The sequence below is a fragment of the Staurois parvus genome, unplaced genomic scaffold (assembly GCF_062004578.1).
Source record: "Staurois parvus isolate SC_StPar_1 unplaced genomic scaffold, SC_StPar_1.0 ptg000186l, whole genome shotgun sequence".
Taxonomy (NCBI): domain Eukaryota; kingdom Metazoa; phylum Chordata; class Amphibia; order Anura; family Ranidae; genus Staurois; species Staurois parvus.
The window spans coordinates 609,001-1,102,502 of NW_028317982.1; the positions used below are offsets into that span (position 1 = coordinate 609,001).

At 42.4% G+C, this 493,502-nt stretch overlaps 2 protein-coding genes across 4 annotated transcripts; one reads left to right on the plus strand and one right to left on the minus strand.

The window, feature by feature from the left end:
- Positions 1 to 17,465: 17,465 nt before the first annotated feature.
- On the minus strand, positions 17,466 to 211,592 carry EVC (EvC ciliary complex subunit 1). 2 transcript variants are annotated; one of them, XM_089677392.1, is made up of 20 exons: positions 210,944 to 211,592; positions 183,586 to 183,723; positions 174,472 to 174,555; positions 171,811 to 172,043; positions 147,398 to 147,482; positions 141,428 to 141,526; positions 138,557 to 138,694; positions 134,571 to 134,729; positions 131,636 to 131,852; positions 101,101 to 101,249; positions 100,922 to 101,020; positions 88,132 to 88,344; positions 58,414 to 58,523; positions 47,925 to 48,135; positions 46,595 to 46,801; positions 38,188 to 38,332; positions 35,029 to 35,122; positions 33,899 to 34,025; positions 21,868 to 21,961; positions 17,466 to 17,692 (listed from the first exon to the last, which is right to left on the minus strand). In XM_089677392.1, exons 1-20 carry the CDS (start codon positions 211,109 to 211,111, stop codon positions 17,652 to 17,654), a joined length of 2,811 nt encoding a protein of 936 aa, XP_089533518.1. In that variant the 5' UTR covers positions 211,112 to 211,592; the 3' UTR covers positions 17,466 to 17,651. The 2 variants fall into 2 exon arrangements, with proteins under 2 accessions (XP_089533518.1, XP_089533520.1); XM_089677394.1 differs by lacking the exon at positions 134,571 to 134,729.
- Positions 211,593 to 211,820: 228 nt separating this feature from the next.
- EVC2 (EvC ciliary complex subunit 2) lies at positions 211,821 to 423,900 on the plus strand. 2 transcript variants are annotated; one of them, XM_089677396.1, is made up of 23 exons: positions 211,821 to 213,144; positions 221,367 to 221,415; positions 240,279 to 240,424; positions 257,551 to 257,607; positions 270,943 to 271,129; positions 276,120 to 276,229; positions 280,150 to 280,212; positions 293,102 to 293,224; positions 308,023 to 308,171; positions 319,459 to 319,783; positions 331,388 to 331,618; positions 335,773 to 335,948; positions 340,015 to 340,174; positions 345,590 to 346,041; positions 348,384 to 348,588; positions 357,753 to 357,869; positions 364,984 to 365,211; positions 367,521 to 367,711; positions 373,996 to 374,083; positions 396,867 to 397,063; positions 398,190 to 398,280; positions 405,811 to 405,912; positions 421,842 to 421,977. In XM_089677396.1, exons 1-22 carry the CDS (start codon positions 211,855 to 211,857, stop codon positions 405,874 to 405,876), a joined length of 4,701 nt encoding a protein of 1,566 aa, XP_089533522.1. In that variant the 5' UTR covers positions 211,821 to 211,854; the 3' UTR covers positions 405,877 to 405,912; positions 421,842 to 421,977. The 2 variants fall into 2 exon arrangements, with proteins under 2 accessions (XP_089533522.1, XP_089533521.1); XM_089677395.1 differs by lacking the exon at positions 398,190 to 398,280 and having other exon boundaries at positions 421,842 to 423,900.
- The last annotated feature ends 69,602 nt before the right edge of the window (positions 423,901 to 493,502 follow it).

A 493,502-nucleotide genomic window follows, 5' to 3' on the forward strand; every position in this document is an offset into this window, starting at 1 on the left:
ACGGATTAATTGGTTTTCAATGCATTCCTATAGGAAACCGTGTTTTGGTTTAAAAAATTTTCGCAATACGAAAAGTCCCGCAGAACGCATTAAATATGTAAACCGAGGTACGCCTGTATTATCACTGATTGCTGTATTAGTGTCACTGGTGATGTCAGTTAGGTCTCTGTCAGGAATGGACTCACCATTAGTGGTGGGACTCATCTGCCGTGTGGGCTGCAGTACCAGGGCTGGCCAGCGGGTGCTCACAGCAACCAGAAGCTCACTCCTGCAATCAGCCATCACCTGAGGCTGATTGCAGGAGGTGTATTTAAGGAATGGCCAGACCTGCAGTCAGTGCCTTGCTGTATGTTTCCCATGAGCCCCTGTACCTGCATCCTGTCTGCTTCTTGCCTGATCCTGACTCTGCTTTGATCCTGACTCTGAACGAACTCCGCCTGTCCTGACCTCGGCTATTCCTGACCACTCTTCCGCTCTCTCCTGGTACCCTGTTTGGCCGTTTGCTATCGACCCGGCCTGCCCGACTACGTTTGATTTGTATATATGGTTATCTGTTGGAGTTTTGGTTGTTTGCACTGTGTTATGTTTACCTTGCACTGCATTTGTGTTGTCTTAATAAATTGTCTTATTTACACTATACCTGAAGCCTGCATTTCCCTGTGTCAGTCCACACACCTCTGGTCATACCCGGAGCCCTGACAGTCTCACCCAGTGTCAGTTAGTGTCAGATTGCCCACTGCACTATCACAGTCCCACTATAAGTCGCTGATCACCGCCATTAGTAGTATTAAAAAAAATACAGTATATATACACACCATAGTTTGTAGGCGCTATAACTTTCATGCAAACCAATCGATACACATTTTTTTGGATTTATTTATTTTTACCAAAGACAAGAAATGTAGTGAAATACATTTTGGCCTAAATTTATGAAGAAATTTGATCTTTTAAATTTTCTTTCATTGGCTATGTCTTATAGCAGAATGTAAAATAATTTTTTTTTTCTTTCAACATTTTTGTTTTTTTCCTTTATATAACAAAAATTAAAAAAAAACCCAGTGGTGATCACCTACCACCAAAAGAAATCTCTACTTGTGCGAAAACAATTACAGAACTTTTGTTTGGGTACAGCATTGCATGACTGCGCAATTACCAGCTAAAGTAGTGCAGTGCTAAATAGCAAGAAAATGACCTGGTCATGAAGGGGGTAAAAATCTTCTGGAGCTGAAGTGGTTAACCAAATGTTTGCTTAAGCATTGACTGTATCTACCCACCAGAGGGTGCTATAAGACCAGGAATTCCTATTGAGGTCTGGGAATACATTTGTTTTTTTTCAATTCAACTTTATATGGGATTATTGTTATCCTTGGGTTAAATCTAAATATGTTATCCTTATAACAGGATGTAGGACATCTTCATTTTGAATATTATGTATGATAGTAGCTTTGGCTGTACCTTCATTTTAATCATGTGGCATTTGTTAATCTAATTAATTTTAATAATCTAAATATTAAGGTGTTCATTATTACTCCTCAAAGGATATCATGATAAATCTCATATCAGAATTTTCCATCTCACTTCTGGATGATCATATTATAAAACATAAAAATTTCTGATTTTAAGTATCACACTAATACATATACATGATACTACGATAGTGAGCTTCTCACAGTGTGCATTAGAAGCTGCAGGAAGTCAGAGACAGCCCGCCTCATTTCCTGGCTGGAGGACATCCAGTATTATTGGACTTCTTCCTCCTGAACCTGACTGTCCCTGGCCCACGCCTTTAAGGTGTTAGATTTCATTTTTTTCAATCATAAAGGCTCAGTATCACATGTTGCCATTAGCTAGAGCAGTGTGCATGCAAATTCAGACTGTCCAGGAACACTCACTCCTCCAGACTGACATCTACCTATCAAGGCAATTTATATTTGAATGACCCCTCTGCTTGTATCCTGCCCGAGGGTTCTTGAGAAGTGTAAAGAGGAAGATTGTTGTGATGTTTTCAGGAGACTAAGTACAGCACTCTGCATCTGCTTCCACCAGCCATGCCTGCATTACATAGAGAAGCACAGAGTCCCAGTGATGACATCACCAGGTCTGAAATAAGGTAAAGAAAATGGAAAGGCTTTGTTTAAATATGTGATTAGCGTTAGTGGGGTTGGGAAAGAACAAGATAAGTCAAAATATAAGCAGATTAACCCCTTGGCGCAGGTGCCTCCCAGCCCTTTAAGGGGTTTGTGACGATGGGAGGCGGGGTTTAGATTCAGGTGATCGCCATGATTAGTGGTTACATGATCAGAAAGGTCCTGACCACAAGTAGCATTCGGTTTGGTAAATGTGCTGGAGCTCTCTCGACACGTGTGGTTTTTTTTTTCTTTTAGGTACACATGTATGCAGCCTCTCAGCATCAAGGCCCAGTCTCTGAGAAGCCACATATCTGCGTACAGTCTGCATCAACAGGTTGAACAGTTTTAAATATAATAGGATCTGTCAATGTTGTAAGTTCTATTTAAAAATAAACATTGTTTAGAGACCCTGACAATTTCTAGAAAATCCTGAAGTTCTATACAATAGAAGAGGTGTTATATGAAAACAGACCACACTGGGATGCATGTAATTTCATGCCTTGTGTGGTCAGTTTGAAATAGGAAAGCAGAAGAACTGCCAGGAACACCAGGTGTGGTACAGCAGGCACATATCAGGATAATGAAATGTTGGGTTAACATATTCTTCAATAGCCTGGCAATTTATTTTTCATTAAATATTTTCTTACTGTGTTTTTCTGCCTCCTTTTAATGTTTTCTGTGAGATCCTGAACTGCTCCTTTCCCCCCTCACTTCTGTTTGTTTGGAATGAACATCCCATAGTCCATCTCAGCAGCAAGCAAGATTGTGGCTAGGTACAGTGGGATCATGGAGAATGAACGTAGCCACCCTCTAACACACATGTCAAACACAAGGCCTGGGGGCTGAATCCAGCCCACCAGGCCATTTCATTTGGCCCTCGCAATCCTGATGCAGCTGCAGCACGCCCCTTGTCGCTGCCCCCATGTGTCTCAGCAGTGGGCAGCAGAGAGCACAGAACTCCTCCTACAGATCCTGCGCCTCTCTGTGCAGCCACAGCACCCTCTCGTGTCCTCTGACGACCAGCATTCAGCAGAATCTGGCAGCTGACTGTAGCCCACCTCTGGTCCTCCTCCAGACTCTGCACTTTCTGCTTCCCAGCTCTACCCCCCACTTCTTCCTGGCAGCAATGTAAAGGGGGTACTCTGTGATATAAGGGAGGGTGGGGGGCCCTTGACATGTGATATACAGGGGTACTCTGGACATCCAATCTTACAGATACAACTGGCCCTTTGAGGGCAACCATAATGCTGATGTGGCCCACAATAAAATGGAGTTTGCCACCCCTGCTCTAACAGGAAGTCAGATCACAGCAGGAAATAAAAAAAAAAAGTAATCTGGACACTTGGAGGAGGCTGGCAGCAAAAGAAGGGACTTTTTTGAGTTAAAGTATAAATAACTTTTTTTACATTTAGGATAGAATGAAGGGGGATTAAAACACCTGCCAGTTTATTATTGCTGTCTGTGGCCCTGATAGGGAGGTCCTGTTTATTGTTAACACCGAGAGTGAAAATGAATGAAAATCCCAAATTTTGAGTTGTCACCAGAACAGGAATAGAAGGGAGACCCTCCAATGAGGACACTAGCTTTGGGGGCCATGGTGACAACTAAGCATTCCCTCAAATTGGAGGGATTTCCTTCCACTTTCTGTTGTGGCTACTGGACAGAAAGTTATGGGAAATATCCCTATTTGGACAAAAGTGGCAAAAATCAAATCTGACCAGGGCAGCACAGTTTTTAAATGATTAGCACTTCTGCCTGGCAGTACTAGGGTCATTGGTTCAAATCCCAACCACAGCACCACCTGCCTAAAGTTTGCATGTTCTCCCTGTGGCTGTGTGGGTTTCCTCCCACACTCCAAAGACATGCTGATAGGTGAACTGGCTCCTGTCTAAATTAGCTCTAGTACAGTTGAGTTAAAAATAATAGCAGTCAGACATCACTAACCTGATCAATCACTGTTTTTGGTAGAAATGATATTTCTACATGGCAAATAATTTACTTACAGGTGTAGTAGAGTAATAGAAATCCAACAGACCCAACAGTCATGACATGCATGCTGCTGATTCTGTGTAATTGAATCACTAATTGAAAGGGGCATGTTCAAAATAATAGCAGAGTGGAGTTCTATTAGTGAGGTCATTCATTCTTTGAAAAACAGGTGGCAATTATTGCCCTTATTTAAGGAAGGAAGGCAGCAAATGTTGTACATGCTGGTTACAGTGCATTTCTCTCTGAAATTCTGAGGAAAATGGGTCGTTCCAGACATTGTTCAGAAGAACAGCGTACCTTGATTAAAAAGTTGATTGGAGAGGGGAAAACATGTAAAGAAATGCAGAAAATGATAGGTTGCTCAACTAAAATGATCGCAAATGCTTTAAAATGGCAACCAAAACCTGAAAGAAGTGGAAAAAAGTGAAAAACTACTATTCGAATGGATAGAAGAATAGCCAAAATGGCAAGGACTCAGCCAACAATCAGCTCCAGGAAGATCAAAGAAGGTCTAAAGTTACCTGTGAGTACTGTTACAATTAGAAGACGCCTATGTGAAGCCAAGCTATCTGCAAGAAGCCCCCGCAAAGTCCCACTGTTGAAAAAAAGACGTGCTGAAGAGGTTACAATTTGCCAAAGAGCACATTGACTGGCCTAAAGAGAAATGGAGCAACATTTTGTGGACTGATGAAAGTAAGATTGTTCTTTTTGGGTCTAGTGGCCGGAGACAGTTTGTCAGACGACCCCCAAACACTGAATTCAAGCCACAGTACACTGTGAAGACAATGAAGCATGGTTGTGCAAGCATCATGATATGGGGATGTTTCTCATACTACGGTGTTGGGCCTATTTATCGCATACCAGGGATCATGGATCAGTTTGAATACATCAGAATACTTGAAGAGGTCATGCTGCCTTATGCTGAAGAGGAAATGCCCTTGAAATGGGTGTTCCAACAAGACAACGACCCCAAACACACCAGTAAATGTGCAATATCTTGGTTCCAGACCAACAAGATTGACGTTATGGAGTGGCCAGCCCAATCCCCGGATCTTAATCCAATAGAAAACTTGTGGGGTGACATCAAAAATGCAGTTTCTGAGGCAAAACCAAGAAATAGAGAAGAACTGTGGAATGTAGTCCAATCATCCTGGGCTGGAATACCTGTTCACAGGTGCCAGAAGTTGGTTGACTCCATGCAACACAGATGTACAGCAGTTCTCAGAAACAGTGCTTATACAACAAAATATTCATTCAGTGATTCAAAGGAAAGCAAAATCTTCAAACATTTTTCAGTTTATATAGTGAATGTTTGAGTTTGTAAAGAAGAATACAAACACTGCTATTTTTTTGAACAGTCTAATATTCACTTTTCTTCAATTTTTTTAGAGGAACAACACAAATTTGATATATTTTTCTTCATGTTTTGATTTGGAATAGAATGTGTAGTGTTCCCAATGCATTTGTGTGGATGGAAATAAAAGCTATTAGAAGGATTTTGAGCTTTATTCACTTTTTTCAACACACTGCTATTATTTTGAACACAACTGTATGTGTATGAATGAATGTAAGCTAGGCACCTTAGATTGTACGCCCTTTGAGGGGTCAGGGGCTGATGTGAATGTATAATATATATGTAAAGCACTGTATAAATTGATAGTGCTCTAGAAGTACCTGTAATAAATAAATAAATAATAATACCTCCACCCTTACTCTATCTGAAATGAAAAGAAAAGTTGTCTTTAGTTCCGCCTTAAAGAATCCGTAAAGCCAACATTTTATATTCCTGATATGTGCCTGCTGTACTGTGTATGTAAAAGTCTCCTGTTCTCTTTGTATTGCTTCCTTTGAGTGAAATTCCTGATGTTCCTGCCAGTCCCTCTGCTTTCCTATTAAAAACTGACCATACTAAGCATGAGAGCACAACATAGTCAGTTTTCCAGCTGTGCTCGGAACTCAGCCTGCAGATTACTTATAATGTTTTTTTATACCTATACACAATGTGTTTCGCCTATGATTTCTAACATAAACAGAATTGGTTGTTTTACAAGGTGAGGGTTTACATATTCTTTATGAATACATACATGAATATATTTAGAACATTTTGATTATGCGCACAAATAAAATACAAATCTGAATTATTCACAAATTATCTGTCTGTCTGTCTATCTATTAAAAGCAGGACAGAATAAAGTGTAGATAATGGAGAAACCTCTGTTTACCATTCAACATATAGAAAACCATGACTGCGTTGCAATCTTCAGTGGACTTGGAAACTGACTTACTGTGTGATTCCATGATGAAATGGGAAATCTTCCTAGAAATGACTGGAGGGACCACTAGAGTGCAGTATGAGCCTGGGAATAAAATACAATACTGTACTGAACACAATCCAGACTATGCCCTCCAGGAAGGAATGTCCTCAGATCTACACTGTGCTGTATGATAATGAAGTCATATTATAGCTTGGAGGAAGAATCGAATAGTACTTAAAACTAAAAAAAGCTATTTTACTGCATTGTTACCCTGTAAGACAAATACATAAAGATGTAATAAAGGGATATTTACACTCCAAACTGAATTTGTATGAACAGAATATCTGACCGGGGTCAGAGGCAACGTTTATCCAATATTGGCATACAGCAAATCACTGTACAGAGTGTATCAAAGTGGATCTCTGTCTCAGTACACAATACCATAGGTCCTGTGGGTGGGAATCAGAGTGTTCGGAGGAAACCCAGGGTCACACGACTATGGGGAGTTCTTACATACTCAATGCAGATATTATTCCGATAGTGGTTGAACCTTGAACTCCAATGACAGTTTTAACCACTTTAGGACTGCCTGCCCGCATTGTACTGTCCTACAGGCACAGTGACGTACCCTTTTCTGGGTTCAGGGACACAACAGGATTTTGTCAGCAGGTCCAAGACAAGGATTCATGGCAGGGATCTGCTGTGTCGAATCACAGCCCAGAGCGCTATGTTGACAAACAACACAGTGCTCTGTACAGAGGGATCGATCTCTTTATTTCAGTAAAAAGCAGCACACATTATACATGTTCTGTATTCACATCATTGTGTTGAGTAGGGAGTTATCTATTGGGAATTCACTGCAATTGCACCCTTTCTGTATTTTTATCAGTAAAGAACAGGAAGTGTCTTGTTTTTGTTAATAAAGATTTTCCATCCACCACTGCACTTCCACTTTATCCTCCTTTTGATACACATATGCCAGTAAGTTCAACAATTGCGTTTATTAAAGTCACGTATACATTTAGATAGCATTCACATGTATTAATGTGATTTGTATGTAGCTGTTTGCAAGAAATGTATTCATTGTATGCATTTGTGAGAGACATGTCTACAAGCATATTGTAACTTCAGTTTATGTGATTGTATTGCAGGTTTACAGAACTATTCACAGAAGTAAATTCAGCTTTGAAATGAAAGACAATGCTGCATTTGTCAATTTTGTTAGCTAGCTGTCAGCTAACCATTAGTAGGACAGAATAACACACATTAACACTTGTTAGGCACATACTTAACTTGATTACCCTGAGATGTTAACCACTTCCTAGCCAGTGTCATTAGCACAATGACAAAGTATAGTATTATCACTGATCACTGTATTAGTGTCACTGGTGATGTCAGTGTCAATTAGTCAGTTCCCACCCAGTGTCAGATGTGCCTGCCGTACTCTTACAGTTCCACTATAAGTTGCAGATCACCACCATTACTAGTACAAAATGAATAAAGAAATAAAAATTACAGTATATATACCATAGATTGTAGACATTATAACTTTCACACAAACCAATTAAAATACACGTATTGGGGATTTTCTTTTACCAAAGACATGTAGCAGAATACGTTTTGGCCAACAATTATGAAGAAATTTGATTTAATTTTTTTTTAATTGGATAAGTTTTAGAGCAGAACTAAAAAATATATTTTTTTTTAATTTATATTTATTGTTTTTTTCAGTTATATAATAAAAAATAAAAAACCCAGTAGTGATCAAATACCACTAAAAGAAATTTCTATTTGTGTGAAAAAAAGACAAAATTTCATTTGGTTACAATGTTGCATGTCGGCGCAATTACCAGTTAAAGTAGCACAGTGCTAAATAGCAAAAAATTGGGCTGGTCATTAAGGGGGTAAAACCTTCCAGAATTCTAGTGGTTAAATATTGCCTAACAATGCTACAACTGCTGCCAAGGCTTGGGTATTGATGCCACTTTGGCTGTATTCCTGATCCAGGTATTTCTCTCCCATTTGAAAAAAACAAAACAAAAGAAGGTTATTGATCTACAAGAAAGGTGTATTTTCTACACAGTGAAACAGAAAAACAAATTGCCGCTTTGGAATGGTGCAAATTGATTTCCAGCAGGAAAAAAGCAAGGAAACGTGAGACAAAAAATCCAAGAACAAACACTGTCCATTGTGGACTCTATACATGTGATGTCATAAACCCGAAGGCCTTGCACCAATCAGAAGTTTGCTCACATAACCCAATCTGCACTCATTTGGCACACCTGGAAAACAATTTGACTGAGCGCTGCTCAGCCATTTACAGGGAGCTTTGTGTTTTCTGAATAAATGCAATGCTTCCTCTGATTGGTCAGGCAGATGATGTCACGACCTCAACCAATCAGGGAAAGCCTGTTATTCATTAACTTCTTGCCGACCGCGCATAGCCGAATGACGGCTTCACTGCGGCCGGCCAGTTCTGAGTGGACGTCATATGACGTCCTTCCAGAACGCGCTCTCCTGCGCGCCCCAGGGGGCGCGCACCCGGCGATCTCAATGATCGCTGTGTCCTACGGACACAGCTGATCACGTGATGTGGTGAAAGGCCGATCCCACCGGCCTTTTACCACGTGATCAGCGGTGTCCAATGACACGCTGATCACAGGGAAATGCAAGTGCCGGTTCTCGGCTGCACTTTCCTCACGCTGTCAGATCGTGAGGAAAGTACTGCCGAGAACCGGCAGTTGTCAGAGCGGGGATCGGCACCGATCATCAGGGCACTGATGATCAGTGCCCTGATGATCGGTGCCCAGCAGTGACACCCGCAAGTTCTGCCCAGCAGTGCGCCCACTAGCCCCGCCCACCCGTTCCCAGCAGTGCCCCCACCTGTGCCCAGCAGTGCCCCCACCTGTGCCCAGCAGTGCCCCACCTGTGCCACTCTGCAGTGCCACCTACCTGTGCCCAGAAGTGCCACCTACATGTGCCCAGCAGTGCCACCCACCTGTGCCCACCCACCAGTGCCACCCACCTGTGCCCACCAGTGCCACCCACCTGTGCCCACCCACCAGTGCTGCCCACCAGTGCCACCCACCAGTGCAGCCCAGCAGTGCTGCCAGTCAGTGCCACCAGTCAGTGCCCAGGGGTTGTGCCAGTCAGTGCCGCCAGTCAGTGCCCAGAAGTGATGCCAGTCAGTGCCGTCCATCAGTACCCATCATCAGTGTCACCTATCAGTGCCGCCTATCAGTGCTGCATATCAGTGCCGCCTATCCGTGACCCCTAATTAGTGCTGTCTATCAGTGCCGCCTATCCGTGCCACCTCATTAGTACTGCCTATCAGTGCCCTTTAGTGCTGCCTATCAGTGCCCATCAGTGCCGCCTATCAGTGCCCATCAGTGCCGCCTCATCAACGCAAATCAGTGAAGGAGAAAAAATACCTGTTTGAAAAATTTTATAAAAGAAACAAATAAACTTTCTTTTTTTTTCAAATTTTTTGCACTTTTTTTAATTTATAGCGCAAAAAGTAAAGCGCCCAGTGGCGATTAAATACCACCAAAAGAAAGCTCTATTTGTGAGAAAAAAATGATCAAAATTTCATATGAGTACAATGTTGCATGACCGCGCAATTGTCAATCAAAGTGCGGCAGCGCTGAAAGCTGAAAATTGGCCTGGTAAGGAAGGGGGTATAAGTGCCTGGTAGGCAAGTGGTTAATAAAATGCAAGCTCCCTGTGAATGGCTGAGCAGCGCTCAGTCCAGCTCTATTTAGTTCCAGGTGTAGGATGGGAAGTTCTGATCCTACTGCAAGGACACAGCTCTATATACGGTATGTAGCTGAGGCTAAAAACCGTTCAAACAGTGCTGAGGGCCACTGCATTCCTTAGTCAAGTAAATCATTTGTTTGGACCAGTTTGGCCAAATAAACTATTTCAACTTCTCTAAAAGCTGAAAATCCCATTTAAAGAATAAGTTCAACTTTATACAAAAAAATAATAAATTAACTTTTTTGCAGGTAAACAAATATGCATTTATTATTTTTTGTTGGATCCTCTAAAGCATTATACCAGCGATCAGCAGATCACTGGTGCCATGCAGGTCTCCTGCAGATCTGTCAGTATATCTGCTTGCCCATACGGGCTGTACGGACAAGCAGATATATCACCTCCTCCCATGCTCGCCTCCAGGACTTTTCCAGAGCTTCTCCCATCCTAAGGAACTCCCTACCCCAATCTGTCCGGCTGTCTCCTAATCCAGGGCTTAAAATTTCAAGTCCTGAGCTACTAGCCAGGCCTTAAGAGTTACTCGCCACCAACAAACACACACAAACAGAGACACCTGTACACACACACACACACACACACACATACACACACAGAAACATGTACACACATGCACAGAGACACATGTTCACACACACAGACATGCATACACACAGATACATGTACATACACAGAAATACACACGCACAGACACATGTACATACACACAGACACATGTACATACATACACAGACACATGTACATAAATACACAGACACATGTACACAGAGACACATGTACATAGATACACACAAACACACACACATGTACGTACACACACACACATACATGTACATACACACACACACCCCTATAAAAAGTTGCAGTACTCCGTTGTTCACTGACAGAGCTGGGTACTGCACTCTAGGGGGAGGCAGAGAGCACAGCACACACTCCTTCCTTAGCTTTCACTGCACTCAGCTATTGAGCAGCCTGCTGGCTCCAAATGCCAGTGACAGATCCAGCCTGAGCTCTGAGTCTGCTCAGCAAGACAGCCCTGGGGGACACTCGCCCCCACCATAATTTCCACTTGCCACTGGCGAGCAGGCGAGTGAAAATTTCAAGGCCTGTCCCTAATCTATCCAGTTTTAGACGATCAATGAAAACCTCTCTCTTCAAAGAAGCTTATCCTGCTTCTAACTAGTAAAGTGCCATTTATTTCCTCCATCAGCTCATCCCCCCACAGCTATTACCTTTTGTATCACTCAACCCTTCCTCCTAGATTGTAAGCTTGTAAGCTCTAACACGCAGAGCCCTCTGTTTCCTCTTGTACCAAATTGTATTGTAACTGTAATGTCTACCTTCATTTTGTAAAGCTCTGCGCAAACTGTTGGTGCTATATAGATCCTGGATAATAATAATAATAACTTCCACGGCACTCCACAGCACCATGACAGTTCATTGGGAACTACAAGGTGACAGCCGCTAAGGCCGTTGTGACTTGTAGTTCATTCATTTTTTTTTTTAATTTGACAGCTAGCAAGTGGGGAGAAGATCCCCCGCTAGCTGTCAAAATGGGGTTGCGGGGGCTGGTGCATTCATAACATGGTACACCCTGAATATGGGTGTAACACATAACATGTTATTATTATTATTTCAGGTACTTATACAGTGCTGTCAATTTACGCAGCGCTTTACATCAGTCCCTAACCCTCAAGGGGTGTACAGTCTAAGGTCCCTAACTCACATTCATACATACACATACTAGGGCCAATTTAGACAGGATCCAATTAACTTAACAGCATGTCTTTGGAGTGTAGGAGGAAACCAGAGTACCCGGAGGAAACCCATGCAGGCACAGGGAGAACATGCAAACTCCAGGCAGGTGGTTCCGTGGTTGGGATTCAAACCAACGACCCTAGTACTGCCAGGTGGAAGTGCTAACCATTTAGCCACTGTGCTGTGATTCATGTTATGAAAGGTGAACTTATCCTTTAAGGTTTTGAAACACAGGAAAAACTGGTGACGTTGTGCTAGCCTGCCTGGCATATAGCTCCATTATCGCCCCCCCAAACGTTGTTTTCTACAAAGCAGGGCTTGCTGATATTGGCTTCATTGGCATTACCTCCCTAAATGTCTTCAGCTGTTTAGTCTGTTTGAAAAAGCTGTCATAGAAAACACACAGTTTAAATGTAGACCACTGAGCACTCATATTAATGCAACCATTCAGTCTAATCATTTTAATCAATCTGGTTTCTGAAAGGTTTATTCAATGCAACACAATGGTAAATTTTACTGCATCATTCCCCTTTCAGTACCAACAGGGTATTTAAAAAATTAAACAAAAACAATCAAGCGCTCTACAGTGAAGGAAATAAGTATTTGATCCCCTGCTGATTTTGAATGTTTGCCTCTCACAAAGAAATTACACTGTTCAACAGGTAAAAAGTTTTGGGCATAAAATTAGCTAATCTTACATAATTTTGGGGTGCTGAAAACGAAAATGACCCTAAAAAATGTTGATTGGCTCTAGTTTCCATGATATATTCACCCATCTAATGACGTAAGCCATTCAAAATTATGATGCAACTTCAGCTGCATATTGCGCAATTGATACTGGTGACCAATAGAAAATTGCATGTATACTGAGATGATGCAATATTAGCCTTTAATTGCATCACTTCACTGCATAAAAGCTGCAGTATCTGTAGCTGATTGTAGTTCGACAGCGTCTTTACATTTCGTTTTATGCTTATATAGGCTACTCAGTAATGCCTCGAACTTGTGTGAATAAAGCAGATAATTTCTGCTATATCTGCGGTGAAATAACTTTTATCTCACAAAAAAGGAGGATAACAGGAATGATTAAGAAAGCCTACAACTTGAATTTTGGCTGCAAGATAGGAGACCAGGACAAGAGCTGGGCACCACATATATGCTGCAATTCTTGTGGGACGGCACTGGAGCAATGGTTGAATGGAAAAAAGGCATCTATGCCTTTCGCTGTGCCAATGATTTGGAGAGAGCCAACAGATCATGTTAGTAATTGTTACTTTTGTATGGTGCCTCCAATTGTAAAAGCGCTAAATAAGAAGAAAAAGTTATCTGTGCACTATCCAAATATTCCATCGGCAATACGTCCAGTTCCTCATGGAGAGGGGCTACCAATTCCTAAAGCACCAGAATCCTTCGTGGTTGAGTCAAGTGAGGAAGAACCTGAAGCGTGTAGTCACGTGCAGTTGTAAGAGATAGCCCTTTCCTTGAATACAAGAGAAAAGCCAAGAGAAGCAAAACCGACACAAACTGAAGACAAAACTAGTGAGAATCCTAAGTGTTAAAATGATTCAACTTAGCTTATGGCTATAATTTTTCTTGGTAATCCTATGCAATATATTATGCCATTTAGGCTTTGTTATGTAGTCAATATCACTTGCTTTATATTTGTGGAAAGACATCTATCTATATAATTATTGTGCATTATGTAGTCATTACGCCTATAGTAGAAAACTTTCCGTTTACAGAAAAACTAGAGCCAATTGACAAATTTCATTGTTATATTTGAACTCAGAATGTGAAATTCATTAAGAAATGGATCCTTTTGTTTCCAAAACTGGCAAAAAATTAAAATTTGTTGAACAGTGTTATCAGTCTAAAAATCGAATGGTAGAGACAGAACAGCAACAAACAAATTCAAAAGAAATCCATGTCTAACAAATGATGCACTGATTTGCATGTTCATGGGGGAAATAAGTATTTGATCCCCTTCACAAAACATGACTTAGTACTTGTTGGCAATCACAGCGGTCAGACATTTCCTGTAGTTGGCCACCAGATTTGCACACATCTCAGGAGGGATTTTGGCCCACTCCTCTTGGCAGATCCTCTCCAAGTTATTAAGGTTTGGTGGCTGACGTTTGGCAACTCAAACTTTCAGCTCCTTCCACATATTTTCAATCAGATCATGGTCTGGAGACTGGCTAGGCCACACCAGGACCTTAATGTGCTTCTTCTTGAGCCTCTCCTTTGTTGCCTTGACCGTGTGTTTTGGGTCATTGTCATGCTGGAACACCCATCCACGACCCATTTTCAATGCCCTGGCTGAGGGAACAAGGCTCTCACCCAAGATTTGATGGTACATTGCCCCATCTATCGTCCCTTTGATGTGGTGCAGTTGTCCTGTCCCCTTAGCAGAAAAACACCCACAAAGCAGAATGGTTTCCACCACATTTGACAGTTGGGATGGTGTTCTTGGGGGTATAGGTAGCATTCCTCCTCCTCAAAACACGGCAAGTTGAGTTGATGCCAAAGAGCTAGATTTTGGTCTCATCTGACCACAGTACTTTCAACCAGTCCTCCTCTGCATCATTCAGATGTTCAGTGGCAAACTTCAGTCGGACCTGGACATGTGCTTTCTTGAGCAGAGGGACCTTGCGGGCACTGCAGGATTTCAATCCTTGTCTGCGTAGTGTGTTACCAATTGTTTTCTTGGTGACTGTGGTCCCAGCTGCCTGGAGATCATTGACAAGATCCTCACGTGTAGTTCTGGGATGATTCCTCACTGTTCTCATGATTATTGACACTCCACAAGGTGAGATCTTGCATGGTGCACCAGACCCAGGGAGACTGACAGTTGTTTTGTGTTTCTTCCATTTGCGAATTATTGCACCAACTGTTGTCACCTTCTCACCAAGCTGCTTGGTGATAGTTTGGTAACCCAGTCCAGTCTTGTGTAGGTCTACAATCTTGTCCCTGACATCCTTGGACAGCTCTTTGGTCTTTGCCATGGTGAAGAGTTTGGAATCTGATTGTTTGATTGCTACGGTGGACATGTGTCTTTTATACAGGTAACAAAATGAGATTGACAGCACTCCCTTTAAGAGACTGCTTCTAATCTCAGCTTGTTACCTGTATGAAAGACACCTGGTAGCCAGAAATCCTGCTGAATGATAGGGGATCAAATACTTAATTCCCCCATGAACATGCAAATCCATGCATAATTTGTTAGACATGCATTTCTTTTGAATTTTGTGTTGCTATTCTGTCTCTCAGTGTTACAATACACCTACCATTCAATTTTTAGACTGCTCATTTCTTTGTGAGTGGGCAAACATTCAATATTAGCAGGGGATCAAATACTTATTTCCTTCACTGTATATACCATCCTACTACAGATACATTGATTGGATTTTCCAACCCATCTTATTCTCTTTGATAGGACATAGTTAGCAATGCAACAAATGATGCTGACAAGTCTGCATTCTCCTCTATTACGTGGACCAATCTAGGTACATATTTGCTAGCTCCCCATTGTTTGGCTGAAGATCTAATATATCTTACCATAAAGTCAGCCATAGGCGGTTTGAATCTCGGCCGGTTCAGCAGGAACTGGGCAAGATTCAAACCATGTATGGGCAGGCTGAATGCATTGATTGATCAACCTAGGTACAACCAGCCTGCGGGATCTTACAAGCGATTATCGTTACCGGCTGTTAAAGCCGCTAGCAATAATCACTGTGTTTTCCTAGTGGGGACAGCTTCCCCTGTCGGGAGAACACAATGGTTCAGTGGGAGGAATTCTCCCGCCAACACTTTCTGTATTGATGGGGGATTCGTGCGTATTACATGCATGGTTGCAAGAAAGAGATTCGCTCCTTCTATGACCTCTATAAGGATACTGGGTAGAGGTTGATGGTTGTGGAGCAGCTGTTTGTGAATATATAGTGTGTAAACACATACACACACAGATAACATACATGCTCATAAATAATTTGACACTGTACATGGACTAATAAAGGTCAATGTGTTTGAAAGAAGATCAAAAAATAAATGAATTAAATTAATTATTCACCGTATATATATATATATATATATATATATATATATATATATATATATATGAATATTTATGAATATAAATAAAACATACATATAATACAAAATACTGTATATAAAATGTACCATAGAAAAAAATACTGTGAATTGTCAAATTCACAAATTGTGTATCTGTCGAACATATTAGTCTGTACCGTACATGTAAGCTACTTTCTTTGTTCCTTGTCTCAGTTTTGTAGTCTTATTTGATATCTGATGTGTTTAAAAGGATCAATTCACTAAGTGAAATGATTTCCTGAAACTTAAAAAGCGACCCGAACCAGAACATATTTTATATTTTAATGGCTGGGTTTATATGATGAATTCACTAGGTCAGTGGGCCTTAAACTATGGCCTTCTGGTTCCCACAGATGGGCCCCTCCGATAAGAAAACCCTGCATGCACCTGGAACACAGAGCTGACAAAGGAGCACCGTTTGTCCCACTGACAGAGGCATTTATTACTCCTACTGACCACCAATGCAGGGCATGTTTTACTGACCACTGACACCGAGCTATTTTAACTCTTACTGACCTGGAGGAATATTGTACTTCCACAGGAGTTTTTACTTCTACTGACCACTGACGCCGTGGCATTTTGTACTCCACTGATGCAGGGGTAGGGTCATTTTGTATTCCACTTAACATTGATGTGGGGGCATTTTGTTACTCCTGCTGTCCACTGATGCTGTGGCATTTTATTGCTCCACTAATACAAGGGTGTTTTTTACTCCTACAAACCAATGACATAGGGGTGTTTTTACGCCACTGACCAGTGGCACAGGGACATTTTTTACTCGCCATGAATACCGATGTAGGGGCATCCTTTTTTTTTTTACTCTCGCTGACTCCAGTGCAGCCCATGAGTGTGACAGTGAGTTGACTGTTTGTTTGAAAGGTTTGGGGACCCCTGCAGTAGATGGTGCAAGGAGCAGTTTTTATCTAACCTGCAATCTAGTGGATCCTCTGCATGGACAGTAAAATTAGAATCAAGTCCTGACTTTAGTTCACATCCTATCACTGTTGTGCCATAGGTAGGGAAGATCCCCCTGCTGAAATTTCCCGCAATTAATGAAATATCTGGGATTGTACTCTATACTCCTGTACCTTTTCTTACACAGCAATCTGCCTATACATATACAGAGTTTAGAGTGTGTTGTTTGCTGTCAGTCTCTTAAAAAGCACTGAATACTGAACCTTTAGGCCACATTCACACCTGTGCATTCTGGGAATGCACACAGAAACACACATTTCTAGAAATGTGCAAAAAACATGCCAAAATGTGCATTGCACTTGTGGTTCTAGAACCCTCCATGTGGCAAAAAAACAAAAGTAAAAAAACGCACTAAAAAACGCAAGAGGCTCACTGCCAAAAAAAGGGTAAAGGAGCTACTTTGGTATATTTATCAAGTGAATGGGCTGCCCTATGCTTTCATGTGACTAACGCATGGAAAAAACACATCACGTTGCACTGAGCCTTATCACTTTTATGAGAGCAACTCACACCAACCAATCAGAACTGATCTTCTTTGGGTTAATGCACTTTTCACTGCTCTATGGGAAAATTCACTGTGAGATCACTTTGAGTCTATCAATGAAAGTTCACATGTGAATCATATATGTTGTGATTGATTGTTTTCATAATTCCTGGAATATCGTCACTTCATCTTCTTCACAGGGAGAGCTTTACTAGCAAGTTCTAGACACAGAAAGAGACAATAAGAGAAATTATTTTAACACTTAAATAGCATTTCCAGACAACATGCAGTGAATGTCTGTTCACTGGCGAACTAAGAAAAAACATTCATTGCATATTTTTTTCTGAGTTGATATAAATTAAAGGGGAATTGCGATAATATAACAATACAAACACAGATACTTACCTACCTGCTGCAGCATCGGTCTGATCCTGCCGCTGTCCCCTGTCGGCTCTATACCCAAGAACTGAGCAATCACGTGACTGCTGAGCACACAGTTCTCAGGTCTGCACTGTCAGTCACCGCTCTCTGCTCTATCACTCTGGCTCTCACTGGAGTGCTGGGCTGTGGAGAAGGAGGGAATGGCTGGCTTGAGCTCTCCGTGGCATCTGTGTGAAATAGCACTAACAGTGCTGTAATTTTCTTAAATCTCTGGCCATTTTGGACAGCCCACACTGCTTCCTCCCTTCTAGACAATCAGGGTGTCCGGCTGCTGCCTGTGAAGCCTCCAATGCTCTGTGACAGTGGAGAATAGGTTGCGTCTTTTTCTGAACTGACTGCAGCCTCCAATCATGTGCATGTAGTCTCCCAGACACAGTTTCCATGTCAGAGATTGAATAATCAAATACTGAGGCTAGTACTGTCAAAAGTCAAACAACAAAAAAAAAAATTTCCAGCTCACACTTGCCAGCCAGCCTGCAAAACAAACCAAATTAACCTGTCTAGCAGTATGCGTTCAAAATAGGGGTTTACAGTGAGGAACAGAAGTATTTGAACACCCTGCAATTTTGCAAGTTCTCCCACTTAGAAATCATGGAGGGGTCTGAAATTCACATTGTAGGTGCATTCCCACTCTGAGAGACAGAATTAAAAAAAAAATCAGGAAATCACATTGTATGATTTTTAAAGAATTTATTTGTCTTGCACTGCTGAACATAAGTATTTGAACACCTAAGAAACAGCAAGAATTCTGGCTCTCAAAGACCTGTTAATGTGCCTTTAAAAAGTCTACCTCTACACCATTCATTAATCTAACTTAATAGCACCTGTCTGAGCTCTTTAAAGACACCTGTCCACCCCACAGTCAGTCAGACGCCAACTACTACCATGGGCAAGACCAAAGAACTGTCAAAAGACACCAGAGACAAAATTGTGGACCTCCACAAGGCTGGAAAGGGCTACAGGGCAATTGCCAAGCAACTTGGTGAAAATAGATCAACTGTTGGAGCAATTGTTAGAAAATGGAAGAGGCTAAAGACGACTGTCAGTCTTCCTCAAACTGGGGCTCCATGCAAGACCTCACCTCGTGGGGTATCACTGATGATAAGAAAGGTGAGGAATCAGCCCAGAACTACAAGGGAGGAGATGGTCAATGACATGAAGAGAGCTGGGACCACAGTTTCAAAGGTCACTGTCGGTAGAACACTACGCCGTCATGGTTTCAAATCATGCATTGCACGGAAGGTTCCCCTGCTCAAGTCATCACATGTCCAGGCCCGTCTGAATTCAGATGGCCAATGACCATCTGAATGATCCAGAGGAGGCATGGGAGAAAGTCATATGGTCAGATGAGACCAAAGTAGAACTTTTTGGTCTAAACTTCACTCGTCGTGTTTAGAGGAAAAAGAAGGATGAGTTGCATCCCAAGAACACCATCCCTACTGAAGCATGGGGGTGGTAACATCATGCTTTGGTGGTGCTTTTCTGCGAAGGGGACAGGAGGACTGCACTGTATTAAGGAGAGGATGAATGGGGCCATTTATTGTGAGATTTTGAGCAACAACCTCCTTCCCTCAGGAAGAGCATTGAAGATGGGTCGTGGCTGGGTCTTCCAACATGACAACGACCCGAAGCACACAGCCAGGATAACCAAGGAGTGGCTCCATAAGAAGCATATCAAGGTTCTGGAGTGGCCTAGCAAGTCTCCAGACCTAAATCCAATAGAACATCTTTGGAGGGAGCTGAAACTCCGTATTGCTCAGCCACAGCCCTGACACCTGACAGATCTAGAGGAGATCTGTGTGGAGGAGTGGGACAAAATCCCTGTTACAGTGTGTGCAAACCTGGTCAAGAACTACAGGAAATGTTTGACCTCTGTAATTGCAAACAAATGCTTCTGTACCAAATATTAACACTGATTTTCTCAGGTGTTCAAATACTTATGTTCAGCAGTGCAAGACAAATAAATTCTTTAAAAATCATACAATGTGATTTCCTGAATTTTTTTTTAAATTCTGTCTCTCAGAGTGGGAATGCACCTGCAATGTGAATTTCAGACCCCTCCATGATTTCTAAGTGGGAGAACTTGCAAAATCGCAGGGTGTTCAAATACATCTGTTCCTCACTCTAGTTAGTACACATTTGCAAATACATGTATAAGCTACAGAGCCTCCTCATGGCACCCCAGTATTTTGTAGTTCCTAACTCTTCAAATTTTAAGAGCCCCCATAGTAGAGGCACATGTATTTAATGGATAGACCAAAGGCAGATGGACCTGAGGAAGCCCACCCCTCCTTAAAGGTACAGGCACTGGACACCCAGCATGTAGCACAATGGCAGCTAAGGTGTCCAGTGAGCCCCCTCACCAACAATTTTACAGTACAAAAAATGGCCACTGCCCCAGTCTATAACTGGCCTTCACAGCAAGGAGCACATGGACGGACAACGCATGTCAAACAACAAAAAAGAAACATTCCAAACTCAACTTGCCAACCAGCCTGCAAAACAAACAGAATTACCTGTCTAGCAGTATGCGTTAAAAACAGGGTTTTAGTTAACACACATTTGCAAATACATGCGTATTGTTGTTTGACATGTGTCGCTCATCTATGTGCTCCTTGCTTTGAAGGCCAGTTATAGACTGGGGCAGTGGCCATTTTTCGTACTGTTGAATTGTTGGTGAGGGGGCTCACTGGACACCTTAGCTGCCATTGTGCTACATGCTGGGTGTCCAGTGCGCTCCTGTACCTTTAAGGAGGGGTGGACTCCCTCAGGTCCATCTGCCCTTGGTCTGTCAATTAAATACATGTGCCTCTACTATGGGGGCTCTTAAAATGTGAAGAGTTAGGAACTACAGAATATCGGGGTGCCGTAACGAGGCTAACTAAACTCCTGTTTTTAACGCATACTGCTAGACAGGTAATTCGGTTTGTTTGCAGGCTGGCTGGCAAGTTAGAGCTGGGAATTTTTCTCTTTTGTTGTTTGACATGCATCGCCCGTCCATGTGCTCCTTGCTGTGAAGGCCAGTTATAGACTGGGGCAGTGGCCATATTTGTACTAGTACTGTCAAATGGCATAATGAATTGCTACTTTATTTATGTGAGCAGTGTTAAAAAGTGGTACCTGATGATCATGTCTCTTTATCAGATCTAAACACCCTGAGCTTGAGGTCATCCCTGGCATTCAAGAGCATAAAGTGAAGGTAGCTGTAAGTATCCAATTTTAATGGATTATATGAGCTTGGGTACACTAAGGAAGTGACAGGTTTTCTTTAGTAACACATTTCTAGCAGCAATGTTGTGCAGATCATAGGGACTATTCATATTTTTGTTTTTTTCCAATATGTTGTGGATAGACCAAAAACTGCTAATCAGCCAAGCAAAAGGAATGGAGCCATTTACCTTGACATTGACTTTAATGTTTTACAGGATTCACTAGACTGGATCTCTGTAACACTGGGAGAGCTGTTAACTAGCAGAAAAATACAACTTCTGCTGCTAGCCTGAAAGGACTTATATTTCTTTGAGGTCTGTTGATGCTAGGAACAGGTCAGATGGGGTAATGGTCAGTGTCTGCCAGGAACAGTTCCAAGGCTGCAAAAGGAGGTATAATACAACTAAACCATACTACTTTGTAATCAACATATACAATGTTGTCATCCTGACGTGTGTATTAGTGGAAATGAATATGGTATAGAATTCTCTTTATTATACCTGGTAGTACTAAAAGTACTTTCAGTTATTAAAATAACTAAAATGCACTTTTTCATATAGTAATAAACATATTGTGATATGATGGCTGTAGTACTTTTGCACTACTTGAAAACCAAATCCCATAATTTCCTTGTAATGTGGCAGTGCAATGGAGAGACTTTACTTATGCTGCAGATTACAGGTTACATCAAAGAAAAAAATCAGCTTCCTCTAGTATGGAAACACTTATATGGATTGTAACTCACCAGGATGTCCAACTCTGTTGGTTACAGGACTATTGTCCGAAAGACGGATCTTTGCCATTGTAGCCAGCTCAGCAATGAAATCTTGTTCTGCTTCCTAAAAACACCAAGAATCAAACAAACAAAATAATATTAGTATTTACAGCTGAATGATATACTGTAAGTGATGAACATAGGTACACTTCCATTTGTAACCAGTTCCATCACAGGTATAGATGGAATGATGTTTGTTGCACACCTCCAGATGAAGCTGGCCATAGATGGTACTTTTTTTTTTGTACCATGTTGAACAAAAAAAGATTCCTCCATCCACACAAGCAAGGTAGATGGCGGAATCCCCCTGCCAGAACTATTCTGACAGTGGGACTCTTTGCTATCAGAATACAACTTATCAGTGTCTGTAGCTGCCGATCACCAAATGTTTACCAGCTTCTCAGTTCGACTTCTGTCAAACGCTGATGGGCACACATGCATCAAAATTCATTCAGCCCTTGCTAAACTGACTGAATTTCCATCTGTTTGTTGCCAGCTTTACAATACAAACTGAAGCAAGGCAAGAAGGTAGGATCGGCAAATATGCAAAAGTGCTGTAAATAGAAGTTTAAAGTGATCAAATCAAAGAGTAGAATTAAAGTGCGTGTCTTTTTTTTAAGCTTTGGATAGCATAGGGAAGGGGTACAACCCCAAATCTCCTTTAAAGAGATTTCTTTAACTTCCTGTCCTACTGACATTTTATCAGACCTGACCTGAGGGGGAACTCTTCATCAGCACCATAGACAGAAATAATATATAGTATGTGTATGTATAATTGTGAGTTAGGGACCTTAGATTGTACGCCCCTTGAGGGTTAGGGACTGATGTGAATGTACAATATATATGGCGCTATATAAGTACATGAAATAAATAATATTACGAGATAAGTGTTCCCCTTTTTTTCATTTGATGCCTGTGTGCTTTATAAGGTGCTCTGCAAATCCAATAAAACATGGAGACTTAAGAGACTCTACTATCTCTTTAATGCGAAAGCAGTTTTTTGATCGATTCAGAACAGACTACTGCGATTGTTGGTTCCCTATTTTAGCCTGAGCTTGATAAGTATTTATGGAATAGTCAGCAGAGGCAGTAAAATTCATCAATATACACCCACATTTGAAATATCACTTTTCAAGAATTTTGAACCCTGCTTTTCAAACCTGGCTTTTCATGTGCACAAAAATGTATAAAAAAAAAGAGGCTGATCTCTTATCTTTTTGTGAAAATGATCAGAAAATGGATTGCATCGTGCAGGATTAAAAAATTAAGGCAACCAAAGAGGCTGGAGATGATGAATGTAACATATCAGCATTCCTGGTTTATCACTATGTGCAGCATTCCCCGCATGGGATATTTGTTTGCTGTGTCTCTACACTGCAGTGAAGGATGAAGAGGATGGAAACTTTAAAGAAAATATCAACCAATCACTATCTTCATCTAAACTGCCCATATAACATAATCCCAATGCAATTTTATCACAGTGAAAAACACTTACTGCATTCCAACAGGAGTGTAAGGATATATAAAATAGAAGTTAACACTCTGTGTTTTCATTAAACTAGAGGGAACAGGTTAGAAAATAAAATAAAAAGATTTTTTTATTTTTAATTTACTATAAAGTAAATTCTCTGATTCCATTGAGACACACAGGGATTTTGACACAGTGAGGTTATGCTCTTAATTCCAGAGGATTAGACACTGGCAAGCAAAAAAACAAAAACAAAAAACCATACACCAGCCTCTGTATAGTCCATCCTCTCCCCAGCATGCCTCCATGTGGTACCAAAGGCAAGACCAAAAAGATAGAGGAGTGGGACTCACGTCCCTCCAACAGACTCCAAGGAAAAGATTTTTGTATTTCTCAATAAGGGACAGATGATCAGATTGAAATCAGAGACAAGTGCTGCCTTAATAAGGAATACAGATACAGTTGGAGCAGTCCAAATGAAGAGTAGCCAACAGCCACTAACAGACCAATGAATACTGTATATTGAACCCATCTGTAACTCAGACATATTGGAAGAACCAATGTTTTAATCTGAGCCAGACCAGGGGAAGCCCTATCAAAACAGCAGAACTGCTATAACTAAGGGGAGTAACTAAGGGGAGGCAACAGAGGAGCAATCTAATGCTCCAGCCCAGGAGAAAAATATCACTGCTGAAAAGGAGGTAATTCTATCTGCAAGAACACTGGGCCTGAGTCAGTGAGATGCTGTGAAAACTAACCAACAATCCACCAAAAGAAGTGGAACAAGCATTAACCTGAGGAGAAGGAACCTAGACCTACAATGAGATGTGGTCAACAGAATAAAACCTCTCACGTTAACAGGTTTCCCGAAGGAATCCAGGACCATCAAAGACGACCCAGAAAAGAAGACCAGTCAGTTAACCTTGGAAGGCCCAACACTAATTTTGGTTGCATAATCATTAATGTGGAGTGTGTGTTGTAACGACTGTGCGCAACAGAGACATTGAACCTATACATGACAGCCAGACAGCCCTTTTTCTTTTTCATGAGCAATGATCTTCCTCCCCTCCTCCCTCCTGAAAACTGGAATTTGTAGCTGTAACTTTTAACAAACTTCAAAAGAATGTCTTATCTTAATTAAAACACAGACCTGTCCAGGGCTGTAAACAGCTAATTAGTCTTGGCAGTATGTCTGTTTCCACTAACCATGGAAAACACTTTCCTCTGCCCTATCGTAAAATAATAATAACTCAGTCAAATAGTCACACATGACCTGTAAGGCCACTAAGGCTCTATGAATGCAGAGCGTGCCAAAAAACGCCTATTCTACATGTAACAATTAAACATACAATTCATAGAATTACACAGGAACAGGGCACATTAATATTAGGTATATATTTGAATAGGGAATATCATAATGAACAAATCAAGGTCATATATGACTAGATATGAGCGAATTATTCAAAAATTCGATTCGGCTGATTCGCCGAATTCGCGGAATAAATTCGATTCGAGGCGAATATATTCGCTGCGAATTTAACGTGTAAAAAGGGTGTTTCTAGGCTTCAGAGAGCCTTTATATTAGTGCAGAACACTGTACCTTTAATTTAAATGCCCTTGGAGTCTGCTGGGGAAGAGAAATAATACTGTCAGTCAGTATGACATGCAGATGAGTGCCGTCGATCTTAGAATCACCGCACACTTCACTCATTTGGGCAGTCACGGGGCCAAAACCAGAGTGTGGAGCCACAGTGTGGCGGTGGAGGCAGCAGCAATGGGAGGCCATACAGCACCCTATGACAAAATGGAACCCACCAGCAGTGTGAGGAGACCTGAAAGTGGCACATGGCAGAGTGTGGCGATGGAGACAGCAGCAATGGGAGGCCGTACAGGGACCCATGACACACTCTGGACCTGGCAGCAGCATGAGGAGGTGGTACAGGGGCCCATGACAGATTACGGGCCTGGCAGCAGCATGAGGAGTCGGTACGGGGGCCCATGGCAGATTACGGGCCTGGCAGCAGCAATGGGAGGCCATACAGCACCCTATGACAAAATGGAACCCACCAGCAGTGTGAGGAGACTTGAAAGTGGCACATGGCAGAGTGTGGCGATGGAGACAGCAGCAATGGGAGCCCGTACAGGGACCCATGACACACTCTGGACCTGGCAGCAGCATGAGGAGGCGGTACAGGGGCCCATGACAGATTACAGGCCTGGCAGCAGCATGAGGAGTCGGTACGGGGGCCCATGGCAGATTACGGGCCTGGCAGCAGCAATGGGAGGCCATACAGCACCCTATGACAAAATGGAACCCACCAGCAGTGTGAGGAAACCTGAAAGTGGCACATGGCAGAGTGTGGCGATGGAGACAGCAGCAATGGGAGGCCGTACAGGGACCCATGACACACTCTGGACCTGGCAGCAGCATGAGGAGACGGTACAGGGGCCCATGACAGATTACGGGCCTGGCAGCAGCATGAGGAGTCGGTACGGGGGCCCATGGCAGATTACGGGCCTGGCAGCAGCATGAGGAGGCGGTACAGGGGCCCATGGCAGAGTGGCGGAGCGTAAGCAGCTAAAATTGAAGGCCATACAGAGGCCTATGTTAAAAAGTCCCCCCAGCAGCAGCGTGGGGAGACGACTATCAAGAGTCCAATGGCAGAGTGGCGGAGCAGAAGCAGCTTCAATTGAAGGCCATACACAGGCCTAGGTTTAAAAGTCCCTCACAGTTAATTCCAATAACGAACTCTACTCCTCCGTGCAATCTACTTACGAGACCCTGGGCAGGTCTGGGTCCAATTTGTGGTAGAGACTGGTTTTGTTCAGCCATGCTTGAGCGAGTAATAACAGGTCTGTGCTGCCCTTTGGTGTCTGGCTTAATGCGCACAACACTGAACGTCCCAGCGTTTGTCAACGATTTGCCGTTAAGTGATGCAAACCCGCTGAACCACGTTCATGAGGAGCCGGTACAGGGGGCCATGAATCAGTATGGACCTGGCAGCAGCGTGAGCAGACGACAGAGGCACATGGCGCAGGGTGGCGGTGTAGGCAGCATTATTCTGAAGCCATACACAGGCCTAGGTTAAAAAGCGGAAGCCGTCAGCAGCGTGAGCAGACGACAGAGGCACATGGCGCAGGGTGGCGGTGGAGGCATCAGCAATGGAAGGCCATACAGCACCCTATCACAAAATGGAACCCACCAACAGTGTAAGGAGACCTGAAAGTGGCACATGGCAGAGTCTGGCGATGAAGTCAGCAGCAATGGGAGGCCGTACAGGGACCCATGACACACTCTGGACCTGGCAGCAGCAAGAGGAGGCGGTACAGGGGCCCATGGCAGAGTGGCGAAGCATAAGCAGCTTAAATTGAAGGCCATACAGAGGCCTATGTTAAAAATAATAACATGTTTGGGGCATGATTCATGGTGGATTTAGTCAGTTGTGTCAGGAAATGGTGGTTTGAAATCCAGACTAATCCACGCCTGATTCATTTTCACAAACGTGAGTCTCTCCACACTTTGGGTGGACAGTCGTGTCCTCTGCGGAGTTACAATACCTCCTGCCGCACTAAACACGCGCTCCGATGCCACGCTACTGGCCGGGCTTGACAGCCTTTCAAGGGCAAATTCAGCTAGTTGGGGCCAAAGGTCAAGTTTCGTTGCCCAGTAGTCAAGGGGATTGTCTACCTCGGTTGGCAGGGTGCTGTCCAAGTAGGCCCGAGCCTGTTGTTTGAGGTCCTGCTCCAGGTCCACCTGATGCTGCGGCTGGTTAGTAGTTTCCTCACTGCGCTGGTGAAGAAAGCTACTCATCATCGACTGCAGACTGAGGCAGCCGCTGCTGGTGGAGCTGCCACTGCTCCTACCACCCCACCCATCCCCTGCTGCCATGGCAGCGGAATGCGAGCGCACAGGGCCCACAGTGTCTGAGGATGGACGTTGGCGCAGAAAGGCAGAGACCAACTGACTACATAGGTGGTTTTTATAGTACTTTATTTTGGCCTCCCTCTCAGCAGGTGTGAAAAAGGCCACCATTTTTGAACGGTAGCGAGGGTCCAACAAGGTGGACAGCCAAAAGTCATCCCTCTGTCTGATGGTTATTATTCGGCTGTCGCTACGCAAGCAACCGAGCATGCTATGGGCCATTTGTGCCAAGGAATGCGAGGGACTCCCTGCCTCCATCTCCACAGCATACTGCCACGGTGCGTCTGGGTCCTCTGTCTCCTCCTCCTCCTCCTCTACCAGATGCTCCTGCTCCTCCACTCCTGTCCGCTGAGTGGAAAAACCACCCATTTCACTCAATAATTCCTGAGCACCAATGTCCTCCTCTACCTCCTCCTCTTCTTCCTGTCCTGCCCCCACAGGGGTCATGTGGCGTTGAGATCTGTGCGCCACGTCTACCGCACCCTGACCAGCCATTGTTAACAGCATTTGTTCCAGGACATGCAACAGAGGAATGACGTCGTTCATCCCATAGTCCTGCCGACTCACGAATAGCGTGGCCTCCTCAAAGGGCCTGAGCAAGCGGCAGGTGTCACGCATGAGCTGCCAATGGCTGACATCTAAGTTACACAGGGGAGTACCTTTATCCGCTTGTAACATCAGGAAATCGGTGATGGCCTTTCGCTGTTCGTAAAGGCGGTCTAACATATGTAGGGTTGAATTCCACCTTGTTGCAACGTCGCAGATCAGGCGATGCTGTGGAATTCCGTTCTGCCGCTGCAGCTCAAGGAGGGTGTGCTTTGCGGTGTAGGAATGGCTGAAATGCATGCAAAGTTTACGTGACATTTTAAGGATGTCTTGCAGTGGGATGGTGGATTTTAGGAACCGCTTGACAACCAGATTGAACACGTGAGCCATGCATGGCGCATGGCACAACCTTCCTTGACGCAGAGCAGACACCATGTTCTTTCCGTTGTCGGTCAACATGGTTCCGATTTTCAGTTTGCGCGGAGACAGCCATCTGTCGATTTCTCTGTTCATTACACTCAGAAGTTCCTCCCCTGTGTGACTACGTTCGCCAAGGCATACCAGGTGCAGCACAGTGTGACACCGTTGCGCCCTGCACATGTGATATGCCGGTCGGGTAATGGGACTTGGCACGGGGGTGGCGGCTGAGGACACGGCGGAAGAAGAGGTGGTAGAGGCGGACATCTTTGCTGGACCAAGGACGTGCAAACGTGGAGGCAAAAGCGGCGTGACCTGTCCAAGTTGCTGGTGCGGCTGTGCCGGCACCACGTTCACCCAGTGGGCCGTAAATGACATGTACTGTCCCTGACCGTAGTTACAGCTCCACACGTCGGCGCTGCCGTGCACGTTGGCAGAGACCGACATGCTCAAAGACTGGCCCACCATCTCTTCTACATGTGAATGCAGGGCTGGCACTGCCTTTTTGGCGAAGAAATGCCGGCTTGGCACTCTCCACCGCGGCTCGGCACAAGCCATCATTTCTCGGAAAGGTGCTGAGTCCACCACTTGGAAAGGGAGGGACTGCAGCACCAGCAACTTGGACAGGAGGACGTTCAGCTTCTGCACCGTCGGGTGCGTGCTCGCAAACTGTTGTCTCTTGGAAACGGATTCCAAGAAAGACTGATGACGGAATCCGTGAAGAGGAGTAGCAGGAGAAGGAGCATCTGAACGAGCGGAAGATGCCAACGAGCGACAACTCCCCTCAGAAGAGGTGTTGGAGCCTTGACTGGCTGATAGAGGGCGATTGACGTCGGGTGACGGAGCAAGTAACGGAGAGGGTGATGGAGCGGGGGCTGGGGCAGGCAGAACCGCCGTATCTTTATCACGGTTTTCCCAGGCCACCGAATGGCAACGCTGCATATGCTGACGCAACGCTGTAGTCCCAACATGGGCCCCCTGGCCACGCTTGACTTTCTGGCCACATAGTCGACATACGGCTACGTTTACTTCCTCGGGCGGCTTGACGAAAAATTGCCACACCGCCGAGTAGGAAACTTTGCCCCCGCTACTCCTCACTGGCTGACTGCTACTTCCTCCGTGCACACCGGCACCACTACTGGCCGTGGTGGTAGGCTGCAGTGGAGCTGGTGCTCTACTCCGTGGCCGTTTGCCTCCACTGACACTGCTGCGACCCTGCTGCCTCCTGGGCAACCCACCGACTGTTTTGCTCGCTGGCAAGCTGGCACCCTCTTCTCCTGATGATGCGGAAGCAATAGCCTGATGACGACAAGGCTGCCAAGTGCGATCAGCCTCATCATCATCAATTAGGGTCTCCGCGTCACTACTAGCCCCCTCGGCTGCGTGTGGGTCAGGAGACAGACCTGTCTCTAGACCGGCTACCGAGCCACTCTCCTCGCCAGTACTTCTTCGCCTGGCTGCTGAAGAGGCTGATGTCTCCCCCCGTTCCTGACCGCCCTCTGTTAGCTCTTCCTCACTGTACAGTGGGGCTGAGCCCACAGCATGCAATACTTCGCTTGGTGAGGGAACACCAAAGGACAGGGGCAGGTAGAGGACACGTGATTTCAGTGGGCTTGCTCCCGGGCCATGCCAACTAATGGTTGTGTCTGACGTACCCACCGACCGTTGGCTGTAGGTGTCAGAGGTGACCTGGGAAGAGGAAGACGACCGAGTCAACCAATCGATGACGGCAGGGTTGTCGGTGGAGACACGACCGCTGGATGACACCGGGAGCACTGGCGTCTGGCTGCGACTAGTGCTGCCTCGACCCCTTCCTCTGCTGCCACGTCTGCTCGCTCCTGAAACATTGCCTCCTCTGCCACTCCTGTGCGTGTTGTCTGACATACTCTTTAATTCAATAGTGGTTGTGAAGCAGAAAGTAACAATTCTGTGTCCCTGAGTAACAATTCTGTGTCCCCGAGTAACGATTCTGTGTCCCTGAGTAACAATTCTGTGTCCCCGAGTAACGATTCTGTGTCCCCGAGTAACAATTCTGTGTCCCCGAGTAACGATTCTGTGTCCCCGAGTAACGATTCTGTGTCCATGAGTAACGATTCTGTGTCCCTGAGTAACGAGTAACGATTCTGTGTCCCTGAGTAACGATTCTGTGTCCCTGAGTAACGATTCTGTGTCCCTGAGTAACGATTCTGTGTCCCCGAGTAACAATTCTGTGTCCCCGAGTAACGATTCTGTGTCCCCGAGTAACGATTCTGTGTCCATGAGTAACGATTCTGTGTCCCTGAGTAACGAGTAACGATTCTGTGTCCCTGAGTAACGATTCTGTGTCCCTGAGTAACGATTCTGTGTCCCTGAGTAACGATTCTGTGTCCCTGAGTAACGATTCTGTGTCCCTCAGTAACGATTCTGTGTCCCTGAGTAACGATTCTGTGTCCCTCAGTAACGATTCTGTGTCCCTCAGTAACGATTCTGTGTCCATGAGTAACGATTCTGTGTCCCTGAGTAACGATTCTGTGTCCCTGAGTAACGATTCTGTGTCCCTCAGTAACGATTCTGTGTCCCTGAGTAACGATTCTGTGTCCCTGAGTAACGATTCTGTGTCCCTCAGTAACGATTCTGTGTCCCTGAGTAACGATTCTGTGTCCCTCAGTAACGATTCTGTGTCCCTCAGTAACGATTCTGTGTCCATGAGTAACGATTCTGTGTCCCTGAGTAACGATTCTGTGTCCCTGAGTAACGATTCTGTGTCCCTCAGTAACGATTCTGTGTCCCTGAGTAACGATTCTGTGTCCCTGAGTAACGATTCTGTGTCCCTCAGTAACGATTCTGTGTCCCTCAGTAACGATTCTGTGTCCCTGAGTAACGATTCTGTGTCCCCGAGTAACAATTCTGTGTCCCCGAGTAACGATTCTGTGTCCCTCAGTAACAATTCTGTGTCCCTGAGTAACGATTCTGTGTCCCTGAGTAACGATTCTGTGTCCCTGAGTAACAATTCTGTGTCCCTGAGTAACGATTCTGTGTCCCTGAGTAACGATTCTGTGTCCCTGAGTAACGATTCTGTGGCCCTAAAGTCTCTGTGGCCCTAACTCTGTCCCTAATACAGACAGGTCTGTCTCTCTTGAATGACCGGAGGCTAATGGAGTATTCTAAGATGGCCGCAATTTATAGCTCCACCATTACACAGTGCTGGCTGGCTGGCTGCTGATTGGCTAATGCGATCACATGTCATGAATGAATGCATTATGGGTCAGCGCGCCTTGTCTGCGCGCCTTCCCAGAGATCCCCGCTCCGTCGCCACACATGTCGCCGCCATTTTTGGGAAAATTCGATTCGTGCATCCGAAGTTTGCTAATTTTCGGATTCGGCGCGAATCGAATTTTTCCTGATCTTCGAAACGAATTCCACTTCGCCATGTTCGATTCGCTCATCTCTATATATGACTATGTTAGTACATAGGAAAGGGGAGATAGCAGCCTCTTCCCTCCTGTGTGACAAAAGTACACTGTGTTTGCTATCCCTGGGTTCGAAATTTAATTCTGAATAATAATCTGCCAGTTGCTAGAATACCACCTGCATGTTTTGGAAGTTGTTAATATTAGTATGAAACAGTAGTTGGGTCATAAATTTGGTGACATCCTAGTACCCATCCTCTAAACTGGATGATTGGCCAGTTGTTCTCGGGCGACACCCATTTGATATCATAGAAAAGGACTGACCGGATCTAGTATTGAGCTCTCGTTTACCATCAACCAAAGAACATCTTAACGGACTTGAGAGCCAAGGCAACATTTTTGCTCGGACAATTGGACTCTAAACCAGGACTTTGCAAATATTCTGCTATCTTAACTCCTTTCTTTTATTTCTCTGTTGCATTATTATTCTCTTTATGTCTTTGTAACATCCCTTTCTGTAAATATTTTAATTGCACCATTTGACCTTTTTAGTAATAAACCCTATTTTGAAAAGTGTTGAAACGGTCTCTAAAGCTTTTAATGCAAACAAAAGAATCCCTGTCTCTTGAAGAGTGCTACTGTATGCAATAATCCTCTGAATATACCTGTCTGTGGCAACAGTGTGTGTTGCAGACATTTATTGTTCACATTTGTTCTTGCTAACATTGTGAATGGAAGATAGTTTTGGGACTATCTGGTGACAGTTTGGAGTTTGAAAAGTTATTTGCATAATTAACCTAACCCAGTGACAATCGCTCTCAGGCTGCTGGCACATGGATTGTGGTCCTGCGAGCTGGAAAATCTTTATGCAGGGTGCAGCTGAGAGTGGCATTGTTATGCAAGTAACAGAGCTGTGTGAGATTGGCTGGTCCTTTGTCGCAAGTTGGTGAGAAGGGCAGGGGTCGGGAACCACATTCATCACATATGTTCCTTGCTAAAGAACATTGTTTTGTGTCAAATTGTTATGGGTAAAGTTCCAGAGTTGACAGAGGGGTCCCCGCTGTCAGAATAGAATAGAACAGTGGGGAGGATTCCTCCATTCACCTCACTTGTGTGAATGGAGGAATCTGTTGTTTTTTTTCCTGATCAGTCCATTTTATGTATTAAAAAAACCCTTCATTCACAGCCTGTGAGGAGAGAGCAAGGCGGGGGGCAGGGCTGAGCTGAGTGTGTCAATAGACACACATAGCACAGCTCAGGAGTGAGCCTTCATGAGTGCCCCCAAAGCAAGAGACTTGATATGGGGGCATTCATAAGAGGGAACACGAGAAGAGGAGGATCAGGAAAGTATATATTTTTTTTAATTCCGTTTACAATCACTTTAATGAGCTGTAATAATTTTTGCCTTTTATTTCGTCCTGGAGTGTAGCTTTATGTAAAATATAATTGTTATTGTATCTCTTCCTACTCCACCCAAAAGTTGAACTGTCTTAAAAATTTTAGTGATGAAGAAAGCAGTCTCCTTGTTATTCTCAGAGAGGGTATAGTGAGAGCGCACACACCACTGAAGACATGCATGCGCACAAAACGCGTCAGTTGGAGCCGCACTTGCTAACGTCACGCCGTCATTGCCGAAGGTCGGAATGGCGGCCATCTTAGTACTCCATTTTACCTTCATTCTTACTTGCTTCCACATGGATCGTCTTTTATTCATTATTTCATAAAATACTACACTATATAGTACTTATGGCTCCTGTGGTGAGCTATTCCTTATAGGAGAGGGTCCACCTGCGTTTTTTGCCCTTGGCTGAGCATCCCTTGCAGAGGCTTCATTGCTGTAACCTGTACCCAGATGAGATGTGCTTACATGCTGTTTACCAGTAAATGTCTGGTGAGTGTACATCTGACAGAGGTGGTGGATTCCCTATTGGATAACTTCACAATATTTCACCGTGATTGCCGTACTTCTATCCTTACGGACAATTTATAGCTCTTACTCCACTGATATTTTATCGACTTTATATATTCTTACTTTTGTGCTGCACTTTACTGTTTCACATTTATTGAATGATTTATTGGGCATTTTTTATATTTGATTTTTATATGCTGCACTTGCCTGTTCCGCTGATCAATTTTTTTTTTCCCGCTATATGTCAGATTGACTTTGCACTTTATTTTCACTATAATATCATTCACTTATTTTAGCGCTGCACTTTCTATATATAGTGAGAGATTGCTATGAGCACTACATTGAATTACCTTCAGAGTGTTTTCCAGCTGCCCTTCCAGGAGATGTAGAAGAGATTTCTTCTGTCTCAGGGAGTCCAGGCGGCCCTGTTCATACAGTCTGAGCTTCTCCAGTAATTGCTTTTGTAGAGAAATCAGCCTGAAACATAATAGCAAGGATAAGAAGACCCTGCTCAAAGAATTGCTAGCACATCTTTATATTGGAAGAAAAATGAAGGCAGGCACAACTCACTAGATTTATAAGACAAACAATTATTTTTCTTTTTTCTTTACACTGTTGTTCCAGTATATTTAGATGCTCGGTGAGAAGAGCTAAAGAGTCAGCCGCTATGAAGGACAACAGCTAATAGAACAATCCTTTGTCCCTACAATGCAGAGGAACCTGAACAGAGCAGATACAAGAATGCAAGCTTTCATGTTCATGTAGAACTTGGGGCATTTAACCCCCCGCCCCCCTACAGTCCCACCCCTGTACTTTTTCATTGAAAAAACCTAAACATATCTTTTTCCTTCAGTCTTCTAACCAGTCCGGTGACAATCACGGCACCTTCCTCTTATTCTGATGATGGCAGGCATTCTTCCTGGACTGAGCAGCACTTGTGTACTAATGTGTACCGCAGCAGTCATCAAATCAACAGCCATCAGGAAGGTATCTCTGACATGAGGAAGCAAATCCCTGCACTTCTACTAAGATGGTCGCCTCCACACATAGACACAGTGCAGAACAAGGCATGGTAAGTCAGTCATGAGGAAAAGATCAGTCGCAGGTAGCTTACTGACAGTTCTTATGGCAGTACTAGGGTCGCTGGTTCGAATCTCAACCATGGCACCACCTGCCTGGAGTTTACATGTTCTCCCTGTGCCTGCGTGGGTTTCCTCCGGGTGCTCCGGTTTCTCCCACACTCCAAAGACATGCTGGTAGGTTAATTGGCTCCTGTCTAAATTGGCCCTAGTATGTGTATGTATGAATGTGAGCTAGGGACCTTAGACTGTACACCCCTTGAGGGTTAGGGACTGATGAGAATGTACAATATATGTATGTAAAGCGCTGCGTAAATTGACGGTGCTATAGAAGTGCCTGAAATAAAAATAAATAAATCGCAGGGAACAAAATGCATTTGAATTAACTCTTTGCCACAAACCTTTTCTGGAGAGTATGACCTGACTCTTGTTGTGAAGTCTTTTCTTTGAGCCCACTGTTGGTCAGTTTCTGGTTATTGTGTAATTTAGTATTATCTGAAAAGACAAAAAACTGCTAAATATTACCGTAATCAATAAATTGTAGCTCTATATAATATTACATTGGATGCGGTGAGGATGAGCAGTGAAATAAATAGCATTCATAGATAATTAAGTTCTGCACTCTGCAAGTGTTACCACGAATGAGTACAGAGGTCCCAATATTTCTCACTTCTTGGGCAACATTCAATGATAATAAAAGTATAACAAAAGATATGGTTCACAGAAAGCTATAAAACACATTCTATAAACATTGAGTCAAACAATTAAAAAAATGTAAAGGGTCTCTGTCATGACAGAATAATGGAGGCTGCTGTTCCTGAACTCATTTTGAGAATGCTAGTTTCCTGGCCGTCATGCCGATATATGTTTGAGACTTTTCTGATACTCATTTACAGAACACTTGTTTTGTGTCTTCAACTTAAAGAGGATATTGAACCTAGGAAGCAAAAATCAAAAGTCTGCAGCTGCAAATACTATATCTGGTGACTTTTAATAAAAGGACACTTATCTGTCCATGGATCCAGCACCGTCCTCACCCGGGCCAGTTCTTTGCCGGTCTTTGGGTCCCCGGTATTGGCATGTTTACTAAGGGAAGCCACCTGTGACTCCTTGCGGCTTCACAGCTGGCTCCCCACTGAGCATGTGCGAGCCAAGCTGCGGTTTGTGAATGGTCCCTCAGCCTTCTGGGACCAATAACATGTCCTAGAAGGCTGCGGACAAAGAGAGGGGGGGGTCTGAACTTCTGCTCAGATCGCAAGAAAAACTAGGTACCCACTTAAAAAAAGAAAAAAAAGTGGAAGAGGAGGGGAGAAGGACATAAAGCGTAACTTCCCTTTTAGGCTGTGTAGTTCTGCCTCACGTCAGACACATTCGGCCAAAATTTCATTTCAAAAGCTCTGCTGCTGCAGGTGTTCCAACTTACGTAGATGAAACAGCAGCTTAACAGCTGGGCACTTGTTCAGCACTTATACAGAAGTCATTTCAAGCAATATCGAGGGATGTTGAGAGCGCCACACAGCGCAAACTGTGCAAGGGAAGCTGTTTAATGCTATAAATGCAAATGAAACAAACAACCATACACACACAAGCCGACTCGTATTCTCTACAAGTAGTCAAAGAACTAATGGAGCATTGGCCAAAATAAAAATGACATATATTTCATGCAGTCTATTACTGGCATTACCATGGTAGATTTTGCTCTGCAATGTAGTTTGAAAACCTATTGATTTTGCCTGCAGACCTGTTTATTTTTCCACTTCTTGTTATGACAATGATGTTCATTCTGCATGCCAGTGCTGTCACCCCAAGGATAGGGTACTGTCACCCCATGGACAGGTTTTGTCACCCCATGGACAGGGTATTGTCACCCCATGGACAGGGTATTGTCACCCCATGGACAGGATATTGTCACCCCATGGATAGGGTATTGTCACCCCATGGACAGGGTATTGTCACCCCATGGACAGGGTATTGTCACCCCATGGACAGGATATTGTCACCCTATGGATAGGGTATTGTCACCCCATGGATAGGGTATTGTCACCCCATGGACAGGATATTGTCACCCCATGGATAGGGTATTGTCACCCCATGGACAGGATATTGTCACCCCATGGACAGGATATTGTCACCCCATGGATAGGGTATTGTCACCCCATGGATAGGGTATTGTCACCCCATGGACAGGATATTGTCACCCCATGGATAGGGTATTGTCACCCCATGGACAGGGTATTGTCACCCCATGGACAGGGTATCCTTAGATAAAGTTTTAAACAGACTTCAAGTAAGAAGCAAAAAATTAAAGTGAAACTCCAGTTAACAATGAAGTCACAGAAACAGCATTTTTTCTTTTGAAATAAAATGTTTAAACCAGATAAATAAAAGCCAGTTGTTGTGGGCACCCCATGCAGTGTTTAGGCTGGTAAAAGAAGTGGAAACATAATGCATTGATAATAAACAAAAAACAGAGGGCGCCGCCATCTAAGTGTAACCATTTATTGGTATGGATAAAACATAAAAACATGTATGCACTCACTGCATTAATACAGGGGTAGGCATATTGATCATAGTCTCCATGCAGATTATGATCAATATGTCTACCCCTGTATTAGGTGTAGAGTCAATAGAATGGAGAGGGATTAGAACGCTTGTCAGTTTTTATTTCAGTCTGTAGCCCCTGCTAGGGAGATTCAACCTCTCTTTTGTCCTGTTTACCATTATCATTGAAAGTGAAAGTAAAAGAAAATCTCACATTTTGAGTTGTCCCCAAAAAAAGTAACAGAGGGGAAATCTTCCACTGGATTGCCTCTCACTTCTTGTTTGGCTATGGGGCAGGAAGTGAAATCTCCGCAATGGGACACAGATGGTGAAAAAAAAAATCTGACAGGGGTTATAACCCTCCCTTACTCTATCTAAAATGAAAAAAAAAAGTTTTGCCTATAGGTCTACTTTAAGTGGCTTAATTTTCATCCATCCACAAGGCTTTTATGTTTAACCCTTAGGTCAATCCTTTTTTCCCATTACCAATTGCACCCCATTCTAAAATGTGAAAAAAACTATTCTAGTAGTTTTATATAACGCAGCAACATCCACACATGTAGGACACCCAACATTAGAGGTGATTTATTCTTCCAAAGCAAATACACTTTTGCACACTGGTACTGACTAGTATTCCCATGTTTCTCTTCTCCCTCAGTTTTTCTCCATCACTGAGCTAAGGTGACCCCAGCACTGATGAAGAGGGGCAGCGGAGGGTCAAACTAGGATGCTGTGCAGGCAACTGACATCCTCCTTATCCACTGATGATGTCATTGGTTGTCAGGACCCTGGTGGCTAGAAGGTCGTAATGGTGCACAATGAAAACCTGTGGCTTTGTGTAACTAAAAGACAGGCTTTTTCCACCCGATGGCTTGTATACAAGTTTTGGGCAATTTTTAGAAATTTTGCCAAGGCACCCCTGAAGAAACCTCAAGGCACCCCAGTGTGCCCGGGGACCCTGGTTAAGAAAGGCTGTCTTAGAGCATAGTTATACATGTGATCTTCCACTAATAAATTACCTTTCATGGCCTTTAACTGTTTACTCTTTTCCTTTTCATAATCCCTTAAGATTTGCTCTGTGTTTTGATAGTAGCTTTGAACCAGATTGCTCACATTACTGCTTGTGATGTACACGCTCTCCACCGCAGCCTCCAGCAGACGCTCCTGTTATCCAAAGTCGGAAACATTAAATACAGAAAACAAGCTGCATTTAGTAACAGATAGTTAGGCAGAAAATTCCCTTCAAAATTCTGTCCGAAAGGAAGAAACCTTGATTCCATTTTGTCCGAGTACAAAAACACCATCTGGACTGCATTCAATTATTTATTTCCAGCATCCAGAGTGGGTTCCGAGCCGAAAATAGAACACCACAAGCCTTTTGACATCTGGAGCGATGTGTTAGATGTTTACATGCATGTCAAGGTGATTCATGTTAACCTTCATCATTACAGTATTAATCTGTCAAAAAGAGGCAGTGGCTAGAGAAATCACAGGGAAGTGAGGAATAGAATCCATTTAACTCATCTCTTTATATGCAGGAGTGTCCAGGGACTAAATCGGTGTCCCAATCTACTTGTCCCTCATGACAATCTACTTGTCCAGATAAAAATAAATACACTTTAACCAAAACCGTATTTAAATCTGCTTTAACTACTTCCCGCCCAGCCTATAGTAAAATGACAGCTGGGCGAACCTCTCGTCCCTCCATGAGGGCGTCATATGACGTCCTTCCCGAATCGTGCATTGCGCGTGCCCGCAGGGCCAAGCTGTGGCAAGATCTGTCACTGGTCATGTACCTCGGACACGGTTGATGACAGATCTGTGTATTGGCCCCGTTGCCAGTACTATGTGACCTGCTGTGACCAATCACAGAAGGTCACATGACAGTTGTATACAATGGATGGCTTCCTTTCATGCCATCCATTGTATACAAGTGTGTCTAGCTGTGAATGATCACAGTGATCACATACACAGGCTGGGCCAGTCACAACCCATCTGTGTCATGTGAGTAGCCATGGCTAATCACAACACCATAAGGTGAATTAATCAATTTCATTCAGTTAAATGCTTGCTTATAGCAAATAAATTCTTTGCTATAAGCAATCAGACTGTGTAAAAAAAAAAATACTGATCACTTCCCCAAAGTAGTACAATGTTACTATGGTAACATTATACTACTTTGGTCATAGTGTAATGTGAAAAAAATCTTAAAAAGAGAGAGAAATTTAATAAAAAAATAAAAAAAATTAATAATTTTTTAAAAAATTTTACTGTCACCACTCAGTGTCTCTGATCACCGCCACACCAGTTATATGATCACACTGTACTACACTGGTGACAGTATGTAAAAATAAAATTCTGAAAATAATTTTTTAATGTCTTAATTTTCCGAAAAATTATGACAAATAAATTACAACTTATGGCGGACTGTCTACTTTGCAAAAAGGGTCATTTGGGGGATATCTATACTGTTCTGACATTTTTGGGCATCAAGAAATGAGATCAGCTGTCAGTATTTCAGGATTGATCAATTTTCAGATATATCCCATAGTTTGTGAACTCTATAACTTTCCTACAGACTAAATAATAAACATTGATTTGGGTTATTTTCACCAAAGACATGTAGCAGAATACATTTTGGTCTAAATTTATGAAGAACAATTATTTATTTGCAAACTTTTATAACAGAAACAAAAAAATGTGTTTTTTTTGTTAATTTAGCAAAAAATTAAAACCCCAGTAGTGATTAAATACCACCAAAAGAAAGCTCTAGTTGTGTGAACAAAATGATAAACGTTTAGTTTGGGTAGTGTTGCATGATCACGCAATTGTCATTCAAAGTGTGAGAGTGCTGAAACCTGAAAACTGGCCTGGGTAGAAAGGGGGTATACAGTGGGGATCGAAAGTTTGGGCACCCCAGCTAAAAATTTGTATTAATGTGCATAAAGAAGCCAAGGAAAGATGGAAAAATCTCCAAAAGGCATCAAATTACAAATTAGACATTCTTATAATATGTCAACAAAAGTTAGATTTTATTTCCATCATTTACACTTTCAAAATAACAGAAAACAAAAAAATGGCGTCTGCAAAAGTTTGGGCACCCTGCAGAGTTAATATCTTGTAGGCTTATCCTTTATCCTTTTGCTGCCAGAGCCGTTTTTGCGTTTTTTTTTGCACACATTTAAAAAATCATTTGAGGCCTGAAGATCACACAAAACCCCCAAACATTATATATTTTTTGAAAGCAGAGTCCCTAGAGAATAAAATAGCAGTAGTTCAAATTTTTTATTTCACACAATATTATCACAAAGGTCTAAGAAATGCAAAATTTCAGTAAAAAATATACTTAAGTTAATTTTAGGGCACAAAAAGAAATAAATTATCCATTTTTTTTTGTAAAATATAAAAGACAAGGTTGCATCGAGTAAATAGATATCCAACATGTCAAACCTTAAATTTGCACATGCTCATGAAATGGTAACAAACTTTAGTACCCTATATTTTCTAAAGGTGATGTATTTAAAGCCCCTAATAGGTCATCGGTTTAGCGTTACGGAGGAGGTCTGGTGCTAGAATTATTGCTCTCATTATGACGTGCTCTGCAATATGTAACATGTGTATCGCAATCATCGTTGTCATGTGTAGACGCCCCAGCACATGCTTTTACATTTGTGCGTGCATGCGTACATATCTGAGGGTGGGGGGCCTTAAAAAATTTGGGAAGGGAGTTATTTGCTTGGGTGTAACTTACATTTTTTTATCACATAGGGGACAAAAAGTCCCCTATATGATGATTTTTGGTGACAGGTTCTCTTTTTTGAGACATCCAGGGTCTAAAAGACCCTGCATATCTTCCCTGTACTACACTGAATGTAATGTAGTGCACATCGCACTGCGTTACAATCTTTCCCGGCCTCGATGTCACATCACTTCCGGGCCAGGATACCCGCATCCTGACATACCACTGGCATCCGCTGACTGGTCTTGGGCCCGCAGATGGGCAAGTGGTGCCTGGGACATATAGCGGGCAGGGGGGCGGCGCCGGGCACTGTGGGCTGTGTGGAAGCAATCAGGCGGCTGCATTGACGATGAGCCCTGCTGCTTGCTGGCAGCCAGGCTAAAGGCAAAAAAAAATTAGCTGCCCGGCACTAGATGTCCCGGGCGTCAGGCGATATGAATTGCACATCCCTGATATGCATGAACAATGGGATTTTTTAAATTACCAAATGCAGTTAAAGTGGTTGTAAAGGCTCAAGGTTTTTACATTCATGCATTCTATGCATGAAGGTAAAATACCTGTGTGCAGCAGCCCCCCCCCCAGTCCCCTAATACTTACCTGAGCCCCATCGCGATCCAGCGATGTGCACGATGGTCTTGGCTCAATATGGACTCTCATTGGATGAGACACCAGTGGGAGCCATTAGCTCCTGCTGCTGTCAATCACAGCCAGTGAGCCAATGAGGAGAGAGGGGGACAGGGTAGAGCCACAGCTCTGTATGTGAATGGACAGCCTACTTGGGTGCCCCCATAGCAAGCTGCTTGCTCTTGGGGCATTCAGCAGGAGGGAGGGCCAGGAGCACCAGTGGGGAAACCAAGAAGAGGAGGATTGGGGCTGCTCTGTGCAAAACCACATGCATGTATGATATGTTTTTTTAATTGCCTTTAATATCACTTTAAATTACCATATCACCACCACTCTGATGTCTACTAATATCTTTTAGGGCAATGAAAGAATAAACTTTGTAAACAGATTTAAAGCAGAATGGAAGGCATTTTACAGAGGCTGTGAGCAGGCAGGGTATTATTGCAAAAGAGACACGAAGAGACATCTCTTTTGCAATAAAATACATCTACCTGCCTGCTGGCAGTCTTCTGCCTCATACAAACTGTGCTGTGAATGCGCATGAGTTACGTCATCCTGCACCAGCCATTGGAGATGCCGGAAGACTGACATCTGGGTAGAAGAGTTCTGGTGAGGGACCCGGACTGTTAGAGAGGAGGTAAGTAGAGTGACTTTTGTTCTGCTTTAAATTCAGAAGCAGCACAAAAGCACCATCACCCCATCACAGGAAGCTTCATTAGTTGGACTTCTCTGGCATTGATCTTTTAGATATCTGTAAGGGGGTAATTATCCCCAATGACTACAAATATAAGGAACATTCTTCCTACTGACCATCACACTAATGTAACATGAGTTGTAGATATAGTAATTATTAGCAGGGGTTCCCAGAGACTAGAACATTATTTCAAGGGTTCCTCTGTGTTGAAGAGGTTGAGAAAGGCTGACCTAGATGTTACAGAGCTGTCTGGGTAGTTCATGGACAGCTTTGCTAACATCTGTCTATGTAGCTGCTGCAAAAACTGTTACACAGCTTCATGAGCATTTTGAGTCCCAATACTGCTGACATTGTGCAAACCTTATTTACTTGAACGATAAATACATCTATAAATGATAAATGATCTATCACAAGTGTGGATTCTTCACAATTAGGCCCCATGTACACAGGACACTTCTGAACGATGAAAACTGACTGCTGGAAAACGTAGGTTAAAAAATGTCTGTTTAGCCGCGTTTGCATAACGTAGAAACGTTTTTTAAAGATAAGCACAGGAGAACCTCCCAAATGCCCAGAATGCACTGAAACGTGGTAAATTATTAACTATTTCAGACTGTTTCAGAGAAATACAGATAGTAGAAGCAGGGACAGCAGTATGTGTTGAGATAACTAGGTGTGAGTTGCTCATTAACATATCTTTTGTTTCCAAGGGTGGGAGAGGTCTGAGGTGTGAATTGGTCATTACAATGTGTGACAAGCTTGGTAGGAACATCCTGTGTTCAGTGTTTTGTCCATCTGAGTACCTTTGAAAACACTTTGCATGCATTTTTCATGATGAAAAAAGGCTCTGGACAGCATCGGGAACTGGAATAGTTAAAAAAAAAATTGCAAACGCAAACGCTTATAAACGCAATTTGCATTTACAAGCATTTTGCATTTGAAACGCTGAGAAAATCGACTGCTGAACGCAAGTTTTCTGCATTCAAAAAAACACCTGTAAACGACTCTGTGTACATGGACACATAGGAAAACATTAGGGTGAGTTCAGGGGATGCTGAAAAAAACGCTGAACAGCTCCTAAATGTGAGTTTTTCAGCTGCAGTGTACATGAGCACTTAGGAATACATCTCCTTATGCGTGGCTCCTAAATGGGGAGCGGGGGGGGGCAGAGCAGATACCTGGTTTTGACAGGTACCCACTTCCACTGAGATCGCCTAGGCCAGGGGTCTGCAACCTTTAAGACATAAAGAGCCACTTGGACCCGTTTCCGAGAGGGAAAAAAAGACTGGGAGCCGCAAAACCATTGCAACATTTAAAACAAATCCGACACTGCATATATTGCAAAAAGCGCTCTGGTCATGAAGGGGGTTTAAGGGCCCAGTAAGCAAAGGGTTAATCAGGGCCACAGTGTATCATCATAATCACAATCATAGCCTTAGGTCAGTGGTGGGCAACCTTTTTTTTCAACTGAGCCAAATCTCGCCAAAACCACGATTAAAATTTATTTTGAGAGCCACATTTTTAAAACTGAAAATACATCCCCCATATAGTAATTCATCCCCCATAGTAATTCATCCCCCCTATAGTAATTCATCCCCCCTATAGTAATTCATCCCCCCTATAGTAATTCATTCCCATATTGTGTCAATTCACTTACCTGTACTCCGCGCGTTCCTCTCGCCGTGTTCCCGCGCAGTTCTGGTCTTCAGGGCGGACTGTGAGAGGAGAGGAGTTCGTCACGCTGTGCCGCCTACATCCTGACAGCCAATGTTTGCCACGCTCCGCGGGCCGGATTATAAGGTCCGCCGGGCCGTAGTTTGCCCATTGCTAGGCTAGCTGCAGAGTCCTGACTTTTGGGGCGGCCGCCCGAGAGGAGGGAGGGGAGCGGGCGCCCGGCACACAGAAGAGCTGCATTAACCTCCCTGGCGGTATGATTCCTTCCGATTTTTTGTGCTGAAAGCGGTACCATTTTTTCGCATGGAAATAGTTTTTTATTGTAGGCTGTAATTTTTAGGAAAATTTCCCCACAAATCATTATCACTCAATTCTGCAAGTGGTTCTGATTTACTATCGCTGTTCTCTAGCCGGTCTAACACCGCTTTTGACCTAAAGGGACGCTTTTTGGACGCCATGGACTTTTCTAAGTTTCCAGGCAGAAAGAACAGACAAAATGCAGGCAGGGCACAGGACAAAGCACTAGGGACAATATGTATGTGAAATGGGATGAAACAGCAATGTTTTACTATTGAAAATTGAAAAAAAAAAAAAAAAGACATTTTTTAAATTTAGTAATTTTTTAAAAAGAGTACTTGGGGGGTGTTTATTTAGTGATGTGTACCTGCTTGGGGGATCTCTGTCAGCTGTGGAGGGGGGGGGGGGGTTGCAGGTTCAGCTACCCACACACTGGTCCCCTTTTCGCACTCTCCTTGTCAGTAACCCTTTTGATATCCCTGTAAAAAACCCTGAGTCCTGACATGAGACACTTCCAGCTTACCTCCCCACACTTTCCACAGACCATCAGCTCAGATCACCTATTCCCGTATTCCCTGCACAGTTTCAGTAGCAGCGGAGCCGGCAGTAGCTGTACCCCACCTCCGTGTTCTCTCTGCACACCGCACTGGAGATCGGGGGGGAATTGGAGTGAAGGAGGACTGATAGTGAGAGTGCAGGAGACTGCTGGGGGGAGACAGAAAGGACATTGAGAGCTTCTAAATGCATACTCCACCTCGGGCAGTGTATATATTTAGGAGCAACAACACTTATGCTGTCCTCACAGCCCAGATTCCAGGACAATGCCTGGGACTGAGCTGTAATGGGACAGGCTGACTGGGCTTGTATAAGGTACGGGCCTGGAGCTGCAGATCCAATAGCCCCTATGATAATCCATCCCTGCTAAAGACAATGGGATTGCTTTTAAAAGCAAATAGCCTGTTCACTTTGCAAGGGAAATTGCATTTTGCATACAAAATTTCCCCAGAGCTTAATGAATGTGGTGAAATTTCCCTTTGCAAAGAATATCCAATCACATGCAAGGGAAATTTTACAAAAATGCATTTTTACTTGCACATGAGTACATGATTGAAGTCAGTAGAGTTCCAGCTCATTGTGCTTTATCAAATATAAGTTGCGGTTCTATTAAGAAAATTCAAGTACAAGGCAGCCAATTGTTAGGATGGGAACTTATTAGGGTACGTACACTCAGGTGTGACAACACTATCCCATACAAAGACCTTTGTGGCACGATGGATAAAGTTTAGTGTACTAAATGGTGGCAGCATGTAGTCAACCATAATATGCCAACACACCAGAATGCAACATCTTTTTTCACTACTTTATTGAGTACATGTAAAAAAAACACACCATTATCATTTTCTTTTTCAGCGCAATAATAAAAAAACCCATACACAGGGCCACCATTAGAAATCTGGGGGCCCCACATTGCTTGCCTGTTAGGGGATTCCCCATGACTGGCATTCCTTGTCCTAATACCTTACTGCACTCGCACAGTAATCCTGCCAGCTGAGGCTCGGCTTTGGCCCTCTGTTTCCTCTTGTACCAAATTGTATTGTAACTGTATTGTCTCCCGTTATATTGTAAAGCACTGAGCAAACTGTTGGCGCTATATAAATCCTGTATAATAATAATAAGAGCATTCCGGGATTTCACTTACTAACCTTATAACTGCTCCCACTCCCCTTCTAACACCTATACTATCTACCCTGTAAAAGAAAGATGCTTAGAATTGCATATTTTCAGGGCGCTCCAGTCTGATCTCCTGATCCGCTCTCCTCTGTCAGATAGCGGCGGCTTCAGGAGAAAGGAGGAAGTGCTGACAACGGATGGCCAATGATAAGTCTATGGGTGATGTCACCACTCAGGCATTACAGCTATTGTCAACCTCTTTCTTCTCTCCCTTATAGTTGGCGCTGGCTGACACATGGGAGATCATGTGACCAGACTGAAATGTGACCTGTGCTGAAACTCCCAACAATTTAATGAATATTCTGGTCTGCCCCAGCAGATTGATAAAGAAGGTGAGGGTTGAACTTTCATTCTTGGGAGCCCTAGCATGGAGGATTGCTTCATTTGATCGTGAAAATGAGTAAAGAGTCTCCTCTCTATCCCTGATCCCTGCTGCTCAACTGATGGGGGCTGAGGAACATTTATTTAACGACTGAGAGTCACGGCCTTTGGGATGACTGTACGTTGTATTTAAAGAGTCTCTTTTCTGCCCCCAAGCCCCCTGCAGAACTTCTGAGGCCAAGGCCTGTTACAGGCCCTGCCAACATACCCAACCAGTTAGAAAAGTGTTCTCAGCCTGCCAAAACCCCTGTACAGGACCTATGGAAAGTAAGAAGTAAGCCATCACCTTAAATTCACCGTTCTCCTCTATCATGCTCTTTGCAGCCTCTTGTTGTGCATGGTGTATCAGGCTCTGCCCTATGGCACGCTCCATGTGCTGGCGAATCCCATGATTGGCTTCTGTCAGGTCTAAAAGAAGCTGCTGCTGGAAGTCACTGCGTGCCTGCCAGGTTTCCTCCTCCAGCTTGCTTTCCTCTTCGGAGATATGAGCTTCCTGTTCAAGGGAAAAAGAGATATATATTTTAACAAAAAGCTGCCATTTACGGAGAGCAGCTCTGTCCTATCCTTCTGCTCCATTCTTTTCTCCTATATCAGCCAGTGACCAAGATAACCTGTTACACTGTTTTTACCCATTTTATCTTTTCTTAGTGCTCTATGCCATTTTCTGATTTGTCCGAACATTGGAATCTATTACCTCCTCTTTACCATCCTATTTTCTTGTCGTGTACAATGTCATTCTATTCAACATCAGGTTAAACCTGAAACACGTCCCTAGCAACCTGCCCCATAAGGAGGAGGAGCAGACCCTGAAAGTAGTCAGTGGGATGATGCAGGAGCGCAATTGAAGAAACAGAAGAGACCGCTCCAAAGCATCCATACTATTACTCCCATGCAGGTAAGAGTTGCCTATAGATAAAAACAAACTGTGCAGCTTTGAGCAAAGTTAAAAAAAGCCCTTCCTATAGGTGTAGGCCATTTATGTACCTCCCAAAGCCTGGACAAAAAACTCTTGGAAATTACAGTTTCCATTTTGCTTTGTTCCCAGCCAACTCAAACCCCCTCTAATATGCTCTCTCTCCCCTGTCGCAGTATCTCTGAGCTGAGTGATGCTCCTACGCAGGATATAGTTGACAACATGCGCAGGGGTTTGCTCCTGTGATGGTGGGAGTGGGCAGTAACAGCTGGGAGTATCTTAGCAATGTCCTAACAACAAAGCAGGGCAGGATGCTGCCATTTCTGGGAGTTTTTCAGCCAGGCATCACTAGATAAGTAAATGGCCTACACCTACAGTAAGGGCATTCTCCAACTTTAGTCAAAGCCGCATAGTTTGTTTTTTTCTACAGGCACCGCTTACCTGCATAGGCAGTTTTTTGATAAAGGTGAATTAATCCTTGAGGGCAAACACTTCAATAGTAACTCAAACTGTAGAATGAATTCTCTTTAAGACTGGTCAGCTCACTCTGTGAAGTTAGCTGTCAGATATGTGGGCATTAATTAGGGACAAATCCAAAAGGGTTAAACTGACTGAGAAGGATCTTTCCTCATCTAGAACTGTCTTAAGTGCAACAACTGATGTCATAGTGCTGTAATTACAGGATGCAGCCATGCATGCTTACCATCTCATTCTGGGTTTGCCACTGCTCCTCATTCTGTAAGTGCCACTTGCCCTTTTCTAAGGCATGTTGTTCCTTCAGCTCTTGAACAATGACTATCTTTCTGGACATCCTCATCTGTGTGAGAGTTGCCATAGTAATATTTCGAAGAGACAGTGTGCGCATGACAGATCTCAGTAAAAACTTGTGTCTCTGTATGGCAAGTCTGTGGGACCTGGAGAAAGGTAAGATGAAGTTACAAAACAATTTAAATTTAGTTAAATAACAAGAAAGCATTTTCACGCTTAATGGCTACATACACTTGTGTTTAAAATAATAGCAGTCAGACATCACTAACCTGATCAATCACTGTTTTTGGTAGAAATGATATTTCTACATGGCAAATAATTTACTAGCAGGTGTAGTAGAGTAATAGAAATCCAACAGACCCAACAGTCATGACATGCATGCTGCTGATTCTGTGTAATTGAATCACTAATTGAAAGGGGCATGTTCAAAATAATAGCAGTGTGGAGTTCTATTAGTGAGGTCATTCATTCTTTGAAAAACAGGTGGCAATTATTGCCCTTATTTAAGGAAGGAAGGAAGGCAGCAAATGTTGTACATGCTGGTTACAGTGCATTTCTCTCTGAAATTCTGAGGAAAATGGGTCGTTCCAGATATTGTTCAGAAGAACAGCGTACCTTGATTAAAAAGTTGATTGGAGTGGGGAAAACATATTAAGAAGTGCAGAAAATGATAGGCTGCTCAGCTAAAATGATCGCAAATGCTTTAAAATGGCAACCAAAACCTGAAAGACGTGGAAGAAAGCGAAAAACTACCATTTGAATGGATAGAAGACTAGCCAAAATGGCAAGGACTCAGCCAACAATCAGCTCCAGGAAGATCAAAGAAGGTCTAAAGTTACCTGTGAGTACTGTTACAATTAGAAGATGCCTATGTGAAGCCAAGCTATCTGCAAGAAGTCCCCGCAAAGTCCCACTGTTGAAAAAAAGACATGTGCTGAAGAGGCTACAATTTGCCAAAGAGCACATTGACTGGCCTAAAGAGAAATGGCGCAACATTTTGTGGACTGATGAAAGTAAGATTGTTCTTTTTGGGTCTAGTGGCCAGAGACAGTTTGCCAGACGACCCCCAAACACTGAATTCAAGCCACAGTACACTGTGAAGACAATGAAGCATGGTTGTGCAAGCATCATGATATGGGGATGCTTCTCATACTACGGTGTTGGGCCTATTTATCGCATACCAGGGATCATGGATCAGTTTGAATACATCAGAATACTTGAAGAGGTCATGCTGCCTTATGCTGAAGAGGAAATGCCCTTGAAATGGGTGTTCCAACAAGACAACGACCACAAACACACCAGTAAACGTGCAACATCTTGGTTCCAGACCAACAAAATTGACGTTATGGAGTGGCCAGGCCAATCCCTGGATCTTAATCTAATAGAAAACTTGTGGGGTGACATCAAAAATGCAGTTTCTGAGGCAAAACCAAGAAATAGAGAAGAACTGTGGAATGTAGTCCAATCATCCTGGGCTGGAATACCTGTTCACAGGTGCCAGAAGTTGGTTGACTCCATGCAACACAGATGTACAGCAGTTCTCAGAAACAGTGCTTATACAACTAAATATTAATTTAGGGATTCAAAGGAAAGCAAAATCTTCAAACATTTTTCAGTTTATATAGTGAATGTTTGAGTTTGTAAAGAAGAATACAAACACTGCTATTTTTTTTGAAGAGTCTAATATTGACTTTTCTTCAATTTTGTTTAGAGGAACAACACAAATGTGATATATTTTTCTTCATGTTTTGATTAGTAATAGAATGTGTAGTGTTCCCAATGCATTTGTATGGAAATAAAAGCTATTAGAAGGATTTTGAGCTTTTTTCACTTTTTTCAACACACTGCTATTATTTTGAACACAATTGTAGATACAGTCAGGGCGAAAAATATTGGCACCCCTGCATTTCTGTCAGGTAATTCACCACTTCACCCAGAAAATTGTTGCAATTACAAATGTTTAGACATTCTCATGTTTATTTCTTTTGTTTGTATTGGTATGACACAAAAAAGTGGAGAAACAAAAAGCCAAATCTGACACATTCCACACAAAACCACAAAAATGGACTGGACAAAATTATTGTCACCCTCAAATTTAATAACTGGTAGCACACCCCTTGGAAAATATAGCTGAAATCAATTGCTTTTTGTAACCATCAAGGAGTTTCTTACACCTCTCTACTGGAATTTTTGACCACTCTTCTTTTGCCAACTGCTCCAGGTCTCTCAGATTGGAAGGGTTCCTTTTCTCAACTGCTGTTTTGAGATCTCTCCACAGGCGTTCAATGGGATTATGATCTGGACTCATTGCTGGCCAGTTCAGTACTCTCCAGTGATTTGTCTGAAACCAATTCTGGGTGCTTTTTGATGTGTGCTTTGGGTCATTGTCCTGCAATAAGACCCATGATCTCTGACAGAAACCCAACTTTCTGACACTGGGCCCTACATTGTACCCCAGAATACTTTGTACTCTTCAGATTTCATAATGCCATGCACATGGTCAAAACATCAAATGCCTGAAGCAGCAAAGCAACCCCAAAACATCAGTGAACCTCCACCATGTTTGACCGTAGGGACTGGATTCTTTTCTTTAAAGGCCTCATTTCTTTTTCTGAAAACAGTAGAATGATGGGCTTTACTGAAAAGCTGTAATTTTGTTTCATCTGTCCACAGCACATTCTATCAAAAGGATCTTAGCTTCCTCAGGTAGGTTTTGGCAAACTCCAGTCTGTTTTTTTATGTTTCTGTGTCAGCAGTGGGGTCCTCCTGGGTTTCCTACCATAGCATCCCTTTTCATTCAGATTGTGATGTATAGTGTGAGCTGACACAGTTGTACCCTGTGCCTGAAGATCAGCTTTAATTTGTCTGGAAGTTGATCGAGGTTCTTTATCCACCATTCCAACAATCCTTCGTTGCAATCTTTGCTCAAGTTTTTCTCTTCCCTCCACGCCCAGGGAGATTAGCTACTGTGCCATGGACTGTAAAATTATTGACATTGTTGCACACAGTGGACACAGGAACATTAAGATCTGTTAAGTGATACAGGGGAATTTAATTACAAATTACACTGTTCAACAAATTTTTATTTTTTGCCAGTTTTGGAAACAAAAGGATCCATTTCTTAATGAATTTCACATTCTGAGTTCAAATATAACAATGAAATTTGTCAATTGGCTCTAGTTTTTCTGTAAACGGAAAGTTTTCTACTATAGGCGTAATGACTACATAATGCACAATAATTATATAGATAGATGTCTTTCCACAAATATAAAGCAAGTGATATTGACTACATAACAAAGCCTAAATGGCATAATATATTGCATAGGATTACCAAGAAAAATTATAGCCATAAGCTAAGTTGAATCATTTTAATACTTAGGATTCTCACTAGTTTTGTCTTCAGTTGTGTCGGTTTTGCTTCTCTTGGCTTTTCTCTTGTATTCGAGGAAAGGGCTATCTCTTACAACTGCACGTGACTACACGCTTCAGGTTCTTCCTCACTTGACTCAACCACGAAGGATTCTGGTGCTTTAGGAATTGGTAGCCCCTCTCCATGAGGAACTGGACGTATTGCCGATGGAATATTTGGATAGTGCACAGATAACTTTTTCTTCTTATTTAGCCCTTTTACAATTGGAGGCACCATACAAAAGTAACAATTACTAACATGATCTGTTGGCTCTCTCCAAATCATTGGCACAGCGAAAGGCATAGATGCCTTTTTTCCATTCAACCATTGCTCCAGTGCCGTCCCACAAGAATTGCAGCATATATGTGGTGCCCAGCTCTTGTCCTGGTCTCCTATCTTGCAGCCAAAATACAAGTTGTAGGCTTTCTTAATCATTCCTGTTATCCTCCTTTTTTGTGAGATAAAAGTTATTTCACCGCAGATATAGCAGAAATTATCTGCTTTATTCACACAAGTTCGAGGCATTACTGAGTAGCCTATATAAGCATAAAACGAAATGTAAAGACGCTGTCGAACTACAATCAGCTACAGATACTGCAGCTTTTATGCAGTGAAGTGATGCAATTAAAGGCTAATATTGCATCATCTCAGTATACATGCAATTTTCTATTGGTCACCAGTATCAATTGCGCAATATGCAGCTGAAGTTGCATCATAATTTTGAATGGCTTACGTCATTAGATGGGTGAATATATCATAGAAACTAGAGCCAATCAACATTTTTTAGGGTCATTTTCGTTTTCAGCACCCCAAAATTATGTAAGATTAGCTAATTTTATGCCCAAAACTTGTTACAGGAGCATCACAAACTTGGAATGCGATTATTTCTTACAATTTTGAGAAGGGGCCAATAATTTTGTCCAGCCCATTTTTGGAGTTTTGCGTGGAATGTGTCAGATTTGGATTATTGTTTCTCCACTTTTTTGTGTCATACCGATACAAACAAAAGAAATAAACATGAGAATGCATAAACATTTGTAATTGCAACAATGTTCTGGGTGAAGTGCTGCATTACCTGACAGAAATCTATGGGTACCAATGTTTTTGGCCATGACTGTATTTCTATTCTCTGGAAGGTTTAAAAAGGGAATCTGTTAAAATTGGAACTTTACCCATAACAACTTCATAAAAAAAATATTGTTCTTTAGCACGGAATATACATTCCACGCTACTAATTATGCTACCTAAATTAGCGTGTGTTGTAAATTGCCTCCAGCATTGTTCCTGTTTCCTCTTGCTGGAGGGTGCCATTTTGCCCAGAGCTCCTGAACAGCAGTAAGGCTCAATTCACATGCAAAGTTGCATGATTTCCAGTGTGACTATGGAGCGTAACTTTGAGTATGACTCTGATCCAGAAGGTGTAAAGTCGAATCAAAGTCGCATCAAAGTAGTGTAGGCACCTTTTCACACCGATTTGAATGGGTGCCATTGAAAAAAATGTGCTGTGACTTGTCATGTGACTTTGGTATGTCCCATAACAAGTTGCAAAAGTGTGAATGGAGCCTTAGGCCTCGTTCACTCCCTACGTGCAGATAAACTAATGGAAACTGACGCACATATTTAACTTGCAGAGACATCAGTTTTCACAGTTTTCATGCACGCTTCGATTACTTTTATACACGTTGCAGATTCTTGTGCAGAAAAAAATCTGCATATGATACTAGTGTTGTGGAGTGAACAGGGCACATAGAGAACAATTGATTTTGTTGTGCCCTTGCAGAACGCGTGCAGAAAAACTGACCTCTCTGCACCATGGTGTGAACATGTCCTTAATCATAACACAGAACTAAACCCATCGATTTAACAGTTTCAAAAAAACAGTTACATTCCTGGAATGCCGGATTGTTAACTGTCACATTTGTTTAATTCTTTCAACCAAACTGTCAAAGCAACAAATAGTGGGTGTCACAACTGGTCACGTGCAGCATCATGGTAGTTGCAGATCAAACAGAAGTAGCTTCCTTGGCTGTAAAGGATAGGATGGATTAATTGCTCTTTAAGGCAGTCAGTAGACCGGACTCTACAAATTCGGCAGTGCCAAAAGATAGAGAGCAACTGTGCATGTGCAGAGCAGGGGGAAACTGTGCATTACTGGATTTTACACAGTATAGGCACCTATTTTTAATGGTTTACATAGCTATTCCTGCAAAAACACACCTGAAGTAATCTAGCAGGACTTAATTTTCTGCCTAAAGTTCCCCTGCACGTTCTATAGATACACTTATAAAGCTAATTGTACTGATATAAATGATCTTATCAGGTCATAATAAATGGTGTAAACTTTTGATTCTGCATTTGCTGACATTCATAAAAGAGTGCCAATTCTTTTTTTTATTCTGATGCAAAAAGGTGTCTATTTCTGCTTTGCATAAAGTTTGTATGGAGGTAACAAACCAGCGTAACCATTCCATGACACACATGCAGAAAAGAAAAAATAGAAAACGGTCAGGGTCACACAGGACCAAATATCCAGGTAATAACAGGTGCTGGTGAATATAACACATACTCATCCAACCAGAATTCAGTGCCCTCTCCCTCCCCAATACATATAACATAGGTAGTTTAAATCCACGCAGGTCTAAAAAATCATATTTAAGATAGTTACCATCAAAACCTTACGCTGTAAGGGATTCTATCTACAAATTCCAGATTTAATGGAATTTACTGGGCCAGGCTCTGCTAGAGAAGATAATTTTAAGCTTGGGGAGATCTGCTTTGATTACATGGGATACTTGTGATAGTGTTGGAGGGTTAGGACTTTTCCAGTTGATTAGTATAGTCTACCTATCTTGGAAAACTAAATAACAAAATGTAATGCATTCATGTGTTAAGGGTACAAAGTCATTAGTAATATCTAACAGACAGACTTTGGATGTTGAACGCCAGTTAACCATTGGTGAGCTTCCATCCTAGAAAGTAGAGCATCCCAAAAGCTGGTAATATGGACGTGATTCCAGAATACATGATATATAGTAGCAGGAGAGTCATCATATCTGTAGCACTGAGCGTGGGGCATGAGACCCAATACAGCAATGTTCAGAGTAGGATGGTAACTCTTTCGTATCTGAAAGCAACCAATCAGAATCCATCATGTAACGGTCTGACTTGATCATGATGAATTCTGATTGGTTGCAATTAGGAATTAGAGCTTTAGGTTCAACCATAATTATATAAGTACATAAAGCTGACATATTAGCTCATTGTATACGCAGGTTATGATTTCGGCTTAGTAGTGCTACACTTATTTCTGTGATATTATATTGGTGGGTAACCCTAGTATCACATCTGAAAATGAACAGAACGCTTTAAAAATTAGAAGGCTTTACTTTAACAGCACCATGCAACAAATAATACTATAGTTAAAATATGAATTTTATTAGTTCTGATGATAAATTAAAGGGATACAACATTTCCAATAGGTAATGTAATGACTGCATTAAGTGTCATCAAACCCAAATCATGAAAAACTGTCAATACATGCTATATTACATTGTATTCAAAATCACTCATCCACCATAGCTGTTGTTTTCTGTATTCTGCAAAAAATCCTGGTCCTGCTGTTCACTGTCCCTCCTTCCTTGTCTGTGTCCCTGCTGCAGCCTGGCATGAGATTGCTTAGACCAGCTATTGACATCCACTGAGCATGCTCCAGTTTCAGTTCCTTTCTAAGCTGTTCATTTCCTTCTTTTTCTTATCTGTGCAGCCCACATGACTTTAGAGTCAGAGTGGTAAATGATACTACCCCTCTCTCCCTCCTTCTCCATGTCTTCATCTTGCTAAACACTATGGGGGTGGGATATAAGATGGTGATTGATGGTGGCTTCACTTCCCTGTTAGTCCCAACAAATACACACTATAGACACAGGCTGGAGGGGTGTGACAGAGACTGTGATTGGCAGAACTGGCAGATCTCCTTACAGTGTGAACAAAGTGAAAGCTATTGTCAGGCAAGCTAAACTCCACCTACACCATGTTATTGCAAAAAATAATAACCATTTAATTTGAAATGTAGACTTGTATGAAGCTTTAAAACACTTTGTTGCTATTATTTATTTTAATTCTCTATTCTGAAAGCCTTTTTTTTATGTCATGTGACCAGCACAGCCCCAATCAATGCTGTGCAGATACAGATTCACACATCAGCAGACTACTAAAAACTCCTCGCTTAGATGTTTCCCTGAGGACAGGGCTGCTGAACAGTGATGAATAACCACTTGCCCTCCAGAGCATTTGCCCCCCTTCCTGACCAGGCCATTTTTTGCGATATGGCGCTGCGTTACTTTAACTGACAATTGCGCCGTCATGCAACGTTACACCCAAATTAAATGTACGTCCTTTTGTTCCCACAAATAGAGCTTTCTTTTGGTGGTATTTGATCGCTGTGCATTTATTTTTTGTGCTGTAAATGAAAAAACACCGACAATTTTGACAAAAAAAAACAATATTTTAGACTTTTTGCTGTTAAACATGGCCAGTAAAAAAAAAATCAAATTTCGTCATAAATTTAATTGTTTTTCATGAAAGTTATAGCGTTTACAAATGGCGGTATATATACTGTAATTTTTTTTTTAACTAGTAATGGCGGCGATCAGCAACCTATAGAGGGACTGCGGCGGGCATTCTGAAGGGGGGGGGGGGGAACTGACTTGTCAGTGACACCAATGCAGTTATCAGTGCTAATAAAAAGCACAGACACCGTAATAATGGCACTGGGCAGGAAGGGTTAACTGTGTGCTGTTTTACTATGTGAGCTGTGTGTGCTTTACACTGTAAGCACACTGCTTTGTATAGCTCTGCTATGCAGAGTCATACAAAGCAGTGTGCAGGAGCTGACAGGGGAGAGATCTGTATTGTTTACATACAAGTCTCTCCCATCAGTATTACTCGGAGATCCCCGGGTGCCGGTGGGGAATCACCAGCCAGGACCTGATGATTGACAGCTGAGGCTGCGAATGGTGGTGCAGGTAGGGGGCACGCGATCGCCCCCCTACCGTAAATTGTAAAATCATGTACAGTCATGGCCGAAATTGTTGGCACCCTTGATATTTCTCCAGGAAATCATGTATTTCTCACGAAACGTATTGCATTAACACATGTTTTGCTATACACATGTTTATTCCCTTTGTGTGTATTGGGACAAAACAAAAAAAGGGAGGAAAGAAAGCAAATTCGACATAATGTCACACAAACCTCCAAAAATGGGCTGGACAAAAGTATTGGCACCCTTTCACAACTGCGGATAAATAAGAATGTTACAAGCATGTGATGCTCCTGTAAACTCACCTGGGGCAAGTAACAGGTGTGGGCAATATAGAAATCACACCTGAAAGCAGATAAAAAGGAGAGACGTTCACTTAACCTTTGCATTGTGTGTCTGTCTGTGCCACACTAAGCATGGACAACAGAAAGAGGAGACGAGAACTGTCTGAGGACCTGAGAACCAAAATTGTGGCAAAATATCAACAATCTCAAGGTTACAAGTCCATCTCCAGAGAACTAGATTTGCCTTTGTCCACAGTGCGCAACATTATCAAGAAGTTTGCAACCCATGGCACTGTAGCTAATCTCCCTGGTCGTGGACGGATGAGGAAAATTGATGAAAGATTGCAACGCAGAATAGTCCGGATGGTGGATAAGCAGCCCCAAACATGTTCCAAAGACATTCAAGCTGTCCTGCAGGCTCAGGGAGCATCAGTGTCAGCGCGAACTATCCGTCGACATTTAAATGAAATGAAACGCTATGGCAGGAGACCCAGGAGGACCCCACTGCTGACACAGAGACATAAAAAAGCAAGACTACAGTTTGCCAAAATGTACTTGAGTAAGCCAAAAGCCTTCTGGGAAAACGTCTTGTGGACAGATGAGACCAAGATAGAGCTTTTCGGTAAAGCACATCATTCTACTGTTTACCGAAAACGGAATGAGGCCTACAAAGAACAAAACACAGTACCTACGGTAAAATATGGTGGAGGTTCAATGATGTTTTGGGGTTGTTTTGCTGCCTCTGGCACTGGGTGCCTTGACTGTGTGCAAGGCATCATGAAATCTGAGGATTACCAAAGGATTTTGGGTCGCACTGTAGGGCCCAGTGTCAGAAAGCTGGGTTTGCGTCCAAGATCCTGGGTCTTCCAGCAGGACAATGACCCCAAACATACGTCAAAAAGCACTCAGAAATGGATGGCAAAGAAGCGCTGGAGAGTTCTGAAGTGGCCAGCAATGAGCCCAGATCTAAATCCCATTGAACACCTGTGGAGAGATCTTAAAATTGCTGTTGGGAAAAGGTGTCCTTCCAATAAGAGAGACCTGGAGCTGTTTGCAAAGGAAGAGTGGTCCAAAATTCCGGGTGAGAGGTGTCAGAAGCTTATTGATGGTTATAGGAAGCGACTGATTTCAGTTATGTTTTCCAAAGGGTGTGCAACCAAATATTAAGTTAAGGGTGCCAATACTTTTGTCCAGCCCATTTTTGGGGTTTTGTGTGACATTATGTCATATTTGCTTTTCTGCCTCTGTTTTATATTTGTTCCAATACATACAAAGGGAATAAACATGTGTATAGCAAAACATGTGTTAATGCAATACCTTTTTTGTGTGAAATACTTGATTTTCAGGAAAAATATCAAGGGTGCCAACAATTTCGGCCATGACTGTATATATACGCGATTTGCACACCCGTACTGCCCTGTAGCAGTATTTCTGCTATAGGGCAGCATGGAAGCGGTTAAATAAGGTACTCAAATGATTTTTTATATTAAATTGAATACAGTGGCATGACCTTTATACATAAATAGAAGGGATAATGGTAAGTAAACATTGTATGTTTAGTATCACTTTAGGGACGTATTAATGAACACAGAGCTGTTTTCATTAGCGCCTTTAACAACTGCCTGGAGTTCAGTTTTAAGCTGGTTTCATATTGAGAAGCCATTAGACAAATGTTTCTTAAAGGATCACTTACTCCTCGCTGAGGCCACTTAACCGATCTAACACATCTCCGGTGATCTGTTGTTGTGTCTCACATACATACTTATCAAGCATGGCTGACAGTGCTTGCTCTCGTGACCATAACTGCAAGAAGCATAAAAGAAAAATTAAACGAAAAATATTTCATATAGCATAAGTAAAATAAATGAAAGCCATTTTGTGTGCCAGTTATGACAATGATGCCACTTCTTTTTACCTGTGTCACTATCTTCTATGGAAACAAGAAGCTGAATGCTTATGACACGTCAGAATTAAAGGCAATGAGGGGTACTTTTCTGTGTTTGTGCACGTGCGTGTATAATGTGTATGATGTGTGTGTATATATATATTTATTTATTTCACAAATTAAAAAAATACTTTAAAGCTTATTTGATGTGTTTTAGTAAGTTCACATCCAACCAAGTCATTACAGAGTAATGGAATAACAGGTTTTCAATGCTTTATCTGTCATATCAGTGATAGAGTTTCCCACTACCATTAATAAAACCTGTCCTATGCCACTAGCTTGCAGCTAAGGACCGATGGTCTCTATAAAAACAATTGCAGCAGCAGCAGTCCAACTTGTTCCCTGGTAAGTAAGACCAAAAGCCATGAGATTACAAAGGAGAGTGTCAAATGAAGGGCTAGTATTGTTAAGGATCTTGAGAAAGGGTAGTTTTGGTAAAAATTCAGTTCCACTTTAATTCCCAAATTATTTGGATATCTATATTGACGTTAAAGTCTTTTAGTAGATTTGCACCCATTATTACGGTGTGCAACAAAATAGCAGTTTCACTTTAGGTCCTAAGTCATTTGTATATCTGTACCGATGTTGCAACTCAATCACTAAGACCTTAACCTCCCTGGCGGTATGATCATTTCAGATTTTTGGTGCTGAAAGCGGTATTTTGCATGGAAATTTGGCGTTTTATATTGTAGGCCTGTAATTTTTAGGAATAACTCACTGAAATCTGTCCGAACAAGAGTCTAGTAAACATCCCGGGTATGATAAAACTTGAAACACGAAATCATAAATTATAATTTAATAAATAATCATAAAAAATAATAATATAATATAAATTTAATTCAAGAATATAATCAAACCAAAAACACTGAAATTTGAAATATAGCGCCAAGTTCGCACATCACTGAGCAAAGTCGCAAAATCGTTTTCAGTGTCTGATGACGAATTTCCCCCACGAATCATTATCACTCAATTCTGCAAGTGGTTCTAATTTACTATCGCCGCTCTTTAGCTGGTCTAAAACTGCTTTTGACCTAAAGGGACGCTTTTTGGACGCCATGGACATTTCTCAGTATCCAGGCAGAAAGAACAGTAAAAATGCAGGCAGGGCACAGGACAAAGCACTCGGGACAAAATGTATGTGAAATGGTTTGGTACAGTAATGTTTTACTATGTGATTTTAGTGAATGTCACTTTTTGTCATTTTCAAATTTCCCGACGTTCTGTCCCCCGTACGTCCCAACGCTCGCAGGGGACAGAACCCAGATGACAGATGCCGGCATCCGCCGGATTACATTGCCGGGGACACTGCAGGAGGGACATTGTGGGAGCGCAGGACAAGGTAAGTGATCGAGGGATCCCAGAGCAGCGCCGCATGGTAAGCCCGAGTGTAGCTCGGGTTTACCGCTTGTGGTACTGAAACTTTACCCCGAGCTACACTCGGGAATACCGCCAGGGAGGTTAACTAACAGTTTTTCAGATGTGCCTGAAGCACAATTCTAGCCAACAGTTTTTATTTTTGATAGTGTTGCAATGGGTTAAAGTACTTCTAAAGAAATTTCTGCTCACTTCCTGTCCAAACAACAAAGGTTCGGGAAGTTATCAAGAATATTTCCAATGGGAAGAGAAACAGCAACAAAAACACATTCTTTAGTGTGCTAACAGAACCTCTGATAAATTGTTGGTGCTATCTGTACTTTTCTGTCCTAGTAACATGCTTCATTTCTTGCCCTGGTGTCACAGGAATAAAAAGTGAGGGGGAACATTGCCAGGGCTTTCTATATCCCCCCTTCTGCAGCATATAGTTTGCTGCAAAGTGACAGGTGCACTTAGAAGACAACAATATTTTCTTCAGTTTTCAGTTTCTACCTCCGTAAGGCATGAGGGACAGAGTCAAGATGACAAGATGGTGCACCATCTGTTCTAAAGTTCATTGCGTGATTAAGGCCTTGTCACTGGGAATATTGCCTCCATATGTAGCCACATGACTGTGAAGCCTCAGAGCCCATTAGCTTTCTAGAGAAAGAAAGGACCGAGAAATGCAAACTATACGTAATTAAACTGCCAGTAACTGGTCATCTGCACAGTTTGAAGATTTTTCTTTTTATTTCTGCAGCAGGATATTTTTACACACTACTACATCATTCTTTGGGAAACAGAAAGTCTTTCACCTTTGTGTTTTACTGTCACCAACAGAAGGATTGAACACTGGTAAAAAAAAAGAAAAAAGTAGACGAGTCCGCCTCAGTTTTCTAGCAAAGCGTTACCAATATATGTTATAAACATAGAGCAGTGGGAATTGTTTCTCTCAGTGGACTCCAAGAAAAACCCATTCTTATCCACTGAGGGACCCAGAAAGTCGTCAACCTTTGGGTGTCACAGGAATGCTCTCCATCCAGATTCTGCAAAGTAGATGAGAAGGAAGTTTCAGAGAAGGAAAGCCTGTTGAGTTTGTTGTTGTACCTGGAGGCCAGGAGATCCACATCCAGTGTATCCCACCTGAGATACAGGTGTTGGAACATCTCTGCCTGTAGGGATCACTCCCACAGGTCCAGGCACTGCCAGCTGAGGAACTCGACAGATGGAGGGCTACGAGATGGGAGGTTTCCAGCAAACGGACATAGCTGAAATGTAATGATATGGCTATCAGTGAGGAATGAAACATAGACCTCCTTCTGTTGGCAGCAGTATAACATGAAGGTTAAATACTCTGTGTCCCTCATTGGAAAAGGGAAAAAAATAATTTTACTTTTCTCAATCAAAGTGTGGCTACTGTGTCAAGCTAGCCACACAATAACCCACAGTAACATGCGATAGGATTCTTGAATGTGATCTTTAGCTGGCTGTTAGGGAGACTAAGGAATATTAATTCAGAAGCAACACAATTCTTTATTAAATGCTACACAACTGAGTTATTGGGACCACAGGCAACATTTTACTGGCAGGCCCACCTTCCATTCTAATAAATATCTTAATATCAAACATATAAATTGTAAATGTACAGGTGATGTACAGTAATATGAAGTCCCCATTCAAGGAAAAGAGTCCCAAATATGTGATGTGATCGGCCAAATATATGTATGAGTGACTTCCGCGTTAAAATACAAACCAATATCAAACATATAAATGGAGATGAATATGGAGCAAGTTCACCCTTAAGTGTCAGTTTGCTCCCTTTTGACTTGTTGCTGGCTTCTGGAGAGATCTCACCCCTGGATAGACCTGCTGACTGGAGTATGAGATTTAAGCAGAGTTTCTCTTAAGTGTCAGTCCCTTCTATGCTGGTTTGCTACTTGTTTCTGGTGAGTGCATAATAGTGGAAGTCACTTATATTTTCTTTGGCCCATCACATCACATATTTGGACTGTTATTATCTTTTCCCTGCTTGAGGACTTCATATTATTGTACATCACCTGTACGTTTACAATTTATATGTTTAATATTGGTTTAAATTTTAACACGGAAGTCACAGAAGTCACTCATACATATATTTGTTTGGCCAATCACATCACATATTTGGGACTATTATTATCTTTTCCCTGCTTGGGGACTTCAAATTACTGTACATCACCTGTACGTTTACAATTTAAATGTTTGATATTTTATTTTCTTTTTCTTTAGCACTGCACTTTATTATTACTATTGTCGGTTTGGTGGAGACGGAGGGTGTGCTACGTTGTGCTAGCTGCTGTTTACATTTGTTCCTTGTGCTCGCTATTCACTTTTTCACTAATAATTGTCTTGTAATATCTGGAGACTCATCTCTCATATTTATACAGCTGACCTGTGGAATTCAAGAGTGTGATAGCTTTAAGATATGCATGTTTTTCTGTGGATACAGTGAATCTGTGGATGTTGAAACGAAGCATGGTAATTTTAGGAGGATATTAGCCTGATTAACCCCAAGCAACTGGTGGAGGTACTGTGTGTGTGTGTGTATATATATATATATATCTTGTTGCTGCCGTTATAAATGATGGAATATATGTGTGGCAGACAAGACCTTGGATTTGACAATCTGAATATGTGCACATCATTTTTAGCAATGGCTGTTTCTGATTTTCTAGCAAGGGCAATAACACTGCCATCCTCTTATCCACAGTAATACCCGATATATATATATATATATACATACACACACACACAGTATCTCACAAAAGTGAGTACACCCCTCACATTTTTGTAAATATTTTATTCTATCTTTTCATGTGACAACACTTCAGAAATGATACTTTGCTACAATGTAAAGTAGTGAGTGTACAGCTTGTATAACAGTGTATATTTGCTGTCCCCTCAAAATAACTCAACACACAGCCATTAAACCGCTGGCAACAAAAGTGCGTACATCCCTAAGTGAAAATGTCCAAATTGGGCCCCAAAATGTCAATATTTTGTGTGGCCACCATTATTTGCCAGCACTGCCTTAACCCTCTTGGGCATGGAGTTCACCAGAGCTTCACAGGTTGCCACTGGAGTCCTCTTCCACTCCTCCATGATGACATTATGAAGCTGGTGGACGTTAGAGACCTTACACTCCTCTACCTTCCATTTGAGGATGCCCCACAGATGCTCAATAGGGTTTAGGTCTGGAGACATGCTTGGCCAGTCCATCACCTTTACCCTCAGCTTCTTTAGCAGGGCAGTGGTTGTCATGGAGGTGTGTTTGGGGTCATTATCATGTTGGAATACTGCCCTGCGGCCCAGTCTCTGAAAGGAGGGGATCATGCTCTGCTTCAGTATGTCACAGTACATGTTGGCATTCATGGTTCCCTCAATGAACTGTAGCTCCCCAGTGCCGGCAGCACTCATGCAGCCCCAGACCATGACACTCCCATCATCATGCTCAACTGTAGACAAGGCACACTTGTTATTGTACTCCTCACCTGATTGCTGTCACACACGCTTGACACCATCTGAACCAAATAAGTTTATCTTGGTCTCATCAGACCACAGGACATGGTTCCAGTAATCCATGTCCTTATGCAAGCCATAGATGGGGAGAAAAACGGCAGATTTTTCTTTTAAAAAAACGAAAATTCGGTCGTTCAAGCGGCCGACGTTACCATCAATGGTAAAAAAAAATCGGCCGATTTTCATCCCTTCTACAGCCGGCAAAAAGTGGTTGAAACATTGTATCTATTTGTTTCCATTTAGGATACAGATGTTTTTATTCGGAAACAAATAGATACATTGTTGCAACCGCTGTAAATGTCAAAGAACTGTCAGAGAACTGTCAGAAATAGCGGAGCTCTCTGCAGAGACACTTTTTGCTGGACTGGAATTCTTATTTTCATCCTACTTCTTCTTCATCCTCATCCTCTTCTTCTTCATCATCCTCATCCTCTTCTTCATCATCATCCTCATCCTCTTCTTCTTCATCATCATCCTCATCCTCTTCTTCATCCTCATCCTCTTCTTCATCCTCATCCTCTTCTTTTTCTTCTTCTTCTTCTTCTTCATCCTCATCCTCTTCTTCTTCTTCTTCATCCTCATCCTCTTCTTCATCCTCATCCTCTTCTTCTTCTTCTTCTTCTTCATCCTCCTCCTCCTCCTCTTCTTCTTCTTCATCCTCCTCCTCCTCCTCTTCTTCTTCTTCATCCTCTTCTTCTTCTTCTACATCCTCTTCTTCTTCTTCTTCCTCATCCTCTTCTTCCTCTTCCTCGTCATCTTCATCCTCTTCTTCTTCATCCTCATCCTCTTCTTCCTCACCCTCATCCTCTTCTTCTTCATCCTCTTCTTCTTCATCCTCATCCTCTTCTTCTTCATCCTCATCCTCTTCTTCTTCATCCTCATCCTCTTCTTCTTCATCCTCATCCTCTTCTTCTTCTTCTTCATCCTCCTCTTCTTCTTCTTCTTCATCCTCATCTTCATCCTCATCTTCTTCATCCTCCTCTTCTTCTTCTTCTTCATCCTCATCCTCTTCTTCTTCCTCATCCTCTTCTTCTTCTTCATCCTCTTCTTCTTCCTCTTCTTCTTCATCCTCTTCCTCTTCTTCTTTTTCTTCTTTTTGTCTTCCTCTTGCAGGTCACTGCTCATGCGCAGATTTTTTATCGGCAAAAAATCGGCCGATTTGCCCACTAATTGCCGCGAAAATCGGCCGATCGGCAAAATTTTTTTCCAACTTTACAGAAAAAAAAAAACGGCCAAAATACCGAAAAACGGCCGACCAAATAGCCCACTAACGATCCGAAAATCGGCCGATTTTATTTTCGGCCGAAAAATCGGCCAATTTTCGACCCATCTATGGCCTGCATTAGTCTGCATGTCTTCAGCAAACTGCAGGCTTTCTTGTGCATCATCTTTAGAAGAGGCTTTCTTCTGGGATGACAGCCATGCAGACCAATTTGATGCCGTGTGCGGTGTATGGTCTGAGCACTGACAGGCTGAGCCCCCACCCCTTCAACCTCTCCAGAAATGCTGGCAGCACTCATACATCTATTTCCCAAAGACAACCTCTGGATATGACGCTGAGCATGTGCCCTCAACTTCTTTGGTCAACCATGGCGAGGCCTGTTCTGAGTGGAACCTGTCCTGTTAAACAACTGTATGGTCTTGGCCACTGTGATACAGGTCAGCTTCAGGGTCCTGGCAATCTTCCTATAGCCTAGGCCATCTTTATGTAGAGCAAAAATTCTTTTTTTCAGATCCTCAGAGAGTTCTTTGCCATGAGGTGCCATGTTGAACTTCCAGTGACCAGTATGAGAGAGTGAGAGCGATAACACCAGATTTAACAAACTGCTCCCCATTCACACCTGAGACCTTGTAACACTAATGAGTCACATGACATCGGGGAGGGAAAATAGCTAATTGGGCCCAATGTGGACATTTTCCCTTAGGGGTGTACTCACTTCTGTTGCCAGCGGTTTAGACATTAATGGCTGTGTGTTGAGTTATTTTGAGGGGACAGCAAATTTACACTGTTATACAAGCTGTACACTCACTACTTTACATTGTAGCAAAGTGTCATTTATTCAGTGTTGTTATAAATTATATTTCTACACGGCCAATAATTTATTAGTAGGTGTAGTAGTAGTAGAAAATCAACAGACCCAACAGTCATGACATGCAAGCTGCTTATTCTGTGTAATTGAATCATTAATTGAAAGGGGCATGTTCAAAATAATAGCAGTGTGGAGTTCAATTAGTGAGGTCATTCAGTCTGTGAAAAAACAGGTGTCAAACAGGTGGCCCTTATTTAAAGATAAAGGCAGCAAATGTTGCACATGCTGGGTATAGTGCATTTCTCTCTGCAAATATGAGAGAAATGGGTCGTTCCAGACATAAAAGAACAACGTATTTTGATTAAAAAGTTGATTGGAGAGGGGAAAACATATAAAGAAGTGCAGAAACTTATAGGCTGCTCAGCTAAAATGATTTCAAATGCTTTAAAATGACAACCAAAACCAGAAAGAGGACCATTCGAATGGATCGAAGAATAGCCAAAATGGCAAAGACTCAGCCAATGATCAGCTCTAAGGTGATCAAAAAAGGTCTAAAGTTTCCTGTGAGTACTGTTACAATTAGAAGACGCCTATGTGAAGCCAAGCTATCTGCAAGAAGCCCCCGCAAAGTCCTATTGTTGAAAAAACGACGTGCTGAAGAGGTAACAATTTGCCAAACAACACATTGACTGGCCTAAAGAGAAATGGTGCAACATTTTGTGAACTGATGAAAGCAAGATTGTTCTTTTTGGGTCTAGGGCAGCAATGGGCAAACTACGGCCCGGCGGACCTTTTAATCCGGCCCGCGGAGCTAGGCTCCCGCAAGGCCAGTGGTCGGCAAGCCGCGGCTCTTTACAAATTTAGATGCGGCTCTCCTGTGTGCCGGGCGCCCGCTCCCCTCCCTCCTCTCCCCTCCCTCCTCTCCTCCTCTCCCCTCCTCTCCTCTCGGATGGCCGCCCCCCCTCTCGGATGGCCGCCCCCCTCCCTCCTCTCGGACGTCAGGACTCTGCAGCTGTCAGGATGTAGGCGGGGCAGCCAGGATGTAGGCGGGGCAGCGTGACGAACTCCTCTCACAGTCCTCCCTGAAGACCAGAACGGCGCGGGAATACGAGAGGAACGCGCGGACCAAAGGTAAGTGAATTGACACAGGGGGGACTTACTATATGGGGGACTTACTATATGGGGGATGAATTACTATATGGGGGACTTACTATATGGGGGACTTACTATATGGGGAATGAATTACTATATGGGGGACTTACTATATGGGGAATTAATTACTATATGGAGGACTTACTATATGGGGAATGAATTACTATATGGGGGACTTACTATATGGGGAATTAATTACTATATGGAGGACTTACTATATGGGGAATGAATTACTATATGGAGGACTTACTATATGGGGAATGAATTACTATATGGGGGACTTACTATATGGGGAATTAATTACTATATGGAGGACTTACTATATGGGGAATGAATTACTATATGGAGGACTTACTATATGGGGAATGAATTACTATATGGGGGACTTACTATATGGGGGATGAATTACTATATGGGGGACTTACTATATGGGGGATGAATTACTATATGGGGGACTTACTATATGGGGAATGAATTACTATATGGGGAATGAATTACTATATGGGGGACTTACTATATGGGGGATGAATTACTATATGGGGGATGAATTAATATGGGGGATGAATTAATATGGGGGATGAATTACTATGTGGGGGATGAATTACTATGTGGGGGATGAATTACTATGGGGGATGAATTACTATGGGGGATGAATTACTATAGGGGGGACGAATTACTATGGGGGACGAATTACTATATGGGGGACGAATTACTATATGGGGGACGAATTACTATATGGGGGACGAATTACTATATGGGGGATGAATTACTATATGGGGGATGAATTACTATGGGGGATGAATTACTATATGGGGGATGAATTACTATATGGGGGATTAATTACTATGGGGGATTAATTACTATGCTTACTATGGGGGAATATTACTATACTTACTATGGATGACACATACACATCATTCATCTACTCTTGGTCCGGCCCCCGGGTCCAATATATGAACCCATTGCGGCCCTCAAGTCAAAAAGTTTGCCCACCCCTGGTCTAGGGGCTGCAGACAGTTTGTCAGACGACCCCCAAACACCGAATAAAAACCACAATACACTGTGAAGACAGTGAAACATAGTGGCACAAGCATTATGATATGGGGATGTTTCTCCTACTACGGTGTTGGGCCTATTTATTGCATACCAGGGATCATGAAATAAATTTGAATAATATCAAAATACTTGAAGAGGTCATGGTGCCTTATGGTGAATAGAAAAATGCCCTTGAAATGGGTGTTTCAACAAGACAACAACCCCAAACACACCAGTAAGTGAGCAGCATCTTTGTTCGAGACCAAAAATATTAACATTATGGAGCGGCCAGCCCAATCCCTGGACCTTAGTCCAATAGAAAACTTGTGGGGTCACATAAAAAAATTCTGTTTCTGAGGTAAAACCAAGAAATGGAGAGAAATTGTGGCATGTAGTGCAATCGTCCTGGGCTGGAATACCTGTTCACAGGTGCCAGAAGTTGGTCGACTCCATGTAACACAGATGTACAGCAGTTCTCAGAAACAGTGCTTATACAACTAAATATTAGTTCAGTGATTCACAGGAAAGCTAAATCTTCAAGCATTTTTCAGTTTATACCAGCAATGGGCAAACTACGGCCCGGCGGACCTTTTAATCCGGCCCGCGGAGCTAGGCTCCCGCTAGGCTCCTCTCACAGTCCACCGTGTAGCATGAAAATCTGTCTCCTATGAGGATCTGTCCCCCTCGACGTATCTGCGCATGTGCCGGAGATCGCCGATCGGCTGCTAATGCCTGAAACTAGCACATGCGCAGATACGTCGAGGGGGACAGATCCTCATAGGAGACAGATTTTCATGCTACACCGGAACGGCGCGGGAACACGGCGAGAGGAACGCGCGGAGCAAAGGTAAGTGAATTGACACAGGGGGGACTTAATATGGGGAATGAATTACTATATGGGGGATGAATTACTATGGGGGATGAATTACTATAGGGGGGATGAATTACTATGGGGGATGAATTACTATATGGGGGATGAATTACTATATGGGGGATGAATTACTATGGGGGATGAATTACTATATGGGGGATGAATTACTATGGGGGATGAATTACTATGGGGGATGAATTACTATATGGGGGATGAATTACTATGGGGGATGAATTACTATGGGGGATGAATTACTATATGGGGGATGAATTACTATGGGGGATGAATTACTATGGGGGATGAATTACTATATGGGGGATGAATTACTATGGGGGATGAATTACTATGGGGGATGAATTACTATATGGGGGATGAATTATTATGGGGGATGAATTACTATATGCGGGATGAATTACTATATGGGGGATGAATTACTATGGGGGATGAATTACTATGGGGGATGAATTACTATATGGGGGATGAATTACTATATGGGGGATGAATTTACATGGGGGATGAATTACTATGGGGGATGAATTACTATAGGGGGGATGAATTACTATATGGGGGATGAATTACTATATGGGGGATGAATTACTATGGGGGATGAATTACTATAGGGGGGATGAATTACTATGGGGGATGAATTACTATATGGGGGATGAATTACTATATGGGGGATGAATTACTATGGGGGATGAATTACTATGGGGGATGAATTACTATATGGGGGATGAATTACTATGGGGGATGAATTACTATGGGGGATGAATTACTATATGGGGGATGAATTACTATATGGGGGATGAATTACTATATGGGGGATGAATTACTATGGGGGATGAATTACTATGGGGGATGAATTACTATATGGGGGATGAATTACTATGGGGGATGAATTACTATATGGGGGATGAATTACTATATGGGGGATGAATTACTATGGGGGATGAATTACTATGGGGGATGAATTACTATATGGGGGATGAATTACTATATGGGGGATGAATTTACATGGGGGATGAATTACTATGGGGGATGAATTACTATAGGGGGGATGAATTACTATATGGGGGATGAATTACTATATGGGGGATGAATTACTATGGGGGATGAATTACTATATGGGGGATGAATTACTATGGGGGATGAATTACTATATGGGGGATGAATTACTATGGGGGATGAATTACTATATGGGGGATGAATTACTATGGGGGATGAATTACTATACGGGGGATTAATTACTATACGGGGGATGAATTACTATGGGGGATGAATTACTATGGGGGATGAATTACTATATGGGGGAAGAATTACTATATGGGGGATGAATTATTATGGGGGATGAATTACTATAGGGGGGATGAATTACTATGGGGGATGAATTACTATGGGGGATGAATTACTATATGGGGGATTAATTACTATACGGGGGATGAATTACTATGGGGGATGAATTACTATGGGGGATGAATTACTATATGGGGGATGAATTACTATATGGGGGATGAATTACTATGCTTACTATGGGGGAATATTACTATACTTACTATGGATGACACATACACATCATTCATCTACTCTTGATCCGGCCCCCGGGTCCAATATATGAACCCATTGCGGCCCTCAAGTCAAAAAGTTTGCCCACCCCTGGTTTATACAGTAAATGTTTGCGTTTGTAAAGAATAATGCAGACACTGCTATTTTTGTTGAACAGCCTAATATTCCTTTTTCTTCATTTTCTGTAAAGTAATAACACATTTGTAACATTTTTCTTCATGTTTTGATTTGGAATAGACTGTGCAGTGTTCACAATGCATTTGTGTGCATGAAAATAAAAGCTATTATAAGGATTTTGAGCTTTACTCACTTTGTTAAAACACACTGCTATTATTAACACAACTGTATATATACGCTATATTACCAAAAGTATTGGGACTCCTGCCTTTACGTGCACATGCACTTTAATGGCATCCCCGTCTTAGTGCGAAGGGTTTAGGGCTATAAGAGCTTCAACTCTTCTGGGAAGGCTGTCCACAAGGTTTAGGATTGTGTCTATGGGAATGTTTGACCATTCTTCCAGAAGCACATTTGTGGGGTCCGGCACTGATGTTATATGAGAAGGCCTAGCTTGCAGTCTCCGCTCCAATTCATCCCAAAGGTGTTTCAGTTTGAGGTCAGGACTCTGTGCAGGCCAGTCAAGTTCCTCCACCCCAAACTCGCTCATCCATGTCTTTATGGACCTTGCTTTGTGCACTGGTGCACAGGCATGTTGGAACAGGAAGGGGCCATCCCCAAGCTGTTCTCATGAAGTTGGGAGCATGAAATTGTCCAAAACATCTTGGTATGCTGATGCCTTAAGAGTTCCCTTCACTAGAGCTAAGGGGCCAAGCCCAACCACTGAAAAACGACCCCACACCATAATCCCCCTTCCACCAAACTTTACACTTGGCGCAATGCAGTCAGGCAAGTACAGTTCTCCTGGTAACCACCAAACCCAGACATATCCAGCAGATTGCCAGACAGAGAAGTGTGATTCCTCACTCCAGAGAACACGTCTCCACTCCTCTAGAGTCCAGTGGTAGTGTGCTTTAAAGCACTGCATCCGATGCCTTACATTACACAGTGTGCAGAAGTTGCCAACTGGCTGCAGAGTCAAAAGCTAAAGACCTCCAAACTTCATGTGGCCTTCAGATTAGCACAACAACAGTGCGTAGAGAGCTTTATGGAATGGGTTTCCATGGCCAATGAGAATGGCTTGGATGCAGCTGTTTGGCCATGGAAACCCATTCCATAAAGCTCTCCATGCACTGTTGTTGTGCTAATCTGAAGGCCACACAAAGTTTGCTATTGACTCTGCAGCCAGTTGGCAACTTCTGCACGCTGTGCACTTCAGCATGCGCTGACCCCGCTCTGTCATTTTACATGGCTTACCACTTGGTGGCTGAGATGCTGTTGTTCCCAGGTGCTTCCAATTTGTTACAATACCACTAACAGTGGACCGTGGAATATTTAGTAGCAAGGAAATTTCATGGATGGACTTATTTCACAGGTGGCAGTCTATCATGGGACCACTCTTGAATTCACTGAGCTCATGAGAGCGATTCATTCTTTCATAAATGCTTGTGGAAGCAGTCTGCATGCCTAAGTGCTTGATTTTATACACATGTGGCCATGGAGGTGATTGGAACATCTGAATCCAATGATTTGGAGGAGTGTCCCAATACTTTTGGCATTATAGTGTATATGTACAGTTGCAAGAAAAAGTATGTGAACCCCTTGGGATTACGTGGAGTTTTGCATGAATTGGGCATAAAATGTGCTTTGAACGTCATCTAAGTCACAACAATAGAAGAACACAGTCTGCTGAACATAATACTACACAAACATTAGTTGTTGCCATGGTTTAATTGTACATAACATGTAAACATTCACAGTGCAGGGAGGAAAAAGTATGTGAGGCCCTAGCTTAATGACTTCTCCCAGAGCTAATTGGAGCCAGGAGTGAGCCAACCTTGACTCCAATCAGTGTGATGATATTGGATGTGTTGCTGACAGCTGTCCAGCCCTTAAAAAACACACACCTGTTTTGGGTTTACTGGTTTCAAGAAGCACGGTCTGATGTGAACCATGCCTCGCAGAAAAGAGCTCTCAGAAGACCTACGATCAAGAATTCTTGACTTGCATGAAGCTGGAAAGGGTTACAAAAGTATCTCCAAAAGCCTTGATGTTCATGTGTCCACGGTAAGACAGACTGTCTACAAATGGAGAAAGTTTAGCACTGTTGCTACTCTCCCTAGGCATGGTCGTCCTGTAAAAATGACTGCAAGAGCACAGCACAGAATGCTGCATGAGGTAAAGAAGAATCCCAGAGTGTCAGCTAAAGACCTACAGAAATCTATGGCACATGCTAACATTTTTGTTGACACATCTACAATAAGGAAAACATTAAACAAGAATGGAGTACATGGGAGGACACCACGGAGGAAGCCATTTCTGTCCAAAAAGAATATTGCAGCACGTTTGAAGTTTGCAAAAGAGCACCTGGATGTTCCACAACACTACTGCCAAAATATACTGTGGACAGATGAAACCAAGATTGAGTTGCTTGGGAAGAACACACAACACTATGTCTGGACGGATTGTTGTCAATGATGGGAAAATGAATTCCAGAGTTTATCAAGACATTTTGCAGGAAAACGTACGACCATCTGTCCGCCAACTGAAGCTCCGCAGAGGATGGGTGATGCAACAGGACAATGACCCAAAGCATACAAGTAATTCAACAAAACAATGGCTGCAACACCACAGAATACGCCTTCTGGAGTGGCCCAGTCAGAGTCCTGACCTCAACCCGATTGAAATGCTGTGGCATGACCTTAAGAGAGCGATTCACACCAGACATCCCAAGAATATTGCTACACTGAAACAGTTTTGTGAAGAGGAGTGGTCCAAAATTACTCCAGATCGTTGTTGCAGGTCTGATCTGCAACTACAGGAAATGTTTGGTTGAGGTTATTGCTGCCAAAGGAGGGTCAACCAGTTATTAAGTCCAAAGGTTCACATACTTTTTCCTCCCTGCACTGTGAATGTTTACATGTTATGTGCAATTAAACCATGGCAACATCTAATGTTTGTGTAGTATTATGTTCAGCAGACTGTGTTCTTCTACTGTTGTGACTTAGATGACGTTCAGAGCACATTTTATGCCCAATTCATGCAAAACTCCACGTAATCCCAAGGGGTTCACATACTTTTTCTTGCAACTGTATATATCTATATACATATGTATATGTAGAAACTTTCATAATTTATTTATTAAAGGTTTTTTTTCTAACAAAGATCCAAACAAAGAATGGATGATTATAATAAGTACACATAAATAAAGTAGGTGAGATACCTTGATGGGTATGTAGCTCATTTTAGAAAAGGTTTTAGATACAACTGGATAACACATATGTAGGGTACAGGATGTCATTCAATCGAGCCCACAATGGATGGAAATGTGTGGCCTCAGCCAGCACTGCTCCAGCCATGTCCCACTGAGGATGGCTGAGGCCACACACTCCAATCCATTGTATTAGCAGCTGACTATGTTGAGCTGCGTCCTACACCCTACATGTCTGCACATTTGGAATAGTGAATCTGATACCTGTTCCCTTTTCTGGACACCGGTAGGAAATATTTCAGCCTCTGCTTGGAGTGGCGTTTCAAGCCCTTCATGAACAATACATATGTTTACAGTATGAATGTAAAATTTGGGGTTTAGTCTGTGCATCTGTAAGTTAGTTGGTCTTTGAAATATCCACAGGACTGGCCCCCTAGCTCCAGAACTTTTGGCTTTTCAATACTCTCAGTAATGTTTGTACTGTGAAAAAGAAAATAATCTATGAATTGGAGCTTACTAAGGACTGAGGACTCTCTTCCCACCCCATGTTAACACACTGGGTGCCTAATCAGCCAATCGCAAAGTTCTGGGGCTTGTAGGTGAGAGGGCTGTGAACCACATGCTTCACTCTCTGCTGTAACAAATTGGCAGCAGAATAAAGAAAATTTAAGCAAGTGTTGCTGGTGGGGATGCTATTACTGTGATGTCTTTGGCCTGGGTTTGCTTTAAAATATATACCAGGGCAAAAAAAAAAAAAAAAAATCGTATCTCTCCAATACATGGACCTGACACTAGAAGACTAATTACATTGAACCATAAGTTCCAAGTAAGTGCTAGTTCTTTGACCCTGTTATACCAAAGACCACCAAGGCAAAGTAGATTTCATTTACCTAGTCTCATCCACAAAACCTACCAAGCTTCAACTTGCTGGGAACAAACCCCCGGAATGCACAACATACAACCACAGATTTGCTCTGCAAGCAGAAATGCAGAAACAAATGGTATACGAAGGCCTGCTTACAGTCAACTCACATGTTTTTTTGCTCTAAATAATTTTTACATTGTTTTAATGAAATACAAGGATTTAATTTGGTATAGTGTTTTAATAAACATACTTCTCAGATTTTTTAATATATGCTAACAAATATGAAGAAAATTGCAAACAAAATCACAGGATTGAGAACCATGCTGTTTGGTTCCCAATCACTGTATCTGAAAGGGCAGCTGTCACATTCACACAACTGTTCTGCCCTGGGACATTTACTAATGTAGCCTCGGCACGGAACAGCATGCTAAGGAACAATAAAATACAGAATTCAGCAGAAAAGCAGTTAATATAATTGCATTTCTTTATAAAGGACAGTTTGCATTTTAAAGTCTAGTGTCTAATCCGATATGAGCCTATAGACAACACAGACACCTCCATCCTAAACCTCAATATGTAGGATTTGTTTCCTAAATAAAAAAACATGTTTTCTGATGCAATGTGGCATTTGATTGCAAAAAAATCTTTTGACATTATGCAAAGTATTCTCATAGCCAGCAAATAACCTTATTATATGACTGTCAAATGCTTTATTTCACACGGTGAAGCAAGTGTAAAGCTGGTCATCCACTAGAAGAATTATATTTAAAAACTTTTGCTTCAGGAACGATCGTTCAAATTCAGTTTTTGAATCATTAGCAGTGTCAAATCATCTTTAGTTTTCAACAACAGGGACAAGAACATTCAAAAGAGCAGGATGGCAATTATTTTGCGAGCAAACAAATTTCTAACATTGAATGTGGTTTTTCATTTGGCAGATTACATTAATTCCAAAATTGAATATTAAAAGCAAATGAAAATTTGAAGTACTTTTAAATGACATTTGTCAAGCCATGAAATGTACTGATGAGAATTTTGGTTTGAATGTTCATTTGGAAATCTACTTATATTGTTCTGTGAGTGTACCAGGCCAGATGACTGTTGGTGGATGGTTCAGGTAGGTGTGATGACACATGGAAATACTAGGCCTCTGATGTAAAATCCATGTACAGTGAGGAGCAGTCACAAAAACTATTAAAATGATGTCAAGCTACAGAGAGAAATATAGCTGATTTGCATTGTATGGTTCTCAATCTATTAGACATGACCATAAACAGAACAAGATTAGCTAGTGAGGATGGACGTGGGATGGAAGCTGTTTCTTTAACAAACAAGTTTCTAACAGCACATGTAATTTTTGTTCAGGAAAGTCCATTCATTTCAAAACTGAATGTTAGGTAAATTAAAATTTGAAGTACTTTCAAGTTATTGCATGAACTGTTAGAATTTTTGAATGAATGTTCATATGAACGTTCATTCAGAAATCTAGTATTAACATAAAATTAGTGCAGCGCTAAAAGTAGTGATAATAAGACAGATAAAAGTCCACTGAAAGTCTTGGTCATATGGACGTGTCCAGTGACAAATGAGGATTCAGAATTGGTGATCCGTGTGGAAACGGCTGAAAAACGCACTCACCAGAAGTAAGGCACATAAACGCAGTGTGCATCTAGAGCTCATGGATCCTCAATCCAGAGGGGGGTAAAGCTGGTCCGGTTACAGGAATGGTGGATCCCTCCTCTGTGGATGCAGCAACAGATCCTCCTTTTCCCGATTAGGTGTAGGATTCCAAGATCAAGATTCTGCAAGCAAAAGCTCCTCAGGGGAGTTTTAGGGAAGGACACCCATAGTGTAGTAGGTTATAAAAAGCAGCTTTATTAAAATAATAATATCCAATTCAAAGTAGGCAGGTATCATAAAGATGTGTCAGCAAGACAAACTAACCCTGACACTCTGAATAATGGCCGCTGGGCCTCCACGTGGCTCCGGCGGCGTAGCGTCTCGACGTCCAGGCTCCTCCTCCTAGAAATCTAGTATTGTCTCTCGCTTTGGCCCCTAGATCTTCCCCTCAGCTGGTTCTACTCTGTAAGTCTGGGCCCGTTGATTCTGCCGCTGGAATAACGTGCGGTGGGTTTATTCCAGGTTCTATCGCCTGATTTACCCCTCTCCTGTTTCGTCCTGAGCGTCGAGCCCTCAGACCTGTGTTATCCTTTTTCCATTGGCCCTACAAGGCCTCTGCTCTTCTTTTCGTCTTTTCTTTCCTTGTCTTGTATTTCCATTTCTTTGCCATCTCACATATGAGTGCTTGGTTTTTATGCAAGTGCCCTATGTGCTATTTATTGTCACCTCTACTGCCTTAAGTTTGAAACGTGGAATGTAACGGGGGGTACGTCTGATCTAACGCCCTGAGACTGGATGGCCTCGTGCAGAGACGTAGCTCCTGGGTGGCATCTGGGTCCCTTGGTGATGAATCTTGTGCTGGTTCTTGGTGCCCTGATGGTGGGCGGGGGGTACGTGGCATGATATTTGTATTGTACCGTATGCTTGATCTGCATTTGTATTACATTACTGTATGCAGGGCCTGTTGTGGGTCCTGCTTTCTTAAAACTGATATCTCTTCTCTGTGTTACTATAAGTTTTTGTCTTCAGAATTGTTTTATCCTTTATTATGAAAATCTTTAATAAAGACACATTATACAGAAAAAGGAATCTAGTAGTGTATGGCCAGCTTAAGGTCCATGTTGCTCTGGTTGGCAATTATCTAGGGCTTAGAAGTGTCCCATGCCCTCATATGACAGCACTGGTTCTGTGTGACATGCAAATTTAAGTAAACTTCTTTGTTATTGGTCATTCTATGCTACACTTTCGAAGCTATGGTCTTGAAAGGCAGCACAACTCTCAGATTATGCTCCACTGAAATGTCTAGATGGACAATCACAGACATAATGGCATGAACAGCAGTTAGAAACAGACAGATATAATCAGTAGCAACAAAATATACACATACAGACAGGATCAGAACCTAAGACTAATGCAGGCCAGATTGGGATCAGAAGCCAAAGTCAATAAAGATCAGATCAGGGGTAAGAGACAAGACTGAAGAGCCTAACTCAAACGCAAGTGCAGACAGAAGCTGAAATGTAGGAATAAGATGAGACTAACTCAGAGAGATGGGTGAAGAGGGAAGAGGCCCTAAATAATAGAGAAAAAAAATGTAGGACGGTCCAGGGTATAACCCCTTCTATTACTAGCATGCCTCAGTTTTGCATCAAAGCAGTATCAAAAGCATGACAATAAACACAGAGGGGAGGGACCTGTGTCCCTCAACAAACTCCAACAAAATGATTTTTTGGTAAGTATAAACATACTATTTTGTTCAACCATTTTAGGACAAAGAAATTCTTAGACCTGGTACACACATAAAGTTCTTTTCTGTTCAACCCAGTTGGCTGAACGAAAAAAAAACTTGACAGTTTGCCATACTAGCACATACAATGTTAGTGTGGCTATCTCCCCCCACTGTGTCTTTGCGTTCTGTCAGGGGGCTGACATCCAGCCCGTGTGCACCCAAGCCTTAAACTTCTTGGAAATCCAAAAGCAGGTATGACAAAAAAAGCAACCAGCTTTCCTGCAGGAAGCAGTGGCTGAAAGACAGAAGTGTTCATTTTGTTGACGAAAATATCTTCGTCAACTAAATTACCACTATTTTAGTCGACTAAATTACAACTAAAACAATTCAGATGACTAAAATACGACTAAAACTAAAATGGCATTTTAGTCAAAAGACTGAGACTAAACCATATTGAAATTTGATGTAAAAATGAACACTGGTTATATACAGTCATGGCCAAAAATATTGGCACCCCTGCATTTCTGTCTTTTTGGCTTTTGTTTCTCCACTTTTTTGTGTCATACCAATACAAACAAAAGAAATAAACATGTGAATGCTTAAATATTTGTAACAATTTTCTGGGCAAAGTGGTGCATTAGCTGACAGAAATGCAGGGGTGTCAATATTTTTGGCCATGACAGTACCACAACGCCTAAATATGTGTCTGTAGTGCATGGTCAAACTTTAATACCATAAATAACATGTTTTTATATTTTTTACTCCAGGAGAATATCATGAGTTTGGAAATTCTAGAGAAATGCATTACAGTTTAACTAAACCCATTAGATTTTAGTCGACTAAGATACAACTAAAACTAAAACAATTCAGATGACTAAAATGCTACTAAAACTAAAATGGCATTTTAGTCAAAAGACTATGACTAAAACTAAATCAAAATTATGTCAAAATTAACACTGAAGGATAGACTCACACAGCATGAACAACATCAAAACAATGAAGGAAAACATTCTTGTGGTGACCTGAACCCAAACTAAGGGATGGAAGAACATTCCTCTAGTTAAAGGACAAGTTCACCTTTTGATAATAAATGCACAATTTTTTGCAGGTAAAAAAATGTGTATTTATTGTTTTCTGCTGCAAATGCTGTAGGACAGTGGTTGTACAAAGTCAAAGGTGATTGGACTGGTGAGACCAAATATGAGACATCCTACAAGTTTATATTTAAAGAGTGGAAAGTCAATGGTCACTGAAATAGATTAGAAGGGCAGAGACCTGACCCTTGATGGTACCAAGAGCTAGGTTTTGGTCAAAGCCCAACTTCAAAAAAAGAGATTAGTTCTTATAAAAAACACCTGGAATGAAATCCCTTAGACTCACACCAGGTAAAGTCTGCCCCTCTATCTCCAATGGAAAGTGGCTAGGATCCCCCTCCTTCCTGGCAGACATAGAGGAGATATTTTGCCCCCAGAAGCATGCTTGATAATAGCTTTAAGGGCCAATCCAAAGAGAAGTTCCTCAAAGGCCATTCAAATTAACTGCTTCTTGCCAGGGCGCTCCACAAACCAACTCCCATCAGAGCCAAAAAGGAAGCCAATAAGGGTAGAAAATCTAAAACCAGAAGGTAGCAATATTCCTGCCTAATGATGTCACCACAAACATTTCCAATTTCTATTCCTGATCTTAGGGATATTTGCAAGCTGTCCCCTATGCATTAGTGGAGAGTTGCACAGGGCACCCAGTGTTGGGAATCAGACATGCTGCAGCCACAGTGTGGTAATGATTAGAGGCAATGCCTCAAGTAGTCACAAAACCTGGATAAATGCTACTAGGTGAGATTTAACAACCCAAGAGTCAGGCGGCTGAAGGTGACCAAAGTCAATGTTGGAGGACAGCATGCACAAACTGAAGATTGAAATTCCACATTATTCTTTGCAGCAGACTCCTCATTGCTGAATAGCAGGAAAGAGAGCGTGGAATGCACTCCACCCAGAGAAATAACCTCAGCACTTAGTCCCACAGTTTTAACCACCTCCACGGCAACGCTGATGGGAAATGGGGAGCAATGGTGCTCAGCTAAAATAAAAAATAAGGGAACTCCCACTGCTCGACATAAATGGCTTACTCAAGGGCAAGAGCAGAGGCAATGCCAGTCGCTATGGACCTGAAAAATGCTCTGTAGCAAATTTAACCAGAACCAGAATAGACAGCACCAAAGCAGATCCCATTAGTGAGGGTCACTTTCGGGCCTCCTCTGTAACATCCAGTGGGGTCTGGATGCAGGAATGTCCGGACTAGCCGGACTAAGGACAACCGAATCAGATAGCTGTGAAGAACATAAGCATCAGTGTAGAGAAAACTCTTGATTGAAGAAGAATTTGAGTTGCTAGAAAAATGACAGGTTAGTCTTGCAAAAAACAGAGTTGAAAAAGACATCCATACTTCTAGCACACTAGCAAAAAACAAAAGCATGCTGGTAGCAGGAGGGGTTTCAGCCTTGGCCGGCTAACAGTTTTTCATTTGCCAGTGTCCAACTCTCCTGAAGGCAGAATTATAACCTGGTTTAGAACTCCGTCTGTCCCTCAGTGAATGAAAAAGAAAAATATATTTCAGCTGGGATTTAGGGTTTAGACCTTGCAGATTCTTCAAAGTTACATTATAGTTTTCTTACACAACCTCTGTAAACCAGTATAAAGAGAACCTGTAGTTATCGATTCGGTAGTGCAGCTTCCCCTTTATCTTTTCCCCAGGTTACTGTTTATGCATAACATTTACATGGGTATGTAGTCAAAGGTCAAGTTGCTGCTAATATTGTGTGGAATAACTGACAGCGTTAATTACATTTCTCCCAATAATTACATTAATTAGTGACTGCAAGGTGCCAGGAGATGTCTAGCGCTTTCTGCTTAGTAACACCTGTCACAGCAGTGACGCTCGCCATTACCTGAGAATTAATATCATCCGCTACTTAGCTGGGATATGAAGAGAAAACAAATCACCCCAGAGAAATGGAAATGAATGAACAAATTAACACAGGAAATGTCAGTCTTCTGCGCCGACAATGGTTTCTAGTTCATCGTGCAGTCATATCCCTAGAGATTAGTGATCAGTTTATTCTACACACGTAAAGCTCTGTCTGTTACTAAGACAACTTGGTGAGGGGACCCATTGCAACCTGTAAAGCCATAAGTAACCCATTATATACTGATCGGCTCTATAAATGAAGTAGATTGTACTTAATTTTTGTGGTCTCCAGTGTCAACAGAGAGTTCTTGCATCCCTTTATGTCTATTTTACATCCCTAGACCTACCTGCTAATGATCAGACGTTATTCCCTCATCTGACTACACCCCAATACCCGACTCTTTTTAAGGCTTTCTATTCACTAATCCACAAGCATGTCATTCTTAGCTAGTCCATTATCATTACTTCCTCTGCTTAACAAACCATCCTTGCACTATGCTCCATCCACACATAAAATCTTCTATTTAACGGTCTGTGATACCTTCTCCCTCACCCTATTTTCCTACCTCAAATGATTTCACTCGTTAATGATGGCCTCTTTTCAGTTGCCTGAATTCCCCATCATATCATATATTAACTCTACATTCATAGTCCCCTGCTTGCACTGTCCATCCCTCCTGTCAGCAGTTCTCTTTTTTTGTAATCAAGTAATTTTTATTAACTAGATTTTTACAAAGAAAAGTAAAAAATACAAAAACTATATAGAAAAAAAAATTAAAGGAACAGTACACTTCACATTACAAATGCGAAAAAGAGAATCTAGGTGGATATGCAGGACAGGTACATAACACTATTTCTACCATATCATGCAATACATATGAGATACTCAGCAGTCATTAAAGAAAGGGAGAGGCCAACCATAGACAGTATAAAATTAGACTATATCAGAAGTACTAGGGTTACCTTGCTAATTTAATCCTGCACCCCTAATTTTATGTTGACTAAGCAGATATCACATTAGTTCTACCTTTACTGTCAACCATCCACCTCGTTGTCCTGAGAACCAGAGATGGGGGAGGTATTATTGGACTCCAGCCACCAGGACCATATTTTTTCTACTTTTTCGGGCATCCCCTGTGTTTATAGGTTTCTCTCTGCGTAAAATGAAGATGATGGCATCATGCCATTGGGTGTGTGTAGGGAGTATGTGTGAGACCCATTTCTGCAGTATGAGTTTACGGGCCAAATAAAGAGACCACATTTAATGCATTTCATCAGGTAGTACACCCTCTGCAATAACACCTAATAGGGCTAGTTTGTTGTCCATGAGTACATGAGTGGAGCACAAGGAGTTCAAGGTATAAAAAACAGATTTCCAATAACGGTGTAAGTTTGGACAGTGCCACCACACATGTATAAGTATTCTGTGGCTATGGCACAACTAGACACAGTGGGGATAATTCTCTTCCCCAGGAGTAGAGTTTCAATGGAGTATAATGTACTCTATGTAGTATGAACAATTGAGTCAGGCGTTGTGAAGGGGATAGAGAGACTTTTGGTAACATTTCCAGGGCCTGGGTCCACTCCTCATCATCCAGTGATACTATGTCCTGTTGCCAAGTGGTGAAGCTATTCATTGATCGCTGTCTGGAGGGCAGAATATATGTCCCCTATCAACCTCCATTTAGTACAGGTTGTGGAGATTGCCATAGATAATACTATAGAGGGGTTATAGTTAAACTGAAATGTGGAGCCTTGACTCTGCAGCGCATGATGCAGTTGCAGATATTAAAAACACATTTGTGAGAAATCTGATAGCGGGTAGCAATGATATTAAACGGTAACAACATATCACTCTCATATATTTGATAAAGAAACCAAATACCAGCCCTTTTCCAATGATCAAATCCCTCCAGATTTTCCAATTATGGTAAACAGGGGTTATTCCACAGAGGCATGTGCTTAGTATAGCTGATATGTCTAGTACCATGGTCAATAATTTATGTATGTACCAGGAGAAATGATTGATAAGTATGCTTCTCTTGAAAATGGTGAGCCACTACAAGTAGAGCTATAGGGAGTTGTGACAAACTAATATCCTGTATGGGATCATGTAAATTTACTTAATTCCAGCCATACCATTGTTATAGCTGGGAGGCTAGAGTTGGGTACTGCCAATCCTCCCCCATCCTTCAGGAGCTGTACTGTAGAAAGTTTAATTATAGGATGCTGATACTTCCAAATAAGTTGTCAAAAGAGAGAGTCAATGGTGTAGAATATGCGCTTTGGTAGCCACACTGGACAATTATGAAGGATATACAATAAATGAGGATTTTCATTAAGTTGGCTCTTCCTATAACAGTAAGGGGCAATTTATTCCAGATTTTACCCACGTGTTTAAATGTTGTACAAAGAGGGGTTAAGTTCCTATCAACATAATCATTGAGTTGTGGCGTAACCACAACACCTAAATATTTAAAAGATGTCACCACGGCTATTTGAGCGGCAATGGGTGGAAGGTCGTTTGGAGTAGGGTCAAGTGGCAATAAAACTGACTTGTCCCAGTTGATGGTGAAGCATAAGAACCAAATGTATTAATTAAGGACATGACCGCCTCCAATGAGGAGGAGGTGTCATCCAAAAATAATAAGGTGTCATCAGTGTACAGTGCCAACTTGTCTTCACCTGTAGATCTACAAAAGCTGACAATATCATGTGATTGTTGTATAGCAGCTGCCAGAGGTTCTAGCACCAGGGTGAATAGAAGAGGCGACAGGGGACAACCCTGTCTCGTTCCTCAGATGAAGCGGGAAGGGGTTGGAAATATGTCCGTTGACCTGCACCCTGGCCACTGGAGCAACATAAAGAAGCTGTGCCCAACAAAGAAAATGAGGCCCAACTCCAAAATGCTGCAGACACTGTCATAAAAAAATCTCCTTTGATACTATCAAAAGCTTTAGCTGCATCAAGTGACAGTACAGCTGTATTACCAGTATTAAAAGTGGGGACTTGCATGTTAAAAAATAGACATCTAATGTTGATAGCTGTGGACCTATTTGGGATGAATCCTGACTGGTCCGGATGGATTATTTTAGCAATATGGTTCGAAAGCCGAGTGGCCAATACTTTTGAAAGAAGCTTGACATCTGAGGTAAGTAAAGATATTGGGTGATAATATTCTAGGCTATGTGGGTTCTTACCGGGCTTCAAAAAAACTGTATCAACAGCCTCTGTCATGGAAGATGGAACAGCTCCCCTGTCAAAAGCATCATTAAAGATCTCCAGTAATTCTGGTAAAGGTAAATCCCCATAATTTTTGTACACCTCGCTGGGCAAGTCATCTGCTCCAGGAGCTTTGTTATTAGGGACACTAGCTGCAGCCGTCTGTAATTCTTCCAGCGGTAATAGACTATCTAAGGCCTTTCTATCTGCTACTGGCAGTACTGGCAGCTTAATACAAATAAAAAAGCCAGATAGGTCCTCAGAGTGAGAAACTTCACTACTGTATAAATCGCGATATAAGTTACAAAAAACTGTGGAGATTCAATGTAGTAAATACAATGGTGTTTAAGGGTGTTTCAATTTCCAAAATATATGTTGACAGTCTTTTTGCCTTTATTATAGTAGCGAATAGGTGGCCTGAGTTTTCCCCTCCTCATAGTAAGGCTGTTGGAGAAAAAATGTTTCTGCTCTGCCTTCCTAAGAGAAACTTCTGCGCAAGCATGTTGGCGCTGCATCCATTCAAGTTGCTGGTCTGCAGTAGGGTTGGCAATATAGTGTAACTCTGCCCGAGTTAGTCTATCTGCTAGCAACTTTTCCCATCTCCTGGATTGCTTTTTGATCTTAGAGATTTGTGAAATAAGGATCCCTCTCAGGTAAGCTGTCAGCAGTTCTCTCATCCCAACACAATTCCCTTACCACTTCATCCAACCACTTGTCCACAATTCATTTACCCCTCAATCCAGCCATCTATCCACAATCCCTTTAATTTTCCATCAGCTTGTCCACGATCTCCTTACCCCTGCATCCTCATGTCCTCAATACCTTTAACTGTCCATCTGCTTGTCCACAGTCCCTTTACCCCTCCATCCGCCTGTCCACAATCCCTTATGTTTCTATTCTCTTGTCCACAATCCCCTTACCCTCTCCCATTCACCTGTCCACAATCCCTTTACAGCTCCATCTGCTTATCCACAATCCCCATATCCACATACCCAGGGCTTAGAGAGCGACCACCTCTTCCCACACACTGGGAAGGCTGAATGTTTTCACATCCCTTTGGGTAATTGCAGCTGTAACTTATTTTTTTTTCCTTATTTCTGTTCCTCCCACTGTGGAACCATTTCTACCAGTGAATCAGCATACCAATTATGAAGCGATTTACTACACTACAAAGACTCTCCCGTCTCCCTACCCCTTTTTTTTCCAGTGGACACCCAGAGCTACACCTGAGTTTGCTGTCTAGCTCTGTTGGGACCGCACATTTTGGGCTTTGCTCGACCACCAGACCACAACGCCCTCCATTCACCTGTTGACAAGCCCCTTACTCCTGTATTCTCATGTCCACTATCCCCTCCTTTCTCCATCCTCATGTCCACAATTTTTGTATTTCCATCCACCTGTCCACAATCCCTTTACTGCTCTATCTGCCTATCCACAATATCCATCCACATGTCCTAATTAACCTTACTCCTTCGGCCTCCTGTCCACAATCCCCTACATCTTCATCCTCATGTCCTCATTTCCCCTAACCGCCATCTCCCTGCCCACAATGCTCTTATCCCTCCATCCATCTACTCATTCACAATCACTTTACTCCCCTATCCATCCAAAAACCTTTCTGCCCCAATCCATGTGCACTCCCAGCTTTCCACCTGTCTACAATATCTTCGTCCCTCCATTCAACCACAATCCCTTCATTCTAGGGATGCACCGAAAACATATCGGCCAAACATAGCCCTATCTGCATTTTGCCGATAGGAGAAATTTAGCCAGTACAGGTGCCGATACAGGGGAATGTGTGTACTGCAGATGTGAAAGGGGGCGGCAGAGATAGGCAGGAGCATTGTATACAGTGACTGGCTGCCTATATGTCAGTGCTGCTTTTTAAATGTAATTACCGGCTTTTTTTGTCTTCGCTATAGCTCAGAGAATGAGCTGTCACTTTCCATGGAGCTAAAGGAAACTAAGGGGCGGGGTCACTGGGTAATATCACTGGGTGACCCTGCCCCTTTGTTTCCTTTAGCCCTCCAAGAATTACAGCTCCTTCTCTGAGCTGTAGTGAAGAAAAAAAAGCCGTAAATTGCATTTAAAAACAATGCCCTTTTAAAATGTAATTACCGGCTTTTTTTCCTTTTACTATAGCTCAGAGAAGGAGCTGTCATTCTTGGAGGGCTAAAGGAAACAAAGGGGCGGGGTCACCTAGTGACATTACCCAGTGACCCTGCCCCTTAGTTGTCTTAAACTGCGGGGAAAGCGACAGCTCATTCTCTGAGCTATACATTTAAAAACCGGCACTGACATATAGTGACAGTCAGTGAGGGAGCCTCTATGTATACGCTGCTCCCTCACTGTATACACTGCTCCTCTCCTGCCCCTTCCTTGTACACACTGACATCCATCCAACAACAAACCCTTCATTCTAGGAATGCACCAAAAATTTCGGCTGCCGAAACATATCAGCCGAAAATAGCCCTATCGGCATTTTGCCAATAGGATAAATTTAGCCAGTACAAATGCTGATACAGGGGACTGTGTGTACAGCAGATGTAAGGGGGGGGGAGAGATAGGCAGGAGAGGAGCAGTGTATACAGTGACTGGCTGCATATAGGTCAGTGCTGCTTTTTAAATGTAATTACCGTTGTTTTTTTTTTTCACTGTAGCTCAGAGAATCAGCTGTCACTTTCCCCAGAGCTAAAGGAAACTGCCTATATGTCAGTGCTGCTTTTTTATCATGTGACAGAAATAAAATTGTAATAAATAAATAAATACTTTTAAGTAGAAAAAAAATTGGAGCCTCCCCACCCCCACAAATGCAGACATTTCGGTTTTGGTTCTGTTTTCGGCCATGTGCATTCTGAATTTTTGGTATCGGTTTCAGCACCAGAATTTTCATTTCGGTGCACCACTACTTCATTCCTCCATCCATGAGTTAATAATCCCCTCATCCTACCACAATCCTCTCATCCCTCCACAATCTCATGCTACCTCTACCCATCCACATGTGCACAGTCCACTTATCCCTTTATCGAACCATTATCTCTTCATGCTTCTTACCAAAACACCTGTGCACAATCCCCTAATTAATTTGTTAATGTACCTATCCATAGCTCCTCATTCCTCCATCATTTCACCTATCCATATTTCTCCTCATTCCTCCATCCATTCACCTATCAATAAACCCCTCATTCCTCCATCCATTCACCTATCAATAATCCCCTCATTCCTCCATCCATTCAGCTGCCAATAATCCCCTCATTCCTCCATCCATTTACCTATCAATAATCCCCTCATTCCTCCATCCATTCAAATATCAATAATCCCCTCATTCCTCCATCCAGTCACCGATTTATACTCCCCTCATCCCTCCATTCACTGACCTCTCCATAGTCCCCTTATTCCTCCGTCCAGTCATCCCCTAATCCTTCCATCTATTCACCCTTCCACAGTCCCCCATCTATTCACCTACTGACAGCCCCCTCTTCCCTCCATCCACTCACTCATTCACAGTCTCCTCTCTATCAATCCCAATCATTTCATGAATGGTCTGCCACAATCATTTAATTGTCTATCACAGATGAAGCCCAAATAATTTCATCCTCTATCCCTCTCCCGATCTAATCAAAGATGTATAATCACTATATCCTGTATCTCCCAAACTCTCATTTCATCATCTATACAATCAATTCAACCTTTATCTGCTCACTTGTCTATGATCACTTTATTTCTGCCTATCAGTACACAATAACTTCATCTAACTAGGTATCTGTCGCCAGTCAGTTCATACTCTAGCTACCCACCAGTCTACAACCACTTTATTTGTTATATATCCATCTAGCCATAGTCAGCCTACCCTCTATATCTTTACCTTCCACACAAACCCTATATACATACTCTCTTCACCGGTAAACAAACACTTTATCCTCTGCTTTTATAAGCCCAGACATAATCATGGCATGCTCTGTCCACCCACTTCTGTCTATCCCACAATCAACTCATGCTCTCTTTATCGATCTTCTCTCTATTCAGCTTTTGCAAGGAAATTACCACTCTGCTTTCCTTGCAAACAACAATTTCTAAAACATATCCTCAGACACCAGAAGGTGGAGATAGAGACTTATAGAAATGACAGTTGGCCACATGAAATCTATCTGCAAAGTGAACTTTTTGTTGAAATCATACCTGTCTTTCCTGTACGAGTTTCTCCTGGAAGAGTTTGATCCTGGTCTTGCGTTCATTCTCAGCCTTCTCCAGCTCTGCTGACAGATTCTGCCGTAACTCATGCTTTAGAATTTCGCACTCTCCTAATGTCAAGTTAGCAATTTCAGGAAGTGTCTGGAACAACAGCTTTTTTACCAACTTTTCAAATGTCTGGGAGGCCCCTGTATACAATTCCTTGGGGGAGGGAGAGGGAAAAGGATACTTTGCATTAAAAAAAATCAAAAGCATCAAAATTGTGACATACTGTATATGTATAAGCATGTTCAATTATAGTACAAACATGGGCAACTTGTCATCAACTTGAACTACAAGGCTATTGAGGTACAATAAATCCATCATGTTTTGAACACATAAACCCAATTTAATTGTCAGGATCAGGGGTTGGGCTTGGAGGCCAGTGACTAAAGCAGTGGAAAGGCTTACACACAGAAACCAGCAGGATAAATACACAAGTTGGTTCTCCTGGCAAGTGATGCAGGCTCGCCCAAGGTGCAGGGTTCACCCGAACTTCTAATGGTGGAGTTGGGTTTTGCTAGTGCCAGGTCATGGCCCTCAGAATCATCCAACCAGGAGGTGAGCAAGCTGGGGTACAGCAGCAGATGTAGCAGGTAGGGATCAAGCAGAAGCGTAGTTGGCAAACAAGCCAACTATCGGTAACAAGTGGTTGCAGGTTGAGATCAAGCAGAAGTATAGCCAAGGAACAAATCAGAAGTCAGTAACAAGTGGACGCAGATTGGGATCAAGCAGAAGCATAGTTGAGGAACAAGCCAAAGGTCGGTAACAAATGGTAATGAAGATACAAATGGCAGCAGGTGCGTTAAGGAGCAAGAGCATAATAATCTGACAAACAGGAAGTACAAAGGCAAAGCATAAATACGACGTTCATGGGAGAGTAAGGAGTTCAAGGGTCACCAGAAACTAGATGGAAAGTAACTTTGTTCAGGGAATCAGGAAGGGAACCCTCCAGCATCTCAGGTGGCTCAAGAAGAAGAGCTACAGTCTGATGCAGCAGAGGCCCTGGGTTCAGATCCAGACCCTGACAATAAAATCAATAACATTTTTGCAACTTTGCCTACTCTTTAGCTAAAAATCTAATAAAAATGCATAAAATGCTTTTTGCCACCCTGGATGTATGCTAACAGTCTGGCTAGCTATGGACAAGCTGTACAGTGGAAGATGATTTGGCAGTGCAGCATGGGCAAACATTCCTTATATTGCTGCTTTTCCAGTTTTAGGGCCAACTGCAGCCAGACATCTTAAACTTCACTCTCTCAATCAACATTGACTATTTTATATCCCAATGCTGCCAGCATTAGTAAATAGATAGGAAAGTATATTATATTTACTTGTTTTAAACTTTTTTTTTACATTTCTTCAGTTACGTCCTGGTTTCCTGAATAGGCAAATGATGTCATACATCCCAGGAGTCATCAGAAGGGGAGGGAGAGTTCTCAGCTCAGCCAATGCCTGAGCTAAGGACAGATGGATTCCAAGAAGTAAACGCTACATGGATCATCTGCCCTTACTCAAGATGGTCATTGCCAGAAATGCTAAGGGGTGTTTATCAAAATTATTTCTCTGCAAAATAAAGTATGGAGACATGGATGGATGGGTTTGCTTTGAATAATAACCATGTCTATAAACGGCTGGAGCAATGCCGAAGCGGGTTGACGTTTCTAAACGTCACCCACATTCACTGCCTGTGCACGCTCCCTGGGAGCATGCGGCACCGTGATCCGGTGCCCGCTGTGTCTGGATCGCTGTACGGGACCTCTGTGTGAGGTCCCAATTCATGTGATCACTGATTTGCCAATCAGAGATCACGAGCAGTAGTAAACAAGATGTCACTTCCTGACATCATTGCTTACTACTAGTGAAATCTGTGAATGATCACAGAGGTCACATGGTACAAGGCGATTCACAACAGCCTTGTACCATGTGACAAGCTGTGACCAATCACAGCTCACACAGTATTTCTCAATGGCTGCAAGAGTGCAGCCAGAGAGAAATAGAAGTGATTGCTGTTACAGCCTTTATGGGTGTTTTTTTTTATCAGCATAAAAAAAGAAAAAAAAATCTTCATCACACTCCACAAGTAGTACAGTGTGTCACTATGGTGACATTGTACTGCTAGGGTGACAGTATGTTAAAAAAAACATAAATAAGAATATAAAAAAATAAAATAAAAATGTAAAAAAGCTTTGAAAAATTATTATTTTTGGTTATAAACTAATTTGGGTTATTTTTTTTCTACTAAAAAGATAGCTGAATACATTTTGGCCAAGATTTATGAAGAAAGATTATTTATTTGCAAAATCGTATAAGAAAAACACTTTTTTTTCAAAATTTTTGGACTTTTTCATTTATATAGCAAAAAAATAAAAAATCCCAGTGGTGAATAAATACCACCAAAATAAAGTTTTATCTGTCTCCAAAAAATGCTAAAAAATTCATATGGGTACAGTGTTGCACGACCGCGCAATTGTTATTCAAAGTGTGATAGTACTGAAAGCTGAAAATTGGCCTGGATAGGAAGGGGGTAAAAGTGTCCGGACTTGAAGTGGTTAACAATAAATTAAATAGCCTATTTGGTTTGTGGTGCTCAGATGCAGTGCAGTTCCACTTTAAAAAGTGTATGTAAAGCCAAAAATGTATACAGTGTATAGAGTATTCTAAATATTCTAATGGGGGCAAAACAAATTCTAATAGAAGCCTTACCATGGCTGTTAGAATTTGTTTTGCCCCCATTATAATATTTTCCCCTTTTATTTTCTGCCTCAAGGACAAAGCAGGAAAAAAGGAAGATCTTTATAAAGTGAAGGCATATCTTCTGTTGTCTTATCTTTCCTCTCCTGTAATAACTCACAAATGTAGGTTTTCCCCATCACTTTCTATACTGCAGACAATGGTCATCAAAGCAATAGTGATGGTCAATCCTCTCAGCTGGTTCAAAGACAAGATGTGTATGACCCTTCCACCTTTTCTAAAGCAAAAAAATATGTTTGAGTTTACATACAGTGTATGTTTGGGAAAAACCATAGTAAAAAACAATCAGAGCAGTTCTCTCCAATGTATGCACAGCTCTCCAATGTATGCACATTTCCCAACAGTATGTCTCTTTCATAACAAATACTGAAAAATACTCGGCAATCCTGCTAGAAATTCATCTCCTAAAATGATACAGTGGGCTGACATCGCTGCCACTGAAATAACAGGAGAAGGTGAGAAATCGCAGGCAGATGGTATGGTAGGGGAGAATGGAAACATGGACCAGTTGTGGAGATGAGGAGAGGAGTAGGTGTCTTGTGGTCCAGCAGTGGGCGTGGGCAGGGCTGACAACACTGTTTATGATTTTGTTTCAGCAGAGGCAGAGTTGTCAGCACAATACAGGATGTTAGAAGCTGACCGCAAATTTGACAGGACCATTCGGTATTCGGAATATGTTGATTTAGTTTTGGCAAACACATACACTAAGGGCTCAAGAAGACAGCTTGTTGCCCAAGGCCTGAACTAATCAGTGCAGCTTCAACGATCCTTCAAGCATAATAACAATGCCCATTCTGTGCACGCGGCAATTAGCTCTTTTGCCAAGTGCAGTGCAAAGCATTAGACTGGAGGCCAAAAAAAACAGATCAGGATTATCCGCAGTGCATTCAACAAACCAGCCTAAGTGAAGCAAGGCTCAAATGGCTATATGATCCCAAGTATTAAACATGTGCAGAAGATGTGTTGCCTGCCTAATGATGTGCAAAGTCATTTGTCTTACGAACCAGCCATCCCCACTGTGCTACACGACTGCATATCATGGGAGGGGGGAGCCAACATCACTTTTCAGAGCCAGCACTTCCATGACTGCATATAATGGGAGGGGGGAGCCAACATCACTTTTCAGAGCCAGCACTTCTATGACTGCATATAATGGGAGGGGGGAGCCAACATCACTTTTCAGAGCCAGCACTTCAATATACCGACTGCTAAGGCTGCATCAGTTCTTTAGACTACTAGCAAATGGCAACACTTCGTTGACGTTCACCTTAACCCCCGGTTCACATATATGCGACCATGCAGGCGGCGTTTTGCACGGGCAGAAGAGCCCATTCATTTGAATAGCCTCCCGTGCCTCTGAAACGCAGAGAAGAAGTTCCTGCACTTCTTCTGAAAACGCAGCCCGCATGGGAACCTTGGTTCCCAGTACGGTTGTGTTTTCCAGTGCAGGCGGTGTGCCATTAGAAGTAATGGCACCCGCCCACAGGTCCGCATTCCTCAGTGGAGCGGCTGCATGGATTTTCGTGTGGATCCGCAGCGGCACCACCCACACAGATGTGAACCTAGGCTAAACTCTCTTCATGTATGTCCACTTAATTCCCTTCTCATTCCAACCATCATTTTACATAGATTGCTTTCCCCTACATATATATTTAGATGGGTGCTAGCTCAGTATAAAGTTCACAACCCCCGTCATTCTAAGAGCAGGAATCCGTAGATACTTGCCACAGGAATTGGCTGACCGCCATAATCGCAAGTGTGTATTAGGCCTTAGGCTGGCCATACAAATGTTCTTACTCAATTTCCCTTAGATTTACCTTCAGCTATGTGGTGCATATTATATGGTTTTGGTAAATCTGAAGGAAAATTGTATAACGTATGGCCAGCCTTAGACCTCTAGTAGGTTTTATTGCTGTAGGCATGCTTACTGTGTACAAGGAAGCAAACCAGGACAGCATCATCTAACGCCATCTTTATTTTAAAAGTAAACAATTCACAGCAGTAGCTGCTTTCTTTGCAGCGGTCTTGAAACTCCACAAAGTCGTTCAAACAGCAAGACACATGAGATGGCCCTCTGATTCAGGTAATGTGTGTACCTGGAGCTCCAACTCTGGAAATAACAGGCTATTAATTAAAAGCAGCTAAGGTTAGCAAGGCAGGCATTTTCTAGCTAAAGTAATATATAAACATTGCAATAATATACAGTATTTCTATGTAATGTTTCATATTTAATCAGTTATGAGCGGAACTAATGCAATAAAAATGATAATTCACACGTAATTGTGATTTATTAGTGCAAACAATCATATACAGTACAATAAACACTCTTTAAGGTTAGGTTCACACTTACAGTCTGCAGGTGCAAGAATTGTACCTGTTTCCGCACCCGCAACCAATTTGTGCTGCTCTTGTGAGATGTGCAGGGCTGCCATTAATTCTGAATGGCACCCCCATTCATCCAAGACCGCACCCGCAACCAAGTTGTGCTGCTTTTGTGAGACGTGCATGGCTGCCATTCATTCTGAATGGCACTCCCATGCATCCAAGACCGCACGCTCAACCAAGTTGTGCTGCTCTTGTGTGATGTGCAGGGCTGCCATTCATTCTGAATGGCACCCCCATGCATCCAAGACCGCACCCGCAACCAAACTGTGCTGCTCTTGTGAGACGTGCAGGGCTGCCATTCACTCACAAATTCTAACAACAGCCATGGTAAGGATGAATGTTTAGAATACTCTATACACTGTATACATTTTTGGCTTTACATACACTTTTTAAAGTGGAACTGCACTGCATCTGAGCACCCCCATGCATCTTGGACCGCAGCACATTTGTGGGTGCGGAACTGCAGGTAAATCGCATGGTCAGAAAGACCTGTGGACATGTTATTAAAAAGGTGAATGCACTTTTTTCCTGCGGGAAATGAGGGAACAGCAGCCCATGCAAATGAATGTGCTGCTGTGCCCGAGCAAACGCGGGCTGCACGGCTTGCAATAGTGTGAACCTATGAACCTTGAATAGGCGTACCCCTGAGGACGTGCATGAGCATGAAACACGTTGGGTAGAATCGCCATTTGCTGATGTCACGCTGCCGATGGTCGGAGCGGTGGCCATCTTGGCTCCTGTGGTGAGCTATTCCCTCTAGGACAAGGGCTGACTTCCCGTTGAGTGCCCAGGATGACTGTGGTCTGGTTTAACCCTTTGGCTGCCTTCCATTCTCAGATGTTTAATGCTTGATTGCCTGTTACCAGTTCTCATCTGGTGAGTGTGCATCTGAGAGAGGTGGTGGATTCTTTTGTGTGATTATCAGCACATTTACACTCTGCACATTTATTATTTACCCAAATTTAAATAACTGCAACCCAAAAGAAAAAAAGAGAAAAAAAACTTTCACCCTTGAAAGTAATATAATAAATATAATGACTCTTTCTTTATCCCCTAAAATTATACCTTCTAAAGTGAAAATCTACACATATATAAGATGTAAAATTATAACATAATAATACAAGATAAAATATAAATATAAATAATGTCCCAAAATGTCTCTAAAGATGAATGCGTGTTGTTTTGTCTATGGTAAATGTGATCTGAATTAACCACTTGCCGACCGCAGATAGCCGAATGACGGCTACACTGCGGCCGGCCAGTTCTGGGAGGGCGTCATATGAGTTGCCAGAGCAGGGATCGGCACCGATCATCAGGGTATTAGACAGCACTAGGACTAAATCAGGGTCCCAATCTACTTGTCCCTCATATTGGAAAATATGATGAGTTGATGTTTTTTATTAGGCAGAGGTGCTTTTAGGAAAGTCTGGAGCTTTTAAAGACGAAAGGGGCTTCATGGCAACTTAAACTGCTAGAAAATTTCTTAGAACCTCCATATATTTTTTTTGTAAAGCAGAGGCCCTAGAGAATAAATTAGTGGATTTTGCAATTTTTTGTATGTAACACAGTTTTTCAAACGCAATAGTTTTTTGGAAAAAACCCTTTTTGTAATTTTAAAGCAAGAAACACAATACTAAACCCAATCTTTGCTAAAATATAAAAGATGATGTTACGCTGAGTAAATAGATACTAAACATTTCACACTTTAAAATTGCGCACGCCCGTGCAAACGGCAACAAACAACGCAAATTTTACTATCCAAAAAGCCTTTACAGGTTACCACCTTAGATTTACAGACGCGGTCTGGTGCTAGAATTGCCCATGATCTGGCATTCTCAGTGATGCATCATATGTGTGGGACGATTGCTGTTTGCTTGTGTGTAGGACTGACGCATGCGTTCGCCTTTGCATGCGTGGAGAGGGATGTTTTTTTAAAAAAAAAAATTAAATGATTTATTTTCACACTGTTGCTTTAATTTTTTTCTTTTTTGATCACATTTATTGCTTTCGCAAGGAATGTAAACACCCCTTGTGACAGCAATAGGCAGTGACAGGTGCTCTTTATCTAGAGATCTGGGATCAATAAGACCCCAGATCCCTTCTCTGCCCTTAACAGCATTTGATCACACAAGATCGGTGTGATCAAATACTTTCCATTTTTAAAAATGGTTCTGCTTACATCCGGGGAAACTGGAAGTGATATATGCTCATCGCTTCCTGTTTCCTATATTATAGAGGCGGCTCTGTTCTTTGTCCGCCTTTACGATCAGCCGGCAGAAGCGCCAGATGGTCGATTGGGTGTCCTGGTGCAATGGGACAGCCTGCGGAAGGGATGTCCCCTCTGCCACTTTAAAAGCGATCCAGTGGCTAGTTTGCTGCTCGGATTTCTTTTACAAGAGAGCCGACTGTTGGCTCTAATTCCTGCTGCTTGCCTGTAGCAGGGCTAAATATAAAGAAAAACCTCTTGCTCAGCGCCTGAAACTGCATGTCCTGGGCATCAGGCTAAAGGAATTGCATATCCCTGAGTTTTTTATGCAACTCTAGAATTATTACAAACAAAAAGAATAGCTCATTCAGGTCAACACCCTTTAAAGTCCTGAAAAGCAGCCATTATTATTATAATTATTTAAATGTTTCGCTCACATTCCAGCCTACTGGGTGTGGAAAAGGAAGAAGGCTCATGAATCAAAAATATAACGCCCATATGTTTTGTATTTTGTGGTTAAGAGTTTTGTATGTTTTTTGCTAACCATTTGTTTATTTATAGGAATTAAATGTATTGATACCTAAGACCTTTTATTTTGTTTAGTTCCTAGATAATACTAAACGGCATTAATATGCAGTTAGGTCCATATATATTTGGACACAGACACAATTTAGGTATTTACCAAAACATATTCAAGCTATAGTTATATAATGGATATGGGCTGAAAGTACACACTCTCAGGGTTAATTTGAAGGTATGTACATCCAAATTGGAGGAAAGGTTTAGGAATTAACGCTCTTAAGAGTAGCCATCCCCCCTTTTTCAAGGGACCAAAAGTAATTGGACAATTGAATCAAAAACTGTTTCATGGCCAGGTTTGGGCAACTCCTTTGTTATTTATTCATCAATTAAGCAGGTAAAAGGTCTGGAGTTGATTCTAAGTGTGGTATTTGCATTTGGAATCTATTGCTGTGAACCTACATTATGCATTCAAAGGAGCTGTCCATGCAAGTGAAGCAGGCCATTGTAAGGCTTCAAAAATGAAACAAATCCATCAGAGAGATAGCAGCAACATTAGGAGTGGCCAAATGAAGAGTTTGGTGCATTCTGAGGAAAGAAGAATGCACTGGTGAGCTCAGCAACATAAAAAGGCATGGACGTCCATGGAAGACAACAGTGGTGTATGATCGCAGGATCCTCTCTATGGTAAAGAAAACCCATTCACAACATCTAGACAAGTGAAGGACACTCTCCAGGAGGTGGGCATATCATTGTCAAAGTCTACTCTACAAGCAAGAGAAGACTTCACGAAAGCAAATACAGAGGGTTCACCACAAGGTGCAAACCATTCATAAGCCTGAAGAATAGAAAAGCCAGATTAGACTTTTCCAAAAAACATCTAAAAAGCCAGACCAGTTCTGGAGAAGCATTCTTTGGACAGATTAAACTAAGATTAACCTGTACCAGAATGGCAGGAAGAAAAACAACTCATGATCCAAAGCATACATTGTCATCTGTAAAACATGGTGGAGGCAGTGTGATAGCATGGGCATGCATGGCTTCCAGTGGCACTGGGACATTGGTGTTTATTGATGATGTGACAGAAGACAGAAGCAGCTGGATGAATTCTACAGTATTTAGAGATATACTGTCAGCCCAGATTCAGCCAAATGCAGCAACGTGGATTGGAAGGCACTTCACATTTCAGATGGACAATGATCCAAAACACACTGCAAAAGCAATCCAAGAGCTTTTGAAGGAAAAGAACTGGAATATTCGGCAATGGCCGAGTCAATCACCTTATCTCAACCCAATTGAGCATGCATTTCACTTGCTGAACACAAAATACCCACAAACAAAGAACAACTGAAGACAGCTGCAGTTAGAGCCTGGCAAACCATCAGAAAGGAGGAAACCCAGTCTTGTCCATGGGTTCCAGACTTCAGGCAGCCATTGCCAGTAAAGGATTCTCAACAAAATATAAAACAAATGAACATTTTATTTATGATTATATTCATTAGTCCAATTGCTTCTGAGCCCCTGAAAATGGAGTGACTGTGTATAAAAATGGTTGCAGTACCTAAAATATGTACTTGATACTTATGTTCAACCCCTTGAATTAAAGCTGAAAGTCTGTACTTCAAATTTATTTGGATTGTTTTGTTTTAATTTATTCTGGTTGCATACAGAGCCAAAAGTAAGAAAATTGTGTCTGTGTCCAAATAAATATGTACCTAACTGTATGGTTGACTGAACTGAATTAAAGAAGAAGACTGGACAATTTGTGCTATTTTATTATTGTTTTTATGTTTCTGTGAAATATAGGAATGTGATAAAAGTTGCTGTTGGAACTAGCTGTAATTAATAGCTAATATTTTTGATGCTGCATGGTGGGTACTTAAAAGTTTGTTTTCTCTGATTAAGTTGAATCCAAAACAATAGAGAAAAAATACTAATGTCTGATCACCAATAATACTGTATTACATTTGGGATAGTTTACTTATTTTTTGTTTTTAAGGGTAAAGAATACCCAAGCGTTTACAGAAAAAATGTGGTTTTACAACTTTCCTTACGGTCCCTTCCTAGTGTATTTAAACTAGATTATGGTAGCATGTACTTTGGTATATTCTGCCATAATCATCATAGTGGAGCTGTAAGGCAGAATGTGAAAAAAAAGAATCCACAGGTTGAGCACAGTATAAGGAGAGAAAGGGTGATACAACAGTAAAGGTTTAACTTGGGTTTTACACACAACTGGTATCTGCTTTGAAGTACATTTTACCTAAATGACAGCTTGAATTTAAGCTAATCATATCATTTTGGTTTAATGCAATGGATGCAAATTTTAAAATAAGGTGCTCAAAATATTTGATATATGCATTGCTATATCTGACACTCAGTGCATCTTTGGCCTCCAAATTCAATACAGTTGATCTTTTCCTTAAATTTGTCTGGGAAGTCATTATGAAATAGGTTCCCAGGTTTTTCCTCAATCCTCACTGATTATTTGGGTTTGGGACTGGCATGTAGAGTATGATGACACATTATGTTTGGGTAATTTGTACACACATATTGGGATCAAAGTAGACAAGAACCAGTTAGCCTGCCAGAATGCCATTAGAGTGTGAGGGGAGACAGGAGTACAAAGATGAGACACATACATTTGAAGTTGGGCCTATAGCTTGACAGTTTAGTTTCGATACAGTGTAGTGTAGAATTCAGGTGGTAGATGGATGGTGTTCCTGTAACAATATTTCACCCTAGCGAAAAAAGCTGAGTTGTTCTTTTAGTGTTAGGTCAGGTCAATAGGGATCATTGATTTACAGGTTCAGAAATCTATAAAAGGCTATAGGGGCATAGTTGTAAGTTTTGGAATGTTGGACTGACAGTCTTGGTAACACCTGCTTTGACGTCAACCAGAAGCATGTTGGAGAAAGCAGACAAATGCTTTTGACAGCAACAGTCAATAAAGACTTTGCCACTTATCAGCAGCTGAACTGTTTGTGCAAGTTCCACCTGTTCTGATGGTCAAGTACCTGAACCATTCTAACTGTTCTAATAATCAAGTATCTGAACTGTCTGTACAAATAAGCAAAAGTTCCATCTACCATGAAGCTTACGTCCATGCACGCCGATGACTTGTGAACTGTAATAGTCCGGAGGATAAAATGGACTTTGTATTCTACAGTTCTTTGAGTTCTACAGCGTTACAATTGCTGTGCTAAAACTGCGATCTGACCACTGGATGTTTAAGACTCTGCTGTCCATCACCAGATATGGAGGACTTTTCCAATAGTTTAGAAGCATAGAAGCTTGTCAAAGAAAGTCTGATGTTCATATCTACTCCTGTGCTTTCAAATTCTTGAAAGAAAACATTTAGTGTTCTCTTGTTAGTCCAAAATGTTTTTTTTTTTTTACATTTTTTAAATTTTGAATATATTTTATTTATTTGTCAGCCCCAACATAGCCAAATTAGATTTTCTGTGTAGGTAAATCATATAGGGAAAGTAGTTATCTACACTTTAGATAGAAACACTTTGGTCCCCCAATTTTTAATTTAATATAAATTTGCCTGGGGGGTGGTAGGATGTAGAACTCTTGTTTACTATAACTAGCTGCTTTCTTTTCACTGTTGACATGTAGACTTTATGTACAGTTGGAAGCATTATTATAAGATATTTGTGAGCCAGGGTGTGGAATGATGGGGAAATTGTATATTTTATATTTCCTTATTATTGTTGGCTCACAATATCTAATAACGAGACGAGGATGGTCACTTTAGCTGACTCATACCAAAGGAATGTTACTGCAAACTGACCAAGACCCTAAAAGGTCATAGTTTTGTTTGCTGTGGGAGTTGATCATTCCCTACATGCAAGTCCAGTATATAACACACAGCTTGGCTAGAAATAATTGTTTCGTGCCACAGCTGCATTATGCATGTGTCTGTGGTCACCTGTGTGCCATGCCATATAACTGGAAGGACCCAAGGCAGAACCAGCATCTTTAGTTAAGTATTCTTGTTATATTTTCAATATTTGTTATCTGTATCGGTCATTACTTTTAATACATGGTACACTCATAAGTATTTGCGTGATCTCTCTTTGCACATATCAAAAACAACCCCAAAACCATAAAAAAACAAGCCCAACTATGCCTGCCCTTTTCACCCAGCTGCTCCATGCATGGAAGTCATTAAACAGCTTCTATGAATGAAACAGAATCTATGAATGGAGGCTGATCGGATGATTGAAAGAACCACCCCTCCATTTATAAATCACTTTTTATTCATAGAAGCTGTACTAGGAGATTCTCCTGGAAGTGGTTACTTAAAACACAAAAATGTACAGCTGGACAAAATGTACTTCAGTTACATTTTTTATCTGCACAACTATAAGAAAGTCTGTGACTGAGCCATGTCACAGTGTATATTGAAAGGATTTAGATAACCTCCATTTTGTTGATGTACTCCATTTTAAGTATTAAGTTAGCTTTTTGCAGATATATTGGAAGTTTAATGAAACTGTTTTAGCTTGCACAATAATGTATAAACAATGATAAGATGACCCTGAAGCTTTCTGTGTCCGGCTGATTCTAAGAAAGCTAGCAAAAACAGTTTATACCAAGAAATGTATATGTCATGTTTCATGTAGTTAGGTCATGATGGAAACTTACAAGTTACGGTTTTGAAACTCGTTCCCCCCCTCCCTTATTTTTTCTGTATCCTATATAACCTTAGTAATGTCTAGTAAACTTTGAGCATCTGTGAACATAAGCTGCCGTTATTTCCGTGTTCATAGAGTGTTCCCAGAATTCTGCTGATAAACCAGGAATCTCTCCACAGACCGGGGGTCTCTGAGGAGATAAAGAAAAATCGATCCTTTCATATATTACCTTACAGAGCTCAGCAACTGCATCAATGACCTTGCAGTCCTCTTCATCTTCCAGTTCTGCATACAGTTCTCTCTGTGTCTCCAGTAGCTTGTGGTACTCCTGGAAAGACCACAATGATCAGTTATCACTATGTATGATGCTATTTGTAAAATTATCACATAAGGTTTTCAACACGTTACCTTAATAAATCTATCTGTGTCAGCAGACCCCTGTGCCTTCTCCAGGAAATGAAGGCGCTCCTCTGTCTGGGCTTTGTGAAGGATCTCAATGAGTTTACTGCGGTGTCCCAAATGTTCGGTTATTAGAGCTTTAGTCTGATGAAGGCAATCTGAAAAAAAACACAAACAATATATTAACATCAAAAAATGTAATATAAATATATTGAGAAAAAAAAAACCATTAACATCTCCATTCACCAACTTAATTTCTTGTATCACCATCATAGCCTGAGTAGGAAAGTCTAGAGGCTGTATATAAGGATCCTTACCCTCCTATGAATTTTAACCAGTGCTCTGCTGAACAATGAAGAAGTCAGAAGACTGAGAATGAGAAAAGGTATTTAGCAGTCTATGTTTATTAAAATAATTACATTTCCATGTTCTGTGTACTGTGGGAGACCAGATATAGTGAATGCAGGGTCCTGGGTTTAGTAACACTTTAAGGCCAAAATCTCCTGAATAATGGACAATAAAAAACTCTCAGCTATCCTCAATGCTAAATCTCCTGAGTTTGAAAAAATGTGGGAGCCCTGGATCACCTATCTTTCAGGAAATCCTCTGTCCTGAAGCATTCCTGGAACTTTGGTGTAGAGCTCTTTAATCACTCAGACTATACTATACAATCCTTTTATTCCTTTCTTCATTTTCTGTCTCTTCTAAAAGTGTTATTTCGTAACCCCTGGACCTAGGGGCGTATTTACCACAAGGCAAACAAGGTATTTGCCTAGGGCGGCATCTTTCAGGGGGGGTGGTATTTTTTAGGGGGGCAGTGCTGTCCCCCTACAGAAGGGATGGAAGAAGAGAGACACACAGCATGGGGACCAGGTGGGATCTGAGAAAGGCTGTGGGCTGCTTGATGGTGAATGATGGTGATGGTGGGGGGGAGTTGCCAGTGTATGGGGGGAGATGATAGTTGAAGGCTCTGTTGGGTAGGGGGGGCTGGGGTGTTGTTGGTCAATGTCAGGCACTCTTCGTGGGGGAGGGGTGTTTTGGTCGGTGTCAGGGTCTCTCTCTGGGGAGCATGAAACCTAAATACACCACTGCCTGGACCCCTGCTGGAATTGCTATTTTAGAATTATTTTGATGAGTCGGGGACTGTTACTCTCTATGTGCCTTTATCATCTTTGAATGTTTGAATGTTAAAGTTTGCCCATAAAAAATATTGGAAACGAAAGTATGTACAAACCACTATAGATTTCTTTAAAGCAAATGTATATGCCAAAAGATACAATACAAGATAAAAGAAAAGAAAAATTTGTATTATACTTTTCATCCTTGAAACCATTCACTGCCACTCTTCTGCAGTCACAAGCAACCAAACTGGAATGCAGGAATAGAGGTTAGGTGGATAAAAAATAATCCTGCCAATATTTCATTCCCTTTATCATGCCCTGTTTCCCTCCTCTAATTGTTTTCTTACATTGCTTTCATAGCCCTTTTCCTGATCTGGAAAATGCCACTAATACCCCAATTCCCCATCTGTTACATCATTCAAGGTCTATTTCTGTGCAGTGGCGGTGACTGCAATGTCTGCCTTTCACAATTTAACTCTGTGTGATTTTACATGTGCTCAAGATGAATAGCAGACATTGTCCTAATCTCCTGAACCCTTGATATGCCTGTTACAAGGTATTACCATTCACACTGAAAAAGCTGTGTTAGAATTTCACATAAAGCGACACACGCTCCGGAATGAAATACAGATTTCGAGATACCTCTAGGGAGATAGCGATCAGATTAACGCAGTGAACCTTAACAAAATCTCAATGAAACTGCAGGTGATGACTTTTCATAGTGTGCAGAAAAACAGCGGTGGCAAAGAATGGCTGGTATTAATGTCTTCGTAATATAGCTTACTGGAAGTGATATATATATAAACCTTATTTTTACCTCCACAAAGAAGTGGAACAAATTGAAATATATTTCAGCAATGTTAATCATTTTTTCCCCTTTCTCATTTTGCTGTAAAGAAAAGTATATTTTCAGTTCAATTCATACTGTCACAGCTGCTGACTCCATATGCTGGGAGAGGGGATGAACGAGCTGAATGAAGCTACCTGTGATAATAGCGGTCGGTTTGAACAATGGGAGACACTGTGACGGAGAGAGAAAGCTAGTGGTGCAGTAAAGTGTGTGCATGCCTATCACAGGGCTGTCAGTGCACTACAGCTGAGCTGTCATAGCTTATGTCAAGATGCTCAACTGCTGCCAGCTGGGAAAACAAGCAAATTAATCAGGTCACTTTTTAAACCACACATGCTCTTTAGTAATAAACAATAATGTATTCTAGTCACTGTACTTGGATTTTACTAATGATTACGGTTTTAAAGGCGCGTTCCACTACTAAATGATATTTTAGAGACAAGGGGAGCTTTCGGTTCCTGGCTTCTCATGAGTCTGTCCCTAACTACTTCTTGGATACTTCTGTCATAATTCTTGACTCTATTCCTGACCACATTAGAGTTTCAGGTGGTCCCACAATATCTTTCGGAAGGGTGGGACCCCTCATAATGACCATAACTGATGTGCAGAGCCAGGAACATAAAGCAGAGCCTCACTGTATCAAAGCACTATAAACCAAAAACACTATTGAATTCATTTTTAATATCCAAAGCAAACATGCCCATCCATTCAAGTCTCCATGCTTTATTTTGCTGAGAAACCACTGTGAAAAAAAACCCTAGCATTCCTAGCTGTGGCCATCTTGAGTAAGGGCAGATGAATCATGTAGCATTTACTTCCTGGATTCCATCTGCCCTTAGCTCAGGCACGAAGGCAGGAGGGTGTGCTTAGCTGGGAAAGCTTCTCCTCCTCTCCTGAACACACATGGGATGTATGACATCATTTGTTTAGGCACAGAAACCAGAAAGTAACTGAAGAAATGTAAAAAAAAAGTTCAAAAATAAGTAGAGCAGGATATACCTTCCTATATATTTAATCATGCTAGCAGCATAAGGATAAAAATATTCAGTGTTGATTGAGAGACACATACTCTGCTGTCTTTCAGCACCTCCATACATAACTGTGAAACCTAATCTTCCCCCAGCTGCCATGTACATATCAGGACCTACAAAAGAGGTAGAAGCTGGGACTGGATTATTCCAATGTGTTGCACTGCAGTACATACAACAGTCACAGCAAGATCCAGTCTTGAGGAAGAGGCTGTTGTGGCCAGTAGCTCATGGCACCCCATTAGTGTTTCTGCCTACAGCATCTTTATTAGGAATAAAGCAAGGAATTGAAGCATGTCTTACTAGAGCACAACTTTCAGTGGGTGAGTGTATTTTGAAAGTGTGGTTTGAGGATGTAAAAGAAGTTTTAAAATCTGCATATCCACTTGAATTCTGGAAGATGTAACCCCCTTCATGACCAGGCCAGTTTTTTGCATTTTAGCGTTGTGCTACTTTAACCTGTAATTGCACGGTCATGCAACGCTGCACCCAAATGAAATTTAGATACTTTTTCTCATCATCATCACACAAATAGAGCTTTCTTTTGGCTGTATTTGATCCCCACTAGATTTTTATTTTTTATTGTATAATTATAAATGGAAAAAAAGAAAAAAAAACAAAAATTTTGAACCCCCCCCCCCCCCAAAACTATATTTTTTATTTACTGCTGTAAAAGATATCCAATGAAAAAAAATGTTCTTTATAAATTTAGGCCAAAATGTATTCTGCTACATGTCTTTGGTAAAACAAAATCCCAATACGTGTAAATTAATTGGTGTGAAATTTTTAGTAACCACAAAAGATTATTATTATTATACAGGATTCATAAAGCGCCAACAGTTTGCTCAGCACTTTTATATATATATATATATATATATATATATACACATATACATACACACACACATATACATATATATATATATACATACATATATATACACACACACACTGGAATTTGTATTTATTTTAATTTTAGTAATAGCAGTGATCGGTGACTTATAGCGGGACTGTGATAGTGTGCAGGCAATCTGACTAATTAACACTTTGTTGGAACTGACTGTCACTGACATCACCAGTGACACTAATACAGTGATCAGTGCTAATAATATACACTGTCACTGTACTAATGACACTGGCTGGGAAGGGGTTAGCATTAAGGGGCAATCAAAGGGTTAACTGTGTGCCCAACAATGTTTACTATGTGCTGTTTTTACTAAGCAATGGGCAGGTTTTTACTCCCAGCTTTGCAGGGAGGAAAAAACTGACATGTAGCTGCTGTCTGTAGAGAGTCCTGTATTGTTTACCAACACAGGGATCTCTTCTTTCATTCGCTTGGCAGGTCACGGCCATAAATGATTGGACGTGACCTGCTGATTAGCTTATGCTGTAGCAAATGACAGCACAGCCAAGGCGGCATGCATGCACGCTCGCACCTTACTTGGAAATGCTGGATCATGTGTATACACTGTATATATATATATATATATATATATATATACACACACACATACACACATGTGATCCAGCGCAGTAAAGCTACAGTGACCAGTCAGCAAGTGGATATATATGTATTTCCTTTTGTATGCTTTGTCTACTGCAGCCAACATTCTTGGCATCATACTAACTCTTCTGCCACATACTCACATGCTCTAGACCTTGCTAAGAAACTATCCTGCCTATGTACTGCTTACAGTTGTAATAATAACGTAATACCTATGCAAGCATGATTATAAAAAAACAAAAACAAAACTCAAATGCGTTGAATAAACAGAATGGTTATTTGGAAAGATGCTGGGTGTATCTTTTTGTGTCTGTTCCCTACCGCAGTAGTTATTATTAATTTGGAAACACTGATGAATATTGAGATAGGAGGAGTTGTCCTCTTTAAAATTTCAAAGACAAGGATTAAACAGGCCAAGTGTGTAGTGCTCACAATTGTATGTATTCAAGCAACTGTAATTTAACAAACAGAGAATCATATAAGAATTAAAGCATAAGCCTGAATGAAATGCATCAGCATATGATGTTCCATGAACTATACTGCAAATGTGTACAGATAAAGAGACCTCACATGCAGAGAAGGGCTTCTTCTGACCATCCAAACTGACTGGTGGTCAAGCAGTGTTTACGATGGTGCCCACCTAGATCTCTGTGTGTGCACAGGGCCCAGCCATGGAGAATAACGGCCACTCCAGTTCATGCATTATTCTCTATGGCACAGCTAAATGCCTCCAACCTGCTGAGCATACTAAACAATTAGAAGAACCTGTTGAACATGTGTTTATCCATGATTTGGGGAAGATCGGGGATGGTGGTTGATATGTTTTCTTCCAATTGCAGTTCTACTTTAAATAACAGATTTCTTAATGATGGGGTAGAATGTATACGATAAAATTACCAGTAGAAATGATATTCAGCACAAAGCAGAGTATGAAGCTCATCATCTGGCATTCCTTAAGGAGTTTCTAATTATGAACCCTTGCCTTGCTTTGAGCATAAATGGCTGCGAAAAACATACTTGGCCGTTTCTTGATCGCCGGTATTGCTTATTATGTACCTTGCTGAGAAAGTTCCCTTCCAATTTAAATACTTTAATTAGTTATGATATGGGACTCAGGGCTGCCTAGACTGATATAAGACTAAGGGCTGTCTCCTTCATGCTTAGTCAGCTATGCATGTTTAAATTAGCAATTCCACTTAGCCCGTAGAAAATGGTAAACAAATAAGAAGGCAGTTTTGCATCTGTAATTAACCACTTCAATACCAAGAACTTTTACCCCGTTCCTGCCCAGGCCAATTTTCAGCTTTCAGTGCTGTCGCACTTTGAATAACTACTGCGCGGTCATGCAACACTGTACCCAAACTATATTTTTTTCATTTTGTTCACACAAATAGAGCTTTCTTTTGGTGGCATTTGATCGCCACTGGGTTTTTTATTTTTTGCTAAATAAGTAGACAATACAGAATTTTATTTTTACTTTCTGCTTTAAAACATTTAATATATATATTTTTTTAAATCTAATTTCTGTTTCTGTTATACAATTTTGCAAATAAATCATTTTTCTTAATATATTTAAGGCAAAATGTATTCTGCTACATTTATTTGGTGAAAATAACCCAAATCAGTGTATATTATGTAGTCTGTAAGAACGTTATAGAGTCCATAAACTATGGTATAAATATCTGAAAATCGATCAATCCTGCTGTACTGACAGCTGATCTCACTTCTTGAGGCTCACAAATGCCAGGACGGTACAAATATGCCCAAATGACCCATTTTAGGAAAATAGTCTGAGGTATTTAATATGAGGCAGGGCGAGTTTTTTGAAGTTGTGATTTTTTTGTCATTTTTTTTGAAAATGTAGAAATGAAAAAAGAAAATTCACAATTTTATTTTAACATACTTTCACCAGTGCAGCACAGCATCATCATATAACTTGTGTGGCGGTGATCAAGGACACTAACTGGTGACTGTATGGGAAAAAAAAATATTTTTTTTATTTCATTTTTTTCCTTTTTTATGATTTTATTTCATAATACACTATGACCAGAGTAATATAATGTTACCATAGTAACATTATTTTTTACACATCATGATTGCTTATAGCAATGAATTTAATTGCTATAAGTAAGCATTTTACTGAATTCAATTGATTCATTCAGTTTGCTCTTTTGTGATTAGCTGTGATTGGCCACAGCTAATCACATGACAAAGATGAGCTGTGATTGGACCAGTCTGTACCATGTGATCACTGTCAGCAACACAATTCTATTCAATGGATGGCATGAATGCAAGCCATTCATTGTTTACAATTGACATGTGACCTGCTGTGATTGGTCACAGCAGTCACATGGTATAGGCAATGGGCCAGTACACAGATTAAGCATCGGTTGTGTCTGATGGAGGCAGCGTAGCCCCGCAGATGTGCGTGAGGTGGTGATCCAGGAGGACATCATATGGCGTCCACCCGGATCGACGAAAGTCCCACTCAGCCGTCATTTCAATATAGGTCGGGTGGGAACTGGTCAAAGAAGACATTTACCAATATAAGGCCTGTTGCACACAGGAGTAAAAAATGCTGAGTTTTTTACTGATCTAAAATGAGATGCATTGTTGTCTACAGGACATTGCACACAGCTGAGTAAAGATCAGTAATATGTTGTTGAGTACAGAGCAGTAAACAAAAATAGAAAATTTTTCATTTGAGTGCAGTAATTTACTCATGAGTTTACTTGTTTAGGTCCCTTGCACACAAGCATCATAATTTACTGATGTTTACTCAGGAACCTGTGAAGTCCATGTGCAAGGGGTCACAATACTGGCAATGAAGAAGAATTTTACTTGTCTTATGCTCATCTGTACGCTTACAGATCTTTACTCGTCTGTACGTGCCTATACTCAACATTACTCAGGTCTTTACACACAGTTTATGTCCCCTTACACACGGGCATCACAAGTTCCTGAATAAACATTAGTAAATGATGATGCCTGTGTGCAAGAGGCCTAGGTGTCTCTGAAGCGTCATTCCACATAAAAGTAATATTTTAGCTAAATGACTGAAGCTTATCTCATTGATCATTGACCTCTCCTGGCCATCATGAAGACCTGCTTCTCCTTTTACAATACAACGACTATTGTTCCATTGTTGGTAATATCAAAGAAGTGAACAGTCCAACAGGAACAGCGACACCCAGGGGTGGACATATTATTTATCCATACTGTAAGGGCCCCCTGGGACCTAGGAGACCATTTATACTATCGGGTTGGGTGGTTTACACTGTAGCAGACTATTACTACTCCATTTTAGATACTACAGTGCCTAAGTGGGCCCAGCAGAGAGGATTTTGATAAGCCACTGTGTGACACCATGGAGCCTACACATTTAAAAACTTGCATGATTTTGGACAGGTAGGTATAGGAGTTGCAGGAAGGCTGGGAGGGTGTGTAACTTCTATATGCTTTAAATTAAACAATGGTTTGTGTGCACTAGATCTCCAAACATTTGTGGAAACCTTATCCTCGCGCATACTATATGGTAAAACATTTGTGGACACAACTCTAAATGGTCAATCTAAATGGTTTAAGCGAAAGATACTGGAAATGCTAAAGCTTACAAATACATTTAGAGAAAAAGGAGAGAAGCGCCTCTAAGTGCAATAAGTCTTTTAATTCAAGTCTAAATGTAGAAACACTCACATGTGTGAAGTAATCATAAGCATAAAAACCGTGGTTAACAATAGTTAACGGTGGGGTGGTAACCCGGGTGAAGAGCCGTCATCTCTCTGCGATGTGGGGAGGTCAGCTCTCAAGCTGCTTGAAAAAGGAGTGCACTTCCGCCTTCCACGGCCAGTGCATGCTCCGAAACGCGTCGCAGTGCACCCTGGGATCTGACGTCATCACGGCCACGCCGCCGCTACGTTCCAGCGTGCGTTCCATCCGGCTTTGAGGGAGGACGTGCATGAAGGCTGGCCTCACCGCTGTTCCCCCTCCAGCCACCACGCTGTTCCAGCCGAGAGCTGACCTCCCCACATCGCAGAGAGATGACGGCTCTTCACCCGGGTTACCACCCCACCGTTAACTATTGTTAACCACGGTTTTTATGCTTATGATTACTTCACACATGTGAGTGTTTCTACATTTAGACTTGAATTAAAAGACTTATTGCACTTAGAGGCGCTTCTCTCCTTTTTCTCATCTACAGAAGTTGCTACAGCTTATTTGGAAGCCTTGCCCTCAGTGCCACACGGAATCCTACGCTCTTCATACAGTAGCCACTAATACCACCATCACCCATACTACCATTTCCCAGGACTTTGCAGTGTTTGCGCTGTTACAACCCTTCCTCATTTTTACAAATACATTTAGAAGACTGTGTGCTTCCACCCTAGTGGCAAGATCCACAAAAGACATGGTTTCCGGACTTTGGTGCTGAGGAACTTGAGTCATGACTAGAACACTAATGAAAACCCAACATCTGCAAGGACAGCCTTCCCAGAATGGAATGGAATGCCCAGGTAGCTTACATAATTGTGATAGGTGTCCAAAGTGGTCTGCTTTTAATCAAAATGCAATCCCCTGTACACCAGGAATCAAAGTGCCAGTGCTGTGAGATAATCAGCTTCTCTTGCACCACATGATACTGTCATCCTATCATGTTTTAAGGACTGGGGATTGAAAAGATGTTTAAAATATTCCTAACTACTAGCTGACCCACCACAGTAGTTTTACTGCTGCGGGGCGGCAGTCACAGGCACCGCGATGTACTGGTATGTCGCTGCCTATTTCCAGGTTTGGGGCACATTAAACACATCAACACTTGCTAGGCACACAATTAACCCCTTGATTGCCCATAGATGGTAACACCTTCCCAATCAGTGCAATTTGTACAGTGACAGTGTATATTTTTAGCACTGATCACTGTATTAGTGTCACTGGAGATGTCAGTGTCATTTAGTCAGTTCCCACAAAGTGTCAGATTGCCACAGTCCCGCTAAAAGTCGAAGATTGCCACCATTACGAATATAAAAAACAAAAATTCCAGTATATATCCCATAATTTGTAGACGCTATAATTTTCATGCAAACCAAAGACATGTAGCAGAATACATTTTGGCCTAAATTTATTAAAAAATTAGATTTTTAAAACATTTTTGTTGAATTTGTTTTATAGCAGAAAGTAAAAATTATATCTTTTTTTAAAATTTACAGTATTTTTTGTTTTGTTTATATAATAAAAAACCCAGTAGCGATTAAATACCACCAAAAGAAAGCCCTATTTGTGTGAAAAAATTAGAAATATTTCATATGGGCACAGTGTTGCATGACGCGCAATTGTCAGTTAAAGTAGAGAAGTGCTAAATAGCGCAAAAAATGACCTTTTCATGGGAGGTGTAAAATATTACAGAGCTTAACCTCCCTGGCTGTATGATTCTTTCAGATTTTTGGTGCTGAAAACGATACCATTATTTTGCATGGAAATTTGGCGTTTTATATTTTAGGCCTGTAATTCTTAGGAATAACTCACTGAAATCTGTCTGAACAAGAGTCTAGTAAACATCCCGGGTATGATAAAACTTGAAACACAAAATCATAAATTATAATTTAATAAATAATCATAAAAAATAATAATATAATAATAAATTTAATTCAATAATATAATCAAACCAAAAACACTGAATTTTAAATATAGCGGCAAGTTCGCACATTACTGAGCAAAGTCGCAAAATTGTTTTCAGTGTCTGATGATGAATTTCCCCATGAATCATTATCACTCAATTCTGCAAGTGGTTCTAATTTACTATCGCTGTTCTCTAGCTGGTCTAAAACCGCTTTTGACCTAAAGGGACGCTTTTTGGACGCCATGGACATATCTCAGTTTCCAGGCAATAAGAACAGTAAAAATGCAGGCAGGGCACAGGACAAAGCACTCGGGACAAAATGTATGTGAAATGGTTTGATAGAGTAATGTTTTACTATGTCATTTTCAAATTTCCCGCTGTTCCGTCCCCCGTACGTCCCGACGCTTGCAGGGGACGGAACCCAGAAGACAGATGCCGGCATCTGCCGAATTACATTGCCGCGGACACTGCAGGAGGGACATCCCGGGAGTGCAGGACAAGGTAAGTGATCGAGGGATCGCAGAGCAGCGCCGCATGGTATTCCTGAGTGTAGCTCGGGGTTACCGCTTGTGGTACTGAAACTTTACCCCGAGCTACACTCGGGAATACTGCCTGAGAGGCTACATGGCTAAAGGAAAAAGTAGAGCACAAGCAGTGGCCAATGAGATTGCCAAAAGAGGATTAGTGACCAACGAAACTGCAGGACTTTACAACATGAATGATGGTCATGAACTGGCTATTAAACGTGTCCAGGGTGCGTAGAGATACAAAAGCGTCGTAAAAGAATTACAAACATTTTGGCTATTGAAACTGGTCAAATATACTATATATTACACGTGTATTTAGCAGTTTAGTTGGAGTTCCCCCTTTAATAAAGCCATGTATATATGAATTATGTTGGTACAATGTAGAACGCAATGTAACATACTAAATGCATGTTTTATGAATACATTATACATGCTTTCATTGGCATCCACAGTTTGAATGGTTAATGATACATGATCCTGAACTGAGCAGAATGCATAAGCAGAAATTGACCTCAGTTAAATTGAAGCCAGTGCACTCCAAACCCCTCCAGCGCTCAGTCTGGCAGTCAGTTTGCTTAGAATGAATGGCTGTTCTGTGCCCGGATCAGAATACATGTATAATGAACATGTCATTCCTAGACTCTTCTCTATACAGAACACTTCTAGTCTAAAGACTTACTCCAGTTTAAGGAGTGTGCACATATTTATTTTGGAAGTACCTTTCACTGTTGTGATAAAACAGCTTTTCTTTCATAGTGAACTTTGGCTAAGATGTTTTAGCAGTTTGGTAGAAATAATTATATTTATATTATCCCAGTTCACCTCACTCTTTATCTGAATCCCAAAACTTTACTTTGTATTAGTAAACCCAAAAACAAAAATATGATAAAATTGCAGCTTACCAGTACATACAGTAGATATGGTTTTCTTTGTTCAGTTTTTTATCCTGACAGCAACGCATTTTGTTTCCTGAGGTGACAGTCTTTAGTCACTGTACTCTTTCTATGGAGAAGTAACTTGTCACCTTAGGAAAGGACAAGCACTTCCCTTCTCCTCTATAACACAGAGAGGTGATGTTCTGTAGTATTGAGAGATAACTGGGAACAATGCAACTGATAACACAAATGCAATGCTAACCACTAATCCACTGTGGGGAAGCACAGTGGCATAGTGGTTAGCACTTATGCCTTTCCGCACTAAGATCCTCAGTTCGACTCCCAACTGAGACACTATCTGCATAGATGCATGCTCTCCTTGTGCCTGTGTGGATTTCCTCCCATACTCCAAAAATATGCTAGTAGATTAAAACAATCCGGTCTAAACTGGCCCTATGCATGGGAGATAGGAACCCTAGATTGCAAGCTCCTTGAAGGCAGGGAATAGTGTAAATGCTGCCTAAATCGCCAGTGCTATAAGAAATACCTTTAATCATATTAACCTCCCTGGCGGTCTAACTAATCAATATTTTTGAATGTCAAAGCGGTACATTTTTTTTGCATGAAATTTGTTGTTTTATATTGTAGGCCTGTAATTCTTAGGAATAACTCACTTAACCATTTGCCGCCCGCCCTATGGCCGAATTGCGGCCGGCAAATGTCATCAGCGTTCTGGGTGGAGGCCATATGGCACCGGCCATGTACCTCGGACACGTCCGATGACAGATTTGAGTATCGGCCCCCGTTGCCGGTACCATGTGACCTGCTGTGACCAATCACAGCAGGTCACATGACAGTTGTATACAATGGATGGCTTCATTCATGCCATCCATTGTATACTAGTGTCTAGCTGTGAATGGTCACAGCTAATCACATGCACATGTCATGTGATTAGCTGTGGCCAAATCATAGCTAAGCACAAAAAAAAAAAAAAAAAAAACCTGAATGAAACGATGTCATTCAGGTAAATGCTTGCTTATAGCAAAGTAATTCTTTGCTATAAGCAAATTGTGTAAAAAAAAAAAAATACTGATCACTTCCCCAAAGTAGTACAATGTTACTATGGTAACATTGTACTACTTTGGTCATAATGAAATATTAAAAAACAAATCTTAAAAAAAAGAAAAAAAATTTAATAAAAAAAAAAAAAAAAAATATATATATATATATAAATATATATTTTTTTCATACTGTCACCAGTCAGTGTCCCTGATCACCGCTATGCCAGTTATATGATGACGCTGTACTGCACTGGTGACAGTATGTAAAAAAAAAAAAAAAGAGAAACTAATTTTTTTTATTTTTTTCATTTTCCGAAAAATTATGACAAAAAAAATACAACTTCAAAAAACTCGCCATGCCTCTTATGAAGTACGTCGGACTGTCTACTCTGCAAAAAGGGGTCATTTGGGGATATCTGTACTGTTCTGACATTCTTGGACCTCAAGAAATTAGATTGGCTGTCAGTACTTCAGGATTGATCAATATTCAGATCTATACCATAGTTTGTGAACTCTATAACTTCCCTACAAACTAAAAAATGCATCCTAATTTGGGTTATTTTCACCAAAGACATGTAGCAGAATACATCTCGGCCTAAATTTATGAAGAACAATTATTTATTTGCAAACTTTCATAACAGAAACAAAGAAAAACGTGTGTTTTTTTCAAAATTTTTGGTCTTTTTTTGTTAATTTAGCAAAAAATAAAAACCCCTGCGGTGATTAAATACCACCAAAAGAAAGCTCTAGTTGTGTGAAGAAAATGATAAAATTTTAGTTTGGGTACAAAGTTGTATGACCGCGCAATTGTCATTCAAAGTGTGAGAGCGCTGAAACCTGAAAACTGGCCTGGGCAGGAAGGGGTAAAATTGCCCGGTATTGAATTGGTTAAATCTGTCCAAACAAGAGTCTAGTATGATAAAGTTTGAAACACGAAATCATAAGTTATAATATAATAAATAATAATATAATAATAATAAATTTAATTAAAAAATGTAATCAAACCAAAAACACTGAAATTTTAAATAGAGCACCAAGTTCGCACATTGCTGAGCTCAGTTGCAGAATCAATGTCAGTGTCTGATGACGAATTTCTCCACAAATCATTGTCACTCAGTTCTGCAAGTGATTCTAATTCACTATCGCTGTTTTCTAGCTGGCCTTTTTGACCTAAAAGGGACAATTTTTGGACGCCATGGACGTTCTCAAGTTTCCAGGCAGAAAGAACGGTAAACGTGCAGGCAGGGCACAGGACAAAGCACTCGGGACAAAACTGAGGTGAAATGGTTTGATACAGTAATGTAATACTAACAGATTACAGTGTATTGTGTGTATGTCAAATTTTTACTTTTTTGAATCTCCCACCAGTTCGCCCCCCCGTACGTCCCGATGCTTGCAGGGAACGGAATCCGGAAGACGGATGCCGGCATCGGCCGGCGGACATGGCTGGGGGACACAGTGGGAGGACTTTGCGAGATCATGGGACTACTGCAGTGTAATCCCAAGTGTTGCTCAGGGTTACTGCTTTTGGAACTGAAATTAACCCCAAGCCACACTCGGGATTACTGCCAGGAAGGTTAATAAATATATAGTTGGGCTGCAGAGGTAGGAAGCACAGGCAGTTATCAGCTCACATATTTTCTGGCAGAAGCAAAAGTTATTTAATAGAAAGAGTGTGTATAGAAAAGAATCAGTCTCCTTTAAAATAATCCCATTTTGTTGCTTTGCAGCATGAAATGATGACACACACAGTTTTTGTTTTAGCCAGCTGTATTTACTCAGCGCAACCTATAACATCCAAGTGAAAGATATAACAACATGTCAGGGAAAAAAAAATTAAAAACAGAATCACTGAGTTGGGAAAAGAATCACCCCCTTGTGTCAGTATTTTGTTGAACCACCTTTTGCTTTAATTACAGCCTTCAATCTGCTGGGATATGTCTCTGCTAACTTTGCACATCTAGACTTTGCAATATTTGCCCACTCTTCTTTGCAGAACTGCTCAAGTTCAGTTACAGTTGTGCTCAAAAGTTTGCATACCCTGGCAGAAATTGTGAAATTTTGGCATTGATTTTGAAAATATGACGGATCATGCCAAAAAAATGCTCTTTTATTGAAGGATGATGATCATATGAAGCCATTTATTATCAAACAGTTGTTTGGCTCCTTTTTAACCTCTTCCATACCGGGCACTTTTACTTTTTCCTGCCCAGGCCAATTTTCAGGTTTCAGCGCTCTTACACTTTGAATGACAATTGCGCGGTCATAAAACACTGTACCCATACTGAAATTTTATCATTTTCTTCACACAACTAGAGCTTTCTTTTGGTGATATTTAATCATCGCTGGGGTTTTTATTTTTTGCTAAATTAAAAAAAAAGACCGAAAATTTTGAAGTTTTTCTTTGTTTCTGTTATAAAAGTTTGCAAATAAATAATTGTTCTTCATAAATTTAGGCCAAAATGTATTCTGCTCAGGGGCGGACTGACAACTCATGGGGCCCCCAGGCAACAGGGGAACATGGGGCCCCTGTGTCCTTGCCCAAACTCAAAAAAGCCTATGAAAAAGGTACCAGGGGCATCTCATGGGCCCCCTACTGACCCCGGGCCCTCGGGCACTGCCAGAGTTTCCAAATGGTCAGTCCGCCCCTGATTCTGCTAATTTCTTTGGTGAAAATAACCAAAATTAGGATGTATTATTTAGTTTGTAGGAAAGTTATAGAGTTCACAAACTATGGGATATATCTGAATATTGATCAATCCTGAAGTACTGACAGCCAATCTAATTTATTGAGGTCCAAGAATGTCAGAACAGTACAGATGTCCCCCAAATGATCCCTTTTTGCAAAGTAGACAGTCCGACGTATTTCATAAGAGGCATGGCGAGTTTTTTGAAGTTGTAATTTTTTTGTCATAATTTTTCGGAAAATGAAAAAATGAAAAAAATTATTTTCACTATTTTTTTTTTTACATATTGTCACCAGTGCAGTACAACGTCATCATATAACTGGCATAGCGGTGATCAGGGACACTGACTGGTGACAGTATAAAAAAAAAAACATAATTTTTTTTTTTTTTTTTTATTAGTTTTAATGTTTTATTACTTTTTATTTTAAGTTTTTTTTTCATATTTCACTATGACCAAAGTAGTACAATGTTACCATAGTTGTATTGTTACTGTATTGTCTCATGTACTATCCCCCACTATAATGTACAGCGCTGAGCAAACTTTTTGGCGCTATATAAATACTGTATAATAATAATATATATATATATTTTTTTTTTTTACACAATTTGCTTATAGCAAAGAATTACTTTGCAAGCATTTACCTGTGATTGGCCCAGCTTGTGCATGTGATCGCTGTGACCATTCACAGCTAGACACACTAGTGTACAATGGATGGCGTGAAAGGAAGCCATCCATTGTATACAACTGTCATGTGACCTGCTGTAATTAGTCACAACAGGTCACATGGTACCAGCAACGGGGCCGGTACTCAGATCTGTCATCGGCCGTGTCCGAGGTACACGGCGGGTGACAGATCACGCCGCTGCGTGGCTCTGCGGGCAGGCAAACTGCGCATGCCTAAAAGGATGCCTTATGGCATCCACCCAGAGGGACGAGGGGTTTTGCAGGCTGCCATCTGGCTCTAGGCCGGGCGGGAACCTGTTATATCATAATGATAACAGAAATCACCCAAATGGCCCGGATCAGAAGTTTACATACCCTGGAATGTTTGGCCTTGGTAGCTTCTTTCTGGCACCCCGACCAAACAGCTCATTTTTGTTCAAGTATCACCGTATTGTACTCCTTAAAAACAACCACACCATCTTTTTCCAGAGCAGCCTGTTTTTCTTTTGAGGTTACCTGTGGGTTTTTCTTTGAATCCCGGACAATTCTTCTGTCAGTTATGGCTGCAATCTTTCTTGGTCTACCTGACCTTGGCTTGTTATCAAGAGATCCCCGAACTTTCCACTTCTTAATAGGTGATTTAACAGTACTGATTGGCATATTCAAGGCTTTTGACATCTTTATGTCCTTTTCCATCTTTATAAAGTTCCATTACCTTGTTACGCAGGACTTTTGACAGTTCTTTTCTGATGCCCATGGCTCAGTATCTAGCCTAGTCAGTGCTTCCACATAAGAGCTCACAAACTCATTGACTATTTATGCACTGACACTAATTGCAATTTAAAAAGCCACAGATGTGGGACATTAACCTCTAATTGGCATTTTTTTTTTTTTCCAAAAAACAAAGTTTATTGAAAACAAGATACAAATTTTCACACGAAAATGTACAGAGGAAATGCACATAGGACAAACAGCAAAACATAAATCATACAAAGGCAAATGAGGTCCAACGCAAGACCAAACAGTGTGGATGAACTAGGCCACGACAGGGTTGTGCCAGCAATATTTAGGTATGCTTGTCAAGTGCTAAAAATAAAGAGACGTCTGGCCTTCCACCATAACGTCTAGCGATAAAAATCTGTAGGGGGGAAAAGAGCAGTACGATGCCTATGTGAGAGTCAATACTACAGAATACGATGGTGGAATTGTGCGAATGTAGGAGTAATTGTCGTGGGAACCGCGAACGAATTGCGGGAGGTGATGCTGACCGCATACTCAGTGTGCTATCGGAAAAAGTGTCCAAAACGTGTAAAAGCCTATGAAAGAAAAGAAAAGAGAAGGCGAGAGAAAAAAAAAAAAAAAAAAAAAGGGGGGGACAGAAAGAAGAAGAGGGGGGGGGAGAGAGAAGAAAAGAAAAAAAAAAAAAAAAAAAAAAAAAAAGGGGGGAAGGGGGGGGGGGGGGGGGAAGGAAGGGAAGCAAGTGGGGAGGGCAAAATAAGAGAAGGGACAACCGACAAAAAGATCTTATCCTCCAGACAAACAGTAGCGGGAGTGGGTAGAACCTAAGCTATCAGCGGCGTCAAAGGAAAGCGTGTGTAACACAGGGGGGAGTATGAGGACACCCTCAGGTCAAATACCACTAAATAACACTATCAGGAAGTCCAAATTAGGTTTTAGACAGATTGGTCCATGAGGGATCGATATTCCGGGGTAGTCAGAAAATGGGTCCAGCAGGCCCATACATGAGAGTATTTCGTAGGAGTATCGAGGGCAGTCGCAACCAGTTCTTCCATGTCCGCCGTTTTACCCACTCGAGTGAGCCATTCACGGATAGAGGGAGAGCGTGTGGAGCCCCATAGAACCGGAATACAGAGTCTGGCTGCGTTGATCATGTGCATGGCTAATGATTTAAAATACTGAGCCCTGGGAAGGGAAGAGTGATGGAGGAGGAATTGGGCAGGAGAGAGAGCTAAGGGTAAAGTAGTTATAGACACTACTAACCTATGGACCTCCTGCCAAAATGGTTGAAGAAGCGGGCAAGACCACCAAATGTGAAGAAAGGACCCATCCGGGGTCCCGCATCTCCAGCAGCTGTTCGGGAAGGCGGGGTTAAAATGATGAATTCTTGAGGGAGTTCGGTACCATCTAGAGGCTATTTTGTAGCTGTTTTCTTGTGTCGAGACATTGAGGGAACATTTATGAGAGTATTGGAAAACCAGGTCCCAGTCGGAGTCCGACAACTCAGCATTAAGATCTCTCTTCCAAGCCCGACACGCGGGGAGGGAGTCATAAGACCGGCTCTCCACTAGAAGTGGGTAGATCTCCGAGATCAGATGTTTCCGTGGTTCAGCCTTCGCGCATGCAGATTCAAATGGGGTAAGAGAGCGATGCCAGTTATGAGGGGGTTTATGAGAGAGCAGATAATGTCTGATCTGGAAATATACCCAGAAAGGGAATTCGCGAATACCCAGGCTTTCCTGCAGTTCACTGAGCGTTTTCACCTTGCCTTTGTGGAGAAAATGTTTCACTAAGATCTGTTTGTGCGGCCAGTGTTTCATTAAAAAATCTTTATGCATCCCAGGGGGGAAGTCAGGGTTGAGGCGTATAGGGGTCAGGGGGTTGGGTGTGTCAGAAATGGCAGCAGATCTACAAGCCGATCGGAAAATTTTTAACGTAGGTCCCACCAAGGGATGGGTGAGAAGAGCTTGTGGCGTGTGTTTCGGTGAGAGCCAAGGAATCGATGCCAGGGGGAAGGGCGAGCAAGCATTCTCTATAGATATCCAGTCTTTGGAGGCAGTATGAACGTGCCAATCAACTATCCGGGAAAGATGACAAGCCCAATAGTAGCGGTAAAGATCAGGAAATCCTATGCCCCCTTTAAGTTTAGAGAGGGTTAATTGGGAGTAGGCAATACGTGGACGTTTGTGGCTCCAAAGGAACAGAGAACACAGTCTTTTGCAAGAAGCAAAGAAAGCAAGAGGTAAGTGAATTGGTAATGTTTGGAAGAGATACAGGAGACGGGGAAGTACATTCATTTTAATGATCGCTGCCCTTCCAAACCACGAGAAACAGGGACGGTGCCATTTATTGAGGTCTTCTTGCATAGAGCGAAGAGCGGTAAGATAGTTTTTCACATAAAGGTCATCAAGGCTGCTGGTGAGCTGGATACCGAGATAAGTTAGGGAATCCCTTTCCCAATGAAATGGGAATTGGGCCTCACAAGCAGAGACCAGCTCAGCAGACAAAGTAATGTTAAGGGCGGCAGATTTGGAAAAATTAATTTTAAAATTCGACAAATATCTAAAAAAGGCAAAGTCTTTCAGTAGGTTCGGGAGGGTGATGTGAGGGTCCGCCAGGAACAAGAGAATATCATCCGCATAAGCTGCAAGCTTATATTCCTTGTCTGCCACCGTGATTCCTTTAACATCAGGGTTTAAACGAATTTTCCGCAACAGGGGCTCAAGGGATAGGACAAACAAAAGCGGGGAGAGGGGGCATCCCTGACGTGTACCGTTCCGTAGATGAAAGGAGTTTGACAGATGACCGTTCACCCGGACCCGGGCAGTAGGTGCAGAATAGAGGGCCATAATAAAGTTAAGCATCTTCTCACCCAGACCCAGTGCCACTAAAGATGCGTTCAGGTAATCCCAGGCAATCCTGTCAAAGGCCTTTTCTGCATCCAAGGAGAGGAAAAAACCCGGGGTGTTAGACCTGTGAAGCCAGTGGTGGAGATTAAGGGCCTTGATAGTGTTGTCCCTCGCTTCTCTACCAGGGATAAATCCTACTTGGTCCAAATCGACCATGGAGGGAAGCAAGGGAAGAAGACGATTAGCAAGGATCTTAGCGAATAGTTTGACGTCCACGTTCAGCAAGGAAATGGGTCTATAATTGGAGACCTGGGTGGTGTCCTTCCCGTCTTTGGGGATAACTGTAATGTGAGCCTCCAACAGGTGGTTAGGCGACCCTGAAGGTTGAGCGAGAGTGTTAAAAGCAGCGAGAAATGGAATACCCAGTATATCTAAAAAAGATTTATAATAGGCTGCTGAAAAACCATCAGGGCCCGGGCTCTTCCCCGGTTTCATCTGTTTTACTGCGGATTGCAGTTCAAGGAAGGTGAGATCATTTTCCAAAGCGTGCACCAGATCCTCTGAGAGGGCGGGTGAACCGTAGAGATGGAGAAATTCAGAGATCAAGGCAGTTCTAGATCTGTCCGAATGGATAGGGGGGCGTTCCTGAGGGAGGTTGTAGAGAGATTTGTAGTAGCGTTCAAAATGGGCGGCAATATCGGGGTTGGATGTAGCCTCAATGCCATCAGAGCCTCTGATTTTATGCACCGTCATACTAGCCCGTTTTTCACGAAGAGCTCTGGCTAGAAATTTCCCGCTCTTGTTTGCGAACTCGTAATACAGCTTATGTGAAAGAATGAATCTTTTTCTAACCACCTTACCCAGTTCCGTGAGAAGCTGCGTGCGTGTACTCGTGAGTTCCAAAAGAGTCGACGCAGCCAGAGTCTGTTTGTGTACTCTTTCCAAAGAGCGGATCCTATCTGAGAGGAGCTTCAGACGCTCCTGTTTGGCTTTCTTACGTCTCGTCGCAATGGCTATGAGGCTGCCCCGAATGACACACTTGTGGGCCTCCCATCGTGTGATGGGTGAGGTGTCTGACGAGCTATTCAAGGAAAAATATTCAACCATACTAGAGCGGAGCTCTTGAACAATAGCGGCATCTGCAAGAAGGGAAGCATCCAAACGCCAGTATTTGGAGCGCGGGTGCGAGATGGGGAACCGTAGCGTCATGGAGATGGGATGATGATCGGAAAGGACCATCGGTTCTATGGTAGCAGCATGGAGGAGAGGGAGATCTGGTTGCGACAAAAAAAAATAGTCTATCCTAGAATACTTATTGTGTGGTGGGGAAAAAAAAGTATAATCTTTAACAGTGGGGTAAAGTGTACGCCAGGTGTCATGTAATTGTAGAAGCTGTAATTGTATATGTATTTGCCTGAGGGCCTTGTAGGGTAAAAAAGAACTACCCGAGGAGGAGTCTAGCAGAGGGCTCAAAGGGACATTCAGATCGCCTCCAAGTATCAGTAACCCTTCCTGGAAAGCGGCTAGGGCAGAGACGATTGAGCGCAGGAAGGAGACCTGTTGAACATTGGGGGCATAGACATTGGCGAATGTGATAGGTCTGTTAGCGAATACTCCCTTTATAAACAGGTATCTACCTTCAGGGTCCACCATGGAATCCGTTATATGAAACTGGAGGTGTCTGGCGAACAGTATCGCAACCCCCTTAGACTTAGCCAGGGGGTTGGTGGCGTGGAGGACTGTGGGGAAGCAGAAATTGTAAAGCTTTGGAATGGAGTCTTGGCGAAAATGTGTTTCTTGTAAAAAGACCACATCCGCTTTCTGTTTGTGTAAGTAAGAGAGGAGCATGGAGCGCTTTTCGGGTATGTTCAGACCTTTGATAATAAGTGAAAGGAGTTTCAGAGACAATTGTGCCGGTTGTGAGGTGGAAGAAAGCATGACTGCTGGAAGGCGAAGCCTGAGTCCGAAGCTTAGGTATGCCGAGGATTCGGGGGATGGGAAAAGGAAGGGGGGAGGGAAAAAAAAAAAAAAAAGGGGGGGTGGAGGTGGAAAAGAAGAAAATAGATAGGATACGGCTTGAGGAACAGACCCGCTGTTCCACGTGAGAGAAAGAGAAACAGGAAAAGGGGAAAAGGACGGGAAAAAGGAAGAGAAACACAAAGATAAAAGAAAAGCTCAAAAAAAAGGATAAAGATAGAAGCCGAAAGAAAAGGATCAGTGGAAGCTCGCCGGGCTCACTGTGTGGGGAACGAGGTCGGCGTAAAACCAGGAAGTGCGCATCCGCCGGCCGGTAGCCCCCTATGGGAAATTATAAAAAAAATAAGGCAAGAATAAGGGGGCGGGGTTCGAGAGAGATAAGAGGTGTCAGGAGTCCGCAGGGGTGGAGCACAGGGAAGGTTTGGGTACCGGTCTTCCGTGGGGGATGAAGTGTTATGTAACATGCAGAAGAAGAAGACCTGGGCAGATTTATTAGAAGTATCGCGAGTGAAATATTGCCGAGCGAGGGGTCTAGCTATACGTAGTATTAAAGAAGTGTAAAGGCACATACAGAGTGACCGCATTGGGAAGGACAGCCTAAGCCAAGGTGAGCGTAAGACAGTAAAGGGGCACCTCGCTAAACGGAGAACAGCGAAAGACCCCTGCACATATTACAGGCAAACCGCATCACAAGGCAAAAAACATAACAAGTCAACATTATCAAAACATGAATGAGCATGACAATAACAGATAAAACGGCAATAAGCCCCTGTTCAGCAGTAACCAATGAAGCCCCCTAAGATCAAGGCCCGTCATCAAACCCACAAAAAAAAAAATAAGTATCAAGGGGACTAAATAAGACACAGGAAACCCCCCTCCCCCTCCCCCCACACACAATTATAGTAGCTGGCGCCCTCAGGGAAGCAAAAGGGGGAGAGCATCACCCCTCCTGGAATGGCGTAGGAGTGGGGAGGAGGAGGCGGAGGGAAGTGAGCATGGGGGTGAGCAAAGGCACACAGGCCCTCAGGTATGCCAATTCGGCCAAGTGAAAGCCGGGCTGGAGAGAATGATATGGTTCCATGTTGAAATGGCTAACCAGTAGCGGGGAGAGATGGCGCTCATCCACCCAACCAAACTCCACTGACTATACGAACAATAACACTCTCCAAAAAAAAAAAAAAAGCAGTTACCCGTCCCCGCCTACAATACACACCTCCCCGGAGACCACCCCCCGGCGGAATAAGAAAGACACTAACATATGCACACAGAAAATATAAAATATACGTTACAAATGGAGCAGGAATCACTTCCGAAGGAATGGGAAGGCCAGGCGTTCCAATGTCCACGGAGAGGGTGGGGGGGGGGGTGAACAAATCATCACAGAACAGAACAGCCCCAAGCGAGCAGCAGGACGTCCGCAAAGTCATGAGGGCGAAGTTCAGAGCTTGCCAGGAAGACGAGGCTGGAGGACCTTCATTGCCCAGGATGCATCCAAATGGTAATTGGAGATAGAAGGCTGGGAGACGGCACAAATCGATAGCCAACTGGAGGCGGAGGACTCGCTCTTGGAAGGCAGGAAGGAACTGTGGAGGCCCAAAATTTTTCGTACAGGATAGTGAAAGAGTCCCAGGAATCGCAGGCTGTCATCTTGACGAACAAGTAGGAAAGGCAGTAAAGTAGGAGTCCGACGAGCATTGATCATAGAGCGCCAGTGCACAACTGGAACATATGGGGCGAGTGGATGAAAAAAGGTGTGCAGTCGCAGTAGAACGTAAACACTCAGCAGTGTATGCATCGAAGAAGCAGTGTTGAGGGAAGGACAGGGACCATTAGGTTTCGCGTCGTGGCCTCCTGTGCGCTGGAGAGGCCGTCGGGCTAAAGGTAGTCGTGGCGTCCCCTATGAGGGGTCTCGGAGGGGTCGATGGGGCCATCCGCCCTCTACGATAAGACTGGCCGCGCCATTCCATAGCACTATCCTCGGCCACCAAATCCTGGGATAGCGGTAGTCTCATGGAGCTGTACCAATCAGGCAGGTCAATCAGCGGGATGTCTATGGTGGCACAGAAAGAGGGCAGTTCTTCAGGGGTTCGCAGGTTGTGAGAGCGACCACCAACCTGTACAGAGAGACAGAAGGGGAACCTCCATCGGTACGGAATGCTACGCGAACGTAGCGTATCCAGAAGAGGGCGTAAAGCGCGCCGCTGGCGTAGGGTGGTGCTGGATAAGTCCTGAAAAAGTTGTATTTCTGTCCCCTCATATAAAAGGCGCCCTCTGTCTCTAGCACAGCGGAGGACATCTTCTTTGAGCGGGAAGCTGACTAGGCAGCAAACGATATCCCTGGGAGGGTCTGCGTCTCCGCTCCTGGGGCGGATCGCTCTGTGCACACGTTCGATGTCAATCGGGGTTACTGGCGGGCGACCAAGGAGGTTATTGAATATGGCCATTGCTGCTTTGGGAATATCGGCATGTTCTACTGATTCTGGGAGACCGCGGATTCTGATATTACGCCTGCGGCCACGGTTATCTAAATCCTCAATATGCCTGTGTAGTTCTCTGATAGTGGAAGCGTGCACCGATGACTGATGTTGTAAATCAATAATGGCGGATCCAGTTTGCCTGGATGCGGATTCCACGTGTTCCAATCGCGAACCCATGGCCCTTAAATCATTATGCAGCTCCCCCAATGCTGCAGTGAGTGTGGCTGTCAGGGTGGCCTTAATGTCAGCTGCCACAGCCTGAAGATCCCTTAGGGACAGAGATTGTGAGGCAGAGGGGACATCATGCTGAGGCACTGTGTCTGGGGCTGCCTGCATATCAGAGCAGGGAGGGTTAATTGTGTCAGCAGCCGTAGAGAGGGGGGGGGAGGGGGAAGCAGCAGGAGAAGGAGAAGGAGATGGCTGCGGCCCGTCCCTGTGCTGCTGGGAGCGGAAGAGCTCCTGTATGTGCCTCCCCTGCACCCCCTGGCTCCGTGGGGAGCGCGATCGGGCACCGGATGAGGTCCGGTCATGCTTCCCCATATCGTGGCAGCTCTCTCTCACCCCGCTCCGTAGTGCGGCGATTCAGAGGGATCCGGCCGGCGGGAGCTCCCTCACTATGCGGCCATCTTCCAGCCGCGGCAGACCACGCCCCCCTCTAATTGGCATTTTAACACGTGTGTGTCACCTTGTGTGTCTGTACCAAGGCCAAACATTCCAGGGTATGTAAACTTTTGATCATGGTCATTTGGGTGATTTCTGTTATCATTATGATTTAAAAAGGAGCCAAACAACTATTTGATAATAGATGGCTTCATATGATCATCATCCTTCAATAAAAGAGCATTATTTTGCATGATCCGTCATATTTTCAATATCAATGCCAAAATTTCACAATTTCTGCCAGGGTGTGCAAACTTTTGAGCACAACTGTAAATCTGATGGTGACCGTTTGTGGGCTGCAGTCTTCAAGTCATTCCACAAATTTTCAATGGGGTGTAAGTCTGGCCTTTGACTAGGCCATGCAAGGCTATTCACCGTTTTCTTCTTCAACCACTGTTGGTCATTTTTGCTTTGAGCTCTGGGTCATTGTCATGTTGGAAGTAAACCTTCTTTCCATTGACAACTTTCTGGCAGAGGGCAGCAGATTTTTATCACGAATTTGATGGTATTTTGTCCCATCCATTTTTCCTTCTATCCTGACAAGTGCTCTAGTCCCTGCTGCGGAGAAATCCCCCCTTAACAAGATATCACCACTTCCATGCTTTACTGCAGAAATGGTGCTATTTGGATGGTGAGCTGTACTGGGTTTCCGCAAGACATATTGTTTAGTGTTGAGGCCAAATAATTCAATTTTAGTCTCATCTGACCAGAACACCTTTTTCCATGTGCCATCAGAATCTTCAAGGTATGTTCTGGCAAAGCTCAGTCGTGACTGCATGTGGCCTTTCTTGAGGAGTGTTTTTTTCTTGTAAGCAGCCCATACAAGCCACATTTGTGTTGAATTTGTGATATTGTTGTCACATGTACACAATGACCACTCTTTGTCATCAATTCCTGCAACTGCTTCAGAGTTGCTGTAGGCCTCTTATAGCCTCTGACCAGTTTCCTCCTGGCTCTTTCATCCAGTTTGGAGCGACATCTTGATCTGGGGAGGGTCTGTGTTGTACCAAATACCTTCCATTTCTTAATAATAGACTTCACTCTGCTTCTAGGCATTGATAAAGCCTTTGCATTTTTTTAATCCATCTCCTGACTTTTGCCTGTCCATAACTTCATCCCTGTGATCTTTTGACAGTGCCTTTCCACCCATAGTTGATTGTTTGCTTCAGTTGCACTACCAGGGTCTGACATGCTCCAGGAAAGCTCTTTTCATGGTGAGCTGATCAAAATGACCACAGTTGATCACCGTTGAAAGTCAAATGGCTTTGTGTGCCATTGAGAAGCTGATGAGATACACCCGATTGAATTTACAAAATTAATTTTTAGTAGGGGATGATCCTTTTTCCAACTCAGTGATTCTGTTTTTTTTTTTTGTTAAATTCTGCCATTTTGGTGTTATATCTTTCACTTGGATGTTATAAGTTGCACTATGTAAATACAGCTGGATAAAACAAATAATGGTGTCTGTCTTCATTTAAGGCTGCAAAGCAACAAAATGTGATTATTTTAACAGGGGTGATTCTTTTATACTGTATACCCACTGTATAGCGAAATTCTTTCAGTGGTATATCTGATAAACCAAATAAGACATTCATTGTTGGGTTTGCATACATACAAGGCTGTAAGACAGCATGACTGGCATGTCCTTACATGGAGGAAATTCTGATGCAGCTTCCTGACATATTTCCTATGCATGCTTAGTAGTGATGCCACTGCCAGTTTTTAACTGCAGTTACCACAGGTACTGTGGGATGCTATTGGCCGTGAAAATGTACTGATTCTTCCTGTTCCCTTTACTTACACTTTGGCAGAACACTTGAATTTAGCAGCCCTTCTTTTTGCATCTTCACACTCCTTATAGCCATGTTTAAATCATGGCATCCCAGATTAATGATGTGCCTTAATTTCTGGAAAGTTGAGGGAAACTGGTCCAATTTCATTTGTCCTGGTTAACATCTAGGATTGTAATCTCTACACCATTGTAATAAATGTAACTGTGTTTGAGACAAACTTTGATGGCGGGATCCCAATGTGTTGGTTTCCTACATTATTGTTTGTAAGCTACCTTTACTTATGTCATAAGGTAGGTTCACACCACTGTGCATGATAATGCATATGCATTAGCAATGTGCTTTGTGGTGCTTTGGCTGAGATGTGTTTTTACGTCCATTGTTTTCAGATGTATTGCAATAACACCGTAACAACAGTAAAAACAGATTTGAAAGGCTAAGTCCACTTTTATCAGCACGCTATGTTACAGCCATATTTAGGGTGTAACATGTAAAGTATTAATAAGAATTATATTTTAAAAATTTCTCTTCAAGGATAAGTTCATGTTTAAAAAAACAATAACAAATGCACATCTTTTTGCAGGTAAAAAAATGTGCATCTATTATTTTTTTTTTTTGGGGGGGGGGGCCTGTAAAGCATTGCACCCACACTCTGCAGATTACAGGTGCAATGCAGGTCTTCTGCAGACCATCAGTGTATCTGTCTGCTCGTATCTCGTATAGGCAGGCAGTTACATAATGACAGGAAGAATCAATGAACTACCTACAGCGCTCACGTAGTTCACTGAGGACTACAAGCCGTCAGCCACAAAGGCTGACAGTAGTTGTAGTTTCCTATTCACAGAACTCTGTGAATGAATGATGCGGCCGGGTGGGTGGAGCCCTGCATGGCAAAAATTATGTCAAATTGTGACAGCAGGTGCGGTGAGAAGATCCCCAGCCTGCTGTTACAGTGGGGACTTGGTGGGGTGCGGGGGCAGCTGCAGCAGTAACATGTTATGTGTGTTTCATTATAACATTTTATAAAAGGTGAATTTATCCTTTAAGGGCTGGTTCACACCACGATCGCACTACGGCGTTACTTTTAAAATTGCGCTGCACCAAATTACATGGCACTGCAATACCAGCAGTACCATGAGATTTGGTGCCGGCAAATGCACTGTGTTTGCAATCTGTTTTTGGGGTGCAGTTAACAATACACTAGCAACCTGCATGCAGATCACAAGGACAGTGCATTTGAACAAGGTGTGGGAAAGGGATGTTCTGGTTCGAACCGACTCTAAATGTGAGCTTTTTTGATAGCTTAAAAGGCATCCAAAGATCAAACTCAGGGAGTATGTGGGCACCTGAACAATTCTGTCCCTAAACCAGAGGAACACATCAGAACTTTCAAATACAAAAATTGCCGAGGAGACTTTACGCACCATATAAAAATCAAAACTTTCTTTAAAAATCCTTTATTCACATACAGTCAGGTCCATAAATATTAGGACATCGACACAGTTCTAACATTTTTGGCTCTATACACCACCACAATGGATTTGAAATGAAACAAACAAGATGTGCTTTAACTGCACACTGTCAGCTTTAATTTCAGGGTATTTACATTCAAATTCACTGAACGGTGTAGGAATTACAACAGTTTGCATATGTGCCTCCCACTTGTTAAGGGACCAAAAGTAATGGGACAATTGGCTTCTCAGCTGTTCCATGGCCAGGTGTGTGTTATTCCCTCATTATCCCAATTACAATGAGCAGATAAAAGGTCCAGAGTTCATTTTAAGTGCGCTATTTGCATTTGGAATCTGTTGCTGTCAACTTTCAAGATGAGATCCAAAGAGCTGTCACTATCAGTGAAGCAAACCATCATTAGGCTGAAAAAACAAAACAAACCCATCAGAGAGATAGCAAAAACATTAGGCGTGGCCAAAACAACTGTTTGGAACATTCTTAAAAAGAAGGAACGCACCGGTGAGCTCAGCAACACCAAAAGACCCGGAGACTACGGAAAACAACTGTGGTGGATGACCGAAGAATTCTTTCCCTAGTGAAGAAAACACCCTTCACAACAGTTGGCCAGATCAAGAACACTCTCCAGGAGGTAGGTGTATGTGTGTCAAAGTCAACAATCAAGAGAAGACTTCACCAGAGTGAATACAGAGGGTTCACCACAAGATGGAAACCATTGGTGAGCCTCAAAAACAGGAAGGCCAGATTAGAGTTTGCCAAACGACATCTAAAAAAGCCTTCACAGTTCTGGAACAACATCCTATGGACAGATGAGACCAAGATCAACTTGTACCAGAGTGATGGGAAGAGAAGAGTATGGAGAAGGAAAGGAACTGCTCATGATCCTAAGCATACCACCTCACCAGTGAAGCATGGTGGTGGTAGTGTCATGGCGTGGGCATGTATGGCTGCCAATGAAACTGGTTCTCTTGTATTTATTGATGATGTGACTGCTGACAAAAGCAGCAGGATGAATTCTGAAGTGTTTCGGGCAATATTATCTGCTCATATTCAGCCAAATGCTTCAGAACTCATTGGATGCCGCTTCACAGTGCAGATGGACAATGATCCAAAGCATACTGCAAAAGCAACCAAAGAGTTTTTTAAGGGAAAGAAGTGGAATGTTATGCAATGGCCAAGTCAATCACCTGACCTGAATCCGATTGAGCATGCATTTCACTTGTTGAAGACAAAACTGAAGGGAAAATGCCCCAAGAACAAGCAGGAACTGAAGACAGTTGCAGTAGAGGCCTGGCAGAGCATCACCAGGGATGAAACCCAGTGTCTGGTGATGTCTATGCATTCCAGACTTCAGGCTGTAATTGACTCAAAGTATTAAAAAGTGAAAGTTTGATTTATGATTATTACTCTGTCCCATTACTTTTGGTCCCTTAACAAGTGGGAGGCACATATGCAAACTGTTGTAATTCCTACACCGTTCACCTGATTTGGATGTAAATACCCTTAAATTAAAGCTGACAGTCTGCAGTTAAAGCACATCTTGTTCGTTTCATTTCAAATCCATTGTGGTTGTGTATAGAGCCAAAAATGTTAGAATTGTGTCGACATCCCAATATTTATGGACCTGACTGTACATAATTAATATTATATTAAAATTGTATATGAGTATGTCTAAAAATAGTGAACAGTTGTATGACAACATACAGTATATGCATATACGAATTGCCAGCTAATATCCTAAAACTCAACACGTTTCGTGAAACAACATTCACTTCTTCAGGAGCCAATTATATTTAATAGGCGAGAAACCATGTGATTAGTATACCATAGTAAGGACACATACCAAAAAGAAAATATCTGCAAAATGAAAAAACTTTCCAAAAAAGGAACAGTTGATGAGCAGTACAAATCCTAACTTACCCACCAACAATACATGTATAACGTATAAATCCGTTCTCTAGCAAAAGAAATAGGGTGCAATGGGGAAGCACCATGAGGAAAGTCTTGTCCTGGAGCTGTGGAAAGGGCAGGAGACCATCAAACAGGAAACACATAAGGGGTCACAGACCAGGGTGCCCACATATAGTGGGTAACTACAAAAAATGTATCTCAAGGGACAAAGATGTCAAACACATATCTAACAATATAAGATAAAGAAACAACGCCCAAGATAAAGACTTAGCCCTAGTGCATAGGGTTAAGAAGGAAAATAAAGGTGATTCCTGTGACAGACTGGCAGAAAGATTTTTTAATATATTCTTATATGCATAAATGCTATCATACAACTATTCACTATGTTGGATATACTCCTATGCAATTATGATTTTAATTATGTATGTGAATAAAAAGGTGGATTTTTTAAGAAAGTATTGATTTGTTTTTATGTGGTGCAACTCTTTTACAGTCCCCTAGGCATTTTTTGTATTTGAGAGTTCTTATATATTTAGGGATTGAGCTACATCTATATCCATGGTACCATATACTGTATTTAGTGTTGGGGTCTAAAACATGTGGCCTAATAGCAGAATGGTTTGCAGATAACGGACACTGCAATAACCTCATTTTCAGAATAAAGTGCACGGTTGCATGAATTAAACCAGACATTTCAGTAGTCCATCAGATCTGAAGAATATAATTGACACCACTCACCCCTGTTGTACCGTGACACCTCCTCCCAGAATGCTTTGAAGAGGTCAGTGAGGTGTCTCTCCTTGTGTTTCACAGTAATCTTCTTCTTTAAGGTCAGCTGTTCCAGGGTTTTGGAAACAGCACCAAGCCGGCATTCACTTTCCTCCTGTATTTGGTATTTCAGGGAATCCACCACCTTTGCCATGTGCTCCCAGCGGATCATCTTTTCTTGTATTTCCTTTAAATTTAAAATATGATCATTAGATTGTAAATTTGATATTTCTCAGAGGAAACATAAAAAGGATTATATACAGTGGAAACAGTCCAGCTTTTTTTTAGGGCTTTTGTTTAGCATCTAGGTGTAGCTGTAATGCATGAAACACCCCCTGTCCTGAATGGGCCCATTGTTGAAAAACTATGCCAATGTTCCTCATCTCCACTCTAAAAGCATCCCCAAAATGTTATTGTCAGGGATGCGGGTGTGACCAGAGATGTGTGTACTGACACAGGGAAACGTAGGCTTCAGATATGGTATAAATAAGACAATTTATTAAGACTAACAATACAAACATAAACGCAGTGCACCAAACCCCAAGCTAACACAAATACATACAACAAGGTGAAACAAACCCAAACTGATATAGATACACAGGTACATAAACATATAGAGCACAACGTAGTCAGGCAGGCCGGGTCAATAACTATCGGGCAGGTAGGTACAGGAGGAGCAGGCGGAGAGAATGGTCAGGGTCACAAGCCAGGGATCAAACAGGAGAAGTCAGCAGAGGTCAGGATCAGGCAGGGTCGGCAACAAGTCAGGCAGAAACAGGAACAGGAATGCAGGTTACAAGGTACAGGGGCCCATGGAAAAACACACACCAAGGCCCAGACTGCAGGTCTGGCCATCCCTTAAATACACCTGCAATCAGCCCCAGGTGATGGCTAATTGCTGAAGTGAACCTCTGGTTGTTGAGAGCACCCGCTGGCCAGCCCTGGTACTGCAGCCCACAAGGCAGGTGAGTCCCACCACTATTGGCAAGTCCATTCCTGACAGTTATACTTTACGTTGGACAAGTAACTTAGGCTTAAATCCCCCTCCTCCCAAAAAAAACCCCATTTACCTACACTAGGTTTTCCTATTAGGTGTATCATCGCACTCATCTTTTGATCTTCTAAACTCCATGCACAGTGTCATGTCTCTCTTCAATGACATGGCCAGTCAGTGTGCAGCCAGTAGGGACTGGTCCCAGGCTGCTGTGTGGTACTTAAGCTCAAGGGAGCAGACAAGCTGTATGTTCTGGTAGTGAGCACAGGTTTTGTACAGGCTTTGGTTTACAACACAGCTTAGGGTGACCACACTCTTTCGGCTTAGCAAGCAGCTTAGGGAGCATTGTCACCCTAGGACAGTCAGTTAAAGAAGTATCACCAGGCTGAAAGTAAAAGTAAGAAAATAAATATAGTGCAGGAACAAGTACAGGGTTAGCTACTATCCCATTTTTTATTTTAAAGTTTACATACTTTTTAACTGCTGGCTTGGTAATTTTTTCACAGCCTTTTCTACTGAGGAAACATCTCAAAATGTTGGGGATACTGGAGGACAGGAGTTAAACTGGCAATACAGGGTTAGGTTTTTTCAGTTCAGACAGCAGAAACAGATTCCTCTATTCACACAAAAGAGGTGGATTAAGGATTTAGAACATTTTCTAACATGTCCCTTCGACAGAAATTGCTTAAAATAGAAGTATGGGGTTTGTTTTGCCCATTTATACTTCCCAGGTGGATGCAGCATGGGTGCAATGCTGCATCTGTCCCCCGCCGGCTCTAAGTGTGAGAACTCACATGATCATTCAGTTCTCACAGCTGCTCTGAGCAGAGAGCGTTGACTGTCACTGTCAGGGGGAGGGAATGGCTGGATCAGGCTATCAGCAGATTGCTGAGAGCAGGGGCGGACTGACCATTTGGAAACTCGGGCACTGCCTGAGGGCGAGGGCCTGGAGTCAGTAGGGGGCCCAATGAGATGCCCCTGGTACCTTTTTCATAGGCTTTTTTGAGTTTGGGCAAGGACACAGGGGCCCCATGATCCCCTATTGCCCGGGGGCCCCATGAGTTGTCAGTCCGCCCCTGGCTGAGAGGCTGAGCCAGGTACCATTCCATACCTTGGGGTGGACCCAGACTTTAAAGTCGGGATCTTTCCCCAGCCTGGAACGGCTGACTGACAAAACAGGTCACAGGAGTGCAGGACGAACTGCACTCCTGTGATCCACAGCAGAAGAACAGCCAAAAGAGCTTTGGCTGTACTTCTCCTTTAAACAATTGCCTACTGTCAAGCAGAGAAGCCCACACACACTGATCATCCCAGCAGGGACTGGCTATTTCAATCTCTGTATGGCCAGCTTTAAGGAACGGTGCTCTATTCCAAACTCAATGTCTTGTATGTCTGATGACACCTTTCTGCTTCAATCATGGTCTCACACACCTAACTCTCTGAATGTTTTCTGACACCCTAGCCTACAAATATCCTAGGCTGCCCATCACATATCCCTGGGGTGTCCCCAATGTCACACTCGGGTGATGCTGCAGGCTTGCCCAGAATAGTACAGAGAAGCTGCTGAAGAATAGACATTCTATTGAGATCAAAATACTCAGGGGATCTAGAGTACACTTCCTGATTGTAGCACATGTGCAGTTTCCAAGATACCATTAGATCATTTATGTTGTGCATGAAATTGCTTTTAAGGGAACAAGAGGGGTAATGAATGCTATTCTTCATGTTCCGTCAAAAATTGGAATTCGCAATAAAATGTTAATAGAAAAAAACCTTCAAAAGAGAATAAGTGAAAAAACCCACAATCAAGAAGCACGTAAAGACAAAAAAGTATTTTATTATGAGTGTCGGGGAAACTCTCACTAGTTAACATGCCCCTTGGGTACAGAAAATGATGTAATGTAAGATTACCATGGCCAGCTCCTCCTGAGAGTCACTCAGGATGCTCTCCACTACAATCATTTTTGATATTAGGTTCATCATAATTTTTCCAGCTTCATCGTATGAGCATTTCACCTTCTCCTGGAGAAACTGATGGGTGCTCTCAATCTGCCTCCAGAAGCCTTCTAGCTGTATCAGAATAAATTACAAAAAAAGAATTTCATGATTATCAGTGTAAAGCACTGACTGCCAAAACTCAGTTTTGGATGGATGCACAGCTGGCATTACTTATATCTGTCAAAGACTGCACTAGTGAGTTCTCCGCAGCTCATTGGGTCTGTCCATTTGCTGCAGCTTTTACAAGGTGGCTTCCGCTGGGACTTTACATTTTACAATAAAACAAAAACTGAAAGAAAACATTTGAATACACAGACAACATACACAGAAGGGAACTGTATAACCTGCCAATGGATGTGCATTTCTGCCTTCAGATTTACACAGCCCATTACACAGCAGTCAGCAAGATGACAGTAGTGTCACCTCCCCAGTCCAAGCTTGCTGACTGGACTGTAAGAGGGCAGCGGCAGAGAGATGAGGTAATCTTTCTGCTCACTCCTCCATTCGTATATTATTTTTATCACATTTGCATACAGTATACCTGCTCTTAATGCTGCCCCTCCTTTTTCTAGTCTGAGGACTGCTATAGAGGTGGCTACAAGGGATTGACACCAAGTCAGATTTAGGTACTTTCAATGGTTGTAATTGAATATACATTTCTTGGTTTATTACTGAATACATGGCTGCATTTGTTTGTATCTTTAAGATTTCCTTGGGTTAAGCTTTAAATGAAAATGTAAGTTTTTGCAAATAAATGCACCCAGAAATATGCATTTATTATTTTTTGAGCCTGCAAAGTATTACACTTGTAATCAGGGGATTGTGGGTGCAATGTGGGGATTGTGGGTGCAGACTCTTTTCCCCAGCCCCAGGTCTGTACAGAAGTACAAATCTTCAGCTACAGAGCCGGAGCAAGTATCGCTGAGCTACAATTATGGTGATCGCACTTGTGCTCCATGACCTACAGTCCCTCTGCTGTGCCGACAGATCGGACTTGCAGTTTTTTTCATTCACAACTTCCTGTGAATGAATGACATAACCGTGCAGGCGAAGCCACAGACAGTCACACCACTTCAAATTTGACAGGTTGCTGTGAGAAGAACCCAGAAATCCTGTAAAAGGGGAGGGGGGGGGGGGGGTTGCATACTGACCATGGTTCATGATACACATTTGACATGAAACATGGTAAGAAAGGTGCAATTATCTTTAAAAAGAACAGAACCACTCAGACTCTACGGTTTGTAGCACATGGGTAGACATTCAGCTAAGGGGTCATTCACACCATGGACGTCAGTTTTACTGCATGCATTCTGCAGGGGCACAACAAAATCAATTGTTCTCTATGTGCCCTGTTCACACCACAACATTAGTATCACGTGCAGATTTTTTCTGCACAGGAATCTGCAGCGTGTATAAAACGAATTGAAGGAAACACAAACTGATGAATACTGATGTCTCTGTAAGTGAAATCTGCACATGCATGTATGGTGTGAACGAGGCCCAACACAAAAAACACTTGCGCAGAACTATACACTGGGTCCCACAATTGATACAAAAGCCAGCAGGGTAGTTCATGCTCTCAGAATTTACACATATCTGAAATATTTTCAACCTAAAGGATATAAATGTGAGCTGTCAGCATGCACTATTAATGAAACAATATAGTGCAAAATCTTGTGAGCTGCTATGTGTAAACCAAAATACTAAAATGTGTGATTCACGCACATTATTCACACTCCCATACAAAATGTGTAAAAATACAATCAAACTATACAGTGTCACGCTTCACCAGCATGCATGTTCATACACAGCAAACATCAAATCGTATATAGTATAAAATAGTCCCAAATTGCAATATGATTTAGCTTCACAGTTGTAATATACTCCAATTCCAAAGTGTTGCTCAAACACCCAGTGCTTCAGTGATATGTGCAGCCAAAGTTATCCACCTTCACCAGCTGTGCTCTCACCTAGTATATATGACCAGATCGTTAGGTGAGGTCATGTATTGCATGCGTCCCCTAATTTGGACTGATGTCTGTGGTTCAATGGTACCGGTACGTCATTTCAATATATATCCTCCTTCTCAATACATCTCCACCATCATGTTTATACTGGGAAGAAATGACCAGAACATAGTGTTTTATCCCTATAAAATATTTATTAATAAAAACAGTATTCCACTCACAGGAAAATCCCCCTGATGCCATGTGACCCGGTGGCGTAACACGTAGGGGAGGGGCTTTGACATCATAACGCTCGTGAACAGGTCTGAGGATAAAGCCGGCTGTTCAGTCTTGAGTTTTAGGGTTGGAGGATCTTTAAATAACATTGCACATCATTAGAGATGTATTATAAGAAGTGCATTATTACTTTATAAGTGTGAGTGGAATACTGTTTTGTATTAAAAAACATTATATAAGGATAAAACATAATTTCCTAGTAATCTCTTCTCGGTATAAACATGTTGGTGGAGATGTATTGAGAAGGAGGATATATATTGAAAGGATGTACCGGTACCATCAATTCTTTACTATCAATGAACCACAGACATCAGTCCAAATTAGGGGATGCATGCGATACATGACCTCACCTAACGGTCTGGTCATATATACCAGGTGAGAGCACAGCTGGTGAAGATGCATATATACATGAATAACTTTGGCAGCACATATCACTGAAGCACTGGGTGTTTGAGCAACACTTTGGAATTGGAGTATATTACAACTGTGAAGATAAATCATAGTGCAATTTGGGACTATTTTATACTATGTACGATTTGATGTTTTTGCTGTGTATGGACATGCATACTGTTGAAGTGCGACACTGTATAGTTTAAGAATGCACTACTAATGAGTTGGTGTCATTGATAGGAATACCTACCCCAACAAGGAGTCACATGGCCTGACACTACTGCGTCACAGAGGTGCTCTCAAGAACTTTCAGCCTTGTCTGGGAACTGGTAATTTAAATCACCTACTGTCTTCATCTTTTTAAAACTCCAAAAATGATAATTCACTTCAAGTCTATGTATCCCCCACCCATTTTCACGTAGGCATACCAAAATGTGTCATTGTAGCTAAACACCCAACGCTGCATTATTAAGAATCTGTCAGGGAGGTGAGACAGCACCATTCACCAGCAGTACAGTGGATCTGGAAATTCTGGTGGGGATATATAAAGTTCCTCAGAAACACAAGAAGCCAGCTTGGAACGGACATAAACCAATACTACAAGTCTATAGTGACTGGAATTCTTATAATAATACAAAGGACAGTTAGCACAGCAATGCTATAATATGAGGGCTGTACTGAAAGTAATGTAAAAGTGGGCATAACATTGACATACGTCATTAAAATGTCACATGTTGGTAGAGTAACATATCTTCTACAGTATCTCTTCTTCTTTTTCACTGCAGGTAAATAATGTGTTCCAAGCAAAAGCAGCATGTTGTCACTGAGTTCTTGATGTAGAGGAGCAGGCTGGCCAACATCCACTGAAAGCTACAGATTGTTTATGGAGATGACACCATTGACAAGAGTCACCAATGACAAGACATTGCATTCTGTAGCCTTCTGTGGATGTTGGACAGCCTGCACCCTTCCTTCATCAATAACTCAACGACCGCATGTTGCTTCTGCTTGGAATCTGTTCATTGACCTGCAATTAAAAAAGAAGAAGAGTTACTACAGAGAAAAACTTACTCTAACAACATGTGAAATTTGAACAACCTATGTAAGTTAATAAAAAAAGTTATGTCCACTAGTGCATTACTTTCAGTACAGTCCTTGTACAAACTGACAACTGGTTGCTGTAAACAGCTGCATATCACATCTCTTTGTGCCATGATATTCAGTATAGACCTTGGTGGGGGTCATTAAAACCTATTTTGTACATACATTTTGAATGAGATGGTCGGAGTATTCTCTCTCCCTTCTTTCAATGTCCTCCATAGTCTGAAATTCCATTGCCTGTCCTCGAGTCTGCTTGCTGGAAGCAATTCTAGAGCGGTATGTCTGTTCCAGCTGCTCCAGCTCCTGATGCAGAAATAAAACAGCTGCAAGCTTATCTATATTTAGTATAACTAGACAGTCAGAGCATCTGCAAAAGATGTAGAGCAGCCCTGCAATACATCAGCAAAGCCTATAGTTTCAGGCTATACTATTTAGAGAACAAATTCATTTCTAAAACGAATCTAGCATTGAATACATTTTTCATGGTACTGTAAGTGTATGTATGTTAAATGAGGTGTTCGTATACCACTTGCAGGTATTTCTGACAGAGATCAAAGTATTCCTTCTGACAATACTGTATTCTAATTATATCTCCAGAAGGATGGGCCCATTTTTATTGAAGCCTATACAGGGTCAGCATCTAATTACTGGACTGGGACTGGCTCAGAGCTGACACGATCACGTAAATCCTGTCCCTGTGCATTTCTTGGCAGTGTTCTTAAAGGTGTGACACAGATTATTATTTCTCACATTCTTGCGATTCTGTGCATCTCCTGTTTGATGTGAGTGCAGTGCATTTTCAGCTCATTCATTTGAATAGGCTGAAATTGCACTGCATTGCACCAAAATTAGCGCATGCACTACTTCAAAAAACGCACTGCAACCGGATCGCATATTACTTCTGTACTATGCAATCTGGTGCAGGCAAACACACTGCGTTTGCGACCTGCAATTGGGGTGTTAGCATCACACTGACACCCCTGGCAGATTGAAAGGGCTGTTCATTTTGAACCCGGTGCAGCAAACGTGGACATGGAATGCAGATTTCCTGCATCTCGTTCTGGTGTGAACAGGACTTATGGGAAAGCTTCCTCCTGCCTGCAGCTGACTGATGATACCATCTCAGCCTAGGCAAAGTCATTGGGTTGGAGTTCTTTACAAATAAATGGTAAAAAAGTTTTGAAAAATATCCACTGCAGCAGACTAAAGCTAGGATCATACCTTTGCATTTTCATTTTCATGCATTTTTTAAAATTGTTTATTTTGTTGTCACACAACAGAAACGTGTTTACAAAAGTGTAGACATCACTACTATGAGATTTTCCAATTGCATTACAATTAAAGTGGCATTCCAGTCCTAACCTAACTCTAAACCTACTCCCACCCCCATTCTAAGACTAATTCTATCTAACCCTGTAAAGAAAAGATTCCTATACTTAACTATTCTGATGCCACTCCGGTCCGGTCTCCAACAGCGGCTTCAATATGCAGAGAGAAAGCGGACAACGGCTGGAAATGCCCAGGAGATGACCTCACCCATAGACTTACTATGGGGCATCCATTGTTGGCTGCCCCTCCTCTGCATAGAAGCTGCCGCTGACAGCCGATCCTGGGACCAGAGCAGCTTCAGAATAGGTAAGTATACAGATCTTTTCTTTACAGGGTTAGAGGGTTAGATGGAATAGCCTTAGAATGGGGGTGGGAATAGGTTTAGCATTAAGTGGTTCTAAAGGCAGAAGGTTTTTTACCTTCATGCATTCTATGCATGAAGGTAAAAAATCTTCTGTGTGCTACTCCCCCCACAGCCTCCTTAATACTTACTTGAGCCCCTTCTCGATCCAGCGATGTGAACGAGAGCCTCAGCTGTCCTGGGACTCCCTTTCCTCAGAAACAGCAGCAGGAGCCATTGGCTCCTACTGTTGTCAATCACAGCCAGTGAGCCAATGAGGAGAGAGCAAGGGTGGAGACACATAGAGCTGGGCTCGAAAGCGAGCATGCACCAGTGCCCTCATAGCAAGCTTGCTATTGGGGGCACTGGTCAAGAGGGGGAACCAGGAGTTCTGGCGGGGGAACTGAGAAGACGAGGATTGGGGCTGCTCTGTGCAAAACCATTGCACAGAGCAAGTAAGTATGACATGTTTTTTTTTTTTTTTTTTTAAAGCTGAACTTTTAATACCACTTTACAGTATGACTGGAGTTGTTCTTTACGTGGCACACCATGATATACTACATTTTGAGGGAAACTATACTTTTTACCTGATTCAAGAGCATTATCAAACATAATAGTATTTATTGTATGGGTGGTCAACTTTATGTAGAATGGTGTAGAACAGTTGGATAGGGCATGAAATGGAGTAGGAGTGGCGCAAGGTCTGAAAAAATTGGAAAGAAAAATAGAAGGATGGGGGGACGGTTAGAGGTCCATTCTATTCATGTGTTTGATAATGCGTTTTTCAATGCTCATTGATGCCAGATTTGTGTTGATGTGTTTTTAAACAGCTCTCATAGATCATGCTTGTTGACCAATCAAAAACTATTTGGGCTTGTTACCAGGGCTGAAAACAGATCAATGTTGTGTTATCACGCATTACTTTTATATGCCTCAAAATGCCTTTGATCACATGTTTAAAATGTAAATGTGTAAACGGGGTCCACCTAAATTGCCAGGTCCACCTAAATTGGTTTGAATCATATTGCTCTTGCTGTGGGTGTGCCCGTATAACAATGGTACAAGAATTATACTGCAAGATCTTTCAGGGGCAGAGACTGGTGTAAGCGGCTGTTCATCAAAGTTCCTGAAAGTCACGTCTTAGAACAATTGCACTACACACTATTCAGTATAGAAAAACAAAAACAAAAAAAATACATTATTCACAAGAAAACACACAAAGTGAGACAAATCATGCATATTAGGGAATTTGTCTTTGGGCTGTTGTTAATTCATCTTGATTTAGTACGGTAGCCTGGAGCTCTCCTTTAATCAATATTCAGCATAACATACATTCTAAGAAGGGAGAGAAGAAGATGAAGTCTTACAGTCTCCTTTGATGAAAGGATGTGCATGTACAGGTCTCTATCTATCTTCTTCTCCAGCAGTAGGTCAGTCAGGCTGATGCGAAGAATCTGAACAAACATCTAGAATGCAGGATTATAAAGAGGAAAAATCAATGTTGTAGTGAATGCAAGGTGTGAGAGTCACAGCAGAGCGATTTAATTTCTCACCTAATGGTTACATGTGCGGTGACCTTTACACCACAAAAAAGAAAAAAATAAACCCAATTTTAAACATCAAATGAAAGAAAAAGTTCAGGTAAAATATGACGGGCACATTCTGTAAAGGCAGACTGCTTATAGCATAGACAGATGGGAGACGGTTTTCAGAACACTCACAGGTCATTAGTGACCTCACCACGTAAGCACAGTGGGCATCGAAAGTTTGGGCACCCCAGCTAAAAATTTGTATTAATGTGCATAAAGAAGCCAAGGAAAGATGGAAAAATCTCCAAAAAGGCATCAAATTACAGATTAGACATTCTTATAATATGTCAACAAAAGTTAGATTTTATTTCCATCATTTACACTTTCAAAATAACAGAAAACAAAAAAATGGCGTCTGCAAAAGTTTGGGCACCCTGCAGAATTTATAGCATGCACTGCCCCCTTTGCAAAGCTGAGACCTGCCAGTGTCATGGATTGTTCTCAATCATCGTCTGGGAAGACCAAGTGATGTCAATCTCAAAGGTTTTAAATGCCCAGACTCATCTGACCTTGCCCCAACAATCAGCACCATGGGTTCTTCTAAGCAGTTGTCTAGAAAACTGAAACTGAAAATAGTTGACGCTCACAAAGCTGGAGAAGACTATAAGAAGAAAGCAAAGCGTTTTCAGATGTCAGTATCCTCTGTTCGGAATGTAATTAAGAAATGGCAGTCATCAGGAACAGTGGAAGTTAAAGCAAGATCTGGAAGACCAAGAAAAATATCAGACAGAACAGCTCGCAGGATTGTGAGAAAAACAATTCAAAACCCACGTTTGACTGCACGATCCCTCCAGAAAGATCTGGCAGACAATGGAGTTGTGGTACACTATTCCACTATAAAGAGATACTTGTACAAATATGGTCTTCATGGAAGAGTCATCAGAAGAAAACCTCTTCTACGTCCTCACCACAAAAATCATCGTTTGAACTTTGCAAATGAACATATAGACAAGCCTGATGCATTTTGGAAACAAGTTCTGTGGACCGATGAGGTTAAAATTGAACTTTTTGGCCGGAATGAGCAAAGGTACGTTTGGAAAAGAAGGGGCACAGAATTTAATGAAAAGAACCTTTGTCCAACTGTTAAGCATGGGGTTGGATCAATCATGCTTTGGGGTTGTGTTGCAGCCAGTGGCACAGGGAACATCTCACGAGTAGAAGGAAAAATGGATTCAATAACATTTCAGCAAATTTTGGATGGTAACTTGATGCCATCTGTGAAAAAGCTGAAGTTAAAGAGAGGATGGCTTCTACAAATGGATAATGATCCTAAACACACCTCAAAATCCACAGGGGATTACATCAAGAGGCGTAAACTGAAGGTTTTGCCATGGCCTTCACAATCTCCTGACCTCAACATAATTGAAAATCTATGGATAGACCTTAAAAGAGCAGTGCGTGACAGACAGCCCAGAAATCTCAAAGAACTGGAAGACTTTTGTAAGGAAGAATGGGCAAAGATACCTCAAACAAGAATTGAAAGACTCTTGGCTGGCTACAAAAAGGGTTTACAAGCTGTGATACTTGCCAAAGGGGGCAGTACAAGATATTAACTCTGCAGGGTGCCCAAACTTTTGCAGACGCCATTTTTTTGTTTTCTGTTATTTTGAAAGTGTAAATGATGGAAATAAAATCTAACTTTTGTTGACATATTATAAGAATGTCTAACCTGTATTTTGATGCCTTTTGGAGATTTTTCCATCTTTCCTTGGCTTCTTTATGCACATTAATACAAATTTTTAGCTGGGGTGCCCAAACTTTCGATCCCCACTGTACATTATAGGGCCAAAAGGAAGTGCATACCATGCCCTTTGGAAACCCTTCCAGGTCAGGTGTTTCCAGTGAAGGATACTGTTACCATATCAATTATTTTTAAACCTTAAAGTGAAACTAAACCCATTAAGTTAACAATTTTTCAAAACATACCCATAATCACAGCTCTTGTCCTTTCATTCCACAAGGTCAACCTGGGTGCTGGCTAACACAGCCCATCTCCGCTCTCAGTCAAAAGTATGAAAAACATAAGCCACACTCCAGAACTTAGCTCTTCTTTCTATGATTAATGTGTCAAAATAAAGACTGCATACATTGATGTCTCCACCAGAAACCGACCTTCTTTGATGTATCCCACCACTGCGGGCTTGCTCACAAGGATAGGGGAAGTCCTTCTCCTATCCTTGTGAGCAAACCAGTAGTGGTGAAACGCATCAAGGAAGGTTGGTTTCAGGTAGAGACAACAATGTATGCAGTCTTTTTAACTAATTAAACACAGAAAGAAGTTTCAATACTTACAATTGCACCATGCGCTTCATATTCAAAGTAGACATTCTTCCCTACAGCTGGTGGGATCACATTTTCTTGATCATGTTAGATTTCTTATGTCAGAGATAGACAAGAAAAGCATAATTTTCTGAATCTTTTCACAGTTGCTTATATGTACATGACTCAACATCTCTTCCTTGTAGGAGAAAGTGGGAATGTGTTTCAGGCCCAATATATGGAGAGTGTTGGGAGTTGATCTTGGCAGCTGTGCCGTTGGTGTCAGTTTCTGTCACCGAAAAACTCTCACAGCATTTTATTTTACACCATACGTATCAGATGCAGGCACAACTCTTTGTCTGGGATAGGTGAGGCTCCCCGTTATGTCCCAAATGTAAAGTTCATATTGGGGATTTTTTACATATGATCTGGAAATGTCTCAAATTAGTGAGATACTGGAGGGATGTGGTCAAAGTCATCAAACATACATTGTACAACTTTTCTTTGACCTACTAATTTTAGAAACTGTATACCCCGGGCCACTTGTGTAGCTCTTACTTGGCTTCTGTACCTCTCTAGGAAACTATTGGCTTTTGCCCCACTCTCATACTTGCAGGGAATGGATGGAACAAGTGAACTCCATTCTTATTCATAAGAAAAACACCCATCAGCATAGACACTGCCCAAAGGAATTTTTAAACATATGGCAATGCTGGTTAGATACCCCTGGTTTGGCTCCCCCACAACTCACATTGCACTGCTTACTGCAACTTTAATGTGTATACTGTCCCTGTAACGTATTACACTGCTGCTGGTCTCTGCTGTACTGTTAGTTAGTCACAGTTGCAACTCCTCTACAGTTCTGTATACCGAAGGTACTTTTTCTTTCTGATTTGATAGATTGCCTTATATTTCAATAGGGTTGTGCATAAGTCACTCCAGACAGTTTCTGTTGTTTTCTGCTGATATATTGTTGCTGACTGGTTTTAGCATGCTGGTTCTTTTGGCTATACGTAACAGGAAAATGTATCTTGTCATATTCTCTTTTTGATAAACAAGTCTTTGATTGATTGGAAAAAAACACAGAAAGAAGAGAAGTTCTGGAGTGTGGCTTATATTTTTCATAATATTCAAGACATGCTATGAATAATAACTGTTACAGTTGCTTGTGCTCCCAACTGAACTGCCAAGCCACCAAATGGCTGGTGTCATAACTGATTATGCAACATCATGGCAGCTGCAGATCAAAAAGAAGCAAAGATAACAGCTTCCTTGGCTGTAAAGGATATGAAGATTTAGTTTAACTGAACAAGCTGAAGATACAAGCTGATTGGTGGCCATGCACAGCTCCTGGAGGTGTGACAAATTTTATATGGAGGAACTTTAGTGGTCTGCACAGAGCCTTGAGCTTAAATTGGAAATAAAGTTTGTTTTTTAAAAAGTGCTGACAGGTGGGCTTTTATCTGACTGCTTTTACCTGTCTGTCCACACTTGTTTCTGTTTGTGCACACTAAGCCACACATGTGCATCTCAACATATAGTCCTGGCATGATTCTGTGTGGGTACAAAGTAACTCCCAAGTGCCTGCTGAGAGTTATGGGCCCCCGGCCTGACCAATCAAGTGGTCAGATCTGGAGAGGATAGAAGCACTACCGGCAAAGGAGACAACTTTAGTCGGTAAGTCTGCCACAATGTGCTAATAGGTGGTGTATATTGGCATGCTATGCTTAGTGACCCAATTTTTTTTGTTGTCAGAATATTTCCACTTTAAACTTGTTGAACACCTTTGGGATAAAGTGATACCCCAATTGTGAGCCAGGTATTCTCATCCATCATCAGTACCTGACCTCACAAATATTCTATCGGCTGAATGGACAACAATTCCCATAGACACGCTCCAAAATTTTATGAAAGTCTTCCCAGATGAGATGAGGCATTTGTAGCTGCAAAAAGGGGTCCCATGGTTTCGGAATGGGAAGTTCAATAAGCTCACATAGGTGTGATGGCCGGGTGAATACAAATGTTTGCCCATACAGGGTAGAACTATATGACTGCCTATGGAGCAAAAAATTAAAGTGGTTCTAAAGGCATATGGGTTTTTTTTTACTTAATGCATTCTCTGTATTAAAGCGGAACTGCACTGCATCTGAGCACCACAAACCGAAAATGCTATTTAATTCATTTTTAATGTTCAAAGCAAACTCATCCATTCATCCATGTCTCCATGCTTTATTTTGCTGAGAAATCATTTTGAAAAACACCCCCTGGCGTTCCATCTTGAGTAAGGGTAGATGATTCATGTAGCATTTACTTCCTGGAATCCATCTGCCCTTAACTCAGGCACTGGCTGAGCTGAGAACCCTCCCTCCCCTTCTGAAGACTCCTGGGATGTATGCCATCAATTTCCTAGGCATGGAAACCAGGAAGTAACTAAAGAAATGTAAAAAAAATTAAATACTTTATACTTTTCTATCCATTTACTAATGCTAGCAGCATAAGGATTAAAAATAGTCCATACTGATTGAGAGAGTGAAGTTCCGCTTTAAGGTAAAAAAAAAAACAAAAAAACATTCTAATATCAGCTCCCCCCAGCCATCCCCACCCCCATATAATACTTACCTGGCTGCTCTTTTATTCCACCACTGTGACAGATAGCAGTGTCTCTGCTTTCTCTCTCCTCACAGGCACAGAGGCAGCAGTGGGAGCCATTGGGTTCTTTTGCTGTCAATCAAATTCTGTGGAGAGGGAGTGGGGGACAGGCTAAGCTGCGCTGTCTGTGTCTATGAACACACATAGGGGTTGATTTACTAAAAATCTGGCGCAGCTGTGCATGGTAGCCAATCAGTTTCTAACTTTAGCTTGTTCAATTAAGCTTTGACCAAAAACCTAGAAGCTTATTACTATGAGAGCTTCACCAGATTTTGTACTCTTCAGTTTTAGTAAATCAACCCCATAGCCTGAATTGGGAGGGAGCCTCCAGAGGCCATGAACATCCTCTTCTGGGGTCCTTGCCAATGATCTTGACTCCTCCTCTTCTGTGTTTACCCCCATAGCAAAAGGCTTGCTATGGGAGCAGACACAGAAGAGGAGGAGTCAAGATCACCAACGGGGGACCCCAGAAGAGGAGGCTCATGGCTGCTCTGTGCAATAACATTGTACAGATCAGAAAAGTATAGCATGTTTTATTTTTTTAATAAAAAGTCAGATCCTTTACAATCACTTTAACACTTAAACACATTCTTACACATAAATCATAAAGTATGCATGAGTTGTCAGTATAATGGGGCGGCCATTGCTCACAGGGAAAGGAAAACCTAGGGTGGTGCTGATATTTGAAAAACATATCTTTTAACAAACCTTCATTTATCTTCCAAAATGTATGATAAATGAAGCTGCAGTTGGGCATAAAAAATATGGCTAGCATTGCTGTTTAAGTTCCCAAAAAATCATCATAGGGGACAGAAAGGCACATTCAAGGTTGGTACCCACCGTGTATTGTTCTTGTCTTAGTTCAGCATCAAGAAGAGGCAAGCTTTGTAGGCACAGACTGTACAGACACAACTTAACATCACAGCTAAGAGAAACAAGAATGAGAAAATGTCATTAGCTGAACACCGCCATCCATACTACACGGAAAGCATTGATTATATATGGAATAATTTAGGCCATACAGTACTTTTTTAGGCTATTTGGATTCACCAAGAGTTTTAAAGATTATATAAAAGCATACTAGGCTGCAGATTTTACATGGAGGACTCAGTTCTGAGAAACTCCTGCATTTTTTAAACATCTAGTAGTAAAGGTTACAAGTGTAAATGGTCGTTTAAAAGGGCCACGTGAGCCGTATCTACCTTGGTCTGTGGTCAGTGTAGCCTGATCTCCCCTCCAAACATAGTTCAAGCAGCGTTTTGAGTTGTGTGTGGTCGTGTTAAGCTGTTTTGCTGAATGCAAAGTACCTGAATTCTATATATTCCTTCTATGATACTTCACTTTACAAAGAACCTTAGAAAACAGAGCCAGATGCATGCACATTGCAAGGCCCCTGCTCAGGGCCCCAAAAGCAGCAGTTGGAAGGACCAGTTTTGGCTTTGTGCAGCGCAGTGTGATTCAGGCAGTGCTTGTGATGTCATCTTAATATGCCTTAAGGGTGGTCACAGAGTCTTTGACAACTGGATGAGAATTGGGCCGCACAAGGTCTAACCTACTGCGCCAATATTTAGTTCTACCAACCGACTAAAGCTTTCTCAGCACAAAGAGATCTTCCAGTTTCTGTACAATGAGAAGTAATCTTAACCTCCTTCTACACCATAAGGAGAATTAAGGGGTTAACGATACAAAATATCAGCCAAGAGGCTTGCAGTCCATCCTAGTAGTCCAGTAAAACAGCAGCCTGCCCTTTCACAAAATTGGGCAATTCAAACTGAACATAATATTTAAAAATGCATGTCATTAAAAACAGTTTATCAAAACATAAATTAGATCTAGAAGTCTAAGCAGCTGAGATTATATGTAGAATCTCAACAAATTCCTACAAAAGTCAGAAAAGAAAATGAATCACTACGTGCACTGCAGCAACTTTTCTTCTTTAACAGGTAAAACTGTTTTTTTGGATACAAATGGAGAAACAGAAAAAGGGTGCACCAACCTAGTGCATTATCGTTTAAAATAAACAATAATGCACTAGGTCGGTGCGCCCTTTTTCTGTTTCTCCATTTGTATCCAGTGTATTTGGACCACCCTGGTCTGTTGAGGGCAGCAAGTAGTGCATATTGCAGAAAATTCCAGAACATTCCTATTGGGTCTACCGAGTCCTTTCCTAGCGCAGGAGTAAAGTGTTTGTTGTGTTAAAACAGTTTTTTTCCTTTTAGGATAGAGTAAGAGAGGATTATAAGCTCTGTGTTTATTTTTTTTGCCATCTGTGTCCCATTGCGGAGATTTCCCTTCACTTCCTGTCCCATAGCCGAACAGGAAGTTAGAAAAAAATCCCTGCAAATTAAGGGATTTCTTTTGGGACCCCCAGGTCACCAGAACTAGTGTCCCCATTGGAAAATTTCCCCTTTAGTACTTTTCTGGAGACAACCCAAAATTAGTGATTTTCTTTTACTTTCATTTTCGAAGATAATGGTAAGCACTACAAATAGAGAGGGTGAATCTCCCTAACAGGGACACAGACAACAATAAAAACTAACAGGCATTGTAATTCCTCTTCACTCTGTCCAAAACTAAACAAAAGGTTTTGCCTATAGTTATACTTTAAGGTCTCATTTCCATGGCTTCCAACTTGGGCCATGCACCTTAAATCTGCACCTAGTATTCACAGGCATGTATGATCAGCAATGGCCAGCAGCCTGTACGAAGTATTGTCAGGCGCCACCGCTGCTACGCGCATATCTCCGTAGTTACATTTGAGGTCCCAAATGCAGGACCTTTTGTCTCCAGAGTGACTCATCTGTCCCTAATCGCATGTATTTGCTCAGATATACAATTATACATGGATGCCTGCAAAGCCTGTCACTGGTTTTTAAAATCTGTTGGCTGTAGTTGTTTGCACATATCTGTGAATACCCCAGATTTACGCTGATTCTTGGTGGTGTATGACCCAAATTTGCTACATGAATGAGGCCTGAAACAGCAGAAGGAATCACCTCTGGCGGGAACTTCATCGGAGTCAATAAGCAGGACCAGCAGCTAGAGATTTTGCAGTGAAACCCTCGAGAAGATGGCCACTCCAATAGCCCACCAAGCCCCATGCTTGTATCACACTGTGCATGGTAAAGAAGAAGCCCCTTCCTCTCTGCTAAACCCAGACCATTGTCACAGATGAACTGGCACAATATATATACGCCTCCAAAATAACCCTTACTGAATTATATCATGGGGTATTTGGACTTGAGGTACATCTGTGACAGTGATTTCCGAGTGGAGCCTGTGATAAGTCACCTACCCTGAGCAGTACATATATCGGGGTGATTGGATTTCCTTCAAAAGTTGTGCTTGGCTCTGCCCCCAGCCTTCTCAGCATCCTTTTTTCAACCAGGTCATCCATCAAATTACCAACTTCAAAATGTAGATGGTAGCAGGGGATGGAATCAAGTATGGCTAAATTCACACTTGCAAAAAATGTGAATGCTTACACTAACACGAAACAACGCACCTATAGCTTTAACACATATTTTTTACAGCGATCAGCGACTTATAGCGAGACTGCGATATTGTGGTGGACAGTCTGACACAGGGGCGGACTGATCATTTGGATACTCGAGCACTGCCCGAGGGCCCGGGGTCAGTAGGGGGCCCCATGAGATGTCCCTGGTACCTTTTTCATAGGCTTGAGTTTGGGCAAGGACACAGGGGCCCCATGATCCCCTACTGCCCGGGGGGCCCTATGAGTTGTACGTCTGCCCCTGGTCTGACACTAACTGACACTTTTTGGGAACCAGTGACACTAAAACAGTGATCAGTGCTAAAAATATACACTGTCACTGTGTTAATGACACTGGCTGGGAAAGGGTTAAACATCTAGGGCAATCAAAGGGTTACCTGTGTGCCTAGCTTTGCGTTTTGTATACAATGGGTGCTGTTTTTACTAGGCGGCCCGCTAGATTTTACTCCCTGCTTTGCAGGGAAATAAAATCTAGCAGACAGGCGCTGACAGAACACTGCTTTGCCTTGTTTACACAAGCAGAGCTGTGTTCTGTCAGTCTCCTTGGCGATCAACGGGTGACGGCACTCATCCACTGTCCGGCACTTGTTGATCAGCTTCTGCTTTGTCCAATCACAACAGAAGCGGTGCTCCGGCAGTGTGTGTGCACCCCCTATGGCGAGAGTGCATAATCGCATTTATATATGTGATTTTGCACAGAACGTCCACTCTGTAGCAGTAAATCTGCTACAGATCAGACAGAAAGTGGTTAAAAAATGCACCCCAGACACCCACCAGGTGATTTATTTTTAATATGAAGGAGTAAGTGTTCTTTCCACCTTACTGATATTTCATAAACACTTGTCAAACCCACTGTAAGCACACCATAAAACGCACTGTTAATGCTACAGTCATGTTTACCATAGATTTGAATAAAAGAAGTTGCTGAGCTTCAACTCCTCCCAGACTTGACTTGTAGCTTTATTTTTGCTTCACAGTGACATGAACAAACGCAAATGCTACATGTTTTTCCAAATGTCAACAGCTCTGTCTGATGTCCATATGTCTGGATGTCTATACCTCTGGATGTTCTTGTTGTTTCGAGTGGAGGTTTTCATTTAAAGCAGAATTAAACCCAAAACCAAAAATGTAATATATTGCAGCTTACCAATTCTCAGATGTGGTGGCTGCATTAGCTTTCTTTATTTAACCACTTGCCTACTGGGCACTTTTACCCCCTTCCTGCCCATACCAATTTTCAGCTTTCAGCTCTCTAATATTTTGAATGACAATTGCGCGGTCATGCAACACTACCCAAACTAAATTTTTGTTATAAAGTTTTGTAAATAAGTAATTTTTCTCCTTCACTAATGGGCACTGATAGGCTGCACTGATATGTGGCATTGATGAGGCTGCACTGATGGGCAGCACTGTTAGGTGGCACTGATTCAACCGATGGGTACTGATTGCCAGCACACATGGGCACTGATTGCCAGCACACATGGGCACTGATTGGCACTAATGGCCACACTGATGGGTCTACACTGATCATCAGTGCCCTGATGATCAGTGTAGATGTCCCCCGCTTACTGGCTCTCCTCTCTTCACGCACTGTCAGAGTAAGGAGAGGACTGCCGATAACCGGCATTTCCTATTTACATTGTGATCAGCTGTGATTGGACTCAGTTGATCAAATGGTAAAAGCGGTTGTGATTGGCCTATTCCTTAGTCATGTGATCAGCTGTATAAATAACAAAATTGCGCAGTGCTAAAAACACTAAAAATAACAATTCCTGATTGAAAAATTAATGTGAATAGTGTAAATCATAATATTCATTATAAAACCATATGGCATTCAATGTTAACAATGCTATATATATATCAAAGAACACCTAAGTAAAAAGTGCAAGATGTCATATAAACAGTCCCCAGGGGGCGCGTGGGGGGTGTGGTTCTGGGAGGACATCCATGGACGCCCTCCCAGAACTAGCCGACCATGTTGTAGCCGTCTTTAGGCTATAGCATGGTCGGGAATTGGTTAAGCTTTTCCCCTTCTGTTTTCACTTGCTGATCTGGCCAGCAAACACACTTCCTGTATTAGAGTGCCCCCACTCTGGATAAAAGAGAACAGCGGCACCTTTGGACAGCAGCATTGTCAGTGTGGGGGCAAGATATACTAGCAGATTTAGATACACTAACAAATTGAAGCTGAACTCCAGATCACCCTTTATAAGAAGTTACAGCAGTAGTTTTTTTCATTTTGGGACAAAGGTTTAACATAAATAAATAAAAGCTGATCATTGTCAAAGCTAAATGGTTTGTCTTTAACCTCTAACTGCTACATCTGCAATAGAGCTTTTGAAACACAAAAGACTTACTGGCCAGATAACCAGGTGAAAAGAAAAGAAAGAAAGAAAGCCTATTGCAGCTACCACATCTAAGAACTGGTAAGCTGCAGCATAATAAATGCTTTATTTTGGGCTTAATACCACTTTAAGGTAACCTTGCTTATGTACCTTTTCATTATATGATCTCCTAGATTGTAAGCGCCGAGGAGCAGGGCCCTCCTATCACTCTTGTATTGAACTGTATTGTTGCTTTAATGTCTCCTGTTTATTGTAAAGCGCTGAGCAAACTGTGGGTGTATAATAATAATATGATTAGTCCGAATTTCCCAGATTTGTGACTTTAATGGTTCTTTTTTTATAGCCATGGTATGTTTTGCAAATCTTTTTTATAATCCATGTTAAAGTCTAAGGACTTGATACTTTTGTCGACCACTTCAGAATCCGCTTATGTGTACTCTCCTTACATAGAGCCTAGTGTATAACATAATTATCTAAAGTACTTGCTGCTGTCAGTATTACTATGGTTACGTCTATCACTTTTGCCTTACTGTGGAACTCCGTCCTCTGATGTTCTACAAATTAATATATTGTCTTGATCCCGTCTGCGTTACGGGAGAACGTACGAGAAATTTTGCACGGACTGCGATCCGTATCTGTCTATCATTTGTTTACCTTTCATACTTCAATAAAACGTTTTTTTGGAAAAAAAAAAAAAAAGTCTAAGGACTTGTTCACACTTGACTAAACCTCTTACCAAACACTCCTGTAGCTTTAGTATAGGCGTTAGACAGGCGCTACTGAGCTTTAGTATGGGTGTTAGGCTCCATGTACACGGGATGTTTGGAAAACATTTCTGAACGATGGAAACTGACTGCTGGAAAACGTAGGTTAAAAAATGTCTGTTTAGCCACGTTTGCATACCGCGTTTATGAGCGTTTGTGTTTAGAAGCGTTTTTTTAAGATAACCTCAGATCTTCCAAAACGCCCAGAATGCACTGAAAAATAGTAAAAAAAATAACTATTTCAGACATTTTGAGAGAACTAGAGAGAGCAGAAGCAGAGAGCAGTATGTATTGAGAGTATCTATCTTTTCTGGTTGTATTCACTATGGATCCCATCATGAGCATAATGCGGCACGTTCTACCATTTTTTCCTTCACGCAAAACCTGCAACTGACTGCGCTGGTGTACTAGGTCCATTTCATGCTTTACATGCATTTCTGATGATGAAAAAAGGCTCTGGACAGCATTTGGATATGAAACGCTTCTAAACACAAACGCTTGTAAACGTGGTTAGCCGCATTTACATGCATTTGGCATTTGAAACGCTGATAAAATCTACTCCTGAACGCAAGTTTGGTGCGTCTGTAAATTTTGGTGCGCCGACTGTGAACTCAACTGCCTGTAAATGACTGTAAACTACTATATTGTGTACATGGACACATAGGAAAACATTAGGGAGAGTTCAGGGGCTGCTGAAAAAAACGCAGAAAAGCTCCTGAACGTCAGTTTATCAGCTGCAGTGTACATGAACCCTTAGACTGGCTTTTTACAAGTGTTAAATACTCTCCCCACACGCCTATGTGCAGATTTGAAGTGTTTTATAAGCGTCTTACAAGCGTTAAAACCAGAAAACAAATACCTATAATAAACTGTAATGTTATTAACGCGCCGCAACCGCACTACAAATGCCCTGCAAACACCTGCCATCACCATAGACTTGAATGGGGGGGCGTTGAAAGGCATCAAACTCCTACTGACTTGACATGAGGCTTCAATTTGGAAGTGACGGGATACTAATGCTTCATATTTTGGTAATGTGAACAGCACTGTGTGCTGCCCATAGTATCCATTTGAGGAGTGTTAAAAACGCCCCTCAAACGCCTGCTCTCAATGTCAGTGTGAACTAGGCCTAAATTGCTGAGCTTGTAAGGTCAGCTCAGATGAAATACATTGATAAGTATTTATCTTTGAAATTTCTGTATTGAACTGTTTTATTATGAACTTGGGTAACTTCTCCTCAGCCACCAATCAGAATTGCGTAATAGGTGCCGATCTGATTGGTGACCGTAGAAATAACTCCAGCTAAGAATACATTGGATATATTTTCAGCCCTTTCAGATCTATAAAGAACTTGTATTTCCCTTAATTTAGGTTTATCTAAAGCTTAATTAATATTTATGAAAAGTAAATGAAAAAAAATAAGGCTGGGCAAATTACAGTAGCCATAGCACCCAGGTTTCGGTCAGACCATTGAAATAAGAATTGATTGCTATGGGTTATTTCATGTTTCCTTACTGATTAAGATTTATCATATATACATTTTTTAGTACTGAAAGTCTACAAAAATAGCAATGAAATCTGACAGCTCGGAGCTACTGCTCCACTGACAAAGCTATAATTGTGAAAGCAGAATTAAATCTGCCACGTGTGACAAACCACTGTGCAGCTCTAGAGCCCATCCATCATCCATCTTCTTCACCCCAGTACTTAATGATGTCATTTATTAATTGGAGATGTTTCCCTTGCTGTATGAATGAACTATTAGACTGCAGGATCTGCTATGTGAATGAATTATGAGACTGCGGTCATGACTTTATAATACTTATTAATACACACAAGCTCTGGTTATTCTGGGGAAGTGCTCATAATCATTCACCCATGAGCCAGCGCCTTGTGACATCACCGCCCTACTTTCATCAATCCTCATCAGCGACTATTATACCAATAAGATTTGGTAGCCTATGACAAATTATTATTTGCAATTTGTTAAAAGAAGTTTTATGTTTTCTTTAGATATAAAGTACAAGGGAAATAATGTACATAAAAAAATCTATGGGCCATGACTGACTGGCTGAAAATACTGAAGTATTGTATCTTTTTAATTTAACAGATGAAAGAGATCAGCTTAAAATAAATAAAAGGAAACCGACATGAAAAAAATGTGCACATAGGGAGAGATTTACTAACTCTAGTGCAGCTGTGCATGGTAGCCAATCAGCTTCCAGGTTTTATTGTCAACGCTTAATTGAACAAGCTGGAGTTAGAAGCTGATTGGCTGCCGTGCATGGCTGCACCAGATTCTGTGTACTCCAGTTTTAGTCAACCTCCCACATAAGGTCAAGATCTAGGACACACTACAGTGGCACTTAAATAAAGGAGAGATGAAAAGAAGAAAGAAAGGATAAGGGAAAAGAAAAGAGGAAAGAAAAGAGGAAAGAAAAGAGAAAAAGAAAAGAGAAAAAGAAAAGAGAAAAAGAAAAGAGAAAAAGAAAAGAGAAAAAGAAAAAAGAGAAAAAGAAAAGAAAAGAGAAAAGAAAAGAGAAAAGAAAAGGGAAAAGGAAAGAGGAAAGGAAAGAGGAAAGAAAAGAGGAAAGGAAAGAGGAAAGAAAAGGGAAAAGGAAAGAGGAAAGGAAAGGGAAAAGGAAAGAGAAAAGAAAAAAAGAGTTCACATAGGAGAGAGAACACAAGAAACAGAAAGAGAAGGAGAGAAAGTGCAAAAGAAAGAGAGAGAGAGAGAGAGAGAGAGAGAGAGAGAGAGAGAGAGAGTGCAAGAGAGAGAGAGAGAGAGAGAGAGAGTGCAAGAGAGAGAGAGAGAGTGCAAGAGAGAGAGAGAGAGAGAGAGAGAGAGAAGGAGAAGGCATAAAAAGGAGAGATAGGGAGGAGAGGGAGAAAAGGAGAGAGGGAGGGGACGGAAGTGAGAGAGAGAGAGAGAGAGAGAGAGAGAGAGAGAGAGAGAGAGAGAAATAAGCAGAGTGAGAAAGATACTGAGACTTACAGCCTTGTACCTCCTCCAGTCCATGATCTGACAGTGAAGGAGCAGCAGCACAATCGTGAGGCCATTTATTGGTAACTCTGCTCTCTTCTCCTATCAGCATTCCTCTCATCTGAGCCGTTTCTTGCACTGCTTCTCATCTACCTCTCTCTGAGCTCTGCTGTACAGGGAAGTGCAAAAGACTGATGCCAGGTAAAATTCAGGCACCAAAACTGCATGCATTTATGTATTTAAAAATAAATGTGAGCATGTATTAATGATTACTCAGCTGCATTAATTTTGGTCTTTTATAATTGCCTTAAAGATGTATTAAACCCAAAAGCAAACATTTATTATATTGCAGCTAACCAATTCTTAGATATTTTGGCTGCATTAGTTTTCTTTTTTCATCTGGTGATCTGGCCAGTAAGTCTGTTGTTTCTCAAAAGAACAAGCTGACCTGCAGAAGTAGCAGGCTTGTGAAATATAAACTGGAGTTTGGCCTCCCTTTTGATAAGTGTTTTTTAATCTGTTAGTACATCTAACACTCCCCTCCCCCTAGATTGACAATGCTGCTGTCCAAAAGTACCCCTGTGCTCCTTCATCCAAAGTGGAGGCACTCTAATACAACAGGTTACCGGCTTGATTACCAGGTGAAAAGAGAGGAAAAAAATGCCTGGAAAAAAAAGTAAAACTAATACGTCCACCACATCTAATGACTGGAAAGCTACAATATATATTATATTTTTGGTTTTAATACCAATTAAAAGCGGTATTATACCCAAAACCAAAAATATAATATATTGCAACTTACCAATCATTAGATGTGTTGCCTGCATTCATTTTCTTTTTTTTGGCTTTCCCCCCTCTGTTTTCAACTGGTGGTCTAGCCAGTAACACACCTCCTGTATTAGAATGGCCCTACTCTGGATGAAGGAGCACAGGGGCACCTTTGGACAGCAGCATTGTCTGGGGGGAGGGGGAAGTGTTATGTGGACTAGCAGATTTAAACACATCAGTAAACGTAAACAAATTTCCAGCTAACACTTTATAAGCAGTTACAGCAACAGTTTTGTTCCTTTTTGGTTTTACATAAATAACAGCTGATAATTGTAAGCACCCCTGACAGTGGTAAATGGTTTGTCTGATCACAGCAACTGCACATCTAAGGATTGTTAAACTGAAATATAATAAGTATTTGTTCCTGGGATCAATACTGCTTTAATTTCAGCTTTTACGATTTGTAAAAAGGTTAGTCCACCCCAAACTGATGTTTCAGTTATAAGCAGATGCTAATGGTCTGGTACCCCCTGGATTCTTCTGTCTCTTGTATGAAGGTCTTTTTGTTCAATACTGCCAGTTGCTATAGGCTAAATGAAGATTATCAAAGGCCATCTGCAGTGTTCTGCCATGGCATTACTAACTGGAAGTCAACTGTGTAAAAAGACATCTCTCACCAGCATATTTTATCTAAACAGCTAAACAGAGAAATTATCTGGAAATGTTATCTTCTAATTTATATAAACACAGTTACAATTTATCTTTGGAAACACTTTGAAGCGACCCTGTCACAAACTTTGACTACTTTCCCACCGCCCTATAGCAGATATACTGATACAGGGTGGCAGGGGTGCGCAAAATCACATATATATTTTATATATATATATATATATATATATATATATATATATATATATATGATTTTGCATTTCTGGGTAGGGGGCGCACATGAGCTGGTGCGCCCTACCTGTGCCACCATTCACAACCGCGGCTGTCCATCACTGGGTCCCGGGAGGTGATTACCCGCCAGCACCTTTTGATTACCGAGCATCTCCGACGGGGAGGAGGACTGTTTTGTTTACTAACAGTTCTCCTCCCTGTCAACTCGGGCACAGCCATCGAGAGCAGTGTGATTACAGTGAATCACTGCTGACAGGGCTTCCATCTTCACCCTTCTGGGTTCACAGGCTCTGGCCACTTGATTGGCTGTGCCGTAAGGATGTCACTCCTGCGCATGCGTGCAGGAGTCTCAGCTGCATCGCAGAACTCTGAAGTAACAGCGTGGTTATGACATTCTTTCAGAACGCATGTGCTGGTGAAGTCACTCGCTGCAGGAATACGAAAGATCTCCTAAATGGTGAACGTTTAGGAGATATTCCTTGTACCTGCAGGTATGATTTATTATAAGCTTACCTGTAGGTACAAGTGTCTAATGGGAGTTTATTCCCACTGTAATTAGCACTACTGAAGTCGATCCAACTTTAGAAAAGGTTCCTGAACTACTTCAGGCAACTTCTGCCCATATACTTTAATGGAAGTGGCTTGCAAGTCGGAACCTCATCTATACTGATGTGATTTGAATCCTACATTAAGGAAGATTACAAAGAACCAGCAAACACAAATGCTCCTGCGTTTGGGGATGGACTCGATGAAGGCTACAACCACATTAAGAATGTCCTGGAACATGCACACCTTGCTGCCCTCAATAGACTGGGGAAATCCAAATATACTGAATGAGGAAAGAACAAACAGAGGGCGAAAAGGAGGCTCTGAGGAAGAGGCAAGTCCTCGAAACGTGTCAGCCAATTGGATGTCTACACTCCCCATTGCGGACTGTTACTCAGCGCGGTGTTGACCCAGCTGTTCTTTTATGACGTGCCTTGACTTTATTGTCGTTTGTGAGTACAACACCTACTTTATTTCTTATTAAACATTTTTTATGGTAATGCACTAGGCTGGTGCACCCTCTGTTTGTTCTTTCCTCATTAACCATTAGCCGCCCGGCCAATGGCTGTTTGGCGGCTTCAAAAGTGTTGCTGCATTCCAGGTGCACGCCATTTGGCGTGCTCCCGCACATGCGCAGTTTGCGCTAATTTAGAGCGGCGCAGCAGCGCGATCTGTCACCGGCCATGTACCTCGGACACGGCCGATGACAGATCCGAGTACTGGCTCCCGTTGCTGGTACCATGTGACAGTCACATGACAGTTGTATACAATGGATGGCTTCATTCATGCCATCCATTGTATATTAGTGCCTAGCTGTGAATGGTCACAGCTAATCACATGCACATGTCATGTGATTAGCTGTGACCAAATCACAGCTAAGCACAAAAAAAAAAAAGAAAAGCTGAATGAATCGATTTCATTCAGGTAAATGCTTGCTTATAGCAAAGTAATTCTTTGCTATAAGCAAATTGTGTAAAAAAAAAATACTGATCACTTCCCCAAACTAGTACAATGTTACTATGGTAACATTGTACTACTTTGGTCATAGTAAAATATGAAAAAAAAAATCTTAAAAAAAATAAAAAAAAATGTAATAAAAAATTAAAAATAATAAAAAAAAAAATATATATATATATATATTTTTTTTTTTTTCATACTGTCACCAGTCAGTGTCCCTGTTCACCGCCATGCCAGTTATATGATGATGCTGTACTGCACTGGTGACAGTATGTTAAAAAAAAAAATAGTGAAAATAATTTTTTTAATTTATTCATTTTCCGAAAAATTATGACAAAAAAAATACAACTTCAAAAAACTCGCCATGCCTCTTATGAAGTACGTCAGACTGTCTACTCTGCAAAAAGGGGTCATTTGGGGGATATCTGTACTGTCCTGACATTCTTGGACCTCAAGAAATTAGATTGGCTGTCAGTACTTCAGGATTGATCAATATTCAGATCTATACCATAGTTTGTGAACTCTATAACTTTCCTACAAACTAAATAATACATCCTAATTTGGGTTATTTTCACCAAAGACATGTAGCAGAATACATCTCGGCCTAAATTTATGAAGAACAAATTTTTATTTTTTTTTGTAAACTTTTATAACAGAAAGAAAAATGTGTTTTTTTTCAAAATATTTGGTCTTTTTTTGTTAATTTAGTAAAAAATAAAAACCCCAGCGGTGATTACCGTATTTTTCGCTCCATAAGACGCACTTTTTCCCCCCAAAAATATGAGGGAAAATGTCTCTGCGTCTTATGGAGCGAATACTGACCAGTCCTCCACCTGTCACCGCCGCCGTGTTAGTGCCAGCGGCTGTCCCATCCCAGTGCAGCCTGTCCCATCCCACTGCAGGCTGTCACCGAAGTTCACCCTGCCCTCTCTCAGCGGGCTGTCCCCGCAGCTCTTCATAGCAGGCAGTCCCCTCGCTGAACCCAGCCAGCTGCTCTGCAGTCTGGTCCGCCCTGCAGGCGTGGCCTGTCCTCGGAGCTCCTCCCCGCTTCTGGAATGTCTATGTACTGAGCTCCCAGCTCTGCAGTCCGGTCTGCGGGTGTGGCCTGTCCTTACAGCGCCTCCCCTTTCCTGGCATGTGTCCATAGTGTGCTCCCTGCTCTACAGTCCGGTCCTATCTGCTGGTGTGGCCTGTCCTCGGAGCTCAGTGCGCCCCCTGCCTTCTATAGCCTGCCTTCTGTAAGTTAAAATGACAGATGCTGGGAGTTGTAGTCCTTTTCCTTGATGTATGGTGTCAGATCATTTGATATTCTGGGTGGAGGGGCCCTGTTGGGACTTGATGTAGTATGTCCGCAGTCTCTGGTCATCCCCTGTACTGTGTCCGCAGTCTCTGGTCATCCCCTGTACTGTGTCCGCAGTCTCTGGTCATCTCCTGTACTGTGTCCGCAGTCTCTGGTCATCCCCTGTACTGTGTCCGCAGTCTCTGGTCATTTCCTGTACTGTGTCCGCAGTCTCTGGCCATCCCCTGTACTGTGTCCGCAGTCTCTGGTCATCTCCTGTACTGTGTCCGCAGTCTCTGGTCATCTCCTGTACTGTGTCCGCAGTCTCTGGTCATCTCCTGTACTGTCCGCAGTCTCTGGTCATCTCCTGTACTGTGTCCGCAGTCTCTGGTCATCCCCTGTACTGTGTCCGCAGTCTCTGGTCATCCCCTGTACTGTGTCCGCAGTATCTGGTCATCCCCTGTACTGTGTCCGCAGTCTCTGGTCATCCCCTGTACTGTGTCCGCAGTCTCTGGTCATCCCCTGTACTGTGTCCGCAGTCTCTGGTCATCCCCTGTACTGTGTCCGCAGTCTCTGGTCATCCCCTGTACTGTGTCCGCAGTCTCTGGTCATCCACTGTACTGTGTCCGCAGTCTCTGGTCATCTCCTGTACTGTGTCCGCAGTCTCTGGTCATCTCCTGTACTGTGTCCACAGTCTCTGGTCATCTCCTGTACTGTGTCTGCAGTCTCTGGTCATCTCCTGTACTGTGTCCGCAGTCTCTGGTCATCTCCTGTACTGTGTCCGCAGTCTCTGGTCATCTCCTGTACTGTGTCCACAGTCTCTGGTCATCTCCTGTACTGTGTCTGCAGTCTCTGTTCATCTCCTGTACTGTGTCTGCAGTCCATTGGTTCAGAATATTTTTTTCCAGTTTTCTGCCTCTAAAACCTAGGTGCGTCTTATGGTCAGGTGCGTCTTATGGAGCGAAAAATACGGTAAATACCACCAAAAGAAAGCTCTAGTTGTGTGAAGAAAATGATAAAAGTTTAGTTTGGGTACAGTGTTGTATGACCGCGCAATTGTCATTCAAAGTGTGAGAGCGCTGAAACCTGAAAAATGGCCTGGGCAGGAAGGTGTAAAATTGCACGGTATTGAAGTGGTTAAGGAAGATTACCCAGGCAAAATCGCATGGCATGAAAGTCGTGCATCAAGTCGCATCAAAGTCATACTCAAGTCGCCAGCAAATCACCAGGAAGTCGCATGGCAAAGCCTTTCAGGTCGCAGTAGTGTGAACCAAGCCTTAAGCAAACAACAAGTGCAGCTTGCACATACTTTTTGACCTGTTATTCAATAAAGATGTTTTCTTCTATGCTAGTATTATTGTGTGCCATTTCTTTAATATTATAACGAAAAAAAAATTGTGTTAGTTTACAAACTTAATAATGGCATGCAATGCCAAGCTGCGGTTTCTAAAGCGAGCAAAATCCTCTCTTGTATTAAAAGAGGTATAGACTCCAGAGAGAGAGATATCATATTACCCCGATACAAATCATTAGTAACACCTCATCTGGAATATGCAGTTCAGTTTTGGGCACCAATTCACAAAAAGAACATTGGGGAACTGGAGAAAGTACAGAGAAGGGCAACCAAACTGATAAGAGGCATGGAGGAGCTCAGCTATGAGGAAAGATTAGAGAAATTGAATTTATTCTCTCTTGAGAAGAGAGAGGGGGGATATGATCAACATGTATAAATATATCAGTGGTTCATATAGTGAACTCGGTGTAGAGCTAGTCACCCTGAGGTCATCACAGAGGACAAGGGGGCACTCTTTACGTCTGGAGGAAAATAAATTTAATCTCCAAACATGGAAAGGTTTCTTCACATTGAGAGCTGTGAAAATGTGGAATAGACTCCCTCAAGAGTTGGTTCTGGACAGCTCGTTGGATTGCTTTAAAAAAGTCCTGGATTATTTCCTAGATACACAGAATATAACTGGATACTAACATTTATAAGTAAAGTTGATCCAGGGAATATCCGATTGCCTCTTAGGGGATCAGGAAGGAATTATTTTTCCCTGTAGGAGCAAATTGGATCATGCTTTGCTGGGAGTATTTTGCCTTCCTCTGGATCAACTGTGGGTATAGGATTATAACTTTTTTTTTTTTTTTAGTGGTTGAACTTGATGGACTTTTGTCTTTTTTCAGCCAGACTAACTATGTAAGTATGCGTTAACATGCCTTGCCTTTGTTTACTGTTTAATTGTTGTACCCTTTGTGATGAAAAAAAAGAAATACATTTTTAACTGTAAAAAACTAAAATTACACCCAAGCACATACAATCAACCTCCCAAATATTGTAAGCCTCTCCTCCACTTACATATGAACGTAAACTAAGGTGCCGCGAGCACCTACATACAAAATGATGATTGTGCTATGTATCTTACACATTGCTGCGCAATAATTTTAGCACTAGAACTGCTGCGTAACTCTAAACTGATGACCTTAGGAACATTTCGAAGCATCGCCTATGGAAAGTACTGAAGTTTGTGGCATTTCACAGGTACAGGCAAATTTGACATGTTGGGTATCTACAGGTGCATTTCAATAAATTAGAATATCACAAAAAAGTTCATTTATTTTAGTAATTCAATACAAAAAGTGAAAGTCATATATTATGGCTTACAGATAGTGAAAACCCAAAATTCAGTATCTCAGAAAATTAGAATATTGTGAAAAAGTTCAATATTGTAGACTCATGATGTCACACTCTAATCAGCTAAATAACTCAAAACACCTGTAAAAGTTTTCTGAGCCTTTAAATGGTCTCTCAGTAGGTTACACAAAGATGGGAAAAACTGCTGACTTGACAGTTGTCCAGAAGACAGTCATTGACACCCTCCACAAAGAGGGTAAGTTACAAAAGGTCATTGCTAAAGAAGCTGGCTGTTCATCCAAACATATTAATGGAAAGTTGAGTAAAAGTATGTAAGAAAAAGGTGCACAAGTAACAGGGATAACAGCAGCCTTGACAGGATTGTGAAGCAAATGCCATTCAAGAATTTGGGGGAGATTCAGAGTGGACTACAGCTCGTGACAGTGCTTTAAGAGCCACCACACACAGACGTATCCAGGACATGGGCTATAACTTTCGCATTCCTTGTGTCAAGCCACTCCTGAACCAGAGACAACGTCAGAAGCATCTTTATCTGAGCTAAGGAGAAAAAGGACTGGACTCTTAGTAAATTTTGCATTTCTTTGGAAATCAAGGTCCCAGAGTGTGGAGAGGCACAGAATCCAAGTTGCATGAGGTCCAGTGTGAAGTTTCCACAGTCAGTGATGATTTGGGGAGCCATGACATCTGCTGGTGTTGGTCCCACTATGTTTTATCAAGTCCAAAGTCAGCACAGCCCCTACCAGGAAATTCTAGGGCACTTTACGCTTCCAGCATTATGAAGAAGCTGATTTCATTCTCCAGCAGGACTTGGCACCTGCCCACACTGCCAAAAGTACCAATACCTGGTTTAATTATCATGGTATCGCTGCGCTTGATTGGCCAGCAAACTTGCCTGACCTAAACCCCATAGAGTATCTGTACGGTATTGTGAGGTATCATACAATTCCTCCCTCCATGCTGCCAAACAAGCCTACTTTGTCACTCTTATTAATACCTTGTCATCCAGTCCTCGTCATCTCTTCTCTACTTTTAACTCTCTACTTTCTCCACCTCCACCCAGTACCTCACTCACTGCTTACGAGATTGCAAATCATTTCAAAAACAAGATTGATGCAATTCATAGGGACATCTCCACTGCACAGACATCTATCTCACTTCGCATACCTTATACTAAACCTACCTCAACACTTTCCTCTCTTGGCCTTGCTACTACTGAAGAGGTCACTAAAGTTTTCGCAGAAGCCCATCTCACTACCTGCCCCCTGGATCCTGTCCCCTCACAACTACTACGGTCACCCTCTTCTTTTGTCCTATGCTCCCTCACTCACATCTTCAATCTCTCCCTCTCGAACGCTGCCTTCCCCATCCCTCTAAAGCATGCACAGATCCCTCCCATACTTACTGTAAAAAGCCCTTGATGGACTCCACCAACCTGAACAACTTAAGACCCATCTCCCTGCTCCCGTTTACCTATAAACTCTTAGAACGCTTACTCTACAATCACCTGAGCTCCTACCTCTCTGACAACAACCTTCTTGACCCTTTACAGTCTGGCTTTCGCTCACTACACTCCACTGAAACTGCCCTACTAAAACTCACTAATGATTTACTAAATGCTAAAACCAATGGCCACTACTCTATACTCTTACTACTTGACATTTCTGCGGCTTTTGATACTGTTGACCATCCCCTCCTCCTCAAAAAACTCCACTCTTTTGGCCTCCAAGACGCTGCTCTCTCCTGGTTCTCCTCCTATCTATCATAGCGCTCCTTCAGTGTTACCTATAACTCTGTCTCTTCCTCTCCACGTCCTCTTTCTGTAGGGGTCCCTCAAGGTTCTGTCCTTGGACCCTTTTCTTCTCCATCTACACCTCCTCCTTTGGTCACTTGAAAAACTCCCATGGCTTTAAGTACCATCTCTATACTGATGACACATAAATCTATCTTTTTACTCCTCATCTCACCCATTCAGTCTCCTCTCGCATTACTAACCTACTAAGTGACATACCAGCATGGATGTCACTCCACTTCCTCAAACTCAATATTTCGAAAACTGAGCTCATACTATTCCCTCCAGCCGGTGCCTCCTCCCCTTACTTCTCCATCAAGATCAATAATACAACCATCAGTCCCTCCTCTCATGCCAGGGTACTAGGTGTAATCCTAGACTCCCATCTGTCCTTTCAGTCCCAAATCCAATCACTGTCCAAATTTTGTAAACTTTACCTCCGTAACATCTCCAAGATACGCCCGTTCTTAACCTCTGAACTACTAAGCATCTTATTCACTCCCTGGTTATCTCTCGCCTTGACTATTGTAACTCCCTCCTCAATGGCCTACCTAATCGCAGGCTATCCCCTCTTCAGTCTATCATGAATGCTGCTGCCAGACTCATCCACCTTACTAACCCTTCCATATCTGCCATCCCTCTCTGCCAATCCCTCCACTGGCTTCCCATTGCCCAATGAATAAAATTCAAAACATTAACAATAACATATAAAAGCATTTATAAATCTGCCCCAAATTACATCACCAATCTTGTCTCCAAATATCACCCAAACTGTCCTCTCCACTCCTTGCATGAACTCCTGCTCTCCAGCTCTCGTCTCCTTCTCCCATGCTTGTCTCCAGGACTTCTTCGGAGCCTACCCCATGCTCTGGAACTCTCTACCCCAATCTATCCGACTATCGCCTACTCTGCCCATTTTTAGGCGATCTCTGAAAATCTCTCTCTTCAGGGAAGCCTATCCAGCCTTCAGCTAATAATGGAATCTTCTATTCCCCCTACCAGTCCATCCCCCACAGTTATTACCTTTTGTACCACCAGCCTCCCTCTTAGATTGTAAGCTGCAAGGAGCAGGGCCCTCCTAACCCTCTTGTATTGAACTGTATTGTTGCTGTATTGTCTCCCTTTACATTGTAAAGCGCTGAGCAAACTGTTGGTGTTATATAAATCTTGTATAATAATAATAAGTGTTAATAGGAAGACGAGAGACATCAGACCCAACAATGCAGACTAGCTAAAGGCCACTATCAAAGCAATCTGGGCTTCCATAACACCTCAGCAGTGCCACAGGCTGATCACCTTCATGCCAAGCCACATTGATGCATAATTCATGCAAAAGGAGCCCCGACCAAGTATTGTGTGCATACTTTACTGTACATGGACATACTTTTCAGTAAGCCAACATTTCTGTAATAAAAAAACCTTTTTTTTATTGTTCTTATGTAATATTCTAATTTTCTGAGATACTGAATTTTGGGTTTTCACTAGCTGTATGCAATAATCATGAAAATTAAAAGAAAGAAATGCTTGAAATATATTACTCTGTGTGTAATAAATCTATATAATATATGAGTTTCACTTTTTGAATTGAATTACTGAAATAAATTAACTTTTTGATGAGATGCACCTGTATATACTTGGCGCAACTTTATCTTTTATAATTTACCAAAAAAAGTGGTAATTTATTGCGTTTGTGTGTCCTAAAATTAACTTTATTTTATTTTTTCTGAAAGTTTGTGTATCCTAGACCTAATATCATGTAGCATAAAGAAATGGAACTACAGCTATTTTATTTTCTAGGGTGTCTGTTTTCAGGAAATATATAATGTTTTGAGAGATTTATGCAATCTTCCGAGATAAAATTCTATTTCTTAAAAACATGCGAAAAAATAAATGCAAAAATGGCTCTTGCAGCAAAACGGTTAAAGCAGTATTAAACCCAAAAGCAAACATTTATAATATTGTAAAACAGTCAAAAGGTGCCCCGGTTGACGTCACGTAAGATGAAACATGTAGGATGGAGCTATGTGCTGACATCATTGCGTTCCAATGCTCCCAGAAGAGCAGGTGGTATGCGTGTTCTTGCCAGCTAAGAGGATTTTATATTGCACAGTTTTTATTTAAATATTGCATGTGTGATTGTAACTTTAATAAATGGTATGAGAAAGCATTTTACACTATGGAAGTGTTTTGTCATTATGCTTCTATGTGAGCGTGGAGGAGATACTTGGAGTACCATCTTAATGTGACTGGGTCCTCTTGGAGGGCATCTTTATCCTTAGTGGTGTAATGATCTCTTCTATAGTTGATATCTATGAGCCTTTGTGACCTTTCTCTAATTAGAAGGTCATTTACAGCTGGTAAGCGTGCAATCTTACTATTTGGATGGTGGCTTTTATTAAGTGTTCTTGCATGAGAAGACCACTTACTGTTATCTCACATATATATTCTTATTATTATAGCCAAATTTACCACCCTAACTCCTCCCACAGTTTTTACACTACATAGACAGTAATATACCGAAACAGCGGATTGTTCCCGATTGGTTTGCTATTACTTTGTGGAACGTTTCGCCAAATTGTTCACGAAATATCAGCGTTTTTGAGTGAAATTGGTCCCATAGGAATGAATGGCGGAACGTTCAAAACTAGAGTGGGAGCTGACAAAAGCTAGAGTGTGAGCTGAAAAATCAGGACATGATTTCTAAACTGCCATCATTCCCTCATTTTCAAGCCCACCTACACAAATGCTATATCAAAACGTTCAGCTATCCCTGCTGCCACTAAAAATGTCCACGGCTAAGCCATAGTCCTGATAGTTTTCACAATATGACCATTTGTTTGCAACTCACGCCACCCATTGACATTCATCGAAACTCCACTCTAGCCACCTCGAATTTGAAGGGCAGTTTCTAAACTGCGACTGTGCCTTCATTTTTAATATTTCAGAGACATACTATGCATCAAAATGTAGGTCTGGGTCTTGTGATTCTCACAATATAAAGCTCTTTGCTGTAGGATGTATAGTTTTTAAAACTACGACCATTTGAAGATGCCAGTGAAGTGAGCAAGTTAGAGCAGTTTGTTTTTAACCGCTCTTCTCTGCCCTATTTGAAATCTAATTTTGAATTCGTGACAGTTTGGCCGGCTTCTGGTTAAAGGTTTGGAAATAAGTTTTCTACAGTAGAGAGTATTTGAGGTGATAATGCTGCTAATGTTTTTTATAAATGTATGTTTTAATGTAACTGTGAAGCACTTTGGGCAACAACATTGCAATTAAATGTGCTATATAAATAATTAAAAGTTGAAATGCATTTCTCACTCTATCAAGCTTGCCATGTGCACTTTTTAAATTTGATCAATCAATTGGTTAGTGTAATTTTTATTATCTTTACTCACTCCAAACACTCCACACAGTTACTCTGCCCACTCCATAAAGTTACTCTGCCCAGTCCAACCTTTTCAGTTACTCCAGCCACTCCAACCACACAACAGTTACTCAAGCCACTCCAGTTGTAGACTACTGGTGGAGGCAAGAACACTTCACACAATTTCCCCAGAAATTGTAGCTTTTCTAGTATTACTGTTCATTTGATCTTATTGGAGACAGACTCTCTATTCACAGCCAAGAACACTTGGAAACAGTATATTTCACATATGTGGACTTTGTATGAACTATTTTCATTGTGTTGCAGTAATTAAGCACAGTTACTATTATTAAGTGTTCTTGCATGGCAAGACCACTTACTGTTATCTCACATATATATTCTTATTATTATAGCCAAATTTACCACCCTAACTCCTCCCACAGTTTTTACACTACATAGACAGTAATATACCGAAACGTGCGGATTGTTCCCAATTGGTGTGCTATTACTTTGTGGAACGTTTCGCCGAATGGTTCACGAAAGAATGAATGGCGGAATGGTCAAAACTAGAGTGGGAGCTAAAAAATCAGGACATGATTTCTAAACGGCCATCACTCCCTCATTTTCAAGCCCACCTACACAAATCTTATATCAAAACGTTCAGCTATCCCTGCTGCCACTAAAAATGTCCACGTCTAAGCCATAGTCCTGATAGTTTTTACAATATGACCATGACTCACGCCGCCCATTGACCTTTTTACAGTTACTCCAGCCACTCCAACCACACAACAGTTACTCCAGCCACTCCAACCACACAACAGTTACTCCAGCCACTCCAACCACACAACAGTTACTCCAGCCACTCCACCCAGTTACTCCGCCCACTCCAGTTGTAGACTACTGGTGGAGGCAAGAACACTTCACACAATTTCCCCAGAAATTGTAGCTTTTCTAGTTTATGTATATTATGCACTTTTTAACACTCTGGTTACTTAATTTTTTTGTATAAATAAGTTTAGCACGGCTTTTTTAATATACTGCAGCTTATCAATTCTTAGATGTGATGGCTGCATTAGTTTTCTTTTTTTGGCTTTCTTTCCTTTATATTCACCTGGTGATTCAGGCAGATGCAGCAGTTAGATGGATGAGACAAACCATTTAACACTGAGATGGGTGCTTACAATGGGCAGTTTTTATTCATTCTGTAAAACCTTCATCCCAAAAAGGAAACAAAATGGTTGCTGTAACTTCTTACAAGGTGTTAGCTGGAGTTTGGCTTCAATTTGTTAGTGTATCTAAGTTTGCTAGTACATCTTACACTCCTCTCCCCCTAGACTGACAATGCTGCTGTCCAAATGTGTCTCTGTTTCTCCTTCATCCAGAGTGGAAGCGCTCTAATACAGGTGTGCTACTGGCCAGATTGCCAGGTGAAAACAGAGGGGGAAAAAAAATAAAAACCGAAAGCTAATGCAGCCACTACATCTAATGATGGGTAAGCTGATGGAATTGCAATATATTACATTTTTGCTTTTTGGTTTAATGCTGCTTTAAGTCCACTGAGACCAGAAAGTCCACCTGATGCAGACAGACAATATTAGATCTGGTTGACTCCATTTGAAATTTCTGGACATGAATGTAAACATTTAAGGCCACTGAGGTACAAAACTGGGCGAATGTCCCCTTCGGGAGTGTGAACAGTTAACAAACTGGAGGGTTAAACCCTGAAATTTTCTGCAGCAGAGACTAGAATGATGGCGCCTTAAGCTTTTAACCCTGGGATACCACTTCTCTGAAAAGTTACTTTGGGCAGTTCCTCCTCCCACCCTCCACCCTGAGCTGTGCTCCCTTCCACTCTCTGCTGTGCACTGAGGATGACAGCAACGGAGAAGGCTGGGGGAAGAGAAACCGGCACCTAAAAGGAGGGGGTTGGTGGTGCAGAGACATATTTGTGGTCTACCTGTCACCTGCCCGTGGTCAACAGGTAGACCATGATCGATGGGTTGCTGACCCCACTCTAGACTACCTAATGGTCACACAGGAAAACAGTTGCTTCTACAGGCAAAATGCTAAACCCCTCTAGGAGCTGATTTTTTTTAAGCCAGTGTGCATGGAACCTTAATGAATTTTACGCATGCTATTTACCTGTAAAAGCTTCCTGCATTCAAAAACCCTGAGACTGCTGTGGGGCACTGCTATCCTGGTTGAATGTCAGCAGACTTAAAGTGGTTCTAAAGCCAGAGAGTTTTTTTTACCTTAATGCATTCTATACATTAAGGTAAAAACCTTCTGCATGCAGCTCTCCCCGCCTTCCCCCTTATCCTTACCTGAGCCTGATCTCGATCCAGCGCTGTGCATGATAGCAGCAGCTCTCTCCCTCCTCATTGGCTCAGAGACACCATTGGCTCCTGTAAGGAGGGGTGAGGCAGAGACACAATCTGTTTATCAATGGACACACAGAGAGGGGCTCCAGAGCAAGCACACGAGTGCCCCCATAGCAAGTGGCATAGGGATCTATGCAAAACCATTGGTCAGAGCAGGCAAGCATGACATATTTATTGCGAAAAAAAAAAAGCGTAAGCATTTACAATCACTTGAAGTGACTCCCTATAGTATTTCCCTTCACTCCCCTAGCTGCTACATAGAAGAAGATGAGGCGAGGAGGGTGGAGAGTCTGGGTCAGCGCAGACAGTATTTAGACACTCCCAGAGAGGGCAATGACATATAGCTGCTATTAAAATATAGCCACTTACCGGTCCCTCAGTTCAGCGGTGCCTTCACCACTGCTGGTTTCACCAGCCGTCTTCTCTCCCTGGCGCCGGCATCTTCAGTGTGGTCACCCAGCTTGCAGCTTCACAGCTGGGTGCCCACTGTACATGCGCGAGAAGTGCTGCGCATTGTGAATGGCACCATAGTCTTCTGGGACCTGTCACGTGTCCCAGAAGACTACGGGGAGGGAGGGGGAGACAACTTCTGCTTCCGATCTCCTAGCTGACCGCAGCGGAAGTGGGAGCGGGTACCTGTCAAATTTGGGTACCCGCCCCTCCTCCCCGCTCCCCAAAGGTGCCAAACCTTAATGGGGAGAGGGGGACAAAGGCTTAAAGCGGAACTTCCCCTTTTGGGTGGTGCTCTGCTTTAAGTAGTCAAATTTCCTAGTTCAAATTTACATTGCAAGTGAATAAAATTAATTTAGAAGGAAAAACACAGTAAGTAAACATTATAGACACTTTATTTTGCTGTGCTTTTGCCTATACTTTTTTAGGTTGATAACAGGGTTTTGCTAACCAGTACTGTCTTCAATGACCTCTATGCTAACAGGGTTAATATGAAACACGTTTTAAGTGTTTTGTACACAGAATTAAAGTGTGTACTCTAAATTCAGCAATATTTTTACCTGTTACATATAAGAACTTCAGGAAAAGAGTTGACTCGGGGAAAGGTTCTCTCGTAGAATCTATCCAGACTGGTAGTGGAATGTATTGTGGTGGATGAACTTCCATCCTCCTTCTCCCCCTGACTCAGAGATTCGGTACTGCTCCCCGCAGAGTCTTCAAACATCTGGTTTGGTAACTGGGCACGCTTAGAATTTTCATGCAGTGATGGGTTTGATGCTCCATCAGCAAGAGGCTAGAATCACAGACAGATGGAAAATAAAGAGAGGATTTTGCTAAGGCTTCTTCAGTTGAAAAAAAAAATGTTTACACATTATGTTGAGATACACAGGTGATGTTGAAGATGCTATGTGTTACTTTACCTACTCTGCACCTATATTCTGTTCTGAGTTTAAAGGTAAGATGGATATGAGTGCTACCAATGCTGACTTTTTTGTAAAATGTTACTTGCCTTAGGCCCCTTTTACACGAGCAGACTGTCCGTTTTTCATCCATCTGTTGACAGATGAAAAACGGACATCAAAGCATCTCTATGGAAAAATGGATGTAAACAGATGATCATGCGTTTACATCCACATCCATCATCATCCATTTTTTGAAATGGATGAAAGCCCTATTTTGTGTAACAGACAAAAAACAAATGTAAAAAACGTGGTTGAACTCATGAAACGAATGGTCTGCATGTGTGAAAAGGGCCTTATTGGTTGAATTGTAAGTATTATGATTTGTGCCCCATTTTAGGTTTCTTTTAAGTTAGGAGACTTTGTTTAAGGAGAGAGGCAGAGAAGAAAGAATGGGCTAAAAAAGAGTTGAGGAGAAAAGAGGAGAAAAACACAAATAACAGGGGGGGGGGGGGGGATTAAAGTTGCAGGAAGAGAAAAAGTTTAGGGATAATGGGGTGTATATTTTCCTCCGTGGTGTCATCTAGGTCGGAAGAGTTGAGCTTTGAAGAGTAAATCAAGATGTACTTTGGGAAATAGGCTTTGTTACATCTATGTAAAGGGTTGGGTTACAAGATCTTTAAATTGTTGGAAATCTCTATATGATTCAGATGGACAAAATGTCTGGAAATCCTTCTGTTGGATCTTATATCAATATCAATGAGTTTCTCCGTTCACATCATGTCATTCAAAAGTTCGGCCCATTCTGCAGGGGATGATGTACTGTATGTGGAAGTGTCCAATACCTTGGAGTTAATTGTTTAACTGCAATTAGGAAGAAACTCAAGACTTTTTGAATAAAAACATTGAGCTCATGTTCAAAATTTGTAGAGCAATAATTAGGGATGTAATCATGATAAAAAAGAAGGGAGAAAGAAGCACCTCTAAGTGTAGACACTATAAAATGTACTACTCAAAAAGTAGTCAAAAAGCTACTCCACTGGTCACCACTACTGCTCTATCTGAACCAGGAAGCCAGTTGAGAGATTATTATTATTATACAGGATTTATATAGTGCCAACAGTTTGCTCAGCACTTTACAATATAAATGGAGACAATACAGCAATGATACAGTTTAATACAAGAGGGTTAGGAGGGTCCTGCTCCTTGGAGCTTACAATCTAAGAGGGAGGTGCTGGTGGTACAAAAGGTAATAACTGTGGGGGATGAACTGATAGGAGGAATAGGAGGTTCCATTATTAGCTGAAGGCAGGATAGGCTTCCCTGAAGAGATAGGTTTTCAGAGATTGTCTAAAAGTGGGCAGAGTAGGTGATAGTCAGATAGATTGGGGTAGAGAGTTCCAGAGGATGGGGGAGGCTCTGGAGAAGTCCTGGAGACGAGATTGGGAGAAGGAGACAAGGGAGCTAGAGAGCAGAAGGTTGTGGGAGGAGCGGAGAGGACAGTTTGGGTGATATTTGGAGACAAGATCGGTGATGTAATTTGGGGCAGAGTTATAAATAGCTTTATATGTTATTGTTAATGTTTTGAATTTTATTATTTGGGCAATGGGAAACCAGTGGAGGGATTGGCAGAGGGATGGCAGATATGGAACGGTTAGTAAGATGGATGAGTCTGGCAGCAGCATTCATGATAGAATGAAGAGAGGATAGCCTGCAATTTTCATGTTATCATGATACAAAGTGTACATCATGAGGACCATGTCCTATGATAGTTTGATGGCTGTACTCCTCCAGAAATGTGTAGAAAAGAACCTTCTGATTTCTGACAACTCCTCTCCACAACTTCTCTCCAATGCTCCTGGTGTGGGCAGATGCTTATCGACCTACAATGCAGGACTATTTGTCCTGTACTGTATGTGATAATGTCCACGTTTGATTGCTGGTCATAGAGCATCAGAGAAGAGACTCTGGAGGACTGTTCACACAGTGTGATGGAAGCAGGCAGTGCAGGGAGACCCCACTGCAAGAGTAATTTTTTTCTGATGCTGAGGATTGGGTCTTTAAAGTTATGTTTCTGTATCTTACAGGATATGGAGAGTTTTTGGGCAAGGAGAAAGCTTATGTCCCAGTCTTTTCAGATATTGACAAGTTTAATTCTTTTTCCCAGTTATGGTAAATTTAGGAAGCTGTTCAGAGACTTTTCTTAAAAGCAAGAAATACAGGGTCAAAACTGTATGTTGTGGTCTTTGGGCCACTTTCTGTCCACATGCACCCACTTCAGCATCATCTGCCATCATTACTCTGGACTGTTAGACATCTTACCCTAAACTTTTGATTTATTGGGTAAACAACTTTGGCCTTTAATGCAAATGCTTCAATGCCATTACTGGACGTCTGGTCGCCTTCCTGCAAAGAGAAGAACACAGTATACATTATCTACAGCTTGCAGAGCTTGTGATGCAGCCAGGAAAAGGTTCCCAGGTAGAAGTATGAGCTGTACCATTCTAATGACTAGCTCACAACAGCACATAAATCTCAGTGCATAAAAGAATATAAATAGCAGTTATTTTTAGAGATTGCATGAAATATCTGAATGCACCAGTGGGATTGCAAGATAAATAAACCATGAAGCATTATCCAATTATTCACACAAATAAAGCCTAACAGAGCAGAACCTTATTAAGTTGACGAAAGCTGTTCCTCAATTAATTATTATGCATCTGATTATCCTCCTTGCTAACCATTAGGGTACGATTGATGTAGCCAGTGCTGTAACAAAGTACTTTAAACACTTCTTCTATACAATCCAAACTGTCCGATATTAAATCTATATAGAAATAACATTGTACTCTGAGTTTCCAGGAAGACGATCAGAGAAAAATGACTCCATAATTGGTCAGAGAGAGTATCACCCATATATCAGCAGATGTCACATGGATTCTGTGCATGTAGTCATGAACCTAGGTGTGCTTTGTGTACGTCTTCCAGATCTGGGCATTAAAACCAGTGTGAAAATTTGCCTTTGTGCAGGAGCTTCCCGAGTTTCCAGGAAGATGATCAGAGAAAACATTACTCCATAATTGGTCAGAGAGTGTATTACCCATAAATCAGCAGATGTCACATGGATTCTGTGCGTGCAGTCATGTGTATCTTTATTTATTTATTTATTTTAACTTATTTATTTCAGGTACTTATATAGCGCCATCAATTTACACAGCGCTTTACATATATATATATATATATATATATATATATATATATATATAGTACATTCACATCAGTCCCTAACCCTCAAGGGGCATACAATCTAAGTGCCTTAACTCACATTCATATACAAGGGCCAATTTAGACAGGATCCAATTAACCTATCAGCATGTCTTGTGGGAGGAAACCGGAGTACAGGTGGTGCTGTGGCTGGGATTCGAACCAACGACCCTAGTACTGCCAGGTGGAAGTGCTAACCATTTAGCCACTGTGCTGCCCATCATTGCATGAACCTAGGTGTGCTTTGTGTACGTCTTCCAGATCTGGGCAGTAAAACTAGTGTGAAAATTTGCCTTTGTGCAGGAGCTTCCTGTAATAAAGACTGATCACTGCTGCTCAATCTTCATGTGCCGGGTGACTGGTCTTGTCCCTGCCCCCTCCTTTAGTCGATGGAGTGGAAAACCCAGATACTCCTGCGCTTAGGGATGGACTCAATGTCATTAGGACCACATAGCGAGATTCTTGGGATATGTACGCCTTGCTGCCCTCAAAAGACCGGGGGAGTCCAAACATACTGAATAGAGAAAAACAAACAGAGGACGCACCGGCCTAATACATTACCTAAAAATCTGTTTATTAAATGGTAAAAGTAGGTATTGTACTCACAGATTGTTAATAAAATCAAAAGGCACATCGTGAAGGAACAGCTCTGTCCTATTCACACTACGTGTCTGTCCGTAATGGGAACTGTGGGCATCCAAAAGACTGACGCGTTTCGAGGACTAGCCTCTTCCTCAGAGCCCTGGTGGATGGAGCCTGCTGTATCCCTCCGACATCTCTGCTCTGTGCACAGGCTATGCACAGCACAGTGCTGATGTCACTGCTACTTTTATAAGGTAGAATGTGGGTTTTTAAAGGCACTTGGTGCAAAAAAGTGGCGTTATATCCTTTGTGGCAAGAAAGATTGGATGCCTGGAGGGTTTTTTTTTTTTTTTCGTATTTCCTTTATTTTAACAAAGGTTAAACAGTTTACAGATATGACTTCAAAAGACACATAACAGAGTATCGTACATTAGAAAAATGCCATGTCATGAATAATTGCATTAATTGTCAAAGTAATGCTGAGAAAACTTAATTCCAAAGAACAGTATGATACTGGAGCGTAATCTGGAGACATACAATAAGAGATTACACTGATCACAGGAAGGGGGTCTAGGGAAAACATGGACACTTACGGTAATCTAATCCCAGATATGGTATTAAATAAGCAATTACCAAATTTTTAAGCGTAAAAACAGAGTGAAAGGCGCTTCCAGGAGCAGGGGAGAAAAGTGAGGGAGGGGAAAAACAGACAGGGGCTCCCCAGTAAGGCAGAAAAAGAAGAGCGAGCCATCCATCTCCCGGGTAGGATGCTGGAAGCCTGGAGTTCATCTTTAATTTTCAGTCAGTGTGTGAATTCATACTTCTTGCATGCCGTCTTCCTATTCAACACACTTTGAGAACTGTGGCTGATCTCTTTATGCGTTTGCCGAGTATCTGTTTTCAGGCAGTCTTGTCTTTATCTGATCCTTTTGAAAACTTCATGTGTATTTATTCAACTCCTCTGCTCCAGGGAAGTGCTACAATACAATACTAGTTTGCGTTTTGGAGTACAAAGCTCTAGCCAACTTCAGATTGTGTCTGGTCTGTCCTTGTATTACCTTGCTGGCCCTGTCTGAACCTCCATTCTTGTCCTGCAATTCTTTTTTAGGTTTGTATGTCTTTACCCTTTTCACTGCCTTGTCTACTACGGGTGCTTTTATGTTTCTTGTTTAAGTTTCGCTATTGCCTGAAACGGTCAGCGTGTATATTGACCATTACCCTAGTCTTTGTCATATCATGTTTAGCCCTGTAGTTTTCACAGTCTACAGTTCCCCTTGTTTATTTTATTGTCTTGTTGACACTACGGTCTCCTGTCCTGCCAGAAAAGGCTGACTGTAGGAGAGCTGTGTAAATCTCAGTACTGCATGGACAGAAATACTAATCCTTTGATATGTAGAACAGCTTCCAAGTACATACAGGGGTTGGACAAAAATATGGAAAATTTTCTAGTAAAGTGAGCAGCCTACTTGCCTTTAACAAATCAACCCTTTCATCTCTATGAATTTAACCTGTACAAGGATGGAATGTGTTAGAGTAGAGTGGTCCTATGTAGAGCAGTAGCGTGCTTTGTTTGAAATCAATTTAGTTTTAAGAAATCACTCATTTTATTGGACTCTGGTTCCTTCTGCGAACTGCTATGTTACTACTGTGTCCTGTACTGATGCAGCAGTTTGCGGGGAAAACCACAGAGTGTGGCGGTGATAGGTAATTGAACAGACTCAAAAGTTTACAAGATATTCATAGCCCTTTAAGTGAGCAAAGATGTGACTTGTCACCCACCGCCAATAAGGTAAGTATAGAACATCTGCTTTTACCGAGTTCCTTTTGTCTAAATGTTTTTATTATATCGAGTCACTTTTTACACACAGTATATATTTAACCAGTGCAATTACCTGGCATTCAGGTAGTGCAAAATTTCATAGTTTTTTTGTCAATTGTAATTCTTATCTTTTGGCAGTCACTATTTGCCTACATATAGTTACAAATATTATAGATTGTCTACACAGATAAAAGAAACATATAAAAACTTAAAGAAGAATTCTTGGTATGGGTAATTTATACATACAATCACAATTCCCAAAAAGTTGGGATGCTGTGTAAAATCCAAATAAAAACAGAATACAAAGATTTGCAAATCTCACAATCCTATATTTTATTCACAACAGAAAATATATCAAATGTTTAAAATGAGAACATATTCCATTTTAATGAAAAATAAGGCAATTTTGAAATTGATGTCAAAAACACATCTCAAAAAAGTTTGGACAGGGTACCAAAAAGCTGGCAAAGTATATTCATTGGTTGAGCTTGGACCAATGTGACTATGTACAGTTGCAAGAAAAAGTATGTGAACCCCTTGGGATTACGTGGAGTTTTGCATGAATTGGGCATAAAATGTGCTCTGAACGTCATCTAAGTCACAACAATAGAAGAACACAGTCTGCTGAACATAATACTACACAAACATTAGATGTTGCCATGGTTTAATTACACATAACATGTAAACATTCACAGTGCAGGGAGGAAAAAGTATGTGAACCTTTGGACTTAATAACTGATTGACCCTCCTTTGGCAGCAATAACCTCAACCAAACGTTTCCTGTAGTTGCAGATCAGACCTGCACAACGATCTGGAGTAATTTTGGACCACTCCTCTTCACAAAACTGTTTCAGTGTAGCAATATTCTTGGGATGTCTGTTGTGAATCGCTCTCTTAAAGGTCATGCCACAGCATTTCAATCGGGTTGAGGTCAGGACTCTGACTGGGCCACTCCAGAAGGCGTATTCTGTGCTGTTGCAGCCATTGTTTTGTTGAATTACTTGTATGCTTTGGGTCATTGTCCTGTTGCATCACCCATCCTCTGCGAAGCTTCAGTTGGCGGACAGATGGTCGTACGTTTTCCTGCAAAATGTCTTAATAAACTCTGGAATTCATTTTCCCATCAATGACAACAATCCGTCCAGGCCCTGAGGCAGCAAAGCAGCCCCAAACCATGATGCTCCCTCCGCCATGTTTTACAGTGGGGATGAGGTTTTGATGTTGGTGTGCTGTGCCTTTTTTTCTCCACACAGTGTTGTGTGTTCTTCCCAAACAACTCAATCTTGGTTTCATCTGTCCACAGTATATTTTGCCAGTAGTGCTGTGGAACATCCAGGTGCTCTTTTGCAAACTTCAAACGTGCTGCAATATTCTTTTTGGACAGCAATGGCTTCCTCCGTGGTGTCCTCCCATGTACTCCATTCTTATTTAATGTTTTCCTTATTGTAGATGTGTCAACAAAATAGTTAGCATGTGCCAGAGATTTCCGTAGGTCTTTAGCTGACACTCTGGGATTCTTCTTTACCTCATGCAGCATTCTGCGCTGTGCTCTTGCAGTCATTTTTACAGGACGACCACGCCTATGGAGAGTAGCAACGGTGCTAAACTTTCTCCATTTGTAGACAGTCTGTCTTACCGTGGACACATGAACATCAAGGGTTTTGGAGATACTTTTGTAACCCTTTCCAGCTTCATGCAAGTCAACAATTCTTGGTCGTAGGTCTTCTGAGAGCTCTTTTCTGCGAGGCATGGTTCACATCAGACAGTGCTTCTTGAAACCAGTAAACCCAAAACAGGTGTGTGTTTTAAAAGGGCAGGACAGCTGTCAGCAACACATCCAATATCATCACACTGATTGGAGTCAAGGTTGGCTCACTCCTGGCTCCAATTAGCTCTGGGAGAAGTCATTAAGCTAGGGCCTCACATACTTTTTCCTCCCTGCACTGTGAATGTTTACATGTTATGTGCAATTAAACCATGGCAACATCTAATGTTTGTGTAGTATTATGTTTAGCAGACTGTGTTCTTCTATTGTTGTGACTTAGATGACGTTCAGAGCACATTTTATGCCCAATTCATGAAAACTCCACGTAATCCCAAAGGGTTCACATACTTTTTCTTGCAACTGTATATGACATACCTGGCCTATGCCCCTTGAAACTGGAAATCGCTTTAGCAGACACCACTATGATTTCGACTTGCGTCCGGATCCTGTATTGAGAGGCAGACCTGCTGCATTCTGAACACAGGAGGTCGGCCGCTCAGCTTGGGCACCATTTAGGGAATGCAAAGCATTCTCTGATTGGACAAAGTAGAGATTGTGACATCAGCACCCCACCTCTTTGCCTTGTCCAATTACTAAATACTTTGCATTCCTTCAGAAAATGCAAAGCATTCTCTGAATCGTGCCCGTACTGACTAGCCAACCTCCTATATTCAGAATACAACAGTACAGCCTCTCAGCATAGGACCCAGAAGAAAGTGGAGATCACTGGGGTAGAAGTGTCTACTTATCAGCCAGGTATAGTATATATAATATCCATACCTGAAATTCTTCTTTAAGTATAGAAAATCTGTAATATTTGTAGCTACATGTAGGAAAAATGTTTCTTAAATATTTATTAGCGATTGTATACATGGCACTGTGGAGTTTGAAAACATGCAGGGCTTATTACGCTAGGAGGTAGTAGTTTTTGGCACAGAGCTCCACACTGCCTATATGCTTTTTGGCAGCTTCTGCAGATATTCCCTGTCTACGGTAGGGGAGTGGTGGAAGGTTGTGTCCCTTCTATGGTTCATTTCACTATTTTCAGCAGTAAAAAAAAAAAAGAAAGCTTTGGGAAAGCACAGATTCCATACAAGGCTTGCCATCTGCTTTCTACTAGTGACATACAGTAAATATTCATATGTAATATTTCAGATTTACCCAAATTAGATCAGATAAAGAGGAAATAAAAATCTTTCTTAGATCTCAACATTGTTTGGATGGACATTTTGGATTTTGACTGGTGGTCTAACTCAGTGGTGCTCAACATTAGGCAGACCAGGGCTCAGTAAATTCTTCCAAAAACCCTCCATGCCCCAATATACGAAGGGCGTTCAAGTCAAACCGGGACTTTTAATTTTACAAGTATAAAAAGGGATACTAGCTTGGTGGTACTACACGCAGTAGTAAGTAGCAAGTGTGTCCTATTACTGAACTTAGGCAGCGCACATGTAGCGGCTAGTCCAGAGACCGTCAATCAAGATGGAAGACAACAGTGTTAGTGCATGCCTGGAACAGCGTGTGGTGATGAAGTTTCTTGTGAATGAAAGCATAAAACCCGCAGATATCTACAGAAGACTTAAAGCACAGTACGGTGATGAGACACTGTGATGAGCCGCAGTAAGACATTTGAATAGTGTAAACGTTTCAAAGATGGTCGTACTGCCATCAGTGAAGATCCCTGCTGTGGTGGTTCCCAGCCCACAGCAGTCATTCTTGTGAACATTCAGCATGTGGAACGCCTGATCCTGGATAACCAACGTATAACCTGTCATGAAATTGCACAAGAGAAGAGTCTTTCTGTTAGAACAGTAAACACAATGATGAGGAAGTGAAGCAAGCTGTCCTAGGATGGTTCAGGCAAACTGACAAACCTTTCTATGCTGAAGCTTTCCAGGCATTAGTTAAACGCTGGGATAAGTGTATAAATGTAGCAGGGGGGTATTTTGAAAAATAAATGCAGTTTCCACTCCTTGAAATTTGTTCTTTTATCATATAAACTCAAAAGTCTTGGTTTGACGTGAACACCCCTTGTAGTTGTGATCTACGGGTGGCTCGTGACCGACCACCATTCTAAACCTTCCCTACTCTATCAATAAGAAACACAAAAAAGTGGGGATGTAGATACACTTTAAATCCAGAACTCATTATCCTAGGAAGCTATAAGATCCAATAAAACTTAAGAAAATAAAAAAAGCACATGATTGCAGTTGTATCCCACAGGAACCGATCAAATTCTTGTTTAATGTTTCCCCAAAAATAAACAGTGAAATCTGATTGGTTCTCATTAGCTACAACTTCAGTTCTCTGTGTATTTTCAAATCTCATTTAATGTGATATTAAAGTATTAGTTCATGTTCCGGCGCCAATCAGAATCACTCTGAACTGTTTCAAAGCCCTGCAAAATGAAGAGGGAGAAGGGTGGGTATTTTAAATCCCCAAGATGCTACGCTTGCTGTGTAGGCACTGACAGCACATCACCCACAGAAGGTAAGTACAGCGGGGACCAGAGAGGTGGGGAGGGTGTAGGGTGTTTGTTTACCTTTTCATTTTTTCTTAAAAGCTGAACACTTTAGGCCCTGGAGCAGACATTTTTGCACAGAGACTCGTCACATGAAAGCAAACCAATCAGAATTTATACAAACGTGCTACAAGCAATTTGGGAATCAATAAAAAAGGTGATTGCTGGGACTCGAGAAATACATAATAAGAGCCCAGAAAGAGGATGTGAAAGTGAATGCATACTCCATGTGACCATCCCCAACCCCCAGAACTGCACACATACACACACACCATCCCAGCAGAGGATTGCATGCTTCTCTGCCAACCTACCATGTGTTCTGCTTGGTGGCCCCAGGAGGCTGCTATGTATTTTCAGCACACAGCTCTGTGCTGATCAACAAGCTCCTCTCCCCATTCCGACTTCAGACGTGACTCCTGCCTGGGGTTCCACTGCAGTGTTGGAGGCTTGGGTATATGCGCTGAGATTCTTGTTCAGTTAAAGGAATATGAATAAGGGGTGGAACATGTAACATGTTCCAGCATTGGCACCCTGTATCCCTGATCCCCCTGTGACAGTGGGTGGGGGATCTTCTCTCCATACCATCTGTCACAATTTAAAAGCAGCGTGGCATTGCGGGTCTCCGCCGACATGGACGCATCATTCATTCACAGTTTCCTGTGAGTAAACAGCCTACAAATACCGTCAGCCATTGTGGCTGATGGCTTCTAGTTCTCAATGATCTACGAGGGCACTGGTGACCGCCCTGGTAGATCATTGAGTCTTCCTGCTCTCAAGTAACTGCCTGGCTGTATGAGGTATGGGCAGACCGCTATCCTGAGAGTCTTCAGAAGCCTGAGATTGTACCTGCGATCTGCTGATTGTGGGTGCAATGCTCCTCAGGCTCCTTAAAAAAAAGGGCATTTAGTATTTTGTTTTCTATGTGCAAAAGGAGAACTTAGCCTTTAAGCTTTGAAAATGAAAGACAGAAGCTGATTGGTTGCCATTCACAACTAATCCAGATTGTGGCTGCTTCAGTTTTGATAAATTCCCCTCATTATGTTACTGACTAGTACCAATTCTGTGTTTTGTTTTGGTTGACCAGTAACCATTCTGTTTTTGACTTGATTGACTAGTACACATTCCATCATCAGTGCGAATGACCGGTAACTGTTCTTTTATGTATTTGCTAAATAATATCCATTATGTTTTCCTCTTTCATATTTCCCATCTAATTCTAACCTTCAAATGGGTTCAGAAACAATACCACCAAGGATGCCTACAATACTTTTGGGGTCAATATTCCTGGCTTTAGCCATGGAAGCCTAAAAAAATATATATTTCTGGTGATAAGAAGAACCCTTCTGATTGTGACAGCTTACTATTTTCTGCACTTTACTTCTCCAAGTAGTCTCACTTCATACCATCAGTAAAGAAAAACTATAACTGGTCTTGTTATATACCTCATTACATTACATGTTATGTATAACAAATAGGGCAACCTACTTCATCCAGTGGCATAAGTCTAGGCATAAGTCTAGACTGTCTTATTCGAATCTTCTTTTTAGCTTTTGGGGGAGAATCACTGGCATCTTGTTTACGCTCAGATTTCTTGTTCTCCAAATTTACTTCTGAATCCTTGACCTGTAACAATATAGTCAGTCATATAAACAGCCCAGCAGTATATGGGGTATAACAGAACACGGAAGACTGGTAAGGTCATGATGACAAGCAACACTGCCTAAAATGAGTATTTTCTAAGATTACATATGTTGGGATTGATACACAATGCTTTAAATGAGATGTATGGAATTTGAGAAAACAAACAAACATACATACCTACTTCCATGTCGCAGCATTGATATGATGCTGCAGTTGTCCCATGCCAATCCTAGAACCAAGAACTGAACAATCACATGATTGCTGATCATTCACTCTTGGCCAGCTCTGAGAAGAGAGCAGTGACTGCCAGTCAGCACTCTCCTCCTCCAGTGCTCACTGAAGCACCAGGCAAAGGAAGGCTTGGGTGCTCTTAATCACACTTTAAGAGGTGGAGTCAGCTGTCAATCAGCAGCTGGGTGGATCCTAATAATATTGTTTGGATCATTCTAGAGCCTGGAGTGACTCTTTTCTGTCAGCTGAGAGCTGCAATAGCCTGCTATTAGATGACTGGGTCACAGGAGAATAAAAATAAGTGCACTCCTGAGACCCACAAGAGAAGTATTACTAAAAAAAGCTTCGGCCATACTTCTCTTTTAAAACCAGCCCAAAGCCATGTGACTGTAATTTTCAAGTTTTGTTGGACTTAACTGAAAATAAAGTTGCTTTTACTAGTGTGTTACTTTGTGAGTTGAGCCTATTATATATGGCATATTTTTATCAAGCTTAGTAACTCAAACAATAGTAAACCATAAATAAGCTCAATTCACAAAGCTTTAACACAAGGTTAACCACTTACCCTCCAGAGGATTTTCCCCCCTTACTGCCCAGACCATTTTTTGCAATATGGTGCTGTGTTACTTTAACTTTAGCTACATTTCTTTGCTAAAAAAAATCCCAATACATGTAAATTAATTGGTTTACATGAAATTTATAGCGTCTACAAATGGCGTTATATATACTGGAATTTTTATTATACTAGTAATAGTGGCAATCAGCGACTTCTAGCGGAACTGCGGAAGTGATCAGTGCTAATAAAAAACACTGACACTGTACTAATGACACTGGGCAGGAAGGGGTTAACATATGGTGTGATCAAAGGGTTAACTGTGTGCTGTGTTTTACTAGGGAGACATGCTGCTTTGTATCTCTGTTGTGCAGAGAGATACAAAACAGCATTGTCCATGCTGACATGTTTACACACAGGTCAGCTTTCCCTGATGATCGCCAAGTGTCAGCCAGGTAAGTGACATCTCTGGCCGCCAATAGCAGTGCGGGTAGGGTGGCACGCACACCCCCTACCCAGAAATGCACATCACGTATATATTTGTGATTTTGCACAGCACTGCTGCCCTGTAGATGTACTTCTGCTATAGGGTGGAGGCCAAGCAGTTAAAGCAGAACTAAACCCTCCTATCCTTTAAAGCAGGGCTTGACAAATTTGCTTTGAATCTAGGAGCCAGCTAAAAAAGTTAGGAGCCAGTTTATTTTAACATAGCGTGGGTTGTAGTGCTCAAGGCAAAGTAACATATTTGCCCAAATCCATTTTTGGAGACTACGCAGAACAACAGCTATCAAGGACAGGTTTCCCAGATGGTGGACTCATTCCCTCCCATAATCATTGTTTTAAATCTTCATTGATCATGCCCCCTCCTTCCTTTGTCCAAATTGAGCTTTGTCACTTAGCTTTAGATTTTACAGCTGGTTTGCCGCACGTTTCCAGGGAACACATTTGAAGAACATTTATTTTTGCATAGTTCAGACATATAGATTACAGAAATCTTGGCTTTCATGCCTTGGTTTATCTTTGGACTAATGGTTCCACTTTAGAATGTTGCTCAGGGAAATGGTAACTGGAACAAGAAAACGCCCAGGTCAATGAAAGATGCTTTATTATACCAGGTTAATGTTAACACTGAACTCCAGGCAGACATAAAAGACCCAAATTATTGCAGTTATACATTAATATATCATGAATGAATAATTTAAATGCAAGCAGTGTAATTGACTGAACGTGACTTTGAATCGCTGCTTGCAATACCCTATACAGCAATACCTTGACTGAGAGCCAATCAGGTATGCTGCAGTGTTCATTTGCTAAGAAGGAACACACTGATTGCAGGGAGAGCAGAGTTCAGAGCATCTGCTGCTGCTTCTTTCACTGTCCTGTCACAGGCTCAGGGAGAGGAAAGACCTGTAAGTGGTACTTTCTGCAGCAAAGAAAAAAACTAAGCTAAACCGAGCTTCAATGTGTGCCAGAGCTTTTTAAATCTCAGAACAAAATGCACAGAAATACAAATTAATTGACAGCTTCCAGCTCCACAGATAAAACAACTCCCTTTTATGTATTTCATTGTGTTAAGCGGTTTGGCCGGAATTCAGCACATGTGGACCTACATTTTTCTGCACCTGATCAATGCAGATTTCTGCAAGGCCACATACTGTAGAAAACAACTGTTTGTATCTGTGTCTGTGTTCACACCACAATGGAGTGGAAGGTGTGGAAAAATGAATCTGTACTTTACCAATATATGGCAAAAAAAAGAACTTATGTTGGTGAACACACATTGGGGATCTGAGTGTTTTTATTGGGTGGTTAGCATTTAATGACCTCCTAAGCTACATCATCTTGATTCAAGTAATTTTTGAATTCCCATTAACTTGTATGGAGAGAAAAGCAGTTCTGAAGGGAACAAAAACCCATGTGCATAGACTTGCTCCTCTCTCCAGCAGCACATAGTCCCCTTTCCCACACTCCCCACCATACACTTACCAGGATCATGGAAAGTCAGACCATATAAACTCCAAACTGACTTGTTGGAGCTTTCTCAGGACTCTTGTCCCACACCAGTGTTGTTACATGAGAGAAGGAGAGTGGGTACCATGCTCCCGACCAGTATTTGCCATTAGAGATGGGTCGATGAACAGTGACCCCATTACTTTAAACACTTGTCTACCTGGGCAATGTTTTTATTTTTTGTACACATTAAAGTCTGCATTTTAGAAACTATACGTCAAGCCTTTGTGTACCTGTGAAAGCCTAAAAAACGATGGTATCCAAAATTCTCTATAGCTGACGCTTTAAAAGCCTTTACAGGTAGTTGATGAGGAATGACAGCTGTGAAAGAAGTGGCACAATACATGCCGCTTCCGGGTTCATTAGATGAAGGGGGATTGGGGCACAGATATTCCTTAATCACCTAATGCATTCAAAGTTGCTGCCACTTACTGCAGTCCCGGATTCCCTGGAGGAACAGGAGAGCCTGGGAACCACGGTGGGCACTAGTGGAGGGGAAAGGGGGGTTGACACCTTTGGATCCCTGTAAAAGTCCCCCTGGATCACTTCAACCTTAAAGCCGAGAGTCAGCTATAAAAATCACTACCACACTCAGCCATAAGCTTGTTTTAACTGCTTGTATACCAGGACAACCGTAAACCTACCTTGGTAGTCAATTTGGTTAAGCTGTTCTCTGCCCTAGGGTGGATTCACACTGTCCGACTGCGCTTTGGACAGAGAGCAGCTAACCCACAGTTTTTGTGCAGGTTAGCTGCACTTTCCCATAGACGTCTATTACATCTTGTGGTTTTGGTGAGATTTTAGAAGGTGCATAAGGATATGTTCACACCATGGAGGGAATTCAATAAAGCTGCTGCGCCACTTTTCTGATGTTAATTCCACTTGTTAATGTGTCACACCAAATTCATGAAGCATTGTGGAGCATTGAATGCATGAAATTCAAAATAAAATACTGACAATTTATATCTTATGAAAGTGGAGCTAATTAGGACCAACTCTCTTTTGGCATACAGAGAGGGACAGATACTGCCGCTTGCCCTTTCCTGGGCCCCACTGGTAGCACAAACAAGAAATTGGACCTTCTGATTTGTGCCAACCTTTTCAGATAGACCCTGATAGCTCGTATTACATCCAAAGAAAGCAGCAATTTCTCTCCTGGTGAATGAAGATTCGGACAACAAAAAAAAAAGAGAGTAGGAAAAGGTCCTGATTCAAGTGAAAGCTAGAAACCACCTTAGGCAAGAAGGATGGATGAGGACGCAACACAATCCTATCCTGGTGTAAGATTAAAATGGCTCCTTGAAGAAAGATACCCTTTTGCTGAAGTGATTGCAATGAAAAAAACATTTAAAAAAACCTTTCTAGTCAAAAGGACTAGTGGAATATCCCAAATAGGTTAAAAATGTCTGCTTCTGCAAAATAGCCAACACCAAATTTTAATCCCAAAAACACAAGGGTAGCCTGACAGGAGGTACCGCAAAAATCACCCCCTGCACAAAGGCCAGAACCAGAGAGTGCAAACCACTAGGCCTTTGAAAGAATACGGACAAAACTGACTCCAAATGGTGCCCAAGGCCAACCTCATTTCCACACCTGCCTGGAGAAAAGAGAGAATCCTTCCTATCACATACTTCCTGGGATGCCATCCTTTGGCCTTACACCAGGAAATGTAAGACTTACAGACTCTGTAGTAGCAGTTCCTGGATACCAGCTTCCTAGCATTCAGCAGTGTAGAAATAACTGGACCTGAGACCCCTCAGTCTCTCAAGATCCTGGCTTCAATAGCCACACCATCAAATTTAGCGACTGTAAAGCAGGGTGCCATATTAGGTTTGCTCGGACCAGAAGAGACCATGGACTGACCACAGCTAGTTCTACTATATCTGCGTACCAAGCCCTATTGGGCCAGACCTGGCCTACCAAGATCACCGGTGTTGCTTCTTTTCGGATCCTGCACAAAAGGCACAGAAGACACTGATTTGGGAGCAGACCTAAATTAGGGAGAACCGATCCCAAGAATTTACCACAGCATCCACCCTGAACGCAAGTGGGTCCTTTGTTCTGGACATGAACTTGTCCACCTTGTTGTTGAACCTAGATGCCAATAGATTTATGTCCATGGTACCCCAACGCTGGAAAAATGCCTAAAAAATCTCAGGGTGCAGGGACCACTCTCCTGGAATTAACTGCTGGTGACTGAGAAAATCTGCCTGCCAAAACTCTACCCCCGGAATGCAAACTGCTGACAGAGATGGCACATGAAGCTCCACCTAAGTCAGAATGTGATCCACCTCCTCCTGGGCCATCCGGCTCCTGGTGCCTCCTTGGTGGTTGATGTAAGTCAATGACAGGACAGGATCCTGAACGGATATCCGTGTAACCTAATCGTCCAGAACTTCAGAGCAAATTGAACTGCCCAAAGTTTCAGGACAATGATGGGCAGACTCTTCTCTGGCCGAGCCCACTTTCCCTGGACAGAACAGCTCCCCAGCCAAAAACTAGCATCCATAGGTTATTATCTTCCAAACTACAGGAAGAAAACACTTCCCTCTTTCCAGATTCTGAGCCACCAACCACTAATTAAAAATCTGCTTTACCTTGGGGAACAGAGACATGACAATCCAAAACTTGGACTTTCTTGTTCCAGACAGACAAAAAGTTTCTCTGCAATGGTCTGGAGTGGAACTGTGCATAGTGAACTGCCTCGAATGTCGACATCATGTTCCTCAGTAACCTCATTAACCTCATGCAAAGGCGTATAGATGGATATCTTTTCCTCCTCACATCTCGCACCTGATCTTTCAGAACAAAGCACTTTCCCGGGGGGGGGGGGGGCAAGAAGACTTGCATACACCATATCTGGGACCAACCCCAAATTTCCCAGACTTTGAATCGGCTGTAAGGTTAACTTCTCAAAGTTTAGGATCCGTTCTAGAACATGTACTGCACGAGCCACATTCCGCCTTAAGCTTGGAACAGACTGCACCCTGAGTAATAGGTTGTCCAGATATCCTTGTACCGATATTCCCTGGGCTCGTATTAGGCCTAATACCGAAACCAGAACTTTTGTGAAAACACGAGGGACCGTGGCAAGCCCGAAGGGCAGAGCCACAAATTAAAATGATGACCTTCTACTGTAAACTACAGAAACCTTTGATGAGGTTGGAATGCTGATAAAAATAAAGGAAAGAAGGCGATATTGCGCATGTGCGACGTGCACACCTGCCCTTGGGAAGCCACATACGTGCTCCCATGTGCGTCCTACAATCCAGCGAGCGGGCCTGGACTCCTGCAGCCTCTAGTTGGAAACAATTAAAAATAAAAAGTTACCTCCAACAAAGAGTTCCCCAAACATGCCAAGACCAGCTAGGAGCACACACAGCACAGATACAGTGCTCCTGAAACCCCCTAGTTGCAAAAAGAGAAAAGGACACAGACATTGTGGATACCTGGCCCTGTCAAACTGTTGCTGCTGTAGCTGCCCAGGCAGTATTGGTGCTTTGTATAAAATCATAAAAAGGTCCCTAGATGTATCCAAATGCCCTATGGAAATGAAGGTATTGAAATATACATTCCTCTTTTCTTTGCTTATCTCTTTCCTCTCTTTTTATTTTTTTTAAAGATAAAAAAGAAAATGGAGCAATCTTACCAATTCCACCGCAGGGCTCTAACAAACAGACACCCAATCTTCACCCATCACGGCGGGTCTGGTCACTTAAGTGTTACTAAACCCACAACAGTAAAATCAGTCTGTATATGCAGTAAAGCATGCTTGTTATTCTCACTGTGGAACCTAAAGGGTTAATCCTCTGCATTGTGTAAAAAGGCTGTTTGATCCTGACTTCTCTGATCCTCCCCTTCTTCCAGTGTCCTCTCTTATCTCCTGATAAGACATATTGTGTGGAGACACTCTGCACATGCTCAGTTTAATGCGTATTGCTAGAGAGGTTTTTTTTTTCTTGGCAGAGTGCATGTGATCAGCACAGGGCCAATCAGCTCTGTCTAGACCAGGGGTGGGCAAACTTTTTGACTTGAGGGCCGCAATGGGTTCATATATTGGACCCGGGGGCCGGACCAAGAGTAGATGAATGATGTGTATGTGTCATCCATAGTAAGTATAGTAATATTCCCCCATAGTAAGCATAGTAATTAATCCCCCATATAGTAATTCATCCCCCATAGTAATTCATCCCACATATAGTAATTCATCCCCCATATAGTAATTCATCCCCCATAGTAATTCATCCCCCATAGTAATTCATCCCCCATATAGTAATTCATCCCCCATAGTAATTCATCCCCCATATAGTAATTCATCCCCCATAGTAATTCATCCCCCATAGTAATTCATCCCCCATATAGTAATTCATCCCCCATATAGTAATTCATCCCCCATATAATAATTCATCCCCCATAGTAATTCATCCCCCATAGTAATTCATCCCCCATAGTAATTCATCCCCCATATAATAATTCATCCCCCATAGTAATTCATCCCCCATATAGTAATTCATCCCCCATATAGTAATTCATCCCCCATAGTAATTCATCCCCCATATAGTAATTCATCCCCCATAGTAATTCATCCCCCATATAGTAATTCATCCCCCCTATAGTAATTCATTCCCCATATTAATTCATCCCCCATATAGTAATTCATCCCCCCTATAGTAATTCATTCCCCATATTAATTCATCCCCCATATTAATTCATCCCTCATATAGTATTTCACCCCCCACAGTACTATTCCCCCCCAAGTAGTAAGCCAAGTCCCCCCTGTGTCAATTCACTTACCTTTGCTCCGCGCGTTCCTCTCGCCGTGTTCCCGCGCCGTTCCGGTCTTCAGGGCGGACTGTGAGAGGAGCCTAGCTCTCCTCCCCTCACGTTCGTCACGCTGCCCCGCCTACACACATCCTGACAGCCACATCCGCGGGCCGGATTAAAAGGTCCGCCGGGCCGTATACGGCCCGCGGGCCGTAGTTTGCCCATTGCTGGTCTAGACAGTGGTTAGGGCTTCTGCATTCTCCTGGAGCAAAATGAAAACTCCTCCTACAAGCGGTAACCAGTGCTCGGCTGGACACTGATAGAAGTCACAATACTGCTATATACTGCTGGTGAGAAAAGGTATTTAGCAGTTTCTATTTACTAAAATAATTACATTTCCGTGTTCTCTGTACTGTGGGAGACCGAGTCCTGGGTTTAGTAACCCTTTAAGGACCTTCAAGGACTCGGTCCCCTATGATTTTTGAGGTCCACTCCCTTGGACATTTATAGCAGCCTGTTGGACAACCGCCTTGGTCATTTAGCAAAAAATGCACATGGATCTGTAGTGCAGGGTCCAGCAACAAAAAGGGTCTAATTACAGGCAAAACCTCGTTACGTCCTCCATCTTCCATATGAGGTTCGGGTACCATTTATCTTAGCGTACAGCCATCCAAATGGATCCGATTAACCAATCCCTTGATCCTTATAAGAACCACTTCTGGGACCAAACCATATTCTCAGAGAACTGAACTTTGGTGACCATCACCTTCCAAACACTGGTGAAAAAAAAAACAGGTACTTCCTATGTAGGAGTACCTGGTTTGGTCTGCCAGTATCCATTCACCTGTAGGCGGCGCATAACCCAGATAGTAATGATTATAGCCTGCTCTGCGTCTCATGATGTACGATAAAGAAAACCTTTACTTAAAGTGTTACTAAACCCAGGACCCTGCATTCACTGTATCTGCTCTCCCACAGTACACGCAACATGGAAATGCAATTTTTTTAGTAAATATAAGCTGCTAAATGCCTTTTCTCATCAGCAGTTAGAGCAGTCTTGTGACTTCTATCAGTGTTCAGCAGAGCACTGGTTAAGGTTTGTAAGAGTTTTCTTTCTGCTCTAGGAGAATGCAGAACCCCTGACCTCTGTCTGGACAGAGCTGATTGGCCCTGAGCTGGTCACATGCACTCTCCCAAGGAAAAAAAAACCTCTCTAGAAACACACACCAAACTGAGCATGTGCAGAGTGTATCCACATGATATATCTTATCAGGAGATAAGAGGGGGACACTGGAAGAAGGGGAGGATCAGAGAAGTCAGGATCAAACAGCTGTTTACACAATGCAGAGGATTAACCCCTTAGGTTCCACAGTGAGTATAACAAGCATGCTTTACTGCATATACAGAATTATTTTACTGTTGTGGGTTTAGTAACACTTTAAGTCAACTGACCAAACTATAATCTAACCGACTGCTATGGAATCCTGCACTCCACATAGCTGCATTGCTCTGAATAAGCCCTATGTGTTCTAAGCGTGATTCCATCTGCTAGCCAGTAAACATCTGATGTGTCTGCAATATTTTTCCATCATTCACACACAATTAATTAAAACAAAATATTGAGTCATTGTCAGAGATGGTCACTACAGCGAGGTTTGATGTCGCCTAAAAAAAAAAATGAGTCATATATTAATAATGATTTTCTGTTCTTTTATATCCAAAACCTTTCAATTGCTTCTGCAAAAGCAGCTAATGATAAAATAAACTTGACACTCACTTACATCTGACATTTAAAAAAGTCCTAATTTATCTTTACGCCATCCAATGCTTCCACTTGTCTTTTTATTTCCCCTTTAATCTTCTCTGTTCCATCCAGACAGCAGTCTCTTGATGTACGCTGTCACTGTGTTCCCACATGTTGCTCCTCTAGATAATCACTCCTATCTGTCGCTGTAAGTATACTCTGTACTACCTCGGCTACAGCACGCAGGATGACATTTTCAATTAAGTCTAAACTCCAGGCAGATAAACATAATTTAAAGAGTTTATATTAAAAAAAAAAAAAATCAATCAAATCTATTTTCAAATGCAGATGATATAAGTACCTGGGAATGCATTTATACAAGCTTCTTGTAATCCTCTACACAGCAGGACATACCAGACTGTAGAATAAAGGCCAGTACTGTGAGTCATTCTGGCTCTACCATGTGGTTATCAGCCTCCTGGCTATGAATTGATTGAAACGAAATGAGTATGTAAATCACAAAACTGGCTGAACAAAATCACACATTTAAGCGGCATTAAACCCAAAAGAAAAAATACAGCAGAATATGTTGCAGCTTATAAATCATTAGATGTGGTGGCTGCATTAGTTTTCTTTTTTTAGGCTTCCCCCTGGTGATCTGGCCTGCAGGGTAATCCCGTGTAGCTCGGGGTTACCGCTTTCGGCACTGATAATTAACCCCGAGCTACACTCGGGAATACCGCCAGGGAGGTTAATATGAAGAGAAAAGGGTTTTCAATCAAATAGAAAGACCGGAATGTGGGGATTTTTAATGTGTCAATAATACCAGTATATATAAAAATAAAATACAGCTTTATCTGTACATTAACCGTGCCAAATCTGGAATTTCTCTCCTACAAGTAAAAATCTGAATTTTTTAGCTAGACAATTAGCTAGAAAATTACTTTAAACTCCCAATTATATATTTTTTAAGCAGAGGACCTAGAGAATAAAATAGTGGATGTTGCATATTTTTATGTCACACGATATTTGCACAGCAGTATTTCAAATGCAATTTTTTAGGAAAAAATAAAATGTAAAAGGTTTTGATGTGCGAACACACAATATAATAGCCAACTGTTTTATGAAATAGAAAAGATGATGTTAGGCTGAGTAAAACGATACCAAACATGTCACACCTTAAAATTGCATACACTTGTGGAACAGCACCAAACTATAGTACCTAAAAATCTCCATAGGCAACACTTTAAAAGCCTCTACAGGTTACCAGTTTGGAGTTACACAGGAGATCTGGTGCTAGAATAATTGCTCTTGCTATTGCATTCGCGGTGATATCTCACATTTCCTAAGAGGTTGAACCAGCTGCTGCTCCATGCATTTGAGTGGATCCCGACCATATGGTCGAGATAATTTCAGACCCTGGACTGTCTCTGTGACATCAGCTGACAAGGGTCAAAGGAGTGCAGAACGAACTTCACTCCTGTGATCCTTAGGATAAGTACAGCCAAAAAAGCTTGGTCCTTACTTCTACTTTAACCACTACAAGTCCGGACACTTTCACCCCCTTCCTGTCCAATTTTCAGCTTTCAGCGCTATCACACTTTGAATGACAATTGCGCATTCATGCAACACTGTACCCATATGAATTTTTTAGCATTTTTTTTGAGACAGATTATGCAGTATTTGCCAAGCGTTTTGCTTTTTAAGGTATATACCTTATAAAGGTATAGTGAATAGACATTGTCAGTAACGCATGCAATATTTGGGAAAAATGTGTCACATGACACAAATACCGCATGCGATAAGCTTTAGTGAATGGAGCCCAGTGTACAGTATACACCAGTCAGCCAAAACATTACTACCACTGTTGGGTAAAGTGAATAACATGGATTATCTTGTTACAAAGGCACCTGAAAGTGGGTGGGATATATTAGGCAGAAAGTGATCATGTTATTCCTGAAGTTGATGCATGGAAAGCAGAATAATGGGCAATTGTATGGATTTGAGCGACAAGAGCCAAAATTATACTGGCTAGACGATTGGGTCAAAGCAACTACAAAACCGCAGCTCTTGTGGGACGTTGCCGGTGTGTAGTGGTCAGGACCTATCAAACGTTGTCCAAGGAAGGAAAAAGGCTGGTCTAGGTAATCCTATTCAATAGAAGAGCTACTGTAGCTCAAATTGTTGAAAAGGGTACTGCTGGTTCTGACAGAAAAGTGTCAGAACACAGTGCATCACAGTTTGTTGTGTATGGGGCTATGTAGCCGCAGACTGGTCAGGGTGCCCATGCTGACCCATGTGCACATCCAAAAACACCTGCAATGGGCACGTCATCATCAGAACTGGACCACGGAGCAATGGAAGAAGGTGGCCTGGTCTGATGAATCACATTTTCTTTTACATCAATTTTTGTATTTAAATCTGTGCGTATGTCTAACCCTCCCCTCCCCCCAGACTGACAATTCTGCTGACCAAAGGTGCCTCTGTGCTCCTTCATCCAGAGTGGAGGCACTCTACAGCCCTGGCCAAAAGTTTTGAGAATGACACAAATTTGAATTTACCTGCAAGGAAACATGTGCAGTCATCATTGCTGTGCACAAAAAGGGATTCACCGGCAAGGATATTGCTGCTACTAAGATTCCACCTAAATCAACCATTTATCGGATCAATAAAAACTTCAAGGAGAGAGCTTCAATTGTTGTGAAGAAGGTTTCAGGGCACCAAAGAAAGTCCAGTAAGCGTCTGGACATCTCCGAAAGTTGATTCAGTGCGGGATCGGGGTTCCACCAGTGCACAGCTTGCTCAGCAATGGAAGCAGGCAAGTGTGAGAAGATCTGCCCGCACAGTGAGAAGACTTTTGGAGGATGGCCTGGTATCAAGAAGGGCAGCAAAGAAGCCACTTCTCTCCAGGAAAAACATCAGGGACAGACTGATATTCTGCAAAAGGTACAGGGATTGGACTGTTGAGGACTGGGGTAAAGTCATTTTCTCTGATGAATCCTTTGTACAATTATTTGGGGCATCCAGAAAAAAATAACCTTGTCTGGAGCAGAAAAGGTTAGCGCTATCATCAGTCCTGTGTCATCCCAACATTAAAGCATCCTCAGACCAGAGACCATTCATGTGTAGTGTTTCTTCTCAGCCAAGGGAGTGGGCTCACTGACAATTTTGCCTGAGAACACAGCCATGAATAAAGAATGGTACAAAAACATCCTTCCAGAGAAACTTCTCCCAGCCATCAAAAAAACAGTTTGGTGATGAACAATGCCTTTTCCAGCATGATGGAGCACCTTGCCATAAGGCAAAAGTGATAACTAAGGGGCTCGGGGAACAAAACATCGAAATTTTGAGTCAATGGCCAGGAAACTCCCCAGACCTTAATCCCATTGAGAATTTGTGATCAATCCTCAAGAGGCAGGTGAAAAAAATAATCCCACAAATTCTGACAAACTCCAAGCATTGATTATGCAAGAATGGGCTGCCATCAGTAAGGATGTGGTCCAGAAGTTGATTGACCGCATGCCAGGGCGAATTGCCCATGACCCTAAAACCATGCCGCCCCTCCGGCGTCTGAAACCCCTTAAAGGGCCGGGAGGAGCCGGCGTAAAGAGGTTAATGTAATTGCCAATAAAAGCCTTTGATTGACACTCATGAAATGTTAGTAATTATACTTCAGTATACCATAGTAACATCTGACAAAAAGATCTAAAAACAATGAAGCAGTGAAAATTAATAGGGATGCACCAAAATTTTGGTGGCCGAAACATTTGGGCCAAAAACACCCCTTTCGGCCGTCATGAAAAAAAGCACCGATGCAGGTACCGAAAAAACCCCACCCCTTGCCGCGGCCCACCGGCCGCTGCCGCCCCTCACCCACTGGCCGCCGCTCAGTAGTTCTCAGCCTTACCTGAAAAACCACCGAATGATCCTGGCGCTGGGCATAGAGATGAGTGAAGGAAAGATGGCCTCCACTCATCTCTATGCCCTTGAAGTACTGGAGCGATGTCACTTCCAGTTCTGGCCATTTTTTTTTTTAAAGCACTAGATCAATGCTTTTTTTGATCAAATGCTTTACATTACAAGGGAGAGATGTGGGGTCTTATTGACCTCATATCTCTCCATAAAGAGGACCTGTCACTAATTATTTCTATCTCAAGAGATGCATGCATTCCTTGTGACAAGAATAAAAGTGATTAATTTTTTTTTTAAAGGGACAGTGCAAAAAAAACAAAACAAAAAACATTAAATACATTTAAAAAAAAAAGTTTAAAGAGCCCTCGTCCCCATGCGCACGTAGTGGTGAATGCCTTTGTAGGCCATGCCCACATATGTAAATGCTGTTCAAACAACACAAGTGAGGTATCGCCATGAACGTCAGAGCAACAGCAATAATTCTCGCACTAGACCTCCTCTGTAACTTTACACTACTAACCTGTAGAAATTTTTAAAGCATCACCCATGGAAATTTTTTAAGTACCGCAGTTTCACGCCATACCACAAGCATGCGCAATTTTAAAGCGCGACATGAGTATCTATTTACTTGCCGTAACATCCTCTTTCATATTTTACAAAAAAATTGGGATATATATTGTGTTTTTTTTGTTTTTTTAATCAAAGTGTATTTTTTTCCAAAAAATAGATATTCATTTTTAACAACTGCGCATTTTGGTTCCCGTTTTCGGGCCAAGTGCATATTGAATATTCGGTTTCGGCACCAGAATTTTCATTTTGGTGCACCACTAAAAATTAATATTTGTGTCATTCTGAAAACTTTTGGCCTTTCGAGAATACGGACTGAGGCTAATGCAGGCCATAGACGATTCCAAAATCGGCCAATTTTCGCACCGTTAATGGGTTAATTGGTCGCCAGGAGGAGGAAGAGGAGGATTCCAGTCCGCTATTATATTTGACATGAAAAAGTATTGCGGTTGTAACAATGTATCTATTTGTGTCCGAATAAAAACATCTGTATCCTATGGGTCATTGCCCTTCATTGGAAATCGCCCATGGTACCATTGGCCTCAGTTCTATGAAGAGTTGATGCGGTGATGCTGATGGATAGGATGCATTTATTTGACAGAAAATGGGATGTTTGGAAAACTCACAGACATTTACTATCTGACCAATGAATATTCATGATTTAATTGATACTGTTTCTCTGCTGGTAGCCTTATTGCTCTGCCTACCTTGCTCATGTACTTAACTTTTATACCTTACATGATTGTACCTTATTGGAATGAATATTACAGATGTGCCTTGTTTCTGTTGTATATTATACTTAATGCTGTTATGCTGTTTTTGCAGCCTAATCCTTAATAAATAAAAATGTTTGTAAACAAAAAAAGAAACAAAAACTTTTACCCAGGGCTGTAATACAGTTATTGACCAGATCATCAGGTGAAAACAGGGGGAAAAAAGCCTAAACTAAGAAAAACAAATGCATCCATCACATTTTAATGTAAGCTGCAAAATATAAATTTTTTGGTTTTGGGTTTCATATTGCTTTAACACTGGGAAAAGGGCTCAGGTAAAGACAGAGATGGCAAAAAAAAAAAGATTTTGGAAATTAATTTTTTGAATCATCAAGACAAATCTAAATAGGATAGTGCAGATGAACAGGAAAGTGTCCCTTAAAAATCCATCTGCATGAGATGCCCACCTTAGCATAGCTTATTGGACACATCACTGAGCCCAGCCTGCCATGTTAATTCCCTTTCACACATGTTGTACCTACATAAAACCTAATCCAGCATATTATTCAGACACAATGGCCTGGCAGCCCAGTTCTGGACAGCTGTGTCATTAGCAGACAATAATGGAATTAGAGCGTGCAGAGTAAAAACATGCTTTGGCTAATGTAACAGGGTCAGCTCATAAGTAAGATCTATCTGGGAATGTCGGCCGCTGCTCGACAGGGATGACTACAATTGTTTCCAAGGCAATGGTGTTTGTGAAAGAATGATGGTAGCGGGGCTTTTACCGTCCCCTCGGCTCAGGAAGATGACAGGTGGACACCTGAGGAAGCCATTCCCCTGTTCCCTAAGCTGCTCTATTATTTCAGCGTTGCTTTACAAGCTTTTGCCATTCCTCATATGCTGCTCTTCAAAGTGGGCTGTGAGCAGACCCCAGTTATATCAGAAGTGATACTGCAGGTTTCATAGGTCCCCATGGCAATATAAACTGTGACATGCTGATTGATCGCCATCACTGAATCTTTTGAGATTCACACTGAGCCATCTTATACTGGAACACAGATAGCAATGGCAGAAATGTGCTATTACTAGATAAGAAAAGAAACAGAACTGCAACTTGGTGTGAAAGGTACAGAACAAGTCTGATCGGCTGCACTCCAAACAATCCACTTTATTGAATAAAACCAATACAGATAGTGGAGACCCATTGGGGGGCTTGCAGGTTTCACACTAAGGGCTTATTCATTGAAACACCTTTACATGCCAGCCCCCCACTGGATTTCCACCGTCTGTATTGGTTTTATTCAATAAAGCAGATTGTTTGGAGTGCAGCCGATCGCACTTTTTCTGTTCTTTTCAGTGCGACGCACAAGCTGGGCTGCAGCCATAGGAGGAGTTGTGCTTGGAGACTTGGAGACTCTGTGTGTTGGTGTGAAAGGTAGAAAAGAGGCAATGTTGCACGTTAAATAATTCAAAGAATATATAGTATTTACTAAACGGTCCCGAATCCCCTCACTACTACTATATACACTGTATCTTTCCACTAACCAATTACTATAGTTACAGTTCTGTAGGGTTTCAGGGTGTCCAGGGATCATACACCAAGTTGGAGATAGACATAGCCAGTGTACAACAAAGCCGAGCTCGGTATTTGTGCAAAATGACTGGGAGCTGCAAAGATTTAAACATTGCCCCAGGATAGCTTTTTCCTAACTGTTCACACTGCATTCTCCGAACTCTATCCCCACTTTCCACACTACATTCTCTGACATCCCCCCCCACTGTCCACACTACATTCTCTGACATCCCCCCCCCCACTGTCCACACTACATTCTCTGACATCCCCCCCCCACTGTCCACACTACATTCTCTGACATCCCCCCCCCCCCACTGTCCACACTACATTCTCTGACATTCTCCCCCTACTGCCCACACTACATTCTCTGACATCCCCCCCCCCACTGTCCACACTACATTCTCTGACAGTCTCCCCCCACTGTCCACACTACATTCTCTGACATCCCCCCCCCCCCCCCACTGTCCACACTACATTCTCTGACATTACATTCCCCCCCCACTGTCCACACTACATTCTCTGACATTCTCTCCCCACTGTTCACATGACATTCTCCCACCACTGTCCACACTACATTCTCTCACACTCTCCCCCCACTGTCCACACTACATTCTCTCACACTCTCCCCCTACTTTCCACACTACATTCTCTGCCGTTCTCCCCCACTGTCCACATTACATTCTCTGCCATTCTCCCCCCACTGTCCACACTACATTCTCTGCAGCTCTCCCCTCACTGTCCACACTACATTCTCTCACACTCTCCCCTCACTGTCCACACTACATTCTCTCACACTCTCCCCTCACTGTCCACACTACATTCTCTGCCGCTCCCCCCCCCCACTGTCCACACTACATTCTCGCATACTCTCCCCCCACTGTCCACACTTCATTCTCTGTCGCTCTCCCCCCACTGTCCACACTACATTCTCTCACACTCTCCCCTCACTGTCCACACTACATTCTCTGCCGCTCTCCCCCCACACTGTCCACACTACATTCGCTCACACTCTCCCCCTACTGTCCACACTACATTCTCTGCCGCTCTCCCCCCACTGTCCACACTACATTCTCTGCCACTCTCCCCTCACTGTCCACACTACATTCTCTCACACTCTCCCCTCACTGTCCACACTACATTCTCTCACACTCTCCCCCTACTGTCCACACTACATTCTCTGCCGCTCTCCCCCCACTGTCCACACTACATTCTCTGCCACTCTCCCCTCACTGTCCACACTACATTCTCTCACACTCTCCCCTCACTGTCCACACTACATTCTCTCACACTCTCCCCCTACTGTCCACACTACATTCTTTGCCGCTCTCCCCTCACTGTCCACACTACATTCTCTGCCGCTCTCCCCCCACCGTCTGCACTACATTCTCTGCCGCTCTCCCCTCACTTTCCGCACTATTATTATACAGTATTTATAAAGCGCCAATAGTTCGCTCAGCGCTGTACATTACAAAGGGGGACAGAACATGTGACAGAACAATACCAATACAATGCAAAACATGAAGGGATTGAGGACCCTGCTCTTTCGAACTTACAATTCTCTAGCACTCCAACCCCCCGTCCGCACTACATTCTCTGTCTCCCTCCCTCCATTTTCCACCCCAACTTCTCTTGCACCCCCCCCCCGCTCCCCACTGTCCACCCTAAATTCTCTTGCAATAGACCCCCCCCTCCACACTACTCATTCACAGACGTGCCTCAAAACTATTTTCAGTTAACATTCCAACCTTCTGCTTTTAAGAAGCACTTAAAAGAAAAAAGAAAACTGTAGTCGATTGTGACTTTTTTTTCAGATGAAGCAGAGGAAAAAAATATGGAATCCCTCAATTCTGAGGAAAATATTATGGATCCACCATGTACTTTGCAGTTCTAAAACAAACATATGTATCTGACTACATCTGCGAATCAGTCTGCAGTTTTTGCGATACGTGCTGCGTTACTTTAGCTGATAATTGTGTAGTCATTTAATGCTGCGCCAATATGAAATTTACGTCCATTTTTCTTACAAATAGAGCTTTCTTTTATGGTATTTGATTGCCTCTGCGTTTTTTATTTTTGCTCTATAAACAAAAAAAGACTGACAATTTTGAGAAAAAAACAAATGAAACATGAACAGTAAAAAAAATTTAAAATTCAAATTTCGTCATAAATTTAGGTAAAAATGTATTCTGCGACATGTCTTTGCTAAAAAGAAGCTCAATACGAATAAATTAATTGGTTTACGTGAAAGTTATAGCATTTACAAATGGCAGTGTATATTTACTGGAATTTATATTTTATGTAATTTTTTTTTACTAGTAATGGCGGCAATCAGCGACTTATAGAGGCACTGCGGGACTGTGGCAGGCCTTCTGACACTGGGGGGAATTGACTTGGTGTCATTGACATCCCCAGTGACACCAGTACAATGATCAGTGCAAATAAAAAGCACTGACACTGTACTAATAACACTGGGCAGGAAGAAATTAACATGTGGGGCGATAAAAGGGTTAACTGTGTGCCGTTTCACAGTATGCTGTGTGAGTGTTTTACACTGTAAGCACACTTTTTATGGCGGTGCTATGCAGAGCCATACAAAGCAGTGTGCAGTAGCTGACAGGGGAGCGATCTGTGTTGTTTATTATTATTATTATTATTATTATACAGGATTTATATAGCACTAACAGTTTGCTCACCGCTTTACAACACAGGTCTCCCCCCCCCCCCCCCCCGTCGGAGATACTCTGCGATCACCGGGTGCTGGCGAGTAATCACCAGCTGGGACCCAGTGATTGACAGCTGAGGCTGCGAATGGCAGTGAGGGTATGGTGTGCGCCCCCTACCTGGAACTGAATAATCACGTATATATACACACACGTGATTTTTATGCACCCGTGCCGCCCTGTAGCAGTATTTCTGCTATAGGGCGGCGCAGAAGCGGTTAAAGAAGAGTGCTTGCACAACTTGGTGAGCTATTCCACAAAGCTGATTGACATGAATCATGGCTCCAACACGAGAAATGTCAGTTGAAACAAAGGAGAGGATTATAAAACTTCTTCAAGAAGGTAAATCATCACAGAATGTTGCAAAAGATGTTGGTTGTTCCCAGTCAGCTGTGTCTAAAATCTGGACCAAGTACAAATCAAATAGGAAGGTTGTAAAAGGGAAGCATACAAGGAAGACATCAAAGAGTCAAGATAGAAAACTTAAAGCAATATGCCTTGAAAACAGAAAATGCACAACAAAACAAAGGAGAAACAATTGGGCAGAAACTGGAGTCAATGTCTGTGACCGAACTGTAAGACATCGCCTAAAGGAAATAGGATTTACATACAGAAAAGCCAAACGACAACCATCATTAACCATCATCATTTCCTGAACGACAAAAACCAAGGTTACAGTGGGCTAAAGAAAAGCAATCATGGACTGTGGATGACTGGATAAAGTGATATTCAGCGATGAATCATGTATTGGGAAGAGTGATGATGCTGGAACTTTTGTTTGGTGCTGTTCCAATGAAATTTATAAAGACGATATAAAGAGATGACAGTCATTAAATCTTCAATAAATGCACACGTTTATGTTGAGATTTGGGACATGTTTCTTTTTTTCATCATTTGAAAGGATATTTGGTGATGATAACATCATTTTTCAGGTTGATAATGCATCTTGCCATAGGGCAAAAGCCATGAAAACTTTCCTACAAGAAAGACATATAGGGGTTTATTTACTAAACCTGGTTGACTCAGAATCTTGTCCACTTCTGCATAAAAACCAATCAGCTTCCAGGTTTTATTGCTGAAGCTTAACTGAACATGCTGAGGTTAGAAGCTGATTGGCTACCATGCACAGGTGCCCAAGATTCTGAGTCAGCCAGGTTTAGTAAATAAACCCCATAATGTCAATGGCATGGCCTGCAAATAGTCCGAACCTCAATCCAATTGAAAATCTGGTGAAAATGAAAGAAAGTGGTCCATGACAAGGCTCCAACCTGCAAAGCTGATCTGACAACTGCATTCAGAGAAAGTTGGAGCCGGATTGATGACGAATACTGTTTTTCGATAGTTACATTCACGCCTCAGAGTGATTCCAATTTTTTTCCTCTGCTTGATCTGCAAAAACCGTTGCAACTGACTACAGTTTTATTTCTTGTTTATTTTCTTTGTACACAATTAAACAATTGAATGAACATTTTCCAAGAGTGGCGATTCCATACTTTTTGCCAGGGGTTGCATAACTGACATGGAAAGCACCTTTTCTTCCCAGGGCTGCACACAAGTTCCAGGGCAGTGACATGCAGTAAAGACAGATAATTGCAGCCTCCATGTAAAACTTCTCACACCAATATTAGCCGTTAGTCTCAAATTCCCTTTAAGTAAAAGTAAAATGTATTCCTGTAAACATTCTATCATCCTTTCCATTGCAAAGAAGCCTCCAAAAAGATTATTCTCAGAGTGAGGTTAATGTTTGATGAACCTTTCAATAATTTAGTTTAAATGTTTCAGATGATTTCAATCTTGCATCTAAGTCCCACAACACTCTGATGGAATTTATGAGGGGCTAAGAGATCAATTTATATAGATAAAAGTATAATTAAACATAGCGTTGAAGGAGGCACTCAGGAGATTCATCAGCACTTTGCACATGGTGGTTTCAAATTCATTACTAAAATAAATTGCCATTTAAATTACCTGAAAAATAGTTTTATGTCAAATTTGAAAATATGCCAACAACTGGTATAGAGGTCAGTAAACTGCCCTTCAGAGTTGTGAAGCTGTAATTATTGCAGTTTTGACAGGTAGCACATGACACCCGTCAATTACACAGCCATGTGCAGCAAATCCAGATGCCGCTGGCCCATTATGCAGTAGGAGCTGCCAATCATTGATTTATGTTATCTATGTAATTTAGATAGCACTGGTGTGATTTACCAAGAGTGGATAAAAAGAAAAATATGACCATCAAAGTAACCAATCAAATGCTGACCTCTGTCAGTTCTGAAATTCTGTTTGGTTGGTATATACAGCCAATGGCTAGCAGAACTAGGGCCCAGTTCATTCCAGCAACTCTATTGGCAAGGGGTACACGTTTTCCATCTCATGTGTGTCTGATTCTTTTGGGCGCCTTAGATTCCTCCAACAATCCAAAAACACTAATACGGGGTAATAGGTTTTTACTCTGGTAGAGACATTGGACTACAAGCTTCTCTGCAGGCATGAATGGTGTGAATTTTCCATTTGTATTCATATTGTACTCATGTGAATATCACAATTTCTCAATGTCATTGTACAAACGTCTTCATATTTACCAAAAAACAATGGTAATGTGAGTGCCTACCTAAACAATCCATTTAATATGCATCCAATCAGAAGGACCTTGTGCTACATAGTTGTTGGTTGATCTAAAAGAGGTTGTGAAATCAGACTGCAATTCGTATGGTCATTTTAAGGGCTCACGTACATGGACCTCGGTCTTAAAGAAGAACTATTACATAGTTATTCTGGCTGAAAAAAAACAAAAGTCTATTCAGTTCAACCATTAAAAAAAAATTATAATCCTATACCCACAGTTGATCCAGAGGAAGGCAAAAAAAGACCCAGCAAAGCATGATCCAATTTGCTCCTGCAGGGGAAAAAAAATTCCTTCTTGATCCCCCGAGAAGCTATCGGATATTCCCTGGATCAACCTTACCTATACATGTTAGTATCCAGTTATATTCTGTGTATCCAAGAATCCAGGCCTTTTTTAAAGCAAGCCACTGAGCTGGCCAGAACCAACTCTTGAGGAAGTCTATTCCACATTTTCACAGCTCTTACTGTGAAGAAACCTTTCCGTGTTTGGAGATTACATTTGTTATCCTCCAGACGTAAAGAGTGCCCCCTTGTCCTCTGTGATGACCTCACGGTGAATAACTCTACATAGAGGTCACTACATGAACCACTGATGTATTTATACACGTTGATCATATCCCCCATTAATCTCCTCTTCTCAAGAGAGAATAAATTCAGTTCCTCTAATCTTTCCTCATAGCTGAGCTCCTCCATGCCTCTTATCAGTTTGGTTGCCCTTCTCTGTATTTTCTCCAGTTCCCCAATGTTCTTTTTGTGAATTGGTGCCAAAAACTGAACTGCATATTCCAGATGAGATCTTACTAATGATTTGCATTTTTGCTCGCTTGGCATTGCATGCCATTATTAAGCTTGTGACCTACCAGAACCCCCAGATCCTTCTCCACCATTGATTCCCCCAGTTGTACCCCCCTAGTATGTATGATGCATGCATATTCTTAGCCCAAGTGCATAACCTTACATTTATCAACATTAAACCTCATTTGCCACATAGTTGCCCAATTAAACAGTGCATTGAGGTTGGCTTGTAAATTGGAGACATCCTGTAAGGACGTTATTCCACTGCACAGCTTGGTGTCATCTGCAAAGACTGAAATGGGATTTATAATCCCAGACCCTATATCGTTTATAAATATATTAAAAAGTAAGGGTCCCAACACTGAACCTTGAGGTACACCACTGATGACCCCAGACCATTCAGAGTATGAATCATTAACCACTGCTCTCTGAATACGATTTTTAGCCAGTTTTCTATCCATTTACATACAGATTTTTCCAAACCCGTAGACATTACCTTACATATTAGCCTTGTGTGGGGAACTGTGTCAAACGCTTTTGCAAATTCCAAGTATACCACGTCTGTATACCACGTCCACCGCCACCCCTCTGTCCAAGTATACCACGTCCACCGCCACCCCTCTGTCCAAGGTTTTGCTCACCTCCTCATAAAAAGAAATCAGATTTGTTTGACAACTTCTGTCTTTCATGAATCCATGCTGTCTGTTGCTTAAATTTTTTTTACCAGCAAGAACTCATCTGTTGCTGCATACATGCGGCACATTGTGCACTGCACAAAACCTTCCACCCTGCTAGCACACATTATCCCAGTTACAATATTAATAGGAAATATCAGTTGTCACTTACAGGTTAGTAGACTTCTGTTATAATATCCTGTTTTCCACTCTGGTTTTTTAACTCCACTTATCAAAGGTCCAGCAAACAAAATACAGGCAAGCTCAAGAATGAGCAATCTTACAGTGAGCTCTACAGCAAGTTATATAGTACCTGTAGCACCGGTGACCAATTAACCCTTCCCCTTAATTAGCAGGCTGAAGGAAGGCCAGAAAAGGAAGAAAAAAAATGCTATTTAAAAAGTGAAAGAAAAAGTGATTTAAAAAAGTAAAAGCTTAATTTAATAAGACCCAAAGAAGAAAATAAAACTACAAGCACCAGCAAGCACCAGCAGTCAAAAGCAAAACTTTTACACTCTCCACTCACATTTCCCACTCTTTTTAGCTATCAGCCAGCAAAAAATGCTATTAACATTCTTTTCACTGTTACGTCCCATTTGCGTCAAAATTCATGTAATACTTGGTCCCCTATTACTAGGTGCTTCCTAAGTAATGAGGTTGAACAAGGCGCCATCTCCACCTCCAGGAACTAAAGACACATATTTAGGCTGCAAATGGAGATGGGGAAATAAATGGGGGTGAGGGAGTGCACACGGCAGGGTGCATTATACTTTGGGGATGAGAAGTTGACCTGCAAGTGGGAATGGGGAAGTAAATGGGAGAGAGGGAGTGCACAAGGCAGAGAACTGGATGGTCTGGGGAGGCTGATATTTTACACAGTGCTAACTTAGTGTTACTATAACCCAGGACCCTGCATACACTATATCGGGTCTCCCACAGTACACACAACATGGAAGTGTAATTATTTTAGTAAATATAAACTGCTAAATACCTTTTCTCATTAGCAGTATACAGCAGTCTTGTGACTTCTATCAGTGTCCAGCCAAGCACTAGCTAAAGCTTGTAGGCGAATTCTTTTAGCTCTAGGAGGATGCAAAACCCCTGAACTCTGTCTAACCAGTGCTGATTGGCCCTGTATTAATCACATGCATGCTCCCAAGAAAGAAAAAAAAACCTTTCTAGCAATTCCCACCAAACTGAGCATGTACAGAATGGCTATAGGTTCAGTCTGTCTTATCAGGAGATAAGAGGTGGTCGCTTGAAAAGGGGGAGGAACAGAAAATAAAGGATCAAAAAGCCTTTTTACACAATGCAGAGGATTAACTCCTTAGGTTCCACAGAGAGTATAACAAGCATGCTTTACTGCATATACAGACTGATTGTACTGTTGTGGGTTTACAAACACTTTAAAGTGTTACTAAACCCAGGACCCTGCATTCACTATAACTGGTCTCCAACAGTACACAGAACATAGAAATGCAATTATTTTAGTAAATATAAACTGCTAAATACCTTTTCTCATCAGCAGTTAGAACAGCCTTGTGACTTCTATCAGTGTTCAGCCAAGCACTAGCTAAAGTTTGTAGGAGTATTCTTTCAACTCTAGGAGGATGCAAAACCCCTGACCTCTGTCCAGACAGTGCTGATTGGCCCTGTGCTGATCACATGCACTCTCCCAAAAAAAAAAAAACACCTCTCTAGCAATACACACCAAACTGAGCATGCACAGTGTCTCCACACTTAACAGGAGATAAGAGGAGAGCACTGGAAGAAGGAGAGAAGTCAGGATCAAATAGCCATTTTACACAATGCAGAGGATTAACCCCTTAGGTTCCACAGTGAGTATAACAAGCATGCTTTACTGTATATACAGACTAATTGTACTGTTGTGGGTTTAATAGACAATTTAAAGGATAAGTTCATCTTTTAGAAAAAAACAATAAATTCACTTTTTTTTTGCAGGTAAAAAAATGTGCATTTATTATTTTTGTCTGCATGAGCCTGTAAAGCATAGCACTAGCGATCAGCAGATCGCTGGTGCCATGCAGGTCTCCTGCAGATCTGTCAGTATATCTGCTTGCCCATACGGGATGTACGAACAAGCAGATCCACAGCGCCGTGGTAAGTCATTGAGGACTAAAAGCTGAAAGCTGTCGGGAGTTGTAGTCCGTCATTAAAAGAGGACTGTGAATGAGTGACGCGGCCGTGTGGGCGAAACCCCCGCACAGCCACTTTTTTACACGTTTCACAGCTAGAAAAGGGGGAGAAGATCCCTCGCTAGCTGTCAAAGTGGGAATCGTGGGGGAGCAGGGGCAGGTCTGATCGTAACATATTACACCCTAACTATGGGTTGTAATATGTTATTAAAGGTGAACCTTTCCTTTAACACCTTCCCGCCCAGCCTATAGCAGATTGACGGCCGGGCGGGACACTTGCCGTTGTGACTGGGCGTCAGATGACGTCCTGTCAAAACGAGCTGCTCATGCGGCCGCGCCACAGCGCAATCTGTCCACAGGACACAGCCGATGACATATCACTACACCAGGGGCGGACTGACCATTTGGAAACTCGGGCACTGCCCAAGGGCCCGGGGTCAGTAGGGGGCCCCATGAGATGCCCCTGGTACTTTTTTCATAGGCTTTTTTGAGTTTGAGCAAGGACACAGGGGCCCCATGATCCCATATAGCCCGGGGGCCCCATGAGTTGTCAGTCCGCCCCTGCACTACACCGACCCGTTGCCAGTGTCATGTGACCACTGTGACCAATCACAGAGATCACATGTCAATTGTATACAATTGATGTCATGCCATTTGTATATATTGATATATTGATGTCATGCCATCCATTGTATACAATTATGTTGTTAGCTGTGACTGGTCAAGGCAGTCACTTGATAGAGACAGGGCCAATCACGGCCCATCTGTATCATGTGATCAGCTAATCACAACAAAAGACTGAATGAATCAGTTTCATTCAGTAACAATGATTGCAAATATCAATGAAATACATTGGAATTAGCAATCATAATGTGTTTAAAAAAAAAAAATCCTGATCACTTGCTCAGAGTAGTTCAATGTCACTATGGTAACATTGTATTGCTTTGGTGTGCTGAATAATAAAATAGTAACAAAAAACAAAAAATGTAATACAAAATAAAAAAAAAATAGAAACATTTGAAAAAAAAATACAAATTCCATTATTATTATTATTTTCACCAAAGAAATGTAGCATTTCATACATTTTGACCTAAATTTATGAAGAAATGCTATTTATTTGCAAAATTTTATAACAGAAACGAAGAAAAGTACTTTTGTTTTAAAAAAAGTTTCAGGTGTTTATTGTTTTATTTAGCAAAAAATACAAAATTCAGTGGTGATTAAATACCACCAAAAGAAAGCTCTATTTGTGTGAAAAAAATTTCATGTGGGTACAGTGTTGCATGACCGTGCAATTGTCATTCACAGTGCGACAGCGCTGAAAGCTGAAAATTGGCCTGGGCAGGAAAGGGGTATAAATGCCTGGTATTGAAGTGGTTAAATCTACTCCCATTCTAAGAATATTCTATCTACCTTGTGAACGGAAAGATCTGTGTACTTACCTATTCTGATGGCGTTCTGGTCCAATCACGTGATCCCAGAGGCGTGTAGAGGAGGGACAACGAACTGAGGAAGTCACATGACAAAACGCGTGACAACTGGAAGTAATGTGACGCTGAATCTGGAAGAAGCTCTGTGAGTTCATATAAATACTGCACTATGGGATTTTTACTTTTTGTGCATTAAACTGGAGGGAGCATATTTGGAGAATTGTATCAGTGGGTCCTGTGACACAATCTTCAGAGGGCTCTTTAACATCAAGAGGGGCACGCTGAAAGGACTCTGATTGGGCCGCTAGTGTTACCACTTGTGGACTGCCAGGCCACCTGCAATGTACTGTGAATGGGCACGTGGCGCACACCTCCACCCGCCTACTCCTGCTGTGATCGTAAACAGAGGGAGCCTGTCAGCAAGTCCTGGCCAATGATTCACAGCCGGGACCTGCTTATTGGCTGTGTACAATCACAGCCCAGAGCTCTGTGTTGACAATCAACACAGAGCTCTGAACACTCTGTTTCTCATCCCTGCAAAGCATGGGTAGCCCCAACATCACAGGGCCAAGTGAACCCTCACAGCGTTTTGACGCATTTGGTTTGTAGGGGGAAGTTTGGAGTCCGATGCTATTGGGGTCAGAAAGTGTAACCCCGACCTTTCCACTCACATAACAGGTAATAGAAGGGAAAGTGAATGTACCTGGCAGAGGGATACTGATCACTCACCTTCCTGGAGAGCAGAGGCAAAATCACATACCAGCACAGCAGTGCTGCAGCAAGGACCCCGATCACAGCCCCCAGGACCACCGCAACTGCCATCAGACCCGGGACCACCTGCACCGAGTCCACCGAGAAAGTCAGGACTATATCAGAGGAGCAGCTACTGCCTGCCATGGCTTCAGAACAGTCAGAGAGTGGCCAGTACTGCTACCCTGGGCTCTTCCAGTCCTTCCCTGGGCTCTTCCAGTCCTTCCCTGGACTCTTCCAGTCTTTCCCTGGGCTACCAGTCTTTCCGTGGGCTACCAGTCCTTCCCTGGGCTACCACTCCTTCCCTGGGCTACCAGTCCTACCCTGGGCTACTAGTCTTTCCCTGGGCTACCAGTCCTACCCTGGGCTACTAGTCTTTCCCTGGGCTACCAGTCCTTCCCTGGGCTACCAGTCCTACCCTGGGCTACTAGTCTTTCCCTGGGCTACCAGTCCTTCCCTGGGCTACCAGTCTTTCCCTGGGCTACCACTCCTACCCTGGGCTACCAGTATTTCCCTGGGCTACCAGTCCTATCCTGAGCTGCCAGTCCTATTCTGCTCTCCCAGTCCCCCTCTAAACCGCTTCGCTCTCCTCCATCCCGGACAGACGGGTGATCTCGGCAGTACAATAGTAAAGTTTCCTATGGAGTTCAGGACTACAACTCCCATGATGCACAGAGCGGACGGAGTGGGCTTAGGTTACCATGGCAGCCACCAATCAGGTCCGGGGAGGGGAGGCGTGGACTCACATTCCTAAATGTTCCTCCTCGCCCCCATCCTGTCCTGGAAGTAGAAAGTTAGTAGACTGTAGTGATGAGTCCGCTCCGTGTACAGCGCATGGGAGGAGGGGGACCGGGCATGGCCGGGGGGTCCCATCACTGACAGCACGGGGGATGCCGGGCCTGGGGGGAAGGGACGGAGCTCACCCCTCTATTATCATCATCATCATTACCTGCTGGATGACACGGGCCACCGGGGAGTCCGCATCACACTTGTCACCTATGGAGGGGACCCGGATCTACAACTGGCAGCCAAGCAAAGGAGAGCTCCTGGATCACACATCATCGTCTGTCATCCATCACCCTGACCTACATCACACATCATCTTCTGTCATCCATCACCCAGACCTACATCACACATCATCCTCTGTCATCCATCACCCTGACCTACATCACACATCATCCTCTGTCATCCATCACCCATACCTACATCACACATCATCTTCTGTCATCCATCACCCTGACCTCCTACATCACACATCATCCTCTGTCATACATCACCCTGACCTCCTACATCACACATCTTCTGTCATCCATCACCCAGACTTACATAACACATCTGTCATCCATCACCCTGTCCCACACCTCACATCTTCTGTCATCTATCACCCTGACCTCCTACATCACATATCATCCTCAGTCATCCATCACCCTGACCTCCTACATCACAATTCATCTTCTGTCATCCATTACCGTGACCTTCAACATCACACATCTGTTATCCATCACCCTGAACTCTTACATCGTACATCTTCTGTCATCTATCACCCTGACCTTATACATCTCACATCATCCTCTGTCATCCATCACCCTGACCTCCTACATCACACATCATCATTCTCTGTCATCCATCACCCTGACCTCCTGGATCACACATCATCCTTTGCTGTCTATCACCCTGACCATCACACATCATCCTCACCCTCTGTCATCCATCAACCTGACCTGGAAAACACATCTTCTGTCATCCTTCGCCCTGAGCTCCTGGATCATGCATCATCCTCTGTCATCCATCACTTCGTGCTCCTGGACCATGCATCATCCTCTGCCATCTATCACCCTAACCTCCTGGATCACACATCATCCTCTGTCATCCATCGCTCTGAGCTCCTGGAACACGCATCATCCTCTGTCATCCATCGCTCTGAGCTCCTGGATCACGCATCATCCTCTGTCATCCATCGCTCTGAGCTCCTGGATCACGCATCATCCTCTGTCATCTATCACCCTAACCTTCTGGATCACACATCATCCTCTCTCATCTATCACCCTGAGCTTCTAGACCACACATCATCCTCTGTCATCCATCGCCTTGAGTTTCTGGACCATGCAACATCCATCTCCTCTGTCACCTATCGCCCCAACATCCTGGATCAGCGCTCTGGGGAAGTCTCAATGACTCAGGTAAAGGTCTACTATTCCACATTATTGATTGTCAGTGTCTGGGGTAATTAAAGGGCAGATCCGCACAGGATCACCGTGTCATCTATTGGACATTGATGGGCCGGGATCCACCCCCTTCTTCTACCCTTCCTGTATGATGGTGAGAGGGTCATACAATTCCCTCCTCTGACCCAACCAGGAGCTTCACACAATGCAGTTTGCCATGCAAGAAATTCAGGACAGTCGCTGCAAAACCGCACCGTGCTTTATGTGCCATTGAAAGTGATGCAGCTGAACCTGCATTTTGTGACTGACGTGCATTTTGTGATTGTCGTGCATTTTGCGACTGTCGTGCATTTTGCGATTGTCGTTCATTTTGCGATTGTCGTGCATTTTGCGATTGTCGTGTATGTTCAAATTGTGGGCAGAATCGCAATGACTGTGCCGCGATCCCAAAACGCCTGGGTGGAAACTGGAGCTTGATTTGGCTGCTCAGCTGGCGCTAGTACTGAGCATCCAAGTGCTTCTGTGTGTGAAAGTCACCTGAAGGAATAAAGTTTTTTTTTCCTCATCGGGGCCGCACCTCATCTTCTCAGAAACGCATCTGATGAACGTTAAGAGAGCCTGACACTCCCCTTTCCTCAGGAGCACCGATCGGACCTTTGCGCCGACGTCACACAAACATACCGCCTCTCAGAACTGGGCTATTTTCCAGGGGGGCGCAAATTTGCATACCTGTCTTTGTGCTGGGTGCGCACCGCACAGCACACTCCAAGCACAAAGACCGCGGTGTCACTGAGAGCCCCGGGTCCCGTTCTAACGATCAGGACCCAGGGCGCCCGATTCCAGTCACATGATAGCCAATCAGAGGCTATCGCAGTGATCAGTCACTGTACAGCCCGCCCCCTTGTGGTTTTTTTTTTGTCTCTCTCTGACTGGAGGAGAGAGATACATTGTATCCCGCTCTCTCCTTGCACAGAAAAAAAAAACTGTTTGTTAGAAAAAGATGAAAAAATAAATATTAAAAAATACCTAGAATAAGGTCTGATCTAGTTCAGTGCCAGGGTTAGTGTTTGGGTCAATGTCAGGGTCAAAGGTCAGGTTTTTGTGTTTTGTTTTTTTTTTTTCTTTTAACCATTTTCCTACCAGGCACTTTTACCCCCTTCCTGCCCAGGCCATTTTTCAGCTTTCAGCGCTGTTGCACTTTGAATGAGAAATGTGTGGTCATGCAACACTTTACCTATATAAAATTTTTATTTTTTTCACACAAATAGAACCTTCTTTTGGTGGTATGTAATCACCACTGGGGTTTTTATTTTTTGCACTATAAACAAAAAAATAGCAAAAAATTTAAAAAACGTTTTTCTTTGTTTCTACTATAAAATTTTGTAAACAGGTAATTTTGTTCCTTTACTGATGTGCGTTGATGAGGCTGCACTGATAGGCAGCACTGATAGGGCAGCACTGACGGGTGGCAATGACTGACGGCACTGACGGGTGGCACTGGTGGGCACTTGTGGGCAGCACTGATGGGTGGCACTGCTGGGCACAGGTGAGTGGCACTGCTGGGCACAGGTGAGTGGCACTGCTGGGAATTTGTGGGCGACACTGCTGGGCACAGATGTACGGCACTGGTGGGTGGCACTTCTGGGCACTGATAATCAGTCCCCTGATAATCAGTTCCAATTCATCCTCTGACAATTGCCGGGTATCGGCAGTATTGAGGAATGTGCAGCCAATAACCAGCAACTGCATTTACCAGGCGGACACCAGTCATTGGACACAGCTGATCAGGTGGTAAAAGGTTGCTGTGATTGGCCTTTTACCACATCACGTGATCAGCTATGTCCATAGGACACAGCGATCACAAAGATCATCGGGTGTGCACCCCCGGGGGCGTGCTGTGTTATCACTTGTATCTAATGTCTTCATATTAATAATACTTTGAGTACAAATGTTTTCAGCGCTGCACCAATTTTAGAATTTTTTTTTTATTTCATGCATAGAATGCCTTGAGCCTTTACACCAGGGGTCTCCAAACTGCAGCCCACTGGCCAGATGTGTCCCTTTGCTTGCTTTTGTCACCACTGATTTGAAGCACTATTCTTCCCACTGACCTGAACAATGGGGCGCTATTGCTTCTACTGACCTGAACGATGGGGGGCGCCGTTCCGCCCATTGACCCGCACGATAGGGCGCCGTTCCGCCCACTGACCCCAGCGACGGGGCTCCGCTCCTTCTGCTAACACCAGCCACAGGGCTCTTTTCCTCCCACTGATACCAGAAATGGGGAACTAATTACCCCACTGGCACCAACGATGGGACACTTTTTCTCCCACTGACCACCAAGCCTAGGGTAATATTTACTCCCGCTGATGCCAGGGCATTTTCTACTCCCAATGGCCACAATCCGGCCCCCCTGAAGTTTGAAGGGCAGTAAACTGGCCCTTTATTTCAAAAGTTTGGAGACCCCTGCTTTACACCCACTATAAGGTCTACTCTACCTGCCATCACATATGTGCATTATGCCGTTAGGTGGAGGTTCAAAATTATTTACAGCCCACGTTGTTTTTGTAGTTTTGGAGGCATTGTGCAGAGTCAGAACCCCTGTCATGTTTTTATTGCTGTCTGCTTCCCCTCTGGGAGATTTATCCTCTCCATTTGTTCTGGTGACCATTGATGCTGGGACAGAACTCCAAAATGTAACAATTATTACCAAAGCTAGAAAAGAAAAATCTTGCAATGGAGCCGCCTGTTCAGGTGGAAACTCTATATGAGGGGAATTTTTCTAACTTTTGAGAGATTTCCTTTGACCTTTTTTTTTTGAATTTCTAGAACAGGGAATGAAGGGAAATCTCCCTGGTGAGGCATTGACAGCACAAAAACAAAAAGACAGGGGCATTACCCTTTTCTACTCCGAAAACTCCTCAAAAAAATGTGTTCGTTATACAAACATATTAAAGTGGACCTAAAACAATGGGCACTGCTGACCTTAAAGTGGTATAAAAAAAATGTAATATTGCAGCTTACATATCATTAGATGTGGTGGCTTCTTTAGTTTTCTTTTGTTATGCTTTTCCCCTTCGTTTTCACCTGGTGATCTTACAAGTAACACACATCCTGCAATGGCAGCTGTACTGCTTTACTGGCAGATTTAGATACATTAACAATCTGAAGCTGAACTCTAGATAATGGTTTATAGGCAGGTACAGCAAACAGTTTTCTCCTTACGGGATAAAGGTTTTACATGGCTTGTGTCAACACTCTTTTTAAAAAGGTGTTTATTTTGCATTTATAAAACACAAACAATAACAGAACAAGAAAAAGATAAATAATAATAGAAACTAAAATAAAAAAGTAAGGGCACATAAAAGGGGATCAAAAAACAAACAACAAATTATTGCAGGCCAGAAGCCCCATTCACATGACCAGAAAGGATCACAAAACAAAAATAGTAACATAACAGGTAAGCAGTCAGAAACATACAAATACACAGCCAAACACATACAACAGACACAAACAACCACACCATCAACTCCCTTACAGATCAGAGGAAATCATTAGCATGTAAAATCCAACCACTCAAATCACAGAACCCTATGACAATGGTTGTGGCAAGAGAGCATCTCCCCAAAAAGAGTCCGCTATATCCAGCCAAGGCTGCCAGATTTTCGTACATTTTTTGGGGCAGGCCCGTCCTTTATAGATCAGCTTTTATTGGGGCAGCACCAGAATAACCATCTGATAACATCGGTGTATAGAGGGCGGAGTATCACCCTTCCAATTCAACAAAACAAGTTTTCTAGCTTAAAACAAAAGCAAACGTATCAATATTCTAGAATGAGTGTGAGGAACAAAATCATTCAAAATGGCCAACTTCTGGGGTACGTGGCACTGGCAAATGCAAAGTTTCATCAAAAAAAAGGAAAGAGGTCCTGCAAATATGAAGCAAGGCCCGAGCAGGCCCAAAACATGTGCAACAGATCAGCACCTTCAAGGCCACAACGAGGACACCGATCCAAAGCCCATACGGGCCAGCTGGGCCGGGGTATAGTGAAGATGATGTATGAATTTGAATTGAATAAACCTAGTGTCAGCACTCTTAACTGATACATTTGCGGGAGAGCTTGTTCTGCTGAAATACAGACTTACTGGCCAGATCACCAGGTGAAAATAGATGGGATGGCTGCATTAGTTTTATTTTTTAGGCTTTCTTTCTTCTAAGAATTCGTATAATAAATGTTTTGCTTTTGGATTTAATACTGCTTTATTGTCCCTATTCAAAAGCATCTGTTGACCTCACAGCATGGGCCATAATGAAACCATGAATGAGACTTCATGTCCGTAACAATGATAGATATATTATTCTGCTGAATGATAAAATTCATAGTCTGTATTTTAGATTTCATATTTAGTTGGAGTAAGTAATTGCTTGTGAAATTAGTTTTCTAGTGTGAGAGAAATGGCTTTTGCTTTGGGAATTACTATTGTATAAAGGGCTTACTGCATAAAAGTTTTATACCAATACCAGGTTTCTAATGTATTCTGAGATTTTTATCTGCAGTAATTGCAATCCAGCTTTCTGACCCTGACTGCTCAGGTATCAGCCACAACATTAAATTAGGAAATAGACAGGGGAGATGCTTGAGATTGTATTAATTAAAGTCCAATTTTCCGGCCGAGATTTGCTGAGCGACCGAAGAGAAGCGGTTTGCAGTACAAGAAGAAGAACGCTACCAAGTGATGTTTGTGTCGGAGAACATAAGAAAACAGAAACCTTAGTGCTGTTTCATCAAATACATATTTATGACCCTTTCTGTAAAAGAATACGCACTTAAAAGAGAAGTAGGGCTTACCCCCACCCCCCCTTTTATACTTTCCTAGGTGGACCGATGCTGCATCTGTCCCCCGCCGGCTGTAAAGGTGAGAACTCGGCGATCACATGACCTCTAATCGCAGAGTTCTCCTCTCCGCTGTCAGTCATCGCTGTCTGCTCTGCCTCCCCAGTGCCCACTGGAGCGCTGGGCTGTGGAGGCTGTGGGCTGATTCAGGCTTTCAGCAGATCGCTGAGAGGCTGAGTCAGGTGCCACTGCAGACTCGGGTGGATCCCGAATTTGAAGTCAGGATCTTTTTGCAGCCTGGACCATCTGAGTGACGTCAGCTGACAGCAGACTTCAGCCTGCTGTCAGCTGACAATGGGTCGCAGGATTGCAGATCGAATTGCACTCCTGGGATCCACAGGAGAACTACAGCCAAATAAGCTATGGCTGTACTTCTCCTTTAACCATACGTATTTATAACCAAATCTGTACCGTTTACCAGATGTGACTGACAATAGAATTGAATCTCCTTTCATTTGGGTTCTCCATCTTGCTTGCAGCATGTCCAGTCAAAGAACAGTAAAGCTGGCCATACTTGACTTGAATTTCGTGTGATTTCTGTAGAATTGGCTGTAGGTGGCCTTGTTGACACCACCCGGCTCAACAAGCTTCGACTGAAAAATAGGAGGATCTGGATGGCCATCTCTGCTCGCTCATTTGACCAACTCTGTTGATTTGTAATGTTGGAAAATTTTCCTTGATCAACAGCTGCAGCCAATCAGTGGGTGCCACTTTCAAAATGCAATGTCCCACCAGGGAGGATTCCTCCATCTATCCTATTTCTGTGGATGGAGGACTCTTTAAAAAAAAAAGAAAAAACCTTAGTGTATGGCCAGTGTTAGGCTGGGAGGACGAATGTGCCTACTATGTGCTGTTTCAGTTTGAAGTATCGCTAAACCAAAACATTTTTTTCTTACTTTTTGATAGATTGTAAAAGTGCTAGAACCACTAACAGGTTTCTGTTGCTGTCTAGGTCCCCGCTGAGAGTTACCTTCTCTAATTGTTTTAGATCCATCTCTAATTGTTCCTGGTCCATGCTGTATTTATTGAGTGGTCATGTGGTATTTGCTGATGGCTAGGATCCATGTTCAAGGCTGAGACCATGTAACCAATGTCCACCTCTACCACTACATCCTAAGACCATGTTACCAAAGTCCACCTCTACTACTACATTCTGACACCATGTCACCAATGTCCACCTCTACCACTACATTCTGAGACTATGTCACCAATATCCACCTCTACCACTACATTCTGAGACTATGTCACCAATGTTCACCTCTACCACTACATCCTAAGACCATGTTACCAAAGTCCACCTCTACTACTACATTTTGACACCATGTCACCAATGTCCACCTCTACCACTACATTCTGACACCATGTCACCAATATCCACCTCTACCACTACATTCTGAGACTATGTCACCAATGTTCACCTCTACCACTACATCCTAAGACCATGTCACCAATGTCCACCTCTACTACTACATTCTGACACCATGTCACCAATGTCCACCTCTACCAATACGTTCTGAGACTATGTCACCAATGTCCACCTCTGCCACTACATTCTGAGACCACATCACCAATGTCCACCTCTACTACTACATTATGTAAATACACAACAAAGTTGGCCATACACCATGACGAGATTGCAGAAAAGAGGCAGTCATATACACTATATTGCCAAAAGTATTGGGACAGCCCTCCAAAATCAAGCACCTAGGCAGACTGCTTTTACAAACATCTGTGAAAGAATGAGTCGCTCTCAGGAGCTCAGTGAATTCAAGCATGGCACCATAATAGGTCGCCACCTGTGCAATAAGTCAATCTGTGAAATTTCCTTGCTACTAATTATTCCACGGTCAACTGTTAGTGGTATTATAAGAAAGTGGAAGCAAATGGGAACAACAGCAACTCAGCCACAAAGTGGTAGGCCACGTACAATGACAGATCAGGTTAGGCGCATGCTGAAGCACACAGTGCGCAGAAGTCGTCAACTGTCTGCAGAGTCATTAGTTAAAGACCTCCAAACTTTGTGTGGCCTTCAGGTGAGTACAACAACAGTGCGTAGAGAGCTTCATGGAATGGGTTTCCATGGCCGAGCAACTGCACCCAAGGCTTATATCACCAAGTGCAATGCAAAGTGTCGGATGCAGAGGTGTAAAGCACGCTGCCACTGGACTCTAGCAGTGGAGACGTTCTCTGGAGTGACGAATCACACTTCTCTGTCTGGCAGTTCGATGGACGTGTCTGGGTTTGGTGGTTGCCAGGAGGACGGTACTTGCTTGACTGCATTGTGCCAAGTGTAATTTGATGGAGGGGGGGGGGTTATGGTGTGGGGTTGTTTTTCAGGGGTTGGGCTTGGCCCCTTAGTTCCAGTGAGGAGAAATCTTAAGGCATCAGCATACCAAGACATTTTGGACAATTTCATGCTCTCAACTTTTTGGGATGGCCCCTTCCTTTTCCAACATGAATGCACACCAGTGCACAAAGCAAGGTTAATAAAGACATGGATGAGCGAGTTTGGGGTGGAGAAACTTTACTGGCCTGTACAGAGTCCTGACCTCAACCCGATAGAACACCCTTGAGATGAATTAGAGAGGAGACTGTGAGCCAGGCCTTCTCGTCTGACATCAGTCCCTGACCTCACAAATGCACTTCTGGAAGAATGGTCAAACCTTCCCATAGACACCCTCCTAAACCTTGTGGACGGCCTTCCCAGAAGAGTTGAAGCTGTTATAACTGCAATGGGTGGGCCAACTCAATATTGAACCCTACAGACTAAGACTGGGAGGTCATTAAAGTTCATGTACATGTAAAGGCAGGTGTCCCAATACTTTTGGCAATATAGTGTATTTCAGATGATGGTCACCTGACTATCTTATTAATTCAGCCATTCCCTGTTATTTTTTCCTGAGATTAGTCAGTAACTATCTATGTACTCTCCTTGCTTCATAGGTATAAGCATTCATTCTTCAATAACTGGAGCTTCAGTTTTTATGTCCAAAGAAAAACAAAAAACAAATGTAAGACCAGTTAATTTGTGTTTCCAGTGCACACAGACAATTTAGGTGAGGTTTTAACTTTTGTCATGGAAGTAATAATTTTTTTAGTTCAGTTTTACTAGGGAATGATGTGCTGAGGAAGTGTGACCACTCAAGAGCTCATTTTTATTTTACATTCTTCTACATGGGTTGAGGCATTGACCATGTGGTCTCTGTTAAAGCATTTTAAGGAATTGATTAGGTGTGGCCTACCGGGAATAGCCAGGTAACAATATTGTGTATGTCACATGTTTACATTGTCCTTATATGTGCCTCCGGTTTTATATACCTCATAGTATTTTTCTTGTTACAGGTTTCATATTGCAGACTTTGGAAGATTGGAAAAGTACAACACGGTGAAGGTATGTCTATGCTCTGGTTATATCCCCCATCCTTTATTTCTCTGTATTTACACTTCAGAGACTCGCTCCTATCTGTACTTTGGACAATTTGCACCAGGTGAACATGGACCTGTTGTAGTGGGCATACTATGCATGAGCAAAGCACAGATTTCTTTTACGAACCTCATTACCACTGGCAGTAAATGGAGACAATTCCGATTCCTACCAGAGTTCATGGACATTTTAAGGCATTTATATGCCATGAATACATTTTCTGTTGCTTTCTTATGCCCCAGGACCTCAGGTGCCACATTCAGTCTGCCATAAAAGTGAATGGCTATACTTGGCCATACTCTTGTAAATGCAGATTTTTATTTGTATCTGCGTTTATCCGCACATGTGCATACAATATATTTTCCGAAGGCAGAAGTTTCACGCTTGGGAAGTTCACTGTAAGCGCATGCACAATTAAACGCTGATGCAAAGAGGTATAGAAATTTACAAGTGTGTGTGGCCAAGTACAGCCATTCACTAGTAGGGCATGCTGAATACAACACCTATGGCTCCCAGACACAGAAAAGTGATAGAAAATTTGTACTAGGCATATAAAATGCCTACAAATGTGCATGAACCCTGATTGTGCCTAGTCAGTGTAATGTGCTGATACTTGTGAGCTGTATACAGGCATTGTGATGTTGCTGCCCAAGCATTGTCTGTATTACCTATGTTATGGTTAGGCTACAGCTGTGTGTTCACACAGTATTCACCTTTAAACATAATCATCATTAAATTCTGACAACAATGACAAAGCAGTGATCATCTAACCTTTATAGAACCTCTAGAACAGGGATCCGCAAACCAAGGCCTACAGGCCACATCTGGCTCGCTATGAGATTTTCTGGCCTACAGGTAGGGTCAGCGGTGGATCCCCAACGTCAATGCACAGATGCAGAATTCAGATTTGTTGGTCTCACCTTTTTTCCTCCTACAGTTTTCAACGCAGGATTGATGGGGACACTAATGCAAAAGGGGACTGTGATAGGGACACTGGTGTAAGAGGGGACTCTGATAGGGACACTGGTGTAAGAGGGGACTCTGATGAGGACCCTGATGTAAGAGGGACTCTTATGAGGACCATGATGTAAGAGGGACACTTATGAGGACCATGATGTAAGAGGAACTCTTATGAGGACCATGATGAAAGAGGAGCTCTTATGAGGACCATGATGTAAGAGGAGCTCTTATGAAGGCCATGATGTAAGAGGAACTCTTATGAGGACCATGATGTAAGAGGAACTCTTATGAAGACCATGATGTAAGAGGAACTCTTATGAGGACCATGATGTAAGAGGAACTCTTATGAGGACCATGGTGTAAGGGGAACTCCGATGAGGATCATGATGTAAGAGGGACACTTATGAGGACCATGATGTAAGAGGGACACTTATGAGGACCATGATGTAAGAGGGACACTTATGAGGACCATGATGTAAGAGGGACTCTTATGAGGACCATGGTGTAAGGGGAACTCCGATGAGGATCATGATGTAAGAGGGACACTTATGAGGACCATGATGTAAGAGGGACACTTATGAGGACCATGATGTAAGAGGGACACTTATGAGGACCATGATGTAAGAGGGACACTTATGAGGACCATGATGTAAGAGGGACACTTATGAGGACCATGATGTAAGAGGAACTCTTATGAGGACCATGATGTAAGAGGGACTCTTATGAGGACCATGGTGTAAGGGGAACTCCGATGAGGATCATGATGTAAGAGGGACACTTATGAGGACCATGATGTAAGAGGAACTCTTATGAGGACCTTGATGTAAGAGTAACTCTTATGAGGACCATGGTGTAAGGGGAACTCCGATGAGGATCATGATGTAAGAGGAACTCTTATGAGGACCATGGTGTAAGGGGAACTCCGATGAGGATCATGATGTAAGAGGGACACTTATGAGGACCATGATGTAAGAGGAACTCTTATGAGGACCATGATGTAAGAGGAACTCTTATGAGGACCATGATGTAAGAGGAACTCTTATGAGGACCATGACGTAAGAGGAACTCTTATGAGGACCATGACGTAAGAGGAACTCTTATGAGGACCATGACGTAAGAGGAACTCTTATGAGGACCATGACGTAAGAGGAACTCTTATGAGGACCATGGCGTAAGAGGAACTCTTATGAGGACCATGGCGTAAGAGGAACTCTTATGAGGACCATGGCGTAAGAGGAACTCTTATGAGGACCATGACGTAAGAGGAACTCTTATGAGGACCATGACGTAAGAGGAACTCTTATGAGGACCATGACGTAAGAGGAACTCTTATGAGGACCATGACGTACAGTTGTGTCCAAAATTATTCAACCCCCACTGAAATTGAGTGTTTTGGCCAGTTTGACATTGCTTTTGATCATTCAGTCATCTTGCTTACATTTACATTAAAGAGGCACTTGTAGGTCAGACAAATATAACATAACAGTTATAATGAAATAACCACAAATGTCTTTTCTGTGCTCACAGCATTATCAGTTTTATTCAACCCCCAAGTGACATTCAATCTTAGTACTTAGTACAGCATCCTTTTACAGTTATAACAGCTTTTAAACGTGAAGCATAGCTTGACACAAGTGTCTTGCAGCGATCTACGGGTATCTTCGCCCATTCTTCATGGGCAAAGGCCTCCAGTTCAGTCACATTCTTAGGCTTGCGCACTGCAACTGCTTTCTTTAAGTCCCACCAGAGGTTCTCAATCGGATTTAAGTCTGGTGACTGCGATGGCCACTCCAAAATGTTCCAGCCTTTCCTCTGCAACCATGCTCTAGTGGACTTGGAGGTATGCTTGGGATCATTGTCCTGTTGAAAGGTCCAACGTCTCCCAAGCCTCAGGTGTGTGACGGACTGCATCACGTTTCCATCCAATATCTCCTGGTACTGAAGAGAATTCATGGTACCTTGCACACGCTGAAGCTTCCCTGTACCTGCAGAAGCAAAACAGCCCCAAAGCATGATTGACCCTCCACCATGCTTCACAGTAGGCAAGGTGTTCTTTTCATCATAGGCCTTGTTCTTCCTCCTCCAAACATAGCGTTGATCCATGGGCCCAAACAGTTCTAATTTTGTTTCATCAGTCCACAGAACACTATCCCACAACTTTTGTGGTTTGTCCACATGGCTTTTGGCATACTGCAGTCGACTCTTCTTATTCTTTGGAGACAGCAAGGGGGTACGCCTGGGAGTTCTGGCACGGAGGCCTTCATTACGCAGTGTGCGTCTTATTGTCTGGGCTGAAACTTCTGTACCCACATCTGACAAATCTTTTCTCAGTTCCTCAGCAGTCACACGGGGACTTCTCTCCACTCTACGCTTCAGGTAGCGCACAGCAGTCGAAGTCAGCATCTTCTTTCTGCCACGACCAGGTAGCGTTTCAACAGTGCCCTTTGCCTTGAATTTGCGAATGATGCTTCCTAAGGTGTCTCTTGGTATGTTTAACATCTTTGCAATCTTCTTATAGCCATTGCCCTTCCTGTGAAGAGAAATCACCTCTTCTCTTGTCTTCCTGGACCATTCTCTTGCCTTCACCATGTTTGTAACCACACCAGTAAATGTCTAGAAGGAGCTGAGTATCACAGTCATTTTAAAGCTGCCTAATTGGTGCTTATTATGCTTGATTGCTGCTCGGTGACATCCACAGGTGTTTTCAATACCTGATGGAAAGCACCTGTATGAACCTCTGTTCTTCAGAGTGGTAGTCTTTAAGGGGTTGAATAATTGTGGCAATGAAGAAACCACATAAGAACCATTTACTACTGTATTACATAAACAATTGATGTCATTTTAGTTGCATTTGGGTAGTTACAACGTCCTTGTAGGATTTGATTCTGAATACAATTCCAAATGTACACTATAGTCCCTAAACCCCTTTACAGCATTGGGGGTTGAATAATTTTGGACACAACTGTAAGAGGAACTCTTATGAGGACCATGACGTAAGAGGAACTCTTATGAGGACCATGACGTAAGAGGAACTCTTATGAGGACCATGACGTAAGAGGAACTCTTATGAGGACCATGACGTAAGAGGAACTCTTATGAGGACCATGACGTAAGAGGAACTCTTATGAGGACCATGACGTAAGAGGAACTCCGATGAGGATCATGATGTAAGAGGGACACTTATGAGGACCATGATGTAAGTGGGAACTCTGATGTATGGGGGAATCCAGTGGAGAGCATGATGTATAGAGACTTTGATGGGGACCATGATGTAAGGAGAGGGGGCCCCGATGTGGACCATGACGTAAGAGGGGACTGTGATGGGGATCTTATGGGGCCCTGATGTAAGGGGGACTCTGATTAGGGGAACAGTTTTTTGCTTTTGCACTAAAGGTCTTTACTAAAGGTCATACTGATTGCAAAAAATATTCTGTTATAAATCTGATTTTTTTTTTTGCCTGCAAATATTTGTAAAATTTACAATACAGCCCTCATAGTGAAACGTTTTGAAACCAAATCGTCTATATAAGATTTTTTTGTAATGATACCAATGCCTGTACATTTTGTTGGCGACTTGTAGAGTATCACTTGGTTTTGTTTATTGGCGTTGTCTAATCCCGTTCTTTCACCTGCCTCAAAGAATGACATGTACACTAGTAAAGAAGCTTGTCAATATTTGTACTACGTCTTTACTTATTGATAAACTGAATGTGATGCATGTGTAAGTATTTGTGTAAGCGGCTATACCGGGTATTCTAGAAAGGAATCCTTAGACCCCTGCTGCCTGTACTGGTTTGGCAAGTCCTTTTCGTTTTAGCATCTTGGAGACGAGTGTTGTTTAACGGGGTGTGAGTGATTATAATTGCTGTTGGAGGCAGACCTGCGTTAGTAACAGAGTAGCGGACGCTTTAAACATACCATTGTGCTGGCTGTAATTATTGACTTTTCAGGGCTGTGGAAAACTTGCAGAGCTTTGTTCAGTTTTGAGATTTTTCTTGGCCTTCTTTATTTCTGAACTGCAACAAATGACGCTCCATAGGAACCAGCAAAACACTGTGCGGCTGCCGTCATTACTCAGCCTTGTTTTGTTAAGCGTAATTGAAGGTTGTGTAAGTTGCTTTCTCCACTTGCTAGCTACAAGTACAATATAGACAAGATAATCACAGTGTACGGCTGACAAATGCTCCATCAGTAAACCTCCATTTCCTCTAGGTTCGCTCTCGTGGTCCTATTTATTAGTCTGGCGACCAGAATCTGTTGTGGTTCTAGACCTGATGTTATATTTTACCCAAAAGAAATAACGACCATATAATTATGTAACTCTCTATTTTTTTTTTTTTTTTGTATAGAAATACGTATATGCACATCCAAAAAAAAATGAAGGGTAACTCCACTTTTGTAAAAAAAAAATAGCGAGTCTAAAAAAAATATTCTATAAGCATTTATAATTGCTATACAAGTAGTAATTTATGTCATTAAAAATGACCTTTCCTTTTCAATCTGCAGTCATTGTGATGTTCTGTAAAATTCAATGCCATATAGCAACCAGAAGGCCTTCTGTACACCATTGCTATACTGGACACCCCAACAATTTAATTTGCTGCTTGTGTGATTTCCCAGAAGTCTGCACTAGGAATTCAAATCCGTTTTGGTGAGATAATCCCAAGGTTTAAATATATCTAAAGGGATGCTGAACCTTCAACTTTTCACATTTTCTCAGAACACTGACAGGGGAGTTCACTGTAACTCCCTCCTCATTGGCCTACCTCATCGCAGGCTATCCCCACTTCAGTCTATCACGAATGCTGCTGCCAGACTCATCGACCTTACTAACCGTTCTGTATCAGCCATCCCTCTCTGCCAATCCCTCCACTGGCTTCCCATTGCCCAACAGATAAAATTCAAACCGCTAACACTGACGTATAAAGTCATTTATAACTCCGCCACAAATTACATCACCAATCTTGTCTCCAAATATCACCCAAACTGTACTCTCCGCTCCTCGCATGACCTCCTACTCTCTAGCTCCCTTGTCTCTTCCTCCCATACTCGTCTCCAGGACTTCTCCAGGGCTTCCCTCATCCTCTGGAACTCCCTACCACAATCCATCAGACTATCGCCTACTCTGCTCACTTTTAGGCGATCACTGAAAACCTATCTCTTCAGGGAAGCCTACCCCGCCCTCAGCTAACACTGGAATCCTCTATCCTTCCAACCACTCCATCCCCCACAGCTATTACCTCTTGTACCACTATCCTCTCCCTCCTAGATTGTAAGCTCCAAGGAGCAGGGCCCTCCTATCCCTCTTGTATTGAATCGTATTGTTACTGTACTGTCTCATGTATTGTCTCCCACCATAATGTAAAGCGCTGAGCAAACTGTCGGCGCTATATAAAGCCTTTATAATAATAGCCCTAACAGCATGTTTTTGGCGGTAGTTGTGTCAAGGCTTGCTTCATACCAATAGAGTTTGCTTTTGATCAGTTTTTGCATTTCGCTTTGTGTTTTTACCACGTTTTTGCTTTTTTTTTTTCGTTTTGGTTTTGTTTTTTGTTAAATGGGATATGTTTTTGTTACTGGGCAGAGTAAAAATGTAAAACATGTCAAAAACTCACTACATGCATTTCTGCATTGTCTCCCTTGAACTGTATTGTAGCAAAAATGCTGCTTTTTGCGTTTAAAAAAGTCCCTGACCCTTTCCAAAACTGCAGCTGCTCAAAAAAAGCATAGATGTGAATGTGTCCCACAGGAAACCATGTTAAATGGATTGTATTGCGTTTCTGCTAAAAGCACTAGAAACACATTGGTGTGAACCAGGCCTGACACCTACCTGTGTCTAATTCATGCAAGCATTTGCACCAGTGTTGGTAACGTCACTGACACGTACAGCAATTTCAGGTGGTTTTTACTACCTCCAGTTTAAGAGTCTGTCGCAATGGCAGTAAATTAGGAAGCTGGTGGTAATGAATATGAACTCCAAGCTGTCATACAGAGGTGTACCCATACTCAGAGTGGGGCATGTCTTTGCTGAGAAGCTGTCATGTGAGACAGCTTCCAGCTCAGTGCTGCATCCCTGACCTCACTTAATTGCTGGCCAGGAGATCACCAGATGAAAACTAAATGTGAATAGAGATGCAGGTGATTACATTACCCAAAAATGTAGTTAGTAATTAGTCACATTCAAATTAATTGTTAATTATTTTTTCATACTTTTTATGTAATTTAAAAGAGCTATGGCCAAAGCTTTTTTTTTTGCCATACTTCTCTTGTGGGTCACAGGAGTGCACTTACTTGTGCTTTCCTGTGACCCAGAATCAGCCAACAGTGGGCTGACATCACAGAGCCACTCCAGGCTCTGGGAGGATCCCAACAATAATGTCAGGATCCAGATGCCTGATCAGGAACTGGCTTAGCCTGTCTGCCAGCTCTCCCAACCCCTCTCCTGCCTGGTGCTCCAGTGAGCGCTGGAGGGGCAAAGCAGAGAGCAATGACTGACCATCACCGCTTTGTTCAGAGCTGACCAAGAACTGAGCAATCAGCGGTCATGTGATTGCACAGTTCATGGGCTTAGATTTGATGGGGGACAGCTGCAGCATCACACCAATGCTGCAGCATGAGGATGTGTATAAATGTGAGTTGAGGTCTTTGCATATGAGGTGGTATCAAAAAGTTTTGAGACTGGTTTTGTAACACGACAACAGTTGACAGCACAAGGCTGCATGTACAGTCACATGGAGCACCAACCTTCATAAGTCGGTGTGCCAAAAGTCCTTTTCCTGTGTACATTGGGAGCTGTGCAACTGGTGCTTTTCTTACCACATCTGCTATTTCATCATGGTCAGCAAGTTAGAACAAAGCAAGTGTAACAATTAATTTGAATGTGACTAATTACTAACTACATTTTTGGGTAATGTAATCACCTGCATCTCTATTCACATTTAGCTTTCATCCGGTAATCTCCTGGCCAGCAGTTAAGTGAGGTTAGGGATGCAGCACTGAGCGGGAAGCTGTCTCACATGACAGCTTATCAGCATGCCCCACTCTGAGTATGGGTACACCTCTGTATGACAGCTTGGAGTTCATGTTCATTACCACCAGTTTCCTAATTTACTGCCATTGCGACAGACTCTTAAAGTGAAGGTAGTAAAATCCACCTAAAATTGCTGTACGTGTCAGTAATGTTACCAACACTGGTGCAAATGCTTGCATGAATTAGACACAGGTAGGTCTCAGGCCTGGTTCACACCAATGTGTTTTTTAGTGCTTTTTGCAGAAACGCAATACAATCCATTTAACATGGTTTCCTATGGGACACATTCACATCTATGCTTTTGTTGAGCTGCTGCGTTTTTGGAAAGGGTCGTGGACTTTTTTAAATGCAAAAATCAGCATTTTTGCTACAATACAGTTCAATGGAGATGCTGCTGAAAGGCATGTAGCCACATTGTGGTTTTTTTTTTTTTTTTCTGCCCAGCAACAAAAACATTTCCACTTTAACAAACAAAACAAAAAAAACCCCCTGCAAAACATGGTAAAAACGCAAAGCGAAATGCAAAAGCTGATCAAAATTGAACTGTATTGGTGTGAACCAAGCCTTAACACAACTACTGCCAAAAAAGTGCTGTTAGGGCTACACTGCACTCCCCTGTCAGTGTTCTAATGAGAAAATTTAAAAAGTTGCAGGGTCAGCATCCCTTTTAGATGTATTTAAACCTTGAGGATTATCTCACCAAAACGGATTTGAATTCCTAGTGCAGACTTCTGGGAAATCACACAAGCAGCAAATTTTTGATCTTCCTCTTCTATGCCGATGCTGCCACCAATGTCTGCGAAAAATGGCCGTTTATTTGTGGATTTCCCAGCGTGACCGATAAAAATAAACGAGAAGATCTGAGAAAAACGGCCGACGGGCTGGCCCCATTAACGGCGTGTATATCGGCCGATTTTACCTGCAGACGAAAATTCGGCTGATAACCGACCCATCTATGGCCTGCATAAGGCCGAGAAGCGATTGTTCAATCTGTCTTATCAGGTGGACATTTGAACAAGAGTATGGCAGAGAAAACAGGATCAAAAGGCCTTTTTACACAATGCAGAGGATTAACCCCTTAGGTTCCACAGTGAGTATAACAAGCATGCTTTACTGTATATACAGGCTGATTGCACTGTCACAGGTCCCCAATGCATTTAGTATGAAGATTTTAGATATTCCTCTTCCATGTATGAATATGTCACATGCATGTTTGCTTGATTCAACACGACAGCCATAAAGCTGCAGGAGGTCTGAAAACATGACTTCTAAGCATCATTTTGTTTATATAACTGTGGCTTTTGCCCTCCATCTCCTATCGATCCGTTCATCACATGGCACAAATGTGTAAGCTGTAAATATGTTTTCCCTTATACTGCATCATTTATTTATGTTACACAATACAGACATCAACTGGGAAAATTGACTGAGGAAAGTGTTTAACGCTCAGGTTTTGTAAGTACCTTTTCTAACTATAGAAAAGAAATAAAAACATTAAAGTACAGATTTTAAAAGTGCACCCAAACTCAGGATACAAGACGTTTTGACACTTGTGAAGACTTTTGCCTTGTTTGTTTCCTATATTCAATATACTACTGACAGCAGCCTGGACTTATCCAGCCTTGTCTTTTAAATGGCCATTTGTATTTGTATACTGGGACCTAAAGTGCATTGAACCAATTCCTGCCCAGGCCAAGTTTGACATTTCCTACATACAGTATCTCACAGAAGTGAGTACACCCCTCACATTTTTGTAAATATTTTATTATATCTTTTCATGTGACAACACTGAAGAAATGACACTTTGCTACAATGTACAGTAGTGAGTGTACAGCTTGTATAACAGTGGAAATTTGCTGTCCTCTCAAAACAACTCAACACTCAGCCATTAATGTCTAAACCGCTGGCAATAAAAGTGAGTACACCCCTAAGTGAAAATGTCCAAATTGGGCCCAATTAGCCATTTTCCCTCCCCGGTGTCATGTGACTCGTTAGTGTTACAAGGTCTCAGGTGTGAATGGGGAGCAGGTGAGTTAAATTTGGTGTTATTTCTCTCATTCTCTCATACTTTTCACTGGAAGTTCAACATGGCACCTCATGGCAAAGAACTCTCTGAGGATCTGAAAAAAAGAATTGTTGCTCTACATAAAGATGGCCTAGGCTATAAGAAGATTGCTAAGATGCTAAAACTGAGCTGCAGCACGGTGGCCAAGACCATACAGCGGTTTAACAGGAAAGGCTCCACTCAAAACAGGCCTCGCCATGGTTGACCAAAGAACTTGACTGCACGTGCTCAGCGTCATATCCAGAGGTTGCCTTTGTGAAATAGACGTATGAGTGCTGCCAGCATTGCTGCAGAGGTTGAAGGGGAGACATTTAATTTAGGAGACCCCCACCCCCCCAGACCATTGGCAACGCACAGAGTGCCACCACAGGTGTGTTTCAAAGTCTAATGTGGAGACCATGATGGGAGTCAAGAACTGAATGGAGACGGATTGGTCCTGAAAGGTCTGTGCAGAGGGTGATGGTGAGTTGCCATGGGCAACGGCCGGACTTTGTCTTATGTTATATCTGATGCATTTGTGACAAATCAAAATTAACACACCTGAGTGTTTGGGGGAGACAGAGGACTATTCCGTGGGGGTTCTCTTAGGTAGGCGGTGGAACTGCTTAACTTACTCTGGCCCCTAAGGTAACAGCACAGGGGCAGTAAAAATCATTAGAGGTAATAGAAGAAGGGCTTTCTCCGGGAGACAACGCTATTGCATTACAGCAGTAAATCCAGCGTGGGGACACATGGGGGATTACATAGCTGACAATTATAGGAAGCCTGAGATAAAAGAAACAGGAGAGTTGAATCAGGAATGAAGGGCAAATCAGCTAAAGAAGGGGGCTCAAAAACCCCCCAATTAAATTCGAAAGCTACTATAATTAAAAACTACATGTCCCTTCAGGAGAAAAGTCCAGAGAATCGAATCCAGGAAAAACAACAAGAAGGAGGTAGAAAATTCGATGGAGATCATTCTAGACTATCAGCTGGGTCCCAGGAAGGGAACCTGATTAACGAATCAATAAATTTGGAAAGTGTTATGCAACAGAGTATCACGGAACAACAAGGAGCTTTGTCACAAATACCCACAAAAATTGACAAGGCAGAAATGTTTGCTAAACTGGAGATGTGCTTGAAAAATTGAGATGGGGGTAATATGCAACGACTTGGGTCCGATGCTAATGCGAGTGGAAGAGGCAGAGGAGAGAATGGAAGCACATACTCAATAAATTGGAAACGCAGGTGGAGGAGATGCGTTGAGAACAGAGAAAGCTTACATTTAAATTGGAAGACCAGGAGAACTGTGATGGAAGAAAGAATCTAAGGATCCTGGGCATGCCAGAAGAAGTATAGGAAGAGGAAAAAGTAAAGAGTGTGTATTCAAATAATGGGAAGATCAGTGACAGCCTGGAAATTGAGAGAGCACACAGGATTAGAGGGCCATTAGGAGTATCAGTGAATAGCCCCAGAGACGTGATAGTTAGATTCCATTATTTCGCAGATACACTATGGAAAAGTCTGCGTGATGCTACCAAAATTAAATATGAGGAAACAAAGTTGCACATCTTTGCTGACATTTCCCCAGAGACACTGGCAAGAAGAAGATCTTTGAAACCGTTACTGGAGCAGATGAGAGAAAAAGAAATCCAATATAACTGGGGCTTTCCAGCATGCTGGATTGGCTGGAAAGACGGAAAATTGGCTAGACTGAGGTATTCTGAAGATTACAGTGATTTGTGCGAGAAGTTAGACTTACAAAAAATAAAACTTGAAGTGTGGACAGAGGGACTTAATATGAGTGGTTGGCAGGAAAATGGTAGCGGGTACATAGGAAGAAGAAGTAGAGAGGCAGGGTGTAGCAGGGAGTGGGCTGGTGGGTAAAGTCAGTGAGCGGGGGAGCCTGGGGATGGGTGGGGAGGAGAGTTCCTAGGTATTGTTATAGAGAGGAGAAAGAGGCTCTTCTCTCCTTTTTTTTTTTTTTTTTTTTTTTTTCTCTCCTTCTCTCTCCGCTGCCTTCTGGTTCTCTCCTGGTTGTATCCTGGTTTCTCTGCTTTCGGTCCCTCCCTGCCAAGGTGTGATGATTGTTGGGAGGGAAGGGTAAAGAAAATTGTGTGTTTCGAGCCTCACTCCAAATTACACAGGTCTGCAAAAAAAATTTTTTCAAGAGCTGTTTTGGTTATTCCACATAATCTTTATGTTTTTTGGTGTGCTGAATCCGAAAATGACCTCCATTTTGTCATAGGACATCACGTTTCCTGACAATTTAGGGAACTATGTTAAATAAGGCAATACCTCAAAATAAATGGAAATAGACTTATAAAATTAAAGTTTTATTACAATTTTTGTCATGAAAATCCTTTTTTGAACTGAAATGAGCTCACCTACACACACACTGAACTCGATTCTTCTTCCCTGTGAGGCTCCTCTTGGTGCATTTACACTTGTGGGTAGCATCTGGAATGTCTCTCTGAAGCATCCAACAGTAGTCTGCAATCATTGTAATGCTACCTTTTCCCTGGTATCTCCTTTCCATCTCTTTAATGTCTTGGTGGAATCGTTCACCTTGTTCTTCACTCACAGCTCCCACATTTTTCAGGAAAGTAGTCAAGGTGGGACTGGAGGAAATGCACTTTCAAACTCATCAGGCAACCTAAAGCTTGAAATGCTTTCAGCATTCGTCCGACGATCTTTTTGTAGTGAGGATCTTTGTTATTGCCTAAAAATTTCTGTACGACTTCTTTAAATGCAATCCACCCTTCTTTTGGAGGATCTGTCACGGTATTGACAAACTCTTGATCAACTATAAGCCTTCTAATGTCTGGTCCGACGAACACACCTTCCTTCAATTTTGCCTCCGACAGGCCTGGAAACTTGGTGACCAAGTATTTGAAGCATTCTCCATCTCTTGGAAGTGATTTTGCGAATTGCTTCATCAATCCCAATTTTATGTGGACAGGTGGTAGAAGAACTTTATGGGAAGGTACCAAAGTTTCTCGGAGGACATTTTTTTCACCGACTGTTAGCACCCTTGGCTGCCAACTCTTCTTGGTCCAGTGATTTTGTCGGTCTTGACTGTCCCATAGACACAGAAAACAAGGGTATTTGGTATACCCAGCTTGTTGCCCGAGCAGCATGCACAAGACCTTTAAGTCCCCACACACTTGCCAACCATGGTCTTCATATTTAAGTTTACGAAGAACCAATTCCAAGTTCTCGTAGGTTTCCTTCAACTGTACGGAATGACCTACAGATATGGAAGCGTAAAAACCACCGTTGTGGATTAAAACTGCTTTGAGACTTCTTTTTGAAGAATCTATAAAAAGACGCCATTGCTCTGAATTTTTATTGGATTTTAAATTGACCCATCAGACCTTCGACATCGATGCAATAAACCAACGTCTTCCTGGGCGAAGTAAGGAACAAACTCCTTTTCACGATGTCTGAACCATGAAGATGACACTCCTGGCAACAATAAATTGCTGCTTTTCAGCCTTGATCTGAGTAACTCAGCGGCATCTTTGGGAAGATTCAAGTCTCTTACCAAATCATTCATCATCTTCTACAATTTTGGTCTTGTATCATCTTCAAAGATCAGAACTTCAAAGATCAGAATCAGAACTTGATTCGTCATCTGGTTCAGGTATGACTTCACCTTCATCGGAGCTAGGTATCTCTTCCAAGGTAGCAGGGGGCTTGGGTACTGGTATATCTGTGCCATGGGGGATGGGACGAATTGCTGAGTGAAGATTGGGGTATGAAATGGAATGCTTCCATTTGGAATTAAACCCTTTCACATAGCTTGAACAAAAGTAACAGTTGTCACTATGGTTCTTTTGCTCTCGCCATACCATAGGAATCCCATAATGGAAAGATTTTTTTCTTACCCTTGAACCAGTTTCGGAGGTCCTCCACTCACTGTTTGCACACTTTATGAGGCACCCAAACTTTATCTTGATCTCCAATTTTTAGTCCAAAGTATGCAAAGTATACTTTTTTCACAAAGTCTGTAATATTCTGCTGTTGCTTCAACATTGTATATTCACCACAGATGAAACAGAAACTGTCTGGCGAATTAATACACTTTCGCGGAGCCATAACATAACGGTTGAAGAATGATGAGCTAACACGAACTGCGATGAAAAAGTGTGAACAGCCTAGAACCAAGAACCTGATGATGATTCGTTCACAAGTGTGGACTGCAGGAGAGAGCAGCTCTGTGTCTGTACACGAGATGTCACAGTGCTGGCCACGCCCCCCTGCACTGACCGGAGCTGCTGCTATCTGCCCTGTGTCTCCCTCCCACTGGATTCTTCAGGAAAGATTAACCCCTTCTACCATTAGAAGCACAGACTCAGGGCTGAGGCTTAAACATACAGCATGCTGCTGAGTATCCTAGTAGTCAGACATGTCACTCAGAGCAGCACTTGTATTCACCCCCTTTGCAGGGGGGGAGGGGCAGAGATTGTTTTCCTGCAAATAACAAAGGGCCAGAAGAGAACTAGGGAAATGAGGAAATAGAATTTTTTTCCCTAAAACTTGCTTAGCTTATGTATATATTGCTGACCCTCAGATTTACAGTGCTATATTTTGTTTTCCATAACTTGGACAACCCCTTTTAAGGTTTTTTTGGCATTTTATATCTTAAATGCACTTATCTGAATTAATTAATAGTAATTTGGACTTTACATTTGGTTACATACCCATAATATAAAAAAAATACCAAAAATTAAAAAAAATTGAAGACAGTTTTGCATTTTGTGGCAAATCATGACATCTAGGAGTTTTTTCAATATTTTATTTGTTTTCAGCACACCAAAATACATGGAAATTAGATGAAAATAATCAAACAGCTTTTTAGTCACAGACCTGTGTTATTAATCAATAGTGGAAACACAAGACAGATTCCAGGGCAGTATGTAGGCCATGAGGGTTTTAGGGGTAGAGTGAGTGGGAGGGGGAGAGGCAGTGTTGCAGTGGTGGTTGGGGGGCCTGGGGAGGGAGGGGAAGAGGTGGGGGGATGGGGATGTCCATATCTTAAGTTCTCTAGATCTGTGTCCCTGTGTTGGGAAAGTGGATAAAATAGTGAAATAACTTCAGAAATTCACTTGATTAAGTTAATGACTTATAATGTGAATGGATTAAATTCCCTGACAAAAATACAGAAGATTCTTAGGGAAATACACCAACACTCCACTGATGTAGTGTTTCTGCAAGGGACACATATAACCTGTGATACAAATGTCAAGTTATACTCAAAGTGCTATTCAACATGGTATTATGCAGATTCCTCAGTTAAAAGGGCTTAAGAAGTAGCAATCGGGCTTTCAAAAAACGTTAGTTTTACCCTAAAGGGGAGAATGGAGGGCTCAGAGGGCCGGTTTCTCTTTCTCTTTCTGAAGGGAAGATTACAAGGAATTGAATATACACCTGTCAATATCTATTGCCTGAATAAAAACCAGTATCATGCTTTGAGGGTATGTTAGGAAAAATCTCTCAATATAAAAGGGGCAGTCTGGTTGTGGCAGGAGATATTAATTTGTGTCTGGATCCGCAATTGGATACGTCATCTGGAACGCAGAGTGAGGGTGGGAAGAAATTAAAACTATTGAAGAGGTTATTATACCAAGTTCAATTATCTGACACATGGAGAATAAAACATCCTAGAGTAAGAGACTACACCTTCTTCTCTCCAGTACACGGAACATACTCAAGACTGGATAATATAATGATCGAGCATAGACAACTGGAGTTGCTGGTCAGTTCCAATATAGAGGTATGTCTATCTCTGATCATGCTCCTGTCGCAATGAGAATGCGGGTTGGAGTAGACCAGGATAAAATAATTACTTGGAGACTAAATTAGATGCTTATACAAGACCCTGAAATAGATAATAGGTTAAGGATGGAATTTTTTTTAGTTTGATGAGACCAAGGAGGTTCTTGCAGCCATAATCTGGGAGGCACATAAAGCATAAATCAGGGGAAAACCGATAGCTCTAGGGGCTAAAAAAAAAAAAAAGAACGGGATGGAAAAAATAAAGAGGGTGGCGGAGGAGTTATATAAATTAGAACAGTTACATAAAAAGAAGAGAGGCATGGATATATACCAGAAGATAATCCTTAAAAGGGAAGAATTAAAAGATCTTATGGAACAGATGTTGAGGAAGATAATCAATAAGGTATCAAAAGAAAGATATCAGTGGGGGAATAGACCTGGAAAACATCTAATGCAGAGGCTAAAAGCAATCCAAAAATTTTATAGATAAAATTCAAAGTGGTAAAGAAGAATTGGTGTACTCTACCACTGATATCGCTGATGGGTTCCAAGATTACTATAGTAGGCTTTATGATGTGAGCCCCAGAAATCAAAAGAAAATGGAGGATGAAAAGAAGAGAAAGGCAGAAATACTTAAAGGAAGTGGAGATACCAAGAATAGCAGAAGAAAAACTAGAGGCCCTAGAGAAAACTATTACCCTGGAAATCAGCTTGGCCTTAAAGAACACGGCCCCTGGAAAGAACCCTGGTCCGGACACTGTGGGCTATTTTAAAGTATGTAGAGATCTTTTGGTTCCTAAAATGTGTGGATACGTGAATGCAATAGAAGAGGGGATGGAAATAAGGGAATAATCATTGCAAGCACATACAACTATCATACTCGAAGAGAAGGATAAATCAGTGTGCTAGTTCTAGACCTATATTCTTACTAAACATCCACACAAAATTATATGCGAAGGTTCTGCAACTAGACTGAAGGAGCTGATACCAGAGTGGATACACCTGGATCAGGTAGGATTTATCCCTGGAAGGGAGGGACAGGACAATGGTCTGAGGTCATTGCTCCTCTTGCAAAGAGTAAAGAGAGAGAAACGGCCAACAAATTCCTGTTGATCGATGCCGAGAATGCTTTTGACAGGGTCGACTGGGGTTTTATGTTTAATACATTAGAAGTCTTAGGACTGGGGCTGAAAATGTTGAAGTGAATAAAAGGGCTTTATAACGGTCCGTCAGTGGTGGTCAAGGTCAACGGATCCCTCTCCCAGTTTTTTAAAATGCATAACGGTACTAGACAGGGATGTCCACTATCTCCACTGTTATTTGTACTATCACTGGAACCCGTTCTGGCAAGGGTAAGACAGTGTGCAGATATAGCAGGAATTAAGATAGGAGATGTGGAGCATAAGGTGGCAGCATACGCAGATTACATGTTATTTTATATAGTAAACCCTAAAATAACATTGCCTAATTAAATGAGATTACTAAAACAATATGGCGAGCTGTCAAATCTGAAAATATTTGGGAATAAAATTAACCCCTTCAACAAAAAGCATATACCAGAAAAATTACATCCCTTTAATAAATGAAATAAAGGACGAGCTGGGGAGACATTCAAAGGGAGGAGCTTCATGGATAGGTTGTATAAACCTAGTAAAGGTGGTGATAGTCCCAAAAATCCTTTATAAATTTCACATGCCCCCAACAAACCTACCAGGGTCTTTCTTTGGGGTGATAAAGAAGATGATACTCAGGTTTATATGGGCAAATAAACCAAGAATTAGACATGATGTATTGTGTAGGGTAAAAAGGAATGGGGGATTGGGGTTGCCTAATTTTCAGAAATATTATTTAGCGGTGATTATATCAGGAGATTTAGATTGGACAATTAAATCACAAGGGAAAGAAATGGGTAAATATGGAAAGAACACTAAGTAAGGCACAGTTAGTGAAGATTATATGGATATCACATATATTTCGCACATTAGATGAGAATAATAGTTCTTTAACAAAAAAAGTGTTAAGTGTTTGGGATATAATTTATAATCAGGATGGAAATACAATACAAAATCTTCATAGGCGACGCTTTAAAAGCCTGTACAAGTTACCATTTTTTTTTAGAGTTGAGCCTGGGTTCACACTAATACAGTGCGGAATTCGCACTGGTTTCAGTGCGATTTCCGCTCCGCATCACAATCGCACCCCGTTCATGCAAACCACTGCGGGTGTGTATTTTAAGTTAACAACACCCCAAAATCAGTTCGCAAAACGCGGTGCGATGTGCAGAATCAGATCGCATGGGTGTGAATACCCATGCGATCTGATTCTGGTGCTGACCAAAAAAAGGGCCCTGCACTATATTGGTTATGTGGTGCAATCTGAGCCATACAAAATGTATGGCTCAAATTGCACCGCACTGAAATCGCATGTGATTTTTCACAGGAATACGGTGCGGTTCCTCTGTGAATCAAATGCCATGTGCTTCACCGCTAATGTGTGAACCCTAAGCGTGAGCTTTATATTTATTGCTCTCACTGTCAGTTTCTGGTAATAACTCACAATACAATACAATACAATCACTGTTTACATTTACTTTTTTTTTTCTTCAACTTTATTGCCATCACAAGGGTTGAAAAACATTCCTTGTGATAGCTTGGGCAGTGACAGGTACTCTTTATTAAGAGGTCTGGGGTCTATATTAGAGCCCTGATCTCTCCTCTGTCCTCCAAGGCAGCCGATCAAACACAGATTGGATGAAGGGCAGCAAAAGTGGGACCTACTCAATATTAGGTGGGTGGTCATGTTATGGTCGGTGGATATAATGTTAGGGCTGATTGGTGTAATGTTTTAGGAGTTTTAAATATTCTTCAGGCCTAAAATGACTTTTTAAATGTGTGCAAAAAAAAAAAACCCACAAAAATCGCTCTGGCAGCAAATGGGGTAGACTATCGCCTGAAGTTATTTTAAAATGTACGTGTACCAAAAATAACAAAAATAATTTTATCATTTAAATTTCAGATCTGTGTTTACAGCAAAGAATGTTTCGGGATGAAGCCTTTGTTACTTCTGCTGCATCTGACAGTCTGTGGACTCACTCCGTGTTTTCTCTGATCCCAACATGGATGAAGAGAGCTCTATTTAAACGTGCTGCACCCCAATCCCAGGTATGCAGACCATAGTAATGAATAAAATAAAGAATAATATACACATCGGCTATCAAAGGATTTGAATTCCTAATCATCCAGTCTTGGCAATTGCGCAGCCCTGCTAGACTGCTCAGCCAGGTTGTTGACCCGATTTTCTTTACTGCTGTTAGGCAGTACAGTATGATTACCTCTCAAACCTAAGTCTGTGTGCAAAGGAGCAGAAACAGACTCCTTAGGTTATCACTTTCCTTCTATCAGCACATGTTCAAGAAGCAGAGGCTCCAAGGGCTGCCCCTTCTTCCCCCAGTCTGAGTTCTGCTTTATAGAGGATGACAGGAAGCTGATATGAAGACAGATTTATGTACTTCCACTAGTTGCATGTAAAAATACAGTACATTATTGCATTCTTTTCTGTTTTATATCTAAAGTTCTGTTGTAAAGTGGCATTAAGTCCCCTGTTTCCCCTTAAATCAGATAAAAAAAACATCTTGCGTGCAAATAAACTTTTTTTTTTTAATTTTCTCCTTGTAGCTTCAATATTCAATAGGCCCCTGGCCATGCTGCTATATTCCTGTTCTCTCTGTACCCCTGTGCTGCCAGGACCTGTGAATTCATTTTGTGAGTTTCCTCTATATGCTTGCTCTCGCTGTGTTCTACATCTCTACATGCATTAGATCAGAGCACTGCACACATATCTGGTACACATGTATGCATACAGACGGCATTAAACTGATATTAAAGGTTCAGCTAAAAATAACATATTATACTTACCTGCTCTATGCAACAGTTTTGCAAAGAGAGTCCCGGGACAGCTGATCCTCCCATGCACATTGCTGGATCACGAGGGGGCTCAGGAGAGTATTGGGGAGGGCTGTGGGGGGAGCAGCACACAGAAGATTTCTTACCTTCATGAATAGGTGTGGGCAAATGCACTACATTTGCGTTTGGGGTGTCGTTAACTTTTTATCGTCGTTTGCTGCAGACTGCAATTGTACTGCATTTTACATGCAATTTGAATTGCGTAGGAATGCACAGTGTGTTCCTGTGCAATTCCGCTGCAGGCATGGTGTGAACCAGCCCTTAATATAAATTCAAAAGTCCTTTTTATCTTTTTTCCGACACTTCTTGTTACGCCGGCTGCTAGATTGAAATTGCTGAAGTGGACAAATTTTAGTCCATGTATGAGCAGGCTGGTTGTACAAAAGTCGATCAATTGATTGACTTGTGTAAAACCAGTCGGTTAGAAATTTTTGTCTCGATCACTGCTGCTGGCTATAGTGTATTCCGATGGCAGGGAAGCCTCCCTGCCATCAGAATACAATAGCACCGTGGGAGGGATTCCACCATCCGCATCAAGTGTGTGGTCAGGGAAATTGAGTAATTTTCTTTCGTTGAACAAAAAAAAAATGACTCCTGTATGGCCCGCCTTACGGTGACAACGCTGTGTCCATGTCTCTCAGTTGTTCTGCATTATCAACCCGTCACTTGACCTTCTGATGAAGACTGCAAGTGGCCGTTTTAAGACACATTACGTATAAATGGTCCACTGTTGTTACTATCAGAAAACTAACTCTGTGAAATGTCATGCAGCCACAGCTGGAGTGCTTGTGGACAGGAAATGACTGCAAAGAGGCTGCAGGAAATCTGCAGCAGTGATATACAACAAAGGATGAAAAAGAAGCTGAAAAACTTCACTACACAAAACAAAATCTAGCATTTTTTATGATTCCGCTTAAATAAATTTGACTGAATCTTGAGCTCTGAAGGAGTTTGTTTTGCCTTGTAAATAGCCCTCGGAATTATAAGGGTGGATCTGGTTTTCATTGCCCCAGGCACACTCCAGTCTTACAGCAGCCCTGGAGCCATTCTATTGCCTCGAGTGCTGAGTGGTTTCTATAGTTCAGCCACTAGTTAACTGACCTGTAAAGTAGCAGAGCTGTTGATCCCTGCTTCTTAGTTATCCCAATTTGTATTTTTTTTTACCCACCTATTCAGAATGCGGATAACATTCTTCTATTTGCAGCTTAGAAATACATTTATTAGTTTTTGCAGCTTTTCCGTCAGGGAAGCCATCCTTTGAGACCCCCCGGAGGCATCCAGATAGCTATTCCCTACCAGCCGGTCACAGGATTTCTCTCTCTATTTTCTGACTTCTTTCATAGTTGTCATGCTGCTAATAGGATTGTGAACTCTGAGTCAAAGCAGCAGTATGGGATTGATGCGCTGTGTCAGATCTGTGCCATTCAAGATGCACCTTAATAATCAAGATCATGGAGCAAGAGAAGATTATATGACCGTATTTTCGAAAGGGAATGAACTTGGCACACTGTATCCACGATGAGTAACAATGCCATTCTTAAAGGGCAACTCTTATTTAATCTATCACTGTGTTTGACGAACTTGTACTCCACTACAGGCAGTAGGTTTCTGTCCTCTCTCCCTTTGCAGGAGCAGACTCTCCGCATTCGTGAGCCGTCGAACATTCAACAGATTATTCACAAAAGAGAGCTGCTCACCATAAAAGCCAATATGAGTTTATTGAAACCAAAAGGATTGAGTCACAAAATCTACCTGGTACGATAAATCTAACGCGTTTCACTCCACCGAAGGAGGCTAATTATAGATTCATATAGTTTTACTTAATCTATGGAACGTATGCAGTGGAAGTGTTCTCCGCTGGTGGCATCTTACATTTTTTCTTTTTAGCCATGTACCACTGATTTTATTTAGCAATAGCCTTAAAATACCGTTTCCCCTTTGAGTAATTGCCCTTCTGGCAAGTGAAGAACATGTCTTCAAAGTTGACCATACATCCACAGACTTCCTTCATTCAGCCTGTAGGCCAAACAGAAGAAATTAAACATATATCTCCATCCATGCAAAAACTGCACTGATGGACGAATCTTCCACTCCCAATGCTGACAGAAAAAACTGCACTGATGGACGAATCTTCTGCTCCCGATTCTGACAGTCAGCAAAAACTGCATTGATGGACGAATCTTCTGCTCCCGATTCTGCAAGTCAGCAAAAACTGCACTGATGGACGAATCTTCTGCTCCCGATTCTGACAGTCAGCAAAAACTGCACTGATGGACGAATCTCATGCTCCTGATTCTGACAGTCAGTGCCACTGGCTTTTAAAATTCCTGAAAAGTGCCTGCATCTGATTGAATGCAAGCACTGTTTGGCCAACAAATTTTTACCTGACTTCTATTTTTCACTTGAAGATTATTGGAAGGAGTAGTGCCAATCGGGCTACCCATCGTTTGAATTTCGGAGTGTTCATTAGGAATTGGCCAAAATTCTCTCAGTGTATGTCTAGCTTTACAGGAGGGTGGGCAGTGCTGAGTTGAGAATGCTGGTATAACTGAGTTCTTATTAAAGGTTCTTCTTTAACTTCTTGCCACGTATATATATGTGTGGTGGCAAAGGGGGTGGACTTTACCATCCACACTTCATACATATGCATTCGTAGCTTTCCTGTGCTGAGATCATGCTCACTGCACGCTCCACACACAGTGACTGAGCTGTCAAACACAGCTCCTGATCTGGTAATGATCGAGAGCTGGTCTCTGACATTCAATTCTAGTGGTCACATGGTCAGGTGAGCCTTCCCAGTCCAAGAGCGTAATAGCACAGTTCAGGGGGTGACGGGGCTGGGTGGGAAGGGTTTAAAGAAAACGTGTTAACACCGGAATACATAAAATGGCATCTTTATAAGGGAGCAGCTAAGGTATAAGGCATAATAATGTAATACTTATTATTTAAAGTGGAAGTCAGCCTAATCCTAACTAAGCTAGAAAGAAAGATTTGTATACTTACCTATTCTGATAGCGATCCGATCTGGTCACATGATTTCTCCAGCGACCGGCTTCTGTGAAGAGGAGAGATTGCCAACAATGGCTGCAGAGCCTGGGCAATGACGTTATTCATAGACTTGGTATGGGGAATCTGTTGTCAGCTGTCCCACCGCTACACTGAAGCTGGTCGCTGGAGCGAGCATATGACTGCGCTGGATTGCTCTAAGAATAGGTAAGTGTATGCATCTTCCTTTCACAGGGTAGATAGAATAGGGTCTAGAAAGGAAGGGAGGGGGATATGAAAGTCGGAAGGAAGACCAGGTGAAGTTGGAAGCCCATGGGATCAGAGAGAGCCGTGTCAGTGCAGCGCTGGGGGGCCCCATTTGTAGGCAAGTCTGTCATAATGTACTAGCATGTGGCACATACTAGTACGTAATAACTTAAGCCTGCGGGGGGCTCATTTTCTGATTCTAGCAGGAAGACTTTACTACCGTTTTAAGCTGACCATACGCCAGTAGAATTTTGTTTGAGTGTTTATAAGGAAATTCAGAAACCACTTTCATCAAAGCATTGGATCTTGCCATGACTGAGCCAACTAAGCTCTTAAAATTTCATCCAGAAAGGTTTATTTTGTGCCTAAAATGTACATGTTAAAATATGTATGATTTTTCCTGAATGTATACCACTTTTACAGAATTTTATTTGTTACAGAAAATTTTCCATACTGCTCTCTCAAATTTTCATCATTTGTCATTACAGTTTGACCCCACTAACAATTAGAAAATAGAAAAAACGTTCAGAAAACAAGCCTTTTTCGAATAAAATTTTACTGGTACATGGCCAGCTTTAGAAGGATCATCAATTTTCCAATGGTGAAGTATAGGCACACTACCTCAATCCCGACTTTACATCCTATGGTTAAACAGTGTAGTGTCTTGGCTGGCACTCCATGCTTGCTAGCTTTGGCTTCAAAGTTTAACATCTGTCTCCATTTTTTGTTGACCCCCTACACCCCACATTTATGTAAAAAAAAAGTCCATGTACATTTTAATCTGCGGCTGTTCTGCTCAGTTCAGTAATGCCATGTATCCTTGCCTGGAGGTGAGATGTCCTTCCTCTTGGGCAGAGCGGCAATCACACATTATTTAATGCAGGAATACTGGTCACCCATGGGTATGTACATAACATCCTGAGCTTACAGAAAGTGGTATGAATGATGATGGTGACACTGTACACTGAAGATCGGTGACAGCAGCTGGACGGAGTGGACCTTTTGTAGGGGACAACTTCAGAATGAAAGACTGCAGTGAAAGCTGTATTATATTTTGCACTGCAGGGCACTCTTTTTAAGAACAATTTAATGGGCTCTAGAGTACTGCTTAACATATTATTATTATTAATAATAATATTAACAATATTATTATTCTAAGTTATTTTAGAGATGGGGCTCCATGGTTCTATTCCTTTACATATATTTATTTGACCTAGCACACTAAGCTGTCTGCTCCCTGGTAATGGTGTTCTTCTACATGTTGCTTCACATTTGCACCTTTCTCCTGAGACATGTTCTACTTTTCCATGTTCTCAGTACTCGGGCGTTTTATGACAGACATTCATGTGTGCTATGCCAACATCTTTCACACAGCTCACTGAGCCCTGATATATATTTCAGGGGACATTTATCATGCTAGTGTCGGTTGAAAGCCAGGCAAGTTCTGAGCGTTGTCTATTGTTTTTCCCCAAAGTATGATCTTTTTTTCTGAAGGGCATGTGTTGATTTATTCACATGTAGATACATCAAGGATGTATGCCCGTATTCATAATGCACAACTGCACACTTAATGCTGTTTTGCAGCAAAATTAATTAGTAAACGTGTCCATTTAGTACAATGCAGAAATAGTATCTGCTAGTTTTTATAAATATCACCTATTGCCATTTTTGTATTTACTGGTTTTACAGTGTGATTAAAAAAGGATGGTGCAAAAGTAAAGCTGAATGAACCTAACACAACTATATTAACATGAAGAGACACATTACCTGTCCAAGATTTATCACTGCATTACAGATGTTCAACATGATCCCCGATGGTGACACAATAGATGTCAAGATGGTACTCCAACTCTGTTCAGACTTGTACCAGCATTTCCTCGAAATTGACTTCACTGCTTCTGTGATGCGCCGTCTCAGGTCATTCAGGTCCTGTGGATTGGTGAAGACATACACCAAGTCATTGGTGTACTCCCACAGAAATAAGTTGCAGGGTGTTAGGTCTGGCGACCACGGAGGCCAGAACGCCATTGGTGAATTGTTCTTTCCTGAATGGCTGATCCAGCGTTCTGGTAGGGTATCAAGTGGAAATGAGGAGTTGTGCCATCCTGCTGAAAGACTAAATAATGAAAACAAAAATTTCTAATGGACTTTCTAGGCACAAAAACTCGGTAGACAGAAGATAAAACCAATTTTGTTTTATTAATATATCACTTTAAAACATATCTTGTATGTAATTTTTAAAAAATCACATTGCACACTTGAAACACAGCTGATCCCCCACAACCAACCAACCAACTAACCAACCAACCGCAATGCACACTGGTTAACTATGTAAATGTTTATAAGTGCTACCTATGTTGTAACTTTTGTTTGAATTCATATACATGTATATTGCTCAAGTCTATTTATCATCTTCAGATGCGTTGCTAGCCCCCCGAAGAAGCGACTCCAGTCGCAAAACATGTTGGGCATCTGTCACACAGCTTGAATAATCCTCACCTTCTAAAAGAAATCTACTGTTTGTACTATCGTCACTCAACTTCTTTTTGGAATCAGTCATGTATGGTTGGTTGGTTGTGGGGGATCAGCTGTGTTTCAAGTGTTCAATGTGATTTTTAAAAAATGATATACAAGATATGTTTTAAAGTGATATGTTAATAAAGCAAAATTGGTTATATCTTTTGGGTACCGAGTTTTTGTGCCGAGAAAGTCCATTAGAAATGTTTGTTTTAATTATCTATAAATAAGGAGGTGGCGCTATGGTATGGGTTGGGGTATGACCTTCTGCCACCTGATGGTCCCCCCATTTTTCTCTTTCAATATACTACTGAAAGACTAGGTTGGGCAGATCTTCCTCTGGAAGCCATTCTGTAATCATGTCCAGGTAGGAGCAACCAGTGGCAGTATCTTCGTCATTGCATTTAAGATGTTTACTTTTGGCCCTCATGTCGCGCCACCAGTGAGGCTCACGTTGAACATTTGTAGTGCAGAGATAAAACTTGGACACTTAACGTGTCTTTTCATGTTAATAAACTTGTGTTAGGTTCATTCCGATATGAATAAATCAGCTTTACTTTTGCACCATCCTTTTTGAATCACACTATAATGCACAGAGATGCTCTGTACCTTCCATGTTAACAAACGTCAGTGGCTAAGCTGCTACTAAAGTAAAGTATTGCATACCTTAAATAATGTTATAGATGGTGCAGCGCTACAAACATATACCAGGTATAACAGGAACAAATTTGGCTCTGTAAGCCAAAACAAATGTCATATATACATAAAGTGCTTGAATAAATACACTGTGTTCCAAATTATTATGCAAATGATATATTTCTCATTTACCTAAATAATTGATGTAAATTACAGTCAGCATAATTCTCATTTTATCAACTATTAAGAGTACAATTCAAATTTTATTGACAAACCTCCTAATAACAGTATTTTTTTTAAACATAAAACACTTCCAATGCACTGTTCCAAATTATTATGCACAGTAAGTTTCAAAACACTTTATAGGTTGTAAAGAACTGAAAATTGTCATTTGTTGTGTTTGCAGCATACTTACTGAAATCAAAAGCTATTTCAATCAAACTTTTAACAACATTTTAACTTTTTAAACATTTGAACAGGTCACGTTACATTTTAACATAGGACCCCTTATTTGATAGCAGCTTCACAAGTCTTGCATCCATTGAACTTGTGAGTTTTTGGACAGTTTCTGCTTGAATTTGTTTGCAAGATGTCAGAATAGCCTCCCAGAGCTGCTGTTTGGATGTAAACTTCCTCCCACCCTCATAGATCTTTTGCTTGAGGATGCTCCAAAGGTTCTCAATAGGATTGAGGTCAGGGGAGGATGGATGCCACACCATGACTTTCTCTCCTTTTATCCCCATAACAGCCATTGATGCAGAGGTATTCTTTGCAGCATGAGATGGTGCATTGTCATGCATGAAGATGATTTTATTACGGAAAGCATAGTTCTTCCTTCTGTACCAGGGAAGAAAATGGTCAGTCATTAACTTCACATACTTTGCAGAGGTCATCTTTACACCTTCAGGGGCTCTAAAGGGGCCGACCAGCTCTGTTGCCATCATTCCGGCCCAAAACATGACTCCACCACCGCCTTGCTGACGTCGCAGCCTTGTTGGAACAGGGTGGCCGTCCACCAACCATCCACTACTCCATCCATCTGGACCATCCAGGGTTGCACAGCACTTATCAGTGAACAGGACTGTTTGAAAATTAGTCTTCATGTATTTTTCTGCCCAATGCAGCCATTTCTGCTTGTGAGCATTGGTTATTGGTGGCCGAATAGAAGGTGTATGCACAGTTGCAAGACTCTGGAGGAATCTACACCTTGATGTCTGTGGGATTCCAGAGGCACCAGCAGTTTCAAATATCTGTTTGCTGCTATGTAATGGTATTTTAGCAGCTGCTCTCTTGATCCGATGCATGAATCTGGCAGAAATCTTCCTCAATGTGCCTTTATCTGCACCAACCCGTCTGTGCTCTGAATCAGCCACAAATCTCTTAATAGTGCGATGATAACGCTTACGTTTTCGTGAAATATCTAATGTTTTCATACCTCGTCCAAGGCATTGAACTATTTCACTCTTTTTGGCAGCAGAGAGATCCTTTTTCTTCCCCATATTGCTTGAAAATGGTGCTCTGCTTAATAATGTGGAACACCTTCCTTTAGTAGTTTTTCCTTAAATTGGGCTCACCGGCCAATCTAATTATCCCAGGTGTCCGAGATTGTTTTCAGTGATCAAAAGAGCCCTGACACACAATGCCATCCATGAGTTAAACTGAAAAACAAAATATTTCATCTTTGTGACACTTAAATGGAATTTGCATAATAATTTGGAACGTGGTGTATAGATGATGGTGACAATACTGTGGCAATAAATGATTCCCTATATAGGGATATATGTGCGTGATAATTAAGGTGCAAAATATCAATAAAAAGCAGTGTACATGGCACACAAATGTGTGATGATAATGTCCATAAACGTAGTGTTAGGCACACCACAAACTCTAATCAAAACATGCTCCTCTCGCCAGTGTAGGTGATAGGTGAGAATCCAAAATGTCTAGTGTGCCTGCTCACCTTCCCCCTGCGGCCCCCAGGGGCCAAAATGCCTTGCGGATCACCCCAGATTCTGCTTGCTCTCTCCAGGTTAGAGGTTACCTCACAACTCTCTCCAGGCTAGAGGATACACCACAGGCTCCTATAATAACACCTCCACCTTCCACTTGTCCTCCACGAGCCAGTACCAGTATACACATATATATTCATGAAGTCATGGAATGAGAACACAGAAAATCCTCCATAGTGTAAACCTGTATGACTTGTTTATTAGAATATATAAAACCGCCAAGTGAACACTCACGTTTGGGCAGAAAGAACAAAGCGTTTAGATGTCATCCCACATGGGTGTACTGATAATCCTCTGGTGCACTAAGATGGCGTCTACGCGTTACGCCACGCCCCTTGTAGCTTCATCAGGATGATAATGAGGGGCGTGGCGTAACGCGTAGACGTGACAAAGCAACGCGGTGACGCACTTCCGGTCCGGCGCCATCTTAGTGCACTAGAGGATTATCAGTACACCCATGTGGGATGACATCTAAACGCTTTGTACTTTCTGCCCAAACGTGAGTGTTCCCTTGGCGGTTTTATATATTCTAATGAACAAGTTTTTGTTCCTGTTCTACCTGGTATATGTTTGTAGCGCTACACCATCTATAACATTATTTACTGATTTTTCACTCATGAGGAGAGGATAGGGTGTTAGCAGCTACTCTCAATATTTATATATGGCAGCGCGTATTGCATTTTAAATATGTATTGCATACCTTGCTGTTTTATGTTGCTTGTTTTATAAATACAGGACGGTATATTTACAAGATTTGTTTTTCAGCCAGCTGGAGTGGAGATGGCTGTAGACTTCCATGAGGACAGGGAGTAAGTCATATGGGGTTTAATGCCATGAAATTAGTATAGGGGTTAATGTTAGACCAGAAACACCACCAGCCATTGTTATTGTGTGCAAGCTCCCCCTATTGAAGCTGACCCTAGAGAACCCTGACATGTTATCTTGTGGTCAACATTCATCCTCAGCAAAACCAATCTGCACCAGAGCACAGCTTCCTTCGTAGCCAGGAGGCTTCAGTAACGGTACTGGCAAATACCTAACAGGCACCTACTTTAGTTCCACCACCGTAGCTTGGCATGTCAGTTTTCCAACCAGTCTACCATAAAATCTGCAGTCTATTCTTACATAACTCTTTCTTGTACAATCTATTTTCTATGCTCATATACTGTATGTGTTAGTAGAGCTGTAATGAGAAAAGGTGTGAAAACCAACAAATACCTTGGGCGACATGTTTGCAGACTCAGGGTTTTAGAGGATGGTGAAGGCCAGGAAGTTTGAAACTGAATTCAATCTCTCAGTATAAATCAGCTAAATACATTCTTGTCAAGGTCCTACCTTTTCCCAGAGGTTATGCTGCTCCATGTGCTGGCATCCATCTTGGGTTTCTGCAAAGCATGGTGGGAGCCTTTTATGCTTTCAGGCCTCTGCGGTCCCTCCCCCAGAGGGGTGTGGTTGATCACATTTAAGCCTGCTGTCTGCACTTGCTCTTTGCATTCGTGTCCTCTATGATAGTGTTGTTGCAAGCTCTTGTTCTACTCTCGTGGCTCTCCTGGAAACTGACTCGGCTTTGTCTAAGACTATTCTCAGCCTTATCCCTTTATCTGACCTCCCATTGCTGAACCCGGCTTGTGACCCGTGTATTCTTGTCTACCGTTCTGTACTGTCTGTCCCGCTGTTATCGACTCGGCCTGTCCGACTACGCTATCGTTCTTATCTGGTTCCTACCAGCTATACGCCATTGGCGGCGGCCATTACCGCAGCTGGGGTTACTCGGGGGCCGCAACTTGGTCCCTGGCTGCGTCAAGCCATCCCCACCATCAGGGGCCCTGGTGAAGGGCAGCCTGGGGCTTAGACTCTGCGCCCTGAGGGACTGCGGTTTGTGGGTGGTGGTTGTCATCAGTCGGTGCGTGACCCTGCCATTAGGCCTGCCTGTCCATTCTACAGCTCCTGCCCTGACAATTCTAGTGTATCAAAGAAAAAGGTATTCAATGTCTTACAGTTCCTTTTCTTTCTAAAGCAGTTATAGCCTGTCTCCTACCAGCATTCTGCAGAGTGGGACCCCTGCGACAGTGCTCAGCATAAATGAGTACACCCCAACAGTTTTGTCAGAAAACCTTTACTTTTCTTTCAGAGTCAACATTTTCTATGGGACACTATACTACAAAATACTCCCACAAATGCGGGCCATTGATTGCAAACAAGATTTGTTAATTTGCACACACAAAAATGTATTTTTCCCAACAAATTAATTCAACACCATGATGCAAAAAGGAATACACCCCAATGAAAGTTTAGCAAAGCTAAATTTTAGGCAACAAAATCCTAATTAATAAGAATTCAACTACAGGTGGATCTAATTATTCATTCACTGTCCAGCAGATAGTTGATTATAAAAGGGCGTTACTTAACAAAGAAAACCCCTTACCAGCAATGGTACCACATAGAAGATAAATGTCACAAGGCCTGAGAAAGAAAATAATTTCTTTACAAAAGAATAAAAAGATCAGCAAAGCTTTACACAACAGTCAAAATACTGTAGAAAAAGTGATACAAAAATTTAACAAAGATGGAACTGTAACCACCTCACAGAGATGTCCAGGCTGTCCAACACCTCAACAGGCGCGTCATCTGATGAGAAGGGTTGAAGAAAATCGCCATGCAAGTTCACTGCAGTTAGCTAAAGAAGTAGGAAGCCAAACTGGGGTGATTGACACAATATGGCATACAATGTAGAGGAATGGCATGCATAGGTGTCGTCCGTGAAGGAAGCCTCTCCTAAAGCCCATGCACAAAAAAGCCCGCTTAGATTTTGCCAGAGCCCATGCTGAAAAGACCACTGCTTCTATTTAGTGGGCACGATCCCTTATCTGCAGCATGCTGGCAGGGGACATTCTTTTCTATCCCTGCCATTGCTGCTTTACAAGGAAAATTAACTGTAAAAAATGTAAGGTTTTGTTTTGATGTACCTGGGAGGCACTGAGGTCTGATGGGATTCAAATGCCCATTCACACCTTTTCACTTTAGGCACAACTTAGTGCATGTTAAATCCACTTTTTTTTTTTTTCGTTTTGGCTATAGTAGGGAAAATTGAAGTTTCAGTTTATGATTCTGACCCCACTGGAGACTTTTTCAAACATGGTCAAAATGTATGTTTCTCTGTGTCTGCGTTGGAGATCTCTCCCATCGCTTTCTGCCCTGGTCTTTTAAGGTTTACTTAAGTCAGAGTTGAGATCTAAACGTTTAAGTGACTTGTTTGCTAAACTTTATTCTGTCAGTCAGACCCCATTCACACTTGATTTGGAATCGCAGGGAAAATCACCTAGTTTCTGCCCAGCAATCCCTGCACAACACTCTAAATGCAGCACACAGCAGGATCATGCGGTAATCATAGCAAAACCTTTTAAAATGTAGCAAAGGTAATCACCCAAAAAGGAGCAGGAGCTTCTTTTGGGCAACAAAAAGGAATGGGCTGCAGGAACGTGGCTTCCCGCTATGTGATATATGAATGGGGCTTTAAAGCTGTACTTGTTAGGAATAATTGTAATGATCTATTTCTTCTGTGATCAACAGGTTTTGCTGGCTGGAGTCTGTGCAGAATCTGACACTTTTGGGAGTGTCTAAATGTAGTAGAAAACACCTGCTGTATTTCACCAAGGTGGTGAGCGTTCGGTGCACTGACTTGCAGTGTCCTCCAAACATGTAGATGAAAGAAATCCGGCAGCTCGATCTTCCACAGTAAATACATTTATTAATCCAGGTGTGGTGCAAAATACAGGGCTTGCATCTTTTGGTGTGTAGCCTTAGGCAGAGCCAATGGGTGAAATGCATAAGCCCTGTATTTTGTACCACTCCTAAATTAATCCCATTTATTGTGGAAGATGGAGCTTCCGGCTCTCTTTCATCTTCATTTCGGGAGTGTCTCTCCATATGCTTACCACATTCTTTTTCATTCTTTTAACATAATGGAACCCTTGAAATAACGTTCCAGTGTTCATTTTCATTCACACGGTCTTAGTACAATGTACACACGCACTAGGCTAGTGTTTACCTGCACGGGAATGCACAGGTCTTCATGTCAATTGGGACACAGTGACTGCATGGATACAGCTGCTGTTCCCAATTTCACAGCCATGTGGGTATGGGTGCACTGTCTTGAATGCACTTTGACTGCATTTGGGGCCGTGCACCCACACCTGTACAGTTTTTAATCTGGAAACAGCAGCTGTGCCTGTGCTGGCACTGTGTCCCAATAGACATGAATGGAACTGCCTGTCAAACATTTCTGAAAAGCGATCCGAACATGGATAGTTTTTCAGAGGATCATCAGTCCATGCTGCACATATGAATGAGCCCTTAGCCTGTGGTTGCACTGACTTGCTTCCTTTCCCAATAAAAGACATCACGACAATTTGGACACAGCTAACGAGGGCTTTTTTTCCCGTGGGAACGCGGTTCTGACACCTCCAGCACTGCATATATGTAATGGCAAGGGAGGCTGGGGTGCGCTGGAGGGTCTATGCATGATGGGGATCTATTGTGACTGGAGGGGATCTATTTTTGCATATGGTCTACTTTTGCTGGGGAGGTCTATTGTTGCTGGAAGGGATCTACTTTTAAGGGAGATGGCTATTGTTGCTGGAGAGTCTATTGATGCTGGCAGATCTGTTGTTGCTGCTGGGGTCTATGGTTGCTGGGGTGATATTTTGTTGCCGGGGTCCATTGTTCCTGGGGGGATCTATTGCTGCTGGCTGGCTGCGGGGGATCTATTTTACTGGTTTTCTTATTATCATTTACAAATTCCATACAAATTACTTAGCACCACAAAATAATACTTGGTTCTCTATTCCCTACAAGGAGCGGTACTGGGAGGTGGGTAGGGGTGGATCCAAGGGACTTTTCTTGGAGGTGGGTAGGGGGGTGGAGACCAGAACTGATTCAGAAGGGGAGAGTTCCTGCACCTACTGTCTGAGGAAAAAAAAAACCCTGCGAGTCACAATAAATATTTCACAGGAGTTTTATTCCTTCCCCATTCTGTTCAAAACAAAAAGTTTATTCTGCAAAGATGCCTTGCCTACTTTCATTTTCCATAAAGCTTCTTAAAAAACCCAGATTATTAGGAATACCTGCACTCATCCTTTCCTCTTTGATCTTGAGCAAAATAATGCATGTTCTTGTCAAAGCGAATAATTTGTGTTCTCGTCAGTGAAAATCAATAAGTAATTTTCTGCCGTTCTCTTTCATGGGTGGTTGGGCAGAGCTGTTCTTACAATGCGAATATTTACATTGCGGCTTTCAAGTGAGTCTTGTGGTTCCATATTTGAGCCTTTGATTGGAATTTAATGGCCCTGCGCTTTCATCTTATTGCGCTAGACGTAGACAGAAATTGAAAATCCCATCACAGTTTTATCTGTTGTCATTTGCGATGTGAGGTCACAATATATTCCCATTGTGTGAGCAGGTATAACCAAATCACTTAGAGCTTTTCACCTGCGGTAACCCCTTTTACCGTATTATGTACACACAGCTTGGCACTTACAGAATCGATCACTACTGGGCTTGTGCAAGAAGAGCTGAAATTCAAGCAGATTTCAAAGACAGCAATGAATTACGCTCTGTATTCATTAATACATCATTACATTTTTTTTTTTTTTTTAATGCAAGCAGTTTAAGTACCTGAGTTTGATGTTGTAGCAGCCTGTTACAATCTCTGTACTGCAGAGCTCAGGCAGGGAGAGGGTGAAGCAGCACAAGGATCCAATCCATTAATTTGCTGGCAAACAGCATGTTAATAGGAGACATGTTGAGCAGAATGACAGAGATGAGTCATCAGTTTGCTGCTTCTCTTTTCACTGTCCAGTTAATAGTTGGAGAGAACCTATATGTACAGGAGAGAAAAATCAGGTTTTCTGCTATGCTAGACAAGGCTTTTGCTGTGTGGCAGAGCAGTATAAATCTCAGTAGGTGATGGACCGAAATACAAATCCTTTGGTGGGAAGGCAGATCCGTTGTATATATTTTTTTATGTGTGTTAATCTGTATGCCTGGAGATCAACTTTAACGCTGAAATTCGGGATAAGTACATGTTGCCTAAATACAGGAGCAGGGATGTGCAATTCCTATAGCCCAGTGCCCGGGAGATGCAGTTATGGGCACCGGGCAAGAGGTTTTTCTTTACATTTAGCCCTGCTGCGGGCAAACAGCAGGGTTTACAGTTGGCTCTCTTGTAAAAGAAATCCAAGCGGCTAACTAGCCATTGGATCTCTTTTGCAAGCAGTGGGTTGGGACATCTCCCCTTCCGAGGGCTGTCTCATCGCACCAGGACACCTGATCAACCATCTGGCGGTTCCGCCGGCTGATCATAAAGGCAGACAAAGACTGGAACTGCTCTGTTCGCCTCTATGATATAGAAAACAGGAAGCGTTGAGCATACATAACTTATGATTTCTCCTATGTAAATGGCGCCATTTTTAAAAATAGAATGCTTTTGATCACAACGATTTAAGGGCAGAGGAGCGATCTTCGGTCTTATTGATACCAGATCGCTTGATAAAGAGCACCTGTCACTGCCTATTGTTGTCACAAGGGATGTTTACATTCTTTCTGACAGCAATAAAAGTGATCAAAAAAGAAAAAAAATAAAGCAACAGTGTTTAAATAATAAAAAGTTTATAAATTTTTTTAAAACACCCCCTTCCCCGCTCACAAAGGTGAACACGCTTCAGTTCCGCACATACACAAACCGCAATCTTCCCACACATGATGTATCACTGAGAACGTCAGATCATGGGCAGTAATCCTAGCACCAGACCTTCTCTGTAAAGGCTGTGAAAAAGCCACCTATGGATAGTAAAATTTAGTTTAGTATTGTGTTTTTTTTTTTTTTTTTGCATTCAAATTCAAAAGAGTGTATTTTTTTTAATTCTGTTTGAAAAAACACTGTGTAAACACTGCGTTACATAAAAAAAATTGCAAAACCCACCAATTTATTCTCTAGGGCCTCTGCTTTAAAAAAAAATATATGTTTGGGGGTTCTAAGAAACTTTCTATCAGTTTAAGTTGGCCTAAAGCCCCTTTCGTTTTTAAAAGCACCTCTGCCTAATAAAAACATCAACCCTTACATCCTGGCAATTGTTTTTTTTTTTTATCAGGACAAGTAGATTGTTATGAGGGACAAGTAAACTGGACCCCTAGTTTATAAAGTTTTTAAAAAAAAATTCACACCCCTGAGGAGGCATGTATATTCTTACTGGAATCTTGGTGTGCTTTGTTATTTCTTCAAGATCTGTGCAGTAATTCAGTGTAGAACTTTGCAGGAGCTTCCTGTAATACAGACCAATCACTGCTGCTCTCTCTCCTTGTGCAGGGTGACTGGCCTTGTCTCTGCCCCCTCCTGTAGTATTCTGTAGGCAGCCTGTAGTGGGTGGAGCCTGTTGGGCCCCTCCTACAGCTCTGCTCAGGCTACGTACAGCACAGTGATGATGTCACTACTACTTTTATATGGTAATATCTAGGTTTGCAAAGCCATTTGGTACACACAGAGTAGATTTGTATGGTTTGTGGCTATTGAAGAAAATATTTAAACAAAAGATTCTTGTGCTCGGAATTCACCTTTTTAAAGCAATCCTATTGAAATGTATAGTTAAAGGCCACTAAGAATGCGTTCAGTTATCACAAAACAAACATTTTTTATGATACTGTTCCTTCTCACCTTTTTTCAAATATTACAATGGTCTGTACTTATGGATTACACAGTAAAGATCTACAGTGGCTAAGCACTGCCAGTGGATAATGATTACCTGATACAGTGAAACATTTTCCATAAATGCATTGTCTGGTTCATTGCGTTGTGTCTTTATGCTGCTTTTGCTGTTATGTATGTTTTAATTTTCCCTGTAATTCTGCTTTTTACAGTCCAGAGCTGTCATCTCTTCTTCTCCTGGAGGTGTGACGTTCCAGAAATGTGCAACAGTGAGTGTCAATGTAATAATATGCAACATTTCTTACACATCCCATGTTTTATAAGTGTCAGAAAAATGCACTAAGGCTTTATATGCCTGGGTCCGTATGATGCAAAATTCCAGAGTATTTCCCCGCCCAGGAACCATAGGGATGGCGTGCAGGGGTGTACATCTGTACGCATATGCCTTTTTGCACAAGTACCCGCTCATACCCCTGTAGTACCCTCCTAGGTAGGGTTAGATAGATGGGATTAGTTATGTTTTGATAGGTACATTTAGATGTCACTCTGTAGGCAAAGTGACTCTAATTTGTTGCTAAAAGCATAGCTAGCTCACTGTAATGAGTGAGTTGTGATCATTTAGTGAGGCCTGCTCTATGTGCTCAGGAGCTGCTAGTCTGCCTATAGCTTCCTCTGTGTCCAGGAGACTGCAGAAGTTTCTGGATGTTAGGTGTGGAGCTATGCAGATGGCAGCATGAATATTGATACAACCTCAGCTTATCCCAGAGAGAGGGGCTCCACGGCATAAGGCATGCTGGGTAACTGTGTATATATAGTGAGCACACGGGGCACTGAGTCTATCCTGGCTAGGATTGCCCAAGCCTGGGAGAGGCAGTTACTGCCGTGGGCCTCAGTGGGCTTCTGCTATGCTAATTGAAAGGCTGCCTCCTGAAGATCTGGTCTGGTATCACGAAGGAAGGCGTCCAGTTGCTCTCAAGCTTTGTGAGTACAGACATCCCTAAGGATCTTAGAGACTCCATGCTCTTTAACCCCCTCTGGTGCTAGGAAGTCAGCTCCAGCTATTGTTTCCAAGAGTGTTGGCCATGTGCCCACTACTATTTAAAGTAGATCTATAGGCAAAATTTTTTTAAAATTCTGGATAGAGCAAGGGCGGGTTATAACCCATGAGATGTTTTCCACCATCTGTTTCCCAGTATGGAGATTTTCTTCACTTCCTGTCCCATAGCTAAACAGGAAGTGAGAGGAAATCCCTGCAAAATTAAGGGAATTTCTTGGGAACTCCCAGGTCACCAGAACTAGTGTCCCCATTGGAAGATTTTCCCTCTATTACTTTTCTGGGGACAACCCAAAATTTGGGATTTTCTTTTAGTTTCACTTCCAATAATTATGGTAAACAGGACAAATAGAGAGGGTGAATCCCCCTAATGGGGACACAGACAGCAATAAAAACTGACAAGGCTTCTAATCCCCCTCCACTCTATCCAAAAAATGTATTGCCTTTAGTTTTACTTAAAGGGACACCGCTTTGGAGCTCTAAAGAAGTTACTGCTGTTACTCCTACTACATGTTGCTACTGCTTAAAGCTGAAGACCATTGTCTGATTGAAGCACAGACTCGGGTATAGCTTGTTCTGTAGATTAGACAAAGTCCTTGGTGTACATAGTTCCTAATCTGGAGTATCCCACTCATCTCCCTCATACCTCAACACCCCTAAGCTGATTATTGGAGACACAAGTGAATGAGCCTTTGTGCCTGACCGCGGGGCAAGGTATTTAGGGAGGACGTGGACTGTATACCTGCGCCTTCTAGGGGAGTAGCGATACACCCACGTACAGCTACTGATTTCTATATGTAGTTGTATGCAGCACCTGTGGCTCCTCGGTGGGGAAAGAAGCCTGAATCATAGGGCCCCAGGTGCTAATGTGCATGAGGCCTTTTGGTCCAAAGTTTTGGACACCTGATCATTACCAATAATTTGGAACTGAGGGAGTGGCTTGGAGGAGCTACAAAACATCTTCAACTTTACAGAACAAGTAGTCCTAGTTGAATGCATTTACTATCCTGACCATCACACCTGCTATATGGCCAAAAGTATGCAGACAACTCCCCAAATTATTGAGTTAATATGTTCTATGGTACTGTTATTGCTACATCATAGACATTTTATACAATTGTGTACTTCCAACCCAAAGAGGAACAGCAGTTTGGGCAAAGGCCCTCTACTGTGATAAAATCTGGAGTTTAGCTTTGACCTTAGCCCAACCCCTAAACCTATGCCTCAGTAAAACCATTAAAGGATAGGTACTTTTTAAGACAAAGTACAGCTGACCTGACCTAACCTAATCCACCCTTCCCTCCAGAGATGCATATTTTCCTTCATCTGATGGTCATGATCTGTGATGTTAGTTTACATCAGGTGCCGCAGGTCTGTGGGGCTGTAATGCACAGGCGCAGCCAGCAGAATGAGAATTATGCCGGATGTAAAAAAACACCAGAGTCCATGACCGTCAGATTGAGGTAAGTAAGCATCTGTGGTGAGAGAGGGTGACTTAGGTTGAGTCAGGGCAAAGGAGCACAAAAGGATAAGTGCACTTGGTCTTAATTTACACTCAGGGGTGGACTGACAACTCATGGGGCCCCTGGGCAATTGGGGATCATTAGGCCCCTGTGTCCTTGCCCACACTTAAAACACACCCAAATAAGCCTATAAAAGGTACCAGGGACATTTTATTGGGCCCCCTACTGACCTCGGGCCCTCGGGCAGTGCCCGAGTGCTCGAATGGTGAGTCTGCCCCTGTTTGCACTTATCCTTTAATATAGGCCTTCAGGGTCAGTTCACACTATAGAAACGCGTTCCGGATGTGTTTCTGCATGTGCGTTTTTGACGCTTTCCGGTTCGTTTTTGACGCGTTCCAGCTAATTTTTTCCCCTCTCTTTTTCTTCAATTTAAATAGGGAAATGTGTGTTCCAGTGCATTTTGGTTCCTTCCGGTGCGTTTTTGATACATTTTACCGCATTCTAATACAGTTCTTTGCAGGAAAAATGCAGCATATTCTATTTTTTTTCTGGAACTGCAAGCGCTGATGTGAACTATGACATTGACAACCATATAACCTAAATAAACAAATAGAAAAATGCAGCACAACAATATATATACAAAATATAGTGCTAAACAATAAATTTGTGCAAAAACAAACGACTATGCTTGTGAAAATCAATGTGTGCTATACCAGACGTCTGATTAATACATACTATAGGACTCCATAAACTGCACATAACCAGTGCTCTAAATGAATTGTGCACACGAATTGTCCTTAATAGTGAACTGTCCCTTTTAAGTCTTGAATATCAGCACCAATTGAGTGTTGGAAGTGGATGAGCACTAAGGGGTGACACAGGAGCACTGCACACGTGTATTCAGTAGTGTGTTACACTGGTCTATTTAAAGTACAGCGGATTTAAAGGGACGGTTCACCATTTTTTGAGACTATATTCCGATGACACTTCTAGTTGGTGCATGTGGATCACGATTTATGGGATATATACCACACAAGTCCATGTGCTGATATTCAAGATTTAAAGGGACAGTTCTCTATTAAAGAGAATTATTTGTGTGCACAATTCATTTAGAGCACTGGTTATGTGCAGATTATGGAGTCTTATATGTATGTATTGATTAGACGTCTGGTATAGCACACATTGATTTTCACAAGCAATGTTGTTTGTTTTTGCACAAATTTATTGGTTAGCAGTATATTTTGTATATATATTGTTGCGCTGCATTTTTCTATTTGTTTATTTATGTTGTACATGTGGGAACACATTATATGGTAGCCGCACAGGTTTTTTTAGGAGGTCCATAGCGTTGAGGGTTTTCTATATACATAACTATATAACCTACCTTCTGTGCATTTTGGATGCAGAAAAAAAGCAAACTGAAATGCATGCAGTATGAACCGGCCTTGAGGGCCAGTTCACACCATAGAAACACAGTCCAGATGCGTTCCAGATTAATTTTTGCATGCGCATTTTTGACACATTTTTGGTGCTTTCCGGTGCATCTCTGATGCATTTTTGACATGTTTCGGTGCATTTTTGATGCGTTCTGGTTAATTTTTACCCCTCTCTATTTCTTCAGTTGAAATAGGGGCATGTGTCTTACAGTGCCTTTTTGTGCTTTTTTGATGTGTTTTACGGTGTTCCAGTACAGTTCCGTGCAGAAAAATGCAGCCTGTTCTGCTTTGTTTTTTGCAACCGGAACGCACTGGAACTTCAAGCACTGATGTGAACTATGACATTGACAACCATATAACCTAGTTTCTTTGTGTTTTTGGATGCAGAAAAAAGCACACTGAAACGCATGTAGTGTGAACTGGCCCTAAAAGTAAAAGTTAAAATAAACCCACCAACAAACCTAACCTGAACGTAGCTCCATAAACCCAAAAGTAACTTAATAGGTATAAAAAAAGGCTAATAAAATTGTACTAGGATATTGATTGTTGCACCAATGTACGGTTTTTGCTGCAACATGCAATGTGCTTACACATCTAGAGTCCAGAATAACATGTCAAAAACAATCAATCTGTGTCTAACAGTATTTTCCCCTTTTCCCCTTACTGCTTAAGGCCAAGGAACAAAGAGAGATAGGCTTGGCACATTGTACCCAAGCAGAGTTAAAAGCTCAAATTTAATAAAGGCTTCCAAACAAATATTATGAAGTCAGTAAACACCACAATCATAGAGGGTTTAAAGGGTCAGTCCATCCAATATAGTTATAGGTGGAGCCTGGTGAGCTGTGTAAGCCTCTGGCTTCCTTTTAAACCTTGGATATTTCAGTTCTGAGATTCACTGCAATCATTCGAGGCTCTGCATCTTTCCATCATAGTGTCTTACAACACCTCATTTTTAATATGTGTAATATAAAATAAACGGTCTCCATCTCCAGCAGGGTGATTGGAACCCTTTATAATGACCACAGCAGGTGCGCAGATCTAGGAACTCAAGCAACAAAGATCTTGTTAATAGTGTCTCTGAGAGGTATGAAAATTCGGTTGTTTAACTCTTCAGCATCTACCAAAAAGTGAAATATCAGTTTTGAGTGGGCTTACCCATTAAATTCAAAATAATATTCTATAAAATATTAATGCGGTGCTCAAACTCAAACAAAATGATTTTCAAAGTATAAAGAAACACATGAAAAGTCCAAATAATTCAGTCCTTTTTATAATCACCACGTGAAGTTACTTCATAATCATATTCCAATAATCACCACGTGAATATTAGTGAAGCAACTGAAGTTGTGCTGTGCTCCCCTCTCAGGTATGCACTCACCAGACATATTTGCCTTCCATTCTCATGGTTGGCATTTTGCACTTTTGGGTATATAATTCTCCAAGGAACAGATCCTTATCAAGACACAGAATGGATTCCTCCAATGATGGCTTAGACTCTCCAAGATAGTGATAACTCTTTCCGATACTCCCAACAAACATCACATAGAAAATAAAAAATAGAGACCCGACATGGTGCAGTATCACTTAAAACCTTTTATTCTCTGCCCGAGAATGCTACTTACAAGAAGTAAGAAAAAATAAAGCCCAAAGAAGCAAGTGTTTTGGTTAATCAGAGAGGGAAGACCGCACAATGCTCTCACCACTGCCGATCCTCGCCCTCGGACAATCCTGTGTCACTTCCGTTTCCGATATTCGTCACTTCCAGTCGCCGCTCAACCAGTCGCTGACGTGCTTTGTTACTTCCGGACTTAATCATAGGGAGACCCATTAAATTGTTTATTGAGCAATAAAGAGTTTACCAATCTGTGGCGTTTTATTTAGGCTAACTGTACGTGGTTATTTTTTTATTTTTTTCAACCAGGGGGTTGAATGAAAAAAATTAACCAACTCCTCTATCCGCACATTTAGTGTGGATGGTGGAGTCACTGCTGCTGTACTATTGTATTCTGCTGTCGGGGAGCCTTCCTTGCCAGCAGGATACGATGATCAGTGTTGCCGGCTATAGCCGATGGCACTAATCGTTGGGTGAAAAACCTGACAAGCTGGTTGTACACAAATCAATCAATAGATTGACTGACTTGTATACAATCTACTAGCCCATATATGGATCAAAATTTGACTGGTCTTTGCTGAACTGGCCGAATTTCGATCCATGTATGGCTGGCCTAATACATGTTAAAATAAACACATAATTGCTGATAGTCACTTTTATCTCACAGGTACTAATTCATACATGCAATCCAATTGTCTAAGCCCCTCCTCTACTAATTCATATCTGCCTTGGCATTTTAATGTTGTACATTCCCAGTTGCTAGGTAGTACTAGGCAGAGGGCAAGTGCAAAGTGTTTACTATTTATAACATGTTCTGGCCATAAATTATTCCTCATAATATAGATAGCTTAGGCGGATGTTAAATAGAAGCCTGTGGCACCAGACCCCTATTTCCCAATCTGTGTACAGATAATTCTATGAATACACAATGACTTGGATTGCAGAGACAACGCTAACCTCCAGCGCCTCTCTCAGCCCATGAGAAACAGGATTTAATATAGCAAAGCTTTATCAAATCTGCTAAGCTAGGATTGTTTTCCCTAGATTGAGTTCGTGAATTGCACAATAGAGATTTTAATTCGCGGGCAGAATTAGTTTGTTATGAGTATTACAGTTGTGTCCAAAATTATTCAACCCCCACTGAAATTGAGTGTTTTGGCCAGTTTGACATTGCTTTTGATCATTCAGTCATCTTGCTTACATTTACATTAAAGAGGCACTTGTAGGTCAGACAAATATAACATAACAGTTATAATGAAATAACCACAAATGTCTTTTCTGTGCTCACAGCATTATCAGTTTTATTCAACCCCCAAGTGACATTCAATCTTAGTACTTAGTACAGCATCCTTTTACAGTTATAACAGCTTTTAAACGTGAAGCATAGCTTGACACAAGTGTCTTGCAGCGATCTACGGGTATCTTCGCCCATTCTTCATGGGCAAAGGCCTCCAGTTCAGTCACATTCTTAGGCTTGCGCACTGCAACTGCTTTCTTTAAGTCCCACCAGAGGTTCTCAATCGGATTTAAGTCTGGTGACTGCGATGGCCACTCCAAAATGTTCCAGCCTTTCCTCTGCAACCATGCTCTAGTGGACTTGGAGGTATGCTTGGGATCATTGTCCTGTTGAAAGGTCCAACGTCTCCCAAGCCTCAGGTGTGTGACGGACTGCATCACGTTTCCATCCAATATCTCCTGGTACTGAAGAGAATTCATGGTACCTTGCACACGCTGAAGCTTCCCTGTACCTGCAGAAGCAAAACAGCCCCAAAGCATGATTGACCCTCCACCATGCTTCACAGTAGGCAAGGTGTTCTTTTCATCATAGGCCTTGTTCTTCCTCCTCCAAACATAGCGTTGATCCATGGGCCCAAACAGTTCTAATTTTGTTTCATCAGTCCACAGAACACTATCCCACAACTTTTGTGGTTTGTCCACATGGCTTTTGGCATACTGCAGTCGACTCTTCTTATTCTTTGGAGACAGCAAGGGGGTACGCCTGGGAGTTCTGGCACGGAGGCCTTCATTACGCAGTGTGCGTCTTATTGTCTGGGCTGAAACTTCTGTACCCACATCTGACAAATCTTTTCTCAGTTCCTCAGCAGTCACACGGGGACTTCTCTCCACTCTACGCTTCAGGTAGCGCACAGCAGTCGAAGTCAGCATCTTCTTTCTGCCACGACCAGGTAGCGTTTCAACAGTGCCCTTTGCCTTGAATTTGCGAATGATGCTTCCTAAGGTGTCTCTTGGTATGTTTAACATCTTTGCAATCTTCTTATAGCCATTGCCCTTCCTGTGAAGAGAAATCACCTCTTCTCTTGTCTTCCTGGACCATTCTCTTGCCTTCACCATGTTTGTAACCACACCAGTAAATGTCTAGAAGGAGCTGAGTATCACAGTCATTTTAAAGCTGCCTAATTGGTGCTTATTATGCTTGATTGCTGCTCGGTGACATCCACAGGTGTTTTCAATACCTGATGGAAAGCACCTGTATGAACCTCTGTTCTTCAGAGTGGTAGTCTTTAAGGGGTTGAATAATTGTGGCAATGAAGAAACCACATAAGAACCATTTACTACTGTATTACATAAACAATTGATGTCATTTTAGTTGCATTTGGGTAGTTACAACGTCCTTGTAGGATTTGATTCTGAATACAATTCCAAATGTACACTATAGTCCCTAAACCCCTTTACAGCATTGGGGGTTGAATAATTTTGGACACAACTGTATATATTTTAGACAGGGTTTACATCTAAACTGTGTACTGTGGCTCAGCTATTCATAATCCATTCTTGGCCGCAGGGAATCTCTTGGATGCCACTGAAATTGATGGCAAGGTCTACACATAAATATGTGTGTAAAACCATAAGTTTATTCATATTAATGTTTGTGTTAGAGGATACATGCAAATTTATGTAAGTATAGCAAAGAGATTAACTCTCCCAACAATTCTTGACATATTCTGGGCTAGCATTTACTGTAGCTCCTTTAAAATCCAGGATAATATCTATAGTGTTTGTATGTGTGTATAATATATATAACGACAATGAGGTGTCTAGGATGGGAGAGGATATGAAACCAGAAGGCAGGTGTGAATGGATAGGAAAAGGTATGAAACCAACAAAGATCTGTGGAGGACAGGAGAGGGTATGGAACCAACAATGAGCTGTGGAGGACAGGAGAGGGTATGGAACCAACAAAAAGTTATGGAGGATAGGAGATGGCATTTAACCAACAAAGAGCTGTGGAGGACAGGCGAGGGTATGGAAACAACAATGAACTGTGGAGGACAGTAGAATCTATTGAACCCCCAGTGAGCTGTGGAGGACAGAGAGGTAATGGAATCACAACGAGATGTGGAGGATAGAGGGTATGGACCCACAAAGAGATGTGGAAGGCAAGATTGGTTATAGAACAACAATGAGATGTGTAGGACAGGAGAGGGTATGGAACCACAATAAGATGTGGAGGACAGGAGAGGGTATGGAACCACAATAAGATGTGGAGGACAGGAGAGGGTATGGAACCACAATAAGATGTGCAGGACAGGAGAGGGTATGGTACCACAATAAGATGTGGAGGACAGGAGAGGGTATGGAACCACAATAAGATGTGCAGGACAAGAGAGGGTATGGTACCACAATAAGATGTGGAGGACAGGAGAGGGTATGGAACCACAATAAGATGTGCAGGACAGGAGAGGGTATGGAAACACAATGAGATTTGAAGATGGACGAGGATGTATAATGAGGATATGAGCTGTGCAGGACAGGCAAGGGTATTGAGACAACAATGAGCTGTGTAGAACAGGAGGGGATATTGAACAAACAATTAACTGTGGTGGACAGGAGAGGGTATTAAACCAACCATGAGCTGTGGAAGACAGGAGAGGGTATTGAACCAACAATGGGCTGTGGAGAATGGGAGCAGTTATGGAACAAAGAAGTGTGCAGGACAGGAGAAGGTGTAGAACTAACATTGAGGTATGTAGGATGATGGAGGGTATGGAAATGGCAATAAAGTGTGATGGATAGAAGCGGGTATGAAAGCAACAGCAGCAAGAAGTGTGAAGGATGGGTAAGGGTATGGACACAATAATTGGGTGTGTAGGATGGCAGGGGATATAGACACACTATTTAGGTGTAGAGAACAGCAGTGGCTATAGAACCAATATTAAGGGGTTGTAGGACGGGAGAGGATATAGAATAAAAAAGAGATTTGGGGGGTTTGTTTGTTTATATAGGCTTTTATATAGTTATTTATTTATATAGTGTTGTCCGCTAATAGAAAAAAATATTACACTTCACCAACTGGGAATGGAAGGATGGTGCCATGTATCCAGGCAGACTTTACCCTTCAGCTATGCACAGATGATTTCTGAAAGTAAAGTGAATTTTTCACAGCTGCTGTCTAGGGATTGCTAGAGAACTGTGATGTGTACTGTTAGATAAAGTAGCATAAGGAATGCCAAAGGTCACTTTAACAGCTGTGCAAGTTGAATAGGGACTATTGCATCTCTGAATGATCCTCATCTGTAACAAGCCTAGCTCAAATTACTTATCTGTCATCAATGTATGTATATTCTGAAGGGACAAAAGTGCCACAGGGGATAATGTATTCAATAATAAATCCTTGTATGTGTTTTTAAAATGGAAGCAGTGTAAGTACCTGAGTCTGGCCTCCTATCAATTTCTGAGAAGCAGCACAAGGTGCCATTCAGGTGTCATGCAGTGCAAGGAGCATGCAGATAGGAGGAGGGAGCAGAGCGGCATAGAGATGAACTTAGTGTGTTGCTTCTTCTTTCTTTGGAGTCACAGCAAAAGCAGAATCAACACACTAATGTGTAGCAACACTAATGTTAAGAAACGCACTAGCTTGCTGTGAAAGGTGACACACCACAAAGCGATAAGTAAAAGTAAAACTGCAGCAAAGTTTTGGTCTCCTCTACTGCCAGGCAGGGCTGTACTGTGTGGCAAAAGTGTAAATATCAGGACTGTATAGACAAATGCAAATCAGTTTAACAGCAACAATATATGTATTTTACCTACCGTATGTATTTAGCTGTTTGCTTGGAGTTCAGCGTGAAGCTATATAGGAAAAGCCAAAAAGAAGGCGCACTGGCCTAGTGTATTACCTTACCCATTAAAAACTGAGCCACAAAAGAGGCACAGCCTCGAAACACGTCAGCCATCAGCTACCTAGAGGTCTACAGTTCCCCACCAGACCACCTTCAGGGTGATTGGACCACGCTGCATTTCTTGTGACATACTCTCCATTTGATTTTATTTCTTTGTCAGTATTTTACTTTTTATCAATAAATTCCGTTTTTAAAGGTAATGTACTAGGTCCATGCGCCCTCTTACAGTTCTATCTAGATTTCCCTGGTCCGTTGAGGGCAGCACAGCTTGCATTCCTTCCATACACATGTGGGGATACTAACATTGTGGAGTCCACTGTCCACGCAGGAGCTCAGGCATTCGGTTGCTTTTTTCTTCATAGTTGAAGCTATATAGCCCTGAAGGTACATATGGCATTGTTTGAAAAACAGTGCTATAGGCCAGGCTGTTTGCAACTATTTCTGTGAAACATTAATTGTAAAAAAAAATCAGCTATTCAGAAAATAAGCAATATTAGTATCTTTCATAACTTGCATCTTACAAATAAAAATATATATTTAATGGTGACAGGTCCTCTTTAATGCACAAACATTTTTGTGTATTTTGGGCCTCTGCTCTCTGTTACACTGACATCTACACACAGCCTGTACAATTCAAAACTGATTACATGTCACTGTTAATTTGTCTTCTTCACTTACTGCTGATGCATCTGAACACCTTTGATTAAGTCATCATCATGCAAGAGACCATTTGTGTTCCAAGGTTATTTTTATACCTCCCATTAGCTGTTAACAGATACACCATCAAATAAAATGGAGTGTTTTTGCATTCACATCACACAGTCTGTGCCAACTCACTTCAAAAGTGAAAATTTTCACAACTGCAGCCACATGTTAAAAGTCTGTGGGCTAATCAAAAAGCATCATTTTGTGTTTAAATTGAGAAGCAATGCGGTTACTATATATACCCTATTACATCTTTTTCCAGCTTTCAGTACATTAAGTGATACACAATCTTATACAGGACATCCTCAGTCCTTATGGCCCTTATTTACTAAATGGATTCAAGTCAACCTGCAGCAGGGCTATGGACATTTTACAGCTGTGTACACACTGTCTGAAAATCAGATGGTTCCTGTGGACTTTGTCAGTGTGTACAGCAGTCTGTCCAACAGAAGCCGGTCTAACGAGTGGCTTTTGTCGAAGGGACATGCTGGGAAACCAGCATCCGATCAGCTCTTGCAGCCAATGGCTTTAAGCGATGATCAGTGTATTCTGGCGGGCACAATGGGAGAGATTGCCGCACCAACATCACTTGTGTTGGTATGGCGATCTGTCAGATTTTTTCCTTTTAAGCTGCTGGGTTGAATAAAAAAAACTTGTAGTGTGTACCAGGCTTGAAAATAACTTCACTTTGAGAAAAAAAAACAATCCGCTCTCAGCAATCAATGTACATTGCAGGGATTTTAGCAAACATTGTAGCAGATTCCTACCTTTTGTTGACCCAAATAAATAGCTGTTTATTTCAACATATCTGTGACTGGAGTCACTTTGGGTGGGGGGGGGGGGGGGCAGCTCACCTTGGAGAGGTGGAGAGACCCCTGTCTCAGCTCCCCATATCCCTCTTATATGTAAATCACCCTGTGCCTGTTAGGGGTACAGAGTGATCTGTCCTAATATTGGGGTGGGGGGTTGTTGATTGTTTAATGTCATGTGGCTGCATCCCATTGTTCTATTGTCTGTCTGGCTTGGGAGCAAACTATTATGGGATGTATGTGTTTATGTCTATTAGCTTAGTGGGGGGGGGGTGTCTCCAGCAGCCCTCCCTCCTGATGGGACTGTCTGCTGGTGAGAAGTTTGAATACCTGTGTGTCTCTTGTTACTAAATGTAGATTGCCCCACTCTGTGTCATTATGCAGGGAGGGGGGATTGCCCCTTGAGTGTATATATCTTGTATCTGTGTTCAAATAAAGTAGTTTTACCTTTGGATTACTTCAAGACTGGTGTCGTCTAGTCTTGCATAGTTGGCTGTGGTGTCTGTTGTCGGTGTTCTGACGGGGAAGCGGTAGTCTAATGGAAGTACTCAATCGCAGTCTGGGTCGGTTCTGTTACAACATCCTTGTCAGACTGACGCTGAATTAGTCTGGTTCAATATAATCACTTGGTGCACTCTCAGTGTTTTAATAAGGAAAGCTGCAGGGTCTGCATCCCTTTAGAATTATTTAATCATTGGGGAGTATATCTCATCAGAACTAAAATTCCTATTGCAGGGGGTGCCTAAAATGTGGCTTGTTTCTTAGTGTAGATTTCTGTGAAAATCAGTAAGCTAAACACACACACGCAGGAAATTACTGTTCTTGGGCATTATGTACATCATCAATGAACAGAATACCTCCAGGGTGCCATGATGATTTGAATTGTACAGAAAAATATAGCGCTTTAGATTGAAAAGGAAAGGTATTTTCAAAAACGTTACATTATTACATGACTTCTGCAGTAATTGTATATGTTATAATATTTTTTATTTGCTATATCCTTTTTAAGGATATATAAATATTTTTTTTTAAATATTGTTAGGCAGTAAGAACCCATTCTCACATTCGTTGCAGTAACATACTTTGCTTAAGGCAGCCCATTCATTTTGAATAGGATAAAAATGCTCCTCAGGGCAAAAAAAACACCTGTAATTCTTTTTGGCAACACAGAGTTTTCACAGCTGCTATCTGAGGATGGCTATAGAACGTAGAAATGTAGAAAAGTGACAGCAGAAAAAAAGTGATCTACTGAGTCTGCCTATTTTTTTTTATGTCTTTTTTTTTCTTTTCCGTTAACTTTGTTAACCTAGATCTATGTTTGTCCCATGCATGTTTGAAACCACTTACTGTTGACTGACTGTCTCTCATTATTTGCTTTTCCTTCCAGATAAGTGACCAGAAGACTGCTTCCATCACATTGCTCACAAACAACACTGGGGTGTCATCATCAGCAATGAACCTGTCCAGTCTCAGTCTTTCAGATAACATCACCAGCCTGCTCATCCAGCACTCCAGCTATAACAGCAGCAGTTCGATTGCCGGAATGCAGATTTTCAGAAAAGAATCTCTTGCAGGTAAAGCTGTAATAGTATTTTGCAGACTAAACTTTAGAATTCTTGTCACACATCAGCGTAGAGCTTTGAACACGCCATATGCCACAGCTGACGCTAAGCGTAGGTAGAAGTCGTGTCCACAATAGAAGATTCATTTCCTACAAGTCAAAACAGAAGCTTTCCATGAATTCTTGAATCTATATCACTGATGTGAAAGAAGGCAGCAATTTATAGACTTTCCAACATGTACGCAGCACACAGGCATAATCACACTACTTTGTTCTCTGCGCAATTATTGCAGTAATTGCCTAATGTAGGATAAGACAGTTGTATATTGAATACTAGACGAGGTAGAACGTAGTCTAGCTACCCTGCAGTGTTCTCTAGAGGAATTAGATAAGGTGGTGCTGGATAAGTGTACTTTATGGAAAATAAATATTTTTTTTAACCACTTGCCTACCGGGCACTTTTACCCCCTTCCTGCCCAGGCCAATTTTAGCTTTCAGCACTGTCGCACTTTGAATGACAATTGCGTGGTCATGCAACACTGTACCCAAACAAAATATTTATCATTTTTTTGAGACAAACAAACTAAAAAAGACTGAAAATTTTTACCAAAACTGGAGAGTGGAGTGCAAAATCTGGTGCTGCTCTGCATAGAAACCAATCTGCTTCCAATTTTTAGAAGTTAGAAGCTGATTTGCTACCATACCCTCAGATTTTGCACTCTCCAGTTTTAGTAAATTAACCCCATCATCTTAGCATATTAGATATGACTTGGGTAATCTGAAAAGGAAGCACTTGGTCAAGGACGAACACCTTTGAGAACAGCTCACTGTTGCTCAGTGATCTTACATTACAGTATGACTAAAAGTAAAACTTTGAAAGAAAATTCCAAATTTTGGATTGTTATACGAACAGGAATAGATGGGAAATCTTACTATAGTGAAGACACTATATCTGGTGACCCTGGTGACAACCAGGGTATCCCTCAATTTGGAGGGATTTCTGCTCACTTCCTGTTTTGGTTATGGGACAGGAAGTAAGGAAAAATCTCCTCAATGGGACACCGAGGGCAAAAAAATCTGACAGGGGATAGAACTGTCCTTTACTGTATCCAAAAGGAAAAAAAAAGTTTTGCCTTTAGTTGTATGTTAATGTGTATGTCCAGACATGACCTAAATTTACCCCCAGAACTCCTGCCATTCTAGCACATATTTCAGTATTATTTTTTCTTTCTCCTCCAGCAGATAAAGTAAGGAACAACTCTTTATTGTTGCCTGTACCAATGTTTGGGAGATATTGTTAATATTCCCATGGCACATGTTCCTGGAAAAGGCTCAGAAGTAGCAGGTGCTGCAGTGGTTGCTAGCTAGAGATTGGAGACCTCATAGGTCAACGCATATTCACCAGCACACCACGGATCATCCAACATCGTGCAAAAGCTATACTGAAGAATGATTACATCACAAAGGACAACGTGCAATGTTTCAAAGCTATACAGGGCCCCTTTGTCAGACATGTCTGACGAAGGTGCCCTGCATGGCTCCGAAACTTTGTCCTTTGTGATGTGATCATACTTCAGCGAACCTTTCGGATGATATTGGATGATTTCATGGTGTAATGGTGAATATATATATATATATATATATATATATATATACTTGTTTGGGAGATGTTTACATATTTGTGTTTGATGGGTATCAGACAGAACAGAAAGTAAGCTACAATCTATCTACGTCTTGTTTATTTCATCTGTGTCCAGGTGAGCAGAAAATGAGGGGCAATCATTCTAACAGACACAGCAAAAAAACAAGACTTGGAACCTCTGTTGGGACTTTAGTGCTATTTCTGCCCCCTGGAAAATGCTGTAACACTTAGGGCTCATGTACACTGCAACTCACGTGTAGAAGCTGTTCAGAATTTTTATCAGCAGCCCCTGAACTCACCCTAATGTTTTCCTATGTGTCCATGTACACATCTTCGTTTACAGTAGTTTACAGGCATTTGAGTTTACAGTCATTTTTTTGAACACAGAAAACTTGCATTCAGCAGTCGATTTTATCAGCATTTCAAACGCAAAAATGCTTGTAAACGCAGCAAATCATGTTTATAAGCGTTTGCGGCTGAAATTTTTTTTTAACTCTTCCCGATGCTGTCCAGAGCCTTTTTTCATGATGAAAATGCATGCAAAGCGTTATCAAGGTACTCAGATGGACAAAATGCTGAACACAGGATGTTCCTACCAAGCTTGTCACACATTTTAATGACCAATTCACACCTCAGACCTTTCCCACCCTTGGAAACAAAAGATATGTTAATGACCATTCACACCTCAAATTCCTCATGCAGACCCACTGCCAGTTGGCTTTAATGACTCACTCCAGCAGACACCTTTCCCACCCTTGGAAACAAAAGAAATGTTAATGAGCAACTCACACCTAAGCTAATCTCAACACATACTGCTCTCTCTGCTTCTACTCTGTATTTCTCTGAAACGGTCTGAAATAGTAAATAATTTACCACTTTTCAGTGCATTCTGGGCATTTGGGATGTTCTCCTGTACTTATCTTTAAAAAATGCTTCTAAACGCAAACACACATAAATGCGTTATACAAATGTGACTAAACAGACGTTTTTAACCTGCGTTTTGCAGCAGTCAGTTTCCATCGTTCAGAAGTGTCCCGTGCACATGGGGCCTTACTGATGTTTTGCAAAACTAAGGCCCCATTCACATGGGCATACTTAAAGTGTACATCCATGTGATGGCCTTATTTTGCTTGCATGGGATGCACAGGTATTTAGTGCATCCATATGCAGGCAATCCCATTCATGCCAATTGAGATGCAGCAGCTGCAAGGACACAACCACTGCTCCCAATTTGACATCCGTATGGGTGCGGGGGCATGCGAGTGTGGGTCTCTGAAAGCAGACAATGTGCATATGGGGACCTGCACCCACAGGGATGTCAAATTGGGAGCCGCAGCTGTATCCATGCAGCTGCTTCTTCCCAATTGAGATCAATGGGACTTGCCTGCATGTGGATGTATGGAAAACCTGTGCAGGGAAAACACGGTCCTCAAGTAGGTGTACACTCAAATATGCTGTATGAACGAGGCCTAAAATGTATGTTTAGTCTGAAATTGAGCTTTAATGGTTTCTGCCTGGTGTTCAGATTTAAAGGAGACCTGTCAGCACATGCTAGTGGCTTAGCTGTTATGCTGAGCCTCTGATTTTAGTGCTTTTGGGGGGATTTACTAAAACTGGTGCACACAGAACCTGCTGCAACTGTGAATAGTAACCAATTAGCTTCTAGGTTTAAGGCCCCTTTCACACGGGTGGACTCCACCAAGCGGATCCACCTGCTCAGTGGGGGGATCTGTCTGCTGATCCCGGCTGATGACAGGTCTGTGTCCCCTCCGCTTGTGCAGAGCTGACATGAACACAGCCCCCAGTTCTCTATGTGGGGGTCGGAAGTAAATGGACCACCTGTTTGTTTACATCCGACTGTCACCCGATCCACTAGACAGATGGGGAACGGATACCCCATCCATCTGTTTTTATCGGATCTGATCGGATGCAGGCAGGTGTAAACGGAGACATGTCTGTTTACATAGAGAGCAATGGATGGTCTGATCAGGTCTGCCTGAAAAATGGAAAGGCAGACTTGATCAGTCCGCCCGTGTGAAAGGGGCCTTCTTGCCAAAGCTTAATTAAACAAGCTGAAGTTAGAAGCTGATTGGTTACTATGCACAGCTGCACCTGTTTTTCGTAAATCTCCCCTTTTTGAGTCAAGGGGGTTGATTTACTAAAGGCAAATAGACTGTGCACTTTGCAAGTGTAGTTGCATTCATTTTCTGCAGAGCTTAATGAATGTGGTGAAGTTTCACCACATTTACAAAGCTCTGGGTAAACAGAGCCCAACTGTGGTTGCAAAGCACACAGTCTGTTTGCCTTTAGTAAATCAACCCCACTGACTTGGAAAGGATATGTTAATAAGGACTTCCCTGATCTGGATTTTTTTTTTTTGGGGTCAGGAAGCTAGGATGAGGGACATTTATTAAACAAAATAGCAAGACAATTAGATGCAAATCAGGTGCCTCTTGTTTAGCAATGTCTTTTATTTTTATTGTTTTAAGAGTAAGATTTACATAGTAGTAGATACAGAAAATAGAAGCATAAATAATATCCAACACTAGGCTGCCAAAACTGGAAAATTAATGGTTTTTTTTTTCTATTTTACATTATTTTGTTATTAAAAATGTACATACAATTAACATCAAATTAATATTTTGTTTCTGATGAAGTGCATGTATCCATAGGGACTATGCAAAGTGTATTTGCGGTTGTACTGTTCGACCTTTGTGCCTGTTATTCGGGGAAGCCAACTGTGGCAGATTTATCAGTGTAGATGAGACCGATTTTAATTCTAAACAGATGCACAGTAAGTAGTGGTCAGGGTCAGGTTTTAGCCTGTCGCCATGCTACCTTAGATTATTTGAGAGAGGAATTTATGACTTGAGCTGCAGCCTTGTAGTAAATATGTTGCACAATCTGTCTTACTGATCTTATTTAGAATTGCCTTGCTTTGTGACAGATTTAGTAAGTGACCCTTGATGTATTGAAGCCAGAGAGTCCGCGACCAGGAAAGTTAGTTTTAAAATGGAAAATTAATTATATTTTTATTATTATTATGTATTTATATAGCACCAACAGTTTGCACAGCTCTTTACAATATAAATGGAGATGGTACAGTTACAATACAATGCAAGACAAAGGGTTAGGAGAGCCTTGCTTTTGTGGGAATTTGCACCCTAATTTTAATTAAAAACCATCAGTGAAGCCAAATTTGACACCAATTAAACCTGTGCTAGCAACTTTTTTTTCTGTTTATAAATGTCTGTGAAGTGTGAGGAAGAAGTGAGACTTTCAGATGTAGTTTAATTATTAGGTTCAGTTCCCCCTACATCTCTGGATTGTCACATAAGCAGTGTATTTCTTTCTCTTACAGCTGGAGATGCCTTCCTTGTATCATACACGGCGTCGCTGAACACAAGCGAAGCCAAGAACGGACTGAAATATGTTCTACCGGCTGTGCTAACCTTTCAGAATTCTTCGGGGGTACAGTTTACTAAATTCACATTTCCCTGAAAGCAGATCTACAAAATGAACTTTTGATACATCAAATGCATCTGCTCACCTTTCTTTTTTACACCTCTCTGTGTGCTTGTTTTATGACCAACATTAGGATCTTAAAGTAAACCTGTTGGCATTTGAGTGATTTATCTAGGAACAAGAATGAAATGCAGACATTTACCTAAATGTATCATAAATTGTCTTTATGGGCACCTCAAAGCTCCAAAACCAAGAGGGGCTGTATTATTTATATTTGGAAATTCTGTTGAAGGGGAGCTGAATTCTAAAGTGGTGCCCCAAAAAAAAGACTATCACAGTTTATCTACAGATGGCTGGTGGGAATGGGGTAGAGTTGTCTGTAGGGTGCCAGCTTTTTATGCATGTTGCTAGTTTCATCTGTTTGATTAGACTTTCATGTTATGACAAGTTTACTTTACATTGACCCTTTTGTTAGGATCACCTACTTTAGTTAAAGCCACCCTGTAAAAGAAGAAAATGTACACTTACCTTTCTGATGGCCCGTGTATTAAGGTAGTGGTAAGCCTGCACTGTATAAAGCATTGTTCTCTTAGTTGCAAAGACATTTGCTCACTCCACTCAAAATGTATGCAGCCATTTCTAATCTTGCAGTAATCCCCTGAACTTCTGGATCAGGGAACAGTTCCATCACTTGACCTCCTGCTTCATGGCTACATGTCTTGTGATCCCTTGCTCCCAGGCTCTACTGTGTGTGGGTGCCCACTGTGAAACAAATAGATGGCCTCCTTCATCCCTGAGCCTGGCCAATAATACACATGAATCTCCACTGTGAAACTTGGGTGACCTCATGCATGCCCACACCCAGCCTATAATGTGCATGTAAATGTGGGTACCTTTATAGTGCTGGTCTGGATTGCATACATCAGGGAGGCTCCAGAGGGACCAGGCATGGAAGCATAGCCAGTCTATAGGCAGAAATACCAGGGGCATAGATTTTGTTTCTAGATTGTGCTGCAGTAGAAGTGCAGGAGATATGCTGCTACATATACTTTTTCTGTTTCAGTAAATTTTTTTGAAAATAATCCGTATGTACAACATATACAGTTTGACGACTTTTTGTTTTTACATCTGATAACATGGTTCAATAATGCTACATGAGAATACATACAGTTGCAAGAAAACGTATGTGAACCCCTTGGGATTACGTGGAGTTTTGCATGAATTGGGCATAAAATGTGCTCTGAACGTCATCTAAGTCACAACAATAGAAGAACACAGTCTGCTGAACATAATACAACACAAACATTAGATGTTGCCATGGTTTAAATGCACATAACATGTAAACATTCACAGTGCAGGGAGGAAAAAGTATGTGAGGCCCTAGCTTAATGACTTCTCCCAGAGCTAATTGGAGCCAGGAGTGAGCCAACCTTGACTCCAATCAGTGTGATGATATTGGATGTGTTGCTGACAGCTGTCCTGCCCTTAAAAAACACACACCTGTTTTGGGTTTACTGGTTTCAAGAAGCACTGTCTGATGTGAGCCATGCCTCGCAGAAAAGAGCTCTCAGAAGACCTATGATCAAGAATTGTTGACTTGCATGAAGCTGGAAAGGGTTACAAAAGTATCTCCAAAAGCCTTGATGTTCATGTGTCCACGGTAAGACAGACTGTCTACAAATGGAGAAAGTTTAGTACTGTTGCTACTCTCCCTAGGCATGGTCGTCCTGTAAAAATGACTGCAAGAGCACAGCGCAGAATGCTGCATGAGGTAAAGAAGAATCCCAGAGTGTCAGCTAAAGACCTACAGAAATCTCTGGCACATGCTAACATTTTTGTTGACACATCTACAATAAGGAAAACATTAAACAAGAATGGAGTACATGGGAGGACACCACGGAGGAAGCCATTGCTGTCCAAAAAGAATATTGCAGCGCGTTTGAAGTTTGCAAAAGGGCACCTGGATGTTCCACAGCACTACTGGCAAAATATACCGTGGACAGATGAAACCAAGATTGAGTTGTTTGGGAAGAACACACAACACTATGTGTGGAGAAAAAAAGGCACAGCACACCAACATCAAAACCTCATCCCCACTGTAAAACATGTCGGAGGGAGCATCATGGTTTGGGGCTGCTTTGCTGCCTCAGGGCCTGGACGGATTGTTGTCATTGATGGGAAAATGAATTCCAGAGTTTATCAAGACATTTTGCAGGAAAACGTACGACCATCTGTTCGCCAACTGAAGCTCCGCAGAGGATGGATGATGCAACAGGACAATGACCCAAAGCATACAAGTAATTCAACAAAACAATGGCTGCAACAGCACAGAATACGCCTTCTGGAGTGGCCCAGTCAGAGTCCTGACCTCAACCCGATTGAAATGCTGTGGCATGACCTTAAGAGAGCGATTCACACCAGACATCCCAAGAATATTGCTACACTGAAACAGTTTTGTGAAGAGGAGTGGTCCAAAATGACTCCAGATCGTTGTGCGGGTCTGATCTGCAACTACAGGAAACATTTGGTTGAGGTTATTGCTGTTAAAGGAGGGTCAACCAGTTATTAAGTCCAAAGGTTCACATACTTTTTCCTCCCTGCACTGTGAATGTTTACATGTTATGTGCAATTAAACCATGGCAACATCTAATGTTTGTGTAGTATTATGTTCAGCAGACTGTGTTCTTCTATTGTTGTGACTTAGATGACGTTCAGAGCACATTTTATGCCCAATTCATGCAAAACTCCATGTAATCCCAAGGGGTTCACATACTTTTTCTTGCAACTGTAGCTGTCCCACTTACTCAAAAATGCAGTTGGGCAATATTTGCTGTCCTGTTAAGGATCGCATTTATAGCGATTAACTAAAAGAAAGCGCGATGAACGAGAGGCATCCATATGAGCCACAGATAGCAGTGTTTTGGACAGTCAAAGCATAAAGGGTGGTATTGCTCATAAGACTTCCCACAGTTGGGTCTCGTACAGAGCAACATCTCTTTATTTATTTATTCTGTGGGTATACGTTGCAAAACAAAAAACAATGCAGAAATTAAGCACTGAAAATTTGAATTCAAGCACAAACAAAGAGTACAAATAGAAATATACACAGAATGATTGGAGGGAGGGGGAAAGCGAGGGGATGAGCTCTGTTCAATAGTCTTTTAGAATTGTAGCAAGCTATTCCATTTGACCAAGTGACAGGAGTAGCAAGGGCCTATCAAAAGCTTTGACTGGGGTCATATCCATTCAACTTTGCAAGATGTGTTGTTGAGTATTACAGACATTTTTTCCTAGATTTGATACCATGTCATGTTCAACCTGAGCTGTTGGGATGGAGGATCACCATGCTTTTCCATCTGATAAATACTTTATACTTTTTACAAAGCGTTTAATAACACTTTAAATCTCTGTCCTGTTGCTGATCTCTCGTCGCAGCAGGTATCAACACTTCCGGATGTGTCAAAAACCTGCTCCCCTGCCACATGTTGTGTTGGTCCTCCCACTGACCGCTAAGAGGGTTATTTACTAAAACTGAAGAGTGCAAAATCTGGTGCAATTCTGCATAGAAACCAATCTGCTTCCAGGTTTTTTTTCCAAAGCCTAATTGAACAAGTTGAAGTTAGAAGCTGATTGGCTACCATGCACAGCTGCACCAAATTCTGAGTGCTCCAGTATTAGTAAAGCTTCCCAATATGTATTGCAGGAGCTCTGGGAAACCTTTGTCTTGTATTAAATATTTATAAAGCAAAGATTGTTTGTACATAGTGAAAAACAGAAACAAAACAAGAGAAACTAAAATTGGTCTATTTGTGTGTTGGTATTGGAGGCTTTATGTGTAAATCATGTCTTTAATTTGCAGTGACCATACCGACAAGACCGTTATCATATAAAACAGTGTGTTTACGCCTGTCTTTTCATCACCACAGGTGTCTGGGACAACCTTCAATATTCTGGCTCCATTTACCATCACAGCAGAGGAAACCTTAAATGTAAGTACTGCAATGTCTCCAGTCCTCCACAATTTCCAGTTCCTTGTCTCTTGTGGTCCTAGTGAGGATGGCGGTATGTGATGGTGGGTGAAATAAGCGAACTCAAAATTCACCCCTTTTTTCCTGAATGAGAGTCTCACGCTCTTATTCAGACACTCTTGACACCTTTTCATGCTACTACATGCTTAAAAAGGTTTGATGTTTTGGGAAATTAGGTAAAATGAAAACACACAACATTAACTCATCCCTTGTCGGCAGAATCAGTTAAAGGTGATATTAAAGGCTTGGCTTTTATTTTTAAAAAATAACAAAACATGCCATACTTACCTGCACCAGTTTTACACAGAGCAGCTCCGATCTCCTCTTCTGAGATCCCCTGCCGGCACTCCTGGCCCCCTCCCCTGCTGAGTGCCCCCATAGCAAGCCACTTGCTATGGGAGCACTCATGCGTACTCACTCCTCAGCCCACTCTTTGTGTCCATTGGCACACAGAGCGGGGCTCATATCTGCCCCTGATCCTCCTCACTGACTGATTGACAGCAGCAGGAGCTACTGTGTCTGAGCCAAAGAGCAGGCAAGAGGCACATCACTGGATCAAGATGGGGTTTAGTTAAATAAAAGGGGGGGCAGCTGTACACTGAAGGTTTTTTACCTTTATGCATTGAATACTTGACAGTAAAAATCCTTCAGGATTTACAACCACTTTAAAGTTCACTGAGAAAGAGCCAGCTATAAAGGTTTACTTGTATACTGAAGAATAGGGGGTGAGGTTTGTGTTTATGGGGTTCGGGGCAGATCCTGTGACTTTGAGATTCATGGTCTTGGTAAATTTATGTACATAAGAGAAACATAGAAAAGTGATGGGAGAAAAAGACTGAGTGATCCATCAAGTCTGCCCATTTTTTTTTTTTTTTAACTTTTTTTTTGTCCGAGTATAGATCTATGCTTGTCCCAAGCATATTCGAAGCTATTTACTGTTTACTGGCTCACTACCTCTGCTGGAAGATTATTCCAAGCATCAACTATTTTCAGTAAAATACCGTATTTTTCGCTCCATAAGACGCACTTTTTTCCCCCCAAAAAAGGGGGGAAAATGTCAGTGCGTCTTATGGAGCGAATATAAAGCGGCCGGTCCGGTATTTTTGCAGCCACCATGTCAGAATACCGGGCCGGCCGCTCAGCTGTTCTCTCCTGCAGGGCCTTACCTGTTCCTCGCTCCAGCGCTGCACAGTCTTCCCGCGCTGGCTTCTGTGACAGCCGGGTGCCCACTGCGCATGTGCTGCGCTTTGTGAATGATCCGGTGTCTTCTGGGACACATGACAGGTCCCAGAAGGCGCTGGGCCATTCACAAAGCGCAGCGCTTCTCGCACATGCGCAGTGGGCACCCGGCTGTCACAGAAGCCGGCCCGGGAAGAAGAGGGAAGGCAACTCCGCGGAAGTGGGAGCGGGTACCTGTCAAATTCAGGTACCCGCTCCCCCTCCCTCCCTAAAGGTCAGCAGTCTCTGGTCATTCCCTGCACTGTCTGCAGTCTCTGGTCATTCCCTGCACTGTCTGCAGTCTCTGGTCATTCCCTGCACTGTCTGCAGTCTCTGGTCATTCCCTGCACTGTCCGCAGTCTCTGGTCATCCCCTGCACTGTCTGCAGTCTCTGGTCATTCCCTGCACTGTGTCCGCAGTCTCTGGTCATTCCCTGTACTGTCCACAGTCTCTGGTCATCTCCTGCACTGTGTCCGCAGTCTCTGGTCATCTCCTGCACTGTGTCCGCAGTCTCTGGTCATCTCCTGCACTGTGTCCGCAGTCTCTGGTCATCTCCTGCACTGTGTCCGCAGTCTCTGGTCATCTCCTGCACTGTGTCCGCAGTCTCTGGTCATCTCCTGCACTGTGTCCGCAGTCTCTGGTCATCTCCTGCACTGTGTCCGCAGTCTCTGGCCATCTCCTGCACTGTGTCCGCAGTCTCTGGTCATCTCCTGCTCTGTGTCCGCAGTCTCTGGCCATCTCCTGCACTGTGTCCGCAGTCTCTGGCCATCTCCTGCACTGTGTCCGCAGTCTCTGGCCATCTCCTGCACTGTGTCCGCAGTCTCTGGCCATCTCCTGCACTGTGTCCGCAGTCTCTGGCCATCTCCTGCACTGTGTCCGCAGTCTCTGGCCATCTCCTGCACTGTGTCCGCAGTCTCTGGCCATCTCCTGCACTGTGTCCGCAGTCTCTGGCCATCTCCTGCACTGTGTCCGCAGTCTCTGGCCATCTCCTGCACTGTGTCCGCAGTCTCTGGCCATCTCCTGCACTGTGTCCGCAGTCTCTGGCCATCTCCTGCACTGTGTCCGCAGTCTCTGGCCATCTCCTGCACTGTGTCCGCAGTCTCTGGCCATCTCCTGCACTGTGTCCGCAGTCTCTGGCCATCTCCTGCACTGTGTCCGCAGTCTCTGGCCATCTCCTGCACTGTGTCCGCAGTCTCTGGCCATCTCCTGCACTGTGTCCGCAGTCTCTGGCCATCTCCTGCACTGTGTCCGCAGTCTCTGGCCATCTCCTGCACTGTGTCCGCAGTCTCTGGTCATCTCCTGCACTGTGTCCGCAGTCTTTGGTCATCCCCTGCACTGTGTCCGCAGTCTCTGGTCATCCCCTGTACTGTGTCTGCAGTTCATTGGTTCAGAATATTTTTTTTTCTTGTTTTTCACCTCTAAAACCTAGGTGCGTCTTATGGTCAGGTGCGTCTTACGGAGCGAAAAATACGGTACACTGCATGCCCTTTGAAGTATGGCCAGCAGGCTTAGAAAGGCCAGTAAGGGGCTTTTGGATACGCCAGACCCCTCATTATGAAGGATTGGGAGGCAGAGAACAACCATATTGTTAGTATTTGTTAGTGTTTTGGAAGCTGCAGTATGGAAAGGATTTGGAAAAACTACTTGGGCAGAGATTAGGGTCTGTTGGAATCTCTTAACAGACCCTAATCGGCCTAATTGAAATAACTTATTAAAGATGAATTTCAGGCATGGTATATTATTTTATAGTTACATTGAGCCAGCTAGGACATAGTAACTGTGTGTATACCATACCTAGCTGATGCCACTGAAAGCCACTGAAGTAGTTATTGCTACTCCATTGATCTCCACTTGCTTCCGAGTCCTGTGCTGAGCAGCAGGTCTGATACATTTTGAACACAGGAGGTTGGCCGCTCAACACGGGTGCATTTCACTGAATGCTTTGCATTTTTTATTAAATGCTAATTATTCTCTGATTGGATGAGGTGGAGAGCATGACATTACCTCTCCACCTTGTCCAGTCAGGGAACTCTTTGCAACGCATCTTCTGAACGACACCTGTGTTGCTTTGAGCAGCCAACCTCCTGTGTTCACAGCGCATCAGCACGGGATTCAAAAGCAAGTGCAGATGACCGCAGTAGCGGTGTTGACTTCAGTGATTTCCAGCTTCCAAAGGCATTTGCCAGGTGTGGTATTTACATACAGCAGTTGCATGGGTCCAAGCAGACCACTGTAATTGTGTATAATATATAGCATGCCTGAAATTCTTTCTTAATGTGTTTTCCTTTTAAAGCTGAGTCTATACACAGTTATTGTATTTATGTATGTACAGGTAGCCAGCCTCAGTGCTGCACTTTACTTTTGCTATTTCATATTCAGATCTATCAGTCTTGCCTGACTGGCTGAAAACAGCACAATCTTGGCAGTCCTTTAGCTAAGTGCTTATTGTTCTTGTTTGACACACAGATCACCGGGGAAAGCACCAACAATCTGTATAAAATACTTTCATGAAATACTAAGCATAACACAACAAAATGGACCAAAAACTACATTTAAGTAAACTTTATAGAAATCACTGAAACCTTAGTTACCTTTACGAAGTTGGACATGGCTTTTTTACATATGCAGTAATAATCACGACAGCTGCTTATTGCGGGTATTTCTTTCTTGATGCAAAGTGAACTCAGAGAGACCAATTTATTATTAATGTGGTTATTTTAATTATGCAGTGCTCAGGTGTAGAAGATGCTAGACATGTCCAGATTTTTATATTTGTCATCAAACATTTATCTCCGGGTTTGTTCAAAGCCACCACACATACAGAAATGCACTTTCCGCCCTGGTGTGCTCTGCAGGGTATCTCACCGGGTGTCTGCTTTTGAAGTTCTTCCTTGCGTTTATGCTCACAGATTTGTGTTTTATATAGCTTGCATATGTAAGTATTGCTTGTTTAGTTAATGAACAGTTGGGGAATAGTGCATTTTTCTGTGATTTTGTTACGGAGGTACACCAAAGGTACAGTTACACTTTTATGGTAGGCCCACTCTCCCAGTCTTATACTCGCAGTAGATCCGGCTAACCAGATTGCGGAGTCATTTGTCAAATTCTGCACAGCTGGGCCCACACATGCACTGTGCATTCCTATTAATTTCAATGTAACCATTTATTCCAGTAGATTGTGCTATGTATGTGCCTCTACCGAAATCTCTCTAGGAATAAATGGAGAGTGCAGCATGCATGCATGGCCACCGTTGGGAAGTTTTTGACAAGTTGCCCTGCGATCCATTCAGTAGTAACTCGGTGGATCTGGAACTGATGTGTATAAGAGTAACAGGGGAGGACTTGGGCCGGGAAGGGCCACCATATAAGTGTATTTCACAAGAGGTGCACCTACATTTTAAAGGGAAACTAATATGTATTTTTATTTAGTGTATTTTATGTAGTGTATTTTTAGACTGAGGTTTTCTATCTGTTTTTTTATAGTTACACAATCTTTGTTTTACAAATAAACATTTTAGAGCTGAACTCCTATTCATTGCCCACCCACCAACACCTCCATATTCATCACCCTGTAGACTAAAGAAGCAGTTAACCTTTGCATTGCTCGCAGAGGGAGCTCTACTTCCATGTGATTATTTTTAGTATAGCTGGAGTTCAACTTCAATCCCTGACAAATGATTCCCAGAGCATTGGGTTATCTAAAGAGGCAGCATAGCCCTCAACTTGGGCTTGGTTGATAACCCGCTATTACTCTGGAAAGCCCATAAATCTGTAATCTGGGTCTCCCTAATTAAGATTGGTGCACATTTGAAATGCGAAAGGACCTTACAAGTAGATAGCTTACTAACTCGCTTGCAACATCTTGAGAGTGTGCATGAGGCCAGCCTAGTGCACTCCACGTATAGAGACTTTGTGAAAACACGTGAAGAACTGAACTCCCACCTTTTCCATAAAGTTAAACAGAAATTGGCATGGTCCCATCACACCATGTATGAGTTCTCTAACAAGCCGGGTACTCTCCTGGCCAGGGCCCTTGTGCTCGAACGTTCATTTCACACATCGAGTCCACCTCCGGCTCCGAATTAACTACCTCGGATGCCATGGCCTTGGAATTCTGCTCCTTTTACCATAGCCTGTACAATTTACAACCGACATCTGCTAGAGCAGCTGCACGGGGCCTCTCCTTCTCGTCCGGAATGCCATCACTTTCACAACCAGTACGGAAGGAGCTAAATGCACCCATTACAATAGAATAGCTTGGCATGGAGCTTTCCCAATCCAAACTGAAGAAGGGCCTTGATGGTTTAACTGTGTCCTAATATTAAAAATATGTGACTTGTTTGCCCCCCACCTGGTGACCGCTTGGAATTTCTTGGTGAAAAGGATATCCATGCCCTTTGAACAAGAAGTATTTCAGCCCTTTTATTATGCCTTATTTATCTATCACAGCAAGGCCATACAAGAGCTTTAAGTTGACATTTTAGCATAAGTCCACCCAACAGTGTTATTTTAGTTACAGGTTTAACTTGGCGGACCATCCTCAGGCTTCTGATGTCTCCCAGGGACTCCAAAGGTGAAATGGTCTTGCCATAGTTCCTGTCCACCTTGAGGGTTTGTTCCTGATGCTATAGTAGGAGGATCTCCTTATGAAAAGTTTGATCATATTTGGGTGTGTTTTCTTTTTATATTATGCCATCAGCGTATATGTACTCTTCTGATTAGAAGATTGATCAATCTCTTTCCAACAAATAGCTATAGATTTAAGTTAATCTTCTTTTCATTCACTAAAATAATCAATTTTCATCTTGCCCAATCACTTCCATTTCCTGATTCAAAGATTCAGTAATGTCTGTAGTCCTCTCAAAAGCCCTGAGGCCAGATGCAAGCAGTTGGAAACAAAGACAGCGCCCAGATGAATTCCCCGAGGAGATGAGCAGGTGGTGCACTAGCTCATGGTGTCTTCCTAGCACCCAGGCACAACATAAAGGAGGAGAAAAGAGCCAGCAGCTCATTCATCTGAATTTAATGAATTATTGCTATGACTAAGGATAACAGCCAAAACGCGTAAGACGCTGTATTTCCTGTACTCCACCTGCATCAATAAATTATTATTTTTGAACGAACAAGCTGCTGGCTCTCTGTTTTCCTCCTTCATGATGCAAGCAGTTGGCTGGCACTTGGGAGGAGTTACACAAATATTAAAATGTAGATGTCAGGTCGGAGGAGTGGGGATTCCCAGGCAGATTACATTTGCATGCAGACAGCCCGAAGTAATACAATATGTGAACTGAGACTCCATAATTGAAAGAACCAAATTCCAATGAATGAAAGGCGTGGGCCAAGGACAGTAAGGTTTGTGAGGTAAGGGCTAGCTCAGTCACACTTCTATGAAACCCTAGAGTTCCTCCGGAGTTTGCTAGGGTTTCCTTGTGCTGTGGCTGATTGACTTCCCAGTTAATTGTACCTGCATAATTTTGAAGCCAGTGCCCATGGATCAGAGCGAGCTGCACGGCACCAATGGTCATTTTAGCTGTCTATAATGATGACATTCTGACCACCACTGTAAGGAAGACATTCTTTTTACTGGTTACCAATGTAAATGGCATGTTTCACACATTGACCACCAATTAATTCATTTTAGCAGGGGTTCCCTGAGATTTGAACATCGTTTCAATGATTCTTCTGAGGGTAGAAAGTTTGAGAAAAGCTAGGCTAGATGATGCTGGATGTCCTCCAGCCAGGAAACACAGCAGATTCTATCGGGCTTGCTGTGAGAAGTTCACATTGTGCGGTCAAATTAGAATACACAAATTGTAGAATAGAAATCAGTACAAATGTGCAAGACTGAAGGTAAGGCTGCAGTTCAAAGGGAATACACAGGGGCTGTCATTGCTGACCAGGTGCTCTGATTTCACTTGATGCATACTTTTATAAGCTCAGTGACTCAGAAAGTACTCAATATACAGTATAGGGATAGCCAGACAACCAACCTTTACAGAAGGTGTTCAGTAATGGCATATTTGAAGACTCTGTTTGCATTTTTAAGTATAATCCATGCAGGATGAGGGACATGTAGGACACTTGGAGTTCAGACCAGCATATCTGAACAGGAGATTATGCTTCCTAGGGAAATGAGCTGTCTTGAACACTGACATTTCCGACTTCAAGGAAAAGCAGGTGTGTGGCATGGACGATGCTGGAAAAATGCATTACAAAGAAAAGATTTCACAGATGTAGTTACTGTCACACCTGCTTGTAGGTATGAAGGTTTTCCTTCTGACGGGAATTGTCCTTTAATTCTCCCACACTATGCTTCTTGTACACATTTTGTACACCCTGGAGACAGGATGATGGGCAGGTTAATAAACTCTCAGACATGCAATTCCTTACAAAAATGTAATGGAACTGACAACACTGACAGATGCTCCCTAGACTTTTAATGTTTGGCTTTTAAATTCTGTCCATATTTCCTTGCATGGATTTAAAGAGAACCTGTCAAATCCATGGTTTCCCTTTCAGAGCCAAAGCTTGCTTCCATCTAGTGCATTGCCTGACCCCTGAAAGCAGTATTTGCTGCAGAACAGAGGTGTCACTAAGCTGTTCTTTGCCTTGAAACTAGCACCGCTTATGCCAGGTGGACAGTAGCAGCCTCAAACTCTGGATGTTTGCCAGGTAACAGTTGTCCTCCTTAGAAGTCATACACGTGGGTGTTTTTGTCTCTAGTTTCTGTTTTCTTTCATGGCTATGAATTTGTCTATATTTATGCAACCAAAGCTGAAAGCAACTTTCAAACGTAGAAATCACAGCAGGGAGAGTTTCAAACAAAATACATGCAGGACTTAAAAGCATAAACTCTGAGCACATGGGAATGACACTTACATCTCCTGATGCTCTCTCATTGAGGTTTTGAAGATTACATTCATAAAATATTGCAGCAAACACCAGGAATTTCATGTTGAAAATCTACTCCTATGCTGACTTACAGCCTCTTTCCTTTCCAAACTTTGCACTTGGATTGGAAAGCAGCTATAATGCCCAGAGACAGCATTTTCCAGCATCTAGTAAGGCCATACCAGGGCTTGATGGTGATAGGGGAGTTGATGTCCCTTCCCATATGGAATTTTGACCAGCAGTTATTTAAAAACTCTGATGAAAAAAAAATCCAGTGCAGTGGGGCTGTCCCTGTACTGCAAGTGTTAAATTGTCATTTATGTCTATTGTACTGGAAAAAGTCATTTTCTTTGCCTGATCCTTGCTCTCCCGGCCAGGGGCGGACTGACCATTTGGAAACTCGGGCACTGCCCGAGGGCCTGGAGTCAGTAGGGGCCCCCATGAGATGCCCCTGGTACCTTTTTCGCAGGCTTTTTTGAGTTTGGGCAAGGACACAGGGGCCCCATGATCCCCTATTGCCGGGGGGCCCCATGAGTTGTCAGTCCGCCCCTGCTCCCGGCAGTTGGTGCTCTTCTTTTCGCCTCATTGGCATTCTCACATCCAGTGTAGGCCTATGGGCCCTATATTGTACTTGATGTTGTCAGAGGACCTGCTATCATGGGAGTATAGTTGAGAATAGGCTGCAGCCACCGATCTAGCAGCATGAGCTGGGGATTGGGTAAATAAAAGTGCGTTTTCTGGTACTATAGACATAAAGAGCATTTAATCCTTGCAGTGCCCACTGCGGGAGGAGGATTTTTGTTTTTTGCTAGAGTTCAGCTCCAATCTCCAATGTGAATTGTTGAGGGTAAAGTGACAGGTTCTCCTGAAAGGATGGTCCCACATCTGCTAATATTCGCCTTCCCTACTCCATTCTTCTGATGGATTCAATGGACAAAGGAAATACCGCTCAGGTAAATGATCAGCATCAAACCAAAACAGGCGCAGACCCTGGCTCACCACCACATAACATGCAAATAGGAAGAATGGTTGGCCGTACACCGGAGGAATGATGAAAAATGTGCAAATGATTTATTGATCCATAGGACACAAAAAGCACCAGGACATAGGCATGGCTGTTCACACGATCACCTGCTTAGTCTTGACTAAGCAGGTGATCATGTGAAACGTGTTAACAGCCATGCCGATGTTCTGGTGCTTTTTTTGTGTCCTATGGATCAAGAAATCATTTGCACATTTTTCATCATTCCTCCGGTGTGTGGCCAACTCTTCTCCCTATTTTCTTCTGATGGAACCAGAAATCAATCCTGTGCAAACTCAGTGTCGGAGCTTATACGTAGGTGGTGACTCTCTCCCATCCATCATGTGTTGGGGTGTGGTGATTGGTCACTCAGGTTTCAACACAACATACTGGGAGGAGTTCACGTGCTCCCCCATATTCTGATATACCAGGTATATACAGAGGGCTCAGAAGGAGCAACAAAGTGGCAGAGGGGTGTAGCCTATCAGCAAATGGGAGATTGTTCTTTCAAGTGATCCTTGTTTTTTTTGTCCTGAGTGGAAACTGTATTTACACTTGTGCCAATGACATAGAGAGAGGGGAGTCACTCATCATGCCAGGCGCTCTAACGTTTTCATCATTAGAGCGACTGATATTGCTCTATTCGGCTACGTTCACACTAGCCTTGATAGCAAGCGGCTGACAGGCGCTTGGGAAGCGTTTTTACCGTTTACCAAACGTCTGGGAAAATTGTGCACATTGCAGCACATGGTGCTGCTCAAACGGGAGGGTTAGCGTCGCGTTGCGGCAAAACGAGCGCCTCTGGTCGAGTCAGAAGGAGTTGAAGCCTCCTATTCAAGTCTATTGTTCCGCTTTGCAAACGCCCGGCCGGCATTTGCGGTGCGGTTGCGACGCGGTTGTGGGGCGTTTGCGGAGCGTTAACACCATTCAGACTTCATTATAGGTGTTTGCGGGGCGTTTTTAACGCTTGGCAAACGCCTAGCAACTGCCGCTAAACCGAACCAACGCTTGTCAGACGCTATAGGGGTGTTTGGCAAGAGTTGGAAAAACAGTCAAGTGTGAACGAGCCCTTAGTCACTTCTGATATTCACAATCAAGCCTGATTTCCCAACATGATGATTCTCTTCTTCTAACTCCGAACCCTGAAAGAGGCAGAGTCTGCTATTGTAATGGCTAGGAGGCTGCAGAGAAAGAGTCCTAGAAGACTGAACCATTGCTGGACCTCTAAGGAAGTCATTTCTACAATCCCTTCTGCATTAGAAAAAAAGCACACCAATTACAACATGCGATGCAGAGCTATGTGGCTTTCATTGTGACCAGAGTTTAGCTTTTTAAATGCACGGGCCACAAAGATTGAGAACAGCACCACAGCAAACACTGACTTTAGTTTGCCAATATTTATATTTAAAGAATTTGTTAACCCAACATTTCATATTCCTGATATGTGCCTGCTGCACTATGTATGAAAAAGTGTCCTGTTCTCTTTGTATTGCTTCCTTTGTGTGAAATCCATGGTGTTCCAGTCCTTCTGCTTTTCTGTTGCAAACTGACCACACTAGGCATGAGAACACAGAGTGGTCAATTTTGTAGCTGTGCTCTCCTCCAGTAATCAGACTTGTGCTGACAACACCCCACCCCCGGACAGCCATTCACTGGGAAGCCTGCTTTTCCACCCCCATGTTTCTAAGATTTTTATGCAGCTGAGAACGAATGGTATGTGGTCACAAAACAATCACAAATGTTTTTCATTTCTCTTACAAACTGAATGGGTTGTTTTACAGGGTTCACACTTTGTTTGTTTACTAATGTCATACTAAAAGCTTCATTAAAAATACTAATTGAGGTCTTGGGCTTCATGCACACTAACGTTTTTTTTTTGGTAATAGCGTTTTATTTGCGGTTTTACAGTACAAGCGGTTAGGAGCGTGTTAGTAGTGTTTACGAGCGTTTTAGCGGTTTTTCTGCTGGAAAAACGCTCCACAAAAACTCTATAAAAACTATTTTTTTCTGCTACTAGATGCTGAAGCTCAAAAAATCTTAAGCCTTCATGCACACTTGACTTTTTTTTAGCTGCTGTTTTTGGCTTTTGATATTTTTTTCTACAGCCAGTAAACCCCCCATCATGTTATCCTATGTGTCCATGCACACATACACTGTAATCAATGTTTTTTTGGCTGGAAAAGAAACCCAGGACTAGTGGGCTTCTAGAGGAGGTTTTTTTAGCTGTAAAAACGCTCTAACGCTAAAAAAAAAATGCGGTAAAATGCCGCAAACTGCCGTTTTCGACTTTTTTTGACCCCCCCAAAAAATTGGGGGGCAAAAAAAAGTTTAAAAAAAGCAAATGCGGAAAAACACAGGGAAACGCCGCTACACGCTAATGCAAAAACGCTACAAAAAGCTGGAAAACTCACGTTTTTAAAGTGACTTTACACAGCTAACGTTACCAGCGTTCTCAAAACGTCCCGTGTGCATGAGGACACATAGGGGTTTATTTACTAAAGCTGGAGAGTCCAAAATCAGACTCCCTTCTGCATAGAAACCAATCAGCTTCTAACCTCAGCTTGTTCAATGAAGCTTTGGCAATGAAACCTGGAAGCTGATTGGTTTCTATGCAGAAGTGAGTCTGATTTTGCACTCTGCAGCTTTAGTAAATAAACCCCATAGTGTGCATGGACACATAGGAGAACACCATTTAGCTTCTAGGAGCAGAAAAAAAAATACTAATAGCAGCTCTTAGGTGTTTAAAAAAAACGCTAGTGTGCATGAGCCTTATAGTTCACCTCCAGACATTTCTTTTAATCTTGGATAGACTGTGGAAGAGTCAAAAATTCTATTTGGAAAATTTGGGGAGATTTCCCTTCACTTCCTTTCCTTGCTGCACCATTACAAGAAATACAGGGCAGTCATCAGGACAAGAAGATGCAGACAGCACTAAAGAATCTACTCGATCCTTTCTCATTTTACATTTTAAATATGTGTATAAGGAGACTTGCAAATCTGTGCTTTGAAAACTTGCTTTTAACCTTAGATGTTGAAACAGTTTGGTTACTTTTACCCTTCCCATTGGCTCCCACTGCTCTCACTGAGGGGAGATTTGCTAACCCTAGGTTTCCACCTAAGCGTTTTGCAGAAAGGCAGTACAGTCCATTTAACATGATTTCCTATTGGACATGTTCACATCTGTGCGTTTTCACATGTTGCGTTTTTTTTGGAAAGGGTCTGGGACTTTTTTGAACGCAAAAAGTTGCATTTTTGGTTCTATAGACTTCAATGGAAATGGTGCAGAAAAGAATGTATTGCATGATATGTTTTATGTTTTAAATCTGCATGACAACAAGAAAAAAAGAAAATCGCAAAACGCATCAGGACGAGGCAAAAACGCAAGTGCATAAATGCATCGCAAAACACAGTGCAGAAGTGGCTCAAACGCAACCTGCATAGGTGTGAACCTAGCCTAAAACTGGAGCACTCAGAATCTGGTGCAGCTGTGCATGGTAGCCAATCAGCTTCTAACTTCAGCTTGTTCAGTTAAGCTTTGACAAAAAACCTGGCAGCTGATTGGTTTCTGTGCTGAGCTGCACCAGATTTTACACTCTCCAGTTTTAGTAAATCCTCCCATTGCTTTTGTCTGACTTGAGCACAGCATATGTTGTATTCTAGATAGATGTAGCAATTCATCTGAGGTGTTGGTGTTATATCATCTTCCTTTTTCTCCTTCAGGTTTTGCCCAACCATGGCCTGCACGGTGCTGGATTCGTCATCGCCTTTGTTTTGTCATTTCTGTTGACTTGCGCTGTTTTTCTATTGTTATACCGTATGAAAAAATTCAAGCCAAGGCGTGCAGTGAGTACCTTATTTATTTAAATTTTGTTATCTATTCCTGATACATATTTACAAAGTAGGCTTTATATCGTAAAGTGCAAAAAAAACCAAGCAATATATTTAAAAAAAAAAGGTTTAAAGTCCCCCATCCCCCCGTGCTCCCACGTAGTGGTGAACACATACGTAGGCCATACCTACATATGTAAATGGTGTTAAAACCACACACATGAGGTATGGCCACAAACGTCAAAGAAAGAGCAATAATTATTGCACTAGACCTCCTCTGTAACTTTACACTGCTAACCTGTAGAAATTTTTAAAGCATCGCCCATCGAGATTTTTAAGTACCGCAGTTTCACGCCATTCCACGGTCATGCCTAGATTGTAAGCTCCAAGGAGCAGGGCTCTCCTTTCCCTCTTGTATTGAACTGTATTGTCGCTGTATTCTTTCCCGTTATGTTGTACAGCTCTGAGCAAACTGTTGGCGCTATATAAATCCTGTATAATAATAATAATGCACAATTTTAAAGCGTGACATGTTGGGTATCTATTTACTCGCCGTAACATCCTCTTTCATATTTTACAAAAAAATTGGGGTATATATTGTTTTTTTTTTAATTGCATTTTTTTCCAAAAAATATAAATTCATTTTTAAAAACTGTGCATTTCAGTTTCGATTTCGGTTTTTGGCCAACTGCATTTTGAATTTTCGTTTTCAGCACCAGAATTTTGTTTTCGGTGCACCACTAGTTCATTTATTTTTATTGGTTAGCTGGTCTAAAAAAAATGCTACTACATACACCTAGATGTTACTCCAGTTTTACACACTTCCGTAATTAATTTTTCTAAACCTGTTCTCAAATGCTGAGTTATGTCACAATATATTGCCATCGGTTGCCGTACTGTGTGTTAAAAGGGTTAGGTGTAGTATTGGCCACACTGAGGTGCATTGGCAGTCCATTCAAAATTTAATGAGCTGTCTTAACACAATTCGCAGTAACACAACAAAAGTGTGAACCTGGCCTTGCTAGTACATGGTAATTATTTGTCCAAGTACAGTGTTGATCTTCTTTCAAAACTTTAATATATGAGATCCAATGTTAAAGCATTTGGGGAAATGATAAAAAAAAATGGTAACAAATTTAAAATTATTCCTTTAGGCTGGATACACACCTATGTCCTTTTCCCTTGATGCATTTTCCATTGAAATCAATGCAAATGCATTTAAGTGTACGACGTTGATTGTTAAGGTGCCTTTTTGCATGTTTATGCTTTGCACTTTTCATTGACTATCAACATGCATCATAATGCACATTATTGCATGTTGATGAGTGTCCTGATGTGTTTAACTGCATCATGTGTAGGCCAGTGCATTGAAGAGCATTGTCGCCAGTCTTATTTTGAGCATTTCAACACATTTGCAATGATTTCAATGGAAAATACAAAAATGCAAAGGTGTCAATTCAGCATGAGCCAATCAATTTCCATGATTATTTTTCACAAATATCCTTCTAGGTAATACAGCTGCACTTGAGCATCTGGTTTCCAAACCTTTCAGCTATTCCATATAACTGCAACACATTGGCCATATATATGGCTGTTTATCAAGCTGTACATTTAAAGTGTGTGTGTGTGATATACACACTATATTGTCAAAAGTATTGGTCGGCCTGTCTTTACACGCACATGAACTTTAATGGCATCCCAGTCTTAGTCCGTAGGGTTCAGTATTGAGTTGGCCCACCCTTTGCAGCTATAACAGCTTCAACTCTATTGGGAAGGCTGTCCACAAGGTTTAGGAGTGTGTCTATGGGAATGTTTGACCATTCTTCCAGAAGTGCATTTGTGAGGTCAGGCACTGATATCGGATGAGAAGGCCTGGCTCACAGTCTCCACTCTAATTCATCTCAAATGTGTTCTGTTCTGAGGTCAGGACTCTGTGCTGGCCAGTCACGTTCTTCTACTCCAAGCTCACTCATCCATGTCTTTATGGACCTTGCTTTGTGCACTGGTGCGCAGTCATGTTGTAACAGGAAGGGGCCATCCCCAAACTCTTACCACAAAGTTGGAAACATGATATTGTCCAAAATGTCTTGGTATGCTGACGCCTTAAGAGTTCCCTTCACTGGAACTAAGGGGCCAAGTCCAACCCCTGAAAAACAACCGCACACCATTATCCCCCTCCACCAAACTTGGCACAATGCAGTCAGGCAAGTACTGGTCTCCTGGCAACTACCAAACCCAGACACGTCCATCGGATTGCCAGACAGAGAAGTGTGATTTGTCACTCCAGAGAACATGTCTCCACTGCTCTAGAATCCAGTGGCGGTGTGCTTTACACCACGGCATCTGACACTTTGCATTGCACTTGGTGATGTAAGGCTTGGATGCAGCTGCTCAGCCATGGAAACCCATTACATGAAGCTCTCTATGCACTATTGTTGTGCTAATCTGAAGGCCAGATGAAATGTGGAAGTCTTTAGCTATTGAATCTGCAGACAGTTGGTTACTTCTGTGCACTGTGCGCTTCAGCATGTGCTGACCCCACTCTGTCATTTTACGTGGCCTACTACTTCGTGGCTTGCGTCTAGTTGCTGTTGTTTCCACTTGCTTCCACTTTGTTATAATACCACTAACAGTTGACTGTGGAATATTTATTAGCAAGGAAATTTCACGGATGGACTTATTGCACAAGTGGCAACCTATCATGGTACCACACTTGAAGAAGTAGTCTGCATGCATAGGTGGTATTGCACAGAGCAGCCTATAACCTCCTCTTCTGCGGTCACCCAACTGGCACTCTTGGCTCCTCCTCTTCTCTGTGTGCCACCATAGGAAGCTGCTTTCTATGGTGACACACCTGCAGACTTGCTTCCAAGCCGGGCTGTGTGCGTCTATAGACACACACAGCACAGCTCGGCGCTGCCCCTTGCTCCTTCCTCATAGAATTCGAATGACAGCTGTGGGAGCCAATGGCTCATGCTGCTGTCTCTGAATCTGTGAGGAGGGAGAGAGATACAAGCACCATTGCAGACGGGCACAGTGCTGGATCAAGATAGGACTAGGTAAACATAAAGGGGGGTGTGGGGACAAAACAACTCGTGGGACTCTTTTTGCCTTAATCCAGTTTGCTTGAGGTGATTGTAGCCATATTAGTGCATTTGCGACAGAAACAATTCAGTACTGTCCGAGATACTTTTTTTTATTTGCACTAACATACAATTTTGAGGACAAGCTTTCGGGGAGTGTCCCCTTGGACCTTGAAGAAGGTGACACTCCCCGAAAGCTTGTCCTCAAAATTGTATGTTAGTGCAAATAAAAAAAGTATCACGGACAGTACTGAATTGTTTCTGCCTTAATCCAGGGAATGCATGAAGGTAATAAAATGTCTAGCCTTTTAGTACCATTTTACCACACATGAGTTATCCAAGTATTTACAGACATACCACCTTATTAAGCCAGAATCTGTAAGAGAAAAAAAATATAGTGTAGATACAACTATTTATAACTAATACGTTTGCCATATTAAACACATTATGTGCACATGACACAGAACCATTTACCTGTGGCCCTTTGTGTATTGTTAATCAATTTTGTAGCCTGACCTTGTATTAAAGAGAACTATACGTCTTGGTCTTATACAATTTTCCCATGACCTATATAGGTGAGGGATTTATGTTACAATGTTGCCAGGAGGTTTTAATAATAGACACCCACTGCAAACTATTTTAAGATATCACATTCAAGGCTCTTTTTTTATATATATAGGGTAAAATCTTTGTATTATTAATAAACATGTGAAGCTAAACTCCAGGCAAACAGCTACATACAGAATTGAAATACATCTGCAGTATGAGAACTATTTTACTTGCTTTTCTGTCCATCCAGGTCTGATATTTACACAGACCTTTCACACAGCACAGCTAGCCTGGAGACCTGACTTCTTTATTACAGATAACAAACACTTTAGGTCACCTCCCTGTCCACAGCCTGTGATAGGACAATGAAGGGGAAGCAACAGATTTATGAAGTCATCTCTCTGCTCTCTCCTTCTGTCAACATTTGTTGTGTTGTGTAGCCCCTCCATCTCCCAGTCTGTGTGCTATTGTAAGGAGCTTAAAAGGGGCTTAAAGTGTAATACTAGTTTTGTTGCAAAAAAAAAAAAAATCTTCTCAAGGTGATCTACAGTATATACATTTCAAGGATAATGACTAACTTTGTTACAGATCCACACCTATTTTTAGTTATAAAGAATTAGTTGTTTGATTCACCGCGTCCTTTCCAGGCTAATTTGGGATAGGGAGAGTCGCCACCTAAGCAAATCTCAGTGTTCTTATGAGGGGCAGTGTCTTTGTACATATCAATCCATTGATTGCAGGTAATGTTGTGTTGTGATGTGTATTTCAATAGGGCAGCCCAGTTATTTGAATGGACTGGCAATGTACCACAACAAACCAAAAATAGGACGTGAATCCATTTTTCAAATACAGCTCTGTACAATGCATGGTGGTGCATAACGTGCATAACATACTAACCAGGGGCGGACTGACCATTTGGAAACTCGGGCACTGCCCGAGGGCCCAGGGTCAGTAGGGGGCCCCATGAGATGCCACTGGTACCTTTTTCATAGGCTTTTTTGAGTTTGGGCAAGGACACAGGGGATCCATGATCCCCCTTTGCCCTGGGGCCCCTTGAGTTGTCAGTCCGCCCCTGATACTAACATAAGTGTATACACTTAGTATGTTGTGGTGCTATTGAAAATATATTCAACCACAGTGCAACATGCATATGGTGATGCTACCTGGAGGGGCCAGTGGAAATAACCCAGGTCTCCCTTATTTGTTCAGTGACTGCCAGGCCCAGACACTAACTCCAAGCATACTGACAAACACAGGCTCAGTCTAAGGATCTTTATGTAGGTTTCTTGCAGTAATAGATCAGGAGAGAGGGATAAAGTTGCAGGATACTCAAAAAATGCAGAACAGATTATGAAGCAAAAACAATCCTTTAGCAGCAGCTTTAAAACCCGTTTTCCCATGCAGTGTGCAATGCCCATATTAACTGCCTATTTTTGTCTATGGGAGAGGAGAGGGATTTACTTACCTAATCCTCTGATTCTCCCAGTACAAGACGATCCAACATCCCCTCCACTCCAGCAGACCTGAGTTGTGGACTGTTCCTGATTTCATCAAGCCCACAGCAGGCTCCATAGGCCAGGAACAGTCCACAGCTTGACCTTGGGTGAGTGACGGTTTCCGGTAGAACGAAGGGTCGGGTGAGTATGTGGGAATAGCCCCACTACATGGAAAAACTTAGTTTTTTGTCTAGAAATGGGCTTAAAGTATTGCTGGAAGTAAACGGGATGGCCAGCCTGTCTATAAAAGCAGTCACAGTCCTTGTAGCAGCCTCTGGCATCTAACGCCCCTCAAAGCACAGGCACACCTGGAGCCCTAGGCAAAAAGGTCCTACTCACAATGCCCAAGGTCAGCTGTCGCCAACCAGTTTCTTTACAGCATTCGTCAATGAAAAGGGGTCCTCCTCCAGCCCAGCTGCTTAAGGTAATGTTCTCCAGCAAATGACTTTCAGTCAAGATTCCTCCAGGCCCTCAGCTAAGCGCATGCTGTGGCCTAGCAGTAGCTCTTCAATAACACAGACTACCTCCCAGGCCAGAGGCCCAGACCATACAGCTCTGAACAGACCCTCCCAAACATTTATCTTCTCCCTAGTCACCTTCTGGGTGCCCCCTCCCGGGGATTGGCTGAGGTCAGATAAATATTCATAACCCAGTGGCTGACCCTCCTACTTTATTTTCTGGAATTCTCTTCTAGAGACAGACAGGAGCAATCAATCACTAGGCTTATGGAGAACTGACCTAAAAAATAAATTGCTGCTCCACTGAGTACAGCAGAGCCAAAAACTAAATGTATCCAGCCTAGGGCAGGTTGTTACATCTTAATGCAGACATTTGGGAAAACTAGTGAGCCAATCACACAAGTAGGAAATTACATTTGTGGGGGCATTCTGTACACAAGTGGGTAACAGAATGCCTCCCAGTTACTGTGTCAGTAAGAAGTGATAGTGGACAGTTTTATAAAACTACAGTGGTTGTAGATTGAAGTGGAAAAGTAATTTTTAATAACCTTGAATTACAACATTGCTTATATAGCAATTCTGAAAGTGAGCTTTCCTCAAGAATGAGGACATTGTGTAGTGAAAACAACTACTATAGGGGATAGCACCAGATTAAAGAGGAACTTAACAGTGGCTAAATGATTAGCACTTCCGCCTGGCAGTACTAGGTTCGTTGGTTCGAATCCCAGCCACGGCACCACCTGCCTGGAGTTTGCATGTTCTCCCTGTGCCTGCGTGGGTTTCCTCCAGGTACTCCGGTTTCCTCCCACACTCCAAAGACATGCTGGTAGGTTAATTGGATCCTGTCTAAATTGCCCTAATATGTGTATGTATGAATGTGAGTTAGGGACCTTAGATTGTACACCGCTTGAGGGTTAGGGACTGATGTGAATGTACAATATATATGTGTAAAGCGTTGCGTAAATTGACAGCACTATATAAGTACCTGTAATAAATAAAATAATAAGTATCCGGGCACCACAAACTGAAGCAGCTATTTAATTAATTTTAATTATCAGAGCAAACTCATTCATCCATGTCACTATACTTTATTTTGTTAAGAAATCACTTTGAAAACACCCCCTTAGCATTTCTAGCCATAGCCATCTTGAGTAGAGGCAGATGTTTCATGTAGCATTTATTTCTGATAGTCCCTCTGCCCTTAGCGCAGGCATGCAGGTGTGCTTAGCGGATAAAGCCCTTCCTCCCCTCCAGATGAAAAAAAATGCCCACGAAGACTCCTGGGATGTATGTCATTATTATGGACTAGGCCAGAAACCAGGAAGCAACTGAACAAATTAAAAGAAAACGAAAAAAAAGAAAGGTTTAAAGCAAGTAAATATAATATACCTTGCTATCTACATTATTTACTAATGCTAGCAGCACAAGGATTAAAAATAGTAAAAATAGTTAAAGTGGTTGTAAAGGCATTCTTTGCATGAAGGTAAAAAACCTTCTCTGTGCAGCAGCCCCGCCATTACTCACCAAAGCCCCCTCTCAATCCAGCGATGTGCACCGGAGTCTCGGCAATCCCGGGACTCCCTCTCCTTATTGGCTGTCAATCACAGCCAGTGAGCCAATGAACAGAGAGAGGGGGCGGTGCCAAGTCGCTCTCCGGGTGTGAATGGACACATGAAGCAGATGCTGGGGAGTGCACTTGCTCGGGTGCCCCCATAGCTAGACACCATGGATATAAGCACAGCTTTCCATCCAGTCTCCCATTACTTTATGGCCCAAGTCTCTTACAGTTTAGATGCTGAACTGGCCATTCCCCTTTAATTCCCAGAAAAACTTTGTTTTGTTTGTCCTCTTTTATAAATCTGACACAGAAAAGACAAATGGCATTATTAGGTGCAATCTTGGCTTTCTCAGCTTTCCCTATGATATCTGGGGCCCAGAAAGATTTCGAATATCTAATCTGTTTGTTCCACAAACACACACTCCCTTGTACTGATGCCGCAGGCTGCAGCTCTCATCTCGGCTTGTTTGCGAGCAGTGGGTGATATTTAGCCGCGTGAGGGCCGCTGGCTCTGCATTATATCCTCTGTTTCATGCTGATCCAATAATGGCTATTTTGATTCGATAAGAATCCTATTATAATGGCAAAACTCAGGACACATTTTGGTTTCTAAGAACAAATCCACCCGCTGCCTTTAATGTCATCATTAAAGAACAACTCTGATTCAATGAAAAGCTGAACGCTTCAAAAATAGCATCAGTTCCTTCTCCTTAACATGAGCACGGCTAGTAGGCAGGTAGGGTTGCCACCTGGCTAGTTAAAAAGGGATTTGTTACCAGCTGATCTTTGTACCCATATTATACCTACAAACTTTCCTCTCCTCCTGTACAGCATGCGGTGGCCTGATTGTTTTTTACCTTGCTCCTGTAGTAAGAAATTCCCCTATTTACTCCCTGTGATGTCATATGGGGGCCCGTAAGGAGGGATTCACAGGGTGCCCTATATAATTTTCTGTTGATGTGGGTACACCCCAAGAAAATATATCTCCTAAGACTCCTCTGTCTACACCAGCTTTTCTCAACCTTTACCCCCAAGGAACCCTTTGAAAACATTTTTAGCTCTAGGTCAAGGGTGCTCAACCTGTGGCCCATGGGAGGCTATCAGAGCCCTCTGATGTGGCCCTCGACCTCAAACCAAGGAAGCGCATGCCTGGGGTTGGCGACCTGTTGATTGCGATCTGGGTTGCCGCCCCACCATCACAGAGCATCAGAGTGCATTGAGCCGACACAGCAGCGGAGTAAGCAGGCGGCCGCAGAGAGAGCAGGAGTTGCATAAGCTGATGTTTTGTCTATAGCTCCCAGCTCCTGTCCCAGTTGGAGCACTTCGTCTGGGACCTTTCTATCAGCCTGGAGAGCAATGCCAGCAGAAACTGGAAGAGGACAAAAAAGGTCAGTGTATTAACCACTTGGTAACCGCGCTATAGCCAAATGACAGCTACAGTGTGGTTACCCAGTGCTGGGAGGATGTCATACGACGTCCTCCCAGAACGCGCCCTCCTGCACGCCCCCACAGGTGCGCACCCGACATTCTCAATGATTGTTGTGTCCTATGGACACAGCTGATCACATAATGAGGTAATGGGCCAATCACAGCGGCCTTTTACCACGTGATCAGCTGTGTCCAATGACAAAGCAGGTCACGGAGTAAATACAGTTGCCGGTTATCGGTAGCACTTTCCTCACGGTTGTCACAGAGGAGATCGCCACTGATGATCAGTGCCCTGCATTGCCGCCCAGCAGTGCCACCCATCATTGCTGCCTATCAGTGCCATCAGTCAGTGTCGCCTATCAGTGTCTCCTCATCCGTGCCACCGCATCAGTGCCCATCAGTGCTGCCTATCAGTGCCTATCAGTACAGCCTTATCAACACACATCAGTGAAAGAGAAAAATTACCTGTTAGCAAAATTTTATAATAGAAACAAAGAAAAACCTTTTTGTTGTTTTTTATCCAAATTGTTTGCTCTTTTTTTGCTTATAGTACAAAAAGTCAAACACTCAGTGTAAATACCATCAAAAGAAAGCTCTATTTGTGTGAAAAAAATGATAAAAAAGTTCACATGGATACAAAGTTGCATGGCAGCTCAATTGTTATTCAAAGTGTGACAGCGCTAAAAGCTGAACATTGGCCTGGGCAGGAAGGGGGTATAAGTGCCCGGTAGGCAAGTAGTTAAACAGCATATACACTGCGCTACTGTAATGGACATATTGGCACCTATAAAAGGGTTGGCAAATATTAGGCTGCTTTTACAGTGATGTGTGAGTGCAGTGCAGTGCATTGCACCTGCGAGTTAGTTGCACTGAGCCATAAACTTCTATTATATCCTGGGGGCTTGGTGCTGAATGTGGGAGTTTTGGTGCCCTTTCAGAAAGCACACTACACCCGCAAGATATAATAGAAGTCTGTGGCTCGGTGCAGCTCTTCTGCAGGTGCACTGGGATGCATCCATGGATCAGTGTGAAAGCATCCTAATAGATGCTAACCCTTTTGTAGGTGCTAATTTGCCCATTGCAAAAGCGCAGTGTATGTGTTGTTTAATATACTGACTTTTGTTTCTTCTTCCAGCTTCTACTGGCATTGCTCTCCAGGCTGCTAGAAAGTGCAGCTAACCTGCAGGAAAGTAGCAGGGGCACTGCACTGCACCCATGGCGCAGGTAGATCGCAGCGCATCAGTGTGAAAGCAGCCTTTTAGGGGCTAAGGACAGTAGTTACCACTCCCCCAACCACTGGTGTAGCATCAGCCCCATGTTACAGGAGGGTGTGGCCTCCCTTTCACATTCTGTTTTACACTTGGACAGGAAGGACAGCGGGTGCACTATATACAGGAACTAATTATCTCCATTTTCCTCCTGCAACCTCTGAAAGCCAGCTTCTCCCCCTCTCTCTTTCACCACCATTCAGCGGTTGCAGAATGAAAACGGTCATTATGCTATTCAAAATACAAATCTGAAATTGTGATTGTGGCCCGCAACCAATTACCAACTCATTTTAAGTGACCCTCGCTCAAAAGTTTGAGCACCCCTGCTCTTGGTGAACCCTTGAGAGTCGGTGGGAAAAATGCCCTTTACTTTGATGGCCAGTGGGAATAATGCCCTCTTACAGTGGTAGTCAGAAAGCCACCTTTACGCGAAGCTAAAAAGATCAATGGGGACATGCTATGGACTCTGTCTAATGGCATAGGCCCCAGAACTATGCAGCCACCATCAAATTGGTGAATCAGCCACAGTTCAAGGAACCCCGTGCAATTTCTGGAGGAACCCTGGTTGAGAATGCCTGGCCTACACATTACTTGTGTGCAAGCTCTAGGGAGTAGAACTGTGAAGTGAAAAGAAACAAAGAGCGCACCAACCTTGCACATTACCTCAGTAAGCCAAAATTTATTAATTACAGAACAATACTCACAAACACTGAAGTATATCATGCATGTAAGTCCTCAAAGGGACTAAGGATAAAAGCAGCCTGCGCGAGTGAAGAGCTCTGATGAAGAAGGTTAGTCCTTCGAAACGTGTCAGCTGTTCCCTGATTGTCCACTCCTCTGATGGGACTCGCGCAGGCTGCTTTTATCCTTAGTCCCTTTGAGGACTTACATGCATGATATACGTCAGTGTTTGTGAGTATTATTCTGTAATTAATACATTTTGGCTTACTGAGGTAATGCACAAGGTTGGTGCGCTCTTTGTTTTCACTTCACAGTATTGGTTGGGCTTCCCCAGCCTTGTTTGGAGCTGCTCAACCCCATATTCACTGGTGGTAGAAACTTCCAAGTCCTGACTCCATCTACCTACCCCGTGTTGGGTCATAGCGCGCAAGAGAGTTTGTTCTCTTTCTAGGGAGTAGAAGCCATGTGGCGGCCATGCTGTTCGCATGGAGCGCTCCACCAGTTTTGATCTAAACTATAAGGGGGGCATTAAAGTGATTACAAAAGCATCAGTTGGGGTGACTAGTCTTCTCAACAGGAAATTCACGGACTGGGACACTGGAGGAAGATTTTCATAAGGATTATAAAAAACTGGAGCATTCTCGAAAGGAAGACAAAATAGCCACTCATTGCTTTATTTCAACATAATATTGAGTGTGCCAGGAGATGAGAATTAATAGGAAAGACGTCATCATTAGAAATACATTTATCTCATATACGTTTACACATTTTCATAATATTCTAAGCCATGTTCAGACCAATTGAAAAAAAATGTTTTTGCGTGCCACATTCCTGTGTCATCATCACAGGGCTCATAAAATTACATCTGCCCGTAAATATTGTCTTTCATTCAGACATGAGAAAATGTCAGCACAAACCACATTTCAGCTTAACCACTTCCCATACGGCCCATGTATACAGTGGGGCAAAAAAGTATTTAGTCAGCCACCAATTGTGCAAGTTCTCCCACTTAAAAAGATGAGAGAGGCCTGTAATTGGCATCATAGGTAGACCTCAACTATGAGAGACAAAATGAGAAAACAAATCCAGACAATCACATTGGCTGATTTGGAAAGAATTTATTTGCAAATTATGGTGGAAAATAAGTATTTGGTCAATATCAAAAGTTCATCTCAATACTTTGTCATATATCCTTTGTTGGCAATGACAGAGGTCAAACGTTTCCTGTAAGTCTTCACAAGGTTGGCACACACTGTTGCTGGTATGTTGGCCCATTCTTCCATGCAGATCTCCTCTAGAGCAGTGATGTTTTGTGGCTGTCGCTGGGCAACACGGACTTTCAACTCCCTCCAAAGGTTTTCTATGGGGTTGAGATCTGGAGACTGGCTAGGCCACTCCAGGACCTTGAAATGCTTCTTACGAAGCCACTCCTTCGTTGCTCGGGCAGTATGTTTGGGATCATTGTCATGTTGGAAGACCCAGCCACGTTTCATCTTCAATGCCCTAGCTGATGGTAGGAGGTTTGCACTCAAAATCTTACGATACATGGCCCCATTCATTCTGTCCTGTACATGGATCAGTCGTCCTGGTCCCTTTGCAGAGAAACAGCCACAAAGCATGATGTTGCCACCCCCATGCTTCACAGTAGGTATGGTGTTCTTTGGATGTAACTCAGCATTCTCTCTCCTCCAAACACGACGAGTTGTGTTTCTACCAAACAGTTCTATTTTGGTTTCATCTGACCATATGACATTCTCCCAATCCTCTTCTGGATCATCCAAATGCTCTCTAGCAAACTTCAGACGGGCCCGGACATGTACTGGCTTAAGCAGGGGGACACGTCTGGTACTGCAGGATCTGAGTCCCTGGCGGCGTAGTGTGTTACTGATGGTAGCCTTTGTGACGTTGGTCCCAGCTCTCTGCAGGTCATTCACTAGGTCCCCCCCCCCCCGTGTGGTCCTGGGATTTTTGCTCACCGTTCTTGTGATCATTTTGACCCCACGGGGTGAGATCTTGCGTGGAGCCCCAGATCGAGGGAGATTATCAGTGGTCTTGTATGTCTTCCATTTTCTAATTATTGCTCCCACAGTTGATTTGTTCACACCAAGCTGCTTGCCTATTGCAAATTCAGTCTTCCCAGCCTGGTGCAGGTCTACAATTTTGTTTCTGGTGTCCTTCGACAGCTCTTTGGTCTTCACCATAGTGGAGTTTGGAGTGTGACTGTTTGAGGTTGTGGACAGGTGTCTTTTATACTGATAACAAGTTCAAACAGGTGCCATTGATACAGGTAATGAGTGCAGGACAAAGGAGCCTCTTAAAGAAGAAGGTACAGGTCTGTGAGAGCCAGAAATCTTGCTTGTTTGTAGGTGACCAAATACTTCGTTTCCACCATAATTTGCAAATAAATTCTTTCCAAATCAATCAATGTGATTGTCTGGATTTTTTTTCTCATTTTGTCTCTCATAGTTGAGGTCTACCTATGATGCCAATTACAGGCCTCTCTCATTTTTTTAAGTGGGAGAACTTGCACAATTGGTGGCTGACTAAATACTTTTTTGCCCCACTGTATGTATACTGCTAGGGTGACAGTATGGTAAAAAAAAACAAAAAAAAAAACAATATAAAAAAATAAATAAAAATTTTGGCCAAGATTTTTGCGTCAATGATGGTCAAATCGTACAATCGTTTTTACAAAAAAAATATGCGCATGAGCTCTGACCTGTTATTTCCTGTTATATGTCATGATTTTTATAACTTGTTCGGCCGATTTTCGTAATCATTGGTGGTTACGTCAGTTTAACGAACGACCGATTTTTCGTTTACTGGATGAAAAAAGGCCCGGTTTTCGAGGCGTCTATGGCCTGCTTAGATCCCTTTTCTACTCTTCTCCATAACAAAGGGAGAGGTGTTTTGAAGTCCTTACACATTTTCTGATTACCTTGTCTGAGATATAGCTGTAAAGGACACAGGACAGCACTGAATTTCCTGCAGGATCAGTGGGTATTTTTTTGCACTTATTAAACATATTTAATAAAACACATTCAATTATTTTATGCTGTATTTAACAAACCAAAAAGTGAGCAAAACAGATAAGTGAATTTTTTGAGTTTACATACACTTAACCACTTCCCATCCGGCCCATGTATATAAACGGCCAGACGGGAGCATTGCAGGAGCCAGTGGCCATTTATAAACGTCCTCCCTGCCTCCCTGGGAGCGAACGGCACCGCAATCCTGTGCCCGCTGTGTCCTCTGGACACAGTGGAACACCAATCGCTGTACGGGACCTCTGTGTGAGGTCCTGATCATGTGATCACTGATTGGCCAATCTGATCACATGAATTTTTAGTAAGCAAGATGTCACTTCTGACATCATTGCTTATTACGTGTGAAATCTGTGAATGATTACAGAGGTCACATGGTACAAGGCTATTCACAACAGCCTTGTACCATGTGACAAGCTGTGACCAATCACAGCTCACACAGTATTTCTCAATGGCTGCAAGAATGCAGCCAGAGAGAAAGAGAAATGATTGCTTTTACAGCCTTACTCAGTGTAAAAGCAATCAGTGTAAAAAAAAAAAAAAAAAATCTTCATCACCCCCCACAAGTAGTACAGTGTCACTATGGTGACACTGTACTGCTAGGGTGACAGTATGTTAAAAAAAAAACACAAATAATAATATAAAAAAAAAAATAAAAATGTAAAAATGTTTTGAAAAATTATCGTTTTTGGTTATAAACTAATTTTGGTTATTTATTTTTTTTTACTAAAAAGATAGATGAATACATTTTGGCTAAGATTTATGAAGAAAGATTATTTTTTTGCAAAATTGTATAAGAAAAACACTTTTTTTTTCAAAAATTTTGGAATTTTAATTTATATAGCAAAAAAATTAAAATCCCAGTGGTGAATAAATACCACCAAAATAAAGTTTTATCTGTCTCAAAAAAATGCTAAAAAATTCATATGGGTACAGTGTTGCATGACCGTGCAATTGTCATTTAAAGTGTGATCGTGCTGAAAAATGGCCTGGACAGGAAGGGGGTAAAAGTGTCCGGACTTGAAATGGGTAAAGCAATAATCACCAATGAAAGATGGGTGTTCTGTTTGTGATAGTGTACCGGGTGCAGAGGGGCTCAGATACAGCCTATGGAGCAGTACAGAGCTGCTAATTTGTTTACTTGGCAATGTAAGTAGGTATTATGGGCTACTTGTTTTTATCTAGCAAGTGTTACAGGTTCCAGTTAATATTGGCCTTCTTCTTTGTTTTTGTATCTTACATGAACAGTTGAAATCGCACCATCCTAATGGGGAATCAAAAAGCGAATCACTGGCCAAAGCAGCTGATGGCGTTGTTGAAGATGTGAGCGTGACTGACCGCTTGATTGACATAATCGTCTTTGAGGAACCAGAACAAATGCTTCAAGCTTTAGATGAGTAAGTGTTTTTTTCCCCCCCTCCTATATTTTCGCCTTGCATCTGCAAACATCAACAAAGAATCCAGATTTCACAAATATAATTAGCCCTCATGGGGCAAGGTTTTTTTTTCTGTTGATGCATTCATCAATAGTAGAACCTCAGCTACTCAAATAAAAGCGGCTGTTGGTAAATTAATTTTCAGAAAACTGACACAAAAAAAAAATTTCCTCAACCTGCCTTTTGTGCAAATCCGCAAAGGACACCTGCTTTGCATAAATTCTTTAAAAGCTACAAATGGCTTTGTGTGGATTCCGTCCCAGCTGACGCAGATGCACCTGCGAATCCGCATTCTCTTCAGTGTCCTCAGAGAGGAAAGATGGATGATGTCTTGTAGGTGAAAAGTAATAGGCATTCGTGAATTTTTAGTTATCACGTCATATGCTCTGCATTTTATTACAATTAACTCCTTCATGACCGAGTGGGATACTGTTGATTTCAGGCACAAAGGTTTGCCAAATTTTTTGTATTTCCTAATTTATTTTTAGAGGTGGGTTGATTCAGTTTGCAATTTACTGAAAATCTGGTAAATAATTTTCCTGTAAATTGTGATCTTGTTGACTATACATGTGCAAATCTTCCAGTCTGCAGACAGTTGCTTAATTTGCTAATCTTGATTACAGAGTTTTGTGAAACGTGTATATCTCTGTGTATCTGGAAAATTGCATTTATTTTTGCTTCCTGTATTTTTATAATGTTGGACTTCGGTGATTTTAGCATCCTTTTCATTCTGGGTGACGTCAGAATCCCTGTTAATAGCAAATCTGCCACCTCTTAACTACTCAAACTAACCTAATCTTGAACCCAACAATGGATCCAGACTAAGACAGCACTCTTGCACTCCAAGCAACTTCTCCAACACCCCTTTTCTTCTCTCCGGTCACGACCTTCTCAGTTTCACACTCACCCTGTCTTCAATCTCCTATCCCTTCAACCTGAAGTTACTCATGGGAACCTTTTACATTTAAACATTTCTTTTCTTTTTTCTCCTAATGATGACCTCTATGACTGAATCTGATTTCTGTCCTGACCTGGCCACTTCTGTATGTATTGGCTCACTCTCCTCCTCGCTGGGTGTACTTGTCCCCTCACTACATGCAAAATTAGACACTGATCACTTCAACCCTGGCTAACAGATGACACCAAAAATCTCAAACAACATAGCTGTGTTCTTGAGTGAGTGTGTCATAACACTAGGTCCCTAATAGACTTTGCTCTGTATAAAGATGACCTAAAATATTTTTCCCTTCATGCTGTCAAACCAGAGCTACTGTATTTTATCACTCTCCTTAACACCCTCTCACCTAGTCCTAGTTAGCTTTTTGCTACTTTTTAGTCTCTACATCATCCCCCACTGCTCCTGAGATTGTTACTGTGTAATTATCTGCCCCAATTAATATACCATCTCTACCACCATATTCAACAATTTCCTTTTTTGTCTCAACAGAAGAGCTTGCTAAATTTTTTCTCATGTCCAACAATTTAACACCCATCTCCTTGTTCCCATTTACCTCAAAACTCCTAGAATGCCTCGTATACAACTGTCTGAGCTGTTATCTCAATGATAACAACCTTCTTGACTCCTTATAGTGTAAGGCAGCCCATACATTAGTAATTTTTTTGGTTCAACCGCTTGGTTGAACGAAAAAAAAAATTACCCAATTCCCCCATACAGACATTCGAAGTGGATGGGGGAATCCCTCCCACTGAGTTATAGTGTTCTGACAGCAGGGAAACTTCCCCACTACCAGAATACACTGAACATTGCTGCCGACGGTCTGATAGTGAAGAAATTTCCCAAAGGGCTAGTTGTACAGAAGTGGATTTGTAGATTGACTTCTGTACAACTAGCCTGCCTATACATGAATTGAAATGTGTCCAATCCCCACTGAATTTCGATCCATGTATGGCTGACTTGACTTTCACCCACTATATTCTACAGAAATTGTCTTCTACTTACTGCTATAAACCAATAGCCACTACTCAGTATCCTTACTATTAGACCTTCGACAGAGTTGACAACCTTCTTCTAAAAAGACTGATTGGTAGATTGACTTCTGTACAACTTGCCTGCCTATACATGAATTGAAATGTGTCCGATCCCCACTGTACTGCCCGAATTTTGATCCATGTATGGTTGGTGTGACTTTCACCCACAATATTCTACAGAAATTGTCTTTCTATTAACTGTTATAAACCAATAGCCACTACTCAGTACCCTTGCTATTAGTCCTTCAACAGAGTTGACAACCAACTTCTGAAAGAAAAAAAAAAAAAATCCCACTCCCTTTCCTTCCAAAACTCTGCATTTTACTACAGCATCACCTACAATTCAACCTCCTCTTTCGTAGGTGTCCCCCAAGGCTGTTTTCTGAAACCCCTTCTATTCTAAATTACACCCCCTCTCCTTGGTCAGTTGATAACCTCAAATTGCTGGTGACACCCAAATCTATCTCTATACTCCTTAACTCACCCTATTAGTCTCCTTGCACATTGCTAACCCACTAACTGACATATCAGTATGGGAGTCAAACTACTTCCTAAATTCAGTCTTTTTAAACCAGAGCTCAGAGTATTCTCACCCCGTGTCCCCTCCCCAGACTTTTCCATCAATATTTATAGCACTACTATCCTACCCTCCCCCCATATAAAGGTGCTAGGTGTAATCCTGAACACTGACCTCTCATTTCATCCCTATATTGAATAACTGTCTAAATCTTGCCACCTTCACCTCTTTGACATTTCCGAAATACATCCATTCTTAACCAACAACACCACCAAGCTACTAATTTACTTTCTTGTTATTTCTTGCCTCAACAACTGCAACTCGCTCCTCATTAGTCTACCTCTACCAGGCTATCCCCCCTTCAGTCTATCATGTCCAGACTCTACCAGCTCAGTGTCTACCACCCTTTTCTGCCAATCCCTCCACTGGCTTATAATGGCCCAACAAATGAAATTCAAAATATTAATTTGCAAGGCCATCCACAGCTCTGACCATAGTTCCATCATCAACGTTCTCTTAAAATATCAACCAAACCATCCACTTTGCTCCTCCTTAAGACCTCATGCTTTCTTCCTCCCTCGTCACCTCCTTTCCTGCTTACATCCTGGATTTCTCCAGAGCCTCTCCCATCCTCTGCCTTTAGGCAATCCATGAAAACTCCCTCTTCCCGCCTCTAGCTTACAACTGAGGATGAGCCTAAAGCATGTTTAACACCCCATTAATACTTGTGCAACTTGTCATGCAGTTCTGGACATCAAAGTCACATGACAAGTTGTGCCCCATGTTTTCCAAAAATAACCACTTATGTATGTGCAACTTAAAATTGCAGTGACTTTAGAGTAGTTCATGCACTACTTTGGTCCAACTTTCATGCAGCTTGAGGGCCATAGACTTCAATCTTAACCCTCCAAAGTTGCGTGAAAGTCATACCTGAATGTTTTACATGCAACAGTGGTGCAGCAGTGGGTCCAACTTTGCAGAGGGACAAGAAGTCACATCCAAGTCGCACGTATCCAAAGTTGCGTCACGTTGCACCAAAGTTGCACTCCAAAGCTGTATGACTTTGGAATTATGCAAGTGGTAATGGAGCCTAAACCCAAAGACTAAAATTCAATATATTGCATCTTAACTCTTATTAGGTGTGGTGACTGCATTAGTTTTAATTTTTTTCTGGCTGTTTTCCTTTATTATCACCTGGTAATTCTGTGAATTACATACTTCTGTTCCTGGGTGACTATGCTCACTCACTCACTGTATGAATGGAGGGAGTCATGAATATCACCTAGGATGGACTTAAAACCTATTCATGTAAATTTTTGTTCTTGGGTTTATATATCTTTTAAAATAACCAAAATACCTTTCACCAAATAAGTAGAAAGCACAGTAGAGGCTTCTTAAAGTTTTTTGTCTCACTGGTAACATTGAGTCAAAATAAAGGCCTAATCTTGTACAGATCTAATGCAAGTGGACTTTAAAAGAAATGTATCGTATTTTTGCATTTACTTTGTTATTGTGAATATGAGATGCATGTTTGTATTCTGATATATATATATATTAATAAAATGAATGACTGAAACTCCCATGGGAAGTGCAAAAATGTCAAACTGAGATAATCTGAAAGCAAACAACTTTTGCTTAGCTTTCCTTTTGAGGATACCCCTAGCACTCCTTGAATCCTGTGTCATGGTGCACCTTGTGTTAAGGAGATAAAAAAAAAGAAAAAAACAAATGGGCAGTACATCTCTGCAATACATGGACAATTCCCCATTAATTTTATCCCTGTAAAGATCGTGCAAGACTTTGATCTGCCAAAAATGCACTCCACTCTTAAGTCCTGTTGTGGGCTATCAACACAGCCCTGCCCAAGTGCTCTTTTCTAAAGGACTCAAACTCACACCGTTATTCTATTCTCCACGACACAAAGACTAATTGGTTTGTAATCCCAAAATAAAAACTAAGAGGGCCAAATAAACTGTTTGAGATCAAATAAAGCGAAAAATCAGCAAGCGCTCTGGATAAAAATACCGTAAGCTGCATATGCACCAGTAAAGGGACCCTAAAGCCTTGTGAACAATATCAAAATAAAGAAACGGTGCAGTGCTAAAATACATTATATAAAAAATAAGTAATAAAATATGTGATATACTTAATAATAATCAGATCATCCAGATTATAACATGATAAATAATACATATATAAATGAAAAAAGCGCTAGTTTAGGTGCCAAACATAAATGTGCTCATGTGAACAGTCTATTATCAACAGAAGTGTTCATAGGTTAGTGCAGGCTTGACGCGCTCAGGTCAGCATATTAGTGCTCCATATAGTTATATTGCACTTGTGACATCCAATAAATCCGTGTGACTTAATTCGTGCGAAAGACTGTAAGAAATGCGCACTCACCAGATGCGCATAATATATGCTCAATAAGCTGAATATGAATCTATAGGGAACCCCTTTAAATGGATCTGCCAGACAGCATGGAACCAGGATCCCTCCTTTTGACACAAGCCTCCTCTGCAGCCACGCTTCCACTGGGGTCCTAGGAATCCTGACTAGTTACATAATAGAAGCATTTGTAGGGATCTGCTGACCTCAACTGTTAGCTGCTAGTATCACACTGTAATGTATAATTATGTATGTCACTTCCTGACTCTGGGGTTGTTGAGAAATTATCCTGTACTTGGCCGACAGGGGCCACTGCCCTATGCGAAGACCCTCTTCCCCTCTGTATCCCTTTGCAGCAATTCGACTTTAAGCTCCACCTTCCCAGCACGGTCACATGACATGCCTGATTAAGTCACATGGATTTATTGGATGTCAGTAGTGCAATATAACTATATGGAGCACTAATATGCTGACCTGATCGCGTCAAGCATGCACTAATCTATAAAGACTTCTGTTGATAATAGACTGTTCACATGAGCACATTTATGTTTGGCGCCTAAACTAGCTCTTTATTCACTTATATATTTATTATTTATCACGTTATAATCTGGATGATCTGATTATTATTTTACATATTTTATTATTCATTATTTTTTATAAATTGTATTGTAGCACTGCACCATTTCTTTATTTTGAAACTATTTGAGATAACGGGTAATGTGCAAAAGACAGGACAGCTCCTAATATCTGACATAATCAGTGGATATTTTTTTTTTGCATTTATTGAAATTATATAGCTATACACTTGCAATGCTTTTATAAAGTGGAACTGAACTCAAAACGTGTTATAGGGAAAAGTTAGAAATCTTAATTGTGCTTTAAGTGGAACCTTAACTAAAAAAATAAAAAGTGGCAAACAGGCAGGAATTTTAATGCAGAAGAGACATGCGGCACAGCAGCTGGCAATCGAGACCCAAAGCTGGCAGCTTGAAGATGTCAGCGGCACAGCGGGTAGCAGAGAGATGCTGCATCGCTGGAACAGAGGTGAGTATAGTTCTGATTTAAGCAGTACCTTGAGAGATATTTGAATGAATGAACTACAAGTCCCATCTGCCACCATGGCAGATAGCTTTTAGTTCATAATGAACTACCAGGGCATAATCAATCCCCTTGTGGTTCACTGACACTTCTGCAGCTGAGTAACTGTGTGCCTGTAAGGAGGTAATGGCAGACAGCTGTCAGCAGTGTCTGCAGGAGCCTGACATTGCACTCATAATCTTACTTAGGGCACAGCTTCCAGAGTTCAGTTAAACAGACCAAAAATGTAGCAAATGTGAGAAGTTGATTCTTAAGGTTTCCATACACTTTAAAGTTGTTACAAACTCTCACATATACTCAGTGAAGTGTCTTGCTTTGGATGATACACAGAGATGAAACAAATCCTCCTACATAAGTTGTACCAGTTTATCTGCAGCCCTCTTTTCACAGAACTGCTCAAAGTGCAGAATTTACACCGCATTTCTCAGTTTCAGTAGGCAGGGGGCAAGGATCTGATGTCACGCACTGCACAGCATGAAGCAGGGAGATGATTGTAATCTAGGACCAGAGTGGAGTGAATGGACATCGATAGGACCGCCTGCATCAGAATGCACAAAACACCTTTGCATACGTGTGTGACTAAACACGTCCCTGCACAGGTGAAAGCTATGTACACCCCATGTGAAAGAGACCTTAGTAATATCCCTTGTACTGAGTTTTTAAAACATTTTTTGATTCAACTTAGACTTTATTTTTTTTTTAAGAAAGCCAGCCAAACATCTGAAAGGGGAGTTCAGCATTAGCTTTCTCCTGATTTTTTTTTTTAATAAAAGCTCTAGCACATGCACATTGCAAAGAAAACACCGACTAATTGCTTGTTCCTTCTGGTACTCCAGTGATTCAGAAGTAGTGCATCCCATATGTTGTACCATACCTGCACTAGTGACACTAGATAGGCTGATGTCTGGCTTTGAAAGGCACCCATACATGGCTGCCAGTGAGGAGATATGATAAAGGTTGGTTTTAAAGTGACCCTTATGTTTAAAGTGGTTGTAAACCCTTATTTATACCCAGTGAAGTGACTGGATGATACACAAAGATGAAACATTTATAAAGCTTGTCAGAGAGTTCAGAAAAAAGGCGGCGAGAGCTGAAATTACACTCCACAGAGCTCAGTGAGCTCAGTGAGAGCTGATTGGAGGGAAGGCACACCCCCCTCCACATAACTCACAGGAACAGAGAAGAGGCTGTCAATCTGCTTGAGGCCCCTTCCCATCACCATTTTTCTCTTGGTGTCTGGGAAAACTTGTCAGAAATGATACATGCTGATAGCAAAGGAATGAGGCAGCAGACAGAAATAACACTTATTGCTCTTAATTGAGACAAGTACACACTATAGAGGGATATGCTTTGTTCATATTTCGTGTCTGAGGTTTACAACCACTTTAAACTACATGTCAACCTGTGCTTAAGATGCCCGTAAGAGAGCAACAAAAACTAGTCCACCTAAAGTCTTATTGGGTTCCTAGGAGTCTACTTCCACCTGGGTGCCATTATGTCGCCATTTTGGATTTAAGTGTTGCTATTTATTCTTTGCTTCTTTATGGTAGTGTTTTAGGGACAGGTTTACTTTAACCATTCTTTTTATTTTCTGTACACTTTGTCTCTGCTTATCCTAGTGTAACTGAATGCAATATGATAGAATGATCGCAGATGATGTTTCTGAAGGCAGCCGTTGTATGAATTGAGTTGGATCATTTTGAGCGACAGTGATGGGCATGGCAACTAACTTCATCAGATTAACCTTTCGTGCCATGCTGTTCACAGTTGTCCTATGATCATACAGCTGTCTGACTTCTCTTGCTCTTTATCATGTTGTGTGTTAATATGTTCTCTGTTTGCTGACAAGATAGATAGATTGTGGTGGAGATAAGAATCTGTCTTGTATCAGAAGCTTTTCCTTTTTATGTGTGCTGAATGTTTGATTGTGGAAAGTGTCAGGGAGATTTACGAGTAAAAGTACCAGTGGATGTGAGATGGTTGTTACACATGCATTAATTTTGCCTAGACCCATTAACATTCCTTAGGTCTTTAGGCACTAGTAGACACCCCTGGTCTGTAGTTATTGTTCCATTGGCATATACGTGATTGTTCAGGTGGCCCATCTATTGCTACTCTCCTTTTTTTGGCCTATCATGCTCTTCACATTTTTCACCTTACCAACTGCTTGGTGGCCACTGCCCGCCTCTGCCAATCCCTCCCCTGGCTTTAAATCACCCCAGGAATAAAGTTTAAAATACTAGCAACAACATACACAGCCATCCATAACTCTGCCCCAAGCTACATCACCAATCTTGTCTCAAAATGTCACCCAAATGGTCCTCTCCACTAATCCCAAGACTTCTGAAATCCTCTCACCGCCTTCCATGTTCACCTCCAAGACCTCTTTAGAGCCGCTCCCAACCTTTGGACCTCCCTACCCCAGTCCATCCATTTATCTCCTAATTTGCTTCTAGGAGATCCTTGAAAATGCATCTCATGTAAACTCCAACCTGGTTTTAAAGGAGGGTCCCCCTGACGTCCACGTAGAGCTACTGGTATTGGGGGGGCAGGGTGGAATTTGGTGCTGGGAGTCCAACTTGGGTCTGAGCATCACAATTTTTAGGAAGCAAGTATGAAAGAAAGGAAAACGAAGGTGGAGGGAAGAAAGAGAGGAGACAGAATAAAGGTGAATAAAGCACCTGGACCGGATGGCATACACCCACGGGTCCTTAAAGAAAATGAGCTCTGTCATTTCAAAGCCATTGTTTCTAATTTTTAGAGGCTCTTTAATGACTGGCATAGCACCAGTGGATTGGCGTAAGGCCAGTGTGGTGCCTATATTTAAAAAGGGGTCAAAATATTTACCAAGTAATTATAGACCTGTTAGTTTAATATCTATAGTTGGGAAGCTACTGGAGAGTTTATTAAAAGACCACATAGATAGTTCTTGCTGGAAAAAAATATTTTAAGCAACAGACAACATGGATTCATGAAAGACAGAAGTTGTCAAACAAATTTGATTTCTTTTTATGAGGAGGTGAGCAAAACCTTGGACAGAGGGGTGGCGATGGACGTGGTATAAAAAGAGGTATAGATTTCACAGAGAGTGATATCATTTTACCCCAGTACAAATCATTAGTAAGACCTCATCTGGAATATGCAGTTCAATTTTGGGCACCAATTCACAAAAAGAACATTGAGGAACTGGAGAAAGCACAGAAAAGGGCAACCAAACTGATAAGAGGCATGGAGGAGCTCAGCTATGAGGAAGGATTAGAGGAACTGAATTTATTCTCTCTTGAGAAGAGGAGATTAAGGGGGGATATGATCAACATGTATAAATACATCAGTGGTTCATATAGTGAACTCGGTGTAGAGTTATTCACCTTGAGGTCACCACAGAGGGCAAGAGGCACTCTTTACGTCTAGAGGGAAAGAAATTTAACCTCCAAATACGGAAAGGTTTCTTCACAGTAATAGCTGTGTAAATGTGGAATAGACTCCCTCAAGAGTTGATTCTGGCCAGCTCAGTGGATTGCTTTAAAAAAGGCCTGGATTCTTTCTTGGATACACAGAATATAAGCGGTTACTATTTATAGGTAAAGTTGATCCAGGGAATATCCGATTGCCTCTTGGGGGATCAGAAAGGAATTTTTTCCCCTGCAGGAGCAAATTAGATTGTGCTTTGCTGGGTTGACTTCCTCTGGATCAACAGTGGGTATAGGATTATAACTTTTTTTTTTTTTTTTTTTAGTGGTTGAACTGGATGGATTTTTGTCTTTTCTTCAGCCAGACTAACTATGTATGTAACTATGTAAGAAGAGAGAGAGGGATTGGGAGGGAGAAGATTAAAAAAAAGGGGTGGGGGAGACTGGGAGGTAGGGGGAATACCTCTTGGGAAGCAAAGAATATCTGGCAAGGGCTTATGTGTATTGGAGGAATTCATCAGAGAAGCGGAAAATTAACCACCTGGTCTTATGTTCCTCCAGTTTATCCTGAAGAGCAGTAGTCAGGTCTTCCATCTGTTCAATGTCACCTACTCATGCAAGCCATTGGGCAACCGTAGCTGCAGATTGTTGTTTCCCAATATACATGCCTGTGTGGCATTAAGGAGGTGTTTGAGAAGAGATTTGTGATAGCGTTTTCTTGATAAGGGAGTAAGGTTAAGTAGGACTGCAGCCGTTTCATGTAGGGAAATGTCAACACCCCCTCTCCACCCCCGCCACCTTCCGCCGCCTTAATGGGATCTCTCATCTCACCAGGAGACTTGATCGACCAGCTAGCGCTTCCATCGGCTGGTCACAGAGCCGAACAAAGACCGGTTTGGCTTTGTTCAGCTCTTATGATATAGTAAGCCAGAAGCGATGACCTAATATCACTTCCGGTTTACTCGGAAATAAACAGCGCCATTTGTAAAAAAGTAAAGCATTTAATCACACCTAATGCATTTAAGGGCAAAGAAGGAATTTATGATCCCTCATCTGTAAATCTAAAGTAGTAACCTGTAAAGGCTTTTAAAGCGTCGCCTATGGATAGTAAAAGTTTCTCGCCATTTCATGGGCATGCACAATTTTAAAGCGTGACATGTTTGGTATCCATTTACTCTGCATAACATCATCTTTCATATTTTACAAATAAATTGGGTTATATATTGTGTTTTTTTGCATTAAAATTCCAAAAAGAGTATTTTTTACCCATATAGTTGCATTTGAAAAACCGCTGCGCAAATACCATGTGACATAAAAAAAATTGCAAAATCCACCAATTTATTCTCTAGGGCCTCTGCTTTATAAAAACTATATAATGTTTGTCGGTTCTAAGAAATGTTCTAGCAAAAAATACTGATTGTAAACAAAAAGTTCCAGAAAAGGCCTTCAAATGGATATCACATGGGATAGTGTGTATCTATACTGGTTTGTTTGGTAGATTGTTGAACCTTTATAAGGTCTTTGGATTTTAATCTATGCTACCATGATAATTTGGTCCTTTACGGTTCTGAAATGTTCGTATTCAGAAAATACCTGGCTTACCTATTACTCTACATTTAATGCCAAACACTAAGCATGTTGTGCTTCTTATTTCTCAAGCATACAAATATAATTGGTACTTTCTTTTAAGAAGACACAATAGCAAGTAGTGCAAACCCCCCAAATTAAGCCGTTTGGAAGACACTGATCAGATGGCAATAGGCACTATTACCTTCTGGATATGTTGATGCTTTAATTGTTGTACTTTTAGTCTGTAGTGACTCTGTATTTTTCTGTCTCTGGGCAGCTCAGAGATCGCTAATCTGACCCAGGCAGATGCATATGTGGAAGTGTGTCGGATTCAGATCTGCAAAGATTTGACTGGGATTTTGCTGAAAGAAATGACAGGGGCTGGGACCCTCTACCCACTAGAGGAAAAGAAAATAAGTTCTGTCATGAGCGGTCACTGGAGCGACCTTGAGAAAAAAATACAAGAGGAACATCATAGAAAGATGGTAGCTTTGACAGCGGAATGCAACTTGGATACCAGGAAACAGATGGAGGCTTGGCATCGGCAACAGAAGGAGGCCAGCGAAGAGGCAGAGGCAATCACCAAACATTCAGAGGAAAAGGTAGGCCATGTTTAGATGCAGAACTATATTTATGTCATTGTCTGTGCAGTTAGAAACCCTTCTAGTGGGGTTTGAAGAAAACCTGTACTAGGAGAGGTAATGACGCTGTCATTGCTGATTGCATTCTGAAAATGATAGTTGCCTGGCTGTCTTTGGCATCGATGCTTTCTGACCTTGGACAGGTACACAAGTCAGAAAAAAAAATGAATCAAAATAATTTCAGTACATACTTGTTTTGGGTTAAAATGATATCCAGGAAGCTAGTATTCCCAAAGAAGGGGGTGGGGGGTCAACAATGGCAGCTATCATACTGTCCTACAGGTTTTCTTTAAAGCTACCAAGTCACTAGACTTAATTTTTGTTAACCATGCCATACCTGTTAAAGAAAAATATACGAACTAACCTTTCCTGCTGCCTGTGCCAATGAATTCTGCTCCAATGTTGAGAAAACTTTATATGAAACCTGAAGGGAAACTGACACTTCTGTCAATCATCTGGGTCACCCATAGGTCCCTCCTGCTGAGCTCCACATCACTACCTTTGCCTTTATTGGGTGGAGTTCAGAAAAAGCTGTGAGCTGCAGGGGACACAGGACATTGACACTCTTGGAACTGTCAGACTCCCTGTAGATTTCACATTTCTTAGGGTAAAAAATGTAATATAGTGATAGGTCAATTTAACCACAGTATCGCTATACATTTAAGAACAGTGGAGTGTTGGATGCGTATTTCTGCAATGCTATTTTAAAAAAAAAAACAGCCCTTCAGAAATCATTCCTGGACAGTCAGTGTGCCAGTAAATGGCTGCGATCGTATCACAAACACAGTGTATGGAGCTGATCAGATTGGCTCTGTTCCTTGTGATTATTAAAATGACCAATCAAAGCAATCACAAATGTAAACACTATAGTGTTTACATCTGAGGACCTACCCCTTCCTCTTACAGTGGAGGAGAAATAAGGTTTTATTAATAAAGGGGTACGAATGCCTGAATGCAGCAGCAGCAGATTATGGTGATGGGTTTTAACTGACTGTGGGATTGTTTTTGTTTTGTTTTTTTGTCAACTTTCACCCCTTCCTCTCTTGTACATCTTGTTTTCATGCTGTCCACATAATCTGTATAATAATTTCCTCACCTCTTTTATCCTGCACATTAACCCCGTCATCTGCATCCTCCCACTGTATGTGACGTGTACATTAACCCCTTCACTTCCTCCTCTTGACCTGTACATTAATGATGTGCTGTATCTCCTGCACCATTACCAAGCTCCATGTTTTAACCACTTCTGTATCAGCATGTTTTCATTTTCAAAAACTGTTGCAAAAATTAGATCTTGGGATGGCCACTTTCCAAAAAGGTGATATTTGGGGGGGAAGTTGTACTGTCCTGGGATTGTATTTTTTTTTTTATAACAGAAGGTAGGAGAAACTTTTTTTTTTCTCAAAAATGTTTTTTTTCTCCTTCAGATAGTAAACAAAAAAAAACAGTGGTTATTAAATAACACCAAAGAAATCTCTATCTAGCTTAAAAAAATATTAAAATTAATTAGGGTATAGGGGTACTTGCCAGAGTAATTGTCAGTCAAATTATCAGAAGACTGAAAATTAAAAAAATGGCCTGGTGTTGGAAGTGTTTTACAGGCTGGTACCAAAGTAGTTAAAGGGACATTTCCTTTACTATATAGGGCAAAGTGAAAGAGGAGCATGCACTGCTGGGGAGGTGAAGGGGGTTACAGTAACCTGGTTGCTTGACTCTGCATGGACACATTTCAGTTTATTATTATACAATTAAATCAACCTGGCAGCCAGGAAATTAGCATTTTCAGAAGGCAAGGTCAGCATGGATCTCTAGTTGTGTTTCTCAGCACGTTTAGTTTCATTTGGGATGGAGATAATGCTTAACTCCCACTTGTACAAATAAGTACAGATGATGTTGAAAAATATTTGTGCATAAAGCACAGATGTAGCAGGTCAGTTCTGTGGGTTAAACTGACCTTAATGTCTAGTTGTTTGCCATTATTCATTTTAACTCGAGTTAAATTCTAGTAAAACAAAAAATTTTTCATTTTGGATACAATGGAAAATCTGTGAGTAAAATTCTGTGTTAGGGCTGGTTCACACCTGTGCGATTCACATGCAATGCGGGTGCAGGACAATTTCAGCTCATTCATAGGCTGAAATTGCACCGGACCTAACCAAAATAAGTGCACGCACTATTTTAAAAAATGCACAGAAAATGGATTGTATGGTTCTACTGTACCATGTGATCCAGTGCAGGCAAACGCACTGTGTTTGTGACCTGCGTTTGGAGTGTTCTTAAGTTAATACTAACACCTACTGAAGATCGCAAGTGCAGTGCATTTTGAATGTGGTGTGGGAAACCAGCATAAAACACCGCAATCTGGTATGAACTGGCCCTTCGATAGCTGTCTCTGGAACAAGTGTCCCTTTGGAAGATGTCCGCTCTGTTCACAATCATTCCTACAAAAAATTCTTAAAGTAGAATGCCAGACATCATAGTAATTGTTTCCTTGAGTCCTCCCCCCAACCACTGGACAGTGTACACTCTTTATCGTAAATTCCATAGTTTATACACTGCTCAAAAAAAATAAAGGAACACTTTTTAATCAGAGTATAGCATGAAGTCAATTAAAATCTTGGGATATTGCTCTGGTCAGTTAAATAGCAGAGGGGGTTGTTAATCAGTTTCAGCTCCTTTGGTGTTAAGAAAATTTAACAAAAGGTGCACTAGATGGGCAACAATTAGATGACCCCCAAAACAGAAATGGTTTTACAGGTGGAAGCCACTGACATTTTTTCCCTACTCAACTTTTCTGACTGTTTTTCACTAGTTTTGCATTTGGCTAGGGTCAGTGTCACTACTGGTAGCATGAGGCGATACCTGGACCCTACAGAGGTTGCACAGGCAGTCCAACTCTTCCAGGATGGCACATCAATACGTGCCATTGCCAGAAGGTTTGCTGTGTCTCCCAGTACAGTCTCAAGAGCATGGAGGAGATTCCAGGAGACAGGCAGTTACTCTAGGAGAGCTGGACAGGGCCATAGAAGGTCCTTAACCTATCCTTAACCCATCAGCAGGACTGGTAGCTGTTCCTTTGTGCAAGGAGGAACAGGATGAGCACTGCCAGAGCCCTACAAAATGACCTCCAGCAGGCCACTGGTGTGAATGTCTTTGTCCAAACAATCACAAACAGACTTCATGAGGGTGGCCTGAGGGCCCTTTGCTCACTACCCGGCATCATAGAGCTTGATTGGCATTTGCCACTGAACACCACAATTGGCAGGTCCGCCACTGGTGCGCTGCGCTTTTCACAGATGAGAACAGGTTCACCCTGAGCACATGTGACAGACTTGAAGGGGTCTGGAGAAGCCAGTAGAGAACATTATGCTGCCTGTAACATCATTCAGCATGACTGTTTTGGTGGTGGGTCAGTGATGGTCTGGGGAGGCATATCCATGGAGGGACGCACAGACCTTTACAGGCTAGACAATGGCACCCTGACTGCCATTAGGTATCGGGATGAAATCCTTGGTCAGACCCTACGTTGGTGCAGTGGGTCCTGGGTTCCTGATGGTGCATGACAATGCCCAGCCTTGTGGTGAGAGTATGCATTCAGTTCCTGGAGGATGAAGGAATTGACACCATTAAATGGCCCGCACACTCGCCTGACATAAATCCAATAGAACAGCTCTGGGATATAATGTTTCGGTCCATCCAACGCCGCCAGGTTGCACCTGAGACTGTCCTGGAGCTCAGTGATGCCCTGGTCCAGATCTGGGAGGAAATATCCCAGGACACCATCTGTCGTCTTATTAGGAGCATGCCACGACGTTGTCAGGCATGCATACAAGCACGTGGGGGCCATACAAACTACTGAGTACCATTTTGAGTTGCTGCATTGAAATCTCAGCAAAATGGACTAGGCTGCTGCATAATTTGTTCACTTTGATTTTCTAGGTGTCTTTGAATTCTGTCCACTGTAGGTTGATCATTTTCATTTCCATCAAACGATGGGGAATCCTTACCCAGTCCATATCAATATAGATATCCAGCATATTTTTCCCCCATTGAGATATGATGTGTTTTCAAAGTGATCCTTAATTTTTTTAACAGTGTAGTAATCATGTGACTGCTCCTGTCCCATTCTTCTTCCTATAGTATGAAGGTGGGAGCAGTAACAGTGTAGGGACTACATGAAGTCCGCTGTGTACATGCTGTTTGGGCCACTTGTGAAGACCATTGGCTGTAGCAGTTGCATTGTGACATAATCCCCTGCATTACTGAGTATCATGGGGGTAGGGGGGATGGCTTGCAATATCAGCTGACCATGACAAGAAGTGGCCGCTGAGGGTCAATGATATTCTTACAAAGCTACTGCTAAAGGAGCCTTGCATGCAGAGCGTGGAGCAGTAATGCACGAGAAAGAAAAAAGTGGACCTTGGACCTCCCCCCCATGCAGCAAAGATAAGTAAAAATAAAAAAAATGTAAAAAGTGGAGTTATTCTTTAACCTGGCACAGTAATATGGGGCATTCTGAGTCATTCCTTATTGTCAGCTTACATGATGAATAAAATGACTAACAGACCCTGGAGGTTTTTAAACATTGAAAGGTCATTGTAAACACCAGTGAAGGGTGCAGAAAAATGGTCTGGTAGCATTTCATGTACAAATCAGTTGTGTTAATAAAGAAGGGATGTGGAGGGACAGGGGCTGCCTGGAAGAGACTAACATTAAAAGGTTCTGCAAACTACCATTATTACAACTGACACATGCCATGAATCTGTAATGGTTTACGCTGCTGCACTGACTGCTCTTTGTGTTTTAAGGCAAGGACGGGAAGGTGTTTGTACGGCTGGTGATTGTCATAGTTGGCAGCACACCTCAGATCGGCACAGGCAGGGTCTGTAGGGGTTTGGACTAGAGTGACTGAATGCCGAGAGATGTATGACATATCATGGTCTACAATCTGGCCGAGGACAAAACTGGTGCAGGAAGGCAGCCTAACCAGAGTAGGAGATGACAATCAGCTGTGCCAGGGTCAACACCAGGAAATTGGAGATTTCAAGAAATGTCACATGAGAGACTAGGAGCCAGCTATGGGTTAGACTAGGTTAGTTCTTTTGCCTATAGCAGCCTTGTTTAAGTCAAGCTAAGTGTATTTAACATGACTTGGCTGCACCAAAGAGGTACTGATCATCAGGTCTTTGACAGGCAAGGTTGCCAGAATCAGGATCATGACGGGGCAATAACCAGTAACAAGGACCCATGTGGACTGGGAATACTAAGAGTTAACAAGAAGCATATGGGCACAGGTTAGAGAATACAGGGCACTAATAGACTATAGCTAGCTATACATGTATAGATTTCTCTTGTTCTACCTGCAAGCTAAACAAAGAAAATCTAATAGATTCCTCCATCCAAGCTGGATGAGGAGTCTCTGTCATGTTTCACATGACTGTCATATGCCTTGAAGTGTTCTTTGTATTTTGTCTCTGCTCCTCCCTTTCCTCTGGTTTAGTGCATGCTGTATAGATAGCCCACCCCTTTTCCCAGTAAGACATTTCAGCTTCAAGACTCATGTCAAGAAGTAGACCACATTATGATCTTTTGACCTATCTGATGTTCATTGTTGTAAGATTCTCTCAGTTTATGGAATAAACTTCACAAGATCTACAAGGTGTCATCTGATCGAGTCACTGCCTGTGTTATTCAACTAAGATTGGAGTTATCGCTATCTCATCACAACTGTAAGTTACAGAGATCACACTTTCAATGCTTAGATTGGAGAGAAAGAACAGTCTTCCTTGTCAGCTTTTTAGTTCTGACGGCTGACACATGCGGCTGTCAGAACACCTGAACAGTGGCTATATCTGGCTGGACAATTTTCCACCCAACTTGTTTTGACAAAAGTCCAATGGAAATCAACTTCATAAACTGGGTGGTGCCAACAGGGCCACCCATGACTTGAATTTTGGCCAGTTCAGAAGGATTTGGCTGAAATTCAAGATTGCTTTGGCAGTCTTAGGTCTAAAGGCACTACATGACTAATTTCAGCTCAAATATGCTGAGCTAAAGAAATCTATGCATGTAGGGCCATCTGAAGACAAAAACAACACGATTAGAGAGCAGTACAATATACAGGAGGTAGGCAAATCAGAACTGAGAGATGAGTCTTGATAAATGAGGCAGGCCAATAAAGGAGGAAGAGCTGTAGGACATAGAGCTGGAATACTCAGACGTTTGGACATAGACAAGCTGCATGTAGATGCAGAGAAAAAAACAACATGATGAGGCACAAGGTGTTGGAAACTGGCAAAACAAGAATGCAAGCACTGGCTGGGTAATGAGCTGATAAAGGAATAGAAAGTAGAACATTAACTAATGGAAACAGAAGTTCTTATGGCAACATAAGCCAGAAAGCAATCATTTATTGTATTGCAGCTTACCAGTTCTTAGCCGCGATGGCTGCATTAGTTTTCTTTTTTAGACTTTCTTTTTTATTATTTTCATCTGGGGATTCAGCCAGCAAGTCTGTTGTTTTTTAGCAGAACAAGCTGTTTTGCAGATGTAACAGTTAGAGGTTAGAGACAAACCATTTACTACTGACAGAGGTACTTACAGTGATCAGCTTTTATTTACTGTATGTAAAACTATTATCCCAAAATAAAACCAAAACTGCTTATAAAGTGTGAGCTGGAGGTTGGCTTCAATTTGTTAGTGTATCTAAATCTGCTAGTCCATTTAACACTCCCCTCCCCCCAGATTAACAATATGGCTGTCCAAAGGTTTCCCCTGTGCACTTTCACTTTTCACAGAGTGGGGGCACTCTAATAATGGGGAGGGGGGAGCACTCTAATACTCTAATAATGTGTTACTGGTCAGATCACCAGGTGAAAACAGAGGGAAGAAAGCCTAAAAAGAAAACAAATGCAGTCATTGCATCTAATGATTGCTAAGTTGAATATATAAAATTTTTGATTTTGGGTTTAATATCGCTTTAACCACAGTGTAAAAGTGAGCATGCTCCAGCAGTCCACTTTAAAGGTATGGCTTTTGTTAAAATGAAACCTGGCTATCCTTCCATGATGATCCTGGTTTAGGCATTTTCTGTTCAATAGAGAAGTCATGCTATCTCAGCATAATTATTTGCTCTACATTATGGGGAACATGTCCAGAGTGTGTCACACCAGTATATGTCTTTGTGTTGTCAGAGACCGTTAGCTGCAAATGAGATAAAACCTTGTCCAATAAAGTTAGACAGACTACCCCTTCAAGTGGTTGTAAACTTCTGAAATGAAAAATGAACAAAACATATCTGTCTATAGTGTGTGCTTGCCTCAATCTAATACACTTAGCGTGATCTCTGTCTGTTCTCTCTTCCCTTTACTATTTGCATAAGTCACTTCTGCCAGGTTATGCTGACACCACAGAATCCCAGGGGATGGCCCTGCCCCCTCCTGAACACAGCAAGTGATTGACATCCTCAGCTGTGCATGTTTCCCTTTGAGACTGTGTAGAGGGGTGTGTGTCAATGCCCTCCACTAGTGGTGGAACTACCAAGGCCGCAAGGGTTGCACTTGTGATCAGACCCTGGAGTTCCGCCACTGTGGAGGAGGGGTCCTGCTGCCCACTGCCTGCCACCCGAAGCCTCCTCTACCAGTATGAGAGAGGAACAGCACAGACAGGCACATAGTATCCACATATCGATCCGCCCCACTTATCCTCTCTGCCTATTCATTTCCCGGCTGTAGGGTAGGGAGATGCTGTGTCAGAAGGCGGAGACTGAAAGAGGAAGTCAGCTAACTGGAGCTGGGCTAGTAGAGTGAAGGGGGAGGAGTTCTCTGCTGTGTGAGGAGACCCCATGTCAGGATAGGAGTTACTGGAGACGTGAAGGAAAGAAGCTGGAGATACACTGAGATCGAGCAAGGAGGGGAAACCAAGTGATCTGCAAGTGAATGCCACCGGTCCCATCCCCGCACCACCACCAACGCTGCCACTAACTGAGGGACCCCATATCAGCACTGCCACTGATCCTATCCCCACACCACCACCGCTGCCAATAATCCCATCCCCCCCCACCACCACCAGCACTGCCACTGACTGAGGGACCCCATATCAGCACTGCCACTGATCCCATCCCCACACCACCACCGCTGCCACTGATCCCATCCCCCCCACCACCACCAGCACTGCCACAGACTGAGGGACCCCATATCAGCACTGCCACTGATCCCATCCCCACCACCACCGCTGCCACTGATCCCATCCCCACACCACCACCGCTGCCACTGATCCCATCTCCCCCACCACCATCAGCGCTGCCACAGACTGAGGGACCCCATATCAGCACTGCCACTGATCCCATCCCCACCACCACCACTGCCACTGATCCCATCCCCCCACCACCACCACTACTGCAACTCACTGAGGGAACCCATGTCAGCACTGCCATGGATCCCATCCCCACACCACCACCGCTGCCACTGATCCCATACCACCACCACCACAGCTGCCACTGACTGAGGGATCCCATATCAGCACTGTCACTGATCCCATCTCCCCCCCACCACCACAGCTGCCACTGACTGAGGGACCCCATATCAGCACTGCCACTGATCCCATCCCCCACCACCACTGCTGCCACTGAAAAAGAGTGGAGCAGGGCAGTGCTTGATTTCAAACGTTTGCCACATCCAGACTGCTATTTAAACCTGTGTCAATAAGCAGGCTACCCCAGACTGACTTGTAATCTCCTTCAGGCCTGCTGCGTATTAACGTTTTAGTTGAACCCGTTAAAATCACGGAAGAGCCATAAATTGATACATGCTAGCCCATGGCATATTCCGCTTATGGTTCTCTATGTGATTTTAATGGATTCCAATAAAAGTTATATTATATATGCGGTGCAGGTATAAGCTGAATATATTTGAGTAATCACTCCTCATATCCTGCCTATATTTGCTGGTTTAAATAGCAGAGCTTCCATGTTTTGAAGATTCTGTAGTAAAGAATTTCTATTTATTCATTGAGATAGCACCCTCAATGAAACATTAATGACATTTTAAAACTGAACCCCAGATAAACAGCTAAATACACATTACAGTTTATGACCCGGGTAAAACAAATCCTAACCCCTGAACACAGTTTTACAACTTGCTAATGAAACTGTACATCTCATTGCAACTAGTTTCTGTAGCCAGATAAGTTATACCTTGTTTTCTCAGGACAAATTGGGCTTTCATTTGATGGTAAATGGTAATGGATATCTCCTGTTTTTGTATTGTTATCCAACGTAAACTGGCACAAAATAGTAAAAAAAAAAATTGTATTTTTTTTTAATATTTAGTTGTATATTTCTTGCTAGTTACCATAACCTACAACAACCAACACAACCCAAAAACTCTGCTTCTGACAATTGCAGTGATATCATATATACTGTCTGTATATGTAGGTATGTAGTGTACTGTGCTAACGTTTTAGGCAGGGGTGAAAAAATGCTGTGAATTAAGACAGCTTTCAGAAATAGAAGTGTTAATAGTTTATTTTTATCTACTATCAAAATGAATTACAAAAAAAAAAAAAGTACTTGAACAGAATAGAGATCCAAATCAAATCAATATTTGGTGTGACCACTCTTTGCTTTCAAACCAGCATCAATTCTTCTGGGTAGACTTGAAGCAACTCGGCAGATCATTGTGATAGCCATTCAAAGGCTATCACAACAATTAGGTGATCGGGAATTGGGCATCCTGATAGTATGGGACCTGAGCTCTCGTTGAGCAGGACGCTTCCAACACAAACACATGTACGCCTATACCCTACAGAAGAAGACAAACATTCTGTGAGGGTGCATATATGTGTACATGTGGCCGGAAGGGATCAATAACTTCCTTATCTGTGTAAAGATTTAGACATCTGTCCAGCCAGTCTTATAATCAAAGTACCCCTGCCAGACAGCATCGCCAAGTCCCTAACTTCCAGTGCAGTTAAGCAGTAAAGCTAGCATAAAGAAAGATCTGTAGCAGGTTACTGAGGTCATTCCTGTGGTCTCCCCTTCTTTAACCACCTACTGACCGATCACAGTCAATATACTGCTGGCAGTTGGCAGGTGCATTTACAATCGCATACCTGTAAATCAGGAAATTATTCCGGGTTTGGCAGCGCGCTTGTGCATGCCCCCTGCCAGCCCGTGTTGTGATTAGACACAGAACGAGTTTGGCAGCTGATTTCAGCCAATGATTTTGGCTGAAGTCAGTTGTTCAGCTGTGTCCAATCACACACGGATATCTGTGTTTATAAAAGTACAGAACATTGTGTTCAGAGAACAAAAAAAAAAACAAAAACAGCCAGACAGTAAAGTAAAAAGCAGCACACATTATACACATTACACATTGTTATTCACACATTTAACCCCTTGATTGTCCATAGATGTTAACCCCTTGCCAATCAGTGTCATTAATACAAAGTTATTATACAGTTTTATCACTGCTCACTGTATTAGTGTCACTAGCGATGTCAGTGTTAGTGACCCTTCCAGATTGTGTATGTTAGAGCCAGATTGTCTGCCACCCTTTCACAGTCCCAATATAATTTGCTGTTCACCGCCATTACAATATAGTGTCTATAGCTGTTTAATTTCCAGTATGAATATCATAGTTTATATAAATACCATAGTTTATGGTTTTTGTTTTTTTTTCTTTTACCAAAGATGTGGCAGAATACATTTTGGCCTCAATTTTTGAAGAAATTAAATTTTTTTATTTTTTTTTTTTATTTTATATGTTTTATAACAGAAAGCAGAAAATGTTTGTTTTTTAAAAATCTCCAGGCTTTTTTTCGTTTATATGATAAATAAAAAACCCAGTGGTGATCATATATCACCAAAGGAAAGTTCGATTTGTGTGAAAAAAAATGATAAAAAAATTAATTTGGATACAGTGTTGCATGACAGAGCAATTGTCAGCCACCTTTCGGAGGTCAAGTGGTTAAACACCATGATACTGTTAGACCAATAGGACAAAGTAACAGAGCCTTGATTGGCTTAGAATGTGGACAGTACTTTTTCTAGTTTAAGTGGTGTTGTGCAGGGAATTTTAAAAAGCGAATATAAAGAAAGATTTGCTGTAGTGAACTTTGTACATTACATCCCAATATATTCCAGTTAGCTGAATTATAGACTAATTGCTATTGTCTCTCAGGGACTCCAGTGGTGATATCTCATCTTTTATGACACTACTTTCCCTGCCGTGCAGTCTTGCTTCTTCTGTAGAGGGTGGACCATGTTCATCGCACTGCTTTCACCGTAATGTAAAATCAACTAAAAACACAGAAGTGGGAGTAAAGCCATTTCTTAATGGCTTCATCATAGGAATTTTAACTCTGAAAACTCAGTATTGGAGAATCCCTTCCAATTATTCCTCTCTTCAACATCTGCTAAAAATTGAAATATAAATTTTGAGTAGACTACTGCCTTAAATGAGCCTGTGTTTATTGTAACTGAAGGCTAGTCAATAAAAGCCCATGACTTCATTTCCAGAAAATATTCATTTGTGCGTGTTTCCCTTCAATTCTCCTCTTTTATAGTCCGTGACGGAATACAGATCTCTTCTTGACAAGCTCCATAGCCTTGAACAGAATGAAATGAAGAGGATGCTTTTGTTTAAGCAGGAAGAGGAATTTGCAAAGGCCTACAGACAGCTGGCGGTTACTCACAGGACTGAGCTGCATAAGATCGTCTTTCATCAAGTGCAGAATTCAGCAAAAGCCAAACCGGAACTACAGAAAACTCTGATAGAAAACTATCAAAAAGTGCAGGTAAGTTGGTGTCAACCAAATGTACTTATTTCAGGTTGTCATCACACAATAAGTAGGTTCAGATTACTATCCAGAATCAGTTTCTGATAAATCTTACTAATTACAACTAGAGTAAGGCAACTTAACAGCATTTCAAGACAACCAGTCACAAATGGACAGTAGTAATAGGAATCTTCTATCTTGAATTGTTTTTTTAGTGCCGACTTACGTCTCTGCTACGTGGCTGGAATTGGTATTTAAAGAAGAACCCAAAAGGGAGTTAGTTCAACTTTAAAGGATGAGTTTACCATGTTCTATGAGCCACATGTAGCACAGCCCAAATCCTGGTCAATATTGGCTACAGCCAGGGGCGGACTGACAACTCATGGGGCCCCCGGGCAATAGGGGATCATGGGGCCCCTGTTTCCTTGCCCAAACTCAAAAAAGCCTATGAAAAAGGTAACAGGGGCATCTCTTGGGGCCCCCTACTGACCCTGGGCCCTCGGGCAGTGCCCTAGTTTCCAAATGGTCAGTCCACCCCTGGCTACAGCCTTTATGTCCAATGATTTAAACTGTATGTTTGTTCCTCACTAGATGCACCTAATTAGCTCCTGAGGAAGCGACATATTGTCACGAAACATGTCAAGCAATTAATCTTCTGGAAATGGGGTTTTCCCCATCTGGACTAATCATTCTTCCTAAACTGGTAGCCCATGTGGCACATACAATCTAATGTATAATAATTTATGGGGTAAACTTTTCCAATGTTATCTTTTTGATCTAACTATGATTTGGTGCTATTGTGACTTGTCATGTGGAACCATTTACTGTTATGCATAATTGTATATACCTCTTCCCTTGCTTTTAACTATTAAGATTGTAATAAAGTATTTTTAACAAATGTTGGTTGTGAGGTTATCTGCCTATGAAGTCCATACTCTACGCTTTCCCCAAGCATATTGATTTAAGGACGTGGTACATATCTAATGGTCTTGATTTCCATAGTACCGCCCTATGGTAACGCATTTACTATTTTGCCACTGTACACCAGTGTGTTCAGGCAGCTGCAAGTGTTGCTACCACTTCAATACAGTAGCTGGTTGTTAGCATGGATAGGGGAAATCAACTGGTTTTCTCTTGTTTAGGAGAAAGCTGAGATGGTGGTCTTTACATATTTCACATACCCCGTTCTACCCATTGTCCTTTAATCCAAACAGATAGAAAAAACTCAGTGTGGTGCTTGTTCAGCTGCTCTGGGCTTCCTTAAGCTGCCAATACCTTAATACGGGCATTGTCATTGCACACATGGCCTCTATCATTACTCTGTTAACATCCACCAAAAGACTGGCTGCCACTACCAAAGTATGGCCGTCAAATAAGTCCTCTTTAACCAATAGGGTTGTCCTCCTTCGAACCCATTTCATATGCATTATAAGCAAATTTAGAACATTTGCCTTTAACCATTTAAGGGCTGTTACCAGTATTATGGGCAAATGTATAGTTTGAATGAACTATTCCTAAAAAGAAAATTCAACCCAAAGTTTTTTCAAAGTGATTCTGAAGCTTAATTTTCCTAAAAATAATAAATTTCACACTAATTTGCTCTGGGCAAATGAAAGTGGTTTCCTATGGGGGCATTTGTGCAGGCTTAGCCCCACCCCATCTCCCTCGTCACATGATTTGAATGACATCAGCAGGAGCCTCTCTGTCCTGTGATGACTGAGAGAGTCACTGGTCTTGGGCACAGCGCTGGATTGAGATCAGGCTCAGGTACGTAGAAGGGGGGGCTGGGGGGATCCTAAAAAAGGGTTTTTTTTTTTTACCTTAATGCAGAGAATGCATTAAGGTAAAACAAACTTTTACCTTTAAAACCACTTTAAGCTTGGCCAACTGTAATGACAGATAATCTGCATTGGCTGGCATCCAGTAAAGTGATCTGTATCAAAACACTGGTAATGTTATCTCTTGTAAAGATGTGTTGGCTACTAGGTTATTGGTTCTACCTGCAGATTCAGCTGCCTTCATTTCTAAAGATCCCTACATCAACAGAGATCACATGACTGATATTTCCATCAAATAATCTTGTGTCAACCGGTGTAGGTACATTTTTCATGTAGAGTAAAAATATTTATTCATTATATCCTTAGGTTATTATTATACAGGATTTATATAGTGCCAACAGTTTACGCAGCGCTTTACAACATAATGGCAGACAGTACAATTACAATACAAATTAATACAGGAGGATTCAGAGGGCCCTGCTCATTAGAGCTTACAGTCTAAGAGGGCGGTTCATTTACTATAGGTGAACAATGACTACTAGTTATGAAATTGCTAATTATCCATTTGACATTACATTTTCTAGACCAGTGGTGGGCAACCTTTTTTTTCAACTGAGCCAAATCTCGCCAAAACCATGATTGAAATTTATTTTGAGAGCCACATTTTTAAAACTGAAAATACATCTCCCATATAGTAATTCATCCCCCATAGTGTAATTCATCCCCCATGGTGTAATTCATCCCCCATAGTAATTCATCCCCCATATAGTAATTCATCCCCCATATAGTAATTCATCCCCCATATAGTAATTCATCCCCCATATAGTAATTCATCCCCCATAGCAATTCATCCCCCGTATAGTATTTCATCCCTCGTATAGTATTTCATCCCCCGTATAGTATTTCATCCCCCATATAGTATTTCATCCCCCATATAGTATTTCATCCCCCATATAGTATTTCATCCCCCATATAGTATTTCATCCCTCATATAGTATTTCATCCCTCATATAGTATTTCATCCCTCATATAGTATTTCATCCCCCCATATAATATTTCATCCCTCATATAGTATTTCATCCCCCCATATAGTATTTCATCCCTCATATAGTATTTCATCCCCCCATATAGTATTTCATCCCTCATATAGTAATTCATCCCTCATATAGTATTTCATCCCCCCATATAGTATTTCATCCCTCATATAGTAATTCATCCCTCATATAGTATTTCATCCCCCCATATAGTATTTCATCCCCCCATATAGTATTTCATCCCTCATATAGTATTTCATCCCCCCATATAGTATTTCATCCCCCCATATAGTATTTCATCCCCCCATATAGTATTTCATCCCTCATATAGTAATTCATCCCTCATATAGTATTTCATCCCTCATATAGTATTTCATCCCTCATATAGTATTTCATCCCCCATATAGTAATTCATCCCCCCACATAGTATTTCATCCCCTCATATAGTATTTCATCCCTCATATAGTAATTCATCCCTCATATAGTATTTCATCCCTCATATAGTATTTCATCCCCCCATATAGTATTTCATCCCTCATAAAGTAATTCATCCCCCATATAGTATTTCATCCCCCCATATAGTATTTCATCCCTCATATAGTAATTCATCCCTCATATAGTAATTCATCCCTCATATAGTAATTCATCCCCCCATATAGTATTTCATCCCCCCATATAGTATTTCATCCCTCATATAGTAATTCATCCCTCATATAGTAATTCATCCCTCATATAGTATTTCATCCCTCATATAGTATTTCATCCCTCATATAGTATTTCATCCCCCCATATAGTATTTCATCCCTCATATAGTATTTCATCCCCCACAGTACTATTCCCCCCCCCCCCCTTCTAGTAAGCCAAGTCCCCCGTGTCAATTCACTTACCTTTTGCGTTCCTCTCGCTGTCTTCCCGCGCCGTTCGGGTCTTCAGGGCGGACTGTGAGAGGAGCCTAGCTCCCCTCCCCTCACGTTCGGCACGCTGCCCCGCCTACACACATCCTGACAGCCACATCCGTAGGCCGGATTAAAAGGTCCGCGCGGACTTTTGGGGCTGCCAACCGAGAGGAGGCAGGGGAGCGGCCGACCGAGAGGAGGGAGGGGAGCAGGCGCCCGGCACACAGAAGAGCCGCATTAGACTGGGTAAAGAGCCGCATGTGGCTCGCGAGCCGCAGCTTGCCGACCACTGTTCTAGACTATAGAAAATGTTTGTTATTATTAAAGATGTTATTCAAAAGCATCAGTGCATAAGACCTATACCGTTGTTTCTTTTGACATGCGGCACAAAGGGGGATGTTTATTGCTAGGTGGACATGTCCTTAAAATCATTTGTAAACTATGTTTTTCTGTTTTATCTACAGGAAGAGGCAGAAGGCCTTATTGATTTTTTGCAAGCCACTAAAAAATATCACATGAACAAAAGACTCGCTGTTAGAAAGAACTTGTTATACAACATCCAGCTAGGAGACAGTCGGTCGCGATGCCAATTAAATTCTGCAGCAACACAAATAGCAAATCTTATTAACAGAACAGAAAGGTAATAACTGCACTATTCTGACATTTCTGGATCTGTGGAACATATAGGCTGAAGTCTATGGGGGCAATGATCTGATGGGATGGCAGGCTTCCCCATATTCTAGTATGTTAACAAAATGTTTGCTCTGTCAGAATGATGACATAAAACATTTTTCTTCTGGTTATGTGTACTGCGCATTCGTATTATGCAAGGTGTTGGGCAAGGTGCAGCCATAAACATTTGTACTCACCGGAAGAGCATCATAAAAGTTAGTCGTGGGGCACAAAATTGAAACTGAGCAATGAATGTTGGGACTTAAAGCTAGTCTTACCTTAAAGCAGGGGTCTCCAAATTTTATAAACAAAGGGCCAGTTTACTGTCCTTCATATTTTATGTGGGACGGACGGTGGCCAGTGGAAGTAGAAAATGCCTCAGCATCAGTGGGACTAAATACCCTATCACTGGTTTAGGTGAAAGTAATCATGCCCCATTGTTGGTTTAATTGGAAGTAATAGTGCCTCATTGTTTCTATGTGTGGGAATAATAATGCCCCCTTGTTGATATCAGTGGGAAGAATAGCACCCCACCATTGTTGTCTGTGAGGAATAGTGCCCCACCACTAATGTCTGTATGAAATTGTGCCCCAAGGGCCAGATAGAGGCAAGCAAAGGGCCACATCTGGCCCCAAGACAGAAGTTTGTAGACCACTGCCTTAGAGGATGAAAGCAAACAGTGCTGTAAATAGGTCATGACAGGATCACCAGGTATATTAATTAATGCCACACATTTAAAAAGACTGAAAACAATTACATTTACACATTAACACTTGTATGAGATTTTAGTGGTTGGGTGCAGATTTACATTAATATGAAATCGTATTTAGAAAATGCATCCCAAGTTTGTCTGGCTTAGGCATCGCATTAAAACAAAGCACATAGCCTGCAGATTGTTTCTGCTGGTAGGTTTGCGAGTAACACCTACATTAAATCTGCTCACACCCTTTTGAATTATAGATTAGTGCTTTCATTTCTGGCTCTTTCGTTTGTTTTACTATGTGGAGGGATACATTAATCTTCCTGCCAAGCCGTCTGCTGCAGATATGTTATCAACTTTTCTATACTCATCCCACTGAGTTCCATTAGGTAAAATGACTTGGCAAGATCAGAAGCAAGTCACCGGTATATCCTGTCTGTCAAAGATGGACAGCTGTGGGAATTAAGATGCCCTCAGCCTGAAAATAAACAATTTAATCTTGTACCGCTGAATACGCGACTAATCCCTGAAAACAAAAGTGGCTTTAAATTAAAAGTCAAATATTAAAAAGCATAGTAAATATTTATTATTTTCCCTTTTTCCTCATATTTGGAACACTTGTAATTTGTTGGTTTTTGCTGTTTTTTATAATCGGAGGTTATTGATGCCTTGATGGCCAACCGAAATAAACCAACCTGAGCCTGCCTCAGGTAACTTGACAGTTACTCTGAATTCTAAGAATTCTAAGAATAGCATTTCTAATGTACACGTATGCTTGAATGCATGAAAAAAAATCTGTTTCATAACCAGTTCTTTAGTTTGTATTGCAGCAGTTCTCGGCACATGGCTTTTTGGTACAGGAATCACGTTAAAATAAAAAGTTCTGCTAACGGTCCCCAAGAGTGCATTCACCTCTGTGTGTTTTGGTGCATGAAAAGAAAACCTTATTCTGCATCACGGGTGAGGTTTTCATCAAAATGCACCTCTCATAGCGATGAAAGGTAGCTCTTCAAACATTTCAAAGCCACACAGCACATGAGTTGGAACACCCCTGACCTACGCTGCCGATGGCAACATCAGAGGGCTCTGCAGGCCATGAGTTGAGCACCCCTGACCTACGCTGTTACCAAAGATTCATCCTGACCCTTTCCTTCGTTTATCCTTCATTTATCCTCCATGTGCTCCAACACAAGTTTGATCTCCAAAGTTCCCCACCACCCTATATCATCACATTAGATGGGTGCAAGGATATGTAGAGATCTAAAGTCAGATCTGGGGGACCGTCATTTGGTCCACCATCTTGTTTGAGTTTCCTTGGGATGATCAAGAAAATGGAAGAAGCGCCAAATCATGTTTGTAAAAATAAAGGCTTATGCACGTAAACACATTCACCTGTTTAGCATAAACAAACAGGTGTAGTGCTCGGGAGCCCCTGGTGCTGCATATAGCTGCACCACAACTGTACCACCACACAGACATGAATGGGTGGCGGTGGCTGTACATAGCTATGTGCCACTACTTGTATAAAGCAGAGTCTGACCACAGACGTAATGTCCTGAATGCAGGTGGTGTGAATTCAGGATATTATATACACTATATTGCCAAAAGTATTGGAACACATCTCCAGATCATTGAATTCACGTGTTCCTATCACCTCCATGGCCACAGGTGTATAAAATCAAGCACCTAGGCATGCAAACTGCTTCTACAAACATTTATGAAAGAATGGGTCGCTCTCAGGAGGAGTTAAACTGTTAGTGGTATTATAACAAAGTGGTAGCAACTGGGAACAACAGCAACTCAGCCACAAAGTGGTAGCCACGCAAAATGACACAGTGGGGTCAGTGCATGCTGAAGCGTGCAGCGCGCAGAAGTTGCCAACTGTCTGCAGAGTCAATATCTAAAGACCTCCAAACTTCATGTGGCCTTCAAATTAGCACAACAAGAGCTTCATGGAATGGGTTTCCATGGCCGAGCAGCTGCATCCAAGCCTTACATGACCAAGTGCAATACAAAGCACGGAATGCAGTGGTGTAAAGCATGCTGCCACTGGACTCTAGAGCAGTGGAGACGTGTTCTCTGGAGTGATGAATCATGTTTCTCTGTCTGGCAATCCGATGGAAATGTCAGGATTTGGTGGTTACAAGGAGAATGGTACTTTTTTTGGAGGGGGATTATGGTGTGGAGTTGTTTTTCAGGGGTTGGGCTTGACCCCTTAGTTCTAGTGAAGGGAACTCTTAAGGGGTCAGCATACCAAGACGTTTTGGACAATTTCATGCTCCCAACTTTGTGGGAACAGTTTGGGGATGGCCCCTTCCTATTCCAACATGACTGCGCACCAGTGCACAAAGCATGATCCATAAAGATATGGATGAGCGAGTTTGGGGTAAAGGAACTTGACTGGCCTGCACAGAGTACTAACCTCAACCCGATAGAACACCTTTGGGAAGAATTAGAGTGGAGACTGCGACCCAGGCCTTCTCGTCCGACATTAGTGCCTGACCTCACAAATGCACTTCTGGAAGAATGGTCACACATTCCCATAGACACCCTCCTAGACCTTGTGGACAGCCTTCCCAGAAGAGTTGAAGCTGTTATAGCTGCAAAGGGTGGGCCAAACCAAAATTGAACCCTTTGGACTAAGACTGGGATGTCATTTAAAGTTCATGTGTGTGTAAAGGCAGGCGTCTCAATACTTTTGACAGTATAGTGTATGTGCACTTTACCCAAGCAGTGGTGCATAGCTTGTGTACAGCCCCTTCCAACCATTCAGATCTATGGACGGTGTTCTGCCCTCGCTATACATTTTCCTGTGTGTAACATGACATGCAGCTAAACCTTCCTATTCTGCAATAAGCCAGACTAAATGTAATCTTAATGGTTTATTAACAAAACAGGGTGGGATGAAATTATTGGAAAAAAATGAATGAGAAATACATGCAATAAATGTAAGAAGCACAATGAAATAATTAAGCTGTGGATGGCAGTATGTCCATACCAGTGATGCTGCCTGCAGGGAATGTAAGTTCAATCCATAACGTGCTGCAAAGAATAATGGCTTTTCCTTTCCCTCAGTTCTGAAAATGGAGTCTCAGCTTCCAGGATGTACCGGTTTCCTTTTCTTAGCATGAAGAAGGTTTTTTGATGGCTAAACAGTCTCTGGTTTCTGTAAAACAGCAGATTTATTCTGGGTTCCATCTAGTGGCCAAATATATAATTACATAATGATTTTCCCTGCTAAAATCAGAACAGACGGCATGTGCATGAGCCCTAATAAAGCATACTTCTTTTTCACTTGCAGTATGTGAAAGCTTCAAATAAACTTGTTTTTCAGGGCTGGATACATAAATGAAAGCCAGGCTGAACTGCTCTTGGAAAAAGCCCAGTCAGAAGTTTTAAAAGTAAAACAGAAGTTAGAAACCATATTGAAACAAGAAAAACGAAAACTACACCAGAAATTTACCACCAAGAGGAACCGCCAGATTCTACAGCGGGTAATTTCTACTGACCGTTGTACTTAATTCAAAAGATATATGACCTTTCCAATAGGCTTGTTTGGTTAATTTCATTAAGACTGACTTTACATTTGACACAAAGTTGACGTACACATAAGTAAACTGTTTTGCCTGGCAATGGACTTTTAGATTTGTTTAGTCAATCTAATGACTGATGCATAGCTTAGCCATATACTTGACCTCCACTGGAGCAGCAAAGCTAGTTCAAGAACACATCCCCAGTCTGCTGATTGGACAGTGAAAAAGCAGCAGCTCATCAAAGAGTCAACTTTCTGTTCATGATACTTTCTTCTGACAGCATATATGATGTTAGCTCATTTCCTCCCAGTCCTGTGGTGCAGATGATTACAGAAAGCTAATATAAGGACATAATTGATTCATTACACTAGTTGCATTTTAAAGTGCATTTAATAAATATACAGTTGTATTTTGCATTTTAGATCTGCCTGGTGTCAGTTTTTTTTATGTGTTTTCAATTTATGAATAATGTATGCATAATGTAAAGAATAAATGACTATATAAATGTTGTAATGGAAGCAGAAAAAATGTTGCTTGGGTTCAGTTCTCTTTAACAAAATGACTGACCAATTTATACTCCTGGTCTCAGCTCTAATAAATACTTTCAGAGGTCAACCTTTTACCGTGTGACCTGCCTAAGGACCCTGCAACCTCTGCTCCCTTCCTCCTAAATCCTGACTACAAAGCACAGTGAGCCTTGGGTAATAATGGGACGCTGCTATGGAGTATAATGTTCTAATTCACCTCCTTTGCCGGCTTGTGTAATCAGAATTTAGATAGAAAGGAACAAAGGTTGCAGCAGTCCTGGACAGCACACACCACTGCAGAAAGCTGACCTCTGGAAGCACACAGCTATGAGCCTTCTAGGTAATATTGCTGGTGAGATCAGGGGAGGGCAAATGTCAGGTACTTTTGTTAAATGACTTCATTTATCCTGATCTTGGTGCAGTTGACTTCTCTCACTTGCATACTGTAGCTCCATACTGTCTCTCTTTTAGAGCCAAATCCCTCTGTACCTCTTTCTTCCTCATTTGTGTCTCTTTTTGGCCCAATGTGTACACCTCTATAAAACATATATTTTTTAAAGTGATGTTAAACCAGATCGTTAAAAACTATCAATAAATGCCATATTACATGTTGTTCATATTCAGTCACTATGGGATTTGTTTTCAGTATTCTGCAAAATATCTGGTTGATCCTGCTGTTCTCTGTCTCCCCCTTCTGTCCATGTCCCCACTGCAGCTGGGGATTCTGTAGAGCAATGTTGACAGCTAATGCATATTCTCCGTTTTCAGTGTATTTTTACCCTGAGCATTTCCTGCCTATCACATCTAGGTGATTGAAGAGGAGTGCTCGATGTCCAAGAAAGTCTCACTTGATGAATTTTATAGTTGTTTATTGAAAATTAAAGTAAACAAGTAGAGCAAACACGTTTCGGGGGAATCATAGTATATAGAGAGAAAGATACATGGTAAAAACCCATAACCAGTCTATAGGATTTGCTTTGTATTTTTTTTTTTAATAGTTTTTTTGTCTTCTATCACTTAAAAGTCAACGTGGATATGTTTTCATTTTATATACCATTCACACTATGATTTTAGAGACTAAATAAGGTTTCCACTTTATGTTGAAACTACTTAACACCATAGATTTTTGCTTTTCAAACTGTTCAAATCCTATGGACTGGCTATGGGTTTTTACCATGTAACTTTCTCTATATATACTAGCCCTGAACAAAGGGGAAGCAGTTCCCCTGAAACACGTTGACTCTACTTGTTTACTTCAATAAACAACTATAAAGTTCATCAAGGGAGACAATTTTTGGGCATTGGGTGCCCCTCTCCAATCACCCAACTGTTCCCTACGGAAATGCTTCCATTGTCATTATCAGAAAGGTAGGAGCCCTGCACCCCAACAGTGCATCACCTACCAATGGGATATAACCCTTTGGAAGCAATTCCCTCTATACCCTCAACACAGTAACTTTCCACTTGGCAGATTCCAGTGGCACCAGTCCAGTTCCATCTTCCACTCAAGCTTGATCCCTATCACACCTGAGCAGCACCCTACCTTCTCCTCCATGCCCAATAACAATCTAAATACAATAGGGGTGGGATATTGCATCTTGATTGGTGGAGGCTTAACCTCCCTGTTACTCTGAGACACAGGCTGGAGGGCCTATGTGTGGCAAAAATACACCCACACCATGTTATTGCCAAAAAACGTTTTGCTTTCAAATATATATTTGTATGATCATTTAAATCGGTTTACCAATATTCATTATTTTTACTCTGTATCCCAAAGGCTTTTTTTTCATTATTATTATTTTAAACATGTGACCAGTAGCAGAGGACTAGAAGCTCCTCCTGCCACTGTTTCCCTGTAGACAGGCTGGGAAAATGCTGAGTCATGTGACAGCTGTATATCTATTAGATTTTTTTTTTCTATTAACATAATTACAGTGCCATCATCCACATACAGAAAGAGAAGGGATAATGTAAATTAAACAGCGTATGTTTAATATAACTTTAACACTGTTGGAACCAGGGAATACACTGAGCTCCATTTTTGTAGGTTATGTAAGGTTTTAGCTATGACGGTATCCTTGGGTAGACATTGTATTCAAGGATGAAAATCAGACCCAATATGCAGATAGTGTTCCCAGAGTCCCTTTAAAACACTCTTGCAATGGGGTCTACATTCCTACATACATTAGGCTGAGAGCAACAGAAGGGACTTTATGTTACGAATACATACTGGGGTAGATTTGTTTTGTTCTTTTTAAATCAGAGTTTAGTGTCGCTTTAAGAAGAGGAAAGGGTTAAAACCCCTGACTAGTCTTTGTGTGCTCTGGGACCCATCAAGGGGATTTCCCTTCACATACTGTCTGGAGAAACAAACAGGAGAGAGGAAAGCTCAGCAAGGTAAGGGAAATCCTCTCCTGGACAGTTGTCACCAGAACAAGTGATTTTTCCCTTTTTCCCATTCCTAGTTACATTGTTTTCCAGGACAAATAGCAAGGTGAATCTCTGCAGCAGGGAGGCAGGCAAAAATAACCACCTGACAGAAGTTCTAACCTCTCTTTATTCCTGATGCCTTTAGATACACTTTTCCTTTTTGTTTTTTTGCTTGTATAGCACATTGTGTGTGCTATGTAAGAACTCCACTGTTGTAGAAAGTGGAAATAGATATGAGATGTGCCAAAAGACTGGCTACCTTGTCTGGCTTTGTCTTTGGGCTTATCCTGGACATCTGTATGCTTGTCACCTCTCTAGCATTGTATTTGATTCTCCCTATATTCACGATTTTCAGTAGCAAAGGCGCCGTTTTGTAATTTGCATGCCGTGTTTTGCTACGGTTAGCAGCTCTAGGGAATCCATTCTTTGGAGAAATATCTAATTTGCATTTTAACAGTTTGGCACTGTTAATGAATAAGTGTGCGCACAGTGACTCATTTGTGTAGTGGCATCGAAATCAGGGGAAAGTTTATTCCTTTTCCTCTGCGCAGTCTAAAAATTCACTTATTAAAATAGTTTAGCATTTCCATCTTAATCTTTCCCTTTGGAAAAAGAAGAAGAGTAGCATTTCTGGAAGTTTTGAGCAGAAATATTATCTGATTAATAGTTTTGTGATGTTAAGAATGTTTATTATGATAGAGCTGCAGTGGAATGGTACTGAAACACTGGGATCTGTAGTGTGTCTCATTGTAAAGGATCCTGTCATTGGCTTTTTTGTTTAAAATCACTGCGTCTGTGGGATGTGTCAGATATTGATTCAACACCGGATCACACCGATGCGGTGCGGGAAATGCAGCAATTCCTTTGCGTTCCCCGCACCACATTACAGTCACACTGCGATCTGCGGGTTTCAATGGAAAGTTAACGACACCCCAAAAGCAGATTTATTTATTTATTTCAGGTACTTATATAGTGCCGTCAATTTACGCAGCGCTTTACATATATATTGTACATTCACATCACTCCCTAACCCTCAAGGGGTGTACAATCTAAAGTCCCTAACTCACATTCATACATACACATATTAGGGCCAATTTAGACAGCATACAATTAACCTATCAGCATGTCTTTGGAGTGTGGGAGGAAACTGGAGCACCCGGAGGAAACCCACGCAAGCACAGGGAGAACATGCAAACTCCATGCATGAGGAGCCATGGTTGGGAATTGAACCCATGACCCATTTACTGCAAGGCAGACATGCTAACCAGTAAGCCACTGTGCCGCCCAATCACAATATATACACACACACACAGACACACATTATATATGCTTGAACTTGACCTTATATTGATCTTTTGCCATGCCCCTATACAGCAGAGCTCAGGCTTGGAGAAGCAGCACAGTGAGTATCCTGTCGGGAGGAGATCGTAATGTGACAGGGAGATGAGCTCATCAGTGTACTGCTTCTCTTTTCACAGTCCATTCACAAGCTGTGGGAGGGAAGAGACCTATATGTGTTGCTTAAAGCAGTTGTAAAGACTCAAGTTTGTTAGCATCATGCATTCTGTGCATGAAGGTAAAAAATGTTCTGTGTGCAGCAGCGCCCTCAGCCCTCCTCAATACTTAACTGAGCCCCATCCTTATCTAGCGATGTGCATGAGAGCCTCGGCTCTTGGTCTCTCCCTCCTCATTGGCTGAGGTGGTAGCTATTGGCTCCTGCTGCTGTCAATCACAGCCAGTGAGCCAATGAGGAGAGAACAGGGTGGGGCAGAGCCATTCTCCATGTATAATAGGACACAGTGCAGCAGCTTGGAAATGAGCCTGCTCGGGTGCCCCCATAGCAAGCTGCTTGCTATGAGGGCACTAGGCCGGAGGGAGGGGCCAGGAGCACCATCGGGAGACTCGAGAAGAGGAGGATCAGGGCTGCTCTGAACAAAACCATTGCACAGAGCTGGTAAGTGTGACATGTTTGTTTTTTTTAAAAAAAACCTTTAATATTACATTTACTGCAGCAAAGAAAAGCAGGTATCCTGCCCTGCCAGAAATGGACGTGTAAATCTAAGAACTGAATGGCCAAAATGACAATCATTGGGAAAATTAAATTGCTTCTATATATGTATTTAATTTCTGTCATAAACTGTTTGCATTGAGCTAAGCTATTAAATTTTGACACTGTTCCTTGTTTCCCTGGACTGACAGAAGTAGGTTGAATGATGCTGATCATCATTTGGCCTGAAGAAACAGGTTGTGTATTACAGTATAAACTTCCTTTTATTCACAGTATTTATCTTGACACAAAGTGAATACTGATTGTTTAAGTCTATTTATGAATGTAGAATAAGGTTTTAAGGTATAGTAATATGCATGCAACTATTTCATATCATTGTGACATTTGTTTGCTCTGTTCTTCACGGTGTAGCTGAAAGATCAGAAGAAGGATCTGAGCAGTGTGCAGGAAGCTTGCAGGAACTCCAAGGAATATCTGGAAACCTGGAAAAAGCTGTACACTAATCATTGCCGGGAGCTTGAAGAGCTGTATGAGAGGCATGATAATGATGCCACAGACGAATTAAAGGAGATTAAATACAGCCTGACCGAGAAGGCAATTGAAGATCTCAGACACGTCCAGAGTGCTGTAATTATCTCGGATATGTTGAAACTCAATGTGCCCAGAATGCATCTCCAGCAGGCACTAGACGAACACAAGAGAGAGGCGGCACTTCTGGCTCAGCAGCTAGAGAAGGAGGAAAGCGACAAGGCCGGCGAATCAAGAGCCTCCCTGGAGAGCACCGTGAGGAAACTTGATGAGGAATTCAAACTTAACGTCAAAGAGCAGAAGAACCTCAGAAACTGGGAACAGTGCTTATTCTCGTATGTAACCTCTGACTCTGGATTGTTTTCAACATAAATATGTCTGCCAGTTCTCACTGTTTTTTCACCCATGACATTCTCTGCATAGCAACAGACAGATAATGTGTTCTGGGTCACACATCTTTATTGAGAGAGTTTTCCAAACTACAGTAAAATTAAAGCATTTTTTAAAAAGAGCAGTAGTACAAATTAACAGACTAGGTTTTAGAAGACCATTCTAGAGAAAGGTCCACCCTACAGAGTCCATTGATGTTTCTAATTAATCAGGACCCAAGCTCCTGTTGTACTCCAAGTAGTTAAGTGAAAGAGCATGTGAGGCACTTAGCCTATTGACCACATGGGATTGATGAAGAAAGGTAGATTAGAGTCAAGCAGTGTGCCAAACATGCCAGCAACTAAGGTAGCCATTATGGATATTTGACTCTGGGGGCAATTGGGCCATGTTGAGAAGAGATGAGCTGAATAAGAGAAAATAATAATGCAGAGAGGAGAGAAGGGGAAGGAAAGTAAAAAAAAAAAGGGAGGGGGCACATGGAAAATCCAAGTAGGGGATTTGAATGGGGTGGTTTTATTTGGCTTCTGACCATCTATATATTGTGTACCCCAAATGGAAGGTATTTTAAAGTGGCATTAGGAGCGATCAAAATCATCCTGTAAATGATGTTTGATCCAGAGTTTCCATATGCAGTCAAATTTGCACATTGGGTCCTTATGAATGACGGCTGTTTTTTCGTTAATGAGAAATCATGCCATCTGTTGTTTCACTTGTACAATTCTGGGGGGTGGAAGACCACTATGCTGTAGTGAGCACCTGTTTAGCCACAGTATAGAGAACCATCACAGGGGAGAAGCCTCTATGTGGTTTTCTGAGATGCCATTAGGGAGTAATTAGACCAACTAATATTCATAGGTCCATTATCACCTGATCTTGGGCATTCCTGCCATTGGAAGAGTGTTCCTGGATTAGCCTAAACCATGAGCTGGAGGCTGTAAGAACAAACTTTGCTAAGCAATGCAGAAACAGCTACCACTCCAGAAATGTATAGCATGAGAGTTCATTCAGTAGAACAATGGACTGTAGCTTAAAGTTGCAGCTTTTTGTGCAGCACCTGCTTCAAGTCACATATACATTGGCATTCATTCTTTCTTATGTTTTGACTGCAACTGTTTTTTTTACCTTTCTGCTGTTTGTGGATGAACACAACTTGTCACACATTATAATAATGTTATTGCATATTGTTTAAATTTATTTATTAAGCTACATTTGCTACTACTCTTTATCTTTGTGTAGGGCAAAGATACAGCTTCTACCTCAACCTGCCTGATGGTACACTGCGGTTAGGTCCCCAAATAGTTGTAAAAATGTTTTCAATTCCCTGAGACTGGTGTAAATGTCTCTCCACAGTTGCAAATAATAATACAACTGCCTAAACTTGGTTAATAAGTTAAATTGGTGCATTTCAGGTGCTTGTTATCAATGAATCCCCAAATTCCTAGGCACTGTAATTTAACATTCTTAACCAGCTTCCCAGGTTTGCAGCCTTCTCCGTCTCCTTCTGCCTCATAACCCGCACTATTGGTTCATCATTGTGATGGGCAACCCCACCAGCTAGTAGTGAGGCATAGCAGGGGTCAGGACTAGGCTCTCAACTAGAGAAGTTTGTTTTCAAAACACCTGGGGATACTTGGCACCTTTGAATAGGAAACGTGATTTGAGCTCTAAGTCTTTTCACTTCACTTTAAAATATTTGGGTCACGAAAACAGTTTTGTTTGGCACTGGAGATCATCATGTGTATGTTTAATATACAGTACAGTGTAAATTATTTCTAGCTAATTCTTCTGTTTTATCAGCTGTAAAATGGTTTTAGTTTTTAAAAAATTTGACATTTTCATTTGAGAATCTCACTCCCTTTCCTTCCAGTTGCTGATCAGCAAGTCCACCCTAGCATACTTGCCAATTGGCTGTTTTACTAAATCCTCTAGCAGTGCTTGATAAAGCTACTTTGCGTTTTTGGTTTGGGAGAATTGGACATCCAAGTACTGGAGTATTTGTAAAACTTTTAGTTATTTATACTATGTAGATTGAAGTTACTACCTCCTACTAGCCAGAATATAGTTTGACAGTATCTGTGGACAGAGCTGCCCATGAGAGTCTGTCAACTCCAAAACTATGGCTAAATATCAAAGTATAAATGTTTAATTTTGTTGCTTGCAATGGGAAATAATGGGTTTATAAGTCAATCCTTGCCACTTTGATTGGTAAGGTCCTTTGTGATGGCCTTGTGTGAGTGCTTTCTGAATTGCTACCATCTATTTTATTGTGTGATTTGTGTTTATTCAGGAAGGTTCTCCTATTACCTTTGTGTGTGTCTGAAGAAGATGTACATAGGATACAGCAGGAGTTTCTCTGTGGCTTCTCTCAGATGGACATCACTCTAGCTCTGCCTAAAATCCAGGGAAGGGTTCTGCTCCACAAGTATCAAACTGACTGGAGGAGTGCAGAGATGCAGAAGATAGAGCACAAGCTACTGGAAACTGAACGACAGGTGAGTTGTAGGTAATCGTTTCTGAATAATTCAAAACTCTTTCATGTTCTTCCCGTTCATTTGAACAGTTAAACAGTTCGACTGTTTATTTTATTAATTTCTCAGATAAATTTTGATGTTTTACAAAGTGCAGAGAACATTTACATGAGTCCCTGCATCATAGGAGCTCACACTCTAATGCCCTTAGCATAGCTGCAGAGGCATTCAGCCACACACAAAACACTCTAAAAACCAGTTACCAGAGGGATTATATTGAATGTTTAGGAACATAAATCTGAGTTCAAAAACATTTACTTTATGCAATTTGGACCTGTTGAATTTGAACCCAAGATCTCAACACTGCAAGGCTTCAGTGCTAATCATTAAGCCACTGAATACTCTGTGCTTATAAACACAATATAACAAATTGGTTATCCATGAACGTGGTGTAATGTAGCTACAGTAAATGCTTATGCTTGTAAATGAAGGACCAGTATGCTGGGGTTTTTTAAAATCGCATAACCTCAGTAATCAGAAAGTGCCTTCACTGGATAACAACCAGGTAGACTTTGGGCAATGTCCCTTTAATAAATTGAGTGCCTTTCTCAGATGACACCAACCTAGGTCCTGAATGCTATTTTCACACTCTCTCTTCCCTCAAATTTGCCTGAACAAAAAAAAAAAAAAATCAACTCACCTAATTCAGGGGAATTTACTAAAACTGGAGAAGATGGACTTTAGAGAAGCCGTGCATAGCAAGCAATCAGCTTCTCTTTTTGGCTTGTTCATTTTATCTTTAAAACTATACTAAAGGCTTTTTTTTATTCTTTTAAATTAACAAACATGTCATACTTACCTGCTCTGTACAATTGTTTTGCACAGAGCAGCTCTGATCCTCCTCTTCACGGGTCCCTCGCCAGTGTTTCTGGCTCCTCCGCCCTGAGCAGTGCCCCCATGGCAGAACAACGACCCTAAACATACAGCCAGAGCTACAATGGAATCGTTTAGAACAAAGCATTTTCATGTGTTAGAATGGCCCAGTCAAAGTCCAGACCTAAATGCAATTGACAATCTGTGGTAAGACTTGCAAATTGCTGTTCACAGATGCTCTCAATCCAATCTGACAGAGCTTGAGCTATTTTGCAAAAAAAAGATGTGCAAAAAGTTCACTCTGTAGATGCGCAAAGCTGGTAGAGACATCCCCAAAAAGACTTGCAGCTGTAATTGCAGCGAAAGGTGGTTCTACAAAATGCATGCTACACTTTTCAGATATTTATTTGTAAAAAAATTTGAAAACCATTTATCATTTTCCTTCCACTTCACAATTATGTGCCACTTTGTGTTGATCTATCACATAAAATCCCAGTAAAATACATTTACGTTTTTAGTTGTAACATGACAAAATGTGGAAAATTTCAAGGGGTATGAATACTTTTTCAAGGCACTGTATATACAGTGGCCAGCTGTGAAGCAGTTAATCATATTTTTATATATATATATATATATATATATATATATATATATATATATATATATAAATATAATTTTTCCTTTCTTAACATGGTATTTGTTTCTCAGTGCATAGGGACCAGTTTGACAATTCTTCCAGAAGCACATTTGTGAGGTCAGGCACTCGGACGAGACGAGAAGGCCTGGCTCGCAGTCTCCGTTCTAATTCATTCCAACTTGTTCTATCGGGTTGAGGTCAGGACTTTGTGCAGGCCAGTCAAGTTCTTCCACCCCAAACTTGCTCATCCATGTCTTTATGGACCTTGCTTTGTGCACTGGTGCACAGTCATGTTGGAACAGGAGGGGTCATCCCCAAACTGTTACCACAAAGTTGGGAGTATGAAAATGTCCAAAATGTCTTGGTATGCTGACACCTTAAGAGTTCCCTTCACTGGAACTAAGGGGCCAAGTCCAACCCCTGAAAAACAACCCCACGCCATAATCCCCCTCCACCAAAATCTACATTTGGCACAATGCAGTTAGGCAAGTACTGGTCTGTCAAACGCCAAACCCAGATATGTCCATCGGATTGTCAGACAGAGAAGCGTGATTCATCACTCCACAGAACACGTCTCCACTGCTCTAGAGTCAAGTGGCAGCGTGCTTTATACCACTGCATCCAGCGCTTCGCATTACACTTGGTGATGTAAGGCTTGGATGCAGCTGCTCAGCTATGGAAACCCATTCCTTGAAGCTCTCTACGCACTGTTGTTGTGCTAATCTGAAGGCCACACGAAGTTTGGAGGTCTTTAGATATTGACTCTACAGGCAGATGACGACTTTTGCGCACTGTGCGCTTCAGCATGCACTGACCCTGCTCTGTCATTTTACGTGGCCTACCACTTTGTGGCTTGCTTTGAGTTGCTGTTGTTCCCAGTTGCTTCCACTTTGTTATAATACCACTAACAGTTGACTGTGGAATATTTATTAGCAAGGAAATTTCACGGATGGACTTATTGCACAGGTGGCAACCTATCATGGTACCATGCTTAAATTCACTGAGTGCCTGAGAGCGACCCATTCTTTCACAAATGTTTGTAGAAGCAGTCTGCATGCCTAGCTGCTTGCTTTTATACACCTGTGGCCATGAAGGTGATCGGAACATCTGAAACCAATGATTTCAAGGGGTGACCCAATCCTTTTGGCACTATAGTGTGTGTGTGTGTATGTATGTATGTATGTATGTATGTATATATATATATATATATATATATATATATATATACATCCCCATACCAGGATTCCCAGAGAGAGCACAGCACAAGAGGTTCACCCTCAGCTTAGTCTCTGAAATATCAATAAGAAGGGGGCTGGAATCAATGGCTGCCCTGGCTTTTTCACATGTGCTAAAATTTCAGCTTGAGCTATTGAGCTGTGTAAATAGACTTTTTACTATAGGAGGCAAAGGAAAAATAAGTAACTTGAAAGGAACTAAAGCTTCATCTTCTGACTCTCTGTGTACAAAAGCACTTTATATTACCTCTTTTCTTCTGAAGAAACTACCATTTCTTGATTTGGCTTAGTCCAGAAGATAATGCGAGGATCACTTAGAATTAATTGCTATGGATTAATGAACTAAGCTGAAATCTGGATAGTTGCTGTGGGGTATTGCATTGTGCCTGCAGTTACCAAATATTTCACATCCTAATTGCATGAGCCAAAAACATATATTCATCACAAGAAAAATGTTCATCTTTCATTAACATTTCCCTGGAGATTTTCCATTGTAATTGGGTTTTCTGGTTTGTAAGTGAATTATGTTGCCGTTGCTAGCCTGTTAGATGAAATATGCAGCCTCAAGACCTCTTGTTAACCGACTTTGATAAACCTACTTCCTGCTCTATCTCCAGGTCCCACAGGCCACGCAAAGTATGCTTTCTATTGAGATATTCGAGAACTGAGAAAAATATGATTACATAGCAATGTAATTTGAAATCCCAGCTTCCTACCTGCTGACATTCCATTTGTTTCTTATTTGCTAATTACACTTCCTCTGTTTTCTTTCTTCCGACTGCTCACTATCTGATTGCAGGAGATCCAATCAATGGCACCTGTCTGCATTTTACAGCATGTTCTGATTTAACTACACTGACATCAATGCGGCTTTTGTGTCTGGTTTCATTATCCATTTCTCTATATTATCTGGTCAAGTATTGACTGGTGTCACAAGGGCTTTTGCATAGCTACTATGTATTAATTAGGAGAATTGTGTTCAGAACGTCAGCGTGTTGAGTATAGAACTCTCCTTTATTTCATCAGGCCTTGCAGTTAGTGATGATTGACATTACTGGATTGCCTTCAGTTTATTTCGAATTCCAGCTTGGAGCTAAGGATTGTGTTTCCTCTTTGACCAGCAGTATAACGTTCTCCGAGGTGAGTCTCCAGGAGCACACTTCTGGAGACAACTGTTGATGTTGGCACGTGACCAAAGAAGATATATAGGAAAGATGTCCAGAAACTGAGTGGGCTTTGTTGGGTATATGGCATTCAAGCAAAGTCATGTAAAGACAGAGATGAAGACCACTTGCACACAATAGAGATGGTTGACATGCCAAGGTCAAGACCATTGTTAGATAAAATCCAAAAGGCAGCTTGGAGTTGCAAGCACAATGACCGCATCAGTATGTCAAAAAGATCAGGAGCAACCTTTTGGTTTTGTCTTGATGCACTGTTGAGTTATTTTCCTAAAGTAGAAGGCAACACTTTGTTATTTTAGATAGAGTAAGGGAGGGTTATAGCCCCTGTCAGGTTTACGTTTGCAAATTATATCCCATTGAGAAGATTTCCTCTTGCTTCCTGTCCCATAACCAAAACAGGAAGAGAGGAAATCCTTCCAGAGGGAGGGAATCCCTGGATGTCACCAGGGTCACTAAAATGAATGTCCCCATTGAAAGATTCCCCTCTATTACTGTTCTGGAGACAACCCAACATTTGGGATTTTCTTTCAGTTATAGTGATAATGGGAAACTGGACAGAGAGGATGAATCTCCTTAGGAGGGGCACAGACAGCAATAAATACTTGACAGGTGTTCTAATCCCTCTCCACTCTATCCAAAACTAAACCATGTTTTACCTTTAGTTATACTCTAAATCAGAGATATACTTGTGGCTTGTCTCTGCTGCTTTCTCATTTCCAGGCTAGGGTTAAATAGGTAATTTTAATTGCTTGCTGCATAGAGATACTGCAACTATAACTGCATTTTCAGTAAAGTGATACATTTGTACTTGTCTCGGCTTTGAAGAAATTCCAGTATGATAGGTTACCTTTAGTAAAGTCCTGCTTCAATTTACAACTCCTAGCAGCCTCCTGGCTCTGAGTGCATCCTGCTGTGCTCCGCTTAATACAGAGATGTTCAATTCTCCCATCTCCAAACAGCCCCTTATAGAGATGTCCTGCAAAGATGGATGGAAACACAGGGCCAGATCATGCTGCTGGAAACAGGATTTATTTTCAGGAAAATTGGCATTTTTTTCCACAGGCTGGAGGGACAGGAACAAATATATATTGTTTAGTAAAAGTGCAGCTACACATTAAAGCGGTATTAAAACCAAAAAATGCAAATGTTTATTATATTACAACTTACCAATTATTAGATGTGGTGACTGAATTCAATTTCTTTTGTAGGCTTTTTTCTTTTATTTTCACCAGGTGATCCTGTCATTAAGTATTTTGTTTTTCAGTAGCTGTCCTGCAGATGTGGAAGTTAGAGGGTTGAGGTAAACTATTTACCACTGACAGGGGTGCTTACAGTGTTTAGCTTTTATTTATGTAAAACCTTTATCCCAAAAAGAACAAAAAGATTGCTGTAACTGATTTTAAAGTGCTCTCTGGAGTTTGACTTCAATTTGTTTGTATCTAAATCTGCTAGTACATTTAAAATTCCCCTCTCCCCAGAACGACAGTGCTGCTGTCCAAAAGTGTCTTTGTTGCTCCTCCATGCAGAGCGTAGGCACTCAAATACAGTAAGAGTGTTACTGGCCAGATCACCTAGTGAAAATCGAGGGGGAAAAAAAACTAAAAAAAACAAATACAGCCACCACATATAAGAATTGGCAAGCTGCCATATGTTAACCCCTTGGTGCCGGCGCCTCCCAGCCCTTTAAGGGTTTCAGAAGCCGGGAGGTGGGGCGGGGTTTAGGGTCATGTGACCGCCGTTACACGCCGTCATGGTGGTCACATAATTGGGAAAGGTCCCGATCGAAAGAGGAGATCAGGACCTTTCCGTGAGTACCGGACATGTGCGCAGGGCGCGCTCTCAGCACATATGTTTTTCTTAATTGCACTCAAATGTGCGGCTGCTCAGCGTCAAGGCCAGACTCCGGGAGGCTGCACATTTGCGTGCGGCCGGCTCCAAGAGGTTAAATGTTTGGCTTTGTGTTTAATACGTCTTTAAGGCAAACCCCTCTTTTTCTTCAATGTACAGTTGCAAGAAAAAGTATGTGAACCCCTTGGGATTACGTGGAGTTTTGCATGAATTGGGCATAAAATGTGCTCTGAACGTCATCTAAGTCACAACAATAGAAGAACACAATCTGCTGAACATAATACTACACAAACATTAGCTGTTGCCATGGTTTAATTGCACATAACATGTAAACATTCACAGTGCAGGGAGGAAAAAGTATGTGAACCTTTGGACTTAATAACTGGTTGACCCTCCTTTGGCAGCAATAACCTCAACCAAACGTTTCCTGTAGTTGCAGATCAGACCTGCACAGCGATCTGGAGTAATTTTGGACCACTCCTCTTCACAAAACTGTTTCAGTGTAGCAATATTCTTGGGATGTCTGGTGTGAATCGCTCTCTTAAGGTCATACCACAGTATTTCAATCGGGTTGAGGTCAGGACTCTGACTGGGCCACTCCAGAAGGCGTATTCTGTGCTGCTGCAGCCATTGTTTTGTTGAATTACTTGTATGCTTTGGGTCATTGTCCTGTTGCATCACCCATCCTCTGCGGAGCTTCAGTTGGCAGACAGATGGTCGTACGTTTTCCTGCAAAATGTCTTGATAAACTCTGGAATTCATTTTCCCATCAATGACAACAATCCATCCAGGCCCTGAGGCAGCAAAGCAGCCCCAAACCATGATGCTCCCTCCGCCATGTTTTACAGTGGGGATGAGGTTTTGATGTTGGTGTGCTGTGCCTTTTTTTCTCCACACATAGTGTTGTGTGTTCTTCCCAAACAACTCAATCTTTGTTTCATCTGTCCACAGTATATTTTGCCAGTAGTGCTGTGGAACATCCAGGTGCTCTTTTGCAAACTTCAAACGTGCTGCAATATTCATATATATATTTTGGACAGCAATGGCTTCCTCCGTGGTGTCCTCCCATGTACTCCATTCTTGTTTAATGTTTTCCTTATTGTAGATGTGTCAACAAAAATGTTATCATGTGCCAGAGATTTCTGTAGGTCTTTAGCTGACACTCTGGGATTCTTCTTTACCTCATGCAGCATTCTGCGCTGTGCTCTTGCAGTCATTTTTACAGGACAACCACGCCTAGGGAGAGTAGCAACAGTGCTAAACTTTCTCCATTTGTAGACAGTCTATCTTACCGTGGACACATGAACATCAAGGCTTTTGGAGATACTTTTGTAACCCTTTCCAGCTTCATGCAAGTCAACAATTCTTGATCGTAGGTCTTCTGAGAGCTCTTTTCTGCGAGGCATGGTTCACATCAGACTGTGCTTTTTGAAACCAGTAAACCCAAAACAGGTGTGTGTTTTTTAAGGGCTGGATAGCTGTCAGCAACACATCCAATATCATCACACTGATTGGAGTCAAGGTTGGCTCACTCCTGGCTCCAATTAGCTCTGGGAGAAGTCATTAAGCTAGGGCCTCACATACTTTTTCCTCCCTGCACTGTGAATGTTTACATGTTATGTGCTATTAAACCATGGCAACATCTAATGTTTGTGTAGTATTATGTTCAGCAGATTGTGTTCTTCTATTGTTGTGACTTAGATGACGTTCAGAGAACATTTTATGCCCAATTCATGCAAAACTCCACGTAATCCCAATGGGTTCACATGCTTTTTCTTGCAACTGTAAATGTGCGTTTTGGTGCATTTTTAATGCGTTTTACCGCGTTCCAGTACAGTTCTGCGCAGGAAAAATGCATCCTGTTATGCTTTTTTTTTCTGCAACTGGAACACACTGGAACTGCAAGCACTGATGTGAAATATGACATTGACAACCATATAACCTACTTTCTGTGCATGTTGGATGCAGAAAAAAAGCTACTGAAATGCATGTAGTGTGAACTGGCCCTAAAAGTTTTGATAAGGCACTGGCTTTGTGTGGTGTATTCTTCCAAGTGAATGTCTAAGTCATGTAAATGTAGGATCCCTAAACAGTCAAGGCAGCCGTAACTTGAATTTTGGCAGATTCCTGCTAAATTAGCCGAAATTTCAGCTGTGGGTGGCCCTGTCAGCCTAGCTTGGTGGAAGATTGTTGGGCTACAATGACGGCATCCAATCAGATGCAGTCACGATTTGGGTGCTGTTACAGTATCGGAGGCTGTCAGAGTACAATAGCCGTCAGGGAAGATTCCTTTTTATTTCATCATTGGGCAGCACAGTGGCTAAATGGTTAGCACTTCTGCCTGGCAGTACTAGGTTCGTTGGTTCGAATCCCACCACCTGCCTGGAGTTTGCATGTTCTCCATGTGCCTGTGTGGGTTTCCTCCAGGTACTCCGGTTTCCTCCCACACTCCAAAGACATGCTGGTAGGTTAATTGGATCCTGTCTAAATTGGCCCTAGTATGTGTGTGTATAAATGTGAGTTAGGGACCTTAGATTGTGCGCCCCTTGGGGGTTAGGTACTGATGTGAATGTACAATATATATATATATGTAAAGCGCTGCGTAAATTGACGGTGCTATATAAGTACCTGAAATAAATAAATAATCGTTCAGCCCCGCATATATGGCTAGCCTTAGTGCCATAGTACTGGCCAAGATCCAGTCATTTTAATTTTGTGACCATGTGGTCTCTCTGACAGCCAGTGAAATTGATGGCATTGACAATCAAACTTATCTCTGTATCTAACTGTTCTCAGCAGGCGAGGTGCTAGATATGGGAAAGAGATTTTTGCTTCATATTTGTTACCATGAAGCAAAAAATTAGCCATAGCAAGACCGCAAAATATATAACCTATTTCTTGCTAGAAATGTCAAACTATCTTATCTATTTGTGGTTCTACCAGAATGATCTACCAGTGCTGAAAAAACAGTAATGATGATCAAGTATAAAACGTAACATCATGGTTGAAAAGCAGGCAACCAGAGGTGACATACCCTTTGTATATACAGAGTGTGTGTGTGTATATATATATATACACATACATTTTTAATGCATTGTCTCTAAAACCTAAATTCTACTTTGGCATTGAAGCTCTAAAAACCTATCAGTAACAAATATGTCTTTTGAATCCCCATTAATGGCAATTTTTCTCTGCAAGCCGTTTCTCTCGTGACTCTTGTAGAGAAAAGAAATACTGACACATATTCTTGCTAGTAGTAGGCACATTGCCCTCATTTTTCAGCAGTATTTTCAGTGAAGATGCTTTCTTCATTCAAGAAAAATATGTTTTATTTGCATAGCCTGGTTTATTCCCATGGAATAAGCTCCTGTGCAATTGCTTATTATTTTTTTTTTGTTCTATTTTATGCAGTCAGGTTCAAAGACGATGAAACATCCTCAGGACAGAGCGGCGGAGATCCTGAAGAAATCTGCAGAGGATAAAGTCTTGATTTATGAAGCACAAATTACAGATGACAAGATTAAGCAGGTAACGAAAATGAGATACGACCAGATCAGACGGTGAAGACTTATCCAGTTACATGAATGTTTACTTTTGATTTGCAGTTTCTGGCTGTATGAAAATAAGTCTTGGTTCAAGAAATAAGACCCATTTAATCGTGTGCAGGAACAAGCCCTCTTGGGGTCTGTTCAGTTCAGATTTAGCTGATGCTTAGTTTTGGTTCAGGGCCTTGAAGAGAAGGTTATTAAAGGGGTCATGTATGCAAATATGGAATTTCTGTGCCAAGGCCTAATATTATGAACATAGTTATGTTTTGCACTGATATTTACCAGTTTTTAAACTGTTAACACAGACTTCTACACTTGTCAGTTACTGGGTTCAAGAAATGATACAATCATAGAGAGGATGCAAATGACATTGCAGTGAGCAGAGAGAAGCAAGTCATACAATGGACAGCCACTAATTTATAAATGTATAGATGTCCTGGGATAATGTTACAGGCAACATGTTCATTCTGACATTGTCTTATTTAGATCACTTATAGGAAATCTATGCATATACAGCATACACTTTCATTTTATAACAATACAAACAATAGTTATTTTTGACAATCCAATATGTTTACTTTCAAAATTTCCTTTCATGTTGTGAGTTCGGCCTGTCTGCTGGCCATCTCTTTCCACAACGTTCTGGATTCCTTGCATGCTTTGCGGACTGCAATCAGTGATTCCTGCACTGACTCCTCTTTCCGAAACTCAAGAACAAACATAAAACCTATGTGGCAAACTTCTAGTGTAAAAATGCAAATAAATAAGAAAAAAACTGGCCTTTAGAAAATACAAATTGAAAGGGACTTCCTTAGCATTTCAGAGTTACAAGGAATGCAGTAAGAGATGCAAAAGGACAATCAAGGCAAATAAACAGAATACAGGCATTTACTGATATAGTAGGTAAATAAATTCCCAAAAAATTTCAAATATATTAATGCAGGGGTCTCCAGACTTTTCAAACAAAGGGCCAATATACTGTCCTTCAGACTTTAGGAGGGCCGGATTGGGGCCAGCGAGGTTAGAAAATGTCCTGACCCCAGCATCGGTGAGAATAAACATGGCCTTAGGGTTGTTGGTCAGTAGGAGGCGTAGTGCCCCGCCATTGGTATTAGTGGGAAGAATAGTACCATTACTGGTTTCATGGCCCATTGTTGGTCTCAGTGGAAGGAATAGTGCCCCAAGGGCCGTATAAAGGGTAGCAAAGGGCCACATCCAGCCCTTGGGCTGCAATTTAGAGACCCCTGTATTAATGTATCAAATTATTTTTCTCTTTCATATGAACAAAAAAGACAGATGCTCAGCATAGTAATGCTAATAACATTGTACTGAATGTACCTCTTTGGCTGACAGAAATCAAGGTTCAAAACACACTAGAAAAACTAAATGTGAATAAATCACCAGTAACAGATGGCCTACACCTGCTAGTCCTCAAAGAACTTAGCATGGTATACCTAACCACTATTTCTAATTTTTAAAGACATCTTATTAACCTGAATGGTCCAACTGATTGACAACATACAGCAGATGTGCTACAAATATTCAAAAAGGGTTGAGATGTATACCAGGAAAATACAGGTCAGTCAGCCTAACATCAATGGTATGTAAGGCATTTGAGGTAATGGCAAATGGACTATATTCACGAATTTGTCTGCAATAAAGGTATTATAGGTAATAACCAACATGGATTTATGAAGAGTGGTTCTCATCAAACCAACCTGGTAATATTCTATGAGGAATTGTGTAGAAATTTAGATGGTGGAAGGCCAGTGGACTTGGCACATGTAGATTTTGCTGATGCATTCAATACTGTATCTCCATAAAGGTTTAATTTACAAATTAAGATCTATTGATGTTGAAAGAAATGTACAGTGCATCCAGAAAGTATTCACAGCACTTAACTTTTGCCACATTTTGTTATGTTACAGTCTTATTCCAAAATGGATTAAATTCATTTTTTTCCTCAACATTCTACAAACAATACCCCATAATGACAAAGTGAAAGAAGTTCATTTTGAAATCTTTGCAATTTATTAAAAATAAAAAACGAAAAAACCCTCACATGTACATAAGTATTCACAGCCTTTGCTCAATACTTTGTTGAAGCCCCTTTAGCACCAATTACAGCCTCAAGTTGTTTTGAGTATGATGCTACAAGCTTAGCACATCTATGTTGGGGCAATTTCTCCCATTCTTCTTTGCAGTACCATCAGCTCTATCAGGTTGGATGGGGAGCGTTGGTGCACAGCCATTTTCAGATCTCTCCAGAGATGTTCAATCAGGTTCAAGTCTGGGCTCTGGTTGGGCTAGTCCAGGAGATTAACAGAGTTAGCCCATAGCCACTCCTTATGTGTGCTTAGGGTAATTGTCCTGTTGAATGATGAGAAAATATGTAAAAAACATTTCACGCTGCTACTAGAAACGATGGGACTATTGAGACAGCAACACACACCTGGCTATACCACTAGCAAAAAACAACAAACAGAAAATTGATGTTGCGCTAATCACAACAATGCCACAGACATTCCAAGACAAATAATGAGATGAGAAGACAATAGATAATACACCATAACATAATCAGTAAATGGAAGGAATATAAGAGTGAAGGGAAAGGTGAAATAATAAAGGTCCAAAATGTGGACCAAAAGGTGCAACAGACAATAAACTGTGACCATGGACAAAACGCAGGGAAATGATCAGGGAAAAATAAAATATTAACTAAATCACAGTAATAGTGGGACATATGAGTCCGTCATAACATAAATGAAACAACGTGAATACAACTGATGAGAGGGTGGAGCAAAATGTGAAAAATACAAATTGAAGTGCTTAAATATTAAAAGTGGACAAACCACTTATCACAGAAGAATGACAATAACAACGCACAGTGAGGCCAAAAAATGTGACCATGCGACTAAAGGATCATAACACCATGTGCATCAAAAGGCCATGTGACATAAAATGACTAATACGTGGCCATATACATACCATAAATAAATGTGGCAAACATATATAGAGTGCAACTAGTAAAAAACAGAAAATGGTGATACAAACGCACAGTGAAACCAAATAAATGTATTACTGTGCAACGGAAAATACAATAACACAATGAAGAAATAAATAACGTGACAAAAAAAAATATATCATAAATGCGAAATAAAGTCCATGTGGAAAAACGTCCAACAAAAACGTAAAATGAATCAAGCTGGAACAGTGCAAATATAGATAAAAACCTCTTGCCTGCCTCATTGGCTGGGTAACATTACAGGTGAAACTCGAAAAATTAGAATATCGTGCAAAAGTTCATTTATTTCAGTAATGCAACTTAAGAGGTGAAACTAATATATGAGATAGACTCATTACATGCAAAGCATGATAGTTCAAGCCGTGATTTGTCATAATTGTGATGATTATGGCTTACAGCTCATGAAAACCCCAAATCCACAATCTCAGAAAATTAGAATATTGTGAAAAGGTGCAATATTCTCGGCTCAAAGTGTCCCACTCTAATCAGCTAATTAAGCCATAACACCTGCAAAGGGTTCCTGAGCCTTTAAATGGTCTCTCAGTCTGGTTCAGTAGGAATCACAATCATGGGAAAGACTGCTGACCTGACAGTTGTGCAGAAAACCATCATTGACACCCTCCATAAGGAGGGAAAGCCTTAAAAGGTAATTGCAAAAGAAGTTGGATGTTCCCAAAGTGCTGTATCAAAGGACATTAATAGAAAGTTATGTGGAAGGGAAAAGTGTGGAAGAAAGAGGTGCACAAGCAACAGGGATGACCGCAGCCTGGAGAGGATTGTCAGAAAAAGGCCATTCAAAAGTGTTGGGGACTTTCACAAGGAGTGGACTGAGGCTGGAGTCAGTACATCAAGAGCCACTACACCCAGACAGATCATGGATATGGGCTTCAAATGTCGTATTCCTCTTGTTAAGCTGCTCCTGAACAACAAACAACGTCATAAGCGTCTTACCTGGGCTAAAGAAAAACAGACCTGGTCTATTGCTCAGTGGTCCAAAGTCCTCTTTTCTGATGAGAGCAACTTTTGCATGTTGTTTGGAAACCAAGGACTCAGAGTATGGAGGAAGAATGGAGAGGCACACACTGCAAGATGCTTGAAGTCCAGTGTGAAGTTTCCACAGTCTGTGTTGATTTGGGGAGCCATGTCATTTGCTGGTGTTGGTTCACTGTGCTTCATTAAGTCCAGGGTCAACGCAGCCGTCTACCAGGAGATTTTGGAGCACTTCATGCTTCCTTCCGCAGACGAACTTTATGGGGATGCTGACTTCATTTTCCAGCAGGACTTGGCACCTGCCCACACTGCCAAAAGCACCAAACCTGGTTCAATGACTGTGGGATTACTGTGCATGATTCTCCAGCAAACTCGCCTGACCTAAACCCCATAGAGAATCTATGGGGCATTGCCAAGAGAAAGATGAGAGACATGAGACCGAACAATGCAGAAGAGCTGAAGGCCGCTATTGAAGCATCCTGGTCTTCCATAACACCTCAGCAGTGCCACAGGCTGATAGCTTCCATGCCACGCCGCATTAAGGCAGTAATTGCTGCAAAAGGGGCCCAAACCAAGTACTGAGTACATATGCATGCTTATACTTTTCAGAGGTCCGATATTGTTCTATGTACAATCCTTGTTTTATTGATTGCATGTAATATTCTAATTTTCTGAGATTGTGGATTTGGGGTTTTCATGAGCTGTAAGCCATAATCTCCACAATTATGACAAATCACAGCTTGAACTATCTTGCTTTGCATGTAATGAGTCTATCTCATATATTAGTTTCACCTTTTAAGTTGCATTACTGAAATAAATGAACTTTTGCACGATATTCTAATTTTTCGGGTTTCACCTGTATATCTGTTCTAAAGCAATGGCACTTTTTTATGACACAATAATCCAAATAGTTGCAAATCCAAATAGTTAAATAAGATGCTAAAGGGTTGTGACCAGTGAAAATTCTGAATTATCCCACTGCACACCGCTATACATCCTTACATATTTCAAGCAAATTATTTTCATAAAACCTTAGTTCATATACTGTATATTGCAATATATGTTCAAGCTGGCCAATTGCATCAAAGTGCTTCCTCTCTGGCCGCTCCCTATTCTACTTTGTAAAATGCAAAATACTTGACTTGTTGATAGCAAACTCTAAAGGAGCACACCAGTGGGACAGGAAGGCGCAGCTGGGGAGAGCTACAGACTTAGGCTTGGTCACAGATCTGCTTTTTGCAATAGAAATGAAGACATGATGTGCTCTGATCCAAATATTTAAAATTTACAGTAACAAATAAGGTGCTAAATGGTTGTGACCATATGTTAACAATGTTTGGAAGTGGCAGTCATCTTTGGCCCCAAGTCTTGTTTGGTCTAGTGTAAAGCAGAATTTCCCTGACAAGCAACAGAAAACATTTTTTCACTTTTACCAGTAATGTTGAAAGCTGCTTGTCTTTTGAGAAACCAAGTGGCTCCCTGTATTAGACCCCTTTTACACGGGGCGGACTCCAGCAGCATATCCACCTGCTCAGTGAGGAATCTGTTTGCTGCTCCCTGCTGAGCAGGCGTATCACGGGCCCATGTCCGCTCCGCTTATGCAGAGCAGACATGGACACAGCCTGCTGTTCTCTATGGGGTGGTCGGATGGAAACAGACTGCCTGTCCATTTCCATCTGACTGCCATCCAATCCGATGGAATACTAAACAGATACTAAATAAATGTCCTTTATGGCCACAATGTATTTATAGTAAATTACTTTTATGTTTAGATACATGAATCTGTCATTATTTTAGCTTTTTGTTTTCCCCAGTGCAGCAGCACTCATGATAGAAGAGAAAGGGGCAGTAAACTGTGCAAACCAAAGTTGTAATGCTTTGCATGGTTCTTTCAGTCTTTTAAAAGTAAAGTGTGGGATTTAAAAAAACAAACCATCAAACTCACCTAGGTGGATACAGCAGTGATCCGATGCTGCATCTATCACTCACTGCTTCTAAGACCAAGAACTGTGTGATCAAAGATTGCTGGTCACTCAGTTCTTGGTCTTTAGTGAGCAGAGAGCCAGTGTCTGTCAGTCCCCGGCTCTCTGCTCTGCCCCTCCAGCACTCACAGGAATGCCGGGCTGTGGAGAGGCAGGAGCAGGTTGCTGCCAATTAGGCACCTGGGAGAACCTGAAATTATAGTTGGGATCCCTCCAGACCAGCCTGAGTGAAGTCAGCAGAACTAAGTGTACTCCTCTGAACCACAGGAGAAGTATGACTAAATGAGCTTTGGCCCTACTTCTCCTTTTAACAATGTAAACATGCATTTAAGAGAGTACAAAAGTAGACATGACAAAGGGTGTAGACTTTCAGCAAACATATACTTTGCGTAATGTTACTCATTGGGTGGATGAGAATATTTTCATTATTTTTGGATGAGGATGGGTTAACCAAAGCACACTGAAGGATGTTTGCAGCTAAAAGAGAGAAGTTGGCCTTACACCTGTAGCATTTTGTTAGAAATGTGTCATTTACAGAACATTTGTACATTTGAATAAGAGTTAAGGGGGGGGGGCAATCTAACAAGAAACAAAATTGAAGGATAGCATGGAAAATTTTTGTTGAGTCTAATGGGAACCATCAAAATCGTAATAGTCGAATTTACTCCCAGACCAGAAAAACTGTAACTAATTTTATGCACATGCATTTATCAGTGTTATTCCGGAATGTTTTATGAAAATCACACATTGGCATGGTATTTGAACAAAAAATTTTCAAAATTATTCAAGTCTATGAAGACACCATTCAATGGTGGATAAAGTTGTTTATATACTTTCTTGACTGAATGAACTGAATTCCCTTTACATGGGATCCTGTTATTGATTAGGATTTCTGTCTGGTGCTTAAGCCTTCTCTTGGTAATGTTTACAAGCTAAGCAAGTGAAGCTGTTGCATATATTTGTTTATATACGGTAGTTCCATATGGCAGGAGTGAGCTCACTAGATGGGGGGAAAGTCTGTTTTTCTGACAGTTGGATATGTTTAACCAATCAATGTCACAATAGACAGTTCATAGTCTTCTCTTTGTATTTTATAGTTGCGTGGAGAGCTCCTGCTGCAGCGAGTACACAAACTGAAGGCCAGAGAGTATAAGCTGGGAGAATATCTGACTTCTTTACAGTTCCAGATTGTTAATAGCAAATCAAAGATTTTCGCTGTCCACTTGGCCCTTCTTCATCTGCAGTCCCTTTTATTAGAAGAGGAGACAAAGTCCGTAACGCACAACACATCAGAGTACGAACAGCTTCTTCTCACACTAAATCAGGTGAGAGCTAGTTGATTTTTTAAAACCTTGCTGTGATTCCTTAACAGAAGGTAAGTCTGGAGCTGTCTTCATCTAACCTGATGTCGCAGTTGTAAAAACAGAAACCTAAACCATCAATAAATATTATCAGGGCTGCTGATTAGAGGGTAGCTGCTGTAGGGGGCCCGGGCAGCAGAGGAATTGGATATGGACAGGAGAGGACATGATTGGCAAAGGAAGGGAAGGAGGGGGGGGCCAATTAGAGGAACTGATCCCCTGGGTGTCTCCTCTGCAGCAGCTAATAACTGGTTTATCCTCCTCTCCCTCCCATCGGCTTTCAGCTGTTGCAGGGAGACACACGGGATCGGTTTCTGTCCAGAATTCGATTCCCCCTACTGCCTGCTAATAATGATTTTATTGTATTCTTAATGAAAGTATAATTTTAATATTTGGGGGGGGGGGTGGCTGGCAGGCTGTCCGGGCCCTGTAATTTCTAACAGCAACTCTGAATAATATACTTAGTATCTGTCTGTGATTACCAGCCTGTGGACTAAGAGCTACATGTTATGTGCAACTTTTTTGCTTCGGATCTCTGTAATCCCTGGATGTATCTGACTATACCTGTATATACAGGTCATGCAAACAAAACCAACCAGAGGTTCCTACTTGCATATATAAAGTTTCATATTAAGATGTATAGCAAATTTATTAAATGTGTATATACTGTATTTGTCAAATTGTCAGAACATCGGTTTCCTTCCATACGCAGTCATATAGAATTTTCTGTAACTGCCAAAGTAAAATTTCTGCTATATCCAGATGGGCACCAGTTTACAAACGCCTGAGTTATTCAGGCTGGATATTCCATAATTGTTACCAACTGCTCTTAGTTTTCTTCCTTACAGTGTTTTAGTATGCCATACCCTTAGATGTGAAAAGATGTCAAAGTTACAGAGCATCAAACCTTTTTTAATGACCTGTGTTTCTTAAATATTAGGATTTACTGTACTACAAACCAGTATACATTTCCTCTTTCAGAGGGTATGTTAGTGTATTTTTTGTTTTTACAGATTTTTAATTTAAAAAAAAACATTAAGCTGGACAGGGAATATCTATCTCCAATATTTCTTCAGCACAGCACTAGGTAGGAGTCTCTAAAAAAGTATTGCCATATAATTGTCCAATGATGTAAGCGGCTGCTTCTATATAACATGGCTTGGTAATTATTTTATGTCTTTTTATTTTCTTTGTAAGAGTGTGACATTTAAGCGTGCAACTAATGCAAGCAAGAAATCAGAAATGTAAATCCAGGAGATGGCCAGGTTTTAAGGGGAAAAGGGTTTAAAGTGGATCACCTGCTCTGCAAAAGGAGAAGTAAAAAAGATACCCAAGTTTTATATAGTTTACCTTGTTCTTGAATCTCTTGCAATTTCATCTGCACATGGAGACAAAGATAGCTTTGCATATTATATCTGTAAACCCTGGACAGTGGTTTGTGATTACCTACAATCCCATATTGCTCCTGATAGCCAGGTGACATGTTGCTTAGGGGAAAAAAATCAAAATACTCAAAATAAGACATTTTTTGACCAAATTATTTCTTTAAATTGCCTGTACTCTAGCTCAATTCACAGTATATAAAAAAAACACTTTATCACATGGAGCCAGTCTCTCTCCCTTCATAGAACCAAGCACCACATTAATTACTTCCTGCATAATACCTTGTGTTTAGACTGTTCAGTCCGATTACACTGGCCTGAGCACTCAACCATCTAAGCCATCATTTAGAAATGAACTCTGATATAGATTACTCTAGATCTTTCCTCTTCCTCATAGTCTCTGCTTTGATGATCAAAGAGGAACTGAACTCTGGGAAAAAATGCAAGAAGAGGGCAAAGGACTAGTCACCAGTGTAGCCTTTGACCTCCCTGCAGCTGATCCTTTCCAGTTAGACTTAAATGCTTTGTTCTGCACCCTAGTACACTAGTGTATTCTGACAGTGATATGTTTACCAGCCATCAGAATACAATGATTACTGCTGGAAGCTATAGCCGCTGGCAGTGATAACACAATAAAAAAAAACCAGGCTGTTTGACTGAACCTGAACCAAACAGCCCATAGAAGTAGCAAAATTAGGCCAGTTCCTGCTGAACAATCCAAATTCGATCGGTCTATGGTCGACTTTAATCCCACATTGCATATATACAGCTACAAGGCTGCAGGTAGAGGTACAGAAACAATACTGCTTAGACACCATTCACATTTCTAATTGTTCCCTATAACATCGAAAATCTTCACTCTTTCTGTTCAACATGTGTGTTCACATTTAGGAAATAAGAGAGATGGATAAAAATTTGGAGACTTGGAAACAAAGAGAGATCACATCCAGTAAATTGCAAGAGGAAGACCAGGCCCATATTACAGCAGAGGTATCTTGTGAAAACGATGGCTTGCCTGTATCGGCCACTCTGAGAAAGGCACTTAACAGAAGGAAATACTTCACAAATCTCTACCGTGACAAGTAAGTGATTTTTGTAGATGACTGACCATCACACCTACCTACACATTAGCAAAATGACACACCTACCTACTCCACATTAGCAAAATGACACACCTACCTACTCTATACAACTGATTTTAGAAAGAGACTTCTCATGTTACATTTGCCAAAAGCCTCCACCTCCTAGCATTTTTTTACATATAGCATTTAGTTCTATGCTTATGGATCCGGAATGGCATATTCAATAAACGCATATCGGTGTGATGGTCAGATGTGTATAAGGATTTGAACATATAGTGCAGCTGCACACAAAGAAGCATATTCTTTTCTAACAAAGGGCCCATGCACAAACACAAAACATGATCAAATTTAAACAATTCAGTTTCTGTCTTTAGGAAGAGAACAATTACTATAGATTATTTGCTAACTTTAAGACCTTCATGAGATAAGTTGGAAAATCACCTAGTAATGTTTGCTGTTCTCTGCTGCATGTACCTGCAAAAAAAAATTAATGAAAAGGAGAGAAGGGCTAGCACCTCCATGAGCCTTTCGTTATTTAATTGAACAGAAACTTTCAGGAACCCAGAGATTTCCACGATGCAAAATACCAACTTTATTTTAAAAATCTGCATTTTAGCCCATCACTTCTTGCCTCCTGTGCCTCTTTATAGGTTAATATTCTGCTCATTAGATGTGTTTATTATGATGGGAACAAAACATCAAAAACAAGTGGGAGGAAGTGGGGCAAAGTGCTGACCATTCAGCTGAAAAATGTAACTTCCAAGGTTATGACACTCTTCAAACAGGGGTTCTTATTTGGACGTATCTGTACCCCTTAAGTGTTTGGTAACCAAATGATATAGATATTGGGCTGGATCAATGGATTAAGCAACACATCATTTATTTGATTTCCAAGAAGTTCCAAGAAAGAAAGCTAATTTCAAAAAGGCAGGGCTGGATATCAAATCGTTTTGATGTGAGCAGATATAGCTCAGCGATGAGGGCAATGAATGTTTTGGTTCCCTTCACTACTTATCTCCATAAAACAGAATTCTCTGCATTATTGAACCTCATATCTCAGTGAAGAAATAGACTTGATGTATCAAATGACATGCAGGTAACCTTGCCAGTAACTGTACCTCAACTCCATGTGGTTTTTTTTTTTCCAAAAACAACCTAGAATTTTACTAGCTGTAGCTACTGTGTGTATTTATGAATTGCCATTTTATATAAATATATGTGATACAATTTTTATGATTTCCTTTAACTGTTCTGTTTTAGCTCTCTATATGTAAAGTAAACACAAGCTATTGCCATGCCTTGAAATCATACTGGTACCTATTAGAACTGGTAATGATGATGATTATGACAGTTTGGCAAAAGAGGGTATGGGGACATATTGGGCATTGCAGTAATCGTAAAGTAAGTTAGAAACCCATGCTCTAAAAGATAATAGAAGAAATGCGAAGGGATCTCCCAGGTGTCTGAATGTGATTCCTACTTGCAGTTTGTTATTGGATTTCAGTGTATACAGTATATAGGACCAGAGAAGAGATACGCTGACAAAATACATATGCTTCTATAGAGGATACATCCAATGTACAATATACAGTGAATCTTTATGCTGGTTAAAGTGCACCTCTAGAGCGACATAGGGGGTCATTGAGGACAAGGAATGAAAGGAGGTACTAGACTCCTGCAAGAAGGTTTATCCCAAAATACAGTCAGGACCATAAATATTGGGACATTGACACAATTCTAACATTTTTGGCTCTATACACCACCACAATGGATTTGAAATGAAACAAAAGATGTGCTTTAACTGCAGACTGTCAGCTTTAATTTGAGGGTATTTACATCCAAATCAGGTAAACGGTGTAGGAATTACAATAGTTTGCATATGTGCCTTCCACTTGTTAAGGGACCAAAAGTAATGGGACAATTGACTTCTCAGCTGTCCCATGGCCAGGTGTGTGTTATTCCCTCATTATCCCAATTACAATGAGCAGATAAAAGGTCCAAGGTTCATTTCAAGTGTGCTATTTGCGTTTGGAATCTGTTGCTGTCAACTCTCAAGATGAGATCCAAAGAGCTGTTACTATCAGTGAAGCAAGCCATCATTAGGCTGAAAAAACAAAACAAACCCCTCTGAGAGATAGCAAAAACATTAGGCATGGCCAAAACAACTGTTTGGAACATTCTTAAAAAGAAGGAACGCACCGGTGAGCTCAGCAATACCAAAAGACCCGGAAGACCACGGAAAACAACTGTGGTGGATGACCGAAGAATTCTTTCCCTGGTGAAGAAAACACCCTTCACAACAGTTGGCCAGATCAAGAACACTCTCCAGGAGGTAGGTGTATGTGTGTCAAAGTCAACAATCAAGAGAAGACTTCACCAGAGTGAATACAGAGGGTTCACCACAAGATGTAAACCATTGGTGAGCCTCTTTATTGATGATGTGACTGCTGACAAAAGCAGCAGGATGAATTCTGAAGTGTTTCGGGCAATATTATCTGCTCATATTCAGCCAAATGCTTCAGAACTCATTGGACGTCGCTTCACAGTGCAGATGGACAATGACCCAAAGCATACTGCAAAAGCAACCAAAGAGTTTTTTAAGGGAAAGAAGTGGAATGTTATGCAATGGCCAAGTCAATCACCTGACCTGAATCCGATTGAGCATGCATTTCACTTGCTGCAGACAAAACTGAAGGGAAAATGCCCCAAGAACAAGCAGGAACTGAAAACAGTTGCAGTAGAGGCCTGGCAGAGCATCACCAGGGATGAAACCCAGCGTCTGGTGATGTCTATGCGTTCCAGACTTCAGGCTGTAATTGGCTCCAAGTATTAAAAAGTGAAAGTTTGATTTATGATTATTATTCTGTCCCATTACTTTTGGTCCCTTAACAAGTGGGAGGCACATATGCAAACTGTTGCAATTCCTACACCGTTCACCTGATTTGGATGTAAATACCCTCAAATTAAAGCTGACAGTCTGCAGTTAAAGCACATCTTGTTCGTTTCATTTCAAATCCATTGTGGTGGTGTATAGAGCCAAAAATGTTAAAATTGTGTCGATGTCCCAATATTTATGGACCTGACTCTATCTGATCGCCTTACCCAACTCTATATTGTTCACAGGATATATCTCACAACAACATGTCTAGTACAATTCAGAGCTGAGCAGGACTCCCAGTGCCCTAAATGTCGCATATCCCTGGGCACGTTTGGGCATCTGCTTTGGCACTGTCTGTGGGTGAGCGGTTTTTAGTACCCGGTGATCCAATTTCTGCATAACCGCATGGGGTTCCCTGTTTCCGTGGACCCTAAATCCTACTTACTGGGCGTTTTCCCTGATCCAGATGTGGATAAACATCGGACTTCGTTTTTATTTGAAACTTTGTTTAGTGCCAGGAAATTGGTAGCCCACCACTGGATGCAGGCGCTTCCTCCCACTCTGGAGGAGTGAATAGCTGACATCAATAACACTCTCCCTCTAAAGAAATTAATATATATTCATAGAGGTTGCCCTTCCAAATATAATAAAAATTGGGACTGTTGGTTTCAAACTGTAGACACCTGTTCTTAAAAATGATTACGTTTTGGATTTGTTCTGTATAAGGGCTGTGTACTTGATTTCCACTATACTTAATATAGATGCATGTATGAGCTCACATAGTGTACTTTTAGCGGAATAGGGAGGGAATATTTATTTTATTTGGGGATGTGCTGCTTGTTTTGTACTACCCGCCACTCAAACTCTTATGCAGGTCCCACTATTTTTTTTAAGACTACGTATTTTGTGCTGTAACCTCTTGTCTTTAAAATAAACTTTTACACTGTATATCTAAAGCCAATTTTTTTTCTTAGTTTTGGATAGAGCAGGGAATCAATAAACTCATTAGGTGTCCTATTGGAGAGATTCCCCTTCACTTTCTCTCTTGTATTTCTTTGCAGAATATGAAATTGTGCTTCTGTAACATAAATTCACACACTACAAAAATACCTGAACCACAAGAAAAAAAAAGAGCCTAATAAAAATGTAGTTTTTCAAGTGTCCAATCTAATCTTAAATACCTAACCAAAAAAAATTAAACCGCAATAAAATTGTGACCATTTCATGTGTTCCTTGTGCTGCTTTTCCTGTGCATCCACCCAGTGCAAAAAAACAAAGCTCTACCACCTGATAATGGAAGCTACCCTCCAGGGTTAATTGGCCTTTTAATTACAGAAAAATGCAAAAGCACATAATCCTTATATTTAAGATCCATATGCAATCTGACAACTTTTATTCCTGCAACTTTGTCTCCAAGATAGCATAATATAGTTGCTCATAATAAACAGAAGTAGACAGAAAACTATAGTGTAATTCTATTTATTTAAAGGAACAATAACAACCAACAGATGCCCTCACTTGTGCTAAGTTCACACTTGTTTATTCTTTGAAAAGCGATCTGTGGTATCACCTGTCAACTTGATATGCTGTGTTGAATTTGCCATGGCTCCAGTGCAAAACATCACAGTCGCAGGATGTGGACAGCCCCCATTGGCTATATAGTAGACTTTACGTGGGTGGTCAAAGTAGGGTTTTTAACGCCCTGTTTTTAACACCCCACCCCCCTTTCCTGTGTGGAGGCCTTGTGGCAAGCGCATCAAGCACTATGTATATCTCATTTGCTGCTATATCCCCAACATCCACAGAGGCTGGCTATTAACCATGCACACACTTCCAGCCTCTGCATGCACAACTGGTTTTCATCAGTTGACTTCACCAAGATGTTTTAGTACAGGCTCTTTTATTGCTGTGCGTTTCATATATATTGTACATTCATCCTGCCCTCAAGGAGCCTACAGTCTAAAGTTCCCAACTCACATTCATACATACACTAGGGCCAATTTACACAGGAGCTAGTTAACCTACCAGCATGTCTATAACGTGTGAAAGGAAACCCATGCATGCACAAAGAGAACATGCAAACGCCAGGTAGGAGGTGCCATGGTTGGGATTCCAACCAATGACCCCCAGTGCTGCTAGACAGAAATGCTAAGCACTTAGCCACTGTGCTGCCCAATATGTTATATGAAACCTCTCTAAAGTAAGGGAAACCTTAGACAGTTGTTACTGGAACAAGTGTCCCGGTTGAGGGATTTTCTCTTTATTGCTGTTTAAATGATAACTGAAAATTTTGGATTTTCACTTTCAGTCTTAGGGAAAATGGATCACCAAGACAAACAGAATGAATCTCCACAGCAGGGACACATACAACAATAAAACCCAAAAAGGATTTTAACCAAAGCTAAAAAAATAAGCTTCAGATATACCGTACTTTAACTTTATGTCCCAGAGACACAACAAAAGGAGATTTCCATTTTCTATCATGGTGACAATGGTCTGAATGACAAATGGAGCAGATAAATCTTTCCAGGAGGGAGATAGAAATTACAGCATTTTTTTTTATTCTATATTTCAGGCACATCACATGAATAAACTGTCAGGCAATAATACACATCTTAGTGAACCATGTAAACAGGAATAATTTGCATGAACAGTCAAGCTAAATAGTGAAGAATATAACATCCCATAGAATACATTATTTTCACATCAAATGCAAATCTTTTGCCTATAATTGGGATATCATTCCTTACAGTGATTTTACAATTCCTTGCTGTAGCTAAAATGGAAAAACATATTATAGACTTTAGGTACAGTTCAGATAAAAAGGTTCTTTTTGAGGACCTGATCATTCTTGATGAAATAGAAGTTCTCGTGAATGGCTTTCACTTTCAGCTTGATGGCACTGGAAACGCCTAAACTCAATTACGATGTAGAGTGTATATAGAAATGAGTAAAAAAAAAAAAAATCAAAAACAAATACAATAAATGTTACCTACCAAGAGGGCATGGTTTCTGGAGCCTAGATAAGATGGTATATCAGTTTATGGGGATGTTGGGCGCTGACTTCAACTGCGGTTTTGTGAGGAAATAAAGCCTGCACATTTTGACATAGACAAGAAATTGGTTTGAGATCCATTAGTATCACATTTTTCTCCCTATTCATGGTATATTAAATGCTAATGGTTCATAGGTTTGATTTTTATCTGACAAATTCATAAGCAATGCACTTATGTAAAAACCTTTCAGAAGCATTATAGCATTTTCTTTGCCAGTCAGTCAGTATCTGCTCTCCAGGGAGAGGACCAGTATTCTTCATTTGACAGTGGAATGTACTGCAGGATGAACAAGGGTCACTTTATCGTACTTGAGATGATCATATTTATTTATTTCACTATGCTTTCTTTAGAATGCAGAGAGAGGAAATGGAGTATGCACTGGTGGAAGATCAAGAGGAAAGAGCCCAAGTGTATGCAATGCAAAGACTATACAACCAGGTACTGGTCAGTACAATGACATTGAAAGAAATGCGACTGCCCAAATCATAAATTGCTGGATTAAAAGGCAGCAAAATGACAAGAAATAGTGATATTTAAAGAAAATATATTTAAAATATGCAGATTAAAAGGATTACTGTGAGTGGATCCAAAACTAAAACATTTTTTACCCTAATGCAAAAATTTTACAGCTTTCTGTCCTCCTGCTTAATCGATCCACACACAGCTGCATATCTTCTCTCCCTGCTCTCCCCGCTCTTCCTCTTCACACAGGGACTCGGGCCACAGCAGCAGCCATTGGTATTGGTGAGAAAGAAGCGGGGGGGAGGGGCAAGCAGCGCTGTGTGTGTGTCTATGGAGCACAGCTCCATAGACACACAGCGCAGGAGCGAGTACGTACTGTATGCACCCATAGTCCCCCATATGGGGCACATGGAGACCCAAGAAGAGGTGGTTTGGGGCTTCTCTGTGTAAAACTATTACAAAGAGCAGGTCAGTATAACATGTTTAATAATTTAATAAAAAAAAATTAACACTTTTAAGGTGGGGGTGTTCAACCTTTTTGACTTTCTTGGGCCACATTGGAAGAAGAGGAATTGTCATGGGTCGCACATAAAATACAGCAACAAGGATAGTTGATAAGCAGAAAAGATCAGGCAGACCACAAGTTAACGATCACTAATATAGATAGTGTACCTATCTGAGCAATAAAACTTAATTTTTTTTTAAATATGTTTTTATGTAAAACTACACCTGGGTAACATAAAACTAGTGCGATATTTGACACTGTTTTTGATACACTAACGTATCAGTATCTGGTTCGTCGGATGTAGTAGCAATTCTCAATTAATTCTCAAGGTGCTCATAAGATATTTTGGTTCTAATTTTGCCCTGCGTATGCTTCATCCTTAAAAATAGTTGCTCACAAATATAGGTTCTACTGAAAACTGATGACATGAATAAGGTGTGATTGTGAAGAGTGGGAGATTTTTCTTTGGGAAGATAAAACTTCTAAAAGTCCAGCAGAGAGACACTGTCAATTTTTTTTTTTTTTGGGTGCATGTGTTTGCTAAGTGTAAACATGTTTTACAAAAAATTCCCCCCTAAAAATTAGCAATTTGTGTTTTGATGGAGGAGGAACCTGAACATGGCTGCTGTGGGGAGCGAGCGGCACTAGCTCCTTGCTAGGTCCCGCTTCCCGACCTCCCCAGTGACCCTTAGTAGGAACCGACTCACCGGAGTCTGGAGGGCCGTGGAGTAGAGCCCAGAGAGCCGGAGATGGGAGCTGGACGGAGGCTGCAGTGACGCGCCGGTTCCCCTGGTGCTTCACGAGAGAGAGATCCAAGCGGCTGGGAGGCGAGGTGACGTTGCTGGAGCACGTGACCAGCCGCGGAGGATCTTTGGGGGAAAGAGGAAGCCGGCCGGCGTCCTGATGTGACAGGGAGCCGCCGGCTTACTGTTACCGGCTTACTGTTGCCTATAACCCCCAGCTTACTGCTGCCTATAACCCCTGGCCGGCTGATCGGCCCTGGGTCAGGGAGACCCGGGAGTACCAGGAGACCCACCGTGCATCCCTGGGACGAATCCCAATGAGAAAAGCGAAAAAAGAGGCACAGCATCGGAAACCCAGAGGAATCCCCCCCAGGACTGAGCTGCTGTGAAAGCCCTCCACTCAAGCTTGGAGCCACCGTCCTGAGAAGAGAAGGGTGAGTGAGAGCTGTTGGGGGCTTATTGCGTAGTGGACCCCTGAGTAACATCGGGGACCAAGGGGTGAAAGAGGGGAGGATTCCCTGGGTTTAGAAGAGAAGAGTCCCAGGTGCCCTAGGAGAGCAAAACATAAGGAAAAATAGCAAGCCTGTCTGGTCCACAAATCATAAAGGAGCGGTATAACCCCATCTAGAGAATATAGAAGACAAAAGACATATAGAGGATATGAAAAATAAAGGTCCTAAGGGAGCAGGGCTCAAAGGGTCTCAAACAGGCACGATAAAGAAATTTACATCATATGGAAATATTACGCCAGAAAGGGCCCAAGGCGCAAGTGCAAAAGGGGAAATGGACACTAGCTCAGGAAATAGTCCTAGATTATCATTGGGTATGAACAGCAGCTGTAGCCAACAAATAGCGGATGGCTTGGGAAAAAAAGAATCTGACGGTGAACTACAAGTACCAAATAAGAAGGAGATGATAGAAATGTTTCAAAGTTTGGAGAAAACGATAAAACACGAAATGACAGCTATTTGAAATGATTTAGGGCATCTGCTATCGAGAATGGAAGAAACAGAGGAGAAAGTTAAAACCCAGGCCCAAACCATAATCTAAGGAAAAAAACAACCCATTTGGAGAAAACTTAGAAAAAATTGCTCTATAGGATGGAAATTCAAGAAAATAAAGAAAGAAGGTGTAACCTTAGAGTTTGAGGAATTCCAGAGTCTGCAAAAGGGGAAACATTATATGAACTAGTTAATAAAATTTTAGACTCCATAAGAGACAGACCTGAAACAGACGGGATCAAACCAGATGGAGTGTTCAGAATAGGAAAGTTCAAACAAGCTACTGAGAAGGAAAGATCGAGAGATATAATTGTCCAGTTCCAAAAATCTGGGGTCAAAGATGAGATATGGAAGAAGATCAAGGGAAGATCATTAAGTATGGAGATCTGACTATCCAAATTTATGCGGACTTAACATCAGAGACTCTATGGAGAAGGAGATCCCTGAGACCCCTGTTGGAGCAAATGAGAAAACAGAATGTGCAGTATAGATGGGGTACCTCAGCATCTCTAATTGGCTGGAAAAATGGGGTTACAGCTTATCTGAGATTCCCGGAGGAACTGAGAGATTTTTATGATAGACTGGGCTTGCAAAGAATGGAGATAGCTGGGTGGGAAGAAGAAGAAGAAGAAAAAGGAGATACGGATGATACAAGAAAAGAGGACTGGCAGCGGGTCGGGGGGAGAGGGAGGGAGGCCCCGGGGTTGGGGAGAGAAAGGAGGGAGAATTAAGTAATAAATATGCTTTTTTTTTTTTCCCCTTTTTTTTTTCTCTCTGACCCCCCTTGTCTCTCCCCTGTCGATGTGGAAGCCCTTCTGGAAGCTCCGGTTAAGGGGGGGTGTGGCAAACTTGCTCATCAGAATTGGAGCAGAGTTCCCCCTCAACCCTCGTTTTCATGTTCTGTCTGTCTATCTGAGGCATACCTCAAATCAATCCTCACATCCCCCCTGCATTCCTGTGAGGCAGACTTTATCTCCTGGCAAATGGTGTGGAACAACCAGGAAGACATGAGAAGTGGAGCCATCCAGTCTACGGAGGTGTCATTTTTATCACCCAAAACTATGTAAGCCCACTCATTATCAAACCAACCAGAATAAGTGCACAGTCCTGAGGTCAACTGTATGGTTCATATCACAGGATATGAGCTAGTAATTTAGTGTAGAGTTTCCCAATGACCACTCCCAAGTCAGAGCCCCCCTCCCCTTTTGAGAGGGACCTTTTAAGAGAGTAAGTGAGTTAGACACACACACAGGGATCTCCCAGCAACATCGTAACAAGGGGAGATCAAAGAACCTTTCTGCTCTGCATCTTGAATTTGCTAAAACCAGGCAAGGCAAGTAACTTACCCTGTAATTTCCTCGCTATTCTATGTTTGCTGTGTCTTTATATACATATATATATATTTTTGTGATATCTCTTTGTACGTATTTATTTTGCATCCAACGCTTTTAGTAATAAATCTTTCTTTCTGAAAGTGTTAAACTGTTTCTAAGCGCTTACTTGCAATTCACGAATTCCTGCCTTTGAAGAGACGCTACTGTGGTTATATTTCTGTATAGTAGTTCCGCGGGCCGTGCTATATAGATCAATATTTCAATCATTATAGTGTATATTTGATAACGGGAGTTTCCCAGTCTCCGACAAAAGTGGTGGTGGCAGTAGAGGGTTAGTTGCGTAACTAACCCGACCCAGTAACAAGCGCATTCAGGCTGCAGGCACCGATTGTAGTCCATTAGCTGGGCAATCGCTGTGTAGGGTGCAGCTGGGTGGGGCCTTGTTACGCGCGTCACACCGCGGTTTTGGATCGGCCGGCCCTTCGGTCACGAGTTTGGTGAGAAGGTCTGGGGTCTGACGCCGTGGGCGTGACGTATTACTGTTAGTCGCGGCTGTGCGATTGTCCCCTGTTGGTGGCGGCGACCGCGGGTCGTGACGGGGAAGTAAAGATTATTGCTGAGTCCAGTTGATAGAGGGGATCTGGGGAGGTCGGAGGAGAGGTGTGCCGTCCATGGGCGGAGCTTACGCCCAAAATTTTAAATCAATGGTGGAAATAGATCCACAAATGATTTGTAGGCAGCTTACAAGCCTAAAATGGGTAGGGGAAAAATAAGAGAGGGGGGGTGGGGGGATGGGGGTCGGGTGGGAGGGAGGGGGTGCTGGGCTAATACTCTGCATGATAGTTGGGCCTAATAGGAGGAGGCGAATTAGAGGAGAGATAGACAGAATTAAGAAGGATGGAAGAAATACAGTTTATAACATATAATGTGAATGGGTTGAATTGTCCTGGGAAAAGATTTAAGTTGTTTAAGAGTTACATCATAGGGCAACGTCAGTGGTATTTTTACAGGAGACACATTTTGAGATAGAGTCAAACGTGAAATTAAAATCCAAATATTATCCAACATGGTATTACGCTGACTCTCCAATTAAAAGAGCAAAAGGGGTGGCAATAGGATTGGCAAAGAATATGAGATTTGAGCTGGAAGATAGAAAGACTGATCCGAAGGGGAGATTCCTGTTCTTGAAAGGTAAACTACAGGGAATCGAGTGTACATTAGCCAATATATACTGCCCTAACAAGAAGCCGGAGATCTATTTGAAGGGTCTGCTGAAAAAATTGATAGATTTTAAAAAAGGGCGTTTGATAATAGCAGGAGATTTAAATCTCTGTATGGACCCACAAAAGGATGCAACCTCCCTTGTGCAGGGAGAAGGTGGTAGGTCTCTGAGAGCTTTGAAAAAAAGCGATCCACGAGTACCAACTGGTGGACACCTGGAGAATAATGCATATGAAAGACAGAGACTACCTTCTTCTCTAATGCACATGAGATATACTCGAGACTGGATTATATTTTAATAGACCATCAACTCATTGAACTGTTGGTTAAAATAGAAATAGAGACAAGAACATTATCGGATCATGCCCCTGTCATAATGAAAATGGGATGGGGAAGACGGTGGACGGGAGGCTTAGGATGGAGGTTAAATGAGGCTCTTCTCTTGGATGAGGATATTGCTCAGAAGATCGGGGAAGAGATCAAGGTATATTTTAAGGAGAATGAGACAGAGGAAGTATCGACAGCTACAGTATGGGAAAGCCATAAGGTATATATAAGAGGAATCTTGATTGCGATGGGAGCAAGGAAGAAAAAAGAAAGAAGAGAGAGGGTTAGTGGACTCCTAAAAGAAATCCTGGACTTGGAGCAGATACATAAGAAGAAAATAACAAGAGAAACAAGACAGAAGTTAATGGATAAAAAAGATGAGCTAGAGAGATTGATGGAAGAGGAGAGGAGAAGAGTATATAACAAAGTATTAAGCGAAAGATATAGAAGGGGAGATAGACCAGGAAAATACTTAATGAGAGCTCTGAATAAAAAGAAAAACAGGAATTATATAGAAAAGATAAAAAGTCCTAAGGGGGAGTTGGTCCACTCAACTAAAGAGATTATTAAAGTGTTTACGGAGTACTATAGAAAGTTGTATAATATTAGTCCCCAAGGTTCTCCAAATGAAATTAGAGAGGGTATCAACGAAAAAAGGATGATATATTTAAAAAATGCGGGATTACCAAAGCTAAGTGAAGCACAATTGAACTCCTTGGATGCGGAAATTTCCCAGGAAGAAATAAAAGCAGCATTAAGAAGTACAGGGGGTGGAAAAAGCCCAGGACCGGATGGTTACACAGTTAAGTACTATAAAAAATATAGTGAATTATTGTTACCGAAGCTGAAGAAGTATATGAATGATCTGGGAGGTGGGATGGAGGGGAGGAGAGAATCTCTTCAGGCCCATGTCGTACTCATTCACAAGGAGGGAAAAGATCCTTCTCAGTGCTCCAGCTATAGACCAATTTCATTATTGAACACTGATACCAAGTTGTACGCAAAGGTTCTAGCAAATAGGCTGAAAGACCTATAAATATAATAAAGAATGTAGCGCTACACCCAAAATATATATGCACATTTAAATGGAAAATTAATATATATAAAAAATGTGAAATCACAAAATCTCATAAAAAATATATATATAAATGTGACAGTGATATCAATTAATATTAATTAGTGCCCATAAATCATAAAATCAACACAATAAAATAAATAGCTCAAAACATGTGAAAAAACATTTCCATATATATATGTATAAATGACGCATACACATATATATAATTATAATCACACGTGCCTCTTGTGAAGTGAAATGACCATTAAAATGGTACAAAACAACAGTGCTCTCAAAGTCCAATAAATATTGCTGGTGACCAAAGAGAAAACAGTGCTTCCAATAACTACTGTTAGTGACCATATGTAAAACTCGTGCAGATCTCTTTACATATGGTCACTAACAGTAGTTATTGGAAGCACTGTTTTCTCTTTGGTCACCAGCAATATTTATTGGACTTTGAGAGCACTGTTGTTTTGTACCATTTTAATGGTCATTTCACTTCACAAGAGGCACGTGTGATTATAATTATATATATGTGTATGCGTCATTTATACATATATATATGGAAATGTTTTTTCACATGTTTTGAGCTATTTATTTTATTGTGTTGATTTTATGATTTATGGGCACTAATTAATATTAATTGATATCACTGTCACATTTATATATATATTTTTTATGAGATTTTGTGATTTCACATTTTTTATATATATTAATTTTCCATTTAAATGTGCATATATATTTTGGGTGTAGCGCTACATTCTTTATTATATTTATTTATCACAATCACTGGTATATGATTTAATGTTAGCAGCTTCCCCTGGGATTTATATATATTTTTATTTAGTTTAAACACTTGGGAGCGCAGGAGGTTCACACCACTACTAGGCTGAAAGACGTAATGCCTGAATGGATCCATGGAGATCAGGTAAGCTTTGTCCCAGGGAGAGAGGGTAGAGATAACGGGTTGAGAACTCTGATGCATATTCAGAAAAGTAGAAAAGGGAAAGCCCCGTGGTGCTCTTGTCAATTGATGCCAAGAAGGCGTTTGATAGAGTGGACTGGGGCTTTATGATGGACAACTTGGAAGTGTTGGGGATTGGAGAGAGAATGCGTGAGTGGATAGGTAAATTATATAGGGAGCCCACCGCAATCATCACGGTACATGGGGAGAGGTCGGAATCCATTGGGATGTCCAATGGAACAAGACAGGGCTGCCCATTGCCCCCCTTGTTGTATGTTTTGTCATTGGAACCCCTGTTGTCAATAATAAGTAATAGTGGAGCGGTAAAGGGAATCCAGACAGAAAATATAGAACATAAAGTAGCGGCCTTTGCGGATGACCTATTGTTTTATGTAGGCAACCCCCAAATAACACTACCAAGTATAATGAAGATCCTGAAGGAATATGGTGAATTATCAAATCTAAAAATGAATCCAACAAAAACAGAGATTCTGAACATCAATATACTAAAGAGCGAAAAAGAAACGCTACAAAAAGAATTCCCCTTTATATGGAGAGAAAAAGATATAAAATACCTAGGAATAAAACTTGCTATCTCATATAAACAATTGTATAGATTAAACTATATTTCTTTGATAAATGAGACCAAGGAAGAATTAAAAATATTAGAAGGAGGAAATCCATCATGGATAGGACGTATAAACCTAGTTAAAATGGTAATTATACCTAAAATACTCTATAGATTTCAAATGGTTCCAATCAAACTCCCAGAGGCTTTTTTTAAGATAATAAAAAAAATGTTAACAAGATATATATGGAGGAATAATAAACCAAGAATATCATACGAAACATTAAGTAAGACTAAAGAGAAAGGGGGAATGGGACTACTTGATGTCAAGAGATACTATAAAGCAGTAATTTTAGCAAGAATTTATGACTGGACATTTAACTATGGGGAAAAGTTGGGTAAAAATTGAAAATGAACTGAGTGGAATTAGTTTGAGTAAGATGATATGGGTTCCAGCACATTATAGAAGAATTAAAGAAAGCACAAGTATTTACACTTTAAATGTTTTAAGGATATGGGATAATTTACACAAAAACATGAAATGGGAATTCAACTCTATATTAATGCCTCTTGCAAACACGGAGTATTTCCCTCCAGGAAAGGATGAGATATCAGGGAGATGGTTTAAAAAGTAAGATATCCAATTGAGAGATGTATTGGTAGAGGGGGAATTGAGAACATTTAAAGAATTAAAAGAGAAGAAGGGAGATATTTTTACTAGAATAGATGAGTGGAAATATCATCAATTAAAATGTTTCATTGGAAATCTCCCAAAACCCCTGAGATTAAAAAAGGAGTGGAATATGTTTGAAAGGCTGTTAGAAACACGTAGAGATGGGAAACACGGTATTGCTAAAATCTATAGAATACTCACAGAATTAGACACAGACACAAAGTTAATTTTTATAACGAAATGGGAAAGAGATATGGATGTGGTGTTAGACGAGGATAAACAGAAAAAGATATTTAGATTGATACACGAGAACGTTAGTATGAGAGAGGTTGAGATTAATTATAAGTGTTTGACACGATGGCATATTACACCGAGTACTGAGTATAAGATGAGTGGGAAAAATTCAAAAATGTGTTGGAGAGGATGTGGAGAGATAGGCACGGTGTTTCACATATGGTGGGAATGTCCGAAAATTCAAGCTTTTTGGAAGACAATAGTTAAATTGATAGAAATAATAACTGGAAATGACATAGGGTTAGACCCAACGATGTGTCTCCTACATAATGTTGAGACATCAGTAAATAAATATAAAGAATCAGGCGTATGGTACTATTTAAATGCTGCAAAAGGTTTGATACCCAAGTTTTGGCAGAAAACGGAGGTGCTGAAGGAGGAAGACTGGATCAATAGAGTAAACCAGATTAGTAGAATGGAAAAATTTTACCATATGCAGGAAGATAGGTTGGGAGTATACTATATGAGATGGGAAAAATGGGAAAAATCAGGATTGAAAGAGAAATATAGAAAACTATAAACTAGGATGGTACTTAAAGTTATTAGGCCTCGAGAGATTAGAGTGGGAGAGATCCTGCAGAGGGGAGGGAGGGGGAAGAGGGGTGGGAATGGGTTGGGATGGGTGGGAAAGAAAAGAGTTATTAGAAGGGGTAAATTAGAAATGTAACGAATATTTATATGTATTGTGTCCCCTTTTATGGATTTTTTGTAATAACATGAAAAACTAATAAATATTTAAATAAAAAAAAATAATAATTAGCAATTTGTGTACAGTGCATCCAGAAAGTATTCACAGCACTACACTTTTGCCACATTTTGTTATATTATAGCCTTATTCCAAAATGGATTAAATTATTTTTTTTCCCTCAACATTCTACAAACAATACCCCATAATGACAATGTGAAAGAAGTTTGTTTTGAAATCTTTGCAATTTATTAACAATAAAAAAAAAAACATGTACATAAGTATTCACAGCTTTTCCTCAATACTTTGTTGAACCACCTTTAGCACCAATTACAGCCTCAAGTCGTTTTGAGTGTGATGCTACAAGCTTGGCACACCTATTTTTGGGCAATTTCTCCCATTCTTCTTTGCAGTACCTCTCCATCAGGTTGGATGGAGAGCGTCAGTGCACAGCCATTTTCAGATCTCTCCAGAGATGTTCAATCGGGTTCAAGTCTGGGTTCTGGCTGGGTCATTCCAGGACATTCATAGAGATGGCCCATAGCCACTTCTTTGTTATGTGGGCTGTGTGCTCAGGGTCGTTGTCCTATTGAAAGATGAACCATCACCCCAGTCTAAGGTCCAGAGCACTCTGGAACAGGTTTTGATCAAGGATGTCTCTGTATATTGCTGCATTCATCTTTCCTTCAATCCTGTTCCTGCCGCTGAAAAACATCCCCACAGCATGATGCTGCTACCACCATTCTTCACTGTAGGGATGGTATTGGCCAGGTGGTGAGCGGTGCCTGGTTTCCTCCAGACATGATGCTTGGCATTCAGGCCAAAGAGATTAATCTTTGTTTCATGAGACCAGAGAGTTTTGTTTCTCATGGTCTGAGAACCCCTCAGGTGCCTTTTGGCAAACTCCAGGCAGGCTGCCATTTGCCTTTTACTGAAGAGTGGCTTCCGTCTGGCCACTCTACCATACAGGCCTGATTGGTGGAGTGCTGCAGAGATGGTTGTTCTTCTGGAAGGTTCTCCTCTCTCCATAGAGAAACGCTGGAGCTTTTTCAGAGTGACCATCGGGTGCTTGGTTACTTCCCTGGCTTAGGCCCTTCTCCCTTGATCGCTTATTTTGGCCAAGCGGCCCGCTCTAGAAAGATTCCTGGTGGTTCCAAACTTCTTCCATTTATGGATGATGGAGGCCACTGTGCTCATTGGGACCTTCAATGCTGCAGAAATTTTTCTGTACCCTTCCCCAGATCTATGCCTTGATATAATCCTGTCTCGGTGGTCTACGGACAATTCCTTGGACTTCATGGCTTGGTTTGTGCTCTGACATACACTGTTAACTGTGGGACTTTATATAGACAGGTGGACTCCAATCAAGTTGTGGAAACATCTCAAGGATGATCAGTGGGAACAGGATGCACCAGAGCTCAATTTTGAGTGTCATGACAAAGGCTGTGAATACTTATGTACAGTACATGTGGGTTTTTTTATTTTTAGTAAATTGCAAAGATTTTAAAACAAACTTCTTTCACGTTGTCATTATGGGGTATTGCTTGTAGAATGTTGAGGAAAAAAATGAATTTAATCCATTCTGGAATAAAATAAAATAAAATGTGGCAAAAGTTAAGCGCTGTGAATACTTTCTAGATGCACTGTATGTTTATGATTTTGTGTTGGACCGCAGGTTGGATACCCCTCTTCAAAGGCTAAGGTAACCTTTGGAACATGTTCCACTCGTATTTAGGGTAAAAAATATCACATATTCCAGCTCCTGCCTTCTCTCCCCCGTAATCCCCCTCCTCTCTGTTATAGCAGGAGGGGGTTTTTCTCCATGCACCCACTGTCACTTTTTATAAGCAGTGCAGGGCTCCGCCACACAGCCACATCATTTCTTCAGATTCCTGTAAATAAATGAACTACAAGTACCATTTTTCACCATGGCAGTTGTTTCAATGGGCTGCAGGGACACCTTTGGGTCTTCACATGTCTGCTGACATGGCCGCCACCTTTCAGGTCGTACCTCTCTACGGGGCTTTCTGTTTGAAAGCTGGAGGACATGTCTGCTGGAGCCCACATTGCACCCGTGATCTACTGATCGCGGGTACAATGATTTCCCTGCTGTTTAACAGATGCTGTCCTTGGCATTGCAACACAATAAACAACAACATCCAAGGCATTGGCAACAACATCTCAAACAACATAATCAGAGTACTTTAGTGTAGGCAGGTGCAGTCTATTTTCTCGACTGCAGGTGGTGCTTAGTGCAGATAGGGGAGAAAGTCGAGGGGATCCTAATTCCTCTATGGTTTCCTCAGACACAGGGAGGCAGCTATCTGATTGGATGCTGGTGCCCCATGTGCTTGTGGCAGCTATCTTGGGTCAAGCAGAGTCTGTCTAAGACCCTGGCTACTGGGTTTGGCACACATTTTTGCGAGTGACTAGAGTAGGGAAAGTGCATAGTGTCAAGGAAAGGTTCAGTAGGGAACGTGCAGGGACATGCCATCCTTCCTGGAAGCCTTCCCATTTGGGTGCAAACGGACCAGGCCACATTCCACTCCTTCAGATGGATTCTGTCGGCACCTCTGGTCCACTGATTTCCTGCCGCTTTGCTCTTCCAATTTGTGAGTGCTCCCGGTCGGGTTACTTTCCCGCTGCGCCTGTTTGCCTATACTGGATTTTGTTATAATATAGTCTTGAAATTGCACTAGGACATCACGCTGCACCTACCAACACTTGGCATAGTCAGCAGGATTTGAACCTGCATGGGGTGACCCCAATGGATTTATTTATTCAACCTTAATATGTTTTATTAATCTTAAGAGCTATTGTCCACCAGATGTATTGGTGTACATTTTCCAGTGCAAACATACCACAAGGAAATGAGAAAACAAACTGTGGTTGTGAGGAAGCACTAACACAGTGTGACCTTTGGCTGTTTTTATGGAGATCATCTGTTTTTGAATAAAGCGTTTTATAGAAGATCCCAGGAGTACAGCCACTCAGATTTCTTTGTTAGGGAAAATGAACTATTCGCACTGTGTTCTTGTTAATGTCTTGATTTGCAGTTCATGATGTGGCATCATGTGTGTTATACACATGATGATATTTAGTTTGCTAAAACTTAAACAATTCATTAATTTGCTTATCCTGTTATTGTATGTTATTCAGCCCTGCTAATCTACTCATTTTGAAGATAATCTTGAAGGGCAGTTTGGAGTAGTCAAACAAGAAGCCCTGTAGCAGCATATAGAGTTGTTGCAAATATATTTTGTAGCATGTGCCTTGAGCCAGAGGGGTTTGAAGTGTATGTAAACCCTCAATCTCCTTTTGATTATTCTTGGCATCCTGTCTCACTCTATACAGTTTTTTGTGAATATGTTGTACACTGTCTTAATTGGAGATCCTGCCAGTTACATCACTTCCTGTTGCAGGCTGACAGCGCTAAGCCACCACCTCACAATTATCAGCTGTATGTTTAGCCTGTCATGTACACTGCTTTAGTTAAAGCATTTAACCACTTGCCCTCCAGAGGATTTACCCCCCTTCCTGACCAGACTATTTTTTGCAATACAGTGCTGCGTTACTTTAACTGACAATTGCGCGGTCATGCAGTGCTGCACCCAAATGAAATTTGTGTCCTTTTTTCCCACAAATAGAGCTTTCTTTTGGTGGTATTTGATCACCTGTGCGTTGTTTATTTTTTACACTATAAACAAAAAAAGACTAATAATTTTGAAAAAAAAAACCCAATATTTTTGACTTTTTGCTATAAAACATATCCAGTAAAAAAAAATGTTAAATTTAGGCCAAAATGTATTCTGCTACATGTCTTTAATCCCAATAAATGTAAATTAATTGGTTTACGTGACAGTTATAGCATCTACAAGTGGCGATATATATACTGGCATTTATTTATATACAGTCTGGTCCATAAATATTGGGACATCGACACAATTCTAACATTTTTGGCTCTATACACCACCACAATGGATTTGAAATGAAACAAACAAGATGTGCTTTAACTGCAGACTGTCAGCTTTAATTTGAGGGTGTTTACATCCAAATCAGGTGAACGGTGTAGGAATTACAACAGTTTGCATATGTGCCTCCCACTTGTTAAGGGACCAAAAGTAATGGGACAGAATAATAATCATAAATCAAACTTTCACTTTTTAATACTTGGTTGCAAATCCTTTGCAGTCAATTACAGTCTGAAGTCTGGAACGCATAGACATCACCAGACGCTGGGTTTCATCCCTGTTGATGCTCTGCCAGGCCTCTACTGCAACTGTCTTTAGTTCCTGCTTGTTCTTGGGGCATTTTCCCTTCAGTTTTGTCTTCAGCAAGTGAAATGCATGCTCAATCGGATTCAGGTCAGGTGATTGACTTGGCCATTGCATAACATTCCACTTCTTTCCCTTAAAAAACTCTTTGCTTGCTTTTGCAGTATGCTTTGGATCATTGTCCATCTGCACTGTGAAGCGGCGTCCAATGAGTTCTGAAGCATTTGGCTGAATATGAGCAGATAATAATGCCCGAAACACTTCAGAATTCATCCTGCTGCTTTTGTCAGCAGTCACATCATCAATAAATACAAGAGAAGCAGTTCCATTGGCAGCCATACATGCCCACGCCATGACACTACCACCACCATGCTTCACTGATGAGGTGGTATGCTTAGGATCATCAGCAGTTCCTTTCCTTCTCCATACTCTTCTATTCCCATCACTGTGGTACAAGTTGATCTTGGTCTCATCTGTCCATAGGATGTTGTTTCAGAGCTGTGAAGGCTTCCTTAGATGTCATTTGGCAAACTCTAATCTGGCCTTCCTGTTTTTGAGGCTCACCAATGGTTTACATCTTGTGGTGAACCCTCTGTATTCACTCTGGTGATGTCTTCTCTTGATTGTTGACTTTGACACACGTACACCTACCTCCTGGAGAGTGTTCTTGATCTGGCCAACTGTTGTGAAGGGTGTTTTCTTCACCAGGGAAAGAATTCTTCGGTCATCCAACACAGTTGTTTTCCGTGGTCTTCCGGGTCTTTTGGTGTTGCTGAGTTCACCGGTGCGTTCCTTCTTTTTAAGAATGTTCCAAACAGTTGTTTTGGCCACGCCTAATGTTTTTGCTATCTCTCTGATGGGTTTGTTTTGTTTTTTCAGCCTAATGATGGCTTGCTTCACTGATAGTGACAGCTCTTTGGATCTCATCTTGAGAGTTGACAGCAACAGATTCCAAATGCAAATAGCACACTTGAAATGAACTCTGGACCTTTTATCTGCTCATTGTAATTGGGATAATGAGGGAATAACACACACCTGGCCATGGAACAGCTGAGAAGCCAATTGTCAGATTACTTTTGGTCCCTTAACAAGTGGGAGGCACATATGCAAACTGTTGTAATTCCTACACCGTTCACCTGATTTGGAATGTAAATGTCAATACCCTCAAATTAAAGCTGACAGTCTGCAGTTAAAGCACATCTTGTTCGTTTCATTTCAAAGCATTGTGGTGGTGTATAGAGCCAAAAATGTTAGAATTGTGTCGATGTCCCAATATTTATGGACCTGACTGTATATATATATACTAGTAATGGCGGCGATCTGCAACTTATAGCAGCACTGCGGCTGGCATTCTGACACTGGGGGGAACTTACTAACTAAATGAGCAAGAAAGTGCAGCGCTAGATACTATAAATCATAAACGTCCATGTGATGTTCAAAATTAAATGAATAGAAATAATCATACAATAAAAGAAAATAAATACACAAAAAATGAGTGATAAATAATCAAATGAATAAACAGTCCTAAGTGAGAGATCCTGTGGAATATGGCAATGTGCTGTTGTAAACCAGTGAACATGAAGTGGAGTGAAGTGACATCTGTGATAAAGCTCCTGTGATAGGTTATAAGCTGGATTTAACCCCCCCTGATCAAAAGTGGTTTTAGATCAGCTAGAGAACAGCGATAGTAAATTAGAACCACTTGCAGAATTGAGTGATAATGATTCGTGGGGAAATTCGTCATCAGACACTGAAAACGATTTTGCAACTTTGCTCAGTGATGTGCGAACTTGGCGCTATATTTCACATATCAGTGTTTATATTATTATTTTTTATGATTATTTATTAAATTATAATTTATTATTTCGTGTTTCAAATTGTAACATACCAGGGATGTTTACTAGACTCTTGTTCAGACAGATTTCAGTGAGTTATTCCTAAAAATTACAGGCCTACAATAAAAAATACATATTTCCATGCAAAAAAAAGTAACGCTTTGAGCACAGAAATATGGACATAATCAGACCGCTATGGAGGTTAAAGAATATTATTAAAAGAGTTTATAATGTATCATTACTAAAAAGAAGAAAGAATTTCTATGCCCTTTTGCACCCCGATCTTACCTATCTTATATTGTCTCCCAAAATTTCATAAAGATCAACAGCACCCTCTTGGTGACCAATAGTGAGCGGTATTGGTTCTCTTTGTTCTCTAGTGGGTGAATATATTGATTTTTTTTCTTCAACCTATGGTTAATACCACTCCATCTTTTTTGAAAGACATTAAACAAATCTTAAATGATAGGATTATTACTACTGACCATTCCACCTTTCTAGTAACAGCAGATGTAGCTTCTTTGTACAGCAACATAGGACATGCTAACGGCATGAAGGCTGCCGATTACTATCTTGGTGAAGCTGAGGATATTTCAGATCGCCAAAAGATGTTCATATTAGAACTGTTGGATTTTGCCATGAACCATAATTATTTTTGGTTTGATAAGTCATTTTATCTACAACTCAAAGGAGTAGCCATGGGGGCTAAATTTGCTCCCAGTTTAGCAAATTTGTTCATGGCTAGATGGGAAGAAGACATTATCTATTCGAGAGATTGGCCTGAATTACGTTTTTATCGTCGGTACATTGATGATGTCTTCCTCCCTTGGCAAGGTAATGAGGAATCCTTAAATACTTTATTTGTCACTCTAAATAATATTTATATAAACATTCAGTTGTCCTATGTACAGTTGCAAGAAAAAGTATGTGAACCCCTTGGGATTACGTGGAGTTTTGCATGAATTGGGCATAAAATGTGCTCTGAACGCCATCTAAGTCACAACAATAGAAGAACACAGTCTGCTGAACATAATACTACACAAACATTAGATGTTGCCATGGTTTAATTGCACATAACATGTAAACATTCACAGTGCAGGGAGGAAAAAGTATGTGAACCTTTGGACTTAATAACTGGTTGACCCTCCTTTGGCAGCAATAACCTCAACCAAACGTTTCCTGTAGTTGCAGATCAGACCTGCACAAGGATCTGGAGTAATTTTGGACCACTACTCTTCACAAAACTGTTTCAGTGTAGCAATATTCTTGGGATGTCTGGTGTAAATCGCTCTCTTAAGGTCATGCCACAGCATTTCAATCGGGTTGAGGTCAGGACTCTGACTGGGCTGCTCCAGAAGGCGTATTCTGTGCTGTTGCAGCCATTGTTTTGTTGAATTACTTGTATGCTTTGAATCATTGTCCTTTTGCATCACCCATCCTCTGCGGAGCAACTGGTCGTACGTTTTCCTGCAAAATGTCTTGATAAACTCTGGAATTCATTTTCCCATCAATGACAACAATCCGTCCAGGCCCTGAGGCAGCAAAGCAGCCCCAAACCATGATGCTCCCTCCGCCATGTTTTACAGTGGGGATGAGGTTTTGATGTTGGTGTGCTGTGCCTTTTTTTCTCCACACATAGTGTTGTGTGTTCTTCCCAAACAACTCAATCTTGGTTTCATCTGTCCACAGTATATTTTGCCAGTAGTGCTGTGGAACATCCAGGTGCTCTTTTGCAAACTTCAAACGTGCCCCAATATTCTTTTTGGACAGCAATGGCTTCCTCCGTGGTGTCCTCCCATGTACTCCATTCTTGTTTAATGTTTTCCTTATTGTAGATGTGTCAACAAAAATGTTAGCATGTGCCAGAGATTTCTGTAGGTCTTTAGCTGACACTCTGGGATTCTTCTTTACTTCATGCAGCATTCTGCGCTGTGCTCTTGCAGTCATTTTTACAGGACGACCACGCCTAGGGAGAGTAGCAACAGTGCTAAACTTTCTCCATTTGTAGACAGTCTGTCTTACCATGGACACATGAACATCAAGGCTTTTGGAGATACTTTTGTAACCCTTTCCAGCTTCATGCAAGTCAACAATTCTTGATCGTAGGTCTTCTGAGAGCTCTTTTCTGCGAGGCATGGTTCACATCAGACAGTGCTTCTTGAAACCAGTAAACCCAAAACAGGTGTGTGTTTTTTAAGGGCAGGACAGCTGTCAGCAACACATCCAATATCATCACACTGATTGGAGTCAAGGTTGGCTCACTCCTGGCTCCAATTAGCTCTGGGAGAAGTCATTAAGCTAGGGCCTCACATACTTTTTCCTCCCTGCACTGTGAATGTTTACATGTTATGTGCAATTAAACCATGGCAACATCTAATGTTTGTGTAGTATTATGTTCAGCAGACTGTGTTCTTCTATTGTTGTGACTTAGATGACGTTCAGAGCACATTTTATGCCCAATTCATGCAAAACTCCACGTAATCCCAAGGGGTTCACAATCTTTTTCTTGCAACTGTATATAGCCATGAGGAGGTCATTTTTTTTAGATCTCACTCTAGTAAACGACAGAACAAAGACTTTTACAAAATCTTTTTTTAAGTCTACTGATAGGAATAGTCATATTCCTACAGATAGTGGTCATCATTCTCTGTGGCTTAAACATATACCTAAACGTCAGTTTCTCAGAATACATAGAAACTGTGACATCTTAGAGGATTATTGTTCTCAAGCGGAGGTCTTAAAAACAGATTCCTTGAAAGAGGGTACAATAAATCTACATTGGAGATGGTTATCAGGGAGGTAGCCGATGTGGATAGATCACCTCTGTTGGCCTCTAACAGTAGGAAGAGTTTTGATAAAGTATGTCCCTTCATTATCAATTATTCTATTCAACATAGAGATGTAGTTAAAATTTTTAAGAATAATTAGGGTGTTTTGAGGAATGATCCAGTTTTAGCATGTTTTTTACCTGATAACCCGGAAGTCATTTTCCGTAAGGCACCCTCTTTGAGAAATAAATTATCTTCCAATATAGTAGATCCACCTAATGAGATCACATCTTTTTTCCCTATGAAAGGTTTTTTTCCTTGTAATAAATGTATGATCTGCCACTGCGATGATACTAGGAGAAGGAAACTTGATTCTTTTATGTCTCACTCTACTGGGAAAAATTATACAATAGACTCTTTGAGCACTTGTAACAGTAGATACGTTGTGTACCTTTTGGAATGTCCTTGCAAGAAGCAGTACATAGGAAGAACCACTAGGAGGCTTAGAGGTCGTCTCAGGGAACATCTCTACAATATCAAGAGGGATTTTAAGGAGCACTCTGTTTCTAAACATTTTAGGGATTGTCATCATAGAGACCACTTTGGTATTACGTTTGTGGGGATAGATTTCGTTCGCCCTCATTGGAATGGAAATAATACATGTAGGGCAGTATCTAGGCTTGAAACAAAGCGGATTCACGAGATGTAGACTTTGCCCCCCAAAGGACTTATTGTCGATATCGATATTAACTGTTTTATTGTTTTTTTTCATTGTAATCTTTGAGTCATAATAAGGGGATTCACATGTATTTGTTGAACATGTGGCTATATAGCCTTGACCCATTTGTAAACACATATGTTGGTATATTTATTTTTTTATATTTCAATATTTTTATTGAGAATCTGTAAAAAGTAGTATACAGAAAAATAGAAAACATAGCCCACCTACATGGTGAGTTGTGGCAAACAAACAGATTCATGGAATATATAGGCACATAAGAATACATCAACCAATGATGTAGTAAACAATAAAACACAACCCCAGTAGGATAGCAAATATTCCATCGATCAGTAGGCATGGGCAGTTTCATATAACCAATTAACAAAAATAAGGAGACCGAAAAAAATAAACAGAAAGAGGATAAAGAATATATCGGGTAAAGAAAGGGAAAAAAAAGTGGAGAAGAAAGAAGGAAAGAAAAGAGAACAGAAGAGGGCCAGCCATAGGTCCATTAAATAATAGAGATATACCTAATCCATGGTTCCCATGTAAACTCAAATTTAGAAGTATTATTGTTAACGATACTAGTAAGTTTATCATTTTATCATAATCCAATTAAGTTTCTGTTTGACCAAGTCCAGCGGAATTGTTGACTGTCTCCAACATCTATCTATAGTAATTTGTGCCGCCAACAAAAGATAAAGAATTAATGTAACTGATTTCTTGGGAATATCAGCGGGCAACAGATGAAATAAGGCTACTTCCGGTGATCTATGAATATTAATTCCTGTTACCAAATAAATTAAGTTAAATATTCGCATCCAAAATCTATGAAACACAGGACATTCCCACCATATGAGGAGCATAGTGCCCTCTTGTCCGCAGTGTCGAAAGCAACTAGGTGACACAGATGGGTACATTTTAGCAAGGCGTGTAGGAGCGAAGTACCAGCGAAGAAGTGTTTTATAATTAGATTCGATAAGAGTTTTAATTGAATTTTTAGAGCATTGGCCATAGTCCGCCAAATGTCCAGATCTAGAGAGCTGATTCCCACTGAATCATATAGGATAGCTTAGTAAGTGGATCGGAAAGGGAAGCATAAATAAAGGATAATCGACCTTTCATCATCCCAGTAGCCCATCTTTATGTTTTTAATATATTTGTATGGCAGTTATGTAATTCTATTGTTTTTACTGTAATCTTTGTACAATAAGCTTTGTTAAATAGCTTGGTTCTCATGTTCATTTTTATATTTTTCATCATAATTTTTTAAATATGTCACAATATTATTGATTTTTATACGTATTTTTTTTTTTTTTTAAATTTTACAAAAAGTTTGTGTCCAGAGACCTTCTCGGTTATTTCTTAATTTCGTTATCACTGGTAACACTCTGAGAAGATGGTGTCCTAATAAGACTTTTCAGTCAATTTTCACACGCCTGCAGGCTATTTAAGGGGTTGAGTATGATGGTGTCAGTAGGAAGTGGGTCCCTTTGATAACGTGCATGTGCAAAAATGCATCAGAGAGGAGCTTACGTGCTGACATCACGCCGCAGCGTCCATGTTGATGGTCCAACGGCCATCTTTGTAAGTGCCGGTGCTGTGTTTTTACTTCCACGTGGATTTGTATGTCTTATTATTTCAATAAATACTACACTATATACCACTGTTTCTGGGCTCTGTATTGTGAGCACCTTTTCTAGGATCCCATATTGCAAGATCGCAGGGTTCTTCCATAGCGGAGGGGCCATACATTCCCTAGAGAGATTGTTTGTTTCAAGGTTTTATTCATTGATATCTCTGGTGAGTGCATAGTGGTGGAGGATTAACATGGATGTCACTTCACTTCATGTTCGCTGGTTTACAACAACACATTGCCATATTTCACAGGATATCTCACTTGGGACTGTTTATTCATTTGATTATTTATCACTAATTTTTTTGTGTATTTATTTTATGATTATTTCTATTCATTTAATTTTCAACATCACATGGACGTTTATGATGTATAGTATCTAGCGCTGCACTTTCTTGCTCATTTATTTATTTTTGGATGAAGAGGTTCATCATTTTTTGTGCCATCTGCTTTTATTGGTTTCTTAGTGCTCACTTGTATTCACATTTTTTTATGGGAACTTACTAACTGCCACTGACATCTCAATGACACTAATACAGTGATGAGTGCTAATAAAAAGCACTGACGCTGCAATAATGGCACTGGGCAGGAAGAGATTAACATCTGGGGCTATGAAAGGGTTAACTGTGTGCTTTGTGTGTTTTACTAGGGAAACATGTTGCTGTGTATTTCTCTACACAGCAGCATATTACTGCTGGCAGGAGAGACTGTGTTGTTGGCGATCGTTGGGTGCCGGTGGGAATCTCTGGTTGGGACCCGGTGATCAGCATCTGTAGCTGCCAATGGTGGCGTGCACACACCCCCTACCCAGAAATGCTAAATCATGTATATATATATATATTTGTGATTTTGCGCAGCCCTGCCACCCTGTAGCACTAATTCTGCTATAGGGCGGTCGGGAAGCGGTTAAAGCCCAACTCCAGGAAACTTAAAGATTTTCCCTTGCACTGGGTCTTTGCCTGCACTGCAAGGGTTGATTGCTCATTTAGGTCTAGGGGATTTGTTAGAGAAGATATACTTAATCATTCCTACACTCCTCCTCGCTGCTAGACCAGTCCTGGCAGCTTTTCTGCTCAACGTTCCAACAGTCTAAGGTCCTAAAGTCATCAAGACCGAAGTAGGATCAAAGGCCCTGCATCGGACGTGATGAACCTTAGGGACAGTCCACAGGTGTAGCCTGGGGGAGCGCCATCTGCCAGGGAAGCAGAGAATCGGGTAACTTTAAGTGCTTGTCCTCTCCCCTAGGCTAAATGAGCATGTAACTAGTCATTTTCAAATTTGCCTTGGGCTTGAAGTAGGCTGTTGGGATTTCTAGCTGATAGACCTGCTAAACAGTCCAACAGCCAACTGAAGTAGCGAAATCAGCAGGTAATGAGGCTATTAATTATGCATCTACTTGTGAGGCAGCATTGTCAGAAAGCGTTGTTCTGATCAGAATCTCCAGGTGAGAAACTTTGCAACAGGTTTAAGGAAATAATATTTGCTTAAAGTGGTTGTACACCTCTGGTATGAAATATGAGCAAAGCATATCCCTCTGTAGTGTGTACTTGTGTCATTTCTGCTGCCCTGTTCCTATTCCTATCTGCATGAGTCACTTCTGACAAGTTTTTCTGACACCAAGGGAAAAAAGGTCACGGGGGAGCTCCAGCACACAGCCTGCGATTGACCTCAGGGCCTCAGCTCTGAGCTCTTTAGTGTAACTTCAGCTCCCCTCCCCCTGTCTTTTGAAAGCTCAGACAACGCTTTAGAAGTTCAGCACTTTAAATGGATGTAGAAAATATAAGACTGAAAAAAAACAGGTACAACTTACGTATGAAGATTTGTTTAATCTGTGGCCAGTCACTTGATTGGGTGTCTGTAAGGGTTTACAGCCACTTTAGGGCAACTGTATACTGTAAGACATGATGCCAGACCTTCTGCAAAATAGATTTTGGGTTTACATCCACTTTAGTACTTCTTTGACAAGCATAACAATTGACTTCTTGTATGACCTTATTAGACTAGAATAGCTCTTACTGGTGTTCTATTGCACAGTTCTGAACTAATGCCTGGGAAGACTTCACCCAGTTATTTATTTTCCTAATACTTAAATAAGTGACGATTAATTTTGTCTGACAGTGAGTGCCTGACATGCCATTAATTCCCTCCAGGGCACCCGATTGGCAGCTTATCTGACTAAACGATCCCTGGTACCAGAGGGCATGTTGCAGAGAGTGCTCAGCCTATTGCTTCCTGCAAGTTCGGAGAGTGAAATCTCTTCCCTGCTCCATTCACTGGGCCATAAATATTCAGACCGAGTTCTAGAAACTGGCAGCATTGAGGATGGAGCTGACAGCTGGAGGAAGAGGTAAGCGCCTGTCAGTTTCTGCTAGCAAAATCCAATTGCATTGTATTGTTTCAGGGGTGAAAAAAAATCTATCCTTGGGCTGATAACACAATGTCAACACTCCACAGGATTCCTAACGAGAAACGATAATTGTTCGCCCGCTTTTTCCTCTGGACATTAACTTTGAATTACCCTTTTAACAGTGAAGGATTCATCTGGGATTACTGAATGTTACTGAAGTGCATTACCTGCTCTCTACATGAGCTGTGTTCACACAAATAAGAAAGCTCCATGATATGATGGGCTGATGGAAGAAAACTGAAAGAACAGCATTGCCCATGTCAGCCGATAAAAATTTCAAGTGTCAATTTCTCTGTTTTGGGTACATCTCTAGTCCAGGCTTCTTGAGCTGAGGTGCTGTCCGGGCTCTTCAGTGGTGCTGTGAAAAAATACCTAAAAATTGCCCCAAATTGGCCAAAAATTGTCAAAATGCAGGCAGGTGGATCCAGCCTGCCTTTTTTGTTAAAGCCACATATTTGGATCGTCCAGCACTACAACCTTGGGCATCGTGCAGGCCAGCCACTGGCGTCCTAACACCTGATGACGTCACCAGTTAATAAGAAGCACGCCATCAGTTAGGATGCCAGTGGCTGGCCAGCACAGTCCCCAAGGTTTACCCCTCCCCTGCCCTTCTCCTTTAGCACTGCACTAGCTATGGGAGGGAGAAATGCTGGATTACTGTTCAGATCCAGTGTGCAATGGTATATTTGCATTGTAGAAATAAACCACCTCTAATGTTGGGTGTCTAATGTGTGTGGATGCTGCTGTGATATGTAAAACTATTAGTTTAGTTGTTTTTTTTTTTTTATTACGTTTTAGAATGGGGTGGCTCGAAATTGTGCACAATTTTCTTTCATTGAAAAAAGGTTGACAAATACTGCTCTAGACCATTCATTTTAATAAAAATCTTCCCATAAGAGTATATGTGCATTGAACCTATTTAAAATGAACCTTTCCCCATCTTACCATATTTCACATCATCATGCATGCCTGTATGCTGATGGGAAATCATCCAAAATTGTGGGGTTTTATTTTTTTTTTTGTGTGTGTTTTTATTTACTTACCTTTCTTGTGTCTTTCCTAAAAGCAAACATGGCTGCATTGATGCCCCGCGGGATGGTAATGGCTTTGGTGCCTTTAGGGATATCTTGTACCTCTGCAAGATCTCACGAGATTTGGCAAGTTCTCACAGTATTTTTGTACTGGGCATGCACATGATGGAGCGTCTGACAGCACGTGGCTCATTTAGTACATGCGGCATATGACGTTACATTCATCCGTTTAAAAAAAAAAAAACGTTTTCCCCCAGGATCTCACAATCATTGTCTTAGATCTCTGCCTAGTCTAATCAGGCACAGATATGTACAGTTGTGTTCAAAATAATAGCAGTCAGATATCACTAACCTGATCAATCACTGGTTTTGGTAGAAATGATATTTCTACATGGCAAATAATTTACTAGCAGGTGTAGTAGAGTAATAGAAATCCAACAGACCCAACAGTCATGACATGCATGCTGCTGATTCTGTGTAATTGAATCACTAATTGAAAGGGGCATGTTCAAAATAATAGCAGTGTGGAGTTCTATTAGTGAGGTCATTCATTCTTTGAAAAACAGGTGGCAATTATTGCCCTTATTTAAGGAAGGAAGGCAGCAAATGTTGTACATGTTGGTTACAGTGCATTTCTCTCTGAAATTCTGAGGAAAATGGGTCGTTCCAGACATTGTTCAGAAGAACAGCGTACCTTGATTAAAAAGTTGATTGGAGAGGGGAAAATATATAAAGAAGTGCAGAAAATAATAGGCTGCTCAGCTAAAATGATCGCAAATGCTTTAAAATGGCAACCAAAACCTGAAAGACGTGGAAGAAAGTGAAAAACTACCATTCCAATGGATAGAAGAATAGCTAAAATGGCAAGGACTCAGCCAACAATCAGCTCCAGGAAGATCAAAGAAGGTGTAAAGTTCCCTGTGAGTACTGTTACAATTAGAAGACGCCTATGTGAAGCCAAGCTATCTGTAAGAAGCCCCCGCAAAGTCCCACTGTTGAAAAAAAGATGTGCTGAAGAGGTTACAATTTGCTTAAGAGCACATTGACTGGCCTAAAGAGAAATGGCGCAACATTTTGTGGACTGATGAAAGTAAGATTGTTCTTTTTGGGTCTAGTGGCCGGAGACAGTTTGTCAGATGACCCCCAAACACTGAATTCAAGCCACAGTACACTGTGAATACAGTGAAGCATGGTTGCACAAGCATCATGATATGGGGATGTTTCTCATACTACGGTGTTGGGCCTATTTATCGCATACCAGGGATCATGGATCAGTTTGAATACATCAGAATACTTGAAGAGGTCATGCTGCCTTATGCTGAAGAGGAAATGCCCTTTAAATGGGTGTTCCAACAAGACAACGACCCCAAACACACCAGTAAACGTGCAACATCTTGGTTCCAGACCAACAAGATTGACGTTATGGAGTGGCCAGCCCAATCCCCGGATCTTAATCCAGTAGAAAACTTGTGGGGTGACATCAAAAATGCAGTTTCTGAGGCAAAACCAAGAAATAGAGAAGAACTGTGGAATGTAGTCCAATCATCCTGGGCTGGAATACCTCTGTACCTCTATACAGACGCTTGCCAGAGTCTGAATTGGGAGAAACTGCCTCCTCCCTTTGCCTAGCTGATCAGAGGAGAGAAGGGAGGAAGTAACCTGCCAGTTTCCACTGATGAGACACTCACCAGAGGTAGTAGGCAGCTCTCTGTCTCTATGTCATGTTTACTTTTCTCTCCCTCTGGTGATCACCTATGCAGATTTGCTGTATCGCTCCCTGCACAGTGGCAGTGTGTCGGGTGTGCACTATCACCAAGCAATATATGCCATGCGTAGTTTATTAGGACTTGTGTTTCTTCTGCAATAACCTCTGTTAAATTACTTTAGAATGTACACTTGCAGTTATGGGGCTCGTTAGAAATACAAAGTGTATTTTACTTACCATTAGCCTCTTATGATTCCCATGATTTGCAGCAGTACTCAGACTGCTGATAAGGCAGCACAGCCGGTCCTCCTGTACCGGGCCCCATCAGTTTCAAAGGGGGACCTGGGCACCTGCCGAGCAGTACGGCCTTATTGCTGACATTTATGACTCTTGGAGATCCCCCTGCAGCACATCCAGCTTCTTCCTCCTTCCAGCTGTGCTACAGGGGGATTGATTCCTGGATCTTCCTCCTGTTTTTGGGCCTCCCTGTGTGTCCCCCTTCCCCCGTAGTACTGATGACTCTCCTCCTCTCCAGCAGCAACTGGGACATGGGGATTGTTTCAGAATGTCATATTTGAGGACCCCTTCCTTTACAGAATTAACATAATGAATGAACAGACTTTGCTTCAGTTTGTGAATGAATAAGAAGCCTTAGGGTGCTTCCCATTCATTCACTGTGCAGTGCAGCTGAGGTTGCAGAGAAAGGGACTGATAAATCTATGTCCTCAGTCCCATTCTCCGTCTCAAATGTGAGACATCAGGGGTGTTTTTAGACACCTGATGTTACACCAAAGTCCCCCCAACAGGGCAGTTAAAAAAATGTAAAAAAAAATAAAAATTAAAAATACAATTCTAAAAAAAAAAAAAGTATAAAGAATTGGACATGGGACATGCTGGCAGGAAGAAAGAGCGAGAGCAGTGTAAAAAGTTCTGTGAACTGCTTCTTCACTGTCCAAACACAGACTAGGAGCATGGATGTGAACTACCTTTACTGCACATGTGGGCTGTTGCCGCTGGTGGATTCCTGTGGCCAGGACACAGAGCAGTCTATTCAGTGGGGCACATGAGTACTCCCCAGAGGAGCAAGAAATGCTGGCCAGTCATTCTGGAGCCACCTTTGGTGGACCGTAAGGTCAGCAAATTGCATTGGTGTTTTCTTCAGCACACTACTTGCATAGCTGTATCTTGTGGCTTGTGTTTACTATTGGAGGTGCACAGGTTTTTACGATATCTGAAGTAATGTCTTCCAGAAACGGAGTGGGGGAGGCACAGCGGGAAGGGCACTAATGTCCTGCTGCCAGGTCCTGAGGAACCTAGCCGAATGTCTGCTGTAATATCCTCTCCTGAGAGGCCACAGTCACTGCATTTATCTGGCATTGTAGCTACTACTGGGGCATCTGCCTCGGCATATGTAACCAATGATGATCTTGCTTCAGCCTTAGTGGGTTTAGAGGATAAGATCGCAGGGATGATTGCATCAGTTTCTCAGGGAACTAAGAAGTGGGAGAGGTCCCCGTCACTAGAACCACTAATCCTGGAGCAGGAATGGGTGGAACTTGAGAATGAGGAAGAACTGGAGGAAGGTCATGCATTAGAGCCTCTGTCTGAGGGGTCACAGCCTGAGGAGAAGCAGGCAGTCTCTTCCTCCCAATCTCAGAGGTTATTAGTCTAGAAACCTCTGAGGTTACATATTCTTCTCTGGGCTCTTTGAAGCCTCCACAGAGTACTCAGGTCTTTCCAGTGTATCCTCTTGTGGAGCAACCTATGTATGCTAACTGGGATCACTCAGACAGGGTTTTTGTTTCACCAAAGAGGTTTTCTTTTTTTATACCCCATGAAAGAGAAGTTTAAGAAATGGGGTATGCCTGTAGTGGATGCAGATGTTTCATCCCTGAATAAGCCTTTAACATGTCCTGTGGATAATGTCCAGGTATTCAAGGATCCAGCAGATAAAAAACTAGAGTCTCTCCTTAAGGCCTCCTTCTCCCTGGCAGGTTCTGCCACAAAGCCAGCAGTGGCAGCTATTGGCAATTGCCAGAGTCTTTATGACCATGTCAAAAGACTGCTTGGAAGACCATCAGCGCAGGGGGAATACTCGGACGAGGATTTGAAGGTTGTTCCACATGCTTTATGTTTTGCGGTTGATGCTCTTAAGGATCCAGTTCAGCAAATTTCTCACTTGGCCCTCTTATCAGTACAAATGCGCACTTTTTTTGGCTAAAGAGTTTGGTCGTCAGAACTGCTTGCAAAAAATTATTGGCAGGTTTTCCCTTTCATGGAGAGCGGCTGTTTGGGGAAGACTTGGACAAATATATCCAAAGAATTTCAGGGGGAAAGCATTCTCTTCTACCCTTTAAAAGGAGATCCAAGCGCCCTTTTTTTAAGGTGTCAGGGGCTTCGGTTGCTGACCCCTCATCTACCAGGCAGTGGTTTCGCTGCACACAGGTTCCAACCTTCAGGGGTTGAACTCAGAATCAAAACCGAGTAGGCCTTGGGTACAAAAGTCATCCAAGGCAGATCAAAAGTCCGCCTCCTTATAAAGGGGCGCCCCCACTTGTTCGGGTGGTGAGGAAGGTTTTTGAATTTTATTGCTGCCTGGAGGGCTCTAATCCAAGAGAAGTGGGTAATTTCCACAATTTCTCTGGGGTACAGACTAGAATTTCGGGTCTTCCCCCTTCCCAGATTTTTAAACTTAAATGTACCAATGAATCCAGAACAGAGAAGAGCTTTGTTACAGGCACACAATCGCCTATTGTCTCAGGGGGTGATCACAGAGGTTCCAGCAGATAAAAGGTTTCAGGGGTGTTATTCAAGCCAAATGGGGATGCAAGGCCCATTTTGGACCTCAAGGGGATAAATTCGTTTCCAAATGTCCAGTCTTTTCTCATGGAATCGGTTCGGTCATTAGTGGCCTTATTACAGGAAGGAGATTTTTTAGCATCCATAGGCATCAAGGACGCATACCTACATGTTCCGATATTCATTCCTCACCAAAGATTTCTGTGGTTTGCAGTAGGGGCTCAGCATTTTCAGTTCATAGCACTAGCATTTGGGCTGGCCATGGCTCCCAGAGTTTGCAGAAAAATTCTTGCTCCGGTGTTGGGGCTGCTCAAAACTTAGGGGGGGATGGGTGGTATCAGTCATAGGTTATCTAGACAATCTATTGATCAGAGGTGCCAGACCTGCCAGGTTTGGAGCAGGATGTGGTCCTTACGATGCAGATCCTGGAACAGTTGGGCTGGGTGCTTGAAAAACTTCAAAAAGTCAGCCCTGGAGCCAGTACAGAGCCTGGAATATTAGGTGATGATCCTAGACAGGCAAAGGTCTTTCTTCCTCTTGGTCAATGTTGAGGAACGAGGTTTGTAGTTTAAAAGCCAAGAGGTATCCTTCAGTTCGCCTTTGTATGAGGTTGCTGGGGAAGATGGTGTCCTTGTTCGTGGCTATTTTCTATGCCCAATTCCACTCCAGACTGCTGCAAAGGAACATCCTGACTGTTTGGAACAAGAAGGTTCTGGCCCAGAATTACTATGTCTCCATGTCCAGAGGTACTTCGAAGTCTGAATTGGTGGTTGATGACTCACAATTTGGAGAGAGGGAGATCCTTTCGGTCAGTGGTGTGGAAATTGGTAATCGATGCTAGCCTCTCAGATTGAGTGGCTTTCCTGGAGGTGGCTACTGTTCATGGAACGTTGCTTCCACGGGAAAGGGTTCTACCCATCAATGTCCTGGAACTTCAGTCAGTGAGGCTGGCTCTGAGGGATTGGACATCCAGGCTTCTTGGTTGGCCTGTAAGGATTCAGTCCGAAAATGCCACAGTATTGGCATACATCAACCACCAGAGCGGTACCAGGAGTCAAGGGGCTCAGAAGGAGGTGAATTACATTCTGACCTGGGCAGAAACTTATGTTCCAAGTTTGTCAGCGGTGTTCATTCTGGGGGTGGAAAATTGGCAGGAGGATCATCTGTCGTTGGTGGTTGATTCCAGGGGAATGGGCTTTGCATCCTGAGGTTTTCAAGGGAATCTGCCAGCGATGGGGTTGCCCAGATGTAGATCTATTGGCATCTATGTTCTACAGCAAGGTCGGTCTGTTTGTGTCCAGAGCAGGGGTAGATGCCTTAGTGATTCCTTGGAACCAGTTTTCACTGATGTATGCCTTTTCTCTGATTTAGCTGCTGCCACATCTCTTCTGCAGGATTCGGGAGAAGTCTATTGCACCCAGCTTTACAGTCGCTAAATTTGACAGCATGGCTATTGAAACCCAGATCCTAAAGGATAGGGGAGCATCGGATTATGTCATCCCCATCATGTTGGGTGCTAGAAAGGTAGTCTCTAGGAACATTTTATTACAGAACTTGGATGTCTTAAATTTACTGATGTGAGGTCCGGAAATGGCACCCGCGAAAGTATGTAATTAGTAGGACTCTGTCGTTTCTGCAAACAGGGTTGGAGAAGAAATTGGCTGTTGGTACCATTAAGTTCCAGGTTTCAGCATTAGCTGTTTTTTTCCAGAGGCCATTGTGTCTCACTCTTTGGTTTGCACTTTTTTGCAGGAAGTGATGCGTATTGCTCCTCCTGTCAGGTTGCTTTGTGTCCTTGGGATCTGAACTTCGTTTGGAGGTTTTGCAAAAAACACCGTTTGAGCCTATTAGAGAGATTCCACTGGTCCTGTTGACTCGTTTTTTTTGTTTCTAGTGTCAATCACTTCTGCAAGAAAGGTGTCGGAGCTGGCAGCTATTACTTGCAGAGAACCATATATGGTTTTGCATCACAATAAGCTGGTGTTGCGACCTCAGTCGACTTTGTTTTACCAAAGGTGGTTTCTAGTTTTCATCTCAATCAGGACATCATTCTGCCTTCATTCTTTCATAGGCCTCAGTCAGCAAGAGAATGATCTCTGCATATCTTGGATGTGGTACACACTGTAAGGATCTTCTTGAAGGTGACAGCACAGGTCAGGAGGTCAGATGCTCTGTTCTTGCTGCCAGAGGGGCCTAGGAAGAGGCAGGCTGCATCCAAGGCGATAATTTCAAATTGGATTTATCATTCAAGCCTATGATCTGAAAGGTAAGGTCTCACCCTTTCGGGTGAAGGCACACTCTATCAGGAGTGTGGGGGCATCTTGGGCAATCCGCCATCAGGTGTCAGTGGCTCAGGTTTGCAAGACTGCTACATGGTCTTCGGTTCACACATTCACAAGGTTCTACCAAGTGGATGTCAGAGCCGCAGAGGATTCTGCCTTTGGCCGCAGTGTTTTATGGATGGCTGAGTAGGTCCTGGGGGATTATTGTCGGTGGCTATCATAGTGTCGCCCCTCCCCTCAAATTTTTTTTACTGCTTTAGGACATTCCCAGTCATGAATAGCCTGCTCTGTGTCCTGTGATGTATGATAAAAAAAACTGGATTTTTTCTACATACTTACCTGTGAAATCTATTTCTTGGAGTACACCATGGGATACAGAGGTCCCATCCCTCCTTTCTGAAATTTCATTGCTTAGTCCAAAACTGAAGTATGTCCTGTGTAGGAGGGGTTATATAGGGGAGGATCTCCTCTCTGATTGGTTGGCCAGTGTCCATTCACCTATGGGTGGCATATAACCCACATAGTCATGAATAGCCTGTTCTGCCCTGTGATGTACTCCAAGAAATAGATTTTACAGGTAAATACGTAGAAAAAATCCAGTTTTTGCTGAAGTTAAATCCAATGGTTTTTATTGAGGTATACAGATGTTTATATTGATATGTATAGTTTTAATCACCATTTGTATAAAACTGAGTCTGCATGTATTTATATTAATCAGTAAACTATGGTATAATCTCTTTTAGTTGTTAGTTTTGCCGAATCATTGAAAATTAGATCCATGTTGTAAAGAAAAATGAAGCAGCTAGTTGGGTGTGAAATTGAACCATTACATTCTTCTACTTGCTAATGTTACTTCTCTGTATACTGCAGAAAACATCAGGATCTGTGGATGGCTATGGAGAAGCAGATCAGGGAAAGTCTGGTCATCCTAGATGAGGAGAAAAACACATTTCCCCCAAGAAAGAAAAGAAGGTGAGTAGGGATACAGTGGATTGTTGTCACCAGCTGTGTATCACGAGCTGTGGTGGTGCTTCACGTGTTGTATGGTTTTATAATGATATATCTCCACTTTGCTGTAATAATTTGCAGGCTTTTTACTAACTGCAGATGCCAGGTAATAGCAGGCTATTTTCCTTGTCAATGAAAGATTTTGCCTGCAAGCAGTCTCTGTGTTTCTGACAACAACATTGGAGATCTGAAGTAAACACCGTGCATTGTAAAAACTCGCCAGCAATTTCTAAAGAAAAATTGATTTCTCCACATGACAAGAATTGTTATCTGTATATGTACTTGCAACGGTCCGAGTTTTGTCAGTATTTATGCATCTTGGAATATATGGGCAAATGTGGTGACATTGCTTGCTTATAGCATTGCCATTGTAGAGATAAAAGCATCACTACCAAACAAATTAGACACTAATTCTGTCAACAGTCATTCTGTGCATTTAACTCTGGGCACAAGAAAACAAAAAACCCTTGTAGCCCTCTCATCCCCACCTACAGTGCAAGGGTTAAATGCTTGTTTTGCCTAGGGGTAGAGCAGGAGTGTCAAACTCAATTTCATTGCGTGCCGCATCAGCATTATGGTTGCCCTCAAAGGGTCAGTTGTATCTGTAAGACTTTATAAATGTATCTACTCTGTATCATACTAAATCATTGTCTCTACATTTGATTATTACTGGTTTTAGTAATAACTTAGGACTTAAGTTGTGAAGGGCAGGTGCAGGTCAGCAGGGAGTCCACTCCTGTAACAGATGATGCAAGTCTGAAAAGGAGGGTTGCACACCGCTGGTATCGTCCACAAGAAACATTATTGGAGACTGCTCAGACAGAACATGGTTCTGCCACAAAGTGCATGGTCTGGAGGACGACCAGAGGAGGGCTAGAGTCTGCTTTCGGAGTCTGCTGAATGCTGAGACCAGGGAAGGTGGAGACAAGGGGGTGCCGTGGACCTATAAGAGGAGTTGTGTCCTCTTCTCTGCTGCCGATTGCTGAGAGGGGGGACAGAGACAAGCCTTTCAGAGAGAATTGCAGGATCTGGCAGAGAAGTTCTGTCCTGCTCTCTGCTGCTGACTGCTGAGACAAGGTGGGGATTAGAGAAGAGGGGGGTGTCACCTATGCAGGTGCAAGGACCACATGAAATGGCTTGGCAGGCCACATTCTGCTTAGGGTCCGTGTGTTTGACACATATGGGGCAGAGGAAGGTGTAGTACCTAGGCTACATTTACAACAGCGATTTAAGTCCATGAGAATTGTAGTAGCAGGTAATTTTTTTTATTCCTGATGAGCATCTGAGCAGCTAGGTCTGACCTCCATCCCCAACCATTATGATAGGCCACTGGTGGTTGCAGGGATTTGCAGCTGTCCACACAACCTGCAGTGATCACTAGCTGTGTAAAGAGCCATAAATAGCTGCAGACTGTCATAGTGAACAAGGCTGGCAACCACACCTAGCCATTCAGAGCCATGGCAGGTATCAGAAGATTCCTGCTTCTACAATTTGCAGTAGCCTAATTTGCTGGTGGGAATGTAGCCTTACCTTTTACCTTGCTCTGGTAGGCTCCCTCTATTTGTGAGATTGGTCCACCTCAGCCTCCTTTTTCAGGCACTTCCAGCCATGGCCATGCGCTTACCTCCTCATATACAGTGCTCTACTAATTACCGTGCATGTACAGTTGTGCTCAAAAATGTGCATACCCCGGCAGAAATCGTGAAATATTGGCGTTTATATTGAAAATATGACTGACCATGCCCAAAAACTGTCTTTTATTTAAGGATAGTGATCATATAAAGCCATTTATCATCACATACTTGTTTTGGCTCCTTTTTTAAATCATAATGATAACAGAAATCACCCAAGTGGCCCTGATCAAAAGTTTACATACCCTGGAATGTTTGGCCTTTGTACAGACACACAAGGTGACACACAGGTTAAAATGGCAATTAAAGATTCATTTCCCACATATGTGGCTTTATAAATCGCAATTAGTGTCAGTGTATAAATAGTCAATGAATTTGTTAGCTCTTACATGGATGCACTGAGCAGACTAGATACTGAGCCATGAGTTCAGAGAAGAACTGTCAAAAGACCTGCATAGCAAGGTAATGTAACTTTATAAAGATGAGAAAAGATATAGAAAGATGTCCAAAATACCCCCCCCCCCTCTCCTCTGGATCGCCCTGACCCCATAGCAAACTTCCCCACTACAGGTCAGCCGGTATCGGACTCCCCCTACAAACCGACATTCTCTCCTGCATCCAGCTTTAAAGGGGAACTCCTCGAGGTAGGCGACAGGGTGGGGCAGATTGAGGACACAATGGGAGAATACGCCGCTTCTTTCAACTCTCTTGTTGATGCCCACAGTTCTCACGAAGAGGATATTCAGTGACTTAAGATGAAAATGGCATATTTGAAGAAATAACATAAAGATATGTGGGATCCCTGAATCTGTCTAGCAAGCCCAATTGGTTTGTTATGTACAAGATCTATTCAAATCTGCAGCTCCTTCCCTGACAACAGACGACCTCACTATAGACATGATCCACAGAATTCCAAAACCAGCCCATCTACCCCAGTCTATCCCGAGGGATTTGTTGCTCAGGGTGCACTTCTTCCAGGCCAAGGAAAAGGTCATGCATTCTTTCCGCCACTCTGAGAATTTACCGGAGAAATTTCCCAAGCTACAACTTCTTCTTGACCTATCACGATACACCCTACAGAGGCGTAGGAACCTAGTGACAGTCACTAAAGCTCTTCGGAACCTTAAGATCACGCACCATTGGTGCTACCCGTGCTCCCTGATCATCACCCGCAACTGGGAATCTTTTCCTGTCACATACCTAGCAAGTGGCCTCCAACTACTTAGAAGATGGGACATTATTCCAGAAGAAAATCCTCATGCCACGGGGCTTGCTGGCCTCCATCCGATCACATCTGATTGGCAGGTTGTATCACGCAGGATATCTCACCACCACCAAGGTCAAAATGAGTCCTAATTGCACTTCAGGGGTCTTCTACCCTACTACTCCCCAGCTGGGTCTTAGATGTCTCTATTCTCTTTTCCCCCGCAGAGTTCGACAGTTTTCTGTACACAGTTCAGTTCTTCAACCTTTTTTACTTCCCCAGTTCCATTATGATTTTTTTTTCAAAGTTTCAGCTTCTATACTCCACACCCCTTGCAATTGTTGCTACATAGCAAAAACATGATGAAGCTGATTTCAAGTGCTTACTGATGTGCTTTTCTATACCCAAGTGCTTACCACCCTTTCTTACTGACACCAGTCTCCTCCCCCATCACCTGCTCGAGATCACTACTGTTCTTTACCTCACTGAGGAATGCCTTTCATTCAGCCTTAAGCTATGCCTTTGCCTTTTCACTCATTTGCTTTCCTCAAATGGCATTCAAGGTAGTCTCACTTAATGGGGAAAGAACAAAGAGAGGGCGCACAGGCCTAGTGCATTACCATAACAAATGTTTAATAAAAAATAATAAAGTAGGTGTTGTACTCACAAACGACAATATAGTCAAGGCACATCATAAAAGAACAGCTGGGTCAACACCGCGCTGAGTAACAGTCCGCAATAGGGAGTTTAGACATCCAAATGCCTGACGCGTTTCGAGAACTTGCTTCTTCCTCAGAGGAAGAGGCAAGTCTTGGCTCTGAGGAAGAGGCAAGTCCTCGAAATGCGTCAGACTTTTGGATGTCTAAACTCCCTATTGCGGGCTGTTACTCAGCGCGATGTTGACCCAGCTGTTCTTTTATGATGTGCCTTGACTATATTGTTGTTTGTGAGTACAACACCTACTTTATTATTTTTTATTAAACATTTTTTATGCTAATGCACTAGGCCTGTGCGCCCTCTCTTTGTTCTTTCCCCATTCAGTATATTTGGATTCCCCCGGTCCATTTGAGGGCAGCAAGGTGTGCATGTTCCAGGACATTCTTAATGTGGTTGTAGCCTGCATCGAGTCCATCCCCAAGCGCAGGAGCATTTGTGTTTGCTGGTTCTTTAGTCTCACTTAATGTCAGAGGCCTGAATCACCCTGCAAAAAGATCATCGATGTAGAAGGAAGCCTCCACTGTCAGGCTGACATACTCTGCGTACAAGAGACTCACTTTCCTGCGCTCCATGGCCCCAGATGTAGCCATAAAGCATTTCCTCATATCTTCCACCTAATGCATCTGAAGTCCTTGCGCTTGTTAAACTCTATTATTCTTATTAATGTGCCTTAGCATTATGGTCAGGCCAGATCTCGGCCTTTGAATCTGGTTGGGAACCCTGGATCACCTGGACGAAAGGGTGATCCTAGCCTCTCCACGTTACTCACTTCCATCTTGGCCTATCTTATCTTTCCTTATATGACCATTTGTACCATATTATTGATGACTAGTTGACCAATACTCCAACTGTATTGTGTGTGTGTTTTTCTTTTTTTCTCTTTCTGTTCTTATTTTCCCCTGTTATACAAGATAACAACTCTCATTGTAAGCCTGCGAATGGTGGAATAACCTGTATGTTTTGTTGCTTAAAATCAATAAAAATCTATTGGCAAAAAAGAAATAAGGGGAAAAATTAGTCGTGAAAGATATAAAGGTGCTGCCATTCTTGGCTGGCTGGCTGTGTCTGGTTCACTATCTCTGAGTCACTGACCATGATAAGTTTTCTTTAAATTTCTTAGCATGGATTCCTGTTCATTGCACTTTTTTAGTTTAAGTGAAGCATTTCCCTTACTAATCTTTGTCAGTGGGTAAGCCATCAGCTGTCTTAACCTATATAACAATTAAAACGAATTGCCAGTTGTTTGGTGGATCATAACATACACTAGTGACTCAAGATTTGCAGACACTTATACTTTATATATGCTGTATTTCCTAGTCTGCTGTAGATCATTCAGAATCAAGTTCAGGCTTTGTTCATTGTACCACAAATAAGATAAATCTATGTATATATTGATTCAAAATAACCTGCCTATGTACTATTCACAGGTGCACCTTCCTCCATCTAAATCTAGCACTGTGCTAGCTCTCAGCAAATATGGAGGCAACCAAGCAGCTCTAGAGGGGTCAGGAGCCATGACCTCCCCTGAGTAGCGGAATCTATTCTAATGCCATTATTTCCCAAGTATAAGAGCCCTCTAAACTCCCCATTATGTCTGATTTCAAGCTGTAAACGTGTTTTAGCTTTACATTTTCTAGATTGAAAATATTTGTTTGTCCTTGATTTCTACTGTTTTTTCATACTTTTCTCTTATTAGCATTTTCCTCTAGTTCATTCATGTCAGGTTCACAGCAGAATTCGCTATTAAAAGATTTAATAAGTTCCCAGCTCAGCCAAATGTACTTGTAATGAAATTCTTTGTCTGGGAGCTTTTAACTGCACACCATTTTTTATTTCTGTGCCAAGCTCAATTTTTCATGGCATACTGCTATATTGATGGTTTGAATAATGGTTACCACATTTGCTTTATGTATGGCCTTGCCTCTTGGATAATGACTGTCATTAATATTGTGAACACCTATATTATCATACACAGGACAAAGCACTCCCTAAAGTAGTTTATAAGGATATTAGACGTCTACCAGGACTTTGGGAAGCATATAAATGCTTAAGAGTGATTTATACACAGGGTTTCGCACTTCCTCTTAATTTACTAGTGAAGTATATTCCTCCCCGGTCTGTGCCTGCCTTCACTGTCTGCGACTTCCTATCTGTTCTGTGTGCTTTTCAGCACCCTCCCAAACTCCCTCTGCTTTTGCCCCCCCCCCCAACTTTTCAACCACGTTCTACTATAACTAATTTTACTATATCTAAATAGATACCATCCCAGGAAATGTAAGACCTTTGTCATATGCTAATCAAATCTCCTTTACATCTCCCATCAACTATGAAGTGTAAAGGTCTGATTAGATTACATTGAATGGATTGTTAAACTGGCCATAGAAGGTTCGAATCTCGCTCGATTCAGCAGGGACTGGCTGAGATTGTACCATGTTTAGACTGAATGTACCCAAATTTATTGATCGATCAACTGGAGCATGGGCGGACTGACCATTCGAGAACTCGGGCACTGCCCGACGGCCCGGGGTCAGAACGGGGCCCCATGAGATGCCCCTGGTACCTTTTTATAGGCTTTTTTTGAGTGTGGGCATGGACACGGGCCCCATGATCCCCTATTGCCAGGGGGCCCCATGAGTTTTCAGTCCGCCCCTGAACTGGGGTGCAACCAACCTGTCAGATTTTAATTGCGATTCTTGCTAGCAGCTATTATAGCTGCTAGCAGTAATCGCTGTATTCTCCTGACGGGACGACTCTCCCTGAATAAATTATAAGCTCTGGATGTTCCTCTACCACAGAAAACAATTATTTACACCAAACTAATCTATTTTATAGGTATATCTCAAGGAAATCATTAAAGTCAATGCATTCATTTAACTATTTAAAATTACTTGTTACATATGCATTGGATATACTTACATCAAGCCCCTCTTATATTCAGTTAGCATGTCCGCTTACTTCATTCCTTCTCTTTCCTGATTTCCCATCCTTTATCATTTCACTACTATCATAAGTCTTAAAGTGGTAGAAAGGGGGACATGTATTTTTGGAATGCTATTTATCAGCCTTTCAGAAAACACAAATGGCAGCCATTGCATTTCTGAATGGATTTCGTCATTGTTGGAAAGCTCAGATCACAGTCACAATGTACAGAGCTAATCAAGGTGGCTCTGTTCATTGTGATGGCTGTGATAACTAATTACAGTGATAAAAAATGGAAATGCTTAGAAGGAGAATTTAACAATTAAGTTTAAATGAATGAAGGGATTGTAGGCAGCAGCAGATTCACAGTAATATTTTCAACCCTTTCACACACCCCTCATCTCCATACTTTCTCTATGTGACATGTATATTAAAACTTTACCTTCCTTATCCTGCAAACTAACTCCTTCTCATCTTCATCCTCCCTCTGTATGCGACCTATACATGTATAGTTCATCAATACCAAGCTCCATGTATATACCACCTCAATACCAGCATGTTTCTTCATTTCCAATGAAATAGTAGGTGATGAGCTGAGCTACTGAGAGATAATTACTTGAACAACTTCAGCACTGATTGTCATGCACCTTGGTTGGAGACTGAGCTGACGAGAGGGTTTCCCTTGTGACTCTGGTCCGAGCACAGAGTGTGGTCCGGGCACTGCTGAGTGTATTGACAGAGGTACAAGGCTCAAAGAAGCATCTGTGCTGGTAACTTGGTAGCAGGTCAAGGCCAGGGTCAGAGACCTAGTCAAGCCAGGGTCATACACGGTAAGGCAAAAGAAATCGTAGTCAGGTAGCAGGCCGGGGTCAGTACCAGGGAACATCAGGAGGCAAGTCGAGGTCAGTATCCATCCAGAATCCACAGAGAAAGGTCAGAAGCAAGCCTGGTCAGCAATGGGAGATCAGTCAGCAAGAGCAGAAACACAGGTCTTGGGGAAGCTGAAGAACATCCAGTGATTAGCACACACCAAAGCCTTCTTTAACCGCTTGCCTACAGGGCACTTATACCCCCTTCCTGCCCAGGCCAATTTGCAGCTTTCAGCGCTGTTGCACTTGGAATGAAAATTGTGCGGTCATGCAACACTGTACCCATATGAAATTTTTATCATTTTTTTTGTGACAGAGCTTTATTTTGGTGGTATTTAATCACCTCTGGGTTTTTTATTTTTTCTTAAACAAACCAACAACCACTGAAAATTTTGAAAAAAAAAACATTTTTTCTTAGTTTTTGTTATAAAATTTTGTAAATAAGTGATTTTTCTCCTTCACTGATGTGCGCTAATGAGGCTGCACTGATGGGCAATGATGGGCACTGATGGGCTGCATTGATGGACACTGATAGGTAGCACTGATGAGGCACTGGTAGGTGGCACTGATGGGCATTGACAGGTATCACTGATGGGCACTGATAGGCGGCACCGACTGGCACTGTTAGGTGGCACTGTTAGGCGGCACTGATAGGCAGCACTGACGGGCACTGATAGGCAGCACTGATGCACACTGATAGGCAGCACTGACTGGCACTGATAAGCGGCACTGACTGGCACTGATAGGTGGCACTGATTGGCAGCACTGATAGGTGACACTGATTGGCAGCACTGATAGGTGGAACTGACTGGCATTGATAGGTGGCACTGGCACTGATGGGTGACACTGAAAGGCAGCTCAAATGGGCACTGATATGTGGCATTGATGTGGAACTGATGGGCACTGAAATGTGGCACTGGCAGGTGGCACTGATGTGCACAGAGCTGGCACTGATGGACACTGACAGGTGGCGCTGCTGGGGCTACACTGATCATCAGTGCTCTGATGATCAGTGTAAATGTCCCCTCCGAGGAATGCCGATTACCGGCTCTCCTCACGAGCTGTCAGCGTGACAGCTCATGAGGAGAGAAATGCCGATAACCGGCATTTCCCTGTTTACATGTGATCAGCTGTAATTGGACACAGCTGATCACATGACCGAGCCGACATCTTTGGCTCTTTCTGTAGATCGGTGATCCGCTGTGTCCGAGGGACACAGCGCACCGGCAATTGCCGCGCTGCGCGCTCCCGGAGGCAGGTATGCGCGGTGAGAATGGGAGGACGTCATATGACGTCCTCCCAGAATGAGAGAACTGCCTTGCGTCCGTCATATTACTATATGGCGGGCGGGAGGCGGTTAAGAAGACAACTTGGCACCATTCCTCGGATATTGTGTGCGCTGGTGCGCATGGGTGTGTGTGCCAATGTGTACTGGTACACACAGCTGCCCGGACATCTCAGTACATGCTGATTACTGGCCTGAGCTCATCTGTGTGCTGGCACATGTGCATGAGCATTAGCTGCATGAGAATGAGCATTAGCATTATTTGTTTCCTGACACTTCTGCTGTGAATATTGAGTGGTGAATGGCTCCACAGTGCCTGCAGCTATTGAGGGGTTACTGAGGGCTTCTTTTAAAGCTCATTACTGTTAGTATCAATTATTTACATATTCCTAATATATCTGTATAACGTGTGCACAAATATATATATATATATATATATATATATATATATATATATATATATATATATACACACTATATTGCCAAAAGTATTGGGACGCCTGCCTTAACACACACAAACTGTAATGGCATTGCAGTCTTAGTCCGTAGGGATTGAGTTGGCCCACCCTTTGCAACTATAACAGCTTCAACTCTTCTGAGTAGCCCGTCCACAAGGTATAGGAGGGTGTTTATGGGAATGTTTGACCATTCTTCCAGAAGCGCATTTGTGAGGGCAGGCACTGATGTCAGATGAGAATGCCTGGCTCACAGCCTCCGCTCTAATTCATCCCAAATGTGTTTTCTTGGGTTGAGGTCAGGACTCTTAAGTTCCTCCACCCCAAACTCGCTCATCCATGTCTTTATGGACCTTGCTTTGTGCACTGGTGCGCAGTCATGTTGGAACTGGAAGGGGCTTCCCCAAACTATTCCCACAAAGTTGGGAGCATGAAATTGTCCAGAATGCCTTGGTATGCTGACACCATAAGACTTAACCTCTTCACGTCGGCCACACAGAAATGTGCGGCCTCCCGGCATCGGGGCCTAGATGCTGAGCGGCTGCACATTTGTGCAATTAAAAAAAAACATATGTGCTGAGATTGCGCTCCCAGCACACATGTCCGGTACTCACGGAAAGGTCCCGATCTCCTCTTTAGATTGGGACTTTTCCCGATCATGTGACCACCGTGACGCGAATCACGGCAGTCACATGACCGTAAAACCCCACCCTGGCTTCTGAAACCCTTAAAGGGCCAGGAGGCGTCGGCGCCAAGGGGTTAAGAGTTCCCTTCACTGGAACTAAGGAGCCAAGCCCAACCCCTGAAAAACAACCCCATACCATAATCCCCTCTCCACCAAACCATACACTTGTCACAATGCAGTCAGGCAAGTACCGTGCTCCTGCCAACAGCAAAACCCAGACACGTCCATCAGATTACCAGTCAGAAAAGCGTGATTCATCACTCCAGAGAGTATGTCTCCACTCTCGGAGTCCAGTGGCAGCATGCTTTACACCACTGCATCTGACTCAGTAATACCAAATCACATTATTATTTTGAGTTAAAAAAACATTTTTACCTGCCAGAAATGTAATAAACATGCATATTCTGAGCCTAAATCACATGATCCTTATTTTCAAAAAAGAGGATTTAGCTCAATCAAAATGCAGTTACATGGCTGAAATAACTATTAGTATCCATATGCTAAAGTGTTGTGAATTGAGCTTTTTGAGTCTATAGTTTATATTTAGCAGTGAGATAAAATTATAAAAAATGCCACCCCCTTGTACACACATGATTACAAACCAACACATAGCAAAAATAGGTTTAATACATTAACATTCAATAGTGAAATTTTCCAGTAAGTAGGTATTTTTCACAACGAAGGCCAAAGATATTTTTATTTTCATTCCAAAGATATGTTGTGTAGGAAAAAAATAAGGTACTCCCAGTCCTGGTGAACAATAATAAAATCAAGACAAGCAAAGCCCAAATTCGGGAAATGTGAAAGTTCTTCCTTGCTGTGGGGCTTCACCTGCACTGTAAGGCTGCATTCACACTTGAGCAATTTGTACCTTGAAGCTCGAAGCTTCAAATGCGCTCAAACTTAAAAAAATCAATTGTTCTCTGTGGTGCCTGTTCATGTGATCAAGTGTGAACAGGCACCATAGAGAACAATTGATTTCTTAAGTAAGGGTAAACTGCTTGTTTAGTCTAGGGAAGAGTTATGATCCTCTGCTCCCCCTGTAGACGGCACCCCCATACTCCAGCAGTGGATTGTCCTTCAGTATCATCACATCCAATGCAGAGCTATGGACCATGTATTGGTCTTGATGATGCTAGGACCTTAGACCGCCAGAGTATGGGAGAGAAGATGCTGCAGGGACCGTGAGGATTTGGTGAGTAAATCTTTTTTATGCCCCCTAGAACTAAATGAGCAGTCCCACTGCAAGGGAGAATTTTAAATTTTCCCATGGTTGGGTTTTAAATTAACACCAATATGTTCAAAGTAAGCAGCACCTACTCATAAAAAGCAGCAAAGAACACTCAGCAATATTGCAATGTAATCAGTCATAAAGTGATTATGAAACTATATCTAAGACAAGGTCTCCTTATAGTGGCTATATCTGAGTATGGTCTTGAGTATATTCCAGTGTAATTAAATTGTTTACAGATTTCCAGCGCTTATGAAATAATTAAACCCCAGTGACTAGAAAACTAAGGTTAAAAGGAAAGCAATGACTAAGTACATAGATACTTCAAAGGTTTTTTTTCTCCCTTTTAAAAAAGAAAAAACTTTTCTGAGGATTATGGATCATGGACAGGCAATCCCCAGATCAATTTCTAATCCCTGTGGCATGAAATATAGCAGAGAGAAGAGCGGTAATGTGTGGAGACAGATAATTTGATGGTGTGCATGTATTCCATTACATATCTGAGTTTGTGCCTCGCTGTCACATGACTCGTCTACAGTATCCATTAACACTTGTGAATTGGATGCTGCTTCATGTAATGGAGTAGTAGAGGTAGCTCCAGGATTTTGTTCATGCCATGATTGCTGTGTGCAGTGGGCCTTTGCTGCTCTTATCAAGCTGTATAAAAAATTCCCAAGGTTCATATGGGTGGAGAAATTTTCAAAAAGGAGGTTTGTTTATAGCTGCTATCCCCATACAGCCATAGCTTTGCACGTCTTACACCGTCCTCTGAAACAACGCAAGATTACTCTGAAAGGTAAAGATAATTAAAACTGTGATCATTGTATTCTGACGGTGGGGAAACCTGCAGCTGTCAGTATATGATAGCACAGTAGGAGGAACTGTGTTGAAGGGGGAATCCAACTATTTTCTTTTCTTCAACCCATGGTAGAAGGAAAGAAAATTGCACAATGCATGGCCAACCTAAGATCTAAAGTTAAAGTGAAACTCCAGAACTTTTTTTTGCGTATATTGCTTATTTACAGTTTTGTGTTTGTTTTGATTTTTAGAATCAGAACATTTATTGTCATTTTACAAGAACAATCATAAAATGAATAAAATACCATTTCCCAAAAAAGGCACCATGTAAAATAGTAAAAATATTTGTTGTTTTTTTAACTGAATATAGTTTTATCTTTTAGATTAGTAACAATTGGTGAAGTGAAATGTGCTAATAATGATTTTAGTGTATTTTTATTGAAAGTATAACTTTAATCATCATTTGCACAACTATAATGGGGAGCACATGCCATACTTGCAGGCCTTTTCTGTAAGCCATGAAGCCTGGCCAAAATACTTCCAATGTTTGCATTCCTACTTCCAGATTTATGGACTAGAGCAAAATGGTCACTGAGCCACCTTTTTGATGAGAGCTAAAGTGATCATCTTTTTGTGTCCTCAAACAAGGAGCCACAGTTTCCATTTCCATTTTCCATGTTCTGAAAATAAGCCAGTAAGTAGAAATGTAAACATTGGGAATATTTCAGCCAGCCTTAATGGGTGAAAAGGCTTACAGGCATGACATGTACATTTAAACAATATTTTTACAAATGGCACAGTGTATTTTAAACTATCGAAGACCCTTGTCTTTGTGGTCTAGCTTATATAAAAGGTGAACTTGGCCTTTAATTCTACAGGTCCTGTGCTTTCAGGAAATACAGTATATGGTTTGCATCGTCTTTTACTTAGTTTCAAAGTGATAAATGGGAAAAACTGTGAAAAATGGCAAAATTGTCTGGCAACCTGAGGTGAAAAATGGGATCAGAAGGGTTAAAGGCTCATAGTCCTCCAGGATGTTCCAGGATGTTCTTGTCAGAGCTTGTTAGGGAAAGAGAACTCAAGAAATAATCTCGTTCCAGCCTGGCTCTATTTAAATATGAAGTTCCAGAGTATACTGTTAGCCATGGTTCACATCTAGGCATGCTGCGTATAGGGAATTTCAATGGACTGCCCTACCTGCAGGAAAAGTAAAGTCTTATCCTTTCATTTGCACCTATGTTAAGTGCTAGCTGACTTTTTTTTATAGTTTCAGACTTTTGTAAACCCTATTATTAGAAGCCCTGTGTAGGCTCCAGGTTGATGTTCCAGGTTGTAGCTTGCACAAGGTTTAGGATTCTCTCCCAACCCCCATGTGACAGCATTGGTTATTTTTTTGTCAATGCGTAAGGTAGGTCATAGATGGTGCAGTTTTTTTCACTTAACCAGCGGGTTGAATAGAAAAAAATATTCAATTCCCCATCAACACTCTCTCTGGGTTTGATTTACTAAAACTGAAGAGTGCAAAATCTGGTGAAGCTCTCCATAGAAACGAATCAGCTTTCAGGTTTTGTTGTCAAAGCTTAATAGAACAAGCTGAAGGTAGAAGCTGAATGGCTACTGTGCAAAGCTGCACCAGATTTTGCACTCTCCAGTTTTATTATTATTATTATACAGGATTTATATAGCGCCAACGGTTTGCTCAGCGCTTTACATTATAGTGGGAGACCATGCAGTAACGATACAGTTCAATACAAGAGGGATTTGACGGCCCTGCTCCTTGCAGCTTACAATCTAGGAGGGAGGGGTTAATGGTACAATAGGTAATAACTGTGGAGGATGGAGTGGTTGGAAGAGTAAAGGATTCCAGTATTAGCAGAGGGCGGGATAGGCTTCCCTGAAGAGAGAGGTTTGCAGTGATCGCCTAAAAGTAAGTAGAGTAGGCGATAGTCTGATAGATTGGGGTAGGGAGTTCCAGAGGATGGGTGACGCCCTGGAGAAGTCTTGGAGACGAGCATGGGAGGAGGAGATAAGGGAGCTAGAGAGTAGGAGGTCTTGCAAGCAGCGGAGTGTACAGTTTGGGTGATATTTAGAGATAAGATCGGTAATATAAATTGGGGCAGTGTTGTGGATGGCTTTATATGTCATTGTTAGTGTTTTGAATTTTATCCCTTGGGCAATGGGAAGCCAGTGGAGGGATTGGCAGAGAGGGGTGGCAGGTACAGAACGGTTAGTGAGCTGGATGAGTCTGGCAGCAGCGTTCATGATAGACTGGAGGGGGGATAGCCTGCGATGAGGAAGGCCAATGAGGAGGGAGTTACAATAGTCAAGGCGTGATATCACAAGGGAGTGAATAAGTTGCTTAGTGGTTTACAGGGTTAGGAACGGTCGTATCTTGGAGATGTTGCGGAGGTGAAGTCTACATGATTGTGTCAGCGATTGGATCTGGGGCTGGAAGGACAGACGGGAGTCTAGGATTACACCTAGTACCCTGGCATGAGGGGAGGGACTGATGATTGTGTTATCGATATTTATGGTCAGTGGAGGTGGCACAGGCAGGGGGGAATACTAGGAGCTCAGTTTTAGACAGGTTGAGTTTGAGGAAGTGGAGTGACATCCAAGCCGATATGTCACTTAGTAGGCATGCGATGCGAGTGGAGACTGAAGGGGTAAGGTGAGGGGTAGACAGATAGATTTGCGTGTCATCAGCATAGAGATGGTAATTGAACCGTGGGAGTTTATAAAGTGACCAAGAGAGGAAGTGTAGATGGAGAAGGGAAGGGGTCTAAGGACCGAACCTTGAGGGACCCCTACAGAGAGAGGGAGTGAAGAGGAGGTGGCAGCGTTATAGGTAACACTGAAGGAGCACTGCGATAGATAGGAGGAGAACCAGGAGAGAGCGGAGTCTCTGAGGCCAAGAGAGTGTAGTTTTTTGAGGAGGAGGGGATGGTCAACCGTGTCAAAAGCCGCGGAGAGGTCAAGTAGTAGGAGTATTGAATAGTGGCCGTTGGTTTTAGCAGTTAGTAGATCATTAGAGAGTTTTAGTAGGGCAGTTTCAGTGGAGTGTAGAGGTCGAAAGCCAGACTGTAAAGGGTCGAGAAGGTTGTTGTCAGTGAGGTGGGAGCTCAGACGATTGTAGACTAAGCGTTCTAGGAGTTTAGAGGTAAATGGCAGTAGGGAGATGGGTCTTAGTTTGTTCAGGTTGGTGGGGTCTAGGGAGGGTTTTTTAAGTATGGGAGTGATGTGCGCGTGCTTTAGAGCAGAGGGGAAGGCACCTGTAGAGAGGGAAAGATTGAAGATGTGAGTGAGGGAGCATAGGATGGAAGAGGAGGGTGACCGAAGGAGTTGAGAGGGGACAGGGTCCAGGGGGCAGGTGGTGAGGCGGGCTTCTGAGAAGACCTTAAGGACCTCTTCGGTGGTAGCGAGATCAAAGGAGGAAAGTGTTGAGGGAGGTAAGGTATGAGGTATGCTAAGTGGGCTGGGTGTCTGTGTAGTGGCGAAGTCCCTACGAATTGCATCAGTCTTGTTTTTGAAGTGGTTTGCAATCTCGTGGGCAGTGAGTGAGGCGCTGGGTTGCGGTGGAGGTGGAGGAAGTAGAGAGTTAAAAGTAGAGAAGAGCCGACGAGGACTGGAAGAGAAGGTATTAATGAGAGATTTTAGTAAATCCCTGTGTGTTGATGGGGGAATCGCTCCCGCGGAGATATTGTATTCTGATGGCTGGGAAGATTCCCTGTCGCCATAATACAATGGTCAGTGTTGCCAGCTACAGCCAGTGGCACTGATCGAGCAAAAAAAAAGAAAAAAACAGGCTGGTTGTACAGAAGTCAGTTGAGAGAAAAACCTCTGTACAACCAGCCTGCCCATAGATGGATCAAAATTCGACCAGTCTCTGCTGAAACGGCCAAATTTTGATCCATCTATGGTCAGCTTAAGAGGCAGGGGGAAGGGAGGCAAGAGATGACCTTGAAAATGTCTAAAGTCCCCATTTACAGATCTTTTTCCCCAGTCTTTGGACATCGAAAGGAAAAACAAGACACTGATGAACTCATATATCTGTCACTCTTCTGTTGTATGAAACTAACCTTGATGTGATTTGTTTTAGCATCCTGAAGAAGAAGAAGTTGCGTCCAGTGAAGCGAGTCTCATTCTCACACCCGGGAAGTTTTACCAAGCTGCTGCAATCCAGAGCTGGCTCTGAACACTTTGGAAGTGCAGAAGCCTTAGATATTGTGGATGTTGAAGAAAACTTGTATATATTCCGAGTTCCAAATGACTCTCCTAGTCCTCAAAGCAAACCTAAGAAGAAGAGGAGCTTTCTGAACTCCAAGAAGTCGACTGCTGTTTTAACCTAGGAAGGCACCATGGGTCCAGACCTAGAGTGGAATGCTTTCTGGGGACACAACAGACAACAATCATTTCAATATCTAATCACATTTCCTAGCAGGGCTGGTTAAAGGAACTCCTATTTCTCATCAGTGACAACTAAAGATCAGCTGGTCTTTGTCCCTATCGCCAAGCTGGATATGTTTTAAAGAACTCCTACCTGAAACAAAGGGATTTAAAATGAGGAGTGGTGGAAATCCCTACATACAACCAAATAAGAGTTTTAATGTTATTGACACCAACATTTGGTCCTAGTAGAAGTCCAAAGACTTTAGTAAATACTCCTGAGGAGTTTGATGAAGATCTTTTATTTTTCTTTTCATATTTATTCATTATATCCTAATTTTATAAGCTATGATATATCAGCACTTTGCAGAACAGAATCAATACTAGCATTGTATAATGTGTGCTCATTCCAGATTTAGTCTCCGTTATTTTTTAAATCAATGCAAAGAGTGTGTACAAAATTGGAGTAACCAAGGAGAGCGAATAGAGTTCAGTTTGCTGAAGTCATATTGGTGAAAAATGAAATTCAGATTGATCGCTAGTGATTGTTGCACTTTGTGCAGCTTTGCTCTCTGCCTTATTAAAACCTAATTGTACTTTTATTTATTTTTATTTTTATGATGTCCGGCTTACTTCCACAGGAGAAGATTTGGATCACTGTGCTCTGTGTAAGGACAGCTGCTTGAAACACCATTGTTCCCATGCAGCCCTTAAACAGACACAGCTCATGTGATCCAATCAAACACTTACCACAAAGTACAGTTAACCCCTAGCAGCCAATCAAAATTCACTTTATTTATCCAGACCAGTACAAGATGGAGTTTGTTTACTGTGGGTGCTGAATTTTGCTCTTTGCATTTACTTATGGAATTAAGGCTAAGTTCACATGGCCAGTTAGGGCCGCTTTCCAAGCTTGCCCATGTAAGGTAATGGTACTACACTGCAACCGTGGTATTTCAAGGTAAAATCCCCTTTTGGATCGGGGAAAAAAAGGCAAGTCATCCAACTGGTAGAAGTATTGTCTCCTGAACACTGCAACTGCCTATCAACCCCCTCTGAAAAACAAGCGACTAAATATCTCATTTCAGTGCGGCAGTAAAGGCTACTGCCTGTTTGAATGAGGCCTAAACAGTTTACAAAAATGTTTAAAGAAGAACTCTACTAACTTTATTGAATCAGGTCGTTGAAATAATGTAATGTTAAAATTGATACCTGGAAGAATGAAATATGTTTTCAGCACCCACACTGGGAGCCAAGTCTATTACTGCTGGGGAAGGCTTCAACAATTCTCCTGCTATAAGCCCAGAAATCCAGGCACCATTATTTAGTCCTCAAATGATGCATCTAAAAAGTAGACATGGCCAAGTATCTATTTATGTTACATTAAAATTTAAATTTTAATAGCCGTTTTTTTGCAGTCAGTCGCTGGAGCCTGCTGCTCATAAAAGCAGAGCTCCACCCAAAAGGGGAAGTTCCACTTTAAGTACTTGTCCCCTGCTCCCCATGAGAAATTGGCACCTTTGGGGAACGGGTACCCGATTTTGACAGGCACCCGCACCTACTTCCGCTGAAGTTTTTATTTTTTTTTTGACTGGAGCTCATTTTAATACGGAATTATTATTATTTTTATTCTATTCAAGCCTGGGACCATCCAGATTCTTTTCTTACCAGACATTTTAAGCCCTGATGAAGAGGCCATTATAACCCCCCAAAACGTGGCAGCTTGTCTATTTTCTGATTTATGAGAAAATAAACTCTTCATGGTTTCTCAACATTTGGTGTGGTACTCCTTTATTTTTCCTGTACCTTTTTAAGTTCATGTGAGCTGCCCAGCTGTGCCCTAAATATACCATTTTAAATCTCTATAGAAGGGTTCACATAAAAAAAAAAAAAAACTGAATTCCTAAACCAGAATAATGGTTTGTTTATAGATACCATCCATTAACCACTGGGAGTTGTGCCGTGGAGGCTCTGCAAACAGTCTATGTTTCTAAGTTAGATGTTGATATTGTTTAGGAGTTCTTTTACAAGCTTCTTTTATTACAATGGTAGAATGGATCTAAAATAAACGTTTTCTAGGGAAAATGTGGGAGCTGCCATTGTTGATCTTCTGAAAATGCTAGTTGCTATTATGCTGACCATCTGGCTTCAAAACTTTCTAAGCCACCGACCCAGAAAAAGTGTACATACAGAAAAGTTTGAAAAAGGTCAAATGTCCTTTTCTGCATACTTGCTCTAGACTAGTGACTAGGGGGTTTTGAAGGTGACCCTGTGCTTACTTTTATAGTTTTTAACATAAAGCCATTAGGCCCCAGTAACAAAGTGAAACATAATGATAGGGGGCACAGAAAAGGGTTTTATAACTATTAAAGATAATAGCGGGTGTCTTGTGATATCTGCTCTTAGGTAGAATATTTATTTTCTTTATCATACATCACAGGACACAGAGCAGGTCATAATAATGACTATGTGGGTTATTTGCCACCTATAGGACACGGACTGTGGCAGGCGCAGCACCCTTTGGTGCCTAGTGCGCTGTGGCATTAGAAAAATTATACAATTGCTGTTTCTTTGTTTGATTAGACTGACTTTACTCTGTAATTCCTCCAATGCCGCTCTATGGATGCAGTAGGTTTAAAGAGCACACCGAATACTTTAGTTAACTTCTTTAATAACTTCAATCTTCTTCATATAACTGCTTACAATGGCTTATTTCTTTCATATTACAAAGGTTTAATTCATATTACATTGGGTTGATTCGATAGATTGATAAATTCGTTAGATTCGGTAAATTCGTTCGATTATGATTACTCTACAGTGACTTGATTCATAAGTTCGGTGGAACGACAAGTAAACACATACAACAGTTTTTAGACACAGATCTACCTGCACTGTTAAACAATAGAGGAACACACAAGTGCATTAAATACCTATTTGGCCTTCTCTACTTCCATGGAGCTTCTCTGATTGGAACTTTGCCTGTTTCCTCCTCTGTCTGGTGAGCATGTGTCTCTAGAAAATCCTAGCAGGGAGTTTTACACAGGCATAAATGTGAAACTGGCTGGGATTGGTTAAGGCTCTGTACAGTGTGAGGCTGTCTCTGATTGGCTCACCTTATACTAACTCTTAAAGGCATATTTTCCTTTTCTGTTTCTGCTAACACAATGAATATATAAATGTCATATAACAATCAAAGACATAAATCACAGCAATAATTCTGCTTTTGGCTTTAACATATGCACATATATACTGTACTGAGGTTATTGGCAGGTTTGGTATACACATATATGTGAACCATATTAACAACCTAGGACTGGTCTTAGCTGGCCAGCTAGACTCCCACCAAAATTACCTATAATTCTATGTTCTCAGTAATAAGATTCGAACATGAATTTGAGGAATTTTCCATCAGTTTCTCAATTCTCAAGTGTCTTTGTTACTCTCAAGCAGAACAACTAACTTTGTATTGGACGTTCCAACTTGAGTGGAGTTGTGAGACGTTTTCCCTTTTTGTCCAGTTTTGAGTCTTCCATCTGTAACAAAACTCTTCTTACTAGTCCTCCTTCATCCTTTCGAGCTTCTAGGACTTTGGCCAATTTCCATTGACTTCTAGGTAAGTCGTCTTCCTTTACTAACACTATGTCATCAACATGAACATTTCTTCTAGGCGTTTGCCATTTACTTCTTAGTATGAGATGAGCTAAGTACTCCTTGCTCCATCTATTCCAAAACTGCTCTGATAGATATTGAACTCTTCGCCATCTTTTCCTTGCGTATAAATCTTCTTTGGTGAAGTTGCCAGGTGGTGGCTGTATGTAATCAGACTTAAGGTGAAGTAGATGGTTGGGAGTTAGAGGTTCCAAACTTGTTGGGTCGTTGATGTTGTTGACTGTAAGTGGACGACTGTTAATAATAGACATTACTTCATAGAATAGTGTCCTAAGTGAAGCATCATCTAATCTTCCGGCGTTCTTCTTCAACACTGAACTTAGTACGTTTCTTACAGTTCTGATTTGCCCCTCCCAGACTCCGCCTGTATGGCTTGCATGTGGAGCATTCATGTGAAAATCACACTGTTTCTCTAACAAGTACTCAGTTACTTTTTCTTTATCAATCTCTTTTAGAGCCTTGTTCAATTCGTTCTTTGCTCCAACAAAATTAGATCCTTGGTCAGATCTAAGTTCTCTGACAGTACCTCTAATGGCTATGAAACATCTTAAGGCGTTGATAAAGGCGTCGGTTGACATATCTTCCAACATTTCCAGGTGAATTGCTCTGGAGCATAGACACGTAAATATCAGTCCGTATCTCTTGTACTCCTTGCGGTTTTGTTTGGTGATAAATGGGCCGAAGCAATCCATTCCGCTATAAAGAAATGGTGGAGATGGGTTTACACAATCAGCTGGTAGATCAGCCATTCTTTGTTCTTCTGTAGGTCTACGTGTCTTTCTACAGATTACACATTTACTTATGTACTTCGCTATAACTTTGCTTCCTTTCACTATCCAATAACCACCTTCTCTCAAACAGCTTTGAGTAAAGCTTCTTCCTTGATGCAAATATTTGTTGTGGTAGTGATTGATAATCAATCTTGTGAAGGTAGAATTTTTGGGTAGAATTGCTGGATGCTTAACTCTGTTAGGTAGCGATGCATTTTCCAGCCTCCCTCCCACCTTCAGTATACCATCCTGCAGAATAAGATTAAGCTTGTACAATGGGTGGTTGTTTGGAAGTCTCTTAGGTTCTTGACTAAGTCTCTTCAATTCTTCACTGTAGAATCTTTGATGAATGAGTCTTATAACCGTTTCTTCAGCTTTCACTCTTTCCTCTACATTCAACGATTCTTTCTTTCTGATTCCTTTTGCTAAGCGTTGAATTCGAGCTACAATGTTTATGACTGTATTCCACTTTGAACATCTGGCTAGTCGTTCAAGTATGTCATCTTGACACTTGGCGGCAGTGCTCAATGTTTGAACTACCTTTACTTCTGGATCACCCATAGACAGTTCTGTATAACCTTCACTGGGTATGATTTCCCTTTCCCAAAGGAACTCTGGACCGGTGAACCAGTTTGAATTCTTCAATTCTGTTACATTTAGGCCTCTTGAAGCATGATCTGCCGGGTTTTGCTTTGTGTCAACATAGTGCCAATGTTCTGGATTCGTTGCTTTTCAAATTTTTTGAACTCTGTTAGCGACAAAGGTGTGGAATCTTCGAGCTTCATTGTTTATGTAACCTAGGACAACTTGTGAGTCTGTCCAAAAATGCTCTTCATCTATTTTCAATTCCAATTCTTCTTTCAGAAACTGACTTACTGAGGCTAAAACGACGGCTGCCGTTAGTTCGAGTCTTGGTATTGTCTGAATATTGTTGGGTGCTACTCTGGCCTTTCCCATAACTAGGGCACAGTGTATCTTTTCTTCTCCTATTACTCTGATGTAGGAGCATTGACCATAACCATGACTACTGGCATCTGAAAAGTGATGAAGTTCTATTTTCTTGTACTTTCCGAAATCAGGAGGTACAAAACATCTGGGTATCCGAATTTCTTTCAAATTTTGCAAGTCTCTTATACAACTCTCCCACCTTGGCCTCAAGCCTGCAGGTATGGGTTCGTCCCATCCCAACTTCTGTCTGCATAATTCTTGCAGTATTTCTTTTGCTCTGAGGATTATTGGTGCCAAGAATCCCAACGGATCATATATTGAGGCTACTGCGGAAAGAATGGTACGTCTAGTTGGAACTTTCTCTTCCATGGATATTTCAAAGAAAAAATTGACGTTTTCTACATTCCATCCCAATCCGAGTACATTCTGAACTGGAAGAGGATCATAGTTAAGATCCACATTCTTTATTGTTGATGCACGTTCGGAGTCACTGATGGATTCTAGTACCTCTCTGTCATTTGAGATGAATTTGTGAAGACGCAGGTTTCCCTTTGTGCATATCTCTTGGCTCTCTCTCACCAATTGAATTGCTGATTTTGAGGATTCTAGGCTTATAAGACCATCATCTACATAAAAGTTTTTCTTCAAAAAATTTGCTGCTGATGGACAATTCTTTTCATTCTGATTGGCCAGATACTTCATACCATAATTGGCACAACCTGGGGATGATGCTGCTCTAAACAAGTGTACTTTCATCCTGTATTCCGCTGGCTCTGTATCTGTATCTCCGTCTTCCCACCATAGGAACCTCAGGAAGTCTCTATCTTCTTCCTTCACATGAAATTGGTGGAACATCTTTTCAACATCTTTTCAACATCGCACATGACTGCTATGGGATACTTTCTGAATCTACAGAGTACTCCAGGTACAGTGTTTTGTAAGATCTGGTCCCTTTAGTAGATGATCGTTCAATGCAACATCATTGTACCTTGCTGAGCAATCAAAAACTACTCTGATCTTTTCTGGTTTCTTTGGGTGATAGACACCTTGACGTGGGATGTACCACACTTCTCCGTTTTTAGGCTGACCATCAACTTTCTCTGCGTGCCCTTCTTTGAGGATTTCTTTCATGAATTTTAAATAATCATCTTTCAGTTTGGGATCTCTTCCCATCCTTTTCTTTAAGCTTTTCAATCTTGCCAGGGCAAGATCTCTGTTATTTGGCAGATGAGGTCGTTCTCTAAAAGGTAGGGGCATTTCAAGATGACCTTGTTGATTTTGCTGAATATTATCTTTTAGAACTTGTACAAACTTTATGTCCTCTTGAGATACACTCTTTTCATTACAACTTACGTCTGCAAAGTCGGATTCTAGGATTTTGAGTACTTTCACTGGACTTACAGTTGGTAACTCTTGGACAGATATTCTATGACACAATCCTGTCACCTGTCCTGAATCTGCAATCTGTCGTCTTCTTCCAACAACACCCCATCCTAGATCAGTTTGGACTGCGTAGGGTTCATTCTTTCCTCCTGCGATTATCTTTCGTGGCACCAATGCCTCGGGACAGTCATAGCCTATCAACAGTCCAACACCAAATTCCTTCAGCGGGGACATTTCATAAGATATGACAGATAGGTGTTCCCATTTGTTGGCTGTTTCACAGGTAGGTATGCGATCTCGATCTAGAGGTATGTCGTCTTTTGTATAAGCTGAAGGTAGATCTAATATGCAGGATGAGTGGAGTCCTCTAACTCTCAGTCCTTTGACTCTTTGACTGTTCATCAGTGTGTCTCTTCCTGTCATTGTGGTGAGTTTGAGTTTCACTGGTTCTGTAGCCACTTGTAATTTCTTGCAGATTTCTTGATCAATGAAGGTGACGTCACTATGGGCATCCAGTAGCGCATAGGCGTATACCTTCTTGTTCTTCCTTTTAGGATTTGAAATACACACTGGTACAACCATTGACGTGCCATTGATTTCTCTTTCTCTCACTCTGCAAGAGAATACTGTTGCTTTATTTTCTTCCTCAGTGTCCTTGGGCATTAAGGGTTTCTCTTTCTTTGGACGTTCTTCATGTAGTGGTGTAGGATGACGTCCTTTACAAACGCTGCAAGTGGCCTTTTTCTTGCATTCTTTAGTAATCTGGCCTTTTCTTAAACATCCAAAACACAGCTGATTATCAAACACAAACTTCTTCTTTTCGTCTGGAGACCTTTCCTTCAATCGTTGGCACTTATGTATGGAGTGATTCTCTTCACAGAACATACACTTGAAGGTAGTCTGAAGACTTGTCGGTTCAAACTCTTTACTGATCCCAGTAGTGATGTTGAACTTGCTCTCCTGGGCATCTGGACCTTTAGTAGCTGTGTTGGTTGCAAAGCTAGTTGCTTTTGCGCGTCTTATCTCTCTTGTAGGCCTTTCTTCTAAGGGTTTTAAGACGTAAGATGCTGTTATTGGATTACACGCTATTCGTGCTTCCTCATTGACAAATTCAGAGAACTCTTTGAAACTTGGGAAGTTTTTGCCTTGATCTAACTGTTTAGTTAGATTTAGAAGCCACTTGTTCTGGTAGCTTGGCTAGCATCCTGTGGTTTTCTAGATAGTCGTTCAATACTTCTAGTCCTTGAACATGTGGGATAGCATTGCTGCATGCTTGCAGGAAGTCGCCATACTCTTGGAGCTTGAAGTGTTCTTTAGGACCTATTTTAGGCCAGTTTATCAACTTCTCTCTGAAAGCTCTTTGTACTAAGAAGGGATGACCATATCTTGCATTTAATTTTTCCCAAGCTTGCTTTTAGGCTTCTTCATCTTTCCTATAGAAGTTACCTTCAAGAACTCTTTTTGCTTCTCCGCCAGTATACCGCTGGAGGTAGAATAACTTGTCCACTGGACGGGAGCAATGATGTTCAATGATCATTTCAAAACTTGCCTTCCACTCTATAAACTTCAGTACATCTCCGGAGAATACAGTAGGTTCCGGAACAGGAAGTCTAGTGAGAAATATTCTCTGAGGTTTCACCGGGTCAACAGTTGTAACATCCTCGTGACCACTGCCATGACATATGGGAGTTGAATTATCTGGTTCTCTTTTTCCACTTTGTTCTGAATCAGGTGAGTCTCTCTTCTTTTCTCTCTGAGCAGGGATGGAAGGACTATGACTTATTTCTTTACTACATGCTGGAGATTTCCTTCCATTTTCCTGGACGTAAGGAAGAATGTAGGAGTCAGCTTCTCCACTTAGCACTGATTTGGATCTATGACTACCCTGATTCGTATCCTCTTCGTGCACTCTGAGTCTGGCTTCTATAATCTTAACTTCCTTCTGCCTTTCCAGACTTTCCATTTTATGGCGCTGAGCTTCCAGTTCGGCTTCCATTTTATGGCTCTGAGCTTCCATTTTATATCGCTGAGTTTCCATTTCGGCTTCCATTTTATGGCTCTGAGCTTCCATTTCGGCTTCCATTTTATGGTGCTGAGCCTCCATTTCAGCCATCCGTAGACGCTGAGCCTCAATGGCAGATTCCATCTCAACTTCTGCTCTTTTGGCAGCGAGTTGTTCAGCTAATTCCTTTCTTTTGGCTGACGTACTTGAGAACTCTTTTATGTGGCTGGCACTTCTGCTAGTGATGGAAGTCACACTTGAGATTGTGGTTCCTCCTAAGGACCTAGCATAGTCTTTCATGAAGAGCTCATTCATTCCCTTTCGTGCCATGACTTCATCATACTTTGCTGCAGATGATAGTTCTCTCATAAGCATCACTAAATCCCTAGTGACTGCAGTACATGTATCCATGTTCCTTACAATATCCTGGGAGGGTGTCAAGGACGACCGCAAGTTGACATATGCTGTCATAAGCTCTGACTCAGAATCTTCTACTGTCTCTATCATTTCACTCAAATTCTCCTTTATGCTTTCTTGTTTTAGCTTTTTGCGAATGTCTATGGTGTATACTTTCCACCTCTCATACATTCGGGCAAACTTTTTTTCTTTCAGTGCTGCCTCTTGCTCCAAATTTTCTAGCACCTTTTGGGACGGTTTTCTGTCCCGTGATGAACGTCTTAATTCACCTGTTTGAGCTATATTTGTTTGGGGCGAGACTACCGTTACATTGCACCTTTCAGATTCAGACAGGTTCTCTTGCTCTTCACCTTCTACCATATCTATCATTGCATCCGCTAACAGTGGGGTGGCAATGCTAGGCTCAGCCATTTCTGAATGCTATAACAATTAGTATTGCATTTAAAGTGATAGGTCCTTATTATTCATATTAACAAATGCAAGAATAAATGACTTTCACTTTACATGTAATAGCACCAAAACACAGGCAATAAATGACTTTCACTTTAAATACTTCAGTCATATACTATAACTGTCTCTCTTTTATTAAAAGTCTGTATTCTCTTGAGCACAAAAATGTCTCTTGCAGAAACCTATGTGCATAAGTGAGTAATAAAGGAAAGATCTGACCTTAATTGAAAAGCAGGATACCGTGATCTGAAGGTTGCAGAAACAAATGTCAGTCTTAAAGGAGACTTTTCTTTTCTTGATGCGGTGACTTGTGATGCTCAGCGGTGACTTGCGATACTCTGCGATGACTTTGCGATGCTCTATGGTGACTTGCAATGCTCTGCGGTGACTTGTGATACTCTGCGATGACTTTGCGATGCTCTGCGGTGACTTGCAATGCTCTGCGATGACTTGCGACTAGTATCGTGAACTCTTTGGATGCAACACGTGGTCTCTTGATGGATAGCGGTGCGGGCACTCTAGCTCTGGACTCTGGCCCTCCCCCCATGCATCTCTTTCTCTCTCTAGGAGTGCAGGAGGTTTGGCGCTCTTCTCTGACTGTCTTGCCTTTGCTGTTATACCACTTTAAGAGGCGGCTGCAGTCTGACTAATGCGCACATGCTATGGCCTGTACTGTTGTTCCGCTGAGGTGTCTCCGCATGGCGGTATATGCTGGTGCTCTATTTCTCTAGTGTACTCTTTACTGTGCAAGTTGAGGAGCGCTGTTGCTTGACCTCTGAGGGTAATAGTTCCACTGTGGCAGGCACAGCACCCTTTGGTGCCTAGTGCGCTGTGGCATTAGAAAAATTATGCAATTGCTGTTTCTTTGTTTGATTAGACTGACTTTACTGTGTAATTCCTCCAATGCCGCTCTATGGATGCAGCAGGTTTAAAGAGCACACCGAATACTTTAGTTAACTTCTTTAATAACTTCAATCTTCTCTATATAACTGCTTACAATGGCTTATTTCTTTCATATTACAATGGTTTAATTCGTATTACATTGGGTTGATTCGATAGATTGATAAATTTGTTAGATTCGGTAAATTCATTCGATTATGATTACTCTACAGTTACTTGATCGTAAGTTCGGTGGAACTACAAGTAAACACATACAACAGTTTTTAGACACAGATCTACCTGCACTGTTAAACAATAGAGGAACACACAAGTGCATTAAATACCTATTTGGCCTTCTCTACTTCCATGGAGCTTCTCTGATTGGAACTTTGCCTGTTTCCTCCTCTGTCTGGTGAGCATGTGTCTCTAGAAAATCCTAGCAGGGAGTTTTACACAGGCATAAATGTGAAACTGGCTGGGATTGGTTAAGGCTCTGTACAGTGTGAGGCTGTCTGTGATTGGCTCACCTTATACTAACTCTTAAAGGCATATTTTCCTTTTCTGCTTCTGCTAACACAATGAATATATAGATGTCATATAACAATCAAAGACATAAATCACAGCAATAATTCTGCTTTTGACTTTAACATGTGCACATATATACTGTACTGAGGTTATTGGCAGGTTTGGTATACACATATATGTGAACCATATTAACAACCTAGGACTGGTCTTAGCTGGCCAGCTACACGGACAACCAATCAAACAAGAAGTCCTCCCCCATATAGCCCCTCCTACACAGGAAGTACTGTTTTTTCACCAGTGTCTGTAAGATGGATTCTTCACTGAACATGTGCTGCATATGCTCTGTGAAGCATACTGGGAGCTCTGGAACAATTCTATTGAGAGTCAAGAGCCTCACTCGGATCCATTCAAAAAGCTGTTAGCCAAAATGGATGGTACCCAAACCTTGCTGGATAAGGAGAAGAATCCTTGGGGATTTTCCTGTAATGTGGCTTCACGGCGCTGGACCCTGCGTGTTTGGAATCCTGTGCAGCTTGATCTGACGAAGGCACTTCCAGCAGGGTGCTGTACGGGTCCAAGGCGCAGGGGCCCCATTTTTAAAAAGGGGAACAGACTGTATATATATCTCACAGAAGTGAGTACACCTCTCACATTTTTGTAAATATTTTATTTGATCTTTTCATGTGACAACACTTCAGAAATGACACTTTGCTACAATGTAAAGTAGTGTGTGTACAGCTTGTATAACAGTGTAAATTTGCTGTTCCCTCAAAATAACTCACAACACAACCATTAATATCTAAACTTCTGGCAAAAAAGTGAGTACATTCCTAAGTGAAAATGTCCAAATTGGGCCCAAAGTGTCAATATTTTGTGTGGCCACCATTATTTTCCAGCACTGCCTTAACCCTCTTGGGCATGGAGTTCACCAGAGCTTCACAGGTTGCCACTGGAGTCCTCTTCCACTACTTCATGACAACATCACGGATCTGGTGGATGTTAGACACCTTGCACTCCTCCACCTTCCGTTTGAGGATGCCCCACAGATGCTCATTAGGGTTTATTTCTGGAGACATGCTTGGCTAGTCCATCACCTTTACCCTCAGCTTCTTTAGCAAGGCAGTGGTCATCTTAGAGGTGTGTTTGGGGTCGTTATCATGTTAGAATACTGCCCTGCGGCCCAGTCTCCAAAGGGAGGGGATCTGTTTCAGTATGTCACAGTACATGTTGGCATTCATGGTTCCCTCAATGAACTGTAGCTCCCCAGTGACGGCAGCACTCATAGCCCCAGACCATGACACTCCTACCACCATGCTTGACTGTAGGCAAAACACACTTGTTTTTGTACTCCTCACCTGGTTGCCCCCACACACACTTGACACCATCTGAAGTTAATAAGTTTATCTTGGTCTCATCAGACCACAGGACATGGTTCTAGTTATCCATGTCCTTAGTCTGCTTGTCTTCTGTAAACTGTTTGTGGGCTTCCCTGTGCATCATCTTTAGAAGAGGCTTCCTTCTGGGACGACAGCCATGCAGACCAATTTGATGCAGTGCGCAGCGTATGGTCTGAGCACTGACAGGCTGACCCCCCACCCCCACCCCCACCCCTTCAACCTCTGCAGCAATGCTGGCAGCACTCATACATCTATTTCCCAAAGACTGGATGTGACACTGAGCACGCGCACTCAACATCTTTGGTCGACCATGGCGAGGCCTGTTCTGAGTGGAACCTGTCCTGTTAAACTGCTGTATGGTCTTAGCCACCATGCTGCAGCTCAGTTTCAGGATCTTGGCAATCTTACAGCCTAGGCCATCTTTATGTAGAGCAACAATTCTTTTTTTGAGATCCTAAGAGAGTTCTTTGCCATGAGGTACCATGTTGAACTTCTAGTAACCAGTATGAGAGAGTGAGAGCGATAACACCTAATTTAACACACCTGCTCCCCATTCACACCTGAGACCTTGTAACACTAACAAGTCACATGACACCAGGGAGGGAAAATGGCTAATTGGGTCCAATTTGGCTTTTTCACTTAGGGGTGTACTCACTTTTGTTGCCAGTGGTTTAGATATTAATGGCTGTGTGTTGAGTTATTTTGAGGGAACAGCAAATGTACACTGTTATACAAGCTGTACACTCACTACTTTACATTGTAGCAAAGTGTCATTTCTTCAGTGTTGTCACATGGAAAGATATAATAAAATATTTACAAAAATGTGAGGGGTGTGAGATACTGTGTGTGTGTATATATATATATATATATATATATATACAGTGAAGGAAATAAGTATTTGATCTGCTGATTTTGAATGTTTGCCCACTCACAAAGAAATGATCAGTCTAAAAATTGAATGATAGGAGTATTGTAACACTGAGAGACAGAATAGCAACAAAAATTTCTAAAGAAATGCATGTCTAACAAATAATGCACTGATTTGCATGTTCATGAGGGAAATAAGTATTTGATCCCCTATCATTCAGCAGGATTTCTGGCTACCAGGTGTCCTTCATACAGGTAACATGCTGCGATTAGAAGCAGTCTCTTAAAGGGACTGCTGCTAATCTCATTTTGTTACCTGTATAAAAGGCACCTGCCCACAGGAGCAATCAAACAATCAGATTCCACCATGGCAAAGACCAAAGAGCTGCCCAAGGATGTCAGGGACAAGATTGTAGACCTACATAAGGCTGGATTGGGCTACCAAACTATCACCAAGCAGCTTGGTGAGAAGGTGACAACAGTTGGTGCAGTTGGTGAAACACAAAACAACTGCAAGTCTCCCTAGGTCTGGTGCACCATGCAAGATCTCACCTCGTGGAGTGTCAATGATCATGAGAACAGAGCTACACGTGAGGATCTTATCAATGATCTTCAGGCAGCTGAGACCACAGTCAACAAGAAAACAATTGTAACACATTACGCCGACAAGGATTGAAAGCCTGCAGTGCCCGCAAGGTCCCTCTGCTCAAGAAAGCACATGTCCAGGCCCGTCTTAAGTTTACCACTGAACATCTGAATGATGCAGAGGAGGGCTGGTTGAAAGTGTTGTGGTCATATGAAACCAAAATTGAGCTCTTTGGCATCAACTCAACTCGCTGTGTTTGGAGGAGGAGGAATGCTGCCTATGACCCCAAGAACACCATCCCAACTGTCAAACATGGTAGTGGAAACATTCTGCTTTGAGGGTGTTTTTCTGCTGAGGGGACAGGACAACTGCACTGCATCAAAGGGACGATGGACGGGGCAATGTACCTTCTTCCCTCAGCCAGCATTGAAAATGGACCATGGATGGGTGTTTCAGCATGACAATGACCCAAAACACAGAAACAAGGCAACAAAGGAGTAGCTCAAAAAGAAGCACATTAAGGTCCTGGAGTGGCCAGACCTTAATGTGATTGAAAATCTGTGGAGGGAGCTGAAAGTTTGAGCTGTCAAACGTCAGCTACCAAACCTTAATGACTTGGAGAGTATCTGCCAAGAGGGGTGGGCCAAAATCCTTCCTGAGATGTGTGCAAACCTGGTGGCCAACTACAGGAAATGTCTGACCTCTGTGATTGCCACAAGGGATTTGCCACCAAGTACTAAGTCATATTTGTGAAGGGGATCAAATACTTATTTCCCTCATGAACATGCAAATCAGTGCATCATTTGTTAGACATGCATTTCTTTTGAATTGTTTGTTGCTCTTCTGTCTCTCAGTGTTACAATACACCTACCATTCGATTCTTAACCTGATTGTTTCTTTGTGGGCAAACATTCAAAATCAGCAGTGGATCAAATAATTATTTCCCTCACTGTATGTATATATATATATGTGTGTGTGTGTGTGTGTGTGTGTGTTTGTAAATGCGGAGGAGTCTGCTATGGAGGACTGGGAAGACCTCCAGGGGGAGTACTTCTTTTCTTGCCTGTGATACCTAATTTCGGTCACTTTAGGGAGTCTGTTACCGCGTGGGTGTACGAGCATAACACGCGGCGGTGACACACGCGCAGTAGCAGCAGGAAGAGGAAGTCTGCCTGTCAGGTACCGACTGGCAGTGACTCTAGCCACAAGCCGGGGTTCCCCAGAGCGCAGAGTCTAAGCCCCAGTCTGCTTATTCACCAGAGCCCCTGATGGTGGGGATGGACTTGGAGCAGGCTGAGAGCAGGTCACGGCCCCTGAGTACCCTCAGCTGTGGTAGAGGTAAATGCCAGTGGTTTGAAGCAGATCAGAGCCTGCTGTGAAGAGGCGGAGCAGATTTGGCAGCAGTGGGTGTATTCGTGCAGGATGGATGGACGTATGACACCGTGGAGAGATAGCGAAGTCAGGCAGGCTGGGTCAGTAACAGTGGAGGCAAACGGTACAGAGCATTAAGCAAAGAGTAATCGGGTCACAGGCCAGGTTCAGCAGCAGGAGGTCAGATCATCAGGAACAGGCAGAAAAGTCAAGACGAGCCAGGGGTCAGGGCAGGAGACGGTCAACGGCAATCAGGATCAGGCTAGGTCGGCAACAAGGCAATCTCAGGAACGGAACAAGCAGGAACAAAACCATACGCCAATGTGAGCATTGCAAGAGCTGGTTTAAATAGCCAGCCTGGCACCGACAGGCGCGCCTGGGTCCTAGTGCCTGCCCAGCGCTGTCATTGGTGACAGGCGTGCCGGGGTCCTAGTGCCCGCCTGCCTGTGTGTCTTGTCGGATCCTACGCATTTGCAGATTCGTGCGCCACGGTGATCTTCTCATTCCCTGACACTGCCATATTGTTTACATAGGACACTGCCTGTTACACGTGAGCTGCTGCAGCCTCTGCTACCTCTGCTGTTACTGCTGCCGGACCCTGGATGGATAGCCAGGACACAGGGCAGGATATTCTAAAGGGTGCGTGAGTACTCCCCTGGGAGGGTCGGCCAGGCAGGAGGGTTGTGTAGCTACCCCCTTTTTTTCAGTGGACAACATTGGGGTGTATTGCTTCACTTTTAAGCAGATCTATTATATATTCAGTGTTTTGATTAAATCCTTACACCGTTCTTGTAACGCTAGTGGAGGTAATGTCATCCAGAAAGCAGTGTGGGGGAGGCACAGCAGGAAAGAGTGCAAATGTACCACTGCCAGGTCCTGTTGAACCTAGTCCAAGTTCCACTGTGTTAACTTCTCCAGAAAGACTAGGGGCAACAGATCAATCTGAGCCACTGAGTTTATCCATCATTCTTGCTACTACCAGTGTGTCTGCTTTGGTGTCCGTAACTAAGGAGTATCTAGCATCAGCCTTAGCAGGGTTAGAAGACAATATTGCTGGAATAGTTGCATTGGTGGCTCGGGGGTAGATCACCATCTTTGGACCCACCAGCTGTTGTAGAGGGTCAGGCGATTGATTCTCTGTCAGAGGAGTCACAGCTTGAGGAGAAGCAGGGGGTTTCTGCTTCTCAATCACAAAGATTATTGGTTAAGACCCTCACTGATATGGTCCGGTCAGGTTTCAAGTTACCCCCAGTAGAGGCATTTGAGGTCTCTTATTCCACTTTGGGCTCATTAAAGCCACTGCAAAGTATTAAGGCATTTCCGGTGCATCCTCTTTTGAAGAAAGTTATGTATGCTGACTGGGAGCACCCAGACATAATTTTTGTTCTGTCTAAAAGGTCCTCCCTTCAGTATTTTGTATTTGGAGGAGAAGTTTCTTAGAAGGTGGGGCATGCCAGGGGTAGACACAGCTGTGGCTTCCCTGAATAAGCCTTTAACTTGTCCTGTGGATAATCCCTAGGTGTTTAAGGATCTGGCAGATAAGAAATTAAAATCTCTCCTCAAGGCTTCCTTTTCCCTGGTGGGCTGCCATACAACCAGCGGTTGCTACTATGTTAAATGGGTGGTTAAAAGATCATTATTCTGGAGGAGGATACGGCTGTGGATTTGGCAGGTTTACCACAGGTCTTGTGTTCTGCAGTTGATGCCCGTAAGGATTTGATTCAGTAGATCTATTGCATGGCTCTTCTGTTGGTAGACATGCACAGGATCTTATGGTTAAAGAGTTGGGCAGTGGAACTACCTTGAAAAAGATCATTGGCAGGCTTTCCCTTTCATGGAGAATGTTTAGGGAGAACCTAGACAAGTATACCCAGAATATCTCAGGAAGGGGGGATGTGTGCTTTAACATTTTAAGAGAAACACCCGACCTTTAAGAGGCCAGACTCTTCGGTGGTTGGTGCTTCTTCTGGTAGACAAGCATTTCACCATACACAGGGTTCTGCATATAAGGGAAAATTTCAGGGGCAGAAGAAATCCTGGATGCAGAAGCCCTCCAGGTCAGATTCTAAGACCGCTTCATTATGAAGGGCTGCCTCCACTCATGCGGGTGGGGGGAAGACTTTGGGTTTTTGTGGAAACCTGGGAAGAGCTGATCCAGGACAAGTGGGTCACTGCTACAGTTGGTAAGGGGTACAAACTGAAGTTTGGGGGAATTCCTCCTCCCCATTTCTTAAGATCCAATGTATCCATGAATCCATTGAGAAGAAATTCTTTGTTTCAGGCACTCGATCGGCTGTTGTCCCAGGATGTGATTGTGGGGATTCCAGCAGACTAAAGGTTCCAGGGATTTTATTCAAATCTATTCACAGTTATTCTAGACTTAAAGGGGCTGAACTGGTTCCTAAATATTCATTCATTTCAGATGGAGTCAGTTCGGTCAGTAGTCTTTACCAGATGGAGATTTTCTAGCATCCATAGACATAAAGGACACACACCTGCATGTGCCAATATTTCCATCTCATCAAAGATTTCTGCGGTTTGTGATAGAAATTGAACATTTTCAGTTCGTGGCACTACCTTTTGGGCTAGCCACAGCTCCTCGCTGGCTCCAGTGCTGGGACTGCTCAGAAATTGGGGAATATAGATTTTAGGCTATCTGGACGATCTACTGCTCAGGGGTCAGTCTGGTCCAAACCTGAGAAAAAAGGGCCCTTGCGATTCATACTCTGGAACACTTGTGCTGGGTGCTCAACTTCGCAAAATGGGCCCTGGAGCCAGTACAGAGTCTGGAATATTTCAAGTTGGTCCTAGACACTGTCCAGACAAGGATGTTTCTGCCTCCAGAAAAGAGCCACGCCCTGAGAGATCAGGTTCGGAGTTTGAGGAGCAGGAAGTGTCCTTCTATTCGTCTCTGCATGAGGTTAATGGGAAAGATGGTATCCTCCATCGAGGCAGTGCCCTATGCACAGTTCCATTCAAGACCTTTGCAGAAGAATATTTTATCGGCATAGAGCAAAAAGATTCCAGCGCTGGATTACCATGTCTTTGTCCCCCCAGGTGCTGCAAAGCTTGAACTGGTGGTTGGAAGCTCACAATTTGGATAATGGAAGATCTTTCCCACCAGTGATTTTGAAGCTGGTAACCGATGCCAGCCTCCCGGGTTGGGGGGCTGATCTAGAAGGGACCACAGCCCAGTGGTCGCTGCAGGAAAAGATCCTACCATCAATATCCTAGAGCTTCAGGTGGTGTGGTTTGCCCTGAGATATTGGACAACCAGGCTTCATGGTTGGTCAGTAGGGTCCAGTCTGATAATGCTACGGCAGTCGCACACATCAACAAAGGTGGTACCAAAAGCCAGAGGGCTCAGGAGAAGGTAGATCACATTCTGACTTGCGCAGAAGGGCATGTTCCGGTTATGTCAGCAGTATTCATTCCAGGGATAGAGAATTGGCAGGCAGACTACCTCTGTTGTCGGCGGTTGTATCTGGGGGAATGGGCTCTGCATCCTGAGGTGTTCTCGGCAATCGGCCAGCGTTGGGGGTACCCGGACGTAGATCTATTGGCATCCAGGTTCAATAGCAAGGTGGACTTTGTGTCCTGGACATGGGTAGATGCAATAGGGTTAGATGCCTTGGTGGTTCCATGGGATCGGTATGCTTTTCCCCCAATTTATGCAGGATTGAAGACAAGATGATTCCGGTGATATTGGTAGCACCAGCCTTGGCCAGGAGGTGTTGGTACACGGACATTGTCAGGATAGCATTGGGCGGTCCATGGCCTCTGCCAGTTCAGTCAGAACTGCTGTCTGAGGGACCTATATTGCACCCAGCTTTATGGTCATTGAATTTGACGGCATGGCTGTTGAGACCCAAATCTTGAAAGATAGGGGAGTGTCAGACTCCGTTATCCACACAATGTTGAACGATCGGAAGCTGGTTTCTAGGAACATTTATTATAGAACTTGGAAGGCATATACAACCCCTGGCAAAAAGTATGGAATCAACATTCTTGTAAAATGTTCATTCAATTGTTTAATTGTGTAGAACAAAAACTAATCACAGACATGCCTCAAAACTATTTTCATTTAGCATTCCAACCTTCTGACTTTAAGAAACACATAGAAAAAAGAAAGAAAACTGTAGTCAGTTGCAACTGTTTTTGCAGATCAAGTAAAAGAAAAAAATATGGAATCCCTCAATTCTGAGGAAAATATGGAAGCATAAAAAAAAAACACTACAGTACACCACTAGTACTTTGTTGCACCACCTTTGGCTTTTATAACAGCTTGAATTCTCTGAGGCATGCATTTAACTATCAACAAACCGTATTCTTCATCAAACCAGTTCCAACTTTCTCTCATTGCAGTTGCCAGATCAGCTTTGCAGGTTGGAGCCTTGTCATGGTTCATCTTCTTTAATTTCCACCTTAGATTTTCAATTGGATTGAGGTCCGGACCATTGACATTATATGTCTTTCTTGAAGGAAAGTTTTCATGGCCTTTGCCCTATGGCAAGATGCATTATCAACCTGAAAAATTATGTCATCATCACCAAATATCCTTTCAAATGATGGAAAAGTGTCCACAATCTCAACATAAACTTGTACATTTATTGAAGATTTAATGACTGTCATCTCCTCCGTACCTTTACCTGACATGCAACCCCTATCATCAATGATTGTGAAACTTTGCATGTTTTCTTCAGGCAGTCGTCTTTATACATTTCATTGGAACAGCACCAAACAAAAGTTATAGCATCATCACCCTGCCCAATGCAGATTCGTGATTCATCACTGAATATTACATTCATCCAGTCATCCACAGTCCATGATTGCTTTTCTTTAGACCACTGTAACCTTGTTTTTTTCTCTTCAGGTGTTAATGATGGTTGTGGTTTGGCGTTTCTGTATGTAAATCCCATTCCCTTTAGGCGATGTCTTACAGTTTGGTCACAGACATTGACTCCAGTTTCTAGCCAATTGTTCCTCCTTTGTTTTATTGTGCATTTTCTGTTTTCAAGGCATATTGCTTTAAGTTTTCTATTGTGATGCTTTGATGTCTTACTTGGTCTACCGGTACACTTCCCTTTTACAAGCTTCCCATTTGATTTGTACTTGGTCCAGATTTTAGGCACAGCTGACTGTGAACAACCAACATCTTTTGCAACATTGTGTGATGATTTACCGTCTTGAAGAAGTTTTATAATGCTCTCCTTTGTTTCAACTGACATCTCTCCAGTTGGGGCCATGATTCATGTCAATCAGTTTGGTGCAACAGCTCACCAAGGTGTACAAGCACTCTTTTTTAACTGCAGACTAATTAGCAGATGTAATCTGATGCAGATGTTTATTTTTGAACTGTAAAGTACATGGTGATTACATAATATTTTCCTCAGAATTGAGGGATTCCATATTTTTTCCTCTGCTTGATCTGCAAAAACAGTTGCAATTGACTACAGTTTTCTTTCTTTTTTATTTTTTAAGTGTTTCTTAAAGCCAAAAGGTTGGAATATTAATTGGATATAGTTTGAAGCATGTCTGTGATTTTTTTTTTTTGTTTTTTCTTTCTACACAATTGAATATTTTCCAAGAGTGGTGACGCCATACTTTTTGCCAGCGGTTGTATCTCTTGGTTTGAGGGTCGAAATTGGCACCCCCAGAAATATTTGATTGGCGGAATTTTGTCTTTTCTCCAATCAGGAGAAGAAAATAAATTGGCTGTTGATACTATTAAGAGTCAGGTCTTAGCCTTGGCTGTTTCCTTTCCCAAGACCAGTTGCTTCTCACTCTTTGGTTTGTACTTTTTTACAGGGAATGATGTGTATGTTCCTCCTGTCAGACAGCCGCTGTGTCCTCGAGGCTTGAACTTGGTCTTGGCAGTTTTACAGAAACTACCATTTGAAATCACCTCTGCAAGAAGGGCATCTGTGTTGACAGCTGTTTCTTGTATGGAACCATTTTTGATTTTACACCAGGATAAGATGGTGTTACGGCCTCATCCGTCCTTTTTGCCAAAGGTGGTTTCTAGTTTTCATCTCAACCAGGACATTGTTCTGCCTTCATTCTTTCCTAGGCCTCAGTCGGCAAAAGAAAGATCTTTGCATGCCCTGGATGTAGTTCGGGCAATAAGGGTCTTTTTGAGAATGACAGGGCAGATTAGAAAGACTGATTCCTTGTTTATTTTCCCAAATGGTCCCAGCTGAGGACAGGCAGCATCCAAATCAACTCTTTCTAAGTGGATTCCTCAGTTAATCATTCAAGCCTATGGTTTGAAGAGCAAGGTTCCATCCTTTTGGCTGAAAGCACACTCTACCAGGAATGTGGGGGCATCATGGGCTATCTGCCATCAGGCATCAGTTGCTCAGGTTTGCAAGGTGGATGTCGGAACCACAGAGATTTCTGCCTTTGGCCGCAGTGTTTTACGTACAGCTGAATAGTTCCTTTTTTCAAGGTTATTGGTTTGGAATTTCCCACATAGTCATAGAATGTCCTGCTCTGTGGCCCGTGATATACGATAAAGAAAATAGTTTTTTTTCTTCATACTTACCTGTAAAATCCATTTCTTGGAGTACATCATGGGACATAGAGGTTTCTCGCCTCTTTCTGGATTTTCATTGCTTGCTACAAAAAACTTAGATACTTCCTGTGTAGGAGGGGTTATATGGGGGAGGACTTCCTGTTTGATTGGTCAGCCAGTGTCCATTCACTTATAGGTGGCAAATAACCCACATAGTCATTATTATGGCCTGCTCTGTGTCCCATGATGTACTCCAAGAAATGGATTTTACAGGTAAATATGTAGAAAAAAATCCAATTTTTAAAACTGAAAATGGTTCACTTTGGATGACAGCCAGGTTACTAGCATTTGTAGAACAAGTCAGCATGGGACGTCTCCATGTTCCAATCAGAAGGAGTTTTCCTTAAAGGATATCTAAACCCATAAATAAAAATGTAATATTGCAGCTTACCTGTCCTTACATGTGATGGCTTTATGTTTTTCCTTTATTTTAACCTGGTGCACCCCCCCCCCTTCACCATTAACACACTCCCTATCCTAGGGTTACGATGCTCATTCACTGTATTGTATCTTTGGCGGAGCAGCATTGTCACCCTAGGATAGGACTACAGGACCCCTCCCCTCTCCTCTTCACCATCAAAATATAGTGGAGGTGTTCCTCAGTTTACAGAATGACCTGGGCGGGAATTTAACACGGCTGACGATAACGAGTCAGTGTGCAGGGCACAGCACTGGATTTCTGGCAGGATCAACAGGTATAGTATTTTTTTGCATTTAGCAATATAATAAAATGCTTATATAAAATGTTATATTTAAAGATGAAAGTGAGAAGTTCATTGATGAGGTCTACGTAACGTTTAATGCAAACCTGGAACTTTAAACTTTCACAAATTACATGGCCCTTCCACAACATTAGAGAAACTCATGGATGATAAGAACAGGGAACAATCCTGTTGTATCATGGATGCTGGGTTAAAGGTTAAAGTGTAGTTCCAGAGAAAAAATAAATAAATCAGAAGCTTCAAAAACTGTAGCTGCTGACTTTTAAAAAATGGACACTTACCTGTCCCTCGATGGCCCCCCCACAGTCCGTTTCACTGGCCGCCCTGTGTTTCCAGCTGCGGCATCTTCAGTGTGGGCACCAGCCTGTGAAAACTTGCGATTCACTGTGCATGCGCAAGTAGCATTGCACTTTGTGAATGGTCCCATAGTCTTCTGGGACCTGTCACGTGTCCCAGAAGACCAATTAATCCGTTCCGTAGGTAAAAAAATAGTAAAATAAAAAAGTAGCTGTCACTATAGGTCAGTGCCGGTTTTTAAATTAAAATAACCGGCTTTTTTTTTTTTTTTTCACTATAGCTCACAGAATCAGCTGTCAATTTCCCCCCAGCTAAATGAAAGAAAGTTTCCTTTTAGTTTAATTCTCAGAGTGAAAAGCAACAATGTTTCCTTTTAGTTTGTTTCCCGAGATAAAAGAAACAAAGTATCCTTTAGCTCCAGGGAAAGTGACAGCTAATTCTGTGAGCTATAGTGAAGAACAAAAAAAAAAGCCGGCAATTGCATTTAAAAATCGGCAGTGACATACACTGCAAAAAATTCATAAAAAATTTGTAAACCGAGGCATTATATTCAATGGATTTTCATTCGTAAACCAAAAATTATCTTAACTGAGGCATTCATAAACTGAGGTATACGTGTGTGTGTGTGTGTGTGTGTGTGTGTGTGTGTGTGTGTGTGTGTGTGTGTAAGGCTGTCCACGAGGTTTAGGTTTGTGTCCATGGGAATGCTTGACCATTCTTCCAGAAGTGCATTTGTGAGGTTAGGCACTGATGGAGGAGAAGACCTGGCTCGCAGTCTCTGCTCTAATTCATCTCAAAAGTGTTGTATCGAGTTGAGGGCAGGACTCGCTCATCCATGTTTTTATGGTCCTTGCTTTGTGCACTGGGGTGCAGTCATGTTGGAACAGGAAGGGGCCATCCCCAAACTGTTCCCACAAAGTTGGGACCATGAAATTGCTCAAAATGTCTTGGTATGATGACACCTTAAGAGTTCCCTTCACTGGAACTAAGGGGCCAAGCCCAACCCCTGAAAAACAACCCCACACCATAATCCCCCTCCACCAAACTTTACACATGGCACAATGCAGTCAGGCAAGTACCGTTCTCCTGGCAGCTGCCAAACCCAGACATGTCCATCGGATTGCCAGACAGAGAAGCATGATTCATCACTCCAGAGAACACATCTCCACTGCTCTACAGTCCAGTGGCAGCATGCTTTACACCACTGCTTCCGACACCAATGCATTGCACTTGGTGATATAAGGCTTGGATGCAGCTGTTCGGCCATGGAAACCCATTCCATGAAGTCTCTACGCAGTTGTGCTAATCTGAAGGCCAAACAAAGTTTGGAGGTCTTTAGCTATTGACTCTGCAGACAGTAGGCGACTTTTGTGCACTGTGCGCTTCAGCATGCATTGACTCCACTCTGACATTTTACGTGGCCTACCACTTCATGGCTGAGTTGCTGTTGTTCCCACTTTGTTATATTACCACTAACAGTTGACTGTGGAATATTTAGTAGCAAGGAAATTCCATGGATGGACGCTTGAATTCACTGAGCTGCTGAGAGCGACTCATACTTTCACAAATGTTTGCAGAAGCAGTATGCATGTTCAGGTGCTTGATTTTATAAACCTGTGGGCATGGAGGTGATTGGAACACCTGAATCAAATGATTTGGAGGGGAGTCCCAATACTTTTGGCAGTATAGTGTGTGTATCTATATGTGTGTGTGTGTGTGTGTGTGTGTGTGTGTTACATAGTTAGTCTGGCTGAAAAAAGACAAAAGTCCATCCAGTTCAACCAAAAAAAAAAAAGTTATGATCCTATACCCACAGTTGATCCAGAGAAAGACAAAAAACCCAGCAAAGCATGATGCAATTTGCTCCTGCAGTGGAAAAAATTCCTTCCTGATACCCTGAGAGGCAATCAGATATTCCCTGGATCAAATTTACCTATAAATAGTAGCCAGTTATATTCTGTGTATCCAAGAAAGATTCCAGGCCTTTTTTAAAGCAATCCAATGAGCTGGCCAGAACCAACTCTTGAGGGAGTCTATTCCACATTTTCACAGCTCTTACAGTGAAGAAACCTTTCTGTGTTTAGAGATTAAATTTGTTTTCCTCCAGACGTAAAGAGTGCCCCCTTGTCCTCTGTGATGACCTCAGGGTGAATAACTCTACACCGAGTTCACTATATGAATCACTGATGTATTTATACATGGTGATCATACTCCCCCTTAATCTCCTCTTCTCAAGAGAGAATAAATTCAGCTCCTCTAATCTTTCCTCATAGCTCATAGCTGAGCTCCTCCATGCCTCTTATCAGTTTGGTTGCCCTTCTCTGTACTTTCTCCAGTTCCCCAATGTTCTTTTTGTGAATTGATGCCCAAAGTTGAACTGCATATTCCAGATGAGATCTTACCAATGATTTGTACCGGGGTAATATGATATCTCTCTCTCTGGAGTCTATACCTCTTTTAATACAAGAGAGGATTTTGCTCACTTTAGAAGTCGCAGCTTGGCATTGCATGCCATTATTAAGCTTGTGATCTACCAGAACTCCCAGATCCTTCTCCACCATTGATTCCCCCAGTTGTACCCCCCTAGTATGTATGATGCATGCATATCCTTAGCCCAAGTGCATAACCTTACATTTATCAACATTAAACTTCATTTGCCACATAGTTGCCCAATTAAACAGTGCATTGAGGTCAGCTTGTAAGTTGGAGACATCCTGTAAGGACATTATTCCACTGCACAGCTTGGTGTCATCTGCAAAGACTGAAATGGGATTTGTAATCCCAGACCCTATATTATTTATAAATATGTTAAAAAGTAAGGGTTCCAACACTGAACTTTGGGGTACACCACTGACATCCCTAGACCATTCAGAATATGAATTTAACAAGCCCGTAGACTTTACCTTACACATTAGCCGTGTGGGGGGGAACTGTGTCAAACGCTTTTGCAAAATCCAAGTATACCACGTCCACCATCACCCCTCTGTCCAAGGTTTTGCTCACCTCCTCATAAAAAGAAATCAGATTTGTTTGACAACTTCTGTCTTTCATGAACCCATGCTGTCTGTTGCTTAGAATATTTTTTTTCAGCAAGAACTCATCTATGTGGTCTTTTATTAAACTCTCCAGTATCTTCCCAACTATAGAAGTTAAACTAACAGGTCTATAATTACTTGGTAAAGATTTTGACCCCTTTTTAAATATTGGCACCAAATTGGCTTTACACGAATCCAGTGGTACTATGCCAGTCATTAAGGAGTCCCTAAAAATTAGAAACAATGGCTTTGAAATAACAGAGCTTAATTCTTTAAGGACCCGTGGATGTATGCCATCCAGTCCAGGTGCTTTATTCACCTTTATACTGTCTAAATATTTTGGATCATATCAGTTGTGAGCCAATGTGGATCATCTGGAGCTGTGTCAATACCATTCCCATTATGGACAAGAGCTTCCCCATGTTCATTTTTATACACAGAGCTGAAGAAGGTATTTAATAAATTTGCCTTCTTTGTCCCCAGTCACTCACTCAAAAATGTAAAGAATTTTTTGGGGTTGGTCCTGCTATCTTTTGCAATCTGTCATTCATTTTCAATTTTTGCTGCCTTTATTTCCTTTTTGCATATTCTGTTATATTCTTTATAATGTTTAAAAGCTCTTTTCTTATTATCTATAGATTCTCTACCTTTGGCTGTAAGCCACATAGGTTTGATTTGTAGCCTTTTAAACTTGTTGCCCATGGGAATATATTTTGCAGTGTATTCTGTGTTGCGTTCATTGATGCCAATATTCCCTCCCAGTCTAAGACTTGGAGAGTAGCTCTCAGCCTTGGAAAATTAGCTCTCTTAAAATTGAGCGTTTTTATTTTTCCCATATGTGCTTGCTATTTACAGCTAACAATAAATGAAATCATGTTATGGTCACTGCTACCCAGATGTTCTTTTATATGGACGTTCATAATAAGTTTTGCATGGTTTGAGATTACCAGGTCCAGCATAGCATCATTCGTAGTTGGGGCCTCTATGAACTGTACCATAAAATGATCCTGTAGTATTTTTATACATTTTTGCCCTTTCACTGTTCCTGCAGTACCATTACTCCAGTCAATTTCTGGGTAGTTAAAATCCCCCGTTTATTATCACTGTCCCAGTCCTTGCAGCCCTTTCAATCTGTGCAAGGAGCTGAGTCTCTACCTCCTCATTATTACTGAGAGGCCTATAACAAACTCCAATGATTATCTTTGTAGTATGCACCCCCATGTGCAGTTCCACCCATAATGCTTCAGCCTCATCACACTCTCCATCTACTACATCCTCTCACACTCACTCTAAGATCACTTTTCACATCGAGATAGACACCACCACCTTTCCTATTTACCCCATCTCTCTGAAAGAGAACATAGCCAGGAATATTAATGGCCCAGTCATGTGAAGAATGAAGCCAAGATTCAGCAATACCAATTAATCATAGTTCTCTTCATGCACCAAAGTTTCCAACTCACCTATTTTGTTTGGCAGACTTCTGGCATTGGTGAACAAACACTTTAATTCATTGACACCTTGTGCATACGTATTTTGCAAATTTTTTTATTTTCATACAAATGGTACCAATTCCAATGGTTGTTTGTAACATAGGAACCTTCTTATTATCTGCTATAGCCCTCCCCCCATTATTCCCTATTCCACCCACCAATAAGTACTGACCCCTGTCTGATCTGTCTGCTCCATTATAATCTAATTCTCCGAAGGAAGGCAAGGAAAGGAAGGAAAAATGCTATTTAAAAAGTGCATAAAAGTACATAAAAAGTGATTTAAAAAAGTAAAAGCTTTTAGCAAGACCCAAAGAAGAAAATAAAACAACTACAAGTACCAGCAATCACCAGCAGTCAAAAGTAAAACTTTTTCACTCTCCACTCAAATTTCCCACTTTTTTTTAGCTATCAGCCAGCAAAACATGCCATATATATATATACACACACTGCTCAAAAAAATTAAAGAAACGCTTTGAAAACACATCACCTCTCAATGATGAAAAATATAATGCTGGATATCTATACTGATAAGGACTGGGTAATGTGTTAGGAATGTAAGGATGCCCTATTGTTTAATGGAAATGAAAATGATCAATTAACAGAGGACTGAATTGAAAGATACCCCGAAAATCAAAGTGAAAAAATTATGCAGCAGGCTAGTCCATTTTTCTGAAATGTAATTGCAGCAACTCAAACTTGTACTCAGTAGTTTGTATGGCCCCCACGTGTTTGTATGCACGCCTGACAATGTCGGGGCATGCTCCTAATGAGACGATGGATGGTGTCCTGGGGTATTTTCTCCTAGAACTGGAGCAGGGCATCACTGAGCTTCTAGACAGTCTGAGGTGCAACGTAGTGATGTCAGATGGACCGAAACATGATATCCCAGAGGTGTTCTATTGGATTTAGGTCAGGCGAGCGTAAAATTCCACAGGCAGTCCAACTCCTCCAGGATAGCACATCAATACGTGCTGTCACGGAGTGCCCGTGCCTCCCCCACCGCCCTGTGCCTCCCCCACCCCATTGTGCCTGCTGTCCCCCAGCCTGTTGTCACCTCCCACCTTGCCGAGTCCTCTCATCCTGCCGCAGCCTTTGAAGACAGGCTGTGCAGGATGAGAGGAAGTGGCCCCTATGGCAAGGATCACACCTCTCCTGGCAATATCTCCGGAAGAGTTGCGACCAATGTAAATCAAAAGTGCAGCGCTAGAAGAAAATATATTATGAATATAAATCATTAATTGAACAGTTCATATGGTGACTTGAAGTGACTTCGGGTGCTTTCATATAACTGTATCCTCCTAGTGGTAAGGTGCTGTGAGATAAATTGCAGAAGGAATGCACACTCACCAGAACGCACAATTTAATGAGCGTTTATGTATATATTTCTCCTGATGTCATCTGCCAGTCTGGGTGGTGTCTGGAATCCTGTATATCCCCTTCAATGGTCCTGGATGCTAATAGTAGGACATCAGGGTGGCCCAGAGTTCCCCACAGACGATAGCCTAAGGACTGCTCTATAAAGGTTGTGAAGGCTCCCTCTCCAGTGGTCAAGTGGATGGCTGTGGACTAATACTCCCCAAGGGAGTCAAAGCAGAGACATCTCCATAGTGTAGTAAGTATGCTACTTTATTGTGTTAAATGAGAATTCATAAACGAATGAGATAGGTAGATAAACAAGCGGCAGTATGGACTAACCGTCCAGTGTCTAAGATGGCCGTCGGAGCTCCACGATGCTCCGGCGGCGTGACGTCATGGCGTTGCTGGCTCCTCCTATGCACGTCATCTGGGGGGACTTGCCAATCAGAGTTGCGACCACCTGCCAGGAGATCCCGGCGCAGTGCCGCCGACCCGTCTCCGCGCAGCCTCCGCGATCTGTCTCCCTGAGCGCGGGCCGAGTGAGGGGGGCGTGCCTCGTTGCCCCGGCAACCCGACGCTGGGCCTGCTGTTGCCGGGGCAATCGGGAAGCATCCTGCGCCGGCTTAAGAAGGCCGGCACGGGACCCAGCCTTCTGTTCGTCCCCCGCTCGCTACAGGGTGCTGTGCGGGGTCTGAGCTGAGGGAAGACCCCACAGCCAAGACCCTGCCGAGTCCCTGAAAGCCTGCTGTGTCCCTGACAAGCTGACCGCTGTGTCTGTCCCCTGCATGAGAGAGAGAGAACAGCTGTTGGGAGGTTTGAGTTGAGGTCAGACCCCACAGCCAAGACCCGCTGAGTCCCCGTGAGCCTGCTGTTGTCCCTGGAAAGCTGTGGGAGGTCTGAGCTGAGGTCAGACCCCACAGCCAAGACCCTGCTGAGTCCCCGTGAGTCTGCTGTTGTCCCTGGAAAGCCGAGCCCCGTGAGGATCTCTGTCTGCTGACTGCATTGTCCCTGGAAAGCTGTGTGAGGTCTGAGCTGAGGTCAGACCCCACAGCCAAGACCCCGCTGAGTCCCCGTGAGCCTGCTGCTGTCCCTGGAAAGCTGAGCCCCGTGAGGATCCCTGTCTGCTGACCGCTTTGTCCCTAGAAAGCTATCCCTGTCTGCTGACCGCTTTGTCCCTGGAAAGCTGAGCCCTGCAAGGATCCCTGTTTGCTGACTGCTTTGTCCCTGGAGAGCTGCCCCCTGTCTGCTGATCAAGTGTCCCTGGAAGCCGCCAGCTGCTGAGTGTCTGCAAGTCGCCTACCGTGAGTGCCCAGATTACCCTTGCCTGAACTGTCCCTATTGTGTGCCCAGATTACCCTTACCTAAACTGCCCCCTTGAGTGCCCGGATTATTGCTACCTGAACTGCCCCATTGAGTGCCCGGATCAGTGCTGCCTGAACTGCCCCATTGAGTGTCCGGATCAGTGCTGCCTGAACTGCCTCATTGAGTGTCCGGATCAGTGCTGCCTGAACTGCCCCATTGAGTGTCCGGATCAGTGCTGCCTGAACTGCCCCTATTGTGTGCCAGGATTAATACTTGCTCGGACTGCCTATTGCGTGTCTGGAGTATCGTAGCTACCTGGACTGCCCACCTGAGTGCTCGGGCCATCGCTACCTAGATTGCCCTATCATGGGCCGGATTACAATTATTTTGGGCTCCTCCCCTCTCTTCCCCTTTTTGGGTACCTGGACAGTACCTTCCTACCCTGATTGAGTGCCTTCCATAGTTCAATAAAGCTTTGTGTGTTTACCATCTTCTTTGTGTGATTTATCCTGCCTACGCTTCCGTCACACATGCCATTGCCAGAAGGTTTGCTGTGTCTCCCAGCACAGTCTCAAGAGCATGGAGGAGATTCCAGGAGACAGGCAGTTACTCTAGGAGAACAGGAGAGGGCTGTAGAAGGTCCTTTGCCCATCAGCAGGACTGGTATCTTCTTCTTTGTGCAAGGAGGGACAGGATGAGCACTGTCAGAGCCCTTCAAAATGACCTCCAGCAGGCCACTGGTGTGAATGTCTCTGATCAAACAATCAGAAAAAGACTTTATGGGGGTGGCCTGCAGGCCCGACGTCCTCTAGTGGGCCCTGTGCTCGCTGCCTGGCACCATAGAGCTCGATGGGCATTTGCCACTGAACACCAGAATTGGCAGGTCCGCCACTGGCACCCTGTGCTTTTCACAGATGAGAGCAGGTTCACCCTGAGCACATGTGACAAACGTGAAAGGGTCTGGAGAAGTCATGGAGAATGTTATGCTGCCTGTAACATCCTTCAGCATGACCGTTTTGGTGGTGGGTCAGTGATGGTCTAGGGAGGCATATCCATGGAGGGACACACAGACCTCTACAGGCTAGACAATGGCACCCTGACTGCCATTAGGTATCGGGATGAAATCTTTGGACCCATTGTCAGATCCTATGCTGGTGCAGTGGATCCTGAGTTACTCCTAGTGCATGACAATCCACATGTGGCAAGAGTATGCAGGCAGTTCCTGGAGACTGTAGCCTCCCTAGCGGTCTGATTATGTCAGTATTTCTGTGCTCAAAGTGGTACATTTTTTTGCATGGAAATATGTATTTTTTTTATTGTAGGCCTGTAATTTTTAGGAATCACTCACTGAAATGTCCGAGCAAACATCTAGTGTTTAGATGTTTGCAAATGTCTAGTAAACATCCCGGGTGTTAAAATTTGAAACACGAAATCATAAATTATAATTTAATAAATAATCATAAAAAATAATAGAATAATTAATTTAATTCAATAATATAATCAAACCAAAAACACTGAAATTTTAAATACATCACTGAGCAAAGTCGCAAATTGTTTTCAGTGTCTCTGCCCTTGCATCCCCATACGTCCTGACGTCGCAGGGAACGGAACCCAGAAGACGGATGCCGGCATCGGCCGGAGGACATTGCCGGGGACACTGCAGGAGGGACATCGTGGGAGCGCAGGACAAGGTAAGTGAAGAAGAGATCCCGGAGCAACACTGCAGGGTATTCCCGAGTGTAGCTCGGGGTTACCGCTTGTGGTGCTGAAACTTTACCCTGAACTACACTGGGGAATACCTCCAGGGAGGATAAGAATTGATACCATTAAATGGCCTCCATGCTTGCCTGACCTAAATCCAATGGAACACCTCTGGAATAACATGTTTCGGTCCATCCAATGCCGCCAGGTTGCACCTCAGACTGTCCAGGAGCTCAGTGATGCCCTGGTCCAGATCTGGGAGGAAATATCCCAGGACACTATCTGCCGTCTCATTAGGAGCTGAAATGTAATGAGCTCAGCTGTAGTAGGTTAAGGGCTCTGGGCTCTATACAACCCCCAGGCTGCTTAGAGAGAATACTCCAACCTGGAAACATTTTACTGTGCAGGACAGGCTGGGGAGCAACCAAACCATCCTGTGGTGAGAGTAAATCTGTGTGGTTTTGGACTGGGAGATGGTCTGTGTGAACACCCTGTGTCTGAGCAATGATAGGCTGTATCCAGACAGGTAGATAGGAACCTGTGTTTGCAGTTCGATGCCCAGTGTTGCAAGGCTTTATTTTCTATGTACTGTGTGTTCACCAGCCTTGTAAATAAAGCACAACTTTCTTCACCAAGATCCTGCTGAGTCTCTTTCACCGTGCTCTGAATCATCCAGGGGGTCAAGCACAACCCGCTACTGGGCTAATCCCTCACAATGTGTGTGTATATATAGATATATACAGTTGTGTTCAAAATAATAGCAGTGTGTTAAAAAAAGTGAATAAAGCTCAAAATCCTTCTAATAGCTTTTATTTCCATACACACAAATGCATTGGGAACACTACACATTCTATTCCAAATCAAAACATGAAGAAAAATATATCAAATCTGTGTTCTTCCTCTAAAAAAAAGAAAAGTGAATATTAGACTGTTCAAAAAAATAGCAGTGTTTGTATTCTTCTTTACAAACTCAAACATTCACTATATAAACTGAAAAATGTTTGAAGATTTTGCTTTCCTTTGAATCACTTAATTAATATTTCGTTGTATAAGCACTGTTTCTGAGAACTGCTGTACATCTGTGTTGCATGGAGTCAACCAACTTCTGGCACCTGTGAACAGATATTCCAGCCCAGGATGATTGGACTACATTCCACAGTTCTTCTCTATTTCTTGGTTTTGCCTCAGAAACTGCATTTTTGATGTCACCCCACAAGTTTTCTATTGGAATAAGATCCGGGGATTGGGCTGGCCACTCCATAACGTCAATCTTGTTGGTATGGAAGCAAGATGTTGCACGTTTACTGGTGTGTTTGGGGTCGTTGTCTTGTTGGAACACTCATTTCAAGGGCATTTCCTCTTCACTATAAGGCAGCATGACCTCTTCAAGTATTCTGATGTATTCAAACTGAAGCATGATCCCTGGTATGCGATAAATAGGCCCAACACCGTAGTATGAGAAACATCCCCATATCATGATGCTTGCACCACCATGCTTCACTGTCTTCACAGTGTACTGTGGCTTGAATTCAGTGTTTGGGGTCGTCTGACAAACTGTCTCCGGCCACTAGACCCAAAAAGAACAATCTTACTTTCATCAGTCCACAAAATGTTGCACCATTTCTCTTTAGGCCAGTCAATGTGCTCTTTGGCAAATTGTAACCTCCTCAGCACATGTCTTTTTTTCAACAGTGGGACTTTGCGGGGGCTTCTTGCAGATAGCTTGGCTTCACATAGGCGTCTTCTAATTGTAACAGTACTCACAGGGAACTTTACACCTTCTTTGATCTTCCTGGAGCTGATTGTTGGCTGAGTCCTTGCCATTTTGGCTATTCTTCTATCCATTCGAATGGTAGTTTTTCGCTTTCTTCCACATCTTTCAGGTTTTGGTTGCCATTTTAAAGCATTTGCGATCATTTTAGCTGAGCAGCCTATCATTTTCTGCACTTCTTTATATGTTTTCCCCTCTCCAATCAACTTTTTAATCAAGGTACGCTGTTCTTCTGAACAATGTCTGGAATGACCCATTTTCCTCAGAATTCCAGAGAGAAATGCACTGTAACCAGCATGTACAACATTTGCTGCCTTCCTTCCTTAAATAAGGGCAATAATTGCCACCTGTTTTTCAAAGAATGAATGACCTCACTAATAGAACTCCACACTGCTATTATTTTGAACATGCCCCTTTCAATTAGTGATTCAATTACACAGAATCAGCAGCATGCATGTCATGACTGTTGGGTCTGTTGGATTTCTATTACTCTACTACACCTGCTAGTAAATTATTTTCCATGTGGAAATATCATTTCTACCAAAAACAGTGATTGATCAGGTTAGTGATGTCTGACTGCTATTATTCTGAACACAACTGTATATAATTATTTATTTATTTATTCTAAGGAAGCTTTTTAAATTCTTAGAATACTTCAACATCTTTACTCTGAGAATTCTAAATTGCATACTTTACTGATCGGTGGCAGTTGTGATTAAGTTCTATCAGCAGGCTCTGGAGATCATAAACATATTTTAATTTAACATAACATACAAATCTTTTCAGATGACGGGATAAGTGAATTATACAGCAGCACAGATGGCTCACAGTGAAGTTGCCCAGCCATGAAGACATGGTCCAACAATCATATTATTGCCAAACAATAGCTCCTCTTTAAAGTAAACTTTTTTTTTTTTTTAAGTTTTGATGCCCAACTGTAACCAAGTGGTAAACATTAGGAGTATTGATGAGCCAAAACTGGCATTGGGACTGATCTGTAGTAAGTGGATGTTTGTATGGATTGCACATTGAACACCTGGTGAACCAATCTGCTCAGTGGACTGGTCATTGGGTCATTTGGATGCTTTAAATATTTATGTGGAGCATCCATGTGCTAGACATGCAGAGAGCGCAAGCAGAATCCATGGGGTATACACATTTATTTACAGCGGCTTCTTGTGATGTAAGAACCCTAATAATAATAACAAGGGATCCCTGTTGACAAAGTCCGGATGTGACGAAACGTGTCCGGGGCACGTGACGTAGTGACGCCCTTCCGGAAGTGCTGTGGCGGCCATTTTTGTTCCTGGAACACGCGGTTGTGTTTGTCCTGGAATCCTCCATATAGGTGTATGGTTATTGGGGAACCTATCACTGATGTCCTATTCCTCCTCTGGAGTGGTATGGTGAGGATACTCAAACACCACTGAGGAGAGGCTCGATTGTGGAATCATATGTTCTTTGTGTGAAGCTGATTTCATCTTATTTTAATGTAAGTTGCTATAATAAAGTACTGTGATTATTTATGATATATACTGATCCCTGGTCTGTTTATGAGGTCTGTGGGAAGTGGCTGGAAAGGCTGAAGGATTTAAAAAGGTTGGAAACAATCTCATCTATGCTCATGTTACTACCTTGAGGGTAATTATGCACTTCTGTTATTTTTTGTGCAGTGGATTAACATTTAAGGCAGAGGAATTTTGTTTTTTTCACGGTTGCTGTGGCACGGACGTTTTTTTGCATGTAACATGTGTGGCACTTTTATGTTAATATTTGGATAAAACACTATGTTGAGTTTTTTTCTTTGAGGTATATGAAGATTTGGTTTTGGATTCTATCATAAAGGCGGTTTGGATAACACGAAGATTTGAGAAAGTACCGACAAAGATAAATTTTTGGGATTTTATTTGGACTTTGATTTTTGGACTTTTATTTTGGGACTATATACACTTATATTTAGGTTTATTATAATCAAGTTTGCTTAAAGATTGATTCATTTATATATGTACTTCAGGGGAAGGACTGTTAAAGTGACTTGGTGGGGTATTTTAATTAAAGAAGGATAGTGCTGGATGTTTAAATAATGAGGGAGTGTATTTGTTTAGTAGGTGCTGTCCTAGGGATATTACATCTCCGGGACGGGGAACCCTGTAAATGTCCTGTGATGAAGTGCCTTTTAGAGTCTACTTGTAAAGGGTCCTGTGGATCCTTTTATTTGTTAATTGTATACTAATTTGATTGCAATTATTTGACTAGCAAAATAAATAGGACACTAGGGGCTTGATTTACTAAAACTGGATAGTGCAAAATCTGATGGAGTTGTGCATGGTAGCCAATCAGCTTCTAATTTCAGCTTGTTCCATTAAGCTTTGCTAAAAAAAACTGGAAGCTGATTGGTTTCTATGAAAAGCAGCACCAAATTGTGAACATTCCAGTTTTAGTGTTGCAGTAAATCATCCCCTTTGTCGCATAGTTAAAGTGTATGTATAGCTCAAACTTTCTATTTTAGTGTTCGAGTAGGGAAGTGTTTCTGCCCTAAAACAAAACAGAAGGTAAGAGGAAATCTCTTCAAACTTTATACATTATGCCTGGACCAGGTGCCCCCATTGGAAGATTTACTCTCATCTCCTGTTCTGGTGACAACTATAACATTTTGGATTGCCTCACTTTCAGTTTCAGTGACTCCACTACAAAATACTTTTTTTTTGTTCCTTTTTTTTTTAAATGGCCCGTTGTTTACAGAGATCAGTAACTCAAGCTGAAATGTACATGAACTAGTGAATGAGTCAGAGTTGTGTATTGGGTAGCAAATTAAAAAGTACAGAACAGAATGCCAGCATAATCTACCTACCACCTGGCTCAAAAAGGCAGATTTCACTCTAATACTTACCTGTGCACTGTCTCCTACAGATGAACCCCACTGTCCAGCAGTGTTTTTCCACTTTCGGGTTAAATAAAACCCAGCATCATCCAACCACTTCCAGCGAGCCCAGGGCATCAATGATACACTGTTCAGTGCAGCAGTCAAGATTCACACAGTCAACTACATGCCTGCAAGATGCTTGAAGTTAAAGTTAACAAACAATACCTGAAAGGTATGTATGCTCTAATTTGCATAAATGTGAGTGCAGGAAAAAGTGGGGACCCTGGAATTGGACTTTAAAGTGGGAGACCAGGCAAAACCTAACTAAGCTTAAACCTGCTCCAACCCCCATCCTATCTATATGTACTATCTACCTGTAAAAGAAAGATACTTATACTAGCCTAATCTAAGGGTGCTCCAGTCCAGTTACTTGATCTACCCAGTGGCTGGCTTCAGGGGAGAGGCTGCAGAGCCTGGGCTGTGACATCACCCATAGACTTACTATGGGGCATCATTTATTAACTGTTCCTCCTCTTCACTGAAGCTGGTGCTTGGAGTCGATCATGTTACCGGACCAAAGCACCCTTAGATTAGCTAGGTATAAGCGTCTTTCCTTTACAGGGTAGTTAGTACAGGGCTTAGAATGGGGGTGGAAGCAGGCAGGGGCGTATTTACCATAAGGCAAACAAGGCATTTGCCTAGGGTGGCATTTTTCAGGGGGGCAGCACCGCCCCCTGGAAGAAGGGAAGGAAGAAGGGACATATGCACATTGGGGACCAGGTGGGACTCAGAGAGGTTGCAGGCTGCTTGATGGTGTATGGAGAGCCTGAACCTCGTTCCTGGGGATGTCTGGGGCTGTGAAGTTAAGTATCTTTTTCTCTCTTGCCGGGGGGGTGTTAGTGGAAAGCTCTCTCAGGTGGGGGGTGGGCAGGAGTGTTGTTGGTCAATCTCAGGCTCTCTCTCCATGGGGGGGGGGGGTGTTAGTGGAAGGCTTTCTCGGGTGGGTAGGGGTGTTGTTGGTAAATCTCAGGCTCTCTCTCCATGGGGGGCGCCCGATTTGTGTGTTGCCTAGGGCAGGTGTAAGCTTAGTTAGGTTTTCACCGGACTTCTGCTTTTAATGTTTGTATTATCTTATGTAGGTGAATGCTTCATACATTGAAGTTTTCTTAAGAGCAGTTCATGAACTCGGCACACAATGAGAAGTTAAAACGTATGACCAGTAAAATAAAGAACATCTCTCAGCCCTAAACTTTGATAGCACAATCTTTGGCTGCTGACATGATTCAGTTTGAAAGGCCATTCAAGCTGCTCGGGAATAGAATACAGTGCCTTGCCAGTGTTGTTTTGTATCCTGGCGTGATTTTCACAGCGGTGCTTCTGCTTTGAAGTATAATAATTTTCTTCTGAAATTTTGTTTATGTGGCAGCGATCTTCCTTTCATCAAGGCACAATGCAGCAAAATGACTAGCAACAGTCAAACTACGTCATCTCCAGTTTCATACTTTAGAACCCAACGTACATTTGAAGTTTTGTTTATATCATGTGGCTTATGATCCACATGTGGGTGTCAGCTACATCTGGTAATTCCCAACCGTCTCTTAACTCCTGCATCTGTACACTTGTTGTACTACTGAATAGTATATGCATTAAATCATAAAAATATTACAATACAAATTAAATCATAAAAAACGTTTTCTTTTTTTTTTTTCAAAGCAATCAATAAATGTTTGAGTGCTAATTTTATACATGAAATCATAAAAATGTTAGAATCCAAATTAAATCATAAAAACCTTTTTTTTTTCAAAGCAATCAATAAAAGTTCTTGAGTGCGAAGTTTATACAGTGTTTGGGGGCATGTATTTAAATACGTCATTCCTATTGTAACACCAAAAAAAGTATTCCTGACAGCTCTATGTGCAATATCTGGGCAATCAATATAATAAATGACAATAAAAAAAGTGTCCACAAAAATATATATATTCTTTTTCCACTATAGCTACAATAAAGTGTCCGTGCAATCATATATTTTTAAAAATATATATTTTCTCCTTGCATCTTCCAGGACAGTCCCCTTGAGATGTAGAGCTCCTCCCTCCGGGTCAGGAAACATGCCATCCACTACGCCTTTAAAAGGCGGATCTCCAGGCCTCCATCCCAGTTTTTAGTGTTTCTTAATCCGGAAGGAACACATTTAGGAACCTTAGGGGGTCCTTGCACTCTCTGGGGACAGTCCTGGAAGAGTGTGGGCCCAGAAGATCACTTACCTCCTCTCCCTGCGCGCCTTCCACGGTGAGTGGGGCTGGTAGCGCTTGGAAACCTTCATACCCAGGCGGGGGACTGACGATGGCGGCGTCACTGCAGGGGAGCAGGAGAGTCCGGCGGTGAGTTGGGGTATCCGCTCCCTCTGAGCCTGCATGCTTCTCTCCCCCAGGCGTTCGGTACAGGCCTGCAGAGCGCTGGGTGGAAGGGAATGGGCGGGACTTCCGGAAAGGGCGGGGCCCTGCGTTCCACAGGCCGAAATTCTGACACGACTTCCGGCGGACGTAGAGCTTGGGAGTCTTCTTCAGTTAGCCTTAAACCAGCCCTTTCCGCTACCTGTGTGGCCAGAAATTTAGAATGCTGGCTTACCCAGTTCCAGAACCATTTGGCGGCAGGAACTTCAAGGCAGCAGATTTTAAAATTGCTGCCTTTACTTTTTAAAGCGGCTGGGTTTTTGGCAGATGCCTCGGCGGAATCGGTTAAACTGGCTGCAAGATCTTCGGCCTTAGTTAATTCAGCCAGGCGGGCTTTATGGTTAAAAACCTGAGCAGGAGACTCAGCGTCTAAATTACGCCTTTGCGCCTTGCCGTTTTTAGGGGATAATCTTTTTGGCCCTGGTTTGGAGGAGGCTCTCGAATGTACGGCCGATAAAAAGAAAGCCTTTCCGGAAGGTAAAAGTTTTTCCTAAGAAAAATTTTCGCCCTAAAACCCAGATGCTACAAAGTAGAGAAAGTGAGCCCAAGAAGCATTGGACAGGACATAAGAACAGGGCAAAAGAGGGGATTTTATTCAATCCTCCTCAAGGCCCCTCCAAGTCACAATGACGTAAGTGTCCTGGTGGGGGATAGGTTGGGGTCCTTTCTCCCTCAGTGGGCTTCTATCTCCCCAGACCCCTATATTTTGGACCTGATTGAGAGGGGTTACATGCTGGAGTTAGATTCCTGTCCTCCAAGCAGTTTTTTAGTCACCAACCTTCCCAAAGACCGGGTGAAGGCTCAGGTTCTATGCGGTCTCATTGGGGATCTAGTAGACCAGCGGGTACTAGTTCAGGTTCCCCAGAGCGAACTGGGTTCGGGGTGTTATTTCCACGTTTTTGTCGTAGGAAAACCCTCGGGCAGGTTCTGGTTGATTTTGAATCTGCGGCCTCTGAATCAGGCCCTGAAATACAAGCATTTCAGGATGGAGATCAATCTATTCTGTAAAGAATATCCTTTTTCAGGATTGTTTTATGGCCACACTAGATCTAAGGGACGCGTATTTTCACGTTCCCATTCATCAAGCAAGCCACAGATACCTAAGGATAGCGATAGGGATGGGTTCGCAGGTCTTCCACTGGCAGTGTTGGGCCTTGCCCTTCGGGCTAGCGTTGGCGCCAAGAATTTTTACCAATGTGTTGGCAGAAGCCTTAGTTCCCCAGAGAATGAGGTCTATCACGATAGTTCCTTATTTGGACGATCTTCTTTTTGTGGCCAAATCTTATCAATTGGCCGAAGATCTGCGGGTGGCTCAGAATCTTCTTCAGGGTCTGGGTTGGCTCATCAACAAAGAGAAGTCGGCGTTTACACCCTCTCAGAGGGTAGTTCACCTGGGATATGAGATTTCGTCTCTAGAGAGGAAGTTTTTTCTTCCTCGGGAGAAGGTCATAAAGATGGACCAGAGGTTGGCAAGGTTGCAGAGCAACCTGTCGGTGTCGGTAAGAGAGGTCTCAAGAGCAGTAGGTCTGATGACATCTTGTTTTCCGGCGGTTCCATGGGCAAGGCTCCACCAAAGACCACTTCAAGCTTTCCTGTTGAGAGTATGGGACGGGGACAGCTCTACATTGGAGCAGGCGGTCCAGCTCCCGTCCAAAGTCAAGAGGTCTCTTTGGTGGTGGCGAAAGGAAGCAAATTTGACCAAGGGTCTAGAGTGGGGTCAGGTAGCTCCGCTCATTGTGACAATGGACGCCAGCAGTTATGGTTGGAGAGCCCATTTGGAAGAGATGACAGCTCAGGGAGAGTGGTCTCAAGTGGATTCTTTAAGGTCTTCAAATCAGAGGGAGCTGATTGCAGTTCAGAAGGCATTGGAGGCCTTTGGGGCAAGATTAGAGAACCATCACTTGCAGATTCGGTCGGACAACATTGCGACAGTGGCCTACATAAACAAGCAGGGAGGTTCACGGAGCCCTTCTCTTCAGGCGGTATTCTGGCCTGGGCAGAGCAGAATCTGCTGTCAGTTTCTGCTGTTTATTTAAAGGGATCACAGAACTCCCTGGCGGATTTCCTGAGTCGACGACCAATCAGTCACGACAATTGGTCTCGCAACCAGGTGGTCTTTCAGGAGATAGTTTGCAGATAGGGGGTTCCGGAGATAGATCTTTTTGCGTCCCTGGAGAACAGAAGAGTCAGTAAATTTTTTACTGAATCCGCCAGAGCAGGCCTTGGGGATAGATGCCCTTTCGACCCCTTGGGACTTCAACTTGACCTATGCATTTCCTCCGGTCAGACTAGTCCCGGCGGTCCTGCAAAAATTTGTGAGGGAAAAGACGGATCTAGTCTTAATAGCACCCTTTTGGCCAAAGAGGCCCTGGTTCTCCCTACTGAACAGGATTACCTCAGTTCGCCCGTTTCCTCTCCCGGAGAGGGAAGATCTGATCTCTCAAGGTCCTCTTCTGCATCCGCGGGTCAGGAACTTGAAATTGACGGCTTGGTTCTTGAGGAGCAGCTCCTCAAGGCCAGAGGGTTTTCTGACACTGTGGTAAAGACTTTGGTTAACTGCCGTAAGCCAGTAACCAGAGCCATTTATTCAAAGGTCTGGAAAAAGTTTAATTCATGGTTTTCAGGCCGGCAGGGGCCCCTGGACATCCTGGCAATTTTGGATTTTTTTCAGGAAGGGGCAGATCGAGGTCTCTCGATCAGCACCTTGAAAGTACAAGCTTTAGCCCTAAGCATTTTTCTGCAGGTCTCCCTGCAGCAAAATCCTTTTGTAGTGGACTTCTTCAGATCTCTTTCCAGGTCTAGACCAATTAAGGTCAAGACGTGTCCGGTTTGGGATCTATCCTTAGTTCTAAAGGCTTTCATCTGCAAGCCTTTTGAACCTTTGGAAGAGTCAACGATTAGATTTTTAACTTGAAAAATAGTTTTTTGGTAGCTATCACGTCAGCCCGTAGGGTGAGTGAATTACAAGCTCTTTCTATTAGGGAGCCTTACCTGACCGTTCTTAAGGACAGGGTCGTGCTCAAGACGGATCCAGGTTTTCTCCCTAAAGTATCCTCCTCCTTTCACAGGTCTTAGGATATAGTTCTGCCGACCTTTTGTTCTTCCTCTGAAGGTAAAGAGGAAGAAAAGCTAAGTTTGCTAGATGTAAGGAGGAGTCTTATGATTTATCTTGACATCCCAGGAATTTAGAAAGTCAGATTCCCTTTTTGTTTTGTTTTTGGGGCAAAAGAAGGGTTTTGCAGCATCCAAGGCCACTATAGGTAGATGGATTAGACTGGAGATCGGAGAAGCGTACAAGGTTTTAGGTATTCCTCCTCCCTTTGTTAGGGCCCACTCGACTACATCATTAGCAGCTTCTTGGGCAGAGAGGGCCGGGGCTTTGCCGGAGGAGATCTGTAAGGCAGCCACCTGGTCAAAATTCTCTACCTTTGTGAGGCATTACCGATCTCCTGTCAAGTAGGGAGCAGGTCCTACTGCAAGGTCCTGCAGGCGGTGGACCCGCCCTAAGGGGTAAGTTCTTTACCATCGTCTCAAGGGGGCTGTCCTGGAAGACGCAAGGAGAAAACCAGAGTTAGGCTTACCGGTAACTCCTTTTCTACGAGTCTTCCAGGACAGCCATGATTTCCCACCCTGGAGATGTACAACTGATGTATATGAGGTTAGCTATATATATTTGTGTCTTTCAGTGTCTTCCGCTAGTTCTCGAATAAAAACTGGGATGGAGGCCTGGAGATCCGCCTTTTAAAGGCGTAGGGGATGGCGTGTTTCCTGACCCGAAGGGAGGAGCTCTACGTCTCAAGGGGGCTGTCCTATAAGACTCGTAGAAAGGGAGTTACCGGTAAGCCTAACTCTGGTTTTTTTAATGTATTATTCAGAATTTTTTTAACATATATAAAAAAGTTATTTTAACATATATTTGTACTTATATTTGTAAATGCACTCCAAAAATGTAGATTTGTATTTTTAAAGACATACAGTATATTTGAAATGTAGTTTTAAAAATATTTTTCATATATTTTGTAATAAAAATGCATTTCAACATGCAGTGTGTGTGTGTGTGTGTGTGTATATATATATATATATATATATATATATATATATAGAATATGGCCAAAATTGTAGCATTTCAAATATATGTCAATATATTTGGGAAGAATATTTTTAAAATATATTTTTCTTTCATGTGGAACTTTACTAAATATAAAATCTGTATAAATATACTTGCAAACTGAGTGCTAACCCCAGCACTAAGGCATGTGCGCAGAATTGTTGAATTACATGCAATCCTTGGATGACAGCTCCTTACCATCTATAGTGAGCAGTCTCTTACACGTCTGTCCCAGGTATACCACGTCACTACCCTTCAAATATAACAAGCGCATTATGACTTGCCTGTAGTGGGTGGTCATATCTATCTGGCGAGTTCTCTGTGTTGGTGGTGGAGGATCACTGGAATATAGCATGAGAGCACATGGCTGTGTTTTTGAAGATTGCAGTACTTCGCATGAAATTGATTGCGCGGACACTTCATTGTAGCCACATAGTGGCATAAGGACATATATAGTTTTGTGGACACTTTTTTATTTTCATTTATTATATTGGTTGCACAGCTATTACATATTATATTGGTTGCACAGCTATTGCATATTATATTGGGTGCACAGCTATCGCATATTATATTGGGTGCACAGCTATCGCATATTATATTGGGTGCACAGCTATCGCATATTATATTGGGTGCACAGCTATTACATATTATATTGGGTGCACAGCTATTGCATTATATTTTGGGTGCACAGCTATCGCATATTATATTGGGTGCACAGTTATCGCATATTATATTGGGTGCACAGCTATTGCATATTATATTGGGTGCACAGCTATCGCGTATTATATTGCGTGCACAGCTATCACATATTATATTGGGTGCACAGCTATCTCACATTATATTGGGTGCACAGCTATCGCACATTATATTGGGTGCACAGCTATCGCACATTATATTGGGTGCACAGCTATCGCACATTATGTTGGTTGCACAACTATTACATATTATATTGGTTGCACAGCTATGACATATAATATTGGGTGCACAGCTATGACATATTTTATTGGTTGCACATCTATGACATATTTTATTGGTTGCACAGCTATTACATATTATATTGGTTGCACAGCTATGACATATTATATTGGTTGCGCAGCTATTACATATTATATTGGTTGCACAGCTATTGCATATTATATTGGGTGCACAGCTATGACATATTTTATTGGTTGCACATCTATTACATATTGGTTGCGCAGCTATTACATATTATATTGGTTGCACAGCTATTGCATATTATTTTGGGTGCACAGCTATGGCATATTATATTGGGTGCACAGCTATGACATATTTTATTGGTTGCACATCTATCACATATTTTGTTGGTTGCACAGCTATTACATATTATATTGGTTGCACAGCTATTACATATTATATTGGGTGCACAGCTATGACATATTTTATTGGTTGCACATCTATTACATATTTTATTGGTTGCACAGCTATTACATATTATATTGGGTGCACAGCTATTACATATTATATTGGGTGCACAGCTATAACATATATTGGTTGCACATCTATGACATTATATTGGGTGCACAGCTATTACATATTATATTGGGTGCACAGCTATTACATATTATATTGGTTGCACAGCTATGACATATTATATTGGGTGCACAGCTATTACATATTATATTGGGTGCACAGCTATAACATATATTGGTTGCACATCTATGACATTATATTGGGTGCACAGCTATTACATATTATATTGGTTGCACAGCTATTACATATTATATTGGTTGCACAGCTATGACATATTATATTGGTTGCACAGCTATGACATATTATATTGGTTGCACAGCTATGACATATTACATTGGGTGCACAGCTATGACATATTATATTGGGTGCACAGCTATGACATATTATATTGGGTGCACAGCTATAACATATATTGGTTGCACATCTATGACATTATATTGGGTGCACAGCTATTACATATTATATTGGTTGCACAGCTTTTACATATTATATTGGTTGCACAGCTATGACATATTATATTGGGTGCACAGCTATTACATATTATATTGGTTGCACAGCTATTACATATTATATTGGTTGCACAGCTATGACATATTATATTGGGTGCACAGCTATGACATATTATATTGGTTGCACAGCTATGACATATTATATTGGGTGCACAGCTATGACATATTATATTGGTTGCACAGCTATGACATATTATATTGGGTGCACAGCTATGACATATTATATTGGTTGCACAGCTATTACATATTATATTGGGTGCACAGCTATGACATATTTTGTTGGTTGCACATCTATTACATATTTTATTGGTTGCACAGCTATTACATATTATATTGGTTGCACAGCTATAACATATATTGGTTGCACAGCTATGACATTATATTGGGTGCACAGCTATTACATATTATATTGGGTGCACAGCTATTACATATTATATTGGTTGCACAGCTATTACATATTATATTGGGTGCACAGCTATATCATATATTGGTTGCACAGCTATGACATTATATTGGGTGCACAGCTATTACATATTTTATTGGTTGCACAGCTATTACATATTTTATTGGTTGCACGGCTATTACATATAACGCTGTAAGGATTTTTTTCTTGGTGTTAAGATTAAGTGTGCATCAGCACGTTGTTTACAGGCGCTTTTGTGTGTTTTGTGTATTATCCTAGTGCAGGTGTATTATATTTTGGTATCATTCCTATTGTGTCCAATGTCTATATATATATATATATATATATATATATATATATATATATATTTTGTGTTTTGGTGCATTTTCTATAGAAATCGATGGGATTTGTGTTTTTTGCAGCATGCAGATCTTTTAACATGCACCACACCTGCAGCACACTGGCATGAAGAGTTCTATAGGATTTAAAGACATACATTTTTCTTCCACCTTTTTTTTACCCCAAAAGTGCATCAGAAACAGTTAATTGTGAAAGGGCCCTAAAGCCGAAATATTGTATAAATACAAAAGGCATGTGTACTCTTGAATCTTGATGTGTTTCGTGTATTTCTTCCAGATCTGTGCAGTAATCCAATGTGAAACTTTTTTTTAAATCAAATAGTTTTTATTGAGGTATTTTTGCAAAACAAACAACATAGCAACAAACGAAAAACATAACTGTGACATGGAACAATAATATGTCAGCACCGGCAAACGCCAGACCGAACGTAAAATGAACATTCCAAACAAAACAAACAAAAAAAAAAACAATGTGAAACTTTGCCTTTGTGCACGAGCTTCCTGTAATAAAGACCGGTCTCTGCTGCTCTCTCTCCTTGTGCGGGGTGACAGGTCTTTTCTCCACCCCCTCCTGTAGTATTCTGCAGTGGGTGGACCTGCTGCATCCCTCCCATAGCTCTGCTCTCTGCATAGGCTATGTACTGTATAGAACAGTGATGATTTTACTGCTTCTTTTACAAGGTAATATCTGGGTTTATGAAGGTGTTTGATGTACACAAAGTAGATTTATATCCTTGAAATTGTTTTTTGTATTGAAATTGTGGCTGGAGATCAGCTTTAAATTATCGTGAAAAGACATTAAGGTCCAATTGATAATTGTAACTATTGGGAACGCTACATTTAGAAAAACTCTGTCCTGACTCAAAGGTGTCTGATCAATTCTCTGGCTGAAAACTGAAAACTGCTTTAGCAGGTAATCCAGAGCATAACCTTAGCTGCAAGAAGAGGTCTGTAGAGAACTCTGGCGGGCACCGAGGATTGTGACACTGTCATAGAGGACAAAACAGCAGCATATTTTATTTTTAATGAGCATCTTCCTCCATATTTATCCAATTTTAGTTTATGAATATTTAAATAGGCACACTACTCCTCAGCTGCTAGCAAAATGTGTACCTTGTCTATGGGCAAGCATTAAATTAAATATGGAAGTATTGAGGAGATTGTTGTACAATACAGAATGTTTTCATCCTTATATGGGAACTGTCAGGGCTCCCAGTATGACCAGAGGTGTGTAGACTGACACAGGGAAACGCAGGCTTCAGATATAGTATAAACAATATAATTTATTTAAGACTAAACAATACATAAACGCAGTGCAAACAAACCAAACCAAAACCCCGAACAGATAACAAAAGAACAATGCTAAGCGTAGTTGGGCAGGCCGGGTCGGTAGCAACCAGGCAGACAAGGTACAAAGGAGCAGACTGGAGAGTGGTCAGGAATAGCAGAGGTCAGGACAGGCGGAGTTCAATCAGAGTCAGGGATCAAGCAGGATCAGACAGGAAGCAGACAGGATGCAGGTACAGGGGCTCTTGGGAAAACATACACCAAGGCCCTGATTGCAAGTCTGGCCATTCCTTATACAGTGGGGCAAAAAAGTATTTAGTCAGCCACCAATTGTGCAAGTTCTCCTACTTAAAAAGATGAGAGAGGCCTGTAATTGGCATCATAGGTAGACCTCAACTATGAGAGACAAAATGAGAAACAAAATCCAGACAATCACATTGGCTGATTTGGAAAGAATTTATTTGCAAATTATGGTGGAAAATAAGTATTTGGTCAATATCAAAAGTCCATCTCAATACTTTGTTATATATCCTTTGTTGGCAATGACAGAGGTCAAACGTTTCCTGTAAGTCTTCACAAGGTTGGCACACACTGTTGCTGGTATGTTGGCCCATTCCTCCATGCGGATCTCCTCTAGAGCAGTGATGTTTTGGGGCTGTCGCTGGGCAACATGGATTTCAACTCCCTCCAAAGGTTTTCTATGGGGTTGAGATCTGGAGACTGGCTAGGCCACTCCAGGACCTTGAAATGCTTCTTACGAAGCCACTCCTTTGTTGCCCGGGCGGTATGTTTGGGGTCATTGTCATGTTGGAAGACCCAGACATGTTTCATCTTCAATGCCCTTGCTGTTGGAAGGAGGTTTGCACTCAAAATCTCACGATACATGGCCCCATTCATTCTGTCCTGGTCCCTTTGCGGAGAAACAGCCCTAAAGCATGATGTTGCCACCCCATGCTTCACAGTAGGTATGGTATTCTTTGGATACAACTCAGCATTCTCTCTCCTCCAAACACGACGAGTTGTGTTTCTACCAAACAGTTCTATTTTGGTTTCATCTGACCATATGACATTCTCCCAATCCTCTTCTGGATCATCCAAATGCTCTCTAGCAAACTTCAGACGGGCCCGGACATGTACTGGCTTAAGCAGGGGGACACGTCTGGCACTGCAGGATCTGAGTCTCTGGCGGCGTAGTGTGTTACTGATGGTAGCCTTTGTTACGTTGGTCCCAGCTCTCTGCAGGTCATTCACTAGGTCCCCTGCGTGGTCCTGGGATTTTTGCTCACCGTTCTTGTGATCATTTTGATGCCACGGGGTGAGATCTTGCTTGGAGCCCCAGATCGAGGGAGATTATCAGTGGTCTTGTATGTCTTCCATTTTCTAATTATTGCTTCCACAGTTGATTTGTCCACACCAAGCTGCTTGCCTATTGCAGATTCAGTCTTCCCAGCCTGGTGCAGGTCTAGAATTTTGTTTCTGGTGTCCTTCAACAGCTCTTTGGTCTTCACCCTAGTGGAGTTTGGAATGTGACTGTTTGAGGTTGTGGACAGGTGTCTTTTATACTGATAACAAGTTCAAACAGGTGCCATTGATACAGGCAATGAGTGCAGGACAGAGGAGCCTCTTAAAGAAGAAGGTACAGGTCTGTGAGAGCCAGAAATCTTGCTTGTTTGTAGGTGACCAAATACTTATTTTCCACCATAATTTGCAAATAAATTATTTCCAAATCAGCCAATGTGATTGTCTGGATTTTTTTTTTCTCATTTTGTCTCTCATAGTTGAGGTCTACCTATGATGCCAATTACAGGCCTCTCTCATCTTTTTAAGTGGGAGAACTTGCACAATTGGTGGCTGACTAATTACTTTTTTGCTCCACTGTATGCACCTCCTGTAATCAGCCTCAGGTGTTTTGGCTGACTGCAGGAGTGAGCCTCTGGTTGCTGAGAGCACCCGCTGGCCAGTCCTGGTACTGCAACCCACAAGGCAGGTGAGTCCCACCACTATTGGCGAGTCCATTCCTGACAGGAACTATCAAAATCATTAATCAAAGAAAACCAAAAGGTGACACAAGTATGTATATTTACTGTGTATTTTCTATATCTGTTCATCAGCCAAATTCATATTCGGTTGTGACAAATGTGAAAACTGCTGTGCTCCAAACTACCTTGATCATTACGGTTTTAACTGAAAACAGATGTTACCACCCTCTACTGCGGACCTCAAGTGATCTTTATATAACATTTAGATAAATCCAGAAACAACCACCTGCCAGTGTTATTAAAAACTGAATTCCGCAAAGGTTTGTGAAACAATAGAGGAAAAATTTTGGGGGTTAATGTCCAGTGAATCCTCCAAAGATTGATCGCCAACATTTATCCATTGGAAATAATAGGATTTGCTGAGATCAGAGAGGGAAAAACAAATCAGTGAATGCAAATAGATCACAATCATAAAAATAGCAACCTGTCCAATAAGTAGTTATTAAAGCCTAAGTTTAGTCAAAGATGTTTCTATATCTGCCCATGGACAATACTTACTACCAATGTGAAGTGTCCCTGGTGCTGGGGGCTGCTGCTTTAGCTGAAATCTAAAGTCCTCTATACCCCCGGCCCCCAGACCCCCACCGCTGTAAACTTTTTTTATTAGAGCTGAGGGGCCTATGACAGGCATTCATCAAGAATGTCAACTATGCACCTCCATTCATAGGGGCTGTACCATAACTTTCATCGGGGGTCGGCAAGCCGTCACTCATGATTGACTGTTCTACAGCAGGGAGGTGACAGGCGAACCATGACTCTGCCTCCCCCCAGCCTTCACTGCTCTCATGTTAACTGCAAAGCGGAGTGCGGGAGGCAGCATAGTGCTGGATGGAGGGCAGGGACGGACGCTGCCTCAGTGATTGGTTGCTATGGGGTCCTAGCAACCAATCACCAGCTTGTTATGAACTCTGGCAGCTCCCTCTCCCACCTTCCACCCAGTATTGTGCTGTCTCCTGATCTGCTGTACACACACTGGCAGATAGGAAGTGCTACCTACACAGCGCTGTGTGTGTGTGGGGGAGGGGAAAGAATGATGTGAAGGGGACAGAGGACACTACAGTGGTGGTGGGGGGATTGTGATGAGAAATGGACAGAGGACACTGCTTGGGGGGGATGAGGAGGCAGAGGACACTGCTTGGGGGGGATGGGGAGGCAGAGGACACTGCTTTCAGGGGGCAGAGGGGAAGAAGATACTGTTTTCAGGGGGCAGAGGACACTGCTATGTGGGTGGGGGGTACATGACACTACTGTTGGGGAAAGAGGGGCAGAGGACACTACATTGGAGGGGGGGGAGTGATGTGAAGGGGGCAGAGGACACAGCATTGGGGGGTGCAGGACACTACTGTGGGAGGCAGAGGACACTGCCTTGGGGGTACAGGACACTACTGTGGGGGGAGGGAGGCAGAGGACACTACAGTTGGGGGGGGGTAATGTGAAGGGGGCAGAGGACACTACAATGGGAGGGTGATGTGAAGGCAACAGAAGACACTGCTATGGGGGGGTGGTTGATGTGAAGGGGGGCAAAGGACACTATTAGGGGGTGATGTGAAGGGGGGTAAAAGACACTACTGTTGGGGTGATATGAAAGGGGCAGAGGACTCTACTGTGTGGGGTGATTGTCATGTTTCACATGATTGTCATATTGACTGTCATATGCCTTTAAATGTTTTCTATATTTTGTCTCTGCTCCTCCCTTTCCTTTGGTTTAGTTAATGTTGTATAGATAGCCCTCCCCCTTTCCCAGGAATGCATTGCTGCAAGCCTCATGGCATTGAGCAGAAACATTATGATCTTTTGACCTATGGAATGTTCATTGTTTGTAAGATTCTCTCAGTTTATGGAATAAACGTCACAAGATCTACAAGATGTCTTATCGATTGAGTCACTGACTGTGGTATCCAACTGAGGTTGAAGTTATCGCTATCTCATCACAACTGTAAGTTACAGAGATCACACCATCAATGCTTAGATTGGAGATACAGAACAGTGATAATTAGAGATGAGCGAATCGAAGTATCCGAAGTGGAATTCGAGTCGAATATCGGAAAAATTTCGATTCGTGCCGAATCCGAAAAACAGCCTAATTCGGACGCGCGAATCGAAATTTTTCCGAAAATGGCGGCTGACATGTGCGGCGACGGAGCGGGGATGTCGGGGAAGGCGCGCAGACAAGGCGCGCTGCCCCATAATGCATTCCTCAACGACATGTGATCGCATCAGCCAATCAGCAGCCAGCCAGCCAGCACTGTGTAATGGTCGAGGTATATATAGCGGCCATTTTGGAAATCTTCATTTGCCTGCAGTCATTGAACAGAGGCAGACCGCTCTGTACTAGGGACAGGGACAGAGTTAGGGCCACAGAAACGAGAATTGGGGACAGAGAGAAGTTACTTAGGGACAGAGAACCATTACTCAGGGACACAGACTTGTTAATGAGGGCCACAGAATCGTTATTTAGGGACAAAGAAACGCTAGTTAGGGCCACAGAATTCATACTCAGGGACAGACAGAATTGTTACTCAGTGCCAGAGAATTGTTACTTAGGGCCACAGAAACGTTATTAGGGCCACAGAATTTTTACTCAGGGACAGACAGAATTGTTACTGAGTGCCAGAGAATTGTTACTCAGGGACAGACAGAATTGTTACTGAGTGCCAGAGAATTCTTACTCAGGGCCACAGAATTCATTCTCAGGGACAGACAGAATTGTTACTCAGGGACAGACAGAATTGTTACTGAGTGCCAGAGAATTGTTACTCAGGGACAGACAGAATTGTTACTGAGTGCCAGAGAATTGTTACTCAGGGACAGACAGAATTGTTACTGAGTGCCAGAGAATTGTTACTCAGGGACAGACAGAATTGTTACTGAGTGCCAGAGAATTGTTACTCAGGGACAGACAGAATTGTTACTGAGTGCCAGAGAATTGTTACTCGCACAGACACAAAATTGTTACTTGCACAGACACAGAATTGTTACTCGCACAGACACAGAATTGTTACTCAGGGCCACAGAATTCATACTCAGGGACAGACAGAATTGTTACTGAGTGCCAGAGAATTGTTACTCAGGGACAGACAGAATTGTTACTGAGTGCCAGAGAATTGTTACTCAGGGACAGACAGAATTGTTACTGAGTGCCAGAGAATTGTTACTCGCACAGACACAAAATTGTTACTTGCACAGACACAGAATTGTTACTCGCACAGACACAGAATTGTTACTCAGGGCCACAGAATTCATACTCAGGGACAGACAGAATTGTTACTGAGTGCCAGAGAATTGTTACTCAGGGACAGACAGAATTGTTACTGAGTGCCAGAGAATTGTTACTCAGGGACAGACAGAATTGTTACTGAGTGCCAGAGAATTGTTACTCAGGGACAGACAGAATTGTTACTGAGTGCCAGAGAATTGTTACTCAGGGACAGACAGAATTGTTACTGAGTGCCAGAGAATTGTTACTCGCACAGACACAAAATTGTTACTTGCACAGACACAGAATTGTTACTCGCACAGACACAGAATTGTTACTCAGGGCCACAGAATTCATACTCAGGGATAGACAGAATTGTTACTGAGTGCCAGAGAATTGTTACTCAGGGACAGACAGAATTGTTACTGAGTGCCAGAGAATTGTTACTCAGGGACAGACAGAATTGTTACTGAGTGCCAGAGAATTGTTACTCGCACAGACACAAAATTGTTACTTGCACAGACACAGAATTGTTACTCGCACAGACACAGAATTGTTACTCAGGGCCACAGAATTCATACTCAGGGACAGACAGAATTGTTACTGAGTGCCAGAGAATTGTTACTCAGGGACAGACAGAATTGTTACTGAGTGCCAGAGAATTGTTACTCAGGGACAGACAGAATTGTTACTGAGTGCCAGAGAATTGTTACTCGCACAGACACAAAATTGTTACTTGCACAGACACAGAATTGTTACTCGCACAGACACAGAATTGTTACTCAGGGCCACAGAATTCATACTCAGGGACAGACAGAATTGTTACTGAGTGCCAGAGAATTGTTACTCAGGGACAGACAGAATTGTTACTGAGTGCCAGAGAATTGTTACTCAGGGACAGACAGAATTGTTACTGAGTGCCAGAGAATTGTTACTCAGGGACAGACAGAATTGTTACTGAGTGCCAGAGAATTGTTACTCAGGGACAGACAGAATTGTTACTGAGTGCCAGAGAATTGTTACTCGCACAGACACAAAATTGTTACTTGCACAGACACAGAATTGTTACTCGCACAGACACAGAATTGTTACTCAGGGCCACAGAATTCATACTCAGGGACAGACAGAATTGTTACTGAGTGCCAGAGAATTGTTACTCAGGGACAGACAGAATTGTTACTGAGTGCCAGAGAATTGTTACTCAGGGACAGACAGAATTGTTACTGAGTGCCAGAGAATTGTTACTCGCACAGACACAAAATTGTTACTTGCACAGACACAGAATTGTTACTCGCACAGACACAGAATTGTTACTGAGTGCCAGAGAATTGTTACTCAGGGACAGACAGAATTGTTACTGAGTGCCAGAGAATTGTTACTCAGGGACAGACAGAATTGTTACTGAGTGCCAGAGAATTGTTACTCAGGGACAGACAGAATTGTTACTGAGTGCCAGAGAATTGTTACTCGCACAGACACAAAATTGTTACTTGCACAGACACAGAATTGTTACTCGCACAGACACAGAATTGTTACTCAGGGCCACAGAATTCATACTCAGGGACAGACAGAATTGTTACTGAGTGCCAGAGAATTGTTACTCAGGGACAGACAGAATTGTTACTGAGTGCCAGAGAATTGTTACTCGCACAGACACAAAATTGTTACTTGCACAGACACAGAATTGTTACTCGCACAGACACAGAATTGTTACTCAGGGCCACAGAATTCATACTCAGGGACAGACAGAATTGTTACTGAGTGCCAGAGAATTGTTACTCAGGGACACCTAATCGTTGAATTAAATAGTATGTCAGACAACATGCAGAGGAGTGGCAGAGGAGGCAATGTTTTAGGAGCGAGCAGACGTGGCAGCAGAGGAAGGGGTCGAGGCAGCAGTATTCGCAGCCAGAGGCCAGTGCTCCCGGTGTCATCCAGCGGTCGTGTCTCCACCGACAACCCTGCCGTCATTGATTGGTTGGCTCGGTCGTCTTCCTCTTCCCAGGTCACCTCTGACACCTACAGCCAACGGTCGGTGGGTACGTCAGACACAACCGTTAATTGGCATGGCCCGGGACCAAGCCCACTGAAATCACGTGTCCTCTACCTGCCCCTGTCCTTTGCTGTTCCCTCACCAAGCGAAGTATCGCATGCTGTGGGCTCAGCCCCACTGTACAGTGAGGAAGAGCTAACAGAGGGCGGTCAGGAACGGGGGGAGACATCGGCCTTTTCAGCAGCCAAGCGAACAAGTACTGGCGAGGAGAGTGGCTCGGTAGCCGGTCTAGAGACAGGTCTGTCTCCTGACCCAGACGCAGCCGAGGGGGCTAGTAGTGAGGCGGAGACCCTACTTGATGATGAGGAGGTTGATCGCACTTGGCAGCCTCGTCGTCATCAGGCAATTTCTTCCGCATCATCAGGAGAAGAGGGTGGCAGCTTGGCAGCGAGCAAAACAGTCGGTGGGTTGCCCAGGAGACAGCAGCAGGGTCGCATCAGTGTCAGTGGAGCCAAACGTCCACGGAGTAGAGCACCAGCTCCACTGCAGCCTACCACCACGGCCAGTAGTGGTGCCGGTGCGCACGGAGGAAGTAGCAGTCAGCCAGTGAAGAGTAGCGGGGGCAAAGTTTCCTACTCGGTGGTGTGGCAATTTTTCCTCAAGCCGCCCGAGGAAGTAAACGTAGCCGTATGTCGACTATGTGGCCAGAAATGCAAGCGTGGCCAGGGGGCCCATGTTGGGACTACAGCGTTGCGTCAGCATATGCAGCGTCACCATTCGGTGGCCTGGGAAAACCGTGATAAACATACGGCGGTTCTGCCTGCCCCAGCCCCCGCTCCATCACCCGCTCCGTTACTTGCTCCGTCACCCGACGTCGTCAATCGCCCTCTATCAGCCAGTCAAGGCTCCAACACCTCTGCTGAGGGGAGTTGTCGCTCATTGGCATCTTCCGCTCGTTCAGATGCTCCTTCTCCTGCTACTCCTCTTCTCGGATTCCGTCAACAGTCTTTCTTGGAATCCGTATCCAAGAGACAACAGTTTGCGAGCACGCACCCGACGGTGCAAAAGCTGAACGTCCTCCTGTCCAAGTTGCTGGTGCTGCAGTCCCTCCCTTTCCAACTGGTGGACTCAGCACCTTTCCGAGAAATGATGGCTTGTGCCGCGCCGCGGTGGAGAGTGCCAAGCCGTCATTTCTTTGCCCAAAAGGCAGTGCCAGCCCTGCATTCACATGTAGAAGAGATGGTGGGCCAGTCTTTGAGCATGTCGGTCTCTGCCAAAGTGCACGGCAGCGCCGACGTGTGGAGCTGTAACTACGGTCAGGGACAGTACATGTCATTTACGGCCCACTGGGTGAACGTGGTGCCGGCACAGCCGCACCAGCAACTTGGACAGGTCACGACGCTTTTGCCTCCACGTTTGCACGTCCTTGGTCCAGCAAGCATGTCCGCCTCTACCACCTCTTTTTCCGCCGTGTCCTCAGCCGCCACCCCCGTGCCAAGTCCCATTACCCGACCGGCATATCACATGTGCAGGGCGCAACGGTGTCACGCTGTGCTGCACCTGGTATGCCTTGGCGAACGTAGTCACACAGGGGAGGAACTGCTGAGTGTAATGAACAGAGAAATCGACAGATGGCTGTCTCCGCGCAAACTAAAAATCGGAACCATGTTGACTGACAACGGAAAGAACATGGTGTCTGCTCTGCGTCAAGGAAGGTTGTGCCATGCGCCATGCATGGCTCACGTGTTCAATCTGGTTGTCAAGCGGTTCCTAAAATCCACCATCCCACTGCAAGACATCCTTAAAATGTCACGTAAACTGTGCATGCATTTCAGCCATTCCTACACCGCAAAGAACACCCTCATTGAGCTGCAGCGGCAGAACGGAATTCCACAGCATCGCCTGATCTGCGACGTTGCAACAAGGTGGAATTCAACCCTACACATGTTAGACCGCCTTTACGAGCAGCGAAAGGCCATCACCGATTTCCTGATGTTACAAGCGGATAAAGGTACTCCCCTGTGTAACTTAGATGTCAGCCATTGGCAGCTCATGCGTGACACCTGCCGCTTGCTCAGGCCCTTTGAGGAGGCCACGCTATTCGTGAGTCGGCAGGACTATGGGATGAACGACGTCATTCCTCTGTTGCACGTCCTGGAACAAATGCTGTTAACAATGGCTGGTCAGGGTGCGGTAGACGTGGCGCACAGATCTCAACGCCACATGACCCCTGTGGGGGCAGGACAGGAAGAAGAGGAGGAGGTAGAGGAGGACATTTGTGCTCAGGAATTATTGAGTGAAATGGGTGGTTTTTCCACTCAGCGGACAGGAGTGGAGGAGCAGGAGCATCTGGTAGAGGAGGAGGAGGAGGAGACAGAGGACCCAGACGCACCGTGGCAGTATGCTGTGGAGATGGAGGCAGGGAGTCCCTCGCATTCCTTGGCACAAATGGCCCATAGCATGCTCGGTTGCTTGCGTAGCGACAGCCGAATAATAACCATCAGACAGAGGGATGACTTTTGGCTGTCCACCTTGTTGGACCCTCGCTACCGGTCCAAAATGGTGGCCTTTTTCACACCTGCTGAGAGGGAGGCCAAAATTACGTACTATAAAAACCACCTATGTAGTCAGTTGGTCTCTGCCTTTGTGCGCCAACGTCCATCCTCAGACACTGTGGGCCCTGTGCGCTCGCGTTCCGCTGGCATGGCAGCAGGGGAGGGGTGGGGTGGTAGGAGCAGTGGCAGCTCCACCAGCAGTGGCTGCCTCAGTCTGCAGTCGATGATGAGTAGCTTTCTTCACCAGCGCAGTGAGGAAACTACTAACCAGCCGCAGCAGCAGCAGCAGCATCAGGTGGACCTGGAGCAGGAGCTCAAACAACAGGCTTGGGCCTACTTGGACAGCACCCTGCCAACCGAGGTAGACAATCCCCTTGACTACTGGGCAACGAAACTTGACCTTTGGCCCCAACTAGCTGAATTTGCCCTTGAAAGGCTGTCATGCCCGGCCAGTAGCGTGGCATCGGAGCGCGTGTTTAGTGCGGCAGGAGGTATTGTAACTCCGCGGAGGACACGACTGTCCACCCAAAGTGTGGAGAGACTCACGTTTGTGAAAATGAATCAGGCGTGGATTAGTCTGGATTTCAAACCACCAGTTCCTGACACAACTGACTAAATCCGCCATGAATCATGCCTCAAACATGTGCCACTTTCAGGTCTCCTCACACTGCTGGTGTGTTTAATTTTTTGACATAGGGTGCTGGCAGATTACGGGCCTCCTATAGCTGCTGCCAGGCCCCTAATCTGCCATAGGCCCCTATATACCGCCTCCTCATGCTGCTGCTAGGTCCAGAGTCTCTCATGGGTCCCTGTACGGCCTCCCATTGCTGCTGTCTCCATCGCCACACTCTGCTGCCATGTGCCACTTTCAGGTCTCTTCACACTGCTGGTGTGTTTAATTTTTTGACATAGGGTGCAGGCAGATTACGGGCCTCACATAGCTGCTGCCAGGCCCCTAATCTGCCATGGGCCCCTATATACCGCCTCCTCATGCTGCTGCCAAGTCTAGAGTCTCTCATGGGTCCCTGTACGGCCTCCCATTGCTGCTGTCTCCATCGCCACACTCTGCCATGTGCCACTTTCAGGTCTCTTCACACTGCTGGTGTGTTAAATTTTTTGACATAGGGTGCAGGCAGATTACGGGCCTTACATAGCTGCTGCCAGGCCCCTAATCTGCCATGGGCCCCTATATACCGCCTCCTCATGCTGCTGCCAAGTCTAGAGTCTCTCATGGGTCCCTGTACGGCCTCCCATTGCTGCTGTCTCCATCGCCACACTCTGCCATGTGCCACTTTCAGGTCTCTTCACACTGCTGGTGTGTTTAATTTTTTGACATAGGGTGCAGGCAGATTACGGGCCTCACATAGCTGCTGCCAGGCCCCTAATCTGCCATGGGCCCCTATATACCGCCTCCTCATGCTGCTGCCAAGTCCAGAGTCTCTCATGGGTCCCTGTACGGCCTCCCATTGCTGCTGTCTCCATCGCCACACTCTGCTGCCATGTGCCACTTTCAGGTCTCTTCACACTGCTGGTGTGTTAAATTTTTTGACATAGGGTGCAGGCAGATTACGGGCCTCACATAGCTGCTGCCAGGCCCCTAATCTGCCATGGGCCCCTATATACCGCCTCCTCATGCTGCTGCCAAGTCCAGAGTCTGTCATGGGTCCCTGTACGGCCTCCCATTGCTGCTGTCTCCATCGCCACACTCTGCTGCCATGTGCCACTTTCAGGTCTCTTCACACTGCTGGTGTGTTAAATTTTTTGACATAGGGTGCAGGCAGATTACGGGCCTCACATAGCTGCTGCCAGGCCCCTAATCTGCCATGGGCCCCTATATACCGCCTCCTCATGCTGCTGCCAAGTCTAGAGTCTCTCATGGGTCCCTGTACGGCCTCCCATTGCCGCTGTCTCCATCGCCACACTCTGCTGCCATGTGCCACTTTCAGGTCTCTTCACACTGCTGGTGTGTTAAATTTTTTGACATAGGGTGCAGGCAGATTACGGGCCTCACATAGCTGCTGCCAGGCCCCTAATCTGCCATGGGCCCCTATATACCGCCTCCTCATGCTGCTGCCAAGTCTAGAGTCTCTCATGGGTCCCTGTACGGCCTCCCATTGCTGCTGTCTCCATCGCCACACTCTGCTGCCATGTGCCACTTTCAGGTCTCTTCACACTGCTGGTGTGTTTAATTTTTTGACATAGGGTGCAGGCAGATTACGGGCCTCACATAGCTGCTGCCAGGCCCCTAATCTGCCATGGGCCCCTATATACCGCCTCCTCATGCTGCTGCCAAGTCTAGAGTCTGTCATGGGTCCCTGTACGGCCTCCCATTGCTGCTGTCTCCATCGCCACACTCTGCCATGTGCCACTTTCAGGTCTCTTCACACTGCTGGTGTGTTTAATTTTTTGACATAGGGTGCAGGCAGATTACGGGCCTCACATAGCTGCTGCCAGGCCCCTAATCTGCCATGGGCCCCTATATACCGCCTCCTCATGCTGCTGCCAAGTCCAGAGTCTCTCATGGGTCCCTGTACGGCCTCCCATTGCTGCTGTCTCCATCGCCACACTCTGCTGCCATGTGCCACTTTCAGGTCTCTTCACACTGCTGGTGTGTTAAATTTTTTGACATAGGGTGCAGGCAGATTACGGGCCTCACATAGCTGCTGCCAGGCCCCTAATCTGCCATGGGCCCCTATATACCGCCTCCTCATGCTGCTGCCAAGTCTAGAGTCTCTCATGGGTCCCTGTACGGCCTCCCATTGCTGCTGTCTCCATCGCCACACTCTGCTGCCATGTGCCACTTTCAGGTCTCTTCACACTGCTGGTGTGTTAAATTTTTTGACATAGGGTGCAGGCAGATTACGGGCCTCACATAGCTGCTGCCAGGCCCCTAATCTGCCATGGGCCCCTATATACCGCCTCCTCATGCTGCTGCCAAGTCTAGAGTCTCTCATGGGTCCCTGTACGGCCTCCCATTGCTGCTGTCTCCATCGCCACACTCTGCTGCCATGTGCCACTTTCAGGTCTCTTCACACTGCTGGTGTGTTTAATTTTTTGACATAGGGTGCAGGCAGATTACGGGCCTCACATAGCTGCTGCCAGGCCCCTAATCTGCCATGGGCCCCTATATACCGCCTCCTCATGCTGCTGCCAAGTCTAGAGTCTGTCATGGGTCCCTGTACGGCCTCCCATTGCTGCTGTCTCCATCGCCACACTCTGCCATGTGCCACTTTCAGGTCTCTTCACACTGCTGGTGTGTTTAATTTTTTGACATAGGGTGCAGGCAGATTACGGGCCTCACATAGCTGCTGCCAGGCCCCTAATCTGCCATGGGCCCCTATATACCGCCTCCTCATGCTGCTGCCAAGTCCAGAGTCTGTCATGGGTCCCTGTACGGCCTCCCATTGCTGCTGTCTCCATCGCCACACTCTGCTGCCATGTGCCACTTTCAGGTCTCTTCACACTGCTGGTGTGTTAAATTTTTTGACATAGGGTGCAGGCAGATTACGGGCCTCACATAGCTGCTGCCAGGCCCCTAATCTGCCATGGGCCCCTATATACCGCCTCCTCATGCTGCTGCCAAGTCTAGAGTCTCTCATGGGTCCCTGTACGGCCTCCCATTGCTGCTGTCTCCATCGCCACACTCTGCTGCCATGTGCCACTTTCAGGTCTCTTCACACTGCTGGTGTGTTTAATTTTTTGACATAGGGTGCAGGCAGATTACGGGCCTCACATAGCTGCTGCCAGGCCCCTAATCTGCCATGGGCCCCTATATACCGCCTCCTCATGCTGCTGCCAAGTCCAGAGTCTCTCATGGGTCCCTGTACGGCCTCCCATTGCTGCTGTCTCCATCGCCACACTCTGCTGCCATGTGCCACTTTCAGGTCTCTTCACACTGCTGGTGTGTTAAATTTTTTGACATAGGGTGCAGGCAGATTACGGGCCTCACATAGCTGCTGCCAGGCCCCTAATCTGCCATGGGCCCCTATATACCGCCTCCTCATGCTGCTGCCAAGTCTAGAGTCTCTCATGGGTCCCTGTACGGCCTCCCATTGCTGCTGTCTCCATCGCCACACTCTGCTGCCATGTGCCACTTTCAGGTCTCTTCACACTGCTGGTGTGTTTAATTTTTTGACATAGGGTGCAGGCAGATTACGGGCCTCACATAGCTGCTGCCAGGCCCCTAATCTGCCATGGGCCCCTATATACCGCCTCCTCATGCTGCTGCCAAGTCCAGAGTCTCTCATGGGTCCCTGTACGGCCTCCCATTGCTGCTGTCTCCATCGCCACACTCTGCTGCCATGTGCCACTTTCAGGTCTCTTCACACTGCTGGTGTGTTAAATTTTTTGACATAGGGTGCAGGCAGATTACGGGCCTCACATAGCTGCTGCCAGGCCCCTAATCTGCCATGGGCCCCTATATACCGCCTCCTCATGCTGCTGCCAAGTCTAGAGTCTCTCATGGGTCCCTGTACGGCCTCCCATTGCTGCTGTCTCCATCGCCACACTCTGCTGCCATGTGCCACTTTCAGGTCTCTTCACACTGCTGGTGTGTTTAATTTTTTGACATAGGGTGCAGGCAGATTACGGGCCTCACATAGCTGCTGCCAGGCCCCTAATCTGCCATGGGCCCCTATATACCGCCTCCTCATGCTGCTGCCAAGTCCAGAGTCTCTCATGGGTCCCTGTACGGCCTCCCATTGCTGCTGTCTCCATCGCCACACTCTGCTGCCATGTGCCACTTTCAGGTCTCTTCACACTGCTGGTGTGTTAAATTTTTTGACATAGGGTGCAGGCAGATTACGGGCCTCACATAGCTGCTGCCAGGCCCCTAATCTGCCATGGGCCCCTATATACCGCCTCCTCATGCTGCTGCCAAGTCTAGAGTCTCTCATGGGTCCCTGTACGGCCTCCCATTGCTGCTGTCTCCATCGCCACACTCTGCCATGTGCCACTTTCAGGTCTCTTCACACTGCTGGTGTGTTTAATTTTTTGACATAGGGTGCAGGCAGATTACGGGCCTCACATAGCTGCTGCCAGGCCCCTAATCTGCCATGGGCCCCTATATACCGCCTCCTCATGCTGCTGCCAAGTCTAGAGTCTGTCATGGGTCCCTGTACGGCCTCCCATTGCTGCTGTCTCCATCGCCACACTCTGCCATGTGCCACTTTCAGGTCTCTTCACACTGCTGGTGTGTTTAATTTTTTGACATAGGGTGCAGGCAGATTACGGGCCTCACATAGCTGCTGCCAGGCCCCTAATCTGCCATGGGCCCCTATATACCGCCTCCTCATGCTGCTGCCAAGTCCAGAGTCTGTCATGGGTCCCTGTACGGCCTCCCATTGCTGCTGTCTCCATCGCCACACTCTGCTGCCATGTGCCACTTTCAGGTCTCTTCACACTGCTGGTGTGTTAAATTTTTTGACATAGGGTGCAGGCAGATTACGGGCCTCACATAGCTGCTGCCAGGCCCCTAATCTGCCATGGGCCCCTATATACCGCCTCCTCATGCTGCTGCCAAGTCTAGAGTCTCTCATGGGTCCCTGTACGGCCTCCCATTGCTGCTGTCTCCATCGCCACACTCTGCTGCCATGTGCCACTTTCAGGTCTCTTCACACTGCTGGTGTGTTAAATTTTTTGACATAGGGTGCAGGCAGATTACGGGCCTCACATAGCTGCTGCCAGGCCCCTAATCTGCCATGGGCCCCTATATACCGCCTCCTCATGCTGCTGCCAAGTCTAGAGTCTCTCATGGGTCCCTGTACGGCCTCCCATTGCTGCTGTCTCCATCGCCACACTCTGCTGCCATGTGCCACTTTCAGGTCTCTTCACACTGCTGGTGTGTTTAATTTTTTGACATAGGGTGCAGGCAGATTACGGGCCTCACATAGCTGCTGCCAGGCCCCTAATCTGCCATGGGCCCCTATATACCGCCTCCTCATGCTGCTGCCAAGTCTAGAGTCTGTCATGGGTCCCTGTACGGCCTCCCATTGCTGCTGTCTCCATCGCCACACTCTGCCATGTGCCACTTTCAGGTCTCTTCACACTGCTGGTGTGTTTAATTTTTTGACATAGGGTGCAGGCAGATTACGGGCCTCACATAGCTGCTGCCAGGCCCCTAATCTGCCATGGGCCCCTATATACCGCCTCCTCATGCTGCTGCCAAGTCTAGAGTCTCTCATGGGTCCCTGTACGGCCTCCCATTGCTGCTGTCTCCATCGCCACACTCTGCTGCCATGTGCCACTTTCAGGTCTCTTCACACTGCTGGTGTGTTAAATTTTTTGACATAGGGTGCAGGCAGATTACGGGCCTCACATAGCTGCTGCCAGGCCCCTAATCTGCCATGGGCCCCTATATACCGCCTCCTCATGCTGCTGCCAAGTCTAGAGTCTCTCATGGGTCCCTGTACGGCCTCCCATTGCTGCTGTCTCCATCGCCACACTCTGCTGCCATGTGCCACTTTCAGGTCTCTTCACACTGCTGGTGTGTTTAATTTTTTGACATAGGGTGCAGGCAGATTACGGGCCTCACATAGCTGCTGCCAGGCCCCTAATCTGCCATGGGCCCCTATATACCGCCTCCTCATGCTGCTGCCAAGTCTAGAGTCTGTCATGGGTCCCTGTACGGCCTCCCATTGCTGCTGTCTCCATCGCCACACTCTGCCATGTGCCACTTTCAGGTCTCTTCACACTGCTGGTGTGTTTAATTTTTTGACATAGGGTGCAGGCAGATTACGGGCCTCACATAGCTGCTGCCAGGCCCCTAATCTGCCATGGGCCCCTATATACCGCCTCCTCATGCTGCTGCCAAGTCTAGAGTCTCTCATGGGTCCCTGTACGGCCTCCCATTGCTGCTGTCTCCATCGCCACACTCTGCTGCCATGTGCCACTTTCAGGTCTCTTCACACTGCTGGTGTGTTAAATTTTTTGACATAGGGTGCAGGCAGATTACGGGCCTCACATAGCTGCTGCCAGGCCCCTAATCTGCCATGGGCCCCTATATACCGCCTCCTCATGCTGCTGCCAAGTCTAGAGTCTCTCATGGGTCCCTGTACGGCCTCCCATTGCTGCTGTCTCCATCGCCACACTCTGCTGCCATGTGCCACTTTCAGGTCTCTTCACACTGCTGGTGTGTTTAATTTTTTGACATAGGGTGCAGGCAGATTACGGGCCTCACATAGCTGCTGCCAGGCCCCTAATCTGCCATGGGCCCCTATATACCGCCTCCTCATGCTGCTGCCAAGTCCAGAGTCTGTCATGGGTCCCTGTACGGCCTCCCATTGCTGCTGTCTCCATCGCCACACTCTGCTGCCATGTGCCACTTTCAGGTCTCTTCACACTGCTGGTGTGTTAAATTTTTTGACATAGGGTGCAGGCAGATTACGGGCCTCACATAGCTGCTGCCAGGCCCCTAATCTGCCATGGGCCCCTATATACCGCCTCCTCATGCTGCTGCCAAGTCTAGAGTCTCTCATGGGTCCCTGTACGGCCTCCCATTGCTGCTGTCTCCATCGCCACACTCTGCTGCCATGTGCCACTTTCAGGTCTCTTCACACTGCTGGTGTGTTAAATTTTTTGACATAGGGTGCAGGCAGATTACGGGCCTCACATAGCTGCTGCCAGGCCCCTAATCTGCCATGGGCCCCTATATACCGCCTCCTCATGCTGCTGCCAAGTCTAGAGTCTGTCATGGGTCCCTGTACGGCCTCCCATTGCTGCTGTCTCCATCGCCACACTCTGCTGCCATGTGCCACTTTCAGGTCTCTTCACACTGCTGGTGTGTTTAATTTTTTGACATAGGGTGCAGGCAGATTACGGGCCTCACATAGCTGCTGCCAGGCCCCTAATCTGCCATGGGCCCCTATATACCGCCTCCTCATGCTGCTGCAAGTCCAGAGTCTCTCATGGGTCCCTGTACGGCCTCCCATTGCTGCTGTCTCCATCGCCACACTCTGCTGCCATGTGCCACTTTCAGGTCTCTTCACACTGCTGGTGTGTTAAATTTTTTGACATAGGGTGCAGGCAGATTACGGGCCTCACATAGCTGCTGCCAGGCCCCTAATCTGCCATGGGCCCCTATATACCGCCTCCTCATGCTGCTGCCAAGTCTAGAGTCTCTCATGGGTCCCTGTACGGCCTCCCATTGCTGCTGTCTCCATCGCCACACTCTGCTGCCATGTGCCACTTTCAGGTCTCTTCACACTGCTGGTGTGTTTAATTTTTTGACATAGGGTGCAGGCAGATTACGGGCCTCACATAGCTGCTGCCAGGCCCCTAATCTGCCATGGGCCCCTATATACCGCCTCCTCATGCTGCTGCCAAGTCCAGAGTCTCTCATGGGTCCCTGTACGGCCTCCCATTGCTGCTGTCTCCATCGCCACACTCTGCTGCCATGTGCCACTTTCAGGTCTCTTCACACTGCTGGTGTGTTAAATTTTTTGACATAGGGTGCAGGCAGATTACGGGCCTCACATAGCTGCTGCCAGGCCCCTAATCTGCCATGGGCCCCTATATACCGCCTCCTCATGCTGCTGCCAAGTCTAGAGTCTCTCATGGGTCCCTGTACGGCCTCCCATTGCTGCTGTCTCCATCGCCACACTCTGCCATGTGCCACTTTCAGGTCTCTTCACACTGCTGGTGTGTTTAATTTTTTGACATAGGGTGCAGGCAGATTACGGGCCTCACATAGCTGCTGCCAGGCCCCTAATCTGCCATGGGCCCCTATATACCGCCTCCTCATGCTGCTGCCAAGTCTAGAGTCTGTCATGGGTCCCTGTACGGCCTCCCATTGCTGCTGTCTCCATCGCCACACTCTGCCATGTGCCACTTTCAGGTCTCTTCACACTGCTGGTGTGTTTAATTTTTTGACATAGGGTGCAGGCAGATTACGGGCCTCACATAGCTGCTGCCAGGCCCCTAATCTGCCATGGGCCCCTATATACCGCCTCCTCATGCTGCTGCCAAGTCCAGAGTCTCTCATGGGTCCCTGTACGGCCTCCCATTGCTGCTGTCTCCATCGCCACACTCTGCTGCCATGTGCCACTTTCAGGTCTCTTCACACTGCTGGTGTGTTAAATTTTTTGACATAGGGTGCAGGCAGATTACGGGCCTCACATAGCTGCTGCCAGGCCCCTAATCTGCCATGGGCCCCTATATACCGCCTCCTCATGCTGCTGCCAAGTCTAGAGTCTCTCATGGGTCCCTGTACGGCCTCCCATTGCTGCTGTCTCCATCGCCACACTCTGCCATGTGCCACTTTCAGGTCTCTTCACACTGCTGGTGTGTTTAATTTTTTGACATAGGGTGCAGGCAGATTACGGGCCTCACATAGCTGCTGCCAGGCCCCTAATCTGCCATGGGCCCCTATATACCGCCTCCTCATGCTGCTGCCAAGTCTAGAGTCTGTCATGGGTCCCTGTACGGCCTCCCATTGCTGCTGTCTCCATCGCCACACTCTGCCATGTGCCACTTTCAGGTCTCTTCACACTGCTGGTGTGTTTAATTTTTTGACATAGGGTGCAGGCAGATTACGGGCCTCACATAGCTGCTGCCAGGCCCCTAATCTGCCATGGGCCCCTATATACCGCCTCCTCATGCTGCTGCCAAGTCCAGAGTCTCTCATGGGTCCCTGTACGGCCTCCCATTGCTGCTGTCTCCATCGCCACACTCTGCTGCCATGTGCCACTTTCAGGTCTCTTCACACTGCTGGTGTGTTAAATTTTTTGACATAGGGTGCAGGCAGATTACGGGCCTCACATAGCTGCTGCCAGGCCCCTAATCTGCCATGGGCCCCTATATACCGCCTCCTCATGCTGCTGCCAAGTCTAGAGTCTCTCATGGGTCCCTGTACGGCCTCCCATTGCTGCTGTCTCCATCGCCACACTCTGCTGCCATGTGCCACTTTCAGGTCTCTTCACACTGCTGGTGTGTTTAATTTTTTGACATAGGGTGCAGGCAGATTACGGGCCTCACATAGCTGCTGCCAGGCCCCTAATCTGCCATGGGCCCCTATATACCGCCTCCTCATGCTGCTGCCAAGTCCAGAGTCTCTCATGGGTCCCTGTACGGCCTCCCATTGCTGCTGTCTCCATCGCCACACTCTGCTGCCATGTGCCACTTTCAGGTCTCTTCACACTGCTGGTGTGTTAAATTTTTTGACATAGGGTGCTGGCAGATTACGGGCCTCCCATTGCTGCTGCCAGACATGTAATCTGCCATGGGCCCCCGTACCGACTCCTCATGCTGTGACGTTGCAACAAGGTGTAATTCAACCCTACATATGTTAGACCGCCTTTACGAACAGCTAAAGGCCATCACAGATTTCCTGATGTTAAAAGCGGATAAAGGTACTCCCTGTGTAACTTAGATGTCAGCCATTGTCAGCTCATGTGTGACACCTGCGCTTGCTCAGGCCCTTTGAGGAGGCCACGCTATTCGTGAGTCGGCAGGACTATGGGATGAATGAGGTCAAATCGGCCATGGGCCCCCGTACCGCCTGTTCACGCTGATGCTGGTCCCACAGTGTGACCTGGGTCCCTGTACGGCCTCCCATTGCTTCCACTCTGCCATGTGCCACTTTGAAATCTCCTCACACTCCTGCGGTTGTCCATTTTGTCATAGGTTGCTGGCAGATTACAGGCCTTCCATAGGTGCCACCAAGCCCCATATCGGCCATGGGCCCCCGTACCGCCTGGTCACGCTGCTGCTGGGCCCATAGTGTGACCTGGGTCCCTGTACCGCCTCCCATTGCTCCCACTCTGCCATGTGCCACTTTCAGGTCTCCTCACGCTCCTGCTGGTTTCCATTTTGTCATAGGTTGCTGTATGGCCTCCCATTGCTGCTGCCTCCACCGCCACACTGTGGCTCCAAACACTGGTTTTGGCCCCGTGACTGGCCAAAGGAGTGAAGTGTGCAGTGATTCTAAGATCGACGGCACTCATCTGCATGTCATACTGACAGACAGTATTATTTCTCTTCCCCAGCAGACTCCAAGGGCATTTAAATTAAAGGTACAGTGTTCTGCACTAATATTAAGTCTCTCTGAAGCCTAGAAACACCCTTTTTTAAGTTAAATTCACAGCGAATTTATTCGACTCGAATCGAATATTGTCCACGAATTCGCCGAATCAGTCGAATCGAATTTTTCATTTCTTCGCTCATCTCTAGTGATAATGTGAAAGGGTGTAGAGGATACTACTGTGGGGGCGATGTGAAGAAGGGCAGAAGACACCACTTTGACATACTACAGTATGTGTTCTTCATGCCATCTTTTTATTGGGAGCTTGATTTTTTTTTTTTAAGGGCACCTCATGCTCAGGCCTGTTTTGATGGGTTATTCACTTCTCTTGATGACATAAGTTTGGGATCCTTTGAGATCACTCAGAATTGATTGCCAGGTGCATTCAGCCTGCAGTTGACGTCCTTCTGACTTGCAGTTGACCTGCTTTGAGCAAGTCTTACATTACATTAGACTTTCATGAGAATGCAAAACCCTCCCTGTAGCACAAAAAGGCAACACAGTCCCTTCTACTTCTACTTTTCATCAACTGACCCCTTTTTAAAACAAGTTTTTACTCTTTCCAGCAAGATGCCTATTTTCCCCTTTTCTGTCCTTTGCTGTGGTTGACATCTTTGTTGGCATTTCAATCTGTGATGTATCCACTGACAATGGAGTGCAATTTTGAAAATTTCCTGATGTGTCACTATTGGCTGACAAGAGGATCAACCTGTCATACGTGCTTTTCATGGATATGCAGCATACTTACTAGTGTCTCGTGGTTCATTGTATTCATATTTTCACCATTGCACCTTTACTTTCCTTATTGACTAGTACTTTTTTGCCTATATATCCCTGTCATCTAGTATTTTTGTGAATGTTTTCCTAATTATTTTTTTAACCCAGATTAACTAAAAAAGACACCAAAAACAAAACACAAAAAACCCTAACCTGTAAATCAATTATGGAATCCATATGTCATACATGTGTGAAGGAGGCAAGACAATTAGAACCCCTAGGTAGCCATTTCTCCTTATCGATCATGCCATAGCTGCATAGGACTGAGTCAGACAACAAACTCTTGTTTCCATGAATTATTGGAGTTTTCCTTCCTGTGTTTTATCAGTCATTCATAAGGATTAAATGTTGGGGTGACCACAGAGAAATCTAGTTCCTATTTATTCTCAATTATATAAATGTAGAGTTGACCAATTAATTATTGGGATGTGTTGTAGTGATGAATGAATTTAATTCAACTAAATCCTAGTAAACACGATCAGAAAATCATATGAAAAATATTGCTTTCAATGCAGTCATACGATAAAACATTTTTTCTCATACGATACCAGATCGTACGATTTTCATTTATTCAGTATAGTTTTCATCTGAAAATACAAAACAATACATTACATCACTTGCAAATTTTTATTCTGTCATATGAGACTTTTCGATATGGAAACTAGCATGCAAAAAAAAAAAACAGGCGATCATTTATCCGATATTCTCATTGGACCTCAAAAGTCACCTCAACTAATCTGCTCTTAAAGTGTTACTAAACCCACAACAGTGCAGTCAGTCTGTATATGCAGTAAAGCATGCTTGTTATACTAACTGAACCTAAGGGGTTAATCCTCTGCATTGTGTAAAAATGCTGTTTGTTCCTGACGTCTCTCATCCGCCCCTTCTTCCAGTGTTCTTATCTCCTGATAAGACATATTGTGTGGAGTCACTCTGTACAGAGGTAAGGGGTTCTGCATCCTGCTAGAGCAAAATGAAAACTCACTCTTTCTACAAGCGTTAACCAGTGCTGGGCTGGACACTGATAAAAGTTACACTAAATGCTGATGAGAAAAGGTATTTAGCAGTTTATATTTACTAAAATCATTGCATTTCCATGTTCCGTGTACTGTGGGAGACCAGATATAGTGATTGCAGGGTCCTGGGTTTAGTAACACTTTACTAAACTGAAAAGTCTATACTTTATCTTGTTGTGTGAACCTCCTATCTCCAAACCATTAGCCTTTCATCTGTTATTTGAAATCAGACCATGGAGGGAATTGTGGACCAAGACTTCTCACACCCCGTGATGTAATAGGCTAAAATTAGTTGCAATACTTCCTGGGGGGTACTTGCCCAATAAGGTTATATTAGATATCATTCTATATCCAATTACAGAATATCACATGGAACTCCACCTTCATAAGACCCTACATGCTTGGACAAACAACCAACACATGCTGTTCCATTAAGGATGCTCATACAGTCAGGTCCATAAATATTGGGACATCGACACAATTCTAACATTTTTGGCTCTATACACCACCACAATGGATTTGAAATGAAACGAACAAGATGTACTTTAACTGCAGACTGTCAGCTTTAATTTGAGGGTATTTACATCCAAATCAGGTGAACGGTGTAGGAATTACAACAGTTTGCATATGTGCCTCCCACTTGTTAAGGGACCAAAAGTAATGGGATGGAATAATAATCCTAAATCAAACTTTCACTTTTTAATACTTGGTTGCAAATCCTTTGCAGTCAATTACAGCCTGAAGTCTGGAACGCATAGACATCACCAGACGCTGGGTTTCATCCCTAGTGATGCTCTGCCAGGCCTCTACTGCAACTGTCTTCAGTTCCTGCTTGTTCTTGGGGCATTTTCCCTTCAGTTTTGTCTTCAGCAAGTGAAATGCATGCTCAATCGGATTCAGGTCAGGTGATTGACTTGGCCTTTGCATAACATTCCACTACAATCCCTTAAAAAACTCTTTGGTGGCTTTTGCAGTATGCTTTGGGTCATTGTCCATCTGCACTGTGAAGCGGCGTCCAATGAGTTCTGAAGCATTTGGCTGAATATGAGCAGATAATATTGCCCGAAACACTTCATAATTCATCCTGCTGCTTTTGTCAGCAGTCACATCATCAATAAATACAAGAGAACCAGTTCCATTGGCAGCCATACATGCCCACGCCATGACACTACCACCACCATGCTTCACTGATGAGGTGGTATGCTTGGGATCATGAGCAGTTCCTTTCCTTCTCCATACTCTTCTCTTCCCATCACTCTGGTACAAGTTGATCTTGGTCTCATCTGTCCATAGGATAATGTTCCAGAACTGTGAAGGCTTTTTTAGATGTTGTTTGGCAAACTCTAATCTGGCCTTCCTGTTTTTGATGCTCACCAATGGTTTACATCTTGTGGTGAACCCTCTGTATTCACTCTGGTGAAGTCTTCTCTTGATTGTTGACTTTGACACACATACACCTACCTCCTGGAGAGTGTTCTTGATCTGGCCAACTGTTGTGAAGGGTGTTTTCTTCACCAGGGAAAGAATTCTCGGGCATCCACCACAGTTGTTTTCCGTGGTCTTCCGGGTTTTTTGGTGTTGCTGAGCTCACTGGTGTGTTCCTTCTTTTTAAGAATGTTCCAGACAGTTGTTTTGGCCACGCCTAATGTTTTTGCTATCTCTCTGATGGGTTTGTTTTGTTTTTTCAGCCTAATGCTGGCTTGCTTCACTGATAGTGACAGCTCTTTGGATCTCATCTTGAGAGTTGACAGCAACAGATTCCAAATGCAAATAGCACACTTGAAATGAACTCG

Excerpts from the sequence above, each read along its gene's own strand:
- EVC (XM_089677392.1), bottom strand. The coding sequence starts at position 211,111 with ATGGCAGGCAGTAGCTGCTCCTCTGATATAGTCCTGACTTTCTCGGTG. Across the intron at positions 172,044-174,471 it reads CAATAAATCAAAAGTTTAGG|CCTCTTGCTGATGGAGCATC; the intron begins GTAAGATGTCTA and ends CTGTGATTCTAG. Across the intron at positions 88,345-100,921 it reads CAGTTGCTGAGCTCTGTAAG|GAATTGTATACAGGGGCCTC; the intron begins GTAATATATGAA and ends CCCTCCCCCAAG.
- EVC2 (XM_089677395.1), top strand. The coding sequence starts at position 211,855 with ATGCCGGGCCTGGGGGGAAGGGACGGAGCTCACCCCTCTATTATCATC. Across the intron at positions 221,416-240,278 it reads AAAAGTACAACACGGTGAAG|ATCTGTGTTTACAGCAAAGA; the intron begins GTATGTCTATGC and ends TTTAAATTTCAG. Across the intron at positions 348,589-357,752 it reads TACTGGAAACTGAACGACAG|TCAGGTTCAAAGACGATGAA; the intron begins GTGAGTTGTAGG and ends TATTTTATGCAG.